This window comes from Camelus bactrianus, chromosome 15, assembly GCF_048773025.1.
Source record: "Camelus bactrianus isolate YW-2024 breed Bactrian camel chromosome 15, ASM4877302v1, whole genome shotgun sequence".
Classification (NCBI taxonomy): Eukaryota; Metazoa; Chordata; class Mammalia; order Artiodactyla; family Camelidae; genus Camelus; species Camelus bactrianus.
This window is the reverse complement of record NC_133553.1, coordinates 51,218,457-51,742,298: the sequence shown is the minus strand read 5'-3', so window position 1 is coordinate 51,742,298 and position 523,842 is coordinate 51,218,457. Positions and strand designations below refer to the sequence as shown.

General features: G+C 37.7%; 1 long non-coding RNA gene across 3 annotated transcripts; it reads left to right on the top strand.

The window, feature by feature from the left end:
- The first annotated feature begins 43,282 nt into the window (after nucleotides 1–43,282).
- On the top strand, nucleotides 43,283–392,305 carry LOC123615924 (uncharacterized). 3 transcript variants are annotated; one of them, XR_012498960.1, is made up of 7 exons: nucleotides 43,283–43,426; nucleotides 206,640–206,767; nucleotides 365,940–366,183; nucleotides 367,583–367,697; nucleotides 373,031–374,097; nucleotides 374,542–379,211; nucleotides 391,226–392,305. It is a non-coding gene; the product is annotated as an uncharacterized LOC123615924 (long non-coding RNA). The 3 variants fall into 3 exon arrangements; XR_012498961.1 differs by having other exon boundaries at nucleotides 373,031–379,211; nucleotides 391,229–392,305; XR_012498959.1 differs by having other exon boundaries at nucleotides 373,031–379,211.
- Nucleotides 392,306–523,842: the final 131,537 nt, after the last annotated feature.

Below are 523,842 nucleotides of genomic sequence, written 5' to 3'. Positions count from 1 at the left end.
AATAGTTGTGCCCTGCCCCCTTCCCTCCTGTCTCACCTTGACTGTTTTCCTTTATCCCATGGACTTGGTGGGGGAGGAGGGGGGAAAATTAACTTAACCAGTAAGTTCCATCTCTTCCTCTAATAATGTGAGCAAACTAAGGTGTACCTCTACTACTGTGCTGTTAAAAAATGCATTCAAGGTAATTGGCAGAGATGCTTGTAGGTATGAAGAAGGGAAAGAAAAGTGGAACGATGGAAAGAAGGAAGAGGAAAAAAAACAGACTGGTAGATGTTATAAAGTGCAAAATATATGTGTTAGAAAACAGAAAGGCCTTAACAAGGTACAGAAGCAGAGAGGCCTTTAAAAAGGTCTTTAAAATCCACAATTCTAGCCGCCTCACTTCATAGGCTTGGACCGTGTGCTCAAGAGATTAAATAGCTAGAGTTATAATGCAGGCAGTGGTGGTGCTGGGCCTGGGGAAAATCAGGAGCCAGTTTTTGAATGCTTATTATGTCAAGGGCTTTAAAAACGTTCTCTCTCAGTGCTATAGGTTGCAGTGTAATCCCTGCTTCCCCCAATTCATAGGTTCAAGTCCTAACCCCTGATACCCCAGGATGGACTGACCTTACCTAGACATAGGGTTTTACAGAGGTAATCAAGTTAAAATAAGGATTTAGGATGGGTTCTGATCCAGTATGATTGGTGTTCTTATGACAAGGGGAAATGTGGACACAGATATGCATATAGAGAGAGTGCCCTGTGAACAGGGAGCTGGCCACCTACAAGCCGCAGGGAAGGGCCTGGACCAGACCCTTCCCTCACAGCTCTCAGGAGGAACCAAGCCTGTCAACACCTCCATCTCAGATGTCCAGTCTCCAGAACTGTGAGACAGTAGGTGTTTGTTTTGAAGCCCCCTGGTTCATGGTACTTGGTGCTGGCGGACCTAGAAATAATCATCCCTAGCTGTCCCGTTCGGCAGGCACTGCTTTCCCTGCTTCGTAGGTGAGGAGACTGAAGGGTCTTAACCTGTAGAGCTGGGATCACCAACTGGTCACCCCGCTTCTGCTGTGGAGGGGGGAGCTCAGCTAAGAGGACAGGGTTCCAAGGCAAAGGGGCCTCCCCTGTCCCTCCTTTGTCCCACAGTGTTTCTGCATGAAACTGATTAAAAACCTCAAAGCCTTTAGTGACCACCCAACCTTCTTCACAGTTGAATCATGTAGTGTTTCTTTCTTTTAAAGAGAGGGTTTTCCCGTCAAGTGTTTTTCAACTGTGAGAACAGGTAGGCCCACGGTAGAGATAGATAAGCCCTTGGCTTTGGCAGTTAGAGAATTTAAACACTTCAGTGTCTCCAGTGGTTGGTTTCACTTTGAACTCAAACCCCTACCGCTGTAACTAGAAATAGTATAATCAGTCAAGGGCCAGGTCACTGTCGTGCAGGAGTTAAGACACAGCGTTTCTTTCAACAGCCGAAGGCCCACTGTGAATGGGGCTAAAATGTGAGTCCAGGAGGCTGACTGCAGTGATACTAAGCAGTGTTAAGAGCAGCTTTGGTGGAGGAGACGAGTCTGTACCTGGGTGGTTCCACTTCTTTAAACAGAGCTCCGAAAAATAGCTTCTCTCAATGATGGTGCATAACCTCGAATAGTTTTCCAAATCAGGGTAACTATTTTATAGAAAAATTATGTTTTATAGAATCACGCTTTGTAGAAAAGGCATACCTTTAAGTACTCAGAACTTTTTGAATCTGTGTTTTAAAGTCTCTACATTTCAGCTTCCTAGCTGTGAAATGTGGTAAAAATCTACTGCAAGGATGAAATGGGATGTGCGCTGGCAGTTTTTTGGGAAATCAGAAAGCCCTTCCCTCAACAAAAGGGAAGTTTTAACCAGACTATAAATTTACCCAGATGCCCATTAAAATAGCCTTAGCATCCATTTATTCAGAAGTCATAGCCAAGGCTCCTTCCTCCTAATTTTGAGTCTGGGGTGAGTGTATTTGCGTGTGGCAAACTGGACCCTTTGGGGAAAAAATGCTAAGTGAATTCAAGGTCATGATGTTACTAACTGGTATGTTCCTCCTCTCGTAATTGATAAACGCCTTCCAGCTACCCCAAAAGGTTTTTCCCTCTGTTTTTGTGTTTCTGGCTCTCCTGACTTGGACTGGCCACAGTCCAAGGTATGAGTGTAAAAGAAAACAGTTAAGAAGACAAGCAGCCGTGTCGTACTTACGGTGCCAAAGCCAACCACACAGCAGTCTCCACTGCTCTCTCTTCTAGCCACTTCTGTGGGTTCATGGGAGTCGGGGAGGAGGAAGGAGAGGTCATATGAGATCTTGGGAGACTTGATGGGAGGAGGTGGCAGAAGGTGCCACCCAGAGGATTGAAGCAGATGGTGACGGTTGAGGTTGAGATGGTGGCTCTGGAGACAGGCTTGCTGGGTGTAATTCCATGCCTCGGTTTCCTCACCCAAGAAATGGGAACGATGGGAGTGTGACAGGGAAATGAGTTGCACACGTGAGCCATGGGCCGTTCTCCCTGCGCTCACTGCTGCCACTTTTCCTCTCTTCTTGTGGTGATGGCTTTGTTGTCCTCTGCCCCCTTAGACTGTGAGCTCCCTGAGGAGCCTCCTGGACTCTCCTTCACCTGTGTGTCTTCTAACACGAATACTGCTGAGGGAAGGAGTCGTCTGAGCGATGGAGTAGTGTTCCCCCTCCCCTCTCTTGCAGCCCTATCTGACATTACCACCACTGAGGATCAGGTGGAAGCAAGTCAGATGGGGTTTGTTAGGGTGGGTAATGCCTTCGTTTTTGAAACTCTTTGGTGCTAGGTGTAGACAAACACACACATACAACGGATCATGGAGAGCACCTTAATTTAAAAATCAAGGGTCAAAAGAGGCATCGGAGGTTTGTCACTATTTAGAAGGTGTGGCCAGGGTCTACTTGAACAAAGTGGCTGAATATAAATTTGCCTTGAAGGAGCCACATCAAGGGTAAAGTCATTCCTTTACAGATCCTGAGCTGCTCATTTGTTATCATGGTCCTCGGCCATCCTGTCCGTACCTTTCTTTCTAGCCTCGTGTGGCCTTGCCTTTGCCTCCAACCCATCTTTCCTCTCCTGCTGTGTGAAGGGTGTGTGTCATGCTGGTCCTGTCCTAAGTGGGGGACCACTTGTCCTTACACATCCCAGCTTTTTTCCTCCTTCCTCATCCCACGTTGATCAGGACAAAGGAAGTACTCGATCCATACTGGCTGAATCTAATTCCCGTCTCCCTTTCTCCTACCCTTTCTTTTCCCCAAAGCCAAGCAGGCCAAATCCTGATACACACAGCTTTCAGGCTCATGCAATTCAGCACATTTTCTAGGGTCACAAATGAATGATTAGCTCAACTCACATGCTAGGAGGAATAGTAAATAAGCATATAATTCAGTGCATTTTACACCCACAGTGGCTTTCTATTTCCCCAGCTCTCAGTTTTGAAGCCTTATTGATCTGTGAAAGAAACATAGGGCTATTACCATAAATCCCGTAGAATACAAGGGTCCTGCAAAGAGACTTGGTGGCGTGATCTTGTGTGCTGTGCACACCAGCACAGTTGTGGGGAAGCTGGGCTTGGAAGCTGAGGGCTGGGCTGTTTCGTGGGGACAGTCTTCTCCTCTGCTGCCACTACTGCATCTACCAAGAGGTGGTGGAGCTGGTGATCTCTGGGTTTCTGCATCTGTCCCCTTATTCTTTGTTTGCATGATATTTTATGCAAATGGCTTATTAGAGGGGAGAGTCTGCTTGTCCTTTAGAAATTATATTTTTAAAACTTCTGGTTGTAAGATGAAATTTTGTGGAAAGATATATAAAATGACAGTATTAACTGGTGTGTGTGTGTGTGTGTGTGTGTGTGTGTGTGTGTGTTGGGGGTGTGTGCCAGGGAGGGCCCAGGAACAGTTTAGAACCAACTGGGCCAGTTCTGTGTTCAAGAGAGAAACAAGAAAAGAACCATTACCCTGATTTCCTGGAAGGGCCAAGTGGGAGACTCGCCCTCTACACCTTTGGCTCTTTTCAGTGGAGGCTGTGGTCTGCTCCGTTGGCACCGTGTGCCTCGGGGGTTCTGTTGTGGACATTTGCTTATTCTGCCTTGTGGGCAAGTTCCCTCAGAGGCAGAGCTGTGGGAACAGTGCTTCATCAGCTGTGTGTATTCTTGCACAAAGCAGGGGACCAGGGATGTCACTTGTATGTGTGAGTCGACCCAACACTGATGGACAGTATAACTCCATATAAGGCAGCAATCGGAGTTTTTAACCAAGCCGAGGGAATGTGCACTATAAGATACAGAAAGTATTCATAAAGCAGCATTTCCCAATGTGAGGTCCTAGAAGACCAGTGCCCCCAAAACACACAAAAGGGGTGGGATTGGAGCCCTGTGATTTATGTGTTTGGGAAATTGGTTGTGAACCATACCCTCCTCTTGGAAATTCACAGTGTAGACTAATTTGTTAAAGGCCCTGAGAAGTCCTGCAGCAAAGATACTTATCTTTGTTTTATCCAGTGTTTCTCAAACATATTTAACTTTGGAATACTTTTTTTTTTTAACCTAATACCAGTTAACACCCTGGATACTGATGTTTCTTCTAATATGCTTTTGAAAGTGCTATAGTAAAGTAAAAGCCGTCGGCCTAGCAGGGAGGGAATTATTTTAAATTGTACTGATTCTGGCAAAATTATTTTCTTCCTATCAAAACCTACCAAAAAAGACCCTACAAAAAAACCCTAAAAAAAAGCCTACAAAGTGCCTTATACTCGGTAACGCACACAAGGCAACATTTTCCAGTAGGCGTTTTTGCAGAGTGAACATTAGGGAAGCAACGCATCTCAGGGTTTCTGCAGTGGTACTGAATCTGTGTAGAAGCAAATGGATCAAGAACTGGTTTGAGTTGCAGAATTGCGATACAGACCGAACTTTGAGCTGCTGCATGAGTAGAATCTGAGGCTTGCTATAGGCACACGATAAGGATTTACTAATTACCTACTAGCTTCTAACCCTGTGCCAAGCCCTGAGGCTGCAACCCTGAAAAAGACTCAACGTCTGCTCTCAAGGTCTAGTGAGGGAGACCAGAAAAGGACACAGCAAGGTAGCTTCACTGCGAGGCACACTACGGTTAGGGGAACACAGCGGGTCGGGGTACCACACAGGAGAAGCACCCGATCAAGCCTTGTTGGGACAGCAATGTTTGCCAGAGGGAGGTGGCAGCCGAGTAGAGGTGTGAAGGATGGAGGAGGCACTGGGAAGAGTGTCGTGGACGGAGACAATGGCCTGTGCAAAGCTGGGGAGGAGAGCCAATCTGGTACGTTTGGAGAACTTGGAGTAAATGAATGGGGGTCGCACGTTGTGTTTGAGGCTCAGGAGTGACTGAGGAGGGGGTGCTACTCAGGGAATTGCTGGACCATGAAGGGCCATGCCTACCATGCTGAAAATGTCTCTTATCTCTGGGATTAGCACAAGGTGCTGGTACAAAAGGTGAGCAGCCTGTGGGGACATTCTGGCATGTGGACAGCCGAGGGCCAGGAAGTAGCTCAGTGGATGACTTAGGACCAGTCAATGGGAGAAAGTTCTGGGTAAAGGTATTTCCCCAAACCCACCCATCTATGGATTCCACTGACCGTCTAGTGAGGAGAAATGAGCTATTAGGCCAGAAGCACCCCAAAGTCAAGGTGTTGAAGGATCGGCGGTTTATGTGAGTGTTCACCTCTTTATGTGGCCAATTTATTTGTCAGCAGACTCTATGTTATTTATTAGAGAGTGTGCATTAATGTATTCCCAGCTAATCTTTCTTGTTTATCTACTCATTTATTCTACAAGTATTTATTGAGCGTCTGGCAGGGCCAGGTGCTGAGGATATAATACATGACAAAGCAATTACAGTCTGCCCTACAGTCTAGAGTGGGAGACTGACATTACTCACCCAATCATACTGATAAACAGAAAATCATGATTGTGATAAGTACCATTAAGTTGAGAAGTATGTGGTGGTATGATATCAGTCTTGAGTGTCGGGAAAGGCTTACTTAACAAGGTGGGCTTTAGGCTGACAGCCAAAATGAACAAGAGTTAACTGGGTGTTAATGAATGGGGGTGTACGGCAGGGCAGAGCAAACAGCACCCAGAGCAGGTGGGAGCGTGTGCATTTAAGGATCTGAAGGGAGCCCAGGGGGTAAGGGGCAGTGGTGGTGCAGCAGAGACTGGGGGTTCGAAGAAGCCGGGCTCGCATCATAGTTGTGTTAAGGAATTTTCTTTTCTTCCAGTAGCAATGCCAAACCTTTGGAAAGTTTTAAATAAGAGGTCACATCATCAGACTTGTGGTTTTTTTTTTTTTTTTTTTTTTGAATGCCAAGTATCATCTGTATTCTTTTATTTTCATAGCCTTTGCATCAAGACACATAGCAATGGTAGCAGATTTCTTTTTAAAGCTTAGTATTAAATATTAAATACCTTTCCCCATTTTAATTTTACATTACCTTGCCAAGAAAAAGAAAGAAAGAAAGAAAGAAAGAAAGAAAGAAAGAAAGAAAAAGACTCAAGTTATTTGAAGCCTGGACACACTTCCATGTATAGAAGTTGGTGGCTTTGTTCTTCTTGCTGTGTGAGCAGGTCCAGGCCCTAAAAGATAGGACCAGGTTATAACTGTTTTTAAAAAGTGTGCTACAAAAATGAATGACCTGCTATAAGCCAGGTTACAAAGTAAGGATGGGGTAAGTGAGGGACATTTTCTTTCAGAAACAAAATTTCCAAAGAGTCCCAGTGCATCATTTTTTCCCAAAAAGGTTGGAGGAGGGATAAAAATCTCATCATCTCTGTGACAGGATAAGAGTTTCCTTGCTGAGGAGGATGGGTGAGGAAGGCGATGGCTAAGTTTAACCATCACCACCTTTTTCAGTTGGGGAATGCAGAGTTTATTAGCCAGTGGGTGAGAAGTGGCTGAAGATTGGTTGGTACTGAATTCTCTAAGAGGTTTCTTCTCAGATTTGTGTTTTTAGAAGATGGTACTGGTTGCCTTGTGGTGATTATATTAGAGGCAGCAAGAATGGATATGTGTGTGTGGATCTGGCTACTGTGGGAATCCAGGCTAAACATGGTGGTGCCTTGGACTGGGGTGGTGGCAGTGGAGGTGGAGAGAAATAAAAGGATTCAAGAGCCATTTACAGGCATGGTGATGCCTTTTGTGTGGCGCAGGGAGAAAGAATAGGTCTTCTAGACTTTGCACAACCAAGGTAGAGAATATTGGATCAGATTTTAGGGAAGGGATCGTACAGTCAGCTTTGGTCATATGGATATGAAGCTGAGAGAAAGGTTCTAGACTGAAATATAATTTGGGAACATTGGCATTTGGAGAGTGATGGATGCTGTGGTACCCGTGAGGAGGGTTAGGGAGAGACTGAAGGCATGAGGAATTGAGCTGAGGGAAGATGTGAGGTGCTCCAGGCTTCAGAAGAGCCTGAGAAGGACCAGCCAGAGAAGTAGGAGAAAAATCAGAAACATGAAGTATCAAAGACAAGGGAAGAGATTATTCCAAGAGGAATGATGTGGTCATCAGTGTTGATTTGCCCTGGAAATGTTAATTATGATGAAGAATGAAAGTAAACACTGGGTTTAGTAACATGGAGGCGATTGTTGGCCTTCTTGAGAATTGTTTTGTTAGAGAGGAGGGGCAGGTGCCTGAATGGATCATCTTTTGTAAAGTCAGTAGTACGAACTTCTTCAGGGTTCCAGGTATTTTCGCTGTAAGCATCTTTGCCTTAGACATCTTTGCCACAAGCATTTTCACCATGTAACTAATTGGCCATAAGGCAATTTTGCTGTGAAAGATAAAATAACTGACCAACAGTTTGGTTTGACAGTTTGATTTCAATTGGTTGAAATGCCTTAGCGTTTCTTCTAATTAGTGACATTATTGATGGCTTTATCAAGCTGATAGAGCTGAACTCACATTTCCCATAGAACTTTGGAACATCTACCAACAGACATATGACAATATGCCAAGAACAAATAGCAGGGTAGAAGCTTCCACAGTGCAACCCAAAGCTTAGTTACCAATGTGCATCCTAGTATTTGGCAACTGAGACCTCTCTTAATGAAGAAATTTTAGCAAAAAAGAAAAGTGTTATGTCAAATAGGGAGATGTATCAACAAGCCAAAAAAAAAATAATGCATAGTACTATGAATAGAAGACTTTGAAGATGAGTGCTAGGTACAACTCACAAAATAAAATCAGTTATTTGAGCAGTATTGCCATGATTCTACACATTTTAAGGGTATTCAAATATTTTGTATTTTCTAATAGTCTTTTTAATTGTGTTATTCATCTCTTGTGTTTCATTATGTCATTTTTAATAGCCCTATTTTATTTTTCATTATTTTATCTTTCACAGCAAAATTGCCCATGGCTATTCATTTATGTGGCAAAAATGTTTGCTGCAAAAATGCTTGTGGCAAAGATGTTTATGGCTAAGACACTTAAAGCGAAGATACCGATCACGTTCATGTTCTGTGATGAAGAGGCAAGCAAACTAGATGGATTTGATACCAAGTAGGACCCAGCGGCAACCCTCTAACCCCTGCCTCTTGTTTATAGCCCCATGCTGTTGGCTGTTACCCCTAGCATCATACCTGTGCCCGTCTTCTAGCGTCATACCCTTGCTCCTCCACGGAAGAGAAACCAATCGCTCTTATCTAAGTCTCAGGAGGCAGCTGCAAATAGAACAAACAAGAACTGGTGGAAGCCAACACTTGTTAAATTAGTATGTTTAAATGCCTTTAAAAATACATTAAAAATGCTGAAAGTGCTTCATCAAAAATTTTTTTGGTGTTGAAATGTAGAAGAATTATGAGACTTTATGTTCCTAAAAAACCAAAACAAAATCCTTTGCTTTTATAGCCATCCCATAGAAAGCCTGAAAAAAATAGAAATGCCCCAATTTTTTTCCCAGAAGGCTGCAGCTGATTAGTTTTGGTAGATATGGAATGCCTTCAAAATTCCTGCTAAGGTCGAACTCCTTGAATGTAATTTATCCTTTGTTTATCCTTTTGGGCAGTGAGAATAAGAATTTGTCTCCAACTTATATTACCCCACTTTATTGAACCACTCTGTAAAAACTGAAGCATGATTTGCGGTAATGTTTTATAAGAGCCAGTATTAATAAAATGGGTAAAGGTTTTGCAGGCTCTAAATTTTGGAGAAAAAAGAATATTATGGACTGCAATTTACAAAAGAACTGGGTTAAATTCAGTTCTCAGACATAAGGGCTGTCTGTCTGCTTGTATTTCTGCTGATTGTGGAAAAAAAGCATAAAGGTACTTTCTGCTTATTTAAAGGCTGTTTTAATTTTACGTGACTATTGATAGTTTGCTTTGTAGAATGCCATATCACTTCAGCAGAAGCATCTATATTGTCTCCTTCTCTAGGGCAGTAGTTCTCCCAATGGGTCCTGGGGCCAGTTGCAGCAATATCAACTGGGAATTGTTAGGATGTAAGTTCTTTGCCCCCCCCCCCCCAGACCTACAGAATCAGAAACTCAGGGGTTGCAGCAACACGGATGGACCTGGAGAATGTCATTCTAAGTGAAGTAAGCCAGAAAGAGAAAGAAAAATATCATATGTTATCACTTATATGGAAGTTATCATATATAGAATCTGAAAAAAAAAAAAAAAAAGATAAATGAACTTATTTACAAAACAGAAACGGACTCACAGACATAGAAAACAAACTTATGGTTACCAGAGGAGGGTGGAGGGTGGGAAGGGATAAATTGGGGATTCAAGATTTGCAGATACTAACTACTATATATAAAATAGATAAACAACAAGTTTCTTCTGTGTAGCACAGGGAGCTATATTCAATATCTTGTAGTAACCTATAATGAAAAAGAATATGAAAACGAATATATGTATGACTGAAACATTATGCTATACACCAGAAATTGACACAACATTGCAAACTGACCATACTTCAATTAAAAAAATTGATAAGAATTGAAAGAAAAAAAAAAAGGAAACTCAGGGATTGGAGCCCAGCAATTCATGTTTCACCAAGCCCTGCAGGTGGCGCTGGTTCATGTACAGGTTTGAGATCCACTGCTGTTGGGGAAGCAATATCTTGGTGTATGTGTGTGGGTGCCCGTGTGTATGTGTCGATACTGAAATACTACACCCCAAATAAACATAAAAACTGTCTCAAAGGGAGAAGCAAAAGCAGAATATTTTACCCACACTATAAATGTATGCCCAGCTCACTTTGGCTCCTCACTGTTACAGTGGCCTGGGTTCTCCCTAAAGCACCTGACCTTGAAGTTTTTGTCTTTATAAGCATTCTTCATTCTGTAGTCTAGTGGAACACAGTTAAAGTGCACAGTTCAAGTTCAGGGTCCCAGGCTGCAGTCCTAACAAACCCCAGATGAACCCCTCTTTATTTCAATCAGGTCTTCATTTCTGAATGTTTGGTTAACAGATGTTTAGCAGCATGACAGCATCACCCATCTCCACAGTTGTGACCTGTGGTGCCTCTGGACATTGCTAAATGTCCCCTAAGAGGCAAAATCACCCCCAGCCGAGCACCACGGACTCAGAGGGACTGTGCTGTATGTTTTTACTTTACTTCTGTACTTCACTGGAGATTTTCTCAGCCTTATTTTTCATTTCTGTTGTCATGATTTAATATTTGTTGTTCCTTTTTAAACAAATTAAATGACATCTGGATTTTTTTCCTATGAATGTGGCATCTTTTTCTTTTTAAAAGCATTGTTTATAGTTGTTTATTGTTTTGATTGTTGCATTTACTAGCTTTGCTTTCTGTAAGTTCTCTTGTCCTATTGGTTTATTTTGTTCACTGTCATCCTGTTAGGTGGATTGTTCTGATATCTGGTCACCCGTGGAAAATAATTCACACCTAAGAGTGAGGCACTGCAACACTCTAGTTTGTTTGTGTGTGCTTGGGGCATACCTGCTGGTCTTCAATGCAGAATAATTGGATAGTGATCCCATTTCATTGGGGGAACCCCTAATATCAGTATTTATGGGTCTCTTCTCTTGGCCTGATTAGTTTTACCAGTGAGGACCATGTCAATTTTCTGCTTCCCAGTTAGTGTTTTGTGTGGGGCACAGGGAAGGGGCCAGGGATAGAGGCTGGAGCTGTGTGTGTGTGTGTGTGTGTGTGTGTGTGTATGTGTATGTGTGTGTGTGTGTGTGTGTGTGTGGTGTTGCCTTTCAGTGTGTAGATTTTCCTTTTATGTCCCTCGCTTTTTCGTTAAGCACTTCCCAAGCTTTGCCAGGTTCCTCTGACCCGAAATCCTTCATGGTTTAATTCCTTCTGGTGGTAAACATGCAATCTTCTGTGGGGATACAGTAGGAGATCTGGGGCTTAGTTGCCCCAGATTTTGAACAGATTCTCCTATTTTCAGTCCTACCTCCTACGCTTATCTTAGAGATGCCTGCAGCTCTCGAGCTCTGCATACTTCTGTTTGATATTGCCTATTCCCAGAGAGCGCCTAGCTTTTAGCTTTCTGGGGTCTTCTAGGCCAGTTGCCTCTTACCTGTTTTTCAGTCCTTAAAATTTGTTGTTTTTAACGGGAAAGAGTGGAGATAAATGCAAATACATAGCAGCCTTTGGTGCAAATAAATGAATGTATTCAGTCCATGGTGTTCAACTGGAACGCCAACATCGTCATTGTAGAATTCTGGTTCACAAAGTGTTCTTAGACCAGCAGCGACAACATCTCTTTAAAATTTGTTCCAAATGCAAACTCTTGAGTTTCTTCTCAGACCTCCTAAATCAGAAAACCTGAGGGTGGGGCTCAGCAATTTGTTATTCCCAGCCTTCCAGATGATTCTGATGCACACTAACATTTGAGAATCACATTGTAGAAGAAATCAGAACTTTCTAAAAATCAAGACATCCGTCTAAGTAATGTATTACAAGAGCTAGTGTTCTTTCCGTGTTTGTCTTTTTTTTTTTTTCCATTTCAGGGAAAAATTTTAGTTTTTCAGATGTTTAGTTTCAAATTTTAGTTTCTATGAGCTCATTTCTAAGGTATCTAAGAACTGAAAGGTCATTTTAATTTGAAATGTAGTATTCGACTTTGCACATTTTTTTTATAATGTCTGTTTATTTTATAAACAATATTTCAGTATTCCCAAAAAGGCTATTTATATTCTTAGAATAATTTTTTACTTCTGTTTTCCTTTATTGCCCTCTATAGCCCCTTAAATTGAATTCAAATGCATTTCAGTTATTTCTGTCCCAACATTTTTTGAACATTTTTCATTTTCATAGTCATACATTATAGAACCCTATACCTCATAGAACTCTCATTAAAGTGCCTTGCCTACTCTTATTTCCTCTCAACTCATTTTCCAAATATCAATGTCTTCAGTTTTTCCTTCCTCAATTTTAAGCTACTTAACAAGAGTAAACATTGAGATGACTTTTTTCCTTTCCAATCTGGAATATTTGTTATTATTTTCAGCGTTACAGAAAATGGGACTGGCTAGAGAACCTCTTCTCTTGCTCATACTTAATGTTTACCTGTCTTTGTCCTCAGCTGTCAACAGCTTAGGCCAAGGAGCACAAACAACCCTGAGTCTCAGGAATCCACAAGTTGGGTGTGACCTTAGTGATGACAGTAGGCTTATCAGCGCTTCCTAATGCCACAGCTGGCTTTCAGCACAGGAAAGGGCAAGCACCAGGGAAGAGCTTCTCATAGTGAACTGCTTTAGCGATGGCATTTGTGTAACCCTATTTGCAGTTTTTTCAAACATATTATAATTTACTTTAGCAATTCTGTGCAGGTAGCATCAGTTATGTCTTTATCTGTTTTACAGATGAGGAAACAAGCTAATTAGGAAACTGGGACAAGGGTTTTACCTCAAGTTTTTGCTAGGGCTGCTGTAATAAAACATCACAGACTGGGCAGCTTAAACAACAGGAATTCATTTTCTTGTAGTTCTGGAGGCTAGAAGTCTAGGACCAGATGTGAGTTCTTCTGAGGCCTCTCTTTTTTGGCTTGGAGATACCTGTCTTCTCATTGTGTCTTCAATGATCTTGTCTCTCTGTACACATATCCCTGGTGTTTCTCTCTCTCTGTCCAAATTCCCTCTTATAAAGACATCAGTCAGGTTGGCTTTGGGGCTTCATTTTAACTTAATCACCTCTTTAAGGCGCTTTCTCCAAATACAGTCAGATTCTGAGTTTCTGGGAGTTAGAGCTTCAACACAGGAATTTTGGGAAACGCAATTCAGATCATAACAGCAATAGAAATCTGTTGTTCTTGAATCATTTTGTTGTTCACCTGAAACTAACAATGTAAATCAACTACACTTCAATGAAAAGTAAGAATTAAAAAGAATCTGTTATTCTGATGGCAAGTCCAGCTCTTTCTAGTTAACCATGATTGAGGAGAAAGCACAAGATGAAGACAGAGACTGACTGGAGAAGTAGCAAAATTAGAGTCTGTATCAGGACAAATGCCAATCAAGAGAAGGCTTCAGGCCACTCACCAATGAAACTTCCCCTTGTCTCAGTCTTTCTAAATTTTTTAAGATTTCTAATTTTTTCCCTCTTCTTTTAAAAAAAATCTTGTTCTTACCTAGGAGATATTTGTGCTTCCTTTTATCATAATGAAAAGCTCCTAAGGCTGTTCTCTGGCTTACTTTAGCTTTTGTAAGTACAGACACAAAGTTACTCTTTCAAACTCAAGCAAATCCTCATGTAACTATTTTTAGGATATCTGTTTCCAAAAGCCACATAGAACTTGGGGAAATCTGTGATGATGATGGCTTTCAGGTGCTGGAAAGTCTTGACTTCCACAAAGAACACTTAATCTCCCTGAAGTACTCTCTGTCCTGCTGTATTGCTAGAAGCTTCAGGCTTTGTGAATTAACATAGTATCAGATTCTCTCTCGCTGCAAAAATTCTCGGTCAGTTTTCTTCCTATTTTAGAATTTTAATAAAATAAGAGTCTTCCCTCACTGAAGACAGTGAGAAATTACCCTTCTTTCCCCCAATGTACATAATAGAATTTGAGAATGACTGAGATTCACTAAGCCTTCGCACAAATACCCTTCTGAGTCAAATTTTGCAGAAAGGGACATTTTTAAACTGTGTGTTCTACTTAAAAAGCACAGGTGTACCAAGAGAATAGAGTTTAGTCTTTGGGAATATGAATATTTTTGGAAACTTTTAGTCTCAGATCTCTTTCCCTTTTCTTAAACATGCATGGGAATCAGTTGAGGATCAAATTTAACGTGATGTATTAGAGCCAGGTTTTAAATCAGATTTTCTGAGAGTGTGGACCTGACCACATCAGAATCCCTTGGTGCTCGCATGAAAGTCACTTGGAGGGTTTGCCTATATTGGGTGCTCACCCTAGACTTCCTGATTCAAATTCTGGGAATCTGCATTTAACAAGACTCAATACCGCTTCCATACCCGTGTTAAGAAGTACTGCTTTAGATGAGACCCTGTTAATATTCATCTTTTTTCTGCTTTTTTTTTTTTTCTGGTTCGGAATGAAAATCTGCTTTGAGTATTGATACATGAATGTAGTAGAACCAATCTAGTCTGTTGTGTATCTCAAGTTTACACCCTGGGCATGCGATTTATGTCTGCTTCATATTTGGTAAGTGCTAGGTGTGTGCATGGATGTGTAACATGTGTGCCATCCGAGGAATGCACTGCTTTACTTTAATAGAAGAGACAGATACAATGTGTGAATGAGTCCTTCTGCCCTTCAGGGTTTACCCCACCTTAGTCTTTTTCTTTTGGGAACTGAATTTTCCTTTGGAAACCAAATTTTCCTTTGAAAACCCCTCTGTGCATAAATAAAGCAACAGGCTAATGGCGCTTGCAAAGTCTGGATATTTCTAGGGGCCCCTTATGATGGGTAACTCTCCACTTGAGGATTTGCTGATTCAGTAACCATAGTGGAACAATGTTCTGCTTCCACTTGTACTGTGACTTTTTTTAATTAACTAAAGTCCCTAGTTTAATAGTAGGGTTCACTCTTTGTATTGTACAATATTAGAGGTTTTGACAAATGCATAACAACATGTATCCACCACTACACTATCATGTAGAGTAGTTTCAGTGCCCTAAAACTCTTCCATGCTCCATCTATTCATCCCTACTTTCCTCCCCCCACCCCCTGGCAACCACTGCTCTTTTTATCGTCTCTGTAGTTTTGCCTTTCCTAGAATGTCATATAGATTTTCCTTTTTAACAAATTGAATGAGTCTTTCAATTCTATAGTGCTTTACAGTTTCAAAAGGTTCACTCACATGGTTTCATATTATCCCATAATAACCTGTTTTTCCCCTACCCCTACATTGCCCCTCCCTGCTTTCCTCTCCCCACTGGTAGCCACTAGTTTGTTCCCTATATCTGTGAGTTGACTTTTTTGTTTACTCATTAGTTGTTTTATTTTCTAGATTCCATATATAAATGATATTGTACAGTATTTGTCTTTCTCTGTTTGACTTATTTCACTTGGTATAATGCCCTCCAAGTCCATTCATGTTGATGCAAATGACAATTTCATTTTTTAAATTTTTTTAACATTTTTTATTGATTTATAATCATTTTACAATGTTGTGTCAAATTCCAGTGTTCAGCACAATTTTTCAGTTATTCATGGACATATACACACTCATTGTCACATTTTTTTCTCTGTGAGTTATCTTAACATTTTGTGTATATTTCCCTGTGCTATACAGTGTAGTCTATTCTACAATTTTGAAATCCCAGTCTATCCCTTCCCACCCTCCACCCCCCTGGTAACCACAAGTCTATATTCTCTGTCTGTGAGTCTATTTCTGTCCTTTATTTACGCTTTGTTTTTGTTTGTTTGTTTTTGTTTTTGTTTTTTAGATTCCACATATGAGCAATCTCATATGGTATTTTTCTTTCTCTTTCTGGCTTACTTCACTTAGAATGACATTCTCCAGGAGCATCCATGTTGCTGCAAATGGCATTATGTTGTCGGTTTTTATGGCTGAGTAGTATTCCATTGTATAAATATACCATCTCTTCTTTATCCAGTCACCTGTTGATGGACATTTAGGCTGTTTCCATGATTTGGCTATTGTAAATAGTGCTGCTATGAACATTGGGGTGCAGGTGTCATCCTGAAGTAGATTTCCTTCTGGATACAAGCCCAGGAGTGGGATTCCTGGGTCACATGGTAAGTCTATTCCTAGTCTTTTGAGGAATCTCCACACTGTTTTCCATAGTGGCTGCACCAAACTGCATTCCCACCAGCAGTGTAGGAGGGTTCCCCTTTCTCCACAGCCTCTCCAGCATTTGTCATTTGTGGATTTCTGAATGATGGCCATTCTGACTGGTGTGAGGTGATACCTCATTGTAGTTTTGATTTGCATTTCTCTGATAATTGGTGATACTGAGCATTTTTTCATGTGCTTTTTGATCATTTGTATGTCTTCCTTGGAGAATTGCTTGTTTAGGTCTTCTGCCCATTTTTGGATTGGGTTGTTTATTTTTTTCTTATTGAGTCGTATGAGCTGCTTATATATTCTGGAGATCAAGCCTTTGTCGGTTTCACTTGCAAAAATTTTCTCTCATTCCGTAGGTTTTCTTCTTGTTTTATTTCTGGTTTCCTTTGCTGTGCAGAAGCTTGTAAGTTTCATTAGGTCCCATTTGTTTATTCTTGCTTTTATTTCTTCTAGGAGAAAATTTTTGAAATGTCAGTCAGATAATGTTTTGCCTATGTTTTCCTCTAGGAGGTTTATTGTATCTTGTCTTATGTTTAAGTCTTTAATCCATTTTGAGTTGATTTTTGTATATGGTGTAAGGGAGTGTTCTAGCTTCATTGTTTTACATGCTGCTGTCCAGTTTTCCCAACACCATTTGCTGAAGAGACTGTCTTTATTCCAATGTATATTCTTGCCTCCTTTGTCAAAGATGAGTTGACCAAAAGTTTGTGGGTTCATTTCTGGGCTCTCTATTCTGTTCCATTGGTCTATATGTCTGTTTTGGTACCAGTACCATGCTGTCTTGATGACTGTAGCTCTATAGTATTGTCTGAAGTCTGGGAGAGTTATTCCTCCAGCCTCTTTCTTTCTCTTCAGTAATGCTTTGGCAATTCTAGGTCTTTGATGGTTCCATATGAATTTTATTATGATTTTTTCTAGTTCTGTGAAATATGTCCTGGGTAATTGGATAGGGATTGCATTAAATCTGTAGATTGCCTTGGGCAGTGTGACCATTTTAACAATATTGATTCTTCCAATCCAAGAGCATGGAATATCTTTCCATTTTTTAAAGTCTTCTTTAATTTCCTTCATCAATGGTTTATAGTTTTCTGTGTATAATTCTTTCACCTCCTTGGTTAGATTTATTCCCAGATATTTTATTACTTTGGGTGCTATTTTAAAGGGGATTGTTTCTTTACTTTCTTCTTCTGTTGATTTATCGTTAGTGTAAAGAAATGCAACTGATTTTTGAACGTTAATTTTGTAACCTGCTACCTTGCTGAATTCTTCAATCAGCTCTAGTAGCTTTTGTGTGGACCTTTTAGGGTTTTCTATATATAGTAACATGTCATCAGCATATAATGACACTTTTACCTCTTCTTTTCCAATTTGGATCCCTTTTATTTCTTTCTCTTGCCTGACTGCTGTGGCGAGGACTTCCAGGACTATGTTGAATAGGAGTGGTGATAGTGGGCATCCTTGTCTTGTCCCAGATTTTAGTGGGAAGCTTTTGAGTTTTTCACCGTTGAGTACTATGCTGGCTGTAGGTCTGTCATATATAGCTTTTATTATGTTGAGATATGTTCCCTCTATACCCACTTTGGCGAGAGTTTTTATCATAAATGGGTGTTGAATTTTATCAAATGCTTTTTCTGCATCGATTGAGATGATCATGTGGTTTTTGTCCTTTCTCTTGTTGACGTGATGTATTACACTGATTGATTTGCGTATGTTGAACCAGCCTTGTGTCCCTGGGATGAACCCCACTTGGTCATGATGTATAATCTTTTTTATGTGTTGTTGGATTCTATTTGCTAAAATTTTGGTGAGGATTTTGGCGTCTATATTCATCAGTGATATTGGCCTATAATTCTCTTTTTTTGTAGTGTCTTTGCCTGGTTTTGGTATCAGGGTGATGGTGGCTTCATAGAATGAGTTTGGGAGTATTCCCTCCTTTTCAATCGTCTGGAAGAGTTTGAGAAGGACTGGTATGAGTTCTTCTTTGTATGTTTGGTAGAATTCCCCGGTGAAGCCGTCCGGTCCTGGACTTTTATTTGTAGGGAGGTTTTTAATTGCTATTTCTATTCCCTTTCTAGTGATCGGATTGTTCAAGTGTTCAGATTCTTCTTGATTCAGTCTTGGTGGACAGTATGTCTCCAGAAACTTGTCCATCTCCTCTAAGTTATCCAGTTTGGTTCCATATAGTTTTTCATAATATTCTCGTATGATATTCTGTATTTCTATTTTGTTTGTTGTAATTTCTCCACTTTCCTTTCTCACTTTGCTAATTTGTGCGCTCTCTTTTTTCTTCTTTGTGAGTTTGGCCAGAGGTTTGTCGATTTTATTTACTTTTTCAAAAAACCAGCTTTTGGTTTGGTTGATTTTTTCTATGGTCTTGTTAATCTCTATTGTATTTAATTCCTCTCTGATCTTTATTATTTCCTTCCTTCTGCTGCTTTTTGGGGCTTTTTGTTCTTCTTTTTCTAATTCATTCAGGTGGTGGGTTAAATTGTTTATTTGAGATTGTTCTTCTTTTTTGAGGAAGGCCTGTATCGCTATAAACTTCCCTCTTAGCACTGCCTTTGCTGTGTCCCATAGGTTTTGAGTGGTTGTGCTTTCATTATCATTTGTCTCAAGGTATTTTTTAATTTCAGCTTTGATTTCCTCATTGATCCATTGTTTTTTCAATAACGTATTGTTTAATCTCCATGCTTTCCTTTTTTTCTCCTTTGTTTCTCTGTTGTTGATTTCCAGTTTCATGGCATTATGGTCAGTAAAGATGCTTGAGATAATTTCTATCTTCTTAAAATTGTTGAGGTTTCTTTTGCGCCCAAGTACATGATCGATCCTGGAAAATGTTCCATGTGCACTTGAAAAGAATGTATATCCTATTTTTGGGGGTGAAATGCTCTGAAAATATCCACGAAATCTAGTTTTTCTATTGTAATATTTAATTTCTCTGTTGCCTTGTTTATTTTCTGTCTGGAAGATCTGTCTAGTGATGTTAACGCAGTGTTAAAATCTCCAACTATGATTGTATTCCCATCAATATCCCCCTTTATCTCTGTTAGTAATTCTTGTATGTACTTAGGTGCTCCTATATTGGGTGCATATATATTAACGAGTCTAATATCCTCATCTTGTATCACTCCTTTAATCATTATAAAATGTCCTTCTTTATCTTTCTTTATGGCCTTTGTTTTAAAGTCTATTTTGTCTGAAATCAGTACTGCAACACCTGCTTTTTTGGCTTTTCCATTTGCATGGAATATCCTTTTCCATCCTTTCACTCTCAATCTATATGTGTCCTTCTCCCTAAAGTGGGTCTCTTGTATGCAGCATATTGAAGGTTCTTGCTTTATTATGCAGTCTGCCACTCTGTGTCTTTTGACTGGAGCATTCAGTCCATTAACATTTACAGTAATTAATGATAGATGTGTGTTTATTGCCATTTTGAACTTATCTTTGCAGTTGAATTGGTATATCCTCTTTGTTCCTTTCTTCCTTTTGTGGTTTGGTAATTTTCCTTTGTATTATCATGGATTTTATTTAATTTTTGTGACTCCTTTGTAAACTTTTGGCTTGTGGTTACCCTTTTTTGTAAATGTATCAACCCATTACTATAACTGTTTTTATTAAACTGATAGTAACATGATCTCAAACCCATCCTACTGTTAAAAAAAATTTAAAAAAGAAAGAAAAAAATATTCTATATTTCCTTGCCTCCCTCTCCCACTCTCAGTGATTTGTATGTCTTTTATAATTTCATGTTTACTTTATTTGTAATTCATGAGTTATCACCTTTCCAGTTGTGTGTTTCTCATTTCTGTAGCATCCTGCTGCTTTTCTATTTAGAATAGCCCTTTCAATATTTCTTTTAGCATGGGTTCAGTGTTGCTAAACTCCTGCAGCTTTTTTTTGTCTGTGAAACTCTTTATTTCTCCTTCTATCCTCAAGGATAGCCTTGCTGGATAAAGGATCCTAGGCTGCATCTTTTTTTCATTCAGGGCTTTGAATATATCTTGCCACTCCCTTCTGGCCTGTAGTGTTTGTGTAGAGAAATCAGCTGAGAGCCTTATGGGGGTTCCCTTGTAACTTACTCTTTGCTTTTCTCTTGCTGCCTTTAGAATCATTTCTTTATCCTTGACTCTGGCCATCTTGATTATGATATGCCTTGGTGTGGGTCTATTTGGATTCTTCCTGTTTGGGACCCTCTGAGCTTCCTGTACTTGGATATCGGATTCCTTCTTTAAGTTTGGGAAGTTTTCAGTCATGATTTCTTCAAAAACCTTTTCAATCCCCTTTGATCTTTCTTCTCCTTCTGGGACCCCTATTATGCGAAGATTGGGGCGCTTTATATTATCCCATAGGTCCCTTATGCTATTTTCATTATTTTTTATTTGCTTCTCTTGTAGTTCTTCTGAATGGGTGCTTTCTGTTGCCCTGTCTTCTAGATCACTAATTCGTTCCTCTGCATTATCTAGTCGGCTTTGCACAGCTATTAGATCATTCCTCATCTCTGTCAATGAGTTTACCCATTCTACTTGGCTCTTCTTTATAGCTTCAATTTCATTTTTGACATATTTTATATCTCTAAACACTATCTCTTTTAATTCCTTCAGCAATTCGATCACTCCTTTTTTGAAATCTTTATCTAGTAGGCTATCGATGTCTATTTCGTCGATCTTTCTTTCAGGGGATTTCTCTTGTTCTTTTAATTGGGAAAGGTTTTTCTGCTTCTTCATCTTGCTCATACCTCTTTGGCACTGTGGTTTATGGAGTATCAGTTGTTTATTTTGGTCCTTAAGGATTTTATCTATCTGATGCCTATTTAGGAATAGAACTTAGGAAAAAAAAGAAAAAAAAAATAAGAGAGAGAGAGAAAGAATTTTAAAAGAAGGGAGAAAGAGGGTTTGAAAACAGTGTATAATGAATAATAGAAGAGTGAGTTGAAGCAGAGTATTAATTGGGTTGAGACGTCCTTTTGAAACCTTTACAAAAAAAGGGGGGGGGAGATGAATAGATGTATTTGAAACCTGTGTCTAATCAATAGCAGGACATCAAAACCCAAGAGAAATAGAAATGAATTAAGAAGTAAAGATTAAGAGAGTAACAGAAAATAGAACAGGTAAAGACAGATTAAAAAAAAAAGGGGGGGGGTGGTTTGTCGGTGTTCTTCTGGAGTCTGTGTGCTTTTAATGTGAAGTCTTTCTGTCTTCGTCCTGTTTTGGAAGCTCAGCTTGCTGTTTTCAGAGGCCCTCCGTTGGCGCCCTCTTCTGTGCTGCTCCCAGCACCTGTCGGCAAGCAGATCGCGCCTCCTCCTAACACTGGGTCAGGTGCAGCTCTCTGCTGTGGGCGGGCGGGTCGCTGCCCCTCCGGATGCCGCAGTCAGATGTTGCAGACTGGCTGGGTAGGAGGGCGGGTCGTGCCCCCTTCCAGCACCTCGGTCAGGGGCTGTGTTCCTGCCCGAAAGGCGGGGGGGGGGGGGGGGGGGCGGCTCACCCTCTACCTGCGCCGCCGGTAGTTCCGCTCTCTGTGCGGCTGCGCGCTCCGCCCTGGTCAGCGCTCGCCCTGGTCAGCGCTCCGCCCTGGTCGGCGCTCTGCCCTTCGGCGCTCCGCGGGTGGGCTCGGGGAAGACCGGGGGACAGCCCTGTCCCTGCTCCGAGCCAAAACCCAGCTCCTTGTTTGTCTTTGTGGAGCAAGTTCTCTGAGGGACCAGGATGGAAGGATCCTATCTGCCCCGGGCTGCAGGCCAGTCTCAGTCTGGCCTTTGAGGCTGCTAAGCCCTTCGGTGGGGATGCAGGTTTCGCCCCCGCCCCCGCCTGAGTGCTCAGCGCGGAGGATATGACGGCTGTGCCTGAGCCCCGCCTCTCTTCCCCCAAAACCTTTCCGCGGGTTTTCAGAGATGGGGGTGTGCACCCTTCCCCCGAGAGCACATCAACCTTGCTGTTTTATGGAGGGCCCAGGTTGTTCTGCCCTGTGCACTCACAGCCACGGCGCGCAGCCCCTTGCGTTCCCCCGGGGCTGCCTCCGTGCAGCCGCTTCCATCCTCCGCCCAGCTTGTGCAGCCTAGCCGTGCCCGCCGCTGCCGGCCCGCCTCTCAGGCTGGGTGTCGGGGTGACGCTCTGTGCCCGTTTAACTTAGTTCTGTTAGTCAAGGGCTGCTCTGTACAGATCCGAGCCTCGGAGGCTCCCCCTCCGTCCCGCTGGCCTCTCAGTTGGAGAGGGGAGACCCCGCGAGCGAGCGCCAGTCCTCCTTTGCCGCTCCCTCCCCGCGGGACCCGTCCCTTGCTGCTTTGCCTTTTGTTCTTTTTTCCTTTTCTCCTACCAGATTTTTGGCGTCTTTATCTTTTGAAGAGGGCGATGTTCTGTCGGAGTTCCACAGGTGCTCTGGTTGGTTGAGTGGGTCTGTAGATGTGGGTCTTGGTGTATTTGTGGGAGAGGGTGACCTGCGAGCGTCCTTCTACTCCGCCATCTTCTCCCGGAAGCCTCATTTTTTTAAATAGCTGAGTAGTATTGCATTTTATACACACACACACACACACACACACACACACACACACACACACACACACGTACATACATATATATACCACGTTGTCTTTATTCATTCACCTGTTGATGGACACTTAAGTTGCTTCCATACCTTGGCAACTGTAAATAATGCTGCTATGAACACTGGGTTGCATGTATCGTTTCAAATTAGTATTTTTTTTTCGGATATATACCTAGGAGCAGAATTGCTGGGTCATATGGTAGTTCTATTTTTTGTACTGTGACTTCTTCAACCCCACAATGTATATTGGCATGTACTGGCAATTATATTAACAGATAATTCAGCTATACCTTCTAAAATTATAGGCTGTGCCTACTTATAAAAGGCTAATGACTTGTGTTCCTGAAGTTTCATTGTTTTTTGGTTTTTATTTTGATTTCTACTCATACAGGGAAGAGCTGAAGCTGTTCTTTCTTTCCTCCCTCACAAGTGTTTAAATGGTTGCAGAAGCTTCTGTATTTCAGGGATTCTAGGGGCACATGGTAAGGGAGTTCTTGGGGAAGATTTAGTTTAGGACCCCTGTTTTAACTAATTATTCATTAGACTGATTATTGAACGAACATGAAAAGTGAACCCAAGGTCTGAGGTTACATGACTGGGTCATCCTATGAGGGAAGGTGGGTTTTGTCAAGGAAACAAATGTTTTAGATACCTTGGTTTTGGAGTGCAATTAGCAGAGTAGTTACAGAAATATCTCTTGCTATACTCCAGGACATGTGAGATATGATTCTCAAGACTTTTTTGCCTCTTGGTTATTCCTCTACCTGAAGCTATGAAGCTACTGATTCAAGTCATAGAGGTTCTAGGTTTTCAATCGATCATGAATTCCAAAGGCTGGTTGACTAGCTATAAATTGGGGATAAATAGGCCTTGGACACATTTAATTGATCTTGAAAATTACAACAAGTTACTACTGTAAATTTTTATAGTAAATCACTACATGAACCCAAATGAGATCAAACAATGTTAGAAAATCAAAGAAAAAAGAAAAAGAAGCATTTCCCAGCTCACTCAAAGATTCAAATAATTGTAGTTTGGCCCCCCCACAGTGAGAAAACAGCAAAGAATATGTAGCTTTTTCCTTTTCTTTCTAAGACAAACAGAAGATGTTGCTCAATTGACAGGTCTTTATTATCTGGAAATACCTGATTACTTTGAGTCAATGCACAGGGTTTAGTCCTACATTATCTAGATCAATGCTGTCCAGTAAAACATACTGTGAGCTACACGTGTGCTTTAAAAATTTTTAGTAATCTCATTTAAAAAGTAAAAAGAAACAGGTAAAATTAATGTTAGTTATGTATTTTATTTAATTAATCTAATACATCCTAAACATTATCATTTCTATATGTGATCAAATTAAACAATTACTAAGGTATTTTGCGTTCTTTTTTCATACTTAATCTTTGAAATCAGATATGTATTTTACACTTACAGTAAATCTCAATTTGGACTTTCCACATTTGAAATTCTCAAGAGCCACATGTGGCAATTGGCTGTTATTTTGGACATCTCAGATCTAGAAGAACCATGTATTTCGTGTTAATTGTAAAACATTACTATGTGTTTACAAGACTTCATGCTATAGTTTGGAAATATATTTTGAGATTTTCGCAGCTAATATCTCTTTGAAGTTTGCCTAATTAGAAGCATCTAAGCTACAGTGTTTTTACCTTGAGGGTTTTTAGGGATCAAGTCTAAAAGCATTTTGTAAAATGGATTTCCTTTGTGGAAGACAGGAAAATCAAAAGTGTTAGAACAAATGGGTTTGTTTTTATTTGACTTTAGAGACAGTAAAGTTTGAATTTTAATTTAACATCTGCATGGTGTTTTTTTTTGTTTTGTTTTGTTTTTTTTTTTTCCTTATGAAACAGAAAAACACTGGTAATCTTTGAAGACCTGGGGAATTACAGCAGGAATTACAGCTCCATGTTGGGTATGTTTATGTAATTATAACACTTGCTTCAGTGGACTGGGTGGGAACACAACCTCCCAGGGATTTTCTACATCCCTATTTGACATGGAAGTAGTTAGATGATTTCCTTGAATAAGTAGTATCAGGACTGGACTGATGGGGCTATTTGGATAGAAACAAGGGACACTTCGAGTTTGGGTGGCAGACTGAGTCACAGTCCCATAGGGGTTTCAGTAGATGCCTTCACAACTAGATTGTATTTCTTTATTATTTATATACAAGTAATTAAATGATGCTTACAAGCCCCAGAGGCTGTCCAAGTGCTTAATAAATATTAACTCACTTAATCCACATGACAACCCAATGACATAGGTAGTATTATTATCCCCTGTTTACAGATGAGAAAACCGTGGCACAGAAGGATTAAGTGCCCAGCCATGGTTTAAGAGTTAGTAAGTCTCAGAGCTGGGCTTCAAACCCAGGCTGTCTGGCTCTACATCCACCCCCTTCCCTGCTCTGCTCCTATCAACCGCGCCAACCAGTAGTCTCTGAGAGCATTATTCCAGACCCCTTGGCAGATGTGTGTGCCCCACTATCCTGAAATTATATGTCACCCTGTTAAAGAGGTCATGGGGAGTATATTTTCATCACCCTCTCAGAATGGGATATTGAAGCAGAAATTTTAAATGATCAAAACTAAACATGCCACATTTTAAAACGTATCTGATTTCATACCTGCTCCATAAAAATAATTTGTTGACATCAGTCTTTGGCCTCTGGAATCTGTTCTGTTCCTAGACAGACTCTTCAGTTCTTGGGAACTCTGAGGAAAAGTGGGTACCATGATGCTACAAGATGGGACTGAGGATCTGGGGCTCAGGGCAGAGAGGAAGCTCCTCTTTTATCAGCTCCAGTGTAGCCTAGACGTGAGTGCCAGCTCTCCTGAGCCATTCTCATTAAAGGGTAATGAGACAAGTCAGGCAGCACCTGAAGGGGAAGCTCCCCTTATTGAATGTATTTTGGGGAGAGCTAAGACTGTCTGCAGTTCAGGATGAGGACAGATGTTGGCTATGGGCTAGCCCAAGAGTGATGGATAAAAGGTTTAGAAACTTCTGCAACACTGTCAAAAGGTGTAGAAACAATGAAAAAAATTTCTCTTTCGTGTAACTTAAAACTGAAGTCATGCCCAGTCACCCCAGTATTATTTTTAACTGTGGACACTGAGCTCAGTGGGTTCTATGGTTATCTAACTGAGAACATGATTTTTCACTTTTCCCTTATTTTGTGTAAGGAGCTGGTTGCCCTCATGCTGAATTATTTCACACAAAGATCCAAATGCAGTGGAGTTTTCACATTTGTTAGGGAGGGCTGCCAGGCACCTTGACCGAACTGCCCTACAGTATCGTGTTTTTCTCTGAAATCTTTCCTAGCGTACAGTCTTATTGGTAGTTTCATGTTTGTTATTATAGAAAAAGGTGAAAGAACTGTACTGATGGAAACAGTTGTTTTTAGATACATAAGGAATAATTTATTTCTGGAGTGAACTGCGGGGCCAGGGGTGGCTAAGTTTGAGGGTGGATAGACCAAGCAGGGCACTGACATAAATAGACTTGATTAATGGTAACTAACATATTCAGTAGCCCCACATGCCAGGTATCATCCTGGTTTCTTTACACTTCTTATTAAAACTTCACAAAAACTCTGTCAATTAGATACCATTATCATTTCCTTTTAATGACCAGGAAACCAATGCTCAGAGAAGTTAAGTAACTTGCCTAAGGTCACACAGCAAATAATGTCAGAGTTGGGATTCGAACCCAGGTCTGTTTAACTTTATTTTTCTAACCATTACATTACACTGACAGGACAAAGAATTAAGTTCAGTGTAGGAGACAAGAATATTTGTGTGTGTGTGTGTGTGTAAGTGTATTGGGAGAGAGTTGGTCTAGACAGGGTTTACAGGGTTTGGCAAGCTTTTTCAGTGAAGGATCAGATGGTAAATATTTTCAGCTTTGTGGGTCACAATTGGTCTCTATGGCATAATCTTTCTTTTTCTTTATAATCCTTTAAAAAGGTAAAATCAATCATTTTAGCTCTTGGTCTGCACAAAAATAGGTCACAGGCGAATTTGGCTTATGGGCTATAATTTGCCAGTCCTTGCTCTAAAAACTTCTTATATTGATGTATACTAATAACAAGTGTAAGTTTTGAAAGGAGGTTTGAAAACCAGAAATTCTTGTATTTATCTACAGCACCTTCTAACTTCAAGCTCTATGTTAGTAAGGGCAATACTGCAGCATTCTTAGAAACTAGGACTATTTTACTAAACTTGATAAAGTGTAAATAATTCACATGGTTATAGGCATATTTTCATACATTTAATGTATATGTACATATATACACACATATATGTCTACATACAAATTGATATATATGAATTGATTTCCTAATCTAATACCCAATCTATTTTCCTGTAGATTATACTTGGAAAAAACTAAAGTAGCTATGGAATAAAAATTTGGTGTATATTATTGGGTTTCAGGGTGGGAGGCACTAAGAAATTATATCCTTATTTCCTCCTCCAAGTTTTAAGCCAATCAAGGTAGAAGGGTCTGATGAAGATGAAAATGTCAGCTTTGTTACCGACAGGGCCATGTGAAAGAACATACTTTAGATGTGGGTTTCTAATGAGTGAACTCAGGAATTAGAATCACCCACCTAGTCTTAGGCTGCACTGGGTGGCTGCAGCCTTCTCCTCGCAGGGCAGAGTTTCTCCTGTATGTTCAAGGCAGTGTCTTCTCAGTGAGGCAGATTGAGAGGAGAGGAGGGATGAGTTCTGCACATCCAGAACCCCCCTGCCCCAAACATGACCATCACCCCAAGAGAGTCAGAAGCAAGAAGCTTAGCTGAAAATTTCCAGTTAAGCTACTAGCTTTATTATCCAAAGTGGAGACTCCAAATGAAGGAGTTGGTGCTCAAATGTGAAAATCACACGGGTAGCAATTTTATCAGCATTTTTATGGAAAACTAGGTGACAACCATAGACATCATTTCAGTGTTTTCTTAGCCTAAACAGGCATATCTGGTTTGGCCCTTTGTGTGTTTTGTCCTGGTCTGCAACATTAATGTCAGTTCAATGATTTATTGTGCTGCTGAAGGCCTGGAAGTGGTCTGGGCTGTGTCCTCCACTCTGGTGGCAGCGTGTTGCCAAGGGGCAGGGACTCCTGCCACCCAGCCCCACACACCCAAGGGGCCCAATGAGAGAGCCACAGTCATTGCTTTCAGTGTGTTCAATTCGGGTAATCTAGATCAGTAAGCTGGCCGATGGGGACAGAGGCTTATTCGAGTTAGCTTAAATCAAAGCCTCACAAGCAGAAAAGGGTTCAATCTCCCCAGTGTTCTCTCTTCCTAACAGCAACCTTTGCGTGATACAGAAAAACCACTGCTTTTTCTCCCTTACCATTCCCAGCTCCTTGCCTTTATTGAATGATTGGAGTGGGGGTGTGGGTACAGGAGGTGCAGAGCCGTCCTCTAAGGTCATGAGGTTCTCTTCATTCCTCCCCTCCCCGCCCCCTCTGGTCTCCCCTTCAGGTTCCTCCCTCCTCCTCCCCAGTCTTCCCCGCTTCTCCCTTCCTTCCACATACCAAGTAAGTCTTTACCCTGCCACGCTGCGTGGTGCTAGGGACAGGGCAGCACACAGTTCAGGCAGAGGGAGCCTACAGACCCACAGGGCAGCCTGGCATCCAAGAGGCAACACCTCTGTTGTAGCTTTTGTCTACTTGAAGTTAATTGAAATTTTTGGATGTGTAGAGTTAAATGTTTTCCTAAAATTTTGCCTGGAAACTTAATCCCATATAATACTTTCTCTGATTTGTGAATTTATTTAAGTAGAAAGCATTTAAAAGGCGTAAGATTGCATTTATTTTACATTTAATGAGTAGTGTTCGTTAACCTGTGTTAAATTTTTTGTTTATTTTTTTAAAGAATAGGAAACAGCAGCATAGGGAACTGCAGGACTGGGGGCACCATTATGGTGAATAGGTACCAACCAAGCGTCCTCACACGGTAAAGCAGGATCAGTGCTCCTCAGGAGCGGATATGTGCTGCTTTCCTGTCAATTTCCTATTAGCCCTGGGTCTATTTTTAGCCTACAAAATGGCAATATTTTTGGTTTTTCTTTGTGAATGTGGTCAATGAGGAGGAGAACATTTATTTTGCATGGCAGGAAGGCTGTGTAGGAGGCCAGAGAGCCAGAGATGAGATTGTTCTTACATCACCAAGTCACTCACCAGAAACGATGGTGGACAGCATGCAGCTGCGCTTCGGCAGGAATCAAGGCACTCTGAGGCTGGGGTTGTCTTAGGTAACACATGGCAGGGACACTGAACTAATGATATAGCCCACCTCTGCCATAGGAATACAGTACAGAAAGCTTAGGGAGATTTGAAACTAGGTTTTGCTCAAGGAGTGTGATTTCAGAAATTCCTTTTTGCCTATTTGGTTGTGAATCACAATAATTACATGTGAAATCATTGCTGGCTAAAGTGTCCCTGCTCGGTCCCCTGAGAGTGGCTTCTCCTGTTGTCTGCTCTCCTCCCACGTCTTTGAAGAATTACTTGCCATATGACAGGTCCCATATGATTAACAAGGTAGTCTGTGGTTTTTGCTTCTTTCCTCTTCTCTCTGATATCCCCTTGGAGTTGATTTCCCTTAACTTACAACTTCTGATTTCACCCCAAGGCATAAATGACTCATGGCCAATAACTCTCCCTTCAGTGGATTTTTAACCTTTCTTTGTTTTATATATTTATGACAAGGGTCAGAGGCACTTCCTTCAAACGCAGCAGGGGGCCTGATAGTTCTGGGAGTGAAAGGTCCTCTCTTGCCTTTTAATTTAAGAAAGTTGGAGACAAGTCAGCTGTAAAGTGGGGACTGGAGAACAGAGTCATCTGAGGTTTGGCGTGGTTCCCCAGCAGGGCTGAAATGATTTAGCTGGTGCACAGATGATGTAAAATAATAAATAGGCAGGGTCCGAAAGATCAGCAGATGGGTTACACTCATTAGACGTGCAGCCCTCCTCCTGGAAATGGGTGTCCTCTCCTCTCCATCCTAATAGAGAGGGTGAGATGTCATCCGGCTGTCACATTGAAATATGCCTCTTGGTGATAATTCTAGAGCAGCAGGATATTTAAACGCCTTGTGTGAGAACAGCTTACTCTTTCCTCCTTCGTACCATGATTGGGAATGGAGGGTGAGCTATAAGCAATAAAAAAGATGAAGAAATGACAACTCCCCTGTCACAGGTACCCTTCATGCAGACTCACAAAATGATGCAGCTGTTTCATGAAGTAGAATTAAATTTCATCAGCTCCAGAAATGAAAATGTTATGCATAATGCTGGGTCTAAGCCTGAATAGTTGCTAAAGGCTACTCAGTCTATAGAAATTTCTCTTTAAACAACTGTGTATCCAACAATATAGTATAGCATATCTATATTTGTTGTCTATGAAAAGACTGTATGATATATTTGTTAAGAGAGGAAAAGGTTACCAAATGGGGTGCAAATTGTGATTCTCTTTTGTAAATAGCATACATTAATGTTTAAGTTTAGAAATATACACATCAACACAGGGAACTATATTCAATATCTTGTAGTACCTGTAGTGAAAAAGAATATATGTATGTACATGTATGACTGAAACATTATGCTGTACACCAGAAATTAACACATTATAAACTGACTATATACTTCAATTTAAAAAAGAAGAAATATACACGTCAAAATATTCGTAGCTATTGGGGTACCTATGGATGAGTGGTGGAATCATGAGTTTTGTTTTCTCAGCTTCCTGTTTTCTATAAAGGAGAGGTCTTGTTTGTGTGATAGGAATTATTAAATTAAAAAATAAAATTCCTGGTCAGTTGAGTCACTTGTTAATGATCCAGAAATCTGAGGTTACTTTATGAATTCCGTCTGAAGCACAGAACCTTTGCACAGAGATTTGCTGAGGCTTTGTGACTCAGTCTCACTGTGTCTGAAACTGCTGCCTCCTCTGACAGCTTGAGGGCCTGAGGGCCGGAGTGGTAGAACGCTTCTTAGAGGTTTCCCAGGGCCCTACTCAGGGCTCTTACCTAACTGCTGATCGTTCTTGTGACAAACTAAGTCATATTTATTAGACAGAAGACACGAGCTTGGGAATAATTCCTGGTGAAGATCCTCGCACCTCCACGTGCCCAAATGTAATTGTGTCCCCGTTTCTCCACCTCCACAAAGCTCTCTTTCGTGTCTCTAGAAAAGAGAGAAGTAGTTTTGTCATATGGCTATTCTCAAAAAAAATCTGTAGGATGACCAGCTCAGAAACGAGGGTGCACTTGCCTATTTCAGTGCATTCACCTCTCTTTATGGTTTCTAATCACTTGCTCAAGCAGTTGCCTAATAAAGCAGGAAGTCCATTACTTTCTACTTGGAGCCCACCTGTTCATATCCTACCCCTCAACTTCCAAGAACCCAGGCTCATTCACACAAATGGCAACCAACTCTCTCCACCAGAGCCATGCAGAGGGACCTGGAGTCCCCCACAGCCATTGTCCCTTAGAGCCACAGGGTATGGCTGTTGAGTTTGGTTTATGAGGCTGTAGTGCCTGGTCCCTGTGTAGGAAACAGTGCCCAGGCAAGGACTCCAGAATGACTGTTTTCTTAGCGTCCTCTCCCAAGCTTGGCCACTGTTGCCTGAAGCACAGGACACAGCCATCTGCTCTCTCTGACCAGACCTCCCTGTCCCAAACTTTTGCACCTGAGTCCCCAGCCTAGACTCTCCAGAGAATTTGATTTCCTGGAGCTTTTCGTCTTCCCACGCCACTGAGTCGTGGCCAGAGCCTCCCAGGTCCACGCCAGCAGGTAAACCTAGCTTTGCGTGTCAGACAGCAGGATGCCATCCCGGCCCTTCTCACCTCCTTTCTCCCAATACTTTAGGATCATCCTGTGACAGATTCCAGTGGGCGATTAGTCAGCGTGACAGGCCCTCTGCTAATTTTTGATGGGCAAAGTGAGGTTCCTGCCCTCCCACAGAGACGGGGAGACAGGCGCCTTACCTTCCTTGGTGATTGTGTTTCAAAGGGATGCCTTCCGGGTCTTGGAGAAAGACCTTCCTGAGTTGTAGAAGATTTATATCACAAAGAGGCAGAGAGAGAATTTACAAGTTTCTAATATAAAGGCTCTAAGAAAGGGAAGCTCAGGTGCCTAGGGTCGGGAAAGCAGCCTAAGTCTAGTCAGGCTGAGGGGAGTGATGAGGAGGTCTTGGTGAGTTGCAGCCTTGGTGTAATCACAACAGTTCTAACTTACCCTTCCCTCACTCCCATCCTCCCTTGAGGGACGACTTTTCTGGTATCTACATGGCTCAGGAAGATGACAAGAGTGAGTCTTCTATAGCAGGGACCAGAAGGGTTCTGCCTTATAGCAAACTTTGTCATATAAGCAACCGAGGCATAAGGTGCTGTTCCAGATTCGATGGTAACTCTCTTTGTGGGGAGTGGATATTCATATAATGTTTGGGTATCAAGGGATCTAAGAAATGACGCCTCCTTAAGGAGATGCTAAACTGCAAGTTGGAAAGTCTGTATTTTTCCTTTTAGTGACAACTTTGTAGTTTTTCTGCTGCAACTTTATAAACAAACTGGTGTCAATGTTCCCCTTGCGCCTCCAGGTTAGTAACAAAGAAAATTGACTTTACCACAATGCCTTTGCCTGTTGTAGATGAGTTTAAAATGTATTGCATTGTGTCTTCATTTGCTCTTATCTAATGGTTAAAGAAATACATAAGGGGGTTGGTAAAATTCCTTAGGGTGATACAGTTTTAGAGACTATTCTGAGTTTCATATAATAATTTTAAGATCCACATGGGGAGTTAGGAATTCTTAGCTCTGTTTAGATCAAGACATAATACAGAAAGCTCTGTGCAACTAGGAACTCCTTCTGTTGTCTCTCTGTGCCTATCAAGCTGGGTTCTACAAACAGGAATATTTTCCCAGTACCTTTATAAGGGACATACGGTATTGTTTGTTCTGTTCATCACCAGTGAGAAGTAACTTGAGGTCTTCATTGCTAATAACTCCCTCCCAAAGTGTATTGACACCTCGGTCATTTTTTAGCCAAATCAACAAATAATGAGTGTATCTGTATCCAGGAGACCCACCTACAGAGTTTGGGCTTGCAGCCGCCTCAGGCTGTTGAGGAGCCAAAACGTAGACGTGTGGATAGTGAAGTAACGATGGACAACTTAAATAGATGCTCAGAATATCAGCAGAGATTTCACCTTGAGACATGTAATTATAAAGCAGACTCTGCAGACATTAATTACTACAGGTGAGAGGATGGGACGAACACGTGCAAAATGGAGCTTGTGTTTCTTTGCTTTCCCTGGATCTCTTTTGCCTACAGCAAACATCCTTAAAAATTTCCCCTTGCATGTACCCTTTCCTCTTGCCTGCTCTTCTGTGCCGGTCCTTCACTGCAGATAAATAGATCCGTTCTTAATTTCCTAAACCCACTGCCATACGTGCTGCTCCTGCCCCCGCACCAGGGGTTCCCTCAGCTGGAATGCCTTCGTTTCAACTCTCTCCCTCTTTCCCTCCCTCTACCTTGCTAACTTCTCATAGCTCAACCATGTAATGAAGGTTTCTCCACCTTTTCCTCTATTTGGGTTGCCAGTGAGCAGATGATGCCCGCCCATGTTGGGAAGGGCCATGTGCTTTACTCTGTCCACCAGTTTTATCTCTTTTAGAAACACCTTCAGAGACACACCGAGAAAGAATGTTTAGCCAGGGCATCCCGCAGCCCAGTGGAGACGGCACAGCATCACAGGCAGCATCGGCATCTCGTGAACGTTGTGAGCAAGGCAGATTCTTGGGCTCTACCCCAGACCTACTAAAGCCTCATCTCGGGGAGTGGGGCCCAGGACTTGTGTTCTAATGTGCTTTCCAGGTGGTCCTCATGTGCATAAATGCCCAAGAAATACTACTTTAGACGGCCCTGCTCTGCCCCCTTGATGGGGTGCCCTGTCCTTGAATGTGCTTTGTGCCCAGGCTTTGAAACTCTTTCCTGAGTCTGTTTCCAGAACCTGTGTGGTTCTTCCCCAAGTCCCTCAAGGGACAGTTGTTTTTGGCGGCTGCGGATGAGCTTGGACATGTGACGGTGTCCACACCTGTGTATGCCAGGACCCTTGCTGGGCAGCCTGGAGCCAGTGGTGGGGCAGGGCAAGGAAGGGAAGGGCGGTAAGCCACAGGCTGGGGGAGGGTTTTTCTGTTCTACTGGTTCTAAATTTGAAGCTCCTTCCAGGTCATTTTGAAGTTGAATTTATTAAGGTAGCAGTAGGGAACATTTTATTTCACTGTTTGCTAGCTTGAGAATACCATTTAGACATACAGATAAAGGGTATCAGGGCCTCTATTTGCACCCTCTGCCCAGGCCTGCAAACATTAAGGTGGAGCCTGCTGTGAATTTTAAATCTTACTTTCCTTTCTGTGTCTTCCACTGGGTTGGAACCCCTCGGGGGTAAGGACTGGTTTTATTTGACCCTAACTCCATTGCTTCTCACAGTGCCTGGCATAAGTGACCTAGCAGATGTGTGCCAAATGCTGAATAAATGAATGAACGCCTTTTTGAAAACTGGGGCTGTCAGGGAAACTTTTTTGGGGAGATTCTGGTCCCACGTGGTGTGTGTTCTTTGGGCCAGACCCATGAGGCTGCGGCAGACAGATGGGGTGTCCTCAAGCAGGCAGTGCTCTCTGCTATTGTCACATAAGTTGTTAGAATTAGGGGCAATAAAGGGACTATACCATCAACATGATGTCATCTGTTAGACCTGATTCCTCAGACCAAACAAAGCCGAGGGAGCTCTAAAGTCCAAAAAGGTGGGAAAGAGAACCGAATGCCATAGATTAATTAATGTAATGAAAACAGCTGTCAGACTAGTCTGAGGCCTTGGCTTACTACAATTAAGTGTTCAATACAAACTAATTAAATTAGCAGTTCCCAGGTGTTGGCTTTACAGGCTGTATAAATTATGCATTGAGGCCAGAAGCTCTGTCTATACCACGGCCTTATTTTGGTGGTTCTTTTCATTCTGTGGGTTTCTGTGTGGCTTTTGTTTTTGTTTTTAAATAGAAATATAGTTGATGTACAATATTATGTTGGTTTCAGGTGTAATACATGATCTGACATTTGCATATATTATGAAATGATGGGCACAATAAGCCTAGTAACCATCTGTCCCCATACGAAGGTAATACAGTATTATCGACCGTATTTTTTATGTGGTTATATACATCATTGTGGCTTGTTTATCATATAACTGGAGGTTTGTACCTCTTAATCCCCTTCACATATTTCAGCTACCTCCCTTCTCCCTCTGGCAGCCATGCATTTATTCTCTGTATCTATGAATCTGTTTTTGTTTTGTCTTTTGTTGTTTTTATATAACTGAGATCATGCAGTATTGGTATTTCTTTGACTTACTTCACTTAGTAAAATATGCTGTAGATCCATCCATGTTTTTGCAAATGGCAAATTTTCATTTTTTATTTCTGAGTAGTATTCCGTTTTTTGGTGTGTGTGTGTGTGTGTATTAAACATCTTCTTTGTCCATTCATCTGTTGATAAACACTTAGGTCTCTTTCATATCTTGGCTGTTATAAATAATGCTACAATGCACACTGGAATGCATGTGTCTTCTTCTGTTCAGCTTGGATGATTTCCACTTCTCTGTCTCCCAGGTCACTTATCTGTTCCTCTGTACTATTGGACCTACTGTTGATTACTTCTAGTGTATTTTTATTTCAGTTATTATATTAAGCTCTATTATTTGGTTCTTCTTTATATTTTCTAACTTTTTGCTAAAGTTCTCACTGTGTTTCTCCATCCTTCTCCTGAGTTTATTGAGTATCTTTATCATCATTACCTTGAGCTCTATCAGATAGATTGCTTATCTCCACTTCATTTAGTTCTTTTTCCTGAGGTTTTGTCTTGTTCCTTCATTTGGAACATATTCCTCTGTCTCCTCATTTTGCCGAAGTCTTTGTGTTTGTTTCTGTGTATTGGGCAGGCTGGTTACATTTCCCGATCTTGGAGAAGTGGCCTTATGTAGGAGATGTCCTGAGGGGCCCAGCAGCGTATATGCTCTAGGGGAGCCCCCTGTGTGGGCTGCGCGGGCTCTGTTGTGGCAGCACCAACTACTATGGGTATGCTGGTAGATGGGGCTGGTCCCAGCCCTGTTGGCTGCCAAGCCCTGCCTCGTGCAGTGGTTGCTGGTCTGCTGGTGGAGACCAGGTCATGGGGTGCTTGGCTACATAGCCCAGGGGTGCTCAGGGCTGGTGCCATCTGCTTGTAGGTTATGCTGAGTCTAGGGGTGGCTGGCGGTGGGGCCTGGGGAAGGGCTGGGGCTGATGCCAGCCTGCTGGTGGGTGGGTAAGCCGCCAGTGCTAATAGGCTGGAGGGAGGACTCCAGAATGGCGCTTGCCAGCACCAGTGTCCTGGGGGTAGAATGAGCTCCAAAAAATGGCTGCTTCCAGGATCCCTAGGGGAATCACAGTTGAGCAAGGGGATCTGATCCAGGCTTTTTTCAAATTACTGCTTCTGTGCTGGGACTTGGAGCACATGAGATTTTTGCATGTGCCCTTTAAGAGTGGAGGCTCTGTTTCCTACAGCCCTCCGGCTCTTCCGTCCATAAGCCCTTTGCGACGCTTGTCTTCTCAATGCAGGACTCCCTGGCTGGGTGGCCTGACTGGGGCTTGGACCCCTTGCTCCTTGGGGAAAACCTCTGCAGTTGTGATTATTCGCCTGTGTGTGGGTTGCCCACCGGGGATGCAGGTCTTTACCACATCTCTGCCCCTCCTCCCCATCTTGTTGTGGTTCCTTCTTTAAAAAAAAAAAATTAAAAAACATTTAAACTTTTTAAAAATCATTTTTTAAATCTCTAAAAATTTTAAAATTATTTTTAAAACCATTTTTTAAAAGCCACTTTTTATGTGGTCCTTCTTTATCTCTTTGGAAAATCTTTCCTACTAGTCTTCAGGTTCTCAGACAGTAAAGAGTTGTGCTCTGTAAGGAGCTGTAATTTGGGTATGCCCGTGGGAGGAGGTGAGCTTAAGGTCCTCCTGCTCTGTCATCTAGGCCACATGCCGTGTTCTGGTTTATTGTGATGTCTCATGTTAGGTATATCCCAAAGTAGCAGCATGATTGGACAATTAGGCATGGATGCTGAATATTTAATAGGTTAATATTTTTATTTTTTTTCTCTTTTTTAGAAATTCTTCTTTTTTTTGTCCCCTCTAAACATTTTACCTGAGTCTCTTAATAAAGTTAATGGTTGTAAGATTCAGCTGACCAACAAATATTCATTAAGAATCTACTTCGTGTGCAAGGCCTGGGCCGGGGTGGGAGAAAACTGAAGTGGAATGAAGGCTGTTCTGATCCATGGAGACCCCAGGGTGCAACTGGGAAGTCAGGACACATGTGCAAACTCACATTGAATTGCACGAGCCATGCGCACCAGGTGCCAATTATTTTGTGTAAAGTAGGCAATCATTTCAGGATGGAATCACTTCCACCTGAGGAGATTGTCCTTGAGACGTGTCCGGCATCATTCCAACTTCCCTTTGAGCAGTGTGAAGTACTTGATATCACGACCATGCACATGTATGGGTGTGAATCACTGAAACTGAAGTTTCACTAAATGATACTAAACCCTATCTATGTGTTATGCACTTTGCTTATTCTGTTCCATTTTTAAAAAAATACTCTATTCTATGAAAATATTCTACTTTGTGAAAATCACAATGCAGGTTGCAGTCTCAATAAATTGTTAAATGCCCCACTAATTAGTTACCATCCACATCCTGAAAAACGCTGCTGTAGAGGCCTGACTTAATGTGAAGCTGCAGGAATTTATCTGCCCTACACTCCTCTCTACCCTCTCCTACGATGCAAAGCTAAGGAAATCACCAGTGCCTCTGTGGTGGGATGGCTGGGGTCAATTCTTGGTGTCTGCATGGAAGAGGTGTTCTTTCTATAGCAATCTGAGGACTTCTCCCTTTCCCTCCCCACCTTACCAGGCCAGGTGGGGCCACTTGTGCGGAGCACACAAGTGAGGGAGAACCATGGAACCCCTTTGCCAGGCTGACCCACATCCAGTTACTTGTTTCATACCTTTTTTTTTTTTTTAATCAGGTTCCAGATGGTTACTCAGGCAGAAGTAGGAGGCATGAAGAAATAGGTATGGGATGTGGGAGGAAGGTTTTAATAACATTTTCCTGCCCTTGAGGGATTTATTCTCATTGAAGATTAAGGTGATTATTCCTAGAGGCATTTGAATATTAATCTATCTTCAGGAAACCTTTTCCTGGACAAATTTATATCATGGTAGTTGCTATTAGGATAGCACCAGATATTTGACTGGAATAATGTTTCATTAAATGTTATCACCTGTTCATACACTTTAACATTCACAGAGTCTTTCATATTCCCTGGCCCTCTGCTTGTTCTGGGTTATCATGTTCTGACATGCAAAAACTTCAGATTCTGGGGTGACAGACGGACATGTAAAATCAATCCCATGAAAGTCCTATGTGGAGGTTTATGCAACAGACCAGGGGCCACAGAGGAGGCAACCCCCAATTTCAGTGGCACTCAGGGCAGTTTCTTGGAGGAGGTAACATTCTGAAGGAGGAGGTGGAGTTTGCCCGGAAGAGGCTGAACTTTCCAGGGGGAGGGAACAGGAAGTGTGAAGCGTGAAAGGCATAAAAGAGGGCAGAGCTGCAAGACGCTTAGTAAGGGTGGTGGCGAGAAGAGAGATGAGGTGGAGGAACACGCAGGTGATGAAGGAGCTTGCATGCCATGCTGAGGCGTGGACTTCATCCGTTGAAAACTGGGGAGAGATGCGTTTAAGGATTAGTAGTAAAGGAATCATGTAAGTAGAATTTACATTTTGGAAAAATTACTCTGGTAAACAGCATATTTCTAAGGAATTTAATTGTTCCCAAAGGCCTCATATAATGACCACACAATTTTATTTTATTTTACTTTATTTTATTTTTTAAAGATTTCTCTTTAAGCCTTTTTGTTTGTTTTTGAGGGGAGGTAATTAGATTTATTTATTTACTTATTTATTTTAATGGAGGTACTGGGGATTGAACCCAGGACCTCATGCATGCTAAGCATGCACTCTACTCCTGAGCTGTACCCGCCCCCACAATGACCACACAATTTTAGAGTGAGAAAGAGGATGTGGCATATGGATATATATTTAGACGTATACTGCTTCTCATGCTTAAATATGCATCACTTGGAGGGCTCCTTAAACTAGGTTGCTGGGACCCACCCATAGAGATTCTGGCTCAGGAGGTCCCGGGGCAGTCCTCAGAATTTGCATTTCTAACGAGTTCCCAGGTGATACTAATGCTGCTGGTTCAGGCACCACACTTAGCTTATTGAATGCTGTGGTAGGAAGAATCCTATATCCCAAGTCCTAATCTTTGGAGCCAGTGAATATATTATGTTAGATAGCAAAAGGGAATTAAGGTTTTGGATAGAATGAATTTAGAACTAATTTATTACTTAATAAATCAGTAAAGTAAGGTTGCTAAAGAGGTGATCTTAAAATAGGGAGTCTCCTGGGTTATCCAGGTGAGTCCCATGTAGTCACAGGGGTGCTTAAGATCAAGAGAGAGGAGGAGGATCAGAGGGAGGTGTGATTGCTGAAGGAGGAGGGGTGGAGAGAGAGGTAGCGCTCCTGGCTTAGAAGATGGAGGACGGGGGCTGTGAGTCAAGAAATGTGAGCAGCCTCTAGAAGCTGGAAAAGGTAAGAAAATGGATTCTCCCCGAGAGTTTCCTGAAGGAACATGGCTTGCCGACATCTCGATTGCAGACTACTAAAACCTGAGTCAGACTTGTAACCTACAGGACTGTTAGGTAATACAGCTGTATTGTTTTAAGCCGCTAAGTTTGTAGTAAATTATTACAGTAGTAAAAGGAAACTGGTACAAATGCTCCTGGGGACTGTGGTGGGTACTTGGAGCCCAATGGTAAAAAACTGACTTGGTCAGTGACTGCCAGCTTCCCGAATTTTTGCCCTCACTTCCAACTCTGGACTGACAGAGAAAGCCAAATGTGCTTCCAAAGCTATGGCAGGAGGTGCCCTGACTCCAGCTTCCCGGTGCCGACAAACACCAACCAGAGCCCTCCTGAAGCCTTCGCTCCCCCCACCCCCCACTATAAAGCCTGTCCACTCCCCTGCCTGCTTTTGAGTCTCTGCCAGTCACCAGAGATGGTGGCTCAAGCGAGCTCTAAGTAGATAGACTGTTTGTTCTCATTGGGGTGGTCATTGATTTCCATAAGAGATGGTTCTTTTTTCTTTTCTTACTTCACTGACTGTTCTACTGCAGTGGTTCTCAGTGCAGGGGGATTTGCCCCTCAGCCACCTCCCCAGAACAGGAACCTCTGGCAGTGTCTGCAGACAAATCCTTGGTTGGTTGTCACAGCTCAGGAATACCACTGGCGTCCAGTGGGCAGAGGCCATTGTAGGATTCCGCTCAACATCCTACATGGTGCAGAATGCCTCCAACAACAAAGAATTACCTGGACTAAAATTCAAATGGTGCTGATCTAATGATAGAAATTTCTGTCCCCCGTGCAGTAGAGAGGTATGGTGCGCAGGTATCTTTTTATGTGAGTGGGACAGTAATGTTAAAATGAGACAAGGGTGGCCAGCAATCTGTATTTTGAGTCTGACTAGGCTTGGTTTTGTAGCAAAGATAGTCCTTGCTTCTGCTTCCCCAAAGGAACATGACCTCCCTTCCCCTCAGGGAGCAGGAAATTCTAGCATTTCATTTTAGTAACTGCTCCTTAGTAACTCCTAGAGATTTATAGGGTATGTAAAAGCATGCTAATATATTTGCATCTACTTATCTTTACATAGACATGTGAGAGATGACTATGAAATGTCCACCTATGAATGGTGGAAATAATCTCTTTACTTCAAAGCTGTATCCCACACGCAGACACATACGCACATCACTGTACTTGTTTCTAGCTGGTTCAGTTGCAGAACTACTTCCCCAGTTCTCTCTCTCCACCCATGCCGCCAGTCCAGTGGTGTCGTGCTTCGTTGGCTCTGTGTCCGAGACACTCTCATCTCTGTATCTTCAGAGCTGATTGGGAACGCGTGCTATCGAAGCCTCCACATTCCCTCTGCATTCAAAACAGCTGTAGTCAGAGTTCTTCCACAGATCGACCTCTAGTGTTTCCCATTGGCAAGCTCAGGAGGAAAGAGGCCAGGTAGGGTGTTGACTGTGGAGAGAGGCCTTGTCAATCCTTTGGCTCTGACCTTTTGCCAGCTCACAGCCTAATTATCAATTTCATTACATAGGAGAGCGTGTTGCCATGGTATCATGGTATACTGCCACATTAAGATTCCAGGGTATTTTTAATCTTTAATTACCTACTTTCATTTTTGTGTGTGTGTGAATTGGCAAAGGCCTTAAATTTTTTTGTCTTTTTGATTATGTAGTTTTCTGCCAGTGGTTTCTGAGACTGAGTACTAATTGAGACAGAACTGCCTCTCTTTGACAAGAAATAAGATCACCTCTGGAGCCCTGGTTCTGTGCAAGATTTGATTAACAGTTCCATGGAGGTCATTGTATCAGCTTGCCTTCAATGCACGTGCTTATGCACAAGAAGCCACTAATTTATCTCCAGAGACGTGACCCAGAAGGATTTTTTTTTTAATCTATAATGGATGTAACATGTGCTTGCAAGGATTCAAAATATTTCCAGAAACATAACTGAATTCTAACTTTTTTTCTTTCTCTACAGCATCACAGAAATGTTTAGTGTTAATGATAAAACAGGTGACTTTTTGCTTTGGACATAGTTTTCTGGGATTGTCAAGAATTAAAAATCCTAGGTTCATTTAAAAAACCTGTTAACTACTTGAAGTAACAAGTAACACTCTGATTATTTGAAGAGCCCTTTTCTTGGCATGTTTTCTAACTCCTAGTCATTAAAGGTATGAGTGAAGGTAGGGAAAGAGAGTGCAGTGTAGCTTTTGAATTAGGTCAGACTGAAATCCTCCTTAGTAAAGGAGACCAGGAATAACAACAAAAACAAGTCAGACATGAACGCTCCCATGTATCTTATGAAGGATGTGAAAATATGTGCAATAATTCTTTTTTCTTTTTTTTTGATTTACTATAAAGTGTCTGCTTAGGGGGATTTGGAATCTTATTAAAAAAGAAAAAAATGAATACATGGAAAATACAAATGTGTGTATCTTTTATAAGGGCAGGTCTAGCTAATGTGTCCTCCTCTGGGTCTTATTTATTCATTGTTATTAATGCTTAATCTGTGTCTTGAATCGTAATGTTCATTTATAAGATGTGCCCATTTATAAGATACACATTACTGGAGTTGACACCTTAGGTTTTTCGTGGAGCTCAGCACTGCTTAGTGGTGCTTTTGGAAAATGCTACTTCTTCAAGGACAAAGGCAGTGTCCCAGCAATGCTATCTGTAAAGAACATCTCAGAAATAGGGTGCCTTTCCCGGAAACCTTATACACCAGCAGCAGCAGGAATTTTCATTTTCTTTTGCAGACTGGCTTGTGCTGCTTTGGGACCTGGGCTGCTTCACAAGTAGTCACCCTGTAGCTTGTGATAACTCTGTCTGCTTAGACCACACATGAGAACAACAGTTAGAATTGCCTGAAAGGATGACTGGACAGCCAGTCCAGGTGAGCGAAAATCCAGCTCTGTTGTATAAAGTGTTCTATTCTCAGCTAGGTCCTGTATTCAGGGGAAAAAAAACACACACACACTGAAAAAAGTACTAAAATGCTGTCAACACATTTCTTCATGGAGCATTTTCAGTATTATTGCCACTGCTAGTAGCCTTTGAGTTAGGATGAAAGTATTGTTGTAAATAGGACTTCTGGCCACGGTGATCCAGCTAGGTGAAACCAACGTTGTCTAGGACTGCATTTTGGTCAGACAGCACGTGACCTGCAGCTGTAACTCCACAGCTCTCTGCAGTCTAGCAATGTTAATTAAGCTAGTGTTGAGTGTGTCTTCAGTGTCGGTGCTTTGCTAGGGCTGGAGATACTAATGGTAAGACGTAGTTGCTACTTTCAAGAACTTGGACTCCTTGAAATGATGGAAGGACACAGATGAGGGAAGTAACTGAGGTACAGTGTTCATATCATTAGCTTATTTTGACTTCGGTTTGGAATCAGGGTTGATGGCAGATATATTCCTACTAGCAACTTGCAATAGAACATGATCCTAGAGATTGAGTATTTAGTTCCTCTCCTAGTTTTCAGAACACACTGGAGGGATGACCTAGCCCAGCACTTTTCCTCCGTGGTACCTTAGGGGCAGGTTGGTGTTTGAAGGAGAAGAGGTCAAGGGACAAAGGCTGAGGAGGGAGGCAGTCTGGGAGATGTGCTTGCGGGGAGCTGGGCTCCAATGGTGCATTTGTCCTAATAGGAAAGTGACGGGGAGTTAGGAGTCATCTCTTTATTGTTTGACACAGGCAGAGCCTCTCCCTGGAGTGTCTCGAATGCGTGCAACGTGCATGAACGCTGGATGTGGCTCAGTGAGCTGAGAGGTGTGGAGCAGCGCCCTTGGCAGGATAAGTCCCTGCGGATGGTGGATGAGGAGGAGCCATGAGCACTGTTCGTTCTAGAAGGTAGGCGCCATGGTGGGTGTTTGGCGAGGCTGGCCGGCAGGCTCTGAAGCCAGATTCACCTGTGGCTAAATGACCTGCCACGGAAGTCATGCACGGTCATTTTTTTTTTTGTCTCCCAATTTAAGATTTATGTCTGTTAAACATAATCACATAATCCCAGTTCTGTTGCTCACTTTCAAAGCAATTGGAAGTCTTCAGCTGACCTTGTTCTAGGTGAACCATAAATAGCTGGAAGGTCAACTGACAAAACAGTTTCCCCCTGACTTTCCAAGTTCTCAGGGTTTCTACGCAGAAAAGGCGGTGATTTTTTCCCCCTGCTCGGCCTGGTGTGGTGCTGTCTGCACTCTGACGTCTTGTGTAGGCATTTACCCCAGGCCCCGCAGTGTGCCAGGAGTTAGCATGCTGGCCTCGGGCTGGGGGGTCAGCGATTTCTGGATACAGAGCCCTGTCATGGGCATGGTGATGGGGACAGAGAACCTGGTGTTTCCACAAGGGCAGGTGCCTTCTCCCTTGAGAGTTAGCAGCACTGAATGAGACGGCGCTGGCTGGTGAGGAGCCAGACCCTGGAGTTTTCATCCCTGCTCAGGTGCAGTTATCTGATGGGGTGGCACTTAATCTCCATGCCTCAGTTCACTTCTCCTCTTGTCATTGAAACTGAGCCTGTAATATCTACCCCACCCTCATTACAGGACTATTGTAAGTTCCAATGCAATGATGATTTAAAGTACTGGGAAAAAAAGTAAATTGAATTAGCATAATGTAAACCATGTACCGTCATATTTATCTTGGGGCATCAGGGGCTTTATGAATTATTTAACAGAAAATTGAATATTATAGCTTTAATTCAAGCATTTAAAAATTATCACCTTTTAATAAGTTTTTAAAAATGCACGACACTTTTTATGACCATTAAAACTCAGCTGAACATGATCGTCTAAACAAGAAGCTGGTTAAGTTTTTCCTGTGAAGGGCCAGGTGGTAAATATTTGATGCTTTGGGAGACATACGGTCTCTGTCACAACTTCTCAGCTCTGCGGTTGTAGCACTAAAGTAGCTGTAGACACTTGTCAACCAGTGAGCGTGGCTGTGTTTCAAGAAACTTCATGTACACAGACAGGCGTTGAGCTGGATTTGGCTCATGTGGGCTGTTGTTGGCTACCTCCTGGTCTAGCTGAACTTTTAAGTAGGTGAAGGAGTGTAATTAGAACGAGAATGAAGAACTGGAATATTTGTGAGGAACATGTTCAGCTAATTGAGAAGCGAGCGAGGGGGGCAGCTGGTACAGGTCAGCCCGGTTTGGAGTTTTTGGAGGTGATTATCATTAACGGGGTACCGGGGGCGAGGAGTAAGGGAATTAACGTGTGTTTAGAGGCGTGATTATTCAGGTGATAAGCTGGGTAACCAAGCGAGTGAGGAAGGGGGTGGGGTGAGCGTGGTGAACACTGTTGGGGTCAGTGGATCAGAGGTTTTGATGAAGTCAGGCAGTCTTGAGATGGGGAAAAATTCTGTCAGTGCCCTGGAAGGACAGAAGGTGGTGGTCGGTGAGCAGGAACTTGTAATTCTTGGAAGTGGTTCTGCTATTATTAAGGGATTGGTAGGAAAGCGGGTAGAGGTGAGACGGGGGGAAAAAAAAGCTTACTAGAGGTGAGGCGGTCAGGAAGCAGGCCGAGATATTGAATGGCTCATCCATGGAGATATTGAAGGCATCAAGAATGATAAAGACGTAGAGAGAAAGCCAGTAAACTAGGTGCTCAGTTCACTGGAGAATGAAGGGGAGTTCCTGAGAGGTCGGTCGGCGTCGGGGAGAGTCTGAAGCTAAGGACTTGAAGGGTTTTAGAGTGAAGGAAAGACAAAAAATGGTCTGGAAGGAGCTCTCCTATGGCTAACACTGCCTAGATATGCGTCCATCCCATCAGTGCTTCTTCCTGGGGGTATAAACTATGTTGCTTAGCCTTCTCTGTAATTTAAGTGTGGTCACGGGATGCTGTTCTAGGAAACAATGAGGTGATGCACGCTTGGCACTTCCCGGCCTGTCCTGTGAAAACCTTCCACGTGCCGTGTTCACGCTCCCTCTTGTCTGCTTGGTGGACGCCGAGAATGCCCGGAGGTCTCGCAGGCCCTGGGGGATGACAGCTCACTAAGTGGAAGGACCCCTAGGGTCCTGAATATTTGCTGCTCTTTTTTGGTCACTAGGTTGACTTTACATCAGCAGGGAAGAAATTTCTATTGTATTCAGTCCCTGGCATTCTTTACTGTGGTACATGTACCCTAACTCTAGGTTTCCAAGTACATGGAGGGAAAAAAAATGAAAAAAACCCAAAACAACTCAAAACTTTAAGAGGGCTTCAAGGGAAATGGTATCATTTGGGGACAACCAGATGTCCAATCACAATGATAACAATATTGACTCCAACAGTAACAGCAGCAGTAACAATACTGCCACCACCTACTTGGTCCCAAAGGCTGGAGGGTGTGAGGTCCTGGTACTGGAAAGCAGTTAGAGATCATGATGGCTTTTTGGGTGTTGGATCTGTTGGCTCATTTCCTGTGAAAACCCAGGCATTTTCCACATAGACTTGTCTCTTTCATTTTCCACTTGGTCCGTGGTGATTTTCAGATCCCAAATGCAGACCTATTCAGTAGCCTGTGTGCCACCTCAGTCTCCGCAGAGATCACCGTGAGACTTGGCACTTTTATCTGTTCTGCTTTTCATAATCTCCTCAAACTTCAGTTTCCTCACTTGTGAAACACGGGTAATAACAATACCTCGAAGGCTGGTGGGAGGATTGAATAACCTGATTGATGTGAGTAAGTCACTTAGCACTTTGTGTCTAGCACATAGTAAGCCCATGACAAATGTTAACTATTATTGTTGATGATGGTTGATTTAAAGCAGTTATTGTCAGAGTGTGGTCCCCAGACTGGCAGCATCAGTATCAAAATTCTTGGGCCCTACGCCAGTCCTACTGAATTAGAAAGTGTGGAGGTGGGGCCCAGTAATCTGTGGGTTTTTTTGTTGTTTTTTTTTTTTTAAGTCCTCCAGGTGGTTTTGATGCATGCTTGAGTTTGAGAACCATTCTTTACTAATTTTAGCAATGCTTACTCCTTTTTGTTCTGAAAATATTCTTCTAAGGAGAGTCCTTTAAATTCCTTAAAATATTAAGGAAAAAAGCAGAGAAAATCTTCCAAACCATTAAACATTACTGTCTTCAACCGAGAGCAGGAAAGTGGTGGAATGTCATGGGGAGAGAGCGACCCTGAGATCTGCTCCCAGGTGCTTCACTGCATGCCGGCCCCCTGTGGTTTGCCTTGTTTTCATCGACACTACAGAATGTATTTCACAGGCCAGTGACCTTGCAGTGTGGATCCCAGCAAGGCCAGGGTGCTGGCAGGTTTATAGCTCTAACCCATCACTATAAAGGAAAAGGTCAGGTGGAATTGTTCTGCTGTTTGGAGTAGAGGCGCCGCTTTAAAAGCAGCCTGGCTCTTGGAGCCGTCTCCTTCAGTTTCTTGGTGGATGGCTCAGAGTCTTAGCCCAGACTCAGAATGGCTTGTCTGTGATTTTTTTGGATAGTGTCCCATTTGAGATTTCAATCTGGCTGTCCTCTGTAGGCTAGGATAGACCTTAGATCTTGAGGGTTTTTTTGTTTGTTTGTATTGGTTTTTAAAGCCACAAATAGATACTGGTCAGTCTGAACCTTATTGGTCCTATTGTCTGTTTCTTTGTACTTTGCTGCCTCCTCTTGTGCCTTGCTAAGAATTGGAGCTGGGAAGGAAGGACAGGCCTTCCGGCCTGACTTTCTTGCTCTACAGAAGGAGAAATACGTCCTGAAATGGGACGTGACTCCCCCAGGGCCACACTGTTGCTCTCATTTCCAGGGTTGCTAGGCTGTCCTCTAAAATCTCTCCCCATCCTCTTTTTTTCTCTTTTAATTATCCTAATTTTATTTTATTTATTTATTGAAGTATAGTCAGTTACAATGTGTAAGTTTCTGGTGTATAGCGTGTTTTAGTCATACTTATGTATGTTCATTTTCATTATAGGTTACCACGAAATATCCATCATTTTTTTTAACTATACCACCTTTATTGTGGTATGGTTCCTGTACAGTAAACTACACATATTTCAGATGTACAACTTGATGAACTTTGATAGACATATACACTGATGAAACCACTACCACAAGTAGGATAGCTAACATTTCCATCACTCCCTAAGAGGTGCAATTTTCAAATCCCAATTTATCCCTTCCTACCCCCTTTGAATCCCTGGTAACCATAAGTTTGTTCTCTGTGAATCTGTTTCTATCTTGTAGATAAGTTCGTATGTGTCTTTTTTTTTTTCTTCTTAGATTCTACATATAAGCAATATCATATGGCATTTTCTTTCTCTTTCTGGCTTACTTAGAATGACAATCTCCAGGTCCATCCGTGTTACTGCAAATGGCATTATTTTATTTTTCATGGCTGAATAGTATTCCATTGTATAAATATAACACAACTTCTTTATCCAGTCCTCTGCCAATGGACATTTGGGTTGTTTCCATGTCTTAGCTATTGTACACAGTGCTGCTGTGAACATTGGGGTGCATGTGTCTTTTTGAATTATATTTTTCTCTGGATATATGTCCAGGAGTGGGATTGCTGGATCATATGGTAAGTCTATTTTTAGTTTTTTAGGGAACCTCCATACTGTCCTCCATAGTGGCTGCACCAATTTATATTCCCACCAACAGTGTAGGAGGGTTCCCTTTTCTCCACACCCTTTCCAGCATTTATCGTTTGTAGACTTTTTAATGGTGGCCATTCTGACTGGTGTGAGACGATACCTCATTGCAGTTTTGATTTGCATCAACAATTAGGGATGTAGAACATCTTTTCATGTGCTTGTTGGTCCATCATTAAGTTGACTTTTCTTTCATGCACCTGATTTTGGCATGAATATTCTTGGGAATGGGGTGGTTTTGCTGAGAAATTTTTCTTTTGTAAGAGTCAGAATGACCATTTGGTCCATTGGTTTTGGTGGTGGCGAGAATTTCTGTGTTTGCAGAACTATGTGTTTGTACCCCCGAGTCAGATACTTGTGATTCTCAGGTTTTAGTTTCATGCTAATTATTTTCTTTAGCATTGGGTTACTTTCCTTCTCTAAAGTTATACTCAGTTTGTGAAGTGACTTCATGATTGGGAAAGAACTAGTTGCTCTAGTGGACTTTCTGACTTTTGAAGACTTAGTATGTATGGCCATCAGCGTGCAGGCCTGGTCTCCCAGGCCATCCAGCTGTGCCACAATTCCAGTGAGCAGATCTGATCCCAGCACTGGAGTTTCAAACATGGCTTTTGGAGCCAGCTCTGGACCCAGGGTAGGGAGTAGGTCTTTAACTTCCTTTAACAGAATCTCCTTAGCTTTCACTTGTGCTCTTTTCTCAGTTATTTTTCATGATTGTCTCATCTCAGTTTAACTGATGGCCTGAAATTCAGGACAGAAGTTATTAGAGACTGTTTGTTTCCCCCTAAAATTCATAGGTTGAAGCCAAATCCCTAATGTGAAGTTCTAATGGTAAAGTGACAGGTACCATTTTTGATTTTTTTCCAAGAGGGACTCACGTAGGTGTGCTAAATGGGTGGTCTCCAGCATCAAGCGTGTATCTCTGTTACTTGTCTCCTGTGATAACGTACTCTGCTATTGTGACCAGGGTCCACCATGATTCCTGTGTGAGGAAGGGGATGGGTTAACACATTTATATTTTCCTTACCAGGATATCAAATTAACTATAATATATGGACTGTGTAAAGTTCTGGTTTGTGTGACTGGGTTAAAAATATTTTTGCATTGACTGTGGAGTATTAGAATTAAAACTGTTTAAAGAAAAAGGAAGAGAAAGATGGCAAAAGATATGTGTGAGAGAAAGTTCTACAACTCAATGGCAAAATACCCTGATAACCTGATTAAAAATAGGCTAAGGGCTTGGATAGACATTTCTCCAAAGAAGATGTACAGATAGTCAACAGGAATATGAAAAAATGCTTAAGGTCACTAATCAAGGACTTATAAACCAAAACCACAATGAGATACCACCTCATACTTGTCAGCTATTATTAGAACACAAAATATAAGTGTTGGTGAGGATGTGGAGAAACTGGAACCCTTGGACACTACTGGTGGGAATGCAAATGGTGCAGCTGCTATGGAAAACACTATGGAGGCTCATTGAAAAAATAAAAATAGAACTAACATATATTCTGGCAATCTCAGGGTGTTTATTCCAAAAAGATTGAAATCAGGATCTCAAAGAGATAATTAGCCCTCCCACATTCATTGCAGCACTAGTCACAAGGGCCGAGATATGAAAACTACCTCAATGTCCATTGACAGGTAAAGGGATAAAGAAAATGTGGTATATTCATACAACAGAATGCTATTCAGCCTTTAAAAAGGAGATTTTGCGATATACGACAACATGGATGAATCTTGAGGACATATGGTAAGTGAAATAAGCCAGTCACAGAAAGACAAATACTGTATGATTCCACTTATGTGAGGTATCTGAAGTAGTCACATTGATAGAACGACACAGTGGAATGTTGGTCACCAGGGCCTGGGGGTGGGGGAAATGGGGAATTACTAAATCAATGAGCATAAAGTTTCAGTCCAGCAAGATGAACAAACTCTGGAGATGTGCTGGACAACACTGTATGTGCAGTCAGTGACACTGTATTGTGTAGTTAACAATATAGAGATCTACCCTCTTTACACATTTTTAAGTGAGTATTATTACAATGATAAAATTTTAAAAAATAACTAAATAAATGGAAAATACAAAAAAAGCATAAGCTACCCTCAAAGCCAGACAAAAGAGAGTCCATACAATTCCACTTGTATAAAATCCTAGAAAATGCAGAGTAGTCTCTAGTGCTGGAAGCAGATTGTGTTTGCCCAGAACAGGACAGAGAGGAAAGGAGGGGTCACAGTAGGGCCTGAGGACCCTTTTGGTGGTGACGGATTTGTCTGTTATCTTGATCGTGGTGACGGTTTCATGGTGTGTCCAGATATCAGAACTCATCAAGTTGTGCATTTTAAGTATGTGCATTTTATGGAACGTCAGTTATATTTTAATGACGTTCTGGAAAAAAGGTATATGCTGTTTTCATTCAGTGACTAAATCTAGGGAGGCATGTTGTTCAAATGACAATCACATCCCTACCCCAGGCCATCCCTAATTCTCCCAGTGTCACTTGTGTGATAGAGACAGATGCAAAGCGCGACAGAAGTTTAGTAGGTTTTGTATCTTCACTCCTCCATCTCTTCCTTTCTTCTCTTTTGCAGTCCCTTCTCCTCTCTCCCCTGTTCTCTCCGCCCGCCCCCCTCAAAGTCACCAGAATGTGAAAGGCTACATCTGTTCCTGCAAAAGCTATTTTGCAGTGCAATTAAGCATTCCTCACCTTAGCTCCCCAGGAAGCTGGAGATTTGTGTGATCACTGGCATAATGGATGGTGCCCAAAGCCCTGGTCCAGGTGCCGAGAGGCTGCATATGCATCCATGTGGGCGGGAAGACGCAGCTTCCTGGCACACACGGTGAGGCTATCGCTCCCCTCCTTCGGCCTCGTTGGAACTCGTTGCTACCCTCTAGGTGACCAACAGGTCCTGCCATCGTCCTCCCGCTCAGGCCAGCTGACAAATGGAGGTGGTGCACTGCAGATGAATAAATAGTTCTGTAGCCATCTCCGGTTTCAGGCCAAGAGAAGGGGATGTGTGAACTCTGTGACTTGATGGGATTCTTCGAGGCTGGGGAGAAAAACGATTTAGAATTCACATCCACGTTCTTTTCAACTCCTTTGAGGAAGCTTGAATGGCTCCTGGACGTTTTCCTGATATATGGTACCCATTCCCATGTGGACATAACCATGACTAGAGTATCCAAATCCTCTGCAGATAATTATTTAGTTTCTGTCACTTTGGTTATTAAATGTAATGCATGTACGTTGATCATCTATAAGGATGTTAAGCATAATACCAGCAATAAGTAGCTGATCAGTAGTGCATTAATTAGTTCAGTTAGACCATTCTGTGGCTTTTTAGAATGAATCACTAATAAAATAGAGACACAATTAGAACTTTGGACATTGAGTCCACATCGAACATTTTAAAACTACCCTGTTCCCCTCTGACTGGTTTGCCTGAACATTATCCTATCTGAGACCTCAATTTGTTCTCTAATGAATAACTCTGTAAGAGGAAAAATTATATAGACTAACTTTCTTTGTATGCTTCCAGCTTAATTGTACAACTATATTGTTACAAATTGACTGAAACAGCCCATTTCAGTTTTTTTCCCTCCATAACCAGCTCTGAATAGATGAACAGAAATAGCTCTCTTCATGTCAAACGTTAATTAAACTGTACTGAAAATAAGCATGTGGAAATACTGGCACGACCTTAATTTAATCCCATTTCCTGTTAGACTGCTCGTGTTGCTTCCTTGAAGGGCTGGAGGTTAGGATTAGCGGTGCCCCTGCTGTTGTAGGCATGGACACGCAGGGTCTCAGGGATTCGGAAGATTGTGACCTTCAGTCTTTTGGACACTTGCACTAATTAAAATAGGGCCAGAAGAAGGCACCTGGCGGATGGAATGTTCTAATGTGAATGGGTCACATGAAATTGATGATTCCTAGTTACGTACACATCTCATAGATCTTTTATTTTCTTCTATTATTTAATAAAAATTATAGCATCAGATATTTGCCAGGGACTTATTTCCTAAACACTTAGGAGAGTTATTTCTTTAATCCTAATAACAATCCTGTGGGGTAGATCTTCTCCATATTTTTGCTTTGCATGTGGAGACTTAAGAAATTTTCTTGAGATGATTGCAGCTGGGTTTGAACCCCACAAGCCAGCCTCCAGAATCTGGGTTGGTCAGTCTTATTTCATCAAGATTTAGGAGTGCCTATTTGGAAGGAAACAGATTCTTCTTCGTGTCTTTTCATACGCAACCCTGTTATCTTGGCATCCTGTCTCTCAAGTAAATCTCCAGTGTGACTGTCTCAGCTCAACCACTGGCTGCCTATGTGCTGATCTCCAGACTGTGTGCAATGTTCAGCTTTTCTGTGTGTTTCATCCAGAACTGTCTAACTTTCGTGACCTTTTTTTAAAGTTTTTTTTTCCTCCCCGCTTCTTAAGTACTAACTTAACTAACTCTTGGACTTTTGCCCTCTTCTTCCCCACTCTCTAGTAATCAGCTCTTCTGTAATGATGAAACTGGGCCCTTTCACAAGTCATTCAGGTAGGAGACTACAAGTAGAACTGAAAGAGAAAAAAAAAAGCATATTAATACTGTATTACAAGATTATTTTGTTTTTAATCCCCATCCCACCCCCCCCCACACACATAAACAGCTTTCTAGCAAAAGATACCTCATTCTTATCCACATATACATCGGGTGTTAGGCGACAGGTAACACTAAGATTTTAACATTTTTCAATTGGAGAAAAATAATGACACCTACATGGTGGGATCGATACTTCCATTAGAAAAATAATCAATATTAAAGAATGTGTAGTACGATGTTAAAATCAAATGCGTTGGAAAGCCAGGGAGAAAAGGTTTTCCAATATAACTGAATTTAATTAGCTTATAAACTGTCCTACTGGCACGCGAAACCTTGTTCACAGAGTGATACTAAAATAAACTATTTTCGTTGTCAGAGATACATTGACAGAGATCAGAATGCTCACAAGCTTTATTGAATTACAGAGGCCCCTCAACTCTTCTGTTCCCAGTGAATGTGAAGTTAGTTCAAATCAGAATGAGGGTTATGAAACTGTCTAATCCACTTTGTAAGATAGTCGGATTTTTCTGAAAAAAGCACATTTTGTTAGTAGCGATTCATTTATATGGCTCTGCAAGTCTGGGCCATTCATCTTTTAACCACCTGTGGTTATTTCACAAGAGTTCAGTTGAGCCACTTCCTTAGACATCTTTTTTTTAAAAAATGGTATAATGAGTTGCTTACAAGGAATCCAAATTTCTGTAAGAGATTTCGGCCACTAAAAGCCCTACCTTTAAATAACTGTGGATCAATGTGTCTTTAAAAAAGAGGTTAGAGAAGGCTTGGCAGCATTGAATTTATTTGCTCACTGATCTTTATTTAGAATAATGGGGGGAAAACCTAAACTGGGAATGGCATCAGCCTGGGTACTGTGGTTGAATTTTGTTAGCACAAACTTGCATAAATCATTTGGCCAGAAGGGGTGTTTGGGTTAGCTGGGCATCATCAAATATAGTGTCTGTGCTCCTCAGGACTTCAGCCCACCCCAGGACCTTCCCATCTTCCCTGTTCCCCTCAGCTCTGCAATCTTCTGGGCCAGAGTCTCTCCCTCCTCCCAAAGCTCTGCCCTGCTTTTCACAGTGTCCACTGGCTGCATCTTCAACTCATAGGTTCCCTTTGTGAAAACAGGTCCAAATGACTTGAGGAGTTTCTCTCTCAGGTAATTTGTATTTAAAGATTTTAAGACTCTCATAATTCTGACCTTACAATTGTCTTCTAACGTTGGGGAATGTTAAGTAGCCTCTTACATGTTGGGCTCTTCCATTTCCCTGATTTCCCATCCGTTAGGGTACATTCTTGGAAGAAAGCACAGGGATGGCCTCACTGGCTGTTAAGATATGGAAATTGGTCCTTATTTGGTGGTAAATAGTAATCGTCTAGAGCTTCCTGAGTGATGCCCATCACCCAGCTGTCATCCTGACCTTCCCCCTGCCCACCTCCCCAGAGCTACACAGCTGGAGGCAGAGCATGGTGGCCTCAGTCAGCATCCCTTCTGACTAATTGCTGCCCTGTGCCACACTGAGTGGTCACTGTTTGAATCTTAACCCTGCATGTAGGAAACTAACTTACGGTGGAATTGGCTTTGGGCTGAGCCAGTCAGTGGTCAGGGCAGTTAAGACACAAATGTTTTGAAGACCAGACCATAGTGAAAGTTATATGGCTTAGAAATATTCTAAGAGTCAGGGTGAGAGCAGCTTCAAACTTCCTGGCAGTCTTCTGGAGAAAGGAATTCATCACGAGACATTTGTTTGAAAGGGACGAGCCTGCCCAAAGCACTCTTCTCAAGTGTCAGGTCTCTCTTCATTCTCTTGTGCTGTGTGAAAGTAAGAATGTTCTGTCCTGAATATAGACTATGATGAAGCATTAACGGTTTATGTCTTAATGAAGTGATTCTGACTGATGGGTAGGTAGCTGGTGATTCAGAATGAGGCCTTGTCTTAGTCACAAAACAGTAGGTCAAATTCATGGCAGGTTGGGAGCTTTCAAAGACGATTTCTGTACTTCAGAGATAAGAGATGACCAACGATGATGTTATATATCTGTCTAGGAGAGCCTGAATATAGTGTAAAACACTCAGATTTGTACCTTTAATGTATGACAGGCAAATTTTGATTTGGACACAATTTTGGGGAAAGATTTTTTTTTATTAGCTTGCCAATTGTATGGGAAAAGCTTGAGGTTCACATCGACGATTTAAATAACATATCACATATAGCCCAGCTCCTGTTGTGGACGTTTTCACATTCTCTGATTGATACTGCCAATAGCATTGTCAAGCAGGTATTATTAATTTGAGAGATGATGCTCAAGAGGTTATGTGATTAGGCATCCAAAAGTCCTTTACCCAGCAGATGTCTTGAAGCATCTGCTTTGTGTGTGTCTGTCTATGTGCATCTGTGTTGCAAAAATGAGTAAGTCACATCTGCTGCTTGTAGGAAACTTCTCTCTTAGCTCCTTACACACATTTGGTCTTCTGTTTTTTTTTTTTTTTTTTTTTTGGTCATCTTAAGTGGATGTCTTAGCTCTACGAAAAGCAGAAATGTTTGCTAGAGTGATCTGTGGTGATGTGTATTGCATAGGGTTAGGGAAGGGATAAGGAGCAGATTCAGGATGTGAAGGAAACTGAGGTCCTGAGTTGGCCCTCTCTAGGTCAAAAGAAATTCCTTGGCCTCTCTCTGTTGTTACAGGTTGAAAGTTAAGAGTAGAAAGATTTAGATTTAAAAATATTGATTGAATGAGTGCTCATTATTAAGTTTCTTTACATGCAATTTCCTTTCCAATCTTTGAAACAACTCTATGAGAAAGATGTCAACCTTGTTTTCCTGAAGAGGTGCCTGAAGTTGTGTGATGTTACGTAAATTACATGGATAGAATTGGAAGAGATAAGGGTCCAGTTTCAAACCTGTAGCCTACTGTCGCCTTTCTGTGGAATATTTCACTTTAATGGATATGAAAAGCGTAAGGGGCCAGTTTTGACTGGAAACCTGTTCTCCTTTCTAGTTTTTAGTTGAGTTTAGTACTGAGAGATGAGTATTGAATTTCTAAATATTAACAGTTCATTTCATTGAAGTCAGTAAGCAACTATGGAGTCAAGGTGTTTATCATATCATATTTTAAAGTTCTCATGTATGAATTCATTGTCACGATTTCTGATGCTGGAGAGAAGTACGTTAAGATAAAGCAATTGAAAAGTAATTGGAGTTGTTATTAAGCATAGTGCCCTGTCTGAGACAATGTATTGAGAACAAATACTCTATAAATTTTCATTTATTTATAAATGAGGATTTTAAATTTATAAGTTTAAGAGTAATTTTTAAAATTCATTCTCGTCCAAGCTCCTACTAAACCTAATGTATTACATTGACAGCGTGTTGCATTGACTGCGTATAATAAGCAGCTGATTTTTGCAAACCACTGACTCTGGCAGGAACTATCAAGCAGGTCTAATTCAGGGGGCAGCCACTGCAAGGTGATTCATTAGCTCCTTAATCATACAAATGTGGCCAAAACCACACTCCCTTGATACACATAATGGATGCGGTGAACAAATTCTGCATGCCCCACTGTAGCTGACCTTTGGAAGAACTCTAGTATCCTTGTGGGGTGAAGCGCCTTGGTTCTTTTTTTCTGTACTACTGACGACCTTTACCCCCAGTGACAGCTCTACTAAACACTACTTTTGTTCTAGTTGCTTCGTGTTGAGTTGCAGGCATTAGAAGCAACCCAATGAGTCTTGCAAATTATTTAAATAAGGTGCGAAAACGTGATTGAGCATGCAGAGTTTACATGGGCCTTGTCCGTACTTCTTCAGTTTTCATTGAGTCGTCTCTCATATCGGTTAGAGAAACAGGAATTCACACTGTCTCTTACAAAAGAATCATAGACCCATGATGAGTAGAGCCCACAAGTAAGTCTTGCGTGTGACCTTTGAGGTACATCCATGCCTGCACATGGCCACAAAGAACAGGTAGAGTGGGGCCCCATTCCCTATTCTAACTTGTCAAAGGGAAATGCTTCTTTATTACTATAACTACTTGAAATTCAGGAATTGATAGCAGATCTACAAAGTATTCTCAGTGGTTTTCCAGACTAACAGCACCTGTCCATTTGCATCTCCTTTTCTGTTCCCTGTGAATTTTCTTTAACCACTGTCTCTTCCTTTGTTGGTTAGAGAATTATTGAGAAGAGTTGGGAAAAATTTGTCAGTTTCAGGATTAAGAGGAATAACAGAACAGTGGCGTATCTGTCCCTCCTCCGTATGAGTCTGGGGGCCGCATGGGCACGTCTGCTATATGAATGGAGGTTAAGCACAGAGCTGTGGTCAGGAAACAGTGTGACATGAGTATTGTAGCGGTGGCATTAGCCTTGTTAGCAGCAGACATAGAAGGCAGCATGAGAGGCCTGACCATAGAGGTTATGGGATTCTTCTTTCTGCAAAAGCATTGAGTTATAATCTGAACTGTATTGTAAAATAAAACAGGAGAGGCTGCTCCCACTTCTCTGAGGCTCTGCTCCCAGAGCTGAACAGCTCTGTACACTGAGCGTTGTTGTCTTTCTGAGACATTAAAGCACAGAATTTATAATCTGAAGACAATGTCTATCCAAAAGAATTTATTCATTATTCTGTAAATAAAAGGCACAAGTCAGAAGTGTTCACTTTTGCAAAAGGCAAGCAAACAGTCCTGTTTTTGTGCAAAAACCAAGGGAGTAAACAGAAGTATGTTTTGCTCAGGATTATCTTTGATTGTTTAATGAGTCTTTATGAAATTTCAGGTGTATTCCCAATTCTCAGCTTTGCCCACAACTGCATGTTTTAATTACTCTGAAGCATAGAGGGAGATTCTGTTAATCCTTAGCTATAACATGCTTGAGTGATTTGAATGCTTCAGCCCTGTGGCCAGCAGCGTGTGGATTCTATAAGGAGGCCACGTTAACTATGCAAAGGGCCAAATGAGGACCTGTGAGAATGGTGTTCACGGTCTCAGCATACAGGATGGATTGTGGTTAAGTCCAAACACCTCCACAGACTCTCAGCGAAACCCACAGCCTCCTGTAACTTCATTCACAGCTAAGTCTCTCAGGATGTAAGCATCACTACTAAGTTTTGGGGTATGCTTGTTATTAAATTTATTTTATTAAAATTTTAAAAAAGAGACTGAAGTCAATTTACCGTAGACTAGAGGTGGGTAGTCTACGGTATTCACTGAGGTATTTTATCTGTGAAAGATCAAAATTTACATCACGAATCCAGTTAAAGACTTTATGTTGGGATTCCAATCTCCTGAAATATATTTTGGTGACCCTTTTTCTGTCCCCACCATAATTTTTGCTTGGATTTAAAAGGCTGTTCACATTAGTAGGGGATGAATGTGAGAATGATTAAGAGGGAGAAATCAACATGTTAAGCTCGTTTGCAAAAGCAGTTTGTAGGTGCCCAACTCACGCTGTTTTCTAGCAGAATTAGTTAGGAACCCATCCTCCAATTCCAGTGATGCTGCTGGAGCTAACATATTCCTGGGTCTCCTTTGGAAATGGCTCTAAATGTCGGTTTATAAACCACACAAGGCTTCTTCATTTATTTATGTATACTAACTCCTTTTTGAAAACTTATATTTATTTCAAATGATGTTTGGTTTTTTAAAAAAGACAAACTTGGAAGAGAAAAAAATATTGAGGAAAAACTGAAGAAACCTAAATAAACCATGGACTTCGGGCAGTAATAATGTGTTGGTTCGCTACTTGTTAACACAGGTATTACACTAATGTAAGATTTGATGCTAGGGGAAACTGGTTTGGGGGCATATGGAAATTCTCTGCGCTAACTTTATAATTCTGTAAAACTGCTCCAAAATAGAAAGATTTATATATGTTGCCTTTTTTTTTTTTTTTTTTGGATATCTCTCATTGAGAAAAGAGGAAGAAATGAGGAATAAAGAAACTAACCTTTTCTGAGTATCTGTTATGTCCCAGAATCTTATGCATATATTCTCATTTAATTCTCACAGTAATCCAATGGCAATAGTTATTTTAATCTTACAGGGGAAAAAAAGGATGCTCAGAAAGGTTAAATGGTTTGGCCAAGAACAAAGAGCTAATATGTGGTAAACATGAGAATCCAAGCCCATTTTTGTCTGGGTCTTAAATTCTCTCTACTACGTCATCATATTTCTTCCTTAAACCTGTGTCATAGGCTTTGAAATTGATTCCCTATTTCTAATTGATTCCCTATTTCTAATTGATTCCCTATTTCTAAAACAACATCAAGTACACAGTTCCCAAAACGAAGTGCCTTGAACAGGGCAACGCTGATCTAGATATAAAATTTCTGGTATACATATCCTTCAAAATTAATCATATTATTTTCTAATTAAGTTACTGCTCTTCTGATAGAGTCCATGAAGGTGACAGATCTTTCACATTCGGGGGAATTGCGTTTTCATTTCATTTCAGGAACACTGGATCTCTTGGGCCAAGCCCTTTTCTGAACTTGTCATCAGGCCAAAACATCCATTTGGTGGAAAGGCCTCAAGTATGAAAATGAGGTTGGCTCTAGGAAATGCAGGCCCAATTAAATGCTTCTGTGTTAATGGGAGATCCAGGACATTTGCCAATAAATAGTGTGGCTTATTCAGGTTACCATGGAGCAAAAGAGAGACTTGCTCATGAGGCTGGAGAATGACCCGCTGGCAGGGCAGTGGGTTTTCACACCTGTGGTGCACTGCCCACATCCTCCATCTCCCTGGAACCAGGAGTGCTGACTGCTGGCAGCTCATAGGTGGCTGCCTCTCCAGGAAATGCCCTCTGGTGGAGGGAGCTGCTTACCCAAGTTTTGCACCTCCCTTGGGTTGCCTGCATCTAGTGACTGATAGCTGCTGGGGTTACAAAGACCTGGCCCGTTTGCCTCATTATGGCACATCTTTGAAGGACCAGCTTTGGAGCTCCCTCTGGGATTGGCTGAAGTCTCTTGCAGCTGCCTCAGACTTCCTGCTTCTTTTGCTCAGTCTTGGTTCTCTCACTCCCTTATAGGTGTTGATCCAAGAGGGATCCTCAGGGAACCCAGATCTCAGAACCACTTTCCTGGGGAGAACAATTTGTGACACTATCTCAATGTGTTACCTCCCTTTCTCCTTGATGGGAAGAATCCAGTACTTTAAAACTCGTTCGTTACTTAAAAATGTGGGCATCACTCTTTCCAGGAAGCCTCCTCTGACTAGATTAGTGTTCTCCTAGTAGCCCCCTCACCTCAGTTAGGTACCTGTCACAGTAGAGCATTTGTGTCACCAAACTATAACTGAACTGTACTTAAATATGCCAAATTAGTCAAACCCCTTTAGAAAACTTTTATTTATATTGGTTTTGCTCCAAAGCTAATTTGTCACAGTTATAAGCGTTGATGGGGTCATCCTGGAAACTTTATTTCTTGTTTTTCCATTCCCATTGATTAAAAAAAAAATGAGCAAAGAACTGAAAGGAATGAAATCCTGAAGAAAGAAATCCTGAAAACAGATCTTCCTATAGATAAAATTTTTCCTATATTCTATTTGATTCTGAAACAGAGATGTATATACCACAGAAGACTGAGAACTTACGATCTTTGCTTTCAAGGAATGACCACTTAGAACTGGAGGATGTCTTACTATGCTCCAAATAATTTAACTGTTTTTAGAGATAGTGGAATTGTCACATGTATCTCACAACAGACATGCCATCTTCTCGGATTCCTCTGGCTCAGAGTACCATTCCTCTTTTCTGACTTTCTATTGTCTGTTTTGTTTGTGACATCTGTTAAGAGTTAATCATGGGTGGGCCTTGAGTACATTTGCAGACAGGCTACTGGGGAGTCTCTGACCACAGGCACCTTGAACAAAGGACTACCTCAAGCTAGATCCAAAAGACTCCTCAACCAGAAAACATCTTCTGTGGTTTCCCACATAGAAGCAAAGCCTTAGTGAAGATGTGGACTTCATAGGCTCAAGGGGCCTTAATTTATGAGCTTTTCAGCTGCTTCCTAGCATGGTCAGTGGGCTTGGAGTTAATCCCTTAGATCTGCATTATTTCTCTTGAGGCTCTAATAGGTATTTTATTGTACCTCCTCCCTCTGAGACCGTTTTCTTGCCCGTCACTTATTTAACGTCCCAGTTTTGCTGACTACTTACTGGTCTGTATTTTGTTGTGATTTTCTCACTATGATAACCCTGTAACTCAGGTGGAAGAGGGAGAACTGACTCTGCACTTGTGGAATGCATCTGCACAGTCACTCTTGAAACTTTCACCTAGTTTGAGAGCTAGGTAGATCTAGTTGGAGTTGTAGGTCTGCTGCAGTCCTGGAGGAGTCTTAAATCCCCACTCAACCCTGTATACTAGCAATGCTCTCTTCATTACGGGAATTATTAAGAGCTAGTAAAAAGAAGCAAATAGTTTGTGTCTTACCTAACACAAAACCAATTTTCTTACTGCTAATCAATCTCATGAAACTTTATGTTCAGTCCCATAACCACTTTTCTGTCGCACTGAATGCCAATAGCTCTTTTATTGATGTTGAACTCTTCGCATGTCTCTTCTTAGTTGGAATAAATGCTCACTGAGGGAAAGATTCTTGCTTATATATTTTGTAATCTTTCAAGATGCTTAGAATACTACTTTGCATATAACTGGCTGGGCTAAATATTCTTTATCATACTTAGCATTCACTTCCTCTTTTTATCCCTCCAACCAATTCATGTAAAAGGCTGGGAGGCTAAAAATGACATTTCTCAGACTCCTTTTTAGCTTTTTGATGGGTGTAATTTACATTCCTGCAATGAGATGTCAATGCGTGCGATTATAAGGGAGGTGGAGGATGACTTTCTACAGAGGTGTCAGCTGACATGCAAACTCCTAAAGGTGGAGACATTTTCAGCATCCAGACGCCACATTCCACTCTCTGGACATCACCTTGTGGGTGTGAGGCACACTGGTGGTCCAACAATAGTTGAATATCCTCTGGGTCACAGTTGAGGGAGCATGACTGAGGCAAAAAAAAAAAAAAAAAAAAAAAAAAAAAAAAAATCCAGTCTAGCAGCTCCATGACTTTTCTACTTCTCCAGTCCTTTCAACGATTTTGAAAATACTGAATTCCCTATTAAAACTCCCTTCTAACTGAAACACTTAGAGTGTTTTCAATTTCCATATTGAACCTGGCACAGTTGCTCAACATCATTTGTTGATGTGGCAAAAATACCCCATGCCCATTCAGATTACACACAAAAACATTTTGCATTATAGTTCTATTTGCGTTTGTGTTTCCAATTTCTGATGAACCATGGGGGCTTTAAAAATGCTGAGGACTCATCTGTATTCCTTTAGTCACCTTAAGGGTAGCAGAATGAGCCTCTGGATTCTGCAGAACAAATACAGGCACGTTCAGTTGGTCAGTAACAATGACAGCAAATAGGATGTTGAAGGTAGTGGAAGTTTTGAGTTTAAAAAACCCAACTATTTATTGGTAAATGAACCTTTTCAGGATCTGAAATTATTTACTCAGCACCCCAGCTTAACAGTGAACAATTTATATCATTAGTCACTAAGTCTACTTAAGCCCGATTAGACCTGACATAAGTGCTTTTGATTGTGTGGTACAAATCCACAATCTGAGGCTGAGTATTGCGGACTATTTAATGTTCTGGATGTAATTTTACATATAACAGGCTTTCCTGGAAGAGCTCAAAACACATTGAAATATGAGGATTAGTGAATCATCTGTCTCTCCCCAAATCGCACTTCTGATTGTGGAGGCAGGACCACATTCCAGTTGTCTTGATTCTAAGTCTGCTGTACTCTGCTCTGGGCTTTCTTTTGTCCTTGGTCTTTTGGATCTGTGATTAACTGAATTTTTGAGCTTGAGCTTTCTGCCATTCTTTCTCATGCACGTCTTCCCTTTAAGTCTGTAAATGAGAATGCCATCCACTGGCTTGTCATCCTTGCATATTGTGAGTTTAATGACAACTCCTAATATTAACATGGCACTTTACAAATATCTTTCACAAATTTTAATTATTTGAGCCTTTTGAAACCTTATGAAGTACATAAGGCAGGCAAGTAGTATTATATTACCTTAATTTTTAGACAGGGAGAGAAATACTTGAGAAAGATGTAAATATTTTAAAATGAAGGATGGAATTAGTTTGGACTAAAAAAAAAAAAACTTCTCTGTATTTTTAGTTGTTTCCTTTAAAAATATTTGCTAGAAACTAGAACCATTATGTCCAAAAATTTTAAATCAATAGTATTTAAATGCCTAAGCCTCAAGCTAGTCTTTGGTAATGAGTGACAGGATCTTTAATTAACTGACTTTTGCAAGTTAGCATGGTTTATAAGTCAGAGAGAAGGTGGGAAAGACACTTTGCAGGAAAACTTGTGAGCTTTTGGCAATTTCAGCAATCAACATTTTGATTCCAAGGCAAAGGGGCTATTCCAGTTTCTGGTTTCTTGGGTTATTCTGGTCCACTAGCTGTGAGTGACTCACGGGCAGAAAGATCATGCCTCACTTACTTGCAAACCAAATTCCTTGCGCAGTGCAGAGAGCATAGTCAGATGTCCACTAGGCCACGCTAGTGGTTCTTTGTCCTAAAGTTCTTCTGAATTAATTCATTAACTTTTGAGATACTGTGTTGAATGCATAACCTCAAATGCTAATGTGAATCTCCAGTCCTTCACTTGATATTCTTTCCTGGTATAAAGCAATCAATTTTCTTGTCCTGATGGCTCTTTATAAATGCTTGCTGTTTATTGTGTCTGCTCCCATTATTCTCTCCCCTTACACATTTAATTCACTCTTATATTTTATTTCCCTTTTGTTCAATGCCATGGGTAAATCACAAAGTGCAGACATAATATGAGTGGAACATTTTCCCCTTCTCTTCTAGACACATGCTCTTGAACTAGAATGTTTTAAACATACAACAGAGTAATAGATGGAAGACTGAGTCATCCCCCAGGGCTTTGAGAAGACCTAGTGCTGTGGCAGGGGCTCAGTTTCCCCTCCACACCTGCCGCACTCGTGTTCACATTGGGCTGTGTTGGGGTACTGACTACATTGACTCTTCCAAAGAACTAGAATGGTTGACAACTGGTTGACAATTCTCCTGTGCGACTTTGCAAGGGATAGGGGTATATGAAGCTGGCTCTATCATCTTCCTGTTGGTGTTCCATTTTCATGCACCTCCTTATTTTCAAAGAAAGAAAAAGCAGCTTTTTTTCCCCCAAGGCATTCACCCAGAATAGAATTCCTTTTTGGTCCCTAAGTTAGGAGTATTTAAAAAAAAAAAAAACCTCCTACTGCCACATCCTCGCAAAGTCTTAGAGGCACTGACTTGGCGGTAAGTATAGCATTTATTTGCTTCTCCCTTTTCTGAGTAAAGCCCAGAGGATCCTTTCCTCAGAAATACAAGCTTGAATTGTGCCCACTCCTTGTTACTAATGCTCACTAAGAGAGATGGCAGCACTCAAACCAACAGCTGTTAGCAGGGGCATTTGGGCCGTGAGTGGTTTTCAGACTTTGAGAGGGAAATATTTCAAAATGGAACTGAGTGGAAAAGCCAAATTCAAATTGATAAGGGGTCTGTATGTGTGCCTCATTAAACTTCAGACAGACTTTTGACTACTTGTGTCATATGCAAATGTGAACAACAATGCTTGAAATTGGATTTCCATTTTACTTAATTAGATTAGTGCAAGACCTGCATAATAATCAACAACTAGTAGCCTTGCTACTGCTGGGGTTCAGAATCTCAAAATGACTGCTGGTTTTGAATTGTGGTCTGTCCGCTGGGAATGAGGTCAACTGGCTGATTTTTGGTATGGCTCAGGTTGATTTTACTTGTATTTGTGTGGTCTAAGTAAAAGACCTCAATTTTCTTTAACTTGAGTAGGTAGATGTGAAAATAGAATGTGTTTTAAAGATTCTGAAGAAGTAATTAAGGATTTTTTTTTTAAATTAAAGACTGCCTGCTCTAACAAAAATGAGTTCAAGTGCTATTTTTTTCCCCAAGTTTTAAAGGAAATGGGTAATGAAACCTCACTGCATGTTTTCTCTCCAACATGAATAATAGGAATTTGAAATCCATTATAATTACAATTAGGGTGTTTTCTCTCCAGGTTTTAGATATCTACAGTGTGTGGCCTGCAAAGAGAACAGCTTTACATAATTATAAAAGACAAGGAAGATTGGTTTCAAAAAAGCCAGTAGTGGAACAGACGATTACACATAAAATTCTGGGCAAGAAGACAATGACAATACCGAGAGAGAGAGAGCTCAAGAGAGCGATACTAAGAGCCCATTCAGAAATCAAGAAAACCCAAATAGCACTTAGCCAAGCAGAGAGCTGCTCTGCAGTGTTCTGTTCAGCAAAAGGAAGGCAGATGTTCCATCTCGTCCCTGTTGGGAAGATTTTCATTTGTAGCTGGGTGATATTTTTAAGTAAGACTTTCTTAAGTACCGCTTTGTAGAAGGTAATCGAATTTCATGACAGACAAGAGGAGTTTGGGGCCACTCTGGTAGCTCTCAGATGTGTAGTTCAAACTTTGACTTAAAAGGATCATGTAGGAATGGAAAAAGTTCCAGACTTAGAGTTAAGGACTTTGTACCTGCTTTTGTCATTAAGGAAGGCTGTCTACCTTTTCACGCTCCAGTTTCTTCATTTGCTGAGCAGATTATAATAACACACTGCAACTGTGGGAAATTGGGTGGCACACCTCTTAACTTCCCTGGATCTCGGTAGTTTTATCTGTACAGGGCAGTCGTTTATGACGCTAGAGAATGTCTAGGTAAGGGGACTTCATTTTTCTTGTAAGCTAATTTTCAACTAACTTCCTGTTTCTCACATTCTTTGGCCCTGCTATTTGCCTTTCATGTTTCGTGGAGTGTTTGTGAAGATTAAAAAGACCAAGTACAGGTCAGTGCTTTAGAGGATATAAAGGGCTACCTAAAAGTCAAAGTGGGACTCAGGTTGTTAGTATAGCATCAGATTTTGAGACAAGTTTTAAGTTTTGGTCAAAATGTCTGTAAAATTGTACACCCAATCTGGGGTAGGATTCTTGGGGGAAATTTCTTACCCTAACATTAATAAGCATGGGAGATAGAATTTGGACCCCAGGTTAGTCTGATCAGGGTCCATGCTTCTGCCGACTATGAATGCTGGTAGATGATTGTTGTTAAAAGATAAAATGGGGTGTATTAAAAATATTAAGAGTTTATGTGAGCAAAAATTGATTTTAATTGAGCAGCATCTAATCTAGCAGTTAGAAAGGAGCTCTGAAGAGCCATATAAAATGAAAGACTTTTATAGCCAGAAGGGAGTGGGAAGAAGGAAGTTATACTAGGCAAAAAGGTGGATTGGTTATTGCAAGGTTACTTTCCTTTAGAGGATGGCAGGGGTCTAACAGGCAAGATGACCTAACTTGTACTGGCCAATTAATTCCTGATTGACTGGTTTAATATTCCATTTCTGGGAGAGAAAAAACTTAATTGAGTTAAATCTTTGTTTGGTGATGTGGGACTTAGCATAAATGACTTCATATTGGACCTGTTGTCTTGTTTTCTAAGAGTTCCCTCCTTTGGATCAGATTAGTAGTCTGAGACACTTGATAAAAAATTTAAGGCATTAGTGTTACTTCCTGCTAACGCTCTGGAGTTCTTGCTGTTTTTGCTAAATCTGTGCATGGTATTCACAGGTCATGACTTTGGGTTCACATTATCGAAGTTGGTCATTTCTTTTTTTTTTTTTTAACTTTTTTTTATTGATTTATAGTCATTTTACAATGTTGTGTCAAATTCCAGTGTAGACCACAATTTTTCAGTTACACATAAACGTAGATACATTCGTTGTCACATTCTTCTGCTGTGAACCACCGCAAGATCCTGTATATATTTCCCTGTGCTACACAGTACAATCTTGTTTAACATCTATTCTACATTTTGAAAGGTCATTTCTTTCTTTGTTCCTTTTCCAGTGTTCTCTTTTCAGAGAGATCATTTGCTTGGGTAGTTAGTGGCTGCGAACATGCAGTTTAAACTTTTGAGACAACATAGTGCACCAGGGAGACTGCTGTGATGATTATAACCAGGATAATTCCCAGCGTCTGGAGCACACATTGAGGTCATGGTCCCCAAGATCCAAACCAATCATAACTAAGTCAAAGAAAGACCCTGGCGAAAGAGTCGCTGTCTTAAACCAACTGGTTTGTTTCGTGATCTTGAGTAGCTAAGTCTCAACTTCCCCGGAGATGTCAAAGTGCAGCAGGTGGTGTAGTGCACCTCCTCCTTGTTCAGCTAAGAGATAGCCAAAGGTTATCCTGTTACCAAGAACAACTTTGGCTAGAGAGTCTAGGGATATTTTGGGGGCAGCCATTGCTTTATCAGCAGTAGGAATCTGTCAAAGGAAACCACTTTCGAACCATGAACGCCTCCTGGTAATTCCCATTTGATTTTGTGGCTCAGGGCTGGAAAAGTGACAGCCATGGAGACCAGTAAAATGTAAGGATCTCCAGACCACACAGATGGTTTTATTCTGGTTACCCTTATGTGGTGTCCTTTTCTTTGTATAAAGCATGGATGCAAGTTTCCTCAGGTTTGGGGTTGTTAACCAGAGGCAGGGAAATGGACCCACAAGATTAGAAAGCCTGATATGAGAGAGGGAGCTGAGTTTATTGTGGAGACACTGAGGCACTGGAAATCAGGCATGAGTGGGTGATGGGCAGAACTACAGGATCAGCAGTGTTGTGGCAAATCCAATAGTAGTTAAGAGGCTGGATTACTTCTCCCTTGCAGTGGCCTGAGATATATGAACAAAGGCATTATCTTTCTAGGCCAGAACAAGAAAAAAGGTAAATGTAAGAATTATAGACTTTCGTGGTATAAGAATTAGGAAAAGGGTGATCAGAGAGAGGGGGAGGAATGAAAAGAAACATTCTTAATCCCATGTCTTGCAAGGAAGCAGCCTACCTCGATGTCAATTTGCTTTTAAGGTCCCCAGCTTATGCACAGAACCAGATGTCAGGTGGAGCCTTCTTCAGCTGTGAAATGTGCACCCAAGTTTGGACATCTTGTACTTGGGCAGCAGTATCAGTGGTCAGGATTAATTGATAAGAGTCCTTTCCATGAATCCCACTTTTTCAAAAGCATCAGAGTAAAACAATAACTGTAAATAACAAAAGACTTTAAAATGCCCAAGGTTAAAGATCTGATGAGAATTCATCGTAATAGGATTGACAAAGAAATTTGGTTATTTCAGTGACATACATTTTAAGACAATAACTGGAATTATGACTGATAGCATTATACTAGAGCATATCAGATTTTGGGGAATTTCATATAATTTATAGAACATTTATGTTAATTAATATGCGTTCATACAAATAACCTAAGAAGGTTTATCACCACTTATTTGACAATGCTTCCAATGTAATTTAACATACCAAAGAAATCTAATTACTGTTACATTTCTCTTTTACAATGTGAGAGACAAATCTTTTGAGATCTTCCAGGGACCCTTTGGGAAATCTCAAACTTACTTTGGAGTCAGAAGGTCTCTATTTAGGATTTGATTTTGGGAAGTTGTCAAAATATCAAAAGGTAAACATTTGAGAAAATAAGGTCACAGATTATTATGAAATAATATTTAATTATCTATTTAACAACAGTGACAATAGAAAAGTTTAAAAGCAAATGAAGGTTACATAGTTGTGAACAAATCTTATCTATTTTAATATTGAGAGGACTGGGTTTTTTTAAGTAATGAAAGTATCTGATAAAGACAACATGAAATACAGTAAATTATTTTAGTTAGACACAAAATCTTTGTATTCCAAGTAGATTACCCAAAAGGTCAAAAAGAAAAAAACTTCTGTAATCTCTCATCAAGAGAAAACCAATAGTCCAAAAAAAGATGTTCTTTTAACAGAGAAAACCAAATTCTAGTTTTGCACCAGTGTACTTTGGATATTTAAACTCATTATTTAAAAACTTAAATCCATTCTAATCTTAGTCAGCTTGACCACACATAAAATTCCTTTCCCATAAGCCTTCTATGACTTTTTTATATACATTCAAAATTTGTCCCATTTTTAAAATCCTTTTTTCTCATTTTGGAACAAGCAGTCATTTTACTTTCCTTACCTACTTTTCTTAAATTGTTTCCTTTTCACTATTATTATTTCTAAGTAGTTTCAATTACATGTATTGGTTAGCATTCTTAACCTTTAGCATACTTAATTCCTAGTGAAAAATAAGAAGTAATTGAGGACTGTTTTGCACTAGCATTCTGTGGATTGATAAATATATCATATGCTTCATAATTTCTAAAAGTATATTATTCCTCATAATACATTTTTCAATGAGGCACAAAACATGTTTACTAATAAACCCAAGTAGTTTTAGTTCCTCTATAAAAGGAAGCCACAAGTAAATAAACTTGTGTTCAATAATTAATGTTTTAGTATTTTATATTATTTAAAAATAATCTAGATATTCAATAAATACCCATCATTTAATTTACCTCATTATATCTTTAAGGTTTCAAGTTACCAAAAAGACTTTGGAAACAATTTTTAGGTAGACATACTATAAAGCATAATTATTGTTGAAAAGTTTATTTACAAACTTTTATCTTGTTTACATCTATTTAATTCACTCGTTCTTAACAGTTATGTTGAGATTAGTCACGAAAACTTGATGAGACATTAAACAGCTAACCATCGTCTTAAGTAATCTTCCTTGCTGACAATTTTTATGATAGAGACAACATGAGATTATTTGACTATTTGTAAACCCAGTTGGAATAAAAGTATTATATTTAATGCTGATAACTCTAAAGACACGTCTATTTTAATTAAACCAACAAACTTAAACTACCTTTTACTTACCGATAACTACAGATTGTCCTAGATCACATGAACTTTAAAAACATTTGGGTTAGTTTCTATATTTTGGGGCATATACTTGATTTATAGAAATGCTTGTTTGTCTTTAAGCCAATTAAATAGCATTCTTTACAAATTAATTTTGGTAATTCCATCTAAAGGTAGAAAAATCACACATTTATAACATACATACCTAGACATACATAAACATACAGACAGATGCAAACAGATCTTACAGTATTGATTCAAAAATTTAGCCATAAGATGGGTATGATAATACAAAACTCACTAGTTCATAAAAAAAAAGTCGGATCCAAATTGTGTTTCTGTCAGACGAAATAAGGTTACTTGCTCACATGGCTGAAACTTTTTATTAATATTTACTAAAGCTATCTTTAAGATTTTTTCATAGGCCTGGTTTTCAAAATGACCTTTCCTCCCCGCCCCCCATCCTTCTGGTAAGAATTACCTTGGTTCCTAGAGAAGACCAGGTAGAATACTTACATCTCAAAAGGCAACAAGAAAGAATGCAGGTTCTACCAGGAAGGACTTGTGTTCCGTAAGTCCAGATAGTTTACAGTATCTGCAAGCCTTTTGAGATGAGTAGGGGAGGTTTGGGGATTGGTAAGAAGGATAAGTGGACTTTGAATTGTTTCTAGAACTTTATTTCTGTTCCTTGAAAGACTCAATTTATAAGACAAGTACAGTTGTTCTTAAGTCCTCAAAGAACTGGGTTGCAACGCAAATGATATGGAGGCTGACTCAGTGATACAACTACTTTATCTTCAGTTTCTTTTTCTTCCTTTCTATTCTTTGTGTATGTGTATGTGTGTAAAGTAATTAGGTTTGTTTGTTTATTTATTACAGAGATACTGGAGATTGAACCCAGGACTTCGTACATGCTAAGCATGAACTCTACCACTGAGCTATACCCACCCCCCTTTTTAAAAATTGAAGTAGAGTCAATTACAATGTGTCATTTTCTGGTGTACAGCACAATGTCCCAGTCATACATATACATACATATGTTCATTTTCATATTCTTTTTCATTAAATGTTATTACAAGATATTGAATATAGTTCCCTGTGCTATACAGAACAAAAACTTTAAAATCTGTTTTTATGTATAGTGATTAATATTGGCAGATCTCGAACTCCCAAATTTATCCCTTCCCATCCCCTTTCCCCCTGGTAACCATGAGATCGTTTACCTTGTCTGTGAGTTTGTTTCTGTTTTGTAGATGAGTTCTTTTTTCTTTTTTCAGATTCCACATATGAGTGATATCATTTGGTATTTTTCTTTCTCTTTCTGGCTTACTTCACTTAGAATGACGATCTTCAGGTCCATCCATGTTGTGTCAAATGACATTATTTTATTCTTTTCTATGGCTGAGTATTATTGCATTGTATACGTCTCCTTGATCCAGTCATCTGTTGATGGACATTTAGGTTGTTTCCATGTCTCGGCTATTGTATATAGTGCTGCTGTGAACATTGGGGTGGATGTATTGTTTTGAATTTGAATTCCCTCTAGATACATGCCCAGGAGTGAGATTGATGGATCCTATGGTGAGTCTATTTTTAGTTTTTTGAGGAATCTCTATGCTATTTTCCATAGTGGTTGCACCAAACTACACCCCCACCAACAGTGTAGGAGGGTTCCCTTTTCTCCACACTGTCTCCAGCATTTATCAGTTTATTTTTTTATATCAAGGAGAAGATCTTCAACTAAAATGGAAATCTAGAGATTTCTATATTCTAGACTTAGAGCTGTGTGTCTTCAGAATGTTACAGTGAATCCTTCCACAAAGACTTCATAATGTTTTTCTTGCCCCTAGGTACATAGTTTCATTTTAGTTTAGGGGAGGCCTACCAAGTAAAGCCCCTGGGGGAAGAGCATGCACAAGGTCCTGGGTTCAACCCCCAGTACCTCTATTAAAAATAAATAAATACATAAATAAACCTAATTACTCCTCCTCCAAAAAAATTATAAGAAATAAAAAATAAATTTCCTTTCAGGCTCTGAATGTCAGCTTCCAATTTGGCTAACTTCTGATCACAGAGCTACTTTAAAATAACCTTTCAAATATTTTGTCAGATTTCAACCAGGACAAATAGTAAATATTCCTGGCAGTATTGAATTGGACTCTGCAAAGAGTGTGCAAAATACACTACCATCTCAAGATCCATAGCCAGTCCCAAGAATAAAACAAAGAAATACTCAGATGACTCCCTGAGAGCTGGCAACAGTCAGCTGGACCCTAGCTGCAAGGAATGTAACCCATATTTCTGCCTAGCCATATTTTTGGGACCCCCAGCCTGACAGTTGCTAAGCCAAGTTCTCAGGACACAAAAGGAGACAAACCAGGTGGCAATAGCCGTCCCTGGGAGAGTAAAGATCGACAACCAGTGAGTATTTAAAAGTAATTCAAGAGTCACAATTCAAAGATTTAATTCTCAGTTGATTTTTTTTTTTTTTTGGTTTGTTAATCTGAATTTGGAAAGGAGGGACCAACGTGAAATTTTACCTTCCTCTCTCAACCAAGCAACACAGATAGAAATCTGGGAGATCTGACTTTGGTAAGAACTCTCATCCTTAGCTGGCTTCTGCCAGTTTTCCCAGGATCCTGTCTACAGGTTCTGGAGAGAGGGGGTGTCCTTTCGTCAGAAATTATAGAGGAGGAAGAATAATTTTTCCTCTACCTTTTATGCTGAGTGGTTGGCCAAGGCCTGTTTTTCTCTGGGGTATCTCATAAACAGTCTTATCTGGGTTAAAATTCTCTACTGTGGTTACTGTAATTCAGGATTATCTTTGTTAAGGTTAACCTGCTTGCTCAGCCTCAAAACGTATTTTTTTCCACCTGAGTCCTCACACTGGACCCAGTCCTCCCCAGATGCAGTCTGGTTTCTAAGTGGGATCCAGTTTGACCCTGGACGCAGTCTGGTTTTTAAGTTGGACCCAGTCCAAAGCCAGCTGGTTTCCAGACCCAGACTGGAAAAAGAAATGCTCTAATAAAGTCTACAAGCTTATAACACAAAACTGCAGAGCTAGGGTCCAGAGGGACTTACCCATGACCTCCAGAGGCAGCGGGAAAGCAGTGAACTCATGGGCTCCACGGGGTCCCATGGCTGGTTGCTTGCTGCTTCTGGGGGCGGTTAGGGGTCTCCTTCAGTTCTCTCTTCTGAAACCAGAACTGTTAAAAGAGAAACTGATACACATCACAAATTTTAAGAGTTTATTTGAGCAGGAATCAGTTTGAACGAGGCAGCATCCAATCTAGCAGATAGAAAGGAGCTCTGAAAATCTATACAGAATGAAAGACTTTTATAGCCAGAAAGGGATGGGAATGAGGAAGTTACTAGGGAAAAAGCAGGTTGGTTGTTGCAAGGTTACTTTCCTTTAGGGGACGGCAGGGGCCTATCAGGCAGGTTACCTAACTGCTGATTGGGTGATTCCTGATGGACTGGCTTAAGATTCCACTTATGAGAGAGCTCTAACTGTAATTCAGTCTTGATTTGGTGATAGGGGCTTGGCATAAGGAACTCTATTTTGGGCCTGTTGTCTTTTTTTTTTCTTTTTTTCTGACCTTAGCTACAGTGGTGAGAATGCCTACTATTCAAACTGATTTAGGGGGAATGCTGATAAAGAGGTTTGAAACGTCACTCTTTTTTCTTTGTGTTCTTTCCATCAAGGGTAAAAAGACCATACCTCCTTCCTGGCTTCTCTCCATAGGCCTCTAACAGCAAGAGAGAGGTGCTCTGAAGCATTTTGCTCTCATGGAGGGGTCTGATGAGTAACAGCTCTTGTGATTAGGTTTTGGATGTTGGAAATAGGCACCTTCCCTTATTGGTTAAATAAGATTTATGTGACTTGAGTTTTTTATTTATCAAGGCTGGGATTCTAGATATGTTCCTAAAAGTCTGTGAATAACTGAGGTTTTCTTAAATTTTATAGACTAAATTACTGGTAATATAGCTCATGAAATCTCAGGAAGATAAGAATCTATGAAAAGATAAACTTTCCTATTAAAGACTTGAATAGGCTGTGCCGTGAGATTCCCTCATCTGAGCTGGCTTTAAACAGAGGCAGGTACAGAATGAAGGGAGAAAATGGTACTAGGAAATCAAGTGGGGTGCAACATAACCACAAACTCCACCTCCAGGGCTTTAGCACGGTTGGTACACTTGGTCTAAAAAATTCTTTCCCCATCTAACTCTGTGGGTCGTTGCCTCATCCTTTTCAGAACTTTGCTGAAATATCACCTTCTCAGTGAAGTCTTCAGTCACTGCTCTATTTAAAATTGCAATCTCCACCATGCTCAGCGTTCTCCATCCCCCTGCCCTGCATTATTATTTTTTTTTTCTAAAGCACGTGCAGGGACAGAGCCATACTCTTAAGTTTAACTGAATGGTTTGTTTAATGTTGGTCTCCATCTGCTAGAATTGCCACCTCCAGGAGGGTGGGGACTCTTTATTTTGTATCTCTGAAATTGCTGAGATTGCCTGGTGCACAGTGGGAGCTCCAAAAATACTCATTGGAAGAACAGGTAGGCTCCTGGATACCTACAGGCACAGCTCTCATGTGATCATTAGCCTTGGAAATGCAGGAGGACACAGTTCTGGTGGGAGAGTGAACAAAAGATTATACACCAAAGCTTGACAGCAGAAGACTTGAGGCCACTTGAAATATTTAAAGAAGACAAATAGCAAGGCAATTTGTCTTCCAGAGAGGATAATTTAGAATATTAATGGGGCTGCTGATAAGTTAGTGGAGAAAATTAAGGATGCGCTCGCAGTGTTTGTGTAGGTGGAGATTGATGGCAAGAGAGCTGGTTTGCAGGGCTGTCGATGCGTCTGAAAATCAGGCAGGCTGTGACTTGGCTTGGCTGAGCGTATGATCTCTCATATCTTCAAGGTGGTTTTAAGTGGTAGGTCAGGCTTGGTTTCTTAAAGGGCTCTTTTAAAAGGTCTCTATAATTCAGAGAAATTAAAGATTAGAACAGAGAAATCACCTGAGTTGATAAAATAAAGAGCATGAATACTAGAACTTGAAATTAAGTAGTTTTAGAGAAAATACAATTTTCAAAATGGTATAACTAAAACTAAATAAATGATATGAGGATACATTGAGATATATGAAAAACTCAGTTTAACTTAAAATGTTTTATTGCAGAGTTTTAAAAGGATACAACCCAGTTGTGGGTTACACCTTACAAATTTCCCTCTTGGATCCTCAAAAGGTCCAGCTGGCTTATGAACTTCCTAGAAGTGCAGCTTTGCACACCAGGAAGTCATGTGGATTTCCAGCACCCCATCTGAAGTGGCCATGGCGTGGTCCTAGGCAGAGGCCTTTGATGTGCTGTGAAGTCCAAGAGACGAATGCTTGATTTAATTCTGTTCAAATGATGAGCTGGCCAACATAATGTCTTTAAAAGCTTATTTTCTAAAACACTAATGACTGCCATGCTGTTTGCATACATTCATTGACTTCTTTTTCTGGAAGGAGAGTTCGGATAATTGTACCTTTTCAAGAGAAGTAATATCTGTTGTATCTTTCAGTGGGTTAATGATTTTCAGCGATGCTTTCATTTTTGGGTCTCATCAGTAAACACAAATCTGTCAGTAAAGCTGCCACAGGGCTGGTCCTTTCTTAGCTAGAGGTGGTCTTCCACTAACTCTCCCCTCCTTATCTTGTCTAAATGCCTTAAAGTTCTCATGTTTACTCTGGGTGCCACTCTGGGCAATTTGTTTGCAAGCAATGGTTACCAATTCTGACCAGTATACAATATAAAGGACTTTCTCGAAAGTTGAGGGTGAACACACAGGTTTGGAGAGAAGGTCCAACCATCAGCCTTGGAGCAGACAAAAACTGGGCAGCTCCAGGGCGTCCTGGTGGCAGAAATATCTGTACAGTCTTACCCAGGCTGAGCTCTCAAGTTAATTTTCTCCAGCTATTTTCAGTGTTTGCCTCACGTGTTTCATGATTTAATTCTAAAAAAAGCAATGTCTGGTTTGTCTAGCTTGGTGAAGGGAAGACAGGACCTCTGACCCAGTGGGGGAGAGGTAATGCTCCCAAAAGAAACCAAGAATATAAAATAGATAGTGAGCAATGAAAAAGTAGCAGGTATCCAAAACCCCCGTGGATTTTTAGGGTACTAGAAGTCAAGTAAACGGCTATACCCTTGTATGCTGCCATAGCAGGTTAATTTCTGTGCCTGACATTTTATTTTGGACACTTCTAGCCCACTGAGACTTGCTTCCATAGTTTATCAGAGTGCTGGTAGACTGTTAGTTGACTCTTTTTTTGTTGTCTTATGTGATGAAATGAAGGGTTCTATGAAGCTCCTAACTGCTAATCTGTATCCTGTGGGTGAATGAAAATAGAGTTTGGAGTAAAACAATTTAGGTAGGACTTTATTAAACAGAGGTTTAGAATGACCACTTCCAGTAGTTTAAATGTTGTAGCTTTATTGGCATTTTTTCATCATGATACTTCCCAGTGGGACATCTATTTTTGGCTTGATCCGTATTTGGGAAGAAACTTCCTACTGTAAGGTGTCTGTTTTTGTTAGGTTTTGCTGAAATAATGCTGTGTAACAAATAACTCCCCAACTCTCAGTAGTTTGCAACAAACATTTATTTCTCGCTCATTGATCTAAAGGTCCAGTGACTCTGATGGGCTCTGCTGTCCTTGGTTGGGCTGAGCTTGGCTCCAGGCTGTAGGTTGGGTTAAGATCTGGTCTAAAAGTGTCCTTCTCTGGAACCAGCAGCTACCCAAGTGTGCTCTTCTCATAGTGGATACAAGAAGGCAAGGAGCTGGTGAAACTTATGAGGACTCTTAAACCCTTGGGTTGGAAGTGTTATGTATCACTTCTGCCCCTGTTCCATTGGCCACAAAAAACTAGGTGACCTAGCTGAGTGTCAGAGAAACAACAGTAACAGTGGAGAGCAAAGGACAAATTGTAAACAAATAATACTGTCTTCCACAGAATTGAAAAATCCCCTGTCTTCATACAGCTGCAGATGGATTGCTGCAGAGTACAGGTAGCTGAATGTTCTGGTTAGGGAGTAGAAAGCCGTGGTACCATGCAGGCAACATTTTCTGTGGTATGGGAAGGAGGAAAAGCTTGATACAGGAATTAGCCGTTTGAAAATTTTGTATGTAAATACACTTATCAAGTGTCTAAGCAGGAATCGAGTGTCAGCAGTTGAAGAATAGAAACACAAGGGGAGCACACTTGGCAGGTGGCAGAGGACCCGAGCAGCATGGGGTGAAGATAAAATGGGTCCAGATCAGATCGGAAGGGAATGGAGGCTTTCGTCTGGGCCATACTTGTCAGATTTTAATCACCAGTGAGAAAGAAACTAAGGTTAGTTTCAGGACCAACCATTTCCATTGTATGGTTCATATATAAACCTACATATTAAAATATTTGATTTAGAGAAGACTGCAAAAATCTTTGACATAAAACAGTGTCCACAAAACAATCTGTTCTCCAATATCTTCTCAATTCAACTTTTTTTTTCTCAGTATGGCTGAGTCATTTGCAGTGAAAGTTTTGATTCCCTTTATGAAATCCTTGGTTGTAGATACCACAGCTGGGTAGGCACTGCTTAATTATCAAGGTCAAAATGCTGATGCTCAGAATATGCAAATCCAAGGAAAAAAGCTTTTTTTACAAAGTACCATAAGGGAATGTTTTTATGAATAAGTAACATTTTATTCTTTTATATCCCCAAGAATTATAGACATTTCAAATAAAGTCAATTTATTTTCAATAGAAAGCTGTTAACCAAGACATCTAGATAGCCACCTAAATCTTTGAGCACAAATGACATAAAGGCAACTCCTAAATGATGTCATAGATAACACTCTAATCCAATAAGATCTCATCTTAACTTGATTATGTCTGCAAAAACCTTCTTTCCAAATAAGGTCACATTCATAGGGATTAGGCTATAAACATTGTATCTTTTGGGGAAATATAATTCAACCCACTATAGATGTATATCAGAGTGAAGTGATAAGATGCCAGACTCCTCTGTTGACAAGATGTTTTGAACAGATCAACAATAAACTGAAGTTGATCACTGCTCACTCCTTTTACATGGAGAATTGGAAAGATAAGTTCCTAAATACTTTCCAAACAGTGAAAGATGGTGCCAGCCCAGGTTTGGAAGAACAAGACAAACTGATTGTGAGAGGTTGTAGTCTCTTTATTGTTTTCAGATAATAATTGAAAATTCAACTTGATGCAACTTAAATACAAACCAGTAAGTCTAGAGTCAATAAACCTGTTGAGAAAAAAAAAAAATGATCGTGCAGCATACTAATTAGCAGTAGGATCTTGTATGTAAAAACCCTTGAATTATCAGGCTGCATATCCATCCTTTTTTAAAAAAGAAGTTGATGAGGACACAGAGGTGGTCCAGCAAGAGGAGAGCCTATAAATAAGAAAGCATGTTGTTACCATATAAGCTATCTAAACTGACAGGTTTGCACTGTGTACGGCATTTATACCTACAGGTATAAGCAAATTGATCCATTTCAGATGGTATCTTCCGTAGGCTGAAATTCTATCATGGTTTGACTTCACCCAGTAAAAAAAAAAGAGAAATCCTTTTATAAGGTTCATAAATTTCTTAGCTAGTTTAGCAGGCAGTTTCATTTTCCATCCTAATTAACAATAAAATATTTTAAGTAAACTGCAAGGGAGATTATTTCAGAGCTTTCCAATCTGTAGAGCTGTTGTAATTTTACCACTTACAGTCTTAGCATATCTAAAGGTGGTGTTTTAGAAAATCAATATATGTATAATGGCTGAATTTTTGTAAAGCATCATCTACATGCACCCCATATTCATAGAATAATGGGCTCTGTTGATAAAGTTAATACTGTGTTAGTACAAGGAGTTGTTAGAAATTTAAGGATTCCATGGCAGCTCCACCCTTTTGTGGGTGCTGTGATGATTAAATTTTATGTGCCAACCTTACTGGTCTGTGGTACCCAGTTGTATGGTCAATCATTAGTCTAGGTGTTGCTGTGAAATTATTTTCTAGATATGTTTGACATCTACATCTGATTAAGTAAATGTAGGTGGGCCTCATCCAATCAGCTGAAAATCTTAAGAGCAAAAACAGGCTCTTACGAGGAGAGAGAATTCTGTCTCAAGACTAATATAGAAATTCTGCCTGTTTCTAGCTTGCTGGCCTGTTGTACAGATTTGCCAAATATATCCTATTGGTTTTGTTTCTCTGGAGAATCCTGACTGATGAGTTGCTTCAGACTGTTTGAGCATCTTCAGCTTTGAAGCTCAAAGATGTTTCTAAACTTGTCATACTGCTGAAAATGTTGCAACAGCTACTCTGACCCCCTTTCCCACTGTCGAATAGTATATGGAGTGCTCAGTCCCAGGCAGGGACAAGCTTATTTGAATACGCTTTTCTAAGCAGCACCAGAATCTTGAAGGCCATTTCAGGTCTTTTCTTTTGGCTCAGCTGTCTTCTTTTCAACAGTATTTAAGGGATTCTCAACATTTAAGGTTTTTTTTTTTTTTAAATTTTAGGGCTTTATAGTGATAACTATAAAGGATACATTGAAAATGATAATTCACACTCCAGAATACAGTTACATATAAAATACATACCTATGTATTATTCACATATAAAACATGCATGATCACATGTATAATAAATGGTAAAAATGATATTTTGTGGTTCTAATATCTACCTTCCACCCCTGTACTGCAATGAACTGGTAAAGCCCCTCTGGGTGGGAATTGTCTCAGTTCTGGTCCTGTCCAGCCTGACAATTTCTTCATCTTGGTTCTGTGTGTTGACCCATCAGTGCTTGATTCTGCTGACCTTCCACAGCATTCATTCTCTGCATTGGCAGGGTTGCCTCCTTATACATTAAGGTTCTTATACTAAATATAGATAATCCTCATTATGTTTGTCTAGTTTCTCTAGGAAATAAACAGTTTACATCAGCAGTATGCTTTCTTTCTTGCTCTCCTTGAATGGCATTTTATTTAAATATTTCTTGAATGCCTGTACTGTAAGTGTGCAAGATAGTGGATGAACAAAATAGATGGGGCTATTGCACTTGTCACGTTCACAACTCCTGCATAAATAAAGGCCCTGCTGGAACAGAAGGCATGTTGGTCGTCTTCAATATGCCATCTTCTAAATGCCTGTGAATCACTTGAGAAACAATCTCTCTGTGCATTGGTGTCTCTTTTCTGCTTGTTGGAGTGTTGGGATGGGGAAATAGTCCTCCCTGCCTAAGATAGTTTCTGTAGGACATTGAGAAGATTCCTTTTGTTGGTTTGGGTTAAATGGTCATTTACAGTTTAAATATTTCTTATGTGCCTGTGTAGTATAGAATTTCTCTTTCTTTGAACTAAAACACTGTTATAAGTGGACGCCGTAGAAAGTTGACTCTTGAACAATTTGGGGTTAGGAGTGCTGACTTTACACACAGTTGAAAATCCATGTGTAATTTGTAGTTGCTTTCTGTATATATGTGGTTCTTCCAGACCTGCTGTTCTGCATCTGCTGATTCAACCAACCGCCTATCATGTAGTACTGTAGCACTTACTATTGGAAAAAAAAGTCCATGAATAAGTGGACCCATGCAGTTTAAACCTGTATCGTTCAAGAGTCAACGCACTATGTCCTTGGTTGTCAATTATATTGTGGCATTCTCTGTGCCAGAGTCCAAATCACCAGTTGGAGGGAGAGTAGAATAGATCATTGAAATTCTCTCTTTTAAAGGGAAATAAAGCCCATGTGCAACCATTAGACTGTTAAAATGTGTTCTTATTAAGAAAGGATTATTTGAATGAAAATCAACTTGAAACAAATTAGAAAAATTGAAGCTAATATGGAAGAGTTCCTGCGGAAAGGTGCCAGTTTCTAGTTATATTATTCCAAATTGGTAGTTAATATTTTAAAGTAATACCTTCACAGTTTATTTTTCTCCAGGGATACTCTGGTCATTGGAGTTGTACTATTTATTGATTAGATAGTGCTGGAAGTGGAAAATGGGCACTGAGAAAGAAAATCCAAGAATTGCTGAATTTTGCCTGAGGTTTCCAAGTTTGTGCATACACAGTGGTTTTATTCACTTACTCCTTTTTTGCTTCCCATCTTACTGCCAATGTACATTGTTTGTACAGATTTTTGTTTCTCTAGAGAAACCCTACTTCTAGCAGTATCTTACTATATCTCCAAACTTCTTTCAAAGCCTTTTATCTTAATTTCCAGCATGCATAATTTCATTTTTCTTCTTTCACTGCCAAGTATCTTAATTGAAACTTTTATACTCACTCTCTCAGGTTTTCACTGTCCACCAATTTATTGTCTTCAGAAACATGGACCATTCCCTGTGCTTTATGGAAACTACAATTGATTCTTCCATTGCCTCAAAGAAAACTTGGCCTTTTCTTTCAGTAGTGTGTTATTAATTGTCTATTGTTGTATGACAAGTTATCATAAACTTAGTGGCTTAAAACAACACACAATTTATTAGCCTACCATTTCTGTGGGCCAGGAATTTTGAGCACTGCCTCCCTGTGTTTTTTGCTTCAGGGTCTCTCAAGGCTGTAATGAAATCACTGGTCAGGGTTGGCGTCTCATGTGAAGGTTCAGCTGGGGAAGGACTTTATTCTGAGATTGCACAGTCATTGGCAGGGTACAGCTTCTTGAGGCTGTTAATGCAGAGGCCTCAGTTCTAACATTCTTTGATCTCAAGTATGCTGAGTTTTCCTATGGGAATCTGTTTTCTTTTCCCATCTAAGTCCAACCAGACCATCATGTCATTCCCATTTGGCCATTTGCCAACTCAGGACCTTTGGTAACTTTCAGTTGCTTTTGAGAAAAAAGCCTAGTATACCTTGTTCTGCTGTTAAATGCTCTCCTTGTTCTGATCCAAATTCTATCTCCAAGTTTACTTTGAAGTCTGCTACTTCATGGTCTTTCTAGCTTTGGCTAGACCAAGTTATCCAGTAATTACACCTTAATTTTCATCGCTTTTTTGGTTCACACTATACTCCTTGACTGATTGTCCTTCATACTTTGTGCTTATGTAATTCCAACCTATTCTTAGGAGTACAGCTGAGCTTTTGTCTTCATAGCACAGATAATAGTATATTGGTTTTAAATTCAGAAATATTTGGGTCCAAATTCTGGCATTCTATATATAAACTTTGTTAGGGATATTTAAACTCTTTAACATAAGGGTATAACCACCTTACTCATTGGTAATTGTAAAGATTACATAAGATAATATGTTAGGTGCTTAATACAGTCCCTGGTACGTAACAAGAGACACAAAAATTATTATTATTCCTGATTTTTTCTAATCTGTTTTAATTTTTCTTGATGTAATCTATGGCATGTTGTTTGTTGGTCCTACTGATGTAACATTTTTTTCTGCCTCTCATGGTTAGTTGACTATTTTTTCTTTTATAATACCCTAAATTGTACATTTCTTAAGGGCAGCAACAATGCTTTATACCCCTTTTATATTTCTCTCATCCTTTACAATACTGCTTTGCAGCACATTGGTTAATTTCTCCTAAATTTGTCATCCATGTTTATGGTGCTGTGACTATGTGCTTTTTCCCCAGCTTTTCTTCTCATTCTCACCCTATCACTTTTTTTTTCTTTTTGGCTCAGCCCTGAGCATCTCAATTATTCATTCAACAGACATTTATTGGGAGCTTACGATATTCTAGCCATAGTGCTCTACTCTGAGGATGCATTCATGAGCTAAAACCACTGTCTTTTCTGACTCGTGGACTATACAGCCTATTTGGGGGGGAACTGACATTTATCAAATATTTGCAGAAACAGATACACATGGCTCCATGAGAAAACTGACATATCAAATAATCATTCAAAGTTACATGGCATGATGAGCTACCATAATAGGGAAATCTGACAGGGATATTTGATACCTGAAGAATGAATAAAAGTCACCTGAATGAAGAGATGATGAAAGATCCTGATGTGGGAAGGAGCATGATGACCAAGGTCAAGGGCAGAGCTTGGTTCTAAAATTAGGACAGTGAGCCTAGGGGTGAGTCAGGTCAGGAGTTGGGGAAATGAACGTAAGAGCCACAGTTTGACCACCTGCCTCACACACATCACAATCTTGGTTTATTACGCTTTCTCTCGTCATACTTTTAGTAGTTGTCATGTCAACGTGTTACCTTAAAATAGTTGAGGAGGTGCCTATTTTGGAGAATGTACTCAGGGGAGTAATCACAACTTCAGTTTTCAGCAATAGGAACTGAAAGACCAGTGTAGGTAGACTACAGAGAGTTGGTGGGACCGTGGGACTAAATAGGCTTGGAGGAGTAGCAGATCATACAGGGAATTATATTCCAGATTAAGAATATTTGTCCAAAACGAAATTACAAGATAGTTTTAAACTGGGAGTTATGAGATCAGATTTGCATTTTGAAAGCAAAGTCTTTGGCTACTACGTCCCTGAATCACGTTTTATCACTTGCTTTTGTGTGAACAGGATGTCATAATATAATTAATGTTTATTTTAATCTGTCTCATATTATAGAATTGTCCCTCATTCAACTATATGCTACAGTAGTTAAGATTTGATTTGCTGTTAGCAGCAGAAGCCTAAACAAATAGCATCTTAAACAAACAGAAGTTTGTTTTTCTCTCACGTAAAGGAACCTGAAAGTAGACATTCCAGGATTACTATGAAAGCTTATGAGTCATCAAGGAACAGTGAACTTCTTGTCTACCATCTTAGTGTGCACTGCCTCATGGCCCAAGTGGGCCATTTGAATTCCAGACATCACATTGGTTTTCTAGTAAGCAAGAAGGAGAAGGGTTTGATGAATGGCATATCTTCTCCCTTTAAGGACATTTTCTGGAAATTACACATGATGTTTCCATCTTTTGGAACTTCATTATATGCCAACACCCAGTTCCAAAAGATGCTGGGATATATAGTAAATTTTCTGTGGTGCCAGGTACCTTAGCTAAAAGTGAATGTTTCTGTTCCTATGGACAGAAGGGAACATGAATATTTGGGACAAATTTGGACCCCATGTTTTGTGCCCACACTCTCTTCATTCTTAGAGAGCTAGCCCTGAATCTCATTAAGTTACTAATTCCAATTCAAAGTCCAAGATCTCTGGAGATAGGCAAGCCTATCCATCAGGTCTCGGTATGACTCCTTGGTTCTGGTGACATCAAAATTCAAAACAAGTTGTCTTCCATAACACATCCAACATTCAGTAGTGGAGAAGAACCAGGCTAATTTCAATAAAGTACCCCATTCAGAAATGGGGAGAATGGGAAATGCCCATCAGTCACTGAGTTGCCACCCAGACCTCTAGTTCTTTGGGAGGAACTGTTATCCATTGTCCTCTGTGGTTCTGGCTTTGTGCCAGAGAGGATTTTTTCCATTTCCATTTACCTCCAAGGACATCTCTGAGGGCAGCAATGGGTTGTCTTGAGGGCCTTGAAATCTTTTCAGATTCCTTACTGTTTTGCTGTCTTGGGAGTGAGAGGCTCAGGAATTGTAATTTGAAGGCCAGACAGTTACAGATTTGTATTTTCCAAATATGGTTATAATGATGCCTCTCATCACATCCAGTTCTTCTTACAACCTGGCTCTTTCCCATCAAGAAGTAGAGTCTATGGCCCCCTCTCCTGGAAACTTGGAACTTTGTGACTACTTCAACCAACAGAATGTGGTAGAATGGCATCATGTGACTTTCAAGGCTAGGTCGTAAAAGATGATACAGCTTCTACCTGACTCTAGCGTACTTACCCCTTGGAAACCAGTCGCCATGTTACAAGGAAGGGCAGGCCATGTGGAGAGGTCACATGAAGTATTCTGGATTGCAGACTTAGCTGAAGTTTTAGCCCACAGCCAGTGTCAACCACCACCAAACACATGAATGAAGAAACTGTTAAGATGACTTGAGCACCAGACCCTATCTAATTTTAACTACATGAGTGCCTTTAAGTGTGAACCACCTAATTGAGCACAGTTATCTCCCGGAACTGTGAGGGATGACAGTTATAGCAATAAAATATTGTTGTAGTTTCATACCACTAAGTTAAGGGTGGTTTGTTTGGCTGTGAAAAATAATTAATACGAGATAGATGCAGACTGGGCATGAAGATTTTGCCAATACAACTCTCTAACATAAAATGAAACAGAAAAACAGGCTTTCAGTGTACCCACTTCTGGTCAATTCCATGTGTAAGTGACTACAGTCAAAGTCTTGAATAAACCTGATTTTTTAAGACTTTTGATCTCTCTCCTCCCACTCCTCATGTTAACGGTGACTCTCTTGTGACTGCCTGAAATAACTCATCGGGGGTGAAGGAAACACCCTTAATACCATCTTTGCCAGTATGTTCAGCCTTTGTATGGTGGGCATACATATAATCTGCTGGAGTCTTAAACTCTTAGCTACCCCCCCCCCCAATCTCCCCTTGCTGCTTCAGAATGAGATACTGAAGCTATAAACCTTTTCAACTAGCAATGTTCTGAATCACTGAATTCTCAATAAACCTAGATTTCAGGAGGTAGGCAGAGGGTGCCTCCTGTAGCAGTGATGAATTCCCTTCCATCTCTGCTTGCACTCTGGCTAGCTTTGGCCTGAGCTTAACTTTTTCTTTTAGATTTCTGCTTAAAAGTGGAAAGAAATAGCCAACAATCACCAACTAGTGTTCTGAATCTTTTCTATCATTTCCCTTAGAGCTACATGCCTTGTTGGGCATGTGGTCTGCCTTGCAAGGTGAACAAGTTTCAGTTTGACTAAGAATTTTGACTGCCCCAGAGCAGTGCCATTATAAAACAAAGGTCACTCAATTTTTACTCTGCAGTAACTAGATCCTTATCACTGGATGTCTACCACATCCATTAAATGAAGACCTTTTTTTTTTTTTTTTAAGTACCTTTTTTTGTTTGTTTTTTTGTTTTTGCAGCACCCACTTCTAGGTACCTACCTTCTGAATCACTTTGGATTAGATTCAGTTATTAGTAACAGATAAATCAAAATAACAGTGGCTTACACAAGATAGAATTATTTTTCTGTGTAATGTAGAAGACCAGAGATAGGCAATTTGGGATTTGTATGGTTCCATAATTACCAAGATTCAGCTCCTTCTGTCTTGATGCTTTGACATTCTTAACCTGCTGCCTCATGATCTAGAATAGCTGCTTGAGCTCCAGTCATCATGCCCACTTTCTAGCTAGTAGTAAGGAGAAAGGAAGCAAAGAAGGGCTTGCCTTTTTCCTTTAATGGTACTTATCAGAAGTTGCACACACAACTTCCACTTCTATCCCACTGGCTAGCAATTAGTCACCTGGCTACACTCAAGTAGGAGGGACGGTGGGAAATGTCTTTATTGTGGGTGGTCATGTACCTGGAGTAGCTCTTACTTACATCCTCTTTAATATCACAAACTATATTTCGTATTTCCTTTATATAGTTTTCTTAAACATTTAAACTCTTAAATGAACTATGCCACGTAAGGAAAACATTACTGGGACTTAATCAGAAATGAGGCATTTTGGGATGATAAAGCTAAGAAAATCAAGCCTTGCCTGTGTCCTTGGGATCTGGACTCCCAGGACCTCACTCACACTAAATCCTCCCTACCAGCCCTCATTAACCATTTTCACAGGAAGCACTGGTCTTCCCAGAAGGATTTATTATTTAAGTTTTGTGGAGGCAATTAGAAGTTTATAGTAAGATTTAAATTTGATAAGAACCCTAGTGGCCTTTTCTGTATTTCAACTCAAAAACCTGACCAAGTTTGTTTTCTCCCTGTAGTTTAACTTTGTCAAATTGACACTTGAAGAGTAAGTTTTGTTTGCTTGAAATAAAACTTGTTTATCAACAATAAGTCAATAGGAGATGATGACTTTTCTCTCATTATATCTAAGAGGGAAGCTTAATGAAGTATTTGGGTGATAAAAACTCACCAAATTCATTCATTCAGATATGTAAGCTGAGAATTTACTATGTAACAGCACTAGCTGTTGGGGGTTAGTGGTGAGCAAAACAGTCCCTGTCTTGATTGGTAGGCTGAGTGATGGCCCACAGAGATTCCAAGTCCTAATCCATAAGCCTGTGAGTATGTTACCTTACATGGCAAAAGACAGTTTGCAAAAGTGATGGAGTTAAGGATCTTGAGATGGGAGGTTATCCTGGATTATCTGGGTGGGCTCTAGATGCAGTGACAGGTGTCCTTTTAAGAAGATACAGGGATATTTGAGAAAAGCGAATGAAGGTAATACGACGATGGAAGCAGGGGTAGAAACGGGCAGTGTGATATGGAGCCATGAGCCAAGGAGAGAAGACAGCCTCCAGAGGTGGGGAAAAGCAGTGTAAAGCGTTCTCCCCTGGAGCCTCCAGAGGGAGCACGTCCCTACTCACACCTTGATTTCAGCCTAGTGAAGCTGACTGCTGGTCTCCGGGACTGTGAGAGAAGACATTTCTGTTGTTGTAAATCACCAATTTTTGGTCATTTGTTATGGCCGCAGGACACAAATACACTGCTTTTCACAGAGTTGGCAATCTAGTGGGTTAAAAGGCAATTAAAATGAAGTATGAAATGATACCTCATCACAAACTTGTAAAAGCAGTGTGGGTTAGTCTCAGTAAGACAGTCGGGGAGGGCAAAATCAGAGATAGTGGGAAGTACTGAGTTTTGAGAAGTCATTCAGTCTCTTTGAAGAGGAGAATGCTTTTAGGGAGGAGAGGGATTGTGGCAAGAAATGAGGCTGAATGAACCAGTAAGCAGGTGCTACATGAGGAAGGCACAAGTCATGCAAAGGAGTTTGGGTTTCATTCTTAGACTTGGGGAGCCATTCAAGAGTTTTGAGCAGAGTTGTGGCATAATTAGGTCTGCATTCAAACAAACAAACAAACAAACAAAAACTTCTCAGGCTATAGGGCAGGTTATTGGAAAGTTCCTAATTCTGTATCACTCTTCTCAGGACCCACTCTTTGACCTTTGAGATTCATATACATCAGACATTTGATATTACTTGTCTCTTTTCCTAACAATTAACATTCAGTTCCAAGTCTCTTGTTTTGCATATCTACACCTCCATAGATCTTTCTTGCTTCCTCTCCTCCTAAACTCCAGACACACATGTCCATATATTTACTCAGCATTTACACTTTGGTAAATTTGAGAAATGTATTACTTTCCAAAACTCATCCCTAGATCAGTTCCACAAATCTGTTCCACATCTCAGTAAATGACAACTCCTTTTTCTTTTAAAGACTATTTTTTAGAGAAATTTTAAGTTTATAATAAAATTGAGAAGAAGGCATAGAGATTTCCCATATAATCCCTGCCCCCACACATACATACCCTCCCCCATTATCAACATCACTCACTAGAGTGGTATATTTTTTACTAAAGATAAACCAACATTGACACATCATAATCATCCGAAGTCCATAGTTTGCCTGAGTTCTTTCTTGGTGCTGTGCATTCACTGGGTTTGGGCAAGTGGATAATGGCATATGTCCATCATTATAATATCACACAGAGTATTTTCATTGCCCTGATAATCCTCTGTGCTCTGTCTACTCACCTCTAATCTCCTCCGCACACCCCTGCCCACTCTCCAACAATCTCTGATCTTTTCACTGTCCCTATAGTTTTGCCTTTCTCAGAATGTCATATAATTGGAAGCATATATTTCGTAGACTTCATTTTTCTTTCACTTAGTAATATGCATTTAAGTTTTCTCCATGTCTTTTCATGGCTTGATAGTTCATTTCTTTTTAGAACTGAATGATACTCCATTGCTTCAGCTTACTTACCCATTCACCTACTGGAAGACACCTTCGTGTTTCCCAAGTTTTGGCAATTATGAATAATGCTGCTACAAATACCCATGTGCAGATTTTTGTGTGGACAAAAGTTTTTCGGTCATTTGGGTAAATAGTAAGGGGCATAATTGCTGGATCATATGGTAAGAGTATGTTTAATTTTGTAAGAAACCACTGAACTCTCTTCCAAAGTGGCTGTAGCATTTTGCATTCCGACTAGCAATGTATAAATTTCCTGTTGCACATTCCCCATGTGTGCTGGGGATGGGGAAGGACTTCAGGTACTCATCTGGCCTGAGGCATGCCTATCGCTTGAGCATCTCCTCCAGCATCTTGCTGCAGAGCATCCTACTGCCTATAATGCATAAGAAGTCCATGCACGACTGGGTGATCTTACGCTCTAGGTGTACTGGCCATGGGTGCAGTTTAAGGTGATGCCAGTTAGAGATGGGGAGGCTCAGTGGGGGTTTCCTCGTGACTGTACTTCCAGACAGGAATCCAGACACTCCTTCTTGTCAAACACTAGATGTTTTTGTCCATTCTCCATAAATGGGTCCTGTCAGTAATGTCCAAGCTCTGTGCAGGGTTCTCTTTTACCAGTATATGTGTTCTGCAAATCAGGGCTTCATCATTATTTTGAAATACTTGATATGAAAAGTTCAGTTAGATTGAAAAATCTCTTCATATTATAAAAATTGCAGTTACATTTGTCAGTGGAAGTGCTCTTAAATTCTTTCAATATAATTTCAGCTGTTGTAAATTTTTGAATGGTTGCATAAAAGGATTTACACTTTAAAAAATCATCTATTAGTAAGAATAAAGTTTCTCTCTATGGTGCCCATCAAAAATTTATAGAGATCATTAAAATGTCTGAAACAGAAATTGAATAAAACCATTCAAACTATGGCCATGCACATAACTTGTTAATTCAAGTTTTTTTGTTAAATGGTTAAAATGGCTTCATTAAAAATGGTTGAAAGATTTTAATTGGAAATTTTACAAAACTTCTGTGTTTAATGCCCTCTCTAACTTTTTGCATTTTATTTTTCTTACCTTAATAATATAAGGAAAAGGTAATGAGTTTTTATCTAGGAGGTTCATATAGAGGTTTCTCAGTCCTCTTCAATTTACCTCAGTGTGCTACACAAATACTATCATTTTCTCTGTTCTTTGGCATGAAGAAAGTTGGAGACTCCTATCCTGTGCTATCTGTTTCTTCTTTTCTTTTTTATAATTTTAAATTATTTTAAAATGTATTTTTACTTTTTATTTTTATTGAAGTCTAGTTGACTTACCATGTTGTGGTAGTTTCTGGCCAGGAAAGTTGCCGCTGCCATTTCCAGGTCAGAGATGCTGTCAGGCAGGACAGACAAAGCCATTTTGACTCATGAAATCTTGGACTACTCATATTATTAACAGGCTGGTGAATGGGAGGCAGACACCATACCCCCAATTCTTAAAAATCATCGGTAAACCCAACCTTTTAAAATTCCTAATCTACAATCCAAACCTTTCCATATATGGTCTTGGTAATTGCCCTTTGTATTATCCCCTGTACTTCTTTTTCACTTGTGATTACAAGGATGTTGGGACTGCACATTTGCTTCCTTTTTATCACGTCTAATTCTCCTTAAGTGTCTTATTGACCAGGACACTTGTTCTTCTTGAGGACTGAATCATGGTTAGCTAATTTTACTGATACAACACATTATAATTTTTGTAAAAGAAACATGCAAACTATTCTCAAATGTGCATTGTCTTATAACTATGCCTTTTCTTTTTAAAAACCTCTAATCAAATACATTTTATACATTGATTATTTAACCCAATGTGTTCCCTTTCTGTTGATCAGTACATTTCCCTTTGATTAGTGCTGCCAATCAGACTCTATCTTAAGGCCTGAGGAGGGAGAAACCTGGTTCCTGGTAATATTCAGAAGTCTAGTATATTACCCATCATTTTTTATCTAAAATTGTATTCCGAACGTGGTAATTCCTATCCAGAGAGAACTCTAGGCAGAAGACAGGCAAGCAGTTTAGGCCATGTGTAGCTACTAAATTTTTTTTTTTCCAAATCCGAAGATAATCTCAATTATTTTCCTTTGAATGTTACTTTTTCTGACTACACTATTGCTCTGCATAGACCTGGTTCCTCTCGGTCAGATTGATACTCAGTTTCATAAAGTCGCCTGCCTCTAATGACACCTAAATGCTTGGTGAGATTGGAATGCCTTCTCTCTTCTCATTACCCATGTATAAAAGGGAAATTCACTCTGTGAAAGACGTAAGTTTATTTTTCCTTTTGAGAAGCCAGTGAAGATCGACTGAAATGTGAGGATTGGCAACATTGTTTTCTGCTATGCTGTCTATACAGCATTTGCAGCTAAATTATTAACTGGCTTAATTTTATTCACAAAGGCAACCATAACTTGCTTTTCACATTTTCATAACCTAACGTGCCATGGATATTCCCCAATGCATTGTTAAAGGAGTGCCTACAAGATCAGATTCCTTTAGCCAGAACCCCACACTAAGAACAGTTCTCTGTGGAAGAGGCGCTTTGTCCTGTGGTATGGACAGCGGGAAAGAGCTGGTTGGCAACAGAGTAGAGCTTGGACACAGCAATTCTGATTCCCAGTGGTATGGCCTTCTTCCATGAAATCTGAGTGTTCCTCTCACAGCAGTCTGTGCACCACACTATCAGAATCCCTGGGGATGTGTTAAACACATGCAGATTTCCAAATCCCATTCCAAACCATGTGAATGAGATTCTTTGAAGGTGAGACTAGGGAATCTGAACTTGTAAAAGCACTTAAGGGGATTCTTTCTTTTGTAACAATTTTTTAAAAATTTGAGATAATTTTAGACTGACATTCAGTTGTAAGAAATGATACAATAACCAGGATATTGTATACAATACAAATATAATACAATAACCAGGATATTGACACCGATACAGTCAAGACACAGAAAAGTTGAGCATACATAAAACTGACCCTTTTATAGTCACATCCTCCTCCTTCCTATCCCCTCCTCCTCCTAAACCTCTGGGATCCACTAATCTGTTTTCCCTCCCTATAATTTAATCATTTCAAGAATGTTATATAAAAAGAATCATATAGTATGTATCCTTTTTGGGATTGACTTTTTAGCTCAGGATAATTCTCTGTAGATTTACCCAGCTTTTTGGATGTAACAATAGTTTGTTCCTTTTTGTGACTGAGAAGTATTCCATCATTGGGAGGTACTATAGTCTGTTTAATCATTCACCCATTGAAGGGCATTTCCAGGTTTTAGCTATCATGAATAAAGCTGCTATAAGCATTTCTGTAAGGTTTTTGTGTGAACCGAAGTCTTTATTTCTCTGGAATGAATGAATGAATCCTTATGTCCTTGATGACATATAATGCAGTGTATGTTCTCATATGCTTATTTGCCATCTGTACATCTTTTTTTAGTGAGGTGTCTTTGGATTTTTGTTCCTTTTGAGATTCGAAAGTTCTTTATATATTTTATACAGTAGTCATCTTTTTTTTTTCCTTTTTAATATGTGGTTTGCACATATTTTCTCCTAGGCTGTACCTTGTCTTTTCATTCTCTTTCCCAGGGTCTTTCACAGAGTTAATATTTAGTCAAACTTGCCAATTTTTTCTTTTATGGATTGTGCTTTTGGTGTTAAGTTGAAGAAATCTGCCTAACTTTTTCTCCTGTTTCTGTCTAAATGTTGTATAGTTGTATTTTTTATATTTAAGTCTGTGATCCATTTGGTGTGAATGTTTGTATAAGGGATAAGACCGGTCAAGATTTTTTTTTTTTTGCCTTTGGATGCACTATTTGTTGAAAAGACTACCTTTTCTCCATTGAATCATTGAATTCTTTTTGCACCTTTGTCAATAATCAGTTGGGTATATTTGTGTGGGTCTATTTCTGGGTTTTCTGTTTTGTTCCATTGATGTATGTCTGTCCCTTTGGCGACATCACAGTCTGGATTAATGTAGCTCTATGATAAGTCTTAAAGTCAGTTGGACAGATTTCTTTCACTTTATTCTCTTTTTTCAAAATTGCTTTAATGATTCTAGTCCCTTTACCTTTTCATATACATTTTACAGTAACCTTGTCTATATCTATGAAAAATCTTCCTGGGATTTTGATAGGAATTGCCTTAAATCTGTACATTAATTTGGGGGAAAACTGACATCTTTACTACTTTGAGTTTTTGAATCCAGGAACACATGATGTCTTCTACTCTTTGAGCTCTTTCATTAGTGTTCTGCAGTTTTCAGCATACAAGTCTGTTTGTGTTTAGACTTACACTTAGCTTATTATTTTTGGTGATTGTAAGTTGTATTTTAAATTCCATTGTCCACATGGTCGTTGCTAGTATATAGACATGATCTTGATTTCTGTATATTTATCTTGTATCCTGTGATCTTGCTGAACTCATTTATTCTAGGAGGTTTTGCTTTTCCTTTTGTCTGTAAATTTCTTGGAATTTTCTATATATACAATCAAATCATCTGCAAGTAGGGGCAGTTTTACTTCTTCCTTTCTGCTCTGTATGCCTAATGACTAGAACTTCACTATAGTGAGGAGGAGCCATGAGAATGGGCATCCTTACATTGTTCCCAATCTTAGGAGGAACAAAGCATTTCGGTCTTTCACCATTAAGTATAATGCTTATTGTAGACTTTTTGTAGATATTCTTTATCAAGTTGAGAATGTTACCCTCTATTCCTACTTTTCTGAGAATTTATATTATGATTATTAATAATGAGTGTTGAATTTTATAAAATGCTTTTAGTCTTCTTTCTTTTATTCAGCTTAGATATAATTGAATTATATCTCAAATACTTTTTCTCCATTGAATTATGTGATCATTATGGGTTTTCTTCTGTAGCATGTTTATATGGTAGATTACATTGATTAGTTTTCAAATATTGAATCAGCCTTACATTTCCCTATAACTCCCACTTGGTCTTGGTGTTTGATTCTTTTTATATTTTGTTACATTCTATTTTCTAATAAAATTTACTCATGGATTGTTTTTAAATGTGTTCATTAGTTTCTAGTGTTTCAAGATTTTCCTGTCAACCTTCTCCTGATTTCTAATTTGGTTTCATTGTGGTTAGAGAGAACACTTTGTATGATTTTAGTTCTCTTAACTTAGTTGAAGGTTGTTTTATGACTGAGTAAATGGTCTGTTTTGGGCCATGGTCACTGGAAGATAATGTGTATTCTGCTTTTGTTGGGTGGAGTGTTCTATAAATATTGATTTGACTCTGTTGGTTGATGGCATTGTTGAGGTTTTCTGTATCCTTGCTACTTTTATGTCTAGTTGTCCTTTCAGTTATTTAGAGGAGTGTTGAACTATCTAACTATAATTGTGGCTTTGTCTATTTCTCCTGTTAGTTTTGTTAGTTTTTGCATCATGTGTTTTTTTTAGCTCTCTTGTTTGATGCATACACATTTAGGATCGGTATGTTTCCTTAGTGGATTGACACTTTTATCATTAAATAATATCTCTATCTTTGGTAATTTTCTTTGCTCTGAAGTCTACTTTATTTGATATTTATATAGCCACTTGTGCTTCCTTTTGATTAGTGTTTTCATAATACACATTTTTTCCATTGTTTTACCTTCAACCTGCCTATAATGCTATATTTGAAGAGAATTTCTGCAGAAATTAACAGTTTACAGAGATTGACAGCATACAGCTGAGCCATATTTTTTAATCCACCCTATCAAATTATATCTTTTAATTGGTATATTTAAGCCATTTATATTTAATATAAATTATTGATATGTTAGGGTTTAAGTCTGCTGCTTTACTTTTTATTTTCTGTTTGTTCTTTTTTTCTGATTTTTCTCTTTTATTTTTGATGCCTTCACATATTTACTGGAACATAGAATTCCATTTTGATTCATCTGACAGTGTTTTTGAGTATCTCTTTATGTATCTTTTACTGGTTGTTCTAGATACAACATTATATATGCAAAACTTATCACAATCTACTTGTCATTTTACAAGTTTAAGTGCCCTATAGAAATCTTACTTCTTTTTACATTTTTTATCCTCCCTTGTTTATAATATATAAAAATAACTGTATTATAGATTAAATAATTATTATATAATTGTTAGTAATTAAATTACCTTAAATTGTTCTTTTATATACATTTAGGACCACATCATATAGTTATAATTTTTGTTTCAACCATCAAACATAATGTAGAATTTTAGAAGAGAAGGAAAATCTGTTGTATTTACCTATGTTTTTGCTTACCATGTTCTTTATTTATTCCTAGTTGTTTTAATTTCCAGTTGTTATAATAAGTCACCACAAATTTACTGGAATAAACAACACAGATTTATGGTCTTATAGTTCTAGAGGTCAGAAATTTGAAATAAATTTCACTGGATTAAAAGCTGAGGTATAAGTAAGGCTGCATTTTTTTTCTCAAGCCTCTTGAGGAGAATCTGTTTCCTTGATTTTTCTACTTTTTAGAAGCTACCTGCATTTCTTGGCTTGTTTTATGTTTCCAATCTGGCAAGATTCAACTTTAATATTTTGTTGTTTTCCCCCATCCAAGTTACCATCCAAGTTAGGATCTGTAATGCTGGCTAATAAATTCCCAGGTAGATAGCTATGAGTCTTACTTTATTGTCACTTTCCCTAGAATTCGGTCCCTCCAGTTATGATCAGTGATACTTACATCACTAGCTCCTGAGTCATAGTTGATCTGTATGTGTTTTAGTTCCTACAGTAAGATTTCTGTTGTGGTGGGTTTTTTTCCCTGTTGTTCTTTTGTTTTTAGTCTTGCTAACCTGTTTTTCTGTACCTACGATATAGACTAATATATGTGGATGCATCTCCCTGATGATACCCGTCTGTTGCTGTGACTCCCGATTATCTAGCCATGGTGCCATTTCTGTGCACTACGTCCATCTGATGAGACCCTAGCTTTTCCCTTGAAATGCTGCAGGCTTCAGTGTGTCTTGAACATGACTGAGCTTTGTATGCCTTTTGAGCATTTCCTTACTCCCACTGTGCAGGCACCATCTTGCTCCTATAGTTGAATTTCATCTAACATAGAATTTTAAATTTCAGTGAAAATGGAAAAAAATCTTGCAAAGAAAGCACTAAGAAAGCTAATTCAGCTCTATCAGTTTTTATGGTTAGTGTCCTAAACATGGCATATTCCTCTGGTACAGAGGCTCTGGTATCCTGTGCCATTCTGTGCCATTGTTTAGCTCATACATTAGTTCACATTTTGTTTTTAGAGTTTAGACTTTCACATTTGGCGTTAGAGTTTGAGTTGATAATTTTCATTGCTGATAGTCACTGTGCCATTTACTCAGGCAGCCACAGAATGTGAGACAACAATAAAGCTTCACCTCTGGAGTCAGACTTTCCAGGTTGAAGCTTGCTTCCGTCAATTACTGACAGTGTGAACTTGGGCAGTGATTTCATCTCTCTAAGCACATTTATTATCATAAACTTGGAATAACAATAATGGCATTTGTATGTTAGATTTTTAATGAAGCTTAAATACTGTATATAAAGGTAACTAGCACTATTTTACCATGTTATGGCTTCTTAATAGATGCCATAATTTTTTATTATATATTTATAGCAAAAATGGAAACTTAGAATTCTGGCTAAGCTTAACACTATCAGTTAATCTTACCAGTCATTAAGATTTGATGAATTTTATATTTATCAAAAAACTAAAGAGGTCTGTTTATTAACTGTCCACTACACACCTAAAGGATAGTTCTCTATAAACAATGAACTTACTTATTGATTATAAGTTGCACATGGAACTTCACTTCCAAAACCAAGCATAGATGTGGCTCTTAGAGTGCATCACCAGGGAAGGTAACAGAAATGCATGTTCCTGGGCTCCTCTCCTGACCTCCAGAATCAGAAGCTTTGGGTGTGAGGTCCAGTAAGCTATGCTTTAACAAGCCCTGCAGGGGATTCTGATGCCCAGCCAAGTTTGAGAACCACTGTTAGATTAAGGGCTGAACTGCACCATGCAATTCCTGTCTCATTGTTCTTGCTGCAGTGTTCAGTCTTTTTCCTGCTCATCATATACTGTTAGCTGATTAGGAAATTAAAAGGCCCAACATAGAATTAAATGTTAGATTTAGGGGGAAAAATATTTTTAATCTAAAGGCAGGGAATAGCTAATGGCTGAAGCAAGCAATCACCTCTCCTGTGAATAATTACTGGAATTGCCTTATTTCGTTTGATTATCTGCTTTTCTGTTCGAAAGCAACAACCAAGGCCTCAGGATCTTTATTTTCCTTCCTTGGAAATAATCCCTGAGAAACCAGGATTTCTTAGTGTCTATGACTGTCTTGTGGATCGTTACTTTAAGGAGCCTCTTAATTTAATCTTAGTATAATCCTTTTTCTTTCTTTCTTTCTTTCTTTTTTTTTTTTTTTTTGATTAGTGCTTCAATGCTTATTTCAACACATGAATGAACTTAGAGTGGCTGCTTAAAAGCATTTTCAGTACAGCTTGGGCAGTTGTAAATATGATTTCATTTATTCTGAACAGATAATTTCTGGATAAAAAGTAATTCAGTTGCTAAAAGCTATCATTGTTATGTTTTCACATTTTTTAGCATACGAAGTGAAGCATAAATATCATGTAAAACTGAGAATGGAAATATGGAAATACTGAATCTTAAGTAAACTGAGTATATGAATTCTCAAGAAACAGCATGTTCTCTCCATTTACTTATATGGGAATCCTAGTGTGTGGGAAAACCCAAGGAGACAGTTACCTTTAGGGCAGACAGACCTGCATAACATCAGCTCTGCTACCTTCTTGCCATGGAATTTGGGTAAGTTTTTTTTGGTTTTGTTTTTTTTTTAATATCCCCAAACTCTGATTCCTCATATTTAAAATGAAGACAAGAAGGCGTGGTCGAGGTGGTTGAGGATTAAGTGAGATAATTTAGGTAAAGTATCTGGCATAGGGTAAGAGTTCAAGAAATACTGTCAGTGTGTCTGAGGCATTTTGTACATTATGTAGTTTGGATTTGCATTTAGTCATCTTTGTAACTGATAAGGCAGTTTATATACATTGTCATTTCTTATTCCTTGTTTGAGTCTTTCAGTTTTTCTATGAGGTACATAGATCTCTTTATCAGTTTTTTTTTCTTCTAAGTGTTTAAAGATACCGGTTCCTAGATCTGACATTGCTTCTTTATGAATCTTACAGATGTGTAGAATCGGATCAAGGAGTGATTGATCTTGGAGGCGATCTAGTTCAAGCTCCTCCTTAAACAAACGAAGAATCTGAGGCCCTGACAGGGAATTGACATACCCAGGGCCTCACAGACAGTTGCTGGCATGATGTTATCTGTTCTGTATTAGTTGATAACCATTAGGTGGCAGGGAGAAACAGATCTCAGACGTCCAGTGCCTCCTTAGTTTGTCTCATGAGACCCACTGTGGCCTCCTCTTACCTTGGGCCTCATCTTGACCGCATCCTACCTCACGCTTGATGACTCTGCAGTGTGCAGAATACCGAGGGTTTCCTTTACTCCAGCTCTGCTGACGTCATCTTCTTTGCCTGAAAGACCCTTTCCACTCTTCCCCATTTCCAACTCATTCGTTCTAACTGGGAATCACAGAACAGGAGTCCGTGAAGCTCCCGCAATCCTATCCCCACCTCCCACCCCCACACACTCCAGGACCTCCCAGGCTGTGAGAGTCCACACTGTGTTATAATTACGATAGGTTGCTGTGTCTGTCTCACTGTGTTACAAAACTCTCAAGTGCTGGGAACATGCCTTATTTATTTCTCTATTTTCAGTATGCAGTGTAGAGTTTGACACATTTTATGTGTTCAGCCAATGCTTGTTGAACTGAGCTATTGTTTGGCTTCTGTGAATTGTATTTTGAATTACCATTATTTATGTATCCTTGTGATCTTCTCTAGTCTAATACTTTCAGACCTTAATTCCCCTGACTCAAGGTTTATTTCTACAAGTAGCTACAAAAATGGGACCTATGGTCCAGAAACCTGAGTTCTCCAGCTTTGCCACTTGGAAGTTACATGAATACAGAACACGTATAAGGTCTCAGTTCCTCAGTTTTCTTTTGTTTCTTCTTTCTCAAAATTGTTTGTTGTGGCAAAAAATAACCCACAGACAGAGAAATGCATAACATGTAGATTTACCATTAACAGACTGATAAAATGTAAATACCCCTGTCTCCAGAACTAAGGCTGGGGAAGAGCACTGCCAGCCAGAAGCGACTCTCTGTCCTTGCCTGATCACAACGCCTCTCTCCACACTAAAGGTAACCTTGATTCTGACCTTATTGATAATTACTTCACACTTTGTTTTAATAAGTTTGCATTCTTAGAGACTTTAGATCAGTTTTGCCTCTTTTAGTACTTTATATAAATGGAAACATATGTTGGACATTATTTAGTGTATGGCTGGTATATAGAAATATAATTGACTTTTTAAATTGTAAAAAAACAGAAAAAATTTACCATCTCTGCCGTTTTTATGTGTACAGTTTCACATTGCTGTGAAACAGATCTCCAGAACGTTCATCATGAAAATCTGAAACTTCATGCCCACCAGGTTCCCTTTCCCACTCTTCCATAGTCCTTGGTAATCACCATTCTACTTTCTGTTTCTCTGAATTAGATTACTTGAAATGCCTCATGTAAGTGGAATTATACAGTATTTATCTTTTTATGACTGGCTTCTTTCACTTAGCATTATGTAGCATGTGACAGGATTTCCTTCCTTTTAAAGGCTGAGTAATATTTCATTGTCTGTATATTGTTTATACATACATACACGCTTACACATATACATATACATTTTGTTTATCCTTTCTTCTCTGGATGGACATTTGGATTGCTTTTACCTCCTGGCTATGGTGAACATGAGTATGCAAATAATTCTTTGAGATTCTGCTTTCAGTTCTTCTGGATGTATACCCAGAAGTGGAAACTTTAATCACTTTCTTGGTATGGTTTAGTTCCGTAGTTTCTGTAAAAGTAAGTTTTAAAGATCAGAATAGTCCTGACCACAAACTTATTGATCAGTCTGATGATCCACTTGCTAGCAATTAGGGTGAGGTGAAGTCAACTCTTAGCTGGATTTCAGGCAGCAGAGAAGGCTAGGATTGTCTGTCACTTTCAACTTTGATGAGCTGTGGAAATAGACAGCAGAGATACTGGGGAAAATTAGGGAGATTTGAGGTTGCAGGAATTATTCGAAGAACAGAAGGGCTAGGGCTGCTGTTCTTAAGTTGCAGCTCACAAACCCATTGCGGTCCCTGAGACCCTTTCAAAAGGTTTGTGAGGTTAAGACTACTTTTGTAATAATCCTGAGATATTTGTCATTTTCACTGTGCTGATATCTCCATTCATGGTGTAAAAGGAATGACAGAACTGTTGCTGCCTTATTACACATCAAGGCAGAGACTTTAAACTGTATTCTCTGCCACCATAAGGCGCTATTACAAGGAAAAGCAACAGTCCTCAATGAAGCAGTAAAAAAATACTAGTTTTATTGAATTTTGATCCCTGAATACATATTTTTTAATATTTTGTGTTAAAAAATGGAATGTATGCATAAAGCACACCGAACTATGATAGTTTAGGAAAAACATTTGTGTGGTTGAGTTGCCAGCTGAAGTAGCCACTTATTTATGGAACACCATTTTTACTTGAAAGAATTACAAACTATGGTTATTCAGACTTGTGCATTTGGTGGACAGTTATTTTCACAAAAATGAATGAAATGAGGCTGTTTCTTTAATACACAACACCCAAAATTTATTACCAGTGATGAAATTTAAGATTTCAAGTGAGAATGAGAATTTTGGAAAACTTGTGTTTGTCACTGTGAGCTTTCCCAGTAATTGAAGATTTTTGATTAGCTCAGCGATATATTGATGAATTTAATTTTTTGATACTATATGATAAAAGGTACCAACAGTTGGAAGACCAAATAACTCATGTGCCAATATTTTCCAAATGACCAAAGCATGATATTCATAATCGTGCATGCATAAAAAACTCAAAGCACAAGCTAGATCAATGATTTTAACATAACAGTATGAAAAATTAATTGATACAGCTCCAAATTTCACACTGCAGCTAAACTTTAAGAAATAAACTTGAGTATATATAAAAATGTAATATCCAAAATCATGTGGAAAGGCTATTAAAATACCCCTCCCCCTTTCAACTAAATATCTGTATAAGGTTTTCACCATATCTTTTAATCAAAAGAGCTTTGTGCAATAGGTTGAGAATCCAGTAGTCTCCTATAAGCCTATTATTAAAAGATATTTGCAAAAATGTGAGACAAAGCCTTCTCACTACTTTTGTGTTTCAAAAATAAAGCTACTTTTTACAAAAGTATGTTATAACCTGTCATGAGTTATTATAGCTATTTCCAAATAAATTATTAAATAGATTTAAAATTCCAAATATAATAAATATCAATATATGTAACCTACAAAACCAAGCTCTTTTTGGTTGTTAATAACTGTTAATAATGTAAAGTGGTCCTGAGACCAATATAATTGAGAACAGCTAGCCTAGGGAAAACAATATATTTCTGTTCCTTATTCTTTTCCAGATATTCCCCTGTATGCTCCAAAATTCTGAGAATCCTGGCTAGCCCAGGGCAAAGATTGGACATTTAGAATGGTAAACACCAAGCTTCTTTTGTGTATGTGCAGAAAACATGCAGAACAGATATTATGGGTCACTGTGGAGCTTTTGTCAACTGTGTATTTCCTGGAGCCCACTTGGAAATAAGACCCTGCTCTATGGCAGAGGACATGGTGAAGGGGATCAGGCTCACTTAGATTGTCCAAGTGACTTGATTTATCACTAGGAATTTATACATTTATGCAAACATCTATGTCTGTTTTCAAGTTTTTTTTAGGGAGAATGTACTTCTTTGCATCCTGCCAAAGCGGTTCTCGGTATTTTCTCATCTAGGTAGCGTTATCTCTAATACGCAAGGAAATTCACCCACTTCATTTTTCTTCTTGGTTTTCAGATATCACAGCACCCGGGCAGAGGTTTGACCTTCTGTTCTTTTCCCTCAGGAGTCCTGGTTTTGTGTTTAACCGCCTTTCAGGCAAAGTATATTTTTGGTTTTGGCTTGACGAATTTTTTAGATGCACCCCAAAAATTTCCTGGAATATTTCATGAGTGTTAGACAGGTGGATCATGCTTTTTATTTCTTGAATACATAAAAATGTGATAAAACTGAATGTGATGTACTCGTCCTAAATCTGAAGTACTGATAAGATGGTAACTAGCGCATAGATAATGAATCTCACAATTCTACTCACAAATTCACAGTTCATTAAAGGGTCTATATCTGCATCATTATTTAAGGTCTGTGTTAAGTTTAAATTCTCCCTCTGGCCATTTTTTGACAGCCTTCCTGATATATCAAGCTATATATTTCTGTAGCTGACACTTAAAATCCCATAGAAAGAAACTTGGAGAAATGAATGGGAAATACAGTCAGTATGTGAATGAAATATTGGTGTAAACAAACACAGAATATGTCTATTATCCACAACTTTCTGAGATTTAAAACAGAAGCTTTGGCCTAATACAAAAAATTCTAAGATTCAGAGTTAACCATGTGGGTTTCACTGTTTGAGAAAATTGAAGATATCGATCTAGTTATGTGCTTATCAATATAAGCTATTGAAATTATTAGCTATCTGCAAGTTTAAAACATAGATTTGAAAAATTTCTACACTTAAAACCTGTATTTTGGGGCATAATTTCTACATCTAACACCTATATTTCTTGTACCTATAAGACCTTTCACAGGAACCCAGATAAATATTTTCTACCACTTTAAATCTTTTAATTATTTTTAATTATTTAAAAATGATGCATGAAGCCTTTATGAAATGGTCTTTCCATCCCTCCGGTGCAGTCTTTCCCCACTCCTTGGGGTATACCCAATATTTCAGCCCTGTTGAACTCTTTAAAATATCTTAAACACACCATTTTTTTGCTTTATATAAAAATCTACTTCATAAACATTGCTCCTTCTGTCTGCGATGCCCCACATGTTTTTCTTCCTAGCTAACATCTAATCATTTTTCAAAATAATGATAATAACACCTTATATTTATGTGCGCTTAGTATGAACAAAGTGCTGTTCTAAGCACTCATACATATTCTAACTCATTTGATCCTCACAACTGCTCTGAGATAAGTACTATTATTGCCCCCATTTTAAAGAAGAGGAAACCGAGGCATAAAGAGGTTAAATGACATAGTTAAAGGTCACCTAACTTATAAGTGGTGGAGTGATGATTTGAACCCAGGCTGTATAGCTCCAGAGTCCACACTTTTAATCACTGTATAATACTGTCACCTTTCCTAGAAAGACTTCCATGATGTATATGGGAAGAAAAAAAAGCTTTCATTTTTGTTCCACGTTCATCCCTTGGTTATAGCTCTTCTTACACTGCTGCAATGATTTCCTTTACATTAGACAGTGAAACTGTGAAGAGCAGGAAGTGTACTTTATTCAACTTTGTATCCTTAATAGATTACCTGGAGGAATGCTTGTTGAATAAATGAAGTGGCCTGGGGGAAGGGTACAGCGCAGTGGTAAAATGTGTGCCTAGCATGCATGAGGTCCTGGGTTTAATCCCCAGTACTGCCATTAAATAAATACATAAACCTGATTACCTCCCTCCCGCCTCCCTACCCCCCCCCCCCAAATAAATAAAAATAAATGAAGTGGCCAGTTGGAAAGAAAACATTAAATATGGCTTTCCTTCTTTGAAATTTACTCCTAGAGCTCTGAATACTTTTACAGACAGATTTTTGGCAAAACTGCACCTATCTTTTCTGGGTGGATTTATTAGCAGAACTGAAGGAGACAGGGATCCACCACAATTTATGAATGTTAGAATGACAGAACTGGAAGCAGTTGTAGGGGGCAGAATGTCACTCCCCTCTCTCTCTCTCTTTCTTTCTTTTTTTTTTTTTTTTTTTTTTGTGAAGAAACTGAGCCAGCCCAGTGAAGAGACTTGCCCAGTATCAGATTTTTTAGCAGGGTGGGGATTAGAATCTGGTCTTTCCTGACTCCCCCAGTGCCTTTCCCAGCAGAAAATGTGAAACTTCTTAAGCTTTCCATTTGTGAGTTAGATTCGCATTCTCAGGTTCTGTGCTCAGGGCAGTTTTGACCTCAGCAGTGAAAGCAGTATGTACATTTTTAGAAAATAGTGCTGAAGGATTGGCTATTTCTCTACAGGTCAAACCTGCTTTGTTAAAATTTTCCCTTCTGTGAAGCAAGTTCCTAATTTACAAATGAATTTCTTTTTGATTACACAGAAGTGCTTCCATGCTACCTCATTAAAGATGAATTTTTTTCTCTTTTAAATTTAAATATAACTAGAAGATGAGCTGCCAAAAAACCTGAAATGCTATTACAGAAGCAGATTTCTTTAAATTCAGGTTAAAACAGAAAATGCAACTTAAAAATAAAAGCTTTTATTCAAACTACCATTTATAATTAATTTTATTAAAGTCTTCATTAATAGGAATACTACTGGCAGCTAAAATATTTCTGTAAGGATGTGGGAAGAGTAGAAGAAACGGGGTGGTAAGGGAGGAAAGCCTGGGAGAGCTTTCTGTCCGTGCTGAAAGGAAAAGTATTGGAACAATTGGTAAATTTAGTCAGAGCATAGATTGGAAAGTATTATTTGAAAAGCTACCCTTGTTTGTTTTCTTTGAAGGCCATGGTCAGTACAGTGTCTACAGAGGTTCAACATAACTTGATTAGAATTGGCAAAGGTATGACTTAAAAGAATTAAAATACTACAGGGCTGTTCAAATACAGATGAGAGTTGTCGTGGTATAACTCCTCCTCTTCCCATTGAAGATCCAAAAGACTTAACCTTAAAAGTTTGTTAGGTTTTGATGCAATGGGAGAACCACTTCTCTAAGCCTAAAATATCTGAAGAATGTTCAGATTCCTTACAAAAATCTGTAAATATTAAATCAGAGAAGAGAATAAAGTCAATTGTAATGTAAATCCCCAAATTTTATGCTCCTGTGCACATATTACAGGTTCAGTGAAAAAGAGGCAAAAACACTTTCCTTCTGTGTTCATTAAAATAACACCTTTGTTGGAGGACACAACCATTCCGAGTGGAAATCCACTCCTCGAATTGGGATTTGCAGTACATAAGATATCTCTGTCACTTGAACTATGTAATGCTGTGGATTTTTAAAAGCTTTTCACTCCTCTTTAATTTCTGTTTCCTGACGTAGATAGAATTGGAGTCCATTTTGGGACAAACCTGGTCTTTATTTCAGTGGAGGGTCTACTTATGGGAAATTCTTACTCCAAATTATTTGAACAAGTCAGGATTATAATTTTAGTGCAGTCTCATTGCCTAGGGACATGAGATGCTACTTTCAGAAATGCTTTTGAAAGCTACCATTTGAAGGAAGGATTGGGGTTTTCCTGGTGTACTGTATTCTGTAAAAAGGTGTAGCTTCTTGCTGTTTCAGATGAATATCCCTAAAACAGGCAGAAATAAAGAAGAGATACTCTTGTGGGCACATGCAGGCAATAGGCAAAAGTGAATGAATCTTGTGGATTTTAGAAATAATGCAAACTCATTTGGATTTTTTGAGTACTTTCTAACCCTAAATGGTTTGCATTGAGTCAGAGAAGTATGGGAACCAAAATGAGGAATAGCCATGTGGGAACCAAAGGAAGAAACTAAAAAGAACTGAACTAGGAATCAATGCATAATATTAAAAAAACAAAATTCAACCAAGTAAATTTTAAAAGTCATGTTGGCTTTATTGAATGATACATAAATCAGGTTTCTAGCAAGTAGAGGGGAGCTCCAAAGTCTCAGAAAGGGGCAGGTTTCTAAAAGTAAGACAGAGAAGCCACAAACAAACAAACAATAAGAGGTTATTTCAGATTAAGTCACCTCCTTTTGGGGACAAAAGGGTCTTATTGAGTGGGTTACCTCATCTCTTTTCTAGATGGAGAGGGCCCATATGACAGATTATCTCATTTGTGTTGATCAGAAAATTTCTGACTGACCAGTTAAGACTACATTGCTGGGGGAGGTTGAAGCTTCAATTATGTTAGGTATTAAGACCTAGTTGGTGGCATGGCCTCACATAAGTGACTCCATTCTAGGCCAGTGTCTTTTTTTTTTTTTTTTTTTTCAGCAATGGTAACCAAAAAAGGAAAAATAAGGAAAGAAGTAAGGAGATTGGAGGTTTAATTCCTTTCACAATCCATGTGATGACATTTAGACCCATCTGTGAAGTGTAGATGGTCAAATTTAATCTACTCATGTCATGGGATTATAGTAAGGATACAGATACAGAGATACCTTGAAAAATGAATGATGTGGAGGGTAAATACAATATTCTGAATTATTATTTCTTAGCTAGACTTTTTTCTTTACCTTTCAGTGATTTGAAGAGCATAAAGGTCAGGTCTCATTTCATAAACCCTTTGAATGATGAAAGATTTCCACTGCCTGGATAATGGTCACTATGACATAATTCCAGAGAAACCTTATTCTGACAAGATCTGAACTGTAAAAGCAAAACTAAACAGCATTCAAGAGCAGGCAAGTTTTACTAAGTTCAGTTCTGCGGTCAAGATGGACATATCTCCTACACTTTCTCTCTTCTATGCTCATCTCTCTCAGGACATGATAAATATGCTCAAGATTGCAGCAGCTTCAGCCTCTCATGCCTTACGTTGTTGTTTCTAGCTGCCCTTGCTGTTTAATCAAAGCCACAGATTAAAGCTGCTTCTGTAATATAGTCGAGGGAGGCAGTAAAAGTCAAGGTCATCATTCTTCAGGGCCTCTAGGATGTTATAAGAGAAGAGTAGAACTGGTAACCCAGTGTGCTTTTTTTTTTGTAGCCCAAAGCTAGACCATCTCTTGTTGATCTAATATGAAGTGAATCTGTTCTCTGCCTTTGAATCTCTTGAGATTTTAAGCATTTAAGCAACGTGGAATTACTCAGAGAAGATTTTTTTTAAACATATAAGAAAAGAGAAATGGAAAAAACAAAACATTCTTGAGAGAGTTCTGTATATACCCTCTTTTCATTAAACTCACCCTTTCTGATAGAGCGATGTAAAGTCAAACTATCTAGGCAAGCAGATCATTTCCAAGAACCAGAGATGGAAAGTTATGAGGAAGAGGAGAAAATACATCATACTTTTAGATGAAAGGAAAGTTAATGATTGTCTTTGTAATAAATTGTCTCTGCTTAATCATTTTATAGACTTAAAAAATACACACAAAAGATAAAGGCTCAGGATGAATTATGTGAGCCCTAGATTTAGGGTTTTGGGAAGACTTAGAAAGGGGGGTTGGAAAAGGAGGATTCTGACTGCCATAATTATTCAAATAGACTGTGCTGCACGTCTGCCTCTATGTGCTTCCTCATTATTAACTGGCTCTACTAAGGCTTTTATGAACTCAAATGGTACAGCCACAGCCCACGGGTACCATGGAGTGAATCTGCAAAGCTAATACGTAACACGCTAGACTGGAAGAATCAGCTCTGCTATAGGAAGAGCAGGTTTTCAGTCAATTTTTTCTATGTACTTTCTTCTTTAAACTCAAGTTGCTTCATCTATAGATGGAAATGAAAACACTTCACTTTTCTTAATCCAGGAGGCTGCTTCAGGTGATGTCTTCAAGATAATAACTTTCATCTATATGATCTATTCCATGTCTAAGTCTGAGTAAAAGGCCGATTTTTGTCATGCTAAAATTCTATCAAATATATTGAACATTTCTTCCAACCTAGTCTGAGTAGAACTCAAGTTACTGGCCCTAACCAGAAGGAAATGGGATAAGATTTTCTGAGTTGACCTTCATCTAGCCTGAACATACCAGGCCTCTCTGGCTGATGCAGGGCTTGTCTGTAATTATGCGCTTTGGGGAATCTGATTCTTTAAGTCAGCAATTCCCAGACATTTTACAGTTAAGACATGTCATAACTTGACATTGTTTTAAAAGCTGCCAACTACAGATTTGTTAATATGTTTGTAATTCTTTGATAGACCTTGAGCTTTGATATACCTTGGAACTTTAAAAAAGATGATTACTACTCTGATTAGATGTCTGCTCTACTTTACTCTAATAGAACACAGCCTGTTCATTCTTAAATGAGTTATACACAAAATACTCAAAAGTCTTGTTCAAGCTCAACAGTTAACAAAGAAAATGATACATCTTTTTATCTTAAACATTGGACAAAATCTACTATTTTGGTTACTGTATTTTTTACTGTAGTGTTTTCTCATGGTAATCTCATGTTTCAGTATCATCTCTTTACTGGTAATTATTGATATTTTTGAAACAGGCATAAATTTCCACCTTCATTTCCAGATTAAGTGATACGTTCTGCTTCATTTTAGTCTTTCCTTGCTTCAGGATTTTATTGCCAGCAGGTCAAATAAATTTTTTAAAAGAATGACAAATTGTAGACAATAATTGTATCTTTTGATGAGTTTAGATAGGAGGAATTCATTTTTGAAAGACTTGATCCTTTACATTTTAAACTTTCAGTGTGGACTGTAGGAAGCAGAAAGGTGACAACTCTTCACCCAGCTAAATAGTGCTGGCCTGGGGATGGAGAGGTGGGGCCCTGTGGTTCAGGCTGGTTTGTTTTCTCTTTCACTCATATCCTTGGTTTTCATTTATGTTTTAGAATGGTTTACTGTCAGTCTATATTTACATAGAATTGATTCATTTTGTCTTTTACTTACTATGCATAAAAGTAATGAGTACATTCCTGTTCAAAATTATGATTCTCCTTTGTGCTTTTTTTTACATCATGCTTAGTTCACATCAGTTTGCCACTTGTTTTTAGTTTTACAGATGATGTCTTTTAAATCTCAAATAGTCACCCTTTCTTTTTCTGAAGTTTGTTTTTGTATATGGCATTAGAGGTCTAGGTGTAGATACTATTTTCAGATGTGATTATTACTGTCTGCAATGCTTTGTCCACAGGTTGATTCTAAAAATTAAAATTCAACAAATAGGTTTTACAGCAGTATGCGTATGTAGGTGTTGCTCACTGTAAAACCAAGTAGTACATTTAGCCCCTTAGGACAAGAAATGGGCTCTATTGACAGTAATCTGATGCCTCTCAAGAGGAACATTGATGCCAAGGATGAAGGGTTCTCTTTTTTTTTTTTTCAACACTCCAACACTTGCTTGAAAATGAAACAACATTTTAGTTTGCTTCATATATAGATCATTAATTTTTGTACAACTTTTTTCTTTTTGGTGTTTTTAATCATCTCTCATAAGAAAACATTGTTCTGGTTACCAGTGGGAAGAGAGGAATGTCAGTAGTCAAAATGAAAACAAGCTTAACTCTGAGATACCTGATTTTAATTTTTGTGTGCCTATCAGTAAGGCTCAATTTGTAGATGTATATGAAGTATGTCACTTACTAAGATGCTAAAGATTTTGGATCTGGAGGCACATATGAAACAGTATATGGTAAGAACAGGCCAGGATCCTCTCAGTTCTTTTGGGTCTCATTTCAAAGAGTTCTCTTTACTGGTGGATCTTTCCACATGAGCACATTATCAGTAAGTCCTTCTGAAATCTAGGGTTTGAGTAGACACCAAGCCTGGCATTCTCATGGAAAAGTGAGTTCTAAAATTGGGTGGGGCCCCACTGGAGCTGTTTGTTTCTTGGCGGGGGAATGAGGAGAAAGCACTGGGAAATGTACATTCTCCCCAGCTGGCTCAGAGAAAGGAGGATGAGGTTTTTGGGGAAGCCATTCAGTCTCTGAAAAGGCTGGTTATCAATACAGCAATGTGACCATTATGTGGCACAGAGTAACGTACAGTAAGATCTTTTAAAATCAGGCAATTGACACAGTTAGAGTTATTTTAAGACACTGGAGACTTTCAGGTTTTCTGAAGACAGCATTATTTTTAAAATGATAGATTTCCTGTTTAGAACAGGGGCAGGTAGGGACAGAAATGGGAATGCCAGCTTTAGAGCACAGACTTAGTAGAAAATTATTTCTAAAACCCCTGCCCTGAAACATGAAATGAACTATCAAGCCTATTGGGCTCACTTGCTGCAATTTTCTCCTCTGGTCTCCTGTGCCTGACTAGCCCATTAACCCTCTTTATTGCCTGTGGATTGGAGATCCTTGCCATTATTCGAACACAAGTATCAGCACTCATCTCATTTATATCTCGTTCTTGCTTAAAACAAATAAACAAGAAACAAAGCTTGAATTAAAACTCACTCTCTTTTGAATGGGTTGGAAATCCTTTCTCCTGTGCTTGTGACAAATCCGTACATCTAGCCCTGGCATTAATGTCTACTAAGAATAAAGGACGGATTCCACACTTAACGTTGGTCTGCTATAACTCAGCATGATTGTTACCATCCTCTGTTGAGTAAATTTCAAGCCATGCTGAAAGCTGGGTGTACTTAAATAGCAGTCACAAAAATTAGATTTTATGAAGCTGGAGTGATTGTCAAGGTTGTCTAAGTTTATGTGCTTATTAAGTCCTAGACAAGCCACTGATAACTAAGTGGCTCTATGTTTTGAAGTAGCACCAAATTAGTAATCTAGGGGAGAGTGGATCAGGTTGATAATGTACTTAAGTGAATAAATAGTTCATTTCAGCCTGTCCTTTGAGTTTAAATACTTGAGGTCGGCTGTGACTGAAGTTACATAGCAGTAGGAGTGAAAATATTTTTGGTAAAAAAAAAAAAAAGAGTGGCTAAGACCATTAAAATAGATTTTATGAGAGAAAATGTATATTCTCTTACAGAACCCCTGTAGATCACTTGAAGAACAACCTGAATAATGGAGTAACTTGTCAAATTTTTATGAGTTGACATTTAGGAGTATTTTTGATTTAAGGGTGACAATTGAAATGTGGTTTAATGCCATGTTAGGAAAAAAAAAATGGTGCTGCTAATCTTATCCTATACAGGATTATGGTTGTAGAAGAGAAAATGAATTGAAATAGAACAAATTATGTTTACATTGAGACACTGCCTGGAGGAAAAAAAAGCAAGTGCTGGAGTTGTTGAGTTTGAAAAACTGAGAACTAATGTGTGAAAATTAAAGTGACTAATTACTATATATTTCTATCTACAACTTCCACACATGATTTCTGTTACTTTAAAAATATTTAAAGATAATCTGCAGACTTAACATTGTGTCTGAATTTATTTAGCCTCAAATAATTACATATTACCACAGCTGTTTGTAGTACTGTGGCTATTATAAAGATGGTCATCTCTATAGGGTGCCGCACTCATGTGGCTTATGTGACCAGCTGTCTGGAGTTGTGAGGTACAACCTGTGCAGTCAGACACAGCAGCCCTGGTCTTCCTTCCCTGCTAGACACTTGTGTAAAGTAGCTCACCTTCTGGACTTTGGGTGTGGTTGTTTGCTGGGCTGATGCCTGGAGTGATGGCAGCCATCTTGTTAACTTGATGGGACAAACTTGCAGATCAAAGTAAAACTCTGATTATGTCATTGTGCCACTAAATTAACCAACTCTGGATCAATCTCTCCCCAGATTCTTCTTTTTGTGACATAATAAATGCCTTTATCCTTTAAGACCTATAGAGTTAAATATTTTGTTGCTTATCACTAAAGACATTCTAACTGGCATGGTGACTATTATCTTTGTCTTTGGACCTTTCCCCTTAGCTAGATGAATATTTGTCCTATACATAATTTATAGCACAGCATTGTTTGCTAGCAGCCACTGGCATGCCTTGAAACTTTTTTCATTTGGAATTGGTTTCACGCATTTGAGGTGAGAACGTAAGAGTACCGGCAGTGCTTGAAAATACTGCCACGTGAATTTCTTTTTCTTTTTCTTTTTTTCACGTGAATTTCAAGTCTTGTGAAAATATACATTCTGACTTACTTTTACCAAAGGCAACTCTAGTCCAAATGCCACTCTGCAGAATCCACTTTTCTTCCCTGAGCTGCACACCATCCCATAAGAACTGATGGCAAGGATAAATTTGGCATTTTGAAGTCTCCTTTGAAACTCCCACATAAAGTCACTCCAGCTCTGTGAGGTCAAGAGCTTCTTTCACCTGTTTTTCCGACTGGGTAATGTCTTCATTAACCAGAGCAGCTCAGGCTGTGTGTGATGGAAGGTCAAGACCAAACTGATTTGCTTATTTTTCTTCTTCCCACGTTATTTTTCAAACAGATTGTGTCTAATCATTTTTTGGATTTTATTCTGTTTTAATTTAGTTTTTGACTTCTCAGAAATAAACAGGTACTCATACACTTACAGACTCTGAAATTGACTATGACTGTACAGCATAACTTACATAGCCAGCTGTCATCTCCTAATTGCTATGAAATTCTTAGGTTTATGTAATAATGACAAAGTTATTTTTGTTTATTTTAGTTATCTAAAGTTTTTGTTATCAGTGATGAAAATCTTGGTCAACTAAAGATTTAGTTTGTTGAGAAAAATGTTTATTCTTTACTGTGTTGAGTTCAGTTACACTAAATAGTCAGGAACCATCAGGACTTCAACAATAATCCCTTATTGAATATGATCTTTTATTCTCTGAGGTCCATGTTCTTTGTACCAAGGGATGTTCTCCTACACTGGTTCCAGTCAGAAATGTCCTATTCATTCTTCATGACTCAACTTACTGTCCTTTAGATAGTAGTCTATTAATTTTTTCTTTTTTCACTGTCTAAGTTAGTGATATGACTCATATTAGTGGCAAATAGGTTGTGCTCAATAATAGCTAATTCCTCTGCTCCAACTAGACTTTATCCTTGTTGAGGGTGGGAGTATAGTCTTATTCATTGATACTTAGTAGATACTTTATAAATATTTATTGAACAAGTTAAGAAAAATGGCCCTGTCCAGATCCACTCTGAATTCCTGCAACATATACAAAGTCATTGTGATAAAACAGCTATCGTGTGTCCAGTTGTACACACACCATCCTCTTAAGCCAGGCAGTAGTACGTGGATGGGGATCATCTTCTGGACTGGTGGAGAGTGAACCATCTGGTACCTTAATGAACTCTATCTTCCACAAAAACAAAGAAAATACTGCAGAACAACAAAGGCAACCATTTTAGAATTCTCAAAATTAACCAAAGACACAACTAATTGCAGGGCATCTATCCCAGAGAAACTGTTGAAGTTAGGTCAGATGGCAGGGTCTTCAATGTTTTAACTTGGGACTGTTCCCATCCTCTCTCCTTTCTCAGCTCAGTGGCTTGGTAGTTGCTGGTAGCCTTAAAACCAGTGAGGACTGGCATCTTTTGGCACTCCATTAAATGTTCTATCCCCAGAGCACAGTAAATGTTTTTTATCTCCCCCCCCCCAAATTTTCAGCTTTCTGGAAAATCTCTATTTCCAGGTTATTATGACTATTTGATTTAAATTAGAGCCCAGTTCAGTGGAAATGCCCTGCCCCCAGGATGTTACAGCAAATAGTAGCAATATCCTAGAACTATCACAGCTGCCTAAGGCTGTGGTTTCAGTTGGGATGAACAAGATCCTGAGTGGAAATTTAGGATTATACACCATGACCAAGTGGGGTTTATTCCAATAATGCAAGGTTGATTTAACATAAGAAAATCAACATATAAATAGAAAAAAAGGACAGAAAGTATATGGTCATCTCAATAGATGGAGAAAAAGCATTTGCTAAGCAACATTTTTTTTCATGATAAAAGACTCAAACTACGTATATAAGGCAACTCACTTAATCTTATAAAGGATATCTTCAGTAACCCCACAATTAACACCATGCTTCACATTGAAAGCCTGAATGCTGTCCTGCTAAGATCAAGAATGAGAGAAGGATGTCTGCTCCTATCACTTCTATTCAATATTGTACCATGAGTTCCAGCCAGGGCAATTTGCAACAAAGGAAATAAAAGGCATCCACATTGGAGGGGAAGAAGTAAAACTACTTCTATCTGCAAGTGACATGGTCTTGTAAGTAGAAAATCATAAGGCACCCATTAAAAACTGGACTTGTTAACAACCTCACTGGAGGTTGGGATGGAATGGAATACGGGAAATGACTGCAAATGGGCGTGAGGTGTCTTTTCAGGTAATGAAATGATCTAAATTTAGATTGTGGTCATGGTTGCACAACTCTGTGTGTACTAAAAATCCAGTGATCCATATACTTTAAATGGGTGACTTTTTCAGTATGTCAGTTGAATCTTAATAAAATTGTTAAAAAATAATGTATGTGTGCTTACATGTTGTACCTAGGGGATTGTTCTGTTTCAACAGTGGCAATTGGGATAGTAATTTCTGTTTTCTCTTGAGACTCTGGTGAATCCCAAAGCAATGTTGTTGAAAATCATTTCTGTGGAGTTCTAGAGGAGTTATCCCTTATGGTTTGAAATTTAGTTCAAAGAGAAGGAATGTCAGTCTTTTCAACTGGCAAACCTAACTTCACTCTAGACCTTGATTGGAAATGCTTTTTCATATGGCCAAGTGGACTTTAGAAAGTGCTAAGTTATGCAGAAAAAAGTAATATAATATCAAAGAACTGATAAATATAGACCCTTCTCATTTTTTTTCTATATGAACTTTTAATATTTTAAGTATGTGTGAGAGTGTGTGTGTGTTTTACAAAGTATTTCCAGGTTTTTGATTTCTTTTCAACGTGTGAGTAGAGATGATGAAGAAAGAAAGTCTTTGATTCACTTGTTATTTATATATTTAGTCAAGGACTATATATTGAATACCTCCCAGACATTGTACTAGACTTGGAGAAAGCCTAGAATGCTAAGTGAACTGAGAGTTCAGGTATTTCTTAATCTAGTGTTAAGCATTCTGTTTCTAATACAGCAAGACAGACTTCTGTTGATGAATACTTACTGCTAGGTTAAACAGTGAGAGGCTTGGTGAGCTTTGCTGTTCTCTCTTCTTAAACCATGTGTTTTCCAGGGTTCTTCGCTGTTTATACTGTCTTTTGCAGTTGTGTGTTGATGAGACAGTGAATCATCTTTGTTAAGGACTCAAACAATTTCCCAAACTTGTCAGGATATAAAAGTAAAACAACCATCAAATATGATATTATCTGTTAAAATATGAATTGAAAAAACTGGTCTAGATCTTTGGAACTAGAGACAAGGTGGTTACTGCAAGTCAGATATTCTTCCTTCATTATAGTACTGTGAAATCAACCAGGGTTCTTTGCCTTGTGTTTCTGGGTCACTTTCCCTGGAAAGGTGTAGTGCTGGCATATTTTGATAAGCACCATATATGAACTACAGCTTTTCAGTCTCAGAAAGTCATCAGACATAGTTTTTTTTTTTTTTTTAATTGTTGACCTGTAACAAATAGACTGCCAGATATTTCTCCAGCAATGATGGATTTGTTTGTGATCAGCAGAGAATTGCAATTCAGGGTCTGCAACCATGGTGGGCCATGTGAAAGGCCTTCCACAGCAAGGAAAGGAGAATGCTTACATAGAGGAGAAAAGCAAACTGGGTGGGCTACTGTAAACAAAGAGTCCATGGCTTTCCATTGATTAAGTCCTTGCCAGGAAAGAAGGCAAGGATTTCTTCTTCCTGTTGGGCTCTGTTATCTTTGCAGGGTACGAGAGCTCCCCCTTCTGGTCTCCTGACTCTGAGATTTCTGTTTATTCATTTTTTATATTTTCCATTTATTTCAAGATCCTTTTCTTGAAAGCATCAATTGTCAAGTGTCAGGTTTTCTGGTTTCAGTGGATTTTTGTCCCTCAATGCCAGGAAGGACCTTTTCTGGTTGTAGTGTCTTCCATTGGAGGGAAAGTGCACAGACTGGAAACCTACTGAGGTTACGTTTGAGTAACCAAGAAGGTAGGAGGGAGAATTCTCAGGCACTTTTAATCTAAAGTCCATATGCTATCAAGATCATAGTCTGTTGAAGATCATCTAAAGCGTTACATCATTGTCAAAGGTTTGGTGACAAACTTCCAGCAGGCTTGGTCTGGGTATCTTGGGAACTGTTTCATCGGATGTTGTCTGCTCCAATTCTGGGAAATCTTTACTTTCCAGTCACTAGGTGAGATACAGATCCAGTCAGGGTTTGGTGCTTTCTTTAGATGTGTCATATGAGTATGAGCCTATTCTGTGGAATTTGATGATGCAGTGGTTGGTTTGCAGTACCTGATAGGATCCTTTCCAGTGAGGCTGAAGAGAGTTCTTCTGAAGGTGTCTTTTCCAACAGACAAAATCTTCAGATTGCAAGGTGTGATGTTTGAGGTCTTTGTCTCCTGAGACTTCACTGTGAAAAGATTGCTCTTTCAAAACATGTTTATTTTAAATAGAAGCAATTAGGCCTTTGCAGTATCAGACCCTCCATTTATCAGTTGTGGGTCAGAATAAACAGAACCCAACTACATTGACATCTTCTGACTATCTCAAAGTGTGAAAGTTTATGAATTCCAAAGGGGGTAGATCTAAGATTTAGATGGAGCAATGGCAATGCTTTTGGCCAGGGTATTTGGAGGTTCTCCACAAATTTTGCCAATTTAGTCTTAATAATAATGCCACTAGCACGTTCTACTAACTCAGAGAACTGAGGGTAGTAAGTGCAGTAAAAGTGTTGTAAAACTGACCAAACAGTGCAGACTTGTTGAAGTACCTGGCCGATAATGGGTTCCTTGATCACTATGACATTCAAGAGGAGTTCCCCAGGTAGGGGTAATCTATTTCAAAAGGATTTTAGCCACAGAAGAGCCAACAGACTGTCTGCAAGAGAAGGCTTTAGTCTAGCGTGAAACATTCAGACCATGGCTAAAACAAACTTAAATCCATGAAACAGAGGAAGTTGTATGAAATCCGTTTGTCAGAACTTGAGTGGTCCATTCGGCAGTTTATAATGTCTGCGAGTGGTACAAACAGGCTTCCCTGGGTTGTACTTTGAAGTGTGACAAGTGAGTTAGGCACTTTCTGCAGCCTGGTTAATATTTCCACCAATACTGATTCAGGGAAGCTCTCATTTTGTCAGTAGACCAATGGTTTAATGCATGTATAGTGGTGAGGAGTGGTAATACTAGAGTAGGACTGGGTGGTTATTTGGTCCAAACCAGAGCTTTCTCTTTTTACCAAACCAACAACTGTTGAATTTCCAATCTTACTTTCCCTTTTCTGAGGCCAGTTGGTGGGCTTCTCTCTCCAGTTTCCTATCTTACCATTTGGGGGAAATACCCCTTGGTGCCACGACAGAGGTTTGGCTGCCGTTAGTCCTTTTAAGAGCAATATTCCTTGCAGAGTTGTCAACAGAGTGATTTCCGTTAGCTTCTAGAGACTCAAGTTTAGAATGCCTTGCAATATTATTAAGAGCTAAAGTGGAAAGTAAAAGTATTGCATCCAACATTTCTGAACATAGGGGGCATTTAAACTTTTATTTCCCCTGGAAGGAAGTAAGCCTTGTTGCTTCCACAACATTGCAAAACCATGAGCTACTCTGACAACATACTTACTATCAGTGTAAACACTGGCAGTTTTGTCCTTGGCTAAAGTACAAGGCAGTGTAAGAGTGTGCGATTTAACTCAGACTGTTGGGCCAAAGTAGCTACAGGGAAAGACACCACCTCAACAACATGAAAAGGAGTTGTAACAGCACACCCAGCACAGCCTTTGCCATTGTCACCTTTTAAATAAGAACCCTCTGTGAGCCATGAGACGTCAGCCTTACCCGGAGGAGTCAGGGGGGGTGATCTGTCAATGTTAAATAGTTGTGAGGGACTTCATCGGTGACAGAAGCTGGGTATAACAGTTATGAACAGGTTCATCAGATTTCTGTGTATGGGCCTGACTTTTGTTTTAATCAACAGGCTTTGGAAAAGCCCTAGGAATTAACTTGATGATGTTGCATAGCAATTGCTTGAGCCTGATCGTATCATAAGTGAGTCTGCTGGTCTCCCAGTTGTAATTCTAGAGAACTTTCAGGATTTCCCCAGCTAGCGGGTTTCATACAATGTCGAGCCTGAGCTTCACTGACAAGCCTATAAACTAGCTGACACAAGTCAGAGAAGCCAGCTTGACAAGTTTGAGTGGCTATGTTAAACTCCTCAGCAAGCCTGTTAGGATCACTGGTGAATTGGGGGAAATCTTTGACTGTGGCTCACAGTTTACCTTTAGTTCAGGGAATATAAAAAATTAGGAGTTAGCCTCTGGATCCTCAGAAGGCTTAGTTTTAAAGGGACAGGTTCTGACACGTTCAGAGGAAAAGGGTGTGGGGGGAGAATCTCAGAGAAAAGGGAGAGTTCAGTGAGAATTAGCATGGGGGACCTCTGGGTTTGGAGGAGGTGCAGGTGGTCTAGAAGGGGAGGAGGAAGATGGTACTGGAGACCAAGTCTAACCACTAGAGGCCGAGGGAGAGAGACAAGATGGCACTGAAGGTGGAACCTGAGACAGAGAAGCCAAGGAAGAAGAGCCTGAGGATTCAGGAGCCATTTCATTTTCCTTTGTTTACCTCAGTTAATCTTAAGATCTTATTTTGCAGAGAGGCAGTTTTAAGCCCCCCGATAATTCGTAAGCCTCAAAACACTGATTGAAATAGGCATACCATTCAGTGATGGAAAATTTTGAGCTATTGTAATTCAATTTGGTTTTAAGAAAATTAAGTTTGGGGATTTCAAAAGTTCCCCATAATGACCATTGATAACCTAAATTGCCCTTTTAGTTAGAAATGCACATGAGGCAGGAGCATGGGTTTTAAATACAAAATCAGCCAGAGTTCTGTGGGCGGACGCCCTCAAAATATGTAGATACTGGGATTCCATTTCTCAGAGGTTTTCCTCTAGAGTAAAAGAACAGTTTTCATTCAGCTTAAAGAGCTCTTAGCTCAAATAGCTCAATTCAAACAGCTTGCAACTCAAATGCCTGTAAGCTAATACCAGCCAGTCCTAAGGAGACAGCCTGGTCCCAGAGGAGCCAGGCCAGAGGCTTTTCAGCTAGTTTCTGCAGAGCAGCCTCTATTCCAAAGGAATGGGCTGAAGGCTGAAAAAAACAGTAGTTTCAGTGAAGCAGCTCCTGCTGCCGAAGGAGTGGGCTAAAGGTGTCTCAGCTAGCTTTGGTGGAAACAATCAGATCTCAAAATCAGATCAAAGTGCCAAAGGAGTACTTGCATAGAGAACAAGGCCTTAATCACAAAGAATGAAATCTTATAGACAGATCCTCAATTTCAACTGTTACACCATTTCTAGAAGCTCTTTTACATTTTTTTCTCAAGTTCACTAGTCATCATTTTAGTCTTTTGATATTGTATATATTTTTCTTCATTTTAAAAGCATACTAATTATATTTATTTCATATTCTGTATTTGATAATTATAATATTAGATAAATTTTGTGTCAGATTCTAGTCATTTCTGTTGACCTCCACTCATGGTGCCTTGTTTCCTTACAAGTTTTATGATTTTTGACTTTGATCTCATGTTTCTTAGGGCTTTAACTGAAAATCTTTTCAGGTTTGCTTGGGAGGTGGGATTCTGTAAAGAAGATTGACACCATCTCTGTACTCTGTGACCACTTTAAATTAAAGTGGCATGAAATCAGGCTGGGAATCCATGGGGAGACGACTTTGAGGTTAAAAAAAAATCCTCAATGTCAAGTTTCTTTTGGATTTTCCTTAAACTCTCCTGGTAGAGCATTTAATTTCTACTCAATACTGAAATGTAGCGCTTTGTTGCCCCAGATTTTGGGGAGGTTTCACTCCATTAAATTTCCTGTTTGGTCAGGCCCTGGGCTTTGTCTAGTGTCCTTGTTTTCTGTGAGACATTGGAAACCCAAGTTCACTGAATTTGACTGATGCCCTCAAGACAAAGACCAACTTTTATGAGGAAAAGCTTTTCAAACTATGTTAATCTGGCCTTCTTCCCCATCAAGTGGGTCAGGGTATCTGGTCAGCCTTGCTACGTAAAACAGAATCCTCCGTGTATAGCTTCACCAATGTGATTGTGAAGTTAATTTTTATTGGGCTGCACTCAGTTATAGACACACAAAAAACATCTCTCATGAGTAGGGTGACCATTAACTCGTTACCCTAACTGGGACACCTCTGAGGGTGAAGTAAGCCACAATTTAATAATTACGGGGAGACCACGGCCACAATATGGGACTATCTAGGCAACCAGAACACAATGTGCTTCTACTTATGGGTAGAGGTCAACTCACAAGATCCTGGGTAAACCGATTTTCTCAACTGTTTGATTTAACGCAGAATCTGTAGGTGTGAACTGCCTGAAGAGACGGGAGGTCGTCCAGTGGAGGTGATAGGATGTAATTAATCTAGAGCTATATGTGGTTTAAATCCTAATTTTACTATTTGTTTGTTTGTCCTTGAGTGAATTACTTAACGTTTCTAAGGTTTAATTCTCACGGACATCAGGTGTATAATAAGGGAGTAAAAAGCCATCTCACAACATTGTGGTGAGGACTGTGTAACGTGTCTGACAGAGGGCTTGGCACACGCTCAATAATAGTAGCTGGTATTACTGGAAGCATGAAGTTTGTACAAGAGAAGGCTTGGGGACTCAGTATTCAACAATATACTTTCAGATCTTTCGGGTAATGCAGGGCAACAGACTCAGGAACTTGCATAAGACATAATTAAGAAAGAAGATGAAACTGTTGAAGGTGAGGCTTGTGATCAGTACCATCAGTTAATGTGTGGGAGTAATTATATAAGTTCTTGATTCCTGTAGTAAAAGCTGCCCATTTATAAGAAGTCATCTCTTTCTGTAGATTGTTGCTTTATAAGCGACTGCCAGCCCCCAGAAGGCAGTTTAGAGTCTTGAGGCAGCAGAATTTGCAGTTTAAAAAAATGGTGCCCTCACCAAACTGTTCATCTAATTCGTAAAATTTACATATCTGTTCCCTGAATCCTGAATATTCATTACCTTTCGTAGACTTAGATGAAGCAAGTGCTTTGAGAAACTTATTGTTGCACAAATTTAGCCCCCTTGAATTTTCAAGGTTTTTTTTTTTTTAATCTTTTTGCTTCAGGATAGAATAAAAGCATATGAATTTCAGGTAGAGGCTAACACTAAGCCATTCAATATGTCTCAAAGCAGTAATTTGATACATTAAATCAGAATCTGCAGCAAAGTGTTTAAGCATTTGAGAATTTATACTGCTGTTATTGTTCGGCGACTTAAACCACCCCCCCCCTTTTTCAGGGAAATATGTATTGTACCAACACTATCAAAAACACAGTAATAAATGTAAAATGAATTTATTCACTAATAGATTAACATATTTATATTTTAAAATAATATTTGCAGCCTCTGTACACACCCATATGTAATCTTTAGATGAGGTAATTATAGGGTAGACACAGTTCTGCATTTCATACTGCAACACCGTATAATTTTTAATTACTCAGTGGCCCTTTCTCTATTGTGAAAAGAGCCCTATCAATAAAAGTATCTCATCTTAACCACCAGAAGATGTCATCTGCCATTTCAGGGACCAACTAGATTTTCAACAACTACCCCGCATTGAAACAGAAATGACTGAGACTAATCCCATAAATCTCTGTAAAATAAAACTGGATCTCCCTCTTACACACACACAAATGACAAAACGAAGCAGTGCTAAATGGCTCTCCCAAGGAACGAAAGTACCAACTTTGCAACACAGTGTATTCTGCATACACAACACACTTCTAGGCATCTCTGTTGCAGAAATCAGGAAAAAGAAAACTCACTTTATCTTTTTTTTTTTTAAACAATCAGCTGGTTCCTAGGATCTTGATTGAGTAGTAATGTGATTCAGAGTTACAACAGGGGAGGAGAAATGGCTTGCCTTTCCCATCTAGTTTCTTATCCCAACTGGCAGAAAAGAATGCCAGATGCATCTAGGAAAGGCTTTAAACCCCATCAGTACACCCAGTTGTCCAATCCTACACAGCAGTAATAGCTGGGGTATGTAGTGATTATAATAAAAAGAAAAGAACAAGCTAGTAATCTCTGTGTGAGACCCGAGGCTGAGAAACTGTGCTCTTCTCAGTAATGACCCCTCTGAGTCGCAGCAGCTGAGGGCAAACCCAGTGCATACTGTTGCCACATCTCCTCTCCATCTCTTCCTGTTTCAATATCTGAGGATTTTGCCCTTATGATTTTAGCTTCTTTTGACCTCTCAAATACATCATTCAAATTTGTAGTATAAGGCTGTTCCATATTTCTGGGATCCCTCATCAGCTACTTGACTCTGGAATACCCAGTGGGTAAAGCCCTTGTTGCCGAAATGTTGGCATCTGTGCACTAGTATCAAGTTGAGTCTCAGAGACAGATTTTGGGTGAAGTAGAAAAGAAACAGCTTTAATTGCTTTGTCAGAAAAAGGGACGACAGTAGGCTAGCACCTTTAGAACTGTGTGCCCACCAGGGATGGGGTGTAGAGAAGTTTTATAGGAAGGGTCTGGGGTGCAGGACAGGTGATAAGGATCAGGGTGTGTAGGTCTTGCATTCCTCTTGTTCCAGAAATCCACCCAGACACAACTGCATCTGGCATCACGGAAATCTTGTGGGTTTGTGGGTTTTTGCAGCTCAGATGGTTATTAGAATATGACCTTCTTCCTAGAACAAAGGAGGCTCAGGGTGGGGGGAGTGAGAGTGAGTGTAAGGGGCTGTTTAGCACAAAGGCAGTTGAGCAAGTTAAACAGAGATGGGGGTTTATCAGAGAAAAAAACAAGCTGCAAGAACTCCAAGTCAGAGTGAATCAGCAAACAGCTTTAGCATCAGGGAAGCCATTTTGGAGCAGAGATGGTTTACTGCTTCACCCTCACGTTAATTATTATGCCTTGCGTATAAAGGTCCCCTTTTACTGGCTTTAAACTTAATATCATCTCTTACTCTTCTCATACAGAGACAAACAACTAGGAAAAAATCTTAATAAATGTCTTATCTATTGGGGATGAATTTTTTCATGTCACCAACTGTTTAGCTTTTATGGTTAAACAACTATGAATTGTATTTAGTAAATCATTTATTTCCTTATCTGCTTGAAAGCAATGCATTTCTCTATCAGGTATCTATTACTACATAGCAAACTGCCCGAGAACTTATAAGGTTAAAACAATGATGTCCCTGAAGGTTGGTGGTTTAGGCTGGACTCAGCTGGCCGCTCTTGTCTGGGTCTCATTTGCTGTGCCCAGCTGGTCTGACTCGTGACTCTGGGTTCAGCTCTTGGGGAGCTCCACACATAATACTTACCACTAACTTTTGGACTGTTTTTAAAAAGCTTCTTGGAAATCACACAACTGGTACCTGTTTTAACTCCAAGAAGCACATCTTTGAGTGATATCTCCAGAGTTTCGGTGTATTTTTTGACTTACCTCATTTTTGACATCTTATCAGAGAGCCTTTTTGTAGTAATCATCTGTTGCTTTTAGCTAAAGCACTCCCTCTTTCCTGGTCGCCCCTTTGGAATTCTTCCACTTGATGATGGACTTTAGAGTAGATAGTGTCCCACCTTCCTCCAAGAAACTGAAAGGGGTCAGATATTCTTAAACAGCATCCTAGCACACCCAGGACTAGGCACATGACTTAGGTCAACCAATCAGGTGCTGCCTCTTGGGACTGCATTTTTAGTGAACCATATTCTCTTCATCCAAAAAAATTCAGAGTACAATATACTCTTCTAGGCACTGGGGATATGGCAATACACAAAAAGCTCTTTTCATGATGTATACATTCGAGTAGGAGGACACAGATAATAAACAGTAATTGAATATATTCTGTGTGAGATGGCGATAAGTACTATGAAGAAAAATGAAGAAGTTAGAGTGACTGATGGAAGGTAATTTTCTAGACAAGGTGAACAGGAAAGGCCTCTCTTATGAGTGATAGTTAGCAGAGATCTAAAACTAGTGAAGGAGTAGGGTATCACATATCTGGGGGAAGAGCAGAGGAAGTAATCAGAACAGAGTCTAAATGGGCATATGATTGACCTTTTGTGGGACAGCTGTGGAACCAGAGTAGATGGAGGGACAAGGGTAAGAGGTCAGGTTATGTAGCATTCTGTGGACCATGGTAAGGAGTTTCTATTTCATTCTAAGTTTGAAGGGAAATGTTGGGTTGAGGGGTCTGAAGAGGAATTACATAAAATGACTTAGATTTTCAAAGTATCACTTTAGCTATTGTGTATATTATAGTCTGTAGTAGGCATGAGTGGAAGCAATGTGGTGCCTTGCGAGTCTGTTGGGCAGAGTCGAGATTAAATTTGATGATGGCTTGGTGTGGGGCAGTGGTTCTCAAACTTCAGCTTCAGAATCAACTGGAGGGTTTGTTAAAATGCAGATTACTGAGCTCTTTTTTCAGAGTTTCGATTCAGTGAGTCTGGTAGTATCTAAGAATTTAAGTTTCTATAAAATTCTCAGGTAATTTTGATAATGAAGGTTGGAGGACCACACTTAGAGAACTATTCAGTGGTGGTTAGGGGAGGAAGTATTGAGAAGTGGTTAGAATCTGGATAGATTTCAAAAGATCCAGAAGTATTTGTTAATTGTTTGGATGTAGAGTATGAGATAAAAGAGTCAAAGATGATTTCAAGGCTTTGTTTTATTTGTTTTTTAATTAATTAATTTTTTTTTTTTTTTTTTTGCCTGAGAAATTGAAGAAGAGAGTTGGGGAATTGAAGCCAATTTAGGAGGAAAATGGCGACCTGCAGGGGTGATGGACAGTGAAAAGATGCTAGGATCAATGGATTGTCATTCTCAGTATGAATAATTTGGGGAGTCACTCCTTAAGGGGGCAAAGTGGATTGATAGGAGAAGCTGGTTGCACTATGGGATTTTGAAATTCGATTGTGGAGGGTGTTTGGTAATGTGTATGACAAGGTTTAAGATACAATAACAGAGTAGGTGATGGAGATGCAGTGGAGGTCAAGATTACTGAAATAAGGAGGTCTGTGAACTTAGAGAGCAGGATGTTATTAGGAAAACTTACATGGATACTGAAATAATTAAGAATTATGACAGGAGTAATGGTAGAGTCCGAGAGCTAAAATCTTTGCAGAAGGAAGGAGGGCAACTCTGAGGTCTATAGTTAACCACAGTAATGAAGGATTGATGGTGCTCTGATTTCATGGCATGAGGAGCTGGAAGGAGTTTAGAAGCTTTTAGGGAGCTTTGAGGCCCCACGTCTTTGAGTTTGGAAAAAATAGTAACCACTAAATAAGATTTTTCAGAGATGGAGACATTTTGTTTGGAACCAGAGGGGAAGCAAATACCTGGAGTGAAGGTTTATGACAGCATTTTGCTGGTGACTGATGATTACTCTGAAGGTCAAGAGTTTTTACTGTGTGTAGGGTGGGTAGCTGGTCCATATCAGGCAGCAGACAGAGCTGTATGGAGGTGAGAGACCAGGTGAGGAGGGATGGCCTGGGAGTCCAGGGCTTCTGATGGTGGCCTAGTAAATAGAGACATAGGCATGCTGTTGGGTGGGATGGTAAGATTTGTTGCTGTGGCTGTGGCAGCATCAGCAAGAGCCCAGGTTCTCCTGTAGTGTGACCTTGGTAACAGGGAATACTCATCCTACATTTCGTGGTTCCATGTGGAGAAATCTCCCTGGCCTTTATCATTTCACTGCTCTTACTCCCACTCCTGTGGGGAAGGAGAAGACCGTCCAGTTTGTGAGTTTGGAAGAAGGAAGTGGGTAAGTTCAGCTCACTCCTATCTTTTCTTCTTGTTCTTCATGTCAGCTTGTCTGCAGGAGAGCTTCGCCCTGCTGTGCTCCTGTCTCACAGGAACGGCCTCACCTCTGTCCTGAAGACCTGTGGCATAAGAGGGGCGATGAATCTAATTGAGGGAGACTGCTCTGTCCAAAGCTACCATCTCCAACACAGCTTTTCCCATAGTAACTGGTAACTTTTTCCCACCTGACTCAGGTGGGGAAGGGGAGTGATGTTCCTGTCTCAGTGTCTAAAGGAGAACCTTAAGAGATTTGGTTTCTACCCGTTTTTAAACCTGGTTCCTCAGCCTTGCACTGATTCTATACCCTTAATTGTCCTTCAGATAAATCCCTATTTGCTTATTATAGATAGAGTCACTTTCAGTCACTTTAAACCAAGCACTGTAACCAATACAATCATTTAGTCCCTGTTCTGGACGAACTTCATTGGTTTGCCAGAAAGGTTGTCGTGCTTTGCTTGAAAATGGCTAAAATGTCTGCGTGTTACTCTTTGACATTTCATTACAGACAACGCACAGGAGAATGAATCAGCAGTCCAGGAAAACCCAATTTTCAGATAATTATCATTGTACTTTGTATTCCCACTCTGCTGTTTCGACAGCTTATGCTAAATTCGCACACCCACAGATTCACTTGGCTGAATATGTAAAGATTCACTTTCTGTGGTCTTTCTGGAGTCGAGTTCAAATATGTTTATGACATTCTTATGGGTTGTACTTTTTACATTATAGTTTTCGAACATATTTATTCACTCATGCACGAGATTAGAGCCATTGCTCCCTTTTGAGGAATTGGTGGCATAATGATAGACTATAATACTCACAGCAATATAAATTTAACAACTGTAAGCAATTACATAGAAATGTAAGTCCATTGGCTCAGACTGACTGCGTGCTGTCAACAAATACCAGCCAGAATAAACGGAGCAATATCGTCTTTGAAGCGCTTTTGTGACCTTTCCAGACTTAATCGTTAGTAAGAATCTCACAGGGTTTCTATGAAAATCATTATTAATCTTACTGTGCTGGTTATCTAGTGCTGTACACCAAACTACACCCAAACTCAGTGCCTTAAAGCACCACCACATGCTACATCTTAGTTCTGTGGGTTGGAATTTGGGCAGGGCTTGGCTGATTGATTTTTCTGCTCCGCACGGCATTGAGTGGGATGGTTCACTGGCTCTCAGTGATGATGGCTGGGCTGGACTGGGGACTCCAAGGTGCTTCACTGGAGCTTTGGTGTGAATGACTGGAAGGCTGGGATCAGCTGGGGCAGCCCGTCTCTCCAGGTAGTCGTGGTGTCTCTCCCTGGGGTGTGTAAAAGAGGGTTGATGGGTTTCTAACACATTCTAACACAATGGTTGAGGGATCTGAGAGTAACTGTCCCAAGAGATAAAGGTGGAAACTTTAAGGTTTTTAGTAACACAGACTTGAAGTCCCCAGAAAGTCACTTTTATAGTCTGTTGACAGAGGAAATCACTGAGACAGGCTGGCTTCAAGGGCAGAGGAATTTTCCTATCTCTTAATGGCAGAAACGTCAGCTGTGTTACAGCCGTCTTTTATCCACACTATGAAATGTGTTAAGTAGTGTGGACAACGCTGTTCTGTTGCTTTATTTCTGAAACAAATTGCTTGAGGAATGCTTGACCCTTGAAACCACTAGGGCTCCAAGGATCATTCTGAGAAAAGATCTGTCTAGACAATGAGGGTGATCTTGATTATAAGTGCTAATTAAAAACATACAATATGGTCTCCAGCCTATTAGGGAGGTATTGTGCATAATGGTTACTAGGGTCGCTGAGGGTAAATTGCCTGGAGTTCAAAGCCAGGTGTGAAGACTTACTAGCTATATCACATGGGCAAATGTCTTTCTTTGTCCATTTTCTATTTCTCATTTTCTTCCTCTACTATCTGGAAATGATAATATTTCCCATTTTCCCAGGTTGCTTTTAGAATTAACTGAAAAAACATGGAAGTCAAGAATTTAGTATAGCACCTGGCACATGACATCACTGAGTACATACTAATTACAGTGATTAATGTTGATACATTTGTTTAGGCTCCTGAGTCTCACTGGGTATTTCCTTAAAAGCAACTGACATTTAGGGGATGAATTATTAAAAATGTGTCAATCTCTGCTTTTCAGTGATTCTTTTTTGAGAGTGTATGTCTTTTTATATGAGGCTGGGATGCTATTTCAATATTCTTTCAATTATTACTGAAAATTATCAGAGTTTTCTTATTGTTGACCCAGGTCAGTGTTTTGTATGTTACAAACATACAGGAACTTAGGAGTATCATTTGTGTTATCTTTCAGAAAGATCTATCTGTTCTACAGTGTTGAGGTGTATTATGGTGGAAGTTCTTCTGTGCTGTGACCAATAATAGCATTAAGACTCACACAAAGCCCGTGAAAAGGACAGCAGAGGTCCCATGGGGTCAGCAAAAACATTGTCTGACAACCTGGATTATTGGGAGAATTCAGCTGGGTGTTGTATTTCGGGGAGTTTCAAAATGTCATAAAATCCAACGAATGCTTTCTGGGAATCCATGTTGACTTAGTGTTTTGCTATGGCAGGAGGTACGCAGCCTAATGTGGGAGAGAAGCTCTCAGGCATTGGTAGCTATTGGATAGTCAGGTTCCGTGGAGGGCTGGGCAAGGAGACACAAACAGAGGTATTCAGTAATACGTGCCATGGCTCTGGGGAACATAGTCCTGATTTTTCCTTTGCAATTGTCCATATATTTCACTTTGACTCTTTAAAATGGGATTTCATTGCCTCTGTTCCTTTGTATCAATTAAAGGCACTACTTCGATTCCTTAGATTGAAGGGAGCCCTCGAGGCCTGTGCCCTCCATAGCAGAGCTAATGGTCTCTTCTCCCGTAGTAACTTATTCTCCCAAGTCAGCAGAATCAATTTAATTCACAATCCTTTATTAGTCACTTTAGACCATTTAGCCAAATTAACGAATTCTCCGGAGAGTATAATGTTGAATTATGTATTCAAGTATTCTTTAAAAATTGTTAAGGGAGAGTCACAAAGACTAAGTTTCCTTCTAATACAAAAATGCACCAACCAACCCACATTTTTGGACTTAAGTTTTTTGCTTAATTATTTCTTCTGTATTAACAGCAATGCAACTCTGTGTTTATAATGACTGTCTTTCTTTAACTTCAGATTCCTTTATTAGCTCTATCTTGTTTGTTTTTATGGGTTTCTTGAGTCTTCGTGTAGTACAGGTGAGCTCAGACCAAGTTTAGTCGTAGGTTGCCATAACTGGGAAGCGGCGGACTGGCTACTTGGTTGATTGATTGATTCCTTTATTCTGTCAGTATTATCTTGGTGCCCGTTATGTGCCAGACAGTCTTCCAGGCAGTTGGAATAAAGCATTGGCCAAAACAGAACTTAACTTTATGGAACTTAAACTCTTTCTCATTTTTTTGGAATGTAGAGCTTAGAAGAAACAGTCAACAGTTTCTAATACTAGGTTTGTATTAGGCTCTATACAGACTGCAAATAGACAACTCTTGGTAGAGGACAGAGGAGCCGTTTACCCATGAGACGTGATACAATCAGAAAGCTTTAGCCCTTAGAGGGAAGGGACTATCTAGATTCTCAAGATTAGCCTGCAGTGAACTCACGGCTCAGTATGTGGTGAATGGTGGTGTTCGGTGTTCATGTGTGCATGTGTTTGGGAGAAAGAGAAAGGGGCAGGGGTAGGGCAGAGGACGAGGCGAGAAGGGGGAAGGGGAGAGAAAGTTAGGTCTGACGGGAAAGAGTTCTTTCTGCAGTCTGCGAGGAAATGGACTCCCCGTGTTTGTGAAGACAAGTAAGAGAATTTACTTAGAAGTGTGCAGGCCTAGGGGGACTTTATAGAAGGTCAGTATCCTGGGTGAGGTAATGGGGAGAGGCAGAACAGCGGGAGAGGCACCGTTCCCGTTAACGGACTCGAAGGCTGATGAGAACTGTCTTTTCCTGGAGATGTCTTCCTGACCTGCAGCTAGGCTCACAGCTACAAAGCCTCATGTCTCCGCAGAAGCAACACCTTTTCTGAGTGATTTCCCATGATACCTCACATAGGGAGTTACCTGTCCCTTCTTTCTGTTCCCACTGTACTTGTGTCCTGTCGTGGCATCTGTTATCTTGTGTTGTGACTGCACGTTGTTTTCACCTCGACTGTAAGCGCTTTGATGGCGAGGCCCACATCTCTATACTCTGATCCCTTGCGCACAGCAGAGTGTCTGCTGTAAAGGAAGAGCATGGTACATACTTACTGAAAAATTTTATATTCTTAATCTATACTCTTCTGCTACTTCATTTTCTTGTCATTTTTATATGATGGTAGAAGATAAAAGGTATTTTTCAGGAAGTTTGCTCAACAAATTGCACATGACTATGAAAGAAATAATTACTAATTACCATATTCAGAATTTATTTTCTTCTAAATGTAATGCTTTCCACATATTTTCTTTAATTCTTATCAAAAGCCCACGAGGTTAAACTGATTTTGATGTCTTCTGAGTGAGTTGGAGGAATTAAGGATTCAGTCTTTTTACAGTTTATTTATTGTCTTTTGCTCTTTTCATTACCATCAAATGTTTATTCTTTACTTGTTCGTTTTTTCACAGTGTTGGTATATAAAAAACAGGGGATTACTTCTCCTTGGCTTATTTCCTATTGTATAAAATAAAACTCTAGACTAGTGCATGTAACTCAAACCAACATTACCACTGTCTTAAGCCAAAAATAACTGTATTAGTGATGAATCTTATGAAATCCAAGGAATATCTGAATAAGACTTCTCCAGAAACTAAGGCAAATTCAGTGTTTCATTCCAGATTCTTACATTTTGGTGACTGTTACCAACAGTTCTTAATGATCCCAGTTCAAAAGTCCAAATCCCAAGAAGTATGAGTTAGAACTTTCCAGATTGGGTCAGATGTCTTCTCTTGACCCAAACAGCTATGGATAGAGGAAGGTCAAAAGGTAGAAATGTGTCTACTGAGAATCCCTCTTTTTGAAAGATATGATGACTTTCAGAGACATGAGAATAGTCAGATAACCCAGTAGTGTGCACTAAAACTCTTGAGAAGACCAGCTCATGGATGAAAAAGGAAGAAAAATTTTGAGAATACTCACCAGACTGCCTTTATTTTTTCAGTCATAGTACTTTAATTTCACGAACTGTTTGATCTAACAAGGTAAGATATTTGCAACAAAAATAAAAAAACTTCCAAGTGAAAAGTCATTAAGTCCATTTATATCAAAGTTGAGCCTTAGTTTAATTTTTCATGTACAAAGAGCTAGTGAGTGACATAGCCAGAACTTAGACCTTAAGCCCCAAATTTCATTCTCTTTCCACATCATCATGTTACCTCTCTACATTATTTTATTTAATTTTAACAATGGCTCTGTGAAGTTGTAGTATTATCTTCATTTTATGTTGCTTGGGGCAGTATAATTAGCAGAAAAAACTTGTCTGTACTCCAGGGTATTTCAGGATGAGACAGGTTATTGTTGGCTAATTGCAAGAAACCCCATAATACCTCTTGAACTGGTTAACCTAAAAGATGATATCCTCCGTCTTGTGGTATTGAAGTTCAAATGGAATATAAAGAAATATTCAGGAGACAGACCCAACATGCCCTTTAGATCCTGGTTTTGGCAATGGGTAAGAAATTACTTCACTTGATGTATTACCATGAATTTTTATTAGCTTTATACTTCTAAAATATATATGCAATAGTTCATTGATTCTAAAACATCCTTCCCCCACCCCCAATTTTGATATCACTGAAACTGGGCTTACTTCTCTCAATGTCATGTTGTAGTTTAACAGGCAACATATTTTATTTCTCAGAGGTACCTAGAATAATAATGGTGCACCTTACATTTGGTGGATTCTTAGATCTGATGAAATAATACACACACACACACACACACACACACACACACACACTCTTAAACATAGAGGGTAACTGAAGACAATTCTAGCTGCCTTGTTTCCTATATCGCAACTTTCATCCCAAAATAACCCAGAACAGTAAGAAAAACTAAAACTACACAAAAATCACTCAAAATAACTTGAAGACAGTGAATGCCAAAATTTCAGAATAACTATAAAAAGAAAAAAACCCCATCAAATCCCAGTGGGTGATCTCTTATGTTCCTGCCCTCCTGCAAGGCTTTGTGGCAAACAAAGATAGAACTTAAAAAGCTGCAGGAAAGAGAAGAGAGGAGCTAACAACTGGCCTTAGGCTGGTCTAAAGTCACCTGGAGAAGGAGTAAGTCCATGTTAAATCTAGAAATGAAAAAAGTATTGTGGACATATTGGGGCATGGTCTACAAAGAAATGACTAAAAAATGTGGGATTTGTTTTCCTGTTTCCTTTTTCTGCTTCCTTCTGGGTCACTGAAAAATGCAACCATTTCTTATATCCAAAATTGAGAAGTGCTATAAAAGACAGGTATCTTGCTCTTTGTAAAACCCCTTAATTGATCAAGACAACGTCAAATAAATGCTTTCATGTGAATTAAATGGCTCAGGAATGCAGATTAAGGGCATAACCCTCCTACAGAAGGTTAACAAGCTCAAAGCACTTAAAATTAAGTCTGGTGAGAAAGAAGCAAGTTTCAAAAAGAAATGTGTATGTGTCTTTTGGCAAATTGAGCTACCTGGAATCAAATAGTTTAAAAAGCTGACTGAGTTTTGACAGAATGTATATAGCCCTCCCCCACCAAAAAAAAATCCTCTATCTTGTATTAGGAGGGTCTGTGACTATTCTAGACTTAATATAACCATAAAGCCTCCAACGTTACACAGACAAGACCAGGATGTAGAGCTAAGAGACACAGGGAACAGTAGATTGTAGCAGCAAAACCAGGGCCTAATAGGGAAAGTCTCTTACTCTCAGAGAAGGCTTCCTGATGATTGAGATCTTCCCACTACGATTTCAGAACTCCTGTGGACCATGGACTGCAATGTGCTTTACATTCTTTTCTTTAAAAAAAAAACTTGCTAAAAATTTTTTTCTTTGTGGCTTTGTTGAGATGTAATTGATGTATAACATTGTGTAAGTTTAAGATGTACAACATGATAATTTGATATATGTATGTATTGCAAAGTGATTATCATAATAAGATTAGTTAACACATCCATTACCTCACGTAGTTACCTTTTGTGTGTGTGTGGTAAGAGCTTTTAAGATCCACTCTCTCAGTAACTTTCAAGTATACAATAGTGTTGTTAACTATAGTCACCATACTGTACATTAAATCTCCAGCACTAATGCATCTTACAGCTGGAAGTTTGTATTCTTTCACCCATTTTTTCTACTACCCCAACCCTGGAAATCATCCATCTACTCTGTTTCTATGAGTTCTGTTTTTTAGATTCCACATACAAATGTGATTATATAATGTTTGTCGTTCTGTCTGACTTAGTATAATGCACTTAAGTGTCGTCCATGTTGTTGCAAATGGCAGAATTTCCTTCTTTTTTATTGTTGAATAACATTCTATTGTGTATATGTGAGTGTATATGTAAACACATGTATAATATATATATTTTTCTTTATCCATTCATTTGTCAGCAGACAGATTGCTTCTGTATCTTGGCTAGTAAATAATGCTGCAGTGAACATGGGGGTACAGCTATCTCCTTGAGATTGTGATTTCATTTCCTTTGGATATATACTCAAATTTAATTGTTGTATTATATGGTATTTCTTTCTTTTATCAAGCATACTTCTCTTTTCTGATAAGAAGTATTTGTCGCCCTTTTACTGTCCTTGTCCTGCCATTGTATTTTAGTTACATGGTCAGAAGGCAACTTATCCTTTTTCTGGATCAAGAGGAGTTACATTTATGTTTGATGATAAAATTATCACGAGATCCTTACCTTTGTGCCTCGGCTCTTGACTGTAGGCCTTTTTGTATGTTTGACTTAGAGAAAGGCTTGATCTTTCAGCTGCCAAAGGAAGTCATCAAATATTTGTGAGTAAGATGATCGATTATTATGAACTGTATTACTGACTAGTTATTTGCTGATGTACTTGAAAAAGAGATTTACATATCCATTTGCAGTGAAATTTATAGTGTCTCAAATTTGTAGTGCCTTTAAGGGAGGTGTGCACTTTCTCATTTTATTAGAGTTTTTTTCAGTGAGACTTTATTTAGTTGTACAGGATAAATTCAGGAGGGTTTAGAATAAAAAAGGCATGGGGAATCAGAGAAACAACTGACTTTCATGTGACATATGACCAAAAACAAACCTTCATTGTTGCAAGCTGCTGAAATTTTTTGGATTGTTCATTACTGCAGTGTAACATAGTAAAAGCTGACTAACACATATGATCTGATTTATGTTCTTGAAAGAACACTCAGTGTCCACATGGGAAATGAATTAAAGGGATAAAAGAGTGAAGCTGGAAAAAAGTTAGAAAATCGTTTCAGTATTCTGAGGGAGATGATGATGTCTTGAATTTGGGTAGTAGTGATGGAATCAGAGAATGAGAATGAACAGGATTGGGTGATTGATGACATGTGATAATATGAGAAATGTGTCAGAAATTAATTTTAGGTTTTGGTAGAAATAACTGGATGGATGGTGGTCAGATAGGAGAGGAAACAATGAAAGATAAATAGATATGGGGCAGGAGAAGCAGTTATGAAGTATGAATTTAGTTCTAGATATCTATGGGATATTTTAATGTAGAAATTGAATAAGAAGTTGAACACATAAGATACAAAATTGTAATTTATCAGCCTTTAGATATTGGCCATAGGAGTGGATGAGACACCTAAGAAAGAGATTATAGAATGAGAAGTTAAGATTAGTTATGAAAAATTCCCCCCAAAGTGTAACATTTAAAGATAAGTGGCCCCTGAAAGTGAATGAGAATAAAAGAAGTTACTTGGAGAAGTGGCTGATTCTAGCAGATGTAGGAAAGGTTAGCCAGGAGTATTGTAGTGCCATAAAGTCAGAATGTGCTCAAAAGAAGAAGAAAAACCCAAATGATACGTACACAGGAGTCAATTGAAAGAGCTTCCAGTGGCTGAAGCTGAAAACTTGACCAACAAGTAAACATGGTGGTATTGAATTATAACCCAGAGTGTAAGTAAAGATCTATAAGTTTATGCTAATATGTGACTGAATAAATAAATGGGGAAGAAGAGAAAAAAATCTTCTGTGCAGAAGAATTCCAAATTATTTCTGTGGATACTCTTCCATCAAAGATGTACAGCATAGTTCTCTACTCTGTAAGTGTGGGCTGTGCATAGTGTTTTCCTTTCAAAGAATATTGGAAAGAGGGAAAAAAGAATAACTTTATACTGTAGAAACTTGACAAACACGACTTTAGCCAGATGATCAAGGTCAGTGTCGATAGTGATGAGTCATGTTGATGGTATGTACATTGGGATATTATGTGATAAAAATGGCATTTTACCTCTTTGGTATTCCTCCCCAAAACATGTAACTCTAGTCTAATCAGGAGGGAAACATCAGACAGATCCCAACACATGGGCATTCTGAAAAAATAGTCACCAATACTCTTCATAACTGTCAAAGTCAATCGATAAAAGAGGGGTAGGGAGTCTGATAAATGGTTTCAGTCTAGAGGAGCCTAAGGAGACATGATGACTAAATGTATGTGGTATCCTGGATGGGATCCTGGAACAGAAGAAGGAAATTAGGTAAAAACTGAAGAAATCTAAATTATAGTCTTCAGTTAATACTAATGTATCAGTAGTGGTTCATTAATTATAAAAAAATGTATCCTGTTAATAGTAAGGGAAACTGAGTATGTGGTATATGGGAAATCTCTGCACTGATTTCACAACTCTTTTGTAAATCTAAAAATGTTATAAAAATGAAGTTTCTTTTTTTAAAGCGACAAAAGATTAAAACCAAGATATGGAAGCCAAGTGAAGAGCGTGGTCTTGAAAATTGCAAGTGATAAATTTTCTGCCTAAAGATTATCAGTGATCAAGTAAGTTGATAGAAAATTGTTCTTTGCATTTAGGAACCTGATCATCCTTTACCTGAACGAGAGTAGTGTCCATGGTGAAAGGATGGGAATAGAAGCCCAGGATGAAGTAGAATGTTGAGTCAATGTGATTTGAAGGCAAAAGGGCATTGTGTGGTGACATGGTCAGGAAAGGTGGCAGAGAACTGGAGAAAAAGGCTTTTTTTTTTTTTTTTTTTGGTAACTCAAGATGAATGGGAAGGTTGATGAGAAGTATTCAGTTAAAAGGCAAATACTGAAAATACAGGAGAATAGAGGTTTAATTAGTACAATGATGAGGCATGAAATCAAAAGCACTTTAATAGAGCGCTGGGCATGTCTTCCATTGAAACAGAAGTCAGGAAGGAAGGATGGATGCTGCAAGAGGAATGCTAGTGGAGATGATAACTCTAGGTTAAGGGAGTGCCTGTCTGTTATGGGTTGAACTGTATCCTCCCTACAAAATATTGAAATCCTAATCCCTAGTACCTGTCAGACTTTAGATATAGGATCTTTGCAGATGAATGAGATCATTAGGGTGGACCCTAATCCAAGCTAACAGTGTCTTTATAAAAAGGACACAGAGACATATACACAAGAAGAATGATATGTGAAGAGAAAGGCAGAAATTGGGGTGATGTATCTAAGGAATACTAAAGATTACCCACAAACCCTTAGAGAAAGGGGAGAGGCATAGGAAAAATTCTTACAGTCCTCAAAAGGAATCAGTCCTGACATAGGGCAGCCCTAGAAAACCAACACAGGCAGACCTCATTTTGTTGTGGTTCACTTTCTTGTGCTTCATGGACATTGTGTTTTTCACAGATTGGGGGTTTATGGCAACCCTGAATCAAGCAAGTCTATCGGCACCATTTTTCCATCATTTGCTCACTTTGTGTCTTTGTGTCACACAGTTCGGTAATTCTTAATATTCCAAACCCTCCACCAGCAAAAAGATTATGACTTGCTGAAGGCTCAGATGGTAGTTAGCATTTTTTAGCAATAAAGTGCTTTTTAATTAAGGTATGTACATTGTTTTTTTTAGACATATTACATACTCAACATACTATAGGATAGTGTAATCATAACTTTTATATGCACCGAGAAACCAAAATATTTTGTGATACTTTCTTTATTGCGGTGGTCTGGAATAGCAGTCTCTGAGGTATGCCTGAACCTGATGATTTTCATTTTCTTTGTGAAATACTTGGCAGGAGCATCATCTGAAAGTAAAGGCGGGGGGCGTGGAGGTGGAACTGGAGGTTAAAAGAGAGAGAGGAGAGGAAATGTAGAAAATTCAGTTTTATATTTCTTTAATAAAATGTTTGCATAAGACTTCTCACTAATTCAAACTGACCTTTCTTCTGGGGAGTAATAAGATTGTGTGAAATTTTAAATTAATACATTTTAAAATACTCTAACATTTATATCCCATTGTAACAATGTAGGGTTTAAACCAATGAGATGGTCATTTTTACATGTCAACTTGGCTGGGCTATGGTGCCCAGATATTTGGTCAAACATTATTTTGGATGTTTCTTTGAAGATTTTTTTTAGATGAGATTAATATTTAAGTTTGTGGCTTTGAGTAAAGCAGATTATGCTCTGTAATGTGGGTGGGCCTCAACCAATCAGTTGAAGACCTTAGTGGAACAAAGATTGATCTCCCCTGAGCAAGAAGGAATTCTGATAACACATGGCTTTCTGCAGCTCTTTCTTGGGTCTCTGGTCTGTTGGTCGACCCTTCAGATCCTGGACTTAACAAGCCTTCACAACCTTGTGAGCCAATTTCTTAAATCCTTCTTTCTTTCTTTCTCTCTCCCTCCCTCCCTCAGTCTTTCTCTCTCTCCATATCTTTTTGGATCTATTTCTTTTTATTACCCTGCCTAATACAACCAACAAGTGTATGTTCAATATTTCTTATTTGTAAACAAAGTATTATAATTTTTAAAGAAAATAACTTACACTAGATATAAAAATTCAAATAATATAGAGAAGTAAAAGCAAAATGTGAGAACTACACCAAATAACAAGACCCTGTGTCAACTACTGTTACTGTTTTGATGAACATCTTTTCGGAATGTTCTCTCTTGTCTCCACATTCTTGATGGCCTACTTTTTTTTCAGTCAACGATCTGTCATGAGCTCCTGTCTGTAACAGTACACAGAGGTAATTTAAAACGAAGCATAACATTTCATAGACATGTAAGTTCTTTCCAATTTTTGATAGGGTACGCATGAGGGGCTGCTGTGAAGGCCTATACCCTAAAATTACATTTTCCTCTTATGTGTTAATCTCCTTAGGCTGAAGTCTCTCAAGAGGGATTTCTGGATAAGATTGTTTTTTAAATGAGAAAACTCAGGGTCAGAAAGATTTTTCAGGTGTCACAAAAAGAGTATAAGTTTGGTTAGAACTCACAGCCAAGGTCTCTCAAGTTTTTTGCCTAGACACTAAGGAGTTTTTTCTTAATGTATGTCTCACTGAAAAAGTTCCATTCACTGTAGCAAATTTATGTAGTCTTCTGAGACCATGGCTTTGACAGAGCCTCAGATTTTATTTACTGTAATCACCTATCAGAAGAAAGAGGTAAATCTGCTGGTGGAGTGGTTTATTAGAGAATTTTATGTATCTATTAAAAGATTATAGAAATCAGAAGAGTTATTTAGGAGCCTCTTTTAGACTGAATGCATGTGGAGCTACTGGGTGGCTGTCTTTTGATCGATTGCTTTGGTGCAACCAACATGCTTGATACATAGATCTGATTACCAGTGCTTGCTGTTGGGGAAGTAAACTTTCGTGAAACAATGACATTCATATGGAGAAAGGCCAGAGGGTCTGTTCACAACTGACATATGGGGGACTTATGAACAAGTTTTCTGTCTTAATCAGGATTTTGATGATACTGAATAGGATATCTTGCATATCATTTAATCAGATACTCAACATGTTGTAAAAACTTCATCTTTCTAAGTACTTTTACTCTTCTAAATAAAATGATCTGGGTACCCAACCATCAACTTACTTGGTTGATGGCCAATAAATATTTATTGAAAGAAGGGAGAAATGAATGAATCTGATAAGGCCCGAGCTATCTATATTTATGTATAATATTAACACAAATGTATTGGTCTTTCTTGTAATTGAGATTTTAGTAGTAAACATATATTTTTCCTTTGGGAGATAGAACTACAGTTAGTTTACAGGCCTGTACTATTCAATATGGTAGCCACTAGCCATATAGGGTTATTTAAATTTGAGTTAATGAAAGTTTAAAACTCAGTTTTCCAGTCACAACAGCTACATTTCAAGGGCTCAGTTCCCTCATAGGGCTAGTGGCTACCATATTGGACAGCACAGATATCAAGTATCTCCATTATTGCAGAAAATTCTGTTGCACAAGCCTGTTCTATGTTATGCTCAACTATTAATAATTTCTTTATATAGAAAATGAAAAGGAATCTTAATGAAGCTGTGGCAACACAGTTAATCACTGACAATGAATTGCTTTTTGTTATTGAAAGATACAGTTGATATACCATATTATGTTAGTTTCTGGTGTACAGTATAGTGATTCCACATTTAAATACATGACAAAATGATCACCACAATAAGTCTAGTTATCATCTGTCCCCATACAAAGCTATTAGATACCACTGGCGATATTCCCTCTGCTGTATAATACATCCCATGACTTACTTACTTTACACCTGGAAGTTTTTACCTCTTAATTACCTTTACTTATTTCACCCATTTTCCCACCCCTCCCATCTGGCAATCACACGTTTGTTCTCTGCATTTATGAGTCCTTTTTTGTTTTTTTCAGATTCCTCAAAAAGTAAATTAAATGATATTTGTCTTTCTCTGTCTCACTTATTTTACTTAGCATAATACTCTCTAGATCCATCCATCCACATTGCTGCAAGTGGCAAGATTTTATTCTTTTTCTGTGGCTGAGTAGTGTTGCACTGTATGCATGTGTAGATGAATGGATAAAGAGGATGTGATATATATTCATCTATTGATGCACATTTAGGTTGCTACTATATATTGGCTATTTTAAATAGGGCTTCAGTGAGCATGGGGGTGCATATAGCTTTTCAAAGTAGTGTTTTTGTTTTCTTCGAGTAAACACCTGAAGTGGAATTGCTGTATCATATGGCAGTTCTATTTTAATTTTTTGAGAGACCTCCATACTGTTTTCCATAGTGCTTGCACCAATTTACAATCCCACCTCCAGGGCACAAGGGTTCCTTTTCCTCCACATCCTCACCAACACTTGTTATTTGTGTTCTTTTTGATAACAGCCATTCTGAAAGGTGTTAGGTGATACCTCATTGTGGTTTTGATTTGAGTTTCCCTGATGATTAGTGATGTTGAGCATATTCTTATGTGCCTGTTGGCCAACTGTATGTGATTGTTTGCAAAAGTGTCTCTTCAGGTTTTCTCATTTTTTAGTTGGATTGTTTGTTTTTTTAATAATGAGTTGTATGAGTTCCTCATATATTTTGGACATTAACCCTTAATTGAACATACTGTTTTGCAAATATTTTCTCCCATTCAGTAGGCTTTCTTTTTGTTTTGTTTATGGTTTCCTTTGCTGTGAAAAAGCTTTTTAGTTTGATGTAGTCTCATTTGTTTATTTTTGCTTTTGTTTACCTTGCCTGAGGAGACAGATTCAAAAAAAATATTAAGACTGGTGTCAAAGAGGTTACTGCCTATGGGAGTTTGTGTCTTACATTTACGTCTTTAATCCATTTTGACTTATTTTTGTATATGATGTACAGAAGTGGTCTAGTTTCATTCTTATGTAGCTGTCTAGGTTTTGTTTTTGGTTTTTGATATGATGTATTGAAGAAGCTGACTTTTCTCCATTATATATTCTTGGCTCCTTTCACCTTATAAGCATGGGTTTATTTCTGGGCTCTCTATTCTGTTTCTTGATCTATGTGTCTCTTTTGTGCCAATACCATATTGTTTTGACTACTGTAGCTTTCTAGTATAGTTTGAAATCAGGGAGAGTGATAACTCTAGCTTTGTTTTTCTTTCTCAATATTGCTTTGGCTATTTGAGGTCTTTGGTGTTTCCATACAAATTTTAGGATTATTCGTTTTGGTTCCATGAAAAATGTCATTCGTAGTTTGAAAGGGATTGCACTGAATCTGTAGACTTCCTCGGTAGTATGGGCATTTTATCAATATTAATTCTTCCAGTCCATGAACATGGTATATCTATCCATTTGTTTGTGCCATCTTCAATTGTTCTCATCAAAGTCTTACAGTGTTTAGAGTATAGGTCTTTTTATTTCCTTTGTTAGATATATTCCTAGGAATTTTACTCTTTTCACTGTAATTTTAAAGGGTATTGTTTCCTTAATTTCTCTTTCTGACAGTTTGTTGTATATAGAAACACAACAGATTTCTGCGTATTAATTTTGCTGAATTTATTTGTTATTTCTAATAGTTTTTTGGTGGTGCCTTTAGGGTTTTCTATACATAGTATCATTTCATCTGCAAACAATGACAGTTTTATTTCTTCTCTTTCAATTTAAATTCCTTTTGTTTGTTTTTCTTTCTGATTACTGTGGCTAGGACTTCCAATATTGTGTTGAATAAAAGTGAGGAATGTGGCCATACTGTCTCGTTCCTATTTGTAGAGGAAATATTTTCAGTTTTTCACTATTGAATCTGATGTGGAGTGTGGGTTTGTTACATATGGCCTTTATTATGTTGAAGTGTGTTCCCTTTGCATTCACTTTATTGAGAGTTGTTTTTTTTTTTGAATCATAGATGTTGAATTTTGTCAAAAGCTTTTTCTACATCTATTGAGATGATCATATGATTTTTATCCTTTGTTTTGTTAATGTAGTATGTCACATTGATTTCTCTTTTTGAACAATTCTTGCATTCCTGGAATACATCCCTTCTGATCATGGGATATGATCCTTTTAATGTATTGCTTGTTGAATTTGGTTTGCTAATATTTTGTTGATGATTTTTGTATCTATATTTATCAGTGACATTGGCCTGGAATTTTCTTTTTTTGTGTGTGGTACCTTTGTCTGATTTTGGCATTAGAGTGATGCTAGCCTTGTAGAATGAGTTTGGAAGTATTCATTCCTCTGCAATTTTTGGCATAGTTTGAGAAGGATAGGTGTTAACTCTTCTTTAAATGTTTTTCAGAATTCATTTGTGAAGCCATCTTGTCCTGAACTTTCCTGTGTTGGGAGTTTTTTGATTACTGATTGAATTTCATTACTAGTAATTGGTCTATCAAGATTTTTTATTTCTTGATTCATTCTTGAAAGAGTGTATATTCCTAGGAATCTACCCATTTCTAGTTGCTTTTTTTAATTAAAAAAGTTTTTAAGCGGTTGTTATTGAGACTATTGATGTTTACACATGTGATTAACCATCTTTAGAGCTGGAAAATTTTTATTTCCTTTCCCCAATTTATATCATATCTACCCACACTTGTTATAATTTTTCTCTTTTATCTAGTCAGGCTTCCCCTAAATATGTTTGTCACCAATCCTCAAAGTGTCCAGTACAACCACAGAAGAGGCTTAGCTCTTTACATATCATAAGAAACCAGAATATGAGTTCACAGGGCCCATTCTAGTCCACTAAGTTTTTTTTTTTTTCCATATGGCCTTTTATAATCACCCAATTTGAAATGTAGTTTATTTAATACAGATACAAAAATTTATTTTCTTTACCCTGGAAGATTTAAGTCATAATTGGCATAGTCAGAAAAGATCCAAAAGTGTAAGACTGTTTGGCAGAGACTTTCTTCCTAATTATGGATGTGAGCTTCTAAGCAGATCCTGGCACTCTCACTGCACCCAGGTAGACAGATACTGTTTTCTTTGTCCAAGATTGCATCTTATGTACTTTTCTTTCTCATATTTTAAAAAAAGATTCCGTTAGTGTTAAAGCCAATTTATGATCAAATTCTCTGCTTTTCAAAGAAAACAAAATTGAAAATGTCTCTTGAATTAATTTGGAGAAGAGTTCATGTTTTCTAGCTGACATGTTTTTGTCCTTCCTTTTTCCAAATTTTCAGCACAAAGAGGTCATTCATACTAAATGTATGAAGAAAAAGGATTTTAATTTATTTTTATACTTTATATTTTGTTTTGGCTCAAACAAAACACAAATCATTTGTCAAGGAACAAAAGAACAAGGAAATTAAAATTAGCTTGCATGGTAAACAAGTAGTAATTAAAAAACTTCTCTGCCTGATTTATTGTACTTTTTTTTTTTTTTAATGTTGAAATAATCTTTCAGCAATTCACATTCCCTTGTGGAGTTTTTCAGAAAGCAACACTAAGAAAAGTGTTAATGAATTTAAGAAGGCTCTGTCTTCAGTGAGAACCGTTTTATTTTGTTGCCAGATTTATTTTCCAGTTTGAATCAGAGATGACCAAAATGAATTATTGATATGGTCACTGATTTTGCCAAAGGCATTTGTTAAAATTACTTTCCTTTTGGGACCTGAGCTTATTCCCTGTACAAGTTTCCAAGTGAAATTAGGGAATGAGTGAATGTGTTATTTTTTCATTCTAAGTTTGTCTCTTGGTTTATACAAATAGAAGTTGGGCATGCATGCACAGACACTGACTTCCAAGAATACTCTGTGCAATGCTCCACCTACTATAATGGAAAAAGTGTGGTCTTTGAAATCAGACTTGTTTTGCTTTCTGTTGTCTGTTCAACCTTGAATAAATTATTTAATTTCTCTGAACTTCTTTTCTCTTGTCTCTAGAATAGGGATGGTGTATTTACCTTGTAGGCCTGGCAAGATGATTGTACATAATAAATCCAGTGCATCTGAACAGCAGCCTGTCACTAGTATGTGCTCAGTAAAGGAATGTTGCTATTTTTAAAGAGATTGACTTTATACATTGAGATTGAGCCTATAATAGTACAGAAGATTATCTTTTCCCCCCAAAGGTTTCTTTTTAAAAATTTGAAATGCTTTCATTATAGTGGCTGGGAGAATGGTTGAGGCATACAATGTCACTTTTCCTGATTCCTTTCCAAGAATCTGAAGCTAATATTTTAAGCTGGGAAGAATAATTAATGACTCGATGCCTCAGGAGGCTATTTACACATTTATTGTGGAAAACACCAATTTGTTAATTTAAATGAGATTCTGTATAGTGATTACAATCATTCTTACATGAATGTGTATTGACTAAATCTAGGTCCTGGCTGACAAGTGAAATTGGGGCACATTAATATAAATTGATGACCACTGAGGACTGAATCAAAAGGGCGGGAGTGTTACTTAAAATAAATGATTAGAGTTGATGAGCAAAGTGTGAATAGGATACTGATTAATGTATTTATTGGTCATTTAAACTTGTAGCTATTAGCTTTTAGCTCTGTTAAAGCTATTTGAAAAATACAGTTTAGGTACAGGTTTGTGTTTTGAAACAATGGTACACATATGCTGGAACTGAAAGTTAAGTAAGTGGCTGGTGGATGGTTTCTCTCTGCTGTTGTGGGAGACTATAGACAATCAGTGAGAAAAAAGCTAGAATGATCCAGCGGGTAATGGATTAGAATTAGAGACATCAGAGTGAATGCATGTTTTGCTTACTATAAATATATATTGACATACTTGTATAGATATGTGTATATACATGGTTTAGTATACGTACATCTACTTTCCTGTTCTGTCAGCTAAGAGGCCCTAGATGCAATTATACCCCAGTAGTAATGAGCACACCTAATGCCCAGACCTTTGTTTCAAATACCATTCTCCAATAAAAGGGCTCCTTGGAGAAATGGCTAATTCAAGGGCTGGAAAAGGAATATACCAGATGAGCCTAGTGTAACTTGTAGTACTATAAAGTAAGAAATGCTCAAAAAAAAGAAAAAAAGCAAAACAAATGAACAAACAAAAAAACAAAAGCACCCTGGACACATGTCAAAGGGTCATAGGAGCCATTTGAAAGAGTTCCCAATGGCCAAAGCTAAATAAATTGAGCAACAAAATAAGTAGAGTAGTACTAATTTATACCCTAAAGTATAAAATAAATATCTCCAAGTCCATACTGATATAAATACAAGGTTGAATAAAGAAAGAGAATTGAATAAAAAATGTTAAAAAAAAAATTAAGAAAGAGAATTGACAGATCTCCTGTGTACAAGAATTCCAAGCAATTTATGTAGGTAACTCTGTTCTCAAAATGTGGAGCATAGCTCTCCATGCCATAAGTATAGGTTGTGCCTGGTGACTTCTTCCAAGTGCACAGTAAAGCACTCTTACAGTAGAGAAACAAGACAAATGCTACCTCAGCCAGGTGCTCAAGGTGAACATCAGCAGTGATAAGTCATCTTGATAGTGTGTACTCTTGATATGATATGATGTAAATGGTACTTCACCTCTGTGACCTTCCAGGGTAAAGAAAATATGTTTTTATATCTGTATATAAATCCATAACCCCAGTCTAATTAGGGGAAAAACATCAGACAAATCCAAGTAGAGAGGTGCTCTACAAAATTCTCACCTGTCCTCCTCAAAACTATCAAGGTCATCAAAAACAAAGAAAGTCTGAGAAATTGTCTGAGTGCAGGGGAGGCGGTGGAAACATGATGACTAAATGCAATGTCATGTCCGGAGTGGGATCCTGAAACAGAAGAGAGATATTAGGCAAAAACTAAAAAAATCTGAATAAAATATGGTCTTGAGTTAGTGATAATATATGGATTTAATGGATAATAATGTGTCGGAGCCAGTCACCTCAGATAACTGGTGGCCAGACAGAGGGTGTAGCTGGCATACTTGAACTGGTAACTTTCAGTTGATGTAAGGCATTATGTAATTTTCCCTAAAAGGATGTTGTTGCTATTTTCTTTAGAACTTTGTAAGTTTTAAAAAGACTACGCTTTGTTCTCTTTAGTCTAAGTAATTTAAAATAAATTATAATGATCTCCTAGTTTGATAATGTTTTCATTAATTTTTTTCATTTTTTTGCAAAATGAATGAAAACAAGTTTTTCTCAAAAACCTGTGGACATTCTAGTAACTTGTCTACCCTACGGTTTCTTTATAGTTATGTTACATATGTTTAACAAGATAAACACCAAACTGAATGTTTGTGTTCCCCTCCCACCACATTTATAATTTGGAGCCTAATCCCCACTGTGATAGTACTTAGACATGGGGCCATCGGGAAGGGATTAGGTCGGAAAGGTGGAGCCCTCGTGAATGGGATTAGTGTTCTTATAAAAGAGACCCCAGAGAGCTCCCTTAGCCCTTCCACTATGTGACGGCACTAGGGGATGGCAGTAGTCTACGAACCAGGAAGCAAGTTCTAACCAGCCACTGAATATGCTGGTACCTTGATTTTAGACTTCCCACCACCCAGAACTGTGAGGAATAAATTTCTGTTGTTAGTAAGTCCTCCAGCCTAGGGAATTCTGCTATAAAATCTCGAACAGATTGACACCAGCTATCCTAGGTGTTCCATTTCAAAATGTTTTCCAGCCAATAAGTCTCATCTGAAAAAAAAATTTTTCCTCTGTTTTGGCACTATTTAAAATATTCATTTATTTTAATTTGATAATCTAAGTTTGCCTTGAAGAAGAACAAGAAGGAATTCAACTGCACTGTTGAATTTAATTCAGGAAAATTTATCAAACACATACAACCCTAGGCGTTTGATATGGCGGAGTGAACAAGACAGAATTAGTCCTTTTCCTTGTGGAGCTTCCATTCTAGTTGAGAACAAGACTTTGGAAAACCAAATACAATTCATGTAAGTGTTGTGGGTGAGAAAGTTTGAATGTCTAGGGACATCCAAAGGGTGGGGTTAGGGGCAGGATCTAAACCAGTCTTAAGGAAGTAAGTAAAGACGTTTAATCTGAGGATAATAGGCATTAACCAGGTCAGTGGTTCTCACAAAGGCTGTTTTGGAAATCTCTGGGAATGTTTTAGGTTGTCACAGTAATGAGGTTTGCTACTAGCATTTATTGTCTGGGTCCAAGGATGACAGATGTATTGCAGTGTGTGGGATGGTTCCACAAAACAAATAATTAACTCCTTGCCTATATAACTTTCTAATGCCCCACTTGACATTTTTATATAGATTGCACAGCTTGTCTGCAAGAATACCATACTACCTCATCTTTCCTGCTTTGATAATCTATAATTTGTCTTGGCTTGTTACTCATTTGTAAGTAAGACTGTTTTGCTCTTTCCCTTAGCAGTATAAATGAGTCCACTCTGTTACGATTTACCCTAATGCAGGCTTTTATTTGAGTGTCTACCTTTATCTTTGCTCTTTCATTTTCTAGACTCTCCATACAAGTGACCTTTTAAATTCAAATTTACTCATCAATGTCAGGATAAAATATTAGTTTAGGTCTTGATGGCTTCCAACATAGCCCTGCTGAAGCATTTATGAACATGTAATATTTTATTATAAATTACTTTTCTCTTGTTTCTCCTTCATAGTAAGCCTTGAGCATATATACGATATTGAATTTTTAAAATTCATGTGTAAGAAGATGTGTATGATCTATGACTTTTGTTCCAGGAATGCAGTGGGAAATTTATAAAATACTTGTTATCAGAAGAGAAGATGAGCTCTGACAGAGTTTGGGTTTGTCACTATAATAGGGGGTGCTTCCAGCCTCTGGCATGTGAGTGCCAGGGATGTGGAATATATTGCCGTACATGGGACCCTTCTTCTCATTTCAGAAAAATCCTGCACTTCACAGAGATTTTAAAAATTTCATTGGACTTCCACGTAGGCTCAATGGTTTCTATGCAAAAATATCATTCTCTCCTCTTGACAGTCTATAAACTTGCTTTGACATATTATTCCTCTTTCAGTTGAGATTATCAGATACAAATATGTCTGGTGTTATGACCCATTCTACTGTTAGAGTTTATTCTCCTGCCTCCTGGAACCCATGTATTTTCATTTTTCTATTCTTCAATAGAATAGAAACAGCTTTTGATTTCCTTCTCTTAAATTCAAATGTACTAGTTAAAGTGAGTTTAAGCATCTGAGAGTACTTCATCTTGTCTTTTAGTAGACAGGCACAGGCCTTTGAGTAACTTGAACATTATTTTCAGTTAATTTCTTTTATTTGTACTCTACATTAATATGTCTTTTGGCTAATATGTTTTTAAATAAAAGTGAAATATACATTTAATTTTTAAAATATTTAAACTTCTTGGTAATATGTAACACATGTCTCCAGGAATCTCAAGGAAGAATATTTTGGAGCCTCAAATGAGAGAAACAGCACGTTGTTCACTTTGCCTGAATTCAAAGAACTTAAAAAGTCCACTTTTACAAGCAATTCAGTAAGTTATAATAGTTATACACCTGGATCTAGAACTTCCCCTCATCCAACCGAGGTTAAGTGAGGCCCAGTCCTCAACTCTGTCTCACGAGTAATAAAGGTCATGTCTACCACCACTCAACTTAGGACAGTCTCAGACCTAGAAATCCTGGTATCTGCCACATAAGGCCACTATGTTAAGAGGGAAAAGCATCTTAATAGTTGCCACCTGGACAGAATTCTAGCAAGTCATCTTTAGCTCAGTGAAGCAGGAAATACATGTGTGCATCAATATGCACCATGTTGCAAGAGCCTTCATTTCAGTTGCCCCGGGGAGTGGAGTTAGACTTGGAAAGGACCTTTGGAGCGTATTTGCATAATCACCATATTCTACGGATGAGAAGACTGAGGCTTAGCAGGGAAACCAGTTCTCCTGCTGTGCCTAGTTTCCCTGATTCCAAAAGCCCTTTTCTTTCTACTCTTTGAACACAACTACTTTATAAAGGTGTCACTGTAGAAAATGATGACAGAAGATAGAAATTGTTTTTTCCAATAAAATCTTTTATGTGATTTAAAAGATACTTCATGCTCACTGATGGAAGTTTAGAGAGGATGGAAAATACCAATAAATAAAAGACGTAACTGGCTCCTTTCAGGCTTTCACCCAATTATTAACATTTTGGCACATCCTCCCGCCCCAGGCTTTCATATATATCAATCTTTAGATGAATATATTCATCAGTTATGCACCAGGCACTGTTCTAGGTGTTGGGAAGATTTTGAGGGTAAGACAGTCAGGGTTCTTGCTGTCATGGGGCTTAACCTTGAGTTAAGAAAGTCAACAAGTAATTAAATAATTGCAGGTGGGGATTAGCCTTATTAGAAAAATAAAACATAAAATGAGGTGGTAAGGTAGACATCTATGGGCAGTGGGCAGGGACCAGGGACAAGAGTGGGTTAAAAGAGGGAAAACAGGCTTGTTTGGGGAGGTGAATTTTTTTTGTAAGGCCTGGACAGGAAATAGCAGAGTCATCCTGAAGTGGGGACAAAGCAGATTGGTGTGCTTAAGGACCAGGAGAAAGGCCTGTTAGGCTGGATTATAGTGAGTGAAATGAAGGAAGAGATAAAGCTGAAAATGTAGGCAGGAGTGAGATTTTGCAGGGTCTTGTAGTCCTGGGAAGAATTTGGATTTTCTTTTAATTGTGATGGTAAGCTATTGGGAAATGACATAATTTGATTTCTGTTGAAAGAGTTTCATTTTGGTTGCTCTCTAGGAATGCAGCACAGAACACTAAGAACGTGTATTCGTCAGGACAGGCTAACTTTTATAACAAGCAGCTCTCCTATCTTGATGTCTATCCAATGGAAGGTCATTGCTTCTTCATTTCACAGGCCAGTACGGTTGGTGGGGGAAGGCCTTACTCCACCTGTTTTTTTTAGGGACTCAGGCTCATTTTATCATGTGATGCGACGATATTAATTCAACACATGGTCTCCAAGATCTTTGCAGAAGGAGAAAGAGAATGTATAGGTGTTCAGCAGGGGGCCTGGAAGTGGACCGCAAACAGCCACATAGCATTGGCCAGAATTTAGTCACAAGGTTTACCTTTGAAGAACCTGGAAATGGAGTCTTCCTTCTGTGTCTTTCCTTATCTCTGCCGCACAGAGAACAGTTGGCAATTGCATCAGTTCAGGAGAGAAGCTATAATGGTTTGGGCTATTGGTTCATTAAACAAATATTTACTGAGCACCTTGTATGGACTAAACACTGTTCTCGGTGCTGGACACACAGTGGAGAATAAGACAAAATTTCTGCCCTCATGGAACTAATGCTTTAGTGATAGAGATGCAACTACAACAACAATGGTGGCAAACTACAGACACACGCACACGCACACGCACACGATGTTAGAAAGTAACTGTGAAGAATAAAGTAAGATAGAGTGATAGTGAGTAGGGTCAAATATCTTTTGTGTGTCTGTATATACATTTACATGTATATATTTTTACAGAAGTTAAATCTCACTTTATGGGTATAGTCCTTTTATTACAGATTTCTCTAGTGTGTGTTTTAATCAATACATGCTCATTTCTACTAGAAAAAATGCCCAGAAACCTGTTTCCATGGAAACAGTAGATGTCAAAAAAAAAATCATCTTGTGGAAAAAGATAACACTTTGATTAGTTTTGCCCAGTTATCCACCTTCTGCTGTTTTTTAGAATCTTGTCCTGGGTGCTGAGCCCCTGAGACATGCAGATCAGTTTCTAGGGAAATGCCTCTGTAGATTTCTTCTTGAGACCTGTCTTCAGCCTTCTGACAGAGAGCGCTCCCCAGATACCTACTTCTTCAACAGCGTTTCTTGCACTGTCAAGGACAGCGTTCTTCGTGTGTGTGTGTTTTTATGGAGAGAGCTAATAATGCACTTATTACTGTAATAGTGAAATTACTTAATAGATCAGCCTTTCTTAGATCAATGCAAAATTTTCACTGAAATTTAAGAACTGATTTTGATAAGTATAAGATTTTACAACACTTCTCCCCAATATCAGATTTCCTTTTCACTGACATTTTAATACCTGGGGCTTTATTTCTAAACATCTTTTTGGCAGCTATAAGATGCTCAGTTTAATATGTACCAATGAAAATTGAAAAAAAAAAAAAAAGAGGAGGGGATATTGAGGTTTGAAAGAGCAAAAGGAAGGAAGTGTCTGACAGCAGATGTAAGGTTTTTGTAAGGAAGTCTTGGAAGTGGTAAAGATCCTGAAAGGAGGGAATAGAGACCAGACCTCAAGCCTGTGATCCTGCAGCTGCTGGAAGAGAGGGCTCCAGCTACGTTCTAAGGCGGTTCCACTGAGAAATAGTCACAGGCAGGGTCAACTATTTTGACACGGTTTTTAAAAAACCAAATCCAGAAAGCACTGAACTTTGGATAGGTAAGTAGGAGCAGAAAGAAGGGGGTATGACATTCAGTGAAACTAAATTAATTGTAAACATGTAATTAAAATGTGACAAAAGCAAATCCTGATTAACTTTTAGAGGGCAAAGAACGGCAAACGGAAGTTTATCGTGCGTTCCCCACATTTCTGTTTTAAAAGGTATACAGAGTCATTCATTTGGATGGTAGTATTGTTTATTTTATAGAATAGAAAAGTACACATGAAGGTTTTCATAATTTCATTTGGGATCTCGTTCCTCACCTCTGTATCCCTCAAGACATCTTCCATTTTTTAACTGCCAGTTTTCTACCACAGAAACTCTCAGGACCCCAACTCTTAGGTTTGGGAATAATTATCAATATAGTTCATTAAAGTAGTCACAAAATTAAAAATGGATCATACTCTAAAAATTCAGGTAATAGCCAGATGTATGTTTGGAAATAAGCATAGGTGTGTATGAATTAAGATGGCAAATCGAGCCCCTGGTTAGCCTGAAAATGCTCATTCAGTATCCACTAAGCAAATAGGACATATTTTATTTGGAATCAGAAGGAAGAGGAAGAAGAGAAAAGTGATTTCCTGATCCCATCACAGGTCCCTGGGGAACTTGTGAAACAGGGGTTTTCCCAAATACCCTCCCACCTTCCTTCTGTACCCCTTTCCCGTTTCCTAATATTGCTCATCCCAGATGCCCTGATCTTAACACTGATAATTGCCTTACGTTCCTCATCCTCTTGAAGGCTGCCTCACTGCTCACCGAGAGCAATACATGATGGTCCAGAATTAGCTTCTTCTTTTTCTGTTCCCCTTCCTCCTCCTTTCACAGAACTTAACTTACATTTGCAAGTCAGTTGGGGTGGACAATAAAGGCTCAACTCTTTCAGAGGGGTTTGTATTACAAAAGGAAGGTGTTTCATAACTCAAATGCATATCCATTTAGTGGAAGTTGAGATCAATAAATTAAATGAGAGAATGAATACATGTAAAATACCGAGCATAGTGCCCGGAACTTCCTAAATGTTAATTCTCATCCAATTCCTAGTATTAAGTCAAGCAAAATGAAAAGTAAAAGAACTGTCGTATGGAGAAGATACTACGATTCATGGGGGTGTTGTCATATTTGAACCCAAGGAGCGTTCTGCGAGGAGCCACAGAATCAGGGTGGAGGAAATGGCTGTGTGGGGGAGAGGAGGGTAGGGCTTGGGTAATCTGAATATAGTAATTTTAGATTTCTTTACACAGTGGCATTCATAATTCTCATTTGTTTCTATTTTCCTTGAAGAAATAGAGCCAACAAAACCATTTTCGTGTTTCTGACAAAATGGTAGTGGTGGTGGTTTTTGGAACGTTATGCTAGAATGTTAGTTGGGGTTTCTACAGCCCTGGTATTCTTCCACATTTTACTTATGCCTTGAAGTTTACTACAAGCTTTAAACTTCTTCCTACCCTTGTTGGAACCCATAGAAGTTTCAGTTCCATACTCTGGTGGTCTTTGGTGGGTTTAAATGGAGGGAGTCATTTTTATGAGTTATGTCTAAGGGGGAAATATCGCACATAGTTTGCTTTCATGGTTTCGTTTTCTTACACACATGTTAAAAAATCTCCGAATACCCAAGAAGAGTGTCACATGTAAATTGAGGGGAAGCGGTGATGTATATATTCTCATGCTAGGCACTATCCATGATGTTGTTTGGTCATGATTCTACCTTTTGATTTCTTTAGAGGATACGCCAATGTCTCTAGATAAGTTGCATTTTCTTCTCTACAAGTTTCTTTTATGGATCTTAAGATGCTTTAAATGTATTATTAATAAGTAGCACAATTCAATATTTATGTGTTCTCCACATTTACAAGTCAGAGTGCATATTCTTTCTATTTTCAGTTTTATAGGAAACAGTTTTAATTTTTCCACTTCACTTATTCTTTTTCAATTGCCCATTGAAAGTCTGGCAATTCTATTAGGCTTCATTCAGTTTTCTATTATAAATTTCACTTTTCTTCAAAACCCTTCCTCCAAAGTCCATCATTTCTCATGTTATTGCTCTTTCTGTAGACACTCATCAATATTTGAAAGCTGCTATTTTATGATTTTTAGCCGCCGAAGTCCTCAAACTTAGATATCACATCTGGTCCATCTCTAGTTATAATTGCATCTGACCCTTCTGACTTTTCAACAGCCTGAATAAGGAGGGATCTTGTATTAGTTTCATAAGAACTGCTTTACTTTGTTTTCTTCTTGTTAATAAAGAGGTATTTCCAAAGCGCATACTCATTTGTGGAATTTCAAATGAGGAAGCACTTTTTAGAGCACATATAATGAACATCTGGAAGTTAATGTGGTTAACTTAAAACACTGTTCAGCAGATTAATATCTTGTTTTTATCCTTTGATGGTGATGGTGGGGGGGAATTCTACTTTTTTCATGTTTTAAAGTTACATTAATTTCTGAACAGCAGATTTACTTTTTTCCTGAAAGGTTTTAATATAGTTATTAATATAGAATCATTATAGTAACCGTAGGAAACAGAGAAAAACAAAGCTAAGAAAAGGAAAAGTACCATTTCCTTTCCAAATAAGTAAGTTATTAAAATTTTGGCGTGTAATCGTCTCAAAATTTTATTGCATATAAAAATTTTTCTTTAAATTATTAAATCATGTATTAAAGAATACTCTTCTTTTTTGTTGTTATTCTTTCTTCTGTTTATTTAGAAATAATGGTTTCCTAGGGTTAAACCTCCTAATACAGCAGAAGATGAAATACCCTCACTATCTCTTCCCTGTTTACTAAGTTATCTGTTAATGACAGTCTTTACAAAGCTTGACACAATGTTTTCTCTCTACCTTAGTTGGGAAAATAGACACCTCACCTGGCCAAAAGAAGAACAGTCTTCTTAAATTCAGAAGTTGGTCACTATTTGAATTTGAAGCATAGAATGTTCTCTAAATTTCTAAGATGAAAATGACACTAAATGAGTCAATCAGAAGCTTGATTAGGGACTAAGTATATGATGTTAATATGAGTTTAGAACCTATGACAACTACGTTATGCTCCAAGGTGTCAAAAAAGAGGGCTTGCCATTTACTGAGGATCTTTGGTTTTCATATGATCTGTAGTGAAACATTAAGTGTCTAGAAAAGGTGGGATATCTACAGAAGATGGACTGTGTGCCCATAGGTGCAGTCTTGTGCTGAATGCTTTGAAGACAGCATGTAGGAAAGCCTTTATTGGTAATATCACTGAAGAAGATATTGGGGCAATGTATCAACACATCTGTTCTGTCTCACTTTATTTAAAGGACATCCTCTTTAACTATTCAGATTAAACAGTCCTGTGCATTCCTCTTATTACCATTGGAATTCCTTCCTATTGGAGTTCTGAAGAACACTTTGTTCACACACAGCATTTTTAATGGCAGTCTAAATTGGTTTTTATCATTTGTTTAGATTCTACTGATTAAGGAAATTGTAGAACGTCAAAAAAAGATGAAGTTCTATCTTTTCCCATTAAAGATGTATTTTATGAAGAGCAGAGGAAATAGACATGATTAAGCACATTTCATGCCTTTAGATCCTTTTTCTATAATAACATAAATAACTATATATTTTTGTTTTCATGGTAGTCAAATCTGATGCTTACTATATCGTCTGAGAAAATTCATGATGATGTCATTTATTAATTTTTAAGTGCTTTGTGAGAAAAATTCCCCTATTAGCAGAGTCAGCCAGCTCTTTTACCAAATAAGAATGAGGCTAACATGAAGCAAGACCGAGTTTTTAAAATTCCAGATCTACATTCTACACGGTTGTGGTGAAATCACATGACTTTACAGAGATAACCCCAGGATGATGACTAACTGAAATGAACTTAATTTCCACTTAGCATTTCTGTTCTAATTGTTTAACACTTCATTAGTGATGTTCTTCACAAATAGCAGGGTTTTGAGAGAACAGTGCATAGCTCAATATAGATTAGTTACTGAAATTTTTCAGCCAAAGTGTTTCTGAAATATTTGGAAACAGAAAATATTGTAAGAGAATCAGTGTGAAATTGGAAAGTATCAATAAATAACAAAGGCAACAAATTAATAGTGAAATTAGAAAATTGTTTAGATAGAAGTGGATTTACTAAAATATAAAATTAACCATTTTCTGTTTTAATGTTTGAAAGTCAGAACATTTTGCCTGCTTTGTTTTAGTATTTTCAAGGAAAAATTGGAGTTTGTCGTTAACATAGTGGCACCATTTTCAAGATTAATGGAGTTTCAGTTTTTGAGAGACTGCCAATTATTGAAATCTGCAAGGACTTCAAATGGGCATGGCTCTCTTGTGGTGTATTTTTAAAGTCCCTGAATTTACAGTCACCTGAGCTTCTGTCTTGAGTACTTTCTGAATACCTTGTAGTTGTCAAGGCAGATTTTTCAAAATTTAAGTATAGTTGATTTACAGTGTTTCGTTAGTTTCAGGTATACAGCATCCTGATTTGGTTATACATATATATGTATACATCTATATTCTTTTTTGGATTCTTTTCCATTATAGTTTATTATAAGATATTGAATATAGTTCCCTGTGCTATACAGTAGATCCTTGTTTATTTCACTTACGGTAGTGTGCATCTGTTAATCCCATACTCCCAGTTTATCCCTCCCCCTCCTTTTCCTTTGGTAACCAGAAGTTTGTTTCCTACGTCTTTGAGTCTGATTTTGTTTTGTAAATAAGTTCATTTGTATCATTTTTTAGTATTCCACATATAAGAGATATCATATGATAGTTGTCTTTCTCTGTCTTACTTCACTTAGTATGATGATCTCTAGGTCCATCCATGTTGCTTTAGATGGCATTATTTCATTCTTTTCCATGGCTGAGTGATAATTCCATTGTATATATTTACCACATATTTTTTTATCCAGTCATCTGTCAATGGATATTTAGATTGTTTCCATGTCTTGGCTACTGTGAATAGTGCCACTATGAACACTGAGGTGCATGTATCTTTTTTCTAATTAGAGCTCTTGTCTTTTTCTGGATACCTGCCCTGGAGTGGGATTGCTGGATCATATGGTAACTCTATTTTTAGTTTTTAAAGGAACTTCCATACTGTGTTCCATAGTGGCTGCATCAAATTACATTCCCACCAGCGGTGTGGGAGGAGTCTCTTTTCTCCACATCGCCTCTAGCATTGATTATTTATAGACTTTTTAATGATGGCCATTCTAACCGGTATGAGGTGATACCTCACTTGATTTGCATTTCTCTAATAATTAACCATGTTGAGCATCTTTTCATCTGCCTATTGGCCAACTGTATGTCTTTGGGAAAATGTCTATTTAGATCTTCTGCCCATTTTTTGATTGGCTTGTTTAGTTTCTTATTATTGAGTTACATGAGCTATTTGTATATTTTGGAAATTAAGCCCTTTGTCGGTAGCATCATTTGCAAATATTTTCTCCCAGTCTATAGGTTGTCTTTTCATTTTGTTTATGATTTCCTTTGCTGTGCAAAAGATTATGTTTGGTTAGGTCCCATTTGTTTATTTTTGCTTTTATTTCTACTGCCTTGGGAGACTGACCTAAGAAATCATTTATGATTTACATCAGAATGTTTTGACTGTTCTCTTCTAGGAGTGTTATGGTGTCTTGTCTTATATTTGAGTTCTTAAGACATTTGAATTTATTTTGTGTATGATGTGAGGGAGTGTTCTAACTTTGTTGATTTACATACAGCTGTCCAGCTTTCCCAACACCACTTTCTGAAGAGACTGTCTTTTCTCCATTGTATAGTCTTGTCAGAGTATATTTTATATCTTCAAATCTTGCCTTGAATTTAGTAGGTCTGGATCTTTGCGTTAGACAATTGGTTCTTGTAATCTTAAAAAGATGTCTGGAAGAAGAGAATTCCTTAAGGTCAGCATTGGGCCAGGAAAACTTCTTACCCTTCCATAATCTTTAAACTTGTAGATGAGATGGATAAGACTTATTTGTGAATATATCATTAATGGAATATGTCATTTACTGGGCACTTGATGTGCCCATTTAGCTTCTCCAATAACACTGTGAAGTAAATATTTTATAGAGGAGCAGATGTTCAGAGTGGTTGAGTGCATTCTTCATGGTTTCACAGCTAGAAAGTAGCAGAATTGGGATCAAATCCAGATTGAACTGAGTCCAAGGCCTGGTTGTATTTCCATGCTACCTCCATTTGTGAAGTGAGGAGGTATTCAAATTAGAATAGTAAATGCCGGTGGGGGGAGGTAATGATGCATATTATCACAATGAAACAGGCTAGCTTCACTGTGAATGTGTGTACACCATCAGAGATACCATTAAATTCAAACATGGTTTGTATTTACGTGTGAAGAAGAGCCTTAGAAACCAACACATCTGCCAACCAGGCTTTGGTCCATGAGTCGATGCCATTTCATTCTGAGGCAGGGACAGATACCATAATGTGACAGTCTGATGCCCAGCTTGTGTTTCATTCTTGAAAATGTGGCCTAATTTGTCTAATTTGCCTAATACTTCCCGACTTATTCCTGTAAACTGATTTTAGACTTGACAGTTAATACAGACACCAATGCTTTGAAAATGTCCCTGCGAGTGCTTTTCTTCAGACTTTTCATTCGCCGAAAGGTTTGTTACTCTAATCGTGCAATTGCACAGTAGAAAATCTCCTACAGAGATGGATAGAACTGTTTAGACATAGATACGCTATTTTTTTTTAAATAGACAGCAACCAAGACAGCTCCAGAGAAGAAGCTGACTCATGGGGTCACCTCCTAGGAAGTGTATAGGCAGCATCTAGCTCTGTCGCACAGACTGAGAGCTCAGTCCAGTGTGTTGATGCTGGTTCTGCCTTGAAACTGGTGCCTGTGCTGGGAGATGAGCCTTGTTGCTCAGACAGCCATTCAGTGAATTCAGTTCATGTCTCACTCTACCGGTCTTCCTTAGTTTCATTCTCTGCTGGGAGAGAGCGCAGATATGGGCACTTTTGTAACTTCACCAAAGTGTCTGGCAGGAGAAATTTCCACCCCTAGACTGAGGAAGAAGGTCAAGAGGACAACGGTCGGTTATGTTCAGAAGAGATTAGTGGCTACACACTTGTTTTCGTGGGGAACAGGTTCCATCATTGAATGCACAGCAAGGTAAGTGGGTGAGCAGAGCCTCTGTCCTCTCTTATGTATATCTGGGATAAGAATTTAGACATTGTCTTCTTTAATACAGAAGGATTTTCAAGTAACAAATTCAAATTTTCCATGAGTGTTGATTAGCTTAGAACCTGCCTGTGCAGAATGCTTGCAGTTTTAGTTTTATTCCAAGTAATAAAAGTTTAAAACCAAAAGAATAAATTATTTTTGTTAATGTGACAGAATTTTTAGAGGCACAGGCATTTCCCCGCATATTATATATGAATAGTGTCTTCCACTCATAAAGAGTGAGTTTGTTGTCATGGATGAAATGCGGGTCATTCTCTAAATTTTCTCTTTAAAAATACTTCAGAGAGAATCATTATGAAATTAGTTCCTGGATAGTTTCAGTTTCTTATACCCAGAAAACTCTAGATGGTTCCAGAGCAGATAGTGCACACCTTTGCACGGGCTGGTTCTTGCTTCCCCTTGCACTGTGGTGGAGATGGGTAGCGGCTGCCAGTCTCTGTGAAGGAAGGTGTACAGCTGACCTTCTTCACTCTAGTCCCTGCATACAACTCACCTCTGTGCTCATAAATTACAGAATGGGGAAGATGCTTATATTAGAAAATATGATACTAGTTTAGTTGTTATGCAGGAACAATCTAAATGCTCAGAGGATGGACGCCATAGAAATTTACTTCTCTGGAATTTTATTCCTGCAGGGCTGTTAGGAGGCCGAGCCCCACCATATAGTGACCGAGGCTTCAGCACCCTCTAGCTGTCCTGTCTAGAACCTTCTGCCTACCTAGTTTCTTAGTCCCCATGGTGGGGAAGGAGAGAACTGTAGGATTTCATGTGGATTTTCATTGCCTTGGACTGGAAGCAGCACATGTCAATTTCATCACCACTTCACTGGCAGAAATAGTTGCATGACTTCATCTAATTGCAAGGAGACTAGGAAATGTAGGGGATGATGGGGAACAATGCAATATTCAGTAACTAAGTCGGCCATAAAATTGTCTAAGCGTCAACAACAGGAGAATGTCTTTAAAGACATGGATGAGAGACTGCAGATAGTTTGAGGTAGATAAGAACTGGAGTGTTAGTATTTTGTTAGGTTGCTGTTAAGATGGTATTGCTATTATAACATGCTATTACAGCATCTGGAAATTTTGTTGGAGGATTAATTATAAACTTACAGGTTTAAATCCCTAGAAATGGAGCTGTTATACACATTACAGAAAAGATGTTCCATCTTTTATAATATAAATTCCTGTGTTTTTCTTAAGGGGAGGACCTGTACATATTTTGATTTCCTTATAATGGAAATGGGTTTCAAGATCTCATCATTATTTATATTCATCTTAATCTATTTACATTTAAATTGTCCCACTTTGAGTATCAATGTATAATTTTATCTATAGAGGCACTTGTCATTACTGCTGTAATTTCATTAATTCTTCAGATTATAAAATAATTAACATTGGTCATTTACTTCTCAAATTTTTCTGTTCACCACTATGTCACAAGCTGAAAATGCTTTAAGAAAACTGAAACCCAAGTTATCAGGTGACTTGTCCGATGTTTAATAATTGTCAACTTTGTAACAACAGACACTCTTCTAGCAGTTAATGGACGGGGACTGGCGGGTACAGACATAAGTAAGGAATAGTCCTGATCCTTGAGGATTCTGTTTTATGGCTGTGGCTCCCAAACTTTATTGTGTATAATAATCCTTTGGGCTTGTTTGTTAGAAATGTAGTTTCACAGGTTTTCTGCAGGAGTTTGGATTCAGGGTCTGAGGGGTGGAAGGCACCAACATTTGGACAAGCACGTTCCACGTGACTATGGTGCAAGAGACCCATAGGAATTTGGTCAAATGGTGGCTTATGTCATAGATTGCACACACCCGTCCCCTCTCCCTTCCTCCTCTCTCCTTCTGTTCTGTTCTACTGAGGGGAAAGCTGGGAGGGATTTATCACATAGAAACATTTATTTCTGTATCAGGACTCCTAGCTGCAAACATTAAAAATGAACTCTGGCTGTTGGAAGCAGAAAGGGAATTTATTAAGGGGAGTTAGATAGCTCAGGGTACCCCCGGGAGGGCTAGAGAACTAAGCAGAGAGGTATGCAACCAGAAACAATGCCTAAAGTCCACCTCAGAGCAGCTGCAGAGGAGAAACCATCGTTGCATGCCTGGGCAGAGATGCTGCAGTTTATCCAGACCCCCCAGCTCGGAGCACTACGTGCTGCCACCAGGAGCTCTGCTCCAGCTGCCCCAGGTGTGTCCAAAAACTGCATGTAGCTGCCGTAGCTCTCACTAGGAAGCGTTACATACGGGACCTGCTATACTGGGTCAACTCAGAGACCAGCTCAACTTACTTGATTGGCAGAGCTTGGTCACAGTCTACACCCAGCTCCAAGACAGGCTGGGAAAGAAATATATGGCTTCTGTAGTGGGAGGTGTTCTCTGCCTCCCACCAAGAGCCATGGGATGATGGTCCTCAAAGGTACCATGTTGTCCAAAAGAACAGTGTAAGATCGACACCACGTTTATCACGTCTGAATTTGGAAACATATACAGCTTTCCTGTCTTGCTTTGCTGATTGTTAATTTACAGTGTTGAGGTAATTAATGGTCCTGGGGCTGAAGACCAGTTTTTATTATATGTAAATTTCAGCATATAATTTATAAAGTACTATTTTAAAAGTAATATTTAGTTTCATATCCTTCTGACTTAGGAATATTTCATCGAAAGACTAATATTCATATTGGTCGAAAAAAATTCTCTCTTCCACTTCAGAGAAAATTTAGTGAAGAAAGGAAAACTTTTTTGAGAATTTTGTGGGAGAAATTAGTGTGAAACAGGAGAAAAAAAATTCCTTCTTCCAGAGGAAAAATACTGTTGAGACACAAAAGGTTTTCTATTGTGAAATGTATGTGTATGTGTAATATTTTTTTCTCAATGTATTTCTTAAATAAGAGCACACGGGAGGCTCTTGATGCCTTTGGATGGGCTGTGCTCTTCAGATAGGTTTATTCTATGCCCTTCAGCTTCTTTATTGCTAGGCACTACAATAAGAAGTATACCGGGAGAAGAAACTCTAAATTTGGTAACTTTAAAATAGGAAAAAAGGAGCAATCAATTAAAAAAAAAAGCTTTACTTATTCATTTGGCGAATATTTATTGATTGCCTGTTCTACACAAATGATCACTACCCTCAAGAAGCTCACAAACAAGTGGGAACTCAGCAATATGTGGATTATAAAATATATAAAAGAGGGAAACAGGGCATTATGAGGGTAGAGATATAAGATATGTTTAACTTCAGCTGGGCGGTGTCAGACCTGTCAAGAATCAATAATCACTTTGTGCATCTTAAAGACTAAGGAGTTAGGCAAATGGTGGGTGTGGGGGTATTACAGAGAATAGCGCTGGCCAGAGACATGTGCATGATACAGACCGCATGTTCTAATGAAAAGGTAATATTTTTATCTCTAGTTGTTTGAATCATAAGTTTGTCTCTGGCTGGCTACAGAGCTTGTTGGGGAAGAGAAGGACACTGGGTATTCACCTCCTAAAGCTCCATAAAGGAATGGCTAGAAGATGAGAGAGAAAGCAGGAGAAGGGCGTCGAGGAAACCAGGACGATGGCATGCTTGCGAGGGAGAGGCCATCAAGGCCAGCTGCTGGTGAGAGGTCTGGTGGGGCAGAGACTGAGAAGCCCTTTGAGGGTTTAACATATGTGGCTCCTCTAGTGACCTTCAGAGGCACTGGGGTGAGAAGGTGAAGCTGGAGAAGGTTACCTTGAGGAGCAAAGGAATGGTGAGGACACGGAAGCAGCCAGCACTGTGTTCTCTTTCTCTGGCTGTTGAGGAAAAGCAAGAGAGGATGATGGTTAGAGGGGGCACAGGAAAGGGGGAAGGCTGAACACACTTGTGCAACACATAGAGGCTGGAAGGGAGGGAATATCTGCAGACCAGGCAAAAGGGGAAAGGTGTGAAGCCATGTCCCTGAGGAGGTCAGCAGGAAAGAGAATCCAGAAGATGGTTGAAAGATGGCTTTGCTCAGGGGAAAGGAGTCCTCTTCCATGAAGAGGAGATGTGGGAGGGAGCGCAGATGCAGACGGGTTTGTCTAACAGAGAACTCCTACAGGTAGGGGAGTAGAGAGGCAGCTCTGCAGATCTGGCAGCTTCTCTTCTGACTCCCTGAACTAAAAGGTGGTGCCTTTTCTGGGACGTCAGAGGGAAGAGGTGGCCTAAAGGGATTGTTTGAAATAAAAATTCAGTGGGACAGAGTCAACGAGGGGCCATTCCATTAGCCTTTCTTTCTTTGTTTTTTAAAAAATCCAGTTTGGCTTTCCAGTTTTTGACTAGAAATAAACTTGACATAGAACATTGTATAAGTTTAAATTATAGAACATGTCAATTTGATACATTTCTATCCTGCAATATGATTACCATTGTGGCATTAGGTAGCACTTCTAATCACATCACAATTATCATTTTCACTTGTGGTGGGAATAATTAAGATCTAGCAAATTTGATGTTTGTAATACAGTATTGTCTATAATCACTGTACTGTGTATTAGATCTTCAAGACTTTTTATCTCCTAGTTGCAAGTTAGACTTCACTATGTTTCATGGTAGTTTCTGGGAAGGCTGGGAGGGAGAGATCTGCTCACTCACATTCACAACCAAGTCAAGTGAGAAATCTCTGGCTCTCACATTGTGTTGTTCTCCGAATGTCCTCCCAGATGTCAGATAGAGGAGGCTGGTCGGGAGGGATGGCTGTCCCCCTGCCTTCTTGCTGCTTTTTTGCCTACCATGACCAAATTCCTGGGACCATCATTCTGGGTATCTGACTTCTTCCCTAAAACCTAGCATTTCCCACGGGTGATGTGAATTATGCTGCTGCCTTCCCATAGCTGCTCAGACTCTTGGTGCCTTAGCAGATGACCCATTTCAGACCCGGGTGCATCATATCTAGTGCTTGGACTCTGGCAAACAGAGTCTCTTGCACCAGTGGTTCAGAAAGTATGGTTACTAAATGGGATGTTGGTTTCATGCCAAATTGTTGGAATTTCTGTGACTACTTTAATGGCCCATAGAGACAACAGGATGGGATATTTGAAATGTCACACTGGGATGTCCAGGAAAAGGTGGCCATTGAGGCAACCACCTGCTTCCCCTCCTTGCAAGAATGACTTCAGAATATTTTGCTCCACTGCCTTGAGTTTCTGAAGTGCTCATGGTACTCACCTCTATCCACAGCCCTGCCACAAAGGGAGCTTGAATGCTTTTATTTGCATTTCTAAATTCTTGCAAAGGTTTTAATGTTATTTTACCCACTGGTAAATGTAATAAACAGTGATATTCAGATAGTGTACATTTAAGCTTGCCTTTCCTCTCTACATAAAAGCGCATGCTAATGGTCGCTGGATAATTAAAATTAAACCACATTTAATAGATAAGCAAATTAAAGCAGAGCAATTTGTGTGCATGCCTCCCTGAACAGCACACACATTATCAGAGAGGGCAACTCTAATTATTCAAAGATGTAGCAAGAGCTATTGAAGGAACTATTGATTTTTTTTTTTAAGATTAGAAAGTGTCTTCAGTATAAATGAGTAGGATTTGTTTACAAGCCAAATTCTTTCTACAAGACTGTAGAAATGAAAAAGGAAATTGGATCAAAACTACCCAAACCTTACACACGAATCAAGACTTAGCAACTAACAGATCATGATCTGTCAGTATTATTTTAAACATTTTTTTAAATTATAGAGTAATACATGAATTTACTTTCTTTGTAAAATATTACAGTATCTCTGAATATCCCCAAGTATCTATTCCTTCTTCAGAGGTAACACTTGATGTTGGTTTGGTGTGGACACTTCCAGATAAAGGTACTTAAAATGCATTGGAAATTGTATATATATACTCATACGTGTTTTACAATGTTGTATTGTGGATTTTTTGTTTGTTTTTGGGGTCTAACAAATGAGATCATTCTATATGCACCTGTCTTTAAAATGCATTTATCGTTCAATAGTATGTCTTACAGAGTTTTGATAATGCTTCATACAAATCTACTTCAATATTTCCCCTCATTTCATTTCTTTTTCTTGTCATTATATTTGTATCAAAGCAATAAACGCCCTTGAATAAAAAATCGAAAGGGACAAGAAAGGCTTATCCTGAGATGTAACAATCTTCTACATGACCACCAGCCCCAGTCCCAGTTCTTATAGGCAACCAGTCTTAGCAGGTGCCTGTGGTTGTTATCTCCAGATGCTGAAATAATCTATGGTCATATTATTACTGACATCAATTGCAGATAATATACAGACTTCCTGCTTGATGCAATGCGATTATCCATACACTGTTGCTACATTCCCTCCTCATCTTCCCCCAATATGGTCCTAACGTTGTGTTTATTTTCTTCATTGGTTCTCTTTATAATTATAATTGAAATACTTAAATCTTTATATCTTGTCTTATCAATGATTTTTTATATACCTGGATTCGTGATTTTATATAATGGTGATGCTACCTCTTTCAGCTTTCCTTTCTTTTCACCCCTTCAATTTCTTTTATAATCAGTATCCTTTACAGTGTTAAGTTGGATTACGTGCTTTGTTTATAAGCTGAATCTTAAAGTTGAAAATCAATAAATGGCATTTACATTATTGTAACCAGGTAAACATGACACAAAGAGTGTACACTATCTATGAATTTTTAGAATATAATTTTCAGTTTTTCTTTCTGATGGCGTTTTATTTTCATGCATCATTCACTTTTATCATATCCTTTTTAAAAACTCCTTTCAGTAAAGTATTTTTGGATTCTTCGCAGAGACCGTCCTCTCAGGGCTGGCATTCTAGTGTTCCAGTAAGGACTGCTTTTCTCTAGGCCTGTCGCCTGGCTTTTATCCTCACTGCTGCTTTAGAATGTTCCTCTCATTTCTTATCCCCACGTGTTTTTGCTCTAGAATGTTCTCAATAACTTACTACGAAATGGTGTGAGGGGTAAATTTTCTGGGCAAGTCTGAAAATATTTTTTTCTGCCTTAAAGCTTAATTGCTAATTTGGTTGGGTAAGATTGAAATCTTCAAGATTATTTCCCCCTTATAATAATAAGGGCCTCTAGTGTTATTGTGAGCAGTGTGGACAAGTGGTTATTCCTGTGTTCATGACCTTGTTTTTATGCCCCATCTGAACACTTTCAGCATCTTTATTCTTAGTATCATAAAAACCTGACAGCTATTTGCCTGACTGTGGCTCTTTTTCTTTCAAAGTGGGTCTTAATTTGGAGTCTCATGCCTCCACTTATGGAAATATTTTTGTATTAATTCTTAAATAATTTTTCTCTTTCATTTTCTCCATCTCTTTCTTGATTTCCTGTTAGAATGAAATGTTTGATGCTGAGGCCATGTGGATTGATTCTCCACTTGTATTTTTTTCTTTTATTCTCCTTCTTGGGATATTTCTTTGACTTTATTTTCAAACTACTTATTGTTTTTTTTTTTTTAACTTAATATACTTCCAGTGTATAAATAAGAATTTCCATTTTTCCCATTGACTCTTCCTTTTTAAGTAACTCATTGTTCTTTGGAAAAATATCATCTTGGGATTTCTGAGGATAATAATTAGAGGTTTTTAAATTTTTCATTCCCTTAAATTATGTTTTCCCTCTGGCACTATTTTTCTTTTCTTTTAAAATCTCTACCTGTGTCTTCCCTTTGGAAATATTAGGTGATCTTAGTGTTAAGGTGTCTTTTCATCCATTTAGGATGGGAGTATGGAAAGCTATTTGGGGAGCTGTGTCTGGGCAGGGCTTGTCCCCTTGAGGCCTCTGCTCTAGGACAGTTGCTCAGAGAACTCTGAAGGCCAGAATTCATATGTCTTCTCTTTGTGGTTATTCTGTGAGGGGATGGATGACTGACTTGTATGTGCAGTAAGACTTCACCGGAGCCCTCACTCAGAAGGGCCCCACCTTTGGTTTAATGCTCTGTGTTCCCTGCCTTGAAATTATTAGTAATCTTGTCTTTGAATTTGTGTTTTGTAAGTCAAGTTCAGTGGGACAACAGAACATGCATGGAGGCTTTAGTTTCAATTTAAGGGGTCCCACTCCCTCCCCAGAACCGATTTTCTGAGTCCCAGCTCCATGCCCTCTGGGTCCCCAGCTTTCCCCACCCCGTGGTCCAATGACCCTTGGGACATGCCACTCAGGGTAGTGACTGGGCTGTGTGTGTGAATGTGCATGTGTTTGTGTGTATGTAATGAGGGTTGGTGGGGGAGAAAAATGTTATTTTTCACTGTTGTCTACCACCCCCACGGAGGGCCTGATCATAGATGTGGGCAGGTCTGGGCTGGGGTGCAGCTCCCACAAGGCCACAGTGCCTATGTGGGCAACTCTGTGGGGTCGACTCGGTGGGGCCTTCTCAGCCACCCAGGTCCAGGAGTCTAGCACATCACAGCTCCGATTTTATAATTTTTTGGGTCATCTGTCCTTTGTGGACCTCCCCTGCTCCTGGGTTTGCATTTGCAGTATGCACTGGGTCTCCTTAATTACACAGTCAGCCCTGAGTGTACGTGATGAGATAATGAGAATGGGAATTATAATGTCATCTAAATGTGCCTTTAAATTTAAATACATACATTTGCCTGGCCTTCCAAAGTGGGGGGTGGGCTTACTTGCCTTACTACTGGAATTTCCCCACACTCTCACCTTGGTTGTTAACATGATTTTTAAAAATTTGGCCACTCTTATGATTGACAGATGGTCTCCCATTGTTTTACATTACCCTGCTAATTAGCAAAGTTGACTACCTTTTCATATATTGTTTTGTATTAATCTTTTCATACAATTAACCTTTTCATATGGTTAATCTTTTCATATAATTGGCCATTTGCATTTCCTTTTGCTGAATATTTTATGTTTAAGCCTTTGCTTCTTTTGTCTTTTTCTTTTTGACCTGTGTAGTTGTCTGTATATATTTTTTGCATATATACTTAGTATTTTCCAGACACTATTCTACACTGTTCTACTAAGTCTACATATGTTAACTCATTTAATCTTTGCAACAATCCTTCAAAGTAGTTTACTTTTATTAGCCTCGTTTTACAGATCAAAAAATTGTTTGGCCCTGAGAGGCTAAGAACTCTGAGGGAGGTGACCTAGCTTGCAGTTCCTTGTTTCAGCCATTGTAAATACTGTCTCCCTATATTTTGGTTTGTATTCTGCCTTTATTTATAGTGTCTTTTGTTTCATGGAAAATTTGAGATTTGGTCTTAAAAAATTTACCAAACTTTTAAAATGATTTGTTGAAAGAGACCTTTCTTATCTCAAGTTTGCATACATTTACTCTTAGATTTTTAGACAGAGTAATAAAATTCTGTTTTTATTGAAATTTTAAATTTGATTTGTGTGTGTGTGTGTGTAAAAAATTTTACTTTAAAAATGAATGGCCAGTTGTTCCAATAATTCGTCTTTTTTGAGTAGCCTATCTTTTACCCATTGATTTAAATGACACCCATGTCATACTCTAGATTCATGTATATTCTTGGTTTATTTGGAGTTCTTTTTTTCCTTTTAGCTTTACATTCTGAGTTATTATAACTTATGATATGTTTGCATATGTGGTAGATATTTGCCATTGATTTTTCTTCTCCAAAATTGTCTTGCATATTATTGTGGATTTAGTTTTCTTCACCATGAAGTTTAATCAGTTGATCAGGTTTGGTGAAAAGTCCAGTTGTGGACTCTATGTGGATTGCTTTGAAATTAACATTGGAGACTGTTGACATCTTTATTTTAATGAGCATGGTATATCACTGTATTTATTCAAGTATTTTTTAACATCTAGAAAATATATTTTAGAGGGTTTTTTTTTGAAAGTGAAGATCTTGCATGTATTTGTATAGTCTTAGTCCTTTCTAAGTATTTCCTGGTAGTTGCTATGGTAAATGGCATTTTTTTTTTCAATTCCATTTTCTAATTTACATTATAGGTGGCATGTAGGAAAACTATTGGATTTTTTGTTTGCTGCTCTTGTGTCTGACCACCTTTTTTTTTTTTTTTTTTAACTTCAATTAATTTTTAAGCTGATTATCTTGTTACTAGGTCTTCAACTAGTGTTGCTATCCAGGTCTTCCTTTTTAATGATTTGGCCTGATTTCCACTGAAAGGCAGCAAACCCTTCTAAACTTTGTATCACTAGAATTGCCTCTCAGGGACTTCATGGTCAACCTGCCTGACCTTACCCTCAAACTAATTCCAAATGTACTTCACTCAGTGGCTAGGTTTGTCAGTGCACTAATATGATGAAAGTAATTCAATTCCCAAATTACATTTTGAAATACTTAGTGCATCCTGCCAAAAGATACTTGAAATAACAGGTGTTTTCTATGGCTCTTGACAATTTACATTGGCCAAATGTTTCTATTTAAATTTTGTTTACTTGGGCTCAAAAACAGGGCCTAGTTTTGGGCAAGGGGGAAAAAACTTTTAAAATGCTTCAAAAATATTTATATGAAGTTAATTTAAGTTACCTCTTTTGATGACTTGGCTCTGGGAATAGGGTTGCTTAATAAAATACAGGATGCCTAGTTAACTTTGAATATCAGATAAACAACAAATAACTTTTTAGTGTATGTCTTATGCAATATTTAAGACACATTTATTCCATGCAATATTTGGGATATACTTTTACTAAAAATTATTTGTTGTTTATCTAAATTTAAATTTAACTGGGTGTCTCGTATTTTTCTTTGCTACATCTGGTGACTCTGTCTGGGAAAGCATTGTGAGCAAACCTAGCTGTTGCAGTATGTAGACTCCAGCAGCACCAATGTGACCATCTGTTCTGATAAAATAAGTACTAGGAAACAGAAGAAAGTCACTTATAGACAAAAAGACTTTGAAGACTTTATTCGCTTACCTGAGTCAGGTTCTGTCTTCAGCTTAAGCCTCTTATCAGGAAAGTGGCCAAACAATCATGTAATGTTACATAGAAATTATTCTAAGATTTTGCCACTTTTTGAGTCCCATGTTTGGATTAGTTTCATTACAGTTTTAATATAGATAACTGAAGTAATGCAAACCCAGGGGTCAGGGCCCTGAATTTTCATGGTGTCTAAGAGACTTTATAACTATGTGACTGTAGCAGGCATTAGATTAGGATTGCTCACGAATACACTGGTTCTCTCCGTCCTAGGTATATGATGGGATTGCGCCTTCCAACCCCCAAAGACTTATGACTTGCTTTGGTTAATAAGATATGATTGGAAACTTTAAAAGCCAAAGCTTTATTTGCTATGTCTCTACCCCTGCCACAATAATTTTGGAAAGGTGTTAAGATGGAAACTCAGGTAACGTGATTCTCTGAGTGACCATCATGAACAAAGCTGACCCTTCAGGCCAACACAGAATATGTAGTATGAATGAGAAAAAAGTTTAAAACAGCAGTTCTAAGGATGTTTGTTACTGCAGTGTAACATAGCCCACGGTGACAGATGTATGTGGCATTGGCTTATTGGTTGGGTGCTGGCTGTTAGAAAACTTATTAGAGACTGGAAAAATGGTAAACTATCTTCTGTGGTAATTTGGAAAGGAGTTAATGTACTTAATCTGTATCTTTAAAAGAAGAGGTAGAAAATACATTGTTAGTAATGTGTGTGTTGCTGTTTATTATGACAAGGTAATTCAAGAAAGGTGACTCCATATAAGAATTGGCCAATTTATAAGCAGGAATAAAAGCAATAGAGTCCACAAGTTCAAAGAATTGTAGGGTTGGAAGAGGCCACTTTCTCCCAATATCAAGGATTAAAAAATAAAATTGAGAAAGATTTTGGTTAAGACAAGCTGATCAAACTCAAATGTGTGGCCATTACATGTATTGTTAAATCCTCTGAATGGATAAAATACTCCTTTAATGTCCAACTAAGGGTATGGCACCAAATAAATCTTTCTATTAGACAGAGTCACTCAGGAATAAAAGACTAATGTGAACAGAGACCCCCTCCTAACCTTTGTTGTACTTACAGTAAGTCAAAAAAAAAAATTATTTTTTTCTAAGTCACAGAGTTCCTGGGCTTCCAAGAGTGAGATGTTAACTTTAACGTATCTTTTTCTTCTTCTGTAAAACAGAATTAATGATACTTGCCCTGTGTACTCCACAGGAGAACTGTGGGAATCATAGATTTGTTCATTAGCATACATTTATTGAACATCTTCCACATGCTAAGCTTGTGATAAGCTTTACAAAACCAAACCTGATCTTTTCTTAAAGAGTCAGAAAATTTAAAATACTGTATGCTCATTAAGCACGATGGGCTTTGGCTCACAAAGGAAGCTCAGCTCTCCGAGTGTTAGCAAGAAAGCTGTCAAAGAAGAGTTCCTAGAGGAGAGATAAAGTGCACTAAATCTTGAAGACTGCTTGAGAGTGATGTCTAAGCAGAGGCCATAGCAAGAATGATGGGAGAAGGTGCAAAATCAGTTATCAGTAAGTGCTTGTGGGGTAGTGGTCCTGGTTATGGTCGGAGGGGTAGGGAGAAGACAGATCATTAGTCTCTTGTGTGCTAAGTCAAGAAATTAGACCTTTATTAATCATCAACTAATTCTGAATATGGAGAGAAGCAATAAAAATTGCCTTTTTAGAAATACCACTGTGACAACAATAGACGATAGTTTGGAGGGGCAGAAAGTACTGGGTAGAAGTACATTGAGGTCATACAGGGAAAATAATGCAGTGGCAATGCGAATGGAGAGAAGGGTAACTATTTGAGAGATATTTAGAAAATTTTTAGAAACTATTATGATTTGGGTACTGATTGACTCAGATCTCTGGTGTAAGTGAGGGGTGGATGAGAGATGGTGATTGTATTTATTGAAGATGAAATATAAGAAAAGGGAAATTTTGAGCAAAAGATAGTGTGTTCAGTGTTGTCCATGTAGAGTTTGCTATCTGTGTTGTACAAGAAGAAAAGTTTCATAAACAATTGGTTTTATAGGATTTGCTCCTGGACCCAAGGTCTGAGTAAGAAATGTAGATGCCAGAGTCATTATCATCAAAGAAATAGATGCAATCTGGTTTTCTTAAGATAATCTGGAGAGGGATAAGGGCAGAGGGCCCGGGGTGAAGCCACAGGGAACATAAATATTTAATTACGTGTAACAGCTGCCTTTTATTGAGTACCTGCCATGACCCAGACACTGTATAAAGAGATTTACATGCATTGGTTTATTAGAGAGCCATGAAAACAACCAGGAAGGTGTGACCCAGGCGTAGGAAGAAATTTGAATGAGAAGCGTATACTAGAAGCCAAGGGAGAAAAGATTTTCAAACAAAACTCACTGGGTGAAGGATTATGTGGTGAAAGCTTCTGAATATTGTGGAGACATCAAGGAAGGTAACATTTGATGGTTGAGGCAACATCAGTGAACATGGCAGTGGAAGACGATAGTGAGTTGAGTAGGAACTAGAGAGAACAGATGGAGATGTTGGATAGAAGCTGCTTTGCAGAAAGACTTGTGCCCAGGGATGACCTGTGATTTGGGGGTTGTGTGAAGGATGTTTTGTTTTATTTTGTTTTGACTTTTAATGGGAAAGGTGTGATGATGTTTAGAGGCTAATAAATAGAATCAGTAGGGTAAAAAGCAAAGAGAGAGAAAGATGGTTGAAATGGGGAGAATGGGTCCAGGCAGCAGGTGGAAGATTAGCTTAGATAGAAGAAAGGGTACTTCTACTGAGAAAAGAGAGAAGGAATTAAGAAAGTTTCATAGTCAGGCAAGTTTGCAGGGAAAGAAAAGAAAGTTGAAGTATTTCTCCTACAGCCATAAAAACATGTTGAGAGAGGCAAAGTACTATGCATATATAAATTAAACTTTTAAAGGATGGATAATATGAACATTTTTTCAGGTTACTTAATAGAGTTAAAGTAAGCAAGTCTTAAAAACTTGTCTCTATATCTAGAAAGGATGTCCAGATTTGGCTTTTTATTTTTAGTCTGTACCAAGGATTTTGCTTGATTGGCTAGAGGACAGTCATTTCGGTATGAACTTGGTTATATTCAAGAGGAACTGCATTGCCATTTATGCTACAGGTTGAAATGAAATTAAGAGAAATTTTGAAAGAGTAGACCCTGTAAATCCCCTCTGGAAAGGGAAGTGACCCCCATGTCTCTCATTCTGTCTGCCCTGAACCCTTTCATGTTGACCTAATGCTTGACACAAAATCAGTGCCTTAGTCAGTTCCAGCTGCCGTAACACGATACCGCAGTCTGGATGGCTTAAATGGCAGACGTTAATGTCTTACAGTTCTGGAGGCTGGGAAGTCTGAGGTGTGTTTATGGTTTGGTTCTGTACTTAGCTTACATATGGCCACCTCCTTGCTGTATTTTCACATGGCAGAGGGGCAGGGAGAGAGTTCTCTGGTTGGTCTCTTCTTGTAAGAGCACAGATCTCATCATGAGGACCCCACCCTCATGACCTCATATAAACCTGATTACCTCCCAAAGGCTCCATCTTCAAACTACCATTGCATTAGGGTTTGGGATTTCAACATACAGATTTTGAGGGGACTCAAAACATCCAGTCTATAATACCTTGTGATCCTGGAAAACTTATTTCCCTTAGAATAACCATTGTTCATTCCTTTTATTTTTATATTTTCCAGTTAAATCAGAACCTTGCGGATCTGTATTTACTCAAAAGGGTTCAGGTGGTTTTACACTTCAAAAAAATTACTGTAGTTTATTTGCTAAATCCACATGAAAACTCATTTGTTTTGTAAAATCACCAAATCTCCTTTCTTTGACTTACAAAAAAGGCATAAAATACACACTTGTGCATGCTTGCAGAATACATGACACATAACATAATAAACATACTCCTTTTTAACCCCTAAGACTTCTGAGTCTGCCTCCTGCTTTTTAGGCAGTTTTCATTGTTGTTGATAAAATTCTTGCCATGCACTCACAGGGAGTTTTATTTTGTTCAGGCAGACTTTCCTGTAGTCAGAAGCAGGGGCTTTAGTGGATACTGCTTGCCTGTTATTTCTTTAGAAAAAGCTGTTTTCCAGTCTGCTGTTGGGTATCAGAACAGCGTTCTAAATAGATGAATTATTGAAATTTTGGGGGGTGACAAAGGAATAGAAAAAGGTTTCCCACAGAGGCTGGGTTGACATTAGGGAGAGCAGTGCCTCGGGCTACCTAGTGACAGACAAGGTGGTTCCAAATGAGGGATGTTTTCCAAGCTTATTGCTAGCAAATCCGTAACATCTGAGTGATAAGTGATGAGTGTGCTCATGCCTTGAGATGACAAGGCATCGAGACGGTGGCACCTGAAAATCTGATCATGCTGTTTGATAGAAAAGGCCATGTTGAGAGAGGATTTTGAGCTGTTTTTCTCTTTCCTCCCTCTCTTCTCTTTTCCTTTTTTCCTTCCTTCCTCCCTCCCTCTGTTCCTTCCTTCCTTGAGATTTCTTTAATTGAGCTGTTTATTGTGCCAGTATGATGCAAATACTTCAAGAATATATCTCATTTAGGTCCTCAACAATGCTAGGAGGTAAGTCATATTATGTGCATTTTAGAATTGATAAGATCAAACAGTGAGTTCAAGTTACTTTGGAATGGTTTATGTGGCAAATACCATTTTTTTCTGTTTTCTCTATGAAATCCACAGTTAATCTAGGATTAATTAATTAATTAATTAATTAACTAACTAGTATTCTATAGAAGTGGGTTTTTGGGAGGTGGCTTGAAAAGGAGTTTGAGAACATTGCTGAAATCTAGGTTATACGTTGAACAGACATCTAACTCAGTGTGAGAGGATCAGGTACTGCTTCCTGGAAGAGGTACGATTTGAACAGACTTGCAAGAATAGGAGTCAGCAAAGCATGTGGGTAGGAAACAGGGTGTATCAGGGAGAGAGGAGCATATATCAAGGCTGAGAGTCAAGAGCACCTACAGCATATTTGAGGAACTGTTAGATGTTAACTTTTGCTACATGAAGGTCATACATAATAAAGAATATCACATAGGACTTTGTTTCAGTTTCTTTTTTTTTCTCTTCTTTACTTAATTGTGGGTCTTATTAGGGTTATACTGACAATAAACATTTCTGAATATGCACAGAAGATGTGGAATATAACAAAGCAGCTGTTTCTGGGAAAAAAAAAGTGATTGATAAGGGAGACATTCAAGTATCATTACCTATTTTAAATCAAAGTGAAAACATACAGTGTTTGTCTTTCTCTGTCTGACTGACTTCGCTAAGCATCATACCCTCCAGGTCCGTCCATGTTGTCACAAATGGCAAGAATTCATTCTTTTTAATGGCTGAGTAACAGTACACTGAATATATATATATATCACATTTTTTAAATCCATTCATCTGTTGATGGGCACTTATGTTGCTTCTGTATCTCGGTGTTTTTAGGATTCTGTATATGGTATCATGTCATCTATAAATAGTGACAGTCATACTTTGCTTCCAATTTGGATGTCTTTATTATTGCATTGTTAGGACTTGTCAAATACTAGGTTAAATCGAATTGGTGAGAGTGGACATTCTTGTCTTGTTCTGACTCTTAGAGGAAAAGCTTTCAGCTTTTCACCATTGAGTATGATGTTAGCTGTGGGTTTACCATACATGGCCTTTATTATGTTGATGTATTTTCCTTTTATATCAACTTTGTTGAAAGTTTTAATCATGAAGAGTTACTGCTTTTGTCAAATGCTTTTTCTGTATCTGTTAAGATGGTCATGATTTTAATCCTTCGTTTTTTAATGTGGTGTGTCATGTTGATTTGCAGATACTGAGTCAGCCTTTTATCTGTGGAATAACCCTCTTGATTATGATGTATCATTCTTTTAATGCATTATTGAATTTAATTTGCTAACATTGTTTTGAGAATTTCTGCATCTGTGTTCACCAAGGATATTGGCCTGTAATTTTCTTTTTTGTAGTGTCTTTGGCTTTGGTATTAGGGTAATGCTAACATCACAGAGTGAGTTTGGAAGTGATTCCTCCTCTTCAACTTTATGGAATAGTTTGTAAAGGATAGGTGTTAACTCTTCCTTGAATGTTTTGTACAGTTTCACCCATGAAGCCATCTGATCCTGACTTGTTTGTTGGGAATTTTTTTGATTATTGATTCAATTTCAGTTGATCAGATTTTCTATTTCTTGTTGATTTAGTCTTGGAAGATTTTATGTTTCAAGGGATTTACCATTTCTTTAGGTTGTCCAGTTTGATGGTGTATAACACTTCATAGTATTTTCTTAAAATTGTTTGTGTTTCCCTGGCATCAATTGTAGCTTCTTTTATTTCTAATTTTATTTATTTGGGTTCCCTCTATTTTTTTCTTCATGAATCTGGCTAAAGATTTATCAATTCTACTTAAAATTTCAAAAAAAAAATCCCAGCTTTTAGTTTTATTGATTTTTTTTTTCTATTTACTTTTTTTTCCATCTATTTCTATTCTGGTATTTATTTTCCCTTCCTTTTCCTAACTTTGGGCTTTGTTCATTTTCTAATTCCTCTAGGTGTCCAGTTAGCTTGTTTATTTGAGGGTTTTCTTGTTTCTTGAGGTAGGCCTGTAATGCTATAAACTTCACTCTGAGAACTGCTTTTGCTGTTCTAAGCATAGATTTCATAAAGTTGTGTTTCTGCTTTCATTAATCTCATGGTGTTTTTTGATCTCCTCATTGACCTATTGGTTTTTTAGTAGTGTGTTGTTTAGTTTCCACAAGTTTGTGTTTTTACAGTTTTCTTCCTGTAATTTTTTAATTTCATAATGTTGTGGTAGGAAAAGTTACTTCGTATGATTTCAGTCTTCTAAAATTTCTTGGTACTTGTATTGTGGCCTAGCATGTGATCTATCATAAAGAATGTTTCAGGTGCACTTGAAAAGAATGTTTATTCTGCTATTTTTGGATGGAATGTTCTGTAGATACTATTCGGCCCATCTGGTCTAACGTGTCATTTAAGGCCAGTGTTTCTTCCTTGATTTTCTTTCTGGATAATCTGTCCACTGATGTAGGTGACCCAAATGATTTTAAAGTGGTATAAAGTTAAATTAGGGCACCTTGTTAAAACTTAAGCTAACTAGTGCATATACAATATTATGCTATCTATGCTAAATTATTTTAAAGTAAATTATAGGAATTGTAAAACCAACCTAGTAATATATCATACAGTTGGGTCATATTAGAAAATCCTTTCAAAAGTAATCTTGGCACCATCTAGGTTAGTTCTTTTGAAATGAAGTAGACATCTATTAAGATTTGTTAGACTCCTCAGCTATTTCAAGAGAATGCTAGCCATACTTCAGCTGGCAAGTATTTTGAAGTCTTTGGACCTTTAGACAACTGGAGGTATTTAATAGCTTTTCAAGGGAACACAAAACCAATCCTATCATTGTTGTATGAACTAATTTATAATGTAGAGGCTAGTAGCACCAACCCTGGAGTTAGACTCCCTGAATGTAATTTTGGGGCCATCCTCCCTCTGAGTAACCTTGGACAAGTCACTTCTTTTCCATAGTTTTGTCATCTGAAAATTAGAGATAATGGTGAGGATTAAATGAATTAATATGTTGTAAGAATGAATGTGTTAATTTACTGAAAGGGCTTAGAATAAATAATTCTTGGCATATAGTGTGTGATATACAAGTGTTAGCTATTATTATCATTGTTATTACTATTATAACATCATCATCATTGTCATCTCAAAGATTTTTTTAACATCCAGTTGAACAAAACAATATTGAGGGAGGATTGTGTGAAAGATTTAAACTCTACCTGTTCTTCTAGATATTCTCAACTCTACGCAGTTGATCAAATCAAATCTACAGACAGCTGGAATTTTAAACCCTATATTGATAATGCTTGTTGTTTTAGTCAGGGAAATTAATACAGTCAAGTTTTGTTTCTTCCTTATGTCATGTCATCCCCTTGGAGATACTCCTCTGAGCTAAGGATCTAGATTCTTTCCATTGTGTGGCACTGCCATCTTAAATATGGGCCTTCAGGGTCATTGTTGAAGAAAGCAAAGAGATGTTATGCTCAGGCCTTGATAGAGGGTGCATTGCTGTGCATTGACCAGAATCTAGTCACATGGCTAGGAAATGCAGTTTCTATGTGTGCAGGAAGTAATGGTGAGGTTGAGGAAGTCTCTGTTACACATGGTCCTGCAGACTCAATTTTTACAAGGCTCTCATCAGCTCAGTGTAAGAAACAGTTCAGTGCCACATTACCTAATTTATGTATTTTTTTTACATAGATGCTATGGAGTAGTGTCCTCTGCATGTTAATCCCCATTGTAGTACTGGGCCTGATCTTAGTTTAAGAATAGTTGTGCTTCTTATAGGAAAATTGTTAGTATTTTTCTTACGGAAACTAAACAGAGACCAGATTTCTCTTTTCAAGTTGGCAGAGTGCTAGAAATTTTAGAGCCAAATTTGTTGCCCATCTGGAGCAAACACACTCCTTGCTCAGTTTTATGCCCCATAAACTTGGTTTTCTTGTATTGTTTCTTTCACAACTACTTCACATTATTTTTTGTTGTATTTTATAAATCCTTATAAATCACAATAAATATTTTTGGGGGAGGAACAAGGTGGTGCATAAGTAAATAGGTAAATGAACTTCTTTATATAAACATCTATCTCATGGACACTGTTATCCCTGAGCTCATTAATTGACAAAGATTCTCTTCCTTAAACCCCTTGAGAAGTAAGACACTTTCATCAGTAACAATGGCTCAATCTGGTAATGACTCTCAACTCAAGAGGTAGGGATAGACTATTTCGGAAGGTTTATCAGAATGTTTAGGGAGGGAGGGAGGAGGAATTAATTTATCCTCCTACACACAAACCTCAATATCACTGGTACAGACAGACATTTAAATGGTAATGTTCTCCTTCACTGCAATAATGTAGCTCTATCCTTCCTTCATAGTCTCACAAAATGTTTTATATTCATCTCATATGTAAATCATCTTCTCAGAGTATCAGGTTACCTTACTGTAGTTCATGTTCCAAATGTTGAACTCAAGAGCTGCTCATGAGCTAAGGTAGGTATCTTCTTGGCCAGAGAGAAGCCAAGTGCAAACCTGCTATGGACAGTGTCTTTCTTCTGAGAAAAACATGGATTGTTTGAATTAACCTTTCCTTAACATCACTTCTCATTACCCTAAGAAGGTTTTATTTCCTTCTCTTTGCTCCCTCCCCACCCCCATGCCCCCAGGAAAACAGCTTCATACTGTCCAGGGAAAGGCAAAGTGCCAGAGAGGGGGTGTACATTGAAAGGCAAGCACTTTTTAAGAAACTGTCTTGCCTTTCTTACCACACTGTATGTTTGGTGAATTTGAATTAGAAATTGAAGACTACCCGGCTTAGCTAATGCAGTTACGCAGAATTCACGAGTAGAGAGAGGACATAGGTTGACCTTCAAGATAAAACAGACCGACCTGGGTAAAAGATAACATGATGACTAGTTCACTTTGTGCCCGGAACCCACCAGCTGAGACTTTACTCATTTTTGTGGTTGGTCAGTCCTGCTTTCTTACAGGCCTCTTGTAAATCAGATGATGTGGTAGCCAGCCTCCTAGATGGCCCCCAATATTCCTTACCTCCTGGTAGTCATACCCTTGAGTAGTCCCCTCCCACATTGTACTAGGAACAGTGAACAGTAGCACCAAGCAGAAATGATGTTAAATCACTTCGAAGATGAGAGCGTACCGGGTTGCAGTTTAGGTGCTGACTCTCCAGGATGTCTTGCTCTGAAGGAAGTAGGCTGTTGTGAGAAGCCCCATAGAGAGACTAGAATAGTAAGGAACTGAAGTCTCTGACCAACAGCCAGTGAGAAAGTAAGACCTGCCAACAACCACATAGGTGAGGTTGAGAGCAGATTTTCTTGACTCGGTCCAGTTTGAGATGACTATAATTCTAGCTGACAGCTTCACTGCAACCTACTGAGAAAACCTGAGCCAGCAAAGCTTCTCCCAGATTCTTGATGATCAGAACTGTTGGAGATAATAAATGCTTGTTGTTTTAGTCTGCTGAATTAGGGGTAATTTGTTACATGGCAGTAGATAACTAACACAAATCTTAAATCAGAAAATAAATCATTGGGTTTTCTTGAACATTGAAAGATACCTGTCTTTTCTTTCTACTTCAAATTCTTTCCTCCTTTTCAGCTTAATAAATGTACTTATCACTTGGCACTGTGAGGGAAATTAGATTCTCTACTAATGTTGAAACCCATTTGACAATATCTTGGAGTGGTGATTGAAGAGATGAGATTGCTCCCAATGCTTAATGTGAAAAGAATTACCTCCAACAAATCTCGTAGTAATGGTCATTATTAATTATCATCTAGACAGCACCTTCTGTTTCCCCCCCTTCTTTTAGAGATTCAGAGAAGCATCTCCCCTGTTGGGAAGTAAAATACGGATTAAGACAGAATCTGTTTCTGGTTGAAGGTTAGCTTATTCTCTCTCTCCGTGTTCTGTTTTTCTCCTTTAGTATTTAGGATAATGGACAGATAACACATTTCAAGAGCCAGGTATTTTGCCTTAAATTTTTTCCATGAAATGCTGCAAAGAATCATGGAACAAATCCTTCTCTGACATACAAGAGCTGAGTGGGGAAACTCCCTTGAGACAGCTGGAGCCCAGTGTCTATTTTAGTGCTCTATTTAAGTGAAAAGTCTTTAGGATTTTACTAATGTTTTATTTATAATACAACTTTCTATGTACAGTGTGGTAAACCTAGTTTTACTTTAATTATCTCAGAAATTCAGATAATATCCTAATTTAATAAAGTGAGAAGTACTCACCAGATAGAAGTATTCATGACTAGAACCACCATTTCCTACCTTCATTTAGGCCTTTTTTTTTTTTTTTTTGAAACACAAAAGTGGGCATTTAATTGGTTGAATTGAAGTCAGTTTCTTATGTGCTCAAAGAATGGCTCTCATACAGTGAGAATGGCCCAAGATAGAAAGGTCCTGTGAAGTTTCTTAAGTGGCAGTTGTTAATCCTCTGAGATAGTGCAGATTTTAAACAGCACAAAACAGTTAGGACAAGTCTATGCAATTTTATTACTATTTAATAAAATTTCATTTTGATTAAAATAACACTTCTGCTAAAATTGAATGGTACCTCTTTTTCTTGGATAACACAGTATTTTCATATAATATGGCAAAAATATTCAGAATATGTTTGAGATTCAGCCATGCTGTGTAAATAAAAGATGGCCTAGAAGAGTCACTTTTATTTGAAAGTGCCTGAATTTGCTCATCTTATCTTTGCAGCACCTTGGCAGAAGTGTGTCTTAAAGGACACACATTTATTCACAGGGCTGCTGTGTATAAGGAGAGGCTACCTCCCATCTAGAGCGTGGTTAAAAGTAGAGTTAATCTTCATCTGGAATGTGCCTTGTTTCTCTTCTGTTCATCCATGGAGGACATTAATCAGTGCTTCCTTGGAAACAATGTTCTGGTATATGAGTTAAAATTGTAATGAATCTAAAGAGAGGCAAATGAATAGGTCTAAAAATAGATTCCTATTCAGCAAAAGTCATAACCCCTCCCCCTTAGACACAATTCTTCTGGTTGGCTGCCTATTGCAGTCAAGGGCATGGAACTTTGCAAGGACTTTGTCTCTTGCCTTGGTGCACATGTGGGCACACCCAAGACCCAGGACCATTGGTTTCGTGTGCAAAGCAATTAAACTGCCAGGTTCCAGCTGTGCTGCACCTTTCAGATTTTCCTAACATTAATTTCTACATGAGCCAAGGCAAATGAGCAATGGGAAACCTGATTAGTCTTCCCGAGGCTTCCTCTGTGGCCTCATTTCTCCCCAATGAGAGGAGTGTTTTACAGTTCTGCTGTGTGCATACCAAACGTTCATTTATTGTCTTAGAAGAAAGAAGTACTCCTAAATAACATACACATAATTCCCAATTAGATAATTTTAATTTTAATCATTATGCAAATCTAATGAACCACCTTTGCTTTTTGTTGCTCCCAAAGCTTGGGTATCTTTCAAAAATATTTAAAGAGAGCATTATTCCGAAGTACCCATAAGAGTATAGAATAGATTTCTTCATGAATGCTGACCAGATAGGTATTAAATTACTTGCGGGGGGGGGGTCCCATCATTTATGAATAAACACAATTTGGAATGTATGTAATGTTTGAATTGGAAATTTGTCAAGGTCATTACCATCACCTTGGTTTGGTTGGGATATGTTCTAACTGAGGGCCTTTGATATCTGCTCTTCTACTAGATTCATTGGAATTTCTGTACCACGACTACTTATGTACATGCACACTCTACTGCTGGTAATAACTTGGGCTTTCTGGTTGCTCATCCTAACAAGATGCCCAAGACTATGTGATGGTCACAAGAACCCTTTCCCTAGGTGCAATCAGACCCTAGTGGTCCACTCCACTCCTTATGCATAGATCTTTCATGGACTCTTGAGCAGTAGGAGGTGGGAGCCCAGAGTAGGAACTCAATCAGTGTTTGTCAAATGAAAGACTGAATTTTGCAGGAAAAAAGTCCAGGAGAGAGAAGTGAACATTTCCCCAAATCTAATTCTTTAAATAAGTGCTTGCCACTTTGTGGTAAAAAGTTGTACCACTTAGTGCTGTGGCTTTTTTGTGATTTTCTGAGACCTCCCTTGTGTCCTTATCTTTCAGAGTGGTTCCTCCATAGAGAAGAACTGGGCAAAGACAAATTCCTGAGTTCTTCTCAGAGCCTGGGTATTTAAAGGGAGTGGGGGAATCTGTAAAACAGATGGGGCCCATGAGTGAACTTTGGGGCATTTGTGACTCCCCTGAGATGCTGTGCAAGTTTTGAGTATTTATCCATATTCATATGTGGGGTTTTTTTGTTGTTTTTTTTGTTTATTTGTCTGTTTGTTTGTTTTGAGAAAGAGAATCGACAGCTTTTATCAGATGCTCAAAAGGTTTTGGGCTGCCAAACTGTCAAGAATCGCTGCCATTGAGGTTATCAGCAGTAATTACAGACAGACTTTGTAATTTAACTGCTAATGCTAGCCATATCCTAGGTGCTGGGGTTTTAAAAACGGAGTTCTGAAAATTTGCTGGTAGACACACAAAATGCTATTTGAGCAAAAAGTCATGTTATCCAAATAATCAGGACTTTGTGGACTGCTCCATGGGTCAAACTTTCACTTAAGCTCAGAGCTGCCTGATTTTTCTCAAATACGCAAGTTCTTGGCTTGTTCTGCTCTTGTGGATGCTGGAACAGAAACTCAGTGGTCATGGAGCATTTGCAGACTTCGTCTTTCAGTGGAAATGGAGGCTTCATTTTCCATTCTTCTCAAGCTAGCAGAGCTCTGTTCTCTCATGCCTGAAATGCATTTTCTTTTGGAACCTATCTTTTCTGCTGGCTAAGTATTCATGATAAAAAAGGAACCTTCTAGAAGGCAGAATAAGTTGAGCACATTGTGTTTTATCTTTATGATGAAATGCTGACTTCCCATTAAAAGGCAAATCCTTCTTTTGAAAAAGTTGAATAGAAAGGCACTTTAAAAAAGGCTTAAGGATTAAATTTGGACTGAGAAAAACCGATAAAATGTATTTGATTGTGAATTGGATACATTTACATTCATTTTTAAAATAAGCTCTGATACATATATATTTACATATATGTACACACACACAATATAGTGAAAAAGAGAACAGAATGCCAGGCCACCTAGTGTTTGTATGGAATTTAGTAAGCATTGTCTTGTTTTAATCAAGAAAATTTCAATCTGTAAGTAGTTTTGCCAACTTTCAGTCATTTGTTTATTCATTCATTCGTTCAGCAGACATTTGAGGTGTACAAGGTGCTAGGGCCTTCGTTAATCTCTGATGTGAAAATACGAATAAGAAGTGATGTCCCCTGTAGAGCCTGCCTTCAGCCCAGACAGATGGAACACACCCCAATATGTTCGGGAGGCTGCGCAGTAAAGGGGCATTGAATGTGAGGTCTCCTGGGTGTGAACTTGGAGCTGTTCCATGTTAGCCTTGTGACCGTGGCCAGTCCCTTCACCACTGTGGGCCTCAGACTCTGTTTTTAAACTAACTAGCATCACGTCACAGCGTTGTCATGAGTATGTAAAGGCCTAAGTAGAATGACCATAAATCCTACATAAATATTAATTATTATGATTAATTTAAAAAAACAGTGTGAACAAAGTACTTGGGAACAGTGAGACGGGAACTGTGGAAAATGACTAGGGCAGTTCTGGAAAGATAATACAGAAAATGTATTCTCGGAGCTGGATGGGGTTGATTTGAGGTGAGAAAGATCTTCAAAGGAACGCAGATGGCACATACATACATAGGTACTTAGGGAAGAGGGGTTAAAGCTATGGAGAAACAGGTTTTTTAGAATGCTTCTATTGTTTTCCTTCATTTGTTCAACTTAAGTTTTTTACTGAAGTATAGTTGATGTAAAATATTGTTAGTTTCAGGTGTACAGCATAGTCATTGTTATTTTTTCTGATTATATTTTTATTATAGATTATTACAAGATGTTGAATATAATTCCCTGTGCTATACAATAAACCCTGTTGCTTATATGTTTTATATATAGTAGTTTGTAATCTCTTAATCCTGTATTCCTAATATGTCTCTCCACCCTCCCTCCCTCTCCTGTTTGGTAACCATAAGTTTATTTTCTATGTCTGTTTCTGTTTTGTATATAGATTCATTTTCTATTAGTTTTCAGATTTCACATATAAGGGATATTATGTAGTATCTGTCTTTCTCTGACTTACTTCCTGAAGTATAATATTCTATAGACCCGTCCATGTTGCTGCAAATGGCAATATCTAATTCTTTTTTATGGCTGAGTGATAGTCCAACTTAGTTTTTCTCTTATAAAGCTATGATTTGCCTTTTAAAGACATGCTCTTCTTATATCAAAAAGTAACTTAGGTCTGGTGACTAATTGTCACTTTGGGGCCTCTTCATTCCCAGATAGCTAGTCTTCATATGTGGATTTATTAACTCCATAATTGAACTAATAAATACAGATTTTTCCAAATATAAATACATTCTAATTTACTCTTTTTCTTATACCTAAGGATAAGGTTTTTAATTTTTCGTCTTGCTTTATTTCATAGCAAGTATTTCTAAATCTTCCTATTCTCTGTTACCTACCTTTTACTGAGAATTTTTTGTTTTCTACACAATGTTGTTTCATTGGCAGTTTGGTCCTAAATTCTCTTTTTTATTTGCTATTTTGATTGAATAGTACCTATCTCAGTCTGCTACTCTACCCTAAAGCAGCAAGCTTGTGGAATTTATATATGAGTGTGTGTGCACGTGTGTACATAGGGTGCAAATGTGAGACAGTTTTAAGTAAAAAAAGATTTTCCTAAGTCCCTGAATCTTTTGTGAGATACTGAGGGAAGCAGAGTACAGAAATAGCAAGATGGCCGTGACTAACTGGCAAGATGATTCTTAAAAAATGCTCTACTTTTTCAGTTCACAAAAATGTACTATATTTTTATTAAAGCATGTTTTCCTGTGGTCTTTCTTTTCAGTGCAGCCTAAACTCTTCAAGGTCTTAAACCTATGATACTTGAAATTTGATTTGGTACAGGTGATGTACAAACATGGCAAATAACAGTTATCATGTTCTTTTGAGGGGCACATACATACATTTTTGAATAGACTTAGAATTTAAAATAAAATCCTTATCCTTTAAAATAAAATCCTTATTTTCAAAATCAATTCATATTGTCAGTGCATTCAGATGCTCTTAGAGAATGTAATACTCTCTCTGCACATGAGGGTGCTCAGTGTTAGCCTTAATTTTCGGATATATTAGAAACCAGTGTACTTGAAACACTATTATTTTAGCAATACCTATTCTCATGTTTAATAAAATTCTTATCTATGAAAACATCTGCAAAGCATTCAATGCTATTAATCTAATTGAAACTATTTGATTACACGGAGACGAATGTTAAAATGACGAATATTTTTTGGAGACAAATTTAATTTGCTTTTAAGTGCTATGGCAAATGACATTCTTCTAGATCTCTGAATGGTATTGATGTTTATGTGTTCAGGTGTTGCACAAATTGAGGAACTAAATCACTTTCATAGGTAGGAGTTAAATGTGGTAGAGAAGCCATTAAAGGAATTTACAGCTGATCATATGTCAAAACAGTTTCCTGTGAAATCCTACAGAGATGGGAGGGAGTATGAATCATTGAGAATTAAAGATTTTTCATCTCTAATTACTTTAGCTCTCTTAGGAACCACACATACATTTTTAATGTAAAAAATAAAGACCACTAACACCAGAAAGGGAATATTGCACTTCATGCTGGCTCCTTCACTTTTTGTTTTTCAAGACGGGGCTTCTTGAAGATTCTGGAATCAAGAATTCTGGATTCAAGCTGAATGTGTATATTTGCTTTTTAATGCCTTCTCTCTTCATCTTCACTAAAACAACATCAGCATCACATTGTTTATAAGGCCTGTGAGATTTCATTCATTTGTCCTGTTGTTTGCCTGAAATGAATGGGGAATGCTTAGAAAGCTTGCTGGCAATATAGGCTTTTCTATTATTTTTAATGCAAGTTAAATAAACCCTTAGACCAAACAGTGATTTCAGGTACCCCTCAATTTGTATATGAAACCCAAGTATGTTAACTGCCATTACTGTTTAACTGAATTAAAGGTTCCATAGGCATCTGTTTATTGTCTTGCGTCACGCAGCATCTACTCTCTTTTCTCGGGATAAATCTTCCCATTTTTCCTCTGGGAAACCCTCGGTCATCTCTTCTTCGTGCAGGAGGTGGGGCTAACATGTGTCTTGGATCTGGCCAATCAAACATTATATTCCAGTAGCCACTGTAGTTGGCTCAGGGGTGAGTATGCGAGCATAGCTATTTTGTCACTATAAGGACCTTGGGAATGAAGTTAACGTGTAGGAGAGTAGAATAAAATATCAGGGAAGAAGCCAAATGTCAGTGACTTTTTGAACCTCTGGAAAAAAGACCTAGATTTTTCAGTTACTTCATCCAATAAGTTCCCCTTTTCATTCATGACACTTTGAATTGAGTTTTCTGTCACCCTCAACTAAAAGAATGCTAACCAAAATATATACACAAGTTTTGAGCTGGAAATCCATGAGCTGCAAGAGGAGTGGGGGTTAAAATGAAGTACAGCTTCATTCCTGTAGCCAATTTCAGAGGCAGGGATTTTTTTTTTTTCCCTGTCTAAATATCATTTCTTTCCAAATAAGATTCCTAAAACTTAACCCTAGATATAGGCATGTATAAAGAATCAGTCTGGCAGTTCTGAAATAAAAATCCTGACAAAGTAATCTAAGTTATTTTATGTTTTTTGAGATAAGTGATCTTTCTCCACATTGTGCCTCTGAAGTGAAGACAAATCTCAGTTTCCATTCTTCAGTGGTCCTAGGGGAATGTGGCAGCATTCATGCCTGCTGTGCCCATCACCTTGGGCAGCAGAGAATGGCCTGGAGGCTGACCCTGACCATCCAGGCATGGGGGCACAGAGCTGGGCAAGCTGGGGCCACGTGCATACCTTGTTCTCAGCACTGGGCCAGCCTGGCCAGCCTGGCCAGAGTAGATGCCCATACTTGTGGGGACATTGGAGGTCTGCTTGCAAGTCTTGGGTTGAATAACCTCGGGAAAAGGAGGCAGCTGACTTACCTGGCCTTGTAGAATCAACTTTCTGGAGATTTTTTTTTTTTTTTTTTTTTTTTTTTGCGGGAATACTCACTGACCATCTTGCTTAACCTGCTAAGTGTTTTGGGGGTCCCTCTATGTGTTATGATTTGTTTGGGTTATGCATTTAAATGTTTGTTGTATTTTTCCCATCATCAATTTGTGGTTTTGGTAAGACCAAGGTGTCTGTTAGCTCAGCCTATCATGTTAATGTAACCTAAAGTCTGCAATAAGGTTTTAAGAATTAAATTCCCCTAGTGGTTGTCACTGTACTGCAGTCATCGTAGGATTGTCAGCTGATTGTCAGACTGTGTGAGAAATGATTCGCTCAGAGCCTGGTCCAGAGAAGAGCATATGTGCATGTTTGTGTGGAAAGTAGGAGAGGAGGAGGTGCATGCAGCCCAGCGTGGGTCCAGCTGGCCAAAAGTAAGGAAGTGTTCTGAAAAGAAAAGAGCCAAGAACCTCACAACTCTCTATTTCCTATTTAGAGGTGGCTCTGGTGGCCTCTGTCCCTTTGTCTCATCAGCTCCTCATCACTGAGAAACACTCCCAGAAAACTTCAAAGAGCTGTTGAAAAATAACAGTCAACAGTTTCATACCTAGCCAAACACTGTCTTTAAGAATGAAGGCAAAATGAAAAAAAAAAAAAAATCAGACAAAGACTTAGCTTACTAATCCATGGTACTTTATATAGGACATAGATACAGTTCAGCAAGAAGAAAAGTGAACCCAGAGGGAAGGCATGAGTTAAAAACTAAGAAAAATTCTGAAATTTAACCATCAGTGGTGCTTTTTCCCCCAACCCAAGTAAGATAAAACTAAATTTCAGCACAATAATAAGATATGTTGTAAAGTTCAAGGGTGATTAAATCATATTATCAGGAGGAGTATATAAAGTTGAAGAACATTGACTTTTAGAAAAATTCACAGATACAGGATATCTTAACACTTTAAGAAAGTGCTTAAAAAGAATTTTTTAATGTTTAGCTCTCAAAGACATAATAAAAATTTTTATCAAGGTCAAGAAAAAGAGAACAAAGAAAGCAAAGAAATGAATGGTGAGTAGAAACTATAAAACAAGGTGGTAGAAATAACTGTAGATGTATAAATATTCAGAATCACTGTTGTCAAGTAACATAATTATGTAAGTAACAAGTAAATATTGCCAAATTACTACATCATGTTGGCTTCTGGTTACATTGATAAAGCAGAATGAACTAATAGACACCTTGATCTTAACAAAAACATTAATAAATGCTGGAAGAATATAACAAACATTTAAATACATAATCCAAACAAGTAATAACATAGAGAGAGACCATAAAGAATTAAACACAATTTGTCAAGTAACAGATATTTTTATCTTTGACAGAGAAGAAAGGGTTGTAGCGTATGGAATTCCCTCTGTCCCTAACAGAACAGAACAGGAAACTCAGAGAAACACACTCACATAAATGAAGTCTGTATATATGACAGGCATATTAAAAATCAGTGGGGATAATCAATTAGTAAATGGAGTGGGTACAGTTGAGTCTCTAAATAGGAATCTAATTTTATACTTACTTCCCTATCTCACATCATATATAAAAATCTATTCCATGTAGGATTGCAGAATATCAGACAGCAACATATTAAAATAAAAACTGGGTAAGTAGAGTATTTTCTAATTTCAGGGTAGACAGAAACATTTAGAACAATTCACCAAAAAAAGCACAAGCCATAAATGAAATAGCTAAATTTCACCAAATTAAAATTTAAAATTTAAAATTTCTTCACATCAATAAACAGGTAACATTAAAATAAAAGTCAACCTGGAAGAAAATATTTGGTGTACACATAGCTGTCAAAGAATTAGTAGCCTGAGAACATAAAAGGTCCAATAACCCAATGGACAAATGTGGAAAAGATGTAAACAAACAATTCACAGAAGAGAGAACCTAAATTAGCTCCATAGGTTGGCCATGATGTTCAGATTAAGCAGTACTTGGGAAACACAAATCAAAACAACAGAGTACAGTTTTACACTAATATAATTGAGAATAAATTACAACCACGCTAAATTGATATCTACATAGTTGTATGGAGATTAATGTATGACACTTGAGGATGTGGGGGAACAGGAATCTCATCCGCTGCTGAAGGGGGTGGAAATGAAGCCACCTTTGGTGATAACTAGTGAACCCGCAGACTGCCTGTGCTAGGTGGGTACCTGCAGCGAGAAATATGAGTAAGAATATTCAATGCTAAATTGCTTACAGCAGTGGAAAACTGAAAACTGTCTAAATATCCATTACAGGAAAATTAATAAACAAATTATAGCATATTTATATAATAGAGTACTATAAAAAATCAAAATGATTGTGTGCTCCAAGTATCAGCATGAGGTATGATGTTGAGTTAAAAAAAAAAAAAAGGCAACTTGTGGAGTGATACCCATAGAATAACATTTTTGTATAGTTTAAACTATGCAATCCAGTACTGTAATGGAATGAAGGCATGCATGGGTATCAAGCTTACTTGGAATAATTTTATTTCAAAAAATGTGAAACAAATTTAGTGAAAAAGAGCATTATTAAAGTTGGGTTGTAAATTTATGATGCGTATTTTGATTTATTATTTAAAAATTTGCATGTATGAATAGTTTATAGTAAAAAATATTTTTAAAACAGTAAGACAAGGATGGTCTAATCAGAATAAAATAGAAGAAAAGGGCAAAAGATATCAATAAATAATTAAAGAGGAAACCTGAGTGGCCAATAAATATACTCAATCACAATTGTAACCAGGTAAATGGAACTAAAACAAAATTAAACATTCACTCTCTCCAAATAGGCAAAAACAAAAACAAAAATGTTGAAAATAACAAATCGGTGAAGGTGTAGGTTAAGATGACCTCTGATGGGAGTGTAAATTACTGTTAGTTTCTTTGTAAAACAGCTTATATAAGTTGGAAGATAAACATATCTTATGTACAAACAAAGTATCCTAAATATGTCTTCATGCAGATGCACAAAGAACAAGTGTTGATCAGCCCATGTGTATGTGGAAAACTGAAAACCTAAATAAACATACATAGAGGACTGGAAAAACTAAGGTCTTAAAATGTGATAGAATAATACTTCTATCAACATTGGTAAACATAAAACATAAATGTTTGCTGAGGGGGAGGGTACAGCTCAAGTGGTAGAGCACATGCTTAGCATGCACAAGGTCCTGGGTTCAATCCCCAGTACCTTCTCTAAAAAAAAAAAAAATAAACCTAATTACCTCCTCCTCCCCCCTCAAAAATGTTTGATAAAAATAAAAATTGTCAAATGTTACATGGGCCTTTATACTATTCATGTAAATTAAAAACCTAGACTCTTTGTTATGCTTTTTGATCTATTTATCACCACATCAAGAACACACTATATAAATTACTATTGCTTTATAATAGATCTTGATATAATAGATATTATTTTATAATAGATATTGATACTTGGGCACATCTCAATACCTTGATCATCTTTAGTAATATTTTGTCTATTCCTGGCCTTTTATTCTTTCAAATAAGTTTCAAAAGTAGCTTGTCAAGTTTAGTTAAAGTGTGTTGATATTTTGTTTGAATGACATTGATTCTATTGCTCTGATAACTTAGGGAAAATTGATACCTTTGTGACACTGAGTCTTCCTAATTCCTAAAAATGATACTTCTAATTTTAAATTGTCTTCACCAATGTTTCAATGTCTAACATTCTCCAAAAATATACTGTGTATCCTTTGACATTCTGGGTACCTTATATATTTGTTGGCTGCCTGTAATCTATTTTCTCCCACATTCACCACCTACCCAATAAAATAGTGTGTTTTTCTTTCTTTTAAAAAATGAAAACAGCCCTCATTTTTAGAGATGAAAGAAATTCTGTCTCTTAACATCTTCTATTATTAATGAAGTTGTGGATGAGTAGAGGACCATTAGTAGATGCCAGATTCTACCATGAATGCTGGTCAGAAATTAAGGGAAAATTAATTGCAAAGAATACACTTCTATGGCAAATGTGTCAGAAGCTATGATTTACTAGCTGCGTCTAGACTGTCTGATCCAGATAGTGGTTGGCAGGGCGGCCTGGGTTGTGACAGATGTGGCTTACTGATCATCATTTAAAGGTAGCATTAATAACATACTTTCAGCGATTATTGACTTAAAGTTATCCTAAGCAGCAGTTAAAAACTTCTATTCATAGAACACATCCCAAAGAGTACTGATTCATTACAGATACCTGTGTGGCCTTTGCCATCCTCTTTAAGTCTGTCTATGTGCTCAGAATCAAGCAAATAAAAACAATTACTATTGTGCCTCAAATGGAGGTTAAGGGCAGCTCTGTTTAAGACTTGGCAGAGTCCAGGCACTTAACAAAGCATGAGGAACAGTAAGCAAACAGTAATTGATAAGTAGTTTTAGCAAAGCTTTCAATCTGGATCCATTGCCTGTTTATCTGTGTAGGGAAGACCATTTGGTACCCTGTGGGACATTTCTAAGAGCATTTGCTTCTGCCCATTGGTACCGCCAGGACTTTTGGATGGTTTCAGGACTTATGAAATAATACTCTTTGTAGAAATGTTTATTTATCCTGGCTCATCTCTGTATTTCATGTCATATAAAAAGAGTTGGAGACACTTTGGCTTCTGATTATAAATTCTGAAGCAAAGCTTAGTGTTTATCTATTTAAAAATACTTTGTTGTTTGGTTTTCTCCTTGGAGCATTATAGTAATGAAGGGCAAAATCTTAAGAATAAAATTGTCACCTACTTGGTATGAATGTATTCTACTGTATATTTATATATTGGCATACATGTTCCTTTATGTTCCCTGAATGCATTTTATGGTTTATCTGTCTTAAGTTGTAATGTTCAAGAGGACAGCATCCATGGTGGTTAGTTGTTTTGTGCCATAGTACAAGCTCGTAATTGTATAACAAATGCTGTTTACAGATGGTAGTGGTGGTGGTGACTCTGTGTACACTTGTCTTCAGTATTAGCATAATGGACCTGATTCGGAGTTGGACATGATTGGTTTGCATAGAAGCCTGGAAGTGTCTTAGCATCTTCCCATTAAATCAAAGAATTGGTCTTCAGCATGAATACCAGACAGAACGTCATTCTACCAAGCAGGTGCAGGATAAACGTCTGGCAGGGTTTGAGAGAGTCAGAGGATGCACAGGAAAGAGCCACAGTGTGAAGAGGCAGGATGGGAGGCACAACTGCTACACCAGGTGATCATCACTGGAGGAGGAAGTGAAGCCAACAGCATACGCCTTGCAGAGCTTCCTGAAGAAAAGCCAGGGCTCCTTAGCCAGGGTTTTGAGGACGACTCATACTTTAAAAGGAACTCTAACCAAGAGCATAAGATTAAGAGCCTTTGTGAGACCAGCAGTACAGTGGAAACTCTGTCTTAGCACACCAAAAGGAAGGAGGGAAAACTGAGGTATCAGAAAAAGAGACAGGCCAGATGTGTTTGGACAATGGGGAAAGTTAATTCCCTGGGAAATAGCGTAGTGCACAGGGAGGATGGGACGGGTCTTCCTGACACCTGGGACACAGGGGTTCCTGAAACCTTGGGTGTGTGCCGGGGTGGGAGGTTGGAGGGGAAAGGCGCAGCTGTGAGAGCTTCCGGTGTCTGTCACAGGAGAGGGAAGGTGCTCTGGTGAGAGGCAGCTGGCAGGGAGCAGCAGAGGCAAGAGCAGGTGGGTTTATCCACCTGCCAAACAAGGTCTTACTTCTTGTTCTCCTTGCTCAAGTCCACTGTGTGTGTGAAATTACCCTAGGCAAATGTGGTTGCCGTGGCAGTAAGGGTGGCATCTGTTACTCTGGTAACAGGATCCTCTGAGCCTGGAGAGATGGCAGTGGGGGATGACAGTGACAACCATGTAAGAATTAGAAGAAAAGATGTGAAATACATCAGAAAAACTTGTCCCACCACCAGAGTCACAGAATGGGGAAACTGAAGGGTCAGACCCAGCAGAGTCCTCAGTGTCAGCACGCCGGAAGTCCAGCATCTTCCCAAGAAATTGTGATGAACGCCTGATCTATAGCCCATTTTCTCTCTGCCACACATCAGAGCATCTTTTGGTTCCTTGTGCAGCTTAACAACTTGGCTCCATATTTTTTTTTTTTTGTCCCTTTAAGTTTGGTCCCCTAGTTCTGATGTTTACTGTCCTGGAACCACAACAGGATCTTGATTCTATCCACAGAACAGTGTAATGAGGATCTTGGAAGTCTTGGGAATGTTTAGTGGTTGCTGCCACTGATTGTGTAAATGGAATGGAGATTTTAGCTTTAGGACTAAGAAAACTAAGTTAAGTTTGATCTTGCAGGTTGCTGACATAATTCCAGTTGAGTTCACAGCTTCAACAGTTCTCTAAGACAGTAAGAACACTGATTGTTGCAAATAATGTGGAGAGTTGGAACAAATGCTATTGAGGACTACTTTGTGCTAGATGCTGTGGGGGAAACCCTACAATCCAGGTCAGGGTATTGGGTACACATGTGACCATGGGGCGAGAGGTCACTGGTGATGCATAGTGATGGCCAAACAAATGGACTTCCAAGGCCAGGGGAGACTAGGGGAAGAAGAGGTCACAGCTGAGCTGGAAAAATCATAGGTTGCTGTGGACTAGGAATTAGGGGGATGTGGGCCTGGGTACCAGTCTGTACCTGCCTCTTACCCTGGAGGAAGTCATATAAGTTTTCTGGAACTCCCGAGTTCCTACCAATTAAAAAAAAAAAAGGACTTTGGTCACAAATAATGTTCAGAATTACTTCATTGTTCTACATTTTATAGTTTTACAGCTCCCCCCCCCCAAGTAAGAATTAATCAAACCTTAAGCAATTTAGGATTTTGTTATGAGGATTAATTTACAGGACATTTCAGGAGCTGAACTCACATGAGCCAAAGTGTGGAACAAGAGAGTGTGAAGTTCCTGTTAAGGGATACGGACTGGCTTGTCCTGATTATCATAAATAAAATAATCCAGAGATAGATATTTGAAATTGTAAATAATCAATACTATATGGTGGAAAAAGAGGACAGTGTAGTTTGATTTGGACTTGTGGTGAAAGGTTGATTTTGGTTTATCCTTTCTTAACTGTGGTTCACTTGACTCTGTAAAGATTCTTTGGTTGATATCATCCTTCAAACTTTAGCAAAAAAAGTCACAGTAAAGAATTATTCTATGTTCCTATATTTTTTAACATTTAGCGAATGGGGCTACATCTTTGGTTCCCTATCCTAGAGACCTGTAGGCTGTAAATAAGGCATCACCACCCCCATTATCCACCCCCGCAAGAACCTTTGATAATGGAAGGCATGGGTCTGTATCATGAATTTTTTGAGCATATACATTTGAGAGAAATGTATTGATTACATAATGTTCAGTGTCACACCAATGTGACAAATAAACAATAACTTCTAAATTTTCTCAGTGTCGAGGAGATGGAGAGTGACACTTCAGTGTCGTCAGATGTCTAATTTAACCAAATTAGCAGCAACACTATTTTAGGGGGTTAACAGCTTTTGTGCAGAAATGAGGCTGAGTTTGTTTCGGTTTTGATACATCATCCTCACAAGATTGCATTTTTCTTATTAGCTGCCTTTTTATTTCAAAGACTCTAAGATAGTGTTAAGGGGATTATTTTGATGAAAATGCTAGATAGTTCCTTCTATTTATAGTCTTAATCAGGTTTCCAAATGATTCATGCTTGGTATTGAATTCCGTGGAACAATGACTCTTGAATATTTCCACATTGAAGCTACCTGAATGGCTTTCCTTGCTGTTGGCTCCCACAGAAATATTTCTGAGGATGACTGGAATTGTGTACAAATATTCATACTGTAAATATTTAAGTGTCATTTTCTCCTTTCACATCGAGGATCTTATCAATGAAAATGTGATTAAATCCATAGCAGCAGAGCTTGGATAAATACCTTTAGTAAAGAGAATATAGGTCTATTATACTTCTCTGGAGAAGTAAGATGAATAAAGAATGGTATGAGTTATCATGAGCAGTTTGCTGCATCCTCATGGGGTAACAAAGCAGCTTCATGTGCTTGCTCCCAGTGGAGACCAGTTATTACAGAACAATGCCTAACGTTTACTAACTCGTTAACCACTATTATTTATCACTGAATAATAGACTAGTTGCAGGAGGTTTTAGGGGAAGGTCCACACAATCTACGTAGATTACATGCAGATTTAACCTGTACTAGTTAGACTTCTCTAAAGTCTAATTAACATGATCAGTGCTCCCTGTTTGACTCATCCACCCACCTAGCACCCTGGCAATCTGAAATATAGTTGGTTTATCATACAAGACACAGCAATCAGAAGATTCATCTCGATGTTTCAGTTAATGGGTGTTTAAACCACCTGGAGGTCATTATCCTTGCAGACATAAATAAAAATACTGTAATACTCTATCACGGCACCCCCTACACTGCCTGCCATACTTGGAGATGTTACCTTTCCACTGTTGAGTAGTGTGGTTGGGGCTAATTTCTGATATTTTCCATGGGTATGTGATCATGTGAATATAAAGGAAGCACAAAGAGTCATAATGAATTATATTTCAGATGTGCAGTAAAATGGAAAGACTGACAATATGAAATATGGAGAAAAAGAGGGAAATATATTATGGATGATGGCTTAGAAGAATTTGTGGTCCAGGAAACAAGTTTGTTTGTTGAGTCTAACATGCTACAGAGGCAGCTAAAAGAAAGATAATAAGTGACTTCTGTCAAGACATCTAAAGATACTGTAGAAGTAGAGATGTAGGAGGGAACAGCCTTGCTCCCCAGTAATTGTTATTGGGGAGAAACTCATGAAGATGCCTTAAGCCTTGTAGGAAAGATTGATCAATCAGTCAATCAATCAATATTTTAATTGAAGACCTACCATGTTCTAGGTTTAGGTCTAGGCACCATAAATATTTAATGGAACAAAACAGTCTCCCACTGTGAAATTGATATTCTAGTGATGATATATAGATGATAGACTAATAAATACATAGTTTTTCTCCATGCCATAAGAAACACTATGGAGAACAATGAAGTAGGGTAGATGGACTAGGGTGTGATAGGAAGAAAGAGGTTTTATTGCTATTTTATAAAGCTGGGGGAGGATGGGGTGGAGGGGAAGTAATTAGGTTTATTTGTTTTATTTCTGAAAGAGGTCCTGGGGATTGAACCCAGGAACTCGTGCATGCTAAGCATGCATTCTACCACTTGAGCTATACCCTCCCCGCTAACAAGCTTCCTTTTTGAATGGGATATATTGCTGCATGTGAGTATTGATAGAAATGATCTGAAAGAGAAGGAATAGAGGAAGACATCATGAGAGGAGTTGTTGATTAACCATGGAAGATGGAATCTAGAACAGATGTGGAGGCTTGGATTTAGATAGGAGCATGGATAAGTGTGATGATTAAAACTGAGATCAGTGGCGAGGTACAGTTACCATTTTTGCCATGATTTGGCCATGGGAGTAGATGCTAAGGTTTTGGTCAAGGACAAGGTCATTGAGGCAGAGAAATTCAAGGAATGAGAAACAAGGGTATCATTGGATAGTTATCTGGTGGGTACTGAAATCGCCAGAAATTATGGCAGGAGAGGTGTTGGAGAGAGTTACAGTGAACCAAGTGCTGAATTCTTCAAGGAATACGGGAGATGACCCAGGCATTCTGTAGGTGACTATGACAATATTTAAATAAATAAACATAAACCTTTTAACACTTAGGAGATAGATGCTCCTCTCTGATCCCTCTTCCCTGACTGGAACTGGAGAGGCGTTCTGGTTTGCATTGGTCCAGTGGGATTTTCCTTTATCTGGAAATTTAGAGATATCAAAACCCAGAGAGTATACAAAATTGTTAGTTGAATGGGATGAGCCAAATCAGTCAACTGGAGAAATGGGTCAGCTGGGTCATCAAAGTGAGGCAGTGCCTGGACAAGGTAGTTGCATACAGGCAGGAGATCTGAGGACCAGGAAGAGGAGAGCACAGGAGAGTGTGGGAGTTAGGTAATTGGAAAGCTACTTGGAGATGAAAAGAGCAGAGCAGGGATGCAGGTTGCTGTTACACTTGGTCTTTTTAGAGATTTCTAAGTGAGTGTGACAGAGATTGTCCAGTTTTACTTACTATAAAAGGGCCAAGATCAGAATAGACAACACACAAGTGCCAAAGAATATTGTCTCTTACATATAATGACTTCTTAATAATTATAAACACCACAACCAGTCCAGAACCCCATCTCTCCATTCTAACCTTATAAAACTTGTGTGTTAATCACTGTATCAGCCTCTTTTATTTGGGCATATTGGTGCATGGAAGCTGGAAATCATTTCTCTTGGATTAAGAATGTTAGATCAGTTTTACTGGAGGGACTGAGGGTTTTCATTGGAGAGGGCGTTGGGAACAGGGAGGCAGCATCTGCTTACTATTTCAGGGTGGATTAACATTAATTAATGTAAGTAGGGAAGGGCAGGGAGTAGAGAGGTCCTGTTTACCCCATGGATGCTCTTGGGACCCTAGTGGCTGTTGTCATTTGCACTGACATTTAAAATTCTTTCCGCATTTTCCATCATGTGGTCTGCTTCCCTCATTGAGTCTCTTTATGTTCACAGCCTGTGTAAGATTTTCTGCTGTCTAAAAAAGCTGTTCAAAATGCAGAACCTTGCTTCCCATCTCCTCTTTTTTACTTCCTGCTGCTGTTCTTGAAAATAATTGCTCTATATAATCAACCCACGAAACACAAGAAGAGGTAGAACCTTTACAGATTCTACATTATAAATTTAAGATTGCAATCTCTTCACTTTCACAAATGCCAAAGATGGGGGTCTCTGCTTTCATTTCTTTCCTGTCAAAAGGACTAAATTTAGTTGGTTGATTTACTTTTTATCATACAAACATTAATTTTGCAAAGCAAAGAAGCTTTTCCAGATGGACTTTAAAAAGATTATATATCTGATCCCTGCAGTCTCAAATCAGAGATAATATACTTGGGACATTTTTTGGGAGTGAGGGTTTCTTTTTTCCTCTTACGTTCTCATTTATCATTTAGTAGCTTTCCTCTCAATATGCAGAAATAAGGTGTGAGCATATGCATTCACCTGTATTTTCTATTAAGGTAAAATAGGTATATATCTTCAATATTATACCAGACTGTACAGATTATAAATGAACTCTTAAAATTTTGACTCTCAGTCTTGATGTAAAGGTATTATTAATTTATTTTCCTTAACTTAATGCTGCTTGTTCGTGAGATAAATGAGTTGATTAGAAACAAGAATCCCTGAAGATTGTATGTGTGTTTGTGTTGGGGTAGTAAAATTATTCTGAGTTGGTGCATTGTAAAGCTCTTTGCATGGCTGTAAAGTTATTTATTGTCTTTCATCTCCTTAACTCTAGTGAATCTTCCAGTTGTTGTTCCAAACCTTTCTCATACTCATCCAGCTTGCATCCTCCATCATCCCTTAGGTAACCTTGCCTCCTCCTTACTTGGGAGATTTTGAAACCATTTGGCTGCCTTAATTTCCACCTACATTAAACTCGTTTTATCTCTCAAGTTAAAGCACAGTGTTAGAACGTGGCCATGGCTTTGAAACATTTCTAGTTGAGTGTCATCCAAGCTGTTTTTAGGGCTCTTCAACTGCAGTGGGTGCTTTTGAGGGATCAATAGAAGAAGACTCTCTATAATAAACCCGGTAGGTCTAGGTTCTCTTTATCTTCATACAGTGCTTACTGTCAAGAATTTTAACATACTTTTTACATTTCTGAGTTTTTAATTTTGGCTCATTCTTTCTGGTAGTCCATAAAGGACGCATGGGTGTTGTATTTGATGATTTCAAATCTGCTTGGGAACAAGAATATGTATTGTATTGCAAATTGGAAGTACCCTAATGCTAAGATTTAAAATCAGAATTTTAAAAGTTCTTTTATAATCTGTATAGCCGGTAGAGCATTGAAGATGTATAATAGGAAAGAGGATGGGGTGAAATCTGAATAGTTTTAAGTGGAGGTTTAGCTCGTGATTGTCCTAGGAGCAAAATACAGATTCATTCATTCACTTATTCCACAAATATTGAACACCTACTATGTTACTTTAGGCACAGGAGATGCATCAGTGAAAAAAAAAAGAGACAAAAATCCTTGCCCTCAATAAACTCATTGTCCTTGACAATAAACCACATTAATAAATAAGTACAGGCTGATATGTGCTAAGGAGAGAGAAATAGAGGAGAAAAGGAAATACAGTTGTTGGTCTGGAGACTGAAACTCTAGGCTGGCTAGGGAAATAGTCATTGAGGAGGTGATTCTTAAGTAAAGACCTGGTGTATGAATAAGGTAAGTAACCTGCTTTTTAAATTGAAGGCAAGTGAGAGAGCAACACTCATATGAACACCTCGCTACTGTTCAGACACATATGCACACACACACACATATGAAGCACAACTCTTCACTCAGACATGATAAACAGCCTTCCATGAAGAAACTCCTTTCCTTTGTTTTTTTTTTGCTGAGGTAGAGATGGAAACTAAACAGCCTAGGCGGTCTTGAGCCAGTGGAGCAATCTGTTCGAGTGTTGTGTTTGGCCTAGGTAACTGGTGACCTAGGAATTAGTGTTAAAGTTGGAAATGACCCCTATTAACAATCTGGCTCAGCTCTCTAATTGTATAATGAGGAAATGGAATGGCCCCCAAAACGTTTGTCAAGCTGGATTGACCAACATAATATCTGTGGAAGACCCATCACTAAACCCACCTATCTTATTCCTGATAGATTGTTTATTCATAAGGAACCTCACTTACTTCCATACCACCACTTCTGTGGTCATTATGAACTATTTGCAGCTAAACTCATAAGATGTAGCTGGGAAACTTGTAAAATAATCCCTAAACAACCATTTCGCTTCTCTGTCATTTCTTTTCTTTAAAAGCGATGAGCATTGTCGTGGCATTGATTGATTTCTGAAGTCATTGACATCACGAAGTATAATGGAAGCTCTGGGTCTCTCATTTCTTTTCACAAGGCTTTTATTTATTTTTTTAAGCTTTTACTTTTCTTCTTGGGGTGGGCAATATGGCTGCTTCGCTGTGAGCTATTGATTTGGATTCAGCTGCAGTGATTCTTGAATTCTCTGTGCATCATTAAGCTCTAGTCCACCCAGCTCCATAACAGACATTTGAGGGTGAATGAAGGTGTACACATGGACTTCAGCAGGGACCTGTTTAAAGCCCAATGCATCCTGGAAGCTCTCCTATTTAATGCAAAATACCCCCTAAACTTTGTGATTATGAATTTGAATTTTTAGTCTTTGTGCACCTAATTTCATGGTTCCATAGATACTGGGTTGAGATTCGTAACATTTTGGGTTGGTGAGCAGGTTAATTGTGTATGAAGTAAAGTCTTCATTAATGCAACAAGCTGCCTCCTCTCTCTTGCATGCCCATTGCAATAGAAAGATGGTTTCTACAATGTATAATCATAGAGGACATCTTCAGAGAGTGTTTTCTGGGAGGCAAACTGAAAAATTGTCAGTATGTCTATAAGATCGCAATCGTGGTGACTGGAAAAAAGTATACGCTGTGATTCATGGAAGGCTGTTTATATCATGTCTGAGTGAAGAGCTGTGCTTCGTATATGTGTGTGTGCACATGTGTCTGAACAGTAGCTAATTTCTTGTTTTTTCCTTCCTGCTTCTCATTGTTTCTAGAACTGTCTAATTTTTCATTACTATTCTAGGACTTTACTTCTAAGAGATGAAAAAGAACACTTGAAATATAAATACCCTTAAAGGAATCATAATTTTTAGAGACTGGCATATTGATCTATTTTAGCTACTTGAGATATTTTTTTATAGGACCAACCCTAGAGAAAGAGTGTTTTTGATATTTAATCATTTTAAGTATGCAAACTGTGACTTCTTTAGTTACTTGATATGAAATCAAGTAGCAGATATTTCTAGCAGCAGTGTTCTTCAAAAGATTCAACCAGCACACTGCTGCATACCTAGCACATGCGAAGTAAACGGGTGTGGATCAGTTGACCATGGATATTGTCAGTTTATTCTCATTCATTTAAAAAATTCAGTTGTCCAAACATGCATGCCTGCAGAGTGTAGCAAATACTTATTATGAGGCCATTATGCATTAGATTCTGGGTATACAATGGTGAACAAGGAAGAGTTATTTCTCTCAAGGAATTCAGTTATAATGGATGATAAAGAAACTGCTAAGGCCATTTTGTTGAATTCTGTGTTATATTAAGTTTCCTGAATGTATTGCCCTATGCGTGGTTCTAGAGATACGAACAAAATTAATGAAGCACTCTTGCCCACTGGGAACTTACAGTCTAGTTAGAGAGCAAGACCTACTAGATGACCAGATAACTAGCAGTGCAAGGCCTTGTAGGGTGACAGGTGAGCGATGCTCTTCTGGTCCTTTCCTCTGTTCCAGACGTGCTTTTCTCCCTTGTACACTCCATGGATGGAGCTTCCTGGTTCCTCCGGTGTCTTAGATTTTGCACTTAGAATTCTTCCCTGCTTTACTGTCATCTTTTACCTTTCATTTTTAAACTTCTTTCTCATAGTCTCTCATAGTTTCAAAGGGAAAGTATCCAGTCACTCTGTTCTCACCGAATCCTGTCTGCTTGGAAGAATCATCATTTAGCACAGGGGCTGGATTTGTTTCAGGTGTATTATCTCTATTGAACCATTTAAATCTCTTTTTTCTCTCAGTTTTTGATCATTTCAGATTGCATCTGCCCAAGACCCCATTATTGCCACAAACTGTTTAATCAACTCAGTGACCTTCATCACACCATAGGCAAAGACCCGTAGAGGTAATTTTGGCAGAAGTGAATCCCTCATACTTGATTTGATAAAAGGATAAAATCACTCTATTCAACCTAAGTGACCCTATTTGGACTTTTTATTTAACAAAATCCTGGATTAGCTTAGATTGTCAGTGACCATCCTTGCATAAGATAAAATATAATTACATGACAATGTTAACCTCTCAAAATTGGTTTTAGAGGGGGAAAGAGATATAATTAGGTAGAGTAAGTGAGAGGAAAGGAGGGAAAGAGAATTTCAGTGGAGGCTTTATTTTTAGTTTCTTTATTGCAGATGCTAAAATCAGATTTCTAAATGTGAATACAGCATGTCAAACTGCTTTGTCATGGTGCAGAGTGCATCATCTGTCCTCTAGATGACTGAGCAGGGGAATGGTCTCAGGTTTTATGGCTAAATCAGAAATTCATTTCCTTTCTCGTAGATGCCTAAATCACCCACACTCCATAAAGCCTCCTGATCAAATATTTCTTCTATGGAAAAGGGGTATAATCTTGTAAAAAAGATTGGTTGCTTTGGTCTGTGTTTATATACAGAGATATATTTTATTCTCTGTTGTTTTGGCATTTGGAGTTGCCTTTTAACTGGTTTCACTGCCTCCAATTTCTCCCTATTCCAATCAATTTTGTATTCTGCTATTGAGTTAATCTTCAGGAGACTCTTACATCACTTGTCTGCTCAGAGCTTTGAATGGCCTCGTGTTGTTTCTATAACAAAGGTCAAACATTTTATCCTCGTATTCTAAAATACTCAGTTCATTTTAAAATGTTATTTATGAGTACTTTGTTTTATTGGTTCTGTTTCAGTCAAATGAAACTACTGCTATTTGCCGTATCCAACACAAACTTTTCTTATTTCTAAGCCCTTGCCTTAAATGCACTTTCCATTTTCTTAGACTACATTTCTCTGGTCTCCTTACACCTAAAGCTTTTCTGTATTTCAAAGCTGAAAGGCCCCTATTTTTACAAAGTTTTCACAAGATCTTCACTACCGTAAGTCATCTCTCTTTTGTTTAAGCCTCCGCGACACCTTACTTGTGCATTTTGATGGTATAGCACTTCTTCTCCTAATATATGTGTTACGTATATGTGTGTAATTAGACACACACATGGTTCACATCCGGGTCCTATTTGCTTTTCTAGGCTAAAGTTATGAAGGAAATAATGGAATAATCTTCCTTGTACCACTTATTTGTGTACTGTCTTTCATACAACAGGCATCTAACAATTATTCTTAATTTAGAGTGTGATGTGAGGCTTGTCTGTGTTAATCTGTAGCCAAAGATGTAGAATTATGGAAATGCGGGAGTAAAAGGACCCTCAACATAAATAAAATTTTAGTGTGGAGAATAATGAAAGTGATTCTATTTTATGATGAAAATACATAAAAGGATATGTCATAACCCATCCATGTCCATCAGAATTTCTAGCAGGGGAATAATAGAAAGACCATGAAAATAGCTTGTGCAGTCAGTTGGCCATCCTGCAAAACTTATTAAAATGTGATGTAATTGAAATACTATTGTTTATATTCAAAAGAGGAAGTGTAACAGCACAGGATAGACTACACTGTGTGGTCCTGGTACCAGTCAAGAGGGCAAGTAGAGTCAGAAGTCAAAGGCTACAGACAGTTTAGGGAGCTATATAAATGCTTGATTCAGAGAGGTGGTTTTCATTTTTCATAGCATTCAATTAAAGAATTGAGTGTGTGTGTGTCCAACGTTCAAGATACAATATATACCTATATTGTACCCCTGGAGAGGAAAAGCAAAAGTGAGATGGAATGAATGTTTTAAAACTACAGTGAAGAAAATGTATTGATATAGGTAAAGATCTGAATCTACATACTGTAAGAGCCATTTTGTATCTGCAAAAATGGACCCAAGATGATACCTTGGAAACATAACAAAGGAAGAAGACAAAGTCATTTATAAAGGAAGGGAAGGAGGTTGAAATTGATTTTCTTAACAAATATTCAAGACAATAAGTAAAGGAATAAAATTTTCAAGATATTCAAGCAAGAAGGTGAAGGACGTTACTCCATTCAGGTTTGTCCTTTGTGTCTGAAGTCTGTAGGAAAGCTATGGAACTTGGAAGAAGTCAGAGGATATTGTCCCTAGGGGCTCTTCCTAAGAAAACTACTACAAGATGTGTTTTACAAAAAAGGACATGGGAGACTTTGACAGAGAGATCAGTGGTGAGGATTTTATATATCCAATATATATTTTATTTTTCTAATTGAAGATCTTAAGTTGTGGACAGGGGTTAAAGAAGAGTTTGTTAGTGTTAAAGGCAATGCCATAATGAAAATGACACAACTAAAACACAGGGAAAGGTGGAAGAGAGGGAAATTAAATGATTTCTTTGGGTATTATTTAAAGCTGACAATGGAAGCTTTAATGTATTTAGTACAAAGTTTAAGCACTAAGAAAGATTAATATTGGCAAAAAGTGCACGATAGAGAAGAGGAAAGGGTAGAAATGTATTATAGATGAATTTTATCATGACTCATAGTGAGGAAATAATATGTATTATCTAGAGGAAAATAGAGACTATGGGTGTTCAAAAGTGTTAATAAAAAGGTAACCAACAGAACAAATTTTCAACTTCTTTGATTCTAAAAGAACACAAAAACAAAACAAAAGAAAACTTAGTGGCATACAGTTGGAAAATGAAAAGAACTGCAAGGAAATCTTAAATAACACTCAGTAATGTTACTGTAAATAGTGTTATTTGTACTATATTGTGTGGTTTTTTTTTGTATATCGCAGAATAAACCAATAATTAACCTGAGATTTCCAGTGTATCAAAAAAACAGATACAAGTATTGAATCAAAGAAATTAAATGAAAATTCTGAAATGTTAAATTTGCTTTGGGAATATCAGTTGGATTCGTGGTGATATGATGTATTTCCTGCTTCTGCCTAGTGGATGGCCATGGGAGCCATGGCGCTCTATCAGGAATCACCATTCCACTGCCAAAATTTTGTTTTCTAAATATCATTCTTCACAAAGAGGGTTTTCTTGGAGAAATGGCTGTTTGTAGGCTGGAAGCAAGAAGATACAAGGTGAACTTAGGACACCATGTTGTGCTAGAAAGCAAGGAAACACAGACTAGTGGGTTGGGTCAAAGGGTCATACAGAACTCATAGTCATAGAAAGCAAATGTATGGTTACCAAAGGGGAAAGAGGAGGGCAGGGATAAATTACGAGTTTGGGATTAGCAGATACAAAATAGTATATATATTACATAGATAAACAACAAAGACCTACTGTATAGCTGCAGGAAACTACATTCAATATCTTGTAATAACCTATAATGAAAAAGAAGATATATGTGTGCGTGTATGTATAACTGAATCACTGTGCTGTACACCAGAAACTAACACAACATTGTAAATCAACTATAATTCAATTAAAAAAAAAAGAAGTTATCATTGCCTAATTTGGTACATTTTGTCCATCCAAAAGAATAATGACTATAGTTGATTGAAACATGTAGAGTACATAAATATCCATAAGTCCATAAAGATATAAAAGAAGAAAAAGTTTTTAAAAAATGAGTTAATGGCCACTATCAGAGGTAACTATTAATTAAGTCAGATCCTTCTGAAAATTGGTAATTAAAGAGACATTATTATACATTTATCTGGCTCTTCAGTGAGAGCTATAGTTCTGGCAAAGCAAATACTCCAATTCATGAGCAAAGTTTTCTCTACGGAAGAATGTTAGCTAATAAATATAGGACAAACAAAAGAATTTAAAGAATACACAAACATATACAATATTGTGATGTCTCATATATCTACCTATATATTACCAGGAAACCTGTCATTTTATAGAAAATTTCCTGTTGTTAAAACATTTTTTTTTGCCAAAATGCATTCATTCAATCAACAGTCATTTGAGAACCTAATATGTGCCTTTGAAAAAAAATGCTGCTGTTTAATATTTTTGCATTATTTTCTCAAGCTGGGTCATTTAAAATAAGAGTTCTAAATGCCATTAAACTATATAATTTCAGAACCAAAAGGAGACAAAAGGGTCATTTGGTCACTCCCTGCTCCCTGCCCATTCTCATTTTATAAGCAGGAATCACCTTATCCACACTCATACCATGAATACTTCATGAAAACTATCAGTATTTGAGGAAAGGAAAAGAAATTGGCAAACTTTTAAGAAGCTAAAAAAGCACTGCACTCGGCTTATATTGTTAAAATGCTAAGCACTTCTTTCACGTATTTGTTTTTAGCCTTCAGAAAATTAAAACCCACAGATGACCAATCTGGGTCATTTTGATTTTTTTTCTTTCTTTGACCGAATTGATATTTCCCCTCAACTGATACCAGACTTGAGCTGTGTGGCTGAAGCCGTAGTTCAGGGACCAGGGCCTGCAAGTGCCCTCTCCACTCAATAACCAGCAAACTAATTTGATGTTCCTATTGACTTGAATCTGTCTGCTTTATGTCTTGAGCCTGTGAGCGTGTGACCTCTTCTGCAGAGATCTGCTGCTTCTGGGCGTTTTGTAAAGTGCTGAAATTGTGTGGAAAACTACTCTCTGTGTTTTGCAAAATAATGGAAAGAGAGTATTTCTTACCTGCCTCCTGCAGCAATTTCCCGATAATAAAACTGAAGATGCAGGTTTTATTTCCATTTAATTTTGAGAACCATCTTGAGGTATTTTGGTTCCTAACTATAACTCCTTATCTGTTATCATTATGATTCATTGTTTCTCTCAGCAGTAATTTCTTTTTGACTGTTCTTCATAAAAAACATCTACATATTTTCCCAAGTCATTTTCTGTTTTCTTTTTAAAAAATACAAAAGATAATGTTTGGCCAGAATCTCAATCTTGAAATTCCATCCATTTCCTGATGTGTTTAGCAACCAGGCAATTAAGAAATTGGCCTTCCCTTTCATCATCTCAGAAAATTAGAGAGATTTTTCTTTATGGCTAAATTACATTTCTGAAAACAATTGAGAAGGCTTTTCTGTTACTTATGCAGAGATTTTATGTTCCTTAAATTTTTGTGTATATATTGGTCATTTAAGGAATAAGGATCTTAATTTTCTCTTTTGCTGTTCCTTTTCTTACTTTGTAATTGTCCTTTTGAAATCTTGCTGAGGCCAACATGAGCTCTTTCATTGTATAGGCGACTTGGCTTTTTTTTCAGGCATTGAGATGACAAAGCATGCTTCTGAGGTGATGGAGTAATCTCATAGTTTGCTCCTGTACACAGCAGCGGCCTTTCCCCGGAGGCCTTGAACCACTTTCTGGGTACATTTATTTCCTCAGGTCCCTGGGTCTTTACAGGCAGCAAGTGGTCTAAAATGGCTTAGGAAGGAAATGACCTTCGTTCTGGGATTTGCACTCATGCTGCTGTCTTCTCTTTCCTAGGACTGTTGTTTCTGATTCCCTGGCTGAACTCGGAGCCCTTGGGGCTTACCCGCTTGGATCAACTTGCTCTGTCAGATGCCGTCTCTAGTGGACCTCCCTCTCCAGACTCCTGCTCACCCTGGCTTCCTGTAAGTTTTTTTGCTAAGACTGTGACATCTTTGCAGGCTGGGGTTCTGTCTTCTTCATTCCTGTGTCTGCTAACATAGAATCTTGCCCAGAGGAGGGACTTGAGAAATAGTGGCTGAATGAGAGCATTAACCGTGGCACACTGTGAGTTTGTCAAAGGTGAGTTGGGGATGCTGTGTTGCTGAGAATTTGTAAGGAATCTTAGTGGGAGAAAGCCTAGAAGGATGGAGTGGGTACTGAATTTTCCTGTGCACCCCTCCTCTTCCTCTTCTGTATCTATTCAGTTGGAGCTTAAGTAAGTGTTGACTGGAAATAGACCATTCCTCTGAACCATATTCTCATTGGCTACTCCACTTTTCCAATTTCTACCCTTCATTCCCCTGACCACGATGATATGAATTCCCTTTACCAGAATAATAGTGGAGGGGATTGTCACCTTCCTCATTTTAAAGATGGGGGGGAATATCTACATGACCGTGACAGAGGGAGAAATTTGGATTGTGAGAAGTCGTACAGCTCAGTGAAGGCATATGAGACATTTAAATCTCAGCTTCTTTGATGGGGCAGAATGTTCTGGGAGGACCAAGAGACACTACACATAGAAGTTGTGCCTTGGGTGCACAGCAGGACCACAGGGTCAGGGAAGCAAGGAGAGAGGCGAGAGAAATGCGCTGGAGATGGGACGCCGCGGTGCGCGGGGTTCCTTAAGCTAGGCAGCCGTTCGGCTGTAAGTGTGCCTACGGGAGAGCCATGGGGGGCTTTCTTTGACTTTTGAGTAACTGGTGGCCTTAGACATGAGCTTTTGTGCCTATTCTGCTATGGGCCGAGTTCCCTGTAAAAACGTGTATGCACTTGGCTGACTGCTCAGATGATGGACAGAACTCTGCCTTCAGTTACCGCTGAGGATCCCTTCTGCAAGCCTCCTTCCAGAGCCAGGAAATGTCTTTCTCTTTAGACTTTCAACTTAAATGTGTCCTGAGGATTGTGTGGCTGCTTTCAGATAGGGACCTGCTGTATTTTTTCCCGTTTGTTTTCCTGCACCTTATCTTGCGTTAGCCTTAGACTAGGAAAATGAAAACCCTGGGGGCACTTGGGAGCTTCTGCAGCCCAGACAGCAGAGGCTGAAGAGCTCTCCCCTCTCGGTGTTTTTATGTCCTTTCAGAATGTCACCTTTAAAATAAAGTCTGCCATCAAAGACACGCTCTTCTCCTCCCTGTCTGGTGCACCAAAGACAGACATTACTCTGTCTGCTTTAGTTCTCAGCTTCCTGTCATGTTTGGCAAAAATTTAATTGCCTCTCCTTTCAGAACAACTTTTATTTGTTTTCTTAGCTTCAACATTTCCTCTAAAGGAGTGTTTCTGCAGCAGGGAAATGTAGACAGCTTTGGTTTTCGCTGCTGTAGGACTGGCTTCCCAATGTCTTTTAAAATGAAATTTTATGCCCAAAAAAGATGCCACGGGGGCCAGGCAGTGTTGACCTATTCAAGGGTGACAGTTCACGGAGGGAGTCAAGTTTAACTCCAGCTGGGTCTCATAACAGGCATTTCTTCACTGCTTTTTAGTACATTTTACACTGCCTTTGTGAATTGAATTAAATAATAATGAGAATAACAGTAATACTCCCACTCAGTCAGCTGCTCTTACCCCAAACTTATGGTCCTTCTCCTTAGCGGGTCCTTGCTCTCCATCCTGGTGATTTTATACTGGTCTTTCAAAACCTGGCTCACATGTCATACAGAATGAATACTGCTCTCCTCTCTGTTGCCAGAGCACTTTTCACATATATTGACTGTGTGATTGAAGGACTACATGGACCTGACAACTTAGCCCTCCCACTCCCCCCACCCATGATGTGAGGTGTTTAAGATGAAGGAATGTGTACCTGATTCATTCTCAAATCTCCAACATCCAGCCCAGGGTCTGATACATAGTGGTCCCTTAAAAGACATGTATTAAATCCGTGAATACATGTGAATGGTACTTTTGCACATAGATCTCACAGTCGATACTGTCCTCAGGTATTCCACTGTTGGATGCAAATTGATGTTCCAGACAGGAGCATGGATTTACAGGGAACTGATTTTCTAAGCATCGAAGTGGGACCAAAGGATAAAAAGAACAGTGTTGAGGATAAGTAAGGGGAGGTGACTAGCTGTCTGCTTTGGCCTTTGGTGAAAGAAGTCAGAATCTCTTGTGGTTCATAAATAAAGGGAATGATAAGGCTTTACAACTGAGGAAACAGAAAAGAATATATTCAGAAGGGTGATATGATACACCAGGGTGAACAAGAAGACATGGAGAATTCAGGCTTTTCTGGTGAAAGGGTTTGAAGCAGAGATGAGGACACTGCTACTGGCCTTTAACAGAAAGGAGGAGTGACTCTGAGCGTGAAGGTCACTTGGGGAACAAAACATCTGAAGAGGTTACAGCTGGAACTGCGGACTCTGGAGTCTCTGAGAGAAACTGTGTTGGAAATCCAGGTGAGGGATGGACTGTCCATGGGCCGTAATGTCAATACTCTCCCAGACAAGCCAACTAGGAGAGGATGTCCAAATTCCTGACACTGGCATGTGTCTTTCACTATTACCCCAGGAGGCAGTGGGTTATCACAGGAGAAGCTCTCTCACGGGAAGGCAGGCAGGTGGCATGAGCTGTAATTCCTTTCCTCTCACACATGAGCTGCACAACCTGGGGGAAGTCACTAAGTCGCACAGGATCTCAGTTGATTTATTTGTAATATATAATAACACCATTTTATCTGTGTGAAGGGAAAGGATTACGCGGCCTGATTAATTGACCTCCTCAGCTACTATAAAATCTGTTGTATGTATCTCCCTGGACATTTGACATTGTGTCAGTTGACATGGTTATTCTTAAGAGTCTGTTGTTTAAATTATTTCATTATTGAGGTTCCTGATAGATAATGGTCACAGAACACGCTTAGGTCATGTGACCCTAAACATGACCACCTTGGAAAGGACTTTCTTGTTTGTAGTATTGAAAATCTACATTTAAGGCAGGTGAACTTTATATTTTAGAAAGAGGATTGAATGTTAAAAGTTGATTTTTCCTTAAGATCTGAAATGTGTAGGGCTGAAATGATATTTGAATATTACACAGTGGTAGAACTCTCAGAAAAATATAACTTTCTTTTAACTTGAAGAGATCTTCGAACCCATCAAAGATACGCCTAGCTTTCTGAAGAATTAGAGGTTCTAGAAGGTTAAGGCTATTTCTTAAAATCATTTTTTATCTCTTAACAGATGAAATAACATTTAATCAGGTAAATAATCTTTTCATTTCCATCTGGCTTTCAAACACTGTATAAACATAATGACATTTTTTGAAAAGATATTTTTAATGACAAGGTAATATACATACTTATGGTAAGAAAAATGAAAGTGAAGAAAAATCTAAAGAAGAAAATGAAAATCACCCCTAGAAATAACTATAGTGAACATTACCATCTCTTTTTCAGTGTTTCTATATGTCTTTATCTATTTTTTTCTCTTTGTTCTTTGTATGCGTATGTGTGTGTATATAATCACACACACATATATTGATATATATATATATAATTGATATATATATGTAAAATGGGTACCATTTTATAACTTGCTTTATCACTTAATAGTTTATCAAGCTATTTTGAATCTTAAGGGAAAAATACAAGTAATAAAATAATCAGAGCATATACAAGATTAAAATGTTTCTTTATCCTTCCTTTCTCTTTCAAAATTCCACTCTCCAGAGGTTACTGCTTTCAGCCACTTCAGTATCAGGTTTTCCAGTTAATGCACTTAAGTCTCTGTTTCTTAATTTTACCTCAGTAGCTGTTAGGCCTTGCTACAGAAGATGAGAAATCAGCACTGAATTCCTCTCTTTCTTTTCCCTCTGCTTCCTCACTTTTAAAGTTATATTATCACTGTCTTTCATCTTTTGGTGGGTTCACTTATAACCATAATTCATATTCTGCAAAGTACATTTTATAACGAATCCACTTTGGAAAATGTGCCATAGCTCCCTTCTGTGTCAGATGAGGAAAGAACACACCTCATTTTCCCTGAGTCTTCCCCCTCATTCCATTAGTTTTACATCATCAAGGTGTATAACAGTGATCCTTTGACGTGTAACTAAAATTTAGTGTGCTCTATGCTTCATTTTTAAGTTATTTGTAAGAATTAAAATCCAAAGACACGAAGTAGTTTGTAAAAGCACAGCCCTGAATTGTACCACCTGGCCCCAAAGTCCAGTTCTGCCCCTTTCTGTCTGGCCTTTTATAATTTTGGATACATTACTTCTCTGTGCCTTCATGTCCTCAAACATAAAATGATCATGAAGTAGTATCTACAGGACAGTGTTGTGGTGAGCGTGAGAGAGGGTATCTGTCAAGAGCCCGGAACTAACACACGGCACATAGTAAGTGCTCAGGAATATTATTTCTTGGAGAGCCCTGTTCTGTGAGTGGCCCCGTGAACTGTGAAGTACATCTGTGCTGGTCAAGGGAGAATGTTCTAGGAATCAAAGTGAAATAGTTTCCTTCTGTGCATCCTATCAATTACTGAAAATCATGGGATGTATTAGTCTGTTTCGCATTTGGACTATGACTTTCTCATACAACTTTTCGTTCCCTTGGGATTTCTAATTGTTTTTCATTTTGTGGGCTAATGAAAGAGAGAAAAGCCCTCATCACATTGTTAACCTCGCCCAGGAACTTATTTGTTACATTCATGTAAACAGGTGGAAAATACAGCCACAATTTAGGGTTTCTTTTTGTAGATTATTGAATTTGATTTGATGTCTGTTGTGAGGCCTTTTAAAGGACCAGATTTGATTCTCTCTCTGGCCTCAAAGACCAGCTCAAAACAGCAATTGCAAGTAGAATTATGTGTGTGTGTGTGTGTTGTGTGTGTTGTGTGTGTGTGTGTGTGTGTGTGTGTGTGTGTGTTTTAACCCTGTAGTACATTCTCTCTCTCTCATTATTCTGACTTAATGCATCAGATTGCATAGCTGTGACCCTGACTTCTCAAGGATTTTCTCCAGATAATTTTCTTACAGAAATAAACTGGGTGGTTTTTTGCATCTTCAGGTTGGAGCTTCACTTTCTTTTCTCTATGCACTGCCTCTCCAGTACTCTATTCAAGGCCAAGGCTCCTAGACTGAATTTTGGAATTGTTCAAATAGCCTTAGCGATCTGCTTCCCTGAAAAGCACAGTCCAGGAAATCCCTATTCAGAGCCCTCTGTGTTTGGGGAACAGTAAACAGTTCAGCCTGTCAGTTACCTGTCTGCAGTTAAGGGAGTGTCTGAGGGTGTGATGAAAGGTGCGGCTGGATAGGTAGATGGTAGGGGGGTGGATTATGAAGAATGTAGGACCATTGGACAAAGAATTTAAAATTTATTCTGTGTGCTAGGGAGGGCATGATGGAAAAATTTTAGTAGAAGAGTGCAATGATCAGATTTGTGTCTCAGAAAACAGATTTTTGATGGAAGTTTTGAAAATGATTACAAGGAGGGCCTGGAGAGGGAGAGAGAGCCCTGATTGGAGGCTATTGCATTTAAATGTTTGGCAGTGGAAAGTTAACATCAAAACAATTTTTAATAGAATTAACCAGATGTACTGTTAAGTTAGTTGTGACAGATAAAAAGAGAAGCCGAAGACAAGGTGAGTGAAAAAGCAGGTTTTAGAGAAGAAGATTGAAAAATCCAGTTTTAGGTTTGTTTGCCTGTGGCATATGCAGATAGAGATGTTGAGTTGATAGCTGGAAACCAAGGACTGGAAATCAGCTCTAGAGAGGACATCTGGATACACAGACCTAAAATCTAAGAATGATCCACGAAGAGGCGGTAGCCAGTAAATTGGATATGCTCCTTTTAAGGAGATTGTATTGCATAAGTAGAGGTCTGAGGATGGGAAAAACCTATAGACCACAAGGGTTTAAGAGATAAGAGGAATGCATCTTGGTCATCTCCGTGTACCAGGTGTCCGACGAAGTCTTTCACACAAATGCTTATTGGTGGATACTGTGAGACTAACAGGAGAATTTAGAAATGAAGAAGTGAAATCAGGAGTAAAAGGGACCTAGAAAGCAAAGGCAGAGAGAAATATAAGCAAGAAGACTTAAATAAGGTGAGACGTGTCCTTTGGATCTGACACCGAGGAGGTCATTTTCTCCTTGAGCAGGAGTCTGTGTTTCAGTGGGAGGGTGGAGCCAGAGCCGCATCACAGTGAGCTGAGGGGTTTGTGCTGGACAAGGAGGAGGCAGACGCTCTGTTACTCTTTGAAGAAGTCAGACTGTGAAAGGAAAAAGGTGGTATTTATAAGGTTAAAGGGTAAAAATTGTGTTGACTAATAAGCATTCATATTTGACAATTTTGTGGGGGAAGGAGGGAGCTGAGAAAGAATAGACTAAAGAAGGGAGGGCAGAGGAATGACCTCTCACTTGGTACTGAACATTCATCATGTTGGTTGTGTGTGTGTCTGTGTATGTCATTTACCTCCAAGAAGACCGTCACTCACTGAGACAGGAGTTTTACCCTATACTTCTGCTCTTCTTCATCCTATATAATTCATGGCATGTGTATGGCTATTATTGCTTGAGTTACGGCCATTTAATATCACTGTATAAGGAAATATTTGAAGGCAATCCTCTGGATCATTCCTTAATTCTTTGTTTTTAAAGTAGACTCTGTTGAAACAGTGCCACAGGTCTCTCAGCCGTCAGCTACAGTCTGCTTGCTGTGTGGGTTGGTGTGTAGTTGCACCCTTGCATTTGGCTCATTTGGTTTTGGTGGGTTTGAACATTGTAACCTCTCTCTACAGAGTAAAATTGGCTCACTTCTGGTAAGAAAACAGAGTTACTAATTCTGCACTTTGGATCAGGAAAGCATGTTCGCTGTTAAAAAAAAAACCACACAAAATAACAACAACAAAACAAACCACAGTGTGATATTGTCCCCGTTTCTTTCTATTTCACCTGTTCTGAAACTCTTTCTTTTCTGGAGGCAAGGGCTTTCCCAAAGCTCTGGGCCCACATAGACTTCTTTGTCTACGATTGAGTGTCTTTTCAATCTCCTCTGTCTCTTTGCACACCCACTTCTCTGCTTATGTTTAAGGAAAAGAGGAGAAATGCTTTACAGTCATGCCTTGAATTCGATGATACCAGTAGATGTCACTCTGGACAGCAGGATGGAGTAGCCCTGTTCTTTGCTGTGGTTCAGGATGGGCTATGGTATCCTGGCTCCCGAGCACTTTTGAACATCTCACGACTGACACGTCTAAATTATGACATTCTCTGCACTGCCAGTTTCACTTCTCTGTTGTGAAATAAGAGGGCCGGGAGAGCTGCCATTTCATCTGGTTCTCATTCAGCTAGAATGCCAAATGCTTATACAGTTACACTGATCAACTAGGCAAGGAGAAAATGGTTCAGGGGAAAAATGGAGGAAATACGTATTTTAAAACAGCATATCTGAATTCAGAGTTTAGGCACGTTAAATTCTGCTGAGACTGAAGGCAGAGGGGAAGCAGTAAATACTTTCCTGAGTACATGTGGCTGGACCCAGACTAAGCTGACCACTCTCTACCCATAGAGTGTTACTTTCTGCTTTTGTCTTAAATCAGTAATTCTCACCTAAGCTCCTAAAATAGGGAAAAAGAGGAATCTTCCTGAAATTCTCAGAAAACAGTAAAGTTAATAGATAAATTTTCCTCAAATTGATTTTTTTCCTCCCACACTCCATCCCCTCTCCACAAACCTTTTGAAATCTGCTTTGGCACATGGTAAGATCAGTGAGTAAATAGCAGACAGGAAATGTTGGGAAAATGAGTCTAGTTGGACAGATATATATTTTGTAGGCATATGTTTGTGGTTTTGCTGTATATGATTTTATTTCATTGTACTTTATTTTAAAATTGTTTCTGTTAGGGACATTGTAAATAATCTATGTGTATCAATTTATGATATTCTGTCAACTGAACAAGAGTGAGGACTATGCCCCGCATGAATCATCCTCCCCAATTGGTCTTGGAGGCTCAATTTACCCTGTGCAAGCTGTGCCCAGTTCTAGGGCAAAGTTCTTGGTTGAGCTGTGATGCTTGACTTGGAATTCCCTTCCCTCTCCCTTACCAAGTGTATACAATCCAATCAACACTCAGGACCCATCTCAAATCCCACCTCCCTCTATATGGAAATAATGGTCAGGCATTAGGATTATGGAGGAACAAGACAGTACATGTAGGAAGAAACGATTTTTCCTTGGGAGGTAAACATGTGACAGATTTGGGGGCTGCACTTAAGGCTCCGGAGGCTCATGCAAGGAAAGATCACTTCCAGTAGGTGCGATGGGAGGTAGACTGAGGAGGAAGAGCTGACATTCAGCTCCCTGAAGGCTGAGAAGTACGTGGCTGGCCGGTGAAGAGTGAGGAAGGAGATACTCTAGGAGGAAAAGACATGAAGAAAATCACAGATAAGGGCAAGGCTCAAGGGGGGGATAGTGTCAGGGAGGTCAAATTGTCTAGAACTAAGGCCTGAGAGTTATTGGGGATAAGGCTACCGAGATGCCTCCCTTCATTCCTCCTCTCTGCTGAGCCTGAAGACCAAGGGAAGCTTAATATGTTCCCGAGCGTACATGGCTTGCTCCTTTCTCTGTGTTGGCTGTGATTCCCCCACCTATCCCATCTTCCATGTTCTCGTTACAGTATGTTCTTGAATGTGAATCAACATGAACATGCGTGTTTGATAACAACAACAACAAAAGATAATACTTGGTTTCTTTATGTATCTTGCCAAGGACTGAGGGACTAGAACTGCTCCTGATCTTACTGGTTTGATGTTAGCTCAAAATGTGTTACAAAAAAGAAATACATACAACTCAAAGGGAAAGGTTCTTCGATGAAGATGTAATCCTCTTACAGAGCAGGAGGAGAGAGACACAGATTATGCTGCTTTAATTAAGATTTTCTTAATATCTCGATTATAATTTCCTTCTTGAAGGGTTACATGGCTGTTGAATCTATGATACTGCATTGAAACGTGAATACTTTTCAGTACTAAAAATAATTTTCTCCCTAATAACTATATTTTCAAAATACTACTTTACTGCTGTTATTTTTTCCAAAGGTTAAGGACATATTTCTGTTTTCCCATGTTAAGATGACCACAGCATTTTACAAAATGAGAACAGGTGTGCTACCAGAGGCTTTCTTTAAAATTTCATATTACTTTATTCTCAGATATTAATGTATTTTACTTACTTGGGAAATAACCTACAGAGTAATCTACAATTTAGATCTGCAGGGAGAGAAAAGGATGACTCCCCATTATGTGAAAAGTTTCAAGCTAAATCTTCTACAATCCTTTATATTGACTACCCAGCTATATAATGCAGTGAGCTATTGAATTTTCTTATAAATTATAAAATCCTTATTACTCAAAACATGTTGGTGCAAAGCAGAGGATTAATTGTTTGCTCTGAAAATTAAGGAAAGGGCATAGAGAAGAGAAAAAAGATATTAAATAGCACGATATTTCATTCTGTTGGGAATTAATGAGCATAGTGATCACCTTATTTGAATTCCTGACCTTTACCATATTATCAAAATTCATTATGTGCACAAAAGGCTATGGAGATTTCAGATCCATTTATTACGGGCCTAGATGACTTGAGAAAATTATTGTAAACCTTTAGAAACTTTGTAATAAGGATTCTATGATGTCATTTAAACTTAGGGCATCTGGGCAGTGTCTTTTAGGATTGACTTGGACAGTACGTACTTGGTTGTAATACGAAGTTGCAAACAAATTTCACTTCCAGTATTAAGGAAGATATGGTCACCATTTTTGCAGAGTTTTTCATTTTACAGAAGAGGTCTCTTCTGTTAGACCCATGGCACTTTGGACTTCTTACAGGAAGTGACATCTGCCACCGAATGAATATGTGAGAACAAAGGCCATGTTTCCCTCAGCTTCCTCTCACCGACAGAATCTAAGTAAACTGAACTTACAACTGGTAAGCAAGAATTTATGAGTAAATGTCATGGCCCACTCCACTGTTAAGTGTTTAAAACCAAAAGGCTAAACATAAAATTAAATTTTGTTGAAAAGAAACCAGAATCATGCTGAAGTTCTTTGTATTGTAACTTAATCCTTTTGGCTCAAACTTTCATTCTTAAAAAGTGAAACTAGCCCATGCAAGAATATAGACAATCTTCATTTCCACCTCTTTACATGCCAATAAATCCCTTTCTTCCTCCTCTGTACCCCTCCTGCAAAAGTAGCACATGAGTTTGAACCTGACTCCTATGCTTCTGATTCAGATCTGAAATAGTTTCTGCGATCCAAGTGTAAATGCACATGGGAATTTCAATTTTATATTATAGATGTAGGAAGGGAAGAATCACCTATATATTATCTCCACTAGGTCTACATTAGATTTAATACTGTCAGTGGTTTTCTTTATACAATACTGTAGACTGGGAACTTCTTGTTGTGACTACCAAAGAACAAAAATTTGTTTTTTCCAAAGATTAATTTCTTAGGTAACTTTCTCTATAGGGCTCAACAGTATAAGTGAGAGAGGCTGTAGCAGTACCAGCTCGAACCCTGATAATGTTCTTTAATGGAGCCACATCTATCAAAAGTATTAATATTTGCCCTGCTATTTCAGTTGTATTTCTGAGGTCAATAGTAATACTAGTATTACTAATACTATTAGGACAATACTAATACTAATATTCATTAATATTTGAGAGCTACCTATGTGCAAGGCAATGTTCTAATCTCTTAACAGATATTACACCATTATAGCAAGCTAGTGAGCTAAGTAATTGTATTATCTCATTCTCTGGATGAGGAAATAAGGCATAGATCATCCAGTCTTACTGCTTCATGTCCTTTTTGAAAAGCATGTGTAGAAACTAATTATCCTGGTTAAGGCTACCCCAGGGCTCATGTGTCAGAGCCTGGACTCATCTTTCAGGAGGACAGACACATTTCAGCTTGAGAAAAATGACGAAATTTTAGTATATTTCCTAAGGATGCTGATCTCATGATATGGGTTCTTAATAATATCAAATTAATTAATTTTGCTCTTTGCTCCAAACTATAAAATAATATTGTTAAGTAGTCCACTCAGCCAGCAGTCTTTAACTTAGGTTATAAACCAGAATGTTCTGTTCAATGCTTAGGTCTACTCTTTTATATCACTTTAAGTTTTTAAAGAATTTGTGTTGCCTGGATGTGGCTACTGTGCATATTTTTCAAGACAATGCTGAATCTGAATAATGTAAACTTTGATTTTGTGGGGGAAATTGGATTTAATTTGAGCTTTTGACAAATGTACAGGAAATGCCAACCTATCAGCTTGGTAGAACTATTTTTGTAAGTTAATTTTGTAAGACTTTTCACATTTAAAATGATGGTTCAGTTTTGTTTCCCTGTTTGGCCACTGGACTTGGTATGAAACTTGAATCTTTGTGGCATGTACAACTCAGATGTTTCTCATCAAAAAAAATTTTTTTTTAAGTTAGGATCCTTCAGAATGAAAGGAAAACTGATGTAGGAAACAAATTTGATGCTGAGATTTCCTCTAGGAAGGAGGTTACATCTGGCTAATTTGGGGGTAGACCATGAATGAGACCTGATAGTTCTTTTTGAAAGGGCATTTCTGCTCTTAAAATTTTGGGACTCCAGAGTCCTGATTCTATTTTTGTCTCTACCATGACTTTTGGGCAAGTTAAATTATCTGTGTTTCAGTTTCCCCTACCACAAAATGGAAGAAATGAAGATTGGATTACATCATCTTCAAAGCCTTTTTCAATAATAAGTGGATCATTTTATTCTCTTCTAGGCAGAAAATAAGCCCAGATAAGCTTTACCCCAGTTTGAAGGGTAGAAAAACCCAATCTAAAATGACAGTGAGAAAAAAAGTGGCTAATATTTATTGAGCATTCGCTGTGAAGTCAAGCCCTGTTTAAGGGATTGGAGTATGTTCACTGATTCATTCCTTGTACAACACTGAGGTATTGATACCCCTCCACTTAAAAAGGAGAAAGTAGAGGCACAGAGACATAGGGAAACTTGGGGAAGGTCTTGCAGCTTGTAAGGTGTGGAGCAGAGATCCCAAGCCAGTGAGCAGGACTCAAGGGCCCGGAGCCCGAGACCCAACAGTCCACCATCCTAAAGGGGTTAGAATACTTCTGTGAAGCACGGTTTCTTCGCTGTGTTCTCATCGTCAGTAAGGGTAATGGGAAATATGGAGACGTACTTCATGGCTGGAAAATCAACTCTAAATCTCTTTGGGGACTACTTTATCACTTTAAGTGATTTCTGGAACATTCTTCTTTCATGCTTAAGCAAGATGCTGATATAGTGTTATGTTCGCAGAAGTTGTAAAGTGTCTGTCAGGTTGGCATTATAGTGCTACCTTGGGCTTTTCCACTGTCCAACTCAAAGCAATATTTATATAAAAGATCACACAGGCTGAACTGCAAAGCCTTTCTCATTCAGGCCTCGCTGGTGGCACTTGAGTGTGTCAGTTTCGAGCAGCCCTGGGCCATGGTGAATAGGTGGGGAAACAGAAGAAATGCTGCACAGATGTCTCTTCTTTGAGGAAATTAAAGTACAAAAATACAATTCTTCAAGACATTTTATAGGAGGCATATCTTCATTTTAAGTGATGCCTTAGATATTTTGTGGCATTTGTCCATCCTTGTTTACAGATTCTGAACTATTTTTAGCATCACATGGATTAAAAATTGAAAGAGAAATAAACAGCAACTGTGTTAGTCAGAATCACTCAAGAGTGAGAGTGAAGCATGGCCTCACCCAGCTTTAGTGTAATTTATCATTGCGTTTGGAGGACTCTCTTTAATGTGTCTATCTCTGCTGTTCTAACTGTTGGGCCAGAGAATCTGATTTTAAGAGAGATTTTAAAAAACTGTTTTTAGGTAAAACAGTGGTCTAAGTTTGTTCTATTAAGTTAGACACTTGGAGTACCTGTGGTGGGTGTGCTTTAATCTCCTCTTCCTCACCTCACTAGTGAAAGAGGGGTTACCACCCCGTGGTTATGGGCACGGCTGAACCCATAGCACCTGACACTGGGCAGATGAGATCGACAAGAGTTTATTAATCCCGTATACTTGTTGCCCAGGGGAATAGGACACTACATGCCATGTAGGGCCACATGGAGGTTGCACTTGGGAACAGGGTGAACAACCAAGAGCTGTTGAAAGCAGATTTTTTAATGTCAAGAGGATGTAATAGCCTCTGGTTCCCATGGGAGGATGTGATTGTGTGTTGAATAATTCCGTGAGCTAGAAGGGCACTCACTTCTCAGGGAAAGGGCAGGAACTGTGCCTGGTCCATTGATAAGGAAGGTTGTTTGGCTATGGACCTTACCTGTGAGAGTGAAGTGGGGACAGGGACGTGCAGTTAGGTCATTCGAGGCCTTTCTGGTTTGTCCAGATGTCCAGGCCCATAATACTAGGTCTTAACTTTAGACCTTACACTAGGCACTGCTAAATTCAACCATTGCATTTAATGTCCAGGTCTTCCCTCTTGTATTAGTTTGCTTGGGTTACCATGAAAAACAAAAACAAAAACAAAGCAACCACATACTGGGTGGCTTAAAAAAAAGAGGTTTATTTTCTCCTGGTTCTGGAGGCTAGATGTCCATAATGAATGTGGTAGCAAGTTCACTTTCTGGTGAGGGCGCTCTTTCCAACTTGTAAGTGACTGCCATTCTTACTGTTTCTTCAGTGGCCTTTCCTCTGTGTGGGCACATGGGAGGGGAGAGGGAGAGAGGGAAGGTGGGAGAAAGGGAAAGGGAGTGAGCGAGAGTGAGCTCTCTCTGGTGCTTCTTCTGATAAGGACACTAGTCCTATCAGATCAGGGCCTCACCTTTATGACCTCATTTTTATCTGAATCACTTCCTTGAAGACTCCATCTCTAAACGCAGTCACACCAGGGTTTATGGCTTTGACATATGAGTTTGGGAGGATATAAACTTTCAGTCCATAACATCTTGTCCCTGTTTTTCAGTACTTCTTATGCTTTTCATAATCAATTAACACCTCTTTCTTTTCTGATAGATTGAATCTTGGAATATTACTAGTAACTACCATTGTATCTGGCACAAAATAGACTCTTTAAAATTTGTTGAATTGAGAGAGGAATTTGAATTTTGTTTAAGATAGTCAACGTATCCAACTTTCTTCCAAATTAATTTCTGAACATCGTTAGTTAAGCAAATACCAGATGTGGTCAGCACATTATAATTTTCCTTTTTTTTTTTCTTTTCCTGTCTTTACTGCTGAAAAGAACATTGAACATGGTGTTGGTTTTGATTCCTGGATCTCCTAGTACCTAATATTTGTGACATTTTTGAACTTCATCTGTAATGTGGAATCAATGATACCTAACCCATCTCTCAGCCTGTGAAGATAAAATGAGAGCATGAATGTGAAAGTTCTTTATAAATTACAAATCACCATAGAAATGCAGGGTAGGATCTAAGAACACATTGCACAATCTACAGCAGCATTACTTCAACTGGATTTTTAAAGAATCTGGGGTGCTGTTGGAAATGTCAGTTCCATTGTCCTACATTGGATTTACTGAGTTATAGTATCCAGTGGGGCCCAGAAATTTGAATTTTAACAAAACCACAGGTGATTCTAATGTACATTAAAATCTGAGCTCCAGTGTACTCTGTTAACAAAGTTAGTTGAAATGAATGAAATAAGACCCTCAAGTTCACAAGGAGATAATAGCTTTTAATTGAAAACAAGTAAACAATGAAATTGCACATCTTCCCACAAACAGTAGGAAGGCCTTGAGAGTACTTGGTTTATACCATGTATGTGCTCCATATTCAGAACGATGAATTTAGTGGTTCCCAAACTTGAATGATTTCAGAAACACATGGGAACTTTACATATTTTACATTCCTGGGCCCCACTTCTGGAGAACTTGATTCAGTACATCCTTGGTAGGGTCAGGAAATCTGTTTCTCAAATGCTCTTATGATGGTTAGAGGATCAGGGACCGGCCATTGAATTTTGGTAAAACTATGTGATTGTAAAGTCAACAAAACTCACAGTTTCTTCACTTAACAAACTTCTGATGTACCAATATCAGTGTTGAATTATGTAATATGACATTCATTAGTCTTGATACACAAAATATTGCTTCAAAAAAGTGACCCAGCTTACTGTAGGCCTTGCTTCTTTTTGTTCAGCATTGGATTGTGTATCTGCTTGGAATATAGCCACTTTTTCTTTTGATTTAAGATAAGCAGTTGAAAGCAGCAGGCTCTGACAGAGCCTAGCAGTTCTGACTGAGTGAGTTGTGGCTTCCAAAGTCTTATGGTTTTTATTTACTGTCCTCTGTTTGATCCTAAGGCTTGAGACAAAATCTGAATGCAAAACCTATCACAAACCTATCTGAACACAAAACCTATTTAATGAAATAGATTCTTAATAGTCTTTATTCAGCTTCAGAGAAGTGAATCTTAAGTACTTCTTTAAGCTTGTACCTACCCAAATACATAATATTATGTTTATGCTCAATAAATAATATGGAGATATTCAATTATTTGTCCACAGTGTACCCAGGGAATACACTAATTTAACCTTCTCGTTTAGGGATATTACTCCTTACTTCAATGTTGACACATGTGCATGGGGGAACATTTTGTAGTTGATTGAAGCAACCCAAATGGTAATTGAAAAATCACGGTGGTAAAAAATCTTTTAAGGCTCTGTTGTAGATTGTTGTATGACTTTGAAAGCCTCTGAAGAGGCAATCCTAACATTCTCTTGATTCTTAAAAGCAACCTAAAAGCTGGGAAGGACCTGTGTTACTTCCCTTCCTTGAGAGAAGGAATAGAGATGGAATGGCTAACCTATGATGGGTCATGGACTTAATTAGTGTCAGAAATTGTGCTGAAGCCTAAGTCCTCTGGCCATAGTTCACTTCTTACTGAACCAGGTGGGCTTGTGTATAAAATACATCCCATCCATATATGAAAAGAATACCCTTGTTGAACTCATGAAAATGAGTTTAATGTGTTGGATCTTGTGACAATCAGTAGCCAAACAATTTTTCTACCTTCCCTAGTTGTACTTTTGGCTTTCAGAAATTATTGGGAGCAAGAAAAGATTGTACAACCCTGCCTAGTGTGTGTGCTTCTCAGAATTGCAGCCCATAATTCCTCCTCTTTGGTCAATTTCTGGGAATGTGGTTGATGAGAACTTTATAGGTTTCTGAGAACAGAAATAATTTAAAGGCTCTAAATTATATTAGAGATTAATTTTAGATAAGGACAAGAAAGTATTTAGATCCATTAATGGAATTAACTTCATGGAATCAACTAGATACGTATAATGTTTCCTTGATACGTATTCATTAAAAAATAATGTAGAACACTGAAGCATAGACAATTATTGTTTTGAGAGCTTTGGACAATTTAAGAGCAATCTCAGTTTATTAGCAATCTCAGTTTATTAGCATGTGTCTTTAAATTCATTTTTCTTTGTTATTGATTATGCTACATTGTCAAATTCTTCTTTTAGAAAAGGATAAGAGCTATCTTAAGTCACAGGATACTTCAAGAGATCTTTCAGGTGAGAGGTAGTAAGAGGATTAGGGAAAAGAGTTAACTCTAACAAAATCTTTGCACTTGGATAGTACCAATAATCACTCTCATGTAAGTATTCCTCAGTCTGTAGTATTTGTTACAGCAGCCAAAGCAAACTAATACAATTACATATATACAAATATATGTTCTCTTAACTTCTTCCCACCTTTTAAGGGGAATCTCTTGCAAGTCTATGCAAAATATTTATAGGAGCAGGGCTGGCTACTTAATTTCTGGGTTTGTTGAAAAAACAGGAATAAAGTGCCTTTTTAAGAAGAAATTGTAATACCTTTCTGGTACTGAAATATAAATATTTTTCTTCCATGGCTTGTCTTTCAACTTGCCATTGTAAATTTCTGAATAAAGAAAAATGAAAACATTTAAAATTATTAGCCTGCATTTTACTGTTCCTATTTATATTGTGCATTGCAGGTTTTGAATGCAACATTTTTTTAAAAAAAGCATTTAACTTGTATGCAGAATTACCAAATTTGCACAATTCTTGTTTTATAGTTTGCTTGTGCGTATGTATTTTGTTATTATCAGAAGAGTAGAAACACCGCATGAAACTAACTCAGATGTTTTTATTTCACTTCTTGGTACACATCCAGTCAATCAATACTCACTACCTATGGCTTTTCAATGTGTAATGAACAACTTAAAGGAACACTGGGTTGCCTTGTCTTTTCCTTCTATGTCATTGTTTGCAGTGCAGATGATTGGCTAATGCATGGAAGTAACAGAAACAAGGAAGGATACAATAGGGCTCCCTGGTCATTTGGCTTCTTTCTGCACTTGAAGCAAGCTCTGGTTTGAGTTGAGAGCGTGGCCTCTTGGGGCTGTCGGCACCGCTGCTTACTCGGGACTAGATGTACACATTTGCCTTATCCTTGCTTTGAGTCTTGCTGAACTCCCACACGTAGTGAGTCCACTGGAATTCTGTGCTCATGAGGCATGGCGAATTCTGCATGCAAAAGGAGTGGCAAGGACCAGGGACATGCGCATTTCCCACTCTCTGCCCAAGTTCCAATATCCCATTGGACTTCTCTTACAAAACACAAGCTCAAAGGTAAAATCATTAAGAATCCAAGATGGCAGCCTCAGGGTATTAAAACAATCATGAGAACCTTTTGAGCCTTTTGCACAGGTCACATGCCCACGGAGTCGGCACGTGTGGGTATGCGTGTGCCTGCATAAACATCCTGTGGTATGTTTCTGGCAAGAAGATGCAGACCCTTTTACAGATTGTTGAAGGAGTGTTTGACCTCACAAAATGATAGGAAGATACTGTTTTAGAAGGATTATAGTTCAGAAAAGAACCTTGTCACTCTGCGAGGAAGGTGGTAATTCTTATTTCTCTCCTCTTTCAACAACCTAAGGAACTGATACAAAGCAAGTGGATTGCTGGTGCCAATCACAGTGCATTCAAGGAGCCATCAAGTTTGGAACTACCTTTCTGAAGGTTTTACTGAGAGGAAAGAGGGTGGTTATTCCAATAGAATAAAATATCTGAGCTAGAATGTCTTTCAGCTTCATTTTTGTATGTAAGGAAAAGGGGATATAGAAAGGACCTTTGCTGGAGAGCTTGCAACTGCTTAAATGCGTGTCCTGAGCATTGTCCTTTAGGGCTGTAAAGCTAGGTGAGAAAGGGACTCTCAGATGGCCAAAGGACACTCTCTTAAATATTTGAAAATAATGCTTTTGGCAAAAGCAGTCGCTGCTCAGCGATGAGCAACATCTTGGGTCACATGTGGCTGGCAAAATAAATTACCTGCATCCTGCCTCATCACCTCTGTTAGGCATCGATACCACACCGTGTAAAAACGGGTGTTTTATGCAGGGAAGGGTCTCTAACATTTGTGTGCACCATTCCAGAGTCTTTGCTGCTGGTGGATGCTGTGATAATTACACACAAATATTCATTCAGCCTGCCAACCATTTCTTTGTAATTGACAGTTTCTGACTCCTGGGCTCACTGGAGAATTGTACACTTGGTGCAGCCCAATAAAAGCCAGGAACGGTTTGTATACATTGCTCTGTCAGGCAGACACGGTTCTGGGATGTTGGAGTCGTTCATTACAGCCTTTGCTGCATCATCCCACACAACCCGAGCCAGGGTTCAGTTGCGTGAAGGATTGTTTTCAAGCTTTTAAAGTAAGTTGGTTTGCACTGTGATATAGATAAGAAGCATGTTAGGAATTCATGATTCTAGCAATACTTTTCTTAGCCATTTAGCAACGTGGAGTGGAGAAATTTTGTTAAAAAATTATTAGCCAATTCATAGATTGAAACAAATTATTTACCTTTTTGATATTGTCCACTGGAAACTGAGAAAAACAGTACAGTAACAGTAGGTGGTACAATGCAAATGACTTCTGTCTCTGAAACAGGGAAGGCAAGGTTGGGAATATTTAGAGGTGACTTTTTCCCTCTTAAGTTTTCAACTCAATGTAATGTCAGAAACACTCAACATAACGTATCATCACTATTCAACAAACGAAGCAGTCCCTGTTTACAATAAAAAACATATGGTAATTTAGAAACGTCAAAACACATGCTATAAACATTCTGGAACTGAAATATTTGTCTAAAGTCTTGTCTGATCAGTTGCATTTTATATGCTTTATCAAATATGCCTTTTCCTATGTGTCAGAAAATAAAGGCAAAGGCTACAAAGGAGTGCACGCCATCAGTGGCAGGGAAAGAGAAAGACGGCCGACACATTGGAAACGGTGGTGCCACACCGGCTTTGCTGCCTGCCTTTTAAAAAATCGGGGTAAATGACCTTACAGGTGTCCCATTTTCTCGTAAGAGGTTTATTAATTTTTTTCTTTTATTATCGGTTATAATTTCAATCACATTTCCTCATTTGTATCTAGTCCAAACCCTCAAAATGCATGCTTATCATGAAGTGCCTTTCCAGGCATGCGCTATAAGCTCGAATAAAAAGCCTAGGAACGATTGTTGGCAGTCCTTTTTTTCCTTCTAGGGCTTGCCATTTCTGCTCTATTTTTGTCATAGTCTGCCAAGTTCCCTTTGAAGAAGGAGATGTTTATGATAGCAGAGTGGCTAAGAGCGATCACCTTAGAGGCTAGGAGGTCTACACCGACTACACTGACTCCTGCCTCCCCACCCCTCCGGGAGCATCAGGGGTGCCTCTGTAAAAGGCTGTTCATATTTCATACCTCACAGGATTGCTTTGAACTTTGCATGAGTTAATATACATCCTCAGCACCATGCTTGCCTCACATTACTGACAACTATAATTGTACTATTATAAATAGAAAGCAAATTTTTAATTTTAAAAAGTTTATAAATTGCATAAAATGTTCCCCAAAACTTTCTATGGCGTACTCTGTATGCGGTCACCTGACTTAATGATCTCAATCTGTTTCATGCTGCTTCTGAAAGTGGCCCTTGGCTTCTTTTCCCCTTAGTGTCTTCCTGCCTCTTGTCTTTGTATCCCCCATACGTAAACCTTTTTTCCTTTTCCTAATATAGTGCATGATCTTGTTTAAGACGGTTCAAAATCGGTGCCCTTCAGTGAGTCTGCACTGGTTGGGTCATTTGGCAGCGCCACTCCTGACTTCCATGCTCTGAGCCCTTTCGTAGGGGACCTGTTGTTTCTTAATGTGCTTACGTATGCGGTAGCCTTCTGTGGTATGCTTAAGTAGATTAGAAGTTTCAAAGGGCTACTGTTTTCTACATTATACCTATTAAAACAGTGCCAAATCTCTCTCCCTCTCTCCACATATATGGCACTTAATAAATACTTGCTAAACAAATAAACTACCATCAGCATGTTGCCAAAACATGGCCTCTGTACCCTGCTTACCAAATTGAGACTCGAGGACACGGTTTTGGATGAAGTAGAAAAGACAGCTTTATTTCTTTGCCAGGCCAAGGAGATCGCAGCGGGCTAATGCCTGTAAGACTGGGCCTGCCCGGGAGAGAAGGCAGGAGGTTTTATAGTAAAAGTTTACGAGTTCAAGGGGGCAGAGCCAGTTTCCATAGAGATCACATCCAGAATAACCAGTTTGTTCCAGAGTTACTCCTGTTTTTGCAGATGCAGTGGTCCCCTTCCCTCTGCTGGGGATGATGTTCACCTCTGGCTTTGGGATTTTCTTAACATTCTTGTACCTAGAACAAAGGATGCATAGGAAGGTGCTCTGTGGAAAAGAGCTCTAGAGAAAAACTTGAGCAGTTCAAAGTCAAGCTGATAAATGCTTTTAGCCTTTTAAGTAGGCTAAAGCCTGGGATCTGCTGCTGCAGGCGGGCCACCCAAGCCTCCCTCCTCTCCACCCCGACCCTGGTCCACAAGAGCAGGGAAAAATAACTTTTAAACCATTATACAGTTAAGCAGTTAAAAACACCATTACTGATACCAAATGGTCACCAGTGATGACAATAGGGTCCTGCTCGGTTACAAGCATGCCTCAAACTCGGAGTTAGAATGAAATAATTTCAGTTTGGAAATCTGGTTTTTATTGTACATTGTTATCCTTCTATCTCCCTGCCTCAGTGCTTCTGTATATGCTATTTAGAGTGTTTTCAATTATGACGATGTAAAACTGCATTTGAGGGCATTTTATATTACTTGTTTTTAAACATCTTAATACTAATGCGTAAACACTAAATTATTGGCGATTCCTCTGCTGTCAAACCTCAGATGTTCACCATCTATCTAGACTGGGATCAGCAAATGTTTTCTGTTAAAAGCTAGGCTCAGATAATACATAGCTAAGACTTTGATGGCCACACACAGTCTTCATTGTCGCATATTCTTTGTTGTTGTTTTTTTGTTTGTTTTAGTTTTAGTTTTAGTTTTAACAGCCCTAACAACATGCAAACAATTTTAGCTTACCGTACAAAACAAAACAGGACTGCAGGCCACGGTTTGTGACTCCTGTTCTAGATCATTGTACTTCAGCTGTCGATGGCTCCCTTGCACAGAGCTTCCGGTACGTTCCAAGTACTGAACTCTATGCAGTTTTTAAAGAGTGAATTGTCCTTGTGGAAATTATTTAAGGATAGCTGCAAAGGTCTGATCAAAGAGGAACTCGCAGAGTGTTCTTTCAGTACCAAGTTCTGTTACTGGCATCGCTGGTTTAACAGCAATCCTGTTAACCCTAACAGTTTGTGACAGACGGTTCATTCATGGATGCCTCACCAGTTAACCTGTGTGATGTCTCCACAGGCCCAGGATAATTGTGTTTGGACTAAATATTTTAGGTGGAGTCTTGACCCACCTTGAGGGATGCTTCTAACTCCCTGGGGAGATTCCAGGTATGCCCTCTGTGGGCTAAACCCTAGAATTTCCCTTGCAAGGTAACTTATTTTTCATAAAGCTTTTCTTACTCCAGAGTTCTCTTAATGTTATGAGCCCCATACCTGATTGTCATTTTCATGCCTTTTAATACCCTTCTGACTTTAATTGTAGGTATTCAAATCCAGTTTTTATCCTTTGTGTTACAGCTTATGCAGAGGGGATTATGTTTTTCCTTCATGTGTTCCTTAGCACAGTGCCGCTCACATGGTAGGTATTCAAAAACACTGAACTGAATTCAAAACCTGCTGATACCCATTTAACAGATTTTTTTCCCCTGAGCCTTCTATTGGCTTTTAAAGAGACAAAGAGACAAAGAATAACTGATTTAGTGAGAGCCTTATTCCTTCAGAGCCTAAGGAGAAATTGCTTCCCCACAATTAATTTTTGTAGGAGCCTGTTTCCTTGGCTGTCTTGCCAATTTGATAGATTTAACCATTTCTGAGTCAGTGATGCGTTCCCACAGTCTGGCACGTAAGTTTTCAGTGGTTATTTTTAGTCAGACTGTGTTCAAAAAAGTGACTTAACAGAATCTTAAAATTATCTTAAAATACCTCCCTCTGACATATAACTAATTGAAACTCTTCTGAAGGCTTATTTCTATTAGAACTTGAAAGGCCTTAATAGTCCTCCTGCCTCCTCCCCACCCCCCAGAGGTTTGCTTCAGAGCTTTCTCCCAGGCAGCTACTCCTTCACCACCCGCCTCAGGAACATGCAAAGGGTAGGATTCAGTGAAGATTAGCACCTGGATGGACAGAGAAGCTTGAGGCAGGAAGAGCTGCAGGCCTCTGTTCTGGTTTTAGTGACTCCCGTGATCAGCCTCTTTCTTTGCTCTCCCTGAGGGTGTAGCCGCAGGCTCTCCTCTCGGGCAGTCATCTGCCTGGGGATGTGGTAGAGTGCCAGCGGAACCTTAGGGAATTAAAACAAAACAAAACAAAACTCTAATATCTAGAAATGGCCCTGATAAGCTAAAATTGGAATGAGAATACTGGGGCCTTGGGTGGAGGAAGGGGAGAGATCCTCACGTGGTGTTGTCTGGGGACTTGGAGTAGGACCAATTATTTATTCATTTTAAACTGGTTTTGGTTGAATAATGGGCATTTCTTTCAGACAGGGTCATATCAATCCTTAGACAAAAGGATTTAACAAACCTGCTTCTGATGACAGCATATATTAACTTAAATTTACACCTAAGCATATATGAATAATCAAAACTTGAGTAGGGGAAGAACTTGAAAATTCTGAGAGGAACTAGAAGAGATGCTAAGAAGAAGAGAGAAGGGAACAAAACAATCATGAAAAATAACTAAGTGTGAAAGTACCTATTGTGCCCAACACACGTAGGAATCCTGTATATACATATAAATAGGGAGGTAGATAGAACTGGAAACCTGAAATACCACCTCTTCCCCCAATAAAAGCAAATTTGAATCTAAAGCTCAATTGCCAATGTCAATGATTTTGTTCTTCGGTTTGGTAATCTAAATACCACCTGACTAACTTATTAAATTTAAAGTTACAGACAATGATACTTAGGAATTTTGCCCCATAAAATCAGATTATTTTATTCTTGATGCTACCGAAATTCCCAGACTCTGGCCATGTGGCCTGATGTAATCTTGTAGTCACGGTTTTTAAGGGCTGGAAAAATGTTTATAGATTGTACTAAACATCAGGATACTAAACTCAAGATGGCATGAACAAAATGAAGACAAAATGCTTGTTGTTAAGGTTGTAGAGAGGTAAGGGGTATTCTAGCTATGGGAGGCTGACACAACTCATAACACAATAGAAAAATCATAAGGCACTGTGGTTTCAACTGGATTCTCTATGTTCTCTGTCCTGCGAAAGGAGTGGCCACACTGGCAAAGATGACTCCTCTAGGAACAGCTGGGAATATTGAATGACCAAGACAGCTTTGATGTTCCCCTCAGCTGCACTAAACTTTAGACAACTTTTCTCATGACTCTCCTACTAACTTTAGACAAGTCCTCTCTGCCCTCTCTTTTCCTAGAGTGCTTACTTTAGGAAAAATTGTCATTGTGTGTTTTACTTGCCCTTTTGAGATATAAATCTTCCTCCAGCCTCTTGCACGTTTACAACCCAGGAAAAGTCTTTCCCGAGGACCTGGGAACTATCTCTTCGAACTGTAAACACTGAAGGAGACAGCACCCTATCTCCCAGGCTCTGTGAAGGGTAGTGTCCTTGTTTTGATGGCCACCAACTAGCAAATGCAGATGACCTAATCACAGAGAAAACACTGGCAAACTCAGGAATAATTCAGCATGCTCAATACATCCCATTGATCAACCTCTCTGTCACCAACACCTTCCAGCACTTTTCCACTAGCTCACCCTGGCACTTAAAAACCTCCCACCCTTTGTGTCAGCAGAGCTGATTATCCCCACTTGATCTGTGCTCTGTGCCCCATTGTTGGTGATAGTATTGGAACAAAATCAACTTCTGTCTGCTCATCTGGTGCTGTGATTTTTGCTTAACAGTCACCATATCACCTGCCAATATATGTCTTAAGAGTGATTTTGCATCATGACAAAAGTAGGATGCTTTTTCTTTTTTGCAAGCATTTTTAAAAGCATATCTCATTTTGAAGAACTTGCAATCTTTATATTGCATTTAAATTAAACTTGACTGTGGGTGGGAGGTGTGAGTGTATGTGTATGTGAATGTGTGTGCATTTCTAAGCAGGACCTGAGTGCTAGAAAAATCACTGTGGAAAATTATGAAATTTTGGACTTTTTTCCCTTTGGGGTCAGTTTTCCACATCCTTTCTTTTTCTCTCTGCTCTGAGAACATATTTCAGAGACGTCACTTCTGTTCCAACACTAGAGTACCTGTTTACAGCCACTTAACCATCCCAAGGGATGGTTCTTCTTGGGCCTGCCTGTCACAAAGGATGAAGAGAAAGCTGGCTTAGTCAAAGGCCTTCTCACCAAACGGGAATATGATCTGACTACTTGGGGAGGCCTCTGGATAAGCAGGCAGCAGCCTTCCTAACTTTCAACCATAAAGGAGGAGGATAAATTATCCCACTGAAGACTCATGCCTTGAAATTTCTCTGGAGATCTCAGCTGAGTTTTCCCAGGAATGGAGTACTTCCCTGGGCACTTAGTGTGATGCTGGTTTGTTGGGGGACAGAGAGGAGGAGAAGAGGCAGCTGAATACAGTGGCTGCCCCAGCAAATAAAGAAGGGAGAGAGGAAGTTCTTATCTGATCATCTGGAAGATGGGTTTTTTGCTGACAGTCATCCAGAGAAAGTAAAAATTGTCCATCTGATGTGTGAAAAGTATTTTCTTCAGCTTTTTGCTTTCCCTGAGATAAACTAGTGAATTTTCCCAAGCTGCTCAATTCTACTACAGGGATTAAATATTGATTGTAACCTTGTAAATGGGGCAGAATGTGAGGCTGGCTGATGGGTCCCCTAGAGAAGGACACTTTGTTTTGAGTCTTTCCTTCTATAGAAAATTTAGAGATAAGTTGTTCCATTGGAAGGAATGAAAGTAGACAGACAAGGAAGCCAGTCTTTTTCTTAGCGAAATGAATAATAACAGCCTGCCTATGGTATGATGGGGACAACAGGAAAGAAACGTGGCGTATACCCTGCCTTTTGTGGAAAGTGTCTGAAAAAACCCTGCTGTTTGTGTAAGTGACAATGAATGGACTTCGGAATTGTAACGTGCAGTGCGGTAGAGGATACGTGAGTGAATTCTTTCTGTCATCTGGACCATTTTGTATCTTGGGAATCATTACGTCAGTCCACTTGTGGTCTCTGTTACTTGGTTTAAAGTTGGAGGCAAAGATAAAATCAGCTTAGAGAGAGTTGACAGTCAGGTAAATAGCTGTGGCTTTTCTCCTGTAGGCAATAGAAGAGATACCAAGGATCAAAGCAGTGAGTCATGTTTCTCCAGGAAATAAGTTTTCTGCTGTTATATCAGATGGTCTTGAATATTCAAAATTGCCAACCAGATAAGACTGGCGTACATACCCATGGGGAGACTTAGGGACGACTGACCTCTCTACTCGTCTGAGGTTCTCGGCAGCAGAACGCAAACTTCTCCAGTTTGGGTGGCAGCAAGGCTCAGGGGGTGTAGGGAGGCCAGTGCACGTGGCTGTTTGTTTCTCTGTTTGTAGAAATCCCACCAGGGGTCTTGTCTCCTTTCACGGAAAATCTGCCTTATGGGAGGGGATGAACAGAGTAGAAAAGATAAAACTTTACATGTTGATGAGGTGGTATGTAGATAAAAAGGGCAAAAACCTGGTTTTTGTATATTGTTTCTTGAAGTAGAATGAAGCTCTTTTCTGGACCTCATTATTATTCCAATAATTGGCCTTTTAAAAATACATTTTTACATTTTTGCATGTGTAGAATAACTTTCTGTGTAAATTTAATTTTTTTCCTAAGTCCTCCTCTTACATAATGTCAATCCCAACAGTTTGGTTCTATTAATGAGTCAACTAATAAATTTACTGATATTTTAAAAAATTATTGAGAATACTGGATGCTGGTCATCATGCTAATTACTTTCAGGAATCCAGGTAACTTTTCTAAAAAGTACTAAATTCTTGTACTTTTCACATACAGCCATAATCATGTGATTGTAAGTTTTTATTTTGTTCGCACTTGTACTGTACATTCTATATGGCTTTCTGGACTAAATTTTAATTTCTGAGCAGCAGTAAGTGTTTAATACCTTTATTGAATTTCCTGTGGCACCTAAAACAGGGTAAAGCACATAGTAGATACTCAGTTTCTTTTGATGCCCCCTTTGGTCAAGTTTGAGAATGTTCTTCCTGTGTTGAGATACAATGACTGTTTCTGCACCTCCAGGCTAAATTTTTTCTGTGCTGTCTCTTTCCTTTTGACCTGAGCTTTGAGCATGGCTTTATATGGGAAAGATATCAAATCAGACCTTCCTGGAGAATTGGGAATTTTGAGAAAGCCCAGTGGATAAATATGTAAAAGAAAAAGGCCTGAGTCAGATCTGACCTAACATCAGGAAAGATGGAGCACAGATGGGGGAGTCCAGGCAAGCGGACAGTGTCATCTTCAGCTGCATGTCTCCCTCTGTGCCCCATCTTGATAAGTGGCAAGTCTGGAATCCTTCCTTGACGCCTCCATTCACCCTCGCTCTACAGCCAACACTTGAGCAAGTCCTGTCAACACTACTTCTTCCATCACACACCCACAAAGCAACCACTGACCATGACCCCTCTTGTTCAAACCACTGTTTCTCATCTGGACTTCAGCAGACATCTGAGTGGTCTTCATGTTGCATTCTTGCTTCCTTCTCCACACAACAGCCAGTTGACTTTTAAAAATAGGAACCATTTTCTGTCACTTCTGTGCTCACACCTCTCGTCTGGCTGAAGATCACAGTAAAAGTAAGAGTCCCAGTCTATGCCTGAAGCTCGGTCTCCAAGGCCCGAGGTGAACCAGTCCTTGTCTGTCAAAGCAGCCTTGTCTTCTGACCTTCTTTCCACCTTTTCTACTCCAGCCTCACTGTCTTCCTGCTGTTTCTAGAACACACTGATCTTTTCACTCACCTGGGCTTTTGTGCTCGCTGTTTCCTCTGCTCCATATGTTTACCCCTAGATTTTCAAATGTCTCTGTTGCTCACTTCATTTAGTTCTTGGCTAGAATTTTACCTTCTCTGCTAGGCGTTGCTTATTCACATACTTGAATATAGGCCTAATCATTCTCTTTACCCTGCTGCTCTTAAAATTTATTTGTAAGACTGATCCTTACATGAGATTATATTCTTTGTTTACTTAAGGTTTTTTTTTTTTTTTCTACTAGATGTAAACTGAATGAAGGTGGAGGGGTTTTTTCCTATCCCATGAATAATGCTGGCATGTAGTAGGTATGAAATAAGATGTACTGAATGAATTAATAAAGGAAGTAATGAACGCTACAGCCGTTTCTGGGGACAGGCGTTCAGTGATGGTACCATGGTCTTGATTTTTCTCCAGGCCATTTCTGTTTGTTGAATGTAATGACTTGTTAAAGAATCAGTCTCTCCTTTGGGTCACTCCTGGGTTGAGCATGGGGGCCTCAATCTACTCAGAGCAGGACAGAAATAAAGGAATCACTAAATCACAAGGTAGAATGTCATAGAATTAAAGCCAAAACACTCTTAGTTGTTTGGCTCAGCTTGTAAGTGACAAAATGAGGGTCCAGAAAGGATAACAGCTGTTCTTGGATGTTCTTGGTTGCTTGTCCAGGATTTTTATGTACATTGAATCATTTGATCTTTATCTCTATGATGTAGGTATTATGTTTTACACCTTATGGATGAGGAATGAAGGTTCAGGCAGAGATGCCCAATGTCTTCTCATTATCAGTAAAGCATAGATTCAAACCCAGGTCTCATAATGCCCACTTAAGTGATGCTTAGTGTTTTTATTCCCTGGGGACAAAATGTTTTAGTCAAAAGAAATGGCTTTGCAGACAAATCGCAATCAGCTTTGCTAATTACCATCTGAATATATTACTTATATTCTAAGTTATAACCTTAGTTTTTATATCTATACAATAGGTATTCTACTGTCCACTTCATATCATTGAGAAAAGTGAGGAATCATGTATTAAGTGCCTAGCACAGTGCCTGGCAAATGTAAATGCTAAACAAAATATTAACTACTTTCACTCAACCCTACGGTCCTGTTTACGGGTATTATATAATTCCAGTTACCTTCTTCCTACAAAAAAAACCCCCCAAAAAAACCCCCAATATTTCACAGACATCTGAAGATCCGAAGAATGGTAGAGTCATCTTACTCTTGTGTCTTGGTGGAATATATGCATGATCTTTTTCAGAGCTAAATTTCAAGTTTGTTTCTTATAAACTGCTGTGGTAGTTATTGGGAGATACATTTCACCAGTTTTGGCACAGGCGATCCCTCCAAGTGGAATCAAAAGTCCAGTGAGTCATTCAGCACACTTTATTTTCAGTATAACCACTGAGGAGAAAATGGAAGCATGTCATCATCCCTTAAAAGTCACACATGACTGAGTTTCCTACGGGCTTGCTGTGCATACAGAACTTCTAAAATGAATATACTCTTCATGTGAAAGAGGATGATCAAGGTAGACTGCAGTGGACTGTCACCGCAGTAGTTTGGGATGTCAGTAATTCTTAGGCTAAAAGGAACGCTTTCATGACTCAACAGGATGCTTCTGATTTTACAGTTGTTGTCATCTTTCTTTTGTTTCCCTGTTTTGGAAACATTGACCAACTGTGCTTGTCAGACTTCTTTTGATTCCTATGGAGGAATGGTCTATCTTAAAATTTGTGATACAAGAGGGAGATAGAAGAAATTTGTATTTTGATTTCAAAGTATTTGAAAGATTTAATTGTTGATCTACTGTGGGCTTTTGTATTCCATCACTGTAGGCTGCACACAGAAAAGACTACTTTGTACATTTTTTTCTGAGAGTCTTGATCCGTGAAGTAAGGGTACTTTTCCAAAAGAAATAATCACGCATAACTGATATAAAGAAATCAGTTGGGTCTATTTATTCTTCTCTCCTTACTACAAGGATATATTTGACCTTGGACATAAAAACAAAGAAGTTTCATTGAAGTTACTTCATGTGGCAGAATCACGTAACTGTATGTGGGGTGTGTTAAGACGTGTCTTTGGTAGCCACTGTAACTCTCATGCCCCCAGGGTACTCCCCAAGCAAGTTGGAGCAGGACTTTTCAATCAGAGAATAATGATATGATCCTCAGATACATGATCCTAGAATATTATCCTTTGATTGACTCTGGAACTTTATAAAAGTTGAAGACACCCTAAATGGACTGTTTGGAGTATTTATGTATAATAAAAATGCAGTTGAAAATTTTTATCAGCTTGCTTGAAATGATAGGAAACTACCATCAATCTGCTAATTGATACATCTGAAATCCTCACAGTAAAAATTTTAGCTTGGAAAGGGACCAATATACCTGTGCATTTGCCAGAATCCCATGAGAACGTGGCCCAAAGGAGGGAAAGGCACTTTCCAATTCCTGGGTGGTAAGAATCACCAAAAATCAAGTACAAATGGGACATTCTAGAATCTTCAAATGAAAAAGAAGAATAAACAGGTACAGTGATGTGATGCAAATAATAAGTTTCAGTGGGAGAAACAAAGGACTGTTCTTTAAACTGGCACTTGTGGATTGGTCTTGCCCAAACTTCCAAGCAGACTTAGCAGAAAAAAGGAAAAAAAAAATCATCACTTTGATCTGTGATTCTTTTGATGGGTGCTTTGTAAAGTTCTTGGGAGGCGGATCACACTGGGAATACTGAATCCACTCACTAGCTCTCTAACTGTAGAATTCTTCATTAGCCAACTTTGCTGGACTGGACTATAATTCTGATTCCCATGGAAATTTCTTGGCTTTGGAGAAGACATCTGTGTGACTAAGGCAGCAAAAAGTGTACCATCCAATGAATTCAAGGCTGTCTTGCATCACTGTGTAGCACTGAGTAAATTATAATAATGAAGATTTGGCCCTTAACAGAAGCCAATCAGCTAGCAGATCTGAATATGGAAACTCTTGAAATCTATTGTTTAAGGCACCTTAAATTTCCTAGGAGTCCATGAACTAGGAAAGCCCCAGGTATAGCATTCAAAGATTCTGCACATTTTTTTCTTATACATAAGCATGCTTTTTATAAGTACTGCGTGGTGAAGGAACAGCAGGAACACATAGTTGCAGTGTCATATGCTGTTGTCATTCTGACTAGCCACTCTGCAGAGTTTACATCGAGCCATTCTCTTTTCCTGCTAATTGGCATGGTTGCTTCTTGATGGTGCTGCTTTTCTGTGTGTTAAGCTTTGAGTAATTCATTCTTATGCCACTCTCCTCCCCTTCCTTAATTATTTACCACCCAGCTTACAAAGCTCAGTGACTTTTGACTCTGCTCTGTTGCTGGCTGGATCATGGAACGTGTAAAGCATGTATGTATCACTGAGTGCATCTCTGAGTGATGGCCCCAGCATCATGTCAAATCACGGGGTCAGCCTCTCTCATCATGTCACATCACATCATGCTTGACATAGACACACAACCCAATTCTGAGCATCTGAAAGTAGTCAGGAAGTAAGCCTTTCATAGCAGCCTGAGCAGTGCTTTCAGATGCAGGAAACAGAGAAGAATGACCTTTCCATTTTCTATTTTCTACCACTGCAGATACATACAATGGCCGCTGTTGGAAGTTGTGCATATAAATGTATTCATATCTCAATAAATAAGCATCTGTACCATCTGTACATTTTTCTCATGATGGTGCGACAGTTTCTTTCCTGTTTATTATTATTGTTGGTAAGATTTAATTCTTGGAACCAGGTATTCATCTAAAGGATTCTATTGATAGAATGAGCTACATGCTAGTTATTATGGATTTGCGATGTGATAATCAGACTAAGACTATTCAAAAAGAGCTGGGCTAGGCCAGCGAGAGATTATTTCTGCAAAATGTCTCCACTGTAAAATCAATCCCCCTTGATAATGCTGAGCTTCTGTTGCCTGATAAATCTGGTGTGTAACTCTGTAACCAATAGCACTGAATATTTCCAATGTTAGATTTTGCCTTCATAGTGAACTGTAAAACCCTGGATGCTAGTCCTCATACCCCCTCTGCCTTTACTCCTCCATCCTTAAGTCTTTCCCACATCAGAAGCTAGTCAAAAGGAAAAACTCATTTGAATAAAACACGACTCTTGAAAAATAAATAAGTGAACTAATTAATGAAGGATTAGTTGATGAACGTAGTTCATGTTTGGGTAATATGAACTATGTTCTTCATATTTATTGTGCCCTAATAATACGCAGGAACCTATGACATTCAGAGATGGGCATATTTCCTCTCCCATCATTAGATTCTGAAGCTTTTCCCCAGTGGAGATGTGGGTTGTCTTTTAAGAATGTGAAAGTTACCATCTGCCTCCCTGGGAACTCAAATACTGTTGGATGGAGGTTTCACCATGGTCATCAGCAGAATTAACTTTAATGAACATAGTGGATCTGGTGAAGTTTTCCTTAGTGTTCTTAGCCTCCTGTTGAGTAGCTTTTCTGCTCATTTTACTCAAGATATTTAGTGTTCTTTATGCTTCTCTTTGATTCTCTATCAAAACTTCCTCTCCTAGCTCTGCCTGACAACTTAATGTGCTATTCTCCAGGGATTTAATAGGAGTCAAAATCTTAAGTGCAGAAACGAAGTAATGATCATTGGATAAGTGAAGGGTGTTTAGGAAATAGTAGAATGAATTGATTAACCCCAAAGTTATAACTATGGTTAAAAAAAAGGCCTATTTTTATGTCAGTTTAGCTCTGATCTATTTCTAAAACATTACCCTAAAATATTTACATTGCTATAATTTAATATCATTTATCACATACTTACTGGCAGGATGTGATACGGTTTTTAACATGCTATTCTGAAAAAGACTACAACATTTAAGTTGATTACAGATTTGGCATGGGTGTGTCACCACTGCTCAGAAAGCTAAAGCAAACTTTGGTTATATTCCTAACACGTGTCTTGATCAAGGGCAATAATATGCCCTCTGTTCTCTGTGCTGATCCTACTAAATCTGGAATATGGAGTTCACTTCTAGATACCTTATGATTGTGTAATGGACCGTTTCAGTTGGATTACAAATAAAAGATCCAATTTATACGTGTATTTACATAAAAGTACATGTTGCTTGCTTAACTTTCAGGATGTTGTAGGAAACCACCAGTTTAATAAAAGGGATCAATTAGATTGCTAGAAAAGCCTTTCTGATGTGAGGTAAGAGTGAGGTTGGAATAAGGTTGGATTAGGGTTAGAATGAAGTGAAAATGAGCTCGGAGTGAGCATGGTGTGTGTGTGGGGTGATACTGGAATGAGCACAGGTTAGCTTTGGGCAAGTTTAGGGCATAATGGGGATGGGAAGAAGCCACTGATGAGTCTAGAGAGGCCCAAGAAACACTGTCAGGCTCACACAGCAGATCGATGTGTCCCAGGTGATGCAGGGCACATGTCATGCTAGTCAGTATAACAGTACCTCAAGACAGAGTCAAACTAACAATGGACAAAGTCAACTTGAGCAGACTGTGTCTGAACTTTTTCACCATAGTTATTATATTCAGTCATCTGAGCATGTCCTATGCCTGAACACTCACTCAATCCTCAAATATGGAAAGGGAATTGAACAGGATGTTGAAGAGTCAAGAGTTACCCAAGGTTTAATTGCATAAATTGGAGGTTTGTCTAGGAAAAATAATGGGAAGCCATTGTTCTTGTTACCTAATAGTTGAAATGAGAAGCACAGTGTGGAAGAAACAGCAGCCTTCGTCTTCGGCTTCTTGGATAGCAGACTGAGAATGGGCACCCGGAAGTCACTGGGAGATATTTGAGAAAAGCGTTCTGATAATAAGGGCTATACAGTGATGGGATGAGCACCCTCATAACCAGGGAGTTCTGACTTCTACACGTGCGCAAGAAGAGGCTGGTGGCCTTGGCCTTGAATGGGAATGCCTTTGGAGGATTTCAAAGGTCCTTTCTGAGACTGGCTCTGAGCAGCTTTGAATTTTTCAAGCACTTTAATTCTAAGATTTTCTTCCTTTGGAAGAGATCACTGAGTTTTCTCCTTGAGGTAAACACAGAAAGTAAAGAAGTTAATGTGTCTAAAGCATCTAACACACACCCTTTTCCCTAATCACTGTCTTCCTTTGACTCTTAAAGAAAATATATTGGGGAAAAAAAAGAGTACTTGAATAGGATGTGCTGTCTAATACAGAAGCATTTCTGTTGGGTGAGAAATATCCAACCAGGCAAAGGAAGATTTACAGCATGACTTACAAACACATTTTATTAAATATTTTTATTTTATGCTCCCTACACTATTACTGACCACCAATTCTTTATACTTCTATTTTTGCTCCTTTTAAAAAAAGCAGTTTGAGGCTCCAGCTGCTAAGCCAGGAATGCTCTTTTTCACTGGCAGCATTTTCCTCTGTTGGCAGAATCCACAGTCTATTGCTTTGATGCTCTTTGGAGTTACATTTGGTGTCTGTCATAGTTCATGCAAAGATAAGCTGATTGGGTTGTCTGGTTGGTCCCAGATGCTTTTGGCTTTAATGCTCCATCAATTCTCTTTGAAAATGAAGTCCTGGGCCAGTCTCATGTCTCAAGAGATACTTGCAGATGACTTGTTCATGATCAAAAGGCAACTAATTTCCTGATGTCCATATGCTTTCTCTGGAACTTCTTTCAGTGTCCCCAAAATTGATGTGTTTTATAAATGGACAACAGATCATCATTTAGAAAAGGTCTAAACTTCAGAAGTGTTTACTCAAGTGTTCTTGCAAGTGAGAGTCAAGAGGGCTGGGGTTTATAAGAACTCCAGTGAGTGGGTTCTAGAACACAGAGCCATAAAATTACCACCCCTCCAAAGATTGAAAACTGGATTTATGGTTTACTACTTTTTTGCAGGGGAAGGGGTAATTAGGTCTATGTATGTATACATGCATGCATGCATGCATATATTAATGGGAGTACTGGGGATTGAACCCAGGACCTCATACATGCCAAGCACTCACTCTACCACTGAGCTATACCCTCCCCTCCTATAGTTTACTACTGCATCATGATTATAGTAAGTGGGAATTTGTAGAGTAGAAATTATCCTCATTTTTCAGTCTTCAGTCCTAATTCCTAACATCTGATTCACCTATTTCCCCCTAGACAAACTTATTTACAGTCATTTTGCTACAAAAAAATTCAAGGGTCTGGGTACATTAATGATGTGATCGTATACAAGGTAGATTTCTTGAAACTAAGGCTTTAAAAATTGACAAGAAATTATCCAAGTGATATCTTTGAACTCCATGCTACACTCTATATGTTACTTACTTCTCTTTAGGGGCAAGCATGAAAGGCAGTTAAAGATCCTTCTGTTTTCTGTGTGCTTTCTAAGAAGGACACATGCAACTAGAGGAGAGAATCACAAGGCTGCGCAGCAGGAGAGCTCAGAGAGTCACAATCTATGCTTTTTGAAGAAGTCTCAGTGTGACACTATGGCCCTTAAATAATGGGATCCCTTCTCAGTCTGATTTTTCCTTCCCTAACAAACAATCCCCTTTTTAAACATGTTTGGGGAAGAGATGTTTGGGGTAGCTCTGTGTACAGTCCTGATTGAACTGGTTCCCATCTACACAAGATGAGAGAGGAGGAATGATAAAATCCCTAATTAGAAAAGTTTTAAAGGAAACCCACATAAACCTCTGCAACAAATGCCTTCATTTACATAAAGGAGGAAGATGAAGATGGCAATGCAAATTCATAATGTTTTTGGATGGTGTCAAGGAGTAAATCATTCTACCATCTTTTTCTAGTTTAAACGAAGCAATTGGAGTTTTGTGAACAGCTCGGAAGTAGGAACAGAACAAAGAGCCATCTGTCAGCTACCTGCTTCTATCACTCATCTAGACATAGTTCAACCTTTGCCTTCCAGGCTTGTGAGCATTCCAGAGATAGTTGGAAAGTTGCATTTGTCCTATATGTGGTGGTCATTGGGAAGCAAACAAATCAACTGAAATAGTGGACTCATCACAATGATTACGTCTAGATAGTATTTTTAGAAAGGGGAAGGCTGTGTACTGGTACTTCATACACATGATCTAAAATATTTATTTCAACAAACCTAAGTTTCATATTACTACCCTTATTTTATAGACAAAGTAATGGAGGCTGGAAAAACTGTCTAAGCCCTTACAGTTGGTAAACACCAGAGCTGGGATTTGACTCTGACCCTGAGCTGACTTTAAATCTCACTCTTTCCAGGGTCTCTGTTTTCTTTCCGGTGGACAAGATAAATTGCTTTCTAGACATTGTAATTATTCTCTCTCAGCAGGTTCCTTTTATGTTTGACTTCCTATTGTTTAAGTGTGAACTTGAGATAGCTTCCTAAGAGTTACCTATTTCAACTTCCCAGAGATACATCACCACGGAAATAACTTAAAAGGTTCAGATGCATGAAAAGTAGGTGTTACTTCTGTCTATCTGTCTATGGGCATCTAGGTCTGGATGTTCTATAGGAACCTCAAATTCAGGAAGTCAAAAAACTGAAGAAATTTTCCTCCACACTCTGATATTTCTGTTCTGTTTTTTTTTTTCTCGATTTCTGTGAATGTCATCAGCCTCCACTTAGTTTGCTGATCTCTGAACTCAATTTTTACCCTAGATGTCTGTTCTTTAGCTTTCTCTTATCTGTTTCCTCTTCACATTCCTTCAGCTAGTGCTTTATTTCAAGGTCTTTACCTTTTCTGACCTGCATTAGTTACTGTTGTATTGATGGTCTCCCTATGTGTTGCCTGTACCTTGATCCAAATTCTCCCCTTCCACTGGAGAGAGCTTTTGCAAAATAAATAATGTGATGTTTTATTCCCCTGGCCAAAACCCTTCAAGACTCCCAGCTTTCTAGTGTGACATACAAGGCTGTCCACGGTTTTATTTGCTTACTATTTCCAGCTTCCCATTGCGACAGGCTCTTCTGTCATTCCATCCCAAAGGCAAACATAACTACTGGAAATTCTCCAAATTTGTTTTTTGTAATACAGCTCATTCTGGTACACCTTCCCCCCTTCTCCCCATGTTTGCATAGTAGGAGGTACCTACTTGTCTTTCGAGATTCAGCTCAAGAATAAACTCCTTTCCAAAGCCATTCTGACCTTTCCCTATAGGTAGCTATGTATTTGTGTCTCCATCCAAGCGTTCTCCTTTCTGCTGCCTCTCTGTACTCAGATGTCTCTTGTTGCCAGCATAACTTATTTCCTTCTTTACTTTTCTGTCTTCCTTGACTGGACTAGCTTTGTCTTACTCCTCCAGGATACAGCACAGTGCATGGCTCATAGTCAGTCCTCAGAAGTTTTGGTGAAACTAATTGAGAGTGGAAGTAAAATCTCGGGTCTAAAGATTCTAAAAGACATCAGACTGGCAGTGATCTAAAGGAACAGATCAAGAAAGGACTGAATAGTGTGGATCTTACGTATTTTATATTTATCTTGGTCAAGAAGCTTGTAAGAGAATCTAAGTTAGTCTACAGAACATACTCTGAAGTTCCCTTTCTAAGTATCTATACATGAATTGTCATTTTCCTATGAATGTACTTCAACATGAGTCTTGGCCTTAAACAGTGGCATAAATAACAGGTTCATCCCTAATAAAGTGGATGAGATATATTAGCTTAACAAGAGGTTGGCTCTAATGAATGTAGTTGATAAAATGTAGTATTTTCTCATGCCTATTATGAAATTGCATAACGTGGGCCAATGTAATGGCAATCACCTCAGAAAATTAGAAATGATACATTAAATAAATAAGATATAAGTAAAGAAAAAATTGAGAAAAATCAAACATCTAAAACCTGATAAAGTGAATTGTCTGTTTTTACACATATTCGTAATTTATTTCACCCCAGTTTTCTGTGTTTAGCTCATTTGGAAATCATCTGTGGGTTGCAGCTGTTGCCTAAGTCATAGCATTTTATATTCTGAGATAATAAATACCAGTTTAGATTCCAGGGCCCCCAAACATCATCGACTTGTGTGTAAACTTCATTGCTTAAGGGAAGTGTAGTTATTGAGAGTGTATGGTCATAATAACTTGGGTTTTTGAGAAATTATAAATGTTACCCTTTTTCTTTGTGTTTCTTCTTAAACCACTCCGTTTTACAGTCCACTATTGGATTATCTATTTTTTTCTTTAAATTCATGTTGTTTGGTTGGAATAAAGAGCGTACAGGCTCACAAATGACAATTTTTTAACTAGGAGAAATAGATGAAATAAAATCAGTGCATAAACGCCATTTTCCGTATGACTTTTCATAATTGGGATTTTGGGATGAGATACCAATGACTGGCTCCAGGGTGAGGCAACAGGTTGCGGGCAGACGGGCTCTGGCGCTCAGATATGCAGCCACGTTCCCTCACATACGGCTTTATATATGTGCTTCAATTTGGTAAGTGGTTCTCAGGCATTGTTAGAAGCACATTTATCCAGCTGAGTCTTTTAAATTGTACATGACCCAGTCTACATTTACTAACATTTACTGATGGTGGTGACGGTGTCCTAGTGGTTTGTCATTTGTATTTGTTTAATTGTTTCACATGTGTGAGCGTACTTACTGCACTCAAGAGTTATTGAATAACTTTTTTTCTTTTTTTTATCTCTTTATTTTCCCTTTTAAAAAATTATCTTTTATTGTAGCATAGTCAGTTTACAATGTTGTGTCAGTTTCTGGTGTACAGCATCATATTTCAGTCACACATATGCATATAATACATTCCTTTTCATACTTTTCATTATAGTTACTGCAAGATATTGAATATAGTTCCCTGTGTTTATACTGAAGAAACATGTTGTTTATCTATTTTATATATAGTAGTTTGTATCTGCAAATCTCAGACTCCCAGTTTATCCCTTCCCACCCCCTTGTACCCCTGGTAACCATAGTTTGTTTTGTATGTCTGTGAATCTGTTTCTCTTTTGTAAATATGTTCATTTGTGTCTCTTTTTAGATTCCACATATGAGAGATACTATATGGTATTTTTATTTCTCTTTCTGGCTTACTTCACTTAGAATGATGATCAAAATGACCATTATTAAAAAGTCCACAAATGATAAATACTGGAGAGGGTGTGGAGAAAAGGGGACCCTCCTGCACTGCTGGTGGGAATGCAGTTTGGGGCAGCCACTATGGAAAGCAGTATGGAGATTCCTCAAAAAACTAAAAATAGACTTAACATATGATCCAGAAATCCCACTCCTGGGCATACATCTGGAGGGAACTCTAATTCGAAAATACACATGCACCCCAATGTTCATAGTAGCACTATTTATAATAGCCAAGACATGGAAACAACCTAAATGTCCATTGAGAGAGGACTGGATAAAGAAGCTGTGGTATATTTATATAATGGAATACTACTCAGCTATAAAAAAGAGGAAGATAATGCCATTTGCAGCAACATGAATGGACCTGGAGATCGTCATTCTTTGTCTTTTAGTTTTTTGGGGGTTTTTTCCTCTTCTCTCATTCACTCAGTCATATTAACTGGGTCTTGAGCTCTTCAGTTCTGGGCTTTAGACCTATGCCATTTCTTTAAGGAAGAAAATACTCTGTCCTTATTGAAAGTCCTTTCTCCTCACCCTTTCCCCTCTCTTCATGCTGCCTCTCCATCTTCTCCTTTCTTACAGAGAAAGAAGGTTATCATTTATTGGTGAGATATTATGTGCCAGGCCCAGGACTAGTCACTGCATCTGTATTATTACATCAGTTCACACAGCCACCCGATGAAGGAGAATCTATTACCTCACATTTAATCCATGAGAAAAACAGAGTCCAGTGTAACTTGCCTAAAAATTTAGAGTTAGTAAGTAGCTAAGCCATGAACTGAATCCAGTTGTGTCTGACTCAAAGTCCATTCTATTTTATTGCTTCATTTTTATTTTTTAATAGATTTTTAAACTTAATTTACAGCTTCCAAGTGTTTTAGAAATCAAGACACTGAACTTGTTAGGAGATTTTTTTTTTATGGCTATGAAATCTCTCACATTGGTTTGGGTTTCAGAGAAACTGCTTTTCAAAATGAATTTGTAGGAAAGTGAGTGTACATGTAAGAGTGATTATTTTCAAAATTTAATTGAATGCTTATAGTTTTATAATTAAAACAATAATTGGAACATCAAGTATTCTGACAGCACTTAGATTTTTTTCAGAGCAATAGATACTTTAATAAAGGATCTATTTAATAGAGACCTTTACAAGTTGAACAAATGCAGAGCTCTCTCTCCCAGCCTGACTAGGATGTCAGCCACCTGCACTCAGAGTTTGAATGATGGGGCTGTCATTTAGGTTGGTATTTGAAATCAGACTATTGCTGTGAATTTCTAAATTAAAGTAAAGAGAGGATGGTTGGTTTATCAGTAAGATATGAAAATCATCTTCCAGTTCTTCCCCCCGAATGTCCCAGTTTAGAAGTCATGAAATATTTTCCCTGATTTTGGGTAATACCAGACCGCTTCTTAATCAGATCAAAAAATAAATTATTTTCTTTTTTAAATCTGAATATTTACTCAGATTCCAGTGTGCATTTAACATTGTGCTTGATATTATGGGTAATATAAATGTACTCTGAGATGTGGTACTTGACCCCAAGAAGTCTAAAATCTAGTTGGGCTTGGAATATATTTGTTGAAATAAATATATATCAGTTTCAATAGATTTTGAAAATCAGGAAGAGGAAAATGCTTAAGTGTAAACTCCACAAGTGATATTCTTCTTTATTCTGTGGAAGATTTTCATTAGGGTGTTTTTGTTTCATTAGAGCAACACGGTTACACCCTCCAATAGAAATCAGAAAACTGACATAAAGGCAACAATTCCCACTCCAGTGGGTGATACCAACTTACCAAATAGTCTAGGTTGCAGTAATACAGGACATTTGAATCTCGGAGAAAACTAAAAGGTTCTTAGTATAGTAAACATGCTTCTAAGTCGGGGGATACCTCAGATGTCATATTAAGATTCTTAGTCTAATTGAAGGGTACATAGGTATGTTGTGGGGGGCAGTATATGTGGGGCAGGAAAACACAAATGAAACAGATTAGCTTATGGAGAAATATGTGCAGGAAGTACCTCAACACTGTATCAAAGACAATAAACAGTTCACCTTCTAATCTTTCATTGTAAAACTGTGAATAGATTCATAATCAGAATTAGATCTTGGATTTTTCATCTTTGCTGGAATTACTAGGCAAAGCCATGTTAGCTTGATGATTGTCTTCCCTACTGATGCTGAACATTGGGTAAAGCGTTATGATATAGTTGTTATGGTGATGAGAAGGAGAAGCAAATTCTACATCATTTTGTAATGTGGAGGGTCACAAAGCCATCTGTGAGAGCCTCCTGCTGTGGGATTGATACCTCACACTGCCCACTCCCGTCACGTGGGTGTACATCACGAGGTCAATAAATGTTCCAAGTACCTTGTAAGCGAGAGTGATCTCTATTCTTACTACATTGCTCTCATTACTTAAGAGGAGGGGAACTAAGGGAAAATTTTTTCTTAAGTAGATAAAATGTATTGGTAATTACAGTTTTCTACTTAGTCAAGTTCAGTTTGACATTTGGATGCAGACTTGGGGTAATTTTGTAAAAAATTACAATTCTTAGAGTAGATTCTCAATGAAACTGTATTTTATTTCATATGTGTTAACTCTGTGCTAGGAAATCAAATGACCCTGATCTTTTTCATGCCTTTGGAAAAGGGGAGCATTATATAATACATGACATCTTGGTTTTTGCTCCATAGGTAAAACTTTCTCCCTGAAATCTGGCTAATACTTCGCTGATTTTCCATGTTATACACATGAAAGATCAGTTTGCTAGATAAATTGTGAATACTGGTCTCATTTTTAATTACAAATAAATTAGGTAAATTTATGGGTTGACCAAGTAGGCTAATATAAAAAACAGGTTTTGGGGTTTTTTAGCTAATCCTATTGCTATTTTTCCTTGGAAAATGTGTTACATGGTGATTTCCAAGTTCAAATGTAATGATTTTGGACTGTAATTCCAAAATTACTATATCTCTCTACCCATAATTTCAAAGGCCTGTAGCTTTTAAGATTTGATGTGAACATAGGAAAAAGACCACAATATATAATCAAAACAGTTTTAGTGGAGAAATTTGAGTCAATTCATTTTCAGAAAAGGATAACAATTCTTATGATCAAGGATATGGGTAAATTGGATTTGTTAAAGTAACAACCTTTGTCCTAATCTCATTTCCGTATCTTTATGGTTTTCTAAATCATAAATGACACTTTAATTCTTCCTGCCTCCTTTCTTCCCTTTCTCTTTGTATTCCCGCTATCCAAGTCAATCAGAAATTAATTCCTGTAAGCTCCTTTGCGATATTTCTTGAATCTTTATCTTACCTTTTTGTTTTCCTTTGTCACCAATCAAATCTAGGCCTTTACTTTCTCATACTTAGGTTATTCCTTTGTTCTCTAAAATAATTTTTCTCCCACTAATATTGTTTCCCTAAAGGTCACAGTTTATATGGTTGCCGGACTAATCTATACATACAGTTTTCATTAAGTTCTCTTTTGCAAAAGCAAATGCTCTTTTATACTCAATTATAATAGCAATTTGCACCTTTATTATAAAGACCCATTTCCTTTTCCTAGTGTACACCACGTTCCACCATGTCCCTCCATTCTGCATTCCCAACCATATCTTCACTTTAATCCTTTCCTGGATTCTATGCTGCAGCCAGAGTGGTTTAATGGCCATAACATTCCATCTTCTAATGTACTGGTCATCCACTCTCCACCCCCAGCACTCCAGTCTGTGTTGGCTTCACTTAATTCTGTCAAAATCTAAGGTCCAACACAGTTTACTTCCTCGATAAAAATTTTTGATGAGACTATCCTGCAATGCTTTCGTCTCCCTCTGAACTTTTACAGCACTCATATCTGTACACCTTCATGGTGACCTGGAGTCCATGTGTTTGTGTATGTGTGTATTTATATATGTACACATATACAACTCTTTCACACACACATCTATAGATATTTGGGGTCAGGCTTACTGGGCTTTAAAATACTCTGTTTTTGCTATTTAAAAGCCACATGATCTTGGATAAATTGCCAAACTTTTCTTTAATATGTATTTTCATATGTAAAATGGGATAACAAAGAGTAATTACCTTTGTTAATGTCTGAGGGCCGTCATAACAAGGTACTGCAAACTTGATGGTTGAAAACAACAGGAATTTATTCTCTTACAGTTCTGGATGCTAGAAGTCTGAATTCCAGGTGTTGGCAGGGTCGTCTGAAGGCTTTAGGGGAGGATCTCTTCTTGCTTCCGGAAGCTTCCTGGCTTCTGGTGGTTGCTGGCATTCCTTGGCTTTAGACTCCACCCAGTCTCTGCCTCTGTCTTCACATGGCATCCTCTCTGTGCATCTGTTTCTGTTCTCTTTTTTTTAGAAGGACACCAGTCATAGGTTTAGGGCCCATCCTGTTCCAGTATGACCTCATCTTCACTAATTACATCTGTAAAGACTGTTTCCAAATAAGGTCACATTCTGAGATTCAAGGTACACGTGAATTTTGTGGGGACAATATTTAATCCAGTGTACTATCTCAGAATTGTTTTAAGGATTTTAATGAGATGATCCGTGTAAAGTGTTTGATGAGGTGCACTGGTACATGGTAAGTGCTTGCAACGTTAGATATTGATATTATTGTTACTACTATTATTACGGGACAAGTTTCCTTGATATCATCAAGGGATCATGTATACAAAATCAGAGGCTTTAGCCATTTGGTCATGCCTGTTCAAGATGTTTTTAAAATCCAAAACTCAAATATTTAATAAAGAGAAAACCATCCTCTATAAAAGGCAATAGTTATCAAGAATTCAGTAACTTCCTTTTTATCATGATAAAGTCATACATGTCAATGATTACCTGCAGTCTTTCAGGATTCTCATGCCTGTTTTTGATTAAAAAAAAACTAATTACTTTAACAATATTAGAAGCTCTTGACAATGCACACATTTATAAAAATATAAGCATACAAGGTAGAAAAGGGACAAAACTTCAGAAGGATGATTGAATTGCTTTTAGTCTGGTTGAGACAAGGAAAAAGAGTTAAGGACAGAATAAGGATACCCCCAGAGGAAGATGCTATCTGAGCTGAGATGTTAGAAAGCTTACCTGTTCAGTTTCTGTTAGGTTTTATTCTTCTGTACCAAGGAAAAAACTTAACTGACAAACATAGGATAAAGAAACATAATTAAGAGAAAATGGAAGCTCCAAACAGCTAACTTTGAGTTGCTTACTCTTTTGAATCAAGTCACTGCTTTAGAAGTCAGTGAATACTTTCGAGACAGAGGTTGAACAAAGATGCAGAGGTGGGAAAACAGCCACTATTGCTGATTTTCAAGAATTGCAGAAAATGGGAGAAGTGCTAGAGAAAAAAAGGCCTTGTAGAATTCCTGGCATAATAGCTAGTATTTACCGTACTGTTCTTAAGTGGGCTAATAAAGTTGATATCTCCCCCAAGCAAATTTTAGAAAACTGACTGCAGAATTCACTAAGAGTAACTAGGTCAAACTGAAGTCATTTTCTTTTATAGTAACTGATATAGGAATGAAACAGTCTAGGTATTTGGATATCAGAACATCTGACCAAGCTTCTTAGGTTGTTCTCAGTATCAAGGATAATAAATATGGGAATGACAGTATCATAGTTTGGGAAGTTTGTAAATGACAACACAACTCTATCCAAGGAATTTTTCATTGTGAATAAAACTTGGAAAAAATCTAGTAGGTGGGAAGGTGGACTCACCTTTCAAAATGATCATAATAAGGATTTCTGGTCAAGATAGTACCATGAGTTAACACTGTAATGTATCTTCTCTGCTTCAAACACATAGATAAACTATACAAGACAAAATAAGAAACCACATTACTATGCTAAAAAAAAAAAAAGCAAAAATATAAAGAAAAAGGATCTCCATGGATCTGAAACAAATGAAGAACGAAAAATGGTGCATGTAGCTGGACTACACACCTCCCAGCCTGGACCTCAGTAGAGTTGTGGTTCTGTTTGATCCTTGAGGAAGAAAGGGGACCTAAGTACTCCACAGGGGATAGGGCCCTGGAGGAGCCTCCTTGATTGCATCCAGGGACTGCACAGGAGGCTTATGGAAGAAAACTGAGAAGGGAAAAAAAAAAAACCCTGCCATTATATGGGCCATTGGATGTAAACAACCAGCTGAACTAGAGAAATGGGAAGTCCTACATAACCTCCCAACCAGGACTGAACTAAGCCATGCCCTGTGTCACTAACTGGATTTGCAATTTTATCAACATCACAATGGACAAGAACCCCCAAATTCCATTAGCACATCTAAGGTTCCTGAGGGTTTGGAAAGTGACAAGTGTAAAACCTTTCCATGTGAAGGGAAGAACACAGAGAAAGATGGAAAGAGAAAATAACATCAGAAAACAAAAACTAAATATTGAAAATGAGCTTGCAAACCAAAGTTCCAAAACACAAGTAAATGTAATGCTCAAAAGACAGCCCATTAACACTTAGAATGTTCATTTATTCCCAAAGAAATGAATCATAACAACAGTAGCACAAGGGATTTAAAGTAAGTTTGTCTAGAATGTTCAAGACAATTTTTATGAAAGAGCATGATATTATAAAATATATAAGCAAAAATAAAACAAGGACAGGTGCTTATGTAAAATAAGCATCATTAATGAAAAAGACAGTCATGGAAATGTTTTAAAATGGAGCAAATTAGATGAATTCTAGACTGTACATGGCAAGCGAGTTTGTGAACCAGAAGATGATGCTGAGGAATTCACTCAAACCAACACTTGGAGACAAAGAATACAAATTAGCAGGTAGAGCTATAGAAGGGAAGCTAAAAGCTTGCAACATACATCTAAAGGCACTTGAGGGGCAAGTGGCAAGAACTGTGGAGCATCAGTGTTTGAAGAGGTAAAATCTACACATTTCCAGAATTAAATCCTTGAATCCTGGATTGAAAAGATGAGTAAAATAAATCTACAATTTGAAAGATTATTGTGAAATTATAGGATATAAACCATAAAGAGAAACTAGAAAGACAAGATCAGTTTCCTTCAAAGGAGTAACACTTAGTTGGACAGTTGACTTCTTAACATGAGTAGGTAACTTGAAACTAGCAGAACAGTGGCTTCAAAGTGAAGCAATCAGGTAATATTCAGCCTAGAATTTTACTCGTAACTGTACTAGCAATCAGGGGTTATTTTTCCCCAGACCTATAATAATTGAGAGTTACGATTTTTATTAAAATTACTTTAGGAGAAAAAATATTTTAGCACAGAAGTTAAAACCACATAAAATATATATTGGCTATAAAATAATATTTTAAGAAGATAAATGTAAATCATTGGACAAGAATTAAAGAAGGCACGAGAATAATCTTCAATGGGTAGTGGGACTGCAGATCTGATATATTTGGATGAGATGGAAATTTAGAACAACTTTTGCTTTGTTACAGTAATTCATAGTGTTAGAAGTTTAGGGATAGCTACCACCTCACACCTAGTAGGATGGCTACTATTGAAAAAATCAAGTGTTGCTTGATTTAGAATGACGATCTCCAGGTCCATCAATGTTGCTACAAATGGCATTATTTTGTTCTTTTTTATGGCTGAGTAGTATTCTGTTGTTTAAATACACCACAGCTTCTTTATCCAGTCATCTCTCAATGGACATTTAGGTTGTTTCCATGTCTTGACTATTGTATATAGTGCTGCTATGAATTTGGGGTGCATGTATCTTTTTCAATTAGAGTTCCCTCTAGATATATGCCCAGAAGTGGGATTGCTGGATCATATGTTAAGTCTATTTTTAGTTTTTTGAGGAATCTCCATACTGTTTTCCATAATGGCTGCACCAAACTACATTCTCACCAGCAGTGTAGGAGGGTTCCCTTTTCTCCACACCCTCTCCAGCATTTATTGTTTGTGGACTTTTTAATGATGACCATTCTGACTGGTGTGAGGTGATACCTCATTGTTGTTTTGATTTGCATTTCTATGATAATTAGCAATATTGAGCATTTTTTCATGTATCTATTGGCCATTTGTATGTCTTCATTGGAGAATTGCTTGTTTAGGTCTTCTGCCCATTTTTGGATTGGGTTATTTTTTTTGTTATTAAGTCGTATGAGCTATTTACATAATCTGGAAATTAAATCTTTGTCAGTCATATCATTTGCAAATATTTTCTCCCATTCCATAGGTTGTTGTTTTGTTTTGTTTATGGTTTCCTTTGCTGTGCAAAAGCTTATAAGTTTCATTAAGTCCCATTTGTTAATTTTTGCTTCTATTTCTATTGCCTGGGTAGACTGCCCTAGGAGAACATTGCTAAGATTTATGTCAGAATATTTTGCCTATGTTTTCTTCTAGGAAGAAGTTTATAGTTTCTTGTCTTACATTTAAGTCTTTAAGCCATTTTGAGTTTATTTTTGTGTATGATGTGAAGGAGTGTTCTAAGTTCATTGATTTACATGTGGCTGTCCAGTTTTTCCAACACCACTTGCTGAAGAGACTGTCTTTTCTCCATTGTATATATATAAAAAAAAGGACAGTAATGAATTTATCTACAAAACAGAAACAGACTTGCAGACATAGTAAACAATCTTATGGTTACCAGGGGAAAGGGAGTGGGAAGGGATAAATCTGGGAGTTGGAGATTTGCAAATATTAACCACTATATGTAAAAATAGATAAAAAAACAAATTTCTGCTGTATAGCACAGAGAAGTATATTCAATATCATGTAATAACTTTTATTGAAAAAGAATATGATAAAAAATATATGTATATATATGCATAACTGGGGCATTGTGCTGTATACCAGAAATCGACACATTGTAACTGACTACTTCAATTAAAAAAAAAAAATCAAATGTTGGAAAGGATGTGGAGAAACTGGAACCCTTGTGTCCTGTTGGTGGAAACATAAGATGGTGCTGCTGTTATGGGAAATGGTATGTGGGTTCCTTCAAAAATTAAAAATAAAATTACCAAGTGATCTAGTGATTCCACTTCTGGGTATATATCTAAAAGAATTAAAAGCAGGTCTTGAAGATTTATTTGTACACCCAAATTCACAGCAGCATTATTCACAATAGCTAAAAGGTGGACACAGCCAAATGTTCATTGACAGATGAATGGGTAAGCCAAATGTGGGATATACATACAAAGGCATATTATTCAGCCTGAAAAAGAAGGAAATTCTCACACATGCTACAACGTGGATGAACCTTGAAGACATTACACTAAATGAAATACGTCAGTCACAAAATGACAAAGACTGTGTGATTTGAACTCTACTTAAGAGTTACCTAGAGTAGTTAAATTTATAGAGACAGAAAGTGGAAATGGTAGTTGCCAGGGGCTGGGGGGACTGTGGTTGGAGGGTTATTGTTTAATAGGTACAGAGTTTCAGTTTTGCAAGACAAAAAGAATTCTGGAGATGAATGTGGTAATGGTTGCATAAAAATGTGGATGTGTTTAATACCACTGAACTGCGCATCTAAAAATAGTTAAGATTGTAGGTTTTGTTATGTGTATTTTAACACAATAAAAACTTGGAAATAAAATTAATTACTGAAAGAATAGATATATAATCTATGACACCAATAAAGAGAAAATATAATACTTTATCAATTTCAAGAGAGGAAATAATAAAGGAAAATAAAAATGAAGAGAAAGGTTAATACACAGGAGAAGATTAGGATGATAGAAGTCAGTGAGATCAATTTCAACACATTATCAGATATGATGTTAAAATACCCAGCCTTCTGATACTAACAGGAGAAAGACCTAGAGCCAAACCATGCAGAAAATTTGGACATAAAAGGATGAAAAAGAATATTAATGAAAGTATTAATGAAAAGAAAGCTACTGTGTCAAAATAAATATTAGACAAAATAAAATGTAAGGCAACAGTCATGTGTAAGAATAAATAGAGTTATTATATATTAATAAAAAGAAATCAACCAAGAATATAAAGCAGTTATGTACTTGGCAGCATTCTGGGTACTGGGGAGGAAAAGTGAACAGAGAGTCAAAAACAAGAAGAAAAAAGCCCTGCCCTTGTGGACAGAACACAGGCAAATTTGAAAAAATACCCAATCATAGTGGGAGATTTTATCACACCTCTGTGAAATTGAGAGGTCAAGCATTTGAAAAATTAGAAGGATTTGGAATGTTTAACCAAGAAGACTGGTGAGCCTGATTTAGAATATATTTAAAATTCAATATCCCATTTGTACACGTATATTTTTTTTCAAGTGCCCATAGAGCAAAAAGCTAAATTACTTGGAATAAATTCAACAAAAGTACTTAAGGTTCTTACTGAGAAAAATATAAAATATTATTGAAGAAGAATTTAAAAATCTGATTAAATGGAAAGGTAGGAAATTGTCATGTATGTGATCACTTTATGTGAAAAAGGTCACTCAGTTAACCTATACATTTAAATCCATTTTTATTAAACCCTAACAGGAATTCTCCTGGACAAACATACTAAAATGTACATTGAAGAGCATAAAGCCAAGTACAGTTAAGGCAGTTTTGAAGGAGAGTGTATTAGTCAGAGTTCTCCAGAGAAACAGAACCAAAAGGATACATACAGAGGAAGAAATTTGTTATGAGGAGTTGGTTTATGCAATTATGGAAGCTGAGAAATCCCACGATCTGCTGTGTGCATGCTGGAGACCCAGGAAAGCTGGTGTTCTAACTCAGAGCAAATTCAAAGGCCTGAGAATCAGAGGAGTTGATGGTATGAATTCCAGTCCAAGGGCAAGATGAGGCTGGTGTTCCAGTTCAAAAGGCAGACAGGAAGCAAAAGGGCAAACTTACTCTTCCTCCAACTTTTGTTCTGTTCAAGCCCCAACAGATTGGATGATACCTACTCATAATGGGGAGATGACCTGCTTTATTAAGTCCATTGATTCAAATGCTTGTCTCATTGGGAAACACCCTCCCAGACACACCCAGAAATAATGTTTACTCTGGGCACCCACTAGCCCAGTCAAGTTGACACAGAAAATTAACTACTGCAGAGAGAGGAACATGGTAAGAGTTCCTCTCTACCATACATCAAAGCTAATTCTAAATTACAGCTATTAAAATAGTGTAGAGAAAATGTTGGCATTATTTTAGAGATTAAATAGAATAATGGAACAGAATAGAGAATACTGAAATGAACCATTAAAATACGAAGTGACAAATGACAGAGGTGACATTATAAATCAGTGGGAAAAGACTAGGGCGGTTAATAAATGGTACTGGGACAAAACTTACCTTTGTGGATAAAGAATAACACCAAGCCCCATCCCCTAAACACAAGGATGTGCCCCAGGAAGACGAAAAACATACATGTGAAAACCAGGGTGTTTAAAACTTTTAGAAGAAAATTTAAGTTATTTTTATGATCCTGTGGCAAGAAAACAAAAATTTTATACTAGACATAATCACAAATCATAAAGTGTAAAATTCACAAATTTGACTATATTAGCACTAGAAATACCTGTACAGCTATAGGTAAATTATAAGTCACACATTAGAGAGGTTTGAACGAGTATCAGAATATCTAAAGTAAAAATTAAAAGTGTAAAAGAGCAGAAACTCAAGAGGATAAAAAGACAAAGTACATGAACAGGCAATTCATGGACAAAGAAAGCTGGATGGCCAAGCAGTATAGCAAAGACACTTAGTCTTGTTGGTAATTAGGGTAATGCAGATAAAACCGCAATGAAATACAATTCCCATCAGATTAACAAAAAGTATAAATTCTTATAAAACCAACTATGGTCAGGATAGTGGAGCAGTGGGGCTACTGGTGTGTGTATAAATTTGTTCATTCTCTTAATAGTGCCCCTCGTTACCACAGCCAAGAAATTTCATGCCTCAGCTTATACCCTAGAGAAGCTCTTCCGTCTGTGCTCAAGTACACAGGTTTTTGCAGCGATTTTTTTTTAATGGTAATTCAGGAGTTAAAATGAATTAACTGGAGCTCTATGTATGAACCCAGACAAATCTCGGAAGTTAAATAGAATAAAGCAAGTTTTAGAATAGGACATATGTTTAGTTGACTCTTGAATAATATGGGCTTAGAAAGCCAACAGTCCAAGCAGGAAAATCTGCATATAACTTATGGTTGGGCCTCCATATCCAAGATTCCTCCGTGTCTGTGGTTCCGCATCCCCTGGTTTAACCAACTGAGGATTGTGTAAAAGGGTAGCATTTACCTTTGAAAAATACCTGCATAAAAGTGGCCTGCATAGCTCCAGCTCAAGCTGTTTAATGGTCAGCTCTGTGTGTGTGTGTATCTGTCTATCTAGTGATATCATTTATGCAGAATTTGAAATTTATTAAATATCTCTGTATTGTTCATAGATACATGCATATAAGGAAAACTATAAACTGCAGAGAAGTGATTCAAGGCAAATTCAGTTTGGTGGTTGGTTCTAAGAAGAAAGGAAAGGAAGTAGGATTTGGGAGGATCATATAAAGTGATTCAACGGTTTTTGTGAAATTTTTGGTTGTTGTTTGGTTTCCTTTGCTCTGATTTGCTTTAACATTTAAAATAAACATGGCAAACCATGAAGACGGTTAAAGTTAGTTGGTATATGAGCATTTATTTGATTATTTTAGGCTTTTCTGTATGTTTAAATACTTCACAATAAAAGCATATTGTAAATTTATTTTAATATTGACCTAAAATAAAATGGGGAATAAGGCAAATTTTCGAGCTAGTTTGTAAAAGTAGATCGAAGAGACTGGCTGACTTAAGAGTTCAAATGACAATATCTCATAGCATTTAGTTAACTACAAACCTCTAGAGATCAAAGCTACAATAAATGTAGTCAACTCAGTTGAAGATAGATTTGGGATGAAAAAGAAATAATTTATTTGTTCAAATTGGAAGGACTAATGGTAGGAGTGATCTCCTTGTTCTTGGAAAGTTTTCAAACAGGACTGGTAACCACAGTCAGCCTGGTGGGGAGGGAGGTGCTATTTTAGATGCAGGAGTCAATGATATGAGTGCTAAGGTCTCTTCCAACAACTACTGTTAAACATGATCAATTTCTTTTCTTTGTTGATTAGACAGGCACTTCTTACAGGGTTTTATGATCACCTCTTTTCACGTGAATAGTCATTATGACAATAAAAAGTTTTTATACCCTTAATTTAGGTGGTCTCAAATTTGGATCAGGCTTTGTAGCAGGCAAAAATTATTCTTTCCTTGATGAGCAAATTTTTGGTTAAGAAATGTCTAATAAAATTATTACTGTTTATTCAGTAACACTTAGTAATTGCTTACTGACTGCCATACTGTTATACTACTCTGCTACTCTCTAAGCTTTGTCTCAGTCATCTCCTTAGATTAGAAATAGTTTTAAAAAATCAGACATTCATTTTTTAATCCATTTATACTATTCTCAAATTATCTAAATCCAGTTATTTAATGGTATTAAAATCAGCAATATCAATATTACTGTATTGTTTTAGAGATACAAATATAACAGCTAACATTGGTGTAGCTTAATTTTCCTATTTGTGTTAGAAACAGAGAAGCTGACCTTGTCCTCTGTCTCTAGAGATCATTTGAAAGAAACAAAGGCATGGTCTGCTAAGGTCACCCTAAAAACCCATTAAAAATTTATTAAAGACTTGAGTTAGTAGTAGGCAGATGGAAAATATAAGTATCCAGACAGAAAATAGAATGTTGTGGTGCAGCAGGAAACACAGGTATATAGCCATGAAAAATCAATGGAACTAACTCAAAAAGGTAATAAATCTCTCTTAAGGAATATTGTCATGTTTTCTGAACCTGCAACCATAGCCTATGTTAAACTTTCTATCTGATGAGTTCAAAGTTTCTTGCACTTTCATATCTGGTAACAAATTAAGAGTGTTTTCTTCAGTGATTGGTGGGATGGAGAATTTTTTTCTAAAAAACAAATCATCTATTGAAGTCCTGTGTAATTGTTCTGATACACTGTTTGCTGCATCAAAAATGAGGAACTACATAATTGGTTTCTAGCTTTTAAGAGCAAGGATATAGTGATGTGACCCAACTGGTCATTTCCCCTTTAAGTTCTGTGATTCAGAAGAATATCTTCCACAGCCTGTATCTCCAGATCGCAGATGTATAATTGAACAGGTATTAGCTGCCTGTTTGAATCAAAAAACATATAAAAATGATGGCAAGGGAAGGTGGGAAGGATGTCCTGTATATAAAAGAGTGAACTCTAAATCAGAAAGAGAAGTTAAGTTTTAGAGTGTCTGAGAATTTGTCTTTTTACTCAGAAGGTCCCCAGAAAGTTCGGTTCATGTTACTTGAAGGGATTGGTGAGTGCTTTTTATTCTAGCTGGAGACTGAAGACAATGTTTCTACTCTATAAACAATTTCAGTATTTGTGTCTAAATGAGCAGCTGGAGCCCTCAGGGTTGTGTCATCTCTCGTGCCACCTAGACTGTACAGTGATGTAGACTTTGTCATTTTTTGGTACTTGTCTTTGTGATACTTATTCAGAGAGTGGCTACAGTAATGGCTTTTTTAAAAAAGTGATTTTAAAATTTATTTTATAAAGCGTGATATCTTAGAACTCACCACTTAAGAAACATACTTTGTGTCTAAAATTTCCAGGTGGGTCCAAGGTATTTCTAAATCGCTTTGGACAGCATTAACTTGGTGGCTTTGAAAGTAATGGAGTGAAACCTTCCAAATAGTTTGACAAAATTGGCAGTGCTTCAGAAAGAGGAGAGCCAAATGGAAACGTCCCTGTGGAAAATGCTCTGCCCAGATTGTTGTAATATGGTGGCTTGTGACAGGACAGCACATACCATGTTTTCCTTGGGTATCAAGGCCAGAGACCATGATTTGTGGTCTTTTGTTATGAACCAAATCGTATTGACAGCTCTAATTTAGTGACATGGACATAATAGATTCATGACCTTTTCAGTTTCCTAGTCTGCAAATAACCTAGCCATTTTTCCTTCAGTACTATTAGAATAAGGTAACTTGTGAATAAAAGATGTATTGGCTTTATGTGTTACACATTGTTTTTGTGAACACAGCTATAGTCCTTAACTGAGATTCTGGCACTGAAATGTAACAACTATATTTCTACTGTGTGCAGAAGTTACGCTAGACAAGCAAATGCTATAAAAAATCACTTTCTATGCTATCAAGTTATGACAGAAAATTTATCAAAGTTTTATTATTTTATGCTGTGTTTTGGCATGTAATTTTCAAGAAACCTTTTTTCAGTTGATCTCAATATCATTAAAGGTGAGATAGATTTTCCAGTTATCTTATGATATTTTAATACATCCTTCATGACTTGCTTTTTTGGAGAGCAAAATTGCCAGTTCTTTTTACCTTCATATTTAAGGGGAAAACAAAAATACATGCTTTGTTTCAATTCTTCAGCAGCTCCAGGAAGTAAAATAAATGATAGCATGGTGTGGAATTGAATTTCTAGCACTAAAATGAAATTTTGTAAGAATTTAACATCTTCTGCTACAGAGGCTAGACAGATTCCATTATAGTATATAAAGCGCTTCATTTGTGTGTTTAAAAAAAAATTAGGTTTTGGCAGGGGGAGGAGGGTGGTGTGAAGGAAACAGTAGAGGATAGATTTGATTTGACTTTGTTCCCACCTGGCCGAAGAGTGGCCAGATCTCTGCTTTAGGAAGACTTCCTTTTGGAAAGATTGGGAAGGGGCTGATGGCTCTGTACCTGAATAGAAGTAAGCATGAAACAGATTAGTGATTTTTGTCCTATTTGGTCTTTTTTAGTTTTTTGAATTGTAGTCTTTAGTATATACTAATAGACTTCACTGTTCCCTTTGGTGGATATAGAAAAAAGAAAAACTCCAGGAATTCCTCCTTTCCACACATTTCTTCTCCTCCTCCCCCTCCTCCTTGTTCTTCTTCAAGTTACACACAGGTTTTTCCTGAGGCCTCTCTTATTGACTTGTAGCTGGTGGTCTTCATATTGTATCCTCACAATCTTCTTTCTGTCTGTGCCTGTTAATCTCTTCTTATAAAGACACCAGTCATGTTGGATTAGGTCCCACCCTAATGACTTCACTTTAACTTAATTATTTCTTTAAAGACCTTACATCAACTACAGTCACATTTTGAGGTTCTCAACATGTGCATTTTCAACATATGAATTTTGAGGGGGTATAAATTCAGCCCACAACAAAACTGGTAATCTCAAATTCAATTTGGCTTTAAAATTAAATGAATACTGCTAACCAAGAAGCAGAAACTTGTTCACATTTGTTTGATATGTACTGTTTAATTTGTAGATAAAAACAGTATGATGCAGAGAACAATCTCAGGTCTTACCACTGTCTTCCTTATGTAATTGGAATTTCTGCCTCTATGATTCACCATCAGTTAAAAATCTTCATTCATACCACAAAAGCCTGTATATAATGTTGGGTGGTAAAAATTCAAACATGAACCAGGGACAATTAAAAACCCAGTCCAGCTTTATCCAGTATGAAATAATTTCTTGGAACAAGCATCTGGGAGGGGCAGTGGATCACAATTTCTTATTGTAAACGTAAGCAAGTGATTATAGATTAACTTACCAAACTTAACCCACCAGACCTAGAGTATGTTCTCAAATTTTACTCTGTCCTAGCTGCAGAAAGGCATCTTTTAATATCCTCTACTCAAAATTATAGAGCTAGTTATCTTTTGGATATATTCTGAAAATACAAGACCAGCTATCTATTTAATAAATTTTGGGGCATGGGTCTCTTGCTATATCTGCATACCCAGTATGAAGAGAGGTCAGGTATCTAAAGAATATCGTTTCCCAGTGTTTTATTTTCAGTGTCTTATGTATTTATAAAAAAAATTCATTTTCTTGCTCAGTCTGATAATTTTAAGTGGAATATTTAGGCCATTATCATTTAATATAATTGTTAATATAATGCAGCTGTGTTTAAGTTTACTATTTTCCCATTTATATTGTGTTTGTCCCAGTGATTCTTGTTCCTTCATTGCTCCTTTCTTTAGGATTAACCAGATAACCTTGAGTATTGAATTTAGTTTTATCTTTTGGCCTTTTAGTGGTATTATTTTGTATTTTTTTAAGAAGTCACTGTAAGGCTACCAGTATCACACATAACTTACCACAGCTCATTTTGAATTACTATTATACTACTTGATGTACAATATAGCAACCTTAAATGATACAATTCCATTCATCCCTTCCCATTCCTTCTGGTGTTATATTTTTTCGCCTCTAGATTTGTTTGCTGTGTATGGTCATAATCACAGGTCCCGGGGATTAGGGCTCCGATTTACCTTTGGGGCGGGATGACGGGGGCACAATCATTCTGCCCCATTTTACCACTTCCCTGTTTCAAACCCTCCAGTGGCCTCATTTATCACTCGGAGTAAAACGCAGAGTCCTTACAAAGGGCTGTAAGTTCTCACACATACACCCTCTCCTTGTCTTTCTTCTTTGACCTCATATAGAACTAATTTTCTTTTTTCTCCCTTTACTCCAGGCACACTAGCATTCTTTGATTGTGGAACATAGCAGTCATGCACCCCTCAGGGCAATAAACTTAATGGAACACTTTTGCTCCAAATTTCAAACTCACTCCCTCATTTTAGGGCTTTGATCTGAAGTTTCTTTTTTATTGAGGCTTTTCCTGATTTTCTGTTAAAATTTCAACTCTTCCAAACACATCCCATTTCCCACAATCAGCCATTGTCTTTTAAATTTTTTCCATAACGTATCACTTATCACTAATATATACCTTATTTATTATTTTGATTATTGTCAGCCTTCAGCCATTAAAATGAAAGTTCTGTGAGGGCAGAAATTTTTGTTTATTTTGGTTGCTGTTTTATCCATAACACGTAGTAAATGCTCAATAACTATTCCTTGAATGAATATGTGTCTTAACGGCTTCCATTGTTCCTATTGAGAAAGCTGTCAGTGTGGTTATTTTTATTTTGTGGATAAAAATAGTTTCTGACTACTTTAAATATATTCTTACAGTTTCTGGTGTCGCTGTGAAGTATCTACGTGCACGTTTATTTGTATGTGTTCAGCTTAGCATACTCAGTTATAGTTCCTTACCTCTGGATTCATTTCCTTCTTTGGCTCTCAAAAATTTGCAGCCTTGTCTGCTTTAAATGTAGCTTCTCTTCTGGTCTATCTCTTCTCACCTTTGGAACTCTGACTCTGTCCTCTTTTTGTTCATTACTTTTCTCCGTAACACCCACCATCATATGATCTACTTTCTACTTGCTTTGTATGTTTTTCCCTTGTATTTTCCCCTCAAAGAGCAGAAGGTACCTAATACACAACAGATGCTTAATAAAAGCTAGTTGAATATTTCTAGAATGAATGAGCAAATATTAGCTATTCTCTTTGTACTCTCTCTTTCTTTTAACCTCTTTCAAAGTTAGTATCTGCTTTTCTCTTTGTGCTACATTTGGAACAGTTTCTTCAGTGGTGTCTCTGAATTCATCTTTACAGTTTTTGCCTATTCTGATACTTAATCTACCTACTAATATTTTTATTTCAACCATGGTTTTTTCACTTGTTTTTCAAAAACAGCTCTATTAAAGGTAATTGATGTACAATAAACTGCATGTATTTAGTGTATAAAATTTAATGAGTTAGCACATTTCTACCTATGAAACCATCACCATAATCAAGGTAATAGACATATTCACCATCTCCAAAAGTTTCCTTGTGTCCTGCTTTGTTTTGTTCATGTAAGAATATACATGGGACCTATCTTAACAAAATTTTAAGTGCACAATATGGTATAGTTGAGTGTAGCACTATGCTGTACAGCAGACCTCTAGAACTGATTCTTCTTGCGTAACTGAAACTGTTTACCAATTGAGCAACTCCCCATTTTCTCTCCTCCTGGCCCCTGATACCCACAGGTGTAATCTCTGCTTCTATGAGTTTGACCATTTCAGGAACCTGTATATAAGTGGACTCTTGTCATGTTTGTCCTTCTGTGACTGACTTATTTCACTTTTTATAATGTCCTCCAAGTTTACCCATGTTGTTACAAAGCCAAGATTTCTTTCTGTTTAAATTCTGTATAGTATTCTGTTGTATGTATCGTGTTTTACTTTATCCATTCGTATGTTGGTGGACATTTGGGTTGTTTCCATAACATCTTTTCATTTCTAAAATTTCTACTTATTTTTTTTTAGCTTTGCCTGATTACTTGTGATAGTATCTTATAGCTTGCTCATTCTAAAGTGTAATTACTTCTTTAAATAGCTCATCCATAGCTACTTCATAATCTCTAACTGACAGTTATAGTATTTCAAGTTCTTGAATGTCTAAAATTTTTGTCTATACTTGTGTTCTTGCATGTTAGGTGATTTTGATTACATGTGTCTATATATACATATAATGATTTATGATATATAAATGAATATATACACACACAATTTGCTGAGTTTTATATAGGACCATATATAATAGAAAACCTGTAAACCTACAAATGCAAACCATCACTAAGGAAAGCTTCTACACCGTTCCTCAGTGATGATTTGCATTTGTTTAATGTGGTAGCAACAGATCTTCAGCCCTATTTCAGGGGTCTTGGCTTAATCCAAGAATCTTGCATTCAGCTCTGCCTTTTGCTCCATTATCCTGTCACTAAGTGTCTTCACTGCAGTGCCGCTACTGACATCTACAGAGCAATGCAACTTTCATATTTGCTTACTGCTTTCCACTTTTAGTTTCTGATTTTAATTTTCTTTGTTTTTATCTTCTTGATGTATCCTTTACCTCCTCCATGCCCAACAACGTAATAAGCATTGTGGGTAAATATGTTTATATCTCTAGTTCTATTTATATATGTATATCTTTTTTCTTTCATGGGCTTTCATTTATCTAGAAAAATGGTTTGATACACTTTTTCTACTTTTCGTTGGATTTCTTACAGAATTGATAAGAATTTTACTGAGAAGATGTCAATACTTGGATAAATAAACTACTGTTAAATCAATAAATATGGAATCATCATCATGCAAGTCTATCAGTTATTTGCACCATTAACAGTAAATACCCACGTGCTTCCTTATTTCATGTGTACCACTGTAAGAACATTACAGTTCCACTTGTCTACCTACACAATATTCTCAACAGGTAACTTAGAACTGACATTTTTGCTCAACTCCACTAGTGAGATCTTTAAATATTTTTTTTCTTTTGTAGGAGAAATTAAATTACCACTATATCCTCTTAAGAATAACTCTGGATGTAACACCTGTCTTGCTTCTTGTTGGTATGAAACCATGACCCTGTAAATTTGTGATATGAGCTATGGCTAAGTATTTCCTCCCCATATTTCTATTTTTCTGTCTTTCATCTGAAATTACATCCTAATTTAGTAGCACTCAACAACCTGGTGCAGATTTTAGACTTCGGGAAAACTTTGGGGTTAGATTCTTGCTATATGATAGTAGAAGTTTTTAAGATGTGTAGAGGAAGTCTGTTGTTTTTTTAATATTTTCATTTATTTATTATTGTATTATTTAATTATTTTTCATTTTGGGGGGGAGGTAATTAGGTTTACTTATTTTTAGAGGAGGGACTAGGGACTGGGGACTGAACCCCGGACCTCGTGCATGCTAAGCATGTGCTCTACCACTTGAGCTACACCCTCCCCCAAGGAAGTCTGGTTTTTTGTGGTGAGAACGCCTCCTGTTAAAAATATGGGCACTCACTGCTGCTGGTGGCGCAGTCTTGGGCATTATAGCGATTTCACATGAGATATTTTTGTATAGTTTTGGAAAAACCATGCTGATAGGTTACCTAACCTAAAATTGATCTCTCTTCCATCATCTAGGAAGTTCACTCACATTTAATTTTATTTTTATTAAATAAGAGTTAGCAACGATTTGGGATACAGTGTGTTTATCTTTAGCAATCTTTTAGGCGTTACCCATAAAAACCTTTGACTTGAGAGTTCTTACTGCTAGAATTCAAATCCTTCCTTTTTCTGTATATTGCACTTTCAGACCAAGGCAGTTAGCAATCTGGAGTTTAGGGATGGGGAGGACAGAAGAGCAGGAAGGGAAGGACTGTAGAACATCATCCTGAGGGAAGAAGAGGCTGCATTCTGAAACATCTGGTTAAAAAGAAAAAAAAAAAACAAAAAACTGTTTGTTGTCCACAAGCCTCTACCTATTAAAAAACATTCAGTTAAAATGGTGAAGTGGATGACAAAGTATTCCTCCATTTTTTTAGACAGATGGGCTATATGTTTAAGTGAACATCTTAATTTTTATTTAAAACTGCTGAATTATGCTATCATCAAAGTCTTTCAAGTAACACATTTAAAGATGTGTATTTCTTTTTAAACTGGACATTTTGCTTCCTTGCTTAAGACTTCCATGTCCCAATGTGATGCCTAATGTTAATGCCAGATTTTTGCCTTTGTGTGTGGCGTCTGTTGTTATCCAGAACGAGGAAGTGTTGAATCTCCTTTTTTTTTTTCATGTGGAGAGGAACTCAGGATAATTGATCAAGAGGTTGGGAAAAGAAATACAAGATTCTTATTCTCCTTCTAATAATGATTCAATGTATCTATTTTCTTTCTATGATTCATAAGTTGATAGCACTTCAGGGTTGCAGAAAATGTAAAATCACTAGGGAGATGGCTGGGACCCTTGGCCTACTGTAAGGGAGCCCTGTTCTCTTTGGAATTCCAGTGGCAGATTTTATCTGGTCAGTCTGGGGTATCAATTCATAGTTATCCAATGTTTGCATAAACGCAACTAAAATTCTCAATGGACATTTCTAATACCTAGTTATGATCCATTCCTAAACTCTTTGGAAACTTTGCCAAACCTTGTCTTCTGTTTTTTCCAATATGCCAGTGACTTGGAGGTTGTGGTCAAAGGTAGAAAAATAGCCGGCAATGAAATGGAAGAATTTTTTCAGATTCAGAAGAAATCTTTCAGATTCTTTTTTCTTAAAATTGAATTTGAATTAAAATGGAGAGGGCACTCTGCTAAGAACAGGGTCAGTCATGACTCAAAGACCATTTATTGGGATCATCTCTGAAATGAGAGAACATTACAAGAATACAGTGAAGCTGAGAACAAGAGGAAAGTAGGAGCTCTAGAGCTTGGAAGATTTGCCTGCTATCTGTAAATTATATCTAGAAAATACATTTTTTTTTCCCTCATGACATGAGAACAGCACTACCAAATCACTACCCAAACTTTGAGACCAAGGTTATGTGTCTCAACTTCCAGAGCATTCCCCTCTTTGAAGGTGGTATTACTGTATTATTTTCAGCATTAGAGTTATTTAACTAATTAAATTAAAGTTATTTAAGCAATTTAAAAAGGTCATTGTCTTTGGAATCAGAACTGGGTAAAGTTTGTTTTTGTCTTTATGAATGAAATTATTGGGCAAGTTAGTTCTCATCTTTATACCTTCGTTTGTTATCATTAAACTCAGGATGCAAATCCCCCATTGATAAGATTTTTGTGGCTATTAAATGCAAATAAGCATTTAAAACAAAGATAATACAGTTTAATAAATTTAGTTTTACTTTTCTTAAAAAGAACCTGATAAAGGATGATGTATACTAGCACATAAGTAGAAAGAGCAAAGTCACAGAAAGCAATTCCTTTTATTATAAAAAGCCATATTTAGGGAGGAAGCGTTTTGTTTTAGCTGTGAGAATGCAATCACGGACCTTAATCACATTAGCGATACTGAATGGAAGTATGCTTGGGTTAGTCTGCTTAGATCTCCTTAAGCTTAAATATGCACTGTGTCTGTGTGTATATAGTGCCCAATATCTGGCTGAAAAGGAAAAATACCTCAGCAAAAGGACTGGGTATTTACTAAGCTTAGACATTGGGATAATAAAGTAGTAAACTTTTGGCTGAATCTTTTTTTTCCTCTAGAGGTGTCTCTGACAATAGCTGAGGTCCTCGCTATACAAAGGAGGGACAACTCATTGGCGATTTGTTTGAATTAGTATGTTTCTAAATCTTTGGGTTTACCCAGTTTCTGTGTTTAACTGAAAGAAATAAAAATCTGTATGGTTGCCTTTTTTTTTTTTTTTGGTGACACACTTGATAGACATTTAACCTCTGAGTGTTCTTACTAATATCAAAAACTGTGTGAATTGCCTTTTCATGTGCTTTTAAAAAATCCAAACTGAAATATATAATTTCTTGTCTCATTGGTTGACAGTGCTAGTCCTTTTATAAAAACCTTCCAGCCATGCTAAAAGTTCAAAATGACTGAAATTAACTTTATCCATTGAAAATTCCCTATAGAAATATAATTTAACCCAGGCAAAATGACAAATCTCATGCCAACAATAAATTAGAGGTGGAAAAGACCTACTACGTTATTACATCCATCCAAGTAGCAAGGAAGGACTGTGCCTGACAGTATATTATTTTGGTATATAATTTATCTCATAGCAACACTTGGAAGACCTTTGAAAACTTCTGCAAAATTGCCATGTGTCAAAGTGACTTATTTTTAATTTTTTTTTTTTTAGCATTTATCTAAGGTGAAGAGTGTGAGGCATAAATTAGTCAATCTGAGTTGACACATGCACGGTGGAAGAGAAAGAGCACTGGGGCAAAAACAGCAGGGCTGACGGGGTTTTAGATCCTACAGCCCACATTGAGATCCATAACCTGACACTTCATAGCCATGTTAACATAGATGAAAGCGGTGAGCTCAATACAGATCCTCCATTAATGTCATTGCTGATACTCATCTGGTATTTCCGTGAATTTGATCAAAATCTACATTTTATACCATATATATATATAAACACACATACACTTGGTTTATGGCATAGCAGGGTATGGCGGGACAATCTGTTGGAAGTGTTAAAAATTGTGCTTCTAATTTATAACAGGATTAAGATGCTACTGTTTTTATGAACTTTAATATCTCCAAAATATGGATATATGCTGATTCCTGATTCTCTACTGGTTTCTTGCAGGTAATTTTTTTTCCTTTTTAATATCATTTACAATACCTCTGGTACAATGCTGAAAAGACACCTGAAATTTTTCTTTACACACTATTTTTGTTACAGTATTGAAAACATACAATATTTATGTCATTAAAGAAAAGCATTTTAAAGTAAGAAAGGCTCTAATATAGAACTTTAAAATGTCTGAGTCACATTAGTTGACCTGGGCACTCTATTTTCTTTCTTCTTTTTTTTTTTTCTTCAGTTGAAGTATAGTCAGTTACAATGTGTCAGTTTCTGGTGTACAGCATAATGTCCCAGTCATGTATATATATACATGTATTAATTTTCATATTCTTTTTCTATCTTTTAACTATGAATCTACTCCCTACTCCTTGCCCTGTGCCAGAAAGAATTTCAGGTTACTCTACAGTTATCACTTTCTCTTACAGCTGAGTCTCGAACTTAGAGCACCTACTTATTCTTAGCTAGGGTATCTACGAGATGCCTGCTACAGTTTCAGAGGAATTCTCTCACATTCTGGAAGAGAATATGCATGCAATTTATAGGGTCAGATATCTCTGAAGGAAAACCACTAATGTAAATCTCTCCCATCTCCCATTAGGGGCAATTTCCTTTTGCTGCCTTCATGTGCTTTGCTCGTTAGCCACCAGTCATTAGGGTTTTCCGGTTTCCAGGCACTATGCCAGGTCCTTGAAGATGCAATAGATGAATGAAATATGCCAACTGCCTTTAAGTCAGTAATAGCCAATCTCTTTGAATCGTTTCTTCCTCTAAACGTCGGTACCCTCTTCTGAGTGACATCTTTTTCTCCTATTAGTGTTCTATTTTCCAGTATCTCTCTCTACCACAACTTTGAGATATCATTGATCTCATGGATATACATACCAAATATATACTGACTGCTCCCGAATGTATAGTCGTTGCCCCTTGTTCCCCTGAGCTCCAGTTCCTGTATGCAACTTCCTACTCCCTGCTTATTATTTCCATGCATCTCAAAATTAAATCATCCAAAAATAAACACTTGACTCCATCTTCTCCAAACCTGCTCTTTCCACAGTCTTCTCCTATTGTCTGGGCAAAAAACCTTGGAGGCTATCTTAACTTTACTGTTTGTAATAGTTACTGAATCTTGTTGTCTCTACTTTCAACTCACCACTACCACCCTAACATGAGCCACTATTGTATCAGTCTTCTGTTGCTGCATAACTTAAAGTTACCCTAAATTCACAGCTTACAACAGCATAGATTTATTATCTTACAGTTTGTAGGTAAAAGTCTGGGTACAGTTTTACTGTGTTCTCTGCTTTGGAGTTTCACCACGTTCCCAGGCTCCAGTCCAGGTGTTGGCCTGGTTGGCAGTGTCATCTGAGGCTCAACTGGGGAAAGATTAGCTTCCAAGTGCCAACAGGTTGTTGTCAAAAAATATTTCCTTGTGGCTACATAACTGAGACTTCAGTTTCTCCCTGGAGGCTGCTGTTAGCAATTCCAAGCCTCCTGCTGATTTGTTATCCACGGGCTTTTCCAACATGGCCAGTCACTTCACGGCAGCTTCTTAAAGGCTAGTGAGAGGGGGTCTCTCCAGTGGCTCTGCTAGCAAGATGAAGACTCACACACAGGGTAAGGTAATCACGGTAATGACATCCCATCATCTTTGCCATATTTTGTTGGTTAGAAGCAGACAGATCCCTGATCCAAAAGAGGAGATTGTCCCAAGGTGGAAGCACCAGGAGGCAAGGATCATTGACAGTCATCTTAGGATTGTCTGCCACACCTGTCATCTCTTGCTCAGAATTTTGAAATAGACTCCTAACTCCTTTCTTCTCCCTTTTCTCAGCCTCATTTGACAGTTAGAATTATCTTTAAAAAAAAATTAAGCCACATTACATCATTCCTGGGCTCAAAACCTCAAATGGTTTTCATTTCATTCACAACAAAAGCCCAAGTCTTTATAAGGCCGGATAAGATCTGAACATCTACCTCTCTGATCTTACCTTTAGAGGAACTGACTATTCCTTTTCTGAAGTGTTTTTTCCTAGTTGTCCATCTGTATTCGTCTGTTACCTCTTTCAAGTCTTTGCTTGAATATTTTAAGTGAGGACTTACTAGGATCCCTACACCCTGTTTAAAATTGTGGACACCCTGCTCTTCCTCTTTGCTCTATTTTTCTTAGCTTAGTACTTGTTACCATCCGAAGTCATATATAACTTTACTTTTTAAAATTTTTATTGCTCACTGCTCACACTTGAATGTCGAATTCATGAAGCATGATTCTATGAGAGCTGTTCTGGTCCTTGCTGAATCTCTACTATCTAACTAGTACCTTTCACAGAGCGAACACACAACAAATACTTGTTGAATAAATGTTATGTCAGACCTCGGTTCCTTGACACAGACTTCTTATTTTCCAAACCCGTGGAAATAACTCATAAAATTCTATTGAAACCATTTGCTATTCTAATTTTCCTTTCATCTTTACCAGTTTGTTTACACAGATAAATAATATATATGTAGTTCTATATATATATAGTAATAAATGTATTACTAGTATGTGTATACATGCATAAATACGCAGTTTTCTTTCTGTAATCATTTTGATAATTCTTAAGGATCGGAATAATGACTCAAACTTTAGAATGAGTTGTGTTGGTTTTCAGTAACAATTTGTTCATTGGTTTTGAAACTCACACATGAAGGACTGTTGTAGAGTGATATTTTGAAATGTAATATGAACTTATTTGTAGCAGTCCTATTTGGTTATCACACAAAAAACTAAGTTACTTCAGTCTGGGCTTTCAATGGTTTGGAAGCAGAGGGAACGCAAACAGAGGGAGGAAAATACTTGTAAAATAATCACCATCCTATATATCACTTAGTGTTATTCTTTTCAATGTATGATATCCATGGCATTAAGTTTTTCAAAAATACCCACTCCCTACCTCTGACCATTTTTAAGTTTTAGAACATAATTTAGTATCCTAAAGGATTTTTATTTCTGCATTGCTGGGGTTCCCTTGAAGATGATTGGGAATAGCTTTTCCTTACATGACAAAGAGATGCTATTTCTGTCAACTACAGGTTTCAGAAAGCAGTTGAGCTTCCTGTGTTACATCATAAAAACAGAAGATTTGAATTTCATTTTTTTTCCTTTGGGAATGTGGATTTGCAAATGACACAGGATGGAGTTTGGAAACAAGACAAATGCCAGTGATGGCAGGAAATTTCTTGGACTAGGCATCTGCCTGAAATTGTTGGCTAAGACTGAACATCCCCTTCTGGCTGATATTAAAAGACTGTTAGTGCAATTAAAGGAGCTCAAAGGGAGGATGGTATGAAGAGATGTTGGATGAAACTCATCTTGTTTTTAAAACTGACGCCAAGTATTTTGGTGCCAGTGTTACCACAACTATTGTGTGCATGGTGATTCAAATAGTAGGCCCTGCTGAAATAATAAATTTGTTGGTGAACCATTTATTTTCAGTGCAGGGGAAGAAGTGAATGATACTTTGAAGCCTTTAGGTTGCCAACAGGCATCACATTATTTTACTGGGTGAGCCAATAGTCATTCACCCAAATTACAAGGCAAGTTGCTGGAAGATATCACTTTATTGTAACATCATGCTGAACTTGGGATGACATTTTTCAATTCAGGCTGAGAACGTTAAAGAAGAATGGTGATTAAATGCTGGGACTCTTTGAGAGTGTGATCTGATTCCATGGCAGAGATCAGAATGGAAGTTACAATTATCACCCTTTCTCTGACTACGTTTTTGCCCCACCTTGGGTGGAGGAATCTTGCTCCTTCCACTCTCCCTCCCTTTCTTCCTTTCTTCTCCTTTCCTTCCTTCCTTTTCCTATTCAAGGTATCAAGGAATGGAAATTCTGTTTTAAAATGTATATTCTATATCTTTTAATAACATTTAATGAAAAAGAATATGAAAACAAATATGTGTATATAAATATATTGTGTGTGTATATATATATATAATATATAATATATAATATATATGACTGGGACATAATGCTGTATACCAGAAATCAACACATTGTAACTGACTATACTTCAGTTTAAAAAAAAGTTATTCTCTTTCCTTAACCTTATTGTTTCTCATTTGTGCCTCTTTATTACCCCTCTTCCCTTTTTCCACTTCTCTCTGCCTCATCTCTTTCTCTTCTGCCCTTTGATTGTCCTCACATGATTTCTTGTCGTGTCATAATTGCATTTTGTGATAAAGACACTATGAGCACAGAGGAATTAGCTGACCGTATCTCAGAAGCAGCATTGACTGTTTCTCTCTCCAGTTAGCTCTTCTGCACTTTTCTTTCAAATTGGTTTCCTAATTATCAAAAGTACTCCTACTTAGGCCCCTGCAGTCCAATGTCACAAAGGTAAAATCATTAGTCACATACTACTGTGTAAAGCCAGAAACAAGTTACTTCTCAATTCTAATTTAGGAATCAGGGAATCATGTTATATTTTGGGATAAATAGGTCATACGGCTCGGTGTAGCATGTTTTATTCACCAAATTACTTAGTAATAGGCAAGGATCCTAATGTATTTCAGCAGACTTGTATACAGCAAAAAATAAAAAGGTACCTATTTGTCTTACTAAAAGGAGGCAGTAACAGTCTTCTCCTAGCTCTGTGACCCTGGGCAAATGATTTAACTTCTTCAGGGCTCATTTTTCTCATAGAGGATAGAAATAATAGCTCCTTCCTTGCAAGTTTACAAGATTAAATGAGGTAATGCATGTAAGGCAGACTATTCCGTATGCTCCAGAATCAGAGCTGTATTTATTTTTGGTTCTGTCACTTGTGATTGTGGTAATATTTAACCTTTCTAAGCCTCTGAGTAATCACCTGTAAATGTTGTTTTCATTAGTGAATGAGATAATACATACTGGGCACTTAGAAAGGCTTCTGGTACATGTATGATTATAAATGTTACTGTATAACAGTATTATCCTTTTTAAAAAAATCAATTTTAATATAAAATTGAGCACATATATAAATACTAGGTATATAAATTGATTTCCTTAATAAGAGTTCTTTTTGTGTATGGCTTTTTTGCTCAACATTATGTTGATGAGATTCATCCATGTTTTTACATAAAAGTATCATCTGTGCATTCTCATTGCTGTTACAGTGTTCTATTGAATGAATATAATGCAATTAAGTTACCCAGTCAATTGTACATGGACATTTAGGTTGAGTCCAGCTTTTGGCTATTAATAATGAGGCTGCTACGAATATTCTTTATCTTTGTCTTGGTGCATGGGAATGAATTTTGGTTGAGCCTAGACACAGGAGTAAAATCGCTGAGTCAGAGGGTGAGAGTCTTCGGCTTCTGTAGATAATACCATACTTTTGGGGCACACCCATTTCTCTTCATCCTTGCTAGCACTTACACTGATGGTCTTTTTAATACTAGACATTCTGACAGATATATGTGATACATCATCATGGCTTTAATTTGCGTTTCTCTGATGATAAATGAAGAGGACCAGTTTTTCATTTGACTGGGGGCCAGTTGAGTATATCCTACTGTGTGGTGTCTCTATCCTGCATTTACAGCTCCTGTATTGGTTCTATAAATTGCAAACATCAACTCCATTCTCTGACTTGACTTTCAACTCTTGATACCTTTAGAGAAAAATAATTTTAATGCTGCAAAATGTATCAGCCATCACATTTATGGTTAGTGCTTTCAATTTTTGTGTTAAAAAAAAAGAAAAATTTCCTTTCCCTGAGGATTTTATGATATTCTTCTCTGTTCCTCTAAAAGCTTTATTATTTTGGCTTAAAATCCACCTGGCTTAAATTTTTATTTTTTGTGTTTTGATTTTTTTTTTTAGGTAGAAGTGGGGAGTAAAGTTTTGTTTTCCTCTCACATGGATATCCAATTATTCCAGCATCATTTCTTGAAAAGACCATCCTTCAGTCATGGCTTTATAGTGTCACTTATGTCATCTATCAAAAAAAGGGTCCATATACCTGTATATCTGTTCTAAGATCTTTATTTTATTCCATTGGCCTATTTTCTGCTAACAATGTATTGTTTTAATAATTGCTACTTTATAATAAATAGAACAGATCATCACTCTGTAGTCATTTTAAAGTTTTCTTGGCCAGTGCTTCCCAAAACATGTGTGAGGCCCACAGGATCCCCAGGATTCTTTCAGAGAGCTCTTGATCCTGTCTTTTCTAATTATATATAAAAGTGAGGCTGGACTTTTTTTTTTTTTTTTAATTTTTAAATTTTTAAAAGTTTTTTAATGGAGGTACTGGGAATTGAACCCAGGACCTCATGCATGCTAAGTATGTGCTCTACCACTGAGCTATACCCTCCCCCCTGGATTTTCTTTATACATGTCAACCAAACAGCATACGCAATAGATTTAATGCTGAAGGAGATACGACAACACAGTAGAGGTTAGCAAATATGCAAAAATGGGCCACTGTTTTTACTAATTATTTTTGTTTTGGAAAATGTATTTTTACATGTTAAGATATAATGTATTTATTGTTATTTTAAAATTAATCATAAGTATTTTTAATGTTCTTATTTTTATATATAATATATATGTAAATATCAATACATATTACCCATATAAATTAAAACTCATCAGGTTCTTCAATAATTTTTCATATTTGAAAATAGATAGTTTTGGTTATTCTTTTTTTAAATTGAGTTATAATGGGCATATAACATTATATTTGTTTCTGGTGTGTGACGTAATGATTTGGCATTCGTATATATTTTGAAATGATCACCACAGTGTCTATTAATGTCCATCACAATATAGGTACAAAAATTTTTTCTTTCTTATGATGAGGACTTTTAAACTTGACTCTCTTAGCAACTTTCAAATGTCAAATATGCAATACCGTATTATGAATTATAGTCACCATGCTGTACATTACATCCTCATGACTTAAACTTTACAACTGGAAGTTTGTACCTTTTGAACCCTTCACCTATTTCATCCCCACCCCTCACCCTCCCCTGCCTCTAATAACCACTGTTCTGTTCTCTGTATATATGAGCTTATTTTTGTTTTTTGTTTTAGAGTCCACATATAAATGAGCTCATGTAGTATTTGTGTTTGTTTGACTTATTTCACATCCAGGTCATCCATGTTGCAAAAGGCATGATTTCATTCTTTTTGTGTGTGAGTAATGTTCCATTGTATCTAGATACCGTATCTTCTGTATCTATTATAAACAGTGCTGCAATAAACATAAGGATGCATATATCTTTTCAACTTAGTGCTTTCATTTTCTTTGGATAAATACCCAGAAGTGGAATTGCTGGGTCATATTATTGGTAGCTCAATTTTTAACTTTTTGAGGGACCTCTATACTGTTTTCCATTGTGACTGCACCTGTTTACATTCCCATCAACAGGGCACGAGAGTTCTTTTTTCTCCACATCTTTGCCAACATTTGTTGTTTTTTGTCTTTTTGATAATAGACATTCTAACAGGAGTGAGATTGATTTCTCATTGTGATTTTGATTTGCATTTCCCTGATGATTAGTGATGTGGAGTATATTTTTATGTAACTGTTGGCCATCTGTATGTCTTTGAAGAAATGTCTTTTCAGATCCCTGCTTATTTTTTAATTGGATTGTTTAATTTTTTGCTACTGAGTTAGGTGATTTCTTTATATATTTTAAATGTTAACCCCTTATCAGATACATCATTTGCAAATAATTTCTCTCATTCAGCCTTTTCATTTTGTTGACTGTTTCTTTTACTGTGCAGCTTTTTAGCTTGCTGTAGTCAGACTTATTTTTGCTTTGGTTGTCTTTGCTTTTGGAGTCAGATCCAAAAAAATTGCTATGACTTATGTCAAGGAGCTTAGTGCCTGTGTCTTGAAATGTAGGAGTTCTATGGCTTCAAGTCTTACATTTAAGTCTTTTAACCCATTCTGCAGTAATTTTTGTGTATGTAATACACACAAAAAATAGTAAAATAGTGTAAAATAATGGTCCAGTTTCATTCTTTTGCATGTGGCTGTCCAGTTTTCCTAGCACCATTTATTGAAAAGACTGCTTTCCCCATTGTATATTCTTGGCGGCTTTGTCATAAATTAGTTGACCTCATATATGTGTATTAATTTCTGGACTCTCTATTCTGTTTCATTGATTTATGTGTCTGCTTTTATTAGTTTTCTCTATTCTTGATCTTTGCATTTTCCCATAAATTATAGAAACATCTTTTCAAGTGTAAAAACAAAAATAAGAATTTGTTGCAGTTCTCAGTGGGATTGCATTGAGCCTATAGTTCAACTTGGAAAGATTTATTTTTTAATATTAAGTCTTTTGACCAGTTAAAATGATACATCTTAGTTTATATAAGCTTTCTTACATTTCTCTCAACAAACTTTTGTAGTGTTTTGCATAGAGACCTTACAGACTTTAGTTTGGTATTTTTTGTGTTGCTATTAATAGAGTATTTTTCTTTTCGTTGCTGGTATACAGAAGTACAGCTGAATTGTTTATACAGATCACTAATTAAGACTAATAGTTTCCTCTGCATTTTCTTTTGGATTTTCTGCTTATACAATCAAATCCTCTGACAGTAAAGGCAGTTTACTAATTTTTTCATTTCCAATTCTTATACTTTTATTTCTTGCCTACTTTTCTTGCTGGGTCCTGCAGTACTGGGTTAAATGGAAATGATCATAGCAGACATACTTTTCTTGAACCAGATTTCAAAGGAAAAGTCTTCAACTTTAATGTTAAGTGAAAGCAGCTTGAAGTATTACAGGCTTCCTGTAGTTATCTTTTCTTATATTAAGGAAGTTTCTTTCTATTCCTAGATTGCTAAGGGTTATAATCATAAATGAATGTTACATTTTATCCAATGCTTTATCTGCATCTATTGAGAGGATTCTATAAATTTTTTTGTTAATGTGGCATACTACATTGATAGATCTTTTAAACTGAAGTATAATCAGTTATAGTGTGTCAGTTTCTGGTATACAGCATAATGTCCCAGTCATGTGCATATATACATATATTCATTTTCATATTCTTTTTCATTAAAGGTTATTATAGGATATTTAATATAGTTGCCTGTGCTATACTGAAGAAACCATTTTTAAATCTTTTTTGTATATAGTGGTTAACATGTGCAATTTCAAACTCCCAAACTCATCCCTTTCCACGCCCGTTCCCCCAGTAACCCTAAGATTGTTTACAGCGTCTGTATGTCTGTCTGTTTTGTGGATGAGTTCATTAGTGTTGTCTTTGATTTTTAAATGTTAGTCCAGTCTTTATTCTTGAAGTAATATATCTTTGTTATCTCTTTTGTGTATTTCTGAATTAGTTTTTAACTATTTCATTAGGATTTTTGTATCTATTTTTATGAATGAGACTGATCTGTAAGTTTGCCTTCTCAAAATATCCTTAGAGTATCTCGCTATTCTAGTTGAGCTGATCTTAAATGTTTGGTAGAAACTTGAGGCTCCTGGGGATGATTTTCCCTGTAGGAATGTTTTAAATTATGGGTGAGTTTCTTTAAAAGTTATAAGACTCTTCACATCTTGGTAAATTTATATTCATTGGCAAGAAGATACTTTTAATAATATAGATTATACACACACACATATATATATAGAATGTCTGTAGGATCTTCGGTGGTGTTCCCTTTTCTATTTCTGAAATTGATATTAAAAATTTTTTTGTCTTATTTCTTGTTTTTTTCAGTTATTCTCCTTATTGATTTATTTTACTCTTTTCAAAGAATGAAATTCTGACTTGCTGATTCTATTATGTTAGTTTTTATTTCATTATTTCATTGATTTGTGTTCTTATTGTTATTTCTTTTTAATCTTTTTTTAAATGTACTTTTAAATCCCTTTTCTAACATCTTGAGATGGATTCATAGTTTATTAATTTTTCAGTCCTATCCCTTTTCTCACATATGAAATTAAAGCTATGGTTTCCTGACAAGTATATTTTTAACTGCTTCTCATAACTTTGATATGCAGAATTTTAACTAGCTTTTAATTCAAAATATTTCCTAATTTTCTTGTAATTTGTTTCTTGACTCATGGGTCCTAAAGATTTATATTTCTTAATTTCCAAAAATTGTGGAAACATACTTTTGTTATTGATGTCTGATACAGTAAGATTATGATAGAAATTTTCTCTATGATTTTGATAGTTGGAAATATATTGAGATTTACTTTAGTCTTTTTAAAAAAACGTTTCAATATCCTCTGAAAAGAATTTGCATTCTACAGTTGTGGGGTGCAACATTCTATATATATCTATAAAGTCAAATTTGCTAATTATCTGTTCAAATCTTCTATACTCTTAATATTTTTTCTATCTTTTCTGTTAGAAAGTTCTATTAAAAATTCCTACAATAGTTGTAGATTTGACTTTCTTCTTGTAGTTATGTCAGTTTTATGTATTTTAAAACCATCATACCAGTTGCAGAGAAAATCAGAATTGTTTTATTTATTGGAAAATTGAACATTTTATTCTTATGATGTATTTCCTTTTTTTTTTTTCTTTCCGTCTAGTGTCTGTGGCCCTTAAGTTTACTTAATTTGAATTACTATAGCAACTTCATTTTCAATTTTTGGGATTTTTTTACATAGTACATTATTTTCATCTTTTTACTTTCAACTAACCTTTCCGTATTTTTATGTTTCACATTCAACTCTTATAAGAAGAAAATGTTTTTGTTTTCCAATTATAAATATATAATCTTTGTCTTTTAATAGGAGTTTCTAGTTCAGTTACATTCAGTGTAATTACTAATCACTTTGTAATTACCTTTTTTTGGTGTGTTGCCTGTTTCCTATACCTGGTTTTTTTTTTCTCTTTTTCTTTCTTGTTTTCTTTGCATAGATAGATTAGTTTATATTATTCCATTTTGTTCACTATTTATTTGGAATTGACACATTACTGTGCTTTTTTAGTGGTTATGCTAGAGGTCGTTTAGTGCACATTTGACTTATCAAGTCTGATACTAATTAGTATTTTTCTCCTTCTCCCAGAGAATGCAGAGTACTCAGAACACATTGTGTCAACTGATAAATCAGTCTGTCTTTCTTTGATATGTATCATCCATATATGTATGTTAATATATACTTACACGTGTATACACAATATATAAATACAGTTTTTCTTCGTAATGAATTCTGTTTTCAGTTGTTTAAAATTTCCTATTTTTCTTTTGCATTCTTATTTTCACTGGGTATGAAATTTAACATTGGTAATTTTCTTTTGAATGCTGAAAATATTAATCCATTTTCCCTTGATTCCATTGTTTCTATCAAGAAGTCAGCTTTAAAGAAAATTTGCCTCTCACTCTTTTTTGGATGCTCTTTGTTTTTTGTATTCTACAGTTTTACTATAAGGAATCTGTATGCAGATTTTAAATATTTAGTATGGTTTGAGGCTTATTGGATGTTTGAATCAGTGAATTGACGTTTTTCATCAGTTTTAGAAAACTCTTAGGGTTAGTTATTATATCTTCAAATACTGCTTTTGTTCCATATGTTTCTCTCCTTCTGAGGTTGTAAGTACACATATATTAGAACTTGTCAGTGTACTCAGTATGTACCTATTCTTATTTTTGCCTCCCCACTATGCTTCATTTTCAGTATTTTTTCTCACTTAGTTTTTTTTTTAAATTCGACTGCACATATACATTATATTGCATGTAAATACATATATACTGTATACTGCACATTTTCATTTAGTTTCTTATTTAACTCTTCAGCTTTGTCTAATTTACTGTTAAATATCTCTGAATTCAAAATTTTAGCTGTTGTGTTTTTAAATTCTAGATTTTGGGGATTCTTTTTCAAATATGCAAAGTGACTTTTATAGTTTCTACTTTTCTGGTAAATTTTTCATTTTTCTTTTGATTCTTGACTAGAGTAAGTAGTTATTTAACAATTTGAGTCTGATAATTACAACATATTCCACTCCCTTTTAAATCTGATACCATTAATTTTTATTTCTGCTGATTTTACTTTATATTGTCCTTATTTTATGTTTTCTAAATATTATGTTTGTGGAAAAAATTGTTGGTGGAAGTAATTTGAGGCCTAGAGTGATGGTTTTTCCTCTAAAGAGGATTTTATTGTTTTATTCCATGATGTTTTTCCAGTTTTTCTATTTGTCCTCAATAGGAGGGTTAGTCTGCATTACTTAGTCTAACATTACAGTAAATGCACTCAATTTTATCCTTTCTGAATATTGAGATAGCATTTGTCTGTGTCCACCTTCTATATTCACCCTATCTTGGCAATTTTTAAAAACTCTAGTGAAGCGATTCAGTAGTTTCCTGTGTGCAATATTTAGATGTTCTAGAATATAATTTATTAGTCAGGTAGTAGTATCATTTTTTTCTTCAACTAAATTTTAAATGTAAGAGCCAAGACATATTTTCATTTGACTTTAATTTATACCGAGTTCTTTATGATAGCAGTGGGAAGTTTTTCTTTAAGCCATTTCTAGGTGATGATATCTAGGCTATATCATTAACACTAAAGAAGATTATATTCTTATCAGCTGTTGCACATAATTCATATAAAACTTAGGTCAGAATTTCTAACTGTAACTTCCACACAAGGGAGGTAATACATTGTAGTGATAAGAATGTGGGTATTAGAGTATCAGGAGTGGCGGTAAGTCATGACTTACCCACCAGCTATGTGACATTAGACATATTCATTAACCTCTCTAAGCCTGTTTTCTAGGTTGTTAAATAGGGATGGACAGTTCCTAGCTCATGAAACTGACATGAAAATTAAATGGGATTATGCATATAAACTGCTTAACACATTGACTGGCACTCTCTGAGCACATGATGGATTTTTGCTGTTAATCTTATTTTGAGGATATGGTATTACAGTTGGCCTTGTGTATCCATGGGTTCTACACCCAAGGACTTAATCAACCTCAGGTGGATGATGTGGTACCCATGGATACAGAGGGTCGACTGCACTAGGCCATTTGACATAAGGGACTTGAGCATCTACAGGCATCCTGGAACCAACTCCCCAGAGTTACTGAGAGATGACTATATTATAATTTGTTTAAGTTTGATTAAGGAAGACACCATTCTCTCTGGCTTTGATTCTTTAGGTATTATTCATCTGAAAACATGTTTCTATAAGCAGATATAGAATAGCCTCTAGCTCAAAGCTGCTCCTGACTGTAATTTTCACAAAAATTACTTTCAACGCATGCTCCTCTAATTGCATGTATGTGCAGTTGTTTTGGAACCCACTACAGAGCTTACCTTTATACATGTTTGATTTTATGTGTTTGGATTCTTTTGCTAGTATATCTACCTTTCATTCTTTTATCTGTTATAATAATTATCATGTTCACAAATAACAGTGTTCATTCAGGTCATTGATGAAAACGTTAAACTCAGTAGAAACAAGATGACATTGCAGTAAATTATGTGTAGTATTATCTGGCTTGAAAATCTTAATAAACCCTTTACAAAAAGAAGCAAATTTAATTTAGCACGAGCCATCACTCTGGTGGCTCAGACAGATCACTGTGGTCTTTTCTAAGAGTGAGGAGACTTTCATGTTTAATAATACCTCCAGATTTTTCCTGGACATCAGGTCAGTGAGTTAGCTTTGTAGTTTTCATAATGCAAAGCCTGAAACACCATTTCTAAAATTTGTTAATTGGAATGTTTTTTGAATTTTCCCACAGGTTATTACCATGAGGTCACTTTTCCCACACTTCCCAAAAGATATTATTATCTGTGGTTGGAAGAAATTGCATTTGTTTGAAGGGGTCATTTGCTTTTTCCTATTTCATAAATAACCCAAAGCTTAGTTTTCCTTCTTAAAAATAGTCAATATTTATGCTTTATCTTTTAATTGCCAAGAACTTTTTATGATTTTTAAGGTCTATTTTTCCTGATGCTATAGCATGCCTACTTAAGTGTTTCATAATTGATTAAGTTGACATCATCTCCCTGCCTGCCTTTGAGTGACAAATTTGTTTTGGAGGGGGAGGTAATTAGGTTTATTTATTTTTATTTATTGACGTAGGTACCGGGGATTGAACTCGTGCATGCTAAGCACATGCTTTACCACTGAGCTATACTCTCCCCCTCGACAAATAAAATATTTTGATGACAGGAAACAATCAGCTTGTGTGTGTGTGTGTGTTTCTTTTAATACATTGTAATAATCTCCACTTTAGTAGAGCAGTTAAGCCATAAGTGTTCTTATAAAGGCAAAGTAGAATTAAGTGCATTAAAAACCATCAGGAGAATGTTAAGGTTATAATATGTGCTGTGTTTAAATATATATTAAATCCATTAAATATGCACATGTATAAAGTGCTAAGTCAAATAGCAGTTGAATAAGATGAATGTTAATTCAAAAATCATTATTTCATTAGGATGATATATAGTTACTTACAGAATATAATTTTAAAAGTACAAGGGACTTTTAGCAAGCACTGGATTAAGGATTCTTATTCTTCACAGGGCAGAATAGAAGCCTAGGGAGGGGAAATAACTTGCTCCAAACCGCATGGTTTGTGTAGTAAGAAGGACCATCTCCATAGTTCTTGACTTCCAGTATGTTTTGACCACTTGCTCTTATAATCCAAAAGTTTACCACATGGTAAGAATGGATTTCCTGGCCTAGGAGAAGATTTAGTAATTGTGTACTGTTTAGTCTTATTACTGGAAAGAAAAAAGGCAAAGTGGAATTTGTTTGAAATAATTGCTACAGTAAGAAAAAGAATCCACCAGTTTTTCCTTTTCTTTGATGTTTGAATTTGCAGAAGTGACCTTTGGGATCAAAGAAATAAAAGATAAATTCCAGTATCACCATGTGTGGAGGAGGCAGAATCAGGCTTGTGGCAATAATATGAAGTTCTAAGGCCTTAAAGGTTTCTTCCTTAATTATCTTTGAAAAGTTCAGCTGTTTGTTCTGAACAAAATGAAACCATGGGCTGCAGGAACAGAATAAAAATATCAAACTCCTGGGAACTACTCAAGGTATTCCTCATAGCCTTTATAGAGGGCACAGTAAAATGTAACAGCGTTACTGGGTGGTGTGCTGGACTGCTCTGTTGAAGCCATCTTTGGAGTCTCTGTCTCTTGTCTCTGCCTCTCTCTGTTTCTGTGTCTCTGTGTCTGTGACTATCTCTTACCTGTTCAGTCCATCTTCAGAATCCATCTCCACCTTCTTATATGCATCACTGCAAACCCCTTGCTTTTACTTGGTCTAATCTCTTCTCCAAAGACACAGTCTCAAAGTTAACTTCTCAAAATTGCTCCCAGAATACTCTTTACCTAATAGCTTGGTGTTAGAGGACCAGGGAGAGGATATTAGAGCATCCGAGAGCTATATGTCACTGTTTTCAAGCATCTTTCTTTCCTGGAATGTTTACCCTCTCCGTTTTCTTAATGGCAACTGAGAAAAAAATCAGTTTTAAGTCAACTAGAAGGTTCTATGATGAATGTTATATTGTTAAAAAAAAAAAAGTCTTGTTTCCTAAGGCATCATGTAAAATGAGTAATCTTTATATCCTCATTAGCAAGTAGGTAGTAACATTTCAAGGTGATTGTATCTATATGCAAATATATTGAGTGTTTCTTTTGAAATCTGTTTCAGAAGTAATTATATTTGGGATGCTGAATGTTTATGCCTCTTTTCTTTTGTATGTACATGTTATCTTAAAATAGCATTGGCAGTGGCACTGGGGTTGCAGATAGTACGTCCAGGCAGGTTTCCTTCTTTCTTTCTGACATACATACTTAGGAAAACAATAACATCGGGCATATTGAAAATAGCACTATTTTAGTTTAATCATACACATTTTTCTCATATCTGTGTGGTCACATAATTAATAATGCCTCTGTGGCTTATGTATTTTGCAGAAGTATGTCTTTCATATATCACATAAATAACCACAGCCTTCCTGAATAGAAGGACACAAAAGCAAAAGAAAGCGCATAACCCAGTGGATTTTCTTGTTCCTATCTTCCCATCAATTGCCTATTTTACATACAAAAATGAATCTCATTTTACCTATATACATGTTCCTTTGCCCAGATGGGAAATAAATTCACTATAAAAATGATAATGAATAAAAAAAAATCACTCCCAAATAGCATTTTCCACTTTGACAAGAGGTTTCAATGTCTTAATCCATGGAGCAATCCAAATTTGTTCCATTTTTGGGTCAAAATGCTGTTTTACATTACTTGTTTGTTTTACTGGAGGGCTTCTGCTGTGCCTCAAATCTCAGCAAATACAAAGTCATCTGTTTTGTCTGTAACAATGGTTAAACTGACAGGCCTTTCCCAGGCTATCCAAGTCCAGCTGTCATGTGAACATAGGCTCTCCAGCCCTTTTCTGAACTTTTGGAGACAGGAAATTCACTGCTTCATCAGGAGACTATTGTTTAAGCTCTGTAGAGCTATAATTGCCATATTACATGGTGTGACTTTAGGTATACAGTGTGATGATTTGGTACATATATGTTGTAAAATGATTATGGCAATAAGAGTCATAGACATCCACCCTCTCACATAGTTACTTTTTTTTTTTTTTTGGTGAGAACATTTAAGATTTACTCTCTTAACAAATTTCAAGCATGTAATACAGTATTAACAATTGTCTCCGTAACATTAGATCCCCAGAAATGATTCATCTTATAACTGGAAGTTTGTATTTTTCAACCAACATCTTCACATTTCTCCCACCTCCTACTCCCTGGAAACTACTAATCTACTCTTTCTGAGTTTGGCTTTTTTTAGATCTACATGTACGTGAGATCATACAGTATTTGTCTTTCTCTACTTTACTTTGCTTAGCATAATGCCCTTAAGTTCCATCCATGTTGTCACATATTGCAGTGTTTCCTTCTTCATCCATTTATCTGCCAGTGGACATTTCGGTGGTTTTCATGTCTTAGCTATTGTGAGTAATGCTTCAGTAAACATGGGGGTGCTGAGATCTCTTCACGATAGTGATTTCCTTTTCTTGAGATAAATACCCAGAAGTGGGATTGCTGGATCATGTGGTAGATCTAATTTCAGTTTTGGAGAAGCCTCTGTACTGCTTTTGTAGTGGCTGCACCAGTTTACCTTCCCAACAGGGTACAGGGCTCCCTTTTTTTAGGAATCTATTCTTAATTCTTGACAGTTTTAGGTTAAAAGTGACTTAATGTTTTAATCCAAATATCTTCTTCTCTAATGTCTCCATCCATTCTTCTCATTCCCTGCTGAGCTGCACAGACCTGGCCTAAACTGTGTGACTTTGATGGTCTTGAAAACAGCTTGCTTTGCTCTTCAGCATGTCTCCTCCCCGCCAAACCTAGCAGTCCCCTGTGACAGCTGCCACTCTCGTGCCCTACTTCCAGCCTTCACCAGCTAATCTTTGCTCTCCCCTAGCTGCACTCAAGGACATTGATGTTTCCTCTAAAGTGACACAAAAGAAGAGGCATAGGAAGAGAGAGAGAGTGGAAGACAGGGAGAGAAATATATTTAAGGATGCACGTAGAGAAACAGAGACAGGCAGAGACAGCAGAAGTTAGATGTACCAGGAAGGAAGAGCGTAGCCAGGGGCTGGGTTGACACCTGCATACTTTCCCATAAGCTTTCCTTAACGAAGCCCCAGGTCAGTGTATTTTGGCAATCTCATAACATCATTGATTTGCATTGAGATGTTAGCCAAAACAATCCTCCCCCCCCTTTTTTTTTTTTTTACAAACACAATAGTGCTTTAACATTCAATGAGATCTGACTGTCTGAATCACCTTTAAACTCATTTAATCCTAACACATTCATCAAAGATCAGACTCTGTTTACGAAATCAATTATACAGATGAAGAAACTGAATCACAGAGAGGTTCAGCCATGAGCTCCCGTGTTTGGTAGGTAAATGGCACAGCAAAGATGCCAGGCTAGCCTGTGCTTGCACAGCTTTGATAAAATGGACTTTTAATAAAATCCAGACTACATTTTACTGTATTTATTTTCTTTTTTGATAAACGTGGCCCGTTGTTTCATCCTATCATTTTTTTTAAAATTTGGGTGGATTTTTAAAAAATATACTTTAATTTTTAAAGCAGTTTTAAGTTCACAGCAAAATTGAGTGGAAAGTACAGATTTTCTGTGTACCTGTTGCTCGCTCCTTCCCACGCACAGCCAGTCTCATCATTCTCTATCCTCTGCCTCCCTCCTAACCCATGGAAGCTGCTGGGCTTCTTACTGTCTCTGTAGTTCTGCCCTTTCCAGAGTGTCATATTGTCGGAATCATGCCATATGTAGCCTTTGCCAGATTGGCTTCTTTCACTTAGTAATATACGTTTAGGCTTCCCAAAGTCTTCTCAAGGCTTGATAGTTAATTTCATGCTAACTTTCCCTTGTATGGATGTACCTCAGTTTATTGGTCTATTCACTTAGTGAAGGATATCTTGGTTCTAAATTTGAGCAATTATAAATAAAGCTGCGATAAACATCGATGTGCAGATTTTTGTATGGACATAAGTTTTCAACTTATTTAGGTAAATATCAAGCAGAGAAATCTCTGGATCATGTGGTAAGAGTATGCTTAGTTTCGTAAGAAAGTACCAAATTATTTTCCAAAGTGGCTGCACCATTTTATATTCTCAACCATTGAATGAGAGTTCCTGTTGTTCCAAAACCTTGCCAGTACTTGGTATTGTCAGTGTCTTGGGCTTTGGCCTTTCTATTAGTTGTGCAGTCATTTCTCAATTGATGAGCTGAACTTCATTAAAATTAAAAACTTCTGCTTTGCAGAAGACACTGTCAAGAAAATGAGAATTCAAGCCACAGATTAAGAAAATATTTGCAAATGATATGCCTGATAAAGGACTGTTCTTTAAAATATACAAAGAAGCCTTAAAACTCAAAAATTAAAAAAAAAATCAGTTAAAAACTGGACAAAAAGACCTGACAGGTACCCTTACCAAAGATGAAATACAGATGGCAAATAAGCATATGGAAAGATACTCACCTTCACAAGTTGTCCTGTCATTTTAATCCTAAGTCACCTTTTGCATTGGCTATTTCTCTCAGTTTCTTTTAATAAGCAAATAATAAGCATATCACTTTTTTCTCGTCCAAAGCATTCATGGACTTGATAAGCAGAATGATCAAGGATGGAATATAATGATTTAAGCTTTGAGCCTTTTTTCCAAGTGATATTGATTCATGTATCTGTATTCTTTAGATAAAGACATTTACTTATTTTAATGGATTCTAGAATGAATTAATATCCAGGTATATTTTTCTATCTTATTATCCAGGATATTATAATAGACTATTTCTAATACTTGGCTGTGTTTCCTTTATACCAACTTTTCTACTGTTTCTATTCTAATGGTTTACCCATCAAATTATTTGAGTAAAATTATGTACACTTGAATATTTCCTGAGTAGTTTCAACGAGATAATTTTCAAAGGTAATTGACATTTCAGTGATTTCGAATTCTGTAAAAATAGTTTGCTACAATTAGAGATTCTTCATTTGCTTCTTAAAATATAGATATAAAAATGCAGTTAAAGAGCAGTGTGGATGTGCGTGTATATGTATACATACACAAGTGTATATCTGTTTATATATACAAATTTTAGATGTATGCACTTTACTTATAAATTTTAACTTTAGAAATAGAAATTTGATCATTTATAATATTTATTATAGTTCTAATTCTGGAAAATTTTCAGAGCTCAAGTAGTGAGAGTAGCTTAAGTAGTGAAAAACAGTATTCCTGTCGCTTTTCTGCCTTCTAGAATCATCCAAGTTCTAATCTTATATAATAGTGAATACATGGTCCTTTTGCCTTTGAGGGAAGCTCAGGTAGCAACAGAGTCAAGTTGAATTTCCCAATGTATAGGGTGTTTTAATCTTCTACTTTCACCTCTCAGTTTCTTTCCAAATGGACTAGAAAGTAGAATTAAAATAAACTCTACTGAATTAAAAAGTAGAATTAAAAATTATGCATGTTGGGGCAATACTGAATCCCTGGCTTTCTGTGGGGATGTTTGGAAAACTCATTGTCATTAAGGTAGGTATTAAACTTTGCCTGAGTGTTTTGTGAAATGCTGGACTATGACAAGTAATCAGTGAGAAAAACTCGAACAAATGGTGCCAGGTTGATGTCCACTGGCAACAGCATAAATTGTCCAATTTCTTTATCTTTGTTTCTGCAGCTTCTTTCCCTTATCAGAGAGAAAGGCCTATCCATTTTACAAACGGAAGATGGTCAGAGGGTAAAACAAAATTAGCATGTACGTCTGTAATTGCTCAATCATCCCCCTCCCCCAAATCACTGCAAATGACTCTTTTTTTTTTTTTTTTTGTAAGAATAATTGTGCACCTGCTTTTCAAAACACAAAAGCTGGTTTTGCCTTTGTGCATAAAATGTGATTTGGAGAATTTGGGGATCATGCAGCCACATATTTACATAATCAAATGGCAAACTGCACTTTATTTTAAGCTCACGGAGTCTTTGTTCTTCCCTACCCAACAATCATGTAAATAATGCCAAAAGCTCTGGTGCCTGTCTGACAGTTGTGGGGTTAGGGTTTAGTTTGTATAACACTATAGCAAGGACATGGAAGAGTAATGAATACACATGATTCTAGGACGGTGTACTGAAAATATCTCCTATTTTCCCAGTACATGCCAAAGCCATTTTTAGAATTTTTTTCCCCATCTACCCACCTTGTGCACATTACAATTTTTGTTCCCTGGGGGAAAAAGAAGTATAAGGATTCTTGTTGATGATCCAAGAAATGTGAATAAAGTTGTTGGCAGATGGTTCGCACATTTCATTCTGAAATATCTTATAGTGACAAATAACAAAGTGTATATAATTAGCTCTATGCAGATGGCATGCCAAGTGTTGATATTCATCTCTGCAGACTTCTTACAAAGACACTATTTTAAGAGTCAAGATTCAGAGACAGCCTGTGAACCCTCTAAAGAAGAACTCAGCAGGGTTTTACCAAAAAGGACTGTGACTATCAAGTAATTTTTGAGACCACGTTTCCTGTCCTGTACCCATTTTGTACCCCATGGGAGGAAACCCCACAATGAGTTGTGTCTACACACAGCTAACTGGACTGTTCTGACTGAATTGGCAGAGGCGTGCACCGGTGAATTTAGGGACCTGTGTTCATTGTATTAAACTATGGCACTCTTCTTTCTTTTCCTCCATCCAGCCACACTTTTGAACCTGTTTTCTTTACCCAGAATGCTCTGCCTTCACATCATTTCATGGCTGGAGTGTCTTGTCAATTAGATTTTAGTTTAAATGTCACCTCCTCAAAAAGGCTTTCCCTGATGACCCAAACACTGCCTATTCCTTCCCACTCCTTGTTCCTCTTATATTATACTGGTTGATATTTCCTTTAGTTTTTGTTACTATATTTGAGTTAAGTGATAAGTGAGGACTTCGACCATTTGTTCCCTGCCGTATTCCTGGCCTCAATTACAGTGCATGGCATGTGAGAGAGTTCATTAAATATTACTTACATGAATAGCTTTGGTAACTCACTCCTTACTGGTCACAGTAATCGAAATGTTTAAGCTAATACCTTTTTCTGTATTTACTCAGTATTAGTACATACAGCCAAGGTTAACACATTGAGCTAATATTATCTCTGCCATAAAGATTTTATTACTTTTTTTTCCAATATTTGCTTTCATTTAGTTAGATAGCTACATATGGTAGGCAGAGAATGTGGACGCAGACCAGGACTGAATATAAATAGAAAGCGGAGTTTGATTTACTAGTTTATTTTCTATTATAGTTTTCCAATAAATAGATATCTTGTCAGCTTAACGTGTTTATCTGTTGCCTACTACTAGGTCATATACCTAACAGATACTTTGTGGTATTAATGACATACTGGATGTACTGGAAAGGAAAATTGTTGTTTTACTGAAGAGACTTGATGCCTAGCTTTTTATTTTGGTTCCTTCACAAATTATTATAATTAAGAAATATTCTGTGCCTGGGCTTAATAATCTATATATAAAAAAATATTTATAATAGTATATGTTTCTGGATTTGATGGGGCTAATGAAAAGAATATAATCCAAAGAAATAGAAGTAGGCATTATTCTGCTTTTATTCCGAATTATTCTTTGAAAGAATAGCATCTCTGAGTTTCCATTTTGAGGCTACTGCATTTTCTCCTAAATTGTCATATGTTTCTGGGTAATGACTCACTGCTTAAAATGATTTTTTTTCCATCTCAGTCCACTGAAATGTTAAGAATTCTGTTTCTTTAAGGCAATTGGAATGTTTGTCTTGATTCATAAACTTGTTCCAGCTCTCAAATATTTGCACCTCTGGTTTTAAGCAGGAACAGCTGAAAATTTTGAGAACTCACTCAGTGAAACATAAACAACAGGTTTAAAGTGCCAAAATGGAACATTACCTTCTTCCCCAGTGTCTTTTTAATTGTTAAATTTAAATGCTTTAGGCTGAGTATCCGTAAAAATGCAATGATTGCCTCAGCTGGGACTCTGCTATTTTCCAGTTTCTTCATATATTTTTTAAAAGTGCAACTCTTTTGTTTGTAAAAATGTTGCAGGTTCTGTGTATTGCCTCTATTTCTCTAAGCTTTTAGTGCACAAGGGGATCCTTATAATAGCCTTGTTTTCAACTCTTATTGCAAAAAGTTGAGCGCATTAAAGTCATCAAATCTCCAAACTCTTAATCTACATGGACTCCTGTGGGTCTCAAACTGCTGTGAATGGGGGAACAGATGATCCTAATTGCTCTCTAGTGGAAAGGCTTCCTGGAAATCAGGTTTCTACATGGTAACACTTGAGAAGCCATAGGAAGCCCAGCAAATGGAGGTGAAAACAGCAGTGTCACATCTGAAGTCTTGCACACCAGAGAAGCACAAGTCAGTTTCTAGGTCACTGGCCACTTCAGGGTGCTCAATGGTGACCACTGTTGGTAAAACACACACACATACACTCTAGATTAGAACTTAACAATAAATGTTCTGCTTTAAGCCTATGAAAGGAAACATTAGTAAATTACTAATTTCTTCTTCTACTTCTATGGATAGCCAATATAATTCATTTCCTCTTCACTTCTGTCATAATTTCGGGTCCAACTCCGGGGTCATTGTCCCCTTGAAATCTTCTGAGCCATACATGACTAGCATAAGATGAATTTAAATAGTCTGTGTGCTCTCTCCCATGGATGAACTTAGAAATTAATAGAGGCTTCAGAAGATCCATTTGAATGACAAAGTGGAGACTGTTGCTCAGTTTTCATTGGGTAAACAAAGCTTCTGAAACATAGATTTCATGTGTGCTTTTTTCTAACAAGAAGTCTTAATTGTCTTTTTCCTATATAGACAGAGGGCTATATGATGACAGATACAGAAGACACCTCCTCTTCTTGGATAAATTTATTTCAGTTAGAAAAGATGTAAGTCTGGTGTTATAGTATTGACCCCAAGTGCCATAGGAGTACAGAAAAAGAAGAGACCAATGTGGTTTCAAATAGAGCTAGAAGACTCAGAGAAGACAATGGCCCTTGAGTAGGATACACAGAATACACAGGTCATCCTTTCATTCAATTATGAAGAACTATCAGACAAGCCAAAATTGAGGGACATTCTTCAAAAAAAAATAACTGATTCCCACCCTTTCAGACTATCAATAACATGAAAGATCAAGAAAGGATTGAGGAATTTTTGTAGATTAAAGAAGACTAAAAAGATATAACAACTGAGTGGTCCAGGATTATCTTTTGCTTATAAAGGGCATTATTGGGTCAACTGATGAAGTTGAAATAATAACTACAGATTAGATGCCATATCATATCAATGTGAATTCTCTGACTTTGATAACCATGTTATGATTGTGTAAGAGATGTCCTGTTATTAGGAAATTTACACTTGAATATTTAGAAGTAAATGGGTAAGATGCCTGGAACTCACTCTCAAATACTTGAGGAAAAAAATGTATGTAGACAGGGGAAAGGGAGTGGGAAGGAGTGAGAGAGAAAATCAGCTTGGAAAAAGTGTTAAAAGTAATGGTAAAGGGTACAGTATAAGGATGCTATGTGAACTATTTAGTAACTTTTCTGTAAGTTTGAAGTTCTTCCAAAATAGAAAGTTAAAAACCTGGTCCTGGGTTTTGTTTGTTTTGTTTTTTCAATTGAAGTGCAGTCTTGGTGGCCTTTATTTCTTACCTGTTTTCAGTTTGTCTGTGTCGAAGTCACAGTCACCTATTGGAAGAACAATCAGCAGTCTGTTGTTCCTGATCAGCGTAGCTCTCCCTTGTTATAAAGATCACGAATTTCCTTTTTATTTCAGATATTGAGAGGTGTTCTCCTAATCCTTTGACAATTCTGGGTTTGTCACTGTCTGGAATATAAAGACAAATGTAAGTTTGCTGTGCGCTGGAGTAAGGTCAGGCACCGTCTACCAAGGAAAGAAACCTACTAATTTCATATCGGGTTTTGAGAAGCACAATGTGGGGATGGGTAGATTTTCAGAGAGGTAAATGGTTTGACCACATCTATGAATGTGTGGTAACTGTTGATTGGTTGGCCTCGAGTAGTGTGTTTACTGGAATGAGTTCATTCTGGACTGTCTGACATCCAAAACCAAAAAGCTGTCACTGATGGTTTGGCTTGTAAAAGTGTGTTCACAGGGGCAGATTTTCAGTGATTGAAAAATGGGTTTACGTAGCTGTGGGACAATCAGTCATTTCCTAGGAGAGTGGGGACCTCTCTTTATTTTCAGACCCCTATTTTCTTTCTCCTTCAGCCAAAACTGCTTCTATGAAGAGAAGGATCTCTTCACCTCAGAACTACTGATATTTTGGATCAGATGATTCTTTGTTGCATGTGTTTGTGGTGGGGAGGCTGTTCTGTGCCTTGTAGGGTGTTTAACAGTGTTTCTGGCCTCTACCTAATAGATGCCAGGGGCACCACCTTCCCCCACATTGGTGACCAAAAACGGCTCCAGACTTTGCCAGGTGTCCCTGGTGGGGTCAGAGACACAAGGCAAGATCACCCAGGTAAAAACCGTGGGTGTGGAGAGATGAGTGTCTAGTGAAGCCTAGACTCAGGGAGGGAACCACTATAGGCTAAATTGGAAGGTGAGATCTTAAAATAAAGAGGAAAAGTATGAAGACAAGAATAATAAACCAGAAAATCAAAGGATTTTGTGACACACAGGAGAACCTTGTTCAGATGGTTTCGTGAAGAAGCCATCTACTTCATGCCATTGGCAGCTTTTTGCAAGGATCCTGAATAAGCAGGAAATTCCCACAGAATGTCTGCTCCGGGAGGCTCACTGTGAAGCCTCTACTTACTTGAAGGGAGTAACTTTCCAGTTCTGATACCAGGTCCCTTCCATTTTTTCTCCAGAGAGTTATGCAACGCCTTGCATAATTCAAAATTATGAATAGATGTTTCAGTTAAATATGTCCTCATATCACTGGATAAATATGTTGGAAGGTGCTCAGTTAGAAAACACAATTCTAATAGGCTTTTTGTTCTGTTTTGTTTTTGCCACTATGAATGTGTAGATTTTTATAGGGACACAATTGAAACGGTTCAGAAAACAGAAAATATATATAAGCCATAGACAGAAGCAATTAAAAATCTATTTGGAGATATTCAAAGGGTTCTTTATAGAATAATTCTAATCCATGCTATATCTTTATAAATATATAAAGGTATGTAAAATTATAAAAGATTAAATTTACCTGAGGTCCTGCCACTCAAAGAAAACAGCTGCTGACATTGGTCATGATTTTTCTGTCCTTACCCTGTGTTCACACACATAATACACACATTAAATTATATATAGACAGAATCATATGTCTTGGACAGCTTCTCATGTTAAGTGTATTGTATCTGTGTGTGTATGTGTAATCATTTTATGATATCTAAATATTTTTCCATTGTATATTTGTACCATAATTTAAATGGTTATCTATGGGTGGACATGCAAGTTTCTTATGATTTTTTATTGGAATAAATCATACTACAATAAATAATACATTTATATCTTTTTATAGATATAACTACAGGGCCAACATTTCTGTACATTGAAATTTTGATTCATGTTGCCTTCAGAATTCCCTAACTCTTGTTCTGAGTTAGCGCTTCTAAAAAGATGCAAGTTGGTAAATTTCTGCTGTGGGTGATTAAGGGCAGTTTGACTTACTCAGAGGTACTTACATTTTTAAGGTAGATACCTGCTGAATGGAATGAATTAACTCAAAAGGAAAGAACATTAAAAAATGTGATTTGTAGGAAATCCTTCTAAAGTCCCACAACAGAAGCCACCATTTTTTCCACTCATGCCAGTTAGGAAAGTGATACATTTGTATGAGCTGAGCAACATGGTGTTAGTGTGAAGTTGAAAGGATTCTCTAAACATTTCCTTTTTCACTTGTGTGCTTTCCTCAAGGAATTGGCTAGGGACTTTTATTGCTAGTTTCTGTTTTAATTACAGGGATCATAAGTGGATATGAAGTGATTTAGGTGCTCAGAACACATAGAACCTTTTTTGAAACAATAATTTACATATTTACTCTTTTAATTTTACCTTGATACATTGCTTAGATAGCTAGACACCTGATTAGCCCCTGGGGAAATCCGAAAAAGAACAACAAAATATAACCCATTATTGTAAGGTGAGTAAAATTAAAGAAAGGGGTAAAGAGAGAGCTGTTTTCCATGGGTATGTGGCAAAAGGGTAGGAAGGATTTGAATAAGGAAAAAGAAAATCTGATGGATTTTACTGGAAGGAAGTTACACATTTATTACAGAAAAGAGAATGAAAAATTGGAATTTGACACTCTGATCACTGTAATTATCAGTAACAGTCAATTGTAATTATTATAATTTAGAAAAATGAAGGAATCTGGCTGGCATTCAGGCATTTAATTACCATGTTATGACCACACCATTTGGAAAGCTTTCATTTGCATTCATGGAGATGAATAATTTCTTTTTGATTTAATGAGTAGAAAGCAAATTTCCTCTGCTTTGCTTATATCTTACAATCTGCTGGAGAAATTTCTCGTTCAGTTTCCCTTTATGCACATAATCAGCATTATGATCTCAGAGGTAGAGCAATTTTTCTCTTTTATTGAAAAGTCTTCTCTTTTGAGAAAAACGTTTCCAGTCCTCACTTAGTGGCCTGCCCCCCCCACCCCACCACTAAATAGTGAGCTCCAGTTGCAAAGCACTCCCTGAAGTGGAGCAGCTCGTTGGTTGAATCAATAATATTTCTGTTTTGCATTTACTGATGACTTTATACTGATCTTCTGATAATAGCTTTCACATTCTTTGTGAAAGCTTCACTGTGATGGAGTTTATATATCCTTATTTTTCAGATAAGAGATCTGAGCTAGAGAACTGATTTTTTTCCTTTCCTTTTCCTATTTCTTTTTCTCCTTTTTTTTTTTCTTTCCTTTTCTTGATCTGATGTTCCTTTCTATGATGTGAGGAAAGGGTTTAAAATATTTTTCTTAGAGATTATTCATTATACCAGTGACACATTAAATCAATCATCTTTTCTCTTGGAGTTGAAATATTCCTTTTATCATGTATTAATTTATCCTATGCACTTAGATCTATCTGTCCATGTATATACACGCATATATATGCATGTATTCTTTATGGACTCACTACTTACACACTTTTTTCAACACCACACTATTTTGATCACAACAAATACATAGTTTAAATATCACGTAACACAGATATTCTTCTAACACATTGACAGAAATAGTGCAGAAGAATCTCTAAAGAATAGTGTAAAAAAATTAAAAATTCAGCAGATAATTGTTAAGGGATATAAACTGATAATTCACAGAGGAAGAATTGCCATAACTTCAGTAACGGTAGGGGAGAGGGGAAGCCTGTGAATTAAAATTCAATGTGAGACTGTCATTTTTATGCATTAATGAAGGAATGGAAAGAAGAAAGCCACCATTAAAATAAAAGAAAGCAGAGTGGTGGCAAAGACATTTCTAGTGCTCCTCCCTCCCAGGAAACATCAGTTTGAACAACTATCCATGTATAAAAATACCTCCACAAGAGCCGTGGATTCCAGGTGAGGAAATACAGCATCTGGGTAAAGCATAGAAATAAGAAAAGATGCATTGAGGAAGGTAGGAAAGATAGATTCACATTACCCCATCACCCTTCCCTAAGGCCAGGCAATCTAGGACAGGGAGAGACCCCACGTCCTCATGGAAGAAGAGGGAAGCCAGCATCCAGCTTCACTGCAGACCCCAGAGCTGGCACACCCTAGCACCAGGCCTACTCCTGCCTCCCCGCTCCCCCAACCAAGGTGGCTCCCAGCAGGTTCCCATAAACTCAGGTCCCTGGCTTACCCTAGCACATGTTGATTCAGTATGTAAGATACACCCAAAAAAGAAAAGCTCAGGATCAGATCAGATAAACCCAAAAAAGAAAAGCTCAGTATTCACAGTGAATCCTATCAAACATTTGAAATAAAAATAATTAACAGCAATTCTTCTCAAAGTCTTCCAAAAATCTGAAGAAGAGAGAGCATTCCCAAACTTATTTTATGAGACTAGTATGACCCTGATTCCAAAGCCAGATAAGGAAAAATAACAAGAAAAGAAAACTATATAGGCCAATGTCCTTGATGAATATAGATGCAAAAATTCTCAAATTATTAGCAAACCAAATTCAGCAGCACATTTAAAAGGATAATACACTCAAGTTGGATTTATCTCTGGGATTTCAAGAGTGGTTCAACATTTGCAATTCAGTAAATGTGATACACCACATTAATAAAATGAAAGATAAAAATCATACGATCATTTCAATAGATGCAGAAAAAACATTTGACAAAATTCAGCATCCTTTCATGGTAAAAACTCAACAAATTGGATATAGAAGGAACACACCTCAATATAGTAAAGGTCATATGTAAAAAACCCACAGCTAGCATATACCTGATGGCTAAAGGTCTAAAACCTTGCTGCAAAGATTATGAACACAAGAAGAGTGCCCACTCTCACCACACCTAATTAACATAGTACTAGACGCCCTAGCCAGAGCAATCAGGCAAGAAAAATAATAAAATGCAACTGAATTGGAAAAAAAAGAAGTAAAAATTGTCTCTGTTTACAGATGACATGATTCTATATATGGAAAATCCTAAAGATTTCACCAAAAAGTTGTTAGCTCTAATCAAAGAGTTGAGTAAGTTTTCAGGATACAAAATCAATGTGTAGAAAGCAGTTGTGTTTCTATAAACTAACAATGAAGTACCTGAAAGAGAAATAAAGAGAACAATCCCAGCCACAACAGCATCAAACAATACGAGACTTAGGAGTAAGCTTAACCAAAGAGGGGAAGGATTTGTGCACTGAAAACTGGTAAGACAATGAAAGAGATTGACGATAAATGGAAAGATATTCTGTGTTCATGGAGAGAAAGAATGAATACAGTACTGTATTAAATCTTTCCCAAATGTATGAAGTTGTCTTTTTACCTAGTCTTTGTAAATGAATTACAAATTAATTTTTAGTAATAAACATACTCAATTAAGTTCTTACTTATATTTTGGTCACTTTATTGTTGAATGAAAGGAGGAAATCTTCAGATAGAAATTTTTGTTCAAGCTTTCTATGCACTTGCCACACTGTTTGCTGGCCACTGATTTGACATCCAACTGACTTCAAAATGACTGAGCCATAGAGTGATTTCTCTCTTCCTTCTGTCTCTTTTATATTCAACTTTGTTTAGGGCCCATTTTTTGATTGTAGAAGGGCTAATGATATACATTTCTGTAAGTAGCCATAACAGAATTTACAAATATATGGAAAATGGAAGTGATTAATAAGAGAATAATGTCCAAAGACAATTTTTTTTTTTAATCTTGAAAATGGCTGGAGAGAAGCTATGTGTACAGGAAATACTGCTAGTATCTTTAGGTAAAAAAATCACCAAGACATTTTTCCTTTTATGGTTCTAACAGAGTTAAAGCCAACAAATCACTTAGATATTTCAAATCATAAATCTCATTCCTGAGAATAGATCTGAGAATGATAACATGATTAGAAAACAGAAATGAAAAGAGGAATAATTGATGGCGTGACTTCTGCCCATTGCTGGTAACCTCCGATTTTAAGAGAAATAAAATTAAACTTCTTTTCAATTTCTTCTTTGTTTGTACTTCTACCGATTATAAACCTGGATGACCTAATTTCACCATACGATTCATTCCCCCAGGAAAACAAAACAAACCTGTGTGAGCTGAAGTGAGCTTCACTTCCCAGTGTTCACTTTAATCCACATCAATATTTTAAGAAGGTTAATGGCCAAACCATTGTCCTGCTGTATAGAGTTCTGTAAAGAGCCATACTAGGCCCTCTACCTGGAGGAGCATTTTTAGTCAGTTCAGCCTAACATGAGCAAAAAGGGGTACTTACTGTCTCTCATAACTGGCAAGTCCAGGGAAGAATAAGTCTTCTGACTCAGATAGATGTAGGGATATAAGTGAGGTCATTGGGTTGTTCCTCTCCTCCCCTCCCTCCCTCACCCCTTCCCTACTACCCCCCACCCCCAGCTCCTATTTCATCCTTTCCCCTCCCCTCTTCTCCTTCCTTTAGCCCTCTTTTTCGCTCTGTTGATCTCATCATCTTCTACTGAAGCCAGTTTTGTAACCCTTGATTCACATCTGGTCAACCTAAAAAACTATGCCTACCTATTGGCTTAAAAGAAAATATTTTATAATTTAAAAAAAAAATCATTCTGTGGGTCAGGAATTCAGACAGGGCATTGAGAGATGGCTCATCTCTTATTTGTTTGGTGGTGGTAGGAGTTGAATATTCAGGATGCCTTCTTCACTTACATCTGGCACTCCAGCTAAGATAGCAAAAACCATCCATAATGAGGCTAAAATAATAAAGGCAGGTTGTGGGTTTCATTGCTCCCCCCACCCCCACTCACACTTTAAGAAGGAAGCTTATATTGGGATGTTAAGTGTTAGATTTTATTCATCCTGTAGACATGTATCCTTTTCGGTTACTCTATGATTTTATAGAAAGCACTGTTTGCTTTTATTTGAAAAACTTGATTGTATACATAGAAATAATCATGTGGCTTTTCTCAGTTTTTCAGTATGATATCTTATGACTATAGACATTTATTATTAAATAACTTTTGCAATTTTTGTAAGTAGAGTAAAACACTACTATGCCTTGATGGGTTATATTTTAATAAAAAGTCAGTTTTGCTTTGTTAGTAATTTAGGATGTTTAAAAGTGAGATTTCCTGAAATTTTCTTTTTCTTTCTTTTGTCTGAGGTTGATATTAAGTCATGGTATCTTCATAAAATTAAGTATCCTTTCATCATTCTTTCCTATGTAAGGTGTAATATTTTCCTCAGAAATCTTGGAAGAAATTACCACAAAACCATCTAGAACAGGAGCATTTTTTAGGCAATATTTAAGCAAAGTGTTCAGTTCTTCCATGATTATGGGTTTTTTAGTATTTCTACTGGAAGTCAGTTTTTATAATTTATGTTTTCCAGAAAAATTATTCATTTTATTGAGGTATAAATTTTACTACTGCAGATTTTGTGTTTTAATCTTTCCGCTTGCCTCTCTCTATCAACCTTTCAGCCGTCTTTGCACCCCATAGACCTGAATGGACTCTGTCAGTGAGATGCCTTATCCTCTGGCTTCCTGTTGGGTTCAGTTAATGCAGAGCCCAGTCAGGATGTGGGTGGGGAGGGGGCCAGGTACTCATTACTCTGGCTCTCTCATTGCAGTTCTGCTCAGGTTGGCCAGGTCACCATTGGTCACTTTGTACTCAGCTTCTTCTAGGGGGCTGCACTAGCTTTTGTGGTTTCCCTGTACCTGCACATTCCTTTCCTAAACCGTCCTTGAATTATCTTAATCCATGCCATACATTTCCTCCTGATACAGAATTGAAGATAAAGTTTCTCAATATTCATATCCTCTTTTGTCTTTGCTATTTGTAGTATTTGTTTGTTTTTAATGTGTCAACTTAACTGGGCCATGGATTGCCCAGACATTTGGTGAAACATTATTTTGGATGTGTCTGTGAGGGCATTTCTGGATGAGATGAACATTTGCATTGGAAGACTGAGTAAAGCAAGTTGCCCTCCTTAATATGGGAGTGCCTCATCCATCAGCTAAAAGCTTGAACTGAAAAAAAGTTGAGTAAGAGGGAACTCCACCTGCCTTAATACTCGAACTATGGCATCCGTCTTTTCCTGCATTTAGACTTGAACTGAGAAAAACAGCTCTTCTTAGGTGTTGAGCCTGCTGGCTTTCAGACTGGAACTCATACCATTAACTACCCTGGCTCTCAGGTCTCTGGACTTGAACTGGACTATACAGGTGGCTCTCCTGGGTCTCTTGAGAACCACAGATCTTGGGACTTCTCATCTTTCACAGTGACATGGGCTGATTCATTATTATCTCATCTCATCTCATCTCACCTCACCTCACCTCACCTCACCTCACCTCATCTATCTCTCTCTCTCTCTCTCTCTCTCTCTCTCTTTCTGTCTCTGTATAGATCTGCATGTATATGTTTGTGCATAGGTACTCACATGGCCTTTCCTCAAGTGCTCGTGCATGGACAGAGAGATCTCTCTCTCTCTTTTTCAATAAAGTCACCAATCCTATCTAATTAGAGTACCACCTTTATGAGCCTTAAGATCTAATGAAACTTACCTGGCTGGGTTTTGGACTTGCTTTGAGGCCCTTTATCACTTTCTTCCTTCTGATTTCTCCCTTTTGGAATGGGAATGCATATGCTATGGCTGTCCCACCATTGTATTTCAGAAGCACATAATTTGCCTGCTTTCACAGGTTCTTAGTAGAAAGAAATTTTGCCTCAGGATGATTCATACCTTGAGCCTCACATGTGTCTGATTTTGATGATACTTGAGTGAGACTTCGGACTTTAGATATTAGAATTGGTGTTAGAATGAGTTAAGACTTTTGAGGCTAGTGGGATAGAAAGAATGTATTTTGCATGAGAGAAGGACATGAATTGGTTGGGGGAGGGAGGGCAGGGGTTGAATGCTGTGAACTGAATTGTATCCCCCCTGAGTTCATAGGTTGAAGTTCTGATGTGACTGTTTGAAGATAGGGCTTTTAGGAGGTAATTAAATTTAAATGAGGTCATAAAGGTAGGTCAGTTGCACTCACCATTCCTGTTCCTAAATCACCTGTTTCAGCTTTCATCTCTCAATATTTAGTTATTTTGTTTTGTTTTGTTTCCTATCTTTTTCTTTCTTTTACTTTCCCTGTTACAGTCTTTTTATAATTTGAGTTGAATGTTTTGTTCATATGCCGCCTTTCCTTGATACTCACATTTGGAAGGGGCAAGACATTTCATCTGAATATAACTTTGATTTGCATACACCTTGAGCATCTTAAAAATTGTGAAAGTCTGTAATTGATGTTGATGTGATCATTATTTAGGAGAGGGTATCCTGGAACAAAGCAGGCCTATGTAACTTTCCTACTGAACCAACTTGCCTATCTATGAATATATTCTACATACATGCATAGGGTATTTTTCAGATACCTGATTGGATTTAAAAATTAAACCTCTTATTAATTTATAATTTCACACATTTTGGACAGAAGGTAGCCTGTGCAGTTTGCCATCCATTGTTAGTGAATTTTTATTTGTTCTATAAAATAAGGGAAATTTTTTATTCTTCCAAGTATATTAGAGGAAAAAAAAGGCACGTACTTTGTTTTCAGAATACAGAATTCTATATATAATAGACTGATTTAACATTTTTTGTATTATTTTAATTCTCCATGGCTTGAATTATTTTTGTCTTTTTGATTTATCATTGATTGATAATAGTGTGTCAGCACAGTATAGAAACTTGAAATAATTAAAGATGACTTGAATAATAAAACTATAATGATGAGAAGAATATTTGAGTATTTGTTTCCCCGGTTTTGTCTCTGAGTAGATGACAGCTTGTCTCACGCACATCTGTGTCACACCAGTTGTCCTAGTTTCCTATCGCTGCTGTAACAAATTACCACAAACTTAGTGGCTTGAAACAACACAGATTTATTCCTTACAGCTTGAGAGGTCAAAAGTTTGAAATGGCTTTCACTGGGCTGAAATGAAGGTTTTGCTAGGGCTGCCTTTTTCTGGAGGCTTTAGAGAAGAGCGCTGTTTCTTTGCCTTTGCCAGCTGCAGGAGGCCATCTGCGTTCCGTGGCTCATGGTCCCGTCCTCCGTCTTCAAAATTAGCAGCGGTGTAGCATCCTCAGATACTTCTCTTTTTCTTCTTTTTTCTCTCTCTTTTACTTTGTCCAGCTTTGACTTGTGTTGTTGCAGCTCCTCCTCTCTTATACCTCCCTCTTTCACTCATGCAGACCTTTGTGGTAACTTTGGGCCCATCTATATAACTCAGGATAATTCCTCAGTTTCAGAATTCTTAATTTAATCACACCTGCAGAATCACTACTGACATGTAAAAGAACATACTCAAAGCCTCTAGGATAAGGATATCTTTAAGAGGCCATCTACCTACAACATCAGCCACTTCTGAAATTTTTTCCCCAAGCCTTTCATGGGTGGAGAGCGTATAACTACTCTGCTACAGTCATTTGCTTTTCATCATAAATGGAATGTAAATTTGCTGACCTTACATTACCATCTCCTTTTAAAATCTCAGACAAATGTTTACTAAAGTGAATTTTAGAATCCTGGTGTAACTTGATGATGCCTTTGACATTTGGATGGCTTAATTATGTTTCAGTAATGGGGTATTTTGATTTTTGTATGCTAATCTTCAATTCATTTATCAGCACAATGATGATTTTTATCATGTTTGAAAATGTGCCCAAAAGTTTCTAATTAGGATGATTTCTAACCTGCTAATGGGCAGTATGAAAAAATATAAACTCATTGTAGGTTTTTGCAAAGGTAGAAGGATTAATTAATTAATTACTTTACCCTGTCCTCCACCCCCTCCCCCTGCCAAGAAAGAATAATAGAAGAGCCTTTCTTTCTGTTATTTACTTGGAGCTGATATTTTTTACTTCTTGAAGTTGGTAAGGAAAAAATATGACACATTATTTGTCAAAAATACAACAAGCTGTGTTTTGTATGCTTTGTTTTTTCTGACCTCAAATATGAATAAAGTATAGAATTGGCATCTTTTATTTATTTAAGGATATATGCTAGCCTTAAAGAGCTACTAGCTGAAAATGTTTAATATTGATCTTTATTTTTTGCATAGTTCATTAAACCAAAAACCTCTGGTCATTCTCTTTAAAAACACGTTTATATTTGCTCATTGACAGATAAAATATTTATCCTAGCCCTGAACACCTTACTAGCTGAATGCCTGGCACTGTTTGAAAGCACTGTTTGAAAAAAATAAAGGAAAAAAAAGGGTTCTGAACACCATGTATTTATCAGTCAGAATATAAAACATCTCAGACTGATCTGGCCAAAAACACCAGCAGCAACAAGTGCCTTGTGAGTACTCCATCATTTTCTAGAAAACTAGGCTCACCACTGCAAATCTTCTAAAGGTCAAAGAAATCAGAAGATATGAAGGAAAAAACAAAACAAAGCAAAACACCTTAAGTCATATATTGATCTCCATGGCTCTCCAGTATCCAAATAGGACCTAAAAGGTGGAGGGGATTTAAAATTAAACATAACTTCCAATTTTCAGTAGTGTCTTTAATAATATAGATCTAAATGGTAATGATATTACATGGCTTTTTCAAATGACCAAATTGCCATTTATTTTATTGCTAAATATTCAGTGGAAAACTAAACACTACGCTAAATGAGAAAACAAAGAGCAACCGAGGCTACAAGACTGCCTCTTAGAGTATAAAGCTGTGGGTAAACTTCATGCTGTGAACTTCGGGAGTATGGACCTTTGGAGTAATTGCCACTTGATCAAAATAAAAATGAAAAATATGTAGGAGCTATAGAGAAGAGAAGGAGTAAAAGGAGTCAGAAAAGGGGAGATGATCTGGAGCAATTCAGAAGCCCGTTAATTTACATATCTTCTTAAAGGTTTACATTTAGTCACTGATGTTGCTTTTTGGAAAGGTTATTGGTGGGTGAAGATGAACATGCTTTTTTATTTGAAAGCCCTAAAGTTGCTGAAACAATATATATTTGAAGGATTCTAAGCATAAAAAACTTTTTACTCTTAAGTGTATACAACAGAATATAACATGTGTAAGTTAAAACAAATAAAAATATAACAACGTGAGCATCTCAGTGTCCAGTGTAAGAAATAAAGCATTATCAGGATCTCGAAACTCCTCGATTCCTCCCTTATCAGTCTGATCCTCTACTCTCTACCCGTAGATGACTACATTTTCTACTGTATTTATGTCATTCCTTTGCTCTTCTTTATAATTTTGCCACATGTTTAGCTTTGCATGCTTTCAAATGTCTCATGAAATTGTGTGCTCTTCTGAAGATCGCTTTTTAAAATAATTAATAGTAAGTTTCTAAGGTTCTTCCGCATGTGTTTCTATAGATTGTCCAATGTCAGAGGAGCATAAACCAGTCTATAAATATATTTATAATCCAAGCTCTGTCCATGGATATTTGAATTGTTTCTGGGTTTTTTTTTTTCCCTATTACAAAGCAATGTTTCTATGAACATTCTTGGATATGCCTTTTGGTGCCCAGAGGGAAGGGTTTTCTCCTGTGTACATGAACAAGTGTCACATTTCTGGGTTATGAGGAGCAAAATTTCTGAGTTAATGCTTTATATAATTGACTAAATATGCCAAGTTGTTTTCCATAGTGGTTACACTCCCACCAGCAGTCTATTAAAGGTTCTTGATCCACATCCTTGTGGACTTGCTATTTTCAATTTAGTCTTTATCCATGGAATGGATATACTGTCTATTTGAAGCCTTCATTGTGTATTTCCCTGACTACTAATGAGGTTTAATAACCTTCTGTATGTTTATTAGTCATTTGTTTTCTTTTTATATGTTAGATCTATTTATAATTTTCTGTACCTGTCCTGTTGTGCTTGTCTTTTATTGATTTTGCAGTTCTTTTTATACTTTTGATATTAAATATTAGTTACATATGTTCCAATATAATTTTGCTTTATGATACGTATTGATGAATAGAAATTCTTGACTTTGAGTAGTTGAGTTTATCTATCTTTTATTGTTATTTCTTGCATCTTACTGTAGGTCTTGTTTTAGAATTCCTCCTTTATTCTCAAGTATCTCTAATATGTGCTGCTATAGTTTCATGTGTCAACTTGTGCAGTGCAGACCAGTCACAGAAAACAATGCCTGATGCAGGTTCACAAATCGCTGTGGGGGTCCTGGGGTCCTGGCTGTCAGGTGTGCCCACATGTGGCTGCATAGTGTCTCCCTGGGCATCACAGTGGAGGCTGGTGACAGGCATCAGGCTGTTGGCATGCAAATGTATGGCTGGAGGGGCAAATCCTGATTTGCGTGTATGGTGGTGAGGATCAGCCACGGGGGTCTAGCCTAACATCTTACACTCAAGCAGCTGCAGAGGCCTGGGTTAGCTGCCAGTGCAGTTTTGGGGCTGAAGCAAGTGGGGAAAGAGCAGAGACTCAGGCAGAGCCGGCATCAGCGAATGCAGACAGCTGTGGGGAACAGGCTGGTGAGATCTACAAGGGATCCACGGCAGCTGTGATGGCCATTGGTTCCTTCTTCAGCAGCGAGAGCAGAGTAGCTCATTGTGAATTGTGACCATTCCCACTGTGTGGCTGCTATTGGTAGACCCTGCTTTGCTTCCTTGCTCCTAAGGATTTCTGTCCATCTCAGCTTTGCCAGTCTTGATGGGGTGAAATCAAAGAGAATCTCCGTGTGGTGCCCTGAAAGGTTGGGGAAGCCGGTCACTTTCCTTCCTCCAACTCTTTTGGTGAGGGGAACTCCTCGCTGGTGCTGAGCAATGGTGCATCCAGTTTTTAATGTCAAGGTTATTATGTAGGAAAGCAGGCCTAGGCTACTGAAACCAGGCACATTCCCTAGAAAAACATGTCTGTAGGACTAGCTCTTGGCCAGTACCTGGGAGATGAACGCTTAGCCCTTGGGATATTCTGCCTGGTAGAGTATCTTGTGTACCTGCGGCCTTGGACTGTTGGTACAAGTTCAGTCAGATAGTTAGTGCTTATAATATGATTCATGGTGAAAGCTTGTTTTTGACCTGGGGGTTTGGGGTCTGAGTATCTAAGATCAATTGTGTAAGTGCAGCATGTGTACCTGACAGAATCTAATAAAGCCCTGGATGTTGATGCCCGTTTGGACTTTATGGTTGGTAACACTTTTAATGTGTTACTGTATATTCTTGCTGGGAGAATTAGGTGTGTCCACGAGACTGTACTGAGAGTGGTCACCTGGAAGCTTGTGCCTGGTTCTCATGGCGTTCACCCATGTTCCTTTTCTTTTCCTGACTTTAATTTGTGTCTTTTTGCTGTAATAAGCCATAACCACCAGTATAACAGCTTTTCTGAGTCCTGTGAGTCCTTCTAGCTAATGATTGAGCATGAGAGTTGTCTTGGGGTCACAGTGGGCTTCAGAAATGGAATTTACTAGAATGGGACTGACTTACTGATATATGGTGAAAACACTGTTTGAGAAAAGGAAGGACGATGGGAATGGGGGATGACAAATCTTTGTTTCCTAAATGGCTACCAAGTCACACATGGTGTAGGACAGTAGCTGTGATGTGATTTGTTATTGTAAGTAAATGATATCAATGGAAATTAGAAATGGTAGAGCTACTTCCTGAAGAGTTAGCTCACTGGTGTATATACAAAAACACCAAACAATGAGAAACAAGGCAAATATGCAATCCTTGGTTATTTTTATCCATAATAGATAAAATAAAAGCACAGGGTTGGTGTGGGTCCTGGAGCTAGATTTTGGCCTTCCTGAACTATGGCCATGAGCTTCAGGGCTATTAGTGATGGGAGGATGTACGCTGGAAAAAACATGTAGTACTTCCAGTATCTGTAGTCCCTGAGAATGCGTTATGTGCCAGGGATATGTGTGCGTTTACAAAACCAAGACACTCCTGAAACTGGGCGTATAATGTGAAAGAGTTGTCTGGATTTTGTGGATTAATGTAATCAGCTTCCCAAAGAGCCTTTACAAAAGTGAACTGTGAGAGTGACTAACTTTGAAGCAATTCTCTTAGTTCTGGAAGCTGTGGACTGGAGCAGCACATTTGGGTCGCTGCAGGACCCATAGCTTGCTTTTGAACAATCAGAACCGGCTGCTGTACATGATCCTAACACACAACAGGGTCTTCCTGAAGGGACAAGTAGCCTGGCGGACTGGACAGAAGACACTGTAAAGTTTATCCTGGGAAGGGGAATTGTCCTTTCCCTCCTTCAAATGACAAGTGAAGAGGCTGATGATATGCGACATATGCAAGGCAGGCTGAGATATTTTTATAACTATTGGGACGTTCATCCATTTAATACTCTCTTTAACCACATTATGGTAAATGCTGTGATTAAATGAGCCCTTTTCGCATGGGCACTCCATGTTACCTGCTGTAAAATCCAGGAAAGATCAAAAAAGCCACATCCGATTTGTTCTTAACTTTCCCGCCTAAGACTCAAAGATTCTAAGAAAATTAGAATGATCCCCAGGGAATGGGGAAAGACAAAGAGAATAATAGTCAAGGGATTCATCTCAACAGGTTGAAAGTCTTTAAATAGTTACTTAGGGAATTGGATGAATAAAATGGACATTGATGGCCTTCAACAAAGGTCTCATTCATTCATTGATGGGTCTTGAACAAAGGTAGAGATTTGGTAGACAGATGGGAGCCATTTCTGGTCCCCCAACATTGAAGGGCCCTAGACGTATCCGCCCTATTTGCCCTAGTTTGGAGAGGTTTTAAGAACCAGAAGGCAAAGATCACAATGACAAATGTGACCTCAAACTACCAGGAAGTGATATAGTCTGGCAAACTAATGAGGATGTGGATTATTGAAGGGGCCAGAGTCGCTTGGCTTGACCTTTGGCTGGGGACTCAAGGCCATATGCACATGTGTGGGCAAACTAGAAAATGGATGGGGAGTGGGAAAGAACATTTCCTGGAGCCGAATGTACTTTGATTCCAAAACCTGTTGGTGAAGTCCCAACAGGGGCTACAGTTATAATGAGATGATACAGAGATGCAATGGTCAATGAGATTAAGGTAAAAGCTTGGATAAAAATTAGAATGTCTGAAAAGACTTTATGTGACACAGTGTTATCTTCTTTACCTAAAAGTATTATTTGAATGGATATTATGTCTGACTAGAGAATCCTTCTCCTACTTAATATGTTAAAACAGAAGGCCTATAAGTCTGTCCTTCAGGTGGCATTAGTTGGACATGCTAAATGAGAATTTATGGAATATCCCATACAGGTTATTAATTTAAAACAGTATTAGATAACTGGTGGATAAAAAGTGATTACCATTTTGATTAATGCTGTGTTAGAAATTGGAGTACCAGTACCATCACATTTTCTGTACAATTGCCCTGTGTGACCCATCAAAAAGACAGATGACTCATGGAGACAAGTGGTAGATTATCAAGGCTTGAAAGAAGCAGAACTGCCTCAAGCATCAGCTGTCCCTGGTATGGTTTCAAAAGTATTAAAAAAAAAAAAACAAACAAAAACAAGGTAGAGGAGACTGGTACTTAATGACTGATTTTGCAAATGCTTTTCGCTCAACTCTGAGCTTACAGAAGAGCCAACCAGTTTGTCTTCACCTCGGAAGAAATCCAGTTTACCTTTATTATGTTGCCATAGGGTTATTTGGAGTCACCAATTTACTGGCATAATTTGGTTAGAAGGGATTTGTATTTGAGGCAGGTCCCACGTGTGGTAATATACTATCTTGATGATATGATCATGTCAAAAAGTAAAGCACAAATTAGAACAGACAAATTTTATGGTGACACACATGAATAACAGAGGCTGGTTGACAAATCCAGGAAGGATCTAAAGACCCACTCAGAGGATGAAAGCATTAGGCATAGCCTGGGCAGGAGACACCCCTGACATTCCACAGGCAACGACAAGTAAATCGCCGTACTTCCTACCTCTGGAACTAAGTGAGAAAATCTGTATGTTGTCAGGTTGTTTGAATTTTGTAGGATGCATATTGCACAGCTCGGAGTATTATTAGCTCCTATGCATAAAATTCCCCCAAAGAAGGCAATTATTTGAATGGGAACCTAAAGAACACTAGAGTATGTCACAACTTCAAAAAGCAGTGTCTCATCCAGTGCCTTCGGGCTTTTATGATCAGCACTCAGATACAGTTTTGGAAGGAGCTGTAATTCACACTTACATAGACTGGAGGTTTTAGCAAAATCTCATGAATGCCACTTAACAACAGCTGGGGTTTGTACCAGAAAATTTCCATATGCGGTGGTATGGTACAAACCATTTTATGGACTTGTTGTTAGACATTAATAGAAATTAACCCTGTTACTGAAGATCATAAAATAGACCCTGAAACTTAAAATACCTATAATGTCTGCGTAGTATCAGACAAACACTCTAACAAGGAAATCAGCGTTCAGAAGAGTCCTATAATGTAATGGAAATGGTTTACATAGCAGCATGCTACCTGAGGAATGCAAGGAGGCATTTACCATGCTCACGAGCAGGTAGCCTCTTTCCCTCCAGGAGTGACTTGGAACCATCTGTTGTTGCCTGATCCTCTTGCCATATGAGTGGTGCCTTATGAACAGATCTCAACTGATGAAAAGGAAGCTGCTTGGTTTGTGGGTAACCGTTCCAAGCACACCTTTGAAAGGCCACTGCACCATGAGTGACTCTTGGAAAAACTGTGATTGATAAAAGCAGCAACAAATGAGTTCAGTGGACTGAATTGCATGCCATTTCCTTGTAGTGATGGAATAATTCAACAGCCATATGAGCACTTGATGTTTGAGTGTATACAGGGTCATGAGCAGTGGCCAGTAGAGAACTGTACTGTTAAAGGAATACCTCGACGGGGCATGGACCTATGAAAATCACGATGACAATTTATTTAGTGCATTAAGGCAGGGCATGTTGATACCCATCAAAAGAACCAGGATCAGAAGTTGATTGGAACGAGCACATGGACGTCCTGGTGCACTTGTTTGAGGTGTCCATCTGAGTTCATAAAAGGAGAGGAAATGGAGGAGCTGCAGCAGTGCAGAGATGTGCTGAGCATCGATGTACTCCTGTTGCACCGTCTGAGGCACGAAGCATCAGCTAGACCTGTCCTGTCTGCCACCACGGAAGATAAACTTCAGATGGCAATGGGAAGGCTCCCCCGGGAGAAGGCCTTCACACACAGCTGTCAAGCAGATTATATCAGACAACTGCCAGTGGCCCCAGGAGGCTATAAATGGGCTCTGACAGAAATAGACACTTATTTTGGATTAGCTTTTGCATACCCGATGGTTGATCACAAATGCTCAGAGCACTATAAAAAAACCTGGAACAGAAGATACAGTACCGATTTGGACTACTGAGTTTTATTTCTTCAGAGGAAGGAATCGTTTTACAGTTAATAGTGTCCAGCAATGGGCAAAAAGTTGTCACATCAAATGGACATATCACATTGCATATCATCTTCAAATGCATGGTTCGATAGAGAACTGGAACAGACGCTGGAAGCAGTTGTCTAAAATGGGAGGAGGAAAAGGCATACAAGGCTGGCTTACATGACACACTCAACACGAGGAGAGCCAGGAGAGGGCCCTCACCCTCAAGCAGGGCTCCTCTGCTTTTCTGCGGGATCTGAAGAAGGTGTGGAGGAAGACGCTGGGATGACTATAGAGTTCTTCCCCACGTCACCTCCACTTTCTTTTTTTCCCTATTTAGTGCCGTGGTCTTGGGACTAGGGCAGCAACTGCGGGTGCTGGGAGGAAGGCTGATCCCTAAGCGAGAAACTAGAACCGAACTTTTAAACCTTTATCCAGGATTTTTAAGAGCCTTCACCCCATCTGGAAAAATTAAGATGGACAGTGAATGCAGCTGTATTTTTTTGTCTAGTGGTTGGAATAGCCCACCAGTTCTCAACCTATGTAACCCTGAACTGTTGGTCTGAGAGTGGAATGGAGGGGAGATCATTGCTGGATTGATATTACTGTCAGCAGTTTGGGTAAGCACATTGGCTGACCCTAACATTCTTTCCAAAAGCAGAAAAGTTTGGATTAAAAATCAATGTCAAAAAGAGAGAAGGAGAAATAGTAGCTGAGAGTAAATGCTGCACAAAGAGGGAAATCATGACATTGGTGCCTTGAAATAGGCTCAGAGAAAGCAAATGATACCGTCTCTTAGCACAGTTACACCTCGCCTGAAACCGCAAGGCCCACAAGTGCAAGACTGCCATGCCACTTTTGGGGAAACTGACAAGGACACATGGAAGCCTAAAAACCCGAGGGACATCACGCTGGGAAATATTTTGGTCGTACATGATGACGATGAGCAGGACCAATACTTGGTGACTGAGTAGAACTCTGGTAATCTGCCAGTATCACTTGACTCTTGTTTTTCAGGTTACATCTGCTTTAAAGGATGTAATTTACTCTCCTCTGGGCCATCAAACCATGCATTGTACAACTCCTGGCTGATTGATTATTGTGTAACTTTATTATCTTGATGATCAAATTCTTAGAAAGGTACTTGTTCATACTGGACAAAATATAACAGCTGCATTCCAACAGGCCAACGTGTGCTGTGCTCAAATCCTTGTGTTTGTGGGTGGAAAGCTACTGAAAAGTTTTCTTGTTTGTTCTGGAGCAGTTTTGCTTCTAGTTCATCTTTACCCGGTGGATGTAGCCTGGGGGCTAGGATTTCGCAGGGGTTTCCCATTAGGTTGTCAATATTGGGCAGGACCTAGGTTTTTCCCTTAGCCCTGATTCTCCTTCAAAATGTACACATTAAAAAAAAAAAAAAAGCAAGAACTCAAGTTTGCCAGGATTTAGCATATGCCAAATGGTGAAAACCAGCCTTAGAACTGGCTTTACCTGTTAGATTCCAACTGTCACCAACTTTTTGGCTCCCGATCAGTAAGCTTATTTTAATCACTGTCTTACTTATTCATTTATTTTTTTCTCTAACTTTGTAGTTTTTTTTCAATTGTGAGAGTTGCTGCATATTTATTCAAAAGGAATTTTGCGATAACCTCGTTTTCTTGTTTACAAAAGCATGGAGTAGAATTCCGATCATTTTGAAAAGTAAAAATTAAAGCATCACATATAAAATGTATTAGTGTTTTGAATTAATTTTACTCCAATCTCATACACACGCGCACGCACATATCCACCCCATGTATAGCACTAGTTACTTTATAGAGGGCATTTTGTCATCTTAAGCTTTCTTCAGAAACCTAGTTCTTTGTATCTTTTTAAATTTCTTACTGCAAAAGTCACACATGTTGATTTAGGAAACAGAAAACACAGATAATGGTAGAAAGAGAATTAAGAATTATCACCACCTGTTTATAGCAGCTGTCATTTGATTTTATGACAAATATGAGTTTATACTATACATGCTCTCTTGTAGCTTACTTTTCTTTATTAAAATACTGAAAATTTGTTTCCTAGTTATTCAATGTACTTTCAAAATATCTGAAATAATTCATCGCATTCCATTTTATGTAAGCAAGATGCTTTTAAAACCAATCTCATATTTTTGAGCTTATGTGTTATAAAATTACCATTTGTGTAACATATACGTTTCTATTTGCATTGAATAAAACTGAACTGTTAAAAATATTTTTTCTATATTTTTACTTAATATAGTGCTATAATAACTCTCCTTGCATTCAGGTATTTATCTACAGTCTTATTCTTCTTAAGATTGCTTTGGCTATTCAGGATCTTTTGTATTCTGTACAAATTTTAGGATGATTTGTTCAGTTCAGTGAAAAATGCCATGAGAGTGTTAGAAATTGCATTGAATCTGTAGATTATATTGAGTAAGTATGACCATTTTAACAGTTCTCCCAATTCATGAGCAAAGTATATCTTGTTTGTTCTTCTTTTTCTAGTTCCTTAACATGTAATGTTGGATTGTTTATTTGAGATTTTTCTTGTTTCCTGAGGTAGGCCTGTGTTACTATAAACTTCCCTTTTAGAATTGCTTTTGCTGCATTTTGTCCCATTAATTTTGGACCGTTGTGTTTCCACTCTCATTCCTCTCAAGGTATTTTTTTATTTCTTCTTTGATTTCTTGGTTCACACACTGGCTTGATAGGAGCATGCTGTTTAGCCTCCATGTGTGTTTTTTTCCAGTTTTCTCCTTGTAATTGATTCCTAGTTTTATACTGTTGTGGTTAGACAAAATGCTTGCTATGATTTCATTGTTCTTAAATTGAATGAGACTTGTTTTGTGGCCTAACATGTGATCTGCCCTGAAAAAAGGTCCATGTGCACTTGAAAAGAATGTATGTTCTGATATTTTGGGGGAGGATTGTTTTGTGTATGTCTATTAAGTTTATCATGTTTAATATGCCATACGGCCAGTGTTTTCTTACTGATTTTTTGTCTGGATGTTTTACCCATTGATTTAACTGTAAGGTCCCTTACTAGTATTATATTCCTGTCCATATCTCGCTTTATGTATATTAATATTTGCTTTGCATATTTAGGTGCTTCTGTGTTGGATGTGTAGATATCCTTTTGTTGGGTTGATCTCTTTATCGTTATGTAATGCCCTCTTTGTTTCTTGTTACAGTCTTTGTTTTCAAGTTTGTTTGTTTGTTTGTTTGTTTTGTCTAGTATAAGTGTTGCTACCCCAGCTTTTTAAAACTTTCTATTTGCGTGGAATACCCTTTTCTATTGTTTCACTTTAGTCTGTGTGTCTTTAGCTCTGAAATGAGTCTCACATAGGCAGTTTATGTATGGGTCTTATTTTTTTATCCATTTGGCCACCCTGTGTCTTTTGATTGGAGGATTTAGTCTATTCATACTTAAGGTAATTATTGGTGTTTAAGTACTTATTGCCATTTTGTTAATTGTTTTTGTGGTTCTTTGCTCCTTTCTTCTCTTGTTCCTTTCTGTTGTGATTTGATCATTTTCTTTAGTGTTAAGTTTGTATTCTTTCTCTTTTTGTGTATCTGTTACAGATTTTTGTTCTGTGATTACTATGAGGTTTATTTATAACAACCTAATGATATAGCTGCCTGTTTTAAGCTGATGGTCCCTTAAGTTGGAGTGCATTCTAAAAACAGTTCATTTTTACTCCCCTCATCACCTCTTATGTTTTTGACTTTATATTTTATTATTTTGTTTATTGCTTAACTAATTATTTTAGCTATAAATGAGCATACTGCTTTTGGTTTTTTTAACCTGTATTCTAGCTTTATAAGTAGTTAATCCACTACCTTTACTATATGTTTGCCTTTTATCAGTGAGATTTTTTTTCTTTTATAGCCTTCTTGTTTCTAGTTATGGTCTTTTCTTTTCCATTTAAACAAATCCTTTTAACACTTCTTGTAAGTCTAGGTGAGTGGTGGCCAGGTCAGTGATGATGAACTCCTGTAACTTCTGCTTCAGTTGTGAATGGTAATCTTGTCAGGTATATTACTCGTGGGTATACATTTTTTCCTTTCAGTACTTTAAGTATATTGTGCCTTGATTTTTTTTAATGCTACCTTGGCCTACAAAAACCTTCAGTCTTTTTATCCTCAGTTTTTTGGTTAATGATTTTGCTGTTATTCCTTCTGTTGCATTTTGGGTGAGAAAGTCCTTCTCACTTTATATTGTTGGCATTTTTCATTGAAACATATTTCAGTTAAAATATATTTTAATATATAGTATGAAATGTGGATCTGAGTTTCAGTTTCTTCACAATAGTTAGCCAAGTAGCTAGCTCAAGTACATTTGTATCTTTACATTCAATTGGATTCACAGAATGTACCTTTTATTTTAGTATTTAAAAAAAAACTAGAGCACAATGCTAAAAACACATGTATAAAAAGGAAAAGTGTTTTCGTCTACCTCTACCTTTGCATCATTTTACGAAGTATAATATGGCTGCTCATCTTATTCTGTATGCTTGCATCATTGAATAACACTACATAGATTTTATTTCTTCCTAAGTATTGGCAAAGTTTCTTTTTTCTCTGCTCTTATTTCTTCTTGGCCAGTTTTGCCAATTATAATATAGATTGCCTGTGGATGGATATGTCTAAAAGGATATTTATATCTGAGCACAGCTAATTCTAGTCACAGATCTAGTGTCAAAATAAAGTAATCAGCATATATCCTGTCCCTTGCCTTTCTTCACCAGTTTTAGATTCCGTTTCAGGGAACAAAAATACAGCCCCTTTTTCTTCTGCAGTGACAATCCAAGTGAGATAACAGACTGTTCAATTAGCTGAGCTAATGGAGCGGCTCCCCCAGTTAAATAGTGAGAATGGTTTTGAAGCCTTCATGCTTCCTGTTCAATTTCAGTCTTTCTGATAACATTTTTAACTGCCTTGCGAATCCTTTTTATTTAAAAGCATTCTTCCCATACCTTATTAGTAGGGTGATAGTCTAGCTAAATCCCAAAGATGCCAACCTTGTTGGGCACATGGGGCAACATTTAAGTCTTACACACAGTGCATTTCTCCAGCTCATCTTAACATCTTCCATCTTTGAATTCATTCAAATTTAAATGAGGGCTGCCAGCTGTGGGACACATCTTTGCCACAGTCCTTCCCATATTTTGCCCCAGACCTGCTGTCTTCCTGGAAAGGAAGCCTTCAAATGGCTGAGAGATGGAAGTGGAATTGTCACTTTCACTGAAATATGCAGTGTTGACAGCAAGCGTGTAATTAGCGGAAACTAAGGAATGCAGACACATCCGTGGGACTAGTGGTTAGAATCCATGCTTTTAACTCGGTCAGTGCTGGAGGAAGCTGTAATAAGCCGATGTGTCTGTGGCAAATGGGAGAACACTGGATTTGCATTCAGACGATTTGACTCGGAGAATAGGCTCTAACACATACTGACTGTGCAGGTTGACACTCCCTTCATTCTTCAGCCTCAGTTTCCTCATCTTTATTTCATATGGTTCCTTGAGAGATGATTTTGAAAGTGTTTTATAAACCCAGAATGTTGTACAAAACAAACTGAAATGCTTGTATTGTTATTCCTGATACACAAACAATGAGGGGAGGAGAGAATTTTATTTATAGACCTTTTGTAGAAAGACTTGTAGAGTAAGACTGCGAGGAGGATGACGGGAAAAAGCCAGAATTACACGATGATCAGTCATCCTATGGGCTGCATAAATGTAAAGGCATGTCCTTCAGAATCTGGTCAAAACATTTAGAATATGTTGCTTGAAGTAGATACCATGAGACGACTTTATTTTCTTATTAAGTAGGTTAAGTCCTAAAATCCATTTCTTTAGAAATAGGTTCATATATCTATCCATATTTCCATCCATCTATCTACCTTATCCATTTATTCATACATATGATTAGTATGCATTCTGTGCTGACTTTGTGTAATCTACTATGTTAAGCTGTGTGATTACAAAAGTGAAAAAGACAGGGTTTCAGCTTTTGAAGGTACTCCAGGTCCTAAAGAAGACGTGCATATGGCAATTATAGATGTAGGTCTTCTTTTTTAAAATTAAATCTTAATAGAAGGCTAGATAAATAAAATTAAAGATGGTGTAGAAAACCACTCTTAGGTGCAAATTGAAAGACAATTCCGTATCACGTTGAGGGGCCCCTGACTAGTCTTGTTTCTTTCTGTTCTCAGGGTATTTAATTTTAGTCCAAAGTGGCCAGTACATAATTCTTATTTTAAAACTTCCAGATATATTTAAACTTACAAAGTCAGAACCAGTACACTAGCTGAAATAATTCTGTTTAAGCATTTTTTAGTAAGTATAGCCAAGTTACCAGACTCAAAAAAAAAAAAAGATTATTGAAATAAGACTAAAGCAAAACCTTCCAAAATACTTGGGCCCTAGGCAGGCTGATTTAGTTTGCATTCAGATGTTTTCTATGTGAATATGTCTGTTTAAAGGGGTTAAAATAAACTCAGGTAAGGCAGGCTTTGTTGTTTGTTGTTTTCTATTTTAGGGAGGGAAGTCGATCATTTTATATTTCACTAGTCGCTCATGTGTAGGGAGATCTGAGTTAACTGGCAACACATTTTAGATTTATTGAGGTGATACTTTAGTACTCTTTATAAACTGGCTTATTTGGCAGCTCCCCTCGGCTGGCTTGCCCTCAATCTGGCTCAGAAAGGAGCCATGCATATTCTTGCCTTTAATGCTTTACTTCCCTGCCCAGATGTCAGGGCAGAATTGGTTCTCAGTGCTACCGGTCTTCCTGTCTCTTCCATTCACTCACCTTTATGGAACTTTTTTAGAGCAGCTATAAAGACAATGGGCTGTGCTTTAATATGGCTTTTTTCTTTTTTCCTTTTTACCTCCCTTCTTGAAAATAAATTTTATCAGAGAATATTTAGAAACTACATAAGAAAGTAAAAATTACTGAAGAAAGTAAAGCTAACTCATATTTTAGTTAGTCATTTATAGATGACTATTTTCTTTGACATACATTACTGTCAATGGGATAATTAAAACAGAGAATATTCATATACAAGACATGTATTAGAAATACAAATTTCTAAATTCTCTTCCAGAAATGGACAAATTTACACTTCTTGCATATGTGTGACTGAAAACTCTGTCAAAGCCCTATTCTTACAAAAGGAGACTCCACAGGGCATATCTTTTCTCTTTTTTAACGACATAATATTCATAACAGAAGAAAAAATTAATTTAACTCACTTTTGTTACAGATAAGTATAACTTCCCTTTAATATTCTAATTAATTCTAATGATGTGGTCATGAAGTGTCAAAAAAACAAGGCAGACTAATTGAGAATTTAAGTATTAATTATAATTACTTTAATAATGTGAACTGATAAGTAACAAATATGAAGAGAGCAAAACAAAAAGCAATGAATTAGTAAAACTAGTGTGAACTAAGATTAGGTAAATTGCTGTGCAGAATGGAGGAAGCTATGCGTTATGCCAGAAAGAGCCCAGGGCTCCTGAGTTTTTGTATTGCTGACTTCAATGCTAGTAAGCTACAATGTCTTGCAAAATTTTAGCTTCTTTGTAATGTTTTCCTCCCTATGTAAGTCTAACAATGATAGTTTTTATACCAAATGTGTAGGGTAGTTAGTAGGACTAATGAAAGTGCACTGACCAAGGTAAAGCATACTCAGACCTGACCTGCTGTTAGTATAAGCAGACTGGGACACAGAGTGAAGCAGCAGCCTCACCCGAGAGCAGAGCCGAGCAGGCCGCACTGCAGACTCATTGAAATCAGAGCCTGCGTGTTAGCGAGATCGAGTGATTTCTAGTCACATTAAAGATTGAGACGCACTGGCTTGAAAGCAAACGAAGAAAACTTGCTGTCTCCTTTAAACAAGAGATGTTTACCAAAATATCTTGTCAATCTCTTCTCTTCCTGAGGCTAATAACAGAATGAACATAACACAGGTAAAATGTATAGCATGGTTTCTTGGCACCCAATAAGCACTCAAAATTGATAATGGTAGCAAGTTAGTTGAACTACAATTTTCTCATCTGTAAAGTAGGGAATGATAGATAATACATTCACATGTCTCCTAGGAGAGGAATAGGACTGTGTGTAAAACACTGTAATATGACTGGTATTCATGTATCCTCCTTAGTGGATGACTCTGAGATGCTCCTTGGTTTGGCATGATGTCCTCATCATCAGCATCATCACTTCTAACATTCGTGCGTGGAGTATTTTGCTTTAAAGATCACAAACATTACATTTGTGGTGATAAGTAGACTTTGTTTTTCCCGTTTTATAGATAAGACTCAAAGTCAGAGTTTAAATGATTAGCCCGAGGTTTCTCAGTTAGTAGGTAGGGAGTCAGGAACTTAAAATCATTAATGTCTGAATTCAAAGCTCATGCTTACTGTTACAGTGATCTGAAGGTGAATGAAAAGTACCCGGTTGGTTCAATGGCTGTTTTTCAAGCAGAAAAAATGTCTAATTTTGTGAAGTGTAGTAACCAACCAGCAAGGGAATAACCCTTTTTTTGTCAAGGTCTCTGGTCTCTCTCTTATGGGTCTGAATTCTTTAAACCAATTGAATTTTTCCACGTAATATTTAAAATACAGAGTATAGTGTGTCATAAAATAATATGAGATGTCTGTAAGTAGAAGATGAGTAGTTACCAAGGTTTAGTTTTCTGTAAACTTTGTGTAAAAGAAAAACAAACAAGCTGTTCTAACAGTATTGTCTTTCCAAAAGAATAACATTGGATGGTTACATTTTGCCAAAATCCACGCTTCTGAGTGCTGGAGCTGTGAAAATTAGCAACCTTTATAAGACAAGGTATCATGTGAAGGGTAAAGAGTATAAGTAAACGTTTACTGTGGAACATGACGTTTCCCAGAGGAAGGTTCTTCCTGCATCTATACTCTTTCTGATACGATACCTTGTCGGGATGTTTTTATTTCTAACGGACTGAAAAATAAGAATGACTCCTGGGGACTTGAAACTTACTGGGTTTATACTTTGAAACGTCAGTGAATTTCCTTCATGTTGGTATTTTTTTAGTTTTTGAACAACTACATCTATTCAAAACAAGCAGTATATGAGAATAAAAGTTTAAATGGTTAGCTCATTTCAACAGTCTTGCCTTATCTGTTTAGTGGAACTTCTATGATAGGTTTTTCTCTAAGATTATCAATTCTTTTTAAAAACAAATTTTATTTTGGTTTATATGTACAACTGGAATAAGGAATACATTTATGTGTTCATTCAACTATATATCTTGAATGTCTCCTGTGTGCCTTGTGCTGTGTGCTGTGCGTAGAAGGATGGAGGCGAGAGAATCAGATTTTAAGAAACTCGTAGTCTATATGAAAAAATACCAATATAGGCAATTATAATAAACGAGGTTAACTGCTAAGATAGAGACACACTTGGCTCTGGGAATACTGATGAACACCTACCCTGCATCTCATATGTGCCCCAAATACGAGAAAGTTGACCATCAATTTGAGTTGAGTATTTATGGAAGTATGGACTAAGGCTATGTCCTATGCCTTAATGTTGTGATCACACAATTTTTCATTTAATTATATTCTGTTTTCCCAACAATGTGGTAAGATGGATATATAGCTTAGTGGTTAAGAGTGTGGCTTCTGAAATCAGATTTTTTCACATCTAAAACCTGTGTTACCACTGCCTTGGGAAATTTCTTACCATCTTAAAGCCACATATTCTTTAATTTTAAAATATAAATAGTAGTGCCTATCTTATAGCATTGTTTTGGAGGACTAAATTAATAGTCTATATAATGTATATCTAACACATTTTCTGTCAGATAGTCAGTAAATGATAGCTATTATCATTATTACTATTATTTCCTCTCTTAGACTGTAAGTGTGTTATGGACATGGTACAGTTTTTATAGTAGGAAAGACATTGGGATCAAGGATCAGAAGTGTGTTGATTCCAGTTCTGGTCCTTGACTTGTTCACTTAAACTTATTGGACATACACCTCTTTCTGAGAACTGGAGGTGGGCCTGGAGAGTGAGGCTGAGCTACACAGACTCATGGGTCCCTTTGGTGTCTACCTCATTTGTCTTTCCAGCAGGCCCTAGCATTCTGTACTATTGGAACAACTGAAGAACATTCACAAGATGAAATTTCATAGAATTCAATGTAAAGTCTTTGGATCCAAGAAATTAATAAGGCAAGTATGTCAGGGCAGAGAAGTTGATAGTGTTAGGAGCAGTTCAAATCCAGAAGACAAAGATCTTTAAATTGACTGTAAGTTCAATGTGAACCAAAAAGTGTGACAAGTCTGTTAAAGAGTTAATGGGACTTTAGAGTATTTTGTAGACCATGGTGTCCTCCTTCTGATCAGAGCCCATGTGGAGGTTGTGTCCCTGTGAAGGTTGGGTAAGGACGTAGGCAAGGACGATGTTGGCAACTGTGAAGTGGCTAGAGGAGGAGGAGTGGAACGTAGGCATGGTGAAGGTTCTGGGAATTATATTATGTGTAGAATGTATGAGGAAACAGGAGCTTGTCAATCAAGGAAGAGGACACATCCAAGAGACAGAGAGAGGCAAGAACAGGAAGTTCTCTTCAAACATTTGAAACACTTCTCTGTGGCAAAGGATTTAGATATCCTCAGGGTGGCTCCAGGAGGCTGAGCTAGGGCTGATGGTGGAAATGCCAGGGAGGAAAAATTTGACTCAATCAACAGTGTAATTCCCAACAATTAAAGTTCTTTTAAAGGGGTTTTTGGGTAGAGTAATAAGTAGTTTTCACCATAAATGCTTAAATAATGATTAAATCAGCATCTCTCAAACTTACTCCATGCAAAGAATAACCTAGGTTTCCTAATAAAAATACAGACTCCTTGACTCTCCCCTGGAGTTCTGATTCAGTAGGTCAGGGAAAAGGCATAGATATATGTAATTTTTAGCCAGCATCTCATGAAATTTTTATGAGCAAGAAAGTTTGGGAAAGCCTTCGCTGTTCATCTGCCAAGGATATAGTAAGAAGATTCTTGATTTTGATGGGAGGATTATTTCTCTGATGTTGAAGATTCATTTTAAATTTCTGGTAGATTCTCAAAAGACTTAGTGATTGACTTTAATTGTGATCATTGTAGCAACAACAATTTAAGAAATACATATTAATTTGATGCATAACATTTATACCAGTGTGGAAAAGGTGCTTTATATCTTAAGATGTGAAAGTATTTTTAGAAAGCTCAGGAATAATTTAATCATCAGTATTCAGGTTTTTTTTTTTAAAGATGTACATATTTTCATAGTTCAAGATGAGGTTTTCCTGTGTGTCATTCCATAAAATAAAGTTGTATCTTTCTAGTTAATATGATGGATAACTTTTTAAGTGACAGCCCAAGGTTAAAAAAATAGTAGTTTGCAAACTACAAACTATTAAACTTTGAGCAATTTATGATCCACAACTCAGAATATATATTTTTGTATGGTTTAGAAAAAAATTAGCCTCTGACATTTCAGGCTGTGGAAGTGACGGCTGTTAACAGAAACATCTACTTTTAAGTTATTATTTTACCAGCTAAGTTACAGTAACCATCTAGGGATCTATGTGCTTCTAAGTTTGTGTCAATTTTATTTCTGTGATAACTGAGCCAACTCTGGGGGTAGTGTCAGAAATTATATTTTGCAAAATGAAGAAAAATGTGTTGAACTAAAAGTAAACTAAGGAAACATTCAGAAATTCTTTCTAGTTATCAGGAGCAAAATCAATTTATCAGCATACATTGTCGCTTTCTTTTACTTCTAGAGGGGAGAACATGGAAATTTAGATACAAGAAAACTTGCCAACATTTATTCTGGAGGAAGAATAAGAATAACGATTATTTATATACTGGCTGTTAGGTGGAACAATAACGCTTTTAAGTTAGAGGCCTTCTGGGCAGCATGGGAGGATGGCTATGTGAAAGAAAGACTCCGGCCAAAGGGCTCTCAATTTCCATGAAGAGCATGAAATTTGAGCAAACACATATTGCCATTCCTGTGGTCTTAAAATTTGTCCACACGTTCTTTGATTCTCTTCATCCAGGACGTAGAGCCTCATTCACTTCGCCTGAGTGCTGTCTTGTCTTCGTTCCCTTCTTCTAATAGGTGGAATATGGGGGCAGGGGCAGCACGCGGCATCAGAGACGAGGTAATAGAACGCTTGCGCAGATTCCACCGTGCTTGTTCTGACTGGTTCTCTCTTGGATCACTCGTGCGGTGAGAAGGCTCGGGTAGCCTATGCAGGGGCCCAGGTGGCAAACAACTGAAGTCTCCCACTGAGATCCAGTGAGGGGCTGAGTCCTCCCAACTGGCAACTGCAGCTTCCCCTACTCAGGTAAAGAACTGCAACCCCATGAAGGACCCTGAGCCAGATGCAGCCAGCTGTCTCTCCAAGTGTTCTGACCTAGACAAGCCCTGAGATAGTAAACGTTTGTTGTTCTAGGTACGATCTTTTGAGATAAAAGTTGTTACTCAGCAATAAGTAGCGTAGGGCTCTTTGTAAATTTAGATGTTTTCAAATAATATGTGCATCACTGAAATAGCATTGACATAGTATTGTCAAAATCACCATTGACTTTGCCAATTATAATACCATATCTATTAGAGGATAATCACTGTATACAGAAGTTTGAGACAAATTCTATTATAATACTCATCTCTTTCAATTATTGCAATTCATCCTAGTAATTTCCTTTCAATGTGTACATCTCCAAATTCTAAATAATGAACAAGTTTATTTTTGAAGAAAGGACCATATGTTGAGGAGTCTTTAAGTTTATCCCAGTTTTTCCCAGTGTTAGTATAAGCACAAGGAGTAGAGAAATGGTCAAAATAAAAGGTTTTTTTTTTAAATTTCATATTTTGAAATCTTTAATCTCAGATTTTAGATTTATATATTATCAAGGAAACTAAATTTTATTGAACTTCTACCACTCAACTGACTCTATTATAGGCTTTGAGTATGTATATTAGATAGTATTTATTGACATAGTCTATTTTCATCTATATTAGATTAAAGGATTCTCAAAACAACTTTGGTGGTGGATATTATTTCCATCTTATACTTGAGAACATGGAATCAGAGAAGCTCATTATCTTTTCCATGTCTCCCAGAGAGAGCCTTTTCCTTTATAGCCTAATTGTGTCTGTGTTTCTACAAAGAACCATGTTTAACCAAATTGTCTGATATATATTGAGATAGTAATAATTCTTATCTGTAGTTTATCTTCTTTGTTTTCTAATACTTTTTCTTTTACTAAGTTCTTGGGTCCCTTTTCAAATTCACTTCATTATTGCAATTCCTTGCTCAGAGTGGAAGTTGGAACAAATCCATTTTCTTGAAATTCAAGATGGGGCTCTTTCACGGGGATAGAAATAGGAAGGAAATTAAGATCTTCACTACTGTGTTTATGGTTACTTGACATTATTAGAAACTGACTATGCTTCATAAAATATGGCTTCTATTCTTCTTTACAATATATTGTCAAAAGTGTTTCCAGTTTTTTTTGGCCAAGAATCATCTAGAAGAAAAATATAATTTGAAAGTGCTTTCTTTTAGCTACAATGTTAGTAGCTTTCTCTATTTTCAGTCAGTCAGCTTTAGTTGGCAAAGAAGTTTCCAGGTGATTGTCTGTGGCTTTATCTTGGAGAGGAGATCTCAGGAATATTTCCCAAAGCGTTTGGATACTGTGGACAGTGAAGAAGAGTGAAGAAGTAGCAAAGCTGGCTGGTTAGGGAAAAAAATAGGAATATACATTAAAGTGAATTCATACCATACACTACACTTTCAAAAGAATGATGCTTATTAGAAGACGAAAGTTGCAATCCAAACTCAAAATAAATTTTATGCAGCTAGAAATAGGGTATTTTATTATAGATAATGCTTCCCTTTCCAAAGGATGTGTGATTGTTCATAGTCATAAAATCTGCATGTTTTATAAGTTGAAAATATTATAAGGGCAGTGTAATGGTTATTTTTATGTGTCAACTTGCTTGACCATGGAGTTCTTAGATTAAACATCACTTCTGGGTATATCTGTAAGGGTGTTTCTGAATGCAACTAGCATTTGAACCTGTGGACTCAGTAAAGTAGATTGTTCTCCCCAATGTGAATGGGCATCATCCAATCTGTTGCGAGCTTGAACAGAACAAAAGGCAGAGGTAAAGAGGAATTTACTCTGTATTCCTGCTTCATTAATTAAGCCGGGACCTCTCATCTCATCTTCTCCAGGCCTCAGACCAGGACTTAAACAATTAGGTCTCCTGGTTTACAAACTTTCAGACTTAGACTAAATTATACGTCTGGCTTTCCTCTGTCTCCAGCTTGCAGATGGCAGATCATGAAACTTCTCATCTTCCACATTGCAAAAGCCAATTTCTCACAAGAAATCTCTATATAATAAATATATTTATATTTCTTTATATACAACATATATATAGGTTTATATATTACAATAATATATATTTATATATTATATATAATATTTATCTATTTAGATAAATATCTCAGTGGTTCTATATTTTTTGAAAACCTTGACTAATACAGGCAGGGACAAAATATTTTAAAACAAATGATCTACAGCACTTTGTACACAATTGCTGTCTAATAAATATTTATTGACACTGATTAATGTCTTTATCTGGAGTCAGTGAATTGATGTGCAGTACCTTCAAGAATTAAAGTTATAGTGGTTTAAATCTAAAGAGCTATTCAAAGCATTCTGGCAGCTGGCCTAGTGCCTCACTTTTTGTTTTGTTTCTATCTCCATCACCTTGTATTCTCTTTTTCTTCAAATTGTAGAGTTCTGATGACACCATTCGATTCCCATGTGTAGTCCAGCAAGTCTTTTAGAGCTAAATGAGCAAAGATGTGAATCAGACTGTTAAGCAGATGCTGGGCTCTGGGTCTGAAAGAAACGGACATCCTAGGTTATAAATATTAATTGGACAAAACAGTTGTCAAGCAACACTCCTAATTTTGAAAAATGTGCAGTAACAGAGAGTGTTATAAGAACATGATAAATAAGCAATTCTAAAGACTTCCTCTGAGAAAAATACCACTTGAAAATGCATAAACAGAGTTGTAATTTGTTACAGTAATTAGAGAGAAATACTCTTGATTTTCCGAGTATTTTTAGGATAGACATCTTACTTTTCTTTGTGATTCATGGATTTAGAATGTTCATTCAGGATTAATACCAGCAAGAAATTAGAATAGGAAGTCCCAGCCCTCGTCCCCTACAGAAACACTGATTTAGTAACAATGTATGGAGCAAATACTTTTATGAGGAGTCCTAGATCCAGTTAAGACGTTGCAGTACTCAGAGTAGCTGAATGGATTAAAAAACAATCAAAACCCAACTATATGCTGTCCACAAAGACTCATTTTAGATTTAAGGACCACATAGGCTGAAAATGAAAGGATGGAAAAGATACTCTACGTAAGCGGTAACTGAAAAAGAGCAAGGGTGGTATACTTAAATCAGACAAATTAGACTAAGTCAAAACTGTCACAGAGACAAAGAACATCATTATACTGCGATAAAGGGATCAATTTATCAGGAAGATACAAAATTATAAATATAAATGCACCCAACATCAGAGCACCTAAGTATATAAAGCAAATAGTGACAGATATGAAGGGAGAAATAGATAGAAATACAATAGTACTAGGAGACTTCAATGCCCCACATTCAACAATAGGTAGACCATCCAGACAGAAGATCAATAAGGAGACAGCAGACTTGAACAACACCATGGATCAAACAGACCTGAGAGACATATACAGAAGATTTCAGCCAACAACTTTAGAGTACACGTTCTTTCAAGTGCATATGACATACTCTCTAGAACAGGTCACAAAACAACTGTTAACAAACTTAAGACTGAAATCACAGCAGGTAACTTTTTCAACCACAGTGCAATGAAACTGGAGATTCAGAATAGAAAAAAACCCCCAGAAAATTCACAAATATGTGCAAACTGATACTCTTACAAAAATCAGTGGGTCAAAGATGAAATCAAAAGGGAAATCAAAGAATAGTTTGAGACAAACAAAAATGATAATACAACATACCAAAACTTATAGAATGTAGTAACATCACTCTGAAAAGGAAGTTTATAGTGATGAACACCTACATTAAGAAAGAAGAAAAATTTCAGGTAAACAGCCTAACTTTACACCCTAAGGAACTAGAAAAAAGATGAACAAGCTAGGCCCAAATTTAGCAAAATAAAGAATAATAAAGATTAGGGCAGAAATACATGAAATAGATGAACAATTTAAAAAAGTCAATGCTAAGAATTAGTTTTTGAAAATCCAAAGAAAGAAAAGCCCAGGACCAGATGACTTCACCGGTGAATTTTACCAAACATTTAAATAATAATTAACATTACACAGTGTTATATATCAAATATATTTCAATAAAAATCCAAATATCTTTATTACACATTTTTTAAACTACTTCTCTAAATGCATTACAGAAGAGCTATCACATCTAGTCCATGAAATAACACTCTTATCAAAGCAGCTTGCACAGACCACTCATATACTCACAGTTAATACAAAAAAAGGAAGATTAAACAGCAATTCTTAAACTCTTCCAAAAAAAAATTGAAGGGAAAGAAATGCTTAAAACTGACTTTACAATGCCAGATTTATTCTGGTATGAAAATCAGACAAGGACACTACACAAGAAAAAAAAAATCACAGTCCCAGATCTTTGATGAACATAGATGCAAAAACTCTATGAGAGGTTTAAGTTAAAACTGAGACTGCTGTCATGTGATTCAGGAGAATATATTATAGAGTGGAAATTAGATTTTATGACTTTTGGAAATAGCTCCAGCTACTCAGAAGACAGTATTTTAAATCCAGAAAGTGTCTGCCACTCACATACTCTGCGTAGAAACACTAACCATCTATTACTCTTGTTGTGAGAAGAGTGATATGATTGAAGGTACGAGGTTTTATTAAACAAAAAACAGTTTCATTTTAGATTTCCTGAAGGCTTTTAGATGATGAGGATAATATGGCACTATTATTACTACAGTAACCATTTATTAACTATAATCGACAGTGCCAAGCCAGTTTATGATTATATCATTCTACATTTACAACAGATACATGTGATATTATTATCTATATTTCAAATTTAATGTAATTAACTAACATGTTCCAGGCCATAGAACTTGTAACTCAATTCTGATCCAACTTAACTCTAAAGCCCTTTTCCTTAATGCTGTGGTATACTGACAGGCAATAAAGCTACTCCAACCCCCTTTCAAGATTCAATTTATTGAGGTATAATTTACATAAAATACAATGTACCCATTTAAAATGTACACTTAGATAAATTTTGGGTAAATGTACACAGCAGAGAAATCATCAGCACAATAAAAATATAAAATGTACCCATCACTTCAAAGAGTTATCTGTGTCCCTTCTAATTCAATCCCCCTATGCCTACCTTATTTCTTTTGGTCATATATGTTTTCTATAGAGGTTCATAAAAATGGGATTGTATAATATGTCGTCTTTTGTATCTGGCTTCTTTTACTTAGCAGAATATTTCACATTTATTTGTGCTGTGTTTTATTTCAATAGTTGCCCCTTTTAAATTTCTAAGTATTCTGTCATATGAATATTTTAAAAATGTGTTCCTTTATCTGTTGATGGACATTTGGGATGTTTCCAGTTTGCAGCCATCACAAATAAAGCTGCTATAAAAATTTAAGTGCAAGTCTCATTTGAGCATGGGTTTCATTTATTTGGTAAATGCCTAGCAAAAGGATTGCTGAGTCTTAAATAGTGAATATATATGTAGTTATGTGAGGTAGTTTTCAAACTGTTTTCTAAAGCAGTGGTGCCGACCGCATTCCCACCAGCAATGTATGAGAGCTCCGCTTGCCCTGCAGGCTCATCAATACTGAGTACTGTCGGACAGTTTACTTTTAGTCACTCTCATGGGTGTTTAGTAGTATCTCACTGTGGCTTTAATTTGCATTTACATGATGATGAATGATGTTGAGCATCTTTTTGTATATTTTCTTTGATAAGTATTTATTTAAAGTTTTCCCTGTTCTTATGGGTTGGTTATATTCTTAAATAGTAAGAACTCTTTATGTAGTCTGGATATAAGTATCTGTCATTTATATGTAACACGATGATTTTCTTCTACTTTGTAGCTTTTCATTTTTTTTAATGAGTGTCATTCTTATTTGGAATGAGATCTGATTTATCGATTTTTTCTTTTATGATCTATCCTTTTCCAGGACTACTTTAGAGCTGTGTCTAATTTATGCTGAACCACTAAATATGTGATTGGTGAGAGTGAAAGATTTATTGTATGTTTCTGGCTATGGTGGCTTGCAATAAAATTTGCTGAAAAACATAAAACTGAACAGCATATTTGACATGAGAAGTAGTGAACAGTAACAATACTTAAATGAAAGTCATACTGGTCTTAATGTGGTGGATTTTTAAAGAGAGAAATCCTAATGTTGCTAAAATTATCGCCATAAAAATTAGCCCTCCATTACTAATTTTCAATATAGATTAAAGAATATTTTGGAAGGCATGCTTTGATATTCATTTAGGACTATAAACTATTTTTAATTAGTACTTATTACTTAATATGCATAGTATTTCATTGAATAAATTATTTTATTTTGTCCTTTCAGTAATTTTATAAGGTAGATACTAACTACCATCTTCCCATTTCATAGATAAGAAATGAAAGTTTTAGGAGATTAATTTATACTTATAATTTCACAGCTAGTAAGAGAGACAGTCAACACTTGGATTCAGGCACATTTACCCCCAAGCTCATATTTTTCAACACTGTACAGGTCTGGGCAATAATTAATATAAAATGAGTGAAAAATAGAGCTTATAGAATTTTTTCCTCTAAAATTAATGATTCAGAAATAAGCTTTAAAAGACATCAGTGTCAGGGAGTCTGCTTAAGGAGTCTAAGGGAATAATACAGGCTACCATGTAGCGTAGTTGGTTGGTTACTTTAGTTTCTTCTGTTAAAAACTAGGAATTACTTAAATGCTATTATCTATTTAAATGGAATACTTCTGAGTATTTTATGCCATTAAAATTAAAATATTTCTGATTAATTTATTAACTGTAGGATTATAAGTCCAAGCTAATTGTAAAAACACAAGGATAAAATAAGGCTAACGAGAAAGCTCTGTATCATCCTTACTACTGCACCTGCACAAAAATACTATCCGTGTTTTAGAAGAGAAAAACAAGATTATGTATTAACATACTGCTGTGATAAAACTGAATGATGAACACAGCATTAAAACACAATAAAAGTAAAGACATATAATAGACATTTTGAGGTCCAAAATAGTAGAAATTTAGAATAGATTTTGTGTAGCTTTAAAGTAATCACTTGGAAGTGTTTATTAACGTAAAAAACAAAACTACTGAATTGACACATTACATCTGGGGACAATGAAATAGTTCTTGTTGCCGTTTTGTGGAGGCAGTTAAACTGAAATGTTTTTAAACTTGAAGAAAAAGATTGATGAAAATGGAGAAATGAGTTAAATTTTAGATTAAATGTAATATATTCAGGAAACGATCTTATGAATACTTTTATTGCTCCGAATAAGATTTATAAGGGGCTGGGAATAGACTAGTGCAGATCCATCAATAGCACATTATCAGTAGAGGGTACTCTTCAACGTGGCGGGGGAGATTAGGAAAGGACACACAGAAAGTTAAAGAAGATATTCAGAATAACAGGGGAGTAGATTTATATGGTAACTTCCATAAAGTAATGACTTTGAAGTGCCTTTAAAAAGAGATAGCAAATCAACTGGTCTTCATGTACATTTAAAGTAACAGATCCAACAGCCCAGGAATAGGAAATAGTAGAGGAGAGAGCAGCTTCTCCACAAATGCAAAAGGAGATATGCCCAGATTTATGGACAATCCGGTATTGGTGTTCCGTGCTAGAATGCTGAACTAGACTTGCTAAATAACTGGAAATGGAGTTTCGGAGGCAGTTCAAAGTCAACATGGCCATTTTTGAATATCTCTCCCCTGGGTCATAGCAAACCAACAGCATCAGTTTCTCGGAGCTGATGGAAGAAATTAGTACCACCATTTCCTTCCAGTTGTGGTGGATCCAATGTTGTATTTGGAAACACACTTAAGCTATGTCCACTCACCTCTGATACTGACCTTTCATTCAGTCCAAACAGGATGGGTGTCTGGAATGCAGCTCTGTGGCTGGCAGGGGCTTGGAGCTCTCAGGAGCGGTGACTGGGCCCATTTGTAGACAACAGTATACAGTGATTTTATGATGACATAGTCTAATTGGAACAGTGCAAAAAATCATTCTAGTACTGAAGTATAGTAGGTAAGGATTTACATTTGTAGACTCAAGAAATAGATGTTATTACTTCTTTTGTTGTTGTAGTAAGAACACTTATTTGAGATATACCGTCTTAACAAAATTTTGAATGTACAATACAGTATCATTGACTATATGTACAATGTCGTACAGCGGATCTCTAGGATGCATCCATCTTACTTAACTGAAACTTTATGCCTGTTGATTAGTAACTCCTCGTTTCCCCTTCCTCCCTCCCAGCCCCTGGCAACCACCATCCCACTCTCTGATTCTATGCATTTGATTATTTTAAATACCTTATATAAGTGGAATCATATGCTATTTGTCTTTCTGTGACTGGCACATTTTTCTGAGCTTAACATCCTCAAGGTTCATGTATGTTGTCACATATTGCAGAATTTCCTTCTTTTTAAAGGCTGAATAATATTCCATTGTACATGTAAACCTCATTTTATTCATTCATTTATTTGTCGAAGGGCAGTTCGGTTGTTTCTGTATCTTGGTTATTTTGATTAGTGCTGTAATGAACATGGGAATGCTAGTATCTTTTCAAGATCCTGATTTCAGTTCTCCCGGATGTATACCAAAAAGTGGGATTTCGGAAGGCTTCTTTTCTAGAATTGAAATGATTCTCTATTTGAGTACCTTTGTCAGAGTCTCTTGCCAGCTCCTGTTCAGTGCACCACTCCAGGTGAGCCATGCAAGTAGCATGCCATAAAACGTGTGTCCCAGAGCTGTGCAGTGCCCTGCCATCTTGTCAGGATAAAAAAAATAATCCTGTCAGCCAGTTTGGGGCTTCTAAGCCTCCATCCCTTTCTTCCTGAGATTTTCTCTAAATAACAGGGCATAGTGGGTATCATTCATCTGATTTTTTTATGTCATGTGCCCTTGCTCACATCTCTGAAATACTGCCTGGTGGTTCTTTGCTCAACCATCCTTGCAAGTTGATGATGTATGGACAATTCTGTGAGGAAGGATGTGTGAGGACCCTGCTGGAGGTGGGGTTGAGATTATAGCTCGTTATTGGTTGATAAAAAGTTTCTCTTATAATAGGACTCTCAAGGCTTTCTATTAAAAAATGTCAATGTTACACGACTAGTCTCATTTCTTTGGACTCTGCCAGTAGCATTTTCCAGGAACTGTTGACGGATTAAGTAGAAGTTGATAATTTAACACCTGAAGTATTAAGTGAATCTGTTCTCCTATCCTGGTTTAGTTAGTAGTATAATTTTATAAAATTTCACTAAAATCTAATGTGAACTGTGATCTGAAGCTTAACACATAAAGAATTGATTTTGAGTTTATGCATTACTTAAGGCTGTAATCAGATTTATTGATAAGTAGTATTGCATTCCTGTCTCTTCTAATAAACTATTTTCTTACCTGTTATCTCTGTCTGTCTGTCTATCATCTCTTTGTTTCTATGTTAATAAAAATTACAACTAATTACTTAAGACTAATATTTTTAAGAGTGACAGGCTTTACTCCTCCAAGCCTTGCTTGGTAGTAGTTGTCACTTTGACCAAGTCATTTAACATTTTTAGATCTTAGTTTCTTCATCTGCAAAATAATTTTGAAGTAAATAATTCTTAAAATTTCTCTGAAATCTGTAATTCTATGAACTTACGATTCTCAGGTATCAAAAGTCATTATCTACTGACATGTTGATATTTGAGTATAGACAGTTACCACACAGAAGGTTGCTCAGTTGCTGTCCTCAAAGGGCTTGCATTCCAGTGAGAAGGGTATAGCCATCACATCCTAAAGCACTGTACTAGCTGCAGTATCATGTAGGGCCAGAGAAAGAGATTGAACCAAATTACTTCTTGCTCAGCAGACCAGAACAGTGCTATAATAAATGATAGCAAGGTTTAGGTAGGAAGCTTGCTTTGGAGGTAGGATATATATCTCATTGCTAAATGAACAATAAAATTCACAAAAAGGAAAATGAGGAGACCTAGGAAATTATTTTCTAGATAAGAGAGGACCTAGGATTCTAGGATTTTACATCAGTGCTAAGGAATTAGTAATGAAACAGGCATTGAAATGTTTTAGGCAAGGAATGACAAAGTCAAATCTGAGTTTCAGGTAAGTATACTGATGGCATTAAGAATGGATCTGAAAAGGCTATACTAGTGGAACACAAAAAAAGAGACAGGTTTCAACTAAGGCAGTGGATAAAGAGAGGGGATCTCAAGCAGACCTGGATGTGAACAGTGGGCAGAAATGGTCTTGGGGAAAACTGGGGGGGGGGAAGACAAGCACTACATTCTTGATGCATGACTCTCCTGTCTCCTCAACCATACGGTACCCAACTTGAGTTTGAAACCATGATATTTAGTCCCCGTAATTTCTAATAGAGATCTGATTCATAGTTTTTGCTCAGTAAATATTTTTTACTTCTTTTGACCAGTTACATCAGAATAAGATCTCTGTGAGCTAGTATTTTGACCTAACAGTATTTTGCATACTTGTGTGCAGTCAGCCTATTCCAGGGGCTTTCTGACATGGTATTGTCAATTACTGGGAGCTTTGTGAAATTTAGCCCTCTTAATTATAACATCAATAAACCTGACTTGATAATAGCTTTTGATGTCAATAAAGTTTAAGTGTTTTACCATAGTCATTATGTCATTGGGATACTAATTGACATTAATACTAGACCCAATTTGTGACTAATTTTATTATTGCTATTTTATGAACTCATGTTCTCCATTAAGGCAAAGAAAATACTGCACATAACTTCCCTGTTCTCAGTATGAAAAAATTAGTTGAATCTTGAGTTTTAGGTTTGACATTTCACTGTAAACGTATTAAACTATGGTATAATTGTATATATGTGTATGAGTACTTATATGTATGCATATATATGTAAGTGTATATACATACACAAACGCATGTGTATATTAATATATATTTTTTCTTATTATGTTTCTGACCCACTGACATAGAACAATGGCTCCCAAAGTCAGAGCCATGTAGAGAATCCATGAAATAGTCTAATTACTTCAAAAATTCTAATTAAAAGGAATCATATGTTTACTCATGACAAGGCAACAGGGGCTACTGTTTTTTATTGTTTTTTATTGAATTATAATTAATATACAATATTAGATTAGTTTCAGATGTACAACATAATGATTAAATCGCTTTATACATTATGAAATTATCATCACAATATGACCAGTTACCATCTGTCACCATACAAAATTGTTACACTATATATATAACCTATGTGTGTATTATATCCCTGATATTTATTTTACAGCTAGAAGTTTATACCTCTTAATCCCTTTCACCTGGTTTGTTCATCCCTCTATCCCCTTCCCCTTTGGCAAACCACCAGTTTGTTCTCTGTATCTGTGAGTCTGCTCTGTTTGGTTTTGTTTTCTCCTTTGTTTTGTTTTTTAGATTCCACATATAAGTGAAATGATACAGTATTTGTTTTTCTCTGTCTGACTTATTTCACTTAGCATAATACCCTCCAGGTCTATCCATGCTGATGCAAATAACAATATTTCATTCATTTTTATGGCTGAATAATATTCCTGTGTGTGTGTGTGTGTGCGCGTGCACGCATATACACACACCACATCTTTATTCATTCATCTATCAATGGACATTTAGGTTGCTTCCAAAATTGACTATTGTAAATAGTGCTGCAATGAACATATGGATGTATTTTTGAATTAGTGTTTTCATCTTTTTCAATAAATACCCAGAAGTGGAATTTCTGTATCATATGGTACTTTTAGTTTTTGTTTTTTGAGGAAACTCCATACTGTTTCTCATATTGGCTATACAAATTTACATTGCCACCAATAGTGCACAAGAGTTCCCTTTTCTCTACATCCTTGCCAGCCCTTGTTTTTTGTTGAATTTTTTTTTTTCTGTAATACCCATTTGATAGATGTGAGGTGGTATTTCATTGTGGTTTTGATTTGTATGTCTCTGATGATTAGTGATGTTGATCACCTTTTCATATGTCTGTTGGCTACCTGTTAGTCTTTTTTGGAAAAATGTGTATTCAGGTCCTCTGCCCATTTTTCAATTAAGTTGTTTTTTCTTTTTCTTTTTTTGATATTGACTTGTGTGAGGTTTTATATGCATTGGCTATCAATCCTGTATTAGATATATCATTTGTAAATATCTTCTCCTGTTCAGTAGGTTGTCTTCTCATTTTATTGGTGGTTTTCTTTACTGTGCAAAAGCTTTTTAGTTTGATATAGTCTCATTTGTTTAATTTTGCTTTTGTTGCCCTTGCTTGAGGAGGCATAGCCAAAAAAAAAAAAACAAAAAAACATCGCTAAGACTGATGTCAAGGAGGTTACCACCATGTTTTCTTCTAGAAGTTCTATGGTTTCAGGACTTACATTTAAATCTTTAATTCATTTTGAGTTAATTTTTATATATGGTGTATGACAGTTGTCCAATTTCATTCTTTTGCATGTAAGCTGTCTGATTTTCCTAATACCATTTATTGAAGAGACAGTCTTCTCCCCATTGCATATCCTTGCCTCGTCTGTGGTAGATTAATCAATCATACGAGCATGGGTTTATTTCTGGACTCTATTCTGTTCCATTCACATATGTGTCTGTTTTTGTGCCAGTTTCCATACTGGTTTGATTACTCTAGCTTTCTAGTATAGTTTCAAGCCTGGAAGAGTGATACTTTTCCAAAAGTGCTTTAGCTATTTGGGTTCTTTTGTGATTTCATACAAATTTGAGGATTATTGTTGTAGTCCAGTGAAAAATGCCACTGGTATTTTGACAGATTGCATTGAATCTGTAGATTGCTTTGGGTAGTACGGACGTTTTAATATTAATCCTTGTAATCCAAGAGCATGGTATACCTTTCCATTTATTTGTGTCATTTTCAATTTCTTTCCTCAGTGTCTTACAGTTTTCAGAGTACAGGTCCAAAAACTCCTTGGGTAAATTTAATCCTAGTTTTTTTTTTTTTTTTTTTTGGATGCGATGGTAAATGAGATTGTTTCCTTTACTTCTCTTTCAGATAGTTCATATTAGTATATGCCTTAGCCAGAGATTTGTGTATTGATTTTGTATCCTGCAACTTTACTGAATTCATTTATTGTTCTAATAGTTTTTTGAGTGTGTGGAGTGTCAGGGCTTTCTGTATATAGTATCATGTCATCTGCAAATAGTAACAGTTGTATTTCTTCCTTTCCAATTTGGATGCCTTTTATTTCTTTTTTCTTGTCTGACTGCTGTGGCTAGGACATACAATGCTCTGCTGAATAAAAGTGGCAAGAGTAGGCATGCTTGTCTTCTTCCTGATCTTAGAGGAAAAGCTTTCAGCTTTTCTCCATTGAGTATAATGTCAGCTATGGGCTTATTTTATATAGCCTTTATTATGTTGAAGTATGTTTCCTTGATACTCACTTTTTGTTGATTTTTTTAAAAATCATAAATGGATGTTGAATTTCATCAAGTGCTTTTCTGCATTTATTCTTCATTTTGTTACTGTGATATATCATGTTGATTGATTTACAGATGTGAAACCATCCTTGCATCCCTGGAATGAATCCCATTTGATCCTTGTGTTTGATACTTTTAAAGTATTGTTGAATTCACTTTGCTAATACATTGCTGAGGGTTTTGCATCTATGTTAATCAGTGTTTATTGGCTGGGGATTTTCTTTTTTAGTGGTATCTGTCTGGTTTTGGTATCTGAAAGATGTTGGACTTGTAAAAAGAGATTAGAAGTGTTCCTGCCTCTTTAATTTTTTGGGAAGAATGGGTGTTAGTTCTTCTTTAAATGTTTGGTAGAATTCACCTATGTAGCTGTCTGGTTCTATACTTTGGGGTAGTTTTTTGATTATTGATTCAATTTTGTTACTAATAAACACTGTATTCAGATTTTCTGTTTCATTATGATTCAGTCTTAGAGGATTTGTTTCTAGGAATTCATTTTTTTCTTTGACCATTTTATTGGTGTATAATTAATTGATCATAGTAATTTCTTATGAGCCTTTGTATTTCTCATTTACCTTTGTTCTTTTCTAATTTATTTATTTGAGCTTTGTTATGAGTCTAGCTAATGGTTTGTCAATTTTGTTTATCTTTTCAACAAACTAATTCTTAGTTTCATTGTTATATATTTCTGTTCTGATCTTTCTTATTTCCTTTCTTCTACTAACTTTGGATTTTGCTTATTCTTCCTTACTTAGTTCCTTTAAATGTATATTTAGGTAGTTTATTTGAGATTTTTCTTGTTTCTTGAGGTGGGCTTGTATTGCTATGAACTACCCTTTAGGGCTACTTTTACTTTGTCCCATAGGTTTTGAACAATTGTGTTTCTGTTTTCATATGTCTCAAGGTATCTTTTTAGTTTCCTTTTTGAATTGTTCATTAACTCATTGGCTGTAATAAACAAGCATATGGCTTATTCTCCCAATGTTTGTATTTTTCCAGTTTTCTTCTTGTAGTTTATTTCTAGTTTCACACTAGAAAAGATGCTTGATATAATTTTAATCTTTTAAATTTATTATCGAGATTTATTTTGTGGCCTAACATGTGACCTGTCTTGGAGAATGTTCAACATGCACTTGAAATGAATGTGTATTGTGCTATTTTTGAATGAAATGTTCTAAATATCTCTATTAAGTCCATTTGGTTTAATGTATCATTTAATGCCAGTGTTGCCTTATTGGTTTTCTGTCTGGAAGATCTATCCATTGATGTAAGTGGGGTATTAAAGTCCCCTACTACTATTGTATTTCTGTGTCTCTCTGTATTTCTGTTAATAATTGCTTTATATATTTAGGTGCTCCTGTGTTGGGTACATGTTTATAAATGTTATATCCTCATGTTGTATTGATCCCTGTATCACTATATAAAACCTTTCTTTGTCCCTTGTTATAGTCACAGTTTTAAAGTCTATTTCATCTGATACGAGTTTTGCTTCCCCAATTTTCTTTTCTGATCCATTTGATTATCTTTTTCCATCCTTTTACTTTGTCTATTTGTGTCTTTAGAGCTGAAGTGAGTCTCTCATAAGCAGCATATAGATTAGTCTTTTTTTCTTAATGCATTCAGCTACCTTAAATTTTAGATTGGAATATTTCATCCATTTACATTGAAAGTGATTAGTGGTAGGTATGTACTTATTGCCATTTTGTTACATGTTTTCTGGTTGTTTTTGTAGCTCTCTGTTCTTTCCTTCTTCTTTTAGTCTTTTCCCTTGTGGTTTGATGGATTCCTTTAGCATTATGTTTGGATTCCTTTGTTTATTTTTTGTGTATCCATTGTAGGTTTTCGGTTTGTGGTTACCATGAGGTTCGTATATGTTGACCTGTGTATATACATATATAGTCATCTATTTTAAGCTGATAGTCACTGAGGTTTGAAGGCATTCTAAAAACACTGCATTTTTATCAGCTCCCCCACTCCATGCTTTATGTTTTGATGTCATTTTTTACATCTTTCTATTTTGTATATTCCTTAACTACATACTCTACTTATCACTGATTGTACTACTTTTGTTCTTTAATCTGCATATTAGCTTTTAAAGTGAGTGATTCACTGTCTTTACTATTTATTTGCCTTTTTTCAGTGAGATTTTTCCTTTCATGTATTTTCTTATCTCTAGCTATGGCCTTTTATTTCTCCTTATAGATGACCCTTTAAGATTTCTTGTTAGTCCAAATTTAGTGGTGATAAACTCCTTTAGGTTTTGATTGTCTGGCAAGCTCTTCATCTTACCTTCAATTCTAAATAACCCTGCTGGATGCAGTATGCTATTTTGTAATATTTTTTCTTTCAACACTTTAAATATATCCTGCCACTCCCTCTGGCCTGTAAAATTTCTGCTGAAAAAATCATCTGATAGTCTTATGGGGTCTCCCTTCTGTGTGATGGGTTGCCTTCTGTTTCTGCCTTTAAGCTTATTGTTAACTTTTACCATTTTATAATTATCTTGTGTGAATCTCTCTGGGTTCATCTTGTTTAGAATTTTCTGTGCTTTTTGTACCTGGATGCTCTTTCCTTTCCCAGTTTAGGGACATTATCAGCCATTATTTCTTTAGTTTTTCTGTACCTTTCTCTCTTCTCTTTCTGGGACTCCTATATTTCAAATGTTAGTATGCTTTATACTAACATTTGCTTGATATTAACATTGCTTCATATCCCAGAGATCCTTTAAACTCACCTATTTAAATTTTTTTCCGTCTTTTTGCCATCCTGATTGGGTGATTCTATCTTCTAGATTGCTTATCCATTCTTCTGTATTATCTAATCTCTTCTTGATTCACTATTAGTGTATTTTTAAATTTAAGTTTTTGTATTCTTCAATTGTGATTGGTTCTTATTTATTCTAAGTCTCCTTTGACATTTTCACTGAGTTTCTTAATCCTTCTGCATTTCCTGTATATCCTATGACCATTCTTTGAGCCCTTTATGAGTTAAATTACTTACCTCCATTGCATTAGGTTTTTTCCCCTAGGGTTTTATTTGTTCTTTTCTTTGGAACATATTCCTGTCCTCTGTATGAATTAGGCAAAACAGTTACCTCTCCTGGTCTTGAAGGAGTGGGCTTGTGTGGGGGTGTCCCCCTGTTTAGACTACTTTGTGCTGGTGATTTGGCCAGCAGGAGATGGAGTGAATGTGAGTAGGGGGCAATCCCTGGGGAGTGCTGTGTCCAAGGCCACTTTAGTGAGGTGGCTTGGTCTAGAGTGGGGTGTGAACTGGAGTCAGTCCTTGGGGAGGACTGTGCCTGAGGCTAACTTGGTGGGGCAGCTGGGGCCCTTGTCAGAGCCTATCCCTGGCTGAGGCTGCCTTGAAAGGACAGCTGGAGCTAGAGCAGGAACACACTGAGGGGGGTCTTGGGACAACTCAAGCAATATCACTCTCTGGTGCTGCTGACCCTGGAGAGGGCCCCAGCAGCTCCCTATCCCTTTGGTAGAAACTCTAGGGTTAGTAAATGGATTTTTTTCCTGTATAGTCTGGGAGTTCTTTAAACTGCTAGTTTTTTGCTGTGTCCCAGGGTGGGTGAGTCTGTGCTTGGGCCCCTCAGAAATCCCTCTCCACTGCAGGTCACTGCACTGGGGGTGGAGTCTCCCGTGGATAGTTGTATCTATGTGTTTCCTGTCTATTTATTTCTATGTGGTCCTTGTATGTGCTGTAGCCGTTCAATCAGCCTGTAGGTCTTCTTCAGGAGAAAATGCTCTATATGAAGGTATAGATTTGGTGTGTCCATGGGAGGAGGTGAGCTCAGTGTCTTCCTACACCATCTTGGACTCTTTTCCACATTCCTTGTTTTTGACTAGAATTATGTATCAACTCAATATGGCAATATTCTTTTTCTCATGCTTGTTTTTGATTAGTGATTTAAAATATACACAAATGCACCTATACATATGGCAAATTGTTGCTTAATATATGGTAGATCTATCCTTTAAAACACGAAGTCCAAGGTGAATAAATAGTAAATGAGATCCCTGAAAATAAAAAAAAAAAAATCAGAATTTAGAAACAGATAGCATAATGTAGACTCAATGAATTCATGCCTAATCAAATAACAGGTAGATGGAAGGAATTCCTCAACCTTCATTAAGCAACACTAGGCATCAGGCACTATTTTTGGTGCCCATGATACATAAGTGAGCAGAACAGAAACAGATCCCTTATTAGTGGTGTTTATGTTCTAGTGAGATTTTTATACAGTACTGCCAAAAGGCAATTTATTGGATTGTGCTGGATTATAGAGTTAAGAAATAGATTATCTGTAGAGAAGGAGGGAGTGTCTCAGTGACATTAAAAATGGCTATAGAAATCAGAACACAGTAGAAATTTCTGGGTAGATGTCATAGACGCACTGCTTCTTTTAGTAACTTTCCATACAGCCTGTCTCCTTTTTTCTGTAACAGTTTCTACTTCTTGATATGAAGACTCTTTGAAAGGCAGGGTACTTCTCATTTCCAGAGAATTATACCTAAGTGCGATTGTACTATGTGCTGGGAGCTATTTATTGATTAGTTGTACTGTGAAAGGGACAGGAAATGTTACATACTGATGACCTGTATGAAGGTTTAGTCCTGTTAAGCTATAAGCTCTTGTTTCTTTTTGGACAAAATATGAAGTAAAAGTTCTGAAAATTTTCTCTCTGGAATCTGCTCTTTTCAAATAAAACAAAGCCATAATCTGTAGGCAATTTATGGCTCTTTCAGAAAAGCACTATAACATCTAAACTCCCACAGCATTTGGCAGCTGGCTCCATTTTATTTTATTTGGAAGAATAACTTTTTAAAATTTTATTCAGTGAAATGCTTAGAGATGCTAGGGTGTTTGTTTGACAATGGTCACAAGAGTTATGTACTTAAAAAAAAAAGGAGGTGGTGTATTGAAGGATTACCTTGATAATTCTAATTATAGGAACACATATTTTATAGAAAAATTCTGCCAGAATTATTCAGATCACAAAACTTATTAGGCTGTTGTTGAATTAGTCTTATTTGTTACCTCCATAGGCATAAATTTAAAGCAAATAGAGCTTTATCTGATATTAATGTTTAATTACACTGGTAGTTTATTATGAATGAATGTTTGAAGTTTGTGTGTGTATTTAGAATTTTCCCTTGAAAGCCACAAAATAATGAAAAAATGCATTAAAAATACTGTACATCATCCACACTAACTTTGAGTTTGAACATGGTCACAAATGGACTCAAACTATTTAGAGAGATCTGATTTGCCATTGTGTGTAATTGTGTGTGTGGTTAATTTCATTTTTTTTACATGCAAATGTTCTACTCATCTAATAGTTTCAATATTTTTATAACAGACACAGATGAAGTGTAAAAATGAATGAATTCACAAAGTGAAATGGATGAAAGAGAGGAGTTGTCTTCTTTAGCCTATTTAACCCAGGGGGTAGTTTACATAATGGGTGGAAAAAAGTGTATGTCTTTATGTTTCCCAGAGGACTGGGGTTAGGAAACTGCTGTGGCTTGGTTTCTCCTCAACCAGTTGTTGCAGGGCGCCAGACTACACTTCCCAAGATTTTGTGTAGGGAAGTTGAGAAGGGAACCAGTGCAAGGATGGAATCCCATGTGAAGCATGACCTAACACTTCTCCTGTAACTCTTAGCTCATTAGTAAATGTAATTACAGTCACAATATGCATGATTGTCATTTTTGTGTGTGAGAAAACTGTTACCGAACCAAGATGGTAAGAGCAGGGACAAGGAAATGGTGGTGAAACAGGATGCGTGACTAGAAAGTAGAACATTTATACTGCCCCAGGTGGTGATACTAGAGCTTGGATCACGTTCAACAAGAGACAGTTTGGTCTGGTTGACAGGATTTCATTTATATTCAGTGGCACCCACCTTTATTCTTTTTACCCATGGCTTTCTTCTCACCTTTGTAACTCGAGTTAACTTTTATCCTCAGTAACTTGTAAGATGTGCTGCTTTCATAGAACTGAGACTTTCAGCAGGTATCCAATAGTTAAAATTCCTTATTGCTATCCTATGGTACTTCTGTGCTAATTTTTAAATTTATTTTAGCAAAACTGGGTCCATATCTTCTATCTTGACATTCTCTACTACATCTGTTTAATGATGACTATAACAACAAATTACTTTTCATTTTAACTCTATTCAACATTGACTTAGTAAGAAGTAAAGCATTCTACCTCTTTACCACACTTCCACATACCAATAACACATCCGTAAAAAACAGAATCAGCATAAGATAACTATTGCCTTTTAACTACAATTCAACTGATTTTAAAAATCCACTAAGATATGCAAAGTTAAGGGAATAGTGTTGTAACATTTATGAGTTTATATACTAGGGGTTAAGTGCAGAAGACAGAGGCATAATCAGAAACTTGCCAGTGCAGTTCTTCAAGGTCACATTCAATCTTAAGAGTCTACAAATCCAGATGGGAAGATTTAGCCAATGTTTCAGGCAGCTGTAGATAGGCACAAAATAGTTGTATTGAGGGCAGGTAGTAGTGATTCTGGGGTCTGTTTCTGCCTGTACACTCCCAGAAAGTTCCTCCTTTTCCTTGCAGGGTAATTTCTCTCTCCCTTTAGAGACTCCTCTCTCAGCATCTACTTTTGCAAGAAATGCCAGCTTCCATGATGAATTCCTGTCACTGCCTATACTATTATGTGAGTAGTAATTTCTCTCATTAACAAAGAAATAGGGCACCCTGCTACAGTTAATACTGCCATTTATTTCACACTGGAGATGTCTAAGTAAATGGATATAGAGAGATAAAAGATGGGATGAGTTAAGGAGATCAGTGCTGATTGTGTGCTATCTGGTTGCAATTAAATTCTGGTTTCATCTTCGGCTACACATCCTTTCCTGGATTTTATTAGAATGTTTCTCCCTCATTAAGTGATGTGTTGTTGTGATGGAGATACCATAGAGGTCCTGAATCTTTAATGAAGAAGGGCTCATTTTTACTGCCTAGGGGTCTTGAGACCAAAGAAGTTTGTTTTAGTAGGGACCAGCCATGTCTGAGAAGACCTGGGAGGAGTGTGGCAGTGAAGATCAAATACCGATTTGGAGAGTACATGGTTCAGGAAAAGGGAAGGCACAGAGAAGAGGAAGTCCTAGAACATGGTAGGAGGCCAGAGGCCAACTACCTCCTTCAGAACTGAGAACTGGTAGGAACTAAAGAAACCAGAGAGGAGTGGTAACAGCTAACTCAGCAATACACCAGACTACTCTAAGGCTCTCGACCTGCCTTGTGTGTTTCTTCTTCCCTCCTTTCCTCCCTCCGCATCTTTCAGTCATCTTTTATAGTGTCTCCATCGGGTATTTACTGAGCAATTCTTTGCTGCCAGACTTGGGCTGAGTGCTGGGGATATAAGGTGACACTGACCTTGAGCTAATTGATGTCTGTGAAAAAAGTATGAGACGATGAGTACAGGTTGCTTGAGGGGCACGTAGAAGGGGGCACACCTCAGCATCAGGAATCAGTTCTCTCTTCCCAGATGGAGAGGAAGAACATGGTGGTTTTATGGGTTTGTAAGAAAGTCAAGAGAGTCTGTGTGACTAGACCTCGGAGTACTTGGTTGTGTGTCCCGGGGGAGCAGTGCAAGAGAAGAGTGCATTACAAGGCACAGTGTTGAGAAACAAAGTTTGGGAGATAATCAGGGACTGATCATAAAGCTCTTTTTAAAAATAATCTGGACATTATCCTGAGGACAATGGGGACCTGTTGAAAGATTTTAATCAAGCAGTGACATGATGAGATTTAGATTTTCAGAAGACCACTTTGGCTGCCACGTAGAGAGAGGATCAGGAGGAAATGAAATTTATCTATTCATTAAGGTATCAAAATTGGTCAGGGAGCATTTTCACAGGTAAGACTTCTCTTCATTTACTCAAAAAATTTAAAGGCAAGATTTAAGCTCTTGTTTTGTGACTTAGAAAAAACATAGTTAAGACAAACAAAAATCAGAGATAGAACAACCATGCTTCTGCATGCGTGGTGCTTCTCAGATTTGAGAATTACTTTATGACTGTTTCTTTTGTCCATAAATCTCCAGGCACACACACCTTTTATCATTAAAACAATAATTATCATTCTATCTGGACTTGTTCTTAAAAAAATCAAGGGAAATCAACATTGTCCTTCCCTTGATGTCTTATCTGAAATGAAAATGGATTCATATAAAAGCTTGCCACTGTGTTTTGCCATGGCTTGATCAATTATCTCCCATTTTTAGGGTCATTGTTGGTTGAAGACCAAACACATTTCAGTGTGTCTGACACTAAGCTGTGAGGCAAAGCTTAGGGGCTCCCAACTGATAATAGAGATCATACACCATATTTACATTGTGAGATGCTCTAGTTTCCATCACAAGGCAATTATCTCCTGCTGCAAGGTCTTTATGAATAGTATAGCGGTAAGAGCAACTTACAGGGGCTGATACGAGTTTGAGGGTTGGAGCTTCTCTCTTTCCAAGACCAGTCACGGAGTCGCTGTTTGCTTCCTCAGGAGGATTGTTCATAGCACAGAATTATCACACAATTGAACACAGCTGGCACTCTGGCCTCCAGAGAAACCAGAAAAAGATTGAGGAGGCTAAATGGCAGGTAGGTTGAACACAGGCTAAGAAAGGGACCTGGAGAATAGAGAATCTCATTATAAGTTTAGGGATGTTTTATATCCCTGGAGGTTTCTTTTCACACTCAGCCAGATTCTGCTAAAATTGCAAAGTATACCATTTGATTATTAGTCCTCCTATGACCACATTTAATACAGTTTTCTAAATGTTTTTTCTACTTTAGGGGAACCTCTTTTCATCTTTGCATTTTCTTGTGAGATGCATAGTATATTATTGTCATTTGGCAGGTGAGGGAAATGAAGTACAAAATATTAAACAACTTATCCAAGGTCATATAATTAATTAAAAACAGCAAGGATAAGACTCCAGCTCAACTTCTTAATCCTAGCCTCTTTCCACTCAGTGGTGATCAAAACAGATTTGGATGTAATCATTAAGTTTTGCAAAGAATTAAAAATACAGAGTCACGTAGTCTATAATTTGAGATTTGATTATTGAGCATCACTCCCCACCCCCACTATCATTTTGAAAATGGAGCAAATACTAGCAATGATTAAGAAAAGATTTAGAATAAGAAAAAATTTGATTTTGTGAGGAAATTTCTAATCAGCATCCTGTCTTAAAGGCTTTGCTTTTTTCTCTCTTCTCTGCCTAAACACAAGTTCCCTGTTGTTTTCCTATTCTTTATTTTAAGAAGTAAAGGCAGAAAGTTGAAAGGGATAGACGCAGGAATCTCAAAAACTCACTTGTGTAACTCACATATGAACATATTAAATACGTTCACAGCATTGTGGTAGACTATGAAGAGGAAAAAACAGGGTTAAGCCTAACAAAATGTTTGCCTTACTAGGTTTCACTGAGTTCCCATGGTGCTCACTGTAAAGGGCACTAGTGGGAAAATTTAAGGGAAAGAAAATCAGACAAAATCCATTCCCACGTTAGAGGAGCTTTGCAACCCAATTAGAGAAATAAACTGTGCACACTTGAAATAGCTAAGTAACAGCACAAGGTAATGTGATTAAGTGTAAAAATGGATGATTCCTGGCTATGTTTCTTTTTTTGCTGCAAGAATCATCAAATGATTTCAAACCATAAAGCAAAAAAGGGACATATCCTTGCCCAAGTCAGGATATGCAGCAAAGCATCGCAAGAGAATAGAAAACTCTTAGAAACCTGATCAGCACCTGCTTTCAAATCTCATCTCTGCTCCCAGCTGTGTCCCTACCATGTTCCTTCCTTGTTTTTATGTAGATGGAGATTTTCCTGCTTCATTGTACACATGGCTAAAAATGGCCTCCTTGTTATTCTGAACTTTGTTTTTCATTTAAGTAATCAAGCCAGAGTCGTCAGCTCTCTATCTCTGAGTCCCAGTTCTGGTTATTAGGACAGAGATTCTGACCGGTTCCTCTTGGGACAAGTCACTGCTTCCTGATACAGTCAGCTGTGGCTGGGTTGCAGAGCCAAATATACAAAACAAAGGCCAGGTCAAGCATTTGGGGGAAGAAGAAGTCCTAGGAAAAAAGCGTCATACCCTTGTAGGGTATCTTAAACTGTGTTTATAAGAGAAACCGATTCAGAAAAAAAGTGACGGGCTAGGATGAGTTGCTGGAAGTCTGTGAGGACTAACAGACTAATCCAAGTGTTACTGATTCTTTATGTTCTGAGAGGATGGAGGCAAGAAATAATTACAGATAGAGCAACAGAAATAGCACAGAAGTGGAGATGAGTCAGGTGAATTTGAGGAGCAGTGGGTAGATGGGTTTTCCTGGAGTTGAGGGTTCATGTGGTAAGGTTTTGGGAAAATAACTCAATATTTTATTTGTTTATGTGGGAAATACATTAGAGGTAGGTTTCTGGTTTCCTTTTTGGGTTATAAATGTAGTTTTAGGAGTTGTCAACATTAGAATGCTAACTTCTCTCAATTCATGAGAACAGATTAACTTATCCAGGGATGTATATTTAAAATGAGTAGGGAAGACGATTAAGGATAGAACCTTGAGAAACATCAACACTTTAGGGATGGAAAAAAAGAAGAGAATCCTGAGGAAAAGCCTGAAAAGAAATGGCTATAGAGATTGAAGGAAATGCCGTCATAAAAGGCAAAGAAGAGAATCTCAATTAAAAAGTAGTCAACAGGTCAGATGCAGAAAATTTGAATAAATGTTTATTAGATTTGACAGTTGAAAACAATTGGAGACCTTAAAGAGAAACAGATGGATAAAATGATAAGTCTGTGGAGAAGACAAATATATGCATCAATGTGTAAATGGGAGGGTATAGACAGTGGAGGCGTAGAGGTCACCGTAAGAAGATGCTCTGTGAGGAGGAGGTGAGTGGAAGGAAGAAGGAGGCGAAGGACTAGGGAGGCGTCTGAAATAGGGGAGCACGTTGACTTGTTTATAAATTGAGGGAAAAAAATAACGAGGGAAAATTCACAGAAGGATTTGTGAGAATGTGAAATGTGATGGGATTGTGTTTTGGAAAGTAAAAATGTGCAGAAAGAGTCAAGGACTAAAAAAAGGTCATTAGATTTGAAAATATAAGCTATGAGGGGGTATTCTGAATTACTTGGTTTCTCAATTGCTTTTATTTACATGACTGTATTAAATCTATCTAACCACTCTGTGAGGTCTGCAGCCCAAATGTTATTGAGCCACTTTTCAGAAATGAGGAATTAGAGCCAAATAGATTAGTTTGCTGGTGGTTCCAAATATTAAGGCACAAGGATTCAGATTCAGCTTCTAAAACATTAAATCTGGTGCTCGTTCACCTTCACCGTGATTTGCAATACCCGTGTATCTGCAGCTACCGAGGAGAACTAGAGTCACCGTGAGAGCAGAGAGCAGGTGGCATGATTTTAAGTGAGAAATAAGTAGAAATAAGACATATAGACCATATTTTGAGAAGTGTAAAGGGAAAGGGAATTTTAGAACAGAGTAGGGGTGTGGGTATTTTTTATGGTTTTAAATGGATATAGAAGTTTTGAGCTGTTTGTGCCATAAGAAGTCCCAGAGGTGAAGGACAGCCTGGTCAGTGGGCTGTGAGCAGAAAGTGATGCAAGTTCCTTCTGGGACAAAATGTGAAGAGCAAGTGATTCTTCCTTGTCTTTTCCTCTGTCCAGCAAGGAAATGCTCCACATGGTAAAGGCACTGTCAGCCTGGATGGAGTAGTTTCCCCTTCTACCTTACCTGACTAGCATTGGACATGTGTCGTCATGAAAATGAAAAAATGTACTTTTCTTGTGTTTTGCCACTGATGTTAGGGTTAATTTGTTAAGTCTGCATAGCCTAGCCTATCCTGACTACTACTACCACCACCAGACTAATGGCATTTTCCACTTCCTATTCATCTTCTTTCTAAGAATATATGTTAAATTTATAAAGTATTTCTGTTGAGCACTGGGACTTCTCAGTAAAGTTAAATTTACTTAACTTCCTTTCAGAGCAATTCAGGAAGTACTGTTTCAGTATGGACCAGAGCCACCACTGTGCTAGGAGTTTAGAACACAAAGTTAATAATAACAACGTTATGTATGTATCAAGTATGTATCAAGCTGCCTTACTCTAGGTGTAATGTGCCTCAAAACAAAATTATGGGTTTTGCAATTAACTGCATTTTACAAATGAGGGATCTGATCCCAGAGAGATTAATTACTTTACCAAAAACATACAGCTAATGGGTGATAAAACTAAAGTTCTAAATTAGGCACTAGAATTCATACTTTCAATCACTGTGTTCTATTTTCCCCTTAGTGGTATCTATCCTAGGGGACTTCAGAATCTCTGGAAAGAATTCTAAAAATTCTAGGCCATGAATTAGCTGAGGAATTTTTACAAAAATAGGTGCTCACAAGCCCTTCTTAGACCCACAGTTTCAGAAGCTTTGTGGTAAGGCTTTGCTTATCCTAACTGCCAATCAGGTTTGGGAAACACTGTCTAGGAGTAATACAGACACTTAAGTAATTCTAATATAATAAGAGAAAAAGATTCCTTGAAACGTCCAATGGAACATATGAGAGCAATTAATTCTGCTTCTGAAACTGCAAGGTGAACTTGTAGTTGAAGGAGGGGTAACAGTTTGACACAAAGATGGGTAAAAAAAAAATCCATGATATAAAATAAGCAAACACAAAAAGGAACACTTTACTTAACCTCTAAATGTTGGGGTTTCATAGGGCTTAATGGAAGCCCCCTTCTCTCGTCTCCCTATATTTTCTCCTAAGTGATCTTAATTATTGCCATGGGTCTGTTACCAAGGCCAAACTTGTTCTGTTCACTGCATGACAGGCCAGTAAATTGGGAGATGAGGTGCTGGGGCAAGGAATAATGACTTTATTCAGAAAGCCAGAAGACATTAAGAGGATGGCAGTCTAATGTCCTAGAGAACCATCTTAGCCAAATCAGAATTCAGGCTTCTTTTATACTAAAGAATGGAGAGGGTATGGTTGGTTGTTGTAAATTTCCTGGTGTTGGAATCCTTTCTTCTTACAGCTGTACACGTAGGTCAGGTCATGAGGCTCCTGTAAACCTCCACAAGAGGAATGTTATTCTCTGTTCTGCAACATTTTATCTCTATATGAATGGAAAGGTGTTGTACCCTTAAAGGTCAGAGCCTGGAGAATGGGCTATCCTGTATATTTCAGGCAATAGGCAACATTCTTTTTTACAAAAGGTGCAGAACCAGCATGTCTAAGCACAGGCAACAGAGCACAGGGTTAGAGCTAAAGGAATAGATCTAATTACGGAGTCAGATTTCTTCTTCCCTTACAGGTCTAAATACCTATCTCTATATTAATGACTTCTGAATTTCTAGCTTCAGCCCACGGTCTCCTCTAAGATCAAGGCTCTTCTAGGAATTGGTTATTATCATCTTCCTCAGATAACTTCACAAGCTTCACAAACTCAATACATCTGAAACTCTTGACTTTTCACCTAAACTAGTTCTTCACAACTTTTCACTCTTGATAAATGACACTGGTCCTGTATAACAAAGGATTCCAAAATTTAATGGCTTAAAGCAACAATTTATTATTATGTCCCAAGATTTTGTGGGTCAGGAATTTGAGCAAGGCACAGTGGGGATCACTCATCACTCACTCCCCAGCTGAGGTAATACTGCTGGCTGGAAGCTGGGAAAGCTGGGGGCTGGGTGGGCACCTCCCTGTCACTCCTGCCCCTGCTCGTATCTCCAGCTGGTACCTCAGGCTTTCTCACAGCATGACTGACTCACGATAGTCAAACTTCCTGCTTAAAAGCTCAGGGCACTAAAGGCAATTGTCCCCAGAAACATGGGCAAGGTTTCTTCTAATCAAGCCTCAGAAGTTCCAGAATGTCCCTTTCTGCTGTATTTCTGAGTCAGACAATTTCAGCCCATTCAAAATGTGTGTGTAGTATGGTGATGGTGGTAGAGGTTATAATCTATCTTTTAATGAAGGGACTAGCAGAGTAGCCAAAAATTGTAGCCAAATTTCATCTACCACAGACATCATCACATAAATTACTCAGGCCTGCAATTTGGGATTAATCCTTAGTTCCTTCTTTCTGTGACCTCTAGTAAGTCTTGCTGTGCTTGCCTCCACGACTTACCCTGAATCTTTTCCTTCTGACGCTGCCATCATCTCTTCCTTGCAGATGCATCCTAACTCTTCACGGTTGTCTGTCTTGCCCTCCTATGATGTATTCTTCACCAAGAGGTCAGGGTGCAATCCAGGTACTTTGATTAAACCACTCCGTGGCTTGCTTTGACACTGAGAATAAAATCCAGATTCTTTCATGTGATCTAAAGGTCCTTCCTGATCTACCCCATTTCACTCTCTAACCTTATGTCAAACCATTTTACCCTAATTTATTACACTCAAGACCCACTATTCTTCACACAGTCTCTAGCATAGTGGTTCTCAACTGGGGGAAATTTTGCCCCCAAAAGGCATTTGGCAATATCTCCAGACATTCTTAGTTGTCATAATGGAGAAGGGGGTTGCTGTTGGCATGCAGAGGGTAGAGACCAGGGACGCTGCTAAATATCCTCCCAGGCACAGGGACCCCTCACATGAAAGGCTGATTCTGGTAAAAGATGAGAGGTATTTCTGTTTATCAACCAAAGTGGTATTAAACTGTGCAATTCACTTGGTCCCAGCAGCTTTGAAATACATGATTCTTTACGTATTTAAAAATGGGAGTTTTCATTATTTCAATTATTTGCATAAATTGAGATTTTACTACTAGTTTTATATCACATTTCAAATTTGGATAATTCAAAAGCATATAGAATGTACTGTTTGCCATTTCCAGTCTATCTCCTTTAGGGAAGAATGAACTAGCATCTCTCTCCACTGCTCCATCTGTTTTGGGGAGGTCTCAGGATGTGCTGAGAATGGCTCTCCTTTTGTTAGTTGGCAAATCCCTGCAGGTCTGCATCTTCCTCTGAGGCCTGATGACCACTGTTTTTTGGGATTTTTTTTACATTTTTTAAAATTGTTATAGTCATTTTACAATGTTGTGTCAAATTCCAGTGTAGAGCACAATTTTTCAACTATACATGAACATACATATATTCATTGTCACATTTTTTTTTTCGCTGTGAGCTACCACAAGATCTTGTATATATTTCCCTGTGCTATACAGTATAATCTTGTTTATCTGTTCTACATTTTGAAATCCCAGTCTGTCCCTTCCCACCCCCTGCCCCCTTGGCAACCACAAGTTTGTATTCTATGTCTATGAGTCTGTTTCTGTTTTGTATTTATGTCCCTTTTTTTTTTTTTTTAAGATTCCACATATGAGCAATCTTATATGGTATTTTTCTTTCTCTTTCTGGCTTACTTCACTTAGAATGACATTCTCCAGGGACATCCATGTTGCTGCAAATGTCGTTATATTGTCGCCAAGAGATGGAAACAGCCTAAATGTCCATCAACAGATGACTGGTTAAAGAAGATGTGGTATATTTATACAGTGGAATACTATTCAGCCATAAAATGACAACATAACGCCATTTGATGACCACTGTTGCTAAGGAATCTGATGTGACCTTAGGCTCTGAAGGTTGATGGTGCATTTGTCCTTGGTGTTTAGCCTGCTGCTCAATTCCCTTCTCCCTTACACTCCTTTTAGTACTTGCTATCATGAACTTACTCCAGTATTGTCCTTGACCCTGAAATGCATTTATCACTAGACTCTGAGCAATATGGACACACACACTTCAAACAATCTTAGATATGGATTAAGTTATTCCAGCAGAAAGATTTATGAATGCATCTTTCCCTGTCCACCTCTGCCCCCACTACATGCCCAGAAGAGTCTCTCTGCAAGGGGAAGTGACTAGCCACCTCTAGATAACACTAGTTACGCTAACATGATGCTTCTTCTGGCCCAGTTTGGAGAGGAAAACATGGGCACATACATGTGCATACCAACTGGCACCATGACTTCGAGTTTTTTTGAAAAAAAAAGCACAGAATGGTGAGGAACATCTATTTAATCACTTGTCTATTCTGCCTTTGGACATAAAAAGTACTGTTTGAGGTCAGTTTTCCTGAGTCTGACTGAGGTATCACTCGCAACTATGAAATCTGAAAGTTCGAGTAGGGTAGCCATGCAAGGCAATAGCTGGGTTTTTTTGCTAAGCTTTCATTTCATTCTTAGTTAAGGAATATTTTCAGGGACTATAACCTTTACAAAGCTATTGACACTTCAAGCTATACTCAAGATAGCTAAATGTAGAATAAAAATTTATTTTAAGCATCTGTGTAATACTTTGAAATACACACAGGATTTTTTCCTGCTTGGTTTGCTTAATATCTACACTCGGCAAGATCATCAAAGAAAAACTGAGCTCTTTTCTTTCAGCTGTTAGATGCCTGGTTTGTTAAGTAAAATCAGTCAATCTCATTAAACCAAGGAAGAAGAAGACTATGACCTCTTGTGGAGGGTAGCTGAAGCATTTTATTGCAGTAAGGATCATATAGCCAAAAGTATACAGACATACACATAATTAGCTTCTGTGATTCGCTGATCATAGCACCTAGAATTGGTTTCCCTGTCATTTGACCTCCTGTACCATGTATCTTCTCTGCTCGTAAGGCTTTTAAATACTGCCATGTGTTATGATTATTTATTCAGTGTATTTATTTAACATACTACATGACAGCCATTTGTTATGTGGCTAAGACTATGAATAAAACACACTTTCTTCCCTTAAGCAACTCATCGCCTACTAAGAAATTACATAAAAGTAAATACGTAATTACAATGGACTGTGAAAAGAGTGTTAACAGAGATTTGTACATAGTACTTTGAAAGCTCAGATGTATTGGTAATGTTTCAAAGCAACTTGTAAAATTTTGAAATTTGGTCATTTAAAAAAATTCTCTGTTTCCATTCCCATAATAACTTGAATTTATTTGAAAGGTCTTCAGTGTTGGTTTTGTTTCACTTTTGGTTTTGGTTTTGAATACTTCCTCATTGGGAGAACACATCCTCTTAAAGCACTATTTTTACTGAAGTATGAAATGTATACAGAAGGTGTTCCACACCCTAAGTTTATATTTCAGTGAAATATCCAAAGTAAAAAAGGCCATGAAGCCACATCCCAGAATAGTGTGCTGGAGATGGCTTGTACCTGCTTGTGAGATCCACCTGTTAAATAATTCAGAATTTTGCTGCTAGTTGTTCAAATGTGGGTAACTTAAAATTGGGCTGCAGGAGAATACTTAAATATTAGGAACATTGTTCCAGAAAGCAAGTGGCTAAACATTTACCGTCACAGATTAAGCACTGCAGATTAGTAAATACAGCATTAGCAGCATCCCTGAAGCCACTCCCATGTCTACTTTCAATCACGAGCTATTTCATTTAAGGGGTAACCACCAAATTGACAGCTGGTACTATAAGGTTAAATTTACTATTTAAGAATTGGCTGGCATGAGGAGAGAATTGATTCACGGGGGTCTGAAGCTTAAATGATTTGGGGACCCCCTTTAAATAAATACATAATTATAAATACAATACTAGCTTCAGGGCCTTAGATGGAATCTGAGCAAGTTAAAGGAGCTCTAGATTTTCTTCGTAGTGAGTCTAATTCGGCTAGGGTATGTATTTTCTTCTTTTTTGGTCTTGCTTCTATCATTTACCACTGTGTTTGAGAGATTCATCTATGTTGTTGCGTGGAGCAGTCTGTACCATTCATTGTTTGAATTTACCACAATGTATTTATCCATTCTACTGTTGTTTCTAATTTGAGGCTTCTAAAAATATTCCTGCTACAGACACATGTACATGCCTTTTGGTGCAGAAGTGTTGTGCTGTGTCAGGCATATGCCTGTGAGCGGCATTGTGGCATTATATGTTCAGCTTCAGCAGATCACGCCAAACAGTTTTTCCGAGTGGTGGTAAAAGTGTACGATCCCAACAGCAGTGTGTGGGAGCTCCAGTTCCACATTCCTGCCAAACCAGGGCAGTGTGAGACTTAAATATCATCGCCCTGGTGACCAGTTAGCTTTACCATATTTTCAAACAAATTTTGGCCTTTTGGATATTCTCTTTTGTGCAGTGTTTTGTGCATTTAAAAAACTGGATTATATGTTTTTAATGACTTATAGGAGTTCTTTTTATATTATGGATATGAGATTTTTCAGGGGTATATGCAATGCAAATATTTTCTCTCCCCCTGTAGTTTGGGTGTAACTCTTTTAAAGTTATCTTTAAATTTCCACAAAATCACAAACTTAGCTCCATTAAATCATTTTTAATAGCTAGTGCATTACACCTTCTGTTTATGATATCTTTGCCTTCCTCAAAATACTGAAGATATTCTGTTATTTTCTAAAAGCTTAATTGTTTTACCTTTTATTTACTGAAAAATATCTATCACTATGATGGAGGTTTTTTTTTGGTATCTCTTTTAGTTCTGTCAAGTTTTAGTTTATATAATCTGAATCCTTATTCACTGCAAAGAAATTTAGAATTGTATTACATCCCTGGTGGATTGATACTCCATCAGTGCTTCTTGCCTCAGAGTCTACCTTTTTTCATAAATGCTTACAGTAGTTTTATTTTATTTAATATTTACATTATAAATTTTCCTTCCTTTATTTTCAATCCATTTGCATCCTTATTTTTAAAGGATGTATATTATATCAAGTATTGTTTTTATCTGATCTGACAGACTGTCATTCAACAGGAGTTAGATTTAATAAAGCTACTGACATTTGGTTTTAAATCTACTATCTCATGATTTGATTTATATTTATCCAGTATGTTCTGTGTTCCTTCTGCCTTAGTCATTTTCTTATAGGTTACTGTAAACATTTTACATTTTTACCTATTGGTTTGTTAGTTATACATTTGTTTACTACTTGCATTGGTTGCCTTAACTTTTACAGCATGCATTTCTGACTTATTCTAAAGGGTTAGTACTTTCACCACTTTCCCTTCTACTCATTAGACTTTTGCTATTTTTTGTCATATATTTTATTATGCATATGTCTAAGTATCACAACATTCTTATTATTTTACACAATTAATGGCCATTTAAATTTAGTCACATATTCATCCTTTCCATAATTCTTATTTCTTCCTGAACCTCCAAGATTCTACTAGGTTCATTATTCCAATGTTGAATGTATTTTAACATTTATTTTAGTGCCTATCTATTGTCTTAATTACTGTAGCTTTAGAGTGACTCTTGAAATCAGCTTGTTTATGTCCTCCAGTATTGTTTTCTTCTTCAAACTTGTTTTGGCTCTTCTACATCTTTTGTATTTTTATGTAAATTTAAGGTTACCTTGTCAATTCCTAGAAGCATGTTATACTCCATTTTATTCTTTGATTTTGCTATTAGTTCTAATATCTTTTTTGAAGATTTCTTATTCACGTATATGATTATGTTGTCTGTGAACAAAAGTAGCGCACTTAATTTCTAATCTGATTCCTTTTATTTTCTTCAGTTGCACTGGCTAGGACCTCTAAAACTTTGTTGAAAGAAGACTATTTCATCCACTCTCAGTTCTTCCAATGTCTATTTTCTCAGACTCAGGGAGAAAGCGTTCAATCTTTTCCCTTTAAAAACTGACGTTAGCGGTCGGTATTTTACAAATGCCTTTTATTGAGGTGAGGGAGTTATTTTCTATTCCCAGTCAGCTGAGAGTTGTTATAAATAGGTGTTGAATTTTTCAAGCGTTTTTTATTTATATGAGAAAAGGAATAGTTAGGATGGAGAAGTGGCATGCCAAATTATCAGTGAATAAATATGTCCCATGCTACCACTATTTCAATTATATTATAAAATTCCTAAGACCCTTAGAGTTTTTTACCAGCAGAATCTTTTTTGACATGTAAACTGTCCATTTTCCAGAGTGTCTAAAGAATGGAAAGAGATCCACAGTGAACGCAAATATCAGAGAAGTCATGTGTTAGTATAAGGCTTTTTGTATCATAAACAAGACTGGAACACAGTCGCCCACAGTTCTAGCCTACTGCTGGCCCTAAGAAAGTACAGTGGCTCAGCAGTTGGAAAGCTTGGAGTTGCTATTTTTGTGCAGAGATTTCAGACCCATGGTGGGAGACTGAGACATCAACTGAGTTTGCCTCTTTGGATGGTAAATGACTTGCTACTTTGCAGTGTGTTTAGTGTGGGAACCCTGTGAGGACACGCAGTCGCAATTACCAGTTACGGCACGGAGGCTTTGAGCTATCCTGAATGCGGGTTCCCACTGCTTCCACGGCTTTCTTTCACACTGTTTAACCTTACTTTCCCCCTTTAACTCCCTTTTCTAACCTTTACTGAATCCTCTTTTTCTTCTGACTCCTTTAATATCTGTGGACCTCATATTTCTGTCTTAGCCCTCGTTTCTTTCTCTGCATAATCTTTCTGGTCGTTCTTTCTGGAGTTCAGTATTAGATTTATTAGATACATTTGATACTACCTTCTCACATCTGTGTCTCAGAATCAAACTTTTCTACTGAGATCCAGAATTGTATCTTTGTTTCCCTGACATCTCAAATGTGTCCACATTGGTACCTCGAATGCACAACTCATGGTGCCATCATTTACTTTTCTTCTGCTGCCTGTATCTCTTTAGTCTTGAAGTCCTATCAGTCACATTTCTTGCACTTGTCCCCTCCTCTCCATCTGAACTGGTTCTTGTCATTTCTCACACAGACCATTATAGTAACACTTCAAAAAGTCTCCCTGGCTCTAGCCTTCTCCTTCTTCAATTTATCCACCATGATGTCTTACTTCCGACATCAAGAATTAGGGCTCTGAAGCACAAATCAGATCCTATTACTCCACTTTTTAAACCTTCCAATGTTTCTCCGTTGCCTAGTCCATAGCATTCATATTTGTGTGCTCACAAGCCCCCCTTTGACCTGGCACCTTGTCCACTTCTCCAGCGGAGTTTCCACTCATTTCACCTGGTGCCCTTAGAAGTGAGCTCATTGTGTTTCTTCACACCCCTTGGCTGTGCACATGCCTCTCACTCTGAAACAGTCCTCTACTTCCTGTCCACTGGTCAAACCCCTACTCTCCATTCAAGAATCAGTCTAAACCCTTCCTGTGCAAAGCCCTGGGTAGAAAGTGTATGTATGTCAGGCTATCACTGTCTTCCTCCTCAAAGACACATATTAGCATTACCATATGTAGTTCTTTGTTTACTGGTCAAGTTTTTAAAAAGAGTTCTTTTCCTAAAGGAACACGCAGACTATAGTTAAATACCCATGACTCAGCTCAATGCCTGGCACACAGGAAGTAATCAATAAAGAGTGTTAAATAAATACATAGACACATACATTTTTGGCTTTAAAATAATTAAGTATATTCCCTCTTCCTGCTATAGTAGGAACAGTAGTTTACAAATATCTCAGTCACTTATTAATTTTATTTGCTCATGAGATTAACAGCGTTATGGCACTTGAAGCTGGTGGGGCAGCTACCGTACTGGGGGAGGGCTAAGGGATAATAATGTTGGATTTCTTGTGCTTATTGGTATTTTTAAGAATAATTAAAAATTATTTTTCTCTTCTGGTTAGTGTCTTGCATGCCCAGATTGATGTTGAGAAGTCTTTCTTTGGTTAGATTATAAAAGAATCTTTAAATCCTCTGGGAAAAATATTTAGTTGTCTTTTTTTTTTTCGAATATAAATAAGAGCAAAAATCTGTATTTTTTCAGTAATCTGTACAAAATTTGTACTTTTAATACTGTTACATATCCAGGTTGGCCTGAAAATTATTGCTGATTTTTAAACAGTGTAGACTCTGCAGGTCATACAATGATGTATTTTCTTAGTTTCTGTTCTGGGATCTGGCACTATAACAAACTCAGGGAGGTGAAGTGGGGGCAGCTGGTTTTATTTAACAGAAGAATCATGTTATACAAAGAACAAAACAATTGCTTCAGACAAGGCATGTAAGAATTTGGTTAGATCTGACTCAAATGGAAATAAAATAAGCTAATTTTGATTCAAAAGCCGCAGACTTTGCCTAGTTGTGAAATGAAGGGGTCTTGAGGTTGTCGTCATGGCAACCAGCACTGAGAAAGTTAAGCTTTGAGTGCCCTTGTCCTCCATCATTGTCAGGTTAGAGATCCCCTAACTGGAGGAATGGTGTTGGCCAGTTGGTATTAAGAAGTCACCAACTGGACCATTTACCACTGTTACATTTGTGTTTTGTGTAATTAACTCATGGTTGTTTCTTAGGTTACCTCTTACCAGGTTACAAATAGGAACTGCTTCCAATATCAAACAGAAAGCTTTTTTTTTTCTGCCTTAAAAAAAAATTTTTTTTTGCTAAGGATTTTTTCAATTCATCGCATTTCTGCATGGGCCTCTGTTTGCTTTGGGGAGCAATTAGTTCTGGTCTTACCATAAAAGATGCCTGTCCTTTACCTCTCTCTGTCCCTGCCTTGGTTACTCCCTTAACAGTCCCATATAGTAAGCTGTCAACGTGGTGAGAGAGAATTAATGGCATAATGACTTTCTTAAAGTAGGGAAGAAACTGAGGGGACACACATTCTCTTTCAGGAAGTTTGCCAGAAGCTCCTTTCAGTAAAGATTAGATCTACCGCACTTAAAAAGGCTCTTTTAAGGAGTTGGCAGTGGTTTCTGAAACAGAATTTTTGTTCCTGTTCTAAATCCCTCCTCTTACTTGTCTACTATGCACACCCTTTTCACCATCCTCCCCACAATAAGTATACAGTGAACTATGGATTGCTTGTTAACATTGCTTAACGACAGTTACGTTAGGAAAGAATGTTGGAAACATTTAAAAAGTGGAATAATAATATAATTTTCAAGCCCTTAATGTGAGACTTTTGCTAAACACTTTATATACTACTAGTTCTTTTAATTCTCAGTAATCCAATGAAATGATATTATCATCATCTTCATGGGAAAAATGAGGAAACTGAGTCTTGGGAAGGTAGAACAGCTTGTTACAAGGTCAACAACTAGCATATGAGGGAACTAGAGCTTGAACACAGACTCTCTGGCTCCGAAGTCTGGGGCTCTTAACCGCTCCACTGCCTCTCAATATCAGGTCTTTAGGGAGTTAAGCTCTTAGGTTGATGTTAATATGTTACTTTTCTTCTGAATAATTCCTTTTGGCTTTCTATTTCTTATCAGGCCGAATTCATATTAAATGCCTACTATGTGTTGACCAGAAATAGTCTTTAGATATTTTTCAGACATTTCTCCAGCAAAGATGGAGTTCTCTGCTGATCTTGAATAAACCCCAGTCAGGGTCAGCAACAGTGTCAAACTGTACAAGCCCCCACCTGCCAAGGGAAGGAGGATGCTTTGATGGAACGGAAGGGACGCTGGGAGGGCTCTACTGAACAAAGAGTCCACGGCTTTCCCTTGGCTGAGTCCTTGTCAGAGAAGAAAGTCTGCACTTCTTTCCTATGTTGGGCTCTGCTGTTGTCATAATGTGAGAGCTTCCCCTTCTTGTCTCCCAACTCTATTTAACTTAAGTTTCTATTTTATTAATTTTTAACATTTCCTCCTCTTGATCAAGATCTTTCTCTGAGAGCATCACTGATCAAGAGTCAGGCTTTCTGACCCTCAATGTCAGGAAGGACTTTTCCTGGGTGTAATGTTTCACGCTGGAGGGAGAGTGCACACATAAGAAACCTATTAAGGTCACATTTGAGTAACAAGCAGAGGTAGGAGGGACAACTCTCATTTTTTTTTTTTTTAAGTCTCTGTGTTACCAAGATCATAAATACTGGAGATTATCTGAGGCATTACATTATCATAAATGGTCTGATAGCAAAATTCCAACAGGCCTGGTCTGGATATCTTGGGAGAACTGTCTCACCAGATGTGTGCTTTCAGGTCACCAGGTGATGTGTGGTGGTCTCAGGGTCAGTTAGCAATACTTGATAGAGGCCTTTCCGTCAATTAAAGAGCATTTTCTAGAGATGTCTTTTCCAATAGGTGAAATTTCCAAGTTGCAAAGGTGATGCCTAAGGTCTTCATCTCCCATGGGTACACTGTGAAAAGATTGCTTCAACAGAATATGGTCTTTTTAATAGAAACAATTAGGCTTTTTGCAGTATTGAAGTATCTCTTCTTTTATCAGTTGTGGGTCAAAAGAAGCAGGAGCCAAGGCATTGGGAATCTTGTGACTACCTCAAAGGGTAAGAGTTTAAGAGTTCCAGAACAGGTGGATCTTAGATTTAGAAGGACCAGTGGCACTGCTTTTGGCCAAGGCATTTGGAGGGCCTCCACAAATGTTGCCAACTGAGTCTTAGTAATATTGTTAGTGTGTTCAGCTAGCCCAGAGGACTGATGATGGTAAGCACAGTGAAAGTTTAGTAAAACCAGCCAAACAGCACAGATTTGTTGAAGCATCTGGCCAGCAAATGGGTTCCTCTATCACTAGGAAGCTCATGAGGAGTTCTCTAGCTAAAGACAATCTTTTCCAAAAGGACTTTAGCTACAAAATAGGCAGTACCCTGACCGCAAGGGAAGGCTTTAGTCTACTGTGAAAAGATACAGATCATGACTAAAACATATTTACATCCATAACACAGAGGAAGTTGTATAAAATCCCTTTCCCAGACTTTGAATGGTCCATTAGGAAGCTGATAATGTTTGGGAGTAGTATGAACACTTCCCTGGGTTATACTTTGGATAAGTGGGACAAGTGAGGAAGCCACCATCTGTGGCCTTGTTAAAAACATTTCCCATCAATACTGATTTGTGAATGCTATCATTTTGCCAGTAGACCAATGGTTTAATGCATGTACAACGTATCTCTGATCAGTATAAATGTTGGCAGTTTTGTCCTTGGCTAAAGCACAAGCCCACAAAAGAGCATATAACTCAGCCTCTTGGCTGAGGTAGCCGTAGGGAAAGAAGCTGCCCAGCAACATCAAAAGGATTCCTAACAGCATCATATCCAGCACAGTGTTGGTCACTATCACCTTGTCATCAACTAACAGCGAGCTGTGAGAAGTCAGCATCACCTAGTGGAATTTCCGGGTGGTGGGCTGTCAGTGTGAACCAGTCCTGACATACTGTGTTAACAATGGAGGGGAGAAGAGTAGCAGAGTTAGGGTGATTAACATGTGGACAAGTCAGAGTGTTCACCTAGCTTCTCTCAAACTCAGGTGCAGTCATCCACGGAGAAAGCGTACTCAGTCTAGACTCTAATTGTCCAGTTTTTGGAAAAGATCAATTCTGCCTCATTAATCACTAAACAGGCATAGTCTCTCCTATTCTTCAAAATTGCCTCCCTGAAATTCACCAGACTTCTGCAAAACCACTATTATCCATGACAAGAAACACTCAACTTCCTAAGTGAGTACCATGTTTGTATATCAGCCAAAGCTAGAGAGCCCCGTTGTCACTATGAAAATTAGTTTCCTTTTCCCTTGAGGTAAATTGCAGAATCTTGCAAGTAATATAAAATGTGACCTATGCTCCATATGATAAGGGAAATATCTCCAGTCATCCCGATTGCTCAACAAGACAGTCTGACTTTTTCACTCATATTTTAATTGCTGTAATGTCAGCCTCAAAGCTCATTAAGTTTTTTTAAGGCACCGCATCTTGGGTGTAAAATATTTTTACTGAAAAAATGAATTTTTTCCTGCCTCGAGAATAGCTCCCTAATTAGAAGCACATACCATTATGCAAGTATATCACATTAAACATACACTCTGATGAATTGATAATTCATCTCAATCTCAAATTATAATCACTTTATTACCTTTCTGCAATGAAGAAAGCTCCAGTGAAAGGAGAAAAGCACCAAGATAGTTTGAAAAATTGGACTGTTCTTGGCTCACTTAGGTTTCCTTGACAGTCATGGTAGCCTACATGGTTTATAATTTATTTTTTCTCTTATTCCTTCAGTAGCCAGTAGGCATTTGAACCTGCTGTCTCTAACCTGCCACCCTACTGAGACTCTTACATAACTATTAAATACTTTTGAGATTATTGCAAAATAATATTTAATGTTTGAAGGAGCTGTAAGAAAAGTTACACCTGTCATCATTAAAATGTCCTCCATTTATTCTGCTCACTATGGTGTTTATATGAAGAGCATGGTCTGTATCTTCCTGCAGACACTAAACAGTGGCAGCAGAGAATGATCGTCTGCTATTGTCACAGAATCAGCAGTTTTAGGCAGCATATAATACATTAGCTTTCAAATTCTCTTCATTAGAAACTCTCCAAGTTTAATTTATTCAACTGTACAGAGGTTAAAGATCTGCTAGTAAAGCACTCATCATTAACAGTGATTATTCATCGTCACGTTTGAGTAGGAAAATTCCATTTCTGGAGATTTTCTTGCTGAGGAGAATTAACGGGAGCTGAGAAGTCACAGTGGAAGCTCTAGGCCACAACTCTAAAGCTTGAGATTTTAACATGCAGAGGAATCTAAGAGTCCTGGCCAGCTGGGCAGAGTCAGGTCTTTGTCAGCGTAGAGAGGCAGAGGGAAGGGCAAGAAGGGAGACAGGAGTGACCAAGGGCAGGGTGGCCCCAGCTTGACTAAACTTTAGACAGGTATCTTCCTGACTAGAGGCCGCTGACTTCCCTTTTCTTAGAGAAACTTGCAACTGTAAATTCTTTCTCTGTCCCTCTGAGATGTAAATCATCTACAAACCAGGAAAGTCTTTCTCAAGGACCTGAGAGGCTTCCCTTTGAACTATGACCCTCAAGAAAGATGTTCTAAGCACTTGAGAAGAATCAGTAAGGCTGGGATCTGTCTCTCAAAGTGGATTCTGTTGACCACTTACATAAGAATTACTTGGATAATTAATGAAGTGCAGATTTCTGGATCATTCCAGAAAGTCTTAAACTATCTAGGCATGGGCCTCAGAATCTCTTGTAAGTCCCTCAGTCTGTCTTCTACACACGAAAGTATGAGTATAATTGCTGTATAGCAAGGAACTACAGTAAGCTTCATAATAAAAAAGTAGACTATGATGCAAGTGATGAAACAGAGAGGACTGGAAACAACAGGAAGGAGAATTTTAACTCTTCTTTTTATAATGATAAAAGCAGACAGGTGGAGGTTTTTCAAGTGATACTGTCCTGAGAGAGAAAAGAAATCTTAAGTCACTTGACTTTTCTCCCTATGTGTGGTTTTTCCCATAAAAGACCTCATCAACTGAGAAGGTATTGTCCTCATAACATTTTCTATTGAAGGAAATTCCAGAATTTTTTTCACTTGTTCATCAGAATATACATGATTATGTTTGGCAATGCTCCTTTGGAAATCATTCTGAATTTCTTACTGCAGTTGAAATTTATTTCTTCTTGTTCAAGCCATTAGGATTGTGGGAAACTAGTGATAGTTACAGGAGAAAAAGATAAACTTCTTCCTTTTATACTCACTGTTCTAAGTGAAAAATTACATTTTTAAAAAATATTCTTTGATTTGTAGAGTAAGGAAAAAAGTGTCCTAAACCAGGTTACAGAGAAGTGTCACTGGTCGACTGATTTTCAGCACAGTGATTTAGTTAATTTTTGGAGGCCCATTTCTGGGAAAATGTGTCCTTTCCCTGAATCCTCTCATCGCTGTAATTAATAACTCCCATCTCTTTAAAATCTATTCCGAAGGAAGGCTCTGCTAGTATTTACATGAGCGAGTATGAATTTATTATATCCCTGTGTTTCTTTCCAATAGTTTCACTTTAGGAAATTTTCCACTGTGGAGTCAAACCTTTTCCACCATTAGTGAGGGGAGAGTCATTCTAGAAGCCGGAAGGCCTTTTTAGTGCCTCTAAACTTTACCTGTTTCCTCCTACCACACCACCGTCTCTAAACATTTCCCTGAGGAAACAAACAAACAAACTCTATATCCCAGGCCCTTCTCCTTGCTAGAAATAAAGTAGCTCCTCCTTAGTACTCAGTATGAGAAACGGTGAAGGAAAAGAGGCAGAAAACCAAGTAAGGGGAATGTAAATAAATAGCCTTCCAGCTTCGGACATTTTTCAGTCTTTGTTTTCCTTTTTTTATCCCCCCATTTCCTCTCTGCTATCAGAAGATGAAGCATTTGAATGTGGATTTTCCCTGCCACAGCTTCCTACCTGTGTGGGTAAGAGATTCCTGGCCTGGAACGTGGGACCCTTGGATCCTCTATGACCTGAACGAGCACTACAAGTGAGATGCCACTCTCTGCCCTGACTTCGGATGGAGAACCAGCAGAAAGCGAGACTGCCAGTCAGCTCCGCCACTCACACAAGTCTTCTAATAATTAGCAATCACTGGGGGAAATACAGGAAACCGTAAGTAGGTTAAATTGCTTTTTTGTTTTAATGCTCTTTGTTTGCACTCGTCCTGGTTTGGAAAGCCCCCTCGGTGCCGTGAGGCTGCACTGCAGCCTTCGGTACAATTAAAGGCTCGGGAAGAGACTAAGGCTGAAAGAGCTCTCTCAGACAGAGCCTTTTAATTTAGGGGTGGGTGAGCTGGGGCTCTGTGACACACTGAGACGGGGAGGGACACTGTGCCTCAGACAGTAAGGTAGCATGTGGGGTTTTCCAGCCGCCCAGAAGATGATCTTGTGCATGTTCAGAGAAATGAACTTTGGAGGTTTTCTCTGCTCTGCTTCCAAATTGCCTAGGTAACTTGTTTTTTTCTAATAAAGCCAAAGATAATGAAGTTTTGCTGCTCAGTATCATAAAATGCCTGGCAGCATGATGAAACTCTAAGTGGCTATAAATAGAGAGATGGAGTGCAGACCAGAGGTTTGGGCAGGTGATCAGATCCAAAGAGGAGCCATGGGCTCAGAAGCCAGACAGGAATAAGGAAAGGAATAAGAATTTTGCATCTGGGCAGAACCTGAGAAGTATGGATGCAAAGGTCGACTGTAGCCTTCACACCTGGCAGAGTCATCCATTTTTTTTCTTCAGCATTTATTGAATAAGTACTATGTGCCAAGTGTTTTACTACATTCAGGGGCTACTTAGGAGAATAACATGTGGTTATTATCTACAAGAATATGGAGACAGAAATGTAGGAACTGATCATTACATCCAAATAGGATCCAAATCAATTAAAAATACAGAATACAAGTAAAAACCGGCACTTGCCATCTGTCTCTGCAAGGATTAAGTCCCAAGCGATGGCAGTTGCTGACCTTCAACACACCCTGAAAGGAGTTCAGGGTGGAGATCGGGAATGAGACCAGCACTCTGTGCTCTGGGAAAAACCCGCAGAACAAGCCTCCAGACATATTTTCAGGAGAGGATTTTATGAGCCCAAATTCTTGCATCTTCTCATGTATAGAAAAATAGTAAACTCATTAACGGAGACATCTGCTCCTCATGACTAGTGACAACCTCCTCATGACTAGCAGCAAGCCTCTGCCAAGATGTGTGCCTGACTGCATGCACCCTCCATATACTACTGACCCTCCCCCTACCTGTCTGAGATGCTGTCTCCCAGGCCTATAGTCCTCATTTTGCCCAATGGAAAACTTAACTCTCACGTGTGCATTTTCTTCAGCCAACACTGCCAACCTTGAAAGTATGGTGACGTTTTCATAACTTGTACATGGGAGAGAAGTGTTTGAAAAATATTAAGGCTAAAAACGAAGCATTAAAGTTGTATGCCCTGTGTTTTAGTCTAACATACACAAGCATAAATATTGACTCCTACTTTCTCTCTCTCTGTACACATCTCCAGAATTCCAGTTGAAAGATTTTAAGGAAATAAGTGAGATGAGAAGAGTAGACTGATCTACTGGAATATCCATCTGCAACATACCCATGAAAAGTGATCTCCTGAGGAATATTTTCAGGTAAATTGGAACCATGAGAATTTATGATGATTCTAAGTGGAGAGGTTGTCAGTATGCTGCTTGAGCTTTTGTTATTTAAAATTAACAATTTCATTGTGTATTACATTCAAAAGTAGCTCTAATGTAAAATGCAACTATATTAGCTATCAGAGAGTTCAACAGTCTCCTAGTTATTACTTTCTATATAGAATACCAGCTAACTCCTTGAAGGGATTTGAAATAGCTGCACCACTGACCTCATCAATATCAAATAATAATCTGCTGAAACCTCCAAAATAAGCAAATAGGTAATATGATAAATTGCAAAAATGGACATAGTCTTTCTTCCCTCCATTTGCACTATAACTATGATGCTCTTCTCAATGAGAGGGGGAGTCCACTTTCTACCCCTTGACTCTGGTTGGATGCTGGGATCTGCTTTGGCTATAAGAATGTGGTAGAATGAAGATGTGCCAGTTGAGTCTAGGACTCTACAAACTTTGCGTGCATGGCTCCCCCAGCCCCAGCTGGCTGCCACAGACATGTGAACAATCTCTAACTGGCTGCTGGAGGTTAAGAGACCACATGGAACTAAGACCAGTATAGTTTACCCATTCCTTACCCCAATTAGCTGCGAATTACTGATAGTTCAGTGAACCTAGCTGAGAACAACAGAAATCCATAGCTGAATCCAGCCTGAATTGCCAACCTACAAAATTGTTTATTATGTAAATAGTTGTTTTAAGCTGCTAGATTTTAGAATAGTTTGTTACACAGTAATAGCTAATTGCTACAGGAAATGAACAGATGAACCACAGAATAGATTTCTTTAGATAAAGTAGCTTTACCTGCCAAATCTGTAAAATCAGTAGCAAATAGAACAACATTATAAAATACCCATCAAATCTTACTAAAACCAAGAGAACTAGAGCAATTTTGGTAAGTAACCTCACAGTTATATTCACTGAAATTATATTTTTCTGATTTATTATTTACATAGAAAAATTTCCAGTAAAAATATTTTTCATTGCTTACGAACAATCATTATTGTTCCTAATCTAGTAACCCAGAAATAATGTAATAATAAATTACATAAAAATGTATGTCCAGTTTTTCAATTTAAATGTTCAATTTTCTTTATAGCAAATGAGAAAAATCCTTTCTTCAGTGTAGATAACTCTACCTAAGCAAATAGTAGATCAGTGTACAGACGCTGTAGTAAAAGAGCAAGTTCTAATCCTAGTCCTAACAAACTATGAACTATTTGTCTCACCCATGAATGAAAGTGAATAAAGCCTCTGTCCACTAGCCTTAGATGGTGGCTATTAAGATGAAATGAGATGGTTCATCTTACAATACTTCATAAAACATAGAGCACTGTGTAAGTGTAAGGTGATATCACTCCATTACATCAGGGGAATAGCCTTTCTTCTGGGCTGAATAAACACAGAGAGAAAGGAGAAAGAACTAGTCCCTATTAAAAATTAATCACTTTATTTGGTGAGATACAGAAAGCACTCCCTGGCCCTCTCCTGAGAAGTTGAGGGGAGACCGTCTGGTGGCCCCTCCAAGCATTTCACAATCAATCTCACATTTCATTAATCAGCCATGGGCATTTAAAAAGGCCACCTGTCCTCTTCTAGTTGTTGCTTAAAATGAAAAATGCTGCCCTGGGTGACTCTTTGATGATTAATTTAAATATTTATTACACTATTTCTCATATTGTCATCAATCCCCCACCAATATATAAAGTCAAAGGAGGCTTATAAAAATGTTATGTTCAGTAAAGACAACAAGGGGGAAGGAGGGGAAGAGAGCTGGGGAGAGAGAGAGGAGGGGAGGGCAAGTGTTTTTGGAGCAATAAACTTTTCAAATGCATTTCTCCTGGTAAATCATGGTTTTTAATTTTTAGGAGAACCAGTTGTTAACTATGGATTTCATGACTTGCTTTGTTTTTTAACTGTTAGTTTATCTGTTTACCTCTGAATGAAGTCCTGATCAAATTGCAGTTTTGGTTTCTATGTCCACAGGGACCATTTTCCATTGCCCTATAGCAGGGTTGAATGCTGAGCCCCTACTCCCAACCAGCTGTGATAAGAGTATGTGAGCCCAGGGGTTTGTGTTCTCATATTCTCCCTCCTCACTCTGTCTCCCTCCCTCCCAAGTTCCAGATTCCTTGATTTCTTTAACTGTTCCAAAAGATTTGCCTAAAGATTTGCAAAAATAATACTCCAAATTAACATCCCTGGGAAAGTTCACAAAGATTCATTGTAACAATCGCTCAAGTGACCACTGATAAATCCTCTCTGAAGGTAGCATATCATAGACTGGAGGCATTTACGAAATTTAGATTACCCTAATGGAAAATTGAGAGAAGGACAATGACAGTGAGAGTGGTTTTGGTTCTAAAGATGGACTTAATAGATATCACAGTTGGGGCAAGGGATGACCCCAGATAGGAGGTAATATGGATGGATCAAATTAAAACAATTTCCAATACAGGAACAACAGCTCAAAGAGGATGTGCTCATAATTGTGAATCATCCAAGCCAATTTGGTTGACAGCACAAGGTAGAGCTTAGCAGCTTCTGGAATCCGCTTTACAGCCCAGTCATTACCTGGCATGGACCCAGGTCTCAAGCTTCAGTTCCAGTGGATTAGAAGTCTGCCTTCAGTTACATCTCGAGTACTTTCACTTTATTTTATGGGGGAAGGTGAGCTAGGGAAAAGTCAAATCACATACTGGTCTGAAAGGTTAAATCTCCAGCAGAGATTTAAAGGCAATGGGAGAGAAGGGTCCTCTGAGGGTATTTTGTGTGAGATGACCTGGAACAGATCCTCTGACTCACAATAACCAGTTACTCCCTACACCTTGCTCTTTTTGAGCAGAGAGTATCAACAATCGCAGTTCCTGCAGGATTCAGTCATTTTAGCAGACACCCAGATGTGAAATGGGTGCTGATTACGCTTGGCACGTGAATAAGATATTCTTCTTACATACGATGGAAGAACAATTCCAAATTCAAGGTACAGAGGCTCAAGGAAATAAATCAAAACCAAACAAAGCTCCCATGTTTGTTGAAATTTTGGTAACTGAATCACATCTAGCCTTTCTTTCGGCTGCTCTAATAGCTGCCAATTAGAAGGAAACTCTAGCCTCTCTCTTGTATCTGAGCAGTAATCTATAGGGTAATTACATGAGCCCTGTGGTGAAAGTTTAGCTAACAAGCTTTTTTCTGCAGGGTGAAAAATTTTGCTTGTGGCAAGGTCTCACTATGATATCAAAAAATGAATCCCATGTATTCTGTGGTTGAATTAATACATCCATTTGAAACTATTATTCTGCCTGTGAAAGAAATAGGCCCTCTTCATTCACATCTTGTGATTTTTGCCAATTTGTTTTTCAACTCCTCGCTACAACTTTATGTAAACCAGAGGCTTTAGAGTAATAAACAGACTGCCACTGCACTCCAAAAGGGAATGATTAAAATAGGCCCCCCAAAATTAATTATCACCGCCTATAATAAAACTGTACACACAATTTTTGGTGTATACTGACAGATTTTGAACTATATCAGAAAGTTGACTTGACAGAAAATAATATTTCTTAGTAAACCATTATTTAATAAAAGATTTTGGGGATGAAAACGTGTTTACTTTACCTTCAGTCACTTTGGTTCCATTATCTATTCTTCCTTATAATTGACTTGCCTTAAAATATGGTTCCATTTGATAGATGGATAACTTTGTTATCTAAAACCTACTTTGGCCCAATCGAAAAGGTATGAAACTAGAAGTTAAACTTACGTTCTCAAACTGGGTGGTGTCAAAATAAAACCATAGAATGTCCTTGAGTCTCAAATGCATTATTTGAATAATGACAAAAATACCAACATTGTTGTAGGAAGTAAATGGTATAAACTTCAAAATATATTTTACAATTACAAGTGCAATGTAAGTATTGGTTAACATAGTATTGTAATAATCACAATAAACACAGTATCCTTTTAATGGAAAAAAGGGACAAACGAGCAATCTTATTCCCCATTTTATAGCTGGAACATACCTCATGCTAGAGTTCACTAGATGAGTATAATCATAATGAAAAATGTGCAGCCTTTGTGTTTGTATTGTACAAGAAAGGATTCTTTGATTAACTTCCATGCCACAACTACCTACTGAACCCAAACTCTACCCTACCATTCAAGTCATAATCAATTAGAAAAAGAAGGGACATCATTAAGTTGCCAAAGGCACGTGAAATGACTTGACACTGGAAATCTCCCCAGCTAAAATTTCTCTATATTAGATAGATACTAACAGATCCATCAATCCAATCTTGTAAAGAGTTTGAAATGAGTCATAGAGAATGGGTCACAGAGTAATGACACAGGAGCTGAGGGACCTGTTAAGTGGTGTCCATAAACAGAGATCTTAGGCAGTAGAAGGCATGAGGCCATAAGAAAATTGAAGCCATGGGTAACAAAGGCCAGAGGCTAAGAAAGGAGTGGAGAATTCAGTAGTTGAGAGTGTAAACCATGAGGTAGATAGGTATAACTGGCAGTAGGAAAAAAAAATAAGCAGTGGAAGCAGAGATAGAAAGTTCTTACCACTATGTAACAGAATAAGAAGTTACAAATTCTTGGTGCTGAAGGGACAGCAAGATAATTTAAAAAGCCTGCAGCATATAATAAACCATGGCTGATTAAATTTGACTAGGCTTTTGAGCCAACTCCTTGTTCTTCGTTGATGGGGATTAGCCAATAACTGCCATAAATTAAGTCAGTATCTCCAGTCTTTGCAACCTAAGAAAGCTTACCGTGGCACAATAGGACTTTGGCAGTGAGATCCATGTTCTTTACCTCTGAAGTTAGACAGTATGTTCATAATATACCTAGGGACCAGTTTGTGGCTTTTCCAAGACTCTTACTCCCTTTTTGTTCAGCTAAATTTAAAAACAAAATAAATGAAACCTCCAAATATCTAATAAGAGCTAACCTCAGATTATCTAATCTAAAAATTATGAGTTGATCCTTCAGGTTATAACCTTGGCCTTATTGTCTTCATTTCTCTCTAATCTGAAGTCAGACAAGTACACTTTAGAGACTGGCAGAAACATACCAAAAGAACTAAGATTTAAATCCAGTTCCCTGCACCATCAAACTGACAGCTGTTGAGAAGTAGTCTTTTCAGGGGGTTAAAGGGTGAACAAATACGTCTTATGCTTACAGCCCATTACATTATTTAATCACCCATATTCACAGTCATACTACACACACACACTTTTACCTCATTTGCTGCTCACAACCATGTAAGGAGCCAAACTGAGCTATCTTTATTATCTGTTTGTCCAGGGAAGCAGCATGGGATGTTTAGATGCTTTGCCCAACGTCCTAGAACAACTCAGGAGAAGTGGAACTCCCAGCCAGGAGCCTGGGCTCACAGCCTATTCACCTTTCTGTGGTGCCACACTCACCAGTCATGACTGTCACAGACGTGTGAGCTTAGGAAAGATTTCAAAGATTATTGGTAGAAGTATATTTGAAGATGCCTGGATTTTTGGAAGAAAAGTGCAACATGTGGGAGGTGTTGAAAAGAAAGGGCTCTGTGGGGAGGGAGAGAAAAGGCTGTGCTCTCAAATTCCATCGCTCTGTTCCCTGTGGAGCAGGCAGGGTGCCGTGGGCTGCACTTTCTTGAACGCATTAACCATCTAAGTCTCATGGGTGGTGGCCTTAAGCCCAAGGCAGTTCATTTTAGGGTTGGGAACATTTTCCCAACTTTCAACCTATGCTTGTTTCCCAAAGGCAGGGGGAGAATGGGATTTATTACTGAAGAGAGAATAAAGTTTTCTCTTCACAGAGATGTGACTGCATAGATATAGAACACTGCCCAGGAATCACAAATAAGTACTGTGAACTGATGATGAGAAACCTTAGGAATCAAAAGAAAACGCTAAGCTACAATTCTAGGGGAAAAAAATAACAGCATAGTTTTTAAAAAGACACCAAGCATGAATTTTTCATTACTTTTGAGAGCAGCAGTATAGATTTTTGGCAGATGAATTATTTTGTGATAATTTCAATGTTTTTCAAATACATGAATGGATAAAAAAGTTAATTTAGTTTGGGGAGAAGAGTGATCAAGTTATGTGAGATTGTTCTATGAATATCTGAATTCTAAAGATACCATTCTGAAACATTCCACCAAATCAGTCTGTGGTGTAAGGACCCTTCCTTGATCCATACTATCAAGCACTCTGTCCGATACAGGTTCCTTTTTCTCTAGATCTTCTGTAAAACTGCTAACTTAGACCTTCCTTTATCACCAACTTGAAGACTGCCTTCACCTCTCTGGATATTGGGTCTTCTTTTTTGGTTCCTCTCTTGAGCCCAGTAGCTCCCTCAGAAAAGATTCATGGAAGGTAATTGTTTTAGATCTTTCACATTAACAATACCTTCACTCTACACTACACTAATTACTGGTATTAGCTATGATAGGCTAGGTATGTTACAGTGCTACATGCCACCAAAATCTCCTTTAGACATGAGTCTCTATGACTTGACTCTCTAATTTTTTTCTTCCATCTCTTCTGTCTTTAACCAATATTTTCGGGGATACCTCAAATTTATTTTTCACACTTTCTGTTGAATTTTTTATATCTGTCATATTTTTATTCCCTATAGCTCTTGTTTATTCTCTTATTAATGTTCCTTAATAGGACATGGCCACCTGTTCTTGATTCATGGATATATTTTCTTATCTCTCTGAGTATATTAATAATTTCTAAGTTTCTTATAAATTAATTTATAATTTGCATTTCCTTTAAATTATATATTTTTCTGTCTGCTTTGGTGTTTAACTTCAGTACTGGAAATTTCCCTCAATGGTCCTTGGCTGACTCTAATATTAAACAATGAGAATTGAAAAGTTGACTGGAAACCAGAAGTGCCCCATGAAGTTTGTCAACCATGGGTCATCTTAGAGGTGAGTGAAATTCCATGGTAGAAAAATATCACTGTACATATCTTTAGGTCTTTTTTTCTTGAGCTTTTCTGGTTTCCCAAGGCATAATAAAAAATAAACAAACACTTAACCAGTGCTTATTATATGTCAGAGTTCTAAGTACTTGTAAAATTCTAGTGTACTTAATCCCTACAACTCTTTAAGAAAGGTACTATTTTTATTCCAGTGTTGTAGATGAGGACACTGAGATAAAAATAAGTCACTTGTCGAAGGTCACACAGCTAACTAGTGGTACACAAACAGGCAGCCTGGCTCTGGTGTCCTCTACATCATATTGCCTCTCACATTCCCACTGGGAAGGTATAAGCTCAGAGTTCCCTGGGTGAAAAGGGCTGGGGTATCAACATTCTGTGTGTAGACAGGTATTCAATTAACCTATGTTTTCTATAATGTATCCTTCCCTTCGGCACTGCCCGATGCCTCCTCTCGTACTCACCTGGTTCAGAGACTATATGTTTTACCTTTTCTAGACAATAAACCTTCAGGCTTCTGCAGGATCATAGAAAGAAAGTTGTGTTACTTTTTGGCAAGGAGGGAAGATCTGATGTTTAAAGGCTTTTTAGGCAGACTTTTGGCCAATTCTTTTGTTATTACACATATGTTATTCTCACTTCCAGTGGGACCTGAATTTAGGAGCTTTGGGGTGTATTTGTGTGTGCAAACCATGGTGTTTCATAGATTTCATCATTGCCAAGTTAGAATTATTTTAATGGGCTAAAATACTTACCAGATTTTTTTTGGTTTCATTTCCCCAAATTTTATTATCATCTTCTTTCCCATTTTGGATAATTTATGCTTTTAAAAAAACCCATTTACTCTTTCAATGGGGTATTAGTAGAGAGCAGAGACAAATTTTATTTTTAATAGTCTATGTCAACTGGAAATTTGTTACGTATTTTTCATTCACAAACATCTATTTTAGATGAACTACCCTTCCAAGGCAAGAATTGGAACTAATCTTGGCAAATTTAGTTACAAGATATCGCACCTGGGATTTGGGAGGGAGAATTACTATTTGCTAAGCAGTTGGCTATATAGCAGGCAATGAGATAAGCAGTTTAATCACCTTCACTTGATAATTTACTTATTCAATAAATATTTATGTGCTGGGTTTTATGCATAGATTCCAATAAGCAGTAGTTTCAACCAGGACAGATATTACCCCTAGGAGGCATTTGGCAACGTCTAGAGACACTTTAGTTGTCACAGCTGCTGGAGGTGGGGACTTGCTTTGGGCAACCATCCAGTGGGCATAGCTAGAAATGCTGCTAAACATTACAATACATAGAACAGTTCCCACAACAAAAACTGCCTAGCCCAAATGTCAGTAACATCAAGCCTGAGATACTCTGAAATAAAGTCTTGTGAAAGTAGTAACTGATTGAAATAAAAATGATGTGGTTTCTTGTACTAGTGCTGAGTTAGCTACTCTTATTCTTGTACCCCTTGATTCTCTGATTTTATCAGAACAGGGGCTTCCATGTGGTGTGTGTATATGCATATGTATATACACATATACACACACAATGGAATACTACTCAGCCATAAAAATGAAATAATGCCATTTGTAGCAAATAATAGCATTTGTAAGATCTAAAGACTATCATACTAAGTGAAGTAAGTCAGACTGAGAAAGATAAATATCATATGATGTCACTTATATGTGGAATCTAAAAGTTGATACAAATGAACTTATTTAGATAAAGAAATCGATGTACAGACATAGAAAACAAATTTATGATTACCAAAGGGGAAAGGGGAGAGAGGGATAAATTGGGAGTCTGGGATTAGCAGACACAAACTACTCTATATATTAAGCAGATAAACAACAATGCCATGCTGTATGGCACAAGGAACTATAGTCAATATCTTGTAATAAATGATAATGGAAAAGAATATGAAAAAGAATATATATATATATAAGTGAATCACTGTGCTATACACAAGAAAATAACACAACATTGTAAGTCAACTGTACTTCAATTAAAAAAAAAAAAAAGGTGGGGGGGCTTCAACCGCATTGCTCCTAGCCTGCTACTTTCTTTACAGCGTATTTTGGCTTAAAGAGAGGAATGTTTTCCTGTTTACCTTTCCCTGTCCACTTTTGTCAAAATGGAGTAGAAGACTGCTCTCCTGTAACTAAAGTAGGAATACAGTAGGAATACAGATCCACAAGAACAACCCAAGATCCACAAGAACAACCCAAGATCCTCTGCCCCAGCCTTGAGAACATGGGGCAGAAAATGTGGTGGAGGAAGTGGTCACTCTTCTGCTCTCATGGACACAGGAGGAAACAACCTTTTCCCGCAAAGAAAGCAAGCTCTTTGTGGGAATGTGGACACCCATGCTACCTCTGTGAATTAAAGAATTGACTTCATTGTGCCAAAAATATAATATAGATCGCACAACTGAAGGTTTCTAAAGTTGTTAGACTTTTTGACAAACATCTCATAGGAAAAAGTGTATTTAGGGGAAAACGTAGCAGTTTTCTGGAGTCATAAATGATTTATTGTGTAAGGGATTTGTTGTACCAGAGACCAAAAGATACCATAACAGAATTCATCTGCCATAAAATTGTACAACTACTTTCAAATATAATGAAAAATTCATAGCTCAATTTTTTCTTCTACAGAGTTGGTATCATTTTCAAGTAGAGTGAAAGTCCTATGTCATTACCTTCAGTTTTAATGTGGAGAAAGAAAAGGTTTTTTATTTTTCTGTGAAATCAGATGTTAGTTTCATTTCTACATGAGTGTCTCTTCACTGCTCCATCCTGACCAACCTTCCCCTCATTTCACCTGCATCCTTAAGGACATCTAGGTCTTTCCCGTTATGACCTTTGGGCAGTGGGTCTTCATCACTGTGTGTGTGTGTGTGTGTGTGTGTGTCAAAATACAGGCTCATTATATTGGCCAATTTGTATAATGCTACCAACAATTTTAAAAATAGGTTTTTTGTGTGTGTCGAGACCTCAATTAAGGCAAATACTTCTATAATTATGTTATTCACATTTTGGCCCATTTCCTTACATAGCTATAAAAAAGAACAGGAAATTACCTTCTACGATTTTGTCTAAGTCTTTATCTTTTCCTCCTGAATACACTAATATCGTGAGTGCCTTTTCCAAGTAGAATATGATAAGAAGTAGTCAGTTTTCTCCCCAAAGAATAGATACTTGAAATAACACAATGGATAGTTAGGCAAAGCCTATTATGTTCTCCAAGTTAAACAGGAGGGTTGCCAGACCCAGCAGGAAACAAGAAAGCAAATTGGTGAGCATTTGTGTTTCAGTTCAAAAATTCTTAAATACTTAATCACTTCAAAATGTTAGCCTATTCTTTGAAAAGGAAATGAATTTCCTGGGACCTTTTATAACTCATATAATATAGCCTTTCTTAAGACCTTTTGGTACTTAAGTGAACATGAACATTTTCCTCAAATATTTTATATATTTCAATAATGTTCAGATAAACCTTTCCATAAAATTAATGAAAACATGATTCCAGGGATTCGTTTATCTAGAACAGTTTGGAGTCATCCTTGAATGGCGAGATATCTTGTTTTACCATGTATGTTTTACATAGCCTGGAAAATCTTTATTTCCCATCCCCATTGAGGTGATGGGCATGTCAATCACCTTAAAACTTTGTGGGGCCTGCAAGTTGACAACAGAATCAATGACACTGCATTTGGCTTGATTAATCTTCTACTCGTGTCTGTTTCTTCTCCAAGGTATATAATGTTAAATAAATCAATCACGAAGGCTGAGCTTAAGAGGGATACTGGAATAAGTGCTTTGTAAACTCTAAATCAAGCAATCCAAAACCCAAGGAAAAATTCTGAAAGTGACACATGAGTTCTTGAACTAAATTTCATCTTTCTCTGGTAAAAATTGTTGACTTAAAGTCAAAAATGTTTCTGGGGGTGGGACAGGGAGATAAGCCAGCAACACAAGCTCTGAGATCCTGCCTAGCACCTCTTAAGAGAGAACATAAAAGAAACACTGAAACTGCTTTCTTGAGACCAGTAATATAATGCTTAGGAGCACAGACTATGAACCAGAGTGCCCAGGTTTAATTCCTATCCATACCACTGAACTAATTATGTGACCTCAGGAAAGTTACTTAACCTCTCCTAGCTCGGTTTCCTCATCTGAAACATGAGGATAATAATAGTACCTATTTTGGAAGTTCTTGTATTACATGAGGTAAAAATACATAGAATGCATAGAATCACGCCTGGAGCACAGCACAGCTGCTGTGAGTGTTTGCTCTTAATGTTCTATCAGCTCAAGGGGGCCCAGTCTAAGGTAAAACATGGAATGATCAAGGGTCTGGCTGATGCAGTGTGCACTGGATAGGCCTGCAAGTTTCCACTTCTTGAGGGCTTTCTGTCTACCCATGAGGGGCCAAAGAACAAGAGGACAAGACCAGGGATGGAGAGACGCAGCTGAAGCCACCTGCTGGATCTCAGCACTGAGCCTGCATCCCCCGAGGACAGCAACGACCTTTGGTAAGCTGACCCTCCATCTTCCTTTACCTCAGAGCTACATAAATCCAAAATGCCTTACCAACCTTCTTTAAACAGGTGAGGCCACCATAATTTTTTAATTGGTGGGCTTCATGGAGGTTTCTTTGTTATTTATTTTCCGTATATAGCAAGATAGAGTTAAATGATGCCAGATAAACAAAATCAGGTCAAATTGGGCCAAATTCTAGATTTATTCTCCATAGCTCTGTAACTTTGAAGAAGTTATGTATCTCCTGAGTATCTCCAACCCCCACTTCGTAGTTTTGTTTGCATGGAGGATTAAGTTATTACTCTGTGTAAAACGACTCCTCTGGGGTCTTGCAGTGCCTAGCACATGGGAGGTACTCAATAAAAACTAGATAATCCTTTGCTGCAGAGCAAAGGTCAGGCAGGTTTGTTTGTAGCCCTGACAAAAGACTGGTGTTCCATAAGCTTGGGGTTCCTCGGCTGGAACTAAGCCCACCCTGTGAGCAGCGTCCATCTGGACCACTCTGCTTCACCCCCCTGGGAATTGGGTTGGAGGGTACCAACACAGACATGAAGCTCATACTAACTGTTGTGCTGTAATAAAGTCCTTTGTCTCTGAAAAAGGGCTCAGGAAAAAAAACAACCTCTGAAAGGGAGATTTAATATATCATGGTTGAAAGCTGTGGCAGGAGGATAAGGGAGTAGATTCATGCTTGCCTTCCATCAAGTCCAGTTTGTTCTAGACACTACTAACATGCTTATGAGTATACATATATGTACAAATAGCTAGCATTTATTAAATGACTGATACACACATGCACACACATATCCCAGGCACTGTTCGTTCTAAGAGTTTTGCACGCATTGATTCATCTAATTCTCACAATGACCAAACAAGCTCAAAATGAATGAAGCACAGGACGTTTAAAATATGTGATCATGATCATGCAGCTAGAAGATAGTGGAGCTAGGGTTTGAATAACTGTATTGAAAAAGGAAATATTTTATCCTACAAATATGGCTTATAAATAATAAAGATAGTTTCCTTTTAATGAATTTCAACACTTGTTATCAGTAACATTTTCTCTATACTTCAAAATAATCTTACAACTTCTTTTTGAGTTTAATTAAGTTTCACCTTGATCCATGTTTTCCCCACCCACCAAGGCTTTAAAGAAGCAGTTGATCTAGGCATGATCATCAAGAGTCCTGATTACATTGATACTGTATCATAGTATCCCAAATAATGCATTATAAAATGCTCAATAAATTGTGCATAAATGAATGAATCAAGGTTTCAGTTATCTATTGTCACCTAGCAAACCACCCTAAAAGTCAGTGGCTTACAGCAGCCCTTAGTGATTGCTTTACGTGGTACTTTGGGTTGACCAGGGTGAGCTGGGCAGATCTCGCTGGATGTCTCCCGTGCAAGTGCACTCAAGTAATAGTTAGACTGAAGTCACCTGAAGCCTCGACTAGGCTGCACAACCGTAACAGCTCTCTCACGTGGCTGATAGTTAACACCGGCTGATGTCTGAGAGCTCAGGAGCAGCTGTTATTGACCCTTCCATTGAGTCTGGAATGATCACAGCCTGGTGGCTGGATTGTGAGTGGGAATGTCCCAGAGGCGGGAAGCAGAAGCTGCCTGGCCCACTAAGAGTTAGCGTTGTATCACTTATGCCAGGGCTGAATTCTGACATTCATGAGCCCTAGGCACTTTGGCTGTCATGAATGCCTTCTTCCATTAAACAAAAAGACAAATACATAAATTTTTATTTATATATATATATGTGTGTGTGTGTATGTATATATATATTTATATACATACACACACACACATATATATATATAAATTACACTTTGACAGTGTTGACAGAAAGATAAACATATGTTCAACCATTTTCTTACACCTAAATGTTCATTTTTTTAAACTTCTGATTTTAAGAGAAATGAAAACATTTGTTATGGGTCCCTAAAAGTGTCATGGGCCCTAGACACTCTGCTAACTGTACCTGATAGATAAGTTAGCGCTGACTTCTGTCATTGCCTACTAGTCAAAGCAATGATAGGGCGTGCCAGATTCAGTGGGGTACAGAGATCAACTCCAGTTTTTGATGGGGGAGGGAAAAGGTCACATTGCAGCAGAGCATGTGGGTGGGACATACTATTACAACCATCTTTAGAAAAGAAAATCTGTCAAAATGAACACACCTCCGAGAAACACGAGCCCTTTTGCTGTCTCTCTTGGCATGCACGCATATAATAACGTTAAGATCTACTACTCCAGTAGTCACTGAGAAGGCTTAAATAATATTTCCTGGTATTCAGGAAAACATAAAACAGCCATACTACTTTCAAAATTCTGTCATACAAATATAAGGATATATTGCAGGGTCAGGAAATTGTTATTGACGCAATCATAACTTTATAGAAAATTTCAAGAACTTTAAATGAGTTCATGAAGGAAAATCCACCTCTGCCCAGATCAGAAACACAGGACTACTGGAAACTGATGCTGTGCTAGATTGTTTCAATTTCAATGCAAGGTAGAACCTAATGGAGTAAACATGTATCCACACCTTGACATCAAATGAATAGAGAGTTGTGAGTGACTGTCGGTGCTGGCTTAATGGACCTAGTTGTTTTTCTCCTCAAAGATGGATGTATGTTGTTGCAGAGACGATTCCTGCCTTGTTCTGAGAAATTTAAGTCTCCCCCTCTCTCTCACACACACACACACACAGACGCCAGTTTGATCTGAAACATTTCCCAAATAATAGAAATACCAGATGTAGGTAACAAAGTGACAGTTCAGTACATTAAAGATTAGCCAAGATATTTTTTCTCTTTCTTCCACAGAAATACAAAGCCATTTTTATGCCTGGTTAATGTACAAGACTGCAATTTTACAAGTCCACTTACTCAGGGCTATTTCAAAATGGCAATTACAGTGGCACAGGGCTGGCTTGGAAGGATAGAGCGAACACATTGGTCTGTGGAAGATTGATTTTACATGTAGAAGAAGAAAACCATTTGGATCAAAAGAAAGAGCCAATTGTGTGAGTCAGTAACACACAAAATAGTCATTTCAAAAACAGGACATGTACTAAGAATGGACTAGATGACCAGACAATTTTAAGATATTATAAAATAGAAGCTAATGCTTAAAAGAGTAGCAAGAAGTTAGACAGCAATTTTGACATTCTAAAGGTAGGAGAAATTAGTCTTTTATCTATCTAACATCCATTCTTAGGGGCATTTCATTCCCACTGCTTTTGGGGAAACTGACCTCTTCACCAACCCTTCTTGGCCCCAGGATGCAGTTCAAATGCAAGTGTGTATCTTATCACTTTACCTCTTACTGCTACTGAATCAGTCTGCTGTGGAACTCCAATCCAAATGATTTTACTTAGGGACCTCCAAAATAATTCTAAAGAAATAATAATTGCAATGGATATCTGTTGATTACTCTGTTATGTACCAAGTACTGTTCTAAGCACTTTGTAGCTATTAACTCATTTCATTTTGCCAATAATCCTAAGAGGAGGTAACATTATTAGCCACATTTTACAAATGAGGAAACTGGGGTAGGGATAACTTAACTTCCTAGTCAGCATAGGTCAAACCAAGACTAAAAGTCAGGCAGTCTCATACCAGAGCCTGTCACCTGTGTGTTAGCCCACCTTTGGGACATCAACGTTGGAAAGAACACACAGGGTTACAGGAAAATTCCATGGAGGTTATGAGCAGTGGTTACTTTTAATGTGTCTAGGAGAGCTGCATTCTTTACCAAAGATACAACAATAATGCTCAGTTTGTGAAAGCCCTTAAAATTACAGATATATTTGTAATTGTGAAGTTTAAACTTTCAAATATTTAAAAGACACAAATTGCACTCCTTTCCTGAAGTCATTACCATACACGTATCATATGAACTTTTGTTATCAGAAACTTATTCATAAAAAAGCACCATTTCACTTTACTAGAATTATGATAGAAATTAGTTTCCCTCAGTTGGTTAGAAAACATGTATCTCAAAGCTAAGCAAGTAGCAGAGCAAACTTCACTCTTCATTAACAGCAGGCTATTCCTGATTCCTGCCCTTGCTAGATTCTAGGATTTGAGCAGGGAGCATCCTCACTTGTATTCAAGGTTCTCCAGAATGGAAACAAAATCTTAATTTCTAAAGTGTTACTTTGAGAGTGTTCAGAGGACTACACCTGTTATGTCGATAACTCAAAAGCCTCAGTCTCCTGGGCTATCCGTCCTATCCCTTTCCTAGCTCCTACATGCACCCTAAATGGTAAATCACTAGGCCGATCCTCAAATGTTTCGGCAGCTACAGAGAGTGCTGTATTTGTTTGTTGGTACCAGACTTTGTGCTCCTTGCATGCTCTCTGGACACAAATAATAGAGCTCTCACTTTGATGTGCAGGGTTAAGAGAGAATAATACTCTGTAAGTATATATGACACATCAGAGTCTATAAAATAAAGTTGTTTCTTTCCCTGAAATTGGTCCTAAAACTCAAGTTATATTGTCACAGTGCAAAATAGTCTGTGGGTCCTGAATAGCCCAACTTTGGTGCCTCCTTTGATCCTTTTATTCCATAAGGCTTCCTATTTTGTGTGTCTTCCCTACCCCTTTCACTGAGATCAACCTTTTCTGCCCTTGGACACGCTCCACAGTACAGACCAAGTCCAGCAGCAATAGGATTGATCCCCCTCCCACCCCCAATTCCTCTCTCCATGGAAGAAGCCAGGGCCTGCTATCCATTGTTATGTTTGAAAGGAACCCCACTTCAAAATGACACCTGCACCCCAATGTTCATAGCAGCACTGTTTACAATAGCCAAGACATGGAAACAGCCTAAATGTCCATCAACAGATAACTGGAGAGAGGTTAAAAACATAGAATAATTCCAAGAGAATTTTTTTTCAGTCTTGTTTCCTAGCTAAATGTTTACTTTCACTGTGGTTCTAATATGCAGAATTATTTACTCATACCACTCCCTAAAAAGTAGCCCTGATTCTAGAGATGTAGCATCAAAACGTCGGCCTCTTTCACCAGCGTCCCAGCTTTCAGTTACTGACAGAAATACTAGTTCACGCTGACACTTTCTCCTGAGCTGTCTCTACGTTCCTCTCCTAGACGACTTCATTGGAAAGCTTCTACTTTCTCTGCACCCTCCTTTACTCCTAGTCCCAACTTTCCATTTCTTTTTTCTAATTATTTGCACAGGATAATTCATTTAGGTATTGTCTCTATTTTTTATCTTTCATATGTACTGATGTTTTGACTCTTCTGGCTGGGGAGAGACTGCCCCTCCTGGGACTAGCCAATTCTTAGAAATAGCAAAGGGCTCGGTCTAGAACATGCCTTGGATGAGCAAACTAACCAATACAGAGCCCTACTTCCTTTAACTGGCTGGTCCATCCAGGAAGCACTATTCTTCTCTCTGCCTTCACCATACCAGAGCCAGGTTCTAGGCAACCGAGAACTATCCCCTCCAGCTTGGAGCCTGCTGAAAGTATTTCGACTAGCCCATGCTAAATTATTTCCGTTGGCCTACCTCACCTTCCCTGCAGAAGCCCAGGCAAAGGCTGAGGTTCCTCCTCAGTCCTGCCCCTTCTGCCTCTTGCCCGCCCTGGGTCTCTCTTATATGGCCACAGCTCTGGTCTCTAGGACCTGCGAGTATCATCAACCTTGTCTTCTTCCTGAACTTCTCCTGTATCTTCTCTTGTGGCCATGCCTGACTGACCATCACATAAAAGAATACAGAACAATTTTGTCTGAAACCAACGATCTCTTTGTTGACAAAAATGTTACGTAAAAATAAAGACACTGCCTCAAGTGAACCTGACATTGTGGAATAACTATAGTTACAACATAGGATGATAAGTACTATAATAAAACATAGTATTCAAAGCAAAGAAATATGAAAGAATGCTTGTGCGGGTGGAAAGATGAGTAGTTCCAGATGTTAAGAGACTGGCGAAGGGGTGTGGGCAGAGTTATGGAGTAAGAGGATGTAGCCACAGATAGAGGAAAGGGGTCATTCAAAGCTTTTTCTGCCATGCTAAGAAAATAGACTTTTATAAAATGGTCCTCAATCTACGTTTCCTGCCCTGACACACATGGGAGATATTTACCTGAAAGAAAAAACAAAAAACAAAAAACCTGGGGAATATCTTAAACAATTACTGCCATGTAGTTAAACGTAACCCCTTTCCCTAGCTCTCAAAAAAATTACAATGAATATTGCTTAAGCAAAACAACATTAAAGAATTATTCTAGCATCTTCTTTATTATATAAAGCATGTAAATCATTCAAAGACTGTTCAGCTTTGTTAGTGGACACAAAAAATATGAGACATTTCTCAGGTGAGCATAATGTAGTTGTATCTTGACAGGAAGTTTGAGGATCACTGGAAAAGAACATGATTTGGGTGAAGAAAGAACACTGAAGGTAAATTACCAGAGGGGACATGACTGAAATTGTCCAACTGAGATTTTACAAGTGACAATGGGAACGGAAGCAGAGAAAGACTAAACATATCTGGGGACCAAACTATTGTTCAGGTTGAAGGAAAAGAATGAATTCATAGTAAAAAGTTTAAGCTACTAATTGGATGAAGAAGTCATCATTCTAAGAAAAATAGAGTAAATATGAGGAACATTTAGTGGTGGAAGATGATGGACAAAGGAAGAGAAATGTATAACGAAGGGATACCTTTGGCTACAAATTACACACTTCCCACCAATAGTAACTTAAATAAATAGATTTTTTTCCCCTCTTCATAAATGGAGTTCAGATATTTGTAGGCGTTGGCGCTGATTCTGCTCTCAGGGACATCCTCAGAGATGCAGGCTTTTTCATTAAGTCTGAAAACGGCGACTAGCATACTCTGTGCTGGGACATGAATCAGGAGTGTTAAATAAAGACAAGCGTTCATAACAATCTCCAAATGTTTGGTAATAAAGGGAAAGGAGGAGAAATTCAGAATTAACAGAAGAGAGAGGAAAATCAGAAAAACTGCTGCTAGTATTGGGGAGATCTGAGAACAATATAGACTGAGGGCAAAAGGAGTGGAGAAAATAAGACAATAGAAAAGAGGCTAATTTATGCCTCGGAAGAACGCAGAGTGTTTGTGTCAAGGGCACAAGTAGGTTCTGGGTTTCAGAGAAAGCTGATTTTTTTCTTTTCTGTGATTTCCGTATGTCTAAATTCTTATCAGTGATCATGTATCACAGTTATAATAGAAAGAAAAAAATATTGTTATGTTCAGCTGATGCTGAACTTGGAATCAAGCAGAGATGACACACGCCTGGAGCCCAGTGCATAGCTCAGTGCGTGTCCACGCCGGTCACGTCACTGCCTTCCCTCTTCCACGGAGATGAAGGGAATGACACAGGGATGGAAAGTGATTCAGGTACCTTTGCAAACAGACAGGAGGAACCTTAAAGGAATTCACTAGCTATGGTCTTTCTCTCAGAATACTGTGTGACTTAAAAGAAATAACAAATTAATACACTCCTTGATTGCACTGAAGCAGGGAACCCTCTCCACCTAGAGAGCAGCCATTAAAGTAAAGCTTGTGATTTAGGCCTTGTGAAAGTACAACTCACTTCATAAGCTGAGGGGTTGGAAGGCCTGGGTTCATGGATGAAACTCTTGACTTTCATCAGAGCTGTCCAGCACCCCCAGGTTTAAAAGCCCAGATCCTACTATTTAAGAAAAAATACCAAAGTCAGAGACTATGTATTGGTTTTTTTTTTACCCTAAAACTAAAAATGATCAAACTAACACTAGCGTGGTTCCTGTTTATTGACATCAGTTTCTCTGGGAGTCAGATACCACCTTTGGATGTCTGAGAGGGAACAAATCATTTCCAAATTTTCTAACTTGAGGCTCATTAAATTCTAAAAGCCAACTACACAAAAGATTCACAGCTATAAAGAATGTCACCACAGGTGTAGTACAAAAATCCAGCCCAACCTCTTCCAAATGCCTCAATAACCTTCCATTATATTTTACACTTTGGACTCCAATTACCTTTTCATAGCTGCATAGGATAAGTGTCCATTTACTGGAGAGGTGCGGTACTTTACCTTATCCACATAATGCTATCCCTTTAGTGTGCTACACAATCACTAGCTGAAAATAGCTTTCATTTTAGAAAAAAAAAAAAAAAAAAGGATTTTCTTTTATTTTTCCACCTTGCAGTTATCTATTAAACAGACCAGGAAGGAAGACCCAAGCTTCGTCTTGGCTATTTACTGCATCAAAACTGTAGAGTATATATATCCAGAAGGAGCCCTACTTTAAAAAGACACCTGCACCCCAGTGTTCATAGCAACAGTATTTACAATAGCCAAGACATGGAAGCAACCTAACTGTCCACTGACAGATGACTGGATAAAGAAGATGTGGTATATTTATACAATGGAATTCTATTCAGCCATAAAAACTGACAACCTAATGCCATTTGCAGCAACATGGATGTTACTGGAGAATATCATTCTGAGTGAAGTAAGCCAGAAAGAGAAAGAAAAATACCATATGAAATCGCTTATATGTGGAATCTAAAAAAAAAAAACCCACATAAATACAAAACAGAAGCAGACTCATAGACATAGAATACAAACTTGTGGTTTCCAAGGAGGGAGGGGGTGGGAAGGGACAGACTGAGATTTCAAAATCTGTAGATACTGACAGGTGTATGTAGAATAGATAAACAAGATTATACTATATAGCACAGGGAAATATACACAAGATCTTATGGTAGCTCACAGTGAAAAAAAAAAAAGTGACAATGAATATACGTATGTTCATATATAACTGACCAATTGTGCTCTACACTGGAATTTGACACAACATTGTAAAATGACTATAACTCAATAAAAAGTGTTTAAAAAAACTGTAGAGTAACAATGCTCTGTTGCTGGAGTAAGAATAATCATTATGACAAAAATTCAAATATGATCCCATTGCTCCTCCACTGAAGATCCGTCACTTCCCAGACTGACATAACCCCTGCTGCTCATTTATATTATGTCTTTCTATATTTCACAATAAAATAATTTCCATCTTCTTAAGTGGGAAATTAAGCATCTTCCTAACACATATGAGACTTTCAGCACAACCCATATACATGTGATAAGATGAGCATGAAGTCCTCATCTGTAGCATCTGTCTCAGTGCTTTTCAAAATAAATAAGACATACAACAGCAGCAATAGATCCTTGAAAGATTTCTTGAAAGACGTCGAACTTAAGGACTACCTCTAATAGAAACCTTCATGCAACTTCTCTAATCGTAAATATAACCAACATACATTATCCTAGATATAGAATATATATATAGATATAGATATAGATACAGAAAGTAAGTGAGCAGGTCAACATACTTCTCTCTTCATTGTAGCTACCCTGAGAAGAGTAGGAGATACTTCTTTGACACAATTAAGCTCAGCCATGTAGAAGAATGAAATCTTGCCCTTTGTGACAACATGGATGGATCGAGAGGATATCATGCTAAGTGAAATAAGGCATAGAAAGACGAATACCACATGACTTCGCTTATGCATGGTATCTAAAACACAAAACAAATGAACAAATAATACAAAACAGAAATGGACTTACAGATAGAACAAACTAGTGGTTGCCAGAGTTGAGAGGAGTGGGGGGATGGATGAAATGGGTGAAAGGTTAAAAGACACAAACTTCCAGTTATAAAATAAATAAGTCATGGGGATGTAATGTACAGCATAAGGAATATAGTCAATAATATTGTAATAACTTTGTGAGGTTACAGATGGTAACTAGGCTTATCATGGTGATTATTTCATAGTATATATAAATATTGACTCACTGTGTTATACACCTGAACGTAATACAGAATTTTATGGTAATTGTAACTCAATACAAAATAAAAAGCATACTTAGGGGAAAAAAAAAAGTGTCACGGGAGAGAACTCTCGGTAGCTCTAAATTTAGCTTAAAAGGCAACACAAGACGTGCCCAAATTACCTGCTAAATTGTAATACTGCTTCTAATACCATGTGATTGGTTATTTATTATGTTTTATGTTTAATGTCAGCTCCACCAGAGGTGCTATGAGGACCAGAGTCTTCATTTTGTTTAGTGGTCTAACACAAGCCCCTAGAACAGTGTTGGTACAGCTCTGAATTAATACCTATTCAACAAAACAGGCTGGCTAACAGGCTGGCTACTTTTAGCCCCCAAATAAGTGGAGAGCTACTGTCTTCGTGACTTCCTTCCAGGTCACAGTCCTCCACTTGCTAAGTCCTATTCAACACTGACCCCTGATACACATTCCGTGGGCAATGCTGGGGGTCTTTTCCTCTTTTTTACTGAATAAAATTTGACTTCCTAACGGATCAAAATAGTAGCTAATATGAACCATCCTTTTAAATATTTATTTTAATTTTTTTTGTATTCCAAAAAAGTAGAATTGCATTTAACATGGGGAAAGAAAGAAATGAATATACATAATCTATAAGAATTTGGGGATATTTTATCCTTTTAATGGAAGTTTAAATTGGGAAATTCTTCAGCCTAGTGAAGTTATTTTTCCCCTTTACTATCTAGTTTGCGGTACTATAAGTATTGCTTGGTCTATTTTGCAGCCTGTCAAGGCAAACTGTGGTAGAGACAAGAGAACTAGAGTTGGTTTTAAGCACAGAAATCCTTTTGACTTCTGGTAAAATGCTATTTTTAAAAATCTGATTTTTGTATATGGTGTAAGGGAGTGTTCTAGCTTCATTGTTTTACATGCTGCTGTCCAGTTTTCCCAACACCATTTGCTGAAGAGACTGTCTTTATTCCAATGTATATTCTTGACTCCTTTGTCAAAGATGAGTTGACCAAAAGTTTGTGGGTTCATTTCTGGGCTCTCTATTCTGTTCCATTGGTCTATATGTCTGTTTTGGTACCAATACCATGCTGTCTTGATGACTGTAGCTCTATAGTATTGTCTGAAGTCTGGGAGAGTTATTCCTCCAGCCTCTTTCTTTCTCTTCAGTAATGCTTTGGCAATTCTAGGTCTTTGATGGTTCCATATGAATTTTATTATAATTTTTTCTAGTTCTGTGAAATATGTCCTGGGTAAATTGGATAGGGATTGCATTAAATCTGTAGATTGCCTTGGGCAGTGTGACCATTTTAACAATATTGATTCTTCCAATCCAAGAGCATGGAATATCTTTCCATTTTTTAAAGTCTTCTTTAATTTCCTTCATCAATGGTTTATAGTTTTCTGTGTATAATTCTTTCACCTCCTTGGTTAGATTTATTCCCAGATATTTTATTACTTTGGGTGCTATTTTAAAGGGGATTGTTTCTTTACTTTCTTCTTCTGTTGATTTATCGTTAGTGTAAAGAAATGCAACTGATTTTTGAACGTTAATTTTGTAACCTGCTACCTTGCTGAATTCTTCAATCAGCTCTAGTAGCTTTTGTGTGGACCTTTTAGGGTTTTCTATATATAGTAACATGTCATCAGCATATAATGACACTTTTACCTCTTCTTTTCCAATTTGGATCCCTTTTATTTCTTTCTCTTGCCTGACTGCTGTGGCTAGGACTTCCAGGACTATGTTGAATAGGAGTGGTGATAGTGGGCATCCTTGTCTTGTCCCAGATTTTAGTGGGAAGTTTTTGAGTTTTTCACCATTGAGTACTATGCTGGCTGTAGGTTTGTCATATATAGCTTTTATTATGTTGAGATATGTTCCCTCTATACCCACTTTGGCAAGAGTTTTTATCATAAATGGGTGTTGAATTTTATCAAATGCTTTTTCTGCATCGATTGAGATGATCATGTGGTTTTTGTCCTTTCTCTTATTCATGTGATGTATTACACTGATTGATTTGTGTATGTTGAACCAGCCTTAATCAACTCAAAATGGATTAAAGACTTAAACATAAGACAAGATACAATAAACCTCCTAGAGGAAAACATAGGCAAAACATTATCTGACTGACATTTCAAAAATTTTCTCCTAGAAGAAATAAAAGCAAGAATAAACAAATGGGACCTAATGAAACTTACAAGCTTCTGCACAGCAAAGGAAACCAGAAATAAAACAAGAAGAAAACCTACGGAATGGGAGAAAATTTTTGCAAGTGAAACCGACAAAGGCTTGATCTCCAGAATATATAAGCAGCTCATATGACTCAATAAGAAAAAAATAAACAACCCAATCCAAAAATGGGCAGAAGACCTAAACAAGCAATTCTCCAAGGAAGACATACAAATGATCAAAAAGCACATGAAAAAATGCTCAATATCACTAATTATCAGAGAAATGCAAATCAAAACTATAATGAGGTATCACCTCACACCAGCCAGAATGGCCATCATTCAAAAATCCACAAATGACAAATGTTGGAGAGGCTGTGGAGAAAGGGGAACCCTCCTACACTGCTGGTGGGAATGCAGTTTGGTGCAGCCACTATGGAAAACAGTGTGGAGATTCCTCAAAAGACTAGGAATAGACTTACCATATGACCCAGGAATCCCACTCCTGGGCTTGTATCCAGAAGGAAATCTACTTCAGGATGACACCTGCACCCCAATGTTCATAGCAGCACTATTTACAATAGCCAAAACATGGAAACAGCCTAAATGTCCATCAACAGGTGACTGGATAAAGAAGAGGTGGTATATTTATACAATGGAATACTACTCAGCCATAAAAACCAACAACATAATGCCATTTGCAGCAACATGGATGCTCCTGGAGAATGTCATTCTAAGTGAAGTAAGCCAGAAAGAGAAAGAAAAATACCATATGAGATCGCTCATATCTGGAATCTAAAAAACAAAAACAAAAACAAACAAACAAAAACAAAGCATAAATAAAGGACAGAAATAGACTCACAGACAGAGAATACAGACTTGTGGTTACCAGGGGGGTGGAGGGTGGGAAGGGATAGACTGGGATTTCAAAATCGTAGAATAGACTACACTGTATAGCACAGGGAAATATACACAAAATGTTATGATAACTCACAGAGAAAAAAATGTGACAATGAGTGTGTATATGTCCATGAATAACTGAAAAATTGTGCTGAACACTGGAATTTGACACAACATTGTAAAATGATTATAAATCAATAAAAAATGTTAAAAAAATCTGAACATTAAGATGTGAAAATAATGAAAACATTATGAAATCTGAACATTATGGGGAAAAAAAGCTAGTACCCTGTATCATGCACCTCAATATGCATTAGCTTATTATGTGTTTACAGCTGCCCATTGGAATGGATATGCCAAGTCAAACTTTTAGAGATACAAAAAAAAATGCTACTCTACCCCTTACTTTTATGTTACCTTTTAACATATGCTTCACAACCTAAGATTCTAAAATCATTATGATATTTTATTTACTCCAAATTTGAAGCAGTTTTACCATATAAGACACTGGATTTGTGATCATAAAGCAAGTCCTATGGGCAGTTCACAATATGGCAGCTGGCTTCATAAGGACAAGCCTACTAAAAGGGCCAGAGAACCTCTCAGAAGTCTCAGAGTTTTGTAACCAAATCTTGTGACATTCTATTACTTTTACAATATTCTGTACGTTAGGGGCGCATCACTAAGTCCAGCCCACAATCAAGACGAGAAGATTACAAAGTGTGAATACCAAGAGGTGGGAATTACTGAGAGCTATTTTAGGAGAGACTTGGGCCCTCTGGGTCCTGGAGAGACTTGTGAAGTAATATTCCACGTGTGGGTTTCTATCTTCACAGACTTGCCTCAACTAATTTCCTCCTGAAGGAGGTGGTCACACACCTGATGCTTCATGTCTTCATGACATGACACCAATCTGACCCTGTTGCCCTTATTTACTCTGGCTCTGGTTGCTGCACATCTTCTTGATCCTCTGGTTACTGTCAGTAGATGTGCCTCTTTTGTACTCCACTCTCTATCTGCTTTAGGCCATTTCTTTTTGTCCTCCATAGACTCATATTCATGAAAGCGGGTCACAAGACAGGTACATGTTCCACCATCCACTGAGTATTTTTCGTATGCTGTGTGCTTACAAGGTATTATCCAACTTAAGACCTAACACCACTATAATCATTCTCATTTTACAGATAAGAAAGTTAGGTGTACATTAATATCATGCAGCTAGTGAGTGAAAAATAGTCACAGATCTATCAAAATTCAGAGCTCAGGCCCTTAACCTCTGCTTTCTCCCCAGTAAGTCATCACATGTTTCATATGCTGTCAGTACATCTTCCATACCGTCAAATGTGATTCCCTTCTCTTTCATTAAAAAACAATTCTACTTTAATAATAACAGCTTCTGCTTATAATTATTAACTTTAGTGGTAGTAATAGTTGCACTGAGTTCAGAGTAATTCTTGTGTTATTTTACATATTATACAAATCATCACTTAAAAATGAGGGGGGGGGGAAATGACACAGTGGGGATAAATCATTTGCCCATTTTCAGTTACTATGGAGTAAACTGTCAGCTGTGCCTCACTTCAATTCATTTGCTCTTTGCATTAATATATGCTGTCTCTTGATCACATTATCTTCCTGCCTGTGAAATGTCAGTATGATTAAATGACATATAACTCTGGCAACTTCGACTTACCACCTTCCAATCCAGCCTTCGTTCATTACCTCTTTAATTTGCTAAGCAGTCACATATCTGCACTTACAATGTGGCAACATAATTCATGCCAACTTCTCTCCTTAGGGCAGCTGTGACCTCAGTGCCTAATACAGCCTCCATCTGTTCCATTTCACCCACTCTTCTCTGGTCCAAAACTTCCTTCCTCAGCTATTACTGGCTGACCTCAGTCCCCTTGCACAACCCACTCACCACAAGCAATGCCTTTCAGTTATGCACAAAGTCCGAGTTTGAAATACATTTCCATGACTGTCCCTCCCCTACACTCTACTGCAGCATCACCAACTTCCTGATAGTCAGACACCCTCTTCTCACCTCAAAAATGTGAATGTCCCGGCGATAGGGCAAAACCTCCCCCTCCTAGCTCACCCTCCGAGGGCCCAGTTCCCAATCATTAAGAACCTCAGCTTCATCTGTTGAATCTATTAGGCAGAAGGCACCATGGGAGTCTTAAGAGGACACCTCACGTTGACTCATTTGCTCCCCAGGCAGCCAAAGAACCAGGGCAAAGCTATATATTGTCATGACATTTATTGAGCCCCATTCTGTCCTCAGTTTGCAGGAGAGTATCATTTATGGTTAAGAATACCACAAAGTTGCCGTTTATCTTACCCTTTCTCTAAGAACTCTCATAGCATCTGCTTGAGTTTTGTGAAACTGTTACACTCTTTAAAAATTATTCTCTGTCCCCCCTTTTTATCCCAGTGTCCACTATCCATCTATTATTCACTGACTGAAACTGTGCCCAGCACAATCAGGGCATCTAAGGCACACGGTCAATACCAAATGCTTTATCCTTCAGCTATCTGTGCAAGCCTGAAGGTCTGATTTATTGTCCTCTTATTTCTCTTGTCTCCAAACATATGGCTTCATATTTTAATAACATTGGCTCTACTTGTTCAGGCTAAAGCTTGTGTGGGTACAGCTTTGTTTTTTATTTTTAAAGAACAGCCATTAAAAAGCTGCATCTCAGCACTGCTCTTCCCTAGGACAGTAAGCAGAGGCTATGTACTCTGTTTGTGTTACAGGGTTCAGTTTCTGTCTGTAAAGGAGAATGCAGTGCAGTCATGTTAATTTTCACCTGGCAAATCAAACTGCAGTGTTTTTCTCGGGCAGGGTCGTATAATTTGGGAGTAAGGGATGTTTGGCTCTCTTACAAGGGATAACTTGTTCACATCACTAACCACTTTTAATTTCCATCAGGTTTACCAACTGGATTTGCTTCATTTTCTCTTGATTTATTGTCTTCTTATTGAGAATGTGACACTAATGAGTATGGATGAAGGCAGTCTCCTAGGCAGAGGAGCATATGAGCTAAAACTGCCTGGGCTTCCATTTCCAGAATGGAATCTCCTGCTCCCTGCTGGAGGCTGTGGGCAAGTTGAACAGCTTCTCTGAGCCTCAGTTTGCTCACAAAAAGGTGGGGGCAAAATAATAGTATTTTCTTCACATTAATGTTGTGATGATTAAATGAACTAAATTAAATAAAGTGCTAAGTACAATCCCCACCACAAGAAAGTGCCCGAAATGTATGAGAGCTCTTACTGTTAGTAAGGAAGAAAGAGAGGACCAGTGGAAATCTTCTCATTCCTTTAAAATCCCTGTCTGGGGTCGATTACGTCCCCTGAGGAAATATCACATTCCAGCCTGTCTGGCCTGTGTATCCCTTATTAGAAAAGGCCGAGCAGGGCCTGCGTCCTTCTGGACTCGCACTTTGAAGCAAAGAGCTGACCACAGGGAGCTGCCAGTGGGTACCCGCTCCTAGTTTCATCAGGGAAAAGGAACAACCTCCCCAGGAGGTTCCAATCTTATCAAATCATTCTAACAGACAGTTTCTATCATTGCCTTTCTTCCAGCAGGAAAATGCACCATTTGAAGCAACCCTAGGAGGAAGCACGCCAACCCGAGACACACACGGCTCTGTGTCTTGAGAAGTGTGCCAGGTGGGCTTTCCAAACTCGCTTTCACCCAAAGGCCACAGGTCCCCTTGACATCCAGAGGCAATCATTACCCTCTAAGATCCCAACTGAAAACAGCTCAAGAAACAGGAGCTTTAGGTCACCAGGGGCTTCTTGAACTGAAATGAGAGACAGCAGGGTAGAAGGAAAAGCACTGGGCTTGGGCCCAGCTTAACCACTAATCGCCTGCACGGTCCTGACCACTCACAAGGCCTCTGACCTTCCAATCACTTTAGCTGTAACACGAGAGGATGAGTTAGGTCAGCATTTTTCAAAGTGTGTTTCATGGAATACCAAAGAGGTGGGCCATAAAAAGAGTGTTCTGTGGTTAAGTTAGTTAGGGAAATGCTGCAGATCACTTAAGTTTGGAAAAAAGCTGCTTTTGGAAATCTACCAAGTTTATTAGGGCATAATCCTTTAAGTTGTTTAAGCTGGTTTATGCCAACATTTTCCTAACCTGTTTGAACACTGTTTCTTTTTTTATTTTGTCTTCCGATGTGCTGCTGTCAATTTCCTTATCCCTGATTCCCACAGACATTCTGTGAGAGACACAGGTCATCTCTAGAGCAGCATCCAGTCACGACTCCACATCAGGCTCTGCTTTGAGATTTCTGATTTAAGCTAGTCTCCAGACAGAGGGATGTGCCACTGAGGCAGACACGCATGGTCTGCGCGCTGACACCCATTTCTACCTGCTCGAAAACAGTTTGTCGGGAACAAATCAGCCTTTCTGCCTGAAGGATTTTTTTCAGTGGTGGGAGCAGACCCACAGGCACAGAGTTACTGCCCTTGGAATCAGCTCAGGACAAATGACATGAAGGGATTTAGTGGATAAGTGCTCCAGCTGCATCACCCTCACGTGAGATAACTGGTTCCTGTTCTGCACTGACTCCCAGAATCCCCCAGTAGGATTAAACTCGAGTAGTAACTTTGTGGATGAAAAATTATGCCATCTTATGTTGTTTCATGTATCCCCCTTCTCCCCCAGTGGTGTTTTCTGGGACGACACCCAGATAAATTATTACATTAGACTCCTTGTCACAATGATTTCTACTGGGAAAACCCAAAGTAAAACAACCACAATCCACACTGAATAATGACCCCAGATTGTAGCAGTCCATTGACAAAAGCATGCAAAACAAGTCTTCAGTAGACTGAAATTGTAAACTACATTCAAAATTCGTGTTCTATAAGCAACTGATACCACTGGCATTACACCAAACAGGAGTTAGTAAAGGAAAAGGATCCCAGGCAGATTTTTAAACATCCTGTTAAAATGATGGGTCCCAAGAGAGAATGCAACAGTGTCCTTGGGACTGTTGTACCACTTACCTGGTACCTCTGCTTCTCATACGTGTATGTAGATACTGGAGGGAGAGATGTCACAATGAATTGCAAGAGAAGCTTTAGCTATATAGGACATTCTGACCAGAGCAAACATTCAAAAGACTAGGAGGCAATAAAATAAAAATGAGAATGACAACCGTCATTTTTTTTTCACACTTACTTAACCTCATTGAAGAAAGGCTTCAAAATCAATCATATTCCATTGCTGTTAAAAATAATCGACCTCACACCAGTCAGAATGGCCATCGTTAAAAAGTCCACGAATGATAAATGCTGGAGAGGGTGTGGAGAAAAGGGAACCCTCCTCCACTGCTGATGGGAATGTAGTTTGGTGCAGCCATTATGGAAAACAGTATGGAGGTTCCTCAAAAAACGAAAAATAGACTTACCGTATGATCCAGCAATCCCACTCCTGGACATTTATCCGAAGGGAACTTTAATTTGAAAAGATACATGTACCCCAATATTCATAGCAGCACAATATACAATAGCTAAGACATAGAAGCAACCCAAATGTCCATCAATAAATGACTGAATAAAGAAGTTACGGTATATTTACACAATATACTATCCAGTGATAAAAAATAAGATAATGTCACTTACAGCAACATGGGTGGACCTGGAGATCGTCATTCTAAGTGAAGGAAGCAAGAAAGAGGAAGAAAAATACCATATGATATCACTCATATGTGAAATCTGAAAAAAAAAGAAAAGAAAAAAGAAGACATTAACTCATCTACAAAACAGAAACAGACTTGCAGACATAGTAAATGGGGGAATTTGAGATTTGCAAATGTTTACTATATATAAAAATAAATAAAATACAAATATCTTCTGTATAGCACAGGGAACTATATTCAATATCTTGTAATAACCTTTAATGAAAAAGAATGTGAAAATGAATATATATATATATATATATGCATGACTAGGATATTATACTGTACACCAGAAATTCACACATTGTAACTGACTTTACTTCAATAAAAAAAGTTAAAAAAAAAAAACTCATATCCAGGAGAACTGTTCTTATATTCAATAATTAGTATAAGTAATTATACATCAGAAATTTTTTATAGGAGAGGAAGATAGAAAGGAAATAACAGTTTCCCAGGTCACTATAATTACTTGGCATGAAGACAACAATATTGGAAACACAGTATTGCAGAGTGAAGGGTCTAACCAAACCTTCCACACTAGGACTTAACCTTTCCAGAGCCCCTTCGGAGAACATCTGCAGTGGGAGGTAGCTCACCATTTTACTAAGACAGCCCATTTCACTGCTGAGTGGCTGGTTCTTATACTGAGCCAAATTTTGCCTCTCTTTTTATCTACTGGTTCTTATTTTACCCAAGTGTTAGAGATGTGACACCTTATTTGACAGCTCTCCTTTAAATAGGAATTTTTTTTTTATTTTAATCATCCACTGCAAATCATAATTATGGATGTAGGAAATTTAGTTCTATTTTTATATTGAAAATACTATTCCTCCTTTCTCCTGAATGAGAGGTAACATTTAATGGATGTTGTCTATTGTAACCCATGACTGCTGATACTATCATTCTAAAATTATCCTGGTGACTTGCATCTAATTTTAAAGAATTCTGAGCAATGACAAAGATACCCTACAACTTCACTCAGCCACAGAGTCCTGAGCCAAACTGTGCTATGGTGGTCTAACTTTTCCCTAATTACCTAATTTGGGTAATTTGGATTTCAGATAGGAATTGGGAATTATCATTAAGAGCTTCATAGAAATTGAATCTACAGAGTAGTAACTAGGCATTTTAAACACATAAGCTGGCTTCACAGGTTCGATAATTATGAAATTGATACTTTAAGCTCTATCATATTTGGAAATTCTGGAATCAAATGCCTCCATGACAGATTGTAGCCTGGATTATCACCAGCAGGGTAATGGGAAGACCACAGACCTGGCAGGGAATTTATAGGAGGAGTCAACGTTTCTGACTGATGAATTTGAGTCAATGTTACATGATGGGAAAAAAAAACAGAATTTAAAGATAAGCTTTGAGTTATAATATCAACCCTTCAAAATGCATGTGATCTTCAAAACGTACATGACCTTGTATGTTTGAGTCTCAGTTTCTAGATCTGTAAAGTAAAATATGACTTAAATTTTTGTCTTTTTTTTAATCACAAAGTGATTTTTAATGCTGAAATCAAATGCTTCTTTTAAACAATTTCTCTTACAAAGTACAAGGCAAATACATACTGTTTATGAATTTAAGCCTTTATTATTGTATATCTCTGTATAATTTGTCTTTCCTTTAAGAGAAAGAAAACTAACCTGATTCTAGGCAAGAACTCTTTGTACATCTGAAAATCATTAGTTTTATATTGTGCACTCCAATATTTATGTTCCTTTGATCATCTTCCCTGACAGATGGCATTTACCCATCTCTAATCACACCGGCACCCTAGCGTGGTGTGGCTGGACTTGGAGGTCAGGATGCCTTATGGCACTGTAAGAGCAAAACTCCACGTGAATTAAAGAGAGAGGGTTTCCTCTTGGGTTCACACTCTGAGAGCCCTTTGAGGAGCAATTACAAAATGAAGACCTCTGAATGCTTGGTTGAACAGTTAAGTTTGATACCATGTAAAATACTTCTCTATCTGCTCACGTTTTATTTGGTAGTAAAACACCAAAGATATCATCTGGCTCTAGCATCTCCAAGTAACTATTTGTGCGAGACCAACAAACTAAGCGTGTGCTTAGGGAGCCAGAAGATTACAGTCACCAACAGTTGTTTTGAAAATATATTGTATTTGATATTTTAAGGCGGGCATAGTAAAGGCTAGGATGTTCAACATGTTCCCTCTGTAGATCTGGAATTTGGTCTAGGCAGCTATTTTTTAAAAAGTCCTCTATAGGATTTTAATGAACATAATAGTTTCAGAATCCCTGCCTTTGGTTAGTTCCCACTGTTTGTTTTGTTTCACTTTATAACCAAGTCTTCCTCTCCCTGTGAGTCAGAAGCTTTATAACCAACCCTTCATTGGTTTCTCTTTCCTAGCTAGAAGAGCAAGTTTTTGCAGAGTTGAGATAGGTCACATTTCTTCTGCCCTCTGAACTCTACTCAATAAGAATAGATGGACATACATGTTATAACAAAGGGACATACATGTTATAGCAATGGTGTAGAGAATAAGAAAAGAGTTATTAATGACAGAGATTTCAACACGTTCTTACATAATAAAGATCAAAAGGGAGAAAGGTAACACTAAAGGTGATAGAGGAAAATGCAGCCTAGACGGTATCAAGACGAAGACTAGTTCAGTGGCAGAGACCGTCAGGGTGCTAACACCCAGACTGCGAAGATCACTGACACTCATCACTGTGAGGTACTGTGCCAGGCGGAAGGAAGACTTGCTACTGAAGACAGTACTGAAGATACCGAAGATAGGCTGGTATTAATTCAATCACAGTCAAATGGTTCAGTCTTCTGGACATAATTTCTCAGAGCTGTTTTCTCCCAAAGCAAGAACAATACAGCCACAACAAAAAGCCAAAGACAAAAACCCTTTAAGAAATGTGAGTCGGTCCTAGAGAGAAAAGTAAGACCATGACCTTGCATTGAGGAGCTCCCCAGAGTCACAAATAGCTTTTTGCCTGTGCATTCTGGGGCAGACCTATCAATGTACAAGCCCTGCCAATGTAGACAGATCTTCCAGTCAGCTTTCTTTTGTCTCCTCCCTAAATACAAACAGATAAGCAAGTATCCCTTGACAGCTGATGAAAGCCTACACATTAAAAAAGATTTCAGACAAATAAACAAGAAAAAAAAGACCCCATAAAATGGAGATACATCAAGGAATATAGAGAACTTAAGCATTAAAATATTCGATGCAGAGCAGAGTGAGCCAAGAAGACATTTTATTGATAGTTTAAGATCATGCTGCCATGGGACGTAAACAACAAGAAGACAAGACCTGTTTCTGAGAAAGTAACTATTAGAATAACAAATTCATCAGAACTGAAAATTAAGTCAAGATAATTAGCTAAAAATTATGGGGGAAGGGATTTAAACAAAGGCATACAGAAGCATTCTAAGAGTTACAGCCTGCACAGAGATTTCAGAAAAGGAGTACAAGAAATGGAAAGGAGAATTACATCACAGAAATAATGAAAGAGAATATTCTCCAGGTTAGAAGATTATACCAAGTGTCAAAATAATTAATAAATGTACTTATATCCATGACTATTATAAAATTTCAGGACACCTAAGAGGTGACTCTCTTAACCTTCAAGGTAGAGATGCTTAAAGGTTGGGAGGGCATTTCTTAAGAGGAAATTAAAGTGGAGGCAGTAATACTGCATGGAAACAATGGGACTATTTCCTCAAAATACCAAGGAAAAAAATATTCTCAACCTAGAATTTTAAAGCCAGTTAAACCATTACTCAGCTGTAATGTTACAAGATTCAAGAGTCAATGGATTCAATGCAAAAGATGAAGGAGGGAAGGTCCAGGAGGAGAGTTATACAGCAGGGCTGGAGAGAAACACAGCTAGACTGAAGCAGGAAGCTTGATGGTCCTGGGGCAGAGGGCTCCAGACTAGAGAGAGAAAGGGAAGACACAACAAAATACCTGACATAACAGAGTGTTTGCTGGAAACAACTAAAGATAAAAGAAAAATAAAGGCATATAGAAAATCCAGGAAAAAAAACCAAAAAGTCTTACAGAAAAAGAAAAAATGTCATGGCACACATGTTATCTCTAAAGTGAACCATCAATTACAGAATAATCATATTCTGATAGCTATCCACTGATTTAATTAAATAGGGATATAATTTTATTGGAACACATAGAAGAGGATGTAAGAGGTTGTGTAAAAAGCTAAAATTAGTCTATCATGGTGAGAGGCCAGGAGATCTTGTCTAAAACCATTAAAATAAATACTGTAAAAAGACACAGTATTTAGAGATAAGGCACATGTGTAATAAATGCTACACGAGTTAAAATGATTGCCTTTGGAGAGGAAGTCAGGCAGATGACAGAAGCTTAGACAAGGAAACTTAACTTTTCATAAAAAAATCTTCAGTACTTTCTGATTTGTTTTCACCAGAGGCATTTTAATCACAGTTTGAAAAGCACATTTTGAAAATATCAAGCGTATATGACAACTCAGAAAGAGTGGCGGCAGAAAAGGTTTCCAGAAGCTACTGCAGGCGTTGGAGGGAGGAATAGCTTTCTGGCATTAATACATGACAGATTTTAAACATCATACAGATGTTATTTCTAAAAACAAAATGCTAGATACGTTTACTTCAGTTCTGTGATACATAAACTTGTTTGTTTATCCATGAAATTTGTCCTCTTCTTTCTCTTTTAAATTATTATTTGGAAATAATTTTAGATTTACAGAAAAGCCACAAAAATAGTACAGCTTCTCTTAATGGTAACATATTACATAACCATAGTACAATCATCAAAACCATGACCTCAACACTGATTCACTGAATCTAACCTACAGGTCTTTCTGCATCACCAGCTGTCCCACTAATACCTCTTTTCCTGTTTCGGGATCCATCCAGGTTCCCACGTTATATTTACTTGTCAGGGCTCCTTGGCCTTCACTCGTCTCTGACAGTTTCTCAATCTTCCTTTTTATTTCACCACCCTAATGCTATCAAAGAGTCAGCTATTCTGCACAGTGTCCCTCTCATTGGGTTTGTCTGATGTATTCTGGTGACTAGATTAAGGTTATGCATTTCTGGCAAGAGTCCTACAAGAGTTACACGGGCCTTTCTCACTGTATCGCATAGAGAGGCATATGATGTCCGTGTGTCTCCTCACTGGCAGTTTCACTTGGTTAGAATGGTGTCTGCCAGATTTGTCCACCATAAAATTAAGATTATTCCTTGCATAATGAATATTTTACAGGGACAGGTCCTTAGTCTTCCTAACATTTTTTTCTGAGTCATTAAATGTTCAATGCATACAAAATGCTAGTTATTTAACTGTTCTTATTATTTGAAGCCTTTAAAATTTTAAAAAATTACTTATTTCTTCATCCAATGAGTTTTTAAAAAATTATTTAGGACACTCTCCAGAAAACCCTATGTTTAGGCTGGTGGTCATTTATGCTGTTGACTGTGGTCTTGCCCAGGCTAATATAAATTCGACTCCAACCTGCATAATATCTGTGGATAGGAACTGTTATCCTCAACAGGTCTTTTTGCCTTGCCTAGGATATGGGGACATTGTTGATTTTCTCCCTTCTCAGTAGTGATTGCTATGGGGCGGGGTGGACATGGGGATGGGTGCTGCCCTCTGAATGAGCTCTACATTGTGAAATCTATGCACGATGGAGCAGATTAGAGATATGCCAACTCTCCTAAGGCAGAGTATTCTCAGATCAGCCTTCCTTGACTGTAAACTGATTGAATGCATTAACATACTTAAAGACAGAATACGTCCTTCAGAAAGGGATGAGTCAGGCTCTGGAAGCACAGAGAATGGTCACTTTGCAAACATTAGCAGCATCTCCCCAAGCAGGGTCCAAGGAGAGCTCTGGTCTCCTTCAGAACAGCTGCATCCAGGCCTGCTGTAATCAAAACTCCCAGCACAGGAACTAGCACCTCTTATTTTGAGCCCAGCAGACAAATCACATGTGTAGGAAACCAACAAAGCAAAGTTACAAAAATTTAGTTTTGAAAAAATAGAAGACTTGATATTTCAATGAAAGTATGAAAGTAGTCTTCGTGGGAAAAATCAAAACTTTGTTGGACTTTTCAGATTTTTATAGTTTTATATTGTTTCTTTTTTGAAAAACTTAAGGGAAGTGAGGAGGCAAACTAAAATGCTTACAGCCTCAAAAGGTCTTAATCTTGCCCTGTTCTGATCCCATGCTCACAAAGCAATCTCAGTGTTACAATTTAGCTTCCCATGCAGGAGATGGTATATACTTTCCTGGAAGAGAAAGTTGACATTAGCATTCCGGTCCATGTAACAGCTATTTCTCTCACTGTAAATCAATAAATAGGCATTCTGGTTTTATGCATTGGTCTGTGAGCTTGTTTAATTTGAGTCTGCCCCTGAGAAATGAGGTACTCTTAGCGAACGACAGTATCAGGTCTATAAGTCTGTCAATCTAAAATCCAGCCTGGTCAATGTAACCAAATGCAAACAAAAGGACATCTTTTGCAGAAGTGTCATCTAGTTCCTTCTGGAGACAACTTTTTAATTAAATTTTTATTTTTTAAATAGCCACCCATGTTTGAGGATTAACTCTTCAAAATAAAAGCTCTTTATCAAGAAAGCACCATATGTTCACATGCAATTAAATAAAAGAAGTATTAATGCCCAACAAGAAAAACAATGTGGATTCCAAGTCTATACCTGCAGGGATGGAAGAAGTCTTAACTAACCTCTTAGGAGAAAGCTTAATTAGGAAAACAGACTTAGAAATAAACAACATAATGATCAGAGTTCAGATGCAAAAAGAATCATTCCCTGAATACCAGTATGTAGTGGTTTTACTAGACTTGATAATCTCTTGCTTTAAAGAGTTTAAAATCTAGAGAAACAAGACAACTACACATGAAAAACTCTTACTGCAGAGATATTTTCAAATCGCTGATGAAATATAGGTTGGGGGAGCTGCTTTTATGTAAAAGACATCTCTTGAGAAGAACATAGATGTATAGTCAAGGATTTGAAAGGAGAGTTCAATCAAGAAGAGTGACACGGAGACTGAGGAACTGAAACTAGGCAGTTTAGCAACAGTGAGATGTGGAAATGATCAACTGAAATTCAGTATGTGTGAAAGCAAGAGATGGCAAATCTGACAGTAATTTACAGGTGGATAATGAATAGTCTTGAAGTCGTATTTGTCATCTTGATGTTTCACTGCAGAGGTAGGTTGGGGAGGGGGGCAATAATTTTCTAGATAATCGATGCCTGATTATCTTAAGTCCCCTTTTTTCCCCCTCAAAAGACAACAGTTTCCGCTAAGTGTGGGAACAGACAGAAGGAGGTTCTGAAGACGGAGATGCAGACTAAAGTTTGATGTGTTTTTTAATAGTAAATGTTAGTTTATTTTTTCTGAGTGCCCAAAGGCCCCCCCCCCCCTTTTTAAAAGGAAATGTATTTGAGAAAGCAAGTGTCCTGCTAATCAGTCTGCAAACTCATACTGAGAACCTACTGTGTAGGGAGTTAGTCAAGATTGTAGAAGAGAAAGGAAAAATTAATAAAGTGGAAGTTGGCCCTTTACTTGTTTGTAATCTGGTTGAGGAGACAAGATTTACCCATATAAAATGTTAAACTAGAAATGTAAGGCAGAATGTTAAAAATCCTCAGTAGGCAACTTCATCTCTCTGGGCTTTATTTTCTTAATCTATAAATTTAGAGGCTTATTTAAAGTCCTAGGATTCTTAAGTATCAAAGGAGTGTCTCAGATAATTAGGGGTTCAGAAGAGAGAGGAAAGTGTGGGCTGTGATCGTTAGAGAAAGCTTTAGGGCTCAGAGTCCTTAAGAACAGGTAGACTGAATTTGGGGAAAATCAGGAAGACAGAACAGCAGTGAAGAGGATGCATGAAAATAATATTTCCTTTCTTCTAAAGGAAAAATGCAATAGCTTGTGAGACATCACATATCCTCGACTCAAGTTTTCTCTTGAACATCCTTTTAAAAATAAACATATCTGCCATCTATTTCCCAAAACCAGACAGGTCTTCAGGATCACTCTCTGTAATTCCTCTAGCCTCCTGCCCACTATCTCCCCTGACTTCCTTTGCTCCTGCCCTACTAAACTGCTCACTCTGTCTTGATCTCCAGATATCCTCTCTTGCATCCATTAGCTCTTACTCTGTGCTTCAGATGTCTCCCCACTTCACCTTGCTTGTTTGGCAAACACCTTTCAAATCACCCTTCAAAGGACCAGCAGAGGACCCCTCTTCCTCTGTGAAGTCTTTCCCTTCCTGCCTCACCCTCTTTGGAAAGCTGTTACTTCTTTCTTTGGTAGTCACTTTTGGTGCACATGCTGCACATGGATTATGCTGCATCCCAATTGCTTGCCTACCCTGCAGCCTCCCTATTGATCTGTGAGTTCTCTCCTATTTAGCAGGTGTTTGTATGTCTCATTTGGCACTGTTGCCTCAGTACCTAGCAAAGTATGTGCATATAATAGATGCTCACTGATGTAAATATAAACTCAAAAGTGAAAAAGTCGAGTAAGTTAAGTGAATCCTGAGGGTAACTGTTACCTATCGCTTTCTTTCTTGCCTTAAAAATTTAGACCCCACGACTCACATAGGGAATAGATTAAAGACAAGGTGCCATTCTTCTCTCTTTGCCATACTTAACTGTTTTGATACTATGAGTGTTCGGCTTCAAAAAAAGTTGAATAACAGGTTGCTAACTAGGCATAAATGAAAGCAAAATGATAGCTCCACAAGAAAATGTTATGAATCATTGCCGTTTACAATTTCCACCCTCGTATTTTGTCCTAAGGGCTCTCGTTCACTAACGACTTGGAAAAAAAAAAAAAAACAACAGCAAAAACAAAGTTATCAGATCTATCAATTTTGGCTTACCACCAAAACTATTGTCACTTTTCCCCCTCACAAATGTTAAATAAAGACCAAGTCAGATTAAAATTCCACTAACTTTTTTTTCCTTTCAGAATAAGCAAACTGGATGCCAAGCTGAGCAGAAAGTATTGCTTTTCCCTTTCTCTAATGGCCTGGTGACTGCCAGGGAGGGACTAACGAGCTTTTTGGAATCGACAACTTTCTCACTGCCCAGGACACGCCAGGCTGGATGCTGTCCCTGGCATCCGAGGATAATGAACCATCATCCTCTGTCAGAAATAAGAACTCACTTAATGAATAGTAAAGCTTGCAATCATAAGCAAGAAAAGTGCTTAGTAGCATTTCACACCATTAAAACACATCCAACTTGATTCCTTTGTTACATTTTCCCTATTTCTCTAGGGTTATTTCCTGGTGCTTAATTTAGTAAAATTTCTTCTTCTGATCACCTCCATCACGTTCTTCCTCATCTTGTTTAAATTCTTCTAAATTCAACTTCCCAAGCCTTGTAAAATTCGTAACAACATACACATGCATAGAGGTGTGTTCTACACACTGAACTAAGGAACATTTTAGTCTCCATTCTGAGTTTTCTATCCAGTCATCTTAAAACTACTTTGAAAATACTACTTTAAAATTGTTTTACACAGGAATTCCACCGAACTAAAAAAAAGCAGTACTGCTCCAATATTCAGATATTACTGTGAAACCCCTCCCTATCTAATTCATGACTATTTTCAGACTTCATTGAAAGAGCACTGACACATTTCACCAGAGCCTACTCACTTCCATTTTGAGCAAAAACATAATTTGGGGGGGGGGGGGCAAAAAAGGAAGAAAGGAAAAGTAGGTATATAAGGAAACAAAGAGGAAGAAGTAGGTACGTAACACCTTCAATGTTCTGAATTGCTAATTTTCAGGACTATTTTATGTAATAGTTTTTTTTTTTTTTTTTTGATCTAAAAAGACTCACTAAGACTGTTTATAAACCTCTAAATGAGCAGTGTGCTGGAGTGCTACTGGAAAACCCACAGAACTGAAATCTACTTCCTAGGAAAACTCTCAAGGGCTTGGTTTACTCATCCAAGATTAAGTGCAAACTTTCAAGCCAAATGGTCAAGTATTAACTCCCAGGTCAGATGTGGACTGACTCCTTTCTGTACTTCAATTTCATGCTCTAGACAATAGAAGTTATAACTGTACCTCTGTCATAAGGTTGCTATAAATAATACATCTATAACACTTAGAATAGGACTTGGCTCATGATAACCATATCGTAAGCATTTGTTATTATTATCTGTACCGTGATTATATTACTTGTTAACCTCATGCAATTTTTATGTGGCATAAATTAAACTACAACAATTTTCATGGTGATTTGCAGTCTTTAGAACACTTTTCACATGTTCACTAGGGACATATTTATATGCTCATAACTCTTGTAAATAAAACATTGTGTTTACGTATGCATTGAAAAATAGCTGACTCAGCCTTTTTAAAGAATCATCTATAAAAATCTATGCATTATGAAATATAAGTAAATGATTTTGTTTAAAGTAGACTATAAAATAATATTCATCATAGTACTTAACATTTATTGAGTAGTGTCTATGTGCCAGACACTATGATAAACACTGTATTCTTAGCATTGCCTCATCTAAGCATCATATAAACCTCTGAGGAAGGTACTGTTAGCAGTTAAAAAGCAAAGTAAATGGCTCAAGATTATGTAGTCAATCAGTCGTAGACAAGGCTTGGAACCCAGGTATTCTGACCCATTCTTATATTAATAATATACTGACTTACTTTTCAGAGGCCATATGGTGCCTTTAAAACAAAGCAGATCATTAATTACTACTGTGTGTGGTAGAATGGTAATTACTTTGAGTCAATTCACTGTTACCTCTTGTTTCTGTTACCTTTGATTTTCTGGCTAACTTTAAGGTGATATTCTTTGTCTTTAGTTTTCTGTAGTTCTACATAATGATAGGTATGAATTTCTTTTTTTTTTTTAAATTTTGATTAAGATCCTTTGGCTTCTTGAAGCCATGGGAAAATGCCCTTTCATTTTTTCTGGAAAATTTTAAGCCATGTTCACCTTAAATAATACCTCTGTCCTATACTCTGAGCAGCAAAGTTCTAGGTAACTTCTGATCTTTTTATATACTAGTTCTTTTTTTCAGCAGTGTTTAATTTGGTGTTAAATCCACCTACTGCATTTCTACTTTGGGTTACTATTCTGTTTTAGTTCCAGAATTTCTATTTAGTTATTTTCAAGCATACTGTTTTACTTTTTATAATTTCCTACAGATACTCAAAAGCATGTCTTTTATTTCTTTAAAGATAGTAAGTATAACAATATGTTTTTCATATTTTTTCACTCATTCCAATCTGTTTCTCTTTTTTTCCTGCTGCTTTTCTTTGTTTCTGTATGTGCTCAGTAATCTCTGCATTTGAAATATTATTTGTAGAAATAATTTGAGGCTTAGAATAAAGCTCCATTCTAAGTGAGAAGATTGTTGGTTACTTCTGTAATCTGTCTGGGGCGCATTGCCAGTCTGAGAACATTTTCCAGTTTATCTGGAGTATGAGCATCTTCACTGCAAGTTCACGTAAGAGGCAATTTACTTCCGGTTCAAGTTTTCCCTGATAGCATAGCCATTCAGAAGCTTAGTATAACAGATGGACTCTCCACTAGGAGACCCTGTGTTTCAAGTGGTGTCCTCTTAGCCTCATAAGAACACCAAAATGAAAGCTCAGTTTCTTTTGTTTGTTTTTTAAAACAAAAATGCTAAAGGGCTCTCTTGCCCAAACTTAATTTTTTTTCTTTTTCCGTACATACATATTTTTATTGAAGTATAGTCAGTTTACAATGTTGTGTCAATTTCTGATGTACAGCATAATGCTTCAGTCATACATATGCATATGTATATTTGTTTTCATATTCTTCTTCACTACAAGTTACTACAAGATATTGAATATAGTTCCCTGTGCTATATACAGTATGAACTTGCTGTTTATCTATTTTATATACACATATATTAGTATCTGCAAATCTTGAACTCCCAAATTATCCCTTCCCATCTCCTTCTCCCCTGGTAAACATATATTTGTCTTCTATGTCTGTGAGTCTGTTTCTGCTTTGTAAATAAGTTCATTTGTCTTTTTTTTTTTTTTTCTAGATTTGACATATAAGTGTTATGTGGTATTTTTCTTTCTCTTTCTGGTTTACTTCACTTAGAATGACAATCTCTTAGTCCATCCAAGTTGCTGCAAATGGCATTGTTTTCTTTATACAATGGAATACTACTCACTACTCAGCCATAAAAAATAAAATAATGCCATTTGAAAGCTCAGTTTCTTAGCCTTTTATTTCTAAACGGGAAAATGCCCTCAGGAAAAAGGTTACTATAAGGCTTGACTCTAACTTTCTGGTTTCTCAATTCTTCTAGGATTTTGGCTTGGTAATTCCTTTATTTTTTTTTTTAAAAAAAAAAAAGCTCTTTGGTGCTTTTTAAGTTTGTCCTAAATAGAACAGTTGCTCTAAATTTCCTAGTCTGCATTACTAGAAGCAGGTGTTTCAGCTCCATACACTTAACAATTTTTATTTTTATCTTGAAGTTCAAAGCTGTCTTTCCCTTGGACTGATATGAAATATTCCTTAAATAAACATCTATTACTGGTACTAAGACCCACACCCAGCAACTTATTAGAATCCAACTCTTGGCTTTGCAATCCAAAGTAGCAAAGACTGTTCAACGTTTCAGTGTCTTGGTCCTTTTCTAGCTGCACTGCTCCCAGAAAACACCAATAATCCTTTCAAGTTGGAGAACTGAAGTGAGATAGTCACTTTAAGGAGAAAGGAACTAGAGGCTGCATGCCCTTTAAAATGCCTTTAGTGACTACTAACACTGTAGTTGAACAGATGAAAATCACCAGTGTGACAACAGGTACCTAGCCATTCCCTGGTTCCCAGTAGCACTGACTCTGGATTAAGGCCATCTAATTTCTGACTCAGTTGCGTTGTTTAGTTTCCTCACTCCTTACCAACATGTTTCTTATGTCTTAGGGTGAAGGAAAGTTACTATTAATCAGAGAAAATCTTGATACTGAAAGGTCATGTTTATAGTCAACATAGCAAACACTCAGGTTTTGGCTCTGCCAACCCCTGGAACACAAGAACACTAGAAGTTTATTATCATTTACCTGTCTCACCAAAACTTTAGCACCATTTCACCAAACATCCATCTCATATCAGTGAACTTAATTCCCACTGCCTTGGGTTTAAAAGAACATTTTCTTATTTTGTCTGCCAATTACTTACTCTTTGATTAATGAATGCTTTCCTGGATACATTGCTTGATTTTTTTTTTAAGTAAGCAGTAAACATAGGGTTCCTACCTCCACCTTTGTTCAAATGATGACATACCTTTTTAGATTTCATTTAGCAACTGCTCATATTTACAGAAACTTATATATGACATTATGTAATTAGCACTGATATCATCAACCATCTGTTGATGAGCCCCAAATTTTATGAGTACCAAGCCAAAAGGAAGAATTAAATCTGTGTTTGAGAAATTTTGAGAATAATATAAAAGGATTGATTAATTAGTCAAATCCACACACTTTTGACCTGTCCATGCTTTTGACCTGTGAGCATACTCAACATCATTTAACAAGGACTTACTGAACCATAACTTTCTGCTCAGAATGCTGGGAATAAAGTAAAAAATATGGTATCTGTCTTTAAAAGATAAAATATACCTTTCAAAGATATACTTGAAGAATAAGATATACAAACTGAAGTGAGAAGAGGTGAGAGGTGGTAGAGGTTAAGGGGCCACAGTAGGGACAACATATTGGACAAATACATGAAGTGTGAGCATGTTCAAAGTCTCTGCTGGAGACTAGTGGGATAAAAGCCTGGATAAAAAGTTCTGATATTACTAAGGACCAAAGAACTTCATCTATGGAATTCATAATTTATCATCTACTCTGGAGTCCTTCTAAATTTTCTGGAAAAGAAATGGCGTGATGAATGAGCTTATGGCCATTAGATATTTTCCCAGTATGTCTAATAGAAAATGAATGAGTTGGTGTAGGGTACATCCTGGAATCTTAGAGAAGCAAAATTTGGAGAGAACTTTAATAGCTACATGCTTTTACATAGATACGCTATGTCAAAATGGCACAAAGATGTTTTCAGAAAAAGGGATCATCAGGTTCAACCTCTGGATATTCAGATTTAGTAAGTCTGGTAAAAGTACCTGAGATTCAGATGAAGAAGTCTTGAAATCACTAATTGAGAGAGAAAATAAATGCCAGTCTAAGGCAATAGCAGAAATGGAGAGGAGATTTACTAAAAAGTGTTTCCTGAGAGGAGCCTCAGTAGTATTTGGATTCAGAACATGAAAAGCAACAGAGATATACTGTATCAAAGATGATCCTGATACTGTCACCTAATGGGTACATGACAAATCTTGATTAATTGATTCAATGCACTTAACATTTTAAAGTTAGAGTAATAGAAGAAAGAATCGACAGAACTCAAACCATTAGTCCTTAAACATATGGAGAGAATGGGAAACAGCAAAATTACAACAGAATAATAAACCCCTAACCTCCCTTGACATGACTGGTAATTTAATTATCATTGGCAATCAACTACATAGAAAAAAAATCTACAATCATGGAGGAATTGATCACATTTAATTTCCCTAGATGAACAGCTCAAGAAAGCAGAAATACTTTGATATTATTATCAAGGAGAAATTATACCTAGCCTGAGTTTTGAGGGAATTATTTTCTCTCTACAGGCAGTTTTCATTTGTGTTAATCTTTGAAATGGGTCAGTCTGGAAGCAGTGAAATAAAGAGAAAAATCAATTTGTAGTGCATGACCATAAGTCAGAACATTCAGGCTTTTTTATTAACTCCTAATGAGTGAACTACTTTTTGGAATGAGGGAGGAATGCACAAACAGTCTCAGTGGATTACCTCCAGCAAGTCACTTATTCTCCCTCAGCTTGTTTCTTTACCTAGAAAGAGAGGGAATTGGATTAAATGCTCTCTGAATCTACTCTGGTTCTAACCTGTTTCCAAAGTATCAGCTGAATGATTGATGTTCTTAAATGACCAAATGTACTGTGTATATTAGAATTAAAGAAATGCGAGAGGCTCATAAAAAGCCTGGGAAAAAGGGTAACAGTACAGTATACATTACAATATGTTGTCCAGTTCTTTCCTTTTCATGATTTAGTGTTTATTATTTATTCTTGGAAGAACAGAGAGAAAGAATGTTACTATCATTATTAACATCATCAGCATCATCACTTTTTTAAAGAGTGTGACAATTCAGCAAGTGTCATTATTATTTTCTTAAATGCTGTTATGTAAATTGCACTAGCACAGACAAATCTTGAAATTCCTCAGGGATTTCCCAGATAGTTTCCCAAATTAGAGTTTTCTTATAGGATAGCCAGTGAAGCATTTATTACAGCCACTAAAATGAATAAAAATTTAAAAAAAATTCTATTTTTGAGAGGAAGAAAGATGAAAATAATAACATGTCATCCTAGTTTAAACAGTTATCAACTTCAGTGAACTGTATAAGCTCATATTAATGTGACACCTAAGCATGCCTTTGTCTTGCATCCACACATTTAGTGTTTGCAGCACAGGACTATCCACAAGGCATCTCTACTGATAGAAACGACCATGAACAGATATCCCAAAGCTCCCAGTAGTTGCTTCTTCTCCCAGACTTACCATTTCTTCCTCATTAGTCCTCCTTGGGGTCTTTCCTCCCGATGGTCACCTATATTTCACTTTATCCATGAGAGGGTGTGCTCACTGCTAGCTTCCTTCCATCTCTCTAGGCTGCATGAATGCACCAGGAGGGAGCACATATCCAACTGTGGTTGTTTGGCCATGGGACCACTGGCTCTCTGTTCTGTTTGGCCATTTGGATACCTCAGAAAATAGGCAGATATGCCTAGTCAAGCAAACTCATGGAACTCACTATTTTTGTTTTGTTCATACATGGAACATAACTATTTTTGCTTCATTTGTATAAAATATTTGGATTGGGCCAACAGTGATTTTATCTCAGTCAGACAAGTAGAGTTAGGGAATTATTTGAAAGTCTTTTGTGTACTCCAGGCAGACTAATTCTCTGATTGCTAGAATCTTCAGGTCACTTCCTAACATTGTGCAATATTAAGGAACACTGAAACTGATGTCAGGGGTCCTAGGAGATCAGTTGCAAAGACTTTAAGCCTTGTCTAGAAGTATTTTTCAAAGATGCACAGACTAGTTGGATGGACCCTCAAAGGTGACTAGGCTGAAAGAAAATATAGAAGACTTCCTTGGACTGAAGCCAAGGGGAAAAATGTAGTGGAGTGGGCCAGAAAGACTCTCATGGCATACATAGCTAGTCAGAGGGAGCAGGGGAAGCTTCAAGTACATTCTGGGCTACACTCAACTTGCCCTTACTATGTGTTTGCTGGGAAAAGGACCCCTTTAATAAAGGAAAGAACTGTGTCACTAGGATTCAACAGCTATGATCTTGGAATATCCTTAGAAAGAGCTGGTCAGGAGATGCTCACACCTAGGAAACTGGGTAAAGAGACTGAGTTTAGGATTCTAGGCAAGGAGGCAGGCGTGGGCAGAGGCAGCAGGCTTGGGCTCAGGTAGGAGACCCCCTCCAGAGAGTTCTGACTACCGTCCTCCACCGTGACACAACCTGCAGAGGTACACTTTTATAGTTACACAAGCCAGCTGACTCTTGGTATTCTCCGAAACAGATATCACTGGGAAATATTGATCTTGCTGATATAAGGAGCGGGGGACTAGGAACATTGACATTGGAGTATTGTGACCTATCTGTACATACCGACAGGTCACAGTCAAGGCGTATTGGTCATGTATATCCTTTAGCTAGCTTGGTCACAATATTAAAAGCTAAATTTTTGGAGGTTGTATAATGTGCCTAGTACTTTTCTAAGTGTTTACCCTGGATAATCCATGTAATATTCAAGATTAAACGTTCTCACTTCTGTGTAGTTGGGGTTATTCACATCTTCTAGGTCAGGAAACTGAAATGCCCAAGATCACACAGCTGCTAAGGGTGGGGATGAGATATAAACCTGGACATCCTAAATCCAAGAGGCATGCTTTTATTCATAATACCATACTTTCTTTCTTGACAATCAATTGTTTACTGTTTCACCTGAGGAAATGAGCACTGTCACTATAAGACCACCACTGTTGTCTATACAGTATATATATATGCAATCTTTTTTCCCCCCAAATTCTCTTCCTTACTGTCCCTGATTATTAGGTCTGCTTTTCCAATGTACAATGAATGCCATGGCCTATTACATAATGTAAATGGCTCAAGCAACCAGTTCATTGGTGGAGAAAGTAAATAGACCATTATTTTTCATAGGAGATAATTAAAGTTGTCCATATTTATAGAATCTCCTATTTGCCCAGAGTCCATGGCTGTCCCAGGACATCTAGCAGGTATCTTTAATTTATAAATTGCTGTCTTAATGCTTTATACAGGAGCTCTCAGCGCCAGGCAAGATAATTGCTTCTGTTTGAAGTAGTGCCCTTCTTTTCAAATAGCAGTTAATTTAGGAAGCAGGATGCTAGACACCTTTATTATATAACACTCCTTAGCACACAGATTCCTTGGCACACTTGCTCTGGTCACTGTTGCTATCACTGCAAAGTAGAGGGTGAAGCCTAGGACTCTACACAGCCTGAGAAATGACAAAACCTCCAAACAGAGCTCTGATACCATTTACCTAAAGTACATGGATGGCCCTGTCAGTGAGGACACCATCACCACCTTGTGTCCCATCCACCACATGTGTCTCAGGTGAGGCCAGATGTAGCCATCTTCACTACGGTCGGGTGGCCAGTTTCTTCTGGACTCATGAGGATGAAAAAAAGAGAAATTTCTACTTTTTGGACCATATTTAAATCTTACTGACAAAAGAATTAGGAAATGTCTAAGTAGAATAGGCAAGGAAATAAAATCAAACTACTCTACAGCTGTTTTAATTCTACCTCATCCATTTCTCTTGAGCTAGCACTAATGTCTGTATCATGTATGAATTTTTAATCAAGGTAAATTACTGAATTAGTGCTCTGTCTATGTGGAAAACTGCCTATCATTCAATGAGCATATGAACTATGTCTTTAATGAGAATGGTGAGCTCTCTTTTTACTTCTAAAGGAGCAAAATCATATTGTTACTTTGCAATTCAGAGTTGGTTTTGCTGTTGTCTGCTGCCATATTCTTGACTGGCATTGATGTATTAGAGAAGTTACTGAAGCCTTCTGCATCCTTAGAATGTGAGCTGAATATATGAGTCAGGAAAAATCTCTCCAACACAAGGTAATAAAAAATACAATTTAGTATTGTTTCACTTATGATCAGGCAAGGCAATAAGACTCTTGTATTACATTGCTCCAAATCCTGCATAAACTATTCCAAGTGTGTGTATTTTAGGTAAAAGACTGTTGTGTATTTTCTATTGAAATGAACAGCTCCCCGCAAGGGATCAAATAGACAGCGATTTACATTTACCCAAAGGGGGAAGCTCTACATACAATGGTGTTACTGTAACAAGTAAAATGTAAATTGTGTACTCCAGAGACCAGAAGGCACAACTCTGACTTCAGAGGTTTTCATGTCAAGGAACAGTGCTATTCCTTTCCTAACATTTTCAGTTAAGATTACAGCAAATTTGGAGGAGCCTGTGATAGTACCAGATCCAGAAAGACGTAAACTTGTGAATTACTAACAAAGATATTGGAATATTGCTTTGGTTTTTAATATAAAGTGTTTCTGTCCCGATGGGGAAGGTGTAGTTTAGCACTGCTCCCAGCAACACATCTTGCTCTTCTTACTAGTTTCACTCATTAGATTTCATAGCATTTCGCTAGTGCTGCTTCCCTCTCTGTATTTGTTCTCCCTTAAAAGAGTCATTTGGAAGAAACTGACATCATGGGCAAAAGAAACCTTTTAGTGAATGTGGCCTAGAAATTGCATGTGGTACGACGAATTCTGTAACAGATATAGGGCCTACGCTGAGTGCCAGGTACTGTTTCAAGAGACCTAACATACGGTTAATTTTCACAACCCTGCTTGGCAGATGCTGTTGCCACCCCCCATTTTACTGCTTAGAAAACCGAGGCATAGAAAAGCTAAGTTACATTTCACAGGGGCAGAAAACAAAGGAATGTGGGTTTGAATCCTCACAAGCCAGTTTCAAGACTGTGCTTTTAAACTGGGGTAGCTATGTAATGGGTTACCATCCAAATTGAGATAATTTTGAGAGTTAAAGGGGGCCCTGCTAATCATTACACTGGGAAAATAGGTGCAAACTGAGATGATCCCAGGCAAACAAGGGTATATGGTCACCCTACTCTTAATCTCCATTCTGTGCTGCCCGGAGTTTACTACCACACTTCCTTCGTTGCCAAATGGAGTATATACACAGGGTAATTGTAGCCCTGTAGTAAATATAGGCATTTTATCATTTATAGAAGCAATATATAGATAACCAGTAAGTACTTTCATTAGTAATGAATCCATTTCTCAGTTTCCATTACAATATAGAAAATGGGCTACTATTAAGGGTGCCACACTAACTCCATATTTCCCATTTTCAACTGTCCCTCAACTTCCTTATCAGAGGAAATTAGCCACATCCCACTTACTTAAGAAAGATTTACTGCCATAGGAATGAAGCCCAACTTTACAAATTCCCATGGCATAGTCATCCATTGCAAAATAAAGCTAATGATGACAAGTCAAAACAAATTAAGCAGTGTCAGGTTTGTTAGTCTTCTGCGATAACAACATTATTTCTAGAATACAGATCAGGCTAAATTATCATTAAGGCAACATCACAATACCTTATTTTAATGAAAATAGATTTAAAATTTATTTCTAACTCATTGAATAGAGTTACATGTTAAGAGATTGATGGAGTCTTTCCTAAGGACAATGAGGATTTATTGGAAAAATCTCATTTGCAGAGAATAACTAAATCTCAGCTGATGTCTGTAGAATTCAACTACTCAGAGATAGAAAATTTTCCACACATGAGAAATTTTCTTCAAATGAAATATATGAAGCAGCCATAAGTCAAATGCAGGGTCATCATTTGCACAAATTGGCTCTTATTATAAATGGGACTAAAGAATCTGAGCTTTAAGCAAGCCCATTGCAATAAATGGGCATATGAAGGAACTTTAAGACTAATCAGAATGTAGGTTCTACATTCCATCTAGAGAAGAGTCTCTGTAAAAGCCTGTATACACTAAACAATTATTTATTTTGAGCTCAGATGTCAAGATATGGCATATGTTAGATGAACTGTAAGAAATATTCACTCCAGTATCTTTGCCATTCAGTGGAGGGGACAGGAAGAGAAATTTGCTATTTGCCTAAGCAATTATGTGGCACAATCAATTGGTTAAAGGTTAAAATATTAAATGCCAGAGGGTATCAGCAGGAATGGTGGGGTAGAGATCTCTGGAAATTTGCTCCCCATAAAAATCAATGAGAGCAAGAGAATTATGTGGAGATTCCCATGTCTGTAAGGTGCTTTTAAAAAGCTCTGATACATGCTTAGGAATCTAGAAGTCCTTGCACATGGGCTATGTGTATGCTCTGAAAAAACCTAAGAAGGCCCTAAACTCTCAACTTGGGGCTCTGTGCAAACAGGAAGTGAAAGCTAAGGTGGAATTGTAACATGCCTGCTGGAGTGTTCAAGGAATGCCCAACAATCAGAGCTCTCTTGTGGCTCTAATCTCTCCTTCCTTTATGCTGTTATTGTCACAAATTGCACTCATATAAATTGTGTGCTTATCAATACAGATTTATAATTACTGCTTTATATAGTTGTCTTTTAAATCAGACAGGAGAAAAAAGGTTATACGACAAATATGTATATTATCTTTTTTAGTCTACATTGTCATGTACTAAGTATTAATCCTATACTTCTTAGTAACTACAAAATTTTTTTTAAAATATAGCAAATACAAAACAAAGCAATTAAAATGGTGCACTAAAAATCACTTCTTTAATACAAATCAAGGCATTAATAGAGGAGTATGGAAACAAAAGCTCATAAGACATATAAACAAATAGCTAATGAAAGATGTAAGTTATACCTTATTATGAATAATTACTTTAACATTCCAATTAAAAGGCAGAGATTAGAATAGGTTTTTTAAAATGTAAAGAATGGAAACTATATGCCAAATAAACAGTAAACAAAGAGATCTGAAGTGGCTAGGCTAATCCTAGAAAATACAGTTTTTAAGTTAAAAAAAATGCTTCTAGAGAAAAAGAAAAATATTTCCTAATGATAAAAGTTCAACCCATCAAGATGATGTAACAATTATAAACATATACAGACCTAACAACAGAGCTTCAAAATATATGGAACAATATCTGAAAGAATTTTATAGAAAAGACAATTCATCAATAGTAGTTGGTAATGTCAATATCTCATTTTTAATAATGGACAGAAAAATTAGCCAGAGGATCAACAACTGGAACAACACTATAAACCAACCAGACTCAACAGACACCTACACAGCACTCCAGACATCAACAGCAAAATACATATTCTCAAGTGCACATGAAACATTATCTAAAACAGATCTTATTTTATCCCATGAAACAAATATTAATATATTTAAAAGGACTGAAATAATACAAAGTACGTTCTATGACCAAAATGTGAAAAATTAGAAATCAATTGCAAAGGGAATTTTGGATAAGTCATACATGTGTGTGGAAATTAAACAGCACACTCCTAAATGACCAATCCATCCAAGAAGGAATCGCTAGGAAAATTAGAAAATACTTTGAGATAAATGAAGATAAAAAGGTAATATACCACACTTACGAATTACAGTGAAATGATTCCTGCCCACACAGAGTTTTGACTGCAGCAGGTAGAGATATATAAGTAAATTGTCCTATCAATCATATCAGGTAGTTCCCTTAGAGTTCGCTCCTATTGTGCAAAATAGTTTCTATCTGTATCACAATCTTTCATCACAGTTCACAATATTGTCCATTCTATCACATGGTATGTTTTGAGGAATAGACTTCTCTTTGGTAAGGAAAAACTAACAAGATTTTGTCAGCAAAACAAGATCACACTGGTTCTTCATCTTCCCTCCTTCCAAGAGGGGCAAGCTGGGACGAAGGTCCTCTGCTGGATATACAACATGCACCTACAAACCAGGAGAGGGAGTCCTCCCTTTGCAATTCTTCTTTTTCATAAGTAAGTGTGGAAAAGCATTGTTTTTAGTGGAAGAATACTCAGAACACGTTGGTCCACGATAGTCTGGATTTTTGTGCCACCTGTTTAGAGGTAGTTTCTGAGAAGCTGGAACTTGCACCTAGAACACTTTCCCAGTGCTGATTTGTGTTCCCAGACAGTGGGGATTTACAGTCTCCCACCTTCATTCCTCCATCTCCTATATGAGGGAGGGAGCCGATCAAGCCATGGGAAGCTGACATGGGTACAAGGTGCAGTACTGGATCCTGCTAGCTCATTGTTCAGGAAAAGTGGAAAATATTTATCTCAATCCCAGTTTGGGCTCAAGGGACTCTACTATTAACTGAATCAATATCCTCTATTTCATATGACTTTTTAGCATATCTCAAAGATACTGATTATCATATTTTAAAATAAGAAAAAAATGTAAATGAGTGAACCATGGAGCTAACGAAACCTCACTTCCATCTTGAAATGAAGGGATTGCCCATGATGACAACCACATACTGACAGACTAAAGAGATTCCAGCCTCAGACTCTCACTGTCTCTGGAAACACTATTATCATGGTACATTTAGCAAATGCTTTATTGTAATTGAACTTCTATGAAACTACATATTATGCAAATAAATAAATTATCATTTGTAGCCTTACAATGGCTAGTAAATCAATTCATAATTATATGACACTTACAATAAATAGAATAACACTCTTTAAATTTCCCTGCTGAAGTGCTAATGCGTAACACGCTCAGCAGCAAAGCAATAAAACAGTTGAAGGCGAGGCAACATTGTACGCTGAGTCGTGGGTACTGAGCGTAAAATGAAGCCACGGTGATTGCAAGCTTTGCTTTCCATCCCTCTACAAAGAAGCCTTTTGAACACTGCGAATACCCTGAAGAACTGCCTATAAATATATGCAATGTGCTTTTATTTTCATAATCAGTAGCTGAGATATCTGAATTTAAAACAGAGTATTTGTTGAAATAACCTTCTTAAATTATATTGTTTTTTAATCTAGAGTATTGGTCTCAAGAAGCCTCCTGTATCAAGGGATTGCTTTGCCAAACAAGACTAACTGAAGAAGTAAAATTAAAAAAAAAAATACTGAGGAAACTCCTACTCTCTCATTGCACTTGCAAAACATACAGGTTGGACACAATACTACTAGTGGCACTCTGTTAGGCATCTTGATGGAGAAAGCCTCTCTAGAAATCGAGATATAATCCAACTCTGAAGACAGACATCAGATCAATCTGGTCTCCAGAGAGACAGTAAGAATAAAGCATCAATGAGAAACCATTCTTTATTTTGTGTTTATTTCCTTGTCGCTATCTGAGGATCCTGCCATCAAAAGAATGTCTGTAATCCAAATATCGAGGGAAGCATTTGATTTATCCCAGAGGCTGCATACATTTAAAGGCCTTCAATAGGTAAAAGAGCCAAGTTGGCTCATTTTATTTCACTGCTACAATAGAAACTGCACATATACATACACACTAGAAGCCATGCGCTGAAGAACAAATGGAATGTATAATGAGATGTGGCTTTGACATGCTTGGTTGGCAATGTTTTCTCCATTCCATAGTAAATCATAAGAATGGCAGCAACATGCTGTCAGAATGTAAGATAAATAATAATTTTCCTAAGTCCCAGGAACTCTCAACCTCTAGATGAGAAAAAAAAAAAAAACAACAATTTAGAAGCAGTTTTATTTTTGTGGAGCATGGTCACAAGAGCACAGTACTAACAACAGGAGGCCTGGGCTTTCTAAAATACTTATCTGTGACCTTGGAAATTCTTTTATGTCTCCAAGTTCTAAAATCTGAAATGCAAAGATCTGAAACCTTACCAATTCTCCTCTGATAAAATGCTGTAAGCTTGAGATCAAACAATACTAAAATAGTAGTGATTACTATCAATTGCCAGATGCAATAAAATTGTGAGTAGAAATTTTGCTGATCAAATGTCATGTCTGTTGATTCATTTTTATAACCTTTGAAACATCCAATGAATAATTGTTTCTCATACTTTTAACATTTGTCAAACACTCATCAGGAAAAGTAATCTGAATACATCCAAAATGTAGTACAAAAGATCTGTCTCCAGGCTAGTTAAGGAAATAAAACTCCATCTCTGCAGGGTGTCTGGAAGCAATTGGATGGGGAGTTAGTGAAGTCCAGAAAAGTGGGAGTGGTGAGCCTGCAGGGCTGGATAAAACCTTGGCCTGACTTTTAAAACTTGGTAGATAAAAAATAGCTAGCTGTGTGTGCACAGTTGTGTGTGTGGGTGTGTGTGTGAATGCATTCTCTTCTGCTGGGTGACCTTAGTTGCACTGGGGCCACTATCACAGTCAGATGAAGGTGGAATCCCTTTACAACCCAGGCCCTGAGGAAGCACCTTGCAAAACTGAAGCTCAAGGTATGAGACCCAGAGTGCTTCTAAATTGTAGGAAATCTGATGCTGACCTTATCTACTGAAAGACACTAATGAAATTTGGTGGTTCTCAACCCAATTCAGAAACAAAAATAGTGGAAGATACTCCTCCCTGATTTTGCTAAAATTATCGAGCCCCTCTGTTTCCTTTCTTCAGGGAAAAAAAAAAAAAAAGGAGATGTTCTGGCAGAGAAAGGCTCTTAAACACACACATACAAAATACCATACAATTTGTTTTAGTGACTCTTCCTCCTCTATGAAGTTTTTGTGGAATTTGCTCCATCCTCTCTGCTTCTCTGTCAAGAAGAGGGTTTGAAACAATAACTGTGAGAGCTATTTTACTAAGATCTCTGTAAGTGATTGGGCCCAAAGCCATTTAGCATAGCAACTAGAGGAAGGCATTATCTATAGAAAAGCCAGTGTGATTTTAAAAGAAGTTGAAACTGAACAGACTACTGGCAGGCTTCAAATCCCTAGATGGCATCCCACTGCTCTTAGAATAACAGCCCAAATCCCCGCCCCAGCCCGGATGCAGGATACATGGTCTTGCCTATATTGCGTTTTCTGCCTGCCTCCTCATTGCCCTTTCATACCCCACCCTCCCTGGTTCACTGCACCTGAGAGTGTTGCTTCCTTTTGTTTTCCAGACAAGCCAGGCACACTGAAACCTTTGAGACTCTGTACTTACTGCCTCTGTTTGAAAACCTCTTTCTTTAGCTTATTTATATCCTTTTAAAAAAAAATTTATTTAAGTATAGTCAGTTACAATGTGTCAATTCCTGGTGTACAGCATAATGTTTCAGTCATACATATACATACATACATTTGTTTTCATATTCTTTTTCATTATAGGGTTACTACAAGATAGTGAATATAGTTCCCTGTGCTGTACAGAAGAAACTTGTTTTTTAATCTGTTTTATTTACAGTAGTTAATGTTTCAATTCTCCAACTCCTAACTTATCCCTCCCCACCCACCGTTCCCTGGTAACCATAGGTTTATTTACCATGTCTGTGAGTCTGTTTCTGTTTTATAGATGAGTTCATTAGTGTCTTTTTTTTTTTTTTTAGATTCCACATATGAGTGATATATGGTATTTTGCTTTTTCTTTCTGGCTTACTTAGAATGACAATCTCTAGGTCCATCTATATTGCTGCAAATGGCATTATTTTATTCTTTTTTATGGCTGAGTAGTATTCCATTATCATCCCCTTCTGATCTCAGATTAAATGATTCTTCTTCTGAGAGGACTTCTCACCAACCTTAACTAAAGTGACTTACTCTTTGCTCTGCTTTTTGATCTGTTAACTTTGTGGCACTTGACACAATCAATCATTAACTTGTATGATATGTATTTCTACAGCTGTCTTTATCCTCCACTAGGATGTTACCTCTGAGATCAGGGATCTCATCCTTTATGTACTACTGTATCTGCAATGCCTAGAACGAAGCTTTGCCCATAGTACAGACTCAGAATTTACTAGGCAAACAGAGTTGTTTTACCTCAGCAATGTTTTCAGTATTGAAATCAATTCAACCAGAGAGTATATTCTATAAAATATTGGAACACTTTGGAGAACTAGCCTCCCTTCCTTACCAGAGATGAAATGAGACTTCATGTAGACAAGACCTTTAATTAAGGCTGCCTAACAGTTACACAGCCATTCCTGGGCCTGCAGTCCTACTGCAGCTGTATTACAGAAGGAAACAAGCCCCACAGAACTCTACTGAGGTAAGCATAAATCAGTCTGGTCAATGTAAGTGTTTCAGTGGCCCAACACTATTCAGGAAGGTCAAGCAAGTTATCAATATTTACCACCTGGATGGGAACTCAGCCTTCAGCCTATATGCTTCTCAGAAGTAGAACAAATTTTTCCCAACCAGTATCAGCAATTAGTTAAAGAGGTCACACCTCTTTTTCCTGATATCCCTCGAAAAACTATTCAAGAAACCAACACAGATCACCATGGCAACTATAAAACATGAAAACATCTAGCTTTTTAAGCAAGGTGTGCGTATCTACTGTTTTCTGTAAATTTTTTCTATGGTTCTCATGTGGAAGAAGGGAGGTGTTGTATGAATACAAAGCTGTAATTCTAGGCAAAAGGATAGAGGATGAAATTGTCATTACTCAGATGTAATTATCAGTTGCCATACACATTCAAAATTGAACATATTTACCTCCTGAGACTAAAAACTCGGTTGAATTCCTCATTTTTCTTAGGAATCCTCCTGGGACAGACCTGGAGTAAGAGGAACGAATGGGGATGTCCTATGCTACCTACGTGTATGTACTTGCACATAACTGCAATATATTACAGTATTGTCAAATTAATAGATGGCCCCCAAACTACTCATAACCAAACCACATTAACACTTCTGGATCACCAAGAGACTGAAGTCAAATATACTTATAACTTTGTTTTTACAATTTATCCTTTTTTTCTTTTTACTTGTATTATGCTTTCAAAATGCATTTCTTCAGCTCACAACACTAGGAAGGATTTTGTTTATATTAACATCCAACAGGGAAAATGCTATTATACAATCTAATATTTGGTTGAAATTAAATTTAATCATTTTCTTCATCAAAATAACTATTTACTACATAATGAAATTCCACTAATGCCATAACAGCTGCATTTTAAAGACAAGCATAAATCACAAAATGGTGTCAAATTTGTGTAGATTAAAATAATTCTTGAGAAAATTCTGGAATATCTAAAACCTATTAGAATTCTATCAGGTTTCTCTTTGCAACCTTATTGTTTCAGCAGAATGAGTTGTACAGAGGTCAACTAAGTCATCTCTTGGCCTCTAGACAGAGTTCTATAAAACACAGTATCTACCATAAAAGTTTATAAACATCTCTGGAACCTTGAGAGAAAACAAGGAAAGAGAACTTTACTACCCCACCCAGTTATGCTTCAGAATATGAAAGCCTCTAAAATATGAAAGCTTCTCATTTCTAACTGCAGACCCTCTCATTGAGGTCATGACTGTTTTGGCTGCTGGTTATATTTAGAATCCTCCAATTACTAATATCACATCAAACTTGAAACAAATATGTAGAGATCTAAAACTTTAAAGGTAAAAAAATTAGGGATGGAATTACATGCACATTTAAGAAATAGGACTATTAAAATAACTTGTGAAAGAGGGAGAAATTTCATACAGTAAAGTGCTAAATTAATGACTCTAAACAGAAAAAGCAAATGAAGTACAGAAGAGTTCTACGCACTTGGCTGGTACCTGACAGCTGGTGTTCTAACCCACTGTTTCATATTCTGTAAAACTGTCTCTATATAAATAACTATGCTCAGTGACTGTTTCACACAGAGCAAGGCTTTTGTGAGGAATGGCTAATTAAGAGTTTCAGTTAGCCAATGCCACAAAACAGCCAATAGACTTTCATAGATACATATAGTAACTGCATAAAGTGACACATAATTTTACTTTTAATTGCTTTTAACTTGTGGATGACTTTACAACATTAAAGATAGACACAAAGTGAGAAATATAAATGAACTATCCGTGGCTTACACACTCTTTTCTAGAACCTAAGAAATGAAACTCAAATCATAGAAGACTGATTATTGAGATCAGTCAGAAAACCAAACTGCAAACAACTAAACCAAACATTGATTCTTACTGCTGGGTTATTCTGGGTTAGTACAGATATTCTGGGTTAAGATATTCACGTCTGTGACAGCATCTTTACTTAGCATTACTTTTAGGTTGTGGAGAGAACCCTGCACTGCTCTCCTGCAAGGCCATCTTGAATCTGGCTGAGTAATAGCAAGGATCTGATCCTCTCCTTGATCATAAGGATAACACTCTGACTCTTGTTTCTAATTATTCATGAGGTATTCTAATTTGACTAACCTCTCCACTGTAACATAACACATTAGCCTAAGATGAACATTTGGCCCTAATGTTCTCACAAGAAGGCTGGATGAGATTCACATACATGTAAATCTGTGCCCTTTCCCACCGACTCCCCATTAAAATAATGATAACCTATTGAGAGTAGCTAAGTACGCTCTTTATGGGATAAGTCAAGAAAAGATGCACATAAGGCACAATGCCGACTCTCCATTTTCATGTGACGTCTACAATTCAGGAAGTAGCAGTTTTTCAGAGATAATATTTGAGAGAATCCAGCCAGTATTAGCACTTTTTCTCCTTCAATTTAGCTACCCAAATGAGATGAAAAGAACTATCTGCCTTGGGAGAGATCCTATGAGGGCACGGACAATATGGTTGTTCCAAGTATATGTTCAGCTGCTAAGCACACCATCACTCAACTTCAATACAAAACAAAACAAAACAAAACAAAAAAAGCGAACAACAACAAGAAAAGCCTGTGGAGAAATGTGGTTCCAGCAGATGGGTGATGGACAGAGTAGAAGAATGAAACCAATTTTATATTTCAGAGGAAAAAATGAAGGTACTTAAGTCAAGAGCATTTATTGGCATAAGGTTGCGTGCATAGAGCTGGATTTCTGGAACTGGTTCCAGGTCATTCTCTTCACTGGAGGCCCTTTATCTTCGATTTTCTGCTTTCTTTCTCAAAAAAAAACAAGTAGCTCGCAATTGTCTGGTGTGAGGAATTCTCAGTCACTAGCCCAGATTTCTGCTTTTTACCCCATTTTTCTTTTCATTTGATTCTTCTCCCTCAAGAAATTCCCTTTATGTTATTCCTGGAATTCAGTAGGGTCTGTGAGATGTCCCCTAGAATGCATATTACTCGAAGGAGGTAGAATCAGATTTAAATGTAATGAAACCACCCGTCATCTTATTCAACAGTCATGCTCCCTGAGTGGTCACTGTTACAGACATGCAACTGAAATTAACATTGCAAAGGAAACCTATTGTTTTTTATAGATATTGATTGAAAATTAGTGATGTGATCATTTCATTTGTACTACAAAACCTAAAATAGTCCACCTCTTTGTAATTTCTAATAAATCTAAATGCTCTGTGCCATCTTCCTTTAAGCACTAAAATGTAAAAATATTCTAAAAGAAAAGGAACTTTACCCTCTATCTCTTCGTGATCTCTTGCTCTTTAAAATCCCAGCATCACTGGCCACTTCAGTTAGCCCTGAATGTATACTGTCTTACATAGTTCATCTTTTTTTTTTTAAATTGCTTTATTCTACTTTTTAAATCAAATTCAACTACTGGTGGTGAAACCTATGGTAAAGATTTTACGTACCTTACAAAGCACCTTTTAGTATAAACTCGGTTAATTATTGTTAATTGGATTACATCATTAAATTCTATTGTCTTATTCTTCTCCCAACTTGAACTGAGATTCTACTTGAGGTTATTCATTTCCTCATCTCCATTCATCGTGCTTTACAAAAAAATCAGTGCCTGTGAGGTTAGGGGTAATATGTACTTTTCTTCCCTCAGTTATGATCCTGCACTTTTACCTAATATATACATATAATTGGCTGGTGGGTCAGTGCTTTATTTTTTTTTTAAACCTGACAAATTATTTTATTTCATTAAATAATAAACTTTATATATAATGAGACTTAACAACATACAAAGGAGTATTTTACTACAATATCCACGTTATCATATGAAAAAGAACACCACAGTTTTACCAACAGGAAACTTCAACCTTGGTGTGTTTTTATGATAATTTGTACTCTTGATGATTTTTTTTTTTACTGTCAGCTTTTACAAAAAAAGATTATCTGTAGAATCCATGATTTGGCATGTATTACAGAAAAAGAAAAGATGAAAAGTGGTTCAATAATAGTTCCAGTGGCAGAAATAGCTTTTCAAACACTCAGAAGGAATACAGGTGTGTCAGGAGGGAGATGGTAATACAGTGGATATACAATTTAGCAATATAATATCACAAATCACCAGCATTTCCTCAGTACAGTGAAATGGGTTGAGCCTGCATCAGGCTTAGAATAAGTGAGAAGCGAAAACACACCCATTGATGAAAATGACCTGATGAAAATAGGATATATGACCAAGTGACTTACTATTTCATTTGGATATCAAATCATATTAGTTTATACCCTATGTTTTATCGTTCTAATAATCTACTATGATAAAAATAAGGATACAGAGCACTAGTGTGGCTTATAACATTCTGAGAAAGAGGTTCCAGGATAGGGTTCTGGTACCATTACAGGCAAATATACTTCTACCACTCATTTCCCATTGATTCTATGTAGGTCACAAGAATTCATAAGCATTTTACTATACCATAATATTCTTCCCCCCCAGAGAAATATCCAATCCAAGAGTTATTGGTACAACCGTAGCAACGTAAGCCAAAGACTCATGTTCCACAACTTACTACAGCAAAAGCTCCTTGGAGGTGAAGAGAGAAGACACTCTTGTGTTATTAGTATTTGTGCTTCCATCCTGCCCTTCTAGCACCCACCACCTATTGGTACCTGTTACCTAGTAGATGTATAAATTAAGGACTTAATAACTGATCCCAGGAAATCAAATTTTCTTCCTGGGGTTTAACATAAACGTAACCAGAAGAGTAAATATCGAAAAAGGCAGGAAGGATAATCCATCTCCTGCTTCTTTGTATGATAAGAGACTATAGAACAGATTCACAAAAATTAGAAGATGCAGTACAAGAAAAGCTTTATGCCTTTCTTTACTCAGATTCTGAAAGGGTTAGTTTCCAGGCAATTGCAAACCAAAATCCTGAGATGCAAAATGACAACACCTCTCTCAGAGTCTGGAATCGAATTGCCCAATAAGCACAATGGGCCTGACTGACAACATGACAAGTAGGAAATTGCAATATGGAAGATTCTGGGGTCCCTCCAAATGACACCAACACTGGACTGAAGTCACTTCCTCTGTTATTACCAATTAAGTGACCTTTAAAGGTGTGGATTTTTTCTCCAGGTCTCATTGAGTTTAATTCAATAAACATTAATTATATCTCTACTATGTTCTAACACATTGTATGAAATTGTGGGAGTTTCAAAGGCAAATAGGATGTGACGCCACCTTCAACTATATCAAAGTAGAGTGAAAGAGACAAAACTACTTGTAATATAATGTGACCAGTTCATGAGATTGTTTCATAGGGTGATCCACAAGAAAGTGAAATACCAGCTGGGACAGACTCCATGACCAGCAGAGGGCTGAGGGTGGGGGTCAGTGTTTTAGCATCAACTGACCTTGGTGGAAGTAATTCTGAGGGTGAACTGATAGGCAAGTCTGCGGTGCAGAAGCACTGCTGAGATAATCTAACGTATTCAGAGTGTGGCTATGATTGTCCATGCTCTTATTCTTACTGAAACTAAATTGCTGAAAGCTGTGAATAAAAAAGAAACCAAAAGTTAAACTTTTCAAAAACATTTTGGAGGGTCAGGTCATGCTCTCAGAATTCAAAAAGTCAAGTTTGTTCTGGTCCTGAGGGAAAGGGACTTTAAGTAGCTGGCCGAAGTTAAAGAAATTCTCTTCTTTTTCTCCTGCTTATGGGAGGACAAAGGGCAAAATTTAAAGACAAAGGGGCAAAAATTAGAGCAGTATTTTAGTTCCCTTTCTGAATGTAATGCCCAGAGGTTTGAGAAGAGTCTATATTTGTATGAGATACTCATCAGTCATTGGCATCTTAATACAGACTAAATAAAGAATAGTACCTTAAATTCTTTAAAAAAAAAAAAAAAAGGTAAGATCTCCCTTTGATAGGGACAGTCCTTTGTTGCATTTTATTCTCAATTCAGAGGCAGAGACATAAGACAAAATGGCAGGTTATAGTTAATAAAATCGAGATCTTTAGTTGTTAATAAAATTAGCAATAATAGGAAGAAATGGACAATTAAAATTTAAAGTAAATATATGTAATGAGAGCTCATACAACAATGCTATTTTAGTACAGTGCTGTTCTGTTTATAGTTAATTTGGAAATTTTTAAGAGTTGCTTGGGAGATCATAGGAATCCCAGATGCTTAGAATTTAATACCACTTGGACTTTATGATCCAGCTCAAAGAGACAGAGACAGAAGGGAATACTGTATAGAAACTGTGGCAGGCCCTACAAAGACAATCACAGGAATGGCACTGAGGGTTTGAAGGCAAAGTCATGCCTTCTCCTTCAAACAACTATTTGCTTTCAGTAAATCACTCCTGGCCTAGAACGGAACTGTCACAGTACAGGGAGGAGTTAAGAGTGTCACGTGGATCAGATACAGCTCTTCATCAGGAGGTTTAGGTGATGGGAACCCACTGAAAGTTTTTAAGCTGGGTAGTGACATGATCAGATGTGTGAGTGGAGCAAATTAAAAGGGGGGGAAAGCTATTTTACTTGTTCAGGTAAAAGATACAGAGGGCTTGTGCTGGGGCAGATGTAGGAAAGCAAGAGAGGAAAAACCTTGTAAATGCAGAATTCTTTCTCTCCTCTGTAACCCACAGCCTTCTAGCTTTTATTTTTACAACACTTACCTATTGCATTAAAGTCAACCACATTTAATGGGAGTCAAATTTGAAATCAATGAGATGTGGGAGATAGGCAACTGGGAAAAGTCAAGAATATACCACAGGCTTCTAGCTTGGTTAACTTGGAGGATAGTGATATACAGAAAGATCAGTAGATGTGGACAAAAGGTAGCATTCAGAATGAGATTATGCTTATTGACTCATTTCTAGACATGTTGAATTTGAAATTTTTGTGATATGTTGAGGTAGAGACATTCCACAGTAGTTGATTGTGAAGCTGAGTATGAATGCGAGTTATAACTATGGTTTTTAGAATTAAAATCAAGACATTAGCAGTATCTGGATGTTGAAATTACAGCAGATGAAAAAATGAAAAGGGGTCTAGAACAAGAAGATCCGTGGTCTGAGGAGACAGCCTTGAGAAATAGCTCGTTAATGGTGGACACAGGAGAGTTCCTGAAGAAGACAGACACAGTAAGACACGTAAGGTAAGATATGCATGATTGCTAAGACAGACATAGTAACGACACAGTCTGGTAGGACACACAATAGAATCAGAAGAATTTGGTATCGAGGACACAAAGGAATAGAAAATTTTACTATTGAAGGGTAAAAATTGGTGTCAATTCAATAGAATTCCAATAATGACATTTTTAAAAAGTGCCCTAGATTTGGCAGGTTGGGAACCCTTGGTGGTCTTCCCAAAATCAGTTTCAGTAGAGTGTGGAGGCGAGGGCCAGGTTGCCATGGTAAGGGAGAGAGTCTCCTGGAGATTCTCACGGCATATCTAGGACATCAAAGCCTCAAGATGTACTGCAGCACGAATTCTGCTTTTATTTATTTATTTTTAGTCTGGCCCTTCATGCCTCCTAATTTACAATTTTTTTTCAAGTAGCAGGAATGAATGTAAAAATGGGATCCGTGTTCATTAGAACATGCTTTAAGGAAGATAGAGTAGAAGCTGTACAGATTTAATTATATCTAAACTGAAACAAAATCATGTACTGAAAGTAATCATCTGAAAGGGAGATCAATAGAAGTTTTGTAATGAGGAATAAATCATTTCAAAAAATTCTGAACTGTTTTTAAATCTCCATTTTTTCCAAGACTACTGGTGTGTCCTGACATTTAGCTCGGCTGTATATAGAAAACATATGCTGAAAAGAAGAATAAAACAATACTGCTTTTGGGGGATATTTATAGATTTGCTTATCGTGATTTGAACAGAAAATTAAATAATGCCTTAGTGTATTGTTCTGAGCCGGAGGCTGGTAAAAATGCTGATGTAAGAGGAGCAAAAAACTTGATCTATCATTCATACTGCCCAACAACATGTCAGAAACAGCTATTTTCTTTCCTATAAAATGTCTTTTACTGGATTGGGAAATATGATACAGTCAAGTAGCCACCTGCGTAGTTAGTCCATTACAGTGGTCTCGTGGGGCTTCTAACTCCAGGGTGGCTGGCTCAGAGGCAGTCTTTAAAGTCACAGCAGTTACTGGCGGGTTTTTGTAAACTCTCTTTTATTTTCAATTATGAATGTATTTATATGTATGTTTGCATGTGGGAAGGAGAAGTCATTTTTGTTTTTCTTCTTTAGGAGCAAAATAATTTGCTTAGGGGTAAAAATATAACAGAGACAAGAGCAAAATCACTGATAACAGCAATGCCAATGTCACAGTAACTTCATCACCAAATGAGATCTTTTTTAAGGTGTATATACATATAATGAATTCTCCCTACATCACCACTGCACATTTTAAATCAAGAAACTTTGGAGCTAAATAATTTGCTATCAGTAGTTCCTGGGTAAAGATGAAGAACCTATGAGCAAAGGATGGGCAGATCTCGCCACTCAAATGCATGTTCTGTTCTCTGGTTGATCCTTTCCTCACTCACTGTAAATCAGTGATACCATTCAATCACAATGAGATAAGAGGGCATGGGCAAACAAACAAAAAGGCATTTACCTTAATGAAAAAAAGCTTTGTGATTTTCCTAATGGTAATAGCAATGGAAATGAAAATGGTGATAAAAATGTCATCATTTCTTAAGCACTTATTATGTGGCAGGCAGGAGACAATGCTTTCCAACCCTAATTCATTTAAACCTGAAAAGAACTATTTAAGACAGAAAAAGGCTCCTTTTTCTAACAAAGAAGGGAAAGATAACTAGTCCAAAGTCATACAGTTGAGAAATAGGGAATCTTGGGCCCAAACCTACATTCTTAAATACTATACAATACATACCTATATATGCCACTCTACACTTAAAAAGAATCCTAACAATAACCTATTTATACAAACTCCTAAACTGTCATCTGTCAGCTGACTTCTATAGTGAGAGACTATATTATTGACCATCAGTCATCCTCGTCAGTAAAGTTGGGTCAAATTACCTGTTGCAACATTGCATTTCCTAAAGGTAGGCAAACCAATATATCCCACTGCATAACCTCTTTGTAAAAATGCAGTCTTGACTCTCCCACTGAGGAGTGAGACTCTAATAGTTGCCCTCCTTGGATATGGCCAGGTCTGTAACTATGGCACAAGTTACTACGTTACTTCTGAAGCTTATTGATAAAAGGTCATTAAGCTTTCACCTGGTTCTTGTGAGATACTCACCCTTGGAACCCAGCTGTCATGCTCTCTAGAAGTCAAGATGCCACATGGAAAGGCCATGGGCAAGTGACTAGGCCAGAGCGCCAGCTGAGGTGACAGCTACATTCTAGCATCAACAATGAGACAGAAGAAGGAACAAGCCTTTAGGTGACCCTATTTCCCAGCATCTGGGCTGCTCCCGATGATGTCTTGTGGACCTGCGACCAGCTGTGCCCACTGAGCCCTGTTCAAATTTCAAGTCTATGAATAGTAAATGTCCTTATTTTAAGCCACTAAATTTTGAGTCAGTATAGTACACAGCAATATATGGCTATAACATCTGCCTAACTTCACAGTATTGTATGTTCTAAATGAGATACCACATACAAAAATATATTGTGCACAGCTAAAAAACATATATGATTATTATTGCCTTTGTTTTTCTTATTATAACTCTTACTACTAAAAATATGGTCCACTGACCAGCAGCATCAGTGTCACCTGGGACACGGTTAGAAATGCAGAATCTGAGGCTCCACCCTAGATCTACTGAATCAGAGTCTGCACTGTAACAGGACCTACAGGAGATTCTTACGCATATTAAGTTTGAGAAGCACAAGTATAGACCATGAAACAGCTCCATGATTGTGTAGGGTATGTCCATGATCAATCTTATGTATCGGTTAGCCTAAGGGAATGGATATCCTGTGGTTAGACACTAGCTCCTTGTCTTCTATAGATAGAAATGTTGAACCAGTAAGAAATCTTCTCCATTTTCATGGGGAAATTCATGAGAAATAAAAACCTTCAAAAGCTCTGTCTCTTTCAAGACGAGCGGAAGGCTGACAGAGAAGACCCAGCGTGATCTGACAGATGGTGTATGTCAGATGCATGAGTGGATAAGAAGAAAAAGAGCCTTTCAAAGTACCTGATTGTAGTTTTAGCTAAAAGCTGCCTTTAAACCAATTTTCCAGAGTCCAGTAGCTTCCATATGTTTTGGATTAAGGGCTCACTATTCCAGAATTCTGCAGGTAATTGGCTAGCTGGATTGCCAATTACCTACATGGGTAAAAGTGAGCATCCCTGCCTGTGCTTTTACCAAATTAAAATTGCTGGTTTGAGAAATAAACATAAGCCACTAATACGGCACTGTGAGATCAGAGTCTCTTCAAGTTTAATTTCACCTGGTGTGTCAGCTCCAAAATTTTCAATTAGATCTTAATTTCTAACTCTGGCCCTTACCCTTAATCTAAACATTAGTTTATATATGTTTACTAAGAAAAATAAATGTAAAAGAATTTTTATCATTGCTTAATCTAAACATTATTAAAGAGACACCAGAAAAACACCTAGGACTCTAAAAACAGCAAACATTTTTGAAAGTGGGTGAAAAGAAAAGCTGAGCCCATACATTTCTCTTAAAATGGGTTTTAAAATATCACATCCTTTTTAATCATCACCATCATAATAATAAACTTCATAATTATTGGGTATTTTACAGCTTTCTGGTTGGCTTTTTCCACAGCCTGTGAGATCAGCATGCATCTATTTCCTCTGTCTTACAGATGAGGAAGGTGAAACAAAGAGCAGAGAAGAAATCAATACAGGTAACATCACTAGTTAGCTCTTTTATGGTCGAGGACAAGCTATGTTCATATGTCCTAATTTCTTAGAGGAATATTCTCCTATGGGAACTAGAAGAGGGACCTTAATTTCACATATAAGTTATAGCTAAAATCACACAGTATGGGACATAACCATGGTCTCTATAGGGTGTTATCCTATTCCTAGAGGACTTTCTGTGATGAGAGAAATGCTCCTTTACAAAGTTTTAATTGAAGTATAGTTGATTTACAGTATTATATTAGTTTCAGATATACAACATAGTGATTCAATATTTTTATAGATTATACTCCATTTAAAATTATTATAAAATATTGGCCATATTCCCTTGTACTGTACAATATAGCCTTGTAGCTTATGTATTTTATACGCAGTAGGTTGTACTTCTTAATCCCCGTCCCTTCCTTGTTCCTCCCCACTTCCCTCTCCCATCTGGTAACCACTAGTTTGCTCTCTGTATCTGTCAGAAAGTCTAAATAACAAATACTGGTGGAGAAGAGAGAATGTGGAGAAGAGAGAACAGAACTCCTATACACTGTTGGTGGGAATAGAAATTGGTAGAGTCATCATGGAAAACAGTATAGAGATTCTTTAAAACACTAAAAATAGAACTTCTATGATATGATCCAGCAATCCCACCCCCAGGTATCTATCTGAGTAAAAGGAAAACACTAATTGAAAAGATACAGGCACCCCAATGTTCATAGCAGCATTATTTACAACAGCCAGGACATGCAAGCAACCTATGTGTCTATCAACAGATGAATGGATAGAGAAGATGTGGTGTGTATTTATATGTGTATACACACATACACACACACACACACCATGGAATACTATTCAGCTGTAAAAAGGATGAAATTTTGCCATTTCAAAAACATGGCTAGACCTGGAGGATATTACACTTAGGGAAATAAGTCAGAAAAAGACAAATATACTATGTTATCATGTATATGGAATATAAAAAAATAAAATAAACAAATGAATATAACAAATAGAAATGATAGGAATAATTTTTACCTGCCCTGTTCACCACTTCCCACATGTGGCTACTGACTACTTGAAATGTGCCTACTGTGACTAAGAAACTGAATTTGGGGGTTTATTCTATTTTAATTAATTTAAATTAAATTTAACTTTGTTCTGAAAAATAGGAGCATGAAAGGCTGAGAGTCAGGCTTTAGAAAACTCATCCTCCAACTCTGATTTCTAGCTATCTTCTTGCACAAAACACCCTGAACCATCTATAAAGATACCAGGGGGAAAAAAAAAAAAAGGAAAGTAGTGTAGTGGCTAGAGGCCAATGAGCTCAGAGTCTGAGGAATCAGATTAGAGTCCTGAACCCTGCTCTCTCCTTTGAAAAAGTAAGAAAATTATAGTAAATAAGTTCTAAAGCACTTTCTAGTTATAAAATTATGTGATTTTAGCTAGATCTCAATTGGTTTCTCCCAACCCCTCTCTCTTCCTTATCTTCTCTCTCTTTAACATCATCTTGAGATTCTTTCTAAGCTCTCCAAATTCAAAAACACCATTTCTAATGGGCAATTTCATGTTCCCCTTTCATAAGCCAATTAAGAATAATTTTCCTGTGGTTATCATTTTGCACTTTAAAAGAGCTAGGTAGTGTACTCATCCAGCTTCTGAGAAATGGCAAAAGCAATTAATTCAAAGCATGATTTTGTTCTTCCTATTCTCTTGCCCTTTCAGAGTCATGAATCACAGTTATTTGGACCTGGTACTTATACTTGCTTTGCCTTAGGATGTTCCAATCTTTTTTTCACAATGGTCTCTTCCACAGCTACTCTAAAAAATATGCTCTATGCCCTAGGCAGCTCTCTTTTTTCTTACTTCACATTAAATGCAAAAGGGAAATAGTGATATAAAACCCTCCATTTCCTGATAACTTCTCTTTAATTCTCTACTCTTTAACTTTACTAGGGCTACTTTTCTCTCATGTACATTTCAAATACATTTCCTTAGTAAGACTCTGGTCTGAACGACATATATTTCTTTTCCCATCCTTAATTATCCTTTTAAGTTGTTTCTGTTCACTCTCAATCCATCTCTTTTCCTATCAGCCTTCTTGGATTAAAAATAAAATAGTTATTCATCAATTTCAATCACATCATTTTAGTTTCCTGTGCTCTTCCGCTAACATTCAGATTGAACCCAATTTAAGAAAATTTGCATCTCTTCCATTTGAAGAAATGTGCTTGGGGGTTTAAAGTAATTTTGAAGATGCTTCAATTTTTGAAAACAGATTTCCTACAAAGTATTAAATCCTATGAAACATATTTAGGGCACTAATTTTCTGAAAGTCACTATCAGTATGTTTCCTACTATTCTTGTTTTTTAGAATGTTGATATTTAAAAACAGAAAATAGATTTTTAAAAAAATATCGAAGATTTCATTTTTTTTGCTCTAGATGTTTATGGGACAGTATTACCAAACTGAACTTGGGTTTGACCCACCATGCAGCAAAGCCAATTAACTGACACAGAGTTGTGATGAAAGAAAGTACATGTCATCTGCATATAGTGACAATTTTACCTCTTCTTTTCCAATTTGGATCCCTTTTATTTCATATCTCTCTTGCCTGACTGCTGTGGCTAGGACTTCCAAGACTATGTTGAATAGGAGTGGTGATAGTGGGCAGCCTTGTCTTGTCCCAGATTTTAGTGGGAAGCTTTTGAGTTTTTTACCATTGAGTACTATCCTGGCTGTAGGTTTGTTATATATAGCTTTTATTATGTTGAGATATGCTCCCTCTATACCCACTTTGGTGAGAGTTTTTATCATAAATGGGTGTTGAATTTTATCAAAAGCTTTTTCTGCATCTATCGAGATGATTATGTGGTTTTTGTCCTTTCTCTTGTTGATGTGTATGTCAACCCACCCTTGTGTCCCTGGGATGAACTCCACTTGATCATGATGTATAATCTTTTTTATGTGCTGTTGGATTCTATTTGCTAATATTTTGGTAAAGATTTTTGCATCTATGTTCATCAGTGATATTGGTCTGTAATTCTCTTTTTTTGGTAGAGTCTTTGCCTGGTTTTGGTATCAGGGTGATGGTGGCGTCAAAGAATGAGTTTAGGAGTATTCCCTCCTTTTCAATCTTCAGAAAGAGTTTGAGAAGGACTGGTATGAGTTCTTCTTTGTATGTTTGGTAGAATTCCCCAGTGAAGCCATCTGGTCCTAGACTTTTATTTGTAGGGAGGTTTTTTATTGTTAATTCGATTTCATTTCTAGTGATTGGTTTCTTCAAGTGGTCACTTTCTTCTTGATTCAGTCTTGGTGCACTGTATGTTTCCAGAAACTTGTCCATCTCCTCTAGGTTATCCATTTTGGTTCCATATAGTTTTTCATAATATTCTCATATGATATTATGTATTTCTGTTATTTGTTGTAATTTCTCCATTTTCCTTTCTTATTTTGCTTATTTATGCTCTCTTTTTTCTTCTTTGTGAGTTTGGCCAGAGATTTGTCGATTTTACTTACTCTAAAAAATAAGCTTTAGGTTTGATTGATTTTTTTCTATTTTTTTTTTTACTCTCTATTTTACTTATTTCCTCTGTGATCTTCATTATTTCCTTCCTTCTGCTGACTTTTGGGGGTTTTTGCTCTTCTTTTTCTAATTCTTTTAGCTGGTGGATTAGATTGTTTATTTGTCAGAATGCCATCATTCAAAAGTCCACAAGTGACAAATGCTGGAGGGGCTGTAGAGAAAAGGGAACCCTCCTACACTGCTATTGGGAATGCAGTATGGTGCAGCTACTTTGGAAAATAGTTTGAAGATTCCTCAAAAGAGTAGGAATAAGACTTACCATATGACCCAGTAATCCCACTCCTGGGCATTTATCCCAAAGGAACCCTACTTCAAAAAGACACCTGCACCCCAATATTCATAGCAGCACTATTTACAACAGCCAAGACATGGAAACAGCCTAAATGTCCATCGACAGATGACTGGATAAAAAGATGTATATTTAAACAATGGAATGCTATTCAGCCATAAAAACTGACAACATAACGCCATTTGCAGCACCATGGATGCTCCTGGAGAATGTCATTCTAAGTAAAGTAAGCCAGAAAGAGAAAGGAAAATACCATATGAGATCGCTCATATGTGGAATCTGAAAAAAAAAAAAAAAAAAAAAAAAAAAGAACATAAATACAAAACAGAAACAGACTAATAGACATAGAATACAAACTTGTGGTTGCCAGGAGCATGGGGGGTGGGAAGGGACAGACTGGGATTTCAAAATGTAGAATAAACAAGATTATACTGTATAGCACAGGGAAATATATACAAGATTTTGTGGTAGCTCACAGCAAAAAAGAATGTGACAATGAATATATGTATGTTCATGTATAACTGAAAAATTGTGCTCTACACTGGAAATTGACAGAACATTGTAAACTGACTATAACTCAATTTTTTAAAAAAAAGGAAACTACATCTGTCAAAGAGCAGGATCTCATTACTTATTGGTTGACTGAAATGTGTCAGATGTCTCTATTTGTGGTCTGTTACACTAGGTCAGTGATTCTTGTCATGTGAATTTCATGTTGAGAATAAAAGAACTAATGAATGAACTAAAAAAAAAAAAAGACAGTACAGTGTTTATTTGCAGGGCACAAAGCAAGGAATACACACAGCTCATGCTCGAAAGACTTGAGCTCCCCAGTAGCTTTAAGGGAAGGGTATTTAAAAGCAACATTTGGGGTAAGGGCTGCAGGGTACATGACTTTCTTTTGATTGATTGGCAGTGACATAACAGGGTGATGTTTCAGGAATTTTAACCATCAACTTTCTGGTTCCAATCAGTCTGGGGTCTAATGCTTGTGCTCAGCATGTAGTCATCATACCCCACCTGGTTGGGGGTCTTAGGTCATATAGAGCAACCGAAAGATGTGTGTCAGATTGTTATGCACATCCCTTGAGGAGGAATTAGGACTCAGTTTTATTGCTGAACTATTGTCATTACTTTTCTTGTTAACCGCTTTTCCTTTGTTTCTGCATTCCCTCATTTCCCTAATTAGTAACTGCTTGTGCCTGCTCTTTGGAACTTAGGGAAGGCCTACAAGACTAAAGCCTTTTCCTACAAACTTGAAACGGGGAATATGGTAGGGCTTTTCTACCTAGAAGGGCCCTGTGGGGTCCTGCTCGGTTTCAGTCCCTGATTTTCTTTGATACTCCTTAACCCTGAGGGGAACAGGATGTGAAATAAAGCTCGTATTTTATAGCAAGACAAGAAAAATGTAAACATGAATTCTTCTCTGCCCCTCGGCCTCCTCCCTCCCTGCTCTGTGCATTGTATAGCTGCATTATGCATTCACAAAACCTCTCCCATCAGCAGGAATACCTGCTCAACCATAAAGAGCAACATTCTCCCAGCCTCAACAAGACAACTCCTTAAAAGATAACATTCCTTCTTAATCTTGTAAGGGGTCATTTGACCCACAAGGCTGGCACTTAGATCTGGATTATGTAAACCATCAATAAGAAGTCATTTGATATATAACTCTCTGTCTCAAAAACCTTATATAATGGTGCCTTGATTTCTAACAGGTGGAACAGTTCTCAGAGCTTTCTGAGATGCTCTTCCCGGGTTATAATCCTCAAATTTGGCTCAAATAAAATGTTCCATTTCTTTCATAGATCAACTAATTAACTTTTCATTGACAAAGGGCAGGACAAGGAAGGGAATAAAGTTTTGGATAGAGAGGGTAATCATAAACTCAGCAGGAGAACTCAGTTCCAACAGTACAAAGAGCATCTAAATTTAACCCACAGTTTCACAAGATTCAAACTGGAATTAATGCATCTCCATCTGGAAGAGTCTGGGGAGAAATAAGGTGAGTTTCAGAGGTTTCCGGATCAATTAGGCCTAGAAAGGATCTTCAGGAAAAATCCAAACTAATTTAGATCCCTGAGAATCTTACACCCAGCCTAGAGCTAACTGAGGAAATCACTATCTCTATGGACCTAACAGGTTCTAGAGAGAGTAGGATGGTGGGGACAGCTGTGCCCCGGCCTCCAGCTCTCTTAATGTGTCTCACTTTAGCCTCCCTTGCTCTTTATGTGAAGTTCAGTCCAAATTGCTAGGGAGCTCGGAATTCCTACGAATAATGCTTTAAGTTTGAATAATCAATAGCTATGTTTCTATGGCCCCCTATCTCAGCCTCACAAGAATTCTAGTTCTTTCAGGCATTTTCTCCTTTCTCATTTATCAAGTTCTCTCTCATGCTTTGAATACTTCAGAAACCCACGTGACCTTGTTTGCCCTCAGAGTTCATCACAAAAACATTTCCTTTTGCACAACTGACTCTTACTGACTTGGAATAAGAAAAACTTGCCTCTAGTGAGGGCAGCTGTTTTTATTGTTTTCCCTCTGAACCAGCTCTGCTTTGTCAGCCAAAACATTTGTATCCTTTTCATTCTGCCCTTTAATATCATATTTCTCTAATGGTATCACCTGTATCTTCTCCATCCTCCAGGCACAGCCTGAGGGAGCAGCTGCTTTTGGCCTACGAAACAAAGGATTCCAAATCCACATTCCAGGTGTGACTGCCTACTCCTTTTAGAGGTCCTCTCAACAACCCCCCGCCCCAGGCCCCATCAGTTTGTTTCATCAATCACCACCCTGGGCCAAGCTTCCTTTGTCATCCTTTATTCCCCAAACTCATATGCCACTTCCCATGTCCCCGGATAGGAGCCACTGCCCTGTGCTACCCCACTTCATTCCTGAATGCTTTATGTGGATCCCTGGAACTCACATTCTCTGAGTAGTGGTGATACCGACCAGGACTCTGTGGGTTCCTCCCTGGTACAAATCTTTCCACGTTCCTTGTTTCTTGCTTGTAGGAAATAGGCTTCATTCAGCCTCCTTGACCTTCCCTGAGTTCCAAAGGGCAGATTCAAACAGTTGCTAATCAGGGAAGGGAGGGAACGCAGAAATAAGGGAAAACAATCAGGAAACAATAGTGCAGCCTTGGGGCAGGGTCCTGGTTACCAAGTCTGTTGCCCATAGGATCATATCCCTGCCCCTCCCTTGAATAGAAACCAGTTACTCTTATCTAAGTCTCAGGAGGCAAAGAGAAGAAAACTAGAACTGGTTAGAATGTAGAAGCCCAAGAAGTCGATTGACTTCCAAGTGACCTTGAGGCTCATTATATAGTTATTGTAATGCATTAGCTAAGTCACACACCCACCAGAGCCATGATAATTGACAATTGCCATGACAACAACCAGAAGAGCCCACTACAAGGATGGAAAAGAAGGGCAATTGGCTCCAGCATACCTGGAACCAGGACCTGACGGCAGAAGCCTCCCATAAAAGTCCACATGGCCCGAGCCGCAGTTGGAGCTGTCGCTACCCACCAAGATGCTCCCTGCTAGAGCACCTCTTCCTCGCTAGAGCACTTTCTTTCCTTTTCCTCTTCTGAGCAACAAAGCAGCTGTTCACTTCGTCCCTCTGCCTCTACTGCACAAATGCCTTCATAGCTGGTGACAAGGACCCACACTTTGGTGGGCTTCCTAATTTAGGGGTCTCTCTATCTACTAACAGTGGATCTTAGGATATTTTCAACATTTTTCCCCAATTTATTGTTTATCATCAGCCCTCGACAGTGTAGGAGTTCAGAACAAGCCTCCTCAAAATGTGTCACTTTTGCATGACGATTATTTTGAGATAAAGGTTATAAAGACCCTGTAGGTCCAAGAGAAACTACTGCCCCTCCCTTAACTACCTACAAGAATTTAAATAGGGGATTTTTTTCCCCAGAAAAGCATTATTACCAGAGATAAATTTTATCTAAGTAGCCCCATCTGTATGGCAGGGCAAACATCTAATGATCAAACATCTGCTCTCCTTGTTTTCCTTGAACGACCCTCCTGTCCTTGGAAGCTTTAGACCTCCATCCCATTTCTTAGCCATGGAAGGACAACAGACCTTACTTTACCTTTCTGCCTTTGAACCTCTCATGTATGTGGGATCTCTGATGCTCACATGTATGTAGGGTTCCCACACATATAAAATTAAATTTTATTTTCTCCTATTAATCCGTCTCATGTCAATTCAACTTTGAGACCAGCCGGAGGAACCTAGAAGAGTAAAGTTTTCTTCCTCTTCAACACAGAAATCTGTTTAACCTTTGGAAAACATTTCCTCTTTGACTAGGTGAACTCTGGTTTTCCTTTCCAGAAGTTGGCAAGGTTTCCTCCTTTCTCCCCATTTGATATTTATTATTCTTTCTGTCTCTTGCCACACTTGCTGTGAAACATGGTGCTTATAAGCACAGAATCAGAGTAACTACTAAGGTTAAATTCTTGCTCTATCCCTAACTCTGGGCTCTTCCACAAATATTTTTTCAGTTTGCCTCAGCTTCCTCATTTTTAAAATGACAAAAGCACCTTACTCAAAAGAATGTTTAAGCCTTATGAAGATTAAATTAATATGTGCAAAGTACTTAAAAGAGTTACTGATTTAAAGTATATCTGACTCACTTTTATTACTCAGTTAAGGTTCTGAGAAGGCCTGAAATTAAATAATAACAGTTTCATTCATCCTTCCAAGTATATTTAACCTCAGAACATCTCTCTCTTTCTCTCTGTTTTTTTTTTTAAATGTAACTCTTACTGTGTTTTCCTGAAAACCTCATTACTGAGAACTCAATTTGGGAGACCCTGATCTTGAGTTTTAAATAAAAACAAATAAAAGCCCTAGAAAGGTGAAATGACTACAGAAATATGATGATGATTAATGCAGACAAATCCTAAATTAAAACCCAGGTCTCCTGGTACTCAAGATGCTAGAATTTGATCCATAAAGAAGGAAGTGTAAAAGGGTCTGTAGGAGTTAAATGAGAGTTCTTTTTAAAATAATCAATTCTGCACAAATGCTATTTCAAATCATCTTCCAAAAAAGAAATAATTGAACACTACTTGCTTTCTTTTTCTGGTATCAGTAAGTCTTTCTGTCTTTTATTGTGCAATTGATTAATTTTCAGTCATTCCTCTAAAAATATACTATGTTATATATTAATATATATGATATAGAATGATAAAAATAAAAATTTGTCTTCTAAGGCAAGTCAAGAAAAATTTAAACATAAACATTTTTCTCTGCTGCTTGGCCTCCTCTTTCCACGCGCTTCCTGTGCATTGTGTATCTGCATTTTCATTGACCAAACCTCCCCATTGGCAAAAATACCTGCTCAACCATAGAGATCAACATTCTTCCAGCACCAGCAAGACAACTTAAAAGATAACCTTCCTTCTTTATCTTGTAAGGGGTCACGGTGATCCACCACTTTGTACCTACAGATCTGGTTTGTACGAACTATTTACGTCATTTAATGTAAAGCCCTGTCTCAAAACCTTATATAACTGAGATTTGACCTCTAATGGGCAAAACAGTGCTCAGAGCTTTCTGAGAGGCTGTTTCTGGGATATAACCCTCAATTTGGTGCAAATAAAATTCTCCATTTCTTTCCTAGACTAATTTTACATCAACAACAGTAAATCGACAAGTATTCTACATATATATAATGTGTACATACATACTGTGAATGCACAAATACCGAGACTTCTTAAATGTATACACCTGTGGGTATAACCCACATTCCTATCAGAATATAGAACATATTAATCACTTATACTCCTTCCCAGTCAATTCCTCCAACCCCAGGGAAGCAACAACTTTTCTGATTTTGATTTTCTTTACTATACATTAATTTTGACCCTTCTAGGGCTTCACATGGAAGAAATCACATAGCATATACTCTTTTATGTCCAGCTTCTCTCACTCAGGATAGCATTATGAAATGAATCCATATTGTTGTGATATCAGTACTGTATTCCATTTTATTGCTGAGTAGTACTCTGTGGTATGAAATATACCACAATGTTTCTCTATTCTGGTGTTGGTTGTCTTTTGTATTTTCCTAGTCTGAAGTCCCACAATCTTTAGTTGGCAAGCTAGAGACCCAGTAGAGCAATGGTATCGTTCCAGTCTGAGCCTGAAAACCTAAGAACTAGGAGAGCCTATGGTCTAAGTTCCAGTCCAAGTCCAAGTCTGAAGCCAAGGGAAGATTGACGTCCCAGCCTGAAGACAGGCAGAAAGAGAGAATTCTCCCTTACTGAGTCTTTTTTTCTATTCAGGTCTTCAATGGACTGTATGAGGGCCACCTACAATAGGGAGGGGAATCTGTATACTCGATCTAACTACTCAAAAACAGCCTTATAGACACACCCAGGATAACAGTATATCTGGGCACCCCATGGCCAAGTCACATAAAATAAACCATCACACTACTTTGGGGTATTATGAATAAAACTACTATAAGACGCTTGTGTGTTTTTGTGGACATATGCTTTCATTTCTCTCTAGTAAATTCCTAATAGTGGAATTTCTGGGTTGCTTTTTTAATTTTAACTATTCTAGTGGGTATATACTGTTACTTATTGTGATTTGAACTTTCATTTTATTAAATTTTATTTCCCTGATGACAAATACTGATGAGCATTTTTTCATATGTGAATTGGCCATTCAAATATGTTTCTTTGTGAAATATTTCTTCCAGCCTTTACTTATTTTTCACTGGGTTATTCACTTTTTTTATTGTTAAGTTTCAGGAATTCTTTCTGTATAGTCTGTATAGAAGACCTTTTGACACACACATGTTTTGCAAACGAAAATACTCTCCTAGTATGTGTCTTGCCTGTTCATTTTTTGTATGATGTCCTTTTGATGAACGCACATTCCTCATTTTGATAAAGTCTACTTTTCAGTTTTTCTTCTGTGGTTATTGCTTTCTGAATCCTGTTTAAAACTGTTCCCAATTAAAGGGAAATTTGATTAGAGAAAAAAATCCAAGATTCACTTTATGTATGAAATCATTCCTAGGTTGACAGCAAATGGATGAAACAGTTATCTCATGCAAAGATTAGTCATTAGAAGGTCAAGGTGACTATATTTACAACAAATGAATAATCTTCAAGATGTGGAGTATTACCAGAAAAAAAGCAGGGACATTTCATAATGTTAAAAGGAACAATAAATATATCAAGAAGGCATAAAAAGAATAAATGTGTGCATGCACTTAGTATCAAACCCTCAAAATACATGAAGCAAAAAGAGTAAGAAAGAGAACTGAATCCACAAGTACAGATGAATGTTTTCACATCTTTACCTCTATCACATAATTGATAGAATAACTAGAAAGAAACTCATCAAGTAATGGAAGATATGAACACTTTCAATCACCCTGACCTAACTGACATCTATATATCACAATACCCCAAGGGGAGAATAGATTCTTTACAAAAGCACGTGGAACACTGACCAAGATACAGGACCTTCTCACCATAAAACAAGTCTCAGTAAGTTCCACAATACTGGAGTAATACAGTGTTCTCTTACCATGAAATAAAAGGAAGACATCTAGAAAAGCCCCACATATTTGGAAAATGCATAATACCTTTGGAAAGGATATCAAGAATGTGATTAGAGAATATTTCAAACTAGATAATAAGTACCTAACAGATTAAAATTTGTGACAGCGTGTCTAGCAGCACTTACAGGGATGTTTATATTTTCCCCAGGGCCTTCCAAATAGTTGTTTCAAAATATTTTCCCCAGAGTTTATAATTTTTATCTGGAGAAAGATAAATACAATATGAGGTACTCTGCCGTTATTAAAAGTAGAATCATTACTTTTCCTTTTAATAAATTGAGTACTTGTGGTTAAAATAGAACTCTCCACACTTTACATTTCTGAAGAAGTTGATCATTGCTTTGATGGATTTCTCATTGCCCAACTTTACACGTATAATGTATGATAGCGAGTGGTACAATAAATATCACCAACATCGCCAGAAACAAAACTGTATTCTTCATTGGTGAGGCTAGGATGTCCTAGGGGGCTTATATGTGCTAGTGCTACTGGTTCAGCAAATTATTCTGTTTCAAAGGGCAGTGACTCCTCAGAACTACACCTTCATCAGTTTATACTTTAGTAAAACTTCCTTTTTATTGTCAGGTGATTTAGCCACCATAGATATGTGACTGAGTCTCTGGAATCTAAATACATTGCAAGTTTTCTTTAAAAGATCCCAGGTGTCCAGTTGTTTATCCCTTTTCATTAACATCTTCTTGGTTTCCTTTATTTAATAAGATTCAGTAGTGTATTTTGTATTTCTATCACGACTCTTTGGAAACTGACTGATTAACAATGGGATGCATCAAATTTTCCAGAGGCTCTGGAAGAAGAATTACTGTGTTAGTAATTTGTGTTCAATGGCTTCATGTGCTGGACACGGTTGTTTCTGACACTTCCCTGCATTGGTTTCTTTTATTATTCAGTGCTGGAAATTGAAAGGCATTCTTGTTGCCTCATTTTATGAGTTGTTGCTATCTGGCTCTGTGGACTAGAAAACTGTCATCTATCACAAAAGTTTATCAGCTGCTCCTCCTCCTACACAACCTCTTGCCCCTTTACATGTACAACAAATGATTCCCTCCCACCCTGGGAGGCAGGGCCACAGCATCAGCACTCACTTGTACACTCTATTAGTTTTCCACAGGCTCCATACAAAATTCTACAGACCGGGTGGCTTAAACAATAGAAATTAACGCTTTCCCAGTTCGAGAAGCCGGAAACCCAAGATCAAGGTGTTGGCAGGCTGGGGTTCTTCTGAGGCCTCTCTCCTTGGTTCTCAGACAGCCACTTTCTGGCTGTGTCTTTACATGGCCTTTGTCTTTGCATGTGTATCTTTAGTGTCTTTCAGTATGCAAATTTCCTCTTATAAAACCACCAGTCACACTGAACTAGGGTCCACCCTAAGGGTCTCATTTTAACTTGATCACTGAGATACTGGGGGTTAGGGCTTTAACATAGGAATTTGGAGGTAGGACACAGTTCAGCCCATACAGATACCAATACAAAACCTGGATCAAGATATCAAACCCTTCTGTTTTAGCCTTATTCCTCAGCGTAACCTGTGTCACGAATGAGGAAACTTGGGTGCAGTCAGAAAGCAGAAAATAGCAGCAGACCTTAACTATGATTGCAAACAACAATCACATTCACTTTGCATTTATCTTTTTTGTTTACCAGAAGTAGTTTCTAAGTGTCCAGGTCCCCACTGTTCAGAAGGTCAAGGGCCCGTGTGTTCTTAGTGGTTGTCTTTGTAGTAGACACATCTTTTGTGTGTGTGTGCGTGGCCCAGAATTTGAGCTCCATTCTTACATCTGGGGAATTCCTCGGCATGTGAATCTTGAAAAAGGCAGAGCTTGTCTTTACCAACAGGGTAAACTTGCCAGATGCTCATTTATTTATTCTTTTTGCCTCAAAGGCATGAGCACTTGACCTAGAATGTGTTACCTCTGAACTTGGAACTAAGAGACGGTAACATAACAGAAGCATGCTCCCTTGAGAGTACATTTTAATGTAGGTAACAGTAGCATCAGCAGCAGCAAGGAGGAGTTTGCAGGGCAGCAGTGGCACTTCCAGTGTCAAGCATGGACATACGGCAGATTTCAAGCTGAGTCCATGGTTTGCAGTGGTGTCTGCACCACAATGGTTTATGGCATAATTTTGCCTTCAGTCCTTACGGCTGCATACCTCCCTAGTCCCACCTATTTTGTAAGCCAGGGTCAGTCATCTTTCTGGCAACTCTTTCAATAAATTCTTTGTCTTCTTAAGATAGCCACAGAAGGTTCTGTTGCTTAAAAATAAGACCTTGACTAATTAAATTTTAGTCTTAAGTGAGCCGATAACTCTCTGTAGTAGGGTGTGTGTATGTAGGCAGAGAGAAGAAAGAGGACATTCTAAAGTCCCTGAATTGAGTCTTTAAAACATTTTAGTGTATAAGATGCTCACACAAAATAAGCCCAAGCTTTTCCATTCTCTTTTATAGCTCAAACCTTATTCAGCTTGTGTCCAATAGGACCCTTAAAGTCAGCTATTCAGACTAGGGTACATGTACTTCTCAAAATATACAGAAGCATTCCCAGGGGATATGTGAAAATAGATAGCTTGAAGATAATTCATTATCAGCACCCTGTGTATAAATACACACACATAACACACATACATATACTATGTGTGTGTATATTTACATATATAAAATACATAATGAATATATATGAACGTTTTCCAAAAGTGAGGTATTTTAACCACAAGTGGTTGCCACTGTTACCTCCTTCCACTCCATCTCTCCTCTATAACAATTCTTTTTGTGTTGAGTGACTTTGGAGTTGCACCAAGTGTTTTTGTGATTCAATTATGGGAGAGCAGAATAAATAGTAGACATACATTTGATTTAGGTTGAGGAGGACATATTTATGTGGTTTGCAGTCACTTTCTTATATTAGAAAGTTATTACTAGTCATCACATTGTCATTTCCATAGATAACTTCCAGGAGTACCACACACTGGGTTAACTCATCTGACTTTGCAATGGGGTGGCACGAGTCAGAGGTGACTCTACGATATGGATACGAAGGCATCCTACAGCATCTGGCAACCAAAGACTGTGGTTATTGGAGCAGGTTAGAAGGATGGTGTGTGGGTTTGTCAGCCTGGGTCTCTTGGTGCACTGAGCAGCCATGTAAAAAGTTTAAGCATCTTTGGGAAGGGTCCTATGGAGAGACTTTGAAAATAAATGCAGAAGGAAAATAGCCTGGATGAGCTCAACTGTTCAGCTATCTCTGCCAAAGTACCCAACAAATAGTCATGCTGGTCCTTCAAACCAACCCAGCTGCCAACTGAATACCATCAAGTGACCCTGGTCAATGACACATGGAGAAGAATCGGTCATCTGATAATCGCTCAAAATCCAGGCCCACAAATTCACAAGATAAAACAACATGACTGTTGTTAAAAAGCCATTGTATTTTGAGGGTAATTTGTCATATAGCAATAGGTACTTAGGTTGTGTGCCATTTGTGTGTCAGCCACAGAACTCACTGAGATTCTCTGTTTTGTAGATAGTTGCTAAGTATTTGATATTACTTATTTCGGCTAGAATTCATTAAGGATCGAACTATGTGCCAGGGAAAATACTTTGCATATATTGTCTCCTTCAGTCCTGACAACGTGGTTACAAAACAGTGCGCATCAATTATCAGTCGTCTCTCAGCAATAAATATACCTTCTACACTCTGTTCTGTGATCCTGGGACTCTGCCACACTTTCAGACTCACCTTTCAGGTAAATTCTAGTTAGACTGAGCCATTAGTCGGTAGCAGAGGAAGACTGCAAGGTGGGAGGAAAGGATGTCTTTCTCTGCGGCTCCTACCAGCATTAGTTCAGCAACCACCTTTGTTTCTAGTCTCAAGTGACTGAATTTTGGCACTCCCAGAATCAGCCTTAGCATGCGCTCTCAGAAGTCCTAGAGGGAGCAGTCATCCTGTGCCATCTCCTCAGTGTTCTAAGCACCAGCCCTGTAGGACCTTCCTTCCAGTTTCTGGGGTACTTTTTCCAAATTTGCTTCAGGCCACTCAACAACAAAATAAATGATGCCTTATAGATAAAGTTGAAGCACCTTTTCCTTCTCTTCACACTCTGGTCCCCAGCTCTCCAAAGAAATTTTTCCCGTGTGGTTAGTAGATCTCCTTTATTTGACAGCTACACTTGAAGTTTATTTTTTTAGTATTTTATCAAAAATTATTTATATAGGATTTCATAAAAAATACATTGTATAGTATTTTGTGTTTTAAATTTACTTAATAGTCACTGTATCCATAATTTTCCTCAACATTTTTTATACTATCATTGTTAATATATACATATTTAACTCATTTCTTTTATCTGTTATATATAATTCTGTTATATGAATATACCACTACTTATCTATTCTGTTATTTCTACTTTTAGGTAGTTTTTGTTCTACAGATCCCCCCAGTAACTTGATTGAAGAAAAATAGTTCACTTTTTGAGAACAAAGTAGGCTTTAATTAGAAAATACATTTTGCTTTTTTTCTCTTGCTAGGCAATAACTTTCAAGAAATATTAAGGAATTATAATAATCAAAAACTTGTGAAATGTTAAGCTTTCATGAAAGCAAAACATATGTTCCCCCAAAGAAGATCCATCTAAATAATGCCCTGGGGTCTTTGTGGCATCTTAAAGTTATAAGCTCAGTTATAGGAAGGAAAGTGTTCCAAAAAAATGGAAAACTTCATCCCTGAAACAGACATGATTAACTGATTGCTTACAGTGTCTTTTCTAGGTTTAACAATACTTTGCCTACCCTGAAAAGACTACTATTAAATAAAATCTTCCTTGTATCAACTGCAAGGTATCTTCTGATACTCGATAGTGCTACTCTTTCCAGAGGGACAAACTACAAAGTGGTTGTGTTTGATGGAAAACTCTCAAATAGCTTTCAGCTTTGGTTGAATCCTACAAATTGGAGGTAGTAAATTTAAAAATCTTGTCATAGCAAATATACTTCCTTTTAGGTAGCTACTATTTTCCTAGGGCAATCCTGATTTCCTTGGGTTTGGACTTTGTAAGTTGGACAAGAGAAAAATAACCTCAATAGAAATAAAGGAAGACAATCTTGATATACTATAAATGGTTTAGTCTCAGTATTTCAATGTGTTGCACATGTGTCTTCTTTTCTTGAAGACCTACTTAACTGTTGACCATAGCAGTATTACCATAGAGCTCAAACAAGGCTTTGTAGTTCTTTAGCACAGCAAACTGATCATAAAATTAATCATTCATACTAGGACATCTTGAGAGTGAAAAAGAGTACCATTAACAATTGCACCAAGAAAATGCAGATGAAACATACATCTCAAATACCTGTAGATAGCTTAAAAAGATTGAACATACCTCTCCATGATAGAATACATTCACACGGTGTGTTACTTTAATTCAGCTACTCCTCACAACAACAATATAATATACCATTAATATTATTTCCATTTTACACATTGAAGATTGGAAATGTTAAATAATTTGCCTAAAATCACACAACTAGGAAATAGTGGGTCTGTGATAGAAATTCAGTATTTCTCATTCTGGAACCTATGTTTTAACTGCTACTTTCTACTGTTGTTCAAGATCTGAACCACATCTCATGACTGGTTAAATCGCCAGTTACCTACAGAATGGTTTCAGTGATTTTTACATGGCTACTACTCAGAAGACATTTTCCCTCTAGTATGAAATAGTACCACTCACCATGCAGCATAGTAAAAATTACTGCAACTTACTGAAATTACAGCAACAAATCGAAAGAAGAGAGAATATCAGCATCTTCTCAAAAAAGGCTCCCTTTAAAAGTATATATTCAGTAATTTACAACCCTCATTATTCATGGATTCCACCTTTGCAAATTTGCCTATTTGCTAAAATTTACTTACAGTTCTAAAATCAATACTGGGGGCACTTTTGTGGTTATTTGTGGACATGCAAAGAGTGGTGAACAACTTGTTGCTGGACTTAAAAGTTCCCACTTGAAGCCCCATAAGTCAATGGTATGCCTTCTTGTCTCAGCTCTGATACTGTAAACAAGTGCAGAACAGTGTGGTAAGGCAAGGCTCTGAGTTAAAGACAGCACAATGGAGGTTAGCAAATAGGGGCATATTCAACCAACATGCTGGCAAGATACTATACAGAAGGCATTAAAAGGATGGCTTGCATTTTACATGGGTCTTTGTTTACTGTGTTTACTGCTCTCTATCTTTTCAGCTCCTGATTTCTTTCTTTTTCCAGTCATGAAGGTAGGTGGAATTCATAGCCATTTTGCAAGTTCCCTAGAACAACACGAATTTATCAAAATGAAAACTTGGCAAACAGCCCAAGAGCTTCCCTCAAAGTATGAAACATCCAAATCTGCAGGGGTTAGAAACTAAACTCTTGATCTGAACACATGCAGGTCTTTGTAGTGCTCTTCAAGTAACACGTTGCTACGTAGCCCTAGGCGTGGATGTTACCAGGCCTAAACACACTCACACGCACACAAAGAGCTATCAGCCATCCTAAAACAGTTTCCAGTTTATAGGTCAATCTCTTCTGCCTCTCCAGAACATTTGGGCAAATCTAACACTTAGAACTGACTCCAAACTACAAAACCCACCTACCTTAAGAACAGAGCAGGTGCCAAGATCCAAAATATGTGTCATTTCCTTAGTATTACCCAGAAGAATTTCTAAACAGTGTTATTTTCATCAGAAAGGCTGGTATATACCACTGCTGTCACTGGAGAGGATGATTAAGAGTTTGCTAAATGAGGAAAAAAATACTCTACACATGCATAATTTAAAGCCCTGAGTAAGAGCATCATTATCCAATTTTTTAGAAAGAAGAATTGCTCAAGCTAGATGATATTGCTCACAAAGGTAGCAGGAGGGGCTTCTGCTGTCTTCTTTCACAGCAGGGCTTGCTTCCTGCCTAATAGCAATGTATTACTTTGACCATTTACTTTGCATATAAAACTAAGTTGCTTTCTGAACCATGATTCAGATGTAAATCAAAAGCATTTATAAACTGGACTTGAACTTAGGGAGACTGGTGCGTGCGTCTCCTTTTTCCTATGCTGCACATTTAGATGAATAATGTAAAAGCATATTCCTCCCTGGGAAGTGAAGCAAATTTGGACACTGGTTTCCCCTTAAAGGGACTCTGAATAAGATACTTAAAGGTCTGAGATTTGGCGAGAGGTGTGATAGAGAAATTTTATCACTTCCCATAGGTTGTAAGAAGTGAAAATTTTGGGGAGTTCCAAATATTTTCACAACGATAGTCTTACTTACAGTAGCTACAATATTCATATTTGTTGCAGCTGAAGTATTGTAGGTCAAAAAGACTGTGGCAGTCTCCAAATGTCACATCCCAAAAGCCAGCCCCTTTATAGATATGTTAACAGCACCCTGGTGTTATTCAGTTATTGACTACGTGCTCCGGGGGACACTAAGCTCCTCTTCAAAAATCGTAATATTATTCCTTTTTCTAGTGGTTGTTACAGAAACATAATTTAGTGATGAGACATTGGTGAAATCTTCTGGGTGGTCTGGGAATTTTTATTTATTCTTAAAAGGGATCTAAAGAAAAGATGATCGCATTTCCAGCTTTTCACATAGCTGTATGAGGATAAGAGACTTGGAACTGTGCACACATTTCATGACTAGGAGGAGACAATCTGAAGACAAAAAGCAATTACGAAAAAATGGCAAAGTAGAAAAATCTGGAGAATCTGAACTCTTGATTGTGCTGCTAGATTCTCTTTTTGAATGTATTATATTGATTAATAAACCTTCAGTTTAGCTCAAGACATTTTTAGTGAGATCTTCTAATAATTTTAGGATAGAACATTCTAAATAATATGTAGGTTAAGTAACATACCCACATCATTTGTAATTTAAGTGAACTCATGATTCAAGGCAAGATTTTTCTGACTCTGAACCCTTTGTTTATTTTAATAATGTAATTACTTCTCACCCCGAATTGGTATGAAATAGCTGATTATGAAGAAAGAAAAACATCAACATTAATTTTCTTACCAACGTGAAACCAGAACTCTGCTAAATTTTTTAACATGTTAGAAATGTCTATTTATGTGGTTACTATATGGGATATATTTATTTTGCTCAATATTCATTATAGATAATGATGTTACTAAAATTATAATAATTATAAAAGGTCTTAAAGACTTTCATTTAGCATTCACTTCTAATTTCAAATTCTAGATCCTCAGTACTTCTTTATAGCTGTTTCTAGCTCTCAATTTTAAATTGTCTTAAATTCTCTCTGCCTTAGGTAAAATTTATCAGCATCAATACAACCATCATCATTTCTCTATATCGCCTTATCTTCTCCCTTCCTAGATGAGTCCATTGAAAAATGAAAGGTCTCTTGAGAGAATTCCTTTGGCATTTAGCTTCCTTCATATATGATCCAATTCATATCCAACAATATCTTCTCCTTCAAACTATCTCCAGCCTCCTTGCTTCTTTAAGACATTGTCAGCACCACATCCCACTCCTAGGCAGCTCTCCGTGCCTTGCTGTTGCATAGTACTCTGTCACAAACCACCTTCTCCACATACACTTTCCTGACCCCTCCCGTCTAGCAGGCACCATTCCTTAGCATTCTGAGTCTAACTCTACATGTATGAGAATTTTGTGTAATCTCATAGTCTAAGCACATTTGGGCATATATCATTTAACATGCTGCACTTTATCTCTATTTCTTATATTGAAGTATAGTCAGTTATAATGTGTCAATTTCTGGTGTACAGCATAATGTCCCAGTCACGCATATCTATTCATTTTCATATTCTTTTTTCATCAAAGGTTATTACAAGATGTTGAATATAGTTCCCCATGCTATACAGAAGAAATTTTTTTTATCTATTTTTATATATAGTGGTTAACATTTGCAAATCTCAAACTCCCAAATTTATCCCTCCCCACCCCCTTTCCCCAGTAACCATAAGATTGCTTACTATGTCTGTGAGTCTGTTTCTTTTGTAGATGAGTTCATTAATGCCAACAAAGAGTACTTGAAATGCTCCAACCCTGCTACCACACACTGCAGCTCAGAAACGGGTCTGGAAGCCTCCCTTCCAACCAAAGGGGAACAGACCTGGCCCCTGTCAGGGCTGTGACAACCACAGAACAAAAAGGAGTCCCTGCTTAACAATCAGGGAAGGCTCTGATCACCACACCAGCCACACCTCCAATCAAAGGAATAACAGCCAACAAACATGGAAGAAAAATGTGGCAACCATCCATATTAAAAACAGACCTCGTGACAAAATTCATTATCTCTTATACTTTGTTAATGTGTATTGCATACTTGATGGTATGTATAAATCTGTTTTGTGTGTGTGTGTGTGTGTATACACACACACAGATTTCAGAAATCAAATAAAATCCATTGTAAATAGAATACGGTATTTATACTGAATACTATGTGCCAGTAACTATTGTTTTAAGAGCTTTAATTAAATATATTAATATTTAATCCTCACAATAACCTGTACAGGATAGGTAATTTTACTACCATTTTTATGACGAAATTTCTAAATTATCCAAAATAACACAACAAGGAATTGGTGGAGATGGGAGACAGGCAATCTGACTTCAGAATCCATGGAGCTACCATACTGCGTTTCCTTCATGTGAACATTCATCAGTTACCCATTTGACTCAGGCTGCACTCATACATGGTAGTTCTTATTGTTTGCCTCTCTTAGAACCTAGATCACTTAGAACGAAATATACATCTAATTGTAGAGCATTGTAGAAGAGATGACTAGTTGTTATCAAAATGTATATTCTTCTTCCTGAATATATATTTGTTCCTGGGAGGTAGTTATCTAGCAGGGATTGTATTTCTTGGATCCTTCTTACATCTAGGTACAGCCATGTAACTAGTTCTCATCAATGGACTGTGCACAAAATTGATTTGTATCACTTTGGGGACAAATTTTTTAAAGAAATTAGTGGTCTTCTTTGTCCTCTGCTTTCTCTTCTTCAAGTTAGATGCAGAAAAGTGGAAGGCTCATTAGATGGTAAAGCTAAATGATAAAAAGGATAATGGTTTTTTTATGGTTCCTTCATTGAGGGAAGTCATGAGCCACTGGGAATATTCACATCTGACTTTTTTGTAAGCACGAAACAGTCATCTGCTACATTTGAGACTTTATTCAATTTTAAAGTCTGTTACAACAGCTAGGTTTTCAATAACTAATGCAAGTACGTAATAGAGGTCAGAAATGACACACGTATTTTCTCAGATGATTCAAACTATATTCTCTGAGGCAATTACTTTCATTTCTGTAAAAACTATGGTTCACTGAGACTGATCAACTTGTTGAAAGTTACACAATTCAAGAGTGTTTGACTCTGACAGCTATACAATGTTACTACAGTCTGGTGTCTATCAGATGTGTCTTGTTTTTGAGCTTAAGCATTACAAATCACAGTATTTCTTTGCTGAAATATAGTCACACTACTTTGAACAAGTGAACTTCTTGACAGACATCCAACCCCTCCCTTCTTCCTGGTTAAGAGAAACATGATTGTACTGGTGCAGCCCCAGGTGACGGATGACACTTGGCCTGAGCACGTTAGGACAATAGATTCTTCAGTTTCCACATTCTTTTGCTATAACAAAGTCATCTGGAAAAGTTGTGAGAAAGATTTCTTCCCTTGTGAGGGAAACAGAGGCAAGTGATCCCCCTTCTCCTGCTTAAATATGGGCAGGAAGGGGGTAACTTCTCCACTCATTCTGTAACCATGAAAGAAAACCCTAGACCGCTGCAAAGAGGTATAAGTCAACTCCAGCAATAACTCACCTTTTAAAACGCCTCCTGTGAAAAAGAATCCCTGTATGTGCGTGCCACAGTGTGTTAGCTTTTCTGTTATTTGGAGCTGAAAATGGTTCTAACCAAGGAAATGATCATTCAGGAATTACTTCCGCAGTATAATCTTTACCAAAATATACCAACAACCCATGAGGATGTATTATAATCCTTATGACACTCTAAATGACTCTTCATCAACACTGAAAAATTTTTACCTTACTATGTTTATGTTTACCATAAAGCCATTATTTTTCTCTAGCATATCTTCATAGCAGGAGTTTGGTTTGTAAATTTAAAGAGTTTGACTTGTTTAATATGCATTCATTTCTATTTCTGGCTTTTCGTGTAATGAGAGATTAGGACAAAGTGAGAGAGTAGAGAAATTTACAAGGTGGGAAACACCAAAAACTTTGATATTTGACATATTGAATCAGACAAGTTACAGGATTCAAGGGGAGCAATAGAGAACACTTTCCTATTTATTAGATTTTTTCTAAGTTTGGCTGCCTTATCTATGGATGGTACTAATGACAGTGTGCAGTTCATTGATTGAGTTTCCAATCCTATGTGCAATGTAATGAATATTGACAGCCCTTAATACATGAGAACTGTTGTTTTCATTATTATTATAATCACCTAATAATAATAATGGTTTTAAAGTGTCAAAATATCTTTGGTAAAGAAACTGCTGTGAATCACTGAAGTGATTTAGGAGGACAGCTATGTTCTTTAATTTACTTTGTGTGAAAGATACACAGTAAATTTAAAATTAGCCATAAGATGCATTCATTTACTTGGATGCTTTTTAACTTCAAAGCTACCTTAAATTTAAAACATCTTAATTTCAATAAAAGAGACAAAAACATTGTGCAATTCATGGCACTGGACTAGCCACGTGAATGTTGAGCAACTTTCCCTCTGTCTCTCCAAAGTTATTTTAAAGTACATAAGACATTCCAGTGTAAGCTGGCAACTTTCAAAAGAAATTAGTCTATAAAGAACATTTGTCCTTTGTCTAAACTACTTTTAATTCCATGTTTTATCTTGCTAGGTTAAGGGTTATTCTAACCTCTATGGAGAATGAGAAAATTTTGATGTCCCTAGTCTTTTTTTAAAATTACTCTTCCCTGCTTTTAAGATAATAGAATGAAATTGATCCTTTAAATGGATAAAACATCAGGTTGGAATTTGATAAAATACTTTTAACTATTGGAAATAGACTCTGTAAAGTCATCTTATCTTTATCTCTTTTGTAGTTTATTTTAATTTCAAGAAGTATTTTGAATGCTCTGTCTCCCAAATCAGGTAATTTTGTAACTTCAGAAATTTTGTGGGGCAAGTTTCCATTGCTTAGATATTAGGCTACTAAATGTAATCTAGGAATAAATTTATATCTAACTGTGATTCAAAATTGTCTGCATAATGTAGTGTGCTGGGCATTTAGAAATCCAGCTTCAATACCAGATGCAGTCACTCAGCTCACTGTGTGACATGTGGGGACCCCTGTTTCTTCCCTTCATCTTAATGTCCTCAAAAGAACTGGACTAGAGCTCTGGCTTCAGCTTCTTTCAGCTATGAAACTCTCTATTTTGCAATGCTCATTATGGTTAGGGCTCCCATATAATAATAGAGATCCTAAGAAACATTTTTACAATCCTTCAGAAAAAAAAGATTTTCCCATAGAAAAAGTGACAAAAATTATGAATAGGAAATTCACAGAAGAAGAAACACACGAAAAATACTCAGCCTCATTAATAATCAAAGAAGGCAAATAAATAACAAAAAGATGGGGGAGTACCTACCATATTGTGAACAATTTAAAATTTTGATAATACTAAGTTTCAGTGATACTGTAGAGACAGACATCTCTCACCCATTCCCGGGAGGACATTTTGGCTTAGCTACTTTGGAGGAGAATTTTGAAATAACTTTCTAAAATTAAATTGCATGTAGTACACCTCTAGAAATTCCACTTTACAGCACTGTTCCCAGAAAAACACTCCCAATTCATAAGAAGACATATATAATAGCAGTATCAAAGTACTATACGTAATCAAGATACATGTGTGGGAGAAAAGCTCTAATGTTCATCGATAGAAAAACCATGTCATAAACTTCAGTATACCTGTAACTATGGAATACTGTACGAAAAAGAATGAGGTAGATTCACTGTGCTTATTTGTACCAATACGCAAGATCTGTTGTTCATTTAACAGAACAACGTAAATAGCATAATGGTATGTGCACCTGTGTGTGTGTGTCTGTAAATAAATTTCAAAGGTTCTACAATATTAAAGACCAAATTAGTAACAGTATTTCCCTCAGACAGGGAGACGACTGATATTCAGGGTAAAAGAGACTTCTCTATAGCACCTACAATTTTTAAGTGTAATATAGTCATATATTACTCACAAAATTAAACATTACTGAAAAAAGAGGATAAATTCTTGCATACTAGCATGAATTTCATCAAAAACTTTGTTAAAATCAATTTTTTCAAAAATAAATTGACTGTAGATTTACAGTTATACTTCTGGACTCTCAATTCTATTCCAGTGATCTATACATTTCCCTTTATACCAGAGCAACACTGTCTTGATTACTGGGTCTTTGTAATTCTGGTATACCTAGTACAGAGCCTTTCAACGTTCAGCTTTATTTTTGTCTCACATATACATACTTTTTCTAAAGCAATATGGTTGATTCGCTTTCCCTATAATGTAAAGAAACAACAAGGTTGACAAAGATAAATTACCACTTTGGAGAACCACTTTCTCAGAAGACACAGGGACCGTGCTGGTCTACGGGACTTTTAATGGGTGTCACAGTGACTTCTCCCTGATTTCATAAACCAGTTAACTAAAGAGAAGTTTCAAAAGATTTTCCAGAAATGTCAATCAACCTTGGTATCTCTTGTTAATTGTTTTTTCTCTCTCCTTCCCTCTTATTCTCTCTCTTCTCAATAGCTGGTCTCTTAACAATTTTTTTTTCCCATACATTATTTATATAGAAATACTTCAACATGCTATTTAGTAAAATATTCATTTATAAAATAATGACACTCATAAGTCACATACATAAAATATTTTAAAATTTACAAAGCATTTTAGAACTTCATCCTATTTATCCTTGTATGCAGGCAGCTGTTATAACTATTTTACACATGACAAAAATAGGAAGGACTGCATAAAAAATTTCAATGACTTCAAACAATAAGGATGTGACAGAGAAAGAACTCAAAAGTAAGTTTTTGATTCCAGTTCTAATTATTTTTTTTTACTGTGGACTAACTGATGGGGTAATAAACAAGAAAGTAGTTGGCAAACTATAAACACCGTAGAAATTTTAGGTGGTTTTTTTTTTACTGTTATTAACTTTATTACTGTTATGCAGAAGGAAATTAATCTATAATACCAAATATATTCCTCTGTAGAAAACTGCATACGTAGAAAATTCTCCCTGAAGCCAGCTTGAGGAGATACCCACAATGAGACTGTTTCATTAGGCAGGTGAAAAGTGAGATAAAGGGAAGCAAGTGCTAAAACCTGCAATTCCTGGGCTCCATATGAATTCGTACATAATAACCATATTAGAAACAATGGTCAGCTAGGCAAATGGTGGCCTCAGGCTATTTGGATGGAGCCAACGTTTCAAACCATCAGAATACAAAACATATTTAACCCACAGACTCCAGGAGGACAGGGCACTTTATGCAATGGTACAATAAACTACCAGCAACAATAACACGTTTCCTTAAAGGCTCAAGAATACTTTTCATTTCTACCATATAAAGTCAATACAAAACCAGTCACAATACTGCCCATCTACCCAAACCCCTCTTTAAAGATTCTCTTGCCAAGGATCCACGGGACCCAAAGAAATTCAGGTATCCAACTGACTAAACAGTTACCCAGTGTGCTTGTTATCAAGTAACTGCCTCTGTGTTTCTAATCCATTTTTCATTGCCTGCTCTGTGATTACAGAAACGGGCCCTGTAAATATTTTTCCTTCCACCCTATAAATATTTCTGCTTATACTTCTGATATGCACCGTATTTTTATCATTAGTGAGAAGGAAAGAATGAACCTACCTTGTAAGACTGTTTTTGTGCTTAAACGATGTCATCCATGGAAAAGTGAACATTAGCATATGGAACACATTTAAGTTCCCCACAATTGTTAGTTCACATTCTTTCCGCATCTCCATGTCATCCAAGTCTTACCTACATAGAGCCCCATAAAGTTTATCTTCCATGTAAAAGTTCAAATTAAAACTTAATGCTCAGGAAGGCCAAATAAGATTCTACTGTCCATGATTAAATTAAAGCACATCGCCTGCCACACCATTGTGCTCAATACTGTGTGTTGAATTGACTGACCAATGATATCATCCATACTCTTCTAGACTTCAGTGATTTAGTCTTGTCTGTTATGGTTTAATATTGTTTAAGTGTATTAACCATCCTTTTGTCCCTCGAGGTCAGGCATTACGACTTCTTTTGTATCTTTACAACACCAGGCACAATATGAGGAAAGAGCAAGTACTCAAAAAATGCATACTGAGTAAGTGACATTTCACAAATTCTAACATGTTTATTAGAAAAAAATGTTGGATTTATTACAAAACTTAACTAAGCCTCTCTCTTTTTCTGGACATGAGGTGTCACTTTTTCTCTGTAAAGGCTGAACTGCAGAGCAATTTTCTCTTCTAAGTTATCTTACTGTACCTTCTCCTGCACTTCTGACATTAACTGTCACTCACTGTCAGAAGAGCTGTCTCTAGGCATGAACCAATCCTTAAGCTTAGGATAAATGTGAGCTGAGTTGCACAGAGTAATGTGTCTCACTACTTCCAAGAGTAGTTAAAAACAAAAACAAAACGCCTTTCCATGGGCTCACCCTTCATGAGAACGAAGAGTCCCCTGAAAGGACAGCGTCTGAATAGCCAAGCCCATGCAGCATTTCCGTTTTCAGATGGCTGACCGTGTGAATGTGCAGAGCCACAAAGAAAGCTAGTTCTCTTGATGTTTAGAATAGAGCAGTGAATAGAAAAGAATAATTCCAGATCTGAACTTCTCATGAGAAACAGGAAAAAAGTAACAGAAAAAGTTTTCAAGGATGACATTAAGAGAAAGAAAAATCAGCACAGAACTTGGGGAAATGGCATTTGCAGAGTACACGAAGTTCAATAACACATAGCCTCCATGACAGGGATTTTTAAGAATTGCCTATGAAAACCTGAAATTGATACATTGTGTGTTAAGTAGGCCTTTTTTATTCAGCCAAGCAAGGGAACATAAGGCAGAAATACGTCCAAGTGTAGATCGATGAGAGCAAAGGAAGTAAAGGAGGTAAGGGACTATTCCTAAATGTCCTGACTGAAATACACATACCCTAGTTCCACTGTGTTCCCTTCCTTTTGGACATTACACAACTGGTTCACATCCTTTATTAGGATGCTGATGCTAATCAGATACCATTGTCATCCCATTATAATTCTCTCTGTAAAACCAGCCACAGTCACCTACGGTATTATAAAAAAAAAATAATTATGCCAGTTAATTTTTAGGTTGAGAATTTCATGAGCCCCATGATAAGCATTGAAAATCTTGCAAAAAATGGCTACATCTAGCCTGCTTGAGCTAAGCCAAACCACAGTGTCCAGCTTCCCACAGTAAGAGAAATAAGGGATTTCCCAGATTATTCCATTTTGAGTAAAATGAAGGTATAGTGAGGAGCGAGCCAGAAACGGGGAGATTGATTACACCCTTTAGTTGGTGAGAGTGAAATTAGATTAGTCCCCACCTGAGAACTTGGACCCCAGCTTGGTAAGAGGGTGAGGGAAAATCATAGAAGGCTGGATGATTTGTTTGTTTATACATCTTGAGAAGTTTGTCTTACATTTTACCTCGCACTTCTTTTTATTAAGGAGTTGCCCCTCACTGCACATTTCTCTGTGTAAAGTGGAGACATCTTTGCTTAATTTGCAATGGAGCAAAAGAGAGCATTCAATTATCTGTTCACAAATGAACTAGTGCAGAAAATTAAGACTCCACCATGCTTTCTCCACACATGAATGATCATTAGTTTAATTCTCTCCTAATACGTGTAAGGGCAATCTGAAGTATGGAGTGCCCTCACAGGACAATGTGGAGGGATGAAATAAGGATCTCATGGAGAAAAAAAATAAGGAGTTCCTAAATGCCACCTTGAACTTCACGGCCAGTATCTCCCTCATCTTCAGTTTAAAGATGGCCACTGAGAAAATGCAGTTCCCTCCATTTGGTGCCCAAGACTGTGTGAGGGTACAGGGAACTTAAGGGTGGCGTCACAGAAGGAAGAAACAGCCCACCAAGAACACAGTCTGTCTCCCTCTCAGGTTCCCGCCTCCCTATTTCACATCTTCTTGTTCAGAGGGGAAGAACCTGAAAGACCCTGAGGGGCCCTCCCCGGATTACAGGGGAGGGGGAAGAATCTACGCATCCCCTCTCCTAATAAAACTTCTGTTTTAAATTCTGCCCTGTGCTTAATATCATGACATGACAAGGGTTTTCAGAACTCATTTGTCTTTGTGCTCTCTAAATTGGAGAAGAACTTAAGAGTAAAACACAGTAACATCTTTAGGATTTCACTAATTTGGATTTGAAATAAGCCTAGCAAAAGTAAAGACATGTCTCTAAATATATGAAGTTTGGAAATACATGATTCTGAAACAGAATCACTTTAAATAGCATTTTTTAAATCATTAAAATGATTTTCAAAATCATTAGAGACATTAAAGGTCCTTTCACACGCCTTCATTTTCTTTATCCAGCAATTAGTTCTCCAGCATTAACATGCTTTTATATTTTGAATCCATTATTGTGTAAAGGAGGTCTATTTCAAATTGCTATGCTCTCATTAGCTTATCTCATTTTACTTATTAGTATACAATTACATATATGCTATGTGCTTGAAAATGATAAAACTGCATTTATAAACAAGTATTTTAATTTCCAGCTTTTTACTAGGTCATTCTGAATTTCCAGGTAATAAACACCAAGTCCTCTAGAGTATAATTTACCCTTTTTTTTTTTTTTTAGCACTGCCTTTTCCCCTTTAGGTCACTAGAACATATTCTGGGCAATTTTTTTTTTTTCCCATTGTAATACTGGGGATAATAGCTGAGCAACGAACTTCTTACCAGTCCCTGAACAGACTGAGTTTGATACTCCATGGCTTTGCACAGCCTGTTTCATGGACCTGAAATGCTATTCCCAACTCCTATCTCTTCCTGTAAAGCTAATTTTCTTTCCTCTAATGCCAGTTTTATATCACTTTCCTGTGATGCCTTTCCCAGCTAAGAATAAGTTAGCTGTTACTACTCTGGTCACATCAGGCATCTCTTAATTATACAGTACTCTGTATGGTACCTTGTAATTATTTTTCTTATGTCTGTCTCTCACATAAGCTATGAGCTCATTTAGGAAAGACAGAATCTCATTCATCTTTTAATTATGGTATAGTTGATGTCAATATTATGTAAGTTTCAAGTGTACAACATAGTGATTCACAGTTTTTATAGCTTATATTCCATTTATAATCATTATAAAATATTGGCTGTATCCCCTGTGCTATACTACATATCCTTGTAGCTTATTTACTTTATACATAGTAGTTTGTACCTCTTAATCTCCTTCCCCTATCTTGTCCCTCTCCACTTTCCTCTCTACTGGTAACTGCTAGTTTGTTCTCTTTATCTATGAGTCTGTTTTTATTTTGTTATAGTCACTAGTTTTATTTTTTAGATTCCATACATTACTGATATTATATAATATTTGTCTTTCTCTGTCTGACTTACTTCACTTAGCACCATACCCTCCAGGTATATCCTTGTCGTTGCAAATGGCAAAATTTCCTTCTTTTTTATGGCTGAGTAGTATTCCACTACACACACACACACACACACACACACACACACACACACACACCCCACATCTTCTTTAACCATCCATATGTTGATGGATACTTAGGTTGCTTCCGCGTCTTTGCAATTTTAAATAATGCTATGAACGTTGGGGTTCATGCATCTTTTCACGTTAGTGTTTAGTCCATGAAAACATCAGAACTAACCTCTTGATGGTAGACTTTTAGGGACTATGATTCTGAGATTGTATTTTTTATGAAGTTCTAAATTCTCTGTATAATTAATGACTTTAAAGTGTCGGTTGTTAGAGAAAATGGACTATTTTTATTATGCAGAAAGAAAATTGGATTCTGAAAAAAAGTTCAAAAGTAATGAGAGGTTTTCATTAGTGCTGAAATGGGTAGTTTTCTGGACCCTTCCAGTGTCACCTCAACCATGGATAGCATTTGAGAAAAGGATTTTAATATCTGAAAAGAGAAGTTAGCAGGAAGAATAGAAATTGGTGGTCAAAAGAGAAATACCTAGAGAAAAATTACTGCATATGGTTATTCACAAAATTGTTATGTTTAGGAGGAAAAACTTTTAAAGAGATATAGTTTAGAAGAGATACAGGAAATAAAACATTTGTGCTTTAAAGGCAAATGTATTAGGAAGGAAGAGAATATGTGAAGTCATTAAGGGGTCAACCACAGATGCTGTAACTCCATTTGTGAACAATACAAGGAAAAAATAAACCTCAGGTTTTCTAATAATTAGATGGAAATCAACAGAGACTCTGGCCCTTGAATCATAAAAATTCCACAAAGTTATCTAATGCTTTCCTCTGGAGCATTACTTTTAACCAAAAATGACTCAGACTCTCTGGCCGGCCTGAAAACCCTGGTACTCAAGGCAGACTGCAGACTTTTTATTACGCTCCCTTGCACGCACTGTCTCTTTCCCTCACACACACACACACCACTCTGGTTTCCCATCTCTTGCTGTTGATGCTGTTTCCTTTGACTAGTACATCATTTTTTAATCAAAGTTAATGTGGCACTGAGGTTCCAAAATTCAGCATGTAAAACCATTATAGAGATAAAAACAGATACACAGCTGCGCTGTCAGATTCCTAGAGAGAAATCTTCTATGCTGGTCAATAAAATGATGCTTGCTCATCTCTTTCCTTTTATCTCCTACAACTCATTGCTGAAAAGTTTTGACTAATTCTAGGGAGTCATGCAATTGAATACTCACCATTCATCTATTCAGTGGATAACCTCATCAGTCCCTAGGAAGTCCAGACTTACTCATCATTCTGTTATTCTGGTTACATACTCACAATCCAATTATGAAACCATGTCTCATATTTGAATGAAGAAATTCACTAATTTGTTTCTTGATCACAACCCTATAGAAACATGATATATATCACATCACTCTGACTCTTGGCTTTTAATTTAAGACTCTTGATTGCCCTGAGATGTGTGTAATTTAGCATTCAAAACTATTTGGAAAGCATAATTCCCTGACATAAGATAAACTGGAAGAAAAAAGACAAAAGTTCGCCCCCACCCCAAAAACACAAATTAAAGGCAATTAAAGCACCTACAATAGAAATAAACAATGATTCCAGTGGCATATTTAAAAGATTGTTGGTTAAGATGGTTTTGTATAATAAAATTTGGAACTTTTAGTTGAATATCAGTAAAGCTTTCAGAAATAATCCATCATTCAGAATATAAGATATGCTTGTATTGAGTGTAAAAAAATAAAGGCATGACTATGCAAAAGCAAAACAATATTTTCTTTAGGTATTTCTCCACAGTGAAGGCCAACCCACATATGCTGAAAACAGCTGCATTTACATCCATGCTCTCTAAGAACACTTGACATAAAAACTCTTTTTAAAAAAATTAATTTTAAGCAGAAAACCACAGGAAATAAAACCTAAAGTGTTTAAAGAAATAGAACAATAAAATGAAAGGGTATCCTACATTCAAGAAGTTAATTTGGTTTAATCTGAAAAATGCTTCAGCGAAAGTATGCCTCCCTGATTGGATATTCTGAATGGGAGAAGAGGAAAAATAGGGAAAGCTACTGAATAGCGACCGTGCACCAGTAACGGGGGCAAGACCCCCGCCTGTGTCTCCATACTTCCCTTCCATTGCCCATACTTCTCACATTGCGCTCAGGACATTTTTACGCCGACTGTGGTTCAGCCTAACACACTGAGCACACCGTGCTACCTCATATCTGCTTTACTCTTCATACTGGTTTAGCAGTCTACCTTTCCCACATTTCATTGGTCAGCATCTCTATAACACAGATCAGTATTCAACTTTTATGTTAATCTTTCCCAGGATTCTTGGGCATTTAATCACTCCTTCTGCTGAGGTATTTCTCACATTACACTGTTTTGTTTATTTGCCCATCTCTTCCTCTAGACTCTGATTTTTGGTAGCAAATTCCAGGTTTCTTCTACTGCCTATATCTGACACACTTAGTGTCATCTACCAAAATATTGGCACACAAGAGTGTCTGGGTTGGTTTTCTTTTACATGTGTCATCTCAGAATACCCAGGACCTAACCTCAAAACTAGGGAGTTAGTGACTCTCTCTATCCTTTGCTAAAATGTCTGGTCTTTGGAGATAATGTATTTTTATATCAAGCAAATAATACATTCTAACTTTGGAGGGACAATTTTTATTTTCTATACTGTAATATCCTGTGGTGTGAAAAGACACAACTAAAATTAATGTTAAGAGTCACATCTGCCACTTTAACAGGATGAATGTGGGAGGATTCATATTATGCCAGGTTCTCTCTAGGCCCCTCACAGGCAGCACCTCATCTTGTCTAATTATCTTGTTCATTTAATCAACAAATATTGCCAAGTTTCCCTCTGATCCCACCACTGTACTAGGGCTACAGGTACAAGACATATGATGTCTTTGCCATCATGATATTTACATTCATGTAGACCAGACGTACTTCAAGCCAGTACACACATTTTTAAGGTGTATGAAGAAAACAAAGTTGGGAGATGGTCAGTAAGAGGTTCTTTGTGTGTGTGTGTGTGTGTGTGTGTGTAATATAGTCAGGAAAGGCTCTTCAAATGAGATGACACTTTAAGACATCCAAATCATGAGGAGCTGGGTATAAAATGATATTGGTGAAAAGCATGCCAAGCTGAGAGAACAAGTGTAATGGCCCTAAAGGGGTCACAAGCCTGTTCGAGAAACAACAAAGAAAATAGTGAGTAAGGTAACGACACAGGAAAATCAGGTAGGAGCTAGATCATGGAGGACCTTGTCGATGATTTTATGGTGCTTGATAAAATACAATTTATATTTTTCAAAGTCTATGCATACTACTGAGTGGAAAGTGGGTTTTGTGGGGACAAGAGTGGAAGCAGGAAAATGATGAAGGTATTGTACGACCAGATAGGAGGTGATGGAGGCAGCAGTGTAAACGACAGGATTAAGAGGCTTGGGTTACGTAGAGCTGACCTGTTATCAGGTTGGGTACGTGGGGTCATGCGAAAAGCATTAGGGAAAACCAAATATGGCTCCTAATTTTTTGGTCTGAGCAATTTGGTGAGTGATATAAATTGATATAAAAACTGGAGAAAGAGAAGGCTGAGGAGGAGGGCCAAAAACAGAGGAGTCAAGATGTTGTGTTGATGATCTGTGTTAAATTACCAAGAATGACAACAGAGATAGTGGCAGAAGAGAGCAAAGCAGTTGCTTATATTTAAAGAAATAGCCGGTAGGAGCAGTGGTCAGTGATGACAGCAATAAGGAGGCCTGGTGGATACCAGAGTCCAGCTTTACAAACCACTTTGCTGACCTGATTCATGCTGGTTCAAAATAAGACAAAAACAAAAACAAAAAAACCACCCCCCCTCAAACTATGAAAGCATTTGAATTAAATCTATGAAAAGAGGTCCTGGTACCTAAGTAGATGAACATTTTTTACGTGATCTAACCACACAGTGTACAAGTCAAAACACATCTTAGAAAACCTGCAGTGTATTGGCCTCCCTAAAGCTATTTCAAAGCGTTAGTGGGGGGTTTTTGTTTTTTGGTTTTTTTTAATAAGTAAGTAACCGGATAGAAAGTTAAGTGAGGTCCCTGAAACACGACTGTTAAGCAGGTGGAAAAGGATTGCCTAGATGAGTTCTGCCTGAGGTTCCATTTAATCCTCTACATGATATGGTTCTAAGAATACCTTTTTGGGCTAATAAAAAGCATGAGCTATGTGAAAGGTGGATGCTATTGTCATAGATTTTATGAAAATACCAGTTCTCCTAGACAAAATATGCTTTGAAGCTCTGAATTAAGTAACATCAGTCACACCAATTCAGTCTTTATGACACTGAATATGCAGTAGCTGTGGGCATTAAAACTAAAGCAGGGTGTGCTTGGGACAGTCCTGGTTTATGCCTGTTTGCTTTCATTTGTATTAACAATGCCCTCTTTTGCTTTCAAAACTGTTCTAGTTTGGAAGATAAAGTGTATGGTCATGCTAATTAAAAATGATACGTGGATCACCTTGCCAATTAAGGCAAAGAAGCAAATATTCAACAAAAATGCAAAATCAAGTGCAACACTGCAGAGAATTCAATATATTTCTTCTGAACATACATTTACTACCAAAATAGGAGAAAGAAGCTGGAGTAAGTTCCTTCCTCAGGGATGAAATGAATTTCCATCCGCCCCATCTCTCTATACGCTTGACTTGTGGCAGGCAGTGCATATTAGTAATTAAGGCATGGGGTTAATATCAGGGGGATCTGGGTGTATGTACCAACTTTGGCACTTTGTGGCTGCGTGACATTGGCTAAGTTACTCAACCTTTCTAAGACTCACTTTCTCATCTGCAAGTTGGGAATGATAGGATTGTCCTTATGAAGTTGTCCATTGTTAGCATTCTGTAAATGAGAGGTGATACCATTACAGTAATCGTTATCACCATCATTATTCTTCTCATCATGATTATCATCTCATCCTCTCCAAGACCCCCAGACTAATGCTTTCTCAGTCATATCCAACCATTTCCCCTTCATATTTGCTCTATAGTTACTTCCAATCTAAAGACAAAACAGAATAAACAGAGTAAAACTATAAAACCCAACCCCATGGACTTTAGCCATCCTCCACCCCCAGCAAAACAGTTTTAGATGGTCGTGACTCCTCTTTTTTCCTCAGTTTTCCACCCAGTGCAGTTTGGTTTCTATCCATTCCACTGCTTTGAAACAGTTCTCCAAAGAGTAACCAACCAAGGTCTTAAAAATTGCCAAAGTGAATTGCTCACTTTCATTATAATCTTATTTAACATTCTTCAGTATTTGACACTGCTGATCATGGGCTTTTGTTGGAAACTCTCTTGGATTCCATGACATCACCAGATTATTTCTCTATATTTCTGGTCATTAGCTTTTGGTCTACATTGTGAGATAAACATGTTCACTTGGCTGTTTCATAAACACCTGAACCCAGTGGATTTAAAGCCAAGCTCACCGTCACAGGCCTGTTCTTTCTCTGTTACCTCCTGTATAAAGATGTGGTTTGAGAGGACCCCAAAATCACCCTAAATTCCTCTCTTCACATAGCTATCTACAGCCAATTAAGTCCCACTAAATTTTCTTCTTAAATATTTCTCAAATCCATCTCTTCCTCTTCATTTTCACTGTGATTTCCATTTGTCAAAAATCTATTTATCACCTGGACTATTATATACAATATCCTAATCTGTATCCTTCCCTCCAGCTCTGTTCCTGCTTTATACATTCTCATTATTGACACAGCTATATATATATAATGAAAATCTAAACATGCCTATTAGAAATTTAAAATCTTCCACCAAAATTGTTCACAACACCTACAAGCCGAATTTCAAATTTCGTGGTGCGGCCTACAAGAAGAGCTGCCACTGGCTCAGAGAGCACTTTTGTAAAAATTAGAAAAGGGCAGTCTTCCTCAAATTAAAAAATTGATGTTTCTGTTACAAAGCCTGGTCAGTCACATGCTAGGGCTCTTTGGGAGCTACCACTATGCAAGTCACCTTCTCAACTAGGCCAGAACGTATCTGAGGAACTTTCCATGAATGTACAAACACATGTTTGCACAACACTGGCCTGTTCCCCACACCCTGGATGCCAAGCTGCATTTGCCTCAGCAACCCTACTGCTCCATGCCTGCCCCTACACCTTGTCCTGCAGACAACACAGCCATGTCAGGTTTGGGGTGGGGATACCAGATCTCCAAGAGTGACAGTGGATGAAAGAAAGTTTAGTGGATGTCCATAGTGAGATTAGAAAAGGTCCCACCAGCAGAGATTAGTATGTGTCCCCGTGTGCATCTCCTTGAATGCTTTCCTGAGCTTCTGTGTGCCTAGCCTCCACTGATTCCAGTTAGCGTATGTCCACGTATGAAGGTGTTCCCTTAAATACTACACCTTCACGCAATCAACAACCAACAGCTATACAGAGTGACTCTAAGGTCTCCATGCTAGGGCTCTAACTATCTTACCATCCATTGTTCATATCACCTGCCACCTTGAAATGTATGCTCTCGTATTACTGAGCTGCTTATAAATTCAGCTCTTACACTGCGATTTAACAGTCCTGTGTCTTTACTTGTACCTCTCCCTCTCTTAGCAGTTCCCTCACTCTTCCCCTTTACATGCTTAAATTCTCCTTTAAAAAAATATTTATTTATTTTTAATTTGGGGGGGATTAGGTATATTTATTTTTATTTATTTTTTTAACAGAGGTACTGGGGATTGAACCCAGAACCTCGTGCATGCTAAGCATGCACTCCACTTGGCTATACTCTCCCCCCCCCTTTTTTTTAATTCTTCTTTATTTTGAGGACTAAGCCCAGGAATCATCTCTTCCAGAAATCCTTTTCTGTAACACACATACTGACAGAGCAGACCAATCCTGCAGTTTCCTCTCTTACATTCTGTGGCACCTTGTTCCTATTTCTTCATGATGTTTATTAATTTGAAATTATTTGTTCATAAATGTCTCCCAAAACTGGTTTTCATGCTGTTTGGCTAGTTCAAGTGTCTTTGTTACTTTTATATTCTAGGACTTAGCATCATTTTTGCCGACAGAGTAGGCGCTGAATAAAAATTTCATGATGCCAACTAAAGAGGTAGCAGGGAATGGTACTTCAAGTCCAGTTACTTTGTGAACTGAGCTCAATTGATGAGTACTGAATAAAAAAAAATTAATTCCAGCATTACCAAGGACCCAATGAAGACTGAGTACATGCTTTTCTCTTTTTTGTAAACATTTTAAAAATAGAGGTCTAGCACGCATATAGAAAAAGTGCACAAACCTTAATTTGTGCATCTTGATCCATTGCCAAAAGTAACCGTACCCACGTTCTCAGCCCCCAGATAAGGATACAGAAAATGAGCAGCATGGCGGTAGTCCGTGTCATGCCCGCTACCTGTCTTTTCTGCTAAAGGTAACCATTCTTCTGGTACCCTAAGATTAATTCTACCTGGTTTTGAATTTTATGTACTGGAATAACACTGTATATATTAATTTTATGTCTGGCTTCCTTCACTCAATATTTTGTTCATAAGATTTATTCAGGTTGTGTTAAATCATTCTCATTGCCCTATGGAATCCCAGCATACGATTAAGCAATGTTATTTATCCATTCCACTCTTGATGGGCATTTTGTTTGTTACCAATAGTTGATTAAACAGGACTGCTCTGCCTATTCTTGTCCATGTCCTTTGGTAAACATGTATATCTCCATTTGGTAGGTATATCCCCAGGATGGCTGGACTAGAGAGTATGCATACGCTGAGCTTTAGGGGATGTTGCCAAAGCAGTAGTACCAACTCACAATCCTACCAGCAGTGTATGACAGTTACAGCCTCTCCACACATTCACTAGTGCTTTATACTGTCAGTTTATTTTTTAAAACAGACTTTTCTTTAGAGCAGTTGATGTTCACAGCAAAACTGAAAAGAAAGTACAGAGTTCCTATATACCCTTTGCCCCTGCATGTGAACATTATCATCCAAAGTCCACAGTTTACAATAGAGTTCATTCTCGGTGTTGTACACTTTAAGTTTTTTTTTTTTTTTAAAGACTTTTTAAGAGCAATTTCAGGTTCAAAATTAAACAGGGGGTACAAAGATTTCCCATTTTACTCCCATTTCATACAAATAATCTCGTTCAGTATCAAAATCCTGCACTAGATACAGCAAAGGAACAATTTAAAAAGTGAAAACACAAACTATGGAATGGAAAAAAAAATTGAAACCATATATCTGATAAGGGGTTAATATCCCAAATGTATAAGGAAATCCTATAGCTCAACAGCAAAAACTCAAATAACCCAATTAAAAATGGACAAAGAACTTCAATAGACATTTTTCCAAAGAAGACATCCCAAAAGAACAACAGGTTTATGAAAAGATGCTCAACATCACTAATCATCAGAGAGATGCAAATCAAATCCACAATGAGATATCAGTGTTAGGATGGCTATTACTAAAAATAAACAAGAGATAAGAAATGTTGGTCAGAACGTGGACAATCTAGAACCCTTATACACTGTTGGTATCAGGGGAAATGTAAAATGGTGCAAACATATGGATAACAGTATGGAGATTTCTCAAAAAATTAAAAATAGAACTGTCAAAAAAATTAAAAATAAATAGCAATCTCACATCTTGCTATTTATCCACAAGAATTAAAACCAGAATATTGAAGACACATTCACTGCCACATTGCAGCATTATTCACGATAGCCAAGATATCGAAACAACCTAAAAGTCTATCAAGAGATGAGTAGATTTTTTTCAAATGTGCTGTATTCATACAGTGGAATACTGTTAAGCCTTAAAAAAGAAAATCCTGCCATTTGCAACAAGTTGGGTGAACCTTGAGAACATTCGGCTCAGTGAAATAAGCCAGGTTAGAAGGAAAAATACTGCATGATTCCACGTCTATGAGGTATTTAAAATAGTCAAACTCATAGAAGCAGAGAGTAGAATGCTAGGTGCCAGGGGTTGGAGGTATGAGGAGATGGTGTTGAATGGATATAGAGTTTCAGTTTTGCAAGATGAGTAATTTCTAGAGATCTGCTGTACAATGTCATGCCTGTAGTTAGCAATACTATATTGGACACACATTTTTTAAGAGGGTAGATCTCAAGTAAAATGTTCTTACCATTGTAGTAATAGTAATAGTAGTAGTAGAAATAGTAATATAATTCCACACAGAAGTACTACATTTGTTTTTTTTACTTTTTTTATTGAGTTATAGTCATTTTATGATGTTGTGTCAAATTACAGCATAGAGCACAATTTTTCAGTTATACATGAACATACATATATTCATTGTCACTTTTTTTTTTCCGCTGTGAGCTACCACAAGATCTTGTATATATTTCCCTGTGCCATACAGTATAATCTTGTTTATCTATTCTACATTTTGAAATCCCAGTCTGTCCCCACCCCCCTCCCCCTTGGCATCTACAAGTTTGTATTCTATGTCTATGAGTCTGTTTCTGTTTTGTATTTATGTTTTGTTTTGTTTTTTTAGATTCCACATATGAGCGATCTCATATGGTATTTTTGTTTCTCTTTCTGGCTTGCTTCACTTAGAATGACATTCTCCAGGAACATCCATGTTGCTGCAAATGGCATTATGTTGTTGGGTTTTATGGCTGAATAATATTCCATTGTGTAAATATACCACATCTTTATCCAGTCATCTGTTGATGGACATTTAGGCTGTTTCCATGTCTTGGCTATTGTAAAGAGTGCTGCTATGAACATTGGGGTGCAGGTGTCATTTTGAAGTAGGGTTCCTTCTGGATACATGCCCAGGAGCGGGATTCCTGGGTCATACGGTAAGTCTATTCCTAGTCTTTTGAGGAACCTCCATACTGTTTTCCTCAGTGGCTGCACCAAACTGCATTTCCACTGGCAGTGTAGGAGGGTTCCCGTTTCTCCACAGCCTCTCCAGCAATTATCACTTCTGGACTTTCGAATGATGGCCATTCTGACTGGTGTGAGGTGATACCTCATTGAAGTTCTGATTTGCATTTCTCTGATAATTAGTGATATTGAGCTTTTTTTTCATGTGCCTATTGATCATTTGTATTACTTCCTTGGAGAATTGCTTGTTTAGGTCTGCCCATTTTTGGATGGGGTTGTTTGTTTCTTTCTTCTTAAGTTGTATGAGCTGCTTATATATTCTGGAGATCAAGCCTTTGTCGGTTTCATTTGCAAAAATTTTCTCCCATTTTGTAGGTTGTCGTTTTGTTTTACTTATGGTTTCCCTTGCTGTGCAGAAGCTTGTAAGTTTCATTAGGTCCCATTTGTTTATTCTTGCTTTTATTTCTATTGCTTGGGTAGACTGCCCTAGGAGAACATTTTTGAGATGTATGTCAGATAATGTTTTGCCCATATTTTCTTCTAGGAGGTTTATTGTATCTTGTCTTATGATTAAGTCTTTGATCCATTTTGAGTTGATTTTTGTGTATGGTGTAAGGGAGTGTTCTAGCTTCATTGATTTACATGCTGCTGTCCAGTTTTCCCAGCACCATTTGCTGAAGAGACTGTCTTGATTCCATTGTATATTCTTGCCTCCTTTGTTGAAGATTAGGTGACCAAAAGTTTGTGGGTTCATTTCTGGGCTCTGTATTCTGTTCCATTGGTCCATATGTCTGTTTTTGTACCAATACTATCCTGTTTTGTTTACTGTAGCTCTGTAGTATTGTCTGAAGTCTGGGAGAGTTATTCCTCCAGCCTCTTTCTTTTTCTTTAGTAACGCTTTGAAATTCTAGGTCTTTTGTGGTGCCATATAAATTTTCTTATTTGTTCTAGTTCTGTGAAATATGTCCTGGGTAATTTGATGGGGATTGTATTAAATCTGTAGATTGCCTTGGGCAGTGTGACCATTTTAACCATATTGATTCTTCCAATCCAGGAGCATGGGATATCTTTCCATTTTTTAAATTCTTCTTTAATTTCCTTAACCAGTGTTTTACATGTGTCATAATTGATATTGTCAGTCATTTTTATCCATTCCGGTATATATGTTTCTTACTGCCTTTTAATTTGAATTTTTCTGATAATAATGTTGAGCACCATTTTATGTATTTATTGGACATCTGGATATCCTCTTTTGTGACTTATCTCTTCAAGTCTTTTGCTGAACATATTCAATGGGTGATTTTTATTTGTTTGTTTGATTTTTAGAAACTATTTATATAGTTTGGATATGAGTCCTTTTTGAATTGATGCATCAAAAGTATTTTCTCCAACTTCCATTATTTATACAATAATCCAAACTATCTGGATTATCTGTGGGGCATTTCTAGTATCTCTGCTTTTTGTTTGTTTTCTGCATCATCTGGTCCTGCTTTCTGTCATAGCTAATAATTCTTTATTGAATGCTGTATACTACCTATAAAAATTTATAGTGGTACTGGATGGGGTTATCTGCCTCTGGGGAAGGTTTAATTTTCTTTTGAACAGCAGATAGAATATGAGCAGATCACTTTGATTCTATAAAAACTGGTCTATTTCTGTTTTGCCTTTTTCTCCTAGAGCATAACCCTTCTGCGACTTTAATTGAATGCCTGGGGTGTGTACCAGGGCTCTCTCCCTTGGCAGGTCTTCACTCCAGTTTTTGTCTCCCCAACACGATGAGACTGCTCAATTCTCTGCTTCCATGTTTAGCCTCTTAGCAGTTGCTCTCTGCTTGGTTTCTCAGCATTCCATCCCAAGCAGGTGAAACTTGGAGTATAACACTGCCTTGAGAAGACACTGAATGTACAACTTCTGGTTCACTTCTCTCTTGTTCCCTTTTCTCCAGGAGCTTGTCTTCTCAAATTCTGGCTATTTGATAGCCCTGAGCTCAATTTTCATCTCCCCAGCTTAGAGAAACAATGCAATATCTAGCATCCTACATTCAGTCTCTACAGCCCATGCTGCAAATCAGAAAATACTCAAAGGGAAAATAAGAGAAAATGAACTCTCCTCATTATGTACAAGTTTCCTTCACGTACAAGTCATCCTCATGATCTTTAAGAAGGTGAATTATGTCTAATGTTTGTACATGTTGAAGGCATAGGAATTAAGAACATACAAAGGGCTTGATGTGTTTCAAATTAAAGAATAACGAATGTAAGTGAAATACTTCTACTGTATATGCCCTTTCCTTAACTCTACTTGCCTAAATTTATCCCCATTTTTTAAGACTCAAATGCCCTCCTTTCATGATTTCTTTTCAGGTCCCACCAGTGTCGAACAGTCTGCCTGTGCATTATTTATTCTATTTCTAGACCTGAGAGATAAGCGTGCCTGTCCTGGGCTTTGCACTTTTGAGGGTCTATTTCTAGTCCTTTCCTGTCTGTGTTCCTCCCCCAACAAGGGGCGCATGTCTCTCACCTTCTAAATCACATGCTGGGTACACTAGATGACAGAATTGCCTGCCCTAACAGCCCCAAGACCATTCCAGGATTTGTGTGTGCCTTTGACCTGGATCCATTTCCAATGAAGCGATAGAAACAGCCATTAGAGTGCACACTATTGGGTCCAAAATTTGGCCAGTGGGTGAATGCTTGTAGGGAGGACTAAATCCAGATTAAATGCAGGACACCTGGTTACATTTGGAATTCCAATTAACAACATAACATTGTGTGGGACAATCTGTCCTAAAAATATTTTTTGCATACTGGAAATCCATATTTAACTGAGCATTGCATATTTTTATTTGCTGAACCTATCAACTCTACTAGGAATGAATGTCAACAAAGATGGTTTTGTAGGATAAGGTGTCTGTCATGGGGTCCGAGGCCCCTCACATTATAGGATAGACAGGAGTAGAAAGAGAAGTAGAATAGATTCTAAGCCAGGGGCCAAGGACTGGAGTTAGGGGCGTGGTACAGGCTCTCCTTGAGCATTCATGTTCTGGCGTAAAACTAGGAAGTCAGAATTTAACTTTGAATCTGGTCTTCTAGGTTGTTCCGGAAATATGCGTCAAGATAAGAGGCTAGAATACATTCTGATTAGCCTGATTTATACATTTTAAGCAAGTAGAGTCTAGACATATGGTATGTGGGCCTGCATTTGTACTTTTGCCTAGATGTTGGAAATGATGGCGACAGGGCTGTTGCCTCTGCTATCCATAGACTTAATCCATATTTACTTTTATGTTAGTTAATCTGCATACTCAGTTCAGTTTCCTCTACTAAATCATAAAAAAACACTGAGAAGCTTCAGGGCAGAAGCTGACATTCTTCTTTTTGTTTTCTGAGCTACCTTTTATAGATTAAGATGTATTTTAGAGATGAGGAAATAGAGGGCGGGAAAGTAAGGTAACTAAGCACACCGATCAGGTGTTAACAGCTCGGATCCGAGGTAGAGGGTATAAAGTGGATCCCAGAAAAATGCTACAGGTCACTTTTATGCTTCACTGACCTCATCTGTAAAATCAGAATAAATAGGACTTCTTCACCCATTATCAAAAACATTAAATGAGTTCATATATGTTAATAATGAGAAAGTTACTCAGTACATACTTAGCAGAGCAAATTTTACTTATTTTTTTAGTTGGTGGTCTCAGGGAATAATGAGAGTTCCCTACCAGGATATCCTGACCGACCCTACAGCACCTAGTGTCAAAAATGTTCATAATTCAAATCTGTTCTTATTCTTTTCCATGTCTCTTTATGGGAAAACCCTGGAATTCCTCATTTGTGACTCTTAAAATGACTACTCTGTGTTTACCAAGACCCCCAAAACATTTTTTGTTTTCCACTTCTAGAGAAAGAAACAGCATAAAAAAGCAAGTGAGAGGCACAAAATTTTCCAGCAAGAGAAGGCAAGGAAGTTTGAAAAGTTTGTGTCTCGGTAATATAGCTGAGGAAGGCAACAAGGGAGTTTGAAAATAGAAAATCTGCCTGCTTTACAGAAAAACGACTTGCTACCCCAGGCTGTGTTCTTGCTTATAATAGCTGTACATGGATATCCTAATGGGCTTCTTTGTACTTTGACTGTAGCAGATTTCTAAATAGATAAAGCACCTCTTGAAAGAGAAAAATGGAAATTACTCTTTAAGAGTTCCCCCAAAATGCTGATAAAAATCACTGGGTGACTGAGCTCTGCCAAGGTCTGAGCCTCCTCACTTGACTGGTGTCTGGAGAAACTCAAGCCTTGTTCTTATCTAGTTTCCTGTCAGTCAAGAGGGATCTTTGACCCTGGCCACTGGCTGCCAAATTCCCCGAAGCTGTAACTTTTTGTAGATTCCAGTTATTCTGAGCACACCGTCCTTGGGGAATTTTCCTTTTTTAAAGGCTGCTGCCCTCCTCACACCTGGTACCCTGTGATATGTTGAGCCATGAAAATGGGGGATAAAAGAATGTAAACAACAGTCTTTGCCCTCAAGGACCTGATGGTCTAATTGAAGACACAAAATATTTATACCTGAAAACAATTTCAACTACAAGGATGAGGTTCAGTGACAGAAAAGCATAGAAAGTAATAATGATAATCAGAGTAATAGAGAGTCTAACATCCATGCATTTATAACACAGCAACTGTTCTAAGCATTTCACATGTATTACTGCAAAGGAGGCTGTATTAGCTTCCTAGGGCTGCTGTAACAAATTAGCAAATGGGGTGGCTTAAAACAACAGGTATTTATCCCCCCACAGCTCTAGAGGGTAGATGTCTAAACTCAAGGTGTCGGCAGGGCCATGATGCTCCTGAAGGCCTCCAGGAAGAATCCTTCCTTGCCTCTTCCTGCCTTCTGATGGCTCCCACTTTCCTTGGGGTTTCTTGAAGCAAAGGTGCATCATTCCCAACTCTGTCTTTGTCTTCACCTGGTCTTCTTCCCTGTGTCTGTCTGTGCCCTCTCCTATTCTTACAAGGACACCAGTCATTGTACTTAAGCCCATCCTAGTCCAATATGACTCCATCTTACCTAATTTGCAAACAGGGTCATATTCTGAGGTTCTGGGTAGACATGAATTTTGCAGAGATATTATTCAGCTCACTGCAGAGGGTTAGACTGAGCCTAAGTTGGACAAAAACCATGGTAACATTTTTATAGAGATGTTGGCCCTAGAAGATGAGTGTCTTCAGGCAGAGAAGAGTTTGGACATCCATTCAACAATGATTTATTGAGCAAATACTCTGTGCCAGTCACCGTGCCAGGTACCAATGGAGATTATACACCGGTTTGTATTACTATTTATTAGAACTGGTTTCATGGAGATGAAAAAGGGAAAATCTATAGAAGCTTAAATAAGATTGAAGTTTTTTTCCCCTCTGTCTCCTAAGTAAGGTCAAAGGGTCCAAAGGTCAGCTGGCACCACAGCTCCATCAGGAGCTACCTATCTCGTGGGACTGCCATCCTCAGAGTTGGCTTCCCTATTTCATATTCCTTTTTTTTTTAAATAACTTTTTTTTATTGAGTTATAGTCATTTTACAATGTTGTGTCAAATTCCAGTGTAGAGCACAATTTGTCTGCTATACATGAACATACATATATTCATTGTCACATTTTTTTTCACTGTGAGCTACCACAAGATCTTGTATATATTTCCCTGTGCTATACAGTATAATCTTGTTTATCTGTTCTACATTTTGAAATCCCAGTCTGTCCCTTCCCACCCCCCACCCCCTTGGCATCTACAAGTTTGTATTCTATGTCTATGAATCTGTTTCTGTTTTGCATTTATGTTTTTGTTTTTGTTTTTTTTAGATTCCTCATATGAGTGATCTCATATCGTATTTTTATTTCTCTTTCTGGCTTACTTCACTTAGAATGACATTCTCCAGGAACATGCATGTTGCTGCAAATGGCATTATGTTGTCAGTTTTTATGGCTGAATACTATTCCAATGTATAACTATACCACATCTTTATCCAGTCATCTGTTGATGGACATTTAGGCTGTTTCCATGTCTTGGCTATTGTAAATAGTGCTGCTATGAACATTGGGGTGCAGGTGTCATTTTGAAGTAGGGTTCCTTCTGGATATATGCCCAGGAGCAGGATTCCTGGGTCATATGGTACCTATTTCATATTCTAAGTCACCCTATGGTCCTGGATGGCTGATGTAGCTCCAGCAAACATCTCTATATTTCAAACCAGCAGCAGAAAGTAGCAGGAGATAGATAAGAGTCACTTTTCCCAGCTTAGTCAATTTTCCTGGAAGGTTTTCTTATAGTACTTCCCTTCTGTAACTAAGTCACACTTAACTGCAAAGGAAGCTGGTCCTACTGCAGTCTTGAAAAATAAATCAGAATTCTGGTACCATGAAGAAAGAGGATAATGTATTGTGGGAACTCTGCTTCTCAGTCTCCAACTCAAGGAGCTCCAAGTCCATTTTGGGAAGATACTAAGTTAATAGATGTATTAATTTCCTTTTGCTACTTTAACAAATTGCCACAAACTTAGTGTCTTAAAACACAAATTTATTATGTTATAGTTTTAGAGAACAGAAGTTCAAAATGGGTCTTATGGGGCTAATATAAAGATGTTAGCAAGGCTATGTAGAGGAGAATCCATTTTATCACCTTTTCAGCTCCTAGAAGCTGCCTGCATTCCTTGGCTCATGGTCCCCTCCTTCCATTTTCGCAGCCAGCAAGGTTGCATCTCTCTGATCATTCTGTAGTCACAACTCCCTCTAACTTTGAACTCAGCTGGGAAAGGTTCCTCTTTTAAGGACTCATGTGATTAGGCTGAGCCCACTTGGATGATCAAGGCTAATCTCCCCATCTCAAAGCTCTTAACATAATCACATCTGCTAAGTGCCTTTTGCCGTGTAAGGTAACACACACACAGGTTCCAGGAATTAGGACATGGACATCTTTGAGGAGGGCCATTATTCAGCCTACCACAATAGACAATTAAAATGTCATAAAATAGTTGTAATAATAAAGTAAGCACAAGCTGATAAACAAAGAAGCAGTCTAGCTTTATCAATGAGCCTGACTTGTAAGGGGGTTAATGCTCCCTGTGTAAAACAGAGGCTTCACGTAAAGATTAAGAAGAAATTTAAACTTGAGGGAAAGAGAAGGGAAAATCAAGTCGCTCTTAAATATCATACCTGCCATTAAATATTAACTTGTACACAATGGAAAAGTATAGATAATTCCTGACTGAAGGAGCGATTTGATAAAACTGGTAACTTAGAAAGACAAATCCAGTAAAGTGAGTAGGAAAGAGCAGTTAAGAGCCTAAGGAGCAACTATACAAACTTATGTTTAAACGAGAGGTTTTCAAGAAGGCTAACAATGGAGAAAAAATAAGGGAATTTTGAAAAGACCTAGCCATGTAAGAAAAGTGAAGGCAAACAAAAATTGGCTGACATTTTAAATGTGAATGAGTGACAAGGGAGGATGGCAGAAAGAGTTCACAAGGTAGAGAAAGCAACATGGTATATTGAATAAATATTTTCTTTAATCCTTGTCTACTAAACTTGATATTATAGAACTGTTAGATATATTTTAAAAAGACGAAGCCTCCTTTTGTTGCACCTAAATAATGGATAATAGTAAAAAATATCTTGCACTTTTGGTAAGTCAGTTGGGCTTCGTTGGCTCACATATTGGGTTCCCCTCTGCCAATTTTTTCAAGGTGAGCATTCCCATTGACCAGAAAAACACATCAAGGCTCTGTCAGCAGATGTAGTCCAGGAACATACTGAAACCCCTCCTTGGTACACATGGAAAAGATCCAAGTAAAGCAGGAAATAATCACAAATCTGGTCAATACTTAAGTAGAATAACTTACTAAGACACCACTTTAAAGTAGTTTATCTAATCGGCTACAGTATATTCTTAAAAATTAACTTCAGTGAGCATTTGTGTCAGGAATAAACCACAGATTATTTGATAAGCCCTTGAGAAAAATGACGTGCATTAAATTGCACTTTGTGAAATCTATAAATTATCTGTTTATATTTTCAGGTAGAATTTTGGCACACTCAAATTTCAGTCAATTTCAAGTTAGTATTTCCAGGATCATCCTTAAGACATGCATGCTGGGTTCTGTCAGCCTTTTAAAGTTCCTGTAGGCTTCCAGAAACAATAGACATATTTAAGGGAACTGCACAAGGAAACTGCAGGAAGGACCAGAAAGGAACCGAGATGTTTGCCCTCCCAAAGGAGGGAGTGCAATGCTTAGAACAGTAAAAATGGAGCCAGCAAGTCACCTAGATTTTGAAAATAGCTGAGCAGGAACTTGAATGGAACTAAGATCCATTTACACAGAGAGAAGCCACAAGCCAGAGGAATCTGAGCCATCACCTTCAATGTGAAGTCATTTCTGCCCTAGGCTAATACATTACGAGAAAATTAAATATCTCTACACATATACACATAAGTAAGCAATAAATGCCACAATAGATTGGATTATGTGTTTAAATAATGGTACATAAGATATTTGGAACATGCAAGCCAACCTCTTTCTAGCCATCCACGAAGTAAGTTGAGCTTCTTTTGTATTTTAAAATAACAGCTCTAGGGTCAGACATTTCTGCTTCAAATATCAGTTCATCTATTAGAAGCATAAACTTGGGCAAATTGTGAAACATCTCTAGGTCTCAGTGTCCTTATTTTTAAAATAAATATGTTAAGAATATATTTCTCATGGCAGCTTTGTGAGGCTTTAAATAGATAATCTATGGAAAAGCACTTACTAGAGGTTGAAAGAGAGTCTTCAACAAATGGTAAAAATTATGACATAAAAATTTAAGATAAAGCTTCCCAAAGATTAGCACCACTCCCCCTCCAATAAAGAGAGATACATAGAGATAGAGAGAGATACATAAAAATAGAAAAATATTCATTTCTATTTTCATACTGATGTATTATTTTATTCAGCTCAAATCTACCCGTCTCCAGCCAGCAGCTCTCAGCAGTCTAACAGTTTACCACCAAACTGACAGCTGGGAGACTGCAGATTTGGAGCTCCATGAAAAATACTTTTGATGTCAGTATAAATGAATATTTACCAGCCGATGTCTGTTGCAGCCCTTTGGCAGGGGGCACACAGGGGTAAATATTGGTTTTACCTTCTAAAACTAGAGGCTGTAATTATAAATCAGGAGTCCACATACCTTCAATGAGTAGATTAATTAATTATAAAGCCTCATTAAAAGTCAAGCTACCCATTAGTTTAAATAGTGATCATATGAACTCCTCATTTATTAGAGCTGAGAAATTCTGCCAGGACATTTCTTTCTCTCTCTCTCTTTTTTTTTTTTTTTTAAAGTTACAGTGAAGTGACTAATTACTAGCTGAGAACGTTATCCTTTTGGCTCTTCCATGTTAGAAAATTTGCCACTGGTCAAGAAGAGGAGAGTGCACACTTTATTCTTATGATTGGTGTCATGCTTTGGACTCAATATCTGTGCTGGAAGCACATGATCCTCTTACAATAAATCACTTTCACTCTTAATGAATCATTAGAAAAATAGGTGCCTTATGATCAATGAGCTAGTCCAAAAAGTGAAGCCAAGGTCCTTTATCTTTGGTCACGTAAAGGAACACTTTTGTTTCAAAGACCTGAAAGCCATGCTATAGAGAGATTCAAGAGTCCAGTGAGCTGACAACAGGATTCATTACATAGAGCAATGGACAGAGCTGGCAGGAAAGTCACAGCATTGTACGATCCAGTTACCTGCCTCTGAGTAGGAAAGTATCAAAGACATGCCCAGTTTGGGGAAAAGTCTAGTGTGATCTTAGAGGGCTTCTCATTCTGTCTGCTCTAGACGAATAAACTGTGATGTATCATGAAGACAGGTATCTTCAAGAGCCAGGACAAGAATGGGAAGGTGAGAGCTGAAAACAGAGTAGAGGGCTCCCATCTCCCCCCATGGGAAGAATCTCGGAGGCAAACCATTGAGAGGCTTTTCCTGACTAAGGAATGTGGAGTTATTAAAAAATAAAACAACCCTCCCCACAAACCTGTGATTTATTTTTTTTGTCTCACCAACATCCAACCACATCTTTTTAAAATTTCTGTTCTAATACCTTTTGGTTCGTTGACCATACCTCCCGTAATCTATAGATCATTCTTGTTTACACCGATTGTTCCAGGTAAATATTAACAATTCCACTGAATGATTGGGTAATAAATATTTATTGTTGGTGCCATTAAATTTTGAAATAACTTGTTATACAATAACAGGTACATAATCAGATGTTTATACATTGGTCTTTCAACCTGCAACTTTGGTGAGTTCACTTATTAGTTTTAGCAATTTTGTAGATTTCTTACAATTTTCTACCTATGTGATCATGTCATTTACAAATGTATGTATTTAAAGCTCTGTCTTTAGGTAAAAAACATTGAAGACTGTTATGAACATTTAATTACTAGACTTCTTTTTTGTTAAAAATAGTAATTATATCTGGCAATATTTCTTACTCTAGTATAAATTAGTATACAGTAATATACTAATATTAGTATAGTCATTGCAATTTTATTTTCATTAGTGTTAGCATAGTATATATTTTCCTATATATTTTTTATTTTTACTTTATTCTTGTGTATATATTTAAAATATATGTCATCTTAAAAGCACATAGTTAGGTCTTACTTTTTAATCCAGTTTTTACTCTCTCTATATTTAGTGGAGTGTTTAGACAACTTACATTTAAGGTGATCACTAATATGACTGGGTTGTAAAGTATCATCTTGGTTATTTATGTTCTATTTTTCAGTTATTTTTTTGTTCCCATTTTTCCTGTTTTTCTACATTTCTTTGGATTAAGTATTTTTAGATAGTATCATATTTTCTTTATTGATTTATTAACTATAGTTTTATTAACTTTTTTTATTGGTTGCTTTTTGGCTTACAGTAAGTATCTTTAATTTATCAAGTCTATTTTAAGCAATATTATATACCTTCTGAAGCCTCAGAGTCTATTGCCATTTCCCCCATTCTGGCCTTTGCACTACTGTCCTCATAAATTAACTTATACATATATTATAAAGTCCACTGTTTATATTTATTGTTATCTTGTTTTTGTATTTTAAGCCATTATAAGGAGATTTTAAAAATAAGATAATTTTTGTATATTTATCCACATATTTACCATTTCTGTTACTGTATTTCTTTGCATAGATACATATTTTCATCATATAATTTTCCCTCTGTATCATGCACTTCTCATTATGGTACTTCTGGCTATGCTCTGCTGGTGATACATTCTCACACCCTTGTATATTTGAAAAAGATCTTTATGATCTAGGTATTGTGCTCCAGGTATTTACTCAACTGATATGAATAGTTATACCTATATAAGAACATGCACATGAGTGGTTATAGCAGCTTTATTTATACTCATCAAAAGCTGGAAACAACTGAGATGCCCAGAAATAGGTGAATGGATAAATAAACTGCAATAAATCCATAAAATGGAATAGTATTCTGTAATAAAAGTGAGTGAGCTATTGGCCATAAAAAGACATAAGTAAATCTTAACTGTATGTTGCTAGTTGAAAGCAGCCAATATAAAAAGGCTACATAAGGTATGATACCAATTATATGACATTTGGGAGAAGACAGAACTATAGTGATTGTAAACAGATCAGTGGTTGTTGGGAATTCATAATGGAGGGTTGAATGGGTGAAGCACAGGGAGTTTTTCTTTGGGATGGTGAAACTATTCTGCATATTACAATGTTGGGTTCATGGCTCTATACAATTGTTGAAACCCATACAAGTTTATAGCACAAAAGATGCTTAATAAATACGAAGTTTAAGAAAATTATTTAAGAAGTCAGGGAATCCCATGGTATAATGGAAAATGTGACAAATGAGTCTAACTGTATCACAGATGTATGAAACAATGTCCTTGAAGTGGGTAGGAGGAAAAATATGTTGGCCCAAGTAACTTTAAAAATAAGTGGAGTCTCACAGACATAGAATATAAACTTGTGGTTGCCAAGGGGGCAGGGGGTGGGAAGAGATAGACTGGGATTTCAAAATTGTAGAATAGATAAACAAGATTATACTGTATAGCACAGGGAAATATATACAAGATCTTGTGGTAGCTCACAGAGAAAAAAAATGTGACTATGAACATATGTATGTTCATGTATAACTGAAAAATTGTGCTCTACACTGGAGTTTGACACAACATTGTAAAATGATTATAAGTCAATAAAAAAAGTTAAAAAAAAATAAGTGGAGTCTGTTAAGATTAAAGGCAAAAAGAATGGAAATAAACACTGTACTATGGTTTATGGAGTTGCTTCCCGTGGGTATATGGATTAATAATTATGGAACCACTATACACATATATTGAAATTGAATAATTAAGTAAATAGATGGTAGATGGTGGAAGCCAGGTTTCTTGCTATTAGAGTGGGAGGCTACTAATAAGCCAGGGAAGAAGGCTATAATGTGGTAGTACCTTGGAGTTCAAGGAATCAGTCTAAACTCACGTTTACCTTACTACAGATACAGTTGGTTACATACAGAAATATTTATAGGTATCCTATATACACAGTATTTATATAAATAAATAAATATATGTATATATATTTCAGTATATATACATATATTTCATTATATACACATATATTTCCATACTGTGTCAGCTGAGATAGTCTACAAGTAATGATGTCCCAGTTGCAACAAGCTCACGTAGTGCTCAGATCTTGGTTTCTAATTCTGTTATCTAGTAAGAGAAATGAGGCCTTTTGTTGAAATGGGTAATTCTAGAACTGGAGCAGGAAATACACAATACGAGCCTAGAGCACCTTTGGACATCAGAAAATAGGGAAATGCTCAAAAACCAAAATAAAACAAAAGCTTGCAATGATGAGACTATGTCAAAGTGAGGCAGGTGCCTGCTGAAAAGGCTCCAAGTATTACCAGTATCTCCAAAACTCAAACAATTTAATAAACAAGAAAAGGACTGAATTACAACTCACAGTATAAAATTAATATCCATGATTCTACGCTGATATAAATGACTGACTATATAAGTATTCTTTCATGAGTTTGTATTTGTACACAATAATTCCATATAATTCTCCCATACAAAGTATTTCAAATAATTTATGCACATACTCTTCCCTCAAAGAAGTAAAATATAACACCCCACTTTTAAAGCATAGTATGACCATAGAGAATTTCTTTCAAAGAATATAGTAAGGAAGGAGAGGGAAAGGTAACTTAACAGTAAAAAGAAAAAAACAAAAACTGACAAACACTAGCGCAGTCAGGTGATCAAGTTAAACATCAACAGTTACTAATATATACCCTTGATATGTTATGATGAATATGACACTTTCTGTCTGTGATCTTCCTCCCAAGAACATAGAACCTCCAGTGTCATAGCCTGTTTTGGCTGTTATAAAAAAAAATACCATAGACTGGGTGGCTTAAAACAACAGATATTTATCTCATAGTTCTGGAGACTTGGAAGTCCAAGACCATAGCACTGGCAGATTCAGTGTCTGGCAAGGCCCAATTCCTGGTTCATAAATGCCTATTTTTTTTCACAGTATGCTCACATGGTGGAATGGGTGAGGGATCTCTCTTAGGTCTCTTTTATAAGGCCATGAAGACTTGCCTTCATGACCTAACCACCTCCCAAAGGTCTCATCTCCAAAACCATCACAGTAGGGATAAGATTTCAACATATAAATTTGGGGGAGGGAAGCAACTCTTCAATATATTGTACTCATCTAATCATGAAAAAACATCAAACAAATCCTACTTGACCAGTACTCAACACAGTCAGCATCATAAAAAAAAAAAAAAAAAAACAAGGAAAGTCTGACGAATTGTCACAGCCACAACAGAAAAGGGATATTAGGTAAAAACTAAGGTAAAATTATGTATACAATATATACACAAATATGGATTTTTAGTAGTATCAGTATCAGCTTGTTGTGACAAGTGCATCATAATAATGTAAGATGTTAATAATAAGGGAAACTGGGTGTAGAGTATGGGAACTCTCTATGACATAGTTGTAATATTTATTTAAACCTAAAACTATTAAACAATTGAAACATTCATTTTCCTTTTTGTTGTGTTTTTTTTTGGGGGGGTGGGGGTGGGGGAAGGTAATTAGATTTATTTACTTAATGGAGGCGCTGGGGATTGAACCCAGGACCTTGTGCATGCTAGGCATGCACTCTACCACTGAGCTACACCCTCCTCCTGAAACATTCATTTTCGAGGAAAGATCTTATTTCACCTTTCCTTTTGAAAGATATTTATTTAGATATAGAATTCTAGACTGACCTTTTTTTTTTTCTTCCAGTACTCTAGAGATTTCACTCCATAGTCTTCTCTGAGTTGCATTACTTCTGAGCTGCTGGCTGTCATTTCAATCTCGGTTTTATGTATGTATTGTTCATGTTTTTCAGGTTGCTTGTTACTGTTTTTAAGCAATTTGATTATGATGTGCCTTGGTATAGTCATGTATTAGACCCTCTGAATGCAATGGTAGGTATTCATACTTAAAAGTTAATACACAGAAGATTTCTTAAAACCATCAATTTAAGCCTAGAAAATAGAGATGAAACAAACTGATATGAAAGAAAAAAGAACCAACTCTATTTTCATCTTTACTAGGGCCAACACTTAAATATTACCATTATTAGATTATAAGAGAAATTAAATTACATATAACCTCCTTATTTTACAAATAAGGAAACTTATGACCAAGGTTGACTAAGCAATTTGTTTGAAATCTCACAGCAGTTTAATAGCAGGAAACTGAGCTTATTTTCCTATTGGCTACTTGTGAGCACTCCACCATCTGCAGGCCAGAATGTGGATGCAGGACCAGCAGTGAGCAGCATACCACAATCTGGATTTGCCCCATCCAGGATTCCTTCTATGTGACGAGTTTCACACCCACAAGAATATAGGAAGTCAAGGACTTGGCAAGTTCAGGTTTTCTTGATGAAGATATACTGGCTCTCAGTCTTCTGCTGTTCCCTCTCTAGACTGACTCTGATGCGGTATGAATCTCAGTGGGATTAATGCTGAATCTTCTGTGTCACCAGGCTTCAGTGTGACTTCCACTTAACAAACCAGGGTCTTGGTTCTAATTTTTTACCTTGACTCTTTTTTTGGACACAAGTGACCTTTATCACTTATGCCTCAGGTTCATTTGTTATGAGGAAGGCTGATGTGTAGTTATGGCCATGAAACTGATCTGTGAGGAAGACTGCTGGGAAGTTTCCCACAAAATTTTATAACCTGCTGTGGGAAACAGCTGAAAATTACTGACACTGGGGTGCCACGAGATAAAACCACAATACTCCTTTCTGCTCATAGTCAAATTTTCATAAAATTATTTCTTTGCTCATAAAGAATAGATATTTCTCATAGAAAATAGGCCTTTGAGAAATCTACCTGATATTTATAAAAAGGAATTTATTTAATTAAAAAAATATATCTCCACTTTCCTCTCTATAGACTACCTTTGAAAAACATCTTACATATACTAGGTATGTCATAATAGTTGGTGAAATGGATAAAAATACGCAGATCGAGGAATGGGGAATTCAAAAATAAACCAGAAGTATGCAGGTGTTCTTGGGTAGTAAATGGCATATAGTAACAAAGACAAAACCATTTTTCATGGGATAATACCCAAAGCAGAAATACCTGTGCTTTTCCCAGATTCAAGGAAATAGAGTCTAGCAGCATGATGCAGATCAACTGATATAGTTTGCATGGATAAGAAAGTATCTGCAGCTCTCACTTGAACTAATGGTAGGAACTGTACTTGGAGGTTAAATGTTAGAGCCTCTGGCTGAAGACATTTTTAAGCCAAGGATCTTTACAGAGGAAGAAAGTAAAAATGAGGTCTAAGTTGAAAACTCATCGAAGCAATACTTGATTAACATTCACACACATATAAACATATACATTTATAAATGCTTCCTATGCTATGTCAGGAAATTGTAATTAATCTCAAAGTAATCGTCTTCAATATGAATACTTATGCTCCATAATGCAGGGGATTTTGTTTATTGAGGACAAAGGAATGGTTAAAATGGGGAGGGAAAATAAAAGTGACACGGAGGTGTCTTTTTCAGCTAAGCAATTCAATAGCTAGATACTCATGTCTGCCCTCTGGATGCTGCCCATTACTAAATTCCTAAGTGTTGGGCCTGGCACAATTGAAAGCTCTCTGGACAAATACCTATTTGCTTACTCTCTACACATCAACAACAACAACAACAGAAAACCTCAAAAAAAAAAAAAAAAAAAAAAAACCCTAAAAAACGATCAAATTACGCTGCCCAGGAAAATCTGCAGAAATATTTACATCAAGAAGAAACTCATCACTAGAAATGAAATCAAATTAGCAATAAAAAACCTCCTTACAAATAAAAGCCCAGGACCAGATGGCTTCACCAGGGAATTCTACCAGACATACAAAGAAGAATTCATACCAGTCCTTCTCAAACTCTTCCAGAAGATTGAAAAAGAGGGAATACTCCCAAACTCATTCTATGAAACCACGATCACTCTGATACCAAAACCAGGCAAAGACACCACCAAAAAGAGAATTACAGACCAATATCACTGATGAACACAGATGCAAAAATCCTTACCAAAATACTAGCAAATAGAATCCAACAGCACATAAAAAAGATTATACATCATGATCAAGTGGGGTTCATCCCAGGGACACAAGGATGGTTTAACATATGCAAATCAATCAGTGTAATACATCACATCAACAAGGGAAAGGACAAATATCACATGATCATCTCAATCGATGCAGAAAAAGCTTCTGATAAAATTCAACACTCATTTATGATAAAAACTCTCACCAAAATGGGTATAGAGGGAACACATCTCAACATCATAAAAGCTATATATGACAAACCTACAGCCAGCATAGTACTCAACGGTGAAAAACTCAAAAGCTTCCCACCAAAATCTGGGACAAGGCTGCCCACTATCACCACTTCTATTCAACACAGTCTTGGAAGTCCTAGCCACAGTAATCAGGCAAGAGAGAGAAATAAAAGGGATCCAAATTGGAAAAGAAGAGGTAAAAGTATCACTATATGCAGATGACATGATACTATATATAGAAAACCTTAAAAGGTCCACACAAAAACTACTGGAGCTGATCAAAGAATTCAGCAAGGTAGCAGGTTAGAAGATTAACGTTCAAAAATCAGTTGCATTTCTTTACACTAATGATGAGTCAACAGGAAAAGAAAGTAAAGAAACAATCCCCTTTAAAATAGCACCCAAAGTAATAAAATACCTAGGAATAAATCTAACCAAGGAGGTGAAAGACTTATACACAGAGAACTATAAAACGCTGATTAAGGAAATTAAAGAAGACTTTAAAAAATGGAAAGATATCCCATGCTCCTGGATTGGAAGAATCAATATTGTTAAAATGGTGATACTGCCCAAGGCAATTTATAGATTTAATGCAATCCCCATCCAATTACCCAGGACATATTTCACAGAACTAGAACAAATCATAATAAAATTTATATGGAACCACAAAATACCTAGAATTGCCAAAGCATTACTGAAGAAAAAGAAAGAGGCTGGAGGAATAACTCTCCCAGACTTCAGACAATACTACAGAGCTACAGTAAACAAAACAGCATAGTATTGGTACAAAAACAGACATATGGACCAATGGAACAGAATAGAGAGCCCAGAAATGAACCCACAAACTTTTGGTCACCTAATCTTCAACAAAGGAGGCAAGAATATACAATGGAATCAAGACAGTCTCTTCAGCAAATGGTGCTGGGAAAACTGGACAGCAGCATGTAAATCAATGAAGCTAGAACACTCCCTTACACCATACACAAAAATCAACTCAAAATGGATCAAAGACTTAATCATAAGACAAGATACAATAAACCTCCTAGAAGAAAATATGGGCAAAACATTATCTGACATACATCTCAAAAATGTTCTCCTAGGGCAGTCTACCCAAGCAATAGAAATAAAAGCAAGAATAAACAAATGGGACCTAATGAAACTTACAAGCTTCTGCACAGCAAGGGAAACCATAAGTAAAACAAAACGACAACCTACAAAATGGGAGAAAATTTTTGCAAATGAAACCGACAAAGACTTGATCTCCAGAATATATAAGCAGCTCATACAACTTAAGAAGAAAGAAACAAACAACCCCATCCAAAAATGGGCAGACCTAAACAAGCAATTCTCCAAGGAAGAAATACAAATGATTAATAGGCACATGAAAAAAAAAGCTCAATATCACTAATTATCAGAGAAATGCAAATCAAAACTACGATGATGTATCACCTCACACCAGTCAGAATGGCCATCATTCAAAAGTCCAGAAGTGATAAATGCTGGAGAGGCTGTGGAGAAAAGGGAACCCTCCTACACTGCTGGTGGGAATGTAGTTTGGTGCCGCCACTGAGGAAAACAGTATGGAGATTCCTCAAAAGACTAGGAATAGACTTACCATATGACCCAGGAATCCTGCTCCTGGGCATATATCCAGAAGGAACCCTACTTCAAAATGACACCTGCACCCCAATGTTCATAGCAGCACTCTTTACAATAGCCAAGACATGGAAACAGCCTAAATGTCCATCAACAGATGACTGGATAAAGATGTGGTATATTTACACAATGGAATAGTATTCAGCCATAAAACCCAACAACGTAACGCCATTTGCATCAACATAGGTGTTCCTGGAGAATGTCATTCTAAGTGAAGCAAGCCAGAAAGAGAAACAAAAATACCATATGAGATTACTGATATGTGGAATCTAAAAAAAAAAAACAAAAAACAAAAACATAAATACAAAAGAAACAGACTCATAAGCATAGAATACAAACTTGTGGTTGCCAGGGGGATGGGGGGTGGGAAGGGACAGACTGAAATTTCAAAATGTAGAATAGATAAACAAGATTGTACTGTGTAGCATAGGGAAATATATACAGGAACTTGCGGTTGCTAAAAAACAAAACAAAACAAAACAAACCCCCCAAAACAACAAAATTACTCTGCCCAGGAAAACCTGCAGAAATAAGATCAATGAATGTATTATGATGGGACTTGTGTCACCAAACTTGAAACCGATGAGTAATAGGCAGACTATGAAGCCATCCTCATACAGAGATATGTGGATTCAAGGAGATTTATCTAAGTCTATATATAAACAGCCTCACATACAGCAAATAAAAACAGGCTAAAAGGGTAATGCTTGAAACAGCCTTTGAATTTTTAGCAAAAGATCTATCTTCCCCTGTATAAGAAATGGCACGAACAAATGGGAAGACATGCTGCCCAATGACCGTTTTTAAGGCGCAAAGCTAAAGTGATTTGTATCTTTTGAGCATCAGGATCATATATATGGGCAAGCTCCTCCCCAATTTGGTACCTTTCAATACAAACAAAATCGCTAATAAGAAAGTGAAATGAAATGTCCATTCACTGACCATCTCTGGCCTGTATTATATCCTGCTGTTGTCCACACAATTTTTTCAAGGTTAAACAAACAGAAACTACATTATCTGTTCACTTAAGGGAGGTAGATAAGGTGTGATGCAAAAAGCCACGTTTCTGCCCTCAGGGAAAGACGCACTTTGACTTCAGTACCAATTAGAAAGCGATTCTCCAAATTTACTGAATATCTACAAAGAACACACACAACATCAGTGAATTGATAACATTTTCGGACAGTGGTACAGATTCACAATTATTTACCTGCAGTTCTAAAATCCAAAAAGTTCTGAAAAACAAGTGTTTTACAACTCCTTTGGCAGCAGAACCTAATTTGAACCAATATATACAGCCCCTTTTAGAAATCCTGCTTCACATAACTATGCATCCATTTAGTTGTAAAAATATTCATAGTTGATTGTGGGATGCTGCCCCAGGCCCCACAGGAGTTGTTACATAATATACAGTTTATATCCTAGAAGTGTTGCAAAATCTGAAAAATTCTGAATTGTAAAGACACATTTGGGAATGATCATGGTAACAGGGCAGGCAATGCATGTGTGGGAATAGGAGGGAATAGGTTTATGGGAAGTCTCTGTACCTCCCTATCAATTTTCTTAGGACCCTTACACTGCTCTAAAAAAAGTAAACTTAGAAAAATTGACGCAACACATTTGATCTCAGTTTCAGGCAAGGGATTTTGGATCTGTACCGCAAACAACTGGAAACACTTGGGCTCTTCATTTATTTAATAATAATAATTTTAAAGAATGAGAGTATTCAGAGAAAAATAATAAACTCCCTAGTATGTTTTTAATTCACATCATGTTATAATTCAGAGACAATTTAACCTATCTGCCAAATCCTTTATAATTATCTGTCAAGCCAAAAACAACATTCACAAATTCAAACAAGTCCTAATCACATTCTTAATATTAACCTGCAGTTCCTGATACCATATTGGCTTGTGTTGAATTGGTGTATTGGTGATAGCTGACTTTTTTTTTTTTTTAAATGGCAAATAGTTATTTGGTAAATTGGTACTTATTTCCTTTAGGATGTTTGCTCATGGGGGCTGGAGGTGGAATGGTTCTTAGACCAGGAATTATACTTCCCACTTAACCACTTTGACAATGAGACTGTCTCTGAGGCTGCAGTACAGGCTGGGGCTATGGACTTCGAAGAAAGCAAATGAACATCGACTTACAGTGATGGAGATGACATGTCTCCAGAGGATCCTCAGTGTTCGCAGAAGACAGAAACAGAGTAATGACATCGGCATTACTCTGAATAAAAAGGAGCTGAGGGGCGTCAGGGGAGGGCAGGGATTGCTAACTGGGCGGTGCACCCCTCAATGCTGCAAGAGAAGAGAGGGCTAGCTCTCCTCTCAGACATCTGAGAAGTGTGCTCTCCTCCAGACCCTGAGATTACATGGCTGTGAAACCACACCTGGAAAACATGGTTCTGAAGAAGGGTCATCAATGAAAAAAATGAATTAACACTTCTCAACATTCTTTTCAAAACATAAGCCTGTAATGATTTTTTAGATCCTCAAATAGTCCTATTTACTGACTTTTAAAACACAGGATGGCTCATTCTGGAATAGCAACTTAGTTTAAAAAAAAAAAAAAAAGACAATGGGAGTCCCTTATTTTCCTGGATATCCTTTCTTTGAAGTTTTAAAGGCCATCACTAGTTTCCAAATAAAATTGATTAAGTATGAGTCACTCTAACATGAACCATTAGAGTTGATACTTATATTCTGTGGCAGCAGCTCTATGAATAATGGGTAAAAGGAATGAGAAAAACTCGAAGCTCAGTTTGCCTCAAATACAGCACGGGCTGGCTGATGATCAGAACAGAGTGTGACTTATCTCTACATTGTATATTAGGGTGCTAATATTTTCAAATAGCCTGACACTCATCCTCTCTTTTTATTTCTTCTGTTTAGGTATTCTGAGTAAATCGTTTTTCTTTTTTTAGACAAAATCCACAAGACAGCTAGAAACCCCCAGTGATGGCGTCAATGTAAATATGTAAGCTCAATGTAAATATGAATTGTTCTTTGTGGTTCCCTGTGTGGTTCTTGGACCACTGGCCTCAGTATCACCTTGGAACTTGCTAGAACTTCTCAGGCTCCACCTGACACCTACTGATTACAGATTTCTGGAGGTAAACCTAGCAATCTGTAGTTTAACAAACCCTCCAGCTGACTGAGACAAGCTCAAGTTTGAGAACCACTGGCTTACATTATGAAACTATATAGCGGACAGAGGTACAGATAAAGAAATCAACTCATTTAGGAAACTGGCCTGTTTGGGGGTTCTTCCTGCATAATAATCTACAAGGTGTTAACACCTACAATAAAGCCAGTGTCCCCTCATGCTATCCTGGCTAGACCCTCACCAGGTGAACAGAAAACAGGTGCTTCTTAGAACTGCCTGTCATCTTGCTCTGAGTTAACACTTACCATGCCACAATGGAGTGTTAAACAGTTTCTGGTTTTTGTTTTGCTTTTTGTTGTATCTTCTCCCCTGTAGAGTCATATAAAAACCTCAGAATAGTAAAGAGTAGGAAGGCTGGGTGTTGTGACTTAATATAATTAACTCAATCCTTTGTACTACACAAGATGGAGGGAACTGGTCAAGTCCCACAATTTTGTTCTTCAGTGGGTGTTGCTAGTCTGATTGTGTCAGAACATGAATCAACACAGAGCTTTCTTCGCTGAGAATGTGTTCCTGCCATCCTCCATCCAAAAGTATCTACTGGATTAAAGAATGTGCTTAGAGACCATTTATTGACATTATTCTCTCAGTGTGGTCTGGTAACAACAGTTACCAGGTAACGGCCCATGGACCATTCTTTGAATGCCACTGCTCAAAAGCACCTGTGCATCCCTTATAAAAGAGCTCTATAGAGCCTTCATCCAGAGCATAATTTGGTTTACTTAGATGTGATTTTAAATAAGAGTTGGGCAGACTGAAAAAGATAGAGCAGAGCTTCTCAAAGAGTGTGACTTGGCATAGAGTAATGGGTATACCTAGATATACATCCCCTCAGCCATCGAGGTTGCTCCGTTGGGTCTGGAAGGCCAATATATATTGCAGACATTATCATTTTCCTTCATGACTTAGAAGAGAAAATAGGTGAGAAGCACTTGATTAGACATATAAGACCATTCTCAGAAGACAGCCCCAGGGAAGGCAGCCAAGTGGTCTAATGCATGAGTCAGCCTGATGGATGCGAAGAGTAGAAGCTGGTTTCCATCAATGTGCAAGAGAGTCCAATGTGACACACTGGACCTTAAAACTGGATTCTAAGTGGAAAGCAGTGAAGTGTGATCTTAAGAAACATATATTAGCACCCCAAATATTGGTTTGGGTATAGTGAGCAGGAGACAGTGTTCCTTTCTACCAAAGAGGAGATCCTTATGTGAGGGAAGAGTCCCGCTGATATTATGTATAACTTGATTTATGAGGAAGCTATGGTTACAAAAGTACTGTTACATCACTGCAAATAGTTTAGAATGAAGCACCACTCCTCTGGACAAGCGGTAGGGATGCTCTTCTGAAGGAGATCATTCTTGATTTAATCAACAAAGAGGGATGTCCTCCTGAACATGAAACTGGACCTGAGATGCAGAACTTGAATTATATGGATGACATATTTCAGAAGGGCCAATCTAACTGGAAAAGTGCTTTGGGGAAGTGGAAAGCAGAAGATCCATTTCTTGAAAGCCACAAGGTCTATGACTCTGGAGGGCAAACTAATTAGGGGGAATCAAGTCTCTAATTTGTTAGCTAAATGATTACAGTTCTTTTAAGTTCTGTTTTACATCTGTTTAAGGGTCTGTTAGCACTTACAATATCATTTTGACAGTCTCAGCCTATCTTCAACACACCAAAGGCGACCAAAGACCACAATAAAAAATAAATGAACCTCACCACCTGAGGCCAGCATGGTAGTCAGAGGAAAACTGTGTCACAGAACCTCAAGAAGACAAAATTCATGAAGGCAGGTGTCATGAAGTGAGTGACTCTAATTTAGTTGATTTTTTCATCTTGTGCCAAATCTTGTCTATTTTAAGTTTCCTCCTATTTAGCAGAGCAACATTCTTTTATATCTAACAAGACGCAGTAAGCCTGCATACTGCAGTGATGAAGGTCAAATCACCTTTTCAGTTCCAATCAGAAGCTAGAATAAAGGGCAAAATAACTCAGGAAGAAGTTGAATTATGTAGTCTAATCCACAAGCAGAAAGCAGGCCAGTTTCCCACTGTTCACCGTAAACTCATTCCTTTCCAGGTCTGCGACTACTGAATGAATGTCAAACTTTCCCTGGATGCTGCCTGGTTAGAATTGAGTCAAGAAATAAGACTGAACCTGCAGTGAAAGTGAGCACACACACACAAATAAGTAAATAAAAGAAGGAGGATATCAATTCACAAAGCAAAGCAGCCTTGGATCACTTCCTTTGAGAACAAAGAGATCTCAATACTAAAAGAATCATAAGATATTACAGTATCACAGAGCAGCAAATAACACTTTGACAATAGTATGATTTCCAAAGAAGAGGTATGAGATGCAAAACCTGTAAAACTGGAGAAGAGGTATTGTAGGTCAAATGTGGATTCCAAGTCAACTTATGCTCTAGAGAACTAAAGTTTTAAAAAATTTCAATGAAATAATATACACATGGTCTTGGTATACATTGCATGTTGTATCAAGAACTTAATATATTTAGAAATGAGTATTAATATGAAATCATGACCTAAAAGACATTTTTTTCCAACTCCATCATTGAATTTTCCCAGAAGTACAGTATTTTGTCTAGCACCCACATTCATACATATGCTCATACACAGATTTTGTCTTTAACTCTTTTTCTACTAAAAAATCAGGAATTGTTAGAGAATAGTTCTTTTCATATATGTCATGGTAAGAAGAAAAATCAAGGTGGTCCTGGAATATCTTATTATTGTCATTATGTATGGAAACTATAATCTGAAAGATGTTTGGATAGGTGCCAAAGGGGAAAAGAAAGGCAAACGAATGTACACCCACTGGCCAATTTTTGACCATCTGAACATACACTTACTCAGAACAGATATCTTGGTAAAAAAAACATAGTAACAACAAAGTGTCAAAGTGTTTAATGATAAATACTGTGCAGATAAAAGGGCAGGTGAAAGTTTCCAAATATATATAAAGAAGATATGCAACTCAAGTTATAAATATATACTGCTCCCTATTTTGGTTAATACCGAGGTCTATAATCATAGTTTTATAAACCAAACTAAAAGCTTCAAACTAAGCCAGAGACATTAAGTCAGCATTATTTAGAAATAATAGGGCCCTGAGCCATGTAACTCTGATGAAGTTAAAATCTAAAAAATTAATATTTCAAAAATTGAAATTTGTGATTGACTGATATTGGGATGCCCAGGTGAGTCATCAAGTCAAAAGTTTCATTTTAAAAGCTAAATTATTTTGCTGTAATTAGGGAGGTCAGGTATACAAAGAATCATCTTGAATCATCCTTGATCTAACCTTATCCATTTCATAAAGAGAACTAGTTTCTTTGGGGACTGATAAGACTACTGTAACACTAAGTTCATAACACACACAATCGATTTGATGGCAATATTTTTGTTTTAGATTATGCTTTTGAAATTATTATGCAGATTTCTGTACATTTTCTTTTCAGGTATTTGAAATACTTAAATGAATGTAGTTTACTAGTTTTATAAGACCAATCTATTAACTTTATGAAATATATTCTTCATAATTAATTTTAATTAATAGTTTTATAAGTTGATTTAAGAGTTAAAGAGAATCTGACACATTTGTGACTTTCTTTTAGTAGGATTTAGTCAATCACTTTAATAATCAAAGTTTAAATACTGAAGAGAAATTGGTTCTTTAGCTACTTAATTATTGCGTTTTAATGTTTAAACAATTGTTTACTGAATCTACAAGCCCAATTCATTGGGACAAAGTGTTCACGAAGGATCTCCTAGAGGCCCCAAAAGCCTTTGGGCAGTAAAGAGCTCTCAACAGACCTGAATAATGAAGAAAAGTTTACATATCCTTATAACTTGTGCTTTAAAGGAGACAGGAATATGAAACCTATTTTTGAGAAATATTTCTATAAAAAGTGATAAAAACAGGTTTTTGGCACTTAAAGGGGTATGTGTCAATTGTTTGGAAAATGCATGCATGTGAAACACTTTATTCTCTATCAACATGGGATAAATGAAGTATTGTTGTACTCGTTGGTTGGTTTATTGAAGACATTCATCATATAATGATGCTTTCTTAATAGATTTGCACATCTGAAATGATAATTTGCTAGCTACTTCTACAGCAATTTCCAGATATTGCCTAAATTTCCAGACAATATGGATCACTTCTGAAAAGCAAGAACTAAACTTGCAATTGAGAAAGCAGATACATTCTCTTATACTTACAGAATCATAAGTTGGAAAAAACCTTAGAAAACATCTTAGCCCAATAACCTTGCTTTATAAGCTAAGAGAAGTTGAATAATTTATCCACATTATCATAGCTAGATAATAACAGAAGACCAAGTCTACCTAAGGACTTCCATGTTCCAGTCTTTCTTCATCAAAGTCCTTATTTTAGTTTATATACAGTTGTCATTTTAGTTGACAAGTTTCTACTTAGCTCTATTGATAAGAAAACAAATCTACTTTAAAAAAAAATTAGAAATTTTTCAGCATTATACATAATTTCTTTATACCTCTGCCCTCTTGAGTTGCATGTCCATATTTTATTTTTAAAGTGATGTGATTATGACAGTAATAATAGAATGGCTATTACTATTTATTTCTACTGATGCTATGACATGATGCTTCCTCTATGAATTCATGTCTCTGGCATCCTTCTTTTGATTTTAGCTCCCCAGATATCCAATGAGATCACTAGGAGATCATTATCCCAAAATTATTTAGGAAACTGAGGCACAGGAGTAAATGAAATGCCCATGGGGACAGAGAGTTAGAATGGGTGGTATTGCCAGTTGAAGGAAAGGAGGAAGTGGTGGGATCTCAGATAACTAGAGAGTATATACACTTACATTCTTCATAGATGATCTCCACTTTCTGCCATAGACTGTTGTCCTCAAACAGCAGTTCTCAAACTTTTTGGCCTCTGGACCTCAGTACAGTCTTAAAAATTGAATATTCCTAAAAGCTTTTGTTTCTGTGGGCTATATCTACCAATATACAGTTGTCCCTGGGTTTTCCCAGGGGATTGGCTCCAGGATCCCTGTGGATCCCAAATCTAGGGATGCTCAAATTCCTTATATAAGAAGGGATAGTACAGTTGCCCCTCCATATCTCTGGGTTCCACATCTAAGGATTCAACCAATCACGGATCAAAATCCAGGGATGTGGAACTTGTGGATACAGAACCCACAGACACAGAGGGTCCACTGTACTTACCATAACTTAAAACTAAGAAACTATAATATATAAATTATGGATATATTTGAAATTAATAAAAAAATAAATTTCACATCAATACAAATAACATAGCTTAGGAAAAGTAACTATATTTTCCAAAATAAAAACTGAGAAAATTTGCATTGTTTAAATTTTTGCAAATCTTTTTAAAATCTGGCCAAAGACAGCTAGATTCTCATATCTGCTTCTGCATTTAATCTGTTATTTTAGTGACATATATTTAAAAAAAATTGGACTCACAGTAGTAATTGGGGAAAAAAGCTCCCCAGGGGTTCTCAGATCACACAGTAGAACTACTGTCCTACACTACAGGGGTGAGGAGTTGGGGACTGGGCGGCCAGAGCAGAGCTTCATGCTAGCTCAGACCAGCTTCAGATACTCATCTAAACTTTAGGAATAATCCAAATAAAAATTACAACGAATTGAACACCCTGTCTGTCTTTGGCTTCCTGTTTTGGAGATAGGTCTACCACAGGATTTCTACATTTCTGTAAGGAATTCTTACCTACCTGTTTTCTTTTCTCCTGTGTTTGATGCTGCGATCACCAACAGCCCATTGCACACCCATTTGGCCTTGTCACTGTCTACATCAGAGCCTCTATCCATCTATCTATGTCTGCATCTGTCTATACCTATATGTAATCAGTGGTTTTAAACATATCTTAAACTAGGAGGTTTCTGCATATATTTAAAAACAAAATTCCTATCTAATATATATTCTGAGTTGCTCACTAGTTGGTTGTAACCCTCCTAAAGTGAAGATGTCACCAAAATGAAGAGTTGAAGAATGTTAGCTTATATACACGTCAGCAGTGAAGGCAAATACAGACTTTGCTCATCAAAATCCAACACTCTCCTAAGTCTATGGCTATATGATAGAAAGAGTTGGCTACCATGTCAAAAGCCAGGCAGGCTCATGGACTTGCTCTTTTCTTTAGGGCTTTATTATGACAACCACAATTACATACTTTCTAAGTTTTAGTCAAGGCTATAAGCCTTCCTGTAAAGAAAAGCTATGAAAAAAGCCAAAACTGCTCACAGGTTGCTACAGATTCTTCCAATTCCTTCCCACCCTCAATAGATCATACATGGTAGAAGAGTAAAATACTGATCTCTTTCCAAACCATAAGCGAGCACACACACACACACACCCCTCACAGTTAAACATTTTGTCCTTCTGTTTTGGGTAGGAATATCATTTCCTTTAAAAATGTTTTTAAATGCTACTCTTTAAATTTTGGACAGCACTGGCTGCTAAATATTTCAAAAGAAAGTATATTTGTCATTGTCAAAGTTGTTTACACAAATCAAGCAACACTGTCATTACAGGAGAAGCACTGTCATCTTTTTTTCCCCCTTCTCTCTTCCTACCCAGGTTTCAGAGCAAAGTCTACAATACTGCAAATGTATTTATGTTGACTTAAAGAGAACTGCTTTTTCCTAAAAATGGGTGGAATTTACAGACAACCCTCAACGCAAAAACCTTCAATTCTGAAACGAGGAATCAGGCGACCCTGTAAACAGAGGTGAAATGGCATGTAGAGTGTTGGGATTTTGTAGAAGACTATCTTAATTTCCCTTTTTTCAATTGAGCTGACACTTCATATTTTTATTTAGCTTTGTTTCTTTCTGTATAACTTCAGAAATGCAAACAACTCATGCATGCAGATTTTGCAAGCCACTGCTAGATGGTGGTTATTATTCTACGTCTTAAGAAAAATATTTCTCAGCAGATTTGGATGGTTTGTAAAACCTGTTCTGCTCATGACCTAGTCTTTCTGTGGCTTTTTATATATCTGTGATAATGACCAAGAAAATACTGAAATCAAATTTTTTCGCCCTGAAGCTTAACTATTTGGACTACAGTCCAAAGAATGATCTTTTTTTCAACCTGAGGATACTTTCTAGAATTTATTGTCTAAAATTGATGTCACTGTCAGATAAAGATACTCAGTCTGGCATCAGTTAAAAAAAGAGTGACTTCATTTCAGCATGTCTTATAAGCACTAAGTTATTTAAAATGAAGTGGAAGTTAAGAATAATCATTAATTCATTTACCAAGTAGTTTATTATTGCTGAGCTAAGTATCTGTGATCCATGTAAGTTATTTAGGCTCTTTGAACTTTAATATAAAGTTAAAACTGCTATTTCTAGCTAGATGCTTGACCTCAGACAGTACTAATAAACTTAACAATTCCAACATGTTTTGCGGTATAAAAATACTTTTGCATTCATTATCTTTGCCTTTACACATATTTTATCTGCCTTGGCCAGATAAAATACAGGATGCACAGTTTGATTTGAATTTCATAAAAAACAAATAATTATTTAGCTTTAAGTATGTTCTAAGCGTGGGACATATTCTCACTTGCCGAATCTAACAATTCTGTATTTGGAGAAGCTGAGGCTGAGAAAGATAGGCACTTTACCCAGAGTCATCAGGTTTGGATCTGGTTCTTTCGACTCCAAATCCAACTTTTTTTTTTTCCTATACTACCACTGTGCTTAGACTCTCTGAACCTCAATTTTCACAAATAAAAACAAAAGAAAATGGAAGAAATACGGTAGGAGTGGGTCTAACCCAGGGAAATGTTAAACTGTGTTCCATTTGCAAGAGGTTGCATTCACAGAGATCTCACGAGGGCAGTGTGAAACAACGCAATACTCCTAGAGAGACAGGATTATTCAGTTTTTGGTTATAATCAACAGAGTATCTCTTAGCTCATTTATTTAAGACAAAAAGGAATGCAAAGACACTAGGTAGCTTATAGGAAATCCAGAGGAGCAAGATCATTAGGTTTGGAGGTTGCAGAGGAACGAGTTGTCCCAAAATTCACCATTATGACGGCCCAGTGAAGACCACAGTGCCACGGGCACTAGGCACACACCCCGCAGCTCATGTACCCATGCTGGGAATGGTGCACTCTGGTGCACACTGACCACTGCTGCCTCTACAAGCTCCGTGTCTCTCACCCATCTTCTACCATCCTCACCAGGAAGGATTCTGTGTGTATCCTCCTATGTCCTAAATTGAAATCTTGAATGATGTCTCATTGGTGCTGCCTAAGTCACAGTCCTGTGTGTTAACTGCAAGGGAAACTGGAAAAGCAAGTTCCTGGCTTTTACTCTAGACAAGAATGACCTTGTCAGTGGGAAATTCTCCATGACGCCCAGTAAGTTCTGGACAGTAAAGTATGCCACGTGTCGACTTCAGAAGTATGTTAAAATGTTACACCTATTGCCAGAATAATTGCATTCACTGTTACCAATAGACATCATACTCATATTCCCATCACACATACATATAGATCAGCTGTCTTAACCCAAGCTGCTTTAAATTTTCCTTTTCTCTCAGATCCTAAGAAAGAGCACACATATTTTATTATATACTGAATCCTCATCCATAATGCAACCTGACCCAAAGCACCAACCAATAAATGCAAATGACCATACTATCTATCCAAACAGCTTTGAAAAATCCCAGAGAATTTGCTCCATGTGGTTTCCCAGATCCCCAGATCTCATTTCACTGTAGGGTAGGAACATGCCTCTTAGAGAGGTTCTAGTCTATAAAGAGTTCTAGTCTTTAAATTCCAAGATCCCATGAGTATTTGCTTCTCAGTTAGCATCCTGAAATATTAAGGTACTGACAGTCACAAATCTTTATTGTGGATGAAGTTTGTGTCTTAAATCCAAGTACACAGTCTTCTGTATGTAAAGCTTTAAATAATCTATCCTTGTGGCTCACTCCGCCTGTAGAAATGACACTGTAAGTGCTGTGCATGGACCACAAGAAGAAGAGACACTGCAGAACACACATTCGTTTTCTGGAGACCAAAGAAACCCTAAAAGGATTAGCAAAGCCTGGATGCCCATATTTAAACTACTCAGCTACCTCATGACTTAAAGCTGAAACCACTGCCGTCCAGGGGTCCCAAACAACATTCCTCAGAAACCCCCTTTTTCCTGGGGCTGAGATAAAGAAACTCACTTCAATGACATCCTTATTGCTTTAAGTAGATCCATAGATTCCATTAGGGAAATAAACTGCAAAGAGAAACACATGCGTTTTTTGACTTTTATCTACCTCACATCAATTTTTGATTCCTAGAAATTTTATCTGAAGAAACATGTTTCCTCCACAACCAGCTGGAGCTGAAAAAGCTTACAACTTTCTTTAAAAGGTCTTTTTTTTCCAGTTTAAAATGTTGTGTAGTCCTGTACTCCAAAAAGAAACAAACTTGAATTCAATAGCATTTAAAGAAAATCCCAACTTTTCTTTAAAGCTTTAGTCCATCTATTTCAATTTGGGTATAAATGGTACAGAAATAGTTTTTTGAGCTATTTCCAGCTAATACATTATTTCTTTTGGTAGCACTGAATCCCTGGGGGAAACTCCACCTCTTCCCATACAAACAGGATAACTGAATTTCTTTTAACAGCCCAGGCATTCAAGTCATGCACAGCTGAGTCAATACTGTAATACTATCCTCTTCCCCAATAAAACTTGGACATTTTTCCTATTTTCTTTTTCAGGTAGAAAACGGAACATGTGAAAACTATTTATACGAAATTTCCCCATTAACTTAAGTGATCCCCCAGGTTAAGCAAGAACAAGGAAATTCACATTAACCATTTTTATGCCCCAATGTAATCTTGAATGTAAAACTTTGTTAAAGTAAAAATCCAAGTAATTCTTGAAGACGAAGTTACTATAGAGTGATCTTTAACATGTGAAGGAAAAGTTGATGGATATTCTTGCTAGTTAGCCAGCAAAAAAAATCTTGACATGAATATATGTGGTGGGAAGACTGCTGTTATAGACTGGTGGTCTGTGTATCAGCACCCAGTGCCTTCCTTCCCACTGTCTTCCTGAGCCACTCTCCATCCTTGGTCCATTTGTCTGTATAAAGCTTATCATAATTTATAGGCGTGTCTTCACCCCTATACTTCATTTGAACACCTTGACAAATACAATGAAAACCATGCATGTGAATTCATTTTCCTTGCCATGTATGGCACTTGGTCTTCATTTATGAACCCATTTGCTCTGAAGGAGAAACGCTGTGAGTGGCTCCGTAAGTGAAACCAAGTACAACTTTCCAGAGTAGGTGTTCTCAGGTCGCTCTGTGTCTATGTAACACTGGTAACTCTACCTACTCAGATGTATTTATAGTTAACGTTTTCCTTAGCTTTCCTGTATTTTCAACAAAATGTCACAAGTTTCTCAAAAAGCAATTAAAAACACAATTTATTCACTGATACCTGTCAGTGTTCATTTCATTATCACATGTACCAGACATATTTATGAAGAGGACAATTATTTATCTCAGCAAACCTGTTTCTTTCAAGGAGCAATCAAGAATAGGAATAAGGTCACTGCATATTCTAATGTTCAGTGACAGCTAACACATCTGAGTATGCAGCACTTAGGCACTAGGGATGGAATTTAATAGTGGTACAAGCATCCCATTTCTCAAGTTTGACATCTTGTTTGAACTTTGAAAGACTTTACTACTAATGAATTCCCTACATAAGTAATTAGAACATTCGGGATATGTTTGTTAGATGCTAAATTCAAAATATATTGGCACCCAATTGCTTTTTTCTCTTTAAATATGCTCAAGGGAGAAGCTGATCGCCAGTTGATCAAGAGTGATAACTATATACTAGGTAACTGAGGGGTATATGAGACATCTAGTGGTGTGCAGAGGTATGTAGCCTGTCTTCTGCACCTAGGATGCCCAAAAAGGACAGGCGAGGGCTGATTGATTTTTAACTGCAAAGTAATGATTTCCTAAGCCTCTCAGTCATTTATCTAACTCTTCTGGCTTGGTGTTTATCATCTCACTAGAAGCAGAAGACCTGATTGAATGTGCATTTCTGGAAGCTCCAGAGATTATTAAAGTCCAACTGTCAGCCCATAAATCATTCTAAGTTTTTGTATTACATGACTCTGAGGCATCCATGCTACTAATTGCATATTTCCTTCAAGGTGTTTATGATTGCTAAAGTGCAATTCTTAATCCCCCTGTGACCTAGCCATTTATAGGCTGAGTAATGTCACCATCCAGGCTGGAGAAGAAATTTAACTTTTATTGGAAGACTAGTCAAATTATGGTTGACTGAATCATTTGCCATCTGATCACCTACTAACTTACAGTATTAGCTATATACCTGTAACCTGTATGACAGTCCCCCTTATCTTTTCTTTATTCAATTATTTCCAAGGTTTTTACTTTTTAGATTTTTTCCCTAAAATATTCACCAATATAGTATCATCCTATTCATGATAAATGAGACTAAATTTAAGAAATATTTATTTTGGCACTACTGTATTCCAGAAACTATGGCAGGGGAAAAAAATCAGAAAAAAGCAATCAGCTGGAACACAGACAGATACACCAACCACAGGCTATTATGCAAAGTGGTGAGTGCTGTGATAGGTACAGAGGGAAGTGGAACCATGCAAGTCTCCCTAGAGGTAGTTAACCTTAAGTTGGAAGATGAGAATTCCTCCTGGGGTACAAAAGATCTAAGAGCATTTTAAAAAGAACTTAAACCAAATATAGAGAAGAGCAAGATTTGTCTGGGGGAAGAGTGGCCAAAGCAGAGGGCTTTACAAGAAAGGAAAAATCAGAATGGAAGGTAGAAAGGGAATTCGGGACTAGTTAAAACCAATTATAGACTCTTCTGGGTATCGCTCTTTGGCATAATCCCAGCCCTATGCTTTCCCTCCCCAAAACCACAGTGGGGCATTATTAGTTCTCAGGGTGCCTATTTAGACTGAGTTTCCTGTCTCTATACAAGTCACTTGTTTTTTTCCTTCTTTCCCTTAACCATATGTAATTTTTCACCCCACGAGCAGAGGGATGTAAGATGCAAACCTGATCATGGCACTCAGTGCCTCAGTAGCTCCCACCTGTTCTAGCCCACGTGTTCTAACAGGTCACACCCCTCTACGAGCTGGCCCTTGTCCTCTGTCCAGTGTCATCTTCAGGGTTACCTCCAGCTAGCAAACCTTGAATTCGGTATGCTCTCATACCGCTGTGTTTAGCATATGCTGCATCTCTAATTTTGAGAAATTCTTCCCTCACCCTTGCATCCCCCTGGAAGCTGGTACTTTCAGCTGGGTGGGGGATAATTCACAGAACATTAGAAATGCACAGGGTCAGACTCTTCCTCTCTGCACTTACAGCACTCTGTATGTACTTCAATGAAAGCATTTATCACACTGACTGTAATTATTTTTTTGTCCTTCTCTTTATCTTTTAGTTGTTTAAGGCTAAATCGTTCATCCTGTTCATCATCATCTCACTGAGAACAAGCAGCTGTTCCTGGTCTATAGCGAAGGATTACTACGTGAACAAATGAGTGAATGTTAATATTTAACTCAAAGAAGAGAGGATTTCAAAAAGGGGGGACTGAGTCAACAGTCATTTGACACAAAGGTCAAGTAGAATTAGGGTAGAAGTTATTAATGATCTTTTATATAATTCTCAAAAGGTTATGGTAGATTGAGAAGTGAAGTGGTCACAGGAGATCTTCTATACAATATTTGTAACTTGACCACGTGTGTAAGACCCACAGGAAGAAATTAATAAAAAGAAAAAGAGTGAAAATACAACACAGATAGGCTAATTGATGGGAAATGATTGCAATGGAGAGAAGGAATAGCATCAAACCACATTTGGAGAGCTCCGTCCTGTGGAGAAGGGAGAGTTCTTTTTAGACAAGTGGGAACGTGGTACACTGCAAAGACACAGATGGGTTCAGGAGTAGAAGAAATGGGATCTAAGCATTTATGCCTGAAGTCTTTACTGTTTGTTCTATTGCCTGGCGCATAATAATAGTTCAATAATTATTTGCTACATGATTGTTAACTATATTTTGAGAGACAGAGGCTGACTATTGGCGTAAGAGAACCTGAGATAAATCATAAAGACTGGGAGAATCTAGAGTAGTACGTCCAAGTGGCATATTGGGTAGGATAAAGTTTAGCTATCCACGATGTCTACCAGGTACCCATATAAAGTTCAAGTAATAACAGTAATAATAACAGATACTGACTGTGAGCTGTCTTTTAATCTTAGTGTATGACTGAAAACATACAGAATGCTATTATACAAACACAAATTCAAGACAAGTCTCCTAGTGTCTCTTTACAGATTATCAACCTTATGTTCTTCCCAGAAATGCTGGCACTTCCTCTGAATATCTATCATGGGACCAAGTGAGAAAATAGACGACAGTGAAGAAAAATATCTTTAAGCAGCACAAGGACCCAGTTGAAGGCTGACATCTTAAATCTGTATTATCAATTGGCAACACTTTAAGACTATCTTGTTTGGTTCCTGGTAGGGCAAATGCCAAGGATCTGAAGGATGTGAGCATGCTGGTCAGAGAGGCTATGGGAGTCCATGATGAGAAGACAAGAGCCAGAGAGGCATATAGCAGGGTGGGCAGATGAGGGGATACAGTTAAGCAAAATTTATTTCACTTAAACCAGAAATTTAAGGCTTGGAGTTTCTTTTGCCAGAATGTCAGCAGGCAAGCTAGATGATATTTAGGCATAGAATAGGTGGAGTCTAGTATGCTGTTTGTGACCAGCATTTGTTTGGGCCTATCTCCACCCTCTTTCAGGCAGCTGGTTGCTCTTACCTCCTGTTGCTTCTCAGACCTCTTATCATGATTCTAAGTCCAGACAGACATCTGAAGTTAGTTTAGAAAAGCCTGTGGATACTTTCTCAGTATCCTTTCCTTTTGGTTAGATTTGTCCTAACTCATGCATTGCATCACTCATTCATTCAACAAGTATTTACAGAGTGTTGACTCTATGCCAGACACTGTCCCATGTGCTGGGTTATAACAGTTAAACGGAGAGGCAAGATCCTTACTCTAAAGAGATTCTAAGCGACTACACATACACATAAAAATAAAAGATAATTTTTATAAATTAGTAAACTAAAATGAACCAAAAGAATAATATAGGGATGGTAAGGGGCCGTGTAGATTGTCAGGAGATATCACTCAGGCTCAAATGTGAGCTGAGAACTGATGGATACCAAAGAGCCATCCACGTGACAACATGAATGTAGAACAATCAAGGCAGAGGTAACGGGCAGGAATGAGCTTGCAATGTGGCTGGGGCACAGGAAAGAGCTTGCAAGAAAGGTAATATGCTTGGGTCACAGTGAGTGAAAGAGAAAGGAGTACTAGATAAGAACAAATGAGAAGACACAAAACAATGTTCTTTTTGGAAAGGCTGTGCAGGCTATGGTAAATAGTCTGAATTTATTCCCACCTAAAATGGGAAGTCACTAAATGGTTTCAGCAGAGATGTGACATGATTTGATTCGTATTTCAAACAGCACTTTCACTTCAAGAAAGGATTTGGCGAAGAAATAGGGAATTTATTTTTAGGAAGCTACTGCAGTAGTCTGAGAGAGATGATGGCGACATTTTCTAAGATGGTGGAAGCAGAAAGAAGTAGATAAACTCAAGACGTTTTTAGAGGAAGAATTTACAGGACCTTGTCATTGGTTGAACGTGTATATGAAAGAAAATGAGACATCAAGAATCAGTTCTAGGTTTTTTAGTTTGACTGAATAGATAGGGGTGCTGCTTATCAACATGGAAGAAGCCTTCTCCAGTTCTGCCAGGGTAGAAGTTGAGCTTCGAAGAAGAGATAGTGCCCAACCATTCTAAAGATGCAAAGATCTACCTGAGATTCAGAGTATACAAATCATGACTGTAAACTGAAGCCCTTGTTGAAGCTCTTCCTCTTGTGCTTCTTAAATCTTGAGCTTGACGTAACTTCTAGTGACCTCAGTTGGAAATGTTGCAGTCATGGGACTTCTCCATTTCTTTCACTACCAAATCCAGTCTGTCACACCCAGTTGTGTAGATTATACTTCTAAGATGTCTCTTCAATATGTATCCTCTGCTATATTGATACTAACATTGTCCAGATCTGCTCAGAATCTTCAAGGGGCCATTATTTACTATCCTTGAGTCTCTACTCTGCCTCCAGGATTCCTCTTCTCTGCCCATTCACTTCAAGCTGCTGCCAAACTTGTCTTTATAAATCAAGGATTGGATGTATTTATATACTTATGTGGAATAGAAATCAGATGAAAAATGTGATGACTCCCAACTTGTGAGTTAAGACTACATTCCTGAGCATATGACATAATAGCCTTTTCCAAGGGCACGTGATTAGAATAATACCAATCTCTGATAAAAGATTTAACTGACCTGAGAGACTGAAAAAGTAGAACTTCTGTATCTATGTGTATATCTTTTTCAATTTAATGATCTATTTGTCAAATGTCCTTTCTTGAAAAGGACTATAGACTATTCAGATACTGTGTTCTTTGGATCTGTTCCAAAGATTTCCAGTCACTGGTCAGAAAATACCTCTTATTAATATGTGTCAGGTCCAGGGCAGTTGTAAGGATCTGGGACACCAGTGGGGATGGGTCATCTGAGACAATGCCAATAGTTCCTCCTCCAGCCACATGTGATATGAGGGAAAATGACCCCTATCAGTAGAGAATTCTTCATCCAGAGAATGTACATTATGCTGGAGAGGATTCTTTCTGAGAAATTGAAAGACATTATAGGACTCTAGACTATTCTGTGTCTGCTTCAGAGATCTAATACCATCTGATGTTGAATAAAATTCTCTTTTGCCAAAGCACATAAGTTTATCTATTCAGGGGATGTTTGGGTATTCTGGTGAGTATTTAAGAAGAGTGTATTAATTACTATAAAAAAACTAGTGTATTATATTTCACAGGTAACTAAGTGGCATCTTTTAATATATTCAATTATATTACTGCATTTTCATATGAGTTTTTTTTTTTTTAATATACACAAGTCCTGATTTTCCAAATAGTTTGTAAATCTGCTTTTAAGGCATGGATATTATCAAATATTTATCTATTTTCCATAAACATCAGGAGAAAATTAGGGTTATTTTTCAACATTTGTTGAGTTTAAACCAATTGCTTCCAGGATCAAATAACTTAAAGTAGGATCAGCTGAAGTCTTATCTGGAATTAGAAGAGAGAAAGCACCAGAAGGAGATGGAAGGAGGATCTAAGTTACAGGAAGGGTTCCAGGAAGAAGAAGGTGAAAGAAAACATATCAGAGATAAGTTTGTCTTCCTGGACAAAGCAGTAGGGGGTGAGCTTTGGAAACAGATATACGCCTGGTCTTTCTGAGATGACAAGTAGCTAAGCAAGGTTTATAAATAATAAACCCATAAGAAATTACAGAAATAGCCTGAATTTAAAGCAAAATTAACTTTGAGTCCTCATGAATCTGTTTCCAAGTTAACCTGATAAAATTATCCTTAATTTAAAATTTCACAGTCACACCCCTCATTAAGTGCACATTAGAGATGCACTGGGTAATAACTTTTTTTTTTAGCATTACATGCAATTTAGACCAGATTCAGGTAATGCAGTGTAAATTCTTTCCCTTGAATCTGACCTTAACCACAAAGTCCAAGTATCTAACCAGGGCAGTTAGCAGGGCAGAGAGAACCCATTATCTAAAGCAGGTTTTTTCAAAATGCCAGTTCACTCATCATTTATTGGCTAAAAAGCAATCTGACCTTGGGTATGAAGTCATTTTCTAAAAATCACCTTGGAATCCAGTAAATCCACTAGAAACTTAGCGGAAATTGAGATTATGAGCACCAAAAACGTTTCCTAGACACAGCCTGACATGATAGTGCAGAAGGCATTTCTTATGTTACATTCTGATGCCAGTGACCACTGCAGAGGTGTGTGTGCATTCAGAACACGCAGTCACAGAAGGAACGGGATCTAAAAGCTTGCTGCGTGTTAAATGGCTCACAGTGTTTTGCAGATAACAGGACACTTCACTTGCACAAAGTACTAGAATTAATGCGTCAAGGTTGGTGACAAGCTCTTAAGCTGATACATACATCAAGGAACCGAGCTCCTCATAACCAACTTGTCATACTGATTGCATTCTGGGAAAATGCCCCACGTACAAATGTGACTTTATTAAACCTAACATATTAAATGAAGTCTGCTGCTCAAAATTACTCCCATTTTTATATAGGAGAATGTATTCCCATAAACTTTATAACGGAGAATAATTTAAACAACATTAACCATAAAGAATTTGGAGAAAATACTGTTATCATTTGCATTAAAATGTCATGAGATCAGAGAGGCTCAGAACAGATGATTTGACGGAGTCTTACTTTCTTACAAGTCCATTATTTGAAGTAGGGTAAACACTGCCTTAAAATATTCTCTCATTAACAGAACAACTCCATCTTAAGAGCTCTTTATGTAGATATTCTGCAATTGTTCATTTGGGATAATGACAAAGAACATGGATGGAAAAGAGAATCATGTGATCCTACGGCAGAAGAAATTCCCAGATGCTTGCTCTCCATGGAGTTCGTTATTAAAGCCAATGTGACAGTGTGATCTTGCCAAACTTTAGTGAATGGTGCGTATCTACACAAGGGCCATGTCAAAGACCCTGTGACAGTGTGAGCCCACATCAGCAGGAGGTCCAGTGTCCAGTGACTCTTCCAAAGGGAGGGAGACTGACTCATGAAAGCTAAGTGAGCTATTCATAGTCTGGTGTAAGGATTAAATATTGTGGCAGCATCTGGATGTGGGAGGTACCGAGAAATGTATCTGGATGTGGTCAAACCTTGAATCAGGCAAGTCCAAAGGGGTGGGAAATGTGCAGTGGAGAAGGCATCTGGGACCAGGGAGATATGATGACTAACTACTTACTCTCTTCAGCCACCTGAGCAGAGTGACTTTATTCTAAGTATCATAAACGTAGGAAGTCAATACAGTGCCTGGCTGTAAGAGCAGAGGTTTTTAATATCTGAAGAACATTTAGCTCCCTCATGTATTAACTTTATGACCTTGGGCATGTTACTTTACCTCTCTAAGCTTCAATCTCTCCATCTGTAAGTGGAATAATGTGTGTTGGGGTGGCAGTGAAGGAGCTATATAAGCACTTAATCTAAGTGGCACAATGCTGTGAACTTTTATTATTATAGCCTTTGTGCTCCTTACCTCACCCTAAATCATGGTGAATTAAGATGGATCCCAAGCCTGGAATGGCCCCTGTCTCTGTGGCCTTAATAGCCTCCAGCTGTGTTTAGGGCATGTTGCGTGGCCCAAGCAACCGTTAGCTGGAAGGTCTTTCCAGGTACACTGGGTCTCCACATGGCCTGCACTTTGCAGACACCTTGAGAGCTTTTGAAAAACTGATTCTGTGGTCTCAGTCTCAGAGATTCTGAAATGAATGATGTCGGCAGTGACCTAGGTATCAGAATTTTAAAAATCTCCCCAGCCAGGTGATTCTAATGTGCTGGGAAAACTGCTGTCACCATCTTGGAGAAAGGCCAAGTGAGTGGAAGGACGTTTGAGAGACTTAAGATTCCTCTGCAAGAGACTGGAGCAGACAGCAAGTATTCAAACCATCCCTAACAGGGAGATGAATTTAGAACTTATGGTCAATTTCATAGAAAAAGAATAAATCAAGACATCAGCATATTATGAATTGGAAAGTTTACATTTCTTCAACATCCAGGTAGGGTGATTACTTATGAGGGAAGTAAAATCATTTCTAAAAAGTTTAAATGAATACCCAGCAAGGTGTATATCAGGAGTGAGATGGATGGAGGTGGAGACAGGAATGGGGACAAAGAAAGAGATTAAGAGAGAGAGAGACCAAGAAGGTCACCAGAGTCTTGAAGACGGCCTTATGAATATGTAATTCCTGGGTGCACTGAACATTTCAAGTTCTATGTTTGATGAATTATACTCTAATCCTGAATACTCCTGTGATTTTAGAAGTAAATTTAACAGTGAAATAGAAAGAGGTCTGGAAGTATTTGATGCAGGAGAAAAAAAATAAAAGAAAACAAGAGATGTTCAGGAACAGCAGCAGCGGCAGCAGGAGCAAGAATGAAGGGGTATCAGCAGACGGTACAACGAGAAAGCAATAAATAAAAGGGCTGAAGGTAGAGGGTCAAAAAAAAAAAAAGGAGAAAGTGAACATTTTAGAAGGAAGCAGGAGAAAATACAGAAGGCAAATTGGCTAAGTGGCAGTATAGGGAGGACATCAAATCACTCTTCTTGTTTTTGGAGGAGATTCTGACTCAGATGGGAAGTCTGCCCCCTCCCCTGGCCAAGAGGCCCTCGGTTCCTAACTCAAGCGTCTTCTCCTTTATCAGCAGGTGCCAAGGGACTTAGCAGCCCTTCTACATGTTTTTGTCTTTGAGTCTCTGACAAGAAGCACTGATACTGGAAAGATGACAAGCAAGCAAAGGTGGATGGGTGAAAGCTTCCTTAAGAGGAAGTAAGAAGGCTGAATTGGGGTCTCAGTTTTCAAAGAAGGAAGAAATCTAATCACTTCTTAATCTCTGACTTTGGCAAATGGGACTTGTTCTCCCAGTAAATAGACTCTTCTGCAGATCTCACAGCTATAAACCTTAAGTTGGTAACAACAGGCTTGCCTCTGCAGTCCATCTTACAGACCCAAGGTCATCTGTGATTTGCATAATTAGCAGTTCTAATTTATCTTTTTTCGTCAAAAATCAGAGTTGTGATAAAAATAGAAATATTATAATATTCTCATTCTTCAAATGCTTTTATAATTCTAGCTTGCAATTGTTTTTAGGTACTAGAAGAGTATAATAATTAGGATCTATTATCAAGATGATTGGAACACTGAAATCACTATAATGACCTCTGTCCATACAAATCATAGCAGCATGTTCTTACAAATGACCATTTTACAGCCATTTCTGGAATCTAAACTCAAGGAAGCAAAGTAATCCCATTTTGCTGAGACAGACTCTACCTCCAAGAATATTAAGTGGAATTGTCTTTTTCTAGCAATGAAGTTTCAAGTACCTTCCTTCAGTGTAGCAAGTGGAGGGTGACCACACTCCAGCAGGGTCACCAGATGGCAGGACCCAGCCCTGCCAGATGCTCCAGGACCCCTGGCACCTACTGAGGAAGGAGAGAAGGAACTTTGTACACGGTTTACCAGCTTCTCCACTAAATCGCCAACTTCTCAAAAACCACAGCTCGGTCTCTCTCCCTGGGCAGCCAACAATAAAAGAAAGCTTGTATAAGGAATGATTTTCCTTCACCCTTTTTTTTTTTTTTTTTTTCAGAATTTGTACACAGTGAAATGAGAGTTTCTATATAAACTTTTTTTCTGACTTACTGGCTGCCCTGGTCACTGTATTTCAATGTTTTCACCACAGCTCTTGTCTTTGTAATCCACGTAGAGATGACTTCTCTTTAGTGTATTTTTCTCCAGTTTTATTGGGATATAATTGATATATAACATCTTATAAGTTTAAGGTATACAACCTAATGATTTAATACATGCATATGTTGCAAAATTACAATAAATTTTGTTAACATTCAGCACCTCACACAGACACAAATTGTTCCTCCTTGTGATGAGAACTATCTCAGCAACTTTCAAATATACAATACAGTACTATTAACTATAATCACCATGCTATATATTACATCTCCAGAACTTATTTATTTTATAACTATTAGTTTATGTCCTTTGACTACCCTCATTCAATTGTCCTACCTTATCCTCAGCCTCCAGCAAACACAAATATAATCTCTGTTTCAATGGGTTTTTTTTTTAATTACACATATAAATGATGTCATACAGTATTTGTCTTTCACTGTCTGGCTTCACTTGGCAAATCAAATCAAATTTAAATGTAAAACCACAATGAGCTGTCACGTTATACCTGTTAGAATGTTTATCATAAAAAGAACTACAGATAACTGCTAGCAAGGATGTGGAGAAAAACAACCCTCATGCACAGTTGGTGGGAGATTAAATTGGTGCAGCCACTGTGGAAAACAGTATGGAGGTTCCTCAAAACATTAAAAATATAACTACCATATGATTCAGCAATTCTACTTCTAGGTGTATACACAAAGGAAATAAAATCAGTAACCCCCAAAGATATCTGTGTCTTATATTCATTGCAGTATTATTTACAATAGTCAAGACATGGAAACCACCCAAGTTTCCATCAATGGATGAATAAAGTACATGTATATACATATAAGAAAAGAAAAATATAGATATAGAGAGTGGAATACTATTCAGCCATAAAAGAGGGAAGTTCTGCCATTTGCTACAATATGGATGGAACTTGAGGGCATTGTGCTAAACAAAACAAGCCAAAGAAAATACTGTATTATCCCTTTAGCGTATTTGGGAAAGCTGTGGGAAGGTGAGTGAGAAGAGGGGTTAGGATTGATCTTCATGATCCCAGATCCCTACCACTGCTCTCTGCTCAGCCACAGATGACTTCTTCACTGCTGCTCACCGACTAGAACTCACAGACTCAGAAAGTTTCAGTGCAATGTTGTAACAATGGACAGAGTCCTCTGTAGGGCTGGCACCCCCAAACAGGGGGGTCCCCAAACAAACATCCTTTTTAGGACGACCATACATGTCAGTCAATATGGTTTTTGCCAGTTGCCTTGGCATATTTATCAATAGTACTTCCTTCCTGTAAAATTGACTCTGCTTGAAAATCAAAGTATACAGTCACCCTCCTGATTTTCTTTTATATCACCGTTTCTCACTTCTACCTACAGCAACCACCACACAGACCTGTCAAGGTATTGCAGATTTTACTGAATAATTGGAGGAGCTCACAAAGAGTAAGTTAAAGAAATTCAAACAAAATATGACACATATGATTTTTTTATAGTCCAACAGAAAAAGACTGAATATATTTTATTTTTTATAGGGTCTACCCCCCAGATGCACCCCAGTTCCTAAGGTTTCTCCCATCGGGAGTTGCACGCAGTAGGTGGGTGTGTGTGCACACATGTGCAAGTAGAAGTGGGGTTGGTCTCCATGAGCCCCTCCTATCAAGTTATTCTAAATACACACACTGTCAAAATGAAAATAGCCTGCTTATCACGTACGAACTGCAGACACAACTTTAAGCAGGTCCCCCACCCTCTTCTTTCAACCAGGTTGCCACAATGAGACGCTACTGCACAGAATCTTGGCTCCTCCACCTCCCACATCTGCTCTGAGAGCATCACAACCCCTCCATGGTGTCAGACTCCCCCCACCTTCTCACGGGAGAGAGTCTCACTCCAGGGACCATCTCTCTCCTCCTAGAAGTACTCAGTAAATCGAGTAGTAGACGTTTGTGCATTTCCCAGGTCTGATTTATTCAATGTATTACCAAAGTATCATTTGAGGATGGAGCAGAGAAAGGGAGCTGTGGGGCTCTAGCTGAACAGTCCAGCATGGACTTTGGTATACTGAATCCAGTCTCCTTCGAGGACTTATCAATATGAATTAACTTTGTTGTTTCTCCAAGTACCTAGCAAACAACTTACAATATATTCTCACTTGCACATGTATGCAAAACCATCTCAAGGCAATCATCACTTCTCACAAACAGCACAGTCTAAAGTCAAAGAGAGAGACAAAAAACATGTATCCAATTGCCCTGCAACTGGCAAGGCCACTGATGCCCACGGTGGAGGCAGCATGCTATTTATTTTATGCTGAATGATTTCAGTTACATTCCCCTCTCCTGCCTATTTTCACAATATGTCCCCTTCAAGCTGCAAAGATTAAGAAATAAACATAAAACATTATAGAATTCCTGAAGTATCTTCTCCTTTAGATTTGCAAAGATCCAGCTAATGGTTGGTATTACAACCTGGGAGGACCAGGAAAAGTACATACAGAGTGCCCTCCTACTCCCCAGCCACTGTCTAGAAGAGAGACGATTTCATTTGTATTGTTATAATATCAGGATAAAAGAAGTTAATAAAAAATCATATTTATTTCCATCTCTATTTTCTTTTTATCTCCGCATTTTATCCTCTATTTGAACTACTCCCACCTTAAGCACATGTACATTACACAGGAATGTTACATGTGGTCAGTAGGCAATGCCATGAAAAAGAAAAAAGGCTTACCATTACTTAATGCTTTCTGGTGAAAAGATACAATGGCGGTAAATATATGTGCCATCAGGCAGGGCAGCTCACATATTAACACAGAAATTTTTCATTCCTACGCAGAAGGTGAATCAGCTGGGAATTTACTAGGAGAGTGAGAAGGACACAGCGAAGTCAAGGAGCTGGAGATGAAAATTCCGGGACCGCCACTTACTCCTCCTGTAACATTGGGTAAATTACTTACATTTCTGTTAATCTCAACCATCTTATGTTTGAAAAAAATGGATATAATATTCCCTACCTTGTAAAATTCTTAGGAGAATTAAACAAGAAGGCGAATAAAAAATATCTAACACTATGTGCAGTGTCTGCCACTTCTACCCCCAATTAGGTCACTGCTCAGTGCCTAAGGGACAGTCTTACCTGGTTGCTTGACCGTATCTCCAACTCAACATGGCCAAAAATGAGTTTGTTATCTTTCTTTCAAACCATTTCTCCTTCAGAAAAATGCATTGGTGGCTGCTCTTTCTCCCTTATATTACATTCCATCAGTCAGTCAGTCTGGGGTCACTTCAAAACAGCTTTAATATTTTTTCTTCTCCTGTTTCCATGGCCACTGCCTTAGTGCAGGTCTCCATGATCTCTCTTTAGGATTACTTCAATTTTCACTTGTCTTTCTGCCTCTAGTCTCTACCCTTTGGAATTCACCCTCCCAATTCTCCTAGAGTGATCTTTTGGAACTATAAATATGACCACACACTTGCCCTCCTTGAAATAATTCAGTGGCTTCCCTTCATCTAAAGAATGATTTTCCACTTCTTAGCCTAGTAAATACAGAATCCTCATTAGCCTGTTTTACCCTCATTTTTCTGTACTTATTAACAAGTACTCTCCAGGCAGCCACTAGGTGGTTCTTCCCTGAATGTGACACACTCATGCAAGCCTCTGGACCTTTGTACATGCCATTTTCTTTAAAATGTTTTTCTTTTTGCTACTGAACCTAAATTGTTCCTTGAGCTCAACAGGGAAGTCTTCACCAGGGTCAACTGTTCAGTCTTACGATCCTAAGCTACTTGTAAATAAGTTTGCCATAGCAGTATGTAATGATCTAGCTTTTTGTCTTTGAAACTTCTGTAGCTCACACAGCACCTGGCACCTTGCCAGGTTCACTGCCTGTGCTGAATAGACACGTGAATGAATGAGCCAGTGGAAATGAAAACACTCTTTTATTTGAAGTGACATGTGTCTCAGGCGTCATCGTAAAAGAAGGGCTCATAGTTGTGAAGTGAAAACGCTGTGGACACATAAACCCGAAGCCTAAAAAGAATAGTAACTACTATACCAGAAAAGAAATGTCACAATGAGTTTGCAGTGATTATTTTAAATTCACCCAGTCTGTTCTGGTTCTGGGAAATTTTGCTCCTGTGCTTATCAAAATGCATTTGTCTAACAAACAGTGCAGCAGGCTGCCATCAGTTACCCTGCATTGACCTTCTAGAAAGCAATATGTTAGTGTGGAAAAATATACCAATGACTCAAAGCTAGGTGATCATCATTCATTCATTCAACAAATATTTTTCTGAGAACCTAACATAGACCAGGCACTGATTTTCTATAAAAATAGTGTTTTTAATGGAACAAATGACAGTTGATAGACTTCAACAGCCAAAAAGACCCCAAAAGTAATGTATCTCGAGAGTATTGAGGTGTTTACTTCCTGTATAAGTTAATTTTTCAACTGCCCTGAGCATAAAACACCTTCCTAGGGAAGCTGACATTGTGATAAGACCTTCCTCTAGTTCAGTCTCATAAATAAAGAAAACATGGTGGACCAAGGCGGGATGGTGGTTTGGGGGTTCCCAAGACTATTGCTAGGTTTGGTGACTTTCTAGAAGGACTCATATGACTCAGCATAAATTGTACATATGGATAAGACTGAATACAGTGAAAACATACAAAGCCAAGTCTACAAAGGGAAGAGGCACATTGGCAGAAAGTTTGGAGGAGACCAGGCCCAACCTTCCAAGAATCTTCTCTCAGTTGAGTCACTCAGGATGCACTTAATCTTTCCTGGAACAAGAAACTGGCTAACCTCAGTGTTATTAACCATTTCCAAATCTCAGGGGGAGGGGACACACTGTTGAAACACATTACCAAAGGAAGGCTACAAGTGAAATAATGTGAAAAAAAAATGCATAAAAATCTTGCACTGCAGTGCAATTCAGATGCCAAAGCCTCTTAATTTGTGAGTCTAATTCACCTTAAGTCCCAACATTTCTAATTCTAAGAATCATCTTCTCTTTTGCCATAATTTATTTTTGGGAATACACCTGTATAATATCTCTCACTGATCCATTAGTCAATTCTGCCCTCCTTTTAGAAATAATTATATTCAATGCCATTATTTTTTACATGCCAAGACAACAGATACTATTTGAGTCCACTTAAGTTAGTAAACAGCTATAGTAGGGGTGAGCAAATTATAGTCCACAGGCCAGCTTCAGCCTACAGCTTGTTTTTGTAAATAAAGTTTTATTAGAACACAATCCATGTCCATTCACATACATATTGTTTATGGCCACTTTTTCCTCAGTGACAGAGTAGTGTGACAGAGACTGTATGGCTTGCAATATCTAAAAGATTTACTGTCCGGCCCTTTACAAAGTGAGACAACACTTCTTCTATAAGACTCGGGCTATAAACTGAGTTTTATTTATGGAAACACATTTCATGACATAAAAATACCGAAACAGATCACAGCAATAGATTGAAAGAAAAATATGTATTTTTATAAATTTTATTCAATATGTCAAAATTAAACACAATATAGACACCATGATATAAGTGCTCTCTTTTGGGTAGCATGTTCCTGAATAAGTAGAAAGGACCCAGGCTTTATAAGAGAAGAGCCATTAAAAGTGAACAACACTTTTTTTTCCCCTAAAACTGTGTAGTAAGCAGAGCCTTTCCTCATTGCTCAGGGAATCTTCAAGTGGCATTAAAAAATAACGTTTTCTTCTCAGAAAATTATTATTTTATGACTCGGTGTCCATAAATTACCTGACAGAGTTTTGAGGTGCTAAACTCCAATTAAAGAGTTTCCTCACTGTCTTCTCTAACTGCCTCTTGGTTGAAGGTTGGCAGCAGACTGAGGGTCACAGATTTACCCATTGCTGTTGTCAGTATCACAGTCATTATATCAACATTATTACAGAGCTAGCTGTTATTTTAGGGGTCTCCTAATTATTACTGTCCTAAGAACACAGAGGAGTAAGTCAAACCAGAGGACCAAGAAGGGGCCACCGTTCAGAGCCCCCACTGAGAACAGGTTGGCTGCTTGCTGTAATTTTAGCTCATCAAGGATCCCCAAGACCTAAATTCTGGCTAGAGCCAGACTTTCATCTCTTCCCTATAGAGCCTATAAATTTTTTATTGTAATAGTTGTACATCAGAAATGCTGTATCATGAAATAGAAGTTATGGAAAATTCTGTTTGTCCTAAAGGATAA